Raw genomic sequence first — 576,716 nt, forward strand, 5'->3', positions numbered from 1 at the left:
AAAGCCTCCTTGTGCTTCAGATTGTTGCTCCCTACTTGGCTGTAGGCACTGCTGACCCCTCTTCAGGAAAAGCAAAATGAGAGGATTAGCTGTTCTGCATCTGATCAGACCTGTTCTTCTGGGCAGCTGCCATTTGTTGATATAGATGAGCAAGCAAGCCCAGATAAAAACTTATTACCTTTATAAAAGGTAATACAAATGGCCACAGTCTACTCTATAGAAGACTTCCCTGTCTTTCCCATGGCAGTGCCAAAATCTTACCCCATTCCTGCGCCTCAAATGTCCCTTGACCAGTTCCTAATGCAATCTGTCCGCTTCCTGTTTTCCTTGTAAACAAGTGGTGCTGCTTTTAGCAACATTGCAACACCAGAAATGTAGCCAGTTATTTCTGCTTGGCTCTGCATATGCTGGACTTCCCAGTTATAAGCTGCTTTGGGGTTGTTTTTTTAAAATAGTATTTATTCAAATTTTAAAGATTACAAAGAGAAACAAAAAACAACAACAACAAAAAAGACATAAGAAATACAAACAATTAAAAAAAAACAGATCAAACCTTTACATAGCTTTCTTTACTTATTTCCTTGACCTCCTCACACCTCCTTTTTTTGTATTCTAGTTCAGTTAGATGTTTCAGCAAATCCTTTCCAGCTTTGTTTTCATCCTAATAATTTATCTTAATATACTGTAATTCTCATCTTTCACCAATTAATAAATCAATTTTAACCTAATCCTTTATATCATTTCTGCTAAAACCACATTACTTCATTCCAACAACCTTCTAACGTTCCTTAATTTTGCAATGTTTTTGTTTTTAAGCAATTAATCCATGGTGGTGCCGTAAACCTAAGTTTGGACACAACACCTGCTTTGGTGGTTCTGTAAGTACAGAAAAGGGAGCTGCTGGATCAGGCCAATGGCCTCCTGATCTGTCAGTGGCCAACCAGATGTCTGTGGGAAGTCTACAAGCAGGACAAGAGCACAAGAGCCCTCTCCTCTCCTGCAACTTCCAGCATTTGGAATTCAGAAGCATTCCTGCCTCTGTGGAGGCAGAGCCCAGTCATTATGGCTAGTAGCCTTTGATGGCCTCACTCTCAATGAATTTGTCAAATTTTCCTATCACTCCTAAGCAGGCTACACTGCATAGAAGAAACTGCCTTACACCAAGTCAGACCACTTGCCCATCTCGCCAGCTGTGGCTCTCCTTGCCCTACTTAGAGATCCCAGGGATGAAACCTGGACCTTCTGCATGCACCAGCACACCTACCCATGTGTGCCTCTTTCTACAATCGTGTGACCCAGTTCATTCACAGGTACATGAGGTCCTTTCATAGGAGCTGCCTTTATGATGCAGGACCAGCTCACACTCTTTGGCCAAGTCATTTCTCTGAGCTGGCTGCCTTCATGTCCAATGAGTGTGTGAAGGAAACTTTTGGAGAACTAGGTTATCATGATGGAGTTAGTTCTGTGGAAGGGCACCCTCTTTTGGTTTGGGCCTCGCACTGTTGCATTCCTAGTTGATATTTCAAGGTTGTATTTGCCAGCTTTTAGCTGTAGTCCATTTAGGGTATGGTATGAGAATGCAAGACGTCAGGGTGTGACTTGGAGAGACAGCACATTCTTGGCAGGAGCATATTATGACTACCTCTTGTTTGGAATCCTCCTCCTCCTCCTGTGTCTCTCAGCAAACTTGCCACTCAGTCTAGCTCAGGCACCATCTAGGCCTTCATTGACTTAACCACAAGCAGTCCACAACAGCTTGCTAAAGCAATGAGGATATAAGGATACACATTACACATGTATATGACAGCCTGAGATCACAATCCGATAGCAAACATGGCCATCCTCTGGCCCAGGGACATGTGGTCCTCTCAGATCTTCCGGATCCCATCAGCCTCAGCCAGAATGGCCATTGGCCAGGGGTGGTGAGAATTGTACTCCAGCAACATCGGGAGAGCTTCTTCACTCTTGCTCTGACCTGACTTGAAGCAACGGTACCCTTATGATCGTAGATTGTGGCCTCTGCAAAAGAGGGAACAATTAAAGAGATTTTGAAGACTTGTGAAAAGCATGCCGCAACATAGAGAGTGTGCACTTTGAAAAGTTCCTCTTTACCACAGTTACTTCACAGTGAAGTAAAAGTGGTAAAGAGGAACTTTTCAAGTTGTAATCACTAGTCCACAGCAGCAACGCATAGTTATTTCCCTTTCTGTAACCCTCTTGAGGTGTCGCTTGTCTGAAGGGGGTAAATGCAGTGAAATGGGCAGAGGTGTTCAGCACCCAACGTTATGCAGCTCCTTCTACCCCTACTGTTGTCTGAATTTTGGAGGTGGGGAGCCTGCTCTCCACATGGAGGTTCCCAGCGTGATTTAGAACCCTGGACCATGAAGGCCTTTGACTGTGAGCTGCCTTGCACAGGCTAGAGGACTCGCCCACCCCCTCTGCAAAACATCGTGCAGATTTCTGCATGGCCTGCCACTAATCCAAAGCAATTTGTCTCTCCTGCCCTCCTCCTCTATTTTGAATAGGAGCTCCAACTCAAATCCCATTGCAACCTTTTTATTTTCATGGTACAGAAGCTGCCTCTCAGGTCCTGGAGAAACCCCGTGAAAAGAGAATGTTTTCTCCATAGCTATCCACCCTTTCCCTTATAACCCATCACCAAACTCTTGACTTGCTTCTTATTGTTTTATGAATCTCAACCAACTGTAACTAATTTTAAGGGGTGTGTATGTGATATTATTGTTCCTGCTGTTTAATCCAAGGATGGAAGAGCCATGGTCCTTCAGATGTTGTTGAGCTCCATCTCCAATCAGCCCCAGCCAGCAAGGCCAATGAGAAGGGATGTTGGGACTTGTCATCTGGCAACATCTGGGGGGAGGACACAGCTTCCCCATTCCAATTTAAATGTTCTTTCTAGGGGACATTAAGACTCTTTCTCATGCACATCCCCAGAGTTAGTAAGCCATAGCAAACACATATATTGTGTGATTATAAAAGCAGGAGTGGAAGGTTCAGAAGCCTTTGGCACCAATAGGAACAAACATTTCTACTGAATTTCACAAGCATCAGTATTTGAGAGGGATTTTCCAGGAGTTGTCATCCTTGCCCTGCCTTGTAGATTTTAATCTCTATGGTTTAAATTAATAATTAATTTTTTTCAATAAATCAACAGTTGCTTGGCACTGCTCAACCAGTTGAACCACTTATTTCTAGACTACCACCTGTCTACAGTTGGTTGTGAGTCTTCTCACCCCCCCTTTCATAAATATGACTACAATAAAGGGGAAACAATTGTCAGTGCTTTTCTGCACAAGTGTTTTGCTGTCTTGAGTATGAATTTTGGCAACCTAGGATCCCTTTCTGATATATCAGGTTTATATCCCCCTCCCCCATTTTTTTTGCAGTAGATTTCTCCCCAGAGAAGAGCCGGTGTGTTCATATTGAATCTTCCTTGTATGTGCAATGCAAGGTGGCTTCGCACATGATTTTTCAGAAGGGAGTTGGCTGTGGGTTATGTTTTGATGCCCAAGTGTTCCAGCTGTATTGAGTGTCATGTCATCGAGCGTTAGCCCTTCCTAACAGCAGGGATTTGTTATTTCACTCCTGGGCCTCTTTCTCCACCTGCTTTCTACCAGGTCGTCTCCAAGATGCCTTCTACGCATCTGGCTACATAAACACAGTTACTGGTTTGAGAACTAAGCTCCATTCACAATGGCTTTGCTAGGAACGTGTAAAACAATGGGCTAGAAACTAGGGAAGACCAACAATGAAAACCAGCATGATTAAACAGAAGATATATCAATACATGCTTTGTGTAATGGTCCCTGGTGCCAGTTGCTGAAAATATTCCCTGTCTATAACCCTGGAGAGCCACTGCTAGTCAGCGTTGATGGTACTGAACTGGATAGACCAATGATCTGACTTTGTATAAAGCAACTTCCTAGCTCATAAAAGTAGAGAATTGTAGAGTTGGAAGGGACCCCCAAGAGTCATCTAGTCCAACCCCCTGCAATGCAGGAGTCTCAACTAGAGCATCCATGATGGGTGGCCATCCAACCTCTGCTTAGAAACCTCCAAGGAAAGAAGAGTCCACCACCTTCTGAGGGAGTCCATTCCACTGTTGAACAGCTCTTGCTGTCAGAAAGTTCTTGATGTTAAGTCAGAAACTCCTTTTTTTTATAACTTGAAGCCAGTGGTTTGGGTCCTCCCCTCTGGAGTAGGAGAAAACAAACTTGCTCCATCTTCATATCTAATTTGAAGATGGCTATCATATCTCCTCTCTGTCTTCTCTTCTTCAGGCTAAGCATCCCCAACTCCTTAGGGCTTGGCTTCCAAACCCTTGGTCATCTTGGTCTCCTAGCAAACTCATGCAGGATCAGGCTGCCAGTGGTTTCTAGTCCCAATGGCTATGTGCAGCCTCCAGTATCAAAGGTGGTCTGTCTCTGAATATCCGTTGCTGGGGGGGTGTCACCGATGGAAGCTAGGGAAGTAAAAAAGCTTAATATGGATTCTAAATGGCCAAAATATCATGAGATTATAGAATACGATGGTGAAAGGGTGAAACTTCAGAGTTATGAGAAACTAAAACCTAAGGTTCGAGATTGGTTGCATTACCATCAGATAAATGAGACGTTTAAACAGGACAGGAAAATAGGATTTCAGAAAGAGAAGTCAAAATTAGAAACAGAATTGTTGGAACCCAATACTAAGAATTTATCAAGAATGTATAACTTGCTGTTAAAATGGAATACACAGGATGAAACGGTGAAATCAGCTATGATTAAATGGGCACAAGACATAGGTCATGATATTATGTTTGCTGACTGGGAACAGTTATGGACCACCGGTATTAAATTTACTGCATGTAATGCTTTAAAAGAAAATATTATGAAAATGATCTACCGGTGGTACATGACCCCAGTCAAGCTTGCAAAAATTTATCATTTGCCTAATAATAAGTGTTGGAAATGTAATGAGACTGAAGGCACTTTCTACCACCTTTGGTGGACCTGCCCAAAGGTTAAAGCTTTCTGGGAAATGATCTATAATGAAATTAAGAAGGTTCTTAAGTGGACTTTTCCTAAGAAACCAGAGGCTTTCCTCTTGGGTATGGTGGGCCAAGTGGTGTTAAGGAAGGATAGGACATTCTTTATGTATGCCACTACAGCAGCAAGAATTCTACTGGCAAAGTATTGGAAGACGCAAGAACTACCTACTCTGGAAGAATGGCAAACAAAGGTGATTGACTTTATGGGACTGGCTGAGATGACGGGCAGAATCCGGGACCAGGGGAAAGAGACAGTGGAAGAGGACTGGAAGAACTTCAAGATATATCTTAAAAATAATTGTAAAATTGAGGAATGTTAAGATGTCAGGGGGTAAGAAGTAAAGAATTGCAGCAGTAAACACAAAAAAAAATTTAAGAAATATTTATGAAAAAGAACTAAGACAATGGACTTAAGGGTTGCTAAAGAATTTTAAACAAGGATGCAGGGATAGGGAGGTATGGGGAAGTCAAAGAAAAAAGGCTATGAACTGATGATTATGAAGTAATACTGTGTTACATTGTTCTTCATTTTATGTGTGGAAAATTAATAAAAATCATTATAAAAAAAAAAAATGAATATCCGTTGCTGGGGGACACAAGTGCTGCTGCTGCTGCTGCTGCTGCTGCTGCTGCACACATGTCCTGCTCATGGCCTTCACAGAGGTACCTTGTTGGCTACTGTGAGAACAAGACACTGGACCTCATCCAGCAGGGCTCTCAAGCTCTTAGACGTTAAGAGAGGTGCCTGTAAAAATATCCAAAGAGCAGACCGTAGCGTCTATCCCCCCTTGTAAGAAAGTCAAATCTTACACAAGGAGCTGGGCAGCTCATGGTTTTCTCTAGCCCACCAAGTGGGAAAGGTATGACTGAGCTGGCCTTGGTTGCAAGCCCAAGCAAAATACCTGTTCAGAGAAGCTAAGGAGAAGCTTTGGCCATTGGCTAGGCCTTCTTAGGGAGTCATCCTACATGACATATAAGAATGCTTTGAGCTGATGAGGTGAATGAGGGGCAATCCTGCATTTGCACGACTGGGTGCTGTTCATCAAAATGCAGAAGACTCAAAGCTGGATATCTAAATGGAAAACCACCTGGGGAAGTGAAAGCAGGCAGGGAGGCACCAGAAGGGCTGAGCCCTGTTTTCTGCCAGCTTCCAGCTGCCTAGCCAGAGATCCGGTGTAGCCTTATCTGACAGCAAAGAGGGACTGTTTGCTCTGCAAATAGAATAAACCAGCTAAGTGTCAAAATGAGGGTCCAAGGACCATGTGGAGTGTTGGAGTAGATGTACAGATGCCAATGGGAATTCTGGCCTGTATGCCTGTTTGCAATAATTTTAAAGGAGACAAAAATATATTTCCTCCATCCTTATTTTCTTTTTTTAACCAGATCGCGCTAACCCGGAAGTTTCCCTCCATCCTTATTTTCTCCATGCACTGGAGCCAACTCCAGGGGGCCATGGCTGCTTCGACACCCACAACAGTATACTTGTGGGGCTGGGCCCCCCACTAAGTCAGTGGGCAAAGTTGCAGCCCTTTGTTTCGGGCACCCACAATCTTTGGCGCGAGATGGCATCTATGTCTCCATGCATGCGCCCAAGGGGTGGCCTATTTCAATATTAACTTACTGTACATGCCCAAATTCTTGCACATGAGCTGTAAGCTGCCAAAGTGCCAAGTGGACCCTTTAGTGACATGCAAGGATGAAGCATTTTAAGAACTTTGCTGTGAACGTGAACACAGAACAGCCAAGCAAGCTATACTAGGCTGCCAGTTGGAGTCTGAGCTCTCCTCACTGAATCATAGAATCATAGAATCATAGAGTTGGAAGAGACCACAAGGGCAATCGAGTCCAACCCCCTGCCAAGCAGGAAACACCATCAGAGCACTCCTGACATATGGTCTGTGCCCTCCCAATACAAGGTCCTCAGGATTGTGTTGTGTATACATTACACAGCAGCAAACACAGGATTACCCAGCAAGTGAGGCATCCAGTTGGAACCAATGTCAGGCCTGTGGGACACAGCCTACAAGGACATGCTTGTTCCATTTGCACATGCTATTCTAGGCATGTGTCTAGAGATACATAATGTGTGAGGAAGCCTAGACTTCCTGAGGAATGTTTTCTTGAGGCTTAAAACATTTTCTAATTGGAGGTTGAAGAATTTATTGGCGCGTGCATTTGCTACTCAAAAGCTGGAGTGTTAAGCATTATTCTTCAGCAGAGTGTTCCTATTCCGTGAGTGTTCAGAGAAGAAGTGGAGAACCTTTTCTCAACATTACCTCATAGGCCACCTTCCAGGGGCTGTGTACCAGTGGTGGGTGTGGCCAAAGCAAGTGTGTTCACACACACACACACACACACACACACACACACCCCTCTCCATCCTCCATCCAGGCAAATGAGGGATCGCCACAGATTAAGGGCACATTCTGGGCAGGTAAAATCACAAGCTTGCCTGATGGGACAATTCCCCTCCCCCATGTGCTGTTCTGGGGGTTCTCCCACCTTCATTTCAGGAGGGAGGAAAGCCCCACTGTGCTAGCAGATATCCTTACACAGGGCTTCTGTTGATGGGATGCATTAGGTGAATTCTTCCCAGAGAGTCCACTCTTGCCCCTGTAGATGTGTTGTGACTCATGACTCCCCTGTGTGTAGACTTACTTGCTGCACAAACACTTATACTATTTTCTAATTGGAAGAGAGCTGTGGTCCTTGGGGGAGCCTAGCAGCAGAGGCTGTGGCACTTATTCGCAGCTGGAGCCTTCTAAGGTCAGGTGGACTGCTATTCAGGTTTCATACCAAGCATACTAAAAACATTGAATGGTGAAATGAATCCACCTCTGGGCTGACTCTGTGCTTGAGGGAATCACCCCCTGACTCCACTGCCTACATTCCAAGATCTTTGAAATCTTAAGCTGGCACCCCGCACTGGAGGCCCAAGAACAGAATGAGGAAGTGGGCAAGGCTGCATTGGAAGAAAGGTGCTACAGAAGAGGAGGGGAACATTTCACCCTCCCCCCCCTTTTTTTTTTGCAAAGGCTGCATGAATGTACGCTGTTGGAGGGCGGCCTGCTGGCTCCTGTGGCTCTCTGAGCTTGCCTGGCGCACAAAGGGAGAGAGGAGCGCCCCAGAGGTCTATGGTGTACATTTGGCTAAAAGCTTGTAGCAACAGCCCTAGAGACTGTTTCCAATACACTCCGAGCAGATGGATCGGAGAAAGGGCAATTAGGCTATAATTCTCTGCTTAATTGTATGCCTTGCGCTTTTCCACTGTAAGGTAGGGGGAGGGAGGCGAGAGCAGCTGAGGGAGCCAAGCTGAGCGCTTAGAAAGGAGCTTGCCTTTGCCCAAACACACAATAATCCCTCTGACCCAGCTCCCTCCCACTTCATACAAACTGAACTCGACTCCACTTGCCAAATTATTTACTCCAGGGTTGGTTGGTTTTATTGTTGCAATTGCTCGACTCCCAGGATGTGTGTGTTTTCCCTCCTCCAGTCTCCTAACATTTCATAGCTAGTTAAAGGAGCAAAGTTCAGCATTGCATGCAAAAGGTAAAAAAGAAGAAGCTATGGGGCAGGCTTTGGAAAGAGGTGGGGCAAGCACTCCCTCCCCCTGTGGGATCAATTGCAGGGTGCGTTCTAAAAGGCCAGGGACATTTAGCTTCCTGAAAGCATGATTGATGTATATAGTCTGTAGGGGGAAAGGCTTTTGGCCTCGGTTGTATGTATAGAAATGTTCAAGTCCTGTCTGCATCCAACCCACACAGAGTAACCTGATTCAACAGTGACCAGGCCTCCATCCCTCCCTTGTTGCCCTGGACACCTTTCATAGCTGCTGGAATTCCACACACAGCAAGTCACGTTAGAGGGAGAACCCCCTCTCCCCACAGAAATTCCCTCCTCTGCCCATCTGCTAAAGGCACAGGATCCCCATTGTTCTCTGCACATGCCCACTTTCAACTCCGAACCTGTCGTTAGTACTTGGCTGCACGAGGACATTGTGGGCCTAGCTGTCACGGCCTCTGGGTGGGACAAGACTTTCAGCTGGTGCAGAATCCTGCTGCCTTCCTATTGGAGGGTTGGGTGGCCCCAGCTGCACTGTTGGACACATTGCCTCCTCATCACTTTCCTAACAGCAAAAAGTGGTTGGTTGATTTTCTAAAGCTGATTTGTTGCACTAGGCAACAGAGCACTTTAATAACCTTACCCAGGGAGAGATAAAAATCCATTTTTCCCTTTTACCAGACACTAGATATCTGTGTTCTATAAAAGAAGTGTGGTGGCATTGTTCTTCTCATGACTCTGTAGTGATATATATCATGCTCTGTCAGATTTGCAAAGGGTCGATACTTTGACCCAACCCCCATTTCTGTTGTGCAAGGAGGTTGCTGGCAAGAGAGTCTGCTGCCGTGCTGTTGACTGTGCCAGGCATGCTTGGGCAATGCCTCGCTCCCCAGGGTGCAGCTTTTTCACCTACCTGTCTCCCTTCTCCTCCTCCCCTGCCTGGCATAGGCGTGCCCTGCTGATAGAAAGCCCTGCCAGGCAGGAGAGGAATCAGGGGAACACCCTGCTTTTCATGCCTTCTGCTGTGAAGGAGGAACGAGTTCAGAGGAATGAGTATGCCAATATGCAAAAGGTGTTGCCCTGCACTGCCAGCTCATACACTTTAATCTTGATTTCCATCGTTTTGTGGGCTTGTAGAAACCTGAAGTTCCACGTGAAATTAAGAGCTTCAGATTCCATTTTTAAAATGCTTTTGGTTCTCACAGATGCAGAGAAAAAGGATTAAAAGTGGGATTAAAAGCAAGTGACCTAAATGCTCAGAACACAAAATGCATTTTTTTAAAAAAAATCCTTTATCCATTTTATTCTTAAAGATAATCATCTGAATTTTTAAAAAGCCATTTCATTTATACAGACAGACAAGCAGAGAGGTAGAGAGGAATGATGGCTAGGAGATAAGACTGTAGACCTTTTGCTTGGAGCGGTGGCAGAATGAAGTGAGGTATTATGGGACACATTACCCTTCCCCAACGTGGTGCCCATGCTGGCTGAGGCTGATGAGATTTGTAGTCCAAAACTCCAGGTCGGCAAGAGAGGAAGGCTGGAACACATTGAAAATGGTAGAGCAGGTTAATATAGTAAAAGGAAGAGGGCTAGTCTTTATTTCCATTTTTAAATTTTAGATTCTATGGGGTGGTTTTTAATATATATATTGGGAGAGATTCTCCAACATCAGTTTAGTCAGGTGGGGAGAAACGGCATTGCACCTTGCCCCTTTTGTGCCCCCATGTTTGCAAATGTCTCCCCCTGTGCTCTGCTTCTCGTTCCTAAGCCCCATCTGGCAGCATGCATTCTCATTCATGCGCACAAGGCAGGCCTGGCAAAATAAGCTTGTGGCGATTCAGCATTTGCATGGTTTCCCTGAAATGCTGATTCAGCCCATGTGGACGAAAGGGGGGAAAGGTGGTGAGAAACATGCCGTTCTGCTGGATCGTCATTCCTCTGCTTTGTCTTTGTGCTGCCATGGGTGAAGGGCAGGCAGATGAACCTCTCCAGGGCAAATGCTCGCCTCTTGCGCAGAGGGGCAGGGCATGCGACACACATACCAGCTCCGCAGGCATGTCCTTCCTAATCAAGAACAGCTTGTTGCATTATCTGCCCCCTGACCACCCCTTGACCACCCAGTAGGTAGCATCACATATGTGCAGTTCTCATTTGTGTTTCAAAGGGCTCTGTTGCTGTTTTGAGGCGGGGTTTGGTCACATACCAACAAATTCAGGCAGTGCAATTCTAGTTGATTGGGAGGTCTTGCACAAACGACTCTCCTTCCCAAAATATCAGACTTCTTGTAATAAGGGAAATGGCAGAGAAGTGTGCTAGAAATGCAGTGCCCCTAATCTCCAGGATGAATGACAAGTAGTTAGCTTCATCTGCTCCTCTGCAAGTAAGTCAGGATGGATGCTCAATAACATGAGTTTGAGAGTGCTCAGAGTATCCAGACATTTTGTCTTAGGACAGCATTTATATTGCTGAACATCACATTTTCAAAACACTCCAAACCAGAATATTTTGCTGCTAGGAAAATACTATTCCCATCCACCCTTCCCCAACCTAGTGCAATCAGTTACAATTGGGAGTGCTGCAGGGAATGTGACTGAACAAGTATCACAAACACCTATTGGACTGTGCCTGTACCATCACTGCCTTTGCTTATTTTTAAAGAACTTCTTGAAGGCCACACAACCCTCAGCTCTATCATGCATATACTGATGTGCTCACATAGTGCAAGGTTCTTGTTTCCTGGTAAGCATGAGCATGGCTATCCCTACCTTCACAGAAATGGTGGAACAGTTTTGCCTAGCTGCTTTCTGACTCACCCATTTTGTGGAGATGGGATATTGTGCTATTGGCAGCAGATCTGGGTTAATATTTAGTATGGGCAGCACTTAAAGATTCTGTATCTGATTGAGCAAGTGGTCTGATTCTATCAGAAATATATTCCCCAGTCTTCAAAGGCACCCCTCCCAATGTAAATGTGCAGAGGAATGCAGCTTCAGTTACACTTGCATCCTATTCATTTCAGCTAGCATATCTCATTGATTTCAATTGGTGTTTAAGGATACTGACCTTTCTCTGGATTGAGAGAAATCTGTTTCTGGTTGTGGTGGTGGTTTTGATTATCTTAAAATCTCTATAACTGACCCTGAATCTTTCTTACAATGAAGAATATTACTAGTCTAAACCCACTCAACAAACTGCTAGCTGAGAACGTACAAAGAAGAAAAAACTTCTTCCACAAAATCATGGAGAAGGTAAGATGATGATTCATTTCATTTCAATACCACTTTATATTTTTAAGAAAAATCTCAAAGCAGTTCACAGCACATTAAAACATCAATAAAACAATCCAGAATAACACATTACTGAAGAAAGTCAAATATAAAGTATACAGACAGAGCAACACAATTAACAGAAGCTAAAATATTATCTTAAAGATATCAAAATAAAACATTACAAAGGTCAACTATAGAATACATATTTAACACAAACAAAGTTAACAAAAAAATCTTAGACATTTCAAAAGAGAGCATATCTGTGTGCAATGGCAGGTTCCATGCATGTATGAGTCTTGAAGAAAGCAGACATCCTTCTTTGCAACATCCAAATATCCCCTGATATTCATTTGGGGGGCTGGGAGTTGCAGCATGCCTGCACTTGCTGCAGGAAATGGGGACACGAGAGAGAGCTCAGCCAAGGCTAATTGCCACAATGTGCTCTTCCTCTATTGGCATTTACAATCAGTAGCGGCAAAGACCTCTAGCACAATTGCACCATGTTAACTTCCCATTGGACACTGGTACAGATTGCTGCAGAGAGTGACCTTTGTGTATTGCGCCAAGCATTTCTCCTTCCTCTTGATAAGTGCTGACGGTGTAATGCATATCTCTCCCCCCCCCCCGCTGCTTCATGAGGTTGGCCATGCATAAAGTGGATTTATGCAATGGAACGTTGGTCCTTTGGGGTGGATGGATCACTGCGCCACCAACCTCAGTCTCCATTCAGCCAGTCCCCACCTGCATGACTTCTTACAGCCTTTCCACGGGGTGGTCCTGGCTGCCCACCTCCTCCTCCTTAGACTGTTTTGCCCTTATAGGGCAGGGAGGAAGAGAGTGCTAAGCTCCGCCTGTCATCCGTGCCGGCTCCATCTCCTGTTGTCCTCCCTTCCCTACCATGCCCAATGGGCAGCAGATACCACTAAATTAATGTGCATCCTCCGTGGAAGACTCTCCACAGTAATGCTGGCTATGGTTCTTTCCTTGACACCTGCACACGGGGGCCATGCTCCATTGTTTGAAGCTGCTATTGCAGCCATACTTGGCTGCCTTCTCTGTGGACCTTTCCACACTTCACTATTTATAGTGGAATAGTTGCTGTAGGGATTTTTTTTTTTTTTTTTTTTAGTGGGGGATGACATGTTGCCACAAGATGCCCACATCCTTCAGCTAGTATTCCGGAATAATGTTTCCAAACCCCCACTTTTTCTGCTACTGCAAAAAAACAAACAAACAAAAAACAAAAAACAAAAAACAAAAAACAAAACAAAACGATGTTTGTGAAAGATTTAGAAAGAATCCTCAATATTTTCATTTGGGTGGCATGTGTCATCCTGCATCATCTTGCCTTTTGTGTGGAGGGGGTCGCTTGGAAGATGCCTGTTTTGCATCACTTCCCTCTGGCTGCTGTGAGCAGCTAGGGTGTGAGCTCAGTTCAGAGAGAGCTATGGCACTGAATCAAGTATTGCCCATGACAACAAAGCTTAGCTCAGTAACCAGGTTAGCCATATCTCAGGCAGACATGTAGTACCTCTTCTAATCTATTCTCCCACTAGATTAGAATTTCGGAATACTAGGTATTAGATATCCCGCCCCCCCAAAAAAAGCCACAAAGGGGCTCATAACTCTGGCATTTGCTGGCCCAAGGGCATGTTAAGAATGTGATGACAACTAGATAACTTTTCTCACTTTGGGCACAACCCACCATTAGTGTAGAAAGAAAGACCCCTACACTCACTCTCTTATAGCAACAATGTGAGCAGCGGTGCACTCAGATTCACTCTTAAAAACATTGGCTCAAACAGCAACTATGCCACTATGAATGCCAAGTGTGCAAGGCCCGTGTGTTGCCAAGAAGGACCACATCAGCCGCCTCAGCACTTCTGCAGTTACAACTGTTGCTCTTAGTATCTCTACCAAATAGAAAAACGAGAGTTCCAGATGCAGGAAGAAAGCCTTGCCGAAGTACTGAGCACTGGCGTATACATCAGCTTGCACAAGGCAGAAAGCTGTCTGGAAGGAACACTAGGAAGTGGAGCTAGTCCTAAGAGGCTGCAGAGGCGAAGGCCTGTGTCTGCTTTTGCGCCTGTTTACTCTGATAACCATGGGTGCAATTCCATCTGTGCCGAGCGCATAGCCTTCTGAGCCATGTAGATACCAGGTTGTCACTGGAAGGTTGTGGCCTCTTTGGGGGAGCTATGACACGGAGCAGAATCAAATATTGCACTTGAAGGGTCAGTCCGGATATTTTTCACGCTCGTACCCAAATGGAACCCAAATTTAGCTGCACACAGCTAAATGGATTTCAGGTGGAGTTTGGGTTCCATTTTAGTACCAGCTGATGGCAGTGCACCCCATTTGCCCATCAGTGGCCTAATGCAGCTGTTTTTGTTGTGTATGAAACCATCCCTAATGACAGAGCTTTGCATCTGGATGAAGTGGTGTGGGGGTAGCAATGTTTGGTGACTAGAGAGGCATGTATCCAATGCTTCACTTGGTCTGGCCTCTTCCTCAGCATCATCATATCCTTGCAGACAAAAGAGCCAGACTGAGGAGGGATGGCGTGTGCCTCTGACAGACAGAGAAAGAACAAGAGACAGAGATGGTTGGTGCACTTCTAACTGGGAGCTCATAGAATCATTCTGCTGCCCCAGCAAGAACCTCAAGCAGTGCAGTCAGCAAATGTACACTTTTCCTGGCACTGACTCATTCCTCTCCCTCCTGGCATCTGATGAAGGCTTGACTCACCAGAGCGACTCTGTTTCTGAGGCTAGTCGTGGCTTGCTCTTCCTTTCGCTTTCCCCCTTGCCCGTCCCCCATCCCCCTGTCAGATTCTGCCCTTGGTCGGTGTCCCACTGCCTCATTCCCAGGCGGATTCCTTGCGCTTTGCTTGCTCCGCTGAGCAGCCTCTCTCTCAGGCCCAAGGGGGCAAAGGGGGACAAGCGGAGATTAATGGTAAGCTGATTGCTGCAGCCAGTTAGGGAAATGCTGAGGAGATTGTTTGACCATCATCGCTCCCAGCTGCCGGCCAAGTCACATGACACCAGGCCTTACCAGAGAGCTGAAGGTGGGATTAGATACGTCAGTGTCAGATCAGAGTTGTGGGGATTGACGAGAGCCAGACATGAAGGCTTCCATCAACCGGGCTCTTCTGCCTCAGCCTTCCTGCCAAGGAGTTTTTTGGCCCTGCCCAATGCAGCACACAAACATCCCCATTCACAAGTCAAGGACACAAACTATGGTGAAATCACAGAGACTTCAAAGTGCAGAGACCCTCAAAAAACAGTGGAAGCTAAGCCTGGGGCCATTGCACTGCAGTTTGGTTTGCTTTGCTTTGAGCGGTGCAGGAAGCAAAGTTACTGGTGTTGAGACCCTGGAAGCTGAAGCAGTACATTTTTGTGAATAAAACATGGCTGGCAAAGCTGTTCCCGCTGCTAATCACTTCATAAAGGGAGGCTTTCCAAAGCTGTATGATCGGGCACGGTAAGCTTTCCGTTGGATGAATTGTCCTGTCATTTCTTTCTCATAAGAACACAGGAAGCTGCTTCTTATCATTGGGTCTATATAACTCAATATTGTTGACAGTGTTTGGCAGTGGCTCTCCAGGGTTTCCCCGACCTGGAATTACCAAGGGATTAAACCCATTGCCTTCTGTGTGCTCTGCTTCTGAGCAACAGCCTTTCCTTGTCCGCCTTTCACTTGGGTTTTCCTTTCTTTTCTTTTTTTAAAAAATCATTTATTAGAATTAATTTCTTTTACTTCCATGGAAATGAACTCCAGGCTGATGGCCCTATTATTCAGTTGGAGGAAGCAGATGTTGTTTTTGTAAATGCAGGCTCAGCAAGATAAAGATTGCTTCCAAGTAGGGCCCTCCTAGTGGCCACCATTTGCTGCTTTCCCCATTTGCTGCTGAATGTTAAAAAAAGAGAAAAGAATAGGGGGAGCAATACACTGTTCCCTGCTGGCAAAGGTTTTTGCTTTTACACTATTGCCAAATGAGAGATTTTGGTTTGTATTGTCTTTGAATCTGTTGATGCATTTTAGTTTGATATTGGTTTTTCTTTTCTTTCAGAAATTGTAAGTTGCTTTGAGACTATATATATATAATGTAGCAATAATTAAATAGGCAGCACATTCCTTTTCTTTCTTATAATATTTTTCATATAACATGCCCTCTCTCCATGCCAGTGGAACATGATGGGATCCAGCCAGGCTCCCTCAGGTTGACCTCCTCTTCTTCCCTGCTTCTTATCCTCTGCCAAGTTCAGCTTCTTTGAAGTGCAGGTCTACATCCACACGCCCAGTTCTTCTTCTTCCTCCTCCTCCTCCTCCTCCTCCTCCTCCTCCTCCTCCTCCTCCTCTTCTTCTTCTTCTTCTTCTTCTTCTTCTTCTTCTTCTTCTTCTTCTTCTTCCTCTTCTTCTTTTTAAGGCAGAACCATAAAATTTTGAAATATTTAGCTACATCCCCTCCCCCCTCAACATCTAATTCCACTGCTTGTTCAAGATGGAGCCTCATTCATAATAATAATAATAAATAATAAATTTTATTTATATCCCGCCCTCCCCAGCCGAAGCCGGGCTCAGGGCGGCTAACAACATTAAAACAGTATGACATTATAAAACATTATAAAAATGAATTAAAATCAAAATTGATGGCAACCATAAACTAAAGCTTTGTAAAGATTGCCAGAGGAGGGGGTCAGGCTGCGCCCTGACCAAATGCCAGGTGGAACAGCTCTGTCTTGCAGGCCCTGCGGAAAGATGTCAAGTCCTGCAGGGCCCTTGTCTCTTGTGACAGAGCGTTCCACCAGGTTGGAGCCGCAGCCGAAAAAGCCCTGGCTCTAGTTGAGGCCAGCCTAACCTCTCTGAGGCCTGGGACCCTCAAGGTGTTTTTATTTGAAGATCGTAAGTTCCTCTGTGGGGCATACCAGGAGAGGCGGTCCCGTAGGTACGAGGGCCCTAGGCCGTATAGGGCTTTGAAGGTTAAAACCAGCACCTTAAACCTGATCCTGTACTCCACCGGGAGCCAGTGCAGCTGGTATAGCACCGGATGAATGTGATCTCTAAGCGAAGACCCCGTAAGGAGTCTCGCTGCAGCATTCTGCACCCGCTGGAGTTTCTGGGTCAGTCTCAAGGGCAGCCCCACGTAGAGCGAGTTACAATAATCCAGTCTGGAGGTGACCGTCGCATGGATCACAGTGGCTAGGTCAGGGCGAGAGAGGTAAGGAGCCAACTGCTTAGCTTGGCGGAGATGAAAAAATGCCGCCTTTGTTGTAGCTGCAATCTGCGCCTCCATGGAGAGGGAGGTATCGAAGATTACACCCAAACTCTTAACGGACGGTGCTGGCACTAATTGCACCCCCGCAAGAGATGGGAGTTGCCCCCTAAGTCCCATGTCGTCCCGTCCCAGCCAGAGGACCTCTGTCTTCGAAGGATTTAACTTCAGCCGGCTCCCACGTAACCATCCAGCCACAGCCTCCAAGCATCTGATCAGTGTGTCTGGGGCCGAGTCCGGGTGGCCGTCCATCAACAAATAGAGTTGGGTGTCATCAGCATACTGATGGCAGCCCAGCCCAAAACTCCGGACAAGCTGGGCGAGGGGGCGCATAAAGATGTTAAAAAGCATTGGGGAGAGTATTGCACCCTGAGGCACACCACACACCAAGGAGTGGCGGGATGACAATTCCCCCCCAAGCGCCACCCTCTGTCCCCGACCAGAGAGAAACGAGCGCAGCCATTGAAGGACTGTGCCCTGGATCCCCACGTCGGCAAGGCGGTGGTCCAGAAGTTCGTGATCGACCATGTCGAAGGCTGCTGACAGGTCTAGAAGAATCAGCAGCCCCGACTCGCCTCGATCCAGCTGCCTGCGGAGATCATCTGTTAGGGCGACCAGAGCCGTCTCGGTCCCATGACCAGCGCGGAAGCCGGACTGGAATGGATCCAGAGCTGATGTTTCATCCAGAAACCTACCAAGCTGTTCAGCAACCGCTCTCTCAATCACCTTACCCAGGAATGGAAGATTCGAGACTGGGCGGTAATTGGATAGATCTAAGGGATCTAATGATGTTTTCTTTAAGAGCGGGCGCACCACTGCCTCCTTCAGTTCCCCTGGGAATGTCCCGGTGCCAAGGGACAGATTGATGATATCCCCCAGGGGGGCCCGCACCTCTTCTGGACACGCTCTAATCAGCCAGGATGGGCACGGGTCGAGAGGACAGGTGGTGGGCTTTCCAGCTCGGAGGAATCTGTCTACATCAGCTGGGGATATCCAGTCAAAGTGGTCCAATACTGAACCCGAGGACAGTCGAGGGGCCTCCAGTTCCTTTATTGTATCCAAATTGGCAGGGAGGTCATGGCGGAGCAACAAGACCTTCTCCGCAAAAAAGCTCGCAAATGCCTCACAGCTGTGTGTCAAATTGTTATTTAAATTTGGCTGTCCTTCGAGGGACGTTAACGACCGAATTATACTAAATAATTGCGCCGGGCGAGAGCTAGCGGATGCAATGGAGGCCGAGAAGTAGGACTTTTTAGCGGCCTTCACTGCCATCTCATAGGTTTTCATAAAAACCCTATAAGATGTTCTTGAGGCTCCGTCACGGGCACCCCGCCATACTCGCTCTAGCCGTCTGAGGTCCCGCTTCATTTTCCGGAGCTCCTTGGTAAACCAGGGAGCCCGGTTTCTGCGGGGTCGCAGAGGGCGCTTAGGTGCGATCTCATTGATGGCTGCCAGGAGCTGGGTATTCCAGGCCTCAACAAGCTCAGTCAATGAGTCGCCAGGGGGAGAAAGGTCCCGCAAGGCTTGACGGAATCTATCAGGGTCCATCAGCCTCTGCGGGCGAGCCCAAATTGGCTCGCCACCCAAGCAGGGTGGGGGTGGAACGTCAATCCTGGCTTTCAGAGCATAGTGATCAGACCATGGCACCTTCATCGAAGGAAACATGATCACATCTATACCGACGCCAAAGATCAAATCCAGCGTGTGGCCTGCTTGATGTGTGGGGCGCAAAACAAACTGGGAGAGCCCTAGTGTCCTTGGATGAAATTCTACCTCCAGGTGTTGCTTGCTGTAATCCAGTCTTCCTCAACTTGGTGCCCTTCAGATACTGTTGGGCTACAACTCCCATCAGCCTCAGCCAGCACAGCCAATAGCCAGGGATGATGGGAGTTGTAGTCCAGCTGGCTGCTCCTGCTTCACAGAGTTGCCCATGTGATCTAGAGGAGAGGGAGGAGAATGCAAAGAGGTGTGGCTGCTCCTGAATTGCTGAACTGCCCAAACACCTCTGCCCTCCCTGGTTTATCTCACAGATCCCTACTCTTGCCTCCAAAAGAAGAAGAAGAAAAAAGGATCACAGAGGCCTCTCTTTAAGCAAGCACTGCCCAGATCAGTGGCTTCTGCTTCCCAAACGAATGCAGCTTCTCATTCTTCCTTTCCTGGCAGACCTGCTACCTCCGCGGTGATTCAGTTTCATCTCTAAAAGAAACAGCAGGATGGCTTGGGGTTGGCAGGTGTGGTCTCCATCTGCAATCTTGGGCATGACTCATCTTGCCGAACTGGCAAAGGGTGACGAACGTGAATTCCCCTTGCCAGGTGGCACATTCGGAGAAGGGGGTGTGTGCACTCCCGGTGGGATCACAGCCACAGCGTGGCAGGAAGAACACTGAATGGCGCACCGCAAACCTGCTTCCTCATACAGGCCTCCCCCCATCCCTGCTTCTCTGCTCTGTTTGTGTGTGTGTGGTGTGTGTGCTTCTGCAGCCTCAGCATGTCGGAGCATCCGTGTGTCAAGGAACAAAGAGGGGAGAAAGAACATGAAAGAGTAGGGCAGGCCCAGCAGAGTGAAAGAGAGAGATTTGCAGAGCCAGAGGCAACCTTCTCTCCTAGATAGAAGAGACGACTGAGAAGCTAGAGAGGGTTTCCGTCTGAGCCACAGAGAGGGCAGCACAATGAAAGCATATTGATTGGGGATAATGAGAAGATTGAGGAAGCAGATCGTAAACTAACAGGATATTAAAAGAGACCAGGGCGAAAGCCTATTCAAAACCCCCATGCCTTTTCTTGAAAGAGCATGAGCACATCATATATAGCTTGAGGATGTAGCCGGGATCAGCAAAAAAGGGTAAATACATGGATTTAAAGCCTCAAGTGGCTATTTTAGCAGGGGGGCAAGAAAGGACACAGGCTTGTATCATTGTATAATAGGTGCAATGCTTTGCTTCCCATGGTCGGGTCCCAAATTTGGGCTTGGAATTGAAACATTTCCTCCCATTGTTTCCGATCTGTGGTGGAACTGTTAAGCATTACAGTATTTAGAGGCTGGACATATATGGCAAACTTGGAGATCACACAAATTTCTAGGATGCATACATGCAAAACCAAAGAAACAAACAAGTGTTTTCCATTTGTAAGGAAACTGTGACAAATGAAGACAATGTTCTCCAAACTTTCTGCCCTGCATAGCAGCTCCCGATGGAAAGAACCTGTTCACACACTTGTATGCGTGAACGGCTCTCCCAAATTGAGGGTATTTGTCTGCATCTAACAAACCTAACAGGGTACATAAGCCCCATTTCCCAGGGCTAAAGCCAAATTCTAGCTATTGAGGATTAGGGGATGAGCTATAATATTGCATTTCCCGTGCTGCTTCTGCCTCCACATCAGCTGATGCAAACATGTTATCAGATGCATCCACAAGGGGAGAGACTCTTTCAAGCCTGTTTATTCCTTTGTGGGAAGATCTTTTCTGGGTCTCCAGTGCTCACTGGAATCCTGGTCACTTTTACCTGTCCCAGGAAACAAATATATTCGATGCTGTTGCAAAACGCTGCCCACCTTGCTGAGGGCCCAAATTTCACAACTGTGCAGAAGCTCTTGTTTTGCGACCCGCGTGGCAAGTGGCTCTCTCCAGCTTTGGTCCTGCCACCAACAGGGTTTCCAGTATCTGGGGAAGCCTCCTTGCAAAGAAGTACAGCCAGTGCTTTTAAAAAAAATGTTTAGGGGTACTCATATTGTTTTCGGAAGTGTGCTTTTCTCCCCTAACCTTACCCCCTGTGCTAAAGGAGATTCCTATTGTATGCTATTTCCCACCTCCCACTGAGCTCCGCTTGCAGTTATTAATATTTTTGAGCACCCTGAGACTGTGCAGGAAGGGTCCCACCAACACCACGGTCCCTAAAATTTGAACCGGATCCCAGAATGCAAGCGATAGTAGAAATTCCCCACCTCCCACTGGGCTAGGCTTGTGGTATTTTCCAGGGCCATGAGACTGTGTAAGCACAGGAGGAGTGCCACCATTTTTTGCAGTCCGTCAGATTTGATTGCACTGCCTGAGAAACCAAATATCCATCCTCCAAGGAAACACAAACACCTGGCACCCGTAAGTGGAGCTCGGTTTGAGGTGTGTGAAGGGAAGCGTTGCTGGGCGTTTCTAGTTGAAACATACCATCTGCCGACATGAAAGGGCATTATTAACCCTCCCTGTGCAGCCGTTCCTTGCCTGGCTGCTGATCCTTTCAAAGGAGATGATTAAACCCCCATTCCAGTTATTAGCTAGCTATTAACAGCTACCTGACTGCAACACAGCAATAATGGCCCTGGAAGGATTCCAGGCCAACAAGGAGCCTTATTATTTCTTTGGTGTCTCAGCGTCAGCAGGAGTGGTGGGCAGAAGTAAGCTCTGGAGGCTAGGAGGGAAGGCTGTGCTGATTGACTGCGTGGGGAGGGGCAGTAAACAGGCAATGTCTTCCTCTGCCCCACAAATCAAACTTCAGCCTGGCCAGCGTTAGCGAAGAAGGGTTGCGGCCATATCTGCCCCTTGAAAAGCTTTGAAGCCGAGAGAGAGAGAGAGAGAGAGAGAGAGAGAGAGAGAGAGAGAGAGAGAACAGCAGCCACCCCCTCCCCACCCACCCATCAACATTGTAATTTATTACTTATACCCCAACCCTTTTGACTGCATTGCCACAGCCACTCTGGGCAGCTTCCAACATATTAAAAACACAGCAAAACATCAAATCTTAAAAACTTCCTGCTACAGGGCTGCCTTCAGATGTCTTCTAAAAGTCATGTTGTTGTTTATCTCTTCGATATCTGATGGGAAGGCGCCACTACCGAGAAGGCCCTCTGCCTGGTTCCCTGTAACCTCACTTTTCCTGGTGAGGGAACCGCCAGAAGGCTGTTGGAGCTTGACCTCAGTGTCCGGGCTGAACGATGGGGGTGGGGACGCTCCTTCAGTTATATTGGGCTGAAGCCGTTTAGGGCTTCAAAGGTCAGCACCAACACTTTGAATTGTGCTTGGAAACGTACTGGGAGCCAATGTAGGTCTTTCAGGACCGGTGTTATATGGTCCTGGCAGCCACTCCCCGTCACCAGTCTAGCTGCAGCATTCTGGATTAGTTGTAGTTTCTGAGTCACCTTCAAAGGTAGCCCCACGTAGAGTGCACTTTCCCACTTGCCCACCTACCTTTGAGTACCTTCTGGCCAGGAAACCTTCTGGCCAGAAAATACCACAATCCTTCTGGCAGGATTTATTTGGACTGACAAATGTATTTTGCTTTCCTCTTAGGAGAATATTTGTGTGGGGGTGGGCTATGTTTAATGGAGCAGGAAGCAAAAGAGTTAGTGGGATATCCATTATTGGGTTTTAATTGTAACCTGCCCTGGGACCTTAGAGTGATGGGGCACATATATATAATAATAATTCCCAGAAGCCCGTTCCATGGCTTCTGCTCCATCTTGCTTGAAGTCAACCCTGCCCCCATTTCTGTGAAGATGCACAGAGACCCACCCCCGGAACCTGGATGAAACAGGTGCAACTCTACAATCTGTATAGGAGGGAGAAGGGGAAGCAGCTTGGAGTGAGGCCTTGTTGAGCCTGATTTTGTTTTAGAGAGATCCTGCCCCGGTGAATATATGTGGATCCTGGAAATTCCTGTGGGCCTGACTCACCCTTTCCCACAGGTGCCTCTCCTTCTCCCGCCCTCCCACACACTGGCTTAGTTTCTGCTCTACTTGCCCCACCCTCAGGGACTGTCACTTTGGAGACAGTCACACTCAGCGAGGCAGGGAGTGGGTAGGAATGCCCTGACGGGCTTCCAGGCAAGGGTGCATTGTGGGATTGGTACTGCTCACGCATGCCACTTTTTTTTTTTTTTGCAGTGTCCTCATGACATTTGTTGGCCAGTCCTTATCCCCCACCCCAATTTAATCCAAATTCACCCTTTGCACTGAAAATCCAATACAGTGGTACCTTGGTTCTCAAATGTAATCCATTCCGGAAGTCTGTCTGACTTCCAAAAAGTTCAAAAACCAAGGCCCAGCTTCCGATTGGTGCAGGCACCCCGGAAACAATAGCTGACAGCTGCATCGGACGTTCGGCTTCCGAAAAACGTTCTAAAACCGGAACACTTACTTCCGGGTTTTCGGTGTTCGGGAGCCGAAATGTTTGAGTACCAAGGCGTTTGAGAACCAAGGTAGCACTGTAAATATATTTTAACAATGCTACCAGTGACCTGTTTGTGATATTAAGCCTCTGTCCGGGAGAATCCAAAGGGAACATTGGTGAAGTGTGACTAGAGGCAGTGGTCAAGCAGGCCTTATAAGGTGAGGCATACTTTATGGACAGTGCTAGGGCAAAAACAGGCAGCCACATGCATGGAGTGAAAAGCTGCAGTCTCCTTCTAGCTCGCCAAGCTAGTCAGTCAAGTTGATCTGGCTGCTTACAGTATTATGAATGGGGATGCTCACCACCTGACTCCTCCAAGAGGACAACGGCTCTCAGGTGACACATGAAGGCGTGTGCAGTATTTTAATAAAGTAGCAGGTTGCCACTTCAAATTCATATCCCATCAAGCCATTAGACCATAGCTGTTAGGGTGTTGGACTAGGACCTGGGAGACCAGAGTTCAAATCCCCACTCAGCCATGAAGCTCACTGGGTGACTTTGAGGTAGCCTACCTCACAGGATAAAATGGGGAAGGGAATAAGTTTGTATACCACCTTGAGCTCCTTGGAGGAATGGTGGAGAATTAGAGATAGATGATAGATAGATAGATAGATAGATAGATAGATAGATAGATAGATGATAGATAGATGATAGATAGAATGGAACACAGTTGTGTTTGTTCCCAAAACCAATTCCCAAGACAGTTCTTTTTTCAAAACGTTGGTCATCAGTGTGAAGCTCCCCACAATGATGCATCTGGATAGGTTGCATTGTACAGTCATACTTACAGAACTGTGTGCTTTACAAAGACCCTTATCTTTCAGAACTTGTCACAGTACGGCTTGAGAACAAGTTTCAGCAAAGTGTTTTGAAGGCAATGAAATATTTCTCTTTTCTTCCCACCATACACCTTTCCTCGTGCTCGTCCAACAACATCTGGAGGGCATCAAGTTGAGGGTAGTCAACTTGATGCCCTCCAGATGTTGTTGGATTCCATCAGACACAGACAGCATGACCCATGGTCAGGGATAATAGAAGCTGTGGTCCAACAATATCTGGAGGGCACCATGTTGAGTCCCCTTTGTTCTAGGGCAGTAGGAGGAAACATACGGCTGTCCAGACATTGCTGGCCTACACTCCCATTGTCCTTGACCATTGACCATGTTGTCGGGGTCTAATGGAGTTGAGCAAGATCCTACATGCCACCGGTTCACCATCAGTGCTCCCAAGCAAATAGCTATGCAGCTTATGGAGAGTTCTCTGGGCTATATTCATCAGTTGCTAGAAATGCTGAGCCCTTTTCTTGTCTTTAGAACGTAAGAAAAACCCTGCTTGATCCTGGTTCTTCTCCCCAATAAGGGGAATGTTTGAACGGAGAAGGAAGACATGACCTTCATTTAATCAAAACTGAAGTGACAGGAAATGCTGTAAGGCTGTTGTAGTCACAGATAGGAATGTAGGCCTGTTTCAATGACTCTTCAGTGGATCATTGGGAAAAGGCCATATGACTATGGTATGAAGCAACATCACAAGTGGCCTGAAGATTGGTATGGGAAATATAAGGAGTCAAAACATGGCCACAGGCAACCTGTACTTTGCTGTACCTTAACCTTTTGAGCCAGTTCCTCTTTGTACACAGTTCTGGGATGAATCTCATGGGGGACTGCTAAGGGGCAAAGGACTCTTATCACAGCTCTGGACACAGCTCTATGTCACTGATGACTGAGAGGAGATTATCGTTCTCATTGTGAGGCCTACAGATGGATGGGAGATTTCTGGAGAAGCCACAGGCCCCTCCCAATAACAACCAATCCAGATAGAAACATTCAGGCTCTAATGGGGCACTGGAGGGAGATGAGTGTTTCCTCAACCCCACAGTTTCTTTTGGACTTTGTGCTGGGAACGTTGTGTCTGCACAATGTCATCCCCAATCAAAATGCTATCCCATCTCATTTCCCACCCCACTTAATCCAGATTTACCATTCCAAGGGAAACCTGCTAAATAGAAGGCCAAAATGCAACATGGGAAACAGCAAATCCAGATTAAATGGAGGGGAAATGTGGGAAGGCACTTTGATAAGATGGGCACTGTGCGGACGTTGCACAAAACAGGCGGACGTCAGCAGCAGAAAACCTGCAAGAAAACTGCTGTGTGGGTGTGCCCGAGGCCAGCACAAAATGTTTGGGATCCAGTTGGAATCTGAAACAAATCAAGGAGCTTGGCAGTCTGTTCAAAATGAAGTGGGAGGGAGGCAGAATGAAGCAGAGATGGTTGGAACTGAAGGACTTAGGAAATGAAGCTTTGTTTGCATTTTGGAAGCTGCTTTTTTCCACCCTGCCTTGCTGATACTTAATTTTCAGCCAGCCCTGAAGCATTTTTCTTTAACATTTGTTAAAGGATGTGTGTGTATTTAGGGTGGTGTTGCTGAGAACAAACCAGCACTATAATTTGTGGGCCTACCTGTCACTGGATTAATGCTTGACCTCGCCCCAGTGGTCCTGAAGTCTAGCTCTGCTCATCAGACCTATTTCTTTCATGTCCTGTGCCTCTTCCAATTAAATAATTTGGGAGGAGCTTTATATTAAAGGTAAAGGGTAACAGGACCCCTGACCATTAGGTCCAGTTGTGACCGACTCTGGGGTTGCAGCGCTCATCTCACTTTATTGGCTGAGGGAGCTGACATTTGTCTGCAGACAGCTTCTGGGTCATGTGGCCAGCATGACTAAGCCGCTTCTGGTGAACCAGAGCAGTGCACGGAAACGCCGTTTACCTTCCTGCCGGAGCGGTACCTATTTATCTACTTGCACTTTGATGTGTTCTCGAACTGCTAGGTTGGCAGGAGTGCTTTTATATTGCCTGAGATTAAATAGGTGTGTGTGTGTGTGTGTGTGTGTGTGTGTGTGTGTGTGTGTGCATAAGATGTGGACTTGCATTTTGTTGATGATGATGTCACATGTGGACACTGCCAAGCCCCTGCATGTGCATGGAGCAGTTATCATACAATAAACCCACGCCTGGAAGCACCTGTAGATTGACAGAAAAAAATATTTCATTGAGAAAAGGACTAACAGGTGCTTCCTTAAGCATAGGGTGGCTCCACCAATGGGAAGAGTGGAGGAGCTCTACCACGGCACATTCCAAAAAGACCTGCCTATAAGATGGGAAGTGTGCCATGGCTTTGCTCGTTGGTCTTAAGTTGTGAATGAGTATATAATGGGAAACATGTGAGGGATAGTTTGTTCTGCCCGCTCTGTCACATCTGTGTCGCTTAGCCCTGCTGCCAGCCTTCATCTATTGGAGGAGAAAGTCTATAGTGGGGAGCCTTGCTGTGCAATTCAGAACCAGGCACAATCAGATTTCTAAACCATGTGGTGGGGGGTGGGGCACAAGCAGACAGCACACTCTCTGCTGCAGACCTTCACTCCTCACCATGTGGAAGGAGGCAGAACCAGGTGACTGGGGGCGGGGCTAGATACAATAGTAATCAGGCCCCTGCTTTCTGCTGATGGCATGGGCCCTTTAATGCCTGAATTAACTGTCAGGTAAATGACCACCAGAGAAAATGAATCAATTGCAGGGGTTTTGTATACAAGATTTTTTTCCCCCTTGTTGAAGGAAGTCTGAGATAATTCTTCATGTGCATACAGTATACAGGCCACAGCATTCGGCAGCACATGAAATAAATGACATCAACCCAAAGTATACCATGAACACCCAGCTGGCAACTAGTTTGGGTGAAAACAGCTTTATTTATTAATATAGCATATTTGTAAACGTGGCACTTTACAAATAACAGGTATGACAGGGGCCTGCAAAATTGAAATAGATACCATGCTAATTTTATAGGAAATGAGTTGCCAGAACCCACCCTGAACGCCTCCTTTGTTCTCTTGTCATGGCAATGGCATCTACTTGAGAGGTGCCAGAACTGAGTTCCGGCAAGTTCCGGCTGAAAAGAACTCCGAATACATATATAATAAATACAATAAATAAATATGTACCTAGCATTTTTGGCACCACAAGATTCGTTTGATAATTTTGCTGCCTCAGACTAACTTGGCTCCTCCTCTGTCCTTCTGGCCGAACAGTGAAATGGCAAAGGAGGCTATAAAGCCTGCCTCTTGCTCTATTTATGAACACTCTGATATTATATATACAAAGCTTCTGTATTTTGCTTAATCTAAATCCCTGCGGAGCTTGGCAGCAGAGGAATATATAAGTCCATGGAAACAGTTGGTATTAAATCTCATCTCTGGTATAATCTGTGGCTCTGGGGGCTTTGGTGATGTGCCCAGATGTTGCTTTGGGTTGACAGGGTTCATATCCTAGCCTAGCCCCATTCAACCAGCCCTGGGAGTCCTGTTCAGGGAACACGCCTGGAGCATTCTGGTTCCTAAAGGAGGGGAAAGAATTGTCTGTTCTTTTCTGCACAGCGGAGGATTTGCAGCTCCAATGAACTGGGGCTACACTGGGTCTAAAGAGAGACTATGCATTCATAAGCTGGGGAAATGCTGGAAACTAACTGGAGGGTTGGGAGGCAGGCAGGAGGACATGGGGTGGGGCCAACCAGAACTCGCTCTCCCAGGCTTGCCTAGCTTTGTTCTTTTCACCTGCGGTGTGTTGCATTCATTCGCCAGCCCTGCAGACACCTCACCTGGGCGTGTCCCACTTGCGCTGTACAAAGTTGAGTCAGCAGCTGCCACTGGAACGCTGATATCCATTAACCCCCAGGATGCTGGCTTTTTGTTAGGGTTCTAGTCAAACACAGGGCCATGGTTTTGCAACCCCTCCAAAAACAACTCTCTGTTGTGGAGGGAGGGAGAGTGGATGGGAATATTCCTGGTCAGCCTCAGGAGGCTTCTAAGTAACACACAAGAGTGGCAGACCTGTGCCTTCAAATGTGAGCCTGATCTAGTCACATGGGAACCCAGGACATGAGAAGCTGCCTTATACTGAGTCAGATCACTGGTCTACCGAGCTCAGAGTTGGTTAGATGTTAGAGACTGAACTTGGGACCTTTTGGATGCCAAGCAGGGACTTTGCCGAACTGATCTATGGCCCTCAATGTGAGCCTGTTCCAGCCACGTTCAAAGCAGAGTGGAAGGTTGATGTGATTTATGGGAGTTGTAGCCCCAAAAATCTGGAGGAAACCAGGTTGGGGAAGGCTGGCTGGCTAGATACATACATACATAGAGAGATGTCTATATGGCCACGAAGGGCTGTGTCCCAAGGCTCTCTTGCCCTTCCCAAATTGGACGTAACCTGGCAAGGGCATTTCTGCTCAGGTGACCTGGGGAACCAGCCCAGCTGGTAATGCCAATGTCTCAGCATTTCCTGGGAATGAGTCACAAGGAACCAATCCTTAAAGCCCCACCCCTGGTGGTTTCCCATGATCAAGTGAAAGGTCCAGGCATAATGCCTTTAATAGGATCAAACTGAAAATCACAAAGGAGTACACAAGCCTTCAAGCTTGACATGATTTTTGCTTCCTACAATGGTTAATGTTACAATAAGCCTCCGATTAACCTCAGTGAGTAAACCTGTGTTTGGCCTGTACCACGTAGCAAGAGAGGAAGTTGCCTTATAGTGCCTCACCCAGGTTTCAGGTAGGGAGTTTGTTTCCTAGCCCTACCTGGAATCATCAGGGATTGAATCAGCGGCCTTCTGCCTGCAAGACAGACTATGGTTGGGACTCACATGTAGCAACGTTCATCCATATGAAAAAAATAAATAAATCCTGCCAGAGTGAAAGGAATATTCCTGTAACACATGCACTCGAGGGCTCAGGTATACTATACTTCTGAATACTATGGAAGCAGGAGGTGGGAGCACATGGAAGCTACAAACAACTGAAGAAACAGGATTTGCAAAGTGTCACGGTGTGTTTGAGCAACAGGCAGTTAAGTGCAGGGGTGGAGTTAATGTTGCTCTCTGTCAGAACTTCCGTCACAAATCACACATAATAGGTGCCTGCGACACTTCCTGGGTACACCAATGCAATCCACTCCAGACTTGCAAAACTGTACATCGGGGAGATGCGTCACACAAAACCTTGTAATCTGATGCCTCACATCATGCATTCTCCCTCTCACAAACTGGCCAAAACGTATGTGGTCTGTGAACTGTGCATGGCAAAGGAACACACAAGAAGCAACTTCCCCGCATGAGAGTGTCTCTAGAGATCAACTGCCCTTTCAGTGTCAGCCTGCATTGCTCTTGTCCCAAGCACCGGAATCTGCCCACGTTTTGGTTCAGGGCAGGCCGGCAACGTCACCTGGTGTTCATGCGATGCCTCTGCAGAGGACGAAATAGCTAGATACCCCTTTCATCATTGACGTGGCCGGGGAAACTCAGCCAGATGGGTGGGGTATAAATAATAAATTATTATTAAATTATTATGCAGAGGCTATGTAACATGAGGACTCAAGCTGCAGTTCCCTTGAATAATTACGCTGTGTATTCTTCCCACTATGAATACATGTCTGTTTCATTCTCTTGCACACGGCTCCTCTTTGCCTCATTTGCTGCACTTCGCTTTGGATGCTGATCCTCTTCTTCTTTACAGAGATTTCCCAGAACAGTGTACTCCCTGTGCTGTTCTCTCTGCCCACCCACTCTTTGGGTTTTAATTCCTGTCCTCTTTTCTTCACTTTTGTTAATTCCCCCACTCCCTTTTCTTGATCTGTGTTTCTGCTTTCCAGTTTCATCCAGATTTTCTTTTTCTTGCTGGCTTCTTTTTAACCCTGAGACTAGAAATGATTACATTTCTCCTTGGCTTTTCCAAATAAGTCAGTGAATTTATAAACAGGCGCTCACACCTAAAGGCCGTTGTGGAGGCTTAGCTGCAATAATGTGTAACTGAAAAGACATGGCGCAGTCTCTATAGCAAGGTGTCAGTTCTGAAGCAGCATGGGGAACCCCAGTTCTTTGGGGCAAATTAGGGCTGCCAGGGGCCTTACTTGACCCATGAAGCTATTCCCCACACTCATCCATGCCAACCTTCCCACATCCGACACCAGGTTTCGAGCAGGTAAAGCTGCAGCTGCAAAGGAACAATCAGGAGTGCTAAAGAGAAGTCCCAATTGCTCCTCTGCAAGCAGGGCTTACCTCCAGTGCCTTACAATGCAAATCATGCTGGAATTGGCTCCTTAGTGGAGCCAATCTCTGCTGCAAGCAGGGCTTGCATACTTCCTTTACATCCCTTATCAGAATCCATACACAGGTTGCAAAGGATATCCCTTTGCAGCTGAGGCTCGATTCAAGTCACACTTGCAAAGGAAGAAAACAAAGAAATGGGAGCATACTCTTAAATTTAGGTTTCCAATCCTTTCACTGGAAGTTAAGTTAAAGGCATCATGTGATGGACAAGTGGGCTGTGCTAACCCCCGTCTCCACTGTCAAAGTGACTCACATGGGGAAGGGAGTTCAGGAGCTGGCTTAGATGCTTAGATGTTTCCCATTATTGCAGTATACACACATATGCTACAGATATGTGTGCTTGTACCATAGGGCTGTGTGCATGCAGGCATGCGTGTACGTAATGAGATTCCTTTGCCATCCCTTTTTCTCCTCCCCATCATTTCTCCCACTCTACCCTGCCTCCACCTTTACATAACAATGGCACTTTGGTATTAATATGACCTGAACTAGGCAATTTGCTGAAGGGGCTTGAATTGGGTTAGGTATGGAAAGCCACAATCCAGATCTTCACTTACCTATGAAGCTCATTTGGGTGGCCTTAGGCAGGTCACTGTTTGCCACCCTAACAGACCTGTTAGGGTTAGTGTGATGCATCTCAAAGCTTCTGGAAGAAAAGCTTGGAAGCAGCGAATAATACCTAATGTACTGTTTACATGGAATAAAGCTTTCCAGCCCCACTCACCACTTTTGTCTTCTCCCTAGTCAATCTTCATTCTCTCAGGTGACATTGCTTCTATGCACTTCTTCTCCATTGCTAGAATACACACTCCTTTTCTAGCAAATTCTGCAAGCATTGGCAATCTTTCTATAGCAAGGCAACCCCTGCCCCCTTCTGTTATGTGGGGATAGCACAGCTGGTGTATACTGTTTTAATGGCATCATTTTATAACAACCGGTGGTGCCGGGATTTCAAAGATTCCTGCAATCCCCTCTGAAGCCACTGAGTGCCACTGGTTTACCATTTAAAACCTCTTCTGCAGGGATGATTTTAAAACAATCCCTATAGTATGCCTTATAACTGAGGAAACAGCTGGATGTGCTGTGATCCCCAAGTAGTGTGGTGCTGCTCTATAGATTGATCATTTCCCCCGGGGGTTTTGTATTGAAATCCATTCAACTTTCCCCACTCCAATTGGCAAGGTCTGTTTTATTGTTGGGTCACGTGAACCTGCCTGCTTCATTGAGTAGTGAGGTAGACAGGACACTCTGATTTTTAGATATTCAAGATGCTCATTCTTCTCTACCACCAGATTTGTCTTCAGCTGAAGGCTATGGGAAATGAAGGTCACGTAGCTTAGGACCTTGGCCCCTTCTGATTTACTGTACCATCTGAAGTTTTTATTAAAGAAATCTGGAGGGCCTCAGTGAGGTTTTCTGTTGGAAGTAATTTGCAGCCTCCAGGGCTTCTCTTCTATTTGCCAGATGGGTTTAGCATTGCACGTGTTAGTTGGCATCTGTAGCTCCCTCTGTTCACAAAACATGCCATGGCCAAGGAATGTGCGGAAGAGGGTCAAGATGGCATCCACTTCCCCAGCCTGATGTGTGTTTGATGGAACTTGTGAATAGACCCTGTGTGAATACAAACTATGCATGTAGGCCAGGAATCCTACATAATCTGTCCCTCCATGTCCTCCAAAAGACACAGTGAGTTTTGCTTTTGGTTTTCCGGTGCATGCAACTCTCTGATGTGCTGCGAATTGATCATATAAGCTCACTAACTTAACTCTGCATAGTTTGTAAAAGTGTTTGAATGTTAGCGAAGTGAATGAGGATTAACCACCGTCCAACCGAGATGCACAATTGCCCGTAGTATGAAGAGAAGCACTTCCTGCTTCAAATGAGGAATGTGTGCTCTTTCCCTTAACTCTGGCCAGGCCTAATCTAGGCCAGTGATGAGTCTGCCATTGGGATCAAGGAGCTGCCTACTCAGCAGGGAGAGAGAGAGGCTGGTATTGTCTATCTTGGCGTTTGCAGCGGCCCACAAAGTGCCTTTTAAAACAAAAGACTCAATCTGCTGTGTCATGTGCGTGTTGCTATATTAGTCTCCCTTGACTTCAGTCAGCTCAGGTTTCTATTTGCAGCCTGTTCATTTTGCCACTGTTCTGAAGTGAGGGTGCCTGACTCCACATAAAACAAACACAAAAAGCTCACAGAAGCTGTGCAAGCTCAGAGATTTATTGACAGAGGGATGGTTGAATCGGTCATGTTCAGTTTATCTCAATTTCTCATTTTTCCAGTCTTAAACTCGGTTCTACATATTTCCGCATCAGGTTTTGATATTTTAAAGAGTTTTCGTAAAAATCCAGCACTTTAGTGCAAATTGCTCCGAATATTCACACGTTGATATGAAAGCTTGCCTAATATACATATTTTGGCAAAGCAATTTCCCCTAATATAAAACATGTTTTTGTGTTATTTTCACTGTTACAGGAATTTTAGGCACACTTTCCCACAGCATGTTTTGTACACATTACTTGGCTGGAGAACTGCATTGTGAATTTTGGGAAAGTGCTAATTTCTACGGATGGCTGTGTTTCAGTTTGCATATTATTTCACAAAGTGTGAATTAGAATTAGGCATGCTTGCCTTTCAATGCAACCTGAATCAAATCCCCACTGTATAGATGTAGCAGCGCTCAGCTAGCACAGAAGGGGTACCACTCAGGGATTAAACCACGTCGTGTTTACAGTTGTTATGTGGTGGCATTTCCTGGGTAGGATCTGGAGCGAGAGCATTATTGCTCAGGACAGAGCTCATCCAGAAGGAACTTTTAATTCACAAAATGTTTTGCAATCCATCAGGGCAGCATAAACTTTTCACTTGCCTGGTTTTAGGAAGGCAGAGTATGTGGAGGATCATGATGGGACAACACTTTCGTTCAACACATCTAAGGAGCAATGATGTTATTTCTTTACACCCCAACCAGTGCAGAGCTGAGTGGTATAGAAGCCCAAATGCCCTTTCCTAGATGGTGCAATACAGGAAGCTCCTCCAAGGATCAGTGTTGTGAAGGGACATGTTTCCTTTTTTTAAATTTTTATTTATGCATTTTACATATATTAATACATCAGAAACACAATTGTCATCGTTTATCTTACACTCCTTGACTTCCACACACATTCCTCCATGGGGTCCTATTTAGTCCTTGTTAAGCTGTATCGCCTTAATTATCACCCCTCTTCTACTTATTTTAACTACTGCTCATATATCTAACTCCACTTGGAAGCTCATCTGATTGTTATATATTTTTTAATATTTGCCAAAGTATTCCTGCTCTTCTTTTATATCCAACTCACCTTGATTTCTTATCTTTGCAGTCAACATTGCTAGCTCCACATATTCTATTCTATTAGCTTATTCTGCCAGAATGGCAGAAGGTACATGTTCCCAAAGTTTTGGGGCTTGCTGGTCTGTGACACAAAGGCCATGATTCCTCCCCATCTTCCAGTTAGCCCCTAACCAAGCAAACAGTGATCACTGCCTAGTGAACAAATCTTTTTCTCTTTGCTGCATGGTTGCTTTTCTTCACTCCTGGAAGCCTGATGTGATTTGGAACCGCCTGCCATGAGGTCACATAACAGGAGTGACTCTGGTCTGCTGGCGTTTTGGGAGCTGAATCACTGCAGCCCATTCCTTGAAGTCGTCTCCATTTCCCATGTGCTCTCGAATGGCTTCTCTGGGGTGAGAAAAATGGAAGACGGTATCTCCAGCTGCTGAGCTGTGACCCCAAGAACAGTATTTCCAGGAATCCCCCTCTTATCATCTAAGGGATTCCTGGGAAAACTGGACCCCGAGGACACAGTGTGGGTTGGGCTGACAGCAAGGATAGCCTTCAGTTTGTTCCTTCACATCCTGCTGCAGGTTGAGCTTTTCTAATGTGATGCTGCTAAGACAGGCCTCGAATGGAAGAGCTTTTTTGATTAGACTCAATGCTCTGTATTGCCACTTGGTGGTGCCTCTGAGGAAGTACTGGGCTGGAGTTGCATTCTGTTTTCCAAAGCATGAGCACTCCAAGAAAAACACACACCACACACCTCTTGGTAAAAGGCAGCAGCAGCAGCAGTGGTGGTGATTTGTTATAAAAAGCATATTCTCTGTATGCAGATATGAACATATAAGGTGCGCACTATGACACAAATGCTCCCCAAAGGGTTGTTATTCTGCAGACCACCACTTTCTGGGCAGCAACAAAGAGCCCCCTCTCTGCTTATAATATTTCCTATAAGCAGTTGTTGTCTCCAGAGTGCTCTTCTTGCTTAGCCTTCAGCCCTTGCAGCCACAGTCCAGTTGAATTCTTCTGCCCCCTGGATCAATTCAGTAGAAATACCTGCCAGGGCTTTTCTGGCTCCACGCAGCTCATCCGAGGAGAGGTAAGTTTCCCTTCCGTTGCATCGTTCCTCCCTTCCCGAGCTACAGTGCTTCATCTCAGACTCACAACTGACCAGAGATGCAGCACTGCACCTTGGGCTGGGAGACATCGAAGGTCTTCTTGTTTTCATCCATCTGTCAGGCAACCTCCTCTCACAAGAGCTATCATGAGGGAAGGAAGAAAGGTGCAGAGAAGAATAACAACAGGATTTGGATAGGCTGTTGGTTTGCCACCTTTCTCTACCACCAAGCAACCTTTCCCATATCAAGTCCCCTTCTGAGAGACCCTGAGCATCTATTAGAGCACCCAAAGGATTCTGGGGGCATATTCTAGGTGTTCTTTCAGTTCATGCAGGGTGTTCGCCTAGGCCTGATCAAACATTCTCTGGGAGTCAAAGCTGATACAAGGAGATTTTATGGCCTTGTGTCAGGACTTATCCACACTTAACATGCCCTCCAACAACTTAAAAGCCAAAATCCGGGATGCCACCTTCTCAGACACCATCTTCCCATTTTTTTATCACAAGAGCACAAAGGCCACTTTGGCTGCTGTGATACCGCATGACTTTGCACGGCAGTTTCATCCCCCAAAAGTGTTTTTTTCAGGTACAGCACCCAAAAACACACATTTTGGGGGCGAGGTCACAGTCTCTCCAAAAGCACTTTTTCAGGGGGAGAAATCACACTGTGAAATCACGCAAAATCATGACAACCAAAATGGCCACTGTTCTCATGATAAATAATGGGATGTCCCAGTTTTCCCGGGACACTTTAGTGTCTAAGCATTTTTTTTTCTTTTTTTGGTCCTAGAACTATGCCCTGTGAAAACCTGCTCTTTAAATGACAATTTGGTTTTTCTACAGATTGTCGTTTACTCTGAATCAGCTTCAGAGAGCAGGTTTTCGTGGGGAAAGCTCTGGGGCAAAAAAAAAAAAAAGAGCACTCAGATACGGTGCTTTAAAGCGTGGACCATGCCTGGAAAGAGTGGGTCAAAAGGTAAGTGTGGATAAGCCCTTACTTGAAGCAAAGCTGCAGAGAGATGGTGGAACCTGGACGTCCTGTCAGATGGTGATGGGGAACCTTTGGCCCTTTAGATGGTGTTGCCCCAGTTGGCAAATAGGCAGGGGCTCTGGTATTCCAGCACCCATGCTGCAGTACATTTTATAGGGATCTAGATGACGTAGAGCTATCTCTATCTAGGTGCTCACACACAATTCAGGTATGTTTACCGAGAAGTTAATCTCAAGGTAAATTTTTTTTTAGGGAGCTGGTATTGGGGCTAGCACGTTGCAAACTGATCAAGGAGCCCCAGTTTGAAATCATCTACCAGCCGGAAAGATCTTATGAGGTGAACTTGGCCCATTTGTTTTCTCTTAGCCTCACCCATCTCTGAGGGTTGTTGTGAGGGTTAAAGGGGGTAAATGTAATTGTTATCCTGAGCTCTTTGAAGGAAAAACAAGATTAAAGTAAATGTAATGAATAAAATATCTGCATGAAACTCAACCTACTAGGCTGGGAAGAGTGCTGGAAGGCCTTTCCTAAATCCATTGCTGTATTATGGGCCTTTCAAGGAACCATCACCCAAGACAATAAAGGGACATTTGGCCAGGAGCTGTTGCTGCTCAGAACAAAAGCAGATTACTGTTGGCACTGTGAATGTTTCAGGCATGAAAACTGAGCTCAGTGGAGATTCTGCCAAGGCAATTACAGTGTTTTTTGCACAATCGGCTTTTTGTGCACGTGCATTTGTCTTCCAGTGGTAACGGACAATCCACTTGCTTTCTCTTAGGATGGAGCTTTTGTTGCAAGGATCTACCTTTATTGGAGTTACTAAAATGCTATATTTTTAGCCAAGGAAAATGCAGTGCATTTTCTACACAATGCATTCACAGCTGGCATGAATTATGCTTGCATTTGGTAGGTATAGTTTGACATTGATGCTAACAAGCTAGATAATTTACAGTACAGTGTCAGGCTGACATTTCAGCCACCTTGGGGATCCTTAGCTATGCTTGGCTTTGCCCTACAGTGGGAAAGGAAGTCAGATGTGAGATAACCAGCTGGATAGCTGTCTTCTTAGAAATGAATAAGTTACCATAAGAACAAAAATCTGGTTTATGTAAGCTTTCATAGATGCTCCAATGATTTATTGGTCATGTTGCATTTAGAAGCTATGCTTGACCTCTGGCCATTCAAGGACCAGACGCAAGTCTGGGAACTGATAAAATCCAGGGTGCAGTTAGGAGCTAGTGACACCAAGCTAATATTAAGACCTTTCCACCTTCGGGGAAAATTTGTGAGGGTTTTGTGCCCAGATGGGTCAAAGAACTGAGGCCAAATTGGGCTTGTTTGAGGCAAATTCTGCAGTTTAAATGTGTGGTTTGTCCCATAAAAGGGTAACCAAATGAAGATTTCACTGTCTACTAGACCCAGTAATTCTATTCTGTCATAACTTGGACATAGTCAAAATATTGCTTCAGTCTTTTCATTTAAATAGGGAGCGTCTGTTTTGTTAAGCAAACTGACTTCCAAACTCCTGTTTGCTAACTCCTGAGATACCTTGAGTGATAACTCATTCGTTACATTAAGATATATCTGTCACTTTAAAAACATTACATATTTATTCATTCCAATTTCATTACAGTTCCATTATACTTAGCTTCACTTTTTCTCATAAGATAAATCAGTCTCTGTAATCAGCCTTTGATCCAAAAGAGATAATTCTGTCTTTCATTCTTGTTTGTAGTAGGATCCTTAGGGGGCTATGATCCACTTTGCCCAAGAATGGAATAACAGGAGATTAGATGTGTGATAACCTTGGTAAAATCATTAAATTCTAAAATTAACCTGCTCATTCTGATTTCTGACTGACTACAGGATGAGCTAAGACTTAGCAGAGACAGTGTTGAAAGCCTTTGCATTTTTGTCTATGGGAAAGCTCTGGCATTCTCCTGCAGCAATCCATCTGGCTGCAGTGCCAGCAGGAAGCAGGAGACTCCAGGGGAAGGATCTGGATCGCTCCTAAGGCTTTGTCAACCACCGTAACACCTTCCGCAACATCCCCTTCACGGAACTGAACCACATGCAACCCAGTAGCATCAGTAGCAGCTGGTGGAGTGGAGTGGCATTGCTTACCTGGCTTCCCAACATGGAGGTCACTGCTGGTAACCAAAGGGTTTAGGGGGAGTGGGGAGGCAGAAAAGAGGTTGGTGTGGATGAAGAATCAGGAGTGTCGGGATGGTTCTGCCACTGTGCTTGCACTGTGCTGACCACCCCACTGCCTCTTGGCTACCAGCAACAACCTCCACATTGGGCAGCCAGGTAAGCAACAGCCCCTCATCCCACTAAGCCACCTGCTACTGATGCAATCTGAGAAGGACTCAAGTGGCAAGGAATTAATGGACATTGGAAGAACCTTTATGCATCACCAGAGAAGCAGTAACGTGCCTTGCTGCAGAGCAGGGACGGGGAACCTGTGCCGCCCCCTCCCCACGATGTTGTTGGACTCCAACTCTAGTATCTGATTATTGGCCATCCTGCCTGGAGTTGGAGTCAGACAACACCTGGAGTGCCACAGACTGCCCACCCCTGTTGTAAAGGAGAAAATGGGTCCCCAGCTGCGTTACACCTTGAGGAAGCACAGGGATTTCCACCGAGGGGAGTCTTCTCCCATGAGCGAAGGACGACAGTGCGGTCTCCATACCTCCCAGTGGAGATGACCATTTGGAAAGCTCACGCTGGGGAAGGAGGTGAGCAAGACACCAAACGGTGACTTTCCCAGGCAAAAGCAAACATCCTGTGTGATCCTGACTAGGCACAAAGTATGGAGAACAGAGCATCTGTCATAACCACATCCTTCTGCTGCAGTCCAGCAGCCTCAGTCACCAGGCAGCCAGGAACAAGCACTTCACAACAACCTGACAAGAAGCAGATGGCAGCTCCAGGGGCTGCAGCTCCATCCGGCTCCTTGGCAGCCTCTCCTTCCCCTCAGCTCTAAGCACAGCCCTCAGAAATTATCCCCACCACCCCTCTCCTCCTCCTTCACCAGGCAGACACAGTACAGGGAGAGGTGTGTGCTGTGTGATAGAGAAAGGAAGGTTCTGTCGCTAACGCCAGCAGAGGGAGGGAGAGCAGGGTCCTAATCACCCTTCGAGAAGCAAGGCACTCATTTCCTCATGCTACGAATCATCTCAACATAACATGCAAGCAAAACACCTTTCATCAAGGGTCCTATGAGCTTTCTAGATGCCTGAATTTCACACCGGAATACACACTCCTGTATATGCTGATGCATTGACCTTCTCTGAAATTACCGGTGACCATTCAATATGTGCCACATCTGCATCTTTGCTTGGCTTCTGAAAAGGATCTGAGCATTTTTTCTTTCTTTTGTAGCTCTGATTCCATAGCTGGAGGAAAGGTAGGAGAGACTGGCTTACCAAGTCTTGAGATCGTCTGAAAAACTCACCAAAAACTCCCCGATCTGTAAAATCTGTGTTTCAGAAACCCTGCCAAACACAACATTATATCCAGACAGAGAATAGATTTGGGTTGGGAACCGAAAGTTATAGCCAAGTTTGGGAATGAGCCACAATGAGTCAAAGGGACAGGGAGAACGAAAGGACAAGACGTCATTGCCCAAATAGTTTCCAAAAATGATAAATCTCTGCAAACATAAAATGAAAAGCAAAAAAACCACAGTCATTTGTGGAAGGTGACATCTAGTGTTTCTTTTCATCTTCCAAACCTTTGAACCATGCCTCCACCCTAACCCATGCCAGCCATAAACCAAAGCTTGGTTAAGCATACTTTAGATAATTGATTAGAATGGGCTTAGGCATGCCTAGTTCTGTGTTGGACTGTAGCCAGTGTGTATCTACACTCAGCTGGCTCAGAGGCCAGTCCACCTCCCCAGGGAACTGTAGGAACTATAGTTCTGTCTGTGAGAAACCTAACGTAGCCAGGAACCGGTCATCAGCAAGCTACATTTCCTAGGATTGTTTATGGCAGGGTTGAGCAGTGTAACATATTGGACCAATAACATCATTACCATCATTACACTCACAATGATATCGTGACCTCACGCTCATTTTAAAAGAGAAGCAAAATTGGCTGAAACTAGATTTTGATGGACTGGCACCAGTCACAGTCTTGCTATGGACTAGCGTCCTGAGCTAGCTTGCCACCTGCGACTGTTCCTCAAGATTGGCTGTCCATTGTCCTTTGCAAGGCATCCAATCCTCAGACGTGTGACTGCTTCCCCCAGTAGCCAATCCTGTAAGAAATGCAGAAAAGAACAGGTATCAGCCAGTGATCCCAAGAGCTACATCAAAAGGGTCAAAGGCATATCCAACTCTGAATTCCCTTGTCTGGACGTGACCTACTGGAGATATCATGTACTAATTCCCCACCAGTCATGGGAGAAGCAAGTATTTTTCAGGTATCGTACAGCGAGGTACAACAATGGGAAGCCTCAACAATCCCACGCAGGAAATGACAATCTCACTTCTGTGATAAGTGCTTGACTCCCTCCATTCACAACACCTTTCACCTCTTCTTATAAGACCCCGCTACTTTCAACGTATAAAGGAGCTGAACATGATGAACCATGCAAAACCAACCCTATCTCTTAAGATTCATTTTTTAAATATTACTATTACATTCATATCCCATCTTTTCTGCACTTTCCCGTTTTATCCTCTCAACAACCCTCTGAGGTAGGCCAAGCTGAGGGAAGGTGACTGGCCCAAGGTCACCCAGCCAGCTTCCTGGCTGAGTGAGTTGAACCCTGATCCCCTACCTCCTCGTCCGACACTCTAACCGCTGCACCACATTAGCTACCCATGGTAGCTGGGGACAAACAGCTCCAACCCAAACCCACACTTGCCTCGTAAGTGGGAGAGCAGAACTAATTCATGCTCAGGGCAAGATGCTGCCATTCTCTCCCTACTGTGTGCTATAGTGTACGAAACTAGCCTTGGACCTTCTGCAGAAAACTGGTTAGAGGACACAAGCTTAGCTCAAGAGTCCATCTGGTTTAGCACTCCCTTTGCCTCCCACAAAGCTGAACCCGATGTCCCTGTGAAGCTTAGAGGCTGAACAATGTTTCTTGTTGTTTGCCCCAGTATCTGGTATAAAGTCATATATTGTCTCTGAACATGGAGGTAGCATTTAGCTGTGATGGCTGATAAACCTGCTTTCCAGCCATGATACAGTTATAAAAGCCTCTACTGCATCCAATAGGTGCAGAATCAGCCACCTCTTTAACATACAACGTAGTCAAGTCCACAGGATTTTTCATTTGCACGTGTCGATACTATTCATGCACATCTTCCATGTATACGAACAATTACATTTCACTGAATAATTAGCCTTGCTTTGCATCCTCTCCCCAGCCCCCATAACTCGTTTTTCTTATGCATGCGGTCAACTAATCTGTTCTGTATCGCGTATATTGCATTCACCTGAGAAAACTGCACCCTATTGCATATGCTTAAGGTGATTCAAGGTCAGGTACAGGGGTGTGGGTATGGTGGGGTGGCCATCCCAGGGGCTATGCAAAGAGGTATAACGTCGTCCAAACTAAAATGCAAGATTTGTTAATAATGCAGACCGAAATGCATTATGAGTTGTAATGTCTTTGGGCAGTGATGGCTGTTTTATCAGAAGAGCTTCTTCTAGTGCACACGGCCCCTTGGAGAAAAAACTGTCTTGTAACGAAAATGCTTTAATAGAAAAGAGGAATTGATCTATGCAATGTTACTCCTCTGAAGCGCTTGCTAAATGACGCCAACGCTAATAACACAAGAGGCAGGCACAGCCCCATCACTTTGAAACAAGTAGACATGGGCTAGAGATGTCAATTTCACTTCTCTGGGTTTCTTATTTTTCAAATCATAAATTAGTTCTTCACATATCTGCAGCAACTTGCATTTAAAAAAACCCTCACAATTTTTTTCCCAGCATGTTCATGGGAATTTCTCCTAATAAACACATTTCTGTATGCATTTTTAACTTATGTACACATTTCTGCAAGCACTTTCTTCCCATATAATGTATTTTTGTATGTCATTTCTCACTAATATATCCAATTTTGTGCACACTTTCCCCTAATATATGCATTTCAATAAGCATTGTTTGGTTGTAAAACAACACTGCAAAATTCGGAGGAGATTGAATTGCAAAAGCTGGCTGTGTTTTAGCTCTTGTATTACTTCAGTAAGTGCAAATTGAACAGATTCAGCTTTAAATGTGAACTGAACTGAATTTATTTCCCATCCCTAACATGAACCAATCAATACCTTTTAGATGTACCTGTTGTCCATCTTTGGCCGTTTACATGTTAAAATGCAGCCAGGTTGTTTTTTTCAACTTTGATCAAAGCTGGTTTTGGGGGGGAAATGCATCAAAAGGCCAAGTACAGGACTGCTTAGATAGAGAGATAGAGAGAGAGATAGATGATAGAGAGAGAGATAGATAGATAGATAGATAATAGATAGATGATAGATGATAGATAGATGATAGATGATAGATAGATAGATAGATAGATAGATAGATAGATAGATGATAGATTATAGATAGAATATGTATAATGATGCACAAACGGCCACCCTATGTGTGTGCCAGATTTGCCACTTCTAAAATTTCCCACAGCTGGAGTACAAAATTCCACTGAATTGGGTTCCTTGTAAATGGCACCCCATGCTATCTGAGGCCAAGCGATGGAGAGGGGTGAGGTGGGTGGAGTGTTGGAGAAGGACACCTTTTTTCCAGGCCTGGAAATCCAGAGTGGCTCCAGCATCTTGTTCCTACAACAGCCACTCAGATGCCTATGTGAAGCCCACGAGCAGGACACGAGCACCACAGCAAGAAACTCTAGGACTTGTGGTGTGAGCAATTAAGGGCCATGTACCTTCCTTAGTAAGAGACCCACTTGTGCAGTAACTACAACTCCCAGAGGTCTCTAGTTCCTGTTGGCATTTCCTATAACACTGAACTACAAGTGGCAGTGTATAGTTAAAGCTATGGTTTTCCCAGTAGTGATGTATGGAAGTGAGAGCTGGACTATAAAGAAGGCTGATCACCGAAGAATTGATGCTTTTGAATTATGGTGCTGGAGGAGACTCTTGAGAGTCCCATGGAATGCAAGAAGATCAAACCTCTCCATTCTGAAGGAAATCAGCCCTGAGTGCACACTGGAAGGACAGATCCTGAAGCCGAGGCTCGAATACTTTGGCCACCTCATGAGAAGAGAAGACTCCCTGGAAAAGACCCTGATGCTGGGAAAGATGAAGGGCACAAGGAGAAGGGGACGACAGAGGACGAGATGGCTGGACAGTGTTCTTAAAGCTATGAACATGAGTTTGACCAAGCTGTGGGAGGCAGTGGAAGACAGGAGTGCCTAGCGTGCTCTGGTCCATGGGGTCACGAAGAGTCGGACACGACTAAATGACTAAACAACAAGTGGCAGAGTTCCCTGTGCAGGGCAGGAGTGTCAGTCCGAGGGTCTCATTCCCTCACGGACAACCCTCTGGGGTCAGTGCGCCAGTGGTGGATGGCACCACAAGGAAAAGTGAGTTGAGAAGCAGATGCAGGACCTATATGGAGGGAGAAAGAGCCAACCAGGAGCAGCAGGAGACTTGCAGCAGAAAGAGCTACAAACATCATAATCGTGAGGGACCTTTGATTCTAGAGAAAGTGAGAGCCACTGCTGCTGTGGCGGTGGCTGCTGCTATTGTTTACTAAGGCCCCTAAAAGTATTCTTGGCAGAGAGGAAGGACAAGCACCATAACATTCAGGGACATCGAGCTCCCAGGAACAGAAGGAGCCATTGCTGCAAATAGGATTTAGAGAGCACAAAATGTATACAAGTTCAGAGAACAACTAGTCCCAAGGATTGGGAGCAGTATTGAAATGGTGTTTGTTGCTTATGTGTAATGAATACCTACAGCCTGGTGCCACATCTGGTTATAAATACAAATCAAGTGGCCGGAAATGTAAGGAGCAAAGGGAGCTAAAGAAGCTAAAGGACACCAATCAATCCTCCCATTTTGTTCAAAGTAGATGTTTATGTGAGAGATGGGAGGGAGGCAGTCTGTGACACAAGGTTGTGCCGGGCCCAGAGAAGTGATGCTTGGGCCCTGATCCTATCACATCCTGTCCTGCCTAACCCACAAACCCAGCCATGAACGTGACCCATGAGTCTCTCTGGAAAAACAAGAGCTCCACATTCTCTCGCTCTCTCCCAGGCCCAAGTCAAGTTCTCAGCTACTGCTTCTGCCCTTTGGGAGGCTGAAGCCGGGGATGGGTTGTCCAGGAACTCTCATGGAATGCCGACCAGCTGAGCAGCCTGCAGTGCATGTGGGGGAAGAGGGGGAGAATCCTCTGGGAAATAATCCCAACCCCTCGTGCTGGATGGGAAAATGAGTGAGATCCCTCTAGGCATGTCAGTGTGTCTAACCTTTCAGCTATCCCAGGATGCTATGAGAAGACTGAAGACAGTACAGAGTCTGGAATTGTTTCTGTGGCCCCCTCTTGCTTTTTCCCATTAGTGGTGCCTGCACAAAAGAGCCTTGGGTCTGGGTGAAAGCCTGCCTGCCTGGTGAGCTTGCAGAGTTGCTGCTGCAACAGCAGCCTGCCCAGTGAAGAGAGAGAGCTATTTTGAAAGGTACAGAAACAGGCCTATATTGGGAGCGAGCCAAACCACAATCCCTAGTTCAGATATAATGCTAAGCTAAGGAGCATGGTTTGTTTCTTCCCAGCTTTGGCAGGGTGGAATGAAGGAGATGCAATCTGCTCATATATGGTAACCTGTGGCTTACTGTGACATGCAAACATAGCTGTTGTGGTCTACAGCTGATGCCAAAGGCAGCTGGTGGTAACATAGGAAGAGGCTACTGGATCAGGCCAGTGTCTCATCTAGTCCTTCTTCCAGTGGTCATTCAGAGATCTTTGGGAAGCCCAAAAGCAGGACCAGAGGGCAGCAGCACTCTCCACTCCCACAGTTTCCAGCAACTGGTATTCAAAGGCTACTGTTTCCAACAGTGGAGGCAGAACAATAAAGACAATAAAGATATTATTATTATATTATTATTATTATTATTAAACATAACCATCAGAGTAGACTTCTCCATGAATTTGTATCACCCTCTTATATAGCCACCATGGCCATTTTTGCTCTGTTCTGATGGGAAATCCAAGCCTGGTTTCTATGTAGCAGAGAGCCTGACAATTAAGGTTTTTTTTATCTCATTTGCCTCTGCAACAACTGCCACGTTACATGGGATAATTGGTCACCCTTTCTATCAGCACATAGAAAATTTAGGCTCCAAAGATGAGTCTTTAGGCACATAGCCAATACCTTTCCTTTACTTAGTAGAACTTAAGCATTGCAGAAAAGAATATAAACAAGGTTAACAATATTATAAAATGGAAGTTAAGATTACAAATCTAAAATATTGGTTATTAAAGAAGAGCTTTAAAAAACCCACCCCTAATTAAACCATAATTACCAGGATCAACAAGCAAAAGTTGATACATACTTCCCAAAAGTCAGAGTGAGAGATGCTTCAAGGAAGGGAATTTATACCCAATTTTCCTTTTGAATAAGATATTTTTTCCCCTAAACTTTCTCAATTGTCAAAGAAAAACAAGACTACATTCCACAAAGTATCCAACTACATAAAAGGAAATGACAGATCAAATACTGAAATACATCCATTGCGACTTCTGCAATAATTTTGAGTAAACATAGACTACTACCATCAAAGCAAAATAGTTTTAGCAACATCTAATAAAACTACATCAAATACAAACAACTGCTATTTTTTAAAAAGTGTATCTGGATAGAAGTTACCCAGACACATTATCTGACTTATACAATAATGTGTCTGGTCCATATCTGAGCATACTAAAAGTATCAATGTTAAAAATGGCACTCACTGTGAACACAACTTGTTTAACTAATCTTTAAAGATGAATTAAAGGTTCAGGTAAAGGGACCCCTGACCATTAAGTCCAGTCGCGGACGACTCTGGTGTTGCGGCGCTCATCTCATTTACTGGCTGAGGGAGCCGGTGTTTGTCCGCAGACAGCTTCTGGGTCATGTGGCCAGCAAGGCTAAGCCACTTTTGGTGAACCAGAGCAGCACACGGAAACACTGTTTACCTTCCCGCCGGAGCGGTACCTATTTATCTACTTGCACTTTGACGTGCTTTCAAACTGCTAGGTTGGCAGGAGCAGGGACTGAGCAATGGGAGCTCAGCCCGTTGCAGGGATTCGAACCACCAACCTTCTGATTGGCAAGCCCTAGGCTCTGTGGTTTAGACCACAGTGCCACCCATGTTCCTTTATAAAGATGAATTAAATTATGCCAATTTAAGGCTTTCTTTTTATAACAGGAGACATAGAGATATCAGTTCAAGGTGAGGAATGAAGACTAGTAATATACCAGTCTAAAATGCAAGTCTGGCTTGTCGCAAAAACAGAAAGATGCTCTTTATTCCCATTGTAACAAATTTAATTGTGCTGCATCAGGGTAAAGAAAATCAGCTATAAGGCCTGTACCAATGTCTCTGGAAGCAGCAAAAATGGGTGCAGAAGAGGGAATATTTGCCACACCATCTGAATTGGCAGCTTTCATTGCCTCTTGTGGAAGTGAATTCCATTGCCTGGAGATTGTACATTGTTTCGTGCTCAACTACACTCAATGAGCATCCTTCAGACCTCTGCTCTTTGGGGCTTGGGGCTGGCTTCACACATTACATTTTTGTACTTGGGCACAGACCCACGAGCAAAAAATAATGAGGCGTGTATCCCGCCAAGTATGAGAGGCATGTGAATGGATAATTATTATTAAGTGAAAGACTCAGTAGCAAGAACCAGGAAAGTAATGGGACCCCACACTCAAATCTTTTAAAGGGGCCACTTTCTGGATTTCACACAGAGGCTTGATGGGGTCCACGTGTCTTCTGTACTCTCATGACGACACCCAAGTACAAAACGTACCATGTGAAGCCACCCTACAAAGTGTGGGGTGGGGGTTTGGGGAGTAGAGGGAAATAGAAGGGCAGAGAGCACTGTTTATCAGTGCTCCTTTACCCTAAGGCTTTGGTTTTCAAATCAAACACTGATGAGAAAACAAAGCGAGATCCCAATCTAGTCCCATAGTCACAGGCTGATTAACCCTGAGTTCAAGCCCAGGCCCCCACTTTGCCTATAAATAGCTCTGCCTTTTCCTTTCCCATCCTCCCGGCAGGGGCTGCGAAATGCCTGCCCTTTTATGGTCAAAATGGAAGATTCCTAGAGCTGAGCAGTCCAGATCTCCCATGTTGGGGCTCAGCCAAGGGGCTCAGGGGGATGCAGCGCTGGGTCTCACAAGCTGCTGCTGCTGCTTCTCCTCCCTTGGCCGGGATAAATCATAATGCCAAGAACAAAGCACAGGTTTTCAGGGCCTTAGAGAAGAGGGTTGGTGGAATTCAGGCGTTTTGGAAGTTGTGGTTAGGAAACGTTTGGTGCTGTCTTCCTCTGCTCTCTCATGTTCCCTCTCCCCTTCAGGGACCAGACATTTTGTTCTGGCTCCGTGCTTGAAAGCTGGATTCTCCCAGTAAAGGATCAAAGGTACCTCATCCTCTGCGGTTTTTGAACTATATGGCCAAATCAGGGCCAAATAAAGTGAATTTGTACATGATGTTCATGGAATACATGAACATGTGTAAATATATCAAGGATACAACAAGGCGCACGATGAATGATTCAGGTTTGTGATTGTGCAGTTATCTTCATGGTTATTTAAAATGCATATAGTTCTTATGTGTGGGTTTTTTTTTTCCAATGCTCTTTAAGAAATTTTCATTTATATAGCAATGATACAAAAAAGGTATCCCATAACGAACAAAAGGGACATTTGCAAGTGTGATTTTTTTTCCCCATTAAAGAAGAGTCTTAATGCATTTGGTAATCTTTGCACACATGGCATTCAAACATGTATTGTATATGTGCTTTAAGACAAAAACCCTGAGAGAAATCCACATCCCAATTTTCAATTTGCAGCTGTGGATTTAAACTACAAAATGCAAATTCTAATCATTAAACTTTCATGTCTCTATTTTCCATTTTAGAGGATGGCGTTCATTGTTTAGCATGGATATAAAGGGTGAGGAAGAGATGAAATCTTGGTGACAGCCGTTAAGCGTTAACCCACCCCCCTGTAATGGAGTGTTGGAATTCAACTATAAGCTTTCTAATTTTAATTTGTTAAATACATCACCATATACAGAAGTCCAATACTAAAGCAGTACAGTGGTACCTCGGGTTACATACGCTTCAGGTTACAGACTCCGCTAACCCAGAAATAGTGCTTCAGGTTAAGAACTTTGCTTCAGGATAAGAACAGAAATCGTACACTGGTGGCGCGGCAGCAGCAGGAGGCCCCATTAGCTAAAGTGGTGCTTCAGGTTAAGAACAGTTTCAGGTTAAGTACGAACCTCCGGAACGAATTAAGTACTTAACCCGAGGTACCACTGTATCAGTTTCTGTGATGGCTACATAGATACCCGCCAGCTCCTAAGAGCCGCAGCAGTTATGGCCCCTAGTGGCTTTCTTCTTTTTGTTTGTTTTTGAAGGGACTTGCCTCCTCAGTGTTCAGAGGGTGTTTGGCTCTGCTCCCTGGCTCATTGTAACATCACACACATAACATCAGGAAATCGCATCATACGCCCTCAAACAACTTGAGAAGATGGTGCCTCTGCTTACACACACACATATATAAACTGGTATGCAGATGTGGCATAAACCAAGTGGCTTTCATGACTGTGCATATTTCTACACATTTCTGAAAACTGTGAGTGCAAGAGGAATAATAGCATGAGTCAGGATTGTTGCTTGGTACTGGGATGGCAGGCGCTCCAAGTGTCTATTTTCCAGGGATGTTGTCCCGGTTTCTGATTTGATCCTGGAATGTCCCACTTTTCCTTAGGATGTCCCTATTTTCATTGGAGAAATATTGCAGGTTATAGTAGGACCTCCCTATTTTGGACAGTATGGAGTTATCTGACCCTGAACCATCTGAAAGCTCAGATGGCTTCCCTGTATAGGGAAGTTTTTTAAAAAAATGTTTAATGTTTTATTATGTTTTAATATATGTTGGAAGCTGCCCAGAGTGACTAGGGAAACCCAGTCAAATGGGTGGCGTATAATTATAAAGGTAAAGGTAAAGGTACCCCTGCCCGTACGGGCCAGTCTTGACAGACTCTGGGGTTGTGCGCCCATCTCACTTAAGAGGCCAGGGGCCAGCGCTGTCCGGAGACACTTCCGGGTCACGTGGCCAGCGTGACATCGCTGCTCTGGCGAGCCAGAGCCGCACACGGAAACGCCGTTTACCTTCCCGCTGGTAAGCGGTCCCTATTTATCTACTTGCACCCGGAGGTGCTTTCGAACTGCTAGGTTGGCAGGCGCTGGGACCGAGCAGCGGGAGCGCACCCCGCCGCAGGGATTCGAACCGCCGACCTTTCGATCGGCAAGCCCTAGGCGCTGAGGCTTTAACCCACAGCGCCACCTGCATCCCCTGGCGTATAATTATAATTATTATTAAATAGGATGTCCCTATTTTCATCGGAGAAATGTTGGAAGGTATGGGATGGTATCAACTTTGGGCAAGGCCTGCACAGAACACGAAAGTTCTTTGCCCAGAGGGATGGCAATCTACATCAGTTTATTTCAGGAGATGCAGTTACTTGGTGCTCTCCAGTGAATGGCTCAGCATGCTTATGGGCGCATGCCTCCCCTTCAGACTTCTGGCATCCACTAGATAACACAGAGTGAGCCCACTGAAACACATCTGGGCCATAAAGTGTGATGTGGCCTTGAGCTGCCAGGAGGCTTGGGCCCAGACGCTGTCCATTTCATTCCAGAACAACATTGCACAAACCTCGAGAATGCTTATGCTTGGAACAGAGTCAGTGCTGAGTCACAGCTGCTCTTCTTCCTCTTGCTTTCAGAAGCAGATTAAAGGATGCTTCCAGGCAGGGGTTTAATATTACAAACAGGCTGTTCATATATCTTTAAAAAAACACCACACAGGGAAATTGGCAACAGCTTCAAAAAAAAAACCCTAGAAAATTGTATTGGGGAAATGTTTGCATTTCTTTTAAAAATGTGTTGTATCGATGTACACCATTATGATGTTTTATGATATGGTGGTATGTAAATGCTTTTGTAAAAATAAATAAATCTTGATTAAATGAGGATAACATATGGGCCAACATATTTATGTGGACACCGAGGAAAAACGTGCATGCATGAGGACCATTGATCCCACAATAAAACACCCACCTGGAAGCACTCAAAAGGAAAATGGGCACGTGGTGGCGAAAGAGCAATTGGAAAGAGCTTATAGACAATGGCTCTTTTGTGTTGGGTCATGTACCCTCATTTATGAGCTCATTGTCCACACCTATTGTTCTTCACAGGGCTAGAGGAAATGCAAGGGGTCTGGTTCAAGGTAGTACATTTCAGCTGTGTCAGGGCAACTGGGCTACTCAAGAAGGTAGCAAAGAGCCACTGGTAAAAAGGACAAAAAACGACATAGCACAATGTTGGTCTCATTCATGTGGGAGGGCAGCTCTTTTCTCATAAGGTGAAATTGAAAATTACATGCAAATTTGTGTAAGGAAACCCTGATGACCACTTTTGTTAGAAAAGTTGGGAGCAGGTGTTTTGGAGTGCAGAAGTCAAAGGGAGAGAAGGTGCTTTCCCCTTTCCCTATTGCAGCTCCTACCCCACAAGCTGCTTAGTCCCACATAGAATTCAAAGCTCATGTTTGCGAGCCACCGGGAAGCCATGGGAATGAAGAATGGGCTGGATGGTGGTGCTGGTTGCAGCATCAGGAAAGCAGCTGTGGGGAAATGGTCAAGTACCTCCCATGTCCTGCTGTGTTTATGTTGCAAATCAACCCCTCCTGGACAACCCCACAAGGAGCTGCAGTTGGGTTTAAGTACACACCTTTGTTGGTAACGTAGTTTCAGCCCTTAGAAAATCCTGTTTGTGCTTCTCTGAAACTGCCCTTAGTTATATTCTGCAATGCAAATGGGGGCAGCACAGGAGAGGATCAGCTGCTGGTTCTGGAAAAGCCAAGGTCCCCCACCCCCACGAGCAATGAAGTTTGTTCCCGAGAGCAATATAGATTTCCAGCAGATAGCACAGCTCAGAACAAAATGTGCTCTCCGTGACACAGACAGCTCCTTCCTGCATCATCTTCCCAGGCCTTTGTCTCATCTCAACCTTTTCCATATTCTAGAGTCTCCCCATCCCACATAAATTTTCTTCCCTCCTTCTCAGTCTTTCCCACCTAGCTTTACACCACATCTTTCAGCTTCCCAGTTTGCTGCTCGTTCTCCCTTTCCATACTTTCAGAAATACCCCAATGCTCTTAATCTTTTCTTAACTGTTTCAGCCCACTTCAGTCAGCAGAAGATGCTGGTAAAAAGGCTGTTTTCTAGGAATTGCTGCTTTAAGACAAAATAATAATAATAATGAGCCAGTTTTGAACGTATTGCAGGGATGGGGAACCTGGTGCCCTCTACTTCTTGTTGGACTCCAACTACTATCAGCCCCAGCCAGCATGGCCAATGGTCAGGGATGATGGGAGCCAGAGTACTAGCTATTTTACTTTGGCACCTGAGACACCCCTTACTAACAGCAACAATGCAAAAATGTTCAATAATGAGCAATGTCCTGTCCTTTAATAAGCTGCCTGAGGTGGCCACCTCACTCTGCCTAATGGTAGGGCTGGCCTTGTGTTCCACACAGGGCACCCAGTGTTTGCTGGGATGTAATTGCCATGCAACTCAGCAAAAAATAAATAAAAAATAAATAAGCCAAAAGCCGAACAAGACAGCAATAGCAGAAAGAGTTTCACTTCTGGGGCATGTGAACTGGTAGGTCTGGGAGTGACACCTCTTGATCTGTTTACACATTACATTCCTAGGACAGAGGAAATGGTCTGCAGGATTCCTTCCCAAGGGAGACACAGTCACGTCACTAGGCCCGTTAGAGGAGACTGGTCTCTTTTTACTGGCGACGTCCATCTGTTGCAAAGCATTTGAAGAAAAGAGAAGGGAATGCAAAGGGGAAGTCCCTGGAGTGACATTTGAAAGGGTGATAAAGTCCATGACTCTTTGTTTCCTGCATATGGAAAGATTATGTGTGCCAAGCCTTGATATGAAGGGAGACCACCAGCACTCTCCACTATTTGGGAGGGCAGCTCCCCATCAAATACTTCCCCTTCTTTTTATATGCCTGACAATTGTGTAAATCGAAGCATATGAAGTAGGGCCAGGATTGTACCCACTGCCTCTGCTCAGAACCTCCACATGTTTATTTATTGATAGGTCTTCTTTTTCCAGGACACGTCTTCTTTTTCATGGGTAGAGTCATCATAGCGATACATAGTTAAAACTAAAGGTAAAGGGACCCCTGACCATTAGGTCCAGTCGTGGCCGTCTCGGGGGTTGCGGCGCTCATCTCGCTTTATTGGCTGAGAGAGCCGGCGTACAGCTTCCGGATCATGTGGCCAGCATGACTAAGCCGCTTCTGGCGAACCAGAGCAGCTCACAGAAACGCCATTTACCTTCCCGCCGGAGTGGTACCTATTTATCTACTTGCACTTTGAGGTGCTTTCAAACAACTACTAGGCTGGCAGGAGCAGGGACTGAGCAATGGGAACTTACCCCATCGCGAGGATTTGAACCGCCGACCTTCGGATCAGCAAGTCCTAGGCTCTGTGGTTTAACCCACAGCGCCACCCGCAACCCGCATAGTTAAAAGTAGAAGTTGGCAAATGTCCCTTCTTTTTTGATCTTCAAAATATGGCAACCTTATTAACCATTTTTAAAATTCAAAGCAGTTTATAATAATACATATACTAGGGGCTGCTGCCTCTGCTCACATTGCTTGCCCATCTTGCCTGCCCCAGCATTTTAAAACCACCATTTTAAAACCAGCCTTCTCTTTTGCACCACTCCCTCATCATGACTTCATATAAATCCAATAATGTGATGCAGCACTAGAAATCCTCCAGTGGGAGCTGCACTAATAGACCCTGGACAATTTTAGGCATGTAGGAAGATATAATAAAAACATTTTAAAAAGTAGCCATCAACTAACTAATAGAGAAAGTTGTTTTCTAAATTGCCTGCATAAGTCTGGCAGCATAGAAGAGCTTTCAACAGACATTTAAAGGTTGAAACAGAAGGTACCTGCTGAATCTCTGTTGGCAGAGCATTCCACAAGATGGGGCTAATCACACTAAAGGCTCTGTTTCATGATGACGTCCAATGAGCCTCACCAACTCAGGGGACAACCAGCAACACTCTGTGGATTATCTCAGTGATCAAACTGGGATATAAGGATTTAGGTGCTCTCTAAGGTACCCTGGGCCCAAGTTGTTCAGGTCTTTGTAAATGAATACAAGGACTTTGAACCTGTCTTGGTAATCTCTGTTATTAGTAATCTCTGTGAACAGATCCCCCGTACACACAACTTGCATGTATGCAGACTTGCTCTGCACAATTGGGAACCCTGCAAAAAAGGAGGAGAGAGAAAGAGACCCCTATGCACATCCAACTTGTTCACTTCAGGATGCTGTGCATACCTTCCTTATTTTAAACCAAAATTCATTTGACTATAACCACAGCAGATGGCTCTTTGTTCAAAATGGCTGCAGAACAGATTGGTTCTCCAAGCTCTCCACCAAGGTTCTTGTTTTGAAGATTTAAAGCACAGTTGTATGCATGCTTGCATGAAAGCCCACCCCACTGTGTTTTTAGGATTTACTCCCTTGTGAGTATTCTTAGAATTGAAATCTTAATCTGGCAATCCTACTTGTACACACACACACACGAGAGAGAGAGAGAGAGAGAGAGAGAGAGAGAGAGAGAGAGAGAGTGCTTTGTTATTATATTAGTCTGTTCATAAAATGCTGGTGGTAAGTACATGCAAGAACATAAGCATTTACAGGAACACAAATAATTACTCAAATTTAGCTGGATTATGAAGTCATAGTTCACTCTTGGTGATGTTATAACTCACCGTTGTTGGTTTACTGGGTGAGACGGCTAATTACAATGAACACACTGATAATAACTGTGTGTGAGAGAGAGGGGGGGAGGTGAGGGGAGAGGAGAGAGGCCCTATACCAGGCGTCCTCAACCTCGGCCCTCCATATGTTTTTGGCCTACAACTCCCATGATCCCAAGCTAGCAGGACCAGTGGTCAGGGATGATGGAAATTGTAGTCTCAAAACATCTGGAGCGCTGAGGTTGAGGAAGCCTGCCCTATACCATGTCACACTCAGACCACTAACCCATCTAACTCAGTCTTGTCTACACCAATGGTCTCCAACTTTTTCCAGACCAAGGGCCCACCATTTACCCAAATATATATTTTTTGTTTTTAAATATATATATATCTGTATGGTAGTGGTGCTGCTCTTGTGACCCACCTTAGATCAAGCTGTGATCTGGTAGTGGCTTCCAACCTGCCAGTTGAATGGTTCACATTGACTGGCAGCAGGTCTCCAGGGTTTCAGACAGGGAAGCTTCCCCAGCCCTATCTACAGATGCCAAGGATTGAACCTGGGACCTTTTGTGTACAAAGCATCTCCTCTACTACCATTCTATGGCCCTTCCTGCATGTACCCTCCAACATTTCACAAGTGAAAATACTCGGAATCATGCTCCTGTTCTCATACCAAGATCGTTGCCTGAGCTGCCTTCTCCTCACACCCCCTACGCACCACTTTCCCTCTACCTGCTGCAGAGGGAAATTGACTATTAGTAGTTTCCTTATATAATGTCTAGTTGAACAGTTAATTTCAGAATGGATCTCATTATACTCATCACAGAAGAGCTACAATATGGACAAATTCAGCAGCAATTGGATAGGCAATTAAGACAAGGGAATGAAAGAGGTTGGAGCAGTGTGCTGACACCATGTGCCTGCAAGTTACATGTATGTGCCCTAGAGTCAACATATATTTGCCCTCCTTCCTTTAGAGATTCAATTTCTAGGGGACTCAGGTAGGCGGTTGAACCCCAATAACCACCATGCACATGTGTATACATTGTCAAGAAAAAGGCATTCTCCAACATATCCCCACAAGACCCAAATAGGGGGGGGGGTGTTTTACCAGGGGCAAAGTTCAGAAACTGGAGTAGTTGGAGGTATGGGATTGATTATTTGCCCACTATTATAATCCCCCTTTAGCTTGGCCTCTCCAGTAGGAGCTAAAATGCAACAAAAATGAGAATCCCAAAAAGGAACTGGAAGTAGAAGCAAAAAAATCCAGTGGGATAGTTGAAAGATATATTTATTGATCCAATGCTTTTCGGACCTTACCGGTCCTACTTTAGGGAAATCTAAAATCAATTTTAAAAATATTTTACATTACAAAACCAATCTGAGATTTCCCAGAAGAAGGACCAGGAGGGTCCAAAAATGCATTGGATCAGCTTGTTTGACTTTTGACTACCTTGTTGCTTTTTTTTTTTTTTTGCTTCTACTTCACGTTCCCACTCCAGAATTAGCTGTGCTCAAAAGAGGCCTGTGGATTCGGACATGACTACAGCAAAAATTCTAGATCAAAGTTCTAATTTGGTTTGAATGGTGAATGGAGTCTATTCCTTTTTTTAAAAAATGAAAACGCCACTGATGGAGGCATGTTCCCTACATACACATTCCACTGCCGCCCCAGAATGCTCTTTCCTCTCATCACTATCACTTTGTGCTCAGAAGACAGGAGAAGGGGGTGGGAGAAAAAGAGGAGGAAAGGGAGAAGAGGAAATGTATAATTCTGATAATCAAAACACTTCCTTTAATGGGCAGTAGGCAAAGCAAAACTGAGCTTTGCTGAGTGCTGGCTTACCCAGGCTCTGCTGACACTGTTAAATATGGGAAGAAGTAGAGAAGACACCCCTCTCCCATAATGACCATACATAGATGACGGAATGAAAATGGGAGTTGCTGGAGCAAAATGTTAGTGATGGCTCATGTGATATGCTGCCTGTTCTGTGCAGTTTCATAAGAGTGAAGTTCTCTTAAAAAGGACAATATCTTTATGGGATTTCAGTAGGTGAATTACTAGAAATGCAGGCTATTTCCTCATTGTCTATAAGAATCCTTTAACCGCCCAGGGCTGTCTTCTGCTAAGATTCCTAAACAGCAGAACAGACTGCATAGAGGGCCACGTTATACCCTGCTCCAAGAGAAGACCATGCCAATGCTATCAGAATTGACTTGTACTCACAGCATTTAATCAAGACCCAAAGGGTCTGCTGTAATAGCATCCAAGGCAAAAATTCATAAGGACAAAAACTGCAAAGCAACCTGGCGATGAGCAGTTGCAGGAGTTTGCCTACGTCTCATCCCCAGCAGCACCCCATGAAAACAACAGTGTTATTCCAAGGAGGTCCTCTCTCTCTCTCTCTCTCCTTACCTCCAAAGTACGAAAGGCTTGTGTGGAAGTATGGAAGTATTGGCAACTGGTTAGCCACTGTGAGAATGGAGTGGGTTGGCCCTTTGCCTGATCCAGCAAAGCTCTTACGTTCTGAAGACTTATAAAGTCTTGAGTTTCTCCCATAGAAATTATCCTGTTCTCCAGACTTCAGTACATTTTCTTATAATTAAATCTGTCAGTGTGACACTGGACATTTTACAGGTCTGCTGCTCCAAAGAGGCTCCTAAAATGATCCACCCTCCTCCTCCCCTTCTTCTCCCACATTGGCACATGAGCCCTCTGATTTATATGAATTTGAGAATGAAAAGCAGGGCAGAGAGACTTGTAATTTGAATGAGTATTCTTATATAGTTTTTCAATTCACATTACAAAGCAATTCAGGCAAAATGTGTAACGAAAACACTATAAGCCTAACATGGAAAAATAATCAGAAAGGTGGCAGACAGAGAGATAATAGAATCGCTGTGGAGAATAGTATGACAAGCAACATTTCTGAGTCCACTATTAAGATCCCCACTTACTTTGGACAATACGAGTATCTAAAATATCACACAGTGTCCACATCATCCATTTAAAATACTCTGAGGCCACTTTGACACTCATGGCTTCCCCCCAAGATTTCTGGGAGCTGTAGTTTAAGGGTGTTGAGAGTTGTTAGGAGTCTCATCACCCTTAACAATCTACAGTTCCCAGGATTCTTTGGTGGAAGCCATGACAGTCAAAGAGGAACAGAGTGCTGAATGGTGTGGATGTAATCAAATATTTCCATATAGCCATGAAGAGCCATGGAAAGTAGATATGTGTTTGCATGTAGTAAAACAAAGTTGCACTGTCTGACAGAAACACATGTGCACACTGCAGGCATATGGCACACACCATACGTACGTTCATTAACACTGCCTGTTACTTTCTGATTAACACACATTGAAGCACATTAACACTCGGTTATCAATTTGGGGCTGGGTAGACTGAATGCCTGGGCACCCTTCTAATTCTTGGAATAGCCAAGCTAGCTTCCTGGTGAGATGACAGCCTGGGTGACGGGCCATTAAGGGGAACAAAGGAAGAGGCTTTGTGTGAGAAGACAAACTTCAACTTGCAGGTGGTTAGAAGGACAAAGGCAGAGTTGAGAGTGGAGAGTTGAGTGATGTGAGCTAGAAGCTAGGAGCTGGAAAGAAGCAGGTGGAAACCAGAAAGAGAGACATGCTTGATTTCTGCTTGAATCCAAGGCTGTGGCTATGGGTGAAGTAAGACCCTCTTGGGGTGTTGATGCTGTGAACCCCTCTATGGTAGGCTGAGGTTGAATATATGTGTAAATAAACCATATTTCATAAAGATACCACAGTCTCCACTGTCCCTCATTCCAAAGGAAACATGAACCCCAGGTAAGCACCTAGAACCCCTGGAATCTTGCACCGTTCAGATTGGGGTGATGTGCAACAACTCTGTAGACAATGGGAGAATGGGATCAGATTTGCTGCCTATGCTGTGCCCCCAACACACACTCAGTGTAACTTGTGAAAGAGCCTGTGTGTGTACAACTGTGCAGGCCCAGGTTCTGTACATGCATTTGGGAACCCTGCCTTGCCTGATGAGCTCCATGTGTAGGCTCTTTCACAAGCCATGAATATGGGCTCAGGGTAACCAACCTGGTACCCTCCCAGTGTGGACTGCAGCTCCTGTCGTCCCTGACCACTGTCTATGCTGATGAGAATTGTAGTCTGAAACATCTGGAGGTCACCACATTGGCCACCCCAATTTGCAGTGGAAGTGAAGACGTGGACTGCTGTTCCATTTGATTACTATAACGTGCGAAGAGGGCTATTCTGTAACAAGCTGGTGGCCACCTCCAGTGTTTAGTTTCCCTGCTCACATATTAAAAATAAATAAATAAACTTCGATAACATAACCTTGCAGCGTGTCTGCACAAGAGGCTAAGTGCTGCTGGGTTTTTGAGACACAAAACCTGCAAGTGTTTTTGAATCCATTCTTTGTATAATTCCTGCCTTTTTCCAGCATTCATGTACCTCAAAGTCACGTTTGACCTGTCTACCGTTTCAGAGGCACATTTTTGACCATTTCCTGACTGCTTCAGCTTTAATCCATAAAGTACAAGAAAAAAAGAATGAGCAAAGAGGACCTAACAAATTACCGCAGTGACTCACCGGCAACACATACAAATTCTTTGTATGCTGTTTTAAACAGAGTGCTTCTGAAGAGGAATAAAAGAAAGTGCTGGCGTAGAAATGTTGAAGGAAAAGGGGAGGGCAGAGGGCAGTTTTTTTTCCCTTTTCTTTCCTTGGACAGAACCAATTTTCCAAGCCTTTCAGTTTTGAAGCTGCAAACGTATTTTGCAAGCTGTAGGTTTTTTGTTTTTTTTTAAAGGAAGAAACTAAAATCATCTCCAGACAACTTTTTTTGCAAGCGGCAAAGGAAATACTGCTCTGTCCAGGAGCAATTCAGAGATGCAGCCTGTCTAGACAAAGCTTCCCCCTAATTTCCTACCGATAATTGTTTTGGGAAATCTGCACACGCATGTTCTGGAAAAGAACTCCTTACCTACCAGCTGGAAGGCACTAAAGTGGTCAGTCCTCTATGCCTATAGCGCTTTGGAACTGGGTGCCAGAATTGCTCTAAGAGGCTGAAGAATCAGCCACTGCCCTGCCCACCAGCCACCCTTAAATGTCAGGAGACTGCTCAGTTGTCAGTCTGACTTGTTGGAAGACTAGACTTGTGCATATGAGAAACTGCCTGGGCTCCCGGGCAGTAAATTGGCTTATTACCCAGAGTACTTTCTTACCCCCAGAGGTTCCATGGTATGATACTGTGGTGGCAAACATGGTGTGCTCCAGATCTGTGGACTACAACTCTGAGCATCCTTGACCATGTTGGCCTGGGCTGATGGGAGGAGTAACCCAGAATGTTGGCTACCCCAGTGTTCTACCATGCAGAAAGATAATTCCTTGCCTCCCAGCAATGCATAGGATACCTGTGACGTCTTTTCTTGCTGTGCCTTTGGCTGGTGCGTGCCAGCTTTCTCCACTGGACAGCCCCTGACTGCAGTTCTAGTTGGGCATTGCCACACACCACCAGAAGTGCCTGAAATGCCCAGGCATCCCCTGCCCCCAGATCACTACATGCGGCATGCTAAATTCAGCAACCCAACATCTGCCTTGGGACCACTCCATACTGGTGAGGCACTCCTGGGAGGTCAGAATGATCCATTTGCCACTTTCCACTTCAGGGTGGGAGGTGGGGAGGGCAGTCTAGGTTGGAAATTCTTCTGCTTTTTATTTTTTCCAACTTGGAACGTGCTTTGGAACAAACAAATGCCAGCAGCTCCCAGAGACATCTGCGTCCTAGAGCCAAGCAGCCAGCCTTTGTAGTGATGTCTGGTGGTTCTGGGAGAAGCAGCCCTTTTTTCCTTATACAGGGCAGGGTGCAGCACCATTTATTTGTCAGTGCAACTTGCTCAGAGCTAGCCCTGGGGAACTTGGGCGGGGGAGGGGGAACGGACTCTCAGGGGAAAGAGGTTTCTTAAGTTTCCTAAGTAGGTTCTAATTATGCTTCCCACAAAATGCTGTTTTATTGAAGATTGGCGTTTTCCTTTCCCGTGCTCTGCTACAGCAGTTCTCAACATCCATCACTCTGCAGTGCTTATGATAACCATCAGGAAAAAGACACCAGGATGCAGAGATGAAAGGGGCTGCAGGGCAAACAGCAGCAGACTGAGATGTCATGATTCTGCTGAAAAGGAGATTATTATTATTTTTTAAAAAACCTGACTGCTGTGCTAGATCTTCTGTTCCCCATTTCCAGCCATTGCCCACCACATTAACTCTCAAATGTTTGAGGGGTGTATTATGGGGGGAGACCAGTTAAGGTGCTTCCTACAAATGGGACTCCAAAACTCTTTGAGGGTGGAGATTCTCAACCTTTCCATTTCTCCTGTGCATTTGTCTCCATCACCCTTCCTTCCTTCCTTCCTTCCTTCCTTCCTTCCTTCCTTCCTTCCTTCCTTCCCTTCCCTTCCCTTCCCTTTCCTTTCCCATCCCAGAACAAGAACCGGTTCTGATGCAAAAATAATTCTACCACCGTGCAGAAGTTAGAAGCAAGAAGCAAAGCCATTGCATATGGGGCACAGCTATTAGCACAACATCTAAGAATAGGGAAGCATTAGAGTCACCCACTTATATTGCTTTTGTATGGGTATTGTACAATTAGATGTTAGACATTCAACACACAGACCCATGTACCTGTAGAACACATTTGCCACAAACATGCAACCATCCACTCACACCTATGCACCCACAGACAGTAGGTAGGAACATACCTGTGCTGGCCCACACCTGTCATGCACTAGGCCCTTGGTGGAGATGGGGAAGGTGGGCGCCGTCTCCTCTCTTCGAAACACAGAGGGCCACACTGGAAGACCAGTGTTGACACTCCTTTTTTAAGCCGCTGGCACAAGGGGTCCTGGGTGAAAACTTTTCCCTCACTGCTCAGAATCTGGAAAACCTTTTACTTTTACCTTATATGAGCTGAAAGACGATGCTGCACGGCTGACGGCCTCATCTGTCAGTGGTCCTGAGGGCAGCCATTGGCTGGGGCCTGGTCACGTGGTCCCGCTGCCTTGACCTGCGACAGTTCAAGCGAATGTTGGTTTTACCCCCTAAGGAAGGCGTTCTTGACAATTTTCATATTTCTTCTAAATTTGGAGATTTCAGACAATGCTCAGAATGCCAGAAGCCCATGTGGAAGTCATTAAGGCTGCAAGGGAAAGAGGGAGGGAGAGAGGCAGCCAGTAAAGGGGGGGGGCAGTGGAGGAAAGAAGGAGGGGTGGCAGGGAAAGCTTTGGGAGGTGGGGCAAGGGAGGGAGGGAGGCCTGAGGCTGTTGCCAGCTACATGCCTGGGAACGTAAATGAACTCACTCAGAGAAAGTTGTTTGTAATAATTTACTTCCTCTCCAGTTTTTCCTGCCCCATTTGGGAAAGCAGAGAAGCGCTGAGAACCACATGCTTGGAAGGAATAAATCCCACTTTGCCAGTGACAAATGTGGAATACCCTCTGCCTGCAAACTGCGGGAGATGAGAATAACTAAGGGCAAGATCAATTAATGCACATTATTTACTGATTAACCCCCTCCCTTTAATAACCACTTTATACAAACAAGGTGGACCCCCCACCATTCTTTCTTTATATGTTAACGATGGTGGTTCTGTTTGTGCTATACATTTAAAGAAGTATCGTACCGCTTTAAACAGTCACCATGGAAACTTTTGGAACACGGCGTACAGTTCTGGTCCCCTCACCTCAAAAAAAGAGAATATCGTATGGTTGGAAATGATTCACAAAGGGGCAACTCAAAGGATGGACTCCCCTACGAGGAAAGTTCGAGACATTTTAGTTTAATGAAAGGGTGAGTGAAGAGGTGGCATGACAGAAATTTCTAAAATTATGCGTGGCAGGAAGAAAGTGGATAAAGAAAAGCTTTTCCTCCTTCTCTCCTGACACTGGAACTCATGGGCACCCAATGAAGCTGAGTGTTGGGAGATTTGCGATGGATAAAAGAAAGTACTTCACACAGCGCATAGTCAGACTATGGAACTCGTTCCCCCAGGAGGCAGCGATGGCCGCCAGCTTGGATGGCTTAAACAGAGAATTAGACAAATTTGTGGAGGAGAGGCCTGTCAAGGGCTATGAGCCATGATGGCTACGCTCTATCTCCAGAGCTGGAGGCCACAATGCTTCCAAATACTAGTTGCTGGAAATCACGGAAGGGGAGAATGCTCTTGTACTCGTGTTCTGCTCCCTGATTTTCCATAGGCATCTGGATGGCCACTGTGAGAACAGGATGCTGGACTAGCTGGACCAATGGCCTGATCCAGCAGGCCTTTCTTATGTCCTTATGGTTCCCCACCAAAGAATGTAGTTTGTTAAGGGTGCTGGCTGTTGTTAGGAGACTCCTATTCCCCTCATGGGCCTTCAGTAGTTTAACCATCAATCCCTCTTCCCAGGGAGTTCTAGGAATTGTAGCTCTGTGCTGGGGAATACGGCTACCTACATAGTAACTCACAGCACCCTTAAAATACAGCCCCTGGTGTTATGTACTGAAGTTCTCACCCTGGGCCAGCAGGGGGATACTGTAGATAGTTATGCAAATAAGGGATCAAAAGTGACGTTCAGTGATTGGATAATTTTAGAAAATTGTTACAGTTACGTTGTACTGGAGCTCTATATAAGCAGGCTGACTGAACCCTTCAATTCAGTTCTGTTCTGGCCTGTGAATAAACAAGAGCTGTTTGAAGAATCGCTGTGTCGTCTGATATGTTCACCCACAACTTAACACCTGGGTTCTTTGGGGGAAGCCATGAAGTCTTTAAAGTGGCATGATCCTGCTTTAAATGTGCAGGGCAGATGAGCCCTCTGTCTTATGCTGGTGATTCTTATTATGTAGCCAGGCAGCAGTATTCTGGATCAGTGAATCTAGAACATGTGGAATAAAATGTATATTGTTCATCATGAGTAACTGCAGCCCAGGACTGTACTGAGGATTCCATGGGGTGGGGTGGGGAGTTGTAAGAGATCTCAAGATGTTCCCTGGCCTGCCTTAATCTATCTTGTGATTTTCATTACTTTGAAAAGCTTCATCTGACCAGGCTGAAAAGGGTGTCTGGGCAGATGAATACACCAAGACTATCCCTCCCTCTCTGTGTTTCTGTATATGACACACAGAGAAATATGGTATGGTGAATTGCCTGCTTTTGATATGACCAGGCGCCCTATTCAACCCAGTTGGATGGAGCTTTTTAAGGATAGAGAATGAGATTATTGGAAATCTTTCTTGCATTTATCCAAGGCCTGGGTCTTTTCCTTCTATAGAAAGGCACTTTCCAGGAACACCATGCTTTTCTATGTAACCTCTGGTTATCTTCCATTTTGGCTGGGGGCCATGAGTACAGTAAATTAAATGGAAAGTATTTTTTATGGCTGACTTTGCAGCCAAACAATATAAGGTTAGTTTTCCTCCCCCACAGCCACGGCTATACTTATATCTGTTGACAGCCTTGTCACATCCACCTCCATGATCAGACTCCAGGTTGTGCAGGCCAGAGGGAGACTTTTGTTTGAGCAGTCGTCAAGTCACAGGTAGAAGCCACACACCCTTCCTGTGTGTTCATTCTGTCTTCCCTGAAATGTTTAATGGCACATGTCAAATAGCATCCTTGTGTTCCTTTCTACACCCCGTTGCCAAATACACATTTCCTAATAAGAGGAACTGCATCACCCGAAAAGGGACACAATTTGCATATGCTGATGCACATTTAGAAGGAATTAGAAACACAATGCCACTCACTATAGTGGGGCAAGCCTGTGGCCAGGAGACCTTTGTGCCTACTCAGGGCCAAGCTAAAAAACCGCATTAACTTTGCATCTGTGTCTTCATGGACACCATTCTTGGAGACAAAGGACACACCAGTGTTTGTGAATTGGTCCTGGTCTGGAGAAATAAGACAGAGAGGCTGGCACCCACACCATGTGTTTAGAACACATGTCTTGGCCCAAAGAATCCTGTGAACAGTAGTTTATCCCCCACAGAGCCATAATTCCCAGCACCCTTAACATGCTACAGTTTGCAGGATTCCTTGGGGGAAGCCATGTACTTTAAAGGTATGGTGTGGATGCACTGGGTCAATTTTTATGGGAAATGTTCTCCTTTGAGAACTTAGTCATGAGGCTAATGGGTGCCACACTATTAAGTCTAGAATCCTCCTGCTGAGAGACTTGCAAGTACCGCAGTGGGGTAATCTTTGTTGTGGTGGTTCTCTCATCCTCCCTACCTGCACAGGTTCTGACCTTGGATGTCATTAGACAAGGTGATACAGCTGCCTCTGGTAGCATCTTTGAGTGCCATTAAAGGTCATACAACCGTACTAGGGGCAGGGCCATAGTTCAGTGGTAGAGCATCTTGCTTTGCATGCTGAAGGTCCCAGGTTTAATCCCCAGCATCTTCAGGTAGGGCTGTGAACTGAAACCCTTGAAAGCTGCTGCCAGTCAGTGCAGGTAATATGGAGCTAGATGGACCAGGGGGTCTGACTTTGTATAAGGCAGCTTCCTATGTTCCTACCTATGTACTTTCATAGCCAATCAGCACTGCCAATCAGTGCTGGCAGTACTGCACTATATGGACCAATGGTCAAACTCAGGAGAAGGGCAGCTTCATATGCTTCCCTGTACCTTCAGAGGAGGTAGATGTTGACCAGGGATGTAGTCAAGGATAATGGGATAGAAGCTGGCAACTTAGTTCTTTCTGCTCAGGAGGTTAATAGGCAAAGGTCAGTCCTGACAGTTCCTCCTGCTAACAAAGAAGCCAGTACAGCAGATATGGTTTCTGGTTGCTTGCCCCTGTTGCATTTGAGGAGAGAAACGCAAAACTCAATCATGTACGGATGGGAAAGATGAGCCCATGTATGGTAGGGTTTGCACTCAGGATGATTTAATTACCAGCCAACTGAAAACCCATGAAAGGCATTAAGGTTATAGGAACTCTGGATCAGCAGTTCCTTGTGCTTTCGTTCACCTTGTTCTTCTGATCACAGGAATGTCTGTGAAAATCCCACATATAGGAATCGGCTGCTCCCCCTGGTGCTGTTGCCTTCCTTTCCTCAAAGCACTGACAGTACATAATAATGGCTGTCACGGAAGAGCACGGCTTTTGCATGAGGAATAAGACAAAGAGCAGAAGAAATGATTTCTAGTATAGTTCAGGGCATAGATTTTCCACCTCTGTTTTATAACTTGGCTAAGTTATACGTTGATCTGGGTTGCCTTTGCACAAGGGCACTGGGCTTATTTTTGTCTTCCTGGTGCTCCCTAGCAGGTAATGAGGCACATATGTCAAGGGGTTAATCATCTGTTTTTAGTTACCACTCTCCAGGTAGCTGATTCATTTTCCAGAGATGTGTTGCTAAAAATAGGTGTGATTATTGACCCCCCCTGCCCTCCACACACCTTGTATGGCATTGGCTTGCCAGGTGGAGAGCATCATGAAGACAAATATAGCCCCCCTCCCCATGGTGGCAACCTTGGGGGTCTAGAACAAAATATCTAGTGTCTTGAGCTGATGCCTTTTGCACTGCCATTCCAAAAGCACATTTTCACATTCAAGGGAACCTTAGCAATTCTGTACCTAGAGATGAGGGGCTTTGCTCCTCAACTGCAGTGCAAAGGTAGCTGGGGAAAATAACGTGCTTGGTTTTCAAATCCTAAGCCTGATAATAGGAGCACACATGGTGTGTGATAGCCTAGCATGATGCGTGCAGGGCAGGGCAGTTAATCCACTGAGATCCACAAGGATCTCTGTTCCAGCAAATAACAACTTGCCATGAGTTTGTAGCACAGAAACTGGAACGGTCTGCAGCTCCTTTGAAGGCATGAGACTATTTCACACAGTGGAATCTCAGGAATTAGGGATGGATTATTATGGCCACGGCTACATTTTTCTTGGAAATACAGGCCTTTTAAAACAGCCAGTATCCTTTAGAGAAATCCCACCAGTCCAAGGGAGAAGGCAGCCTGTTCCAAAAAAACTGGCTTGTTTACACCCTTCCCAATACCTTCAGGAATCCTTAACATACTTCCCTGGGCATTATGGAGTCCAGAAAAAGCCCTTAAGGGCTTCTTTTAGATGACTTATTTGCTGAGCATTCTTCCTGATTGGTTTGCACAAAGTTTACAAGGATTTTAAATTATATCCAGGCTTTGCTGAGCATTTACTCTGATTAATTTGCAGAGTGTTTATACGTTCATCCCACATGTTTCAATGCATGATAACGTCAAGGTTGTAGATTGAATCCCTGTATGAGATGGCTGCGTATTCTTGTATTGCAAGAAGAAGAAGAAGAAGAGTTTGGATTTGATATCCCGCCTTTCACTCCCCTTCAGAAGTCTCAAAGCGGCTAACATTCTCCTTTCCCTTCCTCCCCCACAACAAACACTCTGTGAGGTGAGTGGGGCTGAGAGACTTCAAAGAAGCGTGACTGGCCCAAGGGAGCTGGGCATGTTTAGCCTGGAGAAGAGGAGGTTAAGGGGTGATATGATAGCTATGTTCAAATATATAAAAGGATGTCATATAGAGGAGGGAGAAAGGTTGTTTTTTGCTGCTCCAGAGAAGCGGACACGGAGCAATGGTTCCAAACTACAAGAAAGAAGATTCCACCTAAACATTAGGAAGAACTTCCTGACAGTAAGAGTTCGACAGTGGAATTTGCTGCCAAGGAGTGTGGTGGAGTCTCCTTCTTTGGAGGTCTTTAAGCAGAGGCTTGACAACCATATGTCAGGAGTGCTCTGATGGTGTTTCCTGCTTGGCAGGGGGTTGGACTCGATGGCCCTTGTGGTCTCTTCCAACTCTATGATTCTATGATTCTATGATTCTAAGGTCACCCAGCAGCTGCATGTGGAGGAGCGGAGATGCGAACCCGGTTCCCCAGATTACGTGTCTACCGCTCTTAACCACTACACCATCTAGGGGTTAACTAGATGATCTCCAGGGTCCCTTGCAACTCTATGATTCTATGATTTCACCTTCACTTTCCTAACTGCAAAAAGTCTGTCTCTTTTTTAAAGGTGACTTGTGCAAGGGTGTCAGAGCACTTTAATCTACTTTAATTGCTCAAATCTGAATTTCCTGGTATGGGCCTAACTATCAGTTTTTCTAGAATGCCATGGGGTTAATAGATGCAATGCTCTACTCTACCATTCATGCTAACTCTTGGAAATAACTGTAAAACATCTCTATTGCCCCAAATAGTCAAGGATTGAGGAATTGCCCCCTCCCTTCTCTGAAATTTGCAACCACATCAATTGCTGCCGTGCTGTTTTGGTTGAAAGTACCAAGCAGCCCATTATTAGACCAAATTTGATGCTTATGCTTTGTGTGACATACCCATCTACGTTTCTACCAGTCAGTCATTGTCCTGGAAAAAGTATATCTACAACTGCGAGAGAAATTGCTGGCTCCAAGCTACAATTCCCTTTGCGTTCTCTCTCTCTCTCTCTCTCTCTCTCTCTCTCTCTCTCTCTCTCTCTCTTTCTCTCTCTCTCGTGTCTGCATGTGGCATGCAATGATACAAAACTGTGGTCAGACAAGGTTTTGCAGGGGTCAGACCTCTTGCTTCTTTGGGGTTTGGTTCAGGCAGTTGTCTCAGGGCTCTTCCAGACTGTCTTTTGTGCTATTTTTTTAGGCACATCTCTGGCCTTGAAAGTGCCCTGTCTGAGCATTTTACTGCTGAATCAGAGCAAATGGCAATTAGGTTTTCTGCAGATTGCCATTTGCTCCAATTCAGTGGTAAAATGCAGATTTTCCCAGGGAAAGCACCGGGGCCAAAAGAACAAAAGCTGCTCGGACATGGGCCTGTGCCTGGAGAGTGCAGTGCAAAAGGAAGTCTGGACCAGCCCTCAATCAATACCAGATCTTATTAGGGCTGCCAAATGGATGAGGGGCATAAATGAAAGCAGCCGAGCAAAAGGAACAGAGGAAAGTGTGTGACAAGAGCACAGAGTCAACAAAGAAGTGCAATGAACCTAGATGGTGAATCCAAGCAACAGCTGAACACTCTCTTTACTTTTGCTTAAGCCGTGCCCATTCTGCTCAAAAATTTCACAATTCATGCTATCATGGTTGTTGCAGAGTAGGAGATGTCAGTCTCAGGGAGGTAAAGTCTTCCAAGAGCATTGGCCCGCTGTCATCACATAAGTGGGTGGCAAATGGAGGAACACAGGAAGCTGCTTTGTACTGAGTCAGAGCATTCATCCATCTAGCTCGATATTGACAGCCGCTTCTCTAAGGTTCCAGGCATTGGGACATTCCTAGGCCTACCTAGAGATGCCAGCAGTTGAACCTGGGACCTTCTTCCTGCAAGGCTGAGGCTCTGTGACTGAGCTACAGCCAATTTCAGCCAGAGCCTTTAAAATCTCAAAGCAGCTCTTTTCTGTTCTTTACAACATGCTTCTCTGCAGTGGAGGTTTCTGTTCCCATCTCGTTCTTGTATCTGCCCTGTTTCACCTACTCAAGTCACCCAGTCAGACCACTTCTTACAGTGATGGGCTGGTGCTAGCAGAAACACAAATATACTGTGCCATTAAATACCTTCTATAATTAGTAACTCGATTTCTAAAATGAAGTGAAAAATGTAGTGTTCCCTCTTGTTTGCTCACTAGATGCTAAAATCTTGTTCCATGACCCGACAGGGCCATGCCCTCTGTTTCCAAGAAGACTTAATAAGGTAATGTTTAGGATGTTACTATCTTTACAGCCCTTGTCTTATTGCAACTGTGTAAAATAAAACAAAACATTCTGAGTGAAGAAGAATTTCAACAGAGTTCATTTTTTAGAATTTTGTTTCTACACAAATGTACTAGAACAAAACTCTATTGTAATCCATCTGGGCTTGGTGTCTCCATCAACCGTGATTGCCTCTCCTCCTGCCTCCATAACCATTAATCTTCCTGACTTGATTGTGGTTGCCTATGAACAGCTTTCAGTTTGAAATCCAGGCATGTTTTATCACTCCCAGTTCCTGGATCCCATAAGAAGTTGTTTGGTTCTTTCAACCAAAAGAGTCTTGCAACAATTGATGTGGACACAGGCTTTGGAACAGGGAGAGAGGGGTCCTCAATTTTTGACCATTTTGGGCAATGGAGATGATTGTACAGCCATTTTTAAGAGTAGGGCCTCTGAAGACATCCCTTTTTATTGTGCATTCATGATTTTTGGTCTCATGATATTATCAGGACAGTCACATATGATTCCACTTTCAATACTATTTGCGCCTGTAAAAGTTTTGTGGCTGTCATATTGCTTCATTTCCAGTCAGTGTATATCCTATAACATCCTGCTATGGTCCTGTAACTTTTCATACCACAAATGTCCAGGGTTGTGTGTTTATGCGTGTCCCACTTTTGTTGCGCTCTAGCCCCTCCAGACAACAATGATGTGGTAGCACTGGGAAAATATCACAGAACAACCAAGGAAGCAGAGTAAATCCACCACTAGTGCACTATTATTGTGTCAATAGCATAGTTGCAGAATATACCTGAAATAAAACTTGCCTTCAGAAAGGTGGAATGGCAGAGCAGAGCCTGGGATCTGTGAAGCCCCTGGCTTTCTGTTGGTTCCCACCATTCACCATGATGGTCTCCATCATTCAGCATGGCTGACAAGGAGCTGTGTGACCTCTTCGGTCCCTAAGTCTGCACAGCTGGTTTACTAGGCTTCCCATGGAGAGGAGAAATCTGGAGGGAAATGTGTCTGTGTTTCCTGGTGATGCCTTCCAGTTCTGTACCAGGAAGACAAGAAGCTGCCATTGAGATAAGATCAAGGTGGACCATGTTTGCTCTTTATGGGTCTGGTTTAAGTCCATCTCCTTTGGCCTTCCTCTCCAGTCCTGTCAAAGTGAAGCATTACTCCTAACGATAAGCTTCCCGAATGGTTGTGTATCTTGAGGGGCGCTGCTACTGCTGCTGGAATGTCAAGCGCTCATGCTCAGACAGTCTGCTAATGCTGTGAGTTGGCTCAGAAGCTGTAATGCAAAAAGCCTGCTAGTTGCTCCTGCTCAGTGCTGGAGAGCCATATGCATCTGATTCTGACCTCCTTAGTTAGTGGTGTCTGAACATGTTTCAGTGCATTAAAGGTAAAGGTAAAGGTACCCCTGCCCGTACGGGCCAGTCTTGACAGACTCTGGGGTTGTGCGCCCATCTCACTCAAGAGGCCAGGGGCCAGCGCTGTCCGGAGACACTTCCGGGTCACGTGGCCAGCGTGACATCGCTGCTCTGGCGAGCCAGAGCCGCACACGGAAACGCCGTTTACCTTCCCACTGGTAAGCGGTCCCTATTTATCTACTTGCACCCGGAGGTGCTTTCGAACTGCTAGGTTGGCAGGCGCTGGGACCGAGCAGCGGGAGCGCACCCCGCCGCAGGGATTTGAACCGCTGACCTTTCGATCGGCAAGTCCTAGGCGCTGAGGCTTTAACCCACAGCGCCACCTGCGTCCCAGTGGCGTTAGTGGCGTTCAGTGCATTAGGCAGGGCCAATCAGAAACTGTGAAGGTTCCTGGCCGTCTGCCTTCATGACATGGCTCTGCCAGTTAACACCTGTCCTTTCATCTACCACCTTGACAACATACTTAATTATTCCAAACTTAAAATGTCACGGCATTATTTTAATGTGATTGAAGGCGGAAAGTTTGTTTTGCATCCTTTCCCAAGTTGTGCTTGTGGCAAGGTGCCCTGTCATCATCCTTCCTAAGTTATATTACTGGGTAGCTTTGGAGCTTGGCTACCTGTTAGAGAATTGCTATGCATTCCCCTGAGGGTGAATAGACTTTCCCTATAGCCTAGCAAAGAAATGGTACCTTCTAAGCCAGTGGTGGAGAAACTGGCCTTCCAGATGTTGGCTGGCTCCAACTCCTGCCAACCCCAGGCAGCATGGCCAATGGTCAGTCCAATAACATCTGGAGGGCCACAAGTTCCCCATCCCTGTTCCAGGTAGATCATACAACTAGCACTTAGAGAAGATTCTACTGGAGGAAGTGCTTCCATTCACTTAAGTTTACACACACAGGCCTAATAAGGAAATATAGCCAATGCTGCTTTGTAAAGACTGAAACACAGTTATCTTATTTTGGACAGGTCACTGAATACAAGGCAAGTTATTCTTATTGTGTCCACCTTGCTATTTAATTTAGTGTACATCTGTCTCCAGAGCTGCTGGTTCAGAATTTCCCCCCAGCATACTATATTCAACAGCAGTTACAAAATGTGAAATGTTATTCCTTCCCCAACATGTTTTCATGTATGAGCAGACATAGGCAGTAGGCTTGTTTTCAATGTACCAGGGCAAGCTTCTGAGAGAGGAGAACCAAGCACAGGATACGTCTGTGTCTGTGCACGCACACTGGTCCTGTGAACCCAGACAGAAACCACAGGCCCTGATAAGGAAAGCCTCCTTCTTGTAACTCCGAGTCATTGTACAAACACATTACACTTGCAGCGCCTGAACCAGCCACGTAACACTGGCTGAGGGGGGATTGTTTAGCGATAAGCTGGAGTTTCTTGGCCCATATATTACCTGAAGCAGCTGAAACAAGAATCTGGCTTCCCTTTTAAAATAATAGCAATAATAATAATTGCATGAGCTGCCAAGATTAAATGAGTGGCGAGTGGCATGATTAATGAGTACAGCAAGGTCAACACACCCTTGCAAGGTCACATTCAGAACATGACTGTGGCTGAGTTTTATACTAAATTGAATCTGCACGCGCACACACAACTAGAGTATTAAGTCGGCTTAAAAAGTATTCCTGTTTGGTCATCTCTTTATTGCAGCACAAACATGGGTGGTGGATGAGATTTGCCCTTGTCAATTTCCTATAGGTCTTTCACACCACTGTTATTGACTACAAGCCTTAAATACCATAGAATCATAGAACATTGGAGTTGGAAGGGACCTCCAGGGTCATCTAGTCCAACCCTCTGCAATGTGGGAATCTCAACTAAAGCATCCATGACAGACGACTGTCCAACCTCTGCTTAAAAACCTCCAGTGAAAGAGTCCACCAGCTTCTGAGGAAGTCCGTTCCACTATCAAACAGCTCTTACTGTCAGAAAGTTCCTCCAGATGTTTAGTCGGAATCTCCTTTTTCATCTCTTGAATTCATTGGTTTGGTCCTACCCTCTGAAGTAGGAGAAAACAAGCTTGCCAGCCCAACTGCTGGACAGGATAACAAGGCTTACCTTAGTAATGAGACAACTCAGTTTATCCTTCTCTGAAAGGCATTGCTGGTTTTGAGCCAATATGATCCTCCCCATATGCATAGTCACAGTCATGCACGGAAAGGGTTTCTTGTGCTAGTGTTGAGACCACCACTCACCAGTCAATAGGACTGCTCCGGAGGAAGATTCCTTGAGGGGTTTGCCTAATAGGGCAGTTGTCAAACATTGCCCTCTAGTTCTTTGAAATGGCTGGGCAAGTTGGGTGCAGAGTGTGTCTAGGTCCATTAGCTGCAACCCGTTCCCCAAGAGACAGTGTGATTTGTTTTGGCAGAAGATGACTAAGAGGGGAGCTTAACAATCCATCTCAGAAATCCCTGGGTGACAACTTAATGGTTTGAAGTGAGTGCCAGGTACAGGCATAGAAGTAAATGTTAGGGTTTTGGGAGCCGTAAAATCTTTCTGCAGTCAGTCTTGGCTGGCCTTGCTCAGGGTGTGGCCAAGCTCCACTGGGCAGACAGGACCAATTAGGGAAGGATCTGAGGGCTTTGTTTAGACTGGTTTGAAAGCAAAGCTCGAAATGCCCACAAGGCCTACAAGAAACATGTGTAACTTGTGAGCTGACCCATCAAGCCAAAGGTGTCCCACGAGAAAAGGATGGTATTTTTCTGTTGTGAAGCACCCTGGGTCTCTGGATAAAGGGTAGTATACAGATGTAAATAAAAACAGACGACGATGACAACAACAACATTTCTTTTGAACAAAGACATGGGGATTGCCAAGTCCTTGGAAGGTCAGATGAAATTGCTGGTGGTGTGCCTGGGACATGGCAGACAGACCAAAAGGAAGGCTCTGAGGTGGGTCAAGTCTGGTTGAGACATCATGATAAATGGGAACCATGTTTCCATGGTATTGTCTTTCTTGCTTAAAGAAGAAGAAGAAGACAAATGACTATATGAAGTTAGTACAATCTGCCAAGTCCTGTTGACTTGGCCTGAAGTTTCCCATCCCTGACTCAAGGAGAGGATACTGTTGGTGTTACAAATGGGTAGTATCTAAATGAGAAGGATGGTAAATGTATGACAAGGCCAAACCAACATTGCAGCTGAGTGCTCCAGACCCTAAGCACAGCCATGGCTAGTATTTGGCACACTCTAGGAACCATGTGTCTGATGCACATCACAGCACTCTCAAGCACAGCACTACTGTGCATAGATCTGCAAAGGGCAGAACTAGCTTGACTATCATGCTTCTCAATAACTTGTCCATCCATCTGATCCTATTTGCCTTCCCTCAAATTGCACATTAGCTTATCCATCCAGTCTTTACTGTCACAAAATTACACTGCCTCCTCAACTCTACTTGAGCTACACTTTTGTAGACAAGTCTACAGCTGTGCATGCTTGCTTGTGTCCTCATCTATTTGATCTTTGATAAAGATCATCAAAGGAAGTACAACCCCCATCCTGTATTTCTGCAGCGACAGTGATAATTCACAGGCTTCCAAGCCATTATTTCTGAGCAAATCAAACTGCAACTTCAAAAGGAGAAGGGAGACATAGTCTGGACCATTTCCCTATGTGCACACAAAACAAATACCTATGGACCAGGTTTCACAATATTGCTTGCCAGCCTAATTTGTTTCAGGAACATTATGGAGATTGGCAATTTTGAAATCTTCTAGCTGTCTGAACATCAGGGCCTAGTCAACTCTGATTCCTGTGACAGCTGGATTTCAGGATGCCACACATATCCCTTTTAATTTTATTTTATTGCTGAGTGATGTAGGTGGTGCCTACCTTCCTTTGGAAACAAATGTTAAACCACACAGGGATCACTGGCATGGAAAGGATGCTCCTGAAGGGTTAGGTGAGATGGTTGAATTCAGCCCAGGGTCCCCCGGGAGTGCTGCAGCTGCATGGCCATGACACTCTGCAGTACCTTTGCCCCCAAAGGGAATATCTGCAAAGGAGTAGCAGCTGTTATATATTATTGGATCCAGGGAGGGCTTTTCCACTCTTCAAGGCAGCTGGCACCACCACCTCATGGAAATATGCATTAACCCCACCTTGAATCCACCCATGCATGCCCCCAACCCAGCTAGTTTTCATTGGTCATGAAGGGCAAGGGTCAAGAGGAGAATTCATTGGATGCATCCTCACAAGCACAGCATCATCTGCAAAAATTGCAAAAAACTGAAACTGATTCCACAAAGCATGACTTGATGGGGCATTGAATGATCCCTGCCTGAACCTCTGGAGAGCTGCTGCCAGACACAGAGTAGACCACAGGTACCCAATGTGGTGCCCTCCAGATGTTGCTGGACTACCAACATCCCAACATCCGTAACCATTGGCTATGAAAGCTGAGGCTAATAGAAACTGGAGCCCATGAAAACCTGGAAGACCCTGTGTTGGCTACCCAGTAAACAATACAGGTGTAGATGGATTCACCAGGTACAAGGCAGCATCTTATGACTTTAGACATGGGTTGTGTGCAAGGCGCCCCCATTATTGGTGTTCGCTTATGCACATCTTATGCTTCCTACAAGCAAGCATTGTATCACAGTTTTCCTTGGCAGCTGCGAGTAACATGGGGTGTGGTTGGGGACAGGAGGCCAGGAGATGCAGGAAGCAGGACGGAAGTTTCTGTGTGCAATCATTCACACTGGCTAATTTCCCACCAGGTGCTTGGGATCAAGGAACTAGAAACAAAGACACACAGAAAGGAAGAACAAAATGGCTGTTAGCAAGAAACCTGTGCATCTGGAACATGTAAGGGTGATGTAAACAGCAATGATAAATGTGCTCAGGCTGCAGCAGCAGGATATACATGATGCCTGGATTCACCATTGCTCTCCTCCAATCCCCACTTTGCTAATACACTGTTTATTGACAAGGAACGTCATATTTCTTCCAAGAACTTCATACGCAGATTTGTGTGTTCTTAATGCATTGCCAGGTGTGAGGAGGAATGGGTCATGTCAAGAAGACCAGGGACAGCTGGGGGTGCACAGCAGAGCAGTGAGACTGAGATTGCCTCATAAGGCTCCCACATGCCTCTTGGTGGTGTCCACAGCCTTTTGGTCCAGTGGTTAGCATGCCAGACTTATTTATTGATTTATATCAATCACCGTGCACTACTCAAGGCAGCTGACAGCAATTTAAAATCCTCTGTGTCCCAAAAAGCCATTGCACCATAAAACTGCATCAGAAATGCAGCATTAAAAATACAACAAAGGCAGAGGCCATAGATAAAACATGGCCTTAAATACAGCCAATGCTTAGCTGGCAAAAACTGTCAGAATAAAAATGTTTTTACCAATCAGCAAAGCACCACCGGGTGTGTGTGTGTACTTCACAGGACAAGGAGTCCTGCAATAGCAGTGAAGACAATGAGAAGTAGTGAGAAATGTGGAAATTCTGCAAAGACCATTGACATAGCATGGGTTGCCAGTGCCTAGGATTGTGTGGGAGGGAGAGAAATGGATGGAGTACGTATGCACATTCAACTGCCTAATGGCAACTGCATCACCCAGGAGATTGCAGCCGCAGAAATAAGTAAAATAATAGTCATTCCGTTGCCTGAAGAAGTCACTTCCTGGCTCTCATGGGAAAGCTGTTTTCAACAGAGCCCAGCAATGGAAGTGCACAACTGAATTGAGGCAACATTGGGTGTTGAAATTTTGTGCCCCTAACAATTTTGCACCCGGGGCAACCACCCCTATGTCCCTACCACCACACTATGCCACTAGTATAAACATAAGAAGAGTCCTGCTAGATCAGGCAAAAATTCCTCCAGTTCAGCATCCTGTTCTCACAGCGGCCAACAAGATGTCTATGGGACTTCCACAAGCAGAACAACACTCTCTCAAGTTCCCAGCAACTGGTATTTAGAGACATCCTGGCTCTATCATTGGAGGTAGAGCACAGACATCCTGGCTAGTAGCCATGAATGGTCTAATGCTCTTTTAAGAACATCCAAGATGGGGCCCACCACCACTACAACTTTTAGGAGTCAGTTCCATAGTTTAACTACATGCTGGGTGAAGAAGTACTTTATTTTGTCTCTCCCAAATCTTCCAACATTCAGCTTCATTGGATGTCCCCAAGTTCTAGTATTATGAGAGAGGCAGAAAAACATTTCTCCGCCACCCAAGACATCATGTTCACTTCTTGGATGAGTGCTGTGGCTGATGATGACATAGTACTTCTATGACAAATGCTATCTGGCTCTGGGCACAGACTGGGAAAGGAGGGTTGGTGGAACTCACAAGTCTTGCTTGCTATGCACCCAGACACTAGTTGCTGGGCTGCTTGCACAGGGGAAGAACAAATGTGCAGGTTCCATGCTACAACGAAAGAATGCTTACAGTTCTGTCCGCATTCATTATTTTATGCATTAAAGAGGCACAGAAATTCTAAATCCCATTGGAAATCACATGGGAGAAGCCATCCAGGGATTGGGAACTGGCTTCCCTTCCTGTCCTACTGACACTCCTGATGAATGTCCAAGAGAGGACATTGACCTCTGCTGGGTGCCAGCAAGAAAATTCTCCCCTGCCCTCTCTCCAGATGGGACTCGTCTCCATGTTTATGCAACCCAAGGAGTCAGTAGAATTAGTCCCTTTTCATTTTGCCCTTTTTTGAGAACCGAGAGTTTAATTCCCACCAAACAATGTTCTTTTCCAACAAGCTTAAAATAAGCCCTTTAGGCTGCAGTGGCCTGTGAGTTGCTAGCATTGTGCAAATATGGACTTGTGCAGAGAGTGCCTATGACACAATGAGAAGGCTATTTACTGGTTGGGGGGCAGGGAGGAGGAGGAGGAGGAACGGAGGGGGGGAGGCCAGGAAGTTGAAGGGAGGGGCAGCAGGAAAGCTTGCAATCTTCATGCCCCCATATGGCCATTCTCTAAACAGCAAGAGTTTTGTTCCAGCAGACTTGGGAGAGTGATGAAATGTAATTGGATTTAGTGCATGGGAACTTGTATATTGAACTTGGGGGTGTGGTTATGCTGCACTGGCAGTGCAGCTTCATAAACTGCATTTCTATGGTGAAAGGGCAGGGCATAGGTGCACATGTTATACCTCCACAGTTGGGGAACTCAGGCACACATATCCATGCACAAACGTTCACAAACACAGGCATGGTCTTCTAATTTGGACTGTAACATCTTATGTGACAGAGACAGGAGGTGTTTGGCGTTTCCCAAGCTGTTGCCCTATGGATGCCCTTCAATTCGCACCAGCCAAAGCCACTATGGCCAGAGATCAAGACCAGTAGGGACTGGAGTCTGGAGGGCAGCTGGTTGGGGAAGGCTACTTGGATGGATGGTGGCAAAAGCCAGAGCGGAAAGAAAACAAGGGGGCCATTGGCATTTAAATGTGAGCTTAATGGATGGGGGGGGGGCGTGCAGCTGTCTTCAAAATGTTCCATTTATTTAACTGGCTATTGGCATACTGATCAAGTCTCTAATACTCTTCACTGAATCAAATAGATTTACAAATGTTTTCATGTGAAGTGATTAAGACTGCTACATGTGCATGTGATTAAACAGTGGAAAAAGGATCCCCGACCCCCCAGCCATGAAAACAAGCCTCTTCTTTTCCACTCTGAGGCAATTATCTTAAAATCACAACCCCTGCCCTGCACTACAGCCCCCCATACGACATCCTTCACAGCCCTTTCCAGTCTCATACACTTTTGAGGCTTTGCTGCTATCGGTCGATTGAACACACTCGGCAGTTGCCATGTGCAGTTGTGCACTATGCGGTTAGAGTTGGCTTAAACTTTCTTTCCCTAGATGGAATTGCCAAGACAGCTGGAGCATGTTGAGAGCATAAGCTGGCTGGTGGCGGGCCAACTGATAGAGCAGGCTGGGTGGGCTTGCTCTCCTAGGAAAGTTACTGAAACAATGCACAGAAAGCCAAGTGCCCAAATTCGGTAGGAGTGGGCCGTCAGCTCATTTGTAAATATGTGTCTGCAGGCCCCCCACACGGTCGAAATAATGAGACGATTCAGGGTAAGCCCTACCTGGGTTTGGTTTCCTTTGGAAATGGATTGAGGTGTATTTTATGTAATATTTGTTTGATTTATAATCATTCAAGCAGAACAAACAGCAGGCTGCCCTACATGGCAGCAAATCCATTACCCATCATGCACCAGATCTTCAGAGACCTCCCCCCCCACCTATTCCCTTCCCTTAGCTTGAGGTGGGATGCCATCATCCTCAAGCTGTTATGACTGTATTTTTCTAAACACGAGAGAGAGAGAGAGAGAGAGAGAGAGAGAGAGAGAGAGAGAGATCTCCAGTTCCAGAAGACCATCTCCTACCACTCAGCTCTCCATCAGCCAGGCGTTCTGTACTATTAACAAGCAATTTCCTCCCAAAAGGAGTGGTTGGCTCATAGCTGTAACCACTGTAATACTTCCTATCCTATCGTTCAAGTATGTAGGCGGACTTGCTCTCTGAACTGCACATCCTTCCCTAAAGTTGAGGTTTGTGGATGATAGCATTGTTTCTGTCTTTCAAGAAAGCTGGTCCTGAGCACAGAGAATTTACCGGTGATGAAAGAGGTATTTCACATTTCTCTCTCCCTGAAAGAGCAAAACTCCAAGGTTCAAGCAGAGCTGAAGACTCAAGCATTTTCAGCTGTTAGCAAAACAAAGGCTGCTGTGAAGAATCCCATAGGTAAAGGTAAAGGTAAAGGTACCCCTGCCCGTACGGGCCAGTCTTGCCAGACTCTAGGGTTGTGCGCTCATCTCACTCTAGAGGCCGGGAGCCAGCGCTGTCCGCAGACACTTCTGGGTCACGTGGCCAGCGTGACAAGCTGCATCTGGCGAGCCAGCGCAGCACACGAAACGCCGTTTACCTTCCCGCTGGTAAGCGGTCCCTATTTATCTACTTGCACCCGAAGGTGCTTTCGAACTGCTAGGTTGGCAGGCGCTGGGACCAACGGGAGCGCACCCCGCCGCAGGGATTCGAACCGCCGACCTGACGATTGGCAAGTCCTAGGCGCTGAGGTTTTACCCACAGCGCCACCTGCGTCCCTTATCCACAGCGCCACCCGCGTCCCTTATTCTGCTGTGAAGAATCCCATGCACTTCTGTAATACAGACTAGGACAAACTGGACCAATGTTCCAGAGCCTATTGAGTGGAGGAGTGGAGGCAAGATTGTGCCTGTTCAGGGAAAGGAGAACAATATGAACTTCCACTGGGTTGAAGAAGGCATTTGTTCTTTTAATTAAACAATATGCTAGGGGAAAACACACACAAAAACACATTCTACAATCTGTTACCAACAGTTCAAAATGTGCCTCACCAGATGTGAAATGGCAGCATCTACACACAGTACCCTCATATACATGCCTGTGCATTTATATACATGTATAAATGTATATAAATGTACAGGGATGCTGGTGGTGCTGTGGTCTAAACCACTGAGCCTCTTGGGCTTGCCTATCGGAAGGTTAGCGGTTCGAAGCTCACCACAAGGTGAGCTCCCATTGCTCTGTCCCAGCTCCTGCCAACCTAACAGTTCGAAAGCACACCAGTGCAGGTAGATAAATAGGTACCGCTGCGGTGGGAAACGGTGTTACCATGCACTCTGGTTTCCGCCACCGTGTCCTGTTGTGCCAGAAGCAGTTTAGTCATGCTGGCCACATGACCTGGAAAGCTGTCTGTGGACAAACGCTGGCTCCCTCGGCCTGAAAGTGAGATGAGCGCCACAACCCCATAGTCGCCTTTGACTGGACTTAACCATCCAGGGGTCCTTTACCTTTACCTTTCTGCCTTGTACATATATATATGTATATGAGAGATCAGGCAGCTCTACCTCCATGCCATTCAAAGAGTTATTTTTCAGAGACCCTGGGAGTGAAGGAGGTAAGAATTCCGAATTCCAGGAAACAAGACTAACGAGATGTTACGAATACATTCCCAAAAGGCAAAACTAGGGACAGTACAGTGATATCCCAGAAAATAGGAATGACTGGAGAATATGCAATCAGTCTGATTATCATCTTTGCAAGGGATGAGGCCAGGCCGAACAGAGAATGGGGCAATTTCATACTCATCTGCTTTATGCTTATCTTTGTAAGCCATGGGGCATTTGCTAATAAGCTTGCCAAGTCTTCTTTCCCGCTCAGCTGAGACTTCCCTGCCAGGTTGGCTGCTGTGCTGTGAACCATTCCTTCCAAGCTCTCCTGTAGGCAGCTGCCTCATCTCTCATCCGCCCAGGGAACAGGAAAGGAATTTTTAAGGTTAAGTACTGGAGCCTCTGCTTTTAAGAACAGTGTTTGGTATCCCTGGTGAGGCATTTCTGGACGCATTCCTTTTGTTTTCTGCCATGCCTGACTAGTCGTGATTTAAAACTGTTTTAAATGACGACATGTTTTGCAATGAGTTTCTTAGAGCTTGAGAAGACTGAAATACCAGGACCATCCATGGTGGTGTTGTGTGAGGGGTGGGGGGTCACAATGGTGACAGTCATTTGCCTTTACTCTAGCACCACCCTGTGGCAGCTTTCTGGAAAGGCAGGGGTGACTGATCCAGTCCCACCCCAGCTGTTACTAGTCAGGCCAAGCTAAGCCAAAGATCCCACAGACTTGCAGATTTAGAATGTTTTCAGGCAAGACTTAAATCACCTTTGAACCTCTAGGATGTCCTATTTGTATGAATGTATGATTGTTTTTAATGTAGAATTGAAAGCAGGCTTCTGAAATTAAGACACAGTTTGTGACCAATGTAGGTTTAATGCTCAGATTATCAACCACTTTAAGCAACAGCAAAAGCTAACAAGACTCTAAGCTTACATGTGAAAAGACCTGCTATTTTTCAATGCCTCATGGAATAGCAGCTACAGAAGTATTAGCTAGGATGATTACATGAATAAGATTCAGGCAGTTCATCACATGATACAGGGTTAGGAAGGCAGTTTTGATCTATTCAAACCAGCTGGTCCAGAATGCCACAGCCAGAATATCAACTGGGGCTGGTTATGGGATGCATGTGATTCCTATGTTACAAAAACTCCACTGCTTAATGGTCTGTTTTGAGGCACAATTCTTGTGGGATATAGCCAGCTTAACTCTAATGCATGAAGGGGTTAATTCCATAGAGTGAGCTGTCCTGCCAGGCTTAGCTAGGTCACACCCACTCACTTTGGAAGGAAGGGCTATTAAACTTCTCCCACTTTCCACCTTTCTGTTTCTTCCACCATGTGAACTCAACCCAATAAGGACATCTATATTGGATGCTCCAATCTTAGGACTCAGTTACATTAGTCCTAAAAATAATTTGAAATGCGTTATTATAACATTGTGGCAGCAGATGACGCTGTAGAGTTTAATCCTTTGGCAATGTGATTTCCCATTATGAGCTTTACAACGCATTTTCCTGAAACATTTTTTTTATGTGTCTAGATCCAGCCTTAGACTTTGTTGGCTTTAGCAAGCCATCTTTGTGTTTCTATACAAATAATTTAGAAACATTTTACCACTTTTTGAAACTAAGTTGTACTGCTGGTCTTTTCTTGCTGCTGCACATGAATGCGACCTTTGAAGAGTTTGTAAGTAAACCACTTTTAACTTACCAAAGATGTGGTCTCTTTCTATGTTAAGGGAAAGTGGAGAGCTTTTGGAAGAAACTTAGAAGGGAGAATTTTAAAGGTCTTACAGCCTTTATTTCCTTGTTTTACTTTGCTGCATGTTTTGTGATTTTAAATCTCTGCTAGGTCTCACTCTCCAAAGAGAACTTGCCACAAACCTGCATCTAGGCATCCAGGGAATTCTTCTTTCATTCTTTAACCAAATTACTAAAAGCACCAGCAATTAAAAATGCTAACAGTGACCAGGCCTACAGCTGACAAAACTTCAGAGAATACAGCACAACTAGAGAGTAGCAGCTAGAGAGAGGAGCTGTAGTTCAACAACAGCTGATGTGTCTGGTTCCTAATCACTTTCCTAGTTAGCCAGGCTGCATGTGTTGAGCCACTGATTTATTGATGTGCAATGCATTAGTAAAGGTAAAGGGACCCCTGACCATTAAAGCTGCAAAGCGTTGTTGGTTCTGCAATAAGCAAGGACATTTTGCAAAGGACTGCAGATCCAAAAGAAAGCAAAGTACTCCTAAGCCTGTTTCTGCTCGTCAGTCACGGTTGTCATCTCAGCAGCCAACATCGCACCGTAAAGACAGAAATGAGCCGCGAGCTTTTCATGCTCGGACTGCAGATCATAAAAGAATTAAAGGTGCCAAGTGGAATTCTTTTATTGTGGACTCAGGAGCTTCTCACCACGTTTGCAACAATCGAAGCTTGTTTATTTCTTTCGAAGAGGAAATTGGTAATGTACATTTAGCCAATTCACAAGTCTTGCAGTCACTTGGCAGAGGTACTGTTAAACTTGACTCTTTAAATATTACAATAGCGAACTGCATTTACTGCCCATCAGTGGACAATTTATTATCAGTAAGGTGTTTTGCTCGTCAAGGCATAAGTGTGCGTTTCTTAAATTCAATGTGTGAGTTTTTTGAGGGGAACAAACGTCTATTGTATGCCCGGGACTCTGATGGTTTATATAGACTGTATTTTCGCACCTACTCCCAATCGCCTATAAATTGCAGAGCAGCACAGTCAAGCCAGGGGTTGAGGAATGTAAGGCCACATTCTGGGTGTGTCCATGAGGCGCACAGAATTCTGGGACACTTGAATTTTGCTGATGTAATTAGGACGAAGAATATTGTTAATGGCCTCAACTTAAAACCATGTAAATTCTTTATGCAATGTCTATCTTGTTGCAAGAATAAGATTAAGGTTGCACGCAAGGGTAGATGCTCAGATAGGAAAGTAACTGAGCCATTTGAGCGTGTACATTGTGACTTAGTTGGGCCACTCCCACCATCATTAGGAGGTTCAAAGTACTGGCTCACCCTCATAGACCAGTATAGTAGATATTGTTGGACTTATGCAATAGCTGAGAAGTCCCAAGCATTTGAGAAGTACAAAGTTTTTTGCAACTGGGTAAAAACACACTTTAACAAACCTATTAAGAACCTGTTTTCTGACCGGGGCGGGGAATTTGTTTCTGAGGATTTTGAGAAATTCCTGGAAGCGCAGGGGACTACTCATGAGTTATCTTGCCCCCGAAGTCCCTGGCAAAATGGGCTTGTTGAGGTTGTGCAGCGTGACCTGCAGGCAGGGGTTAAAACTTATCTGCACGATGCTAATCTGCCCAAAGACTTTTGGGCTGAAGCGCTTAATGCTTTTTGTTATGTTAGAAATCGCAGTTATCATTCTGGTTTAGATGTCACCCCCTATGAGAAGCTGTTTAAAAAACGCCCTAATCTGAAATACCTACGCATTTGGGGTTCAGATGTAATTATGCATTATCCCGCTAAGCAGAAATTGGGTGAGCGTAGTGTTCAGGGAAAATTAATGGGCTACCAGCAGGGGGCGTACAGAATTTACATACCAGCAACTGGCAAATTTCATATTACCAGAAGCATGATACAAACTGTAAATTGGAATGGAGTTGCTGTCTTCCAAGATACTAATGGTATAGATAATACTGAGGAAGAAGAGGAAGAAGCAGCAGCAGCAGGAAATGGTGCTTCTGAATTAATGGAAAAAGACAAAAAGCCTGTTGAATCTGACAATTTGCTTGGTGATTTAAAGTCACAGGCACCTGAGGGGAGGTTAGATTCTCTTGATTTTTCTGACCGTGAGCTTAGCCTACAGGCACCTCTTCAGTCTGACAATGATGATTTACAACCTGAAACTAGTGGTTCCCTTAGTCCTATTAAGTCTGAGGAGTCTGACTCTTCTTCCGGGTTCAGATAGAAAGAGGCAGAAGCCACAACGATTTGCAGATGAACATTTTAATACTGTGTATGCCAATAAGGCGGTTTTTGAGCCAAAAAGCTACAATGACGTTCAGAATTTACCTAAGCACCAAGCTGCAAATTGGTATAAAGCTATGAACTCTGAGATAGCTTCTTTAAAAGAGCATAACACTTGGTCTCTTGTACCACAAACCCCAGATATGAGACTTATTGATTCAAAATGGGTTTATAGAATTAAAATGAATGACAAAAATGAAGTTGTAAGGTACAAAGCAAGATTAGTTGCTAGAGGATTTCAACAAATTCCAGGCGAAGATTATGATTTGTGTTATTCACCAAGTGTAAAATATGAAACAGTTAAGCTTTTGTTAAAAGATGCATCACAACGTGGACATTCTGTTTATCACCTAGATATAAAAACTGCATATTTGTTTGCAGATTTAAAAGAACAAATTTTTATGCGTGTCCCTGAAGGCATAGACGCTGCTGAAGGTTTGGTATGCAAATTAAATAAATCCCTTTATGGTCTGCACCAAAGTGGAAGAAATTGGCACCAAACTTTAGCAAAAGAATTGCTGGATATTGGTTTTTCACAAGGAAAGGCAGACAATTGCGTGTTTATAAAGGAAAGGGCAAACTCTGTAACAAAGATGTGTGTGTATGTAGATGACGTGTTAATTTCTACAAAAACTAAACAGGAATATGAAGAGGTAGTTTCACAGTTACAGAAGAAATTTGATGTGGTGGAATTAGGCATAGCTAAAAATTACTTATCCATGCAAATTGAGAAAGGCAAAAATGGATCTTTTCTGGTTCATCAAACTGCAAAAATTGATGATCTTGTTGAAATGCTACGTTTAGAAAATGCAAATGGGAAGGAAACGCCTATGGTGTGTGGTTTCACCTTTACAGGTGAAGATAAGCCATTCCCTAACAAAACTTTGTATCGTTCTGCTATAGGCAAGCTAAATTTCATTCAAAGAATCTCAAGACCAGATATAACTTATGCTTTTCACTTTCTGGCAAAATTTGTGGAAAAGCCTACTACACAATGTTTCTCTGCTCTTAAGAGAGTGGTAATATACCTTAAACATACCAAACATTATAGGTTGCAGTTTACGTCAAGTATTGACAAAGGTTTTGAAATTTTCTGCGATGCATCTCATGCAGTGGAACAAAATAATTGCAGGGGTGTGTCTGGTATGGTGTTTTGTTATAACGGTTGTCCATTTGAATGGAAGTCCCAGACACAAACCATTATTTGTCTCTCCACAACCGAGAGTGAATTATGTGCATGCGTTCAGGCCACTCGTGATGTAGAATGGTATCTGCAAGTATTTGCAGACCTACAAATGCAATTAACACTACCAGTAAAAGTTTACCTTGATTCCCAGAGCGGACTCGCTATCCTGTGTTCAGAGACCAATACGCAGCGCACTAGAGTCTTAAGATTACGTTTGCAGTTTGTAAAGAAACTAATTGCTGATGAAATGATTGTATTTGAATATGTTCCAGGTGACAATCAAATTGCGGACATTTTTACAAAAGCACTTCCAAAGGTTACGCATGAAAGACATGTACAAAGTATGCTTTATGTTTTTGTTCCACAATGATGAACCGCAGGGGAAATGTTGAATGGTTTCTTTAAATGTAAAGGTCCATCATTGTTCCACTCAATGTGTATGTCTTTAAGGGGCCAGAGCAAGGGCCAGAGCAAGATAACGAGACCCAGCTTTACAGCTGTGAAACATAGCAGGTGCTGCTGAGTTGTACTGATTAAGGCGTGTCAGCATTTGGGCATAGTATATAAGGAGCAGCACCTAGCTCTCCCATTCCCCTGGGGGTTGGGTTGGTGGTTGGGTCTGGTTTGTTGTTAATGTATTTAGTGTATAAGGAGTTTTTGTTTTTTGTAATTAAAACCTTGCTTAAGTTATTTTTGAGTCCCTTTCTTTTTAATGCATGGTCTCCCCAGCAAGCTCTCTGCAGCGCTACCATACTGCAAATAGCCAACAGTGTCTGGTTCCTAATCACTTTCCTAGTTAGCCAGGCTGCATGTGTTGAGCCACTGATTTATTGATGTGCAATGCATTAGTAAAGGTAAAGGGACCCCTGACCATTAGGTCCAGTCGTAGCTGACTCTGGGTTTGCGGCGCTCATCTTGCTTTATTGGCCGAGGGAGCCGGCGTACAGCTTCTGGGTCATGTGGCCAGCATGACAAAACCACTTCTGGTGAACCAGAGCAGTGCACGGAAACGCCGTTTACCTTCCCGCTGCAGCGGTACCTATTTATCTACTTGCACTTTGACGTGCTTTCAAACTGCTAGGTTGGCAGGAGCAGGGACTGAGCAACGGGAGCTCACCCCATCGTGGGGATTTGAACCGCCGACCTTCTGATCGGCAAGTGCTAGGCTCCGTGGTTTAACCCACAGTGCCACCCCCGTCCCAATGCATTAGTACACCACCTTTATTAAGAAAAGCTAGTGGGTCAGATGACCATCAACTATCTCAGCCTTTGCCAACTTGGTGCCCTCTAGATGTTTTGGACTACAACTCCCATCAACCCTAGCGAGTTTATGCTGGGGATTGTAGTCTAAAACATCTGGATGGCTCCAGGCTGGTGAAGCTTGAGCTAACTCATCCACCATATATAAACAGTTAAAAAGGGTTTCTTTTCCTTCCGCTGATGTCAAACTAGAAATAGAGGCAAAAAGGAGAGGAACAAGAATTGCAAGCCACCGTTGGATCATTTCAAGTTATTCTACAGCATTCAAATGTTAAATCCATCCCTTAGGTATAATTTAAGGTGAGCTTAGAAAGCAAACAAACTTTTTGGTCAGGTTGCTGTAAGGCTGCCTAGCTTGTGTGAGAGATAGAAGAACTCTGTGTGTGCACTCCAGAGAAAAGAGAGTGAGTGTAGGCAAATATAACTCGCTATTTTATATAAAAAAGCAAACACATTTGTGAAAGATTATGACTTGTTTTCATTTGACTGTGTGTGTCTTGTGGCTCTGGGACCTGTGGAGTTTTTGGTATGCAGACTGCAGCACTGGGGAATGTGGTCATACACACAACCCATCCCAATGTCTTACTTGGGCATTTCTTAAAAAGACACAAATTTCAGTTATTTAAGGGGGAGGGGTCTTGCATTTCATCAAGAGGCTTTTCTTGCTTAATACATTGCTTGATTACGCACTTCATAACCTAATACACTAACTGATGAAACCAAGGCAGAAGTATTCAGCAGGGCCTGAATGCAATCTGTTGCGGAAAAAAAGGTGTGGCGATGTTAGCATTCATTTGGCTTTTGTTGCTGTTGCCTTTTTGTGTGCAGAATCAAATCATTAGACATTTCCTATGAAAGATTGAGAATGGAGACAATGTATATGTACTCCACGCAAGATAAATTAAAGCCTGGCTTCATGGGATGGTGATTCTCCCTCAGAGAAATATTTGATAAGCAGGAGAAAGAAAGAAATGAGACTTCGTTATAGTAAAACAACAGCAAGACAATTTATTATGGCATAAACTTTAATGGATTACATTGCACGTCATCAGATACATGAAGTCTTATCCTGCATTATGGGTGTTACACAGAGAGAGGGGGGGGGAATAGTAAATAGTGATGTCAGAAAGAAATGAAATGCAAAAAAAGTGCAAGTAGTAAGATTTTCCTGCATTTCATTTCTTTCTGATATCACTGTTTACAATCCTCTACCACTCACCATTTTTAGTTGCAACTCAGGATAACACTTCACGTATCTGATGAGATAGACTGTAGTCCACGAAAGCTTTTGCCATAATAAATTTGCTAGCCTTTGAGGTGCCACAACACTCTCTGCAGTTTTCACTGCAGACTAACACAGCTGCCCCTCTGGAAAATCATTGTCCTAGGTGCTCAGTATATAAATAAGCAAGCAAAAGGAGACTTCGCTGACTTTCTATTCCTGCTCCTTCACCACACAACATGCTCCTGCGTTTCTAAACTGGAGTGCAACCTTTCCATTTTGCCCTTGTCCCTAAGTGGCCTTTGTGCTGCCCCAAAGTCCCTTCCGGGACGCTGGCTATGCTAATTGCTTGACTTTGGGGGATGGAGTGGGATCTATACCTTCCAGCCCTTGGACAAGCCCTGCATTCAACAACCCACCCACTCAAAGCCAGGCCTCCCAGGTAGCACAGAAGGCCCTGCTCTCATTCCCTCAGCCTGGAGAAACGCTCTTCACCACTTTCCAAGATCAACATTCAATGGTCATTCCTCTTGCCTGAGAAATTTGGAAGTCTTTACAATGGAATAATACCTGGCTACCCCCAGCCTTGGGGAAGTCTGCCTTCAGAAAGCTCCTTTTCGCTACCCACCCTGGAGTCCTCTGAGCAGGTGCTTGAAGCCAGCCAGCCTGTGGCCACAGTTTGCGCTGTCCCTGGGGGAAACCTACATGCCTGCTGGGAAGTAGCAGGGCAGCACTGAGGGCTGTCCCTCCTGGCTGTCAACAACCTAGCTGGCACCCTGAGGAAGTTTCTTGGTGCCAGGCAGGCCCACCTCCCTGGCGATGAAGCAATTAGGGGCTGTTGCTTCTCTTTTAAAAGCACCCAGCCCAACTCGCTCTCTTCATTCAACACAGAGGGAGGGCATCTGCAGAGTTCTCGCTCACCCACCCGCACTGCCATGGAGTGGGCTTCAAAACTGGTAGGTGCCTGGCTTTCTTTGTGCCTCTTTTTATTTACTTTCTATTTATTAACAGCCTGTCGAGCTTGTTTGCTTTGGGAAGTGTAAACTTTGCCTGGGCGAACTATTGCTTTCAGGGCCTGGCACTGAGGAGACAAAAATGACCTCCCAGAGAGAGGGGGGGGGAATAAAGAAAGGATCCCATAGAAGGAAGCACAGATGGGGACAAAATGGAGAGCAGTTAAGAATGTCGTGGGAATTGTTGATTTGTGCATATAAAGTTCTTCAGTTTATGGCGAGGCATGGGGGAGAAATTCAGTTCACTGCACATTAAAAGTTCTTCAGTTTATGGCGAGGCATGGGGGAGAAATTCAGTTCACTGCACATTAAAAGGTGAACCGAGTTAATTCACACATCCCAAGACAGTATGCAAACCAAAACACAGCCATCCTACAAAATTCGGACTTCTCTGAATTTTGCAGTGCAGTTGTCCAGGCAACTAATGTGTACAAAGCTGCTTATAGAGGGTAACACACCTGTCAGGGAACTGCCATCAGTGCCGGAGGGAGAGAGCGGGCTCCAGAGGGATTCCAGAGAGCGTCCCAGGATGGGGAGAGGCAGCCCATCTTCTGGGGAAGAGAATCAGCGTAGCACCAGTGGAGAAGGGGGGCAGATGGGGGAAGCGGTGAGGCGGTCCCATGACTCCTCGCCGGGGACCAGCGGGGAGAGTAAGGGTCCTCCGCTGCCTACACCCTCCTTGCGCAGAAGGCTTCCGCGCAGGGAGAGGAGGAGACTAGGCGTCAAAGAGCTTCTTTGCTGGAAGAAGTTCAAGAAACGCCCACTGACGGATTCTGCCAGCGATTGAGACAGCCACGGGTGAGTGGCTGTCCGGAAAGAAAAGGTTCACTCAGGCAACCCAGCCAGCTTACGCACGAGCAACCCCTAGAACCATTACAACACCCATAGGAATGCATATTCTGTTGGGAATAGAATTTTTTTATTATTATTATTTTTTAAAATTTAAAGTTGTAATCATTTAACTTGTTTTTATTATTGCTTGTAAGCCGCTCTGAGCCCAGCCTTGGCTGGGGAGGGCGGGGTATAAATAAAAATTATTATTATTATTATTATTATTATTATTATTATTATTATTATTATTGCATTAGGGGGAATTGCTTTGCAAAATGTCTATTAGGCAAGATCACGTATAAAAATGTGTCTATGAGGAGAAATTTGCATGAAAGTGCTGATGAGGATGATTTTGAAGAACAATTTGCAAACTGAGATCACCTTGATGGGGGAGCATGCTCTCTCTGGGCTCTTCCACTCTGGTCATTGAGCATTTATTCTGATTATATGACAACCATTTGTCTGGATTTGCTGGTGGGCATTTATACATCTTCCTGATAATCATTTGTTTATTCCACACTTTTCGGTGTTTCTTCTTGCCACTTTCCTAATAGCAAAATAATTGCAGCTGCACTAGGGTGACAGAGTGCGCTAATCCACTTTAACTATGCAAAGCTCAATTTCCTCATAGGCAATTTCATCCCTCCTGCAAAATACTGACAGTTTGGGGGCTCCCTCTCTCTCCCAGCTTTGACTAAATTACTTGAAAGGGGACAAGTGCTAGTGACTACCTATATAAGGAGTGTATAGTGAACCTTTGGCCCTCCCAGATGTTGCTGAACTACAACTTCCATTCAGATTCAGATTCAGATTAGATTTATTATGGCCATTGGCCCATAACGAAAACAATACATCCAAATTTATCCATAAACAATACAATTTAAACAGTTCCAAGTTAAAACACCCATGTAAAACCAATTTTACTTCATTTAAGTAAACACTATACACAATAAGCTCCCTCTATGTAAACCGCAATTCAAATCCATCAGATTTTGGGGGGTATGCGTCTTGGTTCTGGCACTTATTAATGGTTCTTAAGTTTAACTAAGCTGTCAGAGTCATAAAAGGTAAAGGTAAAGGTACCCCTGCCCGTACGGGCCAGTCTTGACAGACTCTGGGGTTGTGCGCCCATCTCACTCAAGAGGCTGGGGGCCAGCGCTGTCTGGAGACACTTCCGGGTCACGTGGCCAGCGTGACATCACTGCTCTGGCGAGCCAGAGCCGCACACGGAAACGCCGTTTACCTTCCCGCTGGTAAGCGGTCCCTATTTATCTACTTGCACCCGGGGGTGCTTTCGAACTGCTAGGTTGGCAGGCGCTGGGACCGAGCAGCGGGAGCGCACCCCGCCGCGGGGATTCGAACCGCCGACCTTTCGATCGGCAAGCCCTAGGCGCTGAGGCTTTTACCCACAGCGCCACCCGCGTCAGAGTCATACAGTGCTCCATTTCTCCTCTTTTGAAATAAAACATTAATCAGGTATCTAGAGACTGCAAGGGATCTACTTGTATCTTCGTCGTTTAATAGGTATATTATTTGGGCTTCCTGAGGTCCGTCAGCAATTCTCGATAAATATGGGGCCAGAAACTTGGACCGTGAAGCCGAATGTAATGGACAACGGAAGATTATATGATATAACGATTTTATAGATCCACTTTTACAGTCGCAGAGGAGTGAGATCTGTCCGTTGGAGAGTCTGTTACCCAACACATTTGATGGGAAAACATTGAATCTAGCCTTTATAAAGGCATACCTGTGCGTCGCCACAGATAAGGTAGTTAAATAAGATGGAAGTTTCGTTGGTGGTGTTAAGCCAAGGTTTATCGGTGAACAAGTGCCACCACCTGTCACAATATTAAATTGTAAGTCCATCTCCTCTAATTTGTGAGTCATAATTCTCTTGGCAGAGATTAAATCCAGTTTTAATAGTTCAGATGGAGATAGTCCAAGGGACACAAGTTTCCCATGTATTATTTTTGCCCAGGGGCTAGGAAAGTCATCTCTCCAGAGACACTGTATCAAGTGGAGATTTGGAAGTTTATGCCATAATGCCAACCAGTAACAGAGGATGCATTTCCATAATGAGGTTTCTAAAGATGTAACATTTAGTTCCAGTCGTATAGTAGTATTGCTTACACACCTGGGTAATTTTAGCAACCTTCTTAGAAGCTGGTTTTGGATTACCTCCAAATGGGTTAGATTAACAAAGGACCCCCATATTGGGATTGCATATGCTATTGTTGCAATCACCTTTGCCTTGAAAACTTTTAACACTGATGGAATATGGAAAGCCCCATCTGAAAAGAAAAAACGCAGTAGCGCAAAGGAAAGGGCTTTAGCTCTATTTAATACATATGCAAGATGGACCTTCCAGCCCATGTTGTGTTGGAGAAGGACTCCCAAGTACTGAAATTTAAAGACTTGGTCAATAGCTTTTCCGTCTATTCTCCAATTATAGATTTTTCGACTCTTGGTAAAAATTAGGACTTTGGACTTAGCATGATTAATTGTAAGAAAATTTGATTTGCAGTAAACATCGAAAATTTTTAATGCCCTCCTGAGGCCAACTCTTGAGAAGGATAGGATCACTGCGTCGTCTGCGTAGAGTAGAAGGGGGCAACGGTATTGGGCAAGACGGGGGGCGTGGATCGTTTCTTGAGAATCTGTCAGAGGCGCCCTCATATCACTTATAAATAGATTAAAAAGGGTCGGAGCAAGGATACATCCTTGACAAACATCTCTATTGATAGTTACTGAATTTGAGAGGTTGCCGGCCGGAGTGATTCTCACCCTAGCGGCCGAACCGTCATGCAATTTAGTTATGAGCCACAGAAGTCTTTTATCTATTCCCCATCGGGCTAATTTTCCCCAAAGTAATCCTCTAGGGATGCTGTCAAAAGCGGCCTTTAAATCAATAAAGGCCGTACAAAGTTGGCCTCTATTTGGGGAGGAATATTTCCGGGCAAGGTGGTATAAAACTAAGACATGATCAACCGCTGACTGATTCGGTCTAAAACCAGCCTGTTCAGGCCCAATCAAGTTGTTCACTTCAGCCCATTTAGTAAGCTTAGTTAACAAGAACCGTGCATATATTTTCCCAATTAATGACAACAAATTGATATTCCTGTAATTTCCCGGGTCATCTGTCGAGCCCTTTTTATGAATTGGAACAATAATCGCATCTTTCCATATTCTTGGTACCTTCCCACTGTTGTTTACGGCATCAAAAGTAGCGGCCAGGATTTTCGCCCACCAGTCTGCATGAAGTTTTATAGCTTCCGCCGGGATTAGGTCAGGACCGGGGGCTTTTCCGCTTTTAAGATTAGAAATGAGTCCGTGGATTTCTTCCGGATCAGTGGGTGGCCAGAGAGGGAGCCGCCCACAGAATCCATTGACTGCATCAGCACCAAGGTCTGGTAAGGCAAAATAGTTCCTTAGAAAGGATTCCCAGATTGGGGCAGGAATAACTGTTAGGGGGTATCTTTTAGATTTCCTGTTAACCAAGAGCCAGAATTTTCGGGAATTACGGGTACTTGAGGCAGCTATAAGTGCTTGCCAGCGGTTCAGTTGCCATTCCTGTTTGGCCTTTTTTTGCACATATTTGTAAGCTGATTTTGCCTGATAGTACTCCTTGGGAAGCGTGGTCGCCCCTGAAGATTTGTAATCATTATAAATAGCACAAAGATGTTGTTTGGCTTGTTTGCAATTACGGTTAAACCACGGTGCACCTGTCTTGGAGTGGGCCCTATTTATCTGGTGGGTTGGAACAGTAAAGAATGACGTAAGGTCATTCGACAGATTGGCAAATAGATTAATAGTTTGATCGTGTGCATATGAGGTTTTGCCAAGGGCTGAATAGGTTTGTATAATCTCCTGCTGAAAAAATTCAGAATATTTTTGAGCCTGCGTTACAGACCACTTTATACCCTTCACTCGTAATGCCGTATTAGTACCCTCTACCGGGTTTTCTGCGTTAGTATCTAATTGAGTTGGATGACTGTACTCGTCCCCATGCCAGTCTAGGTCAAACGTAGCAGCAAGTGGGAGGTGGTCACTGAACTGAATATTGCTAATCTTAAAAGAGAGAGCTTTCGAAATCAGGTCACTCGAGGCTAAAAGGTAATCTAGTACGCTGTTTGATTTTATGCCTAGGTGGGTATACTCCCCCGGTATATCAGGAGGGCAGCAACCATTCAGAGGTACTAGGTTTAAGCGAATAGCCATTTGGTAAAGAAGTACTCCAGCCTCGTTTAGAGTCTTTTGAGGCTCTCCCTAAGGCATGTCTCAAATCATAATTGTCGAGGCATGGAGTAGTCCACCATTTAGCTTTAGTTAAATCGACCCAATTTGCTGCCATACGTGCGTTAAAGTCACCACCAATTAGGGATTGGCTATTGGGATATTTGACTCTACATGATACTAAATGATCTTCTAATATTTCCCATCACATTTTGAAGAAAGAACAATTAGATATAATATGTTTGCAAGAAACCCATATTGCCAGGATACACAGGAAATTACTGATAAATAAGAGACTTGGTCAAGAATTTATCTCATCAGACAAAGTAAAGAAAAGAGGTGTGGTGATCTATGCAAAGGAAAAGTTGGTTCCAAAATTGATATTTAAAGATGAACAAGGAAGATACCTGGCAATTGAAATACAAATCCAAGGAGAAAAGATACTAATTGTGGGAGTTTATGCCCCAAATGAAGGGAAGGCCGAATTCTTCAGGAAGTTGCATGAGACATTAGTTGACTTTTTAGATTATAAAATCCTAATGATGGGAGATATGAATGGAGTTGTCTCAACAAATATGGACAAAGCACAGAGACAAGTGATTTCAAAAGAAGGGAGACTACCAAAGATCTTTTTCGAAATGACTGAAACAATGGACTTGATTGATATTTGGAGAACAAAGAATCCTCTAGAGAGGGAAGGAACTTTCTTCTCTGAAGCAAAAATGACATGGACAAGAATAGACCAAATTTGGATTTCTAGCAGTCTGGCGCCAAGAACAAAAAAAGTAGAAATATGTCCAAAAACGTGCTCCGACCATAACGCGGTGAAGATGGAGATGAAACTAACAACAACTGGATCCTTTAGATGGAGAATGAATGACACCCTATTTAAGGATGAAGAGATCCATAAGAAGGCCCTTAAAACATTAAAAGATTACTTTGAGATCAACAGGAAAACAGATGTGGAAAAAAGAATAATCTGGGACGCAAGCAAAGCCGTGATGCGAGGTTTCCTAATTCAACAAAATTCTATAAAGAGGAAGCAACAAAATGAGAAGAAGGAAAAAATTTTAGAAAAAATAAAGGAAGGAGAGAAGAAGTTGAGGTCTAAACCAAAGTCCCATGAGATTTTGAGAGAAATAAAGTTTTATCAGATGCAGTACATGGAGCTTATGAACCAACAAATAGAATGGAAGATAAAGCAAATGAGACAAAGAACTTTTGAATCAGCGGATAAATGTGGGAAACTTCTGTCATGGCAACTGAAAAAAAGGCAGAAAATGAATACTGTAACAAGTCTAGAAATGGATGGAAAAATTATCCACAAACCCAATGAGATCAACAATTGTTTTCAAAGTTTTTTTAAGAAATTGTATGCACAAGGGCCAATCAACGAACAAGAAATAGAAGAATTCATCAGAAAATACGGTCTACCAAAAATTTCAGAACAAAGTAAAAGGATCTTAAATGAGGAAATAACAGAACAAGAAATAGAGGGTGCCATTCAAAACATGAAATTGGGAAAATCACCAGGACCAGATGGCCTGACGGCCAAATACTACAAAATGCTGAAAGAATGGCTGATACAACCATTGAAGGAAGTTTGCAATGAAATTTTGAAGGGGAAAAAGGCACCTGAATCGTGGAAAGAGGCTTTCATCTCACTTATACCGAAAACAGAGACTGAGAAGAACCAGGTTAAAAACTACCGCCCTATATCTTTACTCAATGTGGATTACAAAATTTTTGCAGACATTTTGGCAAAAAGATTGAAAAGAGTGTTAGCAGAAGAGATTCATAAGGACCAAACAGGCTTTCTCCCAGGTAGACATATGTCAGACAATGTGAGAAACATTATAGACATTTTGGAGCTGCTGGACGTTGATATTAACAGGAAAGCAGTTTTGATTTTTGTGGACGCGGAGAAAGCCTTTGACAACATTTGTTGGACCTTTATGAAAAAGAATCTCCAAGGGATGGGGGTAGGCCAAGGTTTTGAAAACGGTATAGGTGCAATATATTCTCAACAAAAGGCCAAATTAATTGTAAATAACGTGGTAACAGAAGAAATACCTATAGAAAAAGGTACACGACAGGGTTGCCCAATATCCCCTTTGCTTTTTATATCAGTCCTGGAGGTTTTGTTAAACATGATTAGAAAGGACCAGTTGGTTAAAGGAGTTCAGGTCGGAGTTAGACATTACAAATTAAGAGCATTTGCAGACGATCTGGTATTGACTTTGCAACAGCCAGACACTAGTACTAAAAGAGTATTAGAACTAATTGATATATTTGGTCGAGTAGCAGGTTTTAAATTGAATAGACAAAAAACGAAAGTGTTGGAAAAAAATTTAACAATGGAAGAAAGAGAGAGTTTTCAGAATGAAACAGGCTTGGAAATAACAAAAAGGGTAAAATACCTGGGGGTAAACTTAACATCCAAGAATGTGAACTTATTTAAGGATAATTATGAAAAATGTTGGTCAGAAGTTAAAAAGGATCTGGAAATATGGTCAAGGTTGAAACTTTCCTTGTTAGGCCGAATTGCTACTATTAAGATGAATGTATTGCCTAGAATGCTGTTCTTATTCCAGACGTTGCAGATTGTGGACAAGATGGACTGTTTCAAGAAGTGGCAGAAAGACATATCAAAATTTGTCTGGCAGGGCAAAAAGCCCAGAATTAAATTTAAGATCTTAACTGATGCAAAGGATAGAGGGGGGTTTGCCCTGCCGGACTTAAGACTTTATTATGAATCAGCAGCTTTCTGCTGGTTGAAACACTGGCTACTTCTTGAGAACACTGACATTTTGGATCTGGAAGGGTACGACAATAGTTTTGGTTGGCATGCATACTTATGGTACGACAAGGTAAAGGTGTATAAAAGCTTTAAAAACCATATTGTAAGGAAAGCATTGTATAACGTTTGGATTAGATACAAAGATTTGTTGGAAAGTAAAACCCCTAGGTGGGTGTCACCAATGGAAGCTAGGGAAGTAAAAAAACTTAATATGGATTCTAAATGGCCAAAATATCATGAGATTTTAGAATACGATGGCGAAAGGGTGAAACTTCAGAGTTATGAGAAACTAAAGCCTAAGGTTCGAGACTGGTTGCATTACCATCAGATAAATGAGACGTTTAAACAGGACAGGAAAATAGGATTTCAGAAAGAGAAGTCAAAACTAGAAACAGAATTGTTGGAACCCAATACTAAGAACTTATCAAAAATGTATAACTTGCTGTTAAAATGGAATACACAGGATGAAATGGTGAAATCAGCTATGATTAAATGGGCACAAGATATCGGTCATGATATTATGTTTGCTGACTGGGAACAGTTATGGACCACCGGTATTAAATTTACTGCATGTAATGCCTTAAAAGAAAATATTATGAAAATGATCTACCGATGGTACATGACCCCAGTCAAGCTTGCAAAAATATATCATTTGCCTAATAATAAGTGTTGGAAATGTAATGAGACTGAAGGCACTTTCTACCACCTTTGGTGGACCTGCCCAAAGGTTAAAGCTTTCTGGGAAATGATCTATAATGAAATTAAGAAGGTCCTTAAGTGGACTTTTCCTAAGAAACCAGAGGCTTTCCTCTTGGGCATGGTGGGCCAAATGGTGCCAAGGAAGGATAGGATTTTCTTTATGTATGCCACTACAGCAGCAAGAATTCTACTGGCAAAGTATTGGAAGACGCAAGAACTACCTACTCTGGAAGAATGGCAAACAAAGGTGATCGACTTTATGGGACTGGCCGAGATGACGGGCAGAATCCGGGACCAGGGGAAAGAGACAATGGAAGAGGACTGGAAGAAATTCAAAATATATCTTAAAAATAATTGTAAAATTGAGGAATGTTAAGATGTCAGGGGGTAAGAAGTAAAGAATTGCAGCAGTAAATAAAAAACTTAAGAAATTTTTGATGAAAGGGAATTAAGACATGGACCTAAGGGTTGCTAAAGAACTATTAAATAAGGATGCAGGGTTGGGGAGGTATGGGGAAGTCAAAGAAAAAAGGGCATGAACCGATGAGCTTGAAGTTATACTGTTTTATATTGTTCTTTATTATTTGTGTGGAAAATTAATAAAAATTATTATAAAAAAAATAATAATATTTCCCATCTATCATGCAGTTCAAGGGACGAACCCCCTGGTGGGAGGTAGACATTGGAAATTAGCAGTGATACTCCCCCCCCCCCCGACATCAACTCGGATAAAGCATAAGGGGGAGCAGTCAAAACTAATGAAAATTTGAAATGCAACTTCAGTGAGATACCAATAACTAGACCACCTTTCAGCCGTCCTCCTTTCTGGGAGGGGCAAGCTGGAAGGGATAGTAGGTCGAATCCGTTTATGACAATTTCACCCTCCTCCCAAGTTTCTTGCAATAGAATGATATGAAACGAGTTGATATACGACTGGAATTCTGGATCACATTTTTTCCTACACCAGCCAGCGATGTTCCAACAGAGGATCGATATTAGTGGTTTTCTGGGTTGTCCGGTTAACCGTCATTTAAATTCTTGTGGGAGGCTCTTAAGCGGCAGGAACGCTCCCTTAAAGAAGAACAACTTCCATAAGTCTTAGCAAAATGGCCAATGGCTAGGGATGATGGGAGTTGCAGTTCAGTAACCTCTGGAGAGCCAAAGGTGCCCCTGAGTTGTATGATGAAAAGTACCCAGTGTGCTTTCTTTTTTCCCTCTCCAGATGGTTTTCTGTGCTATCTGCCTTTCCTTCGCACATGATGTCTCCAGAGAAACAAAAGAGCAAAGCAAGGGAGCTAAAGGAAAGAAGAGAGGATCAGCAAAAGCCAAGGTTCAGCACCTGAAGGCTCAGGAATCCTCACCTGACCCGGTGTTAAGAGTAGACCCAGAGGCTTCCACAGACTACACCCTTGTGGAGGATTACGAGCGGAGCATCCATGAGATGGTTAGCCAGCTGCGGAACAGCTCCGAGTCCCTGGAGAGCAAGTGCCAGGTCAACCTGAGGCTCTGGATGTCCAACAAGAGGAGCCTGTCTCCGTGGGCCTACAGGTGAGATAGAGCAGGTCTCAAGGCACTGTGGTTGCCCCACACAGGTCTTCTCACAAGCCTATCTGTACAAGACAAAAAATTGTGCCCCGGCTGCATTTTGCTTTCTTTGTGGTATTCAACCAATCTGTGGCCTACAGCAGTGGTTCCCAATAGGTGGTCCATGGACCCCCTCCGTGGCACCATTCATATAACAAAAACTACCACATAGAGATCAAAACTGTCAAAAGTAGGGGCTTGGCTTTTGAAAACCAAGCTAATTGGGAACTACTGACAGAGAGCCAACAGCATGATAACTGGTCTCTATGCTATTTGTTTGTGTGGTGGTGTGTGTTGGGGGGGTATATTTGCTTCGCTTTTGAACTCAGACCCTTCTGATGGGGACAGAATGAAGTGGCTTGGCAACAAGTGCCCCCCACCTGTCCCATGCAGGCCACAATCTGCTTCAACACTTGGAATGCCATCACAAATGGTAAAGAGGCACCTTGGACCTCCTAGCAAGGAGCTAGGATTTGTTTGTAATTGGTTTAAAAACAATTAAGTTATCTAATCAGCCATTTCCCACCCTATTGTGGCCTATCCAAGGGTTGTGGCATTCCCATATGTCACTCATTAGCATATGCTAATTAATTCCTATATTTAATACTGCCCTAGCTTAAGACTCAGCCAAGAAAATGCTAGCGAGGTAGCAGAAAAGCTTGGTAGCATTGGCCCGATTTTGTGGCACTCTATCCCCGCCTTGTGGTGCTCTTGAAAGTGCATGAATGTGTCGCTTTTCTGAAGGGCTCAACTGAGACATTTCACTCACCTTTTTAAGAACCAGAGACCACATAACTCTGATGGATTCAGCACTGCATAAAATCAATTCCTTTCTGGGCCTTGTGGTTGTAGTTTGATCATGGCAGGAGGAACAACTTGGACCGATGAAGTTTACCACATCAGGTTACCTGGGACCTTGGGCACATGAAGCCACTGCTGTTTCCTCGACGTCTGGTTTCACCAGCTCAATGAACTGCCCTCTGCATGGAGTGACTAAAGCTGTGTTGTGTCAATGGGTAGCACCAGTCTGAGGCCTACATTTAGACAGAACCATTTGAAGCAGTAAAGGCTTCCAAGTTCTTCTGAATATGCCTCTGGCACAGGGACTTTAAAAACAGTAGCATGCATTACAGAGTTAGGATCACGTGTCTCTGTATGTTTTTGGGTGGGAAACAGATTCTATTACCTCATTTCCAAGCTATGCAGAGTGGGGCTTGGCTCAAACAACACAGCAGAGGCAGTTAAAGAAATCTACCCCAGGGGCACAGCATTCTGGGCAATAGGGGCAGTACAGGATTCCTTTTGGTGTACCGACCTCCCCGCTGCACCAAGGATTCCCTGTCCGAGCTGCTTCAGGTCGTGGCGGATTTTCTCCTGGAGACACCTAGTTTGGTTGTCCTAGGGGATTTTAACATCCATGCCGACATGACCTTACAAGGGGCTGCTCGGGACTTCGTGGAAAGCATGGCCTCCATGGGGCTGTCCCTGAATAAGTTTGGCCCAACTCATAGTCATGGACATGCCTTAGACCTGGTGTTCACCTCTAGTGACGTGGGTGATCTGACACTAAGTAAAAGTGAAACAAAAGAAGTGCCATGGTCAGATCACTTCCTGGTGCAACTGGACTTCTCTGTGACCCTTCCCCTCTGCAGGGAGGTGGGACCAATTCGGGTGGTCCGCCCCGCCACTTAATGGATCCAAATGGTTTCCAGAGAGTGGTAGGGGATGCTTTATCCCATGTTGATGGCCTTTCAGCTGGTCTTTATGAATTAGATTTACTAGACATTTTTTAAGTCTGCTTGCCATTACATCTGCGAAGATTTTGTAATCGTTGTTTAATAATGAAATGGGCCTATAGTTTTTGATGTTTAGTTTATCCGTGTCAGGTTTAGGGATCATCGTAATGTGGGCCTTTTTCCATGACTCTGGTATCCTTCCTCCTCTTAATATATTATTCATGATGTCACATAGCACTGGTGTTAATTGGTTTTCTAATACTTTATAATATTTAGCTGACAATCCATCCGGTCCCGGGGCTTTCCCTAGTTTCATCTTTCTTATCGCATCCTGGATCTCTTCTGTTTTTATAGGTTTATTTAATTGGGCTCTTTCTTCCTGTGTTATAGTCTTCCCGCTGTGGTCTTCTAAGTATTTTTCTATTCGGGTTATTTCTTCATCTTCCTTTTTATACAATTTCTCATAAAATTTGAGGAAATTTTCCTTTATTTCTTTTGGGTCTTCTATCAATTGCTCCTCTATTTTTATCTTATTTATCACATTTTGTTTTTGCCTTCTTTGCAATTGCCAAGCTAATAATTTACCTGTTTTGTTAGCTGATTCGAAGTATTTTTGTTTCATTAACTTAATTTTCCATTCAATTTCTTGACTTGTTAGCATTGAGTACTGCGTTTGTAATATTTTTGTTATTTGTATGTTTTGTTTGTCTTTTGGATTTGTTATTAATTTTTTCTCACATTCTCTTAACTGACTGAGGATTTCCTCTTTCTTTTGTTCTCTTACTTTCCTCTTACAGCTATTTTGCTGAATAAAAAAGCCTCTTAGGACCGCCTTGCTGGCATCCCAGACTACATCTATACTTGTTTCTTTATTAAGATTCAAACTGAAATATTCTTTTAAGGTGGCTTTAGCCTTTTCAATAACTTCGTCACTCTCCAATAAATATTCATTCATTCTCCCTGTGATTCATTCTGAATCCTCCCTGTGATACGCCTTTTATTTCCAACATTATCAAATTGTGATCAGAGAGAGTTCTAGGTTGAATTTCACACTTTAGAGTTCTTAATGTAAGTTCTCTTGAGACTCAGATTTGATCAATTCTGCCCCAGCTCTTATGTGGTTCTGAAAAAAGGTGAATTGCTTCTCTATTGGATGTTTGTATCTCCAGATGTCTGTTAAATCTAAGTTTTCCTCCAGGTTATTAAAGGATCTTGGCAGTTTCCCTTGGTTACACTTTTTCTTTTCTGTTTGTCTGTCGATTTCTGGTGCCGGCACTCCATTGAAATCTCCCAATAATATTGTCTTATTACACTCTAGCTCTAGTAATACTTGTTCCAATTTCTAAAAAAATTCCAATTTGTTCAGATTCGGGGCATATATGTTTATCACGTTAAGTTTTTCACCCTGGAAATTAATTTGTACCCCCAGAATCCTTCCTTCATCATCTTCACAAATCAATTTGGGTTCCCATTTTTCTTTGACATATATCGCTACTCCTCTTTTTTTTTCCGCAATAGAATTTATAAACTTGACCCCCAGTTTTTTGTTTATCAAAATATGTTTATGCTTTTTGGTCACATGCGTCTCCTGTATGCAGATTAAATCAAGATTCTTTCTTTTCAAGACATTCACAATTTTATTCCTTTTGGTTTTTTCATTCATACCATTCACATTCCATGACAAAATTTTCAGATTCATTGTTATGTTTACTTTCCTATCTACAAACAACTATTAATTTAAATTTGAGTGGTTTTGTTTTCTGTATCCTCTTCCTCTTCTTCCTCCCTCTTCCTCTTCTTATCCTCCCTCTTCCTCTTCTTCTACTTCTTTTTCCCTTTCTTTATCTTCCTGTTCTCCTCCTTTCTCTCTTCTTCTCTCCTCTAGGTCTCCATTTCTCCCTCCATATCTCTCCTCTACTTTTGCAAGATCTTTCTCATATCTGCGCAGAAATTTGTTCACTTCTTGGATCTCAGTGATCTTGAATCCTTTATCTTTATAGAAAAAGGAGATCCCTTCAGGGAACTCCCATCTATGTTGTATGCCATTCTTTTTTAGAACACTTACTAGCTGTTTGTATCCTCTTTTGCCTAGGAGTCTAGTTGGTATTTTTTTAAAGATGATAATTGGTCTACCTTTAATTATTAATTTCTTTTGATAACTTGCTCTTAATATTGTATTTTTCATCTCTATCGAGTTAAATATGACTAAACAATCTCCTGGAACTTTTTTTGATTTTACTTGTTTGGACCTTATTTTTATTCTGAAAGCGTTTTCTATCATATGCAACCTCTTCTTCTTTCAATTCTAACCATTTCGCTAGTTCTTTAATCATTTTTTCTTTGATGTTCTCATTTGTTTCTTCTCCTACTCCTCTGCACTTTAAATTTAGCTGTTTCTGTTTCATTTCAATCATCGCTAAGTTGTCCAAAACTTGATCTTGATTTCTACTCATTTCTCCTAATTCCTCTTTTATCCTATCTGTCTCCTTCCTTTGTTCTTTCATTTCTTTTTGTATTTTTTTGTTTGATTCTTCCAAAGTCTTTGATCGAACTGTCAAGTCTTTAATTTTACTTGACAGTTCTCCTACTGCTCCCTCTATTTTCTTGTCTATCAGCTCGTGCATCTCTCCTAACTTCTTCTCCATATGAATTTCACTCTGTTTAAATTCTTCCTTTATTTTTAGCCATAAGATATCTAAGTCCTTAATTTCTTCTTGTCGAGATGCTTTCCTATCTGATGGTGTTCCTCCTGTCTTTTTTCCGTTTTTCCCAGACATTTTCTCCACCTCCACCCTTTCTTTTCTTTCTTTTAAAAATTAAATCTCTTGTAATATTTATTCTCTCCCCTAGAGGGCGCACAATCTTGACCAATTTTAATTAATTATCAAACAATAAATTCAACATCTACTTGAACAATCTAATTCCAAATTTTTCACCAATTGTTCAGGGAAGTTTTTAATGTGTGATATTTTAGTGTATTTTTGGCTTCTATGGAAGCCGCCCAGAGTGGCTGGGGAAACCCAGCCAGATGGGCAGGGTACAAATAATATATTATTATTATTATTATTATTATTATTATTATTATTATTATTTCTGAGGCTGCACTAAATGGTCTTCTGCAAGCCTAGGACCAGTGTTCCTCAGGACATGCCTGCAAACATCACTTCAAAGGTACGTATTGCTTTGAACTTTCCCCCTCATATGGTGCAAGGACACCCCCTCCATTTCTCTCTGTTGCCAGATGTTTTGCTCTGCAGGCACCATTCCTTTCTTGCTATTGTTGTGGCATGAATGCCTACCATTGTATGGCCATTAGAAACTGGAGCATGCACCATGGTGCTTGATGCCAAGGTCTCCTATCAAGTAGGTCCTCCTACATTTTATGGGCCTCTCTGGGAGGATTCAGCAAGTCACCTCCTGTCACACCTTCCAGTGCATGTCCAAGTTCACTGAGTTAACTTACACATGCACTGGAAGGTGCTATGGTAGATGGTGGTTGTTACCCCAAAATTCTGGGGTGCCGCTAGGTATGTATGTGACCTGCCTTCCTATTCTCAGTAGCCCCACCCCCTCTGCCCCCCAAATGAATGTGCTTGTTCTGATGTCAGTACGTTTCCACTTCAGGATCAACCACGACGCAGCACGAATCCCAGCCAACATCCCAGAAGCACACTGCCTGTGTGCTGGGTGCATCAATCCCTTCACCATGCAGGAAGACCGCACCATGGTCAGCATCCCCATCCACAGCAAAATCCCAGTGCGCCGACTGCTGTGTGAGCCAAGCAACCCCAGCCAGAAGAAGAAGAGGTGCCGCAAGGAGTACAAGACTGTGATGGAGACCATTGCTGTGGGCTGCACTTGCATCTTCTGAGAACTGCTGCTATTCCTGCTTCGGGTTCCCTAAGGGTTAGTAGCGCTCCTGTCTTCCTAGCCTCATCTTCCCCTTCCGTTCTCCCAGAACGTGCCTTTTCTCCTGCCAAGATGTGGGAAGATCCATGTGCTTCCAGAGGCCAAAGCTGCTTTCGTTGGACTCCTTCTTTCCCATAACCCAGAGAGGTTGACAGCACCACAAGCACACAGCAAGATATTGGAATCGTAGAATTGCAGAGCTGGAACGGACCTTGAGGATCATCTGGTCCAACTCTCTGCAATGCAGGAATATGCAGCTGACCCAAATGGGGATCAAAGCCACAACCTTGAGTGCTTTCTGTGTCGCACAAATGGTAATTAACTGTATCTGACCCAGATCCAGGGCAAATTGCTTCATTTCACCCTAATAGCTCTGAAACTACAGTCACTGGTGCCAGTTTTTACTCTTTGCCAGGCACACCTGCTCAATCAGGAGTTCAGCAGAAAGGGAAGCTGCTGTGTGGCTGCTGCTGCGGAGGAAGGAGATCCAGCGAAGGTGCAGTGGCTTCAACCATCTTGCCCTCCATCTGGGGCTCAAAGCCCTTTAGCACTGGCTTGACGGCTGCTCAATTTGCAAGCTGACTCTTCAGCCCATCTGGTGGAGTTGCTCAGGGCTTAGGCCAGGATGACGTCACCATGCAAAGAGGCCTTTCCATGTCCTCCTCCCTACTGGGTTGCACTACCAAAATGGAGGCTTTGATAGGACACATCTTCTGTGTCAACTGAAGGCCCAAAGCTAGGCCATTGCTCTTTTGACAGTGCCCTGCTGCCTTCTGTGTGGGAGCAGGAGAGTCTGTACTTGCTGTGCTTGGTGGAGAAGGAGAGGCCTTTCGAGGCTACTTGGCAGGCTCTTGTATACCTCACACAAAACTAACAAGGGGATGTCTTATCTTAATACCAAGCAGTTCTCGGAGTCCTGTGCTGGCAGCCCTGTTCACAGGGCCTAGGTATCAGCAAAATGCTTGGCTGGGGAACAAGCACCGCGGCTTTGGCACGTGTGCCAAAGACTAAATAGACTCAGGAGGCAGCAAGAGATCCTCAGGCAACCCATTATTCATGACACCCCCGAGACAAGGACCATGACCGTTTTGGGAACCCGCAACCCTTCTGCACATATCAGAAGCAGCATCCCTTGGCGCAGAGCCACAGCTCGCTGACAAGAACCCAGGATTTTTTTTGTATGCTCAAAGGTGCCAGGTTCAACCACAGGCAGCTCCGTTAAAATGGTTCTCAGGCAGAAGAGCTGCCAAAAGATCCCAGTCCAAGACTTTTGGGAAAGTGCAGTCAGTGAACACAGACAAGGCTGGTTTTGATGGGCCAGTGGTCTGCCTTCGTGCAAGGCAGCATCACAGGCTAAAAAGTCCAGGACTAGGAAGGGTGGCGGTGGAGACAGTTCTGGCTTGTGGAAGGCAAGACCCTTAAGCAAAACAGTGCAAGAGAGAGGGAGCCACATGCTAAGACAGGGGTGGTCAACCTGCAGCCCTCCAAAGGTTGGTGGACTACAACTCCCATCCTCCCTGACCACTGGCTCTTCTGGCTGGGGCTGATGTGAGTGTGAGTCCAGCAACACCTGAAGGCCACTCCTGAATCTTTGTGCCAGAATGCTGCAGCACTGGGGAGAAACAATGGGTAGTTTTCCTTTCAGTTCGCTCAGTTTCCCAGCATTTCACAGAGCAGCCCCATGCAGGCACTCAGCTCTGCAGAACTTGATTAGAGAACGATATCAGCTCCTAGTAGCCTTGCCCTTTCTGGGAAATGGCAGAACTCACTGGCTGGTAATTTTGCTCAAGAGGAAGCTTTGCTCTTGACAACTCAGCAAGCTATCCCTTGACCACAGAAAGGAATTTGGAGTGAGCAGGGCTCTAGATCAGCAGCACGGCAAGGAGAACATTAGTCACCATTTCGGGAGCTACAGAATCAGCTCAAGGAAACAGCATACAGTACCAAATCAGGAAAGGTTCCAGGTGTTTATACAGCAATTCCTTCTGGTTTGGAAACAATGGAAACCATCTTCTTTTTTTGCCATTAGGGGGATTATACCCTTCCCCTCCCCCCCAATCATACACAGGGCAAGGCAACATCAGCCATTAGCTGCAAGGATTTGAGGCAATCAGGGCAGTGGTTTATGCAGTTTCACATATGCACAGGCAGTCAGAGTCAAAAGGGTGTTAGAACCTGAGCTGTAGCCAAAACCAGGAGACCCATCTCAGGGCTCTCTAGCTGACTACAATTAGAGGCAAGTTCATGAAGCTTGGCAACAAAGCAAAAGGAACAACATTGTTTTGGATGGCAAAACAGACACACACAAAGACACAAAAAGGAGTCACATCAAAGACAGCGCTCTGCCCGTTCCCTTAAGTATAGAGGCTTATGCATATAGAGAAAGGCCAACACAAATTAACTCAGGGGTCAGGACTGCAGAGGCTTAGGAGGCAATTCATCCATTCTAGGGCAGGGTTTAGTTTTGCCCTGAACAGTCATGGACAGTGGCAGTGCATGGATATGGGACAGCAGGTAAGGAGCACTTAGCCTGAAGCAGAAAACCAGCCCATCAAGGCTGGAATCAGTATACGATGCTCCCCATTAACCAGCTCAGGTCCCTTCCAAGGTTATCTCAAGAGGAAGCCTTACTAGCTGGGCACATGTAGATATTGACTCACAGACTCTCCGAAACATAGCAGGAAGGGGGATGCACTTATTGTAGACAATAGACACATGGGGATGTATGCCAAGTCTTCTGTTTCTCTCCTTGCTAAACCTCCAGTGTAATCCTTCAATACCCCCCACCCCTACCCCAATTCCCACCCTGCATGCACTAAAGGAGAGTTTCCTGGAAAGTCTTCTCTAGCAGCAACTGCTATAAAGTCACAGCTCGGTCTTCACTTTGTGCATCAGGTCCTTCTGGTCTATTTTCTCTAGGTCACGATTCCAGATGTTGTAGGCTAAGAGGGCCACGTTTTTGGCCGCCACAGCAGCCATTTCCATCGAGCTGGCTGCCCACTCCATGCTGTTGAGGTAGTAGAGGTTATCGTGGAGGACAATGGGCGGTAGGCTCTTGGAAGACCCATAGTCAGGATAGGCTTGCCATTCCGTCACCTGGACAGAGTAGTAGGAACGGAACAGAGTCTTCAGCTCTTGCTTCTCCAAGGGGTGCTGGGAGTGGACTCGCCATATGGCTGCCTCTTGGGGCTGCTTCCGCCTGAAGGTACTGGATATGTTGACGGGGCAAATGTTGTCCATGGAACTGAAAAAGAGGACAGGAGCATCTGTGGTGAGGATGCTGGCAAAGGGGAAGAGCTTTGGGTCTGGGAAGCCAAAATAAGAGGAGTTGAGATAGCCATGGATGACAGAAGTGACCGTGGTGTGGAAGGTCCCTGGGAACTCAGCAATGGGAGGATCAAAGTTCTGGAAGCTGATGTTGCTCTTGTTATTATGCAGTGGAGCAGCAATGACCACGATGTCATAGAAGCTAGAGCCCTGGCCTTCCTCATCCTCATAGTGCACCTGGTAGAAGGTTTTTCCTTCTGGAAAGAGTGGAGAGAGAGAGAGAGAGAGCTCAAAACAGCAACTCAAATACACAAAAACTACCCTCACATGCTGCTGAAGGTTTTAAGGAGCTGAATGGGTGAGACCTAGAAGTTGGAAAGCTTCTTCAACAATCTGCCAAGGCTCTGTGGTTTTCCATGTTCCTTAGTTAACCCCTTCTCCTCTGTTTCTTATTATTTTCTTGTTGTTGCTGGTTTAAGTTTCCAGACCCTGCCTGGTGAGCTAGACCAGACGCATAGAGTCGATATACATTTTGTACAAGTGACAGATATAAGATAAAGAGTGACTATATTTCTGACTGTCCACTAGTAAGCAGGTGGGCAATCTTCTCACCTTTTGTGTGCATAGATGCAAGTGATACTAGGCAAGACCAAAATATTGGAGCATATGAAAGCAAGGATGTGTACGTCTACGGATGTCTCAGTCATGGGTACACCATCAAAAGGAGCACTGTTAACTATGAGGTACACCATATCTGGCTGATAAGCTGCAGGAAGGGTGACTAAGGTGGTACTTCTCCAGATGTTGTTGGACTCCAATTCCCATCAGCCCCAGCCAGCATGGCCAACGGTCAAGGATCATGGGAGTTTGTAGTCAAGCAGCATCTGGAGGTACTCAACAGCTTGTGAGATAGCAAGCATGAGACTGTAAGGTTCACAGTGGCATAAAATGAAAGCATGTTAATGCAGCAGCAGCAGAACAATTGTGTTTTTTATACTGTAATTTTATGTTGCAAACTATCCTGAGATCTATGGATATACGGCTGCATTCAAATTTAATAAATAAAATTAATATAATAATGATGTGTTTCAGCAAGCTCTATTGGGCTAAGGCCAACTAAGTCACACTCAGGAGTATACCCATTGATGTCAAAAGATTTAAACAACTTGTCCAGTGATGCCAATGGATATTCTCCGAGTATGGCTAATACTGGATATTACCTACTGCCTATATACGGTAATTAACAATGAATAATGAAATATAGGAAGGGATGCAGACAATATGAAAAGGGTGGAAGTTAGCCTATTGTAAATCTTAAAGAGAAGTATCTTTTGATAAAGATTCCTACAGTGAAGAAAACAGTCTCTTAAGATTTTTTTCTTTTTTTTTTTAAATGATCCAATACTAAATGATCCAGGTACATAAGGAGAGAGTTTTGTTCCTCCTCACTGATTGCATCACAAAAGAATTCAACTTGTCACACCTGCCTGGCCACATCTACATAAAGCAATCACAACGGTACTGAACATACAACCGAGAGAGAACACTGGATTTTCCCAAGTATAAAATATTGTACCTTTTTAGTGCTCAGAAAACATGACGTCCCTGCAACAGAACAGTGGAGAAATGCAGATTCTGTGCAGTAAATATGCATTGTTTATAATTTCTTGTGCAACCAACTGATCATCTGGAAAGGAGCTGAGACAAGTGAACAGCAAAGAAGGTCCCAAGACCCACTTCCTGCAGATCCTTGTCTGCAGGCATGTTCTGGCTCCTTCTTTGCAAGCATTTTCAAGACACAAGTAGGGAAATGTAAAGTTAAAGTAATCCCTCAACTTCACCCCTGCCATGCAAGGCCATTGGTGGTATACCAGCTGCTGTCCATAATAAGGTCTCTTAAGAGAAGTACAACTGAATTGGAAAGTTTTAGTTCATGGGTGGGCAAACTAAGGCCAGGGGCCCAGATCTGGCCCAGTCACCTTCTAAATCTGGCCCATGGAAGGTCTGGGAATCAGCATGTTTTTACAAGAGTAGAATATGCCCTTTTATTTAAAATGCATCTCTGGGTTATTTGTGGGGCATAGGAATTCGTTCATTTCTCCCCCCCCAAAAAATATAGTCCAGCCCCCCACAAGGTCTGAGGGACAGTGGACTGGCCCCATGCTGAAAAAGCTTGCTGATCCCTGTTTTAGTTCCTTAGGAGATCTCAGCTGGTCTCCTTCTCATCATTGTTTGCCAAACCCTGTCCTTGCCCAGCCGGCATGGCCAATATTCAGTGATGATGGGAGTTATGTTCCAGCAACATCTGGAGGGCACCAGGTTGGTGACTCCTGATCTAGCTAACTTGATCTTCAATGTCTCAAGCAAAGGTAGTGCACAGTCCTGTTACCCAAGATATCCTGGTTCTGTTTCAGCTCTGGGCAGCTTACCTGAGTTGTGCAGAGAAATGGCTGTCACAGTGGCCTCAATTATATTGGCTTTTGTCAGCTTCAGCAAGCCTGAACACACCAGGTTGTTGCCGCCTTCCACAGACCACATGTTGCCCTGTGCCCCTGCTAGGGACATGGCCCCTGAAGATAGAAATACAGAGGGGTTAGGTGTCAGAATAATAATAAAGTAATGAAGACACCATTCCCTCAGGCAACAGTCCCTCGAGATCAGTCAGTGCTCCACTGGAAAGAGACACCTTTGGCCTTGCTTGGTTGGTCTGCAGCAAGATAACAAAAGGTGGCACTCACCTGCAAACGCAGGCACCAGTACTGACTGGCCATAGCTGGCACGGAGAATGGCCACAATGACCTCGTCAATGAAGCGCTGTGTGATGCCCACCTCCAGCAGGGACTCTGCCACAGAGCGCTGTGTCATGTTGACAAACATGTCCCCACCCAGCGAATGCAGGAGCTCCTCAAGGCGAGAAAACGCATAGCCATGGGCCTGGTATTTGTAGATCCTGCAGGACACAAAAAAGGAAGACAAATCTGGAGCAGCCAGGAGATCTAAAGGAAGTTCAGTGCATCTCTTCAGCCTAGCTGGAGACTTTCTGGGCTTAAAGGAGAAGGAAGACCACCCTCTTTTTCTCTCCAGAGGTCCCACCACCTCCGTCACATACCTCATGAACTTCTCCATTACCTCCTCCACCCACATCTGTAGGCGCAGGAAGCTCATGCCGTAGTGCCACCAGAGTCGGAAGAGGTTCAGCAGGTACCAGTCTGTCTCCTCTAGGGCAAACTGCTCCCCACTAAAGATGGCACTCTTCCCGGCCAATTCTCGACGGTGCTTCAGCCCTAGGATAAGGGGACAATGAGGTAGAAGAGTAAGGCTACTTTCTGTCCTCTTTCATGAGTCAGGGAGCGCAGGCAATGCAGCCTTCTGCTTTTATAATACTGTTTTGCAAATTTTGTACGGGCTATGAAACTTGGCCCGAATGCAATTGTTTCCAGTGTGATGACTGTACCCACACTCACCCAGCAGCTTAACAAAGTCCTGCATGTGTAGGTTGAGGGAGTGAATGGAGGCACCACCGATTTCATACTGCTGTTTGTTGACAGTGACCGTGGCCAGGCGGCCCCCAACGGCGTCCTTTTCGTACACGTCCAGTTGCACCTGTGGCCCAAAGTGCTGCTGCAGGAAGTGGGCCACCGAAGAGCCACCAATCCCAGCTCCCACTACAGCTGCCAAGGCAAAAGCAGAGGGGCGAGGATAAGGCAGAGCAGATGTATGTCCACCTCCGACCACCACCCGTCCCACTCCTCAAAGGACCAGCAGGTTGCTCATCTTACACACAGACCCTTAAACAATCCTTTGTCCTGCAGGGAGGATGCCACACAATGAAGAGGAAGGTTTTCCAACCCAGTCATTTGGCCTGATATTTTACCCATGTTCTTCGCCAAATGAAGCAGAAGGCCACAGCAAGCTTTCATCTGAATCTCTCAACATGGTTAACTCACTCTCTCTCTCTCTCTCTGTGTAAGTGAGTGAGAGACGTGTGTACCAAGCTGCAGCTTTATGCCAAATATCACATTAATTACTTTACATGGCAAGTTGCTGCTGTCTGCATATGCTCAAAAAATGTAGTAGCATTTTCTTTTAATTAAAAAAAACCTGCAGAGCAAGAAAAAGCCCACCGTGAATGATTTTAAGATTTTGATTGGTTCCAAAATGGTAGCCATGGAAGCATCTAGCAAAGTGACCCGAGTCCTGTGGCATCTTAAAGACCAACAAATGCTCTGATGATCTTGTGCTCATTAAGTACAGGAAATCTTCATCAAAGTGGTCAGGTACACATTCCCCAGCTACAGAGTTAAGGCACCTCAAGGGAATAATGATAATAATAATAACAATAATAATAATTTATACCTCACCCATCTGGCTGGGTTTCCCCAGCCACTCTGCGTGGCTCCCAACAGAATATTAATTATAATAATAAAGCGATAAAACATCTTGTCCAAGCCCTAGTCCATGCAATAAACCTGCTGCCACAGCATTCTTCATACATGGCCAGCAAGCCAGCCTTTGCTTAAAAACTTCTACTGAAGGAAAGGCCACCACTTTCCAAGGCTTCCTGTTCTGCTCTGTTCCACTGGCCAACAGCCCCTACCACCAGGAGATCCTTCCTAATATTTAGCTGAAGCCCCCTTTCCCATTATCTAAACTCACTCAAGTACAGAAGTCAGGGGTGATGAGTGGCTATAGAAAGAACTACAGTGGTACTTCGGGTTAAGTACTTAATTAGTTCCGGAGGTACGTTCTTAACCTGAAACTGTTCTTAACCTGAAGCACCACTTTAGCTAATGGGGCCTCCTGCTGCCGCCGCGCTGCCACCATGCGATTCCTGTTCTCATCCTGAAGCAAAGTTCTTAACCTGAGGTACTCTTTCTGGGTTAGCGGAGTCTGTAACCTGAAGCGTATGTAACCCGAGGTACCACTGTACTGTGTAAATTAGCCCCAAATGCCTCTCAAAGTCTAACATCCTCTGGCTACCCCTGAGCAACTTGCCATCTTATTCTTGTCAACAAAGGCTTTGTGTGCCTTTGTTATGGTGGCTGCTAGTATTATGAACAACTGCAATAATGACGAATCCTGGGACGAATGTCATACTGGAGAATGTGTGACTAGCAGGCAAACACGGCCTGTGCTTAAGGGGAAAGGGCCATCACTCAGCTGCCGAGCAGGTTCAATCCCTGGCATATCCAGGTAGGGCTGGGAGATGTCCTTGTCTGGAAGCCTGAAGAGCTGCTGCCAGTCAGTGCAGACAAGCCTGAGCTAAATGGACCAACAGTCTGGTTCAGTAGAAGGCAGCTTTCTATTTCGCCACTACAGAAGCATCCTTAATGCTAATTATTCAGCCCTAGCCTCCTGCATGCCCTGACAGGTCCGTGCAGCCTCATTCTCGGGACTATTTGTTTCTTATCTTAAACACTTGTCTTTCCTCACACCCCCGTCGACAACCTCAAACCGGACGGACGGCAAAGCGCTCCGATCCCGCCGCCCAGGAGGCCTCGCATAGATGCGTAAAAACCCAGGCGCCCCGTGCTTACGCGCCTGTGATTTCGACAGCAGCGCCTACCTATTTTGCCGGGCGGAGCATCCCCTGCCGCAGCGACGGGGGGCTCCCTCCGCATCACCCCTACAGCTACCCCGGTGAGCAACAAAAGCAGCCGGTGCGAGGCTGCCATCATGTTGGCAGCGGCGGCGCGGGAGGCGGGAACGCAAAGCGCGACGTGCGCAGTTTACATCTCCGCGCAGCCCAGCTCCGGCTCGCTCGCCTGCCCGACGGCTTCTCGGCTGCGGGGCCGGCGGGGGAGCCTCTGGCCTCCGTCCACTCGCCAGCAGCGCTTCCCGAAGGAGCGAGGAGGGAGCAAGGGCTTGGCTTGGGCATTGGCTGCGCCTCTCGCAGCGCCGCCCTCTTCGCAGAGTGCAAGGGGCGAGAGGCGGCCTGCTTCAAGAGACGCCCCTTCTGAGCCGAGGATGCAACCTCGAATAGGGAACCCGCCGCCCGCCATGCTTTCGGACTACAACTCCCGTCATCCCCGACCGTCGGTCATGAAATGCAAGGGCTGACGGGAGTTGAAGGCGAAGCGCACCTGCAGGGCTGCGGCTTCCCTTCGCTTGCAGCGCGCAATGGTCTCGAGGGCTCCGGCGTTAGGCTTGCTTCGCGAAGCGCGCAAATGCTTAAACGCGATGCTTTCAGCTCTGAGTCTTGCTCCGATTCCCTTCCCCCCGTTCTTCATTTGCCATGCGGCTTCCCCGCTTCTTAATTACCATTCATCATTTGCTGTTTTTCGAAGCTTAAAACTGGGAACTGTGCAGCCACAAGCTTTTTGTGGTCGGCCGTGGATCCGCGCCTTTCATAGGAAGACGTTCTGGTTTTTTTGAAGTCAGCTTGCAAGGGGAAGGGCCTTAAGAGGGGTGGGCCACCGAGGTGCCATTTTTGCCAGCTCTGTCTTGGGTGTAAACATCCAAGTCTGCTTGCTTGGAAGGGTTGGTTTGCTTTTCACACACTTCGAAGCTTACCGTGCAGGCATCACTGAATAAATATGGGATGTCGACATTGGGGTTGCAAGTGTAAAAAGCACTGCCTCCCGAGTTCAGCACACCCTGCTGGCGTAGTTACCTGATGGCGAAGCAGCTAGAGCTGGCTTCAGGCACCTGGACCTTTAGCAGACCAACTCAAGTGTCTGAAAACGTGACATGAATGCTGACAACATCAACCTCGCCCTGCAAAGAGCTAATAATAATCCAAAGCATTTAACCAGAGTGCATTTTAGGCTACTGTGCTCTTTTATTTAATACTAAAGAAATTAAACATTGGATAGTGGCTGTTGCCATGGTGCCTGCAGAATATAACCCCTCTAGCATGTTTGCTAAATCAAAACAAACGCTATTAAATTACATTTTTTCCAAGAGTCCGGCTGATTTCAAAATATCAAGAAATCAAACATTTCTAAATTTCTGACTGGGCACATCCTCTTTAGGAGGTATTCAAAGTCAATACCACATGTTTCAGTCTTGTAAAGGTAACTTTTATTTGCAAGAATATGGTGCAGAGTGACTTCAATACATTGTTATGTTCTGAACAACTTGAGTTGTCTTCCTTACCCAGCAAAAGCAAAAACTTTTGGTTTAATAAATGCAGCATTCAACTGTATGGATTTGTATTGTACACATAAATAGCTCACCGCTTTTTTGAGCAATTTAACAACTGGAAGACAAACACTGTAATCTGTGTTTTCTTGGAAACAAGCCCATTGTACTCAGTGGGTCTTGCTCAGGGTAATCGTTCACAGGACTGCAGTTCAAGATGCAATTTAAATCTTATTTTCTATGGAACTTCTGAGCAAACATGCATGACTCTGCTGGGAAAATATTTTGTTCTTTTGCCTTGGGGAAAAAAATACAAATCTATTTTAAATTAGAAATGTGCTCTAACAATCTCTTATATTGCTCTAAGGATCATTCACTTATAGCCCAAAGTTGCCCCCCCCAAAAAAAAAATTGGTGATGCAGATAACCCTTTGTGGATTAATTCAGTTCATGTACATCTGCCTGAGAATATGCCAGAGGTGGTTTTAGGGTAGCGTGCCTGGTTTGGCCGCACTGGGTGCCGCCCTGTAGGGGGCGCCACAACAATGCTGTAGAATCAACCGCAAGTAGTGGGAGGGGGCACTGAATTTTAGCGTTGCTGCTGAAATCTGAGAGCCCAAAATCCACCGCTGAATATGCTCATATGAAACACCATTTCTTTCTGATTAACTAACACAAGAATGTATATGGTAGGGAGAAAATCCTGGAAATAAATACCGCCTTGAATCTTTCATTTTTATAATTTCAGAGTCAAGAGATCTCTCTCTGGACAGTACAGACAAAGCTAATACAAATAACATGGGTGCCAGCAGAGTCTGGAACTTTGAGCTAATGAATTCTAACCAAACTTAGACAAGATAGCAAGACAGGACAAAACTCCTCTGAAAAAGGAAGTGGGTGTGAGTCTAAAATAAGGCCACCCTCACAAAGATTCATTTCTTTGAACTTTCACCTAGGATTCAGAATGAAGCCAACGTGTTGGGTTACCTCAATCATCTCTAAAACAGAGTTAGGATTTTTCACGCTTGCATGTTTAGCTTACCTGTCACACAAAAACTGATCAGAACCAAGCATCCAATTGTTTACAGAATGATACCAATTTATTCTCTAGCTGGAAGTCACCTCATAACTTTGGCTGAAACTCTGATCTGATAATTTCCCTGCTATTTTTACTGAAATTAGCTGAAGTACACTTTGCTTAGACACTTTCCTTTAAAAAAACAAACAAAAACTAAATGAAAAACAAATCATGTATTTTGAATTCTAATCTAGTCGTCTCTGAATCCAGATTTTTCAGTGCCATTTGCATAGGAATTACTTGTGAGCTCAAACTCGAAATACTACACTTCCCTTTTGGAGTAAGAGGCCATTCCATTTCTTCCAGCATCGATAACATAGCAAATTGTGCTTGAAAACTGGTACATAATTTGAGGGATAATTTATGGCCAATAAACCTGAATCTTCACAAAAAGTCTATTTTGTTCCCTTAAACTGTTGAGCTACTTGTCCATTTTGCCCAGTATTTTAAATGGCAATGAGAAAGGACTCATCCATATCCCTATACCACAGTGGAGATTTCACAAGGTTGAAATAGCCAAGTAGCCTGAGGAAGATCTCCAACTGCAAAGAATTTACAAATTAACACCTCCAGACACACTTCTGCTGGGTATCAAAGCCCCTTCACACTGCTCATCACTCATTTTCAAAATGCTTTACAGCTGATAAATAATTGTAGCATTTCTGGGAGGTAGGCAAGTATCATATTCCCACTTTACATATAGAAAAGCAGAGGTTTCAGCAGCTGAACCAAAATTCAAGGAAAGCCGAGTGCATTTGTAAGAACACAGAAAGTTCTAATTTAATCACTTATACCAAGTCAGACCACTGGTCAGTATTACCTACACCATGGGTAGTCGACTTTCTGGACTACAGCTCCCATCATCCCTGATCATTACTCTTGCTGTCTGGGGCTGATGGGAGCTGTATTCCACAGCATCCTGGAGGACTACCCCTTTGTCTACCCTGACTGGTCTCAGATATTTTGAATATTGCCTTGAGATGCCAGAGACCAAAATGGTACCTTCTGCATACAACATGTGGTCTACAACTGAGCTACTTCCCTTCCCTTCTTGGAATTATGGCCCTTCCCTTATCATTAGGAATTATTAGGAGTCCTCCTTCCCCTCAAAACCCACAACAGAATTTAATGGAAAACCAGAAAAGTCACAGCACTACCTCTGACTGAGAAACAGCTGGGGGGGCAGGGGGGGGGGAACAAACACCATTTATGACACAGAACAAGTAATATTAAATTAGCTGTACATCTTGGAAGTGAAGATCAGGCCATTGCAGCCCATCCTGAGAGGCCAGCAGGTAACAAATTTGGCTTAATAAATAAAAATCCATGCTATAGCAGCAACAGTCACGTGGACAGAGAAATCAGTCCATTAAAGTCTCAAGTATTTATAAAACATGTCCACCTCATTCGTGTGATTCTACTGCCACACCTACATGCGCATGTCTAATAGTGCGGCCGTGAAGTTTATAACCATCCAGAGTCACTAATGCCACAGTGCCTGGCTGCATTTCCTCTGCTGGCACGTGACAGACTATTTCATGATCGTAGGGGTCATATTTGCCACCAATGGGGTTCATTTTCTGCAGGCCATGCTTCACAAATATGCTTTGCAGTTTGGACTCTATGAGAGACAAGCCTTCGCATATCTTCTTGAGAGTCAGAGTTGGGTCATCGTGTTCTCCACTTGTGGTACTCTCGGTGGTCTTCTCCAAGATATCTGCCACTTCTACCAGGTCTCTACAGAAACTCTGGATGCCTGTAGAGACATAGATCAGAAAGGTGAAGATGACTGTTCAAAGGGCAGACACAATGCATTAGTCTCAGTCCTTATAACATTATCTGTATAAAAGAAGAATCAAGGTCCAGCAAATACTGACAGTCAACCCTTTAAAAACAAAAACAAAACCCTGGTAGATGTACTGCTGTTTTAATTAACGTTTGTGTTATTTGCTCATTGATTTTATTTGCAACATAAATCACCCTGAGATAAACATTTTGAAGGGTGGTATATAAATACCCTAGATAAACAAATAAAGCAGAGCACATGGGGTGGTAGGTACAAGCTCTGCACAATACCAGCACCTTTTTTACTCACCAAATATCTTAGCATCCTCGACAAACTTCTGCGTCCTCCGCCTAACATTTTCAGAATCTGTCAGGGCTCTTTGGTACCGTTCCTGCACACACAGTAAGAAGCAGAGTCAGATAAGAACATCACCCAAAGCAACAGGTCAACGAGCCATCTATAATGCTGCAAGCCTGGACCAAGAGGGTTGAGCGCAGCTTTGCTTGACAGACACAGCCTTCAGTTGCTGCTCTTAGATAAAATGCATTGCCTGTGTGACTTCCTGCTGAAATGAATGGGCCATATTGAAAAAGACCTAAAGATCTCCCCACCCCACTTCATTACCCTCTTCTACTAACAAACAATGGCAAGGAAAAGCTACAGCAGATGTACATGCATGCATACTTATGTAGCAGAAAGACATTGGGGAAATGTGACAGCAGCATCTCTGCATAAGGCATAAACAATGCCTTATTTATTACATTTATTTCGCAAAATGTATATACAGCTTGACGGTAATAAAACCTCAAAGCAATGTACAAAAAGACGAAACCCCTAAGATTATCAGTAAAAACACAGATAAAAGCAACTACTTAAAACATTCAAAAAATTAATAACTAAAATCAGCTGAGAACCAGATTAAACACACACACTGCTTATCCACTCTGCTTGTCTGGATAGGCTTGCCTAAGCAAAAATGGTCTGCTGCCATTGCCCCTCCTTATGCTGAGCACAGGACAAAGTCTAATGACAGTCTCTAGACACTGTTGCCCATGCTATCTAGAGGGTATGCATGTAGACTTCCCCCTTGCTTACTGAATACTGATGGACTGTGAGTGCACAAACGCATCCCATCACAGTGAGCATTCTGCTACACAGAATGGTGCTTCCCCCGTGTGGAAAACAAGAGTTTGGAGTTGTTCCTTTTGCCTGGCCCCTCTTTAAAGAGCCCAGGCAGGCAGCAGTGATGGTCACTAGAGATGTCACCAGCTGGGTATCTGCTGTTCTGGAATCTTTCGACTATTGTCCTAGCTCTATGTTTGGAAAAGTAACGGACACACAATAAATAGCCTGGTTATATTTATAAAATGCTTAAGAGTAAATTCAGTGCACATAACGATGACGGCTGCAATGCTGTACACCAGGCCTAGTGTCAGCTCTCAGCACGGTCAGGCAAAATGCTGGGGCCTGCACACCCTGGCAGGGCCCCCTGGAACTGACATCTTGCTGGTAGACATTTGTCGTCACCCTCCCTTTTCTCTACCAGCCGGAAGGGACCCAAACAAACACACACTTGTTCTGATCTGCTTTCACCACCAGCTAGCCTGCCTGGAGGAGGCTGGCAACAGTGGCAGGAGTTATGCTGCAGGGGTTGCGGGGAAAGAGTGGCAGCAGGGGATGTTATCTAATTCTACTAATCTGATCTTTTGACTACTGCATGTTGTAGACTTTGGGACTGGGTATTTAAGACACACAAAAGCTGAAACCTAAAAAAAATGTGTTAGGGCAAACAGCTAAGTTAAGGACGATACATACTGTTAAGACACGGACTTGTTCTTCCAATTTGGTGGCTTTGAGCTCTAATCTGTTCTCGTTCACGATATGTCTAGGCTCATCAGGAGGGTCTTCTGGACCACAGTCATCGCCTGTGCTCCTCTGCTGTGCAGCAGTGCTGAAGGCAAAGGACAAGCCTCTGAAACAAGACAGTGACAAACAATGAGGAGAAAAGCAGAAACACTTTCAAAGGTGTCTGTTTAAAATAGTGAAGTATCAGCTAGCTCCAGCCTTGTGTTTTCCCACCATCAGGACTTGGGTGGAGGCAGCAGTGGTCCAGGTCAAGGGAACACAAGGCTATTGGATGGGAATTTTTATTCACACCTTCTTCCAGCAGATAAAGATTAATCTCTCTCCTAATCCTGTGAAGGAGAAAGACTGAAAAGCAACAGCCTTTTGCATGTAGGTTGGAAAACTTGATCCGGGTGTCGTTGATTAGAGGAACAACTTGCTCTCTGCCCCCCTTTTTAAAGCCGCTTCTCTGTGACATTAAATGCTGGTTGGCAAGTAAGAAGAAAATTTATATTGTGCCCATCCCTTTAGCATTTACAGCATGTGTATGATTACAATTACAGAGGGAGCTTGGTGAACCAGCCATTTGCTACACTTTGTGTTCAACAGCATGGGAACCCAGGTCAGGTTTTTTTTGCATCAATGCTAGTTATAGCAAGAATGTTTTGCAGGACAAAGACTCTTTGAAATCACCTCATTCAGGGTGTTGGCAACATGCCACATATCATAGCCAACTGTGTACACTATTGTTCAGCTGATCTGAATGCACTCACCTGAAAAGCATCTGGGGCAGTTTTGCAGCTATGCAAGCTATTTTTTGCCCGTAAGGGAAAACTCAGAGCTGTGCTGTTGCTAATATGCAAACTGTAAAATCATAAGAGGGATCCAGCTGGGCTCTCATCAGCCCCAGCCAGCAAGGATTATGGGAGTTGGAGTAGAGTAGTGTCTGAATGGCCGCAGGTCCCACGCTTCTATTATAAACAAAACTCTACTCTTTCCTCTTTAGGTAAACAAGGCTCAGTGCTTTGCCAGCATTTTTAAAATGTTGCCAAGCTCTGAATGAATCTTGCTGCTCAGTTTCTAATGGAGAGGAACACTTTTACATTAACATTTGCTCTGTCCTGAAGCACTCAGTTTAGTAACAAAACTGAATCAGAAGAAACTGCTTCCTAACGCTTGACTCTACTATCTGAAGTACATGTGAAAAGAGGACGGATGTCTACGTTTGGAGACAATCCAACTGTGCTGTGTTTTGGAGTGTTAACTACAAAATTCTGATTTTATACACTGGTACACAGTTGTGGGCAGCAGCATAAAATGTAGGGTTTGTGGCACAAAACAACACAAAATTTGGCATAGGTTTTGAGGGAATACCAGGTTTGGGGGTTTATAGTGAATGCTATAGTGAAAGCATAAGCTGTCATTGTTAAACTGTTTGCAGGGATTCCAGGGAGCAGAGAGGGATCTGTATTAGCACACCTGAAAGGTAGGTATCTAATGGTCCTATTGCCTTTTTGCTTGGATGATCTACTTCACACCCAAAGGGAGTGGGGGCTGTGTTCCAACCACCCACACAGAAGTGATACATGGAGCTGGATTTGGACAGGGGGGAAAAGAAATTTCGCTTCTTGTTGAAATGCTGGGTTGCACAGCGAGTGTGTGGCTCTGCTACTTGAAATAAATAATCTCCAAACCCAAAGGCAAAGTTCTATTATTATTTTTTTGGTAAAGAGATGGGTAATGTCTTTGCCTTTGAAAAGTGACACACACATTAGGGGATCAAAAGGACCTACCTAGACAGCAGAATTGCAGCATTTGAGGGGCATATGTTCCCTGGGTGACATTTTGTTCTCTTAGCTGTGGGTGTACACAAACATTGCATAAGGAAGGAAGGAAACAGCTTCTGAAAGCACTTGCCTGAATGACAACAGATTTAGGAATGATGAACTATTCTCTTCAACTAGACAGTCTGGGTTCTATTAACAAATCTGTCGTTAAGAAGGCCAAAACTCAGTGGACAGACCATTCGAATCAAAACCTTCCTTCGTCTTGCAGCCATAATCACTTCCAAGCTAGACTAGTTCTGTACCATCCTCTGCATTGGGCTGCCCATTAAGTCAGTCCAGAAGTAAGGTGACATCAGATGACATTACACGGACCCTTTACTAGCTCCAATGATAAGCAATTTGCTCCTGGAGTCGGGCAGGTTAGCAGCAAGGTCAGGGCTGTGTCGGTGCAGCAGGAAGTGAGCTGCTTTGGCTCCACTGTAAGTGGCAGTGGCAGCACTGTTAGACATAATCAGCAAGCCGGCTGTTCCTGCTTCCCCCTACAAAGATCTCTTCAAGAACTCTACTCCACTTTATAAGCCTTTTTGGGGGGTCCCTCACTACTGGTTGTACAACAGATGAATGAGGCCTGCCCAGAAACATCATCAGTATTTAGAATGGCCCCCCAAGGGAAGAGCACTGCCTGCTTTTCGGCAAACAGCGAAGAAGACCATTTTATTCCAACATGCTTTCTCAACATTGTGCTATTAGTTAGGATGAACGTCTGTTGCTACTGTTTCAAAAAGACCAGATCAACATTATTAGTGGGTTAGAGGGTTTTAAAAATATTGTTCATTTGCATTTCAGTGATGCTTGATACATTCTCTTTGTTGTAACCTGCCTCACTGAACACTCCCATAGAAAGAATGGTGCAACAGGGAGATAAAAACACCACACAGGAAACTATAAAATTGTACTGAGAACCAAGTTACTAACAAAATCAGATGCACTGATGACACAACTGATGACAGTATTTGAACAGGACACAGATCTCTCACATGCTGGTTATTCATCCCTGGAGGTACTGCTCTACAAAGTTCTGCACAAACTACAAAGTTTAGCTATGGAATTTACTATGAGATCACTTCCTTAGATGGTGTGTGTGTGTACATGTTTTGAACTATGAATAGCTAACAAACCAAGCATCAACTATAGATATGAAATCCTCATGCTATTCGGATTGCTTCTTATTCTTGAGTCAGTGAAGTCCAGCTTCTTCCACCCACTCCATGCCCCCTTATCCCCACTGCAAACTATGACCTTGTTTGAAAATGTCTAACCCATGTCTTCATCCAAGGGATTCCAAGGCAACATACATAGACATTCCAAACTTCTATACAATATTAAAACAAACAATAAAAATCAAAGCATTAATAAAATATTCAAAATGCAGGTACCAGTCTGCCAATATAATTGCCAGAGAAGCCAAACTCCAGGACCTTTAAAAGAGGACTGCAAGGCAAACCAGCCAGTTACTTAGGGTCAAAAAGAAAAAGTCTGATGATTTTTTTTATTGTGGCATCCTGGAAATATCTAGTCTAGTGGTTTCCAAACCTTTACCCCCATAGATCACTTGAAATTTGCTGAGGGGCTTGGAGGCCCACTTTACAATTCCTCCACCTGTTATAGCAATTGTAATGTGCTAGGTACTGTAGGACTTCTTACTGTATTTTCACAGACAAGCTGCAGACCACCTGAATGAAGTGGTTTGCAGGCCACAGTTTGGGAACCCCTGGCATCTCCTGTTTGAAACAGGACGCTGACCACAGGGCTTTCTTATCATCTCAGTAACTGAAGAGTATCTCAGTATCTCTCTTATCGGCTGCACAGAAAGGAAACTCCACCAGGATGCCTTCATTCTCCCTTCACTGGAGGAGAAAAAAGAGAGACACAGAGAAAAAGGCACAAAATTGGGTGCAATCCTCAGAGATGCACTGATCTAAAAATACTACATAAAAAGCACCACGAGAGCCCATTTCGAGTGCCTGGGTGCTGTGGCACCTTCTGAGTGTTAACACACCTCCAGGCAAGAAAAAAACACCTCCAGGGTGGGAATCTGGGAGAGACCTCGCAAATTCCCAAGAGCTGCATGAAGGGGGAGGCAAAAAGAGGAGAGTATCTAAAGCCGTGGTTCCCAACGTGGGGCACACGCCCCACAGAGGGGCACTTTGATTTTTAAGTGGGGAAATTCGAGAATGAGTTGTTAACAGTTAATGGCCTTTTAGGCTTCCTCCACCTAAATAGGAGTTCACTTTTTGAACAATAAGAATTATATATCTCAAGGGGAGTGGCATCAGGATTTTAGAGATGCTTAGGAGGGGCATGGCCAAAAAAAGGTTGGGAACCACCGATCTAAAGCAAAATGCAGCAGAACCTCCCCAGCCCCGCCAAAAAAGAGCGTCTCCCCGGGAAAACTACATGGCAGCGGCGGCTACACACAGGTAGGTCTCCCGCTATAGATCTTAGCGGGTGGGTGCCTTAATATATCCCCCCCCCAAAGGCGAGGTGCAAGAGCCAGAAAAATGAGAGGATCAAATCCTCGGCGGCCTGCGCAGGGGCTCGCCATTGCCCGCCACCCACGGGGGAAAGAGGGCGACGGAAGGAGGATTGGAGAGGAGCCCAATTCAGCCAGCCCCCCACCCGCCCCCCGTACCTGTCGTAGCGCAAGTGATGGTGGCTAAACTGGAGCAGGGGACTGAAGCAGCGCCCCGCCGCCCGCGCCGACCTGCCTGCTGCTGCCATAGCTGCCCCGCCGACGGACGAAGCGTGGCCGACACTGGACCGCCAGGCGCCGACGGTGGGAGGAGACAAGGGCGGCGGCGGCGGCGGCGACTACAACTCCCGTCAGGCACCGCGGCCTCCCACTCCCGCCCGCCCGCCCGCCCTCCTTGCCGCGAAAAAGGGCTCCGCCTTTCAGAATCAAAGAATCGTACAGTTGGGAGGGATCCAGAGGGTCATCTAGCCCAACCCTCTGCCATGTAGGAATCTTGCCCGCGGAACCAGTGAGCGAGAGGAGTTGCCGGGGTCACGCCTGTATGAGAAGGGTGCTTGGCTGTTGCATCTCCACGCGCAAAGCGCCTTCCCTGCTGTAACAAGCCGTTGGGCATCTCCCAGCCTGGAGATTTATTTATTTCTGTGCCTGTGAGCTACCAGAAAACGAACAGGGGAAACCTGCATCCCCTCAGTATCGGCTGAAAGCAACTCATACTCTGTCAACATTGTTTCAAATCTAGTTTAGCATCTTCCAATTCTCCAGGCTGCAATTCTTTATATTTTTAAAAACTTTTATTTGCAAATTAGCAAAAGCTTGGGTTGAGAACTTTGCCCCAGGACAAGAGCGGAAATTGTGCGCCGGTGGCATGGCAGCAGCGGGAGGCCCCATTAGTGAAAGAACGGTTTCAGGTTAAGAACGGACCTCCAGAACGAATTAAGTTCGTAACTCATGGTAGCACTGTACAAGATACAGGTGGCTAATGTGGCAAATGGCAGGTATACTCTGCTTCCAACACCAGCAATGGGAGAATATGGGAGCCTGGGAAAAAAATGCATTGTGTACACAGCTTACATTGCAATCTTTAGGACTTCTGTCCTGATTTAGTCACTTTCCTACTCTTTCCTCACCCCTCTCATTTACCCCCCACATGACCTAATCCAGTTTCAATCTGCAATCTCCTACACACCATCTTAAAGTGACTACAACATCAAGCCGATCCCCTCGCCCTGCCCTGCTTCTGCCTTTTTAGGTATCCAAAGTAATGAGGACTTTGGGAGAACTGGAAAGCTTGCTCACTATTTTGTAACATTTTGGGTGGCCCTAACTATAGAATTGCCTTTAGACAGCTCGGGAGTCAAATAACTCCATGCCCTCCAGCATTTCTCCAATGAAAATAGGGAAAAGTGGGACATTATGGGATCAAATCAGAAACAGGGATGCCTTCTCTAAATCAGAGACACCCCTAGAAAATAGGGACCCTTGGAGGGTCTGGCATTATACCTGCTTCCTTGCTCTGTTGAAATAAATATGCTAGTTATTAAGGGGTAGGCTTCCCATACAGATGGTATAGTTTCTACTTTGTCTATTCTAGTTACAGATAGTATCAGTGGTGTAGCGTGGGGGGTGCAGGGGGGGCCGGCTGCACCGGGCGCAACATCTGGGGGTTAGGGTTAGGGGGCGCAAATCCACGGGTTAGGGGGCGCAAATCCATGGGTTAGGGGGCGCAAATTACTTGCCTTGCCCCGGGTGCTGACAACCCACGCTACGCCACTGGATAGTATCATCCCCCTGTAAACCAGAAAAGGTCGTGATTCTGTCTTAAACTTGTGCCATTTTGGAAGCATCAAGCTGGAGCCAAGTTGTTGTGAAGTATTACAGCCACTCTCCTACCAAAACCTAGGAGATAGATAATGCATGCATACACATTTCTACGTGAACCATAAGTAACAGGCATGTTGCTGCAACTTCTATGTTTACAACCCAAAACTGCCTTGAAATTTAGAAGAAAAAACGAACACATACAGCTCTGTACAAAGATCATATTTTATTTGGGGGGGGGGACAGCAGAGGGAGGGGATCCAGATCTTAAAGTGCAGACAAATCTTAAATAGTAAAAATGTATGCCACAATATGCACCCACAAAGAGATAAGCATCCTACCCACCTCCCCCTATAAAAGAAAAGTAGGTCACTACAGCTTCTGGTCTGTTGGAATGACACAGCAAAGAGGATCACTGCATTTGCTGTAGGGTTCACCTTGGGGCCTCTTCGGAAGGTCTCAAGTTTTAGATTTTGTATTCCATGAATGAAGCAGGCCTGAAACTGGCCAGAGACCTTATACACATGAAGGCAGCTGGGCTCTCCACACTGCAGAAACAAGACCCACCCAAAACACTCTCCCACCCATCCCACCCGTGATCAGAGAGAAAGATTTTTAGAAATGGCAGCTGTTAAATGTCTGTTATTTAGTGCATGCACATACTGTCTTCTAGTGGCTGACTCACAGAAAGGGAAAAGTCTTCAGCCACTGTTCTGCTGACCAGAGACAGCACCCTTAAAATAGCCCTGCAACAGGGATGTTTTTTTCCTGCAGAAGCCATTTCTCTAGCCACATCAGTCCATTTATTCACTCCCCTTTCTCACTTGCAAGTGCAAGTCTAGCTCTGCTGTGCAGCAAAGGCGGGGGGGGGGAGAGAGTGGGCAAATGGATCTGTTACAACACTTGGGCACTTTTAGAGTCTGTCGGCGGGGGGGGGGGGCAGGCGATATTACTCCTTGCCCTCCTGAAGCTATTGATCTTATCCAACACATTTTAAAAGCTTAAATGGCAGCCTGAGAGAGACTACAGAAGTTGACAGGAGTGCTCCGGCACAGGTCAATATGAAAAGCCCTGAGATTTAAATTCAACCACCACGTGGACAATGTCTTCTCCCTGTTGGGCCCTTGCCTCTGGGCCTAAGTCAACAGTAGTTGCCTTGATCTGGTTTGGCAGAGAGCAGGACAGGGAAGCAGGCTGACAGTGTCAAGGGCTGCAAAGAGCATCTTTCGACAGAATCAATTGCAAGGCACTTCTGTGCGTCATGCCTCGTTTCCTTGTGGTGAGGAACGCTCACCTGGTTTCCAACGCAAGAGAGGAGCTGCAGCAAGAAAGGTGAATAAGTGGCTTGCCCAAGGCTGCAGGCTGTCAGCAGGCTGACATGAATAGTGAGGATCTCCGAACCATATCATCATCATCATCATCTCTCCCCACCAGACCAAAGTATCTACGTTCCAATTTTTTAATGGCTCTTCGCTAATTTCATTAACCAAGAGCAAAATCTAGACAGCTGGCATGCCAGATCTATTTGAGGTGCTCCTCACAGGCCACTCAAAGAGGAGAATTCTGAGGACACACTTAAAAAACCCAACATCCTTGAAAGGATTTCCCTTACCCACCCTGCTTCCCAAACTCCCCCTTCCCTCCCCTTTCACCCACATCAGTTTTGCTTGGTAATCCTTCATTTGCGGGAGGGTGGGTGCTCTCCCTGCTGAAGAACCAAGTCCCCCAGCATCCTTCTGCAGTTTCCTTGAGGGATGAGAGGCTCTTGCACTGCTCTAGCCTTTCCCAAATGTGTCCCAATGCTCGAGAGGGGTTCTTCCCGGAGATGGAGGCCCAGTGACCCTTTTATGATTTCTTCATTTCCCATTCCTAGAAAGAGGGAGAAATAGCGGAGCTGATGAGTCCTGGGTTGCAAAGGAGACATGAAGGCTAGAAAGAGACTGCTGAGCCCTGGTTCCAAAGTGGGATTCTGGAGGTTTGGGGCCCAGTTCCAATGAGTCTTGTGGTTTGCCATTAATTGCAGGATTTTACTTTTACAAATAGCTGGAGCAGACCAGGAGAGGGGAAGATCTGGATCAGGACTGCAGCAGTGAGCAAAAGGTTAGGATTCCCCCCACCAAGGCCCCCATCCAGATCAGGCCTCTGTGCTGGGAAATTGTGAAAGGAAGATTCTACGCTTAAGGGCAACAACACCCAACTACAGTTTACACTCTGTAGTACACACTAACATATGATATATATGCCACAACACCCTTGTCAAAGAATTTAGCTTCCACTAGGGACGCAGGTGGCGCTGTGGGTTAAAGCCTCAGCGCCTAGGGCTTGCCGATCGGAAGGTCGGCGGTTCGAATCCCTGCGGCGGGGTGCGCTCCCGCTGCTCGGTCCCAGCGCCTGCCAACCTAGCAGTTCGAAAGCACCTCCGGGTGCAAGGAGATAAATAGGGACCGCTTACCAGCGGGAAGGTAAACGGCGTTTCCGTGTGCGGCTCTGGCTCTGGCTCTGGCTCTGGCCAGAGCAGCGATGTCACGCTGGCCACGTGACCCGGAAGTGTCTCCGGACAGCGCTGGCCCCTGGCCTCTTAAGTGAGATGGGCGCACAACCCCAGAGTCTGTCAAGACTGGCCCATAAGGGCAGGGGTACCTTTACCTTTACCTAGGGTCAGCCTGAGGGCGACATCCCCTTCTGGGCAGCCTTCTGGGGGCTGTATGCTGGTGGTGGACCGGGCCAGAGACTAAAATGGACAGTGCAGTGAATGCGAATTTTACCTTTGCACAGTAAATTGCTTTGTTTCTACACACGTTGAAACATGCCTCTTCACCTTCCATCCAGGTAAGCCAGAGGCATGATCAGAGTTTGGAGACACATCCCAGCCAGGGAAAAACACCCAAAATCGATGAGGAGCAAGGCTTATGAGAGGTGTAGCCTGTGCAAAGCAGGTGTGGCCCGGGAAGGGTCTCAAGGGCCAGATAAAGAGGGCTGCATTTGGCCCCCAGGCCTGATGTTCCCTACCCCTGTGTGAGTCCTGAAGATTTTGGGAGAGGCAATGAGGAGGGAGTATAATGCTGGCACCCAGCTAGGGGAGCAGAGTAGAGCCTGCTGTACCTTGGCCTTCTGCAGCACATTCCCCTTGTGGGCAGGAAGGAGGGAGGGGCTTCGCTTCCTCATTTCTGCTGCGCAGTTAACCGGGACCAGGTGCTCAGGGGGGCTTCCACTTGACTGGGGCGCAGGCTCCTGCAAGGAAACGTAGCAAGAAACCGAGAAGTTGTTCAGAGATTCAAGCAGGGGGAGATACTAGAGAAACCAGGTTGCTATCGCTAAAATGTATTTTGGGCGGCATTAATGGTCTCTGTGAAAGAGAAAACAAGGGTGGAAAGCTTAGTAGGATGGGTTGCCTTCTCTCACGCCAATCTACCTGTCGATGAAGACAATCTTTAGAGGCCCTTGTGGAGCTGGCCCCTGTCTTCTGAGGTTCGGTGGAAAGCAAGCAAGGAAGAGGAGGCACTTTTCAGCTGTTGGATTTCCTTTTACACAAGACTTTCTGTAAAACAAGCCTAGCTGTCATGGTGACCCCTCCAGATGTTGTTGGACTGCAAGTCCCATCATCCCTAACCCTGGTCCATGTTGGCTAGAACTGATTTGCAGCCTAGCATCATCACGAAAACACCACACTGGCTACCGCTGCTACGAACGGATTGCCCTTTGCTCTGCTGCTCCACTTGTTTCCCCATTGTTTGTTATCATTCTGGGAGTCATCCTGGGAGGAGTGGCAAATGGATGCCTTAAATAAGTATCCCCTTTCTCTGGGGCTTGAAGCAAGGCTGAGGGTTTGGACTAGATGACCATCAGGATCCCTTCCAACTCTACAATTTTATGATCGCTTGGGCACCCCCATCAAGGTTAGGATCAGCAATTACTGAAGGGTAGGGCAAGCTCCTTTGCATTCAGAGGATCCTTAGTTCGATCCCTGACATCTCCAAGTAAGACAGGGAGACATCCCTTTCTGAAACCCCGGACAGCCCCTGATAGTCAGAGTAGACCAGGCTTCCTCAACCTCAGCCCTCCAGATGTTTTGGGACTACAAATCCCATGATCCCTAGCTAGCAGGACCAGTGGTCAGGGATGATGGGAATTGTAGTCTCAAAACATCTGGAGGGCCAAGGTTGAGGAAGCCTGGTGTAGACAATACATAACTAGGCAGACTGGTGGTCTGACTCAGCAGAAGTCAGCTTCCTGTGTTTCAATAATCCTGGCTCCATGGGCTTCTGTGTGCGCCCATTTTTGTTCTGCGCTTTTGTGGGAAACTATCATCGACTGAAGTAGCCCTAACCGACCAAGGCGGAAAGAGGAAGCAGCTGTCTCCTCCTCACCTTGTTTTCAGCTTTGCTGGTCACAGTCAGCCCCAGAGCCGGCCCTCCTGCCAGCGACTGCTTCAGCCTGTCTTTCACCTCGGTGAGCTTGAGCTCAAGGTCCACGCGCCTGGCCTCGTTGGCTTTGCACTGATCCTCCAGGGCCGCAACACGATGCTCCAGCTCTTTCAGGTCTTTCCCTGTTTAACAGACACATGGGAGCAAGGTCAGCCTGTGGCTCCAGGCTTGGAGAAGGGGACACATGCCAGGGAGCTTAGAGAAAGTGGGAGGGTGGGCAAAGGCGAAGGGAATTTTGCCCCCACCCAATCCCACCTCCGAGGAGGCATGTGGGAAACAGGAACTGGGTCAACATTCTCAGAAGCTGACGCCTCTTTCTTAACGTGTCCACGAGAGGCAAGGCAGGTCACGTTTTTCACATTATCTGCAACACATCAAAAGCAGTAAGGACGAAAAGACCTGGATTCTGCCAGCTTCCAGGCAATTAGCTGTGCAATTTCCATTACAAGAATTATTCTTCCAGTAGATGGCGCGCCTGGGCTTTCCTCTGCGGAAGGAGCCTGCAACTGTTTCTGTGGCTAATTTGAAGCTATTGCTAAACTGCCAGTGCTGAGAGGGGAAAAAATGGGTACCCAATATTAGGGATATATCCAGCACAGGACACGTCAGGGCTGAGAAGTAAGATGCAAAACTACACAGCAGGTTTGATGTTGCTATTGAGGCAAATACAGTGGTAGGTACCTCAGGTTACATACACTTCAGGTTGCATATGCTTCAGGTTACAGACTCCGCTAACCCAGAAATAATACCTCGGGTTAAAAACTTTGCTTCAGGATGAGAACAGAAATCGTGCTGCTGTGGCGGCGCAGCGGCAGCAGGAGACCCCATAAGCTAAAGTGGTGCTTCAGGTTAAGAACAGTTTCAGGTTAAGAACGGACCTCCGGAACAAATTAAGTACTTAACCCAAGGTACCACTGCATTTTGCAGCAAATGCCTCCTACGCTGGCCTTCTTTATCAGCAGCCATCCTCCTTCATCAGGAATAACAGAGACCTCCTTTTGTTCTTAATTGCAAGGAGTCCTAGGATAAAGGGGCAGGTGCTTTAGCCAAGGCCACTGTGGGCTCAGCGTTCTACTGGCCCAGCACATTTTGCCGTCTGAGGAGGAGGACAAGAGGGTGCCTCCTCACCCGCAATTTCATTGAACAGAAGTTGGCAAAATTTTCAAATATCAACAAAGTGGAAGCGTACAAAAATAAACATTATTTTCCATCTTTGGGTTTCATTCATTTCAAAAAATAAAATTTTATTTTACAGTTTATTGTTGTTTATATTTTGAATTATATATATATGGGGGCACTAAAATATTTTAAGTGCTTAGGGTCTCTAAAGGACTTAATCTGGCCCAGGATACTGGACTGTATGTGGGAGGTAAATGCAGCTCAGGAGAGAGGTTTCTGTGCAAAATGGCCAGGGGTGAGGGACGTGGCAGCAGGAGAATTGCTTCTCCAGTAGGGGCTTATACCTGAGCATCCCTTCATAGCCTCTCGGAGCTCCCGCTTTTCCTTCCGCAGGCCCATCAGTTCATTCCGGATAGAAGCTTTCTCTTTCTCCAGTTTGTCCTTCTCAGTCAGGAACCTCCTGGCATCTTCCTCAGCACGGTTCTTGCCGTACTTGTAGTTATTGGCATCTGCAAGGGGAGGGGGATGAGTTAAGAGACACGGCCCTCTGTTAGGCACCTGAGGTGAGAGTCTTTTTTGTTTAGCTCTGCCTTGACAGCAGATAATTTTAAATGCAAGCTCAGGGGTGAACAAGCTCAAAGATGCACAACACCAGACTGTGGTCTGAAATGAAACTGAACCAACAGTCAAGAACCAAGACACCTGCTTTCCCAACACAGCCTCTGCAGTGCTGCCCAGAAATTGCTGATTATTAATATTGCTGGCACAGGAGAAGTGGCTTATGGGAGCACAAGCGCACATCCAATTATGAACTGGAGCTGCTAAGACTTCCAGCAAAGCTTGGCATTCTTGTAAAATTGATTTAAACTATTGATACAGTTACAATTTATAGCCACTGGAGAGCTGCCTGTGCAAAACAAAATAATTAAGTGGAACATGGTGTTCTTGTAGCTCAAACTTCAGAGGGAGCTAATAATGATGATGATAATAATAATAATAATAATAATAATAATAATAATAATAATAATTTGTTCCCTGCCCATCTGATTCGATTGCCCCAGTCACTCTAGGCGGCTTCCAACAGAATACACAAAAATACAACAGAACACCACACATCAAAAGCTTCCCCAGATGTCTATGGGAGGCCATATAATTATCTATCCCTTTGACATCTGATGATAGGACATTCCACATGGCAGGTGCCACTACCGAGAAGGCCCTCTGCCTGGTTCTTTATAACCTCACTTTTCATACAGGAATCAAAGATGGATTCAGCTCAATGTTCCTGGAGCATCATAGGAGATTCTAAAAAGAAACTTGGGATTCTCTACCAAGGTCAAGGAACCTTTTGCAGCCTGAGGGCCATGTTCCCTTTTGGATAACCTTTGCGGGGGGGGGGGGGGGGGGCGGGTAGAAGCAAAGTGGGTAGAACAACAAATGTGGATGATGTCTTTGTACATCAGGTTAATTTTTTACACACACAAACACCTTTCTCTATCCTTCATGCAGGAAAACAAGAATCACTATAAGAATTCAAGGTCATACTCCAGCTGTGCAAAAAACACTCATAAAAGGTGCAATGCAGAGCCAGTGAAGGATGTGGCCTGAGGAGAGGCCTGGGGGGGGGGGTGAGAGAGAGACAGAGACAGAGAGAGGCCTGGAGTACTGCATTTGGCTTCCTGGGCCAGAGGTTCCCCAACCCTGCTCTGTGCAGAGAACAGTTTTCATAGAAGGAAGGAGACCCCTCTTTGCAATCCTAAACATGTGTATTCAGAAGCAGTAGCTACAAATAGGAAACACCGCTAGTACAGTCGTACCTTGGTTCTCGAATGCCTTGGTACTCATACGTTTTGGCTCCCGAACACCAGAAGCCCAGAAGCAAGTTTTTTAACTGTTCTTTGGAACCCGAATGTCTGACATGGCTTCTGCTTGAGTGCAGGGAACTCCTGCAGCCAATCGGAAGCAGCGTCTTGGTTTTCAAATGGTTTGGGGAGTCGAACTGACTTCCAGAATGGATTATGTTCGAGAACCAAGGTATGACTGTACACCAATTTTTCTATTGAGATTTCCCCCTTCTCAATAAGAAATGTGGACAGGTTAGGACTTAGAAGCTGCCGTTTCCTGAGTCAGGCCATTGGGTCCATCTAACTCTGTACTGTCTAGTGTGACAGCAGCTCTCCAGGGTTTCAGACAAGGATTTATTTTCCCTCTGACCCAACTTGGAGAGGCAAAGGATCCAACTACAGCTGTACTCAAAAGCCTGCAATTTTATTTCCCTTAGGTTTGGCTGTTTTGGGTTGTCAGAACGGCATGCCAAAACAGGGGCCTGGACTCCCAAGAGGTACAAAAAGCTGATGAAATGTTTTATCAGTGTGAAGCAGTCTCCCTCACCCATTTGGCTGGTAGTTCTTGCAAGGCTATTAGCAACCACTGAGCAGCATTGGGAAAGACCAGTGGGGTGTGTATGTGTGTGTAACACAGTGCTGATTGTACATGTTCAGGGCCATTGCTATCTGGTAAAGCTCCAATCAGTTCCTGTTAACAACAATTTTGACCTGCGAAGGGGAACGGGGTGGAGATCACAGAATCAGTTTTGACGCAGCTCCAAAAGGAGAAGCCTCATTTTGACACAAGGCTTGACTGAGCTTGAGGCCTACTGCATTCAAAGCACAGGTCCTACCAACAAACAGAGGCTCTTCCTCTGTCAGCCATGTTCTCCCCATTTCAGGCCTGAACCTCAGCTAAGAGAGAAGCTGCAAAGGCAAATAGGTAGTACTGTGCATTAAACCCATCCAGATTTTGGCCCAGCCTGCAAATTAGCAATCCTTGTCCAAATAATGAGAAAGCAAAAACTGAGACAGAAGTGGAGCCATCAAGCAGCAACTGAGTGTTGTATAAGCTTACACTACTGGAAATGGCTCTTTAGGGATCGCCAGCTCGGAGTCTTTCCCCTCCCCATTCCAAATGGCTGATAAGACAGCCACCATAAGCATCCCACATCAGGATCCAAACCTACTTGATGCATGACGCTTGACTTTCACTTGTGGATCCACACGGCGCGATTTCTCGCTGCAAGAGGAGCCGTGGCGCTTCACCTGGGACCCTGACGGCCGCCCTGACTTTTCCAGCTGCACACAGAAAAGAACAAAAAAGCCATCATTTCAGAGGGTGTCAAGGAGACCAACAATGATGGCCAAAATCAAGGGAAGGGTATTTCTAGGATTAAGGTGAAACATTATTTTTGCTCTTGGATGCTGTGTGTTGTTTATATTTATAGCATTGGAATGTGGGGTTTTTGGGGTATGTTGTTATATTATTAATATGTTATTAAGAAATTGTTATTGTCATTGTATTGCTATGCTATGAAATTGTAGCTATGCTATGTTTTTGCTATGTTATGAGGAAATAGTTTTTGTAGTGTTTGTCTGAAATGCATTATTATTTCTTTACTTTTTAAGCCACTTTGAGCATTTCTTTTTTGTGGAAAAGTAGCATACAAATAAAATTGAATAATGAATGAATGAATGATGGGTGTGAGCAAGAAGTCCAGTTTCTTCCCATGCCGCATAGCTGCTTGAGAAGCAGGCTAATCTAAGTGCCTCTGCTTGGGCAAAACTGTTTGTCAGTTGCCAAGCACTTGGAAGCACATGCAGGCAGGGAGAAGAGTGCTGTTAGGGAAAGGAAGCAGGGGAGAGAAGAGGGTTATGGGATTTCTGCTTTTCTTTTTTCAAATACCTCCACCTTCTCATAGGGGACTTCATCGTATAATACACGGGAAGCATCTGTTTGGTTCTCAAGGGAGGAGCTGGCCCACCTGAAGAGGCAGAGAAACAGACAAAACATGCTCTACATCTCAAGTACTGATTGCAAAATCTGACAATCTTTACCAGCAAGAACGATTGAGCTCTTCCTGCCACCCTCTGCACTAACAAAATTAATCCAAACATAGGCCCTCCTACGTTGGGTTGGTAGATGCTATTGCATCATAAATTTCTGCCAAGCCCTGTATTTTGAGCAACACAGGAGTGGAGATACCTCACACATAACATATTGGGTGCACACCTGAAAAATGTTGTTGGAAATGTGGAACACATATACTAAACCAAATCAAGTCAAAAGGTTAAGTATGCATCTAAGAAGTTAAGTGTGACTGCAGTTATCCAGGAAACAAGATTGCCTGAGATGCTTGCATGGTGTGTGAAATGCCCCTTGGTGCTATGGAGAGAACAGCATAGAAATTGAGAATGTTTGCTCCATATCAATCTTTTAAACTCACAGCTTGGATATTTAAAATTCTCTGCTCCATACATAAGAGTGTTTCAATATGGGCTCATCTTTTCTTGATACACAAAAGGGCCATTTAAGCCTGAGGCGCAGAGTGTGAGGTTTTCTATGCTTCCTATCTTGGAAAGTGGAACTAGCGCTTGCACCACATTCACACCCATGATATAAACCAGGAAACACGAATGCAGGATTGCTTGTTTCAGCCTCACATTCACAGTAGCCTAAATGGCTTACTCTATTCTGGCCTTTCAGGTATGATTTTAGCAGGTTGTCATCTTGATTTGGATCATGGTTTAGAGGAGGGGTCGGCAAAGTTTTCTGTGGCTTGGTAGGGGTCCCTGAGCGGGCGGCAGGGGTTCATGGGCCAATTAAACGACCCCCATGGGCTGCTTGTGGCCCATGGGCCTTATGTTGCAAACCCCTGGTTTAGAGACACCAAAAAATCTGTCTTGGCAGATTTGTTGCTGGCGTAGGTAGTCTTAACAGAAAGTTTTATCCTCAGAGACTCTGTTGGGGGCAGGGAGAACAGCAGGCACTCTTGCCTGCAGATATGGACAAGGTAGTTTCCACACCTGGCTGCATCACTAGCAGAAGAAACGCTTACATGTAAGAGTGTCTCACAGCATTGATGATGTTGGCGATTTTCTCCACATCCACATAGTCATAATGCAAGGCTTCTGGGGCTGTCTGGGAGCCAGTTTCAACCAGCAGGAGCCCAAGCCAGCGCCCCAGGTCTTCATAGCTGCTCGCCTGAGGAGTAAGACAATAGTTTCAAGTGAAAGGAAGCACATATTACGCTGGGCAACAGCCAAGGCCACGCTCTTCCCACAAGGAAACATGGTCAAGGACATGTCTTTCCAGAGCACATTGTTCCTTTACACCAGGTGCCCCATTTCCCAAATTTACAGCTGTGCGGTTCACCATAGGAATATTTGCAAGGCATCCTGTGTGTGCAAGGCTCACACTGCTAAGTAAGCGAAAGGTCTCTAAAGAAGCTGGGGAGGACATGAAGTCTGAATATATTGTGTGTATTATTGGAACTCTGATGTTAGGTAAGATTGAGGGCACAAGGAGAAGGGGACGACAGAGGATGAGATGGTTGGACAGTGTTATAGAAGCGACCAACATGAATTTGACAAAACTGCGGGAGGCAGTGGAAGACAGGAGTGCCTGGCGTGCTCTGGTCCATGGGTTCACGAAGAGTCGGACACGACTAATTGACTTAACAACAAATTATTGGAAAGGGCCACAGCTCAGCCACAAAGCATTTGCTCTTCATGCACAAGGCCCTTGGTCTAACCCCCTGCATCTCTGGGAGGGAGTGGAAGCATCCTGCTTAGCCACTTCCAGTCAGTGTGGACATTACTGAGCTAGAAAGACCAGTGGTCTGACTCTGAATAAGGAAGCTTCCTATTATTATCCACATTCAACCAGAATATCTGGCTGTTCAAGGCTGTCCCACATGACCCTGACAATGGGTTGTGATTTGGGTTGACAGTGCACAGGCAGAGTTGGGGGGGTGAAAGGGGGGAGTACATTGCAATCCTAGGCATGTCTATTCAGAAACAAGCCCCCTTGCATTGAGTGGGACTTAGTCCCAAGTCAATATGCCTTCAACACAGGCTGATGTTTTTATCACAGCACCACAAGGGGAAGCCTTTACAAAAGCATGGCAGAACCTCGGCCCACATTTGAAATGAATAAATCAAGATGGGCACGTGGCCAAAGAATACTATTGCTTCACCGCATGCTCTCAATCTCTCTCTTGGTCTGCTTAGAGATCATGTTTTATGTATATGTTTTCGGTATGATTTTTATATGCATTCAGATGTCCAAATATCTGCTTGGATCCCATAAGGTCCAAGTGAAGTTATAGTGCATTAAGTGAAACTGAGGCACATTTAAGATTTCATCATACTTTATGAAACAAGCAGCATGAAGTAGGTTAATTCTGTTAATATGATAAATAAGAGAAATTATTTTCTGCTGCTGTGAGATACAGTTGTGCCTTGGAAGTCAAATGGAATCCGTTCCGGAAGCCCATTTGATTTCCAAAACGTTCAGAAACCAAAGTGCGGCTTCTGATTGGCTGCAGGAAACTCCTGCAGCCAATCAGAAGCCACGGAAGTCCCATCAGATATTTGGCTCCCCAAAGAACATTCGAAAACCGGAACACTCACTTCCAGGTTCCGATCATTCAGGAGGCAATTTGTTTGGGTGCCAAGGTGTTCGAGATCCAAGGTATGACTGTATACAATCCATACTGCTTTAACAAATGCCTTTACCACAGCCTGCATTTCATGTATATTTGTACCGCACATGAAGGGCTCTAAAGAGTTCTTCCAGCACTCAAGGCATTGCTCTTAAATGCTATGTTTTGCAGGATGCCCAGGTGCCCAGCCTTGTCTGCCTATACCCTGGTCGTCGGCCAAATCAAGGCTCTGCCAAAGGGACTGCAGCTTCCTCAGCAGAGCCGTCCAGAGTGAATCCTCACTCACCTCCAAGGCAGAGACTTCTTGGCCATTGCGAAGGATGCGGAACGCAAAGGGGTGCTTGGGGCCCAGTCCTGGTGCCACCTCACAGCCCCGGAGGACGACGGCATTCACGTGGGTCCTTAAGTCCGTCCGGTCCTTGTGGAAATAGAGGGTGTTGCCTTTCAAACGACACCAGCGCTCCTTCCAGCACTGGTTAACCAGAACATTCAAGTAGCCTGCCAGGAGATGAGCAAAGACATTTGATCAGCAATACAGTGACCATTATGAGATAAATAAGGGCCTAAATCTTGTCTCCTAGGAAACAAGGAAATGCTGAGCTTAGGCATGACAGATTTCAAATCAGAAGATCAGTTCCAAGAGCCAAGCATTACTTTAGCTCAATGAGATGTTTGCCTGAATGAGTATCAGCCAAGTCACTTGGGTGGAATCTACACATATAAAAACTGCTCCGAAAATGCTGCCCCCCCCCCAAAAAAAGCATTTTTAAAAACACATTGAATTTTCCATAAAGCTCACCACCTCCATCTAGTGTCACATTGTATACTGTACTTAAAACACACTTAAAATGTTTTATTTGCAGCTCTATAGCTGAGTCCTTGGACTGTGTTGTTTTTTGTGTGTGCATAAAATAGATTATGAATGTCAGTGCTCTTGTCTTTGCCATAAAGTAGCTGATTCACTCCTATAAGTAAGAAAAGACAACTGCACAATCAAACAATTAAGATTTAACTATCAGATATGGGGTGGGCAATATATTTGGAGTGGCGGACTAGCTCTCTAATTTCAGAGGCACCCTATATAATGCTAAAAGTCGGCACCCCCCCACCTCTCACACTCCATTATGCAGTATTGTTGTTGCATCCCCTGCAGTGCAGCATTGTATGACATAACACAGTGCAATCGGAAACTGGGACAAGGGAGCCCAACTGGACCCCTCTTAAGGCACCAGCTAATGAATGGTTTGCATTTCAACTGCCCTCCTGCTCCAGTACAAACCACAGCATGGGATGTCTTCCTCCGTAGAGGATGTCTGGGTGTCCTCAGGGGATGGCTTCTTCTTGGAGAAGCTGATTATTCTGGTGATTTTCCTCCCGGCTGCTCGACTTACGGAGCCTTTCAAGTCCGCCAAACCACTTTTTTTGCCTTTCCCTACAGGGAGAAGAAGCAGAGCTTAAAACAAGACATGGTGTATCTGACCAAAACAAAGAAACTGTGAGGAAACTAAAGGTCTGCTCTCCCTGACCTCATACCTCCAGAACACACACACTTTCTCATCATAACAGATTGTAAAATGTCATGAAGAGGAGAAGGGAGGTCAGGTGAAGGGGTAAATATGAAAAACACTGGTCTGAAATACAGCTAGAAGCTACAGGCTAGAGTATTCCCTTACGGGTATTAAGAGCCAACTGAACATAGCGGCAACACAGAGCAAATTCAGAAACAGAGTGCTTTAACCTTCATGATACAATTTTTACAGAACTAGCGTGTGCAACATGACTCACTAGTCCCAAAGAAAAGTGCAGGGCGACCGACCTAGCAATTCTGGCACAATGGTAACTCTGCTCCCAATGGGAACAGCAAAAGGGGTCATTGTAACACAAGATGGAACCTGGGTTTTGTTTCTTTAAGCCCAGGATCTATTTATTACATTTATCTGCCACCCATTTTCCAAGGAGCTGAGGGAAGCATTTAAGGCCTTTCCAACTTCACAACAACCCTGTGAGGTAGGTTGGGCTGAGATGCAGAGACCTGTGTGCATTGTGGTCAAGCAGGGATTTAAACCCAGGTCTCTCAGGAGCTCTAGTCCAAGTGCTGCGTTTCTTGCTGCCTCAACCAAAAGCAACACCTGGCTTTTAGGGGAAGGGGAAAGTAAACAGGGACTCACCTTGCTCATGGGCTTCTCTCCGAGCCATGGAAGAGCCGTTCTCTGCGGTTGCCACACTGTCCGAGTCAGATGTCTGTTTGTCCTGAGATGACCTCTGGGCAAAGGAGATTTTTGTTGTGAGCATAGCAGGGGAGAAAGGGTTAAACTCACAATCCCTTGGCTGCTCAGGCCCCCTGTAACAGCTAAAAGAAAAACTGTGCACACTGATTGTATTCATTCATGAACATCACCCCTACTTCGGCTCCGAGCGAGAAGCTACCTTGTCATGGTCCACCTTGCACGTAAGCAGAGGAGATGTAAGAACTTCTGTTCCACTCAGTCCTCCTCCACTGGGATTGCTCACTTCCTTTATCACCTGCAGGAGGAGAGGGTTGAGTGTCAAAACAACGGAAACACTGGTAGCCCATCAGCTGCAACTGAAAGCTCACTTTGCTGCAAAACATCCAGTGATGGCTTCTCAGGAACAATGGTGCCACCAAGTCTCAGTTACCTGACAGAAGGGAAACAGTAGATTCCAGTACTGAAAACTAGCAGTCAAAGGGCCAGACTGGACTCCAGCAAGTTATTCTTTTTTTTTTTTTTAATATATTTTATTAAGGGTTTTCTTCCAGCAAGTTATTCTATTGGGCCCTTGGTGAGACTACCAAATTTTTAATCAAGGGTATGGGAAAATGTTTGCCCATCGTGCGTCTTGTAAGCAGTGCTATTTTTCTAGAAAAAGAGGTGCCAAAACTGAGTTCCGGTGAGTTCTGGCTGGGGAAAAAAGTCCTTCTCATAAGGAAATGGATAGAAAGTATGTCCAATCTGGGAGAGATAGAGTTATATGCCAACCTTAACTATTCATCTCTCTCTGGGATTTTTTAATGTAATAAAGTGGCCTCTGAGAATACAGAAGCAGGGTATTATCCCTGACCTAAATAAAGCCAGTTTTTGTATTTTGTCCTAATTTAACTCAAGGCTCATTAGCTTCCAAGACAGTTCACTGGCTGGTTGTCAATGACTTTTGCTCTTCCTATCTCTGGTTTCTGTAACATTTCAGCCATGGATGTTGACACAAGATTTCCCAAGGAAACCCAAGTGAGGACTGGGGTAGAGGAAGGCAGACTTTTTTTTTATTTCTTCCAAAAGACCCACTTCCCACCTTGTCACCTTCAGCAATAGGTTGTCTTCAGGCTTCAGAACAGGTCTGGGTGAATTAAATTCATCTGCTCAGGTATTCTCATTTCAGAGACTGCAATTTCTCAGCTGCAAGTGGGGTTTAGCCAGCACACCAGAGTGCCTATTGGATCAGTGCCAACAGAGTATTGACATTTCTGAGGAAGGGAGGACCTGAAGAGTCGCATCCCAGGCCAGCGGGGTGGAAGTGCTTTGAGCCAGTGAGTGATATGGAGCAAGGGCAAAGGCAGAGAAGTTCTAAAAACAACCAGTACAGGGAGGAATAGACGGTTTTAATAAATGCTGAGGTTCCTGACAGTACTCATGCCAAAGTACACTTGCTCTGCCAAGACGGAAAAGAAATTGAACCACAAAATGCACAAGACCTTTTTAATCCCTGGACTCAGAATGCCATTATAATAAACTACCTAGCCTGTGTGTTGCATTGTGCTTCCTTCGGTTTAACCTCCAACATCCAAGCATCAATCCCAAAAAGATAGCCTGGAAAGGTGTGGGCAGCAGGGACGCGTGTCAAATTGAAAGAGTCGCCAATTATGCCACAAAGCTGAGCTGGAGGGGTTAAATCTATGTGTCTTTCATGGAGATCACCTGCTGGTATCCATGGCAGAGAGCCATTAGAATGAACAAGCATGGGGCTATCACGATGTTGTTTTAAACCACTAGCATCTGTTAGGTAGAAATTGCCACCACACTGCGTCCAGATGTCAATGGCCTCCAGCTCCCATCAGCTCCAGCCAGCCAGGGGTGATGGGAGTTGTAGTCAACTGGAAGGCCACAGGTTTGGGGGCAGGCAAAGGGAGGGAAGAGAAAGCGCAACTGAGAAAGCCAAGTATCAGTGATGCAGCATACACATGCGTGCACACACACAAGCCCTCTCCCACTCTGTGTTTTGGATAGGCAGGAATAGTAGCTTCTCTGAGACACTACCATCAAGAACAGGCATAAGCAATCTCGGCCCTCCAGATGTTTTGAGACTACAATTCCCAGCATCCCTGACCACTGGTCCTGTTAGCTAGGGATCATGGGAGTTGTACTCCCAAAAATATCTGGAGGGCTGAGGTTGGCTATGCCTGATCAAGAAGCACTGAAACCGCCACCTTTTTCAGACCCTGCCCGTCAGGCAGAATTGGTGATGTCATCTCGCAGAGCTTCCTACTGAATCTGCAGTGCTTCAGAACAAAGGCAGGAAAGAGTGGGGGTGGGCGGGCATGTGTGAATCAAAACAGCCCCTTTCCTGCAGCCCTGCAGTTCCAGACTATAGGAAGGGGGTGTCAGGGTCTGCCCTGCTGGCTGGCTATTTCTCTCCTGCAGCCAGGCAAGGGTGATAAGAGACTGAGTAGGAAAGCCCCCTCCTCCCCACTGGAGAGATAACAAGTGCTTTTCCCACAGGGCCTGATACACTTGACCAGATCTACAGTGGTCAGGGCAGGAGGGCTGTTCACATGGACGGGCATTAGTTGGCATTTGTGTTTTGATGGAACACAGAAAGAGGGGGTGTTTCTTTTTAAAATGTGTGTGTGTGGAACTGAGCTCTCCTGCTGTTCAGGGAAGTACCTTCATCCACTCCTCGGCCTGCTCTTTGCTCTGCACGGCCAGCACCAGGGCCTCAGCGCCCGGCAGAGAGAAGCGCAGCTCATGCTTTTTGCGACGCCCGTCCTTTGGCACGTAGACAACGTTGCAAACGCTCAGTGGCACCTCGAGGTGTGGCTGCCGATGCTTGGAGCTTTTGTAACACTAATGTTAAAAAAATAGAAAAAGCAAGTTGGGTCTTTTTCTTGTACTTTTCGTGGCTCCTCTCAGCACAGAGAAGAAGCAGTGGAAAAGTCCCATGTCGTTGTGGGGAGGAGGAGGAGGAGGTGCACAAAAGGAAAGAAGAGAAATGCTTGGGAACTCCCATTGCTTAACCAAATACTGTGCCTTAGAATCGTAGGTTTTTTACAACCAGAACAAAAAACAGAAGTGCTGAAATCTTATCAGTCTCAAAGAAACAGCCCTGCCCCCCCGCACTTAACTTTGGGTCATTACATACAGATATGTGTCCTGTTGCCCTAATGAGTTAAAGGAGGCTGGGAATCAGGAAAACCTTTTTCCAAAGGTTTGATAGCAATCAGAGTAGGGGTGGGGCTTTCCCCACGCCACATAATTATTTGAAAATGTCAGGTCAAGAAAGTGTTGAACTCTCCCCTTCCTCCTGGTGCTTTTCAAATTCCCAATAAAACTTTCAGAGAATGAACACCAATTGGAGCATCATGCCTGGGCTTTTCAACACGACCTTAAAGAAGGGCCACACTGGGCTTGGCATATAAATCTGCAACAAATCTACAAATACTGTTAGTTATGGACCAGCTATTTGCAAGGACAAAGGATGTGTAAAAAACCAAAAACTGTGACATACACAGTGCACCATATTGGCCAGCAAAAGGACTTGGCCAGCAAAAGGAACTATGCAGCTATGTAGATCTGTTGACTAGTCCTGCCTTTTTCATCAAAGTTGCCAACTCTACCAGTCAGTGCCAGACCCCAAGGAGAGTGGGCCTTCCCAGCCATGCTCATGCATGCAAAGTCAACTGATTTGCCAGGCGTCTTTGGCTCATTAGCAGGACTCCAACTTTTCTCCCCAAAACCTCCCCTGCTTTCCTGCATGTGGCCAGGTGCTCCACAAGCCACCAACTCACCAGGAGTTTGTTGTCCTTGATGACCGTCAGCTGCTTGGCCCATTGCCCAAAGCGCTTCTTCCGCAACAAGAAAGCACATATCCTGCAGTCCTTCACCAGGTTCATGGAAGCTTCCTCTGATGGCCATTGGTGTGTCAGTCTCTGACCTTTCCCATCCTCTTCCTCCTCATCATAGGACTCATAGGAGCTGCTCATGGCATCAGAGTCATTGTCTACAAGGAAGCAGAGAGCCCTTAATCACCCAAGGTACCACTGCCGACACCATCAACCTCCTATATGTGGATGCCATCACTCCTTCAGCTGGAAGCTTTGCAAGAGGCGGCACTTTCTGGAACACATACGGTTCTGCATTTCCTTTGGCTTCTTTCCAAGCCTGCCTATGACACTGACAGGCTGTTCCAAGTCCCAAGCTAGCATTTATGGATCTCTATAGGGCAACTATATCACTGCTGAGTTCTTACAAGGCATGTTAAATTGCAGAGATGCAGTTTGTTGTTCTACGTTCTACCTCCACTGAAGCCAGTTCCCCATGAACTACATAGGCACAAGCTTGCTAAAGGTAAAGGTAAAGGTACCCCTGCCCGTACGGGCCAGTCTTGACAGACTCTGGGGTTGTGCGCCCATCTCACTTAAGAGGCCAGGGGCCAGCGCTGTCCGGAGACACTTCCGGGTCATGTGGCCAGCGTGACATCACTGCTCTGGCCAGAGCCAGAGCCGCACACGGAAACGCCGTTTACCTTCCCGCTGGTAAGCGGTCCCTATTTATCTACTTGCACCCGGAGGTGCTTTCGAACTGCTAGGTTGGCAGGCGCTGGGACCTATCATGCCTCAAATACTCTGAAGTCTATTTCTTTTCCTTACAAGCTATGTTCTGAATTTACTTTCCACTGCATTTTCCAAGTTACTTTGTTTGTGGTGGTGGTGGTGGTGGGGGGGGGGGAAGGTACTTATAAATGCATTGTGTTTCAGGTCACAGTAAATATACCAGTTCATATTATTTCTGTAATCTAAAGCTAAATGCAGTGATAGCCGTTCTTTACATTTCCTGCAAATTAAGATAAACCCTGACTGAGGCAATTTTAGTGGGCTGTGAGAAAGGCTTTCACTATTATGCAGACTCTAGAAAATCCCAAAGCTTTCTGTGAGGTGGAGCTTCATTGGGAGTAGCACCTTTTTTAAAAATTGGACATGCTTTTTCATAAAGGCTCTTAAGAGTAAGTGCTGCAAATATCAGATCCACTGGTCCGGCATGGTCCCTGAGGCACCCTAACCACAGCGGTAATATTTAAAGAGCAAGTTTCTACACCACAAGGTTGCAGGCAACAGTTCCTAAATAGGAATAGAGTGTGCCTGCCACTTATGCAATGACTTGGTTTCAGGATCCACGTGCAACAGCAAAATTGTACAAAGTCAGGAAACCCCAGAATTATCCCCTGCAAGGCAGAGAGGGCTGCTTATCAGGACGTGGGAAGGTTGCAGGGGGTCCCTTAATTCTTCCCAGGGTCCTCTTGCAATCTTCCCTGCTTACTGAGCTTTGGGAAGGCAGTCAGAGGGCTCCAGCAGCATCCCAGAGTCCTTGTGCATCCTTCCCAAAGCCCAGGACCCTGCTTACCTGGTGTTGGGAAGGTGGTGCAAGGGGATCTGGGGCTCTCCCAAAGCTCAGTAAGTGAGGAAAATCTGCTGGGTGCATGGGCGGGCGGGGGGGGGGGGCAGAATTAATAAATGGAGAGTGGAGAATGGTGGGTTTTCCCAGCTCTCAATTTATTTATCTCTCCCCTCCCCATCTGTGTAAGTTTGCGATCATGTAAGTAAAGCAAGCGCAAGTTGTGCGCTTACCGTATTGAAAGTTGTATGCACCAAACCTATGCATATAACCTGTAACACTGTATATAGTAGTCCACATTAATGGACTACTCAGCCTTACCATAGGTCAGTGTGTGTGTGTGTGTGATCTTTTTCATCCAGAGGGCCACATTCTCTCACAGGCAACCTTTTGGGGACCCCACACCAGTGATGCACAGGGCCAGAGGCACTGTCCAATGTGGAGCCACACTGAAGTCAGAAGTTCCTACACCTTTGACTTCCTGAACTCTTCCCCATTCACAGAGTCAAGGGCTTGGGCCAAGTGTCCCATTCCACCTGTGGCTACACAACACATGTCTTTGCAGCACTACTTACAAGAGTTTTTCTGTTCTCCATTCATTCTGGTGAGGGGGTAGTTGCTATCTGCATCTTCGTAATACCCATCCTCTATGGAGTTGGGGGGACTGGAGCTATCTGTAGAAGAAGCAGATGACATGTTAGACCACTGCATGAACACACACACAGCTCACCCACACTTCTGTTTGTCCGGTGCTTTATTCTGTTTGCCCTGTGATTTCTAGGCACGGGTCCAAGAGAGTTTTATTTTATCCCACCACTTTCCCTGGGAAAACCCGCTGTTGACTGCTGAATCAGAAAACCTGATGGATGTTTGTTCCGACTCAGTGCTAAACAGCAAGTTTTCCGGGGGGAAGTGGTGAGATAAAAGAAATACTTCTTGGACCTGTGCCTCAAAATCATGGGACAAATGCAAGTGTGGATGAGCCCCAGAGGTATCCACTGTGTCTGTTCCCCCTGTGGCACAAAGGCTGTGAGGAAGGTTTCATTGGAAGGCAGTGCTGAAATAAGCTGATCAACTTTGAGAAGGTTACACAGGACAGCCTTTACCACTAATGAAGATAGAAAAAAAGCAGGCAATGGGATTAGGGGGCAACAGGACTGTGAGGGGAAAAACTGGAAGCCGTGTCCGTGGCTCTCCTCCACCATTTCCCAAATGGCCACCAGACACCAGAACCCCACCCAGAGAAGAAGGGGCATCACGTATGGGGTGCTGAATGATACATTTAATGGCTTCTGCTTGGAAAAAGTGCTCTGCTGCCTGACACGCGCTCCAACACGTATCCCTCATCCACACACAGGGCGAATGAGAATGAGTTCTAGTCCCTTAAGTCTGTTTTTTCCTTACATCCCACTGGGGCACAAAACACTCCTAAAGAAAGAACTTCCCTCCCCTCCCCAACATCTCCTTTTTGTTTTCTTCTGGACTTTGCCATGGACGATTTTTCTCTCAGAGTCCTGCATGGCAGGCCTCACCCATTTCTGACATTGCTGGTGGCTTTGATGCCATGAGGCACACAAGAAATCTCCTAATTTTCTGTCCATGCCTTGGGAACATAACTCAGGGCCCAGTGCAGTGGCGGGTCTACATTTTGGGGACCCTGAATCTTGAACTGTTATGGGGGCTCATTTGCAACCAGCAACAAGGTCTGGGCAACCACTGCTATCTTCTTTAATGGGGTTGTTCCACCACAGATCCCCACACCTTTACAACATATGTGGGATTGCTGGAATATATGCAGCAAAAAGTTAATTCATTTGAGTCATGCAGCTCAAAAATTGGGTCTACTAGACCCAAAGCTTTTCAGTAAGGTGGACTAAAGTCGCTTCTGGGGACCCTCCAGGATGAGAAATCCTGAAGCTTCATTAGTTTCATAGTTGATCTGCCCCTGGCTCAGTCTTCTATCAGAGGCAAGGGAAACAAGAGCAGGTGCTAAGTTGATTTCTCTGCTTTTCTCTAACCTAACAGGGGGAGAGAGGGATTGCTCAGGCCTTTCACATTCCTGCCACTCAGGGTTTAGTGACACATTTCCAGGCAAGTCTGAGCAAACAACTGCTTGTGACATCTGAGAGTCTGGGGGTGGAGAGGGCAGGGAAGCAGGAAAAGGGAGTGTGACAGCCCGGCCCCCCTCCCCAGCGCCATTTTCCCTCCCTGGGGCCTATAAATTATAAGCCTGTCACTTGTCAGACACCTGGGAGGAGCCTTTGTTTTCCTAGGTCGATATGGGAGTGCCAGCACACAAAGCCATGCCAGGACCCAGACAGCTGGCTGGCTTTCTCTCTCTCTCTCTCCAGCTCCCAGATAGACTTACTGTGGGATGTGATGTACTCAGGGGCTTTGCCTGGGCCCAGTGGCAGGGCTTCCTCATAATAATCTTCCGGAGGAGGAGTGGTGGGCAATGGTGGAGGTGGCTCCCCAGATACCTGTGAGAGGGAAGAGGTAGCATGGATGACCTGGAGAGGTCTGTGGTGTTATAAATCTGGCAACTGGGTATGCCCATGCAGTCCAGTATTCTGTTCTCACACAGACAAATCAGATGCCTATGGGAATCCCACAAGCAGAGCCCAAGTGCTGCAGTGCTCTCCTCTCTTGTGATTCCTAAAAGCTGGCATTTGTGAGGCACACAGCAAAGGTGGAACACAGCCTTGTCCTCCCCAAAGCACAGCCTTCATTGTGGCTCTTTGTGATGGGTCTGTCTGTGACTCAAACCAGGGACAGGCTTGCACGATCTGCTCTGCATTTTACTGGAATCCCAAGATCTACCGACTTGAGCCAGGTGCCAAAGACATGTAGAGTTAGAATGAGCAGCTGCTGAGTAGGGGGGATCTGTTTTTAGTATCAAAACTGAGCTGAGCACAACATGCTTCTATGCAAACACCCGTTCCCAGTTACCCTGAGCTTACTTCATTTCAGCAGTCTATTTGAGGGAATGGGAGTCATTTTGTTGTTAAACAACTGAAAGTCAGAAATCCTTGCTGATCTATTGGAAATTATATATTTTGTGAATTACCCTGAGACCATCAAATGAAGGGAGGCATACAAATTTAATAAATAAGTAAAATTTAAAAATCACCAGGTGTTTCTGGTGCTACCTTCTGCCTATTCCTGACTTAAGAGCACTGAACTGGGAGCACAGGAATATAATTATGGATTGTATCCAATATTAGCCAAAATTGTAATAGGTCCACTGAAATTACTAGACATGACTAAACCCATTGATTTCAATGGGTTTACTCCGAGTAGCACTTTGTTGGAAACAACCCTATGCATGGCTTGCTTTCAGAGAACCACTCCCATTCGGACAACGGATGGGCAACTTCTGTTCTTTCTCTGCCACCTCCTCTCTCCCAGACATGGCAAATTTCCACCAAGCCTTCTCTTAGACCGGAGAGAGACAATTCCCTTTTAAAAAAAGTTAGAAGTGGTTTGACAGAGGCTGCCCTCCTCATTGTGCAGTAGTTGCACAGACACACTTCTTTCGTCCCACTATTGCTTCTGGCCAAACAGGTTTGTTTAAAATACAAGATGCTGACAAATCTGTTCCTCGGAGGCAAGAGTGGGATGAGGGAACATACCACAAGTAGCAATGCCTCTTTCAGACTGCCTTCAGCTTTCCAGAAAAACAACAAGAAGAAAACTTCTTGTTGGTCTCCAGCCTCACCTTGTGTCCTCCAGTGACTGCACCCAGGTCTCAATGTAGATCAGGTGCATTTCTGAAAGGGGATGGGCAAAGATCAAATGCACAGCTAGGATTTTTATCCATGGAATGCATATGGGAGGAGAAGATGGCACAAAAATGTAAGTCTCCCTTCCTTACTGATCTGTTCCTGCTAACTGCAGCACTGGAAACAACATTAAGAAAACTGAAATGAATGTCAACACAGCTTTCCTCCATGGTAAGCTGTATTTTGCAGAACCTTAGCAAGGTGTTCTTTGTAGTTCCCCTCCAAATATCAAGTGCTCTGCCATAACCAGTCACAGTGTCATTAGAGCCAGCATATGATTTGCATGTAAAATATTTCAAATTCACTCTCCAGCACCTACAGACAGGGCTGGAAAAGTTTCTCCTACCTGAAACCCTAGAGAACTTCAGCCTGTTAGGGCCACAGATATATTGAACAAGATGGACAAATGGTCTGACTCTGTACGAGGAAGCTTCCTAGGTTCAGCAGTGGAAAACTGAGGGTTGCAAGGACTTACCGTTTTAGCAGGCTGGCTCCTTGAAAGTTCCAAGTTAATGCCTTCTTTCACCTCCCCATCATCCTCTTGCATGTCCTGAAGATTGCCTAGGTTGCAGTCTGGTAGGAAGGTTGGAAGACAGTCACTGAGCAATCATCAAACCTCACATGCAATCTCTGTGTTGCATTACAGAGCTCCTATGGACATCCCTCCCTCCCACTGCCCAAAGGAATTACAGATGCTAACATCTGCACCCACAGTGGTACAAGGCAGTGGAATTGTTTATCCCCTTGCTCCTGAACCACTATGGGGTATGGGGAAAATGAGAAAGTTTGGGGAGGGACCCAAAGAGGGGACAAGGTCAAGGAGAAAGTGTTAAGTCAGGAAGAACAACCACATTCTGGGATGAGGTTTATACAATTGTGCAGTTGACCCCTCTACCCTGATGCTCTGTCTAGCTAGGCATTTAGGGGAATTATAATCTGAGGCTCCTAGAATGGATAAGACCTACTGAGTTAAAACTAGCTGCCAATGGAGGATTTCCTTCCATTGGAATTATTAGCTTCCAATGAGTGATTGATTTTATGAAGAGTTAAAACTATTCCCTGCCTGCTGCTAATGACCCCACCCACCCCATGGCTGTTATCCCCCCTTTTTAAGTGCATGTTAAATGTAAGGATAGATTTAATGCCAACCACTTATTAATATATTTTGTGAAATTTTCACAGATATCTTCTTAATAGACATGTTGCAAAATATGTCTGCACAAGCCCCCAGGTTGCTGAATACTAGAGTGATATTGAATCACAGGTATATTTGAATTCAAGAACAGCTGATAACCAGAGAGGGATGGTAGGGCCCCTTCAACTGCAAAGGATTAGCTTTTTACTCATGGGTCCTTCTCTGTTCTTCATGGATTTCTCCTGCAAGGATTGTTAGGAGGAAAGGTGGAGGGAAGCACCTTGAGTTTAGGGAATCATGCAAAGAACAGGACACTGCCAAGGGCCACAGACTTGTTGTGCCGGGCTTGGACTTGTAACCAGCTAATCCAGACTGCTGTGGGCCAAACAGGCATAAAAGGCAGGGAAGCTCTGGGCAAGCAGCATTAGGTTGGAGCAGTTCACTGTACATACCAAACCCTTCAAAGAGTGACTCCACAAAGCTAGTGCCATTATGCAAGGTTGCTGTATTCACGTACATGTAGCTCATTTCCTTCCCTGCAAAGTCAGAAAGGATATTGCCATCAACAGGAATGATTGCATCAGACCATGAGCTAAACCAGTGGGAACTCTTGCTTCGAGGAATCCTTCCTAGATCAGCATGTCTGGCATGGAATTTTTGCATGTCACAGAGGATTCTGAGAAGTGTTCTAAGGCACATTCGGTTCATGCAAGGTGCCTATTGGGTCTTACCGCTGATCTGCATGAAACTGGAAATATCTTTGCACATATCAACATTCTTTTACAGCTGCACCTTTTTAGGGAGACAATCAGAAGCAGCAAGATTGAAACCTTCCAGGAAAGCTCTCATCTCAGTAGAGATCTTCTCATGGAGGAAGCCCAGTAAGCTTCCAAGGAACGCCAAGTTACTCCAGAACAGTTTGAAAACCAAGAGGCGAAATGCCAATGATGCAGAAATGCAGGTTCTCAACCCCTTCCTGTTAAGCTGGGTCTGACTCACAAAAAAAGAAAAGTAGTTTTGGGCTGCATTCATACTATACCTTTAAAGCACATTCTTTCCCTCAAAGAATTCTGGGCACTATAGTTTACCCCTCACAGAGCTACAATTGTCAGCAACCCTTAACAGACTACTGTGCCTAGAATTCTTTGAGGAGAAAAATGTTCTTAAGATATGCTTTTGTATGTAACCAGCCTTAGTTCAACGCCAAATTTACCAGAACAAAAAATAGAGGGTTTTTTTTGACTGAATTTACCAATCACATCTTACACACTCTGTAGCACTATCTCATGCCACATGAATTTTGCACTTCTTTTCCAAGCTCAATGAAAGTGATTGGCTCCCCCTCAAAGCAGCTATTAACATCCTGAACTTTAGCCAACTTAAATTGGTAGTGCTTATATATATAGAGAGAGAGGGGGGGAGAAGAGGGGTGGCGATTATTTCCCACCCGCACATGAAGATTCAGAAACAAAAGAGGAAATAACTGTTGTCCGAGAGGGGCAAAGCAAAATGGAGAAGTCCTCCTCTTCTTTCAGAGCTGTCCACCCCACAGAATCATTGCGTTCTGGGTCTTGCAGAGGGGATAATCGAGAGGCTTCCCAAGGAGAGAATACAAGCCTTTGGCTCTTCCCATGGAAATCTCATCTCTCAGCAGAAATCAGCCAGCAGGAAGGCTACTGGAAACACACATTTCCACAGGAAACACAGGGCAATTCCTGTCCAGCTACAGCATGGCCAAATATCACTATTCACATTGCCTGCAGGCTTAAGAGCTACAGGTGCCTGCTGAACTGACATACATACACCCACTCCATGTGGCACTTGTTAGGTACCCCCCACCCCATCTCCTGGGGATGGAATTTATTCAGTGGCTTCCTTAAAGGTAAATGTGCTGCAACTGCCTTAGAAGATAAGGAACACTAAAAAGTCAAGGTGGGGACATTTCAATCTTCAGAAGCCTGCCATTTCACCTGCCCTGCACAGTGAGCTATCACAAGTATTGAGAAAGTTTGGGTGAATCCATAGGGCGCAAATAAATCAAAGAACACAATGCTCAGCTCTTGCCAGCTATTGTTTAATGCCTATTTTTCTCTGCTCCTCAAGGTCAGCTGGAGGACTCCTTCTCAATGGAACGCTCCACCAGAGGGAGTCACGTACCTCTAGCAATAAAAGGACAAAGTACAGCAGCGTTATGAAGAATGACTATGGGACACACAGCAGATGTGACGCGGGTGACCCAGGAGCTGCTGTGGAGGACAGCAGGTGCAGGAAGCATGAAACAAGGGTAAAGTGCAGAAAAAAGAAAAACTGCTTTAGTTTGGAGATGGGGGGGTGTAATTTTTCTTTCTCTCTTTGCTTGTTTATATCAGGTGTGGGGAACCTGTGGCGCTCCAGGTATCACATGACTCCACCTTGCATCAGCCCCAGCCCAACTGGCCAATGGTCAGGGAAGATGGGAGTGATAGCCCAACAACATCCAGAGGACCAGAGAATCCCCACTCCAGGTTTATATAAAGGAGGCACAATGGCATGTGGGTTCCACCTGTGAAAATGCAGAGTCTACATATGGCACATCCTCAGCTCACTTTATAGGGCCAAACCAAATGAGCTGTGGGAGATCAATGAAAAGGCTGTTACTATTATTTTTTAAAACAAAACATAAAAACTACTCATTGATGTGGGCAGAGGCAATTTGGATCAAAACTGTGGCAGTGGGGGAATAGGGTTTAATCTACACCTGCCCCATCCCAATGCTGATTCCCTGGAGGTAGACTGCTCATTCCTCCAAAGCTGCCATTTACTTCATGAGGAAAAACACACACATGCTCTTTTGTTTTGTATTTATTGCAACTGCTGGGGAAGATCTTAATTGCCCCTAAACCAGCATCTCCTTCCATGCTAAGAGAAAGTCTTCAGGTCATTTTTCATGAATAAGTACGAGATGACACAGCCTTAACTTAACTTTTTTGCCTCTTTAGAAGCCCTTCAGATCCTGATGACAGGGACATTTTTTTTAAAAAAGGGCAAGAAACAGGCCTTGCTGGCTATACAACTTGTGGCTGTTGCTACTGGAGTCTAATCAACCGGGACAATTTTTGAGGTCCACCCTTGTCATTCCCTCACACTGAAAGAGAGGAGCCCTGCACAAACAAAAGCATGTGCAGGCATGTCAGGAGCCAGGGATGTGCCACAATGCAGCAGGCGGAGATGTGTAATGTACCTTAAGGTTGCCTCAGCCTGAGGAATCACACAAAGAACAAATAAAGGAAGAAAAGGGGTCAGCCTGATGGGCAGGGGTGAGAGATGGCAGCAAGGGCTTTCTGACCTGCAGGGGGCTGCAGCTTCTGCAAGATATTTGAGACGGCTGTTTTCTTCTCCATTGTGGTGGAGCTCAAGTATTCGTGGTCCAAGAGCTTGAGCAGTACGTTGAGCTCAGGGAGGAGCTGATCCAAAACTGTGGGCAGAAAAGGAGAGAATCGAATTAGGATAGGGATCACCAGCTCAGCACCCATGGGCCCCAGCGTGCCCACACGTTCCACCTATGGCACCCGGAAAAGATCTCAGTAATTATCCATTAAAAAATTCACCAAGCACAAGAGGCAGTTTGCTCTTCCTGTTTGCACTGCCTTCTCCCACACTGAACATGGCTCCTTAAACATGCCCACAATTCATTAGATGCCAGGATTGGACAACCCTCCCTCCCTTCTGTTGTGAACAGAGGAGCAGTGGCAAAAAGCTTCTCTCTGTAAGTGAGTGTGGTAGTGTAGAAGTTCATTTTCCATTGACGGTGGTCTGACAGGGAGCACACACACATGCTGTTGTGTTCCTGTTTCTTTTTCTGCTCCCTTAGACGTGGCAGTCATTTTGTGTTATATGCTACCATTTTGTGACTAGTAACCGCAGCACGCTCTCAAAATTCCAAAGGTGCCTACTGGCTCCAAAGGGTTGGCAAACTCCAAGTTAGATTCCTGCTGTTTCCATCAGCACCATATGGAATATAAAAGATGGGCCGGATCAAGTGTACCAAGGTGAACAGGGAGAGGGAGAAGCGACAAATTCCATGATACTTGGGAAGAGAATTGTCAGTTCCTCATGGCCTCCTCACCTGGCGAAGGTGCCTGTCTATACCCTTTAGCACACTGAGAGAGGCTACAACCAAAGCACTTCCTACTCCTTTTCCACAGGGCGTTCTCTCATTCTCTTTCTCTTATTCCATCTGCTTCAGTCAACCTTATTCTGATTTTGCCCTTTGTCAGGCAGCGAAGAGGGACCTGGGTTGCTGGATGAACAGAGCATGAGGTGCAGCCACTGCAGCCTTACTCAGCTCATATCAAAATATGGATACTATCTCCAGAAAAGGATCTTATATCAAATATAAACAATGGTGGGCAGGGGGAACAAGATCAGAGATGGACTTTTTTTTTAAAAAAAGCAACTGAACATACACAGCAGTTAAATGTTTTGAAAGACTGGTCTGATAGAGATCCCCAACCCTCTGATTTTCAGAGGTCCTCCGTCCAATATTTGGATAAGTCTGGCCTATGTTAGGTGACCACAAGTACTAGTACTGTTACTACCATTAGTACTATTAATGTAGTAATGATTCTGCTTGGGATGTGGAATGGTAGGGGCAAAACACCTCCCAACGACAAGATATTTGCTTTGCTGGTGGAGGGAGCTTTAAAGAGGTAAACGCTCACTTTAATCTCAACACAAGAAACTTCCATTTGGTGAGGCAGGGATATAATTTCATTCTGATGAATTATGGGGCTATCACCTCAAGGTAGGTGCATATGAAGAGGTGCCTCAGGTCTCCCTATTTTCATGGAAGGGTCACTCCCTCATCAGAGCAGTCACCACAGCCTGAAAGCACTGCTTTTGCATGCTTTGTACAAACTAGCTCTCCTCAAGGATCACATTTACATGCTCCAATCTCAAGAGCCAGCCCCTGAACGTAGGATGGGGGAAAGCAATCTCCCGAAGATAATTCTGCAAGACTGCCAAGCTCCATGCAGTGGCACATTTTCTTGTGCTGCCCTCTTCACTGCTCTGACAACTTGCATCCTTTAACTATCACGTTCCTTTGAAAAGGCTCTTCCAAATAATGTTCCCTGGCTCAGTGATGACTGACCATGCACTCAGCCAGGGCTCACTTGCTCTTTTGAACATCCCGTGGGAACAACATGCAAACTACAGCACACAACATAGTTAACCCAAAATTAAACAGCACCGTTTTATAAATGTTTTGCAGCAGTGGGGGAGGGAAGCAGTTTCAGACAAAGAATAAAACGAGGCTACAATTAAATTTCTTAAACAGCTCAGCTTGTTTTAACTTGACACCCAGCTGCACACGAGGGTGTTGTTTAAGAGAAGTCGCCTCATCCTCAGAAAGTGGTATAAAGTGCATCTCTCCCATCATAGTTAAGAAATACCTTTCCACTTTTAAAAGTCAGCCCTTTGATGGGAAATCAGCTTGTTTGGAAAGGCTGCTGATGAATTCAGGCAATAACATTCCAAAAGAGAAAACGGTCACCATCTGCAATACAGACAGCAACTGCTATGAAAAGGAGGGCTTTGTATATAGTGTATTCTGCCTGACTCAAGAAAACCAATGGCTTGCATAAAATGTACCAATGAAGCAGACTATTTGCTTCTGCCAGTCAAAGAATCGAGGGGTTGCAGGCCACTAAAGCCCTTGTCAGTGGAAATTTTGGCATCTCAAGCCTAACTTTGCAATTCCAAAGGGCCAAAAACTTAAACATAAAAACAAAACAGAGATTCCCAGGATGCTGAACATTCACTGAGTAATAACAGGATTGTGGGTTGTCCTTTCCATTGCAGGTTCCTATATGTGACTCCACAAGGCTCCAAATGCTGCATGGAATGCAAGCAGATGATAACAATGATGGTAGTAATAGACATTTGGATAGCACCAAAACCCTTCCATTTGCACCATCTATTTGTAATCCTTACAAGAACCCTGAAAGGTAAGTAATTATTCCCCTTGTTGCAGAAGGGTGGGGTGAGGAAGTAAGCTGATCAAGTTGCTTGCTTGTGAGTGCAGAGCAGAGCAGAGCAGAGATTCAAACCTGGGAGTTCCTGATTCATAGCTAAGTCGGTTTACCACTGCACTGCATCACTACCCCAGGGAAGAAGCTACTGAGGAAGGAGCTGGGTACCGTATTTTTCGCCCTATAGGACACACTTTTCCCCCTCCAAAAATGAAGGGGAAATGTGTGTGCATCCTATGGGGCGAATGCAGGCTTTTGCTGAAGCTTGGAGAGCGAGAGGGGTCGGTGCGCACCGACCCCTCTTGCTCTCCAGGCTTCAGGAAGCTATCCGCAAGCCTTGCAAGCCCAGTGGGAGTTCCCGCAGGCTCGCAAGGCTTGCGGGCAGCAGCCTGCAGCCCGAAGCATGGGGCGCACTCCGGAGGGCGCCCCGTGCTTCGCGCAGGTGTCCGCAAGCCTTGCAAGCTCAACGGGAGTTGCCGCCGGGCTCGCAAGGCTTGCGGATAGCAGCCTGTTCTGGGGGCTGGGGTCGGGGGAAGCTCGGGGGAATATTTTTTTTTTATTCATTTCCCCCCCAAAAAACGAGGTGTGTCCTATGGGCCGGTGCGCCCTATAGGGCAAAAAATACGGTAATTTCTCCAGAGCACAATCTCTCATGCCAACAGGGCGCTCTTCTCAGTGGCTTTTGTCTCCTCACATCCCCAACACTATTACATATATTATCTACTGCAATGCAATCTACTAAGCAGCTGGCTCATTGCCTAATGAACTCTTGATGCATTATGAGGCCCTCTACTTCTGAATATTTGAATAGCTCAGCAGCAAGATACTTGAATAGCTCGGCAGCAAGATACTCATCTGTTTCTTTGAGATTATTAGAACAGCACCATGCACTGTCCAGATGCTTCACAAATTAGCTAAATAGATTCCTAGCAAACTTGCTGAAGACAAGTACGCAGCAAAATGAGTCCAGAAGAGAAGAAATGCCAGAGTTGGGAGAGGTAGTATAATTTTTCAGGGATACAGTACTGGTTTCAGAGACACTTGTTATATTATTCAAAAGGGAGAATCTTACAACACTGGCCTGCATTTATGCATGTTCTTCTCACTCACTCCCAGCTTGCACATTCCATCCCATTGTTATTTTCTTAATGCAGAAAATAAATGCTAATCTTGATAAGCCTTTTTTGCCATTTTAATTTAAAAAGCAATTTTGCAATCCATGGCTGTGGTCATGCTGACCCTTCTCTGCTTAAATAAAACCTTCATTTTAAAAAAAGATGCTCTCACAGACATCTTCATCCAGGGCTTATCCACACTTTTTCTTGTCCCGCTGCTTCTCCCCTAGGAAAACTGGTCTTTAGTGCTCACTCGGAGGAAGAGCAATTGCCATTTGCTCCGATCTATTGCTAAAGAGTGGGTTTTCCCTTGGAAAGGAGCAGGGCAAGTGGAAAAGTGTGGACAGCAGAAGCACAAGCAGAAGTGTGGACAGGCCCTAAGAGATGCCTCATTTCCCTAATTCTGATCTCTTTGGATCTTGTTGTCAGTATTCTTAGAACAGGTGGGCTGATGCAGCCTTAAGGCTCAAGCATCACACACTCTTCCACACCAGAGGTCCACAAGCAGGCAACTGTTTGCTGACTGCCAGAGGAAGAAGACAGACATATGTCCTCATTTTTATTATTTTTTTACAAAAAGGTAAAGAAGACAGGGTGCGTATCCCACCTTATGGGATTGCAACACGCATTTTATGAAGCAAGAATTGTTACAAAATTGGGGCATCACTCAGTCAAAATGAGTGATTTCAACATGGGAGAGCCACAAACATGCTTAACATGGGTGGAGTTTAATGGGACTTAGAAGTGCTTGATTTAGGCTAAGTGGAAGTGGGAGCATTACACTTTCTTCTAATAATTCATTCCTCATTCCTGGAACACTCTATTGAGCCTTTATTTCTATCCAGCACAGGAGGCAAACGCTTGGTTTTAATTCCTGATGGCTAGCAGGTGCTTGGATTTAGTTAAAGAGAAGAACAAGAGAGAACTGCATCAAGCCATTAGGCAAGATCACTCACTCAGGTTTCTCTAAAATCTTCCAACCTCCAGGCCCACAAAGCACAGAGCAAACCCTTTGGAGTTGGATGATATATCCTGATAATCTATCTTTATCCCCTTCTTCAGTGTCATTACGAGGATACTGGAAGTGCGCAGCCCCAAGGCTTCCTGGAAGCCAAGATTCATAATTTATAACATGCATTTGCCATAAAGAGGATGTGATGCGGTCCTAATTGCAACCAAGGGCCTACTGAGTGTCCCAGGGGACAACAGAAGCCATTGTTCTACCATGGGGGGAGGGGGACAGGGTTAGTATGTATTATGGGATGGAGAGCATCTCCAAACACTCTGGGATACACTGTGGCCACAAGTCAGGGATAAGCAGTTGCCACAGAACTCCCCGGCACATCCCAAAAACTGTTTGAATACACAAGCCCCCTTTTTATACTTGAGGGCACTTTGCAATACAGAAGCCAGTTTCATGAGGAAAGTTTGCTTGTTGTGTAAAGCCTTGGCCTTACCCAGATATCCAGTCATTCAGGTCTAAGCAATGCACCACTGCTCCTATGTGCAAAGTGAGAATTTGATAAGTAGCACAGATGACAGTCCTCTAATTGAATTCCTTTGTTGAAGTTCAATTTGAAGACAAAGAACTATAAGTAGGGAGATCAGGGGCCATGAAGTTGGCCATCAATAGTTAGCAGCTGGCCAGGTGACTGAGCAGCCAAATGAGTCACCGCCTTCCCCTCAATGGAGAAATGTATTGTAGTTCTATTTAAGTTATAGTAATTTATTTCTGCACTTGCATCTATAGAAATAAGTTAGCAAATGCAATTTTTGTGCAAATCAGAGTCCTCCTTTGTCCTCATTTTTGGATGATGGATTTTGTTTATTTCCTTTTTTTCTTTTTTCTTTTTGCAATGGGTATGTGGCCAGTCAGCTTGCAGCTGGAAGCTGAACAGAGGTTGACTCCATACTCTGGCAGCCATCTGCTGAGGAAGAGGTCCTTCATTTCAGCGCTATAGTTAGCATGCAGAGATTCTGCATCAGTAACAAGCATGAGCCACAGAAGCTTTGCTGTGAGTCACAATCTGACTCAGGTAGCTTCCCCTCAACGCTGCAGGTTTTTATAAGGCAAATTCTTGCCACAGGGAGCAAGCTCTCAGCAGCATTGGCCGCAAGGTGAATTCCAAAGTGCTGACTGATGGGGATGGCGAGTAAGGTGGGTTGTTCAGACACACCATGCACATTTCCATACAAACATCAGAAGAACAAAAGAACTTCAGTCCTCTTGTGAATATATGTCTTGTGAGCGGCAAGTGAACCCACACCCTGCAAAACTATTCACTCATGTTGTGCTGCATAGCTTTCCATTATCCTCAAGGAGGGCACAACACAGGCCTTTTCATAATGGAGCCCACGTGTTTTTCCCAGAGTGTGGACTGTCTTGGGAGATAAAATCAGACCCTGGAACACATTTGGGGGAACAGCAACCCCTATGAAACAGGTGGACTCATTTTGTTCAAGGACAATGCACATGCCTCCCTCTCTTTCGGTCTGCCCCATCTTCATTATTTTAGCACATATTTTTGTGTAATCCCAAATAGTCAAGAGCCTTTCCCATCTCATTCCTGAGCAAGGTCTAAAACAGAAAGCCTTGATGGAATTTTGGGTCGCAAACTGCTAAATGCTAGGGGTGGTATTCTATTAAGGAGTTCTGTCAGTGCAACAATTTCTGCTTCCACAATGGGACTGTTCCCCCTCCTCACCCTGCACCCTCCCCAAAGGTGCTACAGAGGAATAGGAGAGCCCCTGGAACAGATTTAGGGGGCACACAGGGGAGGGGAGGACAGAAGGAGACTGTTCCATTGTGCAAAGAGAAATCCCTGTGCTGATGGAACGTTCACCATAGCACTATGTTGGATTCCACCCTACATGCTAAAAGGGAATTATTTATTATTACTCAGTATTCCCACCCCCTACCTCTATGCTAGGCTATATCTAACCCCCCACTGGCTTCATATGCATGTCTGAATGACCTTTCCCGAATGAGTGGCCCTGTCCACATAGTCCACATTGTCATGTGCTCCCTTTGAGCATGGGATTCTACCATGTGGAAGTAGCTCTTTCTCTCTGTATGTGTTATTTAAAGGACAAAGCACCATGCTTCAATAGTGGATACTCATATGAAAACCAAGTACAGTGGTACCTCGAGTTACAAACACCTCAGGTTACAAACTCCACTAACCTGGAAGAGTTACCTTGAATTGAGAACTTTGCCCCAGGATGAGAACGAAAATCGTGTGCTGGCGGTGCAGCAGCAGCAAGAGCGAAAGCACGCCTCTAGTTAAGAACACTTTCAGGTTAAGAATGGACCTCCAGAACAAATTAAGTTCGTAACTAGAGGTACCACTATATATATCCAGGTACCCCTCAGCTTTCGTCTTGTTCCCCAGCTCACAATTTGTATCCACAAATTCTAGGTCTCCCGTTGCTGGGAACAGGTTCCTAATCCCAGTTCACAGCATGTTCAGGATGCAAGCATCATAAGCCTTTTCCTGCCACCTCCGCTGATGCGCTTTTATCTTCACAAGCCTTCTGTTTCCTCCTCCCTCGGCGGGGCCAATCTAAATATGAGATTTTCAGCTTAGGTGGATACAAAGCAAAGGGATCTGGGCAGCTCCAGTGTGGGGTTTCACCTAGTGTCACCAACACTGAGTTTCAAGAATACTGGAATGCGAAGCAGGTGGGGAGAAGGAAAGGGGTATGAGTGGAGAACACCAGAATCTGGCTGGCCAGGGTGCAGGGTTAACAGAAAAAGTGCACCTAATGTGCATGGCTATAAGCTCTCATTGCCAAGCAGTACCATCAGTGCATGAGATCAGCACTGAACATACCCCACAAGCTGTACATTGGAACAACCTGCACATACACATGCATGGTCCCTTCAGAAAGGTCCATAAGAACAAAGGTTTATTCAATACATATACTATAAACCCACAATAAAGGCTGACATCATTTATTAATCTTTTTCATCTCCCAACCAAGTTCTTGCAAGTAACCACCAACATATACTATTCAACCTTGATCTGGGTTAGAAATTATGTGCTTTAAATGCAGCAATATTTAGACCTATTCTGCCTTTAGAATGTTCAAAGACCTTCATATACATTATATCAATTAACACAAAAAATAATGCTTTTAAGGGCTTTCCGTGTTTACTGAAGCTCCGAAATGCTAATAAATTGCAGCCTCACCCTTAACAGACGTTTTATTTAGGCAATATGAATGTGTTCACCACCATACGGCAGCTGGATGGCAGTTGGGAGCAGAGTGATTTGCTTCTGTAAATGCTAGATACTTAAACACACCTGTCAGGGACTCAGCGGGAGCACAGGGAGGAGAGGAGATGGAGAGCGAGGGGGAGCAATCCGAGGGCAGCGTAGGAGAATATGACAGCAGCCCAATAGATTCCATGAGCCTCTCCAGCGAATCGGAAGATTCACAGAAGGGGGCGCCGATGGGCAGGGCAAGGGGCGACCCAAGGGGGACACCCCAGAAGCAAGGGGCCAGCGGGGACTCCCAGAGCAGCAGTTGGAAATCAGGACCAGCTTCCCCACCAGAGCGTAGTGGGGGGGAGGAGTCCCAGGTGTCAGAGCCCACATATGCACCACCAGCGAGAGAAGATGAGTCAGGGTTGACCACGCCTCCATCGGAGAGCGAGTTAACGGTCAAGAGGAAAGTTGCAGGCTGGGCGCGCGCGCCAAGTTCAAAGGTACAGGCAAGCGGCACAGAAGGTAGCCCGGATAGGGAACCAGGTCCTAAAGCCCGCCGGAAGGAGGGGCAAGAATCGTCAGGGTCAGCGTCAGAGGAGTCCAGGAAGGATGAAACCCTAGCGGGCAGGAGGGCCCAGAGGAGAAAGGAACTTAGGAAGAGGTGGAGCAAGGCGAGAGTCTTAAACTGGTGTGGAAGGGGAGGAGACTCAGACGGGACTTCGCCGGTCTAAGGTCGAGACGTAGAGCTGCATGCTGCGGCTTTAAAATGGAAACTGAACCTCAATAAAGACTTTTGTACATAACTACAGCCTAGCGTTGGTCCTCTGTGAGCTGGGACCTGGAGGCAGCTCTGACAACACCCAACTGGGTCATGTGGCAACCCTCTCAAATAGTCACTCAGCCATGAAGCTCACTGGGTGATCGTGGGCCAGTCACCGCCTCTCAGTCTAATCTGCCTCACATGGTTGTTGTGAGGATAAAATAAGGAGGGAGAAAATCCCTCCTTACCCTTGAGATCCACAGAAGAAAATAGGGATATAAATGGAATAAGATAAACTTTTATGTCTCTGTCAACTTCTCTCCCCCCTTCCCAATTTATTTTCTGCCCCCTTACAGTGCCACAAAATGTCACTTCACAACACTCCACTCTCTGTGTGTTGCTTTTCCTCAGCATTCTCAGAACAGGTTCACAATGAGCATGTGTTGGGCACATTCCCTAACACTGGCTGCAAAAATATCCTGTTCATAAAAACGAACAATCATTTTAAACAGTTCATAGGTCATGTCACTTACTAGGTGTTCCACCTGACCTAAACAACAAATTTTGCCCCAAAAGGCAGTACAAGCACAGAATTTTTCCTTCAAAAATCAACCCACAAAACCTACTGCACTCCCTCCTCCACCCACCAAATCCTTTTTCTGCCAAAGATAATTTTTTTTTTGTTATTCTTCATTAACATAAAATAAAAAATACAAACAAACAATAAATAATCAGTTACAAAACACAGGAGCAATACAGGTGTCGTATTTTTCAAATAAATAGAGAGCAGATAGTGTAGAAAAAGAAAAGAAAAGCACATAATGAAAGCCAAATTTCACAGTTTGATGGGGGAAAGAGTGCTTTGTATATCCAAATTTGACACATAAGGAATTAAATCCCACAAGATGGTGCAGAAATGTTCAAGGTCTTCCTTACCTTTAAAAATGTGTTAATTGTGAATTATTTTCTCTGCAATAGTTTAGAGTCCACATATTATTTTATTGCAATGAGAAATTTAAGTCCAGTAGTGTCTTCCATTTCTGGGCTAAAGAAAGGTAAAGGACCCCTGGATGGTTAAGTCCAGTCAAAGGTGATTATGGGGTGTGGCGCTCATCTTGCTTCAGGCTGAGGGAGCCGGCGTTTGTCCACAGACAACTTTCCGGGTCATGTGGCCACATGACTAAATTTCTGGTGCAACGGGACACTGTGACGAGTGCCAGAGTGTGCGGAAACGTCAAAGAAGTTCTCGTTGCAACCAGCACCCATGGAAGTTCAGAAACTTGAGGCCGATTTCTCATTTATAATGGCGGGCTGTGATTTAGCTGACTCACCCTCAACATAGGGCCACAACTCTGGCCCTATATTCAGAGGAAGTCGGATGGAATATACTGTATATATAAAAAGAGGACTTACCGTGGTTCTCTGGATTGTAATGTGAGCAGAGCTTCCTCCTGACTTGGCAACTGAAATGACAGCTGTACATACCAACAAACTGAACAACGGTTCAGCCATTCACCTTGTCCCATACCTCATGCTTCTAAGCAAGTTGCCTGGTCTTTTTTTTTTTTTAAAAAAAAAAATTAGCTACATGTATATCCATTCATTCATTTGCCTCCTACTTAAAAAAAGGGGGGGGTGAAATGGAAAAACTCATACGGGGACTGGGGGAAGGTTGCTTTTTAAATATATATATTTATTTATTTGGTTTTTCAGATTAAAATTTTACAGTCACATATCCAACATACAACATAAAAACCAGATTCCAAGGAATCTCTTGGACTTCCATCCTCCCCTTTGTGGATCCTATTGTTAATCATTTCCTCCTGCATCTTTTATGATAACCCAAATCTTACCTCTCCATTGTGTCCAAAATTCACCATTAATCTACAAGTGATATTCCAATCCTACTAATGATTTTAACTGTTTACAATGGTATTTAAGATAAGTTATAAATTTTCCCCATTCCTTATTTTAAATTTGGTCTTCCTGATTTCTGATTCTTCCGGTCATTTTAGCCATTTCGGCATAATCCATCAGCTTGGTCTGCCATTCTTCTGTGGTAAGGACTTTATCTTCTTTCCATCTCTGGGCCAATAACATCTGTGCAACGGTTGTTGCATACATAAATAGTCTTTTCTTGGGATTTAATTGGGGGAAGGTTTGAGTGTGACATCATGGGGGCCAGTCAGACAACCTGTGCCACACACACACACACACACACACACACACACATCCACACACACCCCTGGTTTGTGCTGCATACTTGCAGAACACTTTTCTCCCCAGAAAAGAGATTCTGGAGAAGAAAGCTGTGTTTGGAGGTCACTGTAAAGATGATGAACATCCTCACCCTCAATATTCCTTACAATTATCTGGCCCAGACTGAATGCAATGCCACACCTGGGACAGCCAAGAAGATGCCCTCCAAAGAGTGTTGGATGACAGTTCCCATCATCCATGCCCATTTTGTATGCTGCCCATGGCAAGGAAGAGCACAATGTTGGCTACCCCTGTAGCTCAGCAGGAATGGGCCTGCTTCAGTCCTGGACACAGTCCTCTGGTGCAGCCACGAGAAGAAGGTTGTAAGCGTTGCTACTTCCAAACTGGGAACTTCAGCCTGTTTACTGAACCTAGGCCAGGGTCAGAAACCACAATTTGATCTTACCTTGTTTCAGCAGCCCATACTTTAAACTAACCATATGTTGGCCTGGTTTGGGCGTAGCAGTGGTTAGTTTAAACCAGGAAACAGATGCTTCCAATCTCCTCACAGCCATGTCAGAAGGAGAGGAGGAAAAGTGCTTGCACCCAAGGCTCAAACATGCTCTTTTCTGTAATGCTAAACTATGGTTTATTACAGCTAAATCAATTTTGCAATGTAAATCAGGACTATCATCTCCATATTGCAGTTGCAGCTGAGTATGGGGTACATAATAGTGACTTCACTAATGCCAGATAAAGAGTTCATGCCAGAGGGGACATTTGAATCAGAGATCTGGTTCATGTGCCAGTCTCTTCTTAGCTACAACATGATGCTAAAAAGTGCTAAAAACTAGAAGTGCTATTCTTAGCTGGCTCTTCTAAATCCCTAGGTGCCAGAAACAAATGTTTTGGACCAAGCACCACACAATGCCCAGTTTGTAGATACACAGAGACCCAGGCATGTGAGACGTTCTCATTCCTGAGTAAGCAGATTACCAAGCGTCTTAATGGGGCAGATTTGCTCATCAGCTTCAGAGTCCCAACAGACTGGGAAGGGTCAACTGCTAGCTCATCAAGCGATGGCCATAAAGCAGGCAACAGAGTGGGCAAAGAGACAAAAATATCCCCAAACAGTCTGCCAGTCTTTGGGCTGATAAGGCCGGCTTGTTGTTACCAAAAATTGCAAGCCAGTGAGCTCATGCAGTGCCGCATCGATGGAGAGCTCTGGGAGTTGGGATGCGAGCGGCTAGGGTATCAACAGAGTCTAAAAGCGCCTTTGTTTTACCTTCCTTCCTTCTGTCTGCCTCATTAAATGCACATGCAAAAATTAAAGAACCACTAATCAAAGAGGCCTGTGATCCGACATGGGGCACCCGGTTGCTGAGTAGAGGCCACCCAAGAGAGAGGAGAACAGGAAAGTCTTAATATTTAAACTCGTTTGGCTTCAGTCCCAATGTGGCAGCTTCAAGGAGCAAGCTAATTGGGCACCTTAAGCCCCTTTTCGTCCAGCATCTTGGGTTCCCCAAAAGTTTCTGCAATGCTGAGGCTCCTAAACATATCTGAATTTGTATCCTGCCTAGGTCAGCTGGGTCATGCAGCAAGCGACATGGTCTGGTCCCTCCTAGACCTCTAATGGGTATAACTATATGATCCCATTGAGAAACACCCATTGCTAATAGCAGCGGGTCATTCCAACCCATCAATCTCCAAGGCGTTTTCTAAAGTGAAATATGTATAATGTAAATCCATCTAGCTGAAAACCACACTGACAAACAGTCTTGTGGTTTATTCCTGTTTCAACCCCTTTCTAAAGAAGGGTGAAATTCAGAAACAGTTTCCCAACTATATATTTTGAAGCAATTCCATTATGCCATTAGGGTGCAGCTCATGAAAGCTGCAGCTTAAGGCAACATACACAGTGTCAGCTACACCAGGGATATTGAATGTCACTTGTGCTAGCTTACTGCAAATACACACACTTAAATAATTGCTGCCAATGATATGCCCAAATATGGTAACACATGCTGTTTCTTTGGGCAATGTGTCAACTGGAACATCCTTCCTCCAACTTTTTGGCTTATTAGCCTGGAACACCATTCCCCTCTTGTCCCTCTATCACTGAAGTGCGGGGTGGGGGCCCCCATGCTGGCCTTGTCTCTTTGGCAGAAACATCATTTCCTACCATCTGTTGCACTGAGATTCCTTGTGCATAATGAGTGCCCTCCTTCTACCTAGTGTCCAGAGGTCTTTTGGATGGATGGATGGATGGATGGATGGCAGGCAGGCAGGCAGGAAGGAAGGAAGGAAGGAAGGAAGGAAGGGCTCATCTACACTTCTGCTTGCCCTATGCCTAAAAAATATTGGTTTGAGCAGTTTTCCGCTTGCCCCGCTCCTTTCCCAGGGAAAACTTACTCTTTAGGGCTAAATTGGAGCAAATGTGAATCTGGAGAAAGACTGAATTGCCCTTTGCTCCTATTGAGCACTAGAGAGTGGTTTTTCCTGGGGGAAAGCAGTGAGACAAGAGGCAATGTGGATAAGCCCAAGGAAAGAAAGAAAGAAAATGAGGAATCCTGGCTCCATCTTGGGCACACTGAATAACTATCAACAGCAGCACCTTGACCTTGGCCCACTTTAAGGACAGTCTCCATGCTTATGTCTGTGAACTGCCTTAGATTCTGAGCTATGAATTATGAAGTTCTTAGTTCAAATCTCACATTTATCAAGAATTCAACAGATATCATAGCTTTCTCCAAGGCTGCCCCAACTCAAAATGCGGGGATGATAATACTGACCTACTTTACATGGTAGTTGTGAGGATTTCTGAGACAAATGTATGTGCCCTGGTGTTTTGAACTGTGGCTGAGATCTACAGATGAAGGGTGGTATGCAAATTTAATAAATAAGTAGAATAAAAATATATAAACACCAAGTTATATATATGTGAACAAGTTACAGTCATACCTCGGGTTACAGATGCTTCAGGCTGCGTTTTTTCAGGTTATGTTGCCAAAACCCGGAAGTACTGAAATGGGTTACTTCCGGGTTTCGATGGTTGCACATGTGCAGAAGCGCTAAATCACGCTTTGCACATGCGCAGAATCACCGAATTGCAACCTGCACATGCGCAGACGCGCGTTGCGAATGCTGCGGGTTGTGAAAGTGCAACCCGCACGGGTCACGTTCGCAACCCAAGCGTCCACTGTATATATAAACTTGGCTAATTTATTTGTATACTGATAATTTGCTTTAAATTATTCTACGTACCTGTACATCACTGAGAGATTCCTTGATTAAATAGTTCATAAATTCTTCTAAACCAAAACAAATGCCTGGTATGTTTGAAAAGCAGAATCAGCGGAACTATTTTGTACATCTGAATAGGTCTGTCAGGCGGGATTCAAAGAACTGAGTGAAAGGGAAACAGCCTCTAATGTGTCTTAGCTGAATTTTATTTTTCCACGACTTTCTTACATAGTTGGCATGTCTGTATACCAAGTACGGTAATTTTGTGTACAGTAGCCCTTAAACTATACTTCCCTAATGAGTAACACCATGACTTGATCATGGATGGAGGACTTGACCTGGCATGTGTAACAGAGACTTGGTTGGATGAAGCAGATGGGCCTGTCCTTGCTGCTGCTTGTCCACCAGGTTTCTCTTACGCACAGCAACCCAGGTCATGTGGGCAGGGAGGGGGTGTTGCAGTGATTTTTAGGAAGTAATTAGTTTGCACCGGGCGTCCTATTGGGAAGACCCAGTTTTCCGCATGTTCTGGATGTTGGGCAATAGGGGCAGTACAGGATTCCTTTTGATGTACCGACCTCCCCGCTGCACCAACAATTCCTTGCCCGAGCTGCTTCAGGTCGTGGCGGATGTTCTCCTGGAGACACCTAGCTTGGTCGTCCTAGGGGATTTTAACATCCATGTCGACACGACCTTACAAGGGGCCGCTCGGGACTTTGTGGAAAGCATGGCCTCCATGGGGCTGTCCCTGAATAAGTCTGGCCCAACCCATAGCCGCAGACATGCCTTGGACCTGGTGTTTACCTCTATGGATGTTGGTGATCTGACACTAAGTAAAAGCGAAACGAAAGAAGTGCCATGGTCAGATCACTTCCTGGTGCAACTGGACTTCTCTGCGACCCATCCCCTCTGCAGGGAGGTGGGACCAATTCGGATGGTCCGCCCCTGCCACTTAATGGATCCAAATGGTTTCCAGAGAGTGGTAGGGGATGCTTTATCCCATGTTGATGGCCTTTCAGCTGATTCCCTGGTGGCCCGCTGGAATATGGAGTTAACCAGGGCTATTGACTGTTTGGCTCTGAAGCGCCCTCTCCGATTGCATGGAGCCCGGACAGCCCCGTGGTTTTCCACGGATCTGAGGGCAATGAAACAATCATTGAGACGGCTAGAGCGCCGGTGGCGGATAACTCATTCCAAATCTGACCGGACACAGGTTAGAGCTCAACGTCGAGCCTACCAATTGGCGATAGCGACGGCGAAGAAGAATTTCTTCACCGCCTCTATTGCATCTGCAGAAAACAGCAGCAGGAGACTTTTTCAGGTGGTTCACAATTTAGCGGAACCACCTGCAACATCGGGGCCCAGTACGGACCACATGTTCTCCTGCAATGATTTTGCAAAGTTTTTTGCAGATAAAATCGTTCAGATTCGGGAAGAAGTAGACTCCACCGTGGGAGCAGGGCCGGGGCGGGAGAGTGCTAGAGTTCTGTCTAGTCAAGTTGAGTGGGATCAATTCCAATCTGTTACCTCCGAGGATGTGGACAGGCTGCTTGGACGAGTGAAACCAACCACCTGTCTCCTGGATCCTTCCCATCCTGGCTTATAAAAGCTAGCCGGGAAGGACTGGGTGATGGGCTTCATGGGGTGGTGAATGCTTCCCTCCATGAGGGAGCCTTCCCAGACCCGCTGAAAGAGGCGGTTATTAAACCGCATCTTAAAAAACCATCTTTAGATGTGGCCACGATGGCCAACTATTGCCCAGTCTCAAATCTTCCATTCTTGGGCAAGGTGATTGAGCGAGCGGTTGCCAAACAACTCCAGGCACGCCTGGAAGAAGCGGACCATTTGGATCCCTTCCAGTCGGGATTCAGGCCTCATCATGGGACTGAAACTGCCTTGGTCGCACTGGTTGATGATCTCCGGCGGGCTAGGGACAAAGGTGAGAGCTGTTTCCTAGTTCTGCTGGATCTCTTAGCGGCGTTTGATACCATCGACCATAACATCCTTCCGGACCGTCTTGAGGGGCTGGGAGCTGGGGGCACTGTCATACAGTGGTTCTGCTCCTTCCTCCTGGGCCGTGTTCAGAAAGTGGTGGTGGGGGATGAGTGTTCAGACCCCTGGGCTCTCACTTGTGGGGTGCCTCAGGGTTCTGTCCTCTCCCCCATGCTTTTCAACATTTACATGCAGCCGCTGGGAGAGATCATCAGGAGGTTTGGGCTGGGTGTTCATCAGTATGCGGATGATACCCAGCTCTACCTCTCTTTTAAATCAGAACCAGTGAAGGCGGTGAAGGTCCTGTGTGAGGCGGGCAGGTGTGGAGGATTCCCTGGTCCTGAATGGGGTAACTGTGCCCCTGAAGGACCAGGTGCACAGCCTGGGAGTCATTTTGGACTCACAGCTGTCCATGGAGGCACAGGTCAAATCTGTGTCCAGGGCAGCTGTTTACCAGCTCCATCTGGTACGTAGGCTGAGACCCTATCTGCCTGCGGACTGTCTCGCCAGAGTGGTGCATGCTCTGGTTATCTCCCGCTTGGACTACTGCAATGCACTCTATGTGGGGCTACCTTTGAAGGTGACTCGGAAACTACAACTAATCCAGAATGCGGCAGCTAGACTGGTGACTGGGGGCGGCCGCCGAGACCATATAACACCGGTCTTGAAAGACCTACATTGGCTCCCAGTACGTTTCCGAGAACAATTCAAAGTGTTGGTGCTGAACTTTAAAGCCCTAAACAGCCTCGGTCCAGTATACCTGAAGGAGCGTCTCCACCCCCATCATTCTGCCCGGATGCTGAGGTCCAGCGCCGAGGGCCTTCTGGCGGTTCCCTCATTGCGAGAAGCAAAGCTACAGGGAACCAGGCAGAGGGCCTTCTTAGTAGTGGCACCCACCCTGTGGAACGCCCTTCCATCAGATGTCAAAGCGATAAAGAACTACCTGACATTCAGAAGACATCTTAAGGCAGCCCTGTTCAGGGAAGTTTTTAACGTGTGATATTTTACTGTATTTTTGGTTTCTATGGAAGTCGCCCAGAGTGGCTGGGGAGGCCCAGCCAGATGGGCGGGGTATAAATAATAAATTATTATTATTATTATTATTATTAAGCTTCTCTTTGAGGATTTCTCTCCTACCCCTTTAGGCTGAAGAGCTAAAAGAGCATTGGCTTGGGGGGGGGGCGAGTAATGTTAAAGGGATCACCCCATGGTCTGATGTTAGCGGAAGAGTTAAGGTTCCAGGAACTCAGCCAGCTCAAGCTCTCTGTGAAGGATGCAAGAAGATTGTATGTCAATAAACAATATTAGCCATAGCAGCTTAATCAGCTGTGGCTGTGAAGCCACAAAGCCCTCAAAAGGGGGAAACAAACAAACATCAAAAGGCATCTCTGCATCCTTTTAGAGGAACTGAAAAATCCACATCAAAGTAGATTGAGGAGATGGAGGGATCTGAACAGGTGAATGCAAGGATCCCCCCTCCCAGCTTCTTAGTTCACTGAGCAGGTTATGTGGACTCCCTCACCTACTTATAGTATTAGTGAACATTTCATTTGCTAGGGTTGCCATATGGCGTTTATTTTTAAGCGTTCACACACTAGGCATAGCCTAACCGTAAGGGATGTTTGGATTTTTAATGCTAGCCTTCTAGCTGATCATTTCTCTAAATTTGTGAATATTTTTTAATGTTTGGGTACAAGAAGTATTAGGGCCATTTTTATCCTGAACTCTGCTGAGATGACAAACTTTTGGGGAACGGTTCTAGCCCATGGTACTGGAAATCTACACTTAGTACCCAGTTAAATGGTGTGCACCTCCTTTACCTCTTGCCTACTTTTAGACCAGAAAGCAGACCCTGCTGTGGTTTGTGCAGAAGTCAGATGCGTCATGCTTCTTGTTCCATGCTCAAATGCTATCCTGTCCAAAAACCCAACAAATAACACAAGACCCAAGGAAAACACAGAGGAACAAGAAGTTTTTGTCACTTCCCTTTTACCAGGACATGTTTCAGTGCTTGAGCATGGAATGCTATCTAGAGCAGCCAGACTTTGCCAGCCTGGTGCCTTCCAGATGTTTTGGACTACAACTCCAATCAACCCTAGTCAGCACAAATGAGCTAGCTGAGTCTGGTGAGAGTTGTAGTCCAAAACATCTGGAAGGCACCTGGCTGACCAGAGACCAACCTTTCATTCAAGTTGTTAAACATGGCACAGGAAAATCTAATGAGAAACAGTGCATCCCTATGCATGTCTACTCAGAAGTAAACTCTATAACATTTAATGGGGCTTTCTCCCAGGTAAGTGAATAGAGGATTGCAGCCTAAATTCTTTCTTTCCTAAAATAATGAGGACTTGGATCTCTCATATCTAAATTCAGATCTGAGGAAGGAAGTACAGTAGATTAGTTTGGGAAAGGCCTAGTATGTAATCATCCCCAACCATGTATCCATAGTGCCTTCATCTAGCTAGCATCTCTATTTGCAGGCTTCTGGATATAGAAACTTGTAAGTGCGGGAGCCTCTGACGCCCTGCCTTCCTTCCTCATTACAAGCACTTCCTTCCAGTTCCAGGTGAAGGCCAAAAGGCGGTGGGGGGCAGAGAATAACCATTGTTTGTAGCTTAATACAAAGCACTTCCTGTTGCTCAGACCCCAAGACAATCAGCTGCCTGAAAGTAGAGGACTTATTGAGGAAGTAAACAAAACAACCCTTCAGAGAGCACTTTTCCCTGCCCTATCTTGAAACTCATAAATAGATGGACATATCCAAAAACAGAAAAGGAAGTGAATCTTGAGAGGACTTGATTAAGGGATAGTATGCTGAAGGTACAAAATGTACTCCAGGAGATTTGTATGCACTGGCTACAGCGCAACCAATTCAACACCTACTGTTTTCCTGGCAGATTATTAGAATTGATGATGCAGAAAGATATGCAACCTTTCAAGATGTCAAAATTGGCCATATGCATGGAGAAAACAGTGCATATCTATTCTATACACCATGTGAAGCTACCTTAGATCAAGTTAAAATATGGGCCAAATTTCCTCTTCTACCCACCTACCAGACTTGCAGGAGCCCTTGTCCTCTTCTTCTCCTGGCCCCTCTACATGCTATCTGATTCCTTCCCTCTGGAGACACCAGGATCCTGCTATTTTATGCATGCAAAGCATGTGTCCACTTACCCTAATTTTTACAAGCATGCTAAGGGCTCAACAATCTAAACACAGGAGAGCAGAGATGGTCAGTCTTCCATTTCCTTCCCTTCAAAATGATCTCTTACACCTTAACTTTGCCATCATCTTTTTTTATATATATATAATTTTTATTAATTTTCCAACATAAATTTAAAACAAAATAACATACACACATAGACATACAAAAACATATAAACAAGTATAATTTCAGATCCTCTTTTTCGTAAACCTTCTTTCTCGGACTTCCCCTTACCTCCCCCTCTCTGCATCCTTATTTTAAATTTTTTCAACAACCCTTCGCTCCAATTAAATAATAACTTATTTTCTTTTTCAATTTCTTCTCCTAATTCATCAATCAATTACAGCTATAATTCTATTTTTTCCTTTCCCTTGACATTTTAGCACTCATCAATTTTACAACAGTTCTTAAGATATACTTTAAATTTCTTCCAATCTTCTTCCACCGTCTCTTTCTCTTGGTCACGGATTCTGCCAGTCATTTCCGCCAGTCCCATAAAGTCAATCACTTTCGTCTGCCATTCTTCCAATGTGGGTAGTTCTTGTGTCTTCCAATACTTTGCTAAAAGAATCCTTGCTGCTGTGGTGGAGTACATAAAAAAAGTCCTATCCTTCCTTGACACCAATTGGCCGACCATGCCCAAAAGAAATGCCTCTGGTTTCTTATGAAAAGTACATTTAAGTACCTTCTTAATTTCATTATAAATCATTTCCCAAAAGGCCTTAATCTTTGGAACTTTGCCATCATCTTATGCCAGCATCTCAGCTACTATCCTGGACACTCAGTGCTTCCGCCTTGGTACCTCCTATGGATGCTGACCACAGTTTTCTCTCTTACAAGCCAGAGTTGAAGGACCACAGGCATTCACTGCCCCTTTTCAACACCACTGCAACTGTTCCAAAAAGCTTTGTACAAGTTCCATTCATAACTTATTTTCAATGGAAGTGAGGAGTCTGAAGTCTAGGTCATCATTTCTGAGGGGAAACACAACTCTCTCATAATTGTTCCTTTGTGCCTATAGTTTTCAGGTTGACAGGAACTCCAGCTAGAAATATGCCTCCCTCTCTACACCCACGTCTACCGGTTCATTGTCTCGTAACACACACTGAAAGCTCTATAGAAATTGGAAGTGTGTGATTGTTCTTAATTCATGCATCTATTTGAATTGCCCAAACACAGGTCACCACAGGAAAACTAGGCTTAACAATCTAGAAAGCGAAAGCAAGAAACAATGACCAAGATGCTTAGCACTATTTTTCATAGGCAAAACATACTTCTCTGCAAGTATTGGGGAAGGTACATCTTCTTAAATACTTGGGCGTCATCATACTGGGCTTTGTACACCAACACCATACCCGACAACTGCCCTGGAAAAACTGGGACATCCTCTTTTTTTCCCCACGAGAGCATGGCAGCCATTTTTGGCACCTTGCTCTCAGGTGCTTCTGGGCAGCATTTTTTTTGGTCCACGATCTTGCGCAGTACCCCAAAAAGCACATTTCCAGGTGCCGTGCCAGATAAAAGTGCTTTTTTTTCCAGGTCCGCGATCTCACATGGGTCACATGACTTGTGCAGGATTTCAGACCTGGAAGATGGTTTCCCAGATTTTGACTGCCTCACGTTGGAGGGTATTGAATTTGGTCCAGTGGTTAACAGGCAGGCTTGACAAAGTTTTAAGGCTTGGTGTAACTATCACAAGTCATAGCCTGGCATTAGCAGCAGCCTTCAGACCATCTTCAAGGGTAGCCCCATGTACAGCACATTAAGCCATCCAAATGAGTTATTGAAGCATGGACTGATGCCAGGATGTGCCAGTCCAGGAATGGCCACTGCTGGCACTCACCATAGCTGGGCACAAGCACTCTGTTCCATTGAAGGCAGGTGAGCCTCCAATGAGAACTTTGAATCAGTGAATGCTCCCAAGCTACACACTTGCTTCCTTCATAGGAAAAGCTGCCCCATGTAATAATGTTCATTAATTCCATTGAGTATAACTCAGTTGAACACCTATACTCCCATAGCAGTTGTGCCTTCAGATGAAAATTATTAGGAGCGATATATGCTGGAAAGAGTTCACAAAAAGAGTTTACAAACCCTTTGTCCTGATAGGCATGGCAGTTCCACTCCACAACCCAGCCACATTAGTGCTCCACTCCTTTAACAAACACACACACACAAAACCAACTAAGAGTTCATAACAAATTAACCAGGCCTGCTGACCCCTTAGTATTACCACAAGGAAGCATTAACCTGCTCCATCCATGCATCAGTCTCAGAGATCAAAGACCAGCACGCCTCATTTTTCAGCCCAGATTAGCAGAAGAGAGGAAAGAATTCCCATCATGATGAACTCACTGTAAAACAAGAAAAGATCTATGCCTCATGGGGCTTTTATCACTGTAAGATCGGGATGATTAATGTTCTCTTTCTGATAACCCTACAAAATCAGCCTTGAAAGATGAACATAAAATCCAGTCATTTCAAAGAATGGAATTAAAATGCAGCGGGGGATGGTGGGGATGGTCTTGCGTTTCCATTGTCTAGCTGGCTTGGTTTCATTTACGGTTTCTTAAAATAAATCTGGATAACCTGTAGAGTAAAAACAAAAGGCCAGACTTCTTATATTAGCCACAGTCCAGGAAGCGTTCCATAGGATGGGGATCGCCAACATGGTGCCCTCCAGAGCTTGTTGAACTACAAATATTAGCATTTCTAACCATTAGGCTATGCTGGTTGGGGCTGGTGGGCATTGGTGTTTACGCTCTGTAGTGCACCACACGGGCTGCCCTTGTTATAGGCAATGTACTAAGGGTGGCAGCTTGGCAGCTGGTGAAATAAGCGAAGGGGAAGAAAAATGAGAGGACCAACAAGAGAAGGACGGTGATCTTTTTCATCCCAAGGGCCACATTCCCTTCTGGGGGCCACCTGCAAGTGGTAGGTGGGGCCAGAGCAATCAATATATGTGAATTTGAACTTTGTACATTTTGCTAGTTTTGATGCATGCTCACGCAACACTCTCTGTCCCTCCATCCAGGGGAGCATTGCCAGAGTTCAAGGACACATTGCAGCAAAGCGAAAAACACTCAAAGCAGGGCCAAGCAGGAGGTGTGGTTGGGGAGGAGGTGGCAGCCTGCAGAGAGACCCAGGAGCCAGATCAGAGTGACTTGAAGGGCCAAATTTGAGTCCCCCAGCCCTGCTATGCAGGAGAAAGGTAAGACCACTGACCAGGCTTTCTTCTGTGCAGCAAAAGCAAACGTCTGAAGTGGTTTCAAGAATGCAAAAGACCAAGGAATGGAGTGGGAACAACCCATAAGACGGCTTACTATCACAAAGAAAGTAAACATTCCTTTAGAAAGCAGAACACCTACCAACTGTTTGATCCCCAGCTTATTATTCTGACACTGTTCTTGGCCAGACCCCTAAGTGGAAAAGGCTTAACTTAAAAGAGGGAGCAAACAAAAAAAAATATCCCTCAAACCAGGAGTTGCTTTAGGATGCTCTTCCTATAAAAGTGGTGTTGTCTTTTGACACACCCTCAACCCAGTTTGGGGCAATAAAGCCTTGCAGTCCTCCTTGCTTACATGAAATTACTCTGGTGTGGCTCTCTGAAGTTCAGAAGTCTCTCCAATTTCCACAGCTCAAGATGAGCATTCGGCATCAACTGGAGAAATAAAGAACATGTGTGTGTACTAAGAACAATTTGTTCCAGCACCACCAAATGATAAATATTCAAGCTGGTGTTTGTCCTAAACCATTTATCAGCCCATCAGGCCAGAATAATTTCTACAGCATTATCAATGGGTCATCTCATGTGACAGAATGGCATCTCATGCCTGCCTATATTTAAAATGTCTCCATCCAGGGGAATCATTCCTCGGCCAAATGTATAGGACCATGGAGAGACCGACGCTTGAGAATTCAAATTCCGTACTCAAAGGGCAGTATTATGTAGCACGACTGTAAAATATGACACCCAGAAGTATGATCAGTCCCTTTGGGCGTCCCTGAAGCAACACCCCACACAAATTATATTCCCATCTATGAAGGAGTGTCCTTATTAGGACAAAGGAATCACCTTATCACATTCATCTTCTACATGCCTCAACACTAGCTTCTCTTCCATTTCATTTAAATAAACACTGCACATGACAAACTGCATGCAATTCCCAATTTGCCAGCATTTGCAGTGAAGATTTTTGAATGGGTTCAGGATTGCAATACCTCAAGGTCTGCCTCTCCCCATATGAACCAACCCTGCGATCATCACCTGAGGCCCTTCTTTGTGCCCCGGAGGGTGGCAACTCCCAGTCCTTGTCAATTATACTGAACTAGAAGAACCAATGGCCTGATTCTAATGTTCATATATCAGTTCACAGGAGTTTTGCCTTTCAATCCTCTGAAGTGGCCATTCCTATTATACAGAGACAGTATTAGCATGATGCAGTCAGTTTATTATAAAGGATGGAGGCTTTAGGTCTATCTTTCCTGCCTACAGCAGCCTAGGGGCAAATAATGCTTTCCTCAATGCTGAAGACATCGGGGAAGAACCCCAACATGGGTCTTAATTTTCCTCACTTAAGGCTGAAGGCCAAGAGAAGGGAGAGACCAGCTTCTCCCTAATTGCCTCCTGCATACAATGACAGTGCTACCAAATCATATAAACAGAGACAGAGTGTTTTTACAGACATTGCTATTTCTGATCTTTGTTTGTTTGCTCTCTGGCCACTTTGTAGATGCGCCTAATTTGACGTTTCACATTCTGTGCACGGAATTGCTCATTTTGTGGATACAATAACAGGTTGTTTTAAAAGTTGTTGGGGGGTGGGGTGGGGAGGGAGCTGAAACTAGAAATAAACTTCTGAATGAACATATTCTCAAGTATACAAGGAAAACGCCAATTCTTTGAATTTCCTCAAAGAATTAGGCAAGAGCCTGTGCAAAGATTCGAAGTAAATGCATCATATGTCTTATGCAGCACAAAGCATTACAGTGGTACCTCAGGTTACATATGCTTCAGGTTACATGCGCTTCAGGTTACAGACTCCGCTAACCCAGAAATAGTACCTCGGGTTAAGAATTTTGCTTCAGGATGAGAACAGAAATCGTGCTCCGGCGGCACAGCAGCAGCAGGAGGCCCCATTAGCTAAAGTGGTGCTTCAGGTTAAGAACAGTTTCAGGTTAAGTACGGACCTCCGGAACGAATTAAGTACTTAACTTGAGGTGCCACTGTATTGGGGCTTACTGCATTGAGTCAAAACCTAAGCATAGGCTAATACTGTCTACTTGGCTCCAACTCACTGTGACCAATACAATATTTGGTGTACTTCTCAATGTTAAGCACATATTTATCTACCTTTAATCTTTTTTATTATTTATGCTTTAGCACAGAGTTAATTCAATGCAAATATTAGAAAAAAATGGAGGAATTGTGTGCTCTAGGGAGGGGAAGAGGAAAAACTTTAAAGTTTACAACAGGAAATTCCCCTGAAGAAGCAACTATCTTGTTTTTAAGACAGGGAAGGGTCCTACTGGTGCTAACTCCACTATTACACAACACGTTGTCTGAATATGGGAAATATATGCAAACCATAATGAAGTACCAATGAACTAAAACACAGGAAGCTACCTCAGATCAATTCAATGGCCCACCCAGCTCAGTTTTGTCACTACAATGTCACCCTCTCTCCAGGATTCCAGCAAAGAGTCTTCTCTCTCAGACCCACCTGGAAATGATGGAGGTTGAACCTGGGATTTTTGCATGCAAAGTACAGTGGTACCTCAGAAGTCAAATGGATTCCATTCTGGAAATCTGTTCAACTTCCAAAATGTTCAGAAACCAAAGCATGGCTTCTGATTGGCTGCGGGAACCTCCTGCAGCCAATCTGAAGCCACGGAAGCCCCACCAGATGTTCAAGTTCCAAAGAACGTTCACAAACTGGAACACTCACTTCCAGGTTTGGGGCATTTGGGAGCCAAAACATCAGAGTACCAAGGCGTTCTGGATCCAAGGTATGCACTTCACCACTGAGCTACAGCTCCACTAACTGGCTAAGAGGTCAAATAGTAAGGCTGCACACACACATTTAAAGTATACAGAGTTCAGCAGAACTCTGGATAATATCCAGTCAAGGTTGCCTCCAGTGTTTGCTACTCTGATCAATCTGTAGAACCCTAGCTTTCAGCAAGTGTGACTGATTATGATTATTATTTTTAAAGTGCATAAATAACTGCTTTGGAAAGGAAGAGTTAAACTGCACACATACCATACCTTTAAAGCACATGATGCCCCTCCCAAGAATCCTGGAAACTGTGATTTGTTAAAGGGACTTGGATTTTTAACTGTGAGTGGACAAAACTGAAGTTTGCAGGATTCTTTTGGGTTTGTGTCAGGTGCTTTAATGGTATTGTATTGATCAAAGCAGTGAACACTGGAAGTAAGCTTTGCTGGATATTATTCAATGTTCTGCTGCACATCCCCTGGAATATAGGACACTGATGTCCTATGTACACAAACTTGTCTCCCAGGGAAATTTACATGGTGTCCCTGACAAAATTTAGGAGAAAAAAAATGAAGTTCATTTTTGTGATGTCCCCATATCCATGAGGATGATAAAAATAAAGCCAAGAAAACCAGACTAGATGTGCTTCTATTTGCATTCTTGGATATCACATTTCCAAGTGTTCTGCGGTAAAACATGAGCCCGTTTTAAGTCTTTGTTATTCTGTTCCGTTGGTAAATTCCATTCTACACATTTCTTACTGGCGAAGGTGCAAGGAGCTCCGATTTGGTCTACCAGTTCGGATTTTGCAAGGCTTAGATAAATAAGCTTGGAAAGGAACTGAGGTCTGGCTGCGGGGCATGCATGAACTGCGATTGCTAGATAAAAGCCGCATTTAATTGCCAACAACATTGTACAGGAAAGCTCAATCAAGGAACCAAATGCTTAGCAGCATGTTTGGCCCAACTGCTCAACACAAAAACAAAGCCAATAGATTTTAAAAGCTAATAGAAGTGAGATCAGCCCTAAATGTGGGAGGGTGGGCGTACTGCTCTACCACTCAGAATATGGGTCCTTTAAACGCTACCATAGGATGTCATGGAAATATAAGAATCTGCCCTTCAGTGAGTTCAGATCATTAGTCCATCTAGCTCAGTACTGTTGACATGGACTGTCAGTAGCTATCCAGAGTTTCAAGCAGGGAACATACCCAGCCCTACCTGGGGTGCTGGGGATTCAACCAAGGGCCTTCTGCCTGAAGAGCAGATGCTTTGCCACTGAGCTACAGCTCCACACATGTCCATCATGTACTGAGCCCATGGCCAGAAACTGAGCGATCAGTGCTCATGGTTGGTTGCCCAGATGTTCAGAAGCTGCTCATGGATAAACAGCTGCCTATGGCTAGGGTGATGTTTATTCCCCAGGGGTGGGGAACCTGTGGCCCTCTAGAGGCTGTTGGACTCCAAATCTCATCATCCCTGAACATGGGCCATGCTGGACATGCTGATGGGAGTCAGAGCCCAACAACATTTGGAGACCCATGGGTTCACCATGCCTGGCTTAAAAATTACCCTTTAAAGGGGCAACACTAAACATACTGTATTTACAGTGAAGTAAATCCTATTTAGCCCAGTGGAACTTCACGCCATGTTGTTTTAGGTCAAAACCAGAAGTGTGCATGTATATTAAACAACATGGGCTCACAACTTTGGCTCTAAAGCTGGAGTGGGAAGGGGGTTCTTCTTATACTTTGGGAGTGTGCAGGGGAAGAGAGCAGAAACCACCAATTCTCCACCACCTTACAACCCTCAGCTTTGCTGCTTTAGCATGTTTCTCCAATGCAAAAAGGAAGCAGGGAAGGAGAACAAGTCTTAAAAGCAGACCATGTACATGGAGGCAAGGTGGGGAAGCCAAAACCTGCAGTCACATGTTTGTGATTTTTATTATTACTACTTGCATTGCACTTTTTACTACTGCTGTTAGGCATGTGCCATATGGAGAACGATGGAATATGCATGGAAATATATATCCTACACATACACACTCATCTCGGTCCTTAAGTTGTTCTTTTTTGCACCCCATTCCCAAAGCATTCACAGATGAAAAATGGGAGGGGGCACCTGCAGGCTTGTAATACCCCTGTTCTCACACCAATGATTGTTCTCCTAACTCCCCAGCACCTCCATTACCGGCCCAGCCATTAGACATTTCTGTTCACTGCACATAACATTCACTTACTTCACAAGATAACATTCGCTGATTTCATAAGGAAGTCGGTCCAGCAGCAGATTCCGGAGAAGGGTGTGTTAGTAGTAAACGGACCATAACCTTTTCTCTTTGACACACACATTAAAACTGTTTAATATCACAGTGGATCTGGCTGGATTTATTAGATAACAGCGGCTACTCAAACATATTTCGCAACATTTGCTGCAGGGATAGAAAGTTCAGGGGGTGGGTGGGTGGATGGAAGGAAGGAAGAGAAGCAGGTCACCGGCATTTTTGTGTGCATGTGCATCGTTGTGTACATTCACACATGTGTGTGCTGGAGCAAAGATGCATCTCCCCTACTCAGAGATAATTCTGGAGGCCCCGACAACATGGCACTGAGCCCAAGTGCACAGGCATGCATTCAGTACCCATGGGTCCTGAAGGGGCAAAGGGGGTCTCAAGAATGTGCAGGCTAACTCCACCCCCAGATACTGATCACACACCCCAGGTAGCAAGTGATCTGCATCAGTCTGAAGGGAACCATATGTGCACAGCTGGGACTCTCCCTGATGGCGCAGAGTTCCCATTCCCATGGAGGGGCCCTTACACACATACACCTGCGCTCACATTGGCATCTGTCTGAAAGAAGACTATTGCGTGCTGGGTTTGTGTGTCTGGCTAGCACATTTGTGTTGGCTTCACTCGAATGAATGAGGCTAGGCTGGGTGTTCAGTATCTACAGGTACTAAACACATGAATAGGGAATATACTCTAGCAAGATACTCTCCCCCCCCCCCGCAAGAAAAATCTCAGTACAGTAAAAGATGGAACAGGAACACTGTGGCATCTTAAAACAAGGGCCATCTGGGAAGCTAGGGATAATTGGTGAATATGAAAGCATGTGGCAGAGCCCAACTAGACAGCATAGATTTATAGCAAAAAAATTGTAAACCCTGCTTCAGTTCCTGTGTATAAACTGCAACATCAAGATAATAGCTTCTTTTGAAGACTGTGTTGCAATGGTTACAGCATTCTGGGATAATAAAAGTTAGTTCTGTTGAAGGGTGAAAAACATGTTTTGAAACATCAAAACAGATGCAGCTTATTATTTTTCCCTTTTTTATTGATTTTATCCCTTCCAAGTTAGAAAAGAGCTGCTAAAGTCGCCACTGAAGATTATTCATTATCAACTATGCCCCATATCGTTATGCAGGTTTGAGATGGGTTTTTGGAAGATGCCTGTGGGTGAATTTGTTTTATGTGTGGATATCAGTGCATGCTGACCAACGCACAGTCTTCGCAGTAAGGCTCTATACCGATGGCATGATTATCACAACGACCATAGAATCTTATCTGCTGCAGCCTTCATCCACCTTCACAGCCATTGTAACATACCGCTTGTTATCTTCTGCCTGTTCTGCCATTGAGGACTTCTTGGAAGTTCTCAGTATAACACTGGGAAATGTTCACTTTCCTACCTGGGCAGTTATCCACAGGGGTTGACATTGATGCCAAAATCCAGCATCGCCTGAGCTCTGCGAATGCAGATTTCTCCTGAGCAAAGTGCAGAGTGTTTGAGGACCAGGACATTTGCAGAGAAACCAATATGCTTGTTTACAAAGCCACTGTACTACCAATCTTACTGTACGCATGTGAAACATGGACCACTTATAAACGCCATCTCCAACTCCTTGAAAGATTTCATCAACAATGTCCCTGAAAAAAAATTCATATCACTTGGGAAGACAGGTGAACTAATGTCAGTGTACTGGAAGAAGCAAAGATCACCAATGTCGAAGCAATGATTCTTCAACATCAACTTCGTTGGACTGGTTGTGTTGATGGGATGCCTGATTATCATCTTCCAAAGCAACTACTCTATTCTGAATTTTAAAATGGAAAGCATAATGCTGGTGGTAAACAAAAGAGGTTTAAAGACTCTCTCAAGGCAAATCTTTAAAAATGTAATATAAACACTGACAATTGGGAAACACTGGCCTGCGAGTGCTCCAAGTGGAGAACAGCCTTTACCAAAGGTGTTATGGACTTTGAAGAGCTCAAAAGAAGGCACATTTGGCAAACCCTCACCATGATCAACTCCCACCTGGAAACCTATATCTCCACTGTGTGGATCCAGAATTGGCTTCCACAGTCACCTATGGACACTTCTGTGTTCATGGAAGACAATCTTACTTGGCTATGAGTGATCACTAAAGAAGAAGAAGAAGAAGAACATCATTATGCAGGAGGATTGATCCATACCGTATGTCATGATATAAATATGTTTGCATTATTCATTACAATATAATGTCTCAACAATATCTGAAGGGTCACCGGTTCACCATCCCTGTAGTACACACTGATGTCATCAGCGGTGCTTTACTGAGTGACACATGAATGAATGAATGAATGAATGAGAGAAAAGCTTATAATCTAAGCTTTGATAATGCGAAGATACAAAGGAAGGCAAGGACAGGAGCTGAAAGTAAACAAATGACAACTATATGTTCTTAGTAAATCATGTTTTTAATTAGACAAGTTCTAATATGCTTTGAAAAGCAGTTTGAAAAACAACAACACTGTATGAATTCAGCAACAGTTAACATACCTGGAAATGGGCAGCTAGGTAACATGGCCTGTTTCTTCAGCACTGGGGATCAGTCTGTAACTTTTTACATATAATTATCCTAATGTGCAACGGATGCCACATAAAAGAGTGTTCACAAAATCCGACACAAGGGATCCATCTGGTTATTTAAACAAAACATTTACCCAGGAGGACACAACCCTACCCCCAGCAGTGAGATGTATACAAAATAAGTTAGATTCACACCACCGAGCTACACAGCTGGATATCAGTGGCAACCACTTAACATTGACTGTTTTAATGGTTTTAATTGTTGCTTCAGTCCTGCGTTCTATGAAAGAAGCCTTGAACTGCAATAATGAGGAAGCAACAGGGAAAGAAAATATTATTGGGTTGCTTAAAAGAATCTCTGAAAACACTTTTGTGGTTGGCTAACCAGAAAGAAGGAGCAAATAGAACTGAAAGCTTTCCAGCTGTTTAGCATACTAACAGCCCCAGGTCTTTTGAACTAGGTATTGTGGGGAGCGGGAGCAAATTAAAACATGCCACACTATGTAAGATGCCTGTTGTATACCTTTACTAATAATGGGCTGTGTGAAAGGTTGATAGATTAAGCAATTTAATCAGGCCAATCATCTCCTGGTTGAGGTCTCAGCATCATAAAAGGGTCCAGAGGTTCATCTGTTTCCCATTGTTTTCATTGCATTTGCCTGTCATATTACACCTGAGCAGCCCCTATTCCCTTAGTCCACCTTCTGTCCTTTCCTCAAAACCGGTAATGTCTTCTCTAAACCATCATCTCCCACCACGATGATTACCGGTTGAGCATTCAATAGGGAAGGCTCAATATGCTTCATCGAATTCACGTCCAATCCTCCTTATCCTTAAAAAAAAACAACATGTAAACTCTCCAGGCAAGGACTAGCATCACTTCTGTGTTCCAAATATAATCATTGATAATATGAAGTAATGGCTATGCATTCCTAAAGACACCGAATTTACGAATCCTGGGAGTTTAGTACCCCTTGCCACAGAAGGAGAATTGCTGGATACTTCAGCCTTCTTTTGCCAGAGTCTGCTACACAGCCTGTTTCAACTCACTGTAGCACTTTCCATTCATTGGTAGGGGAGAGCTGGGTAACTAGTTGTATTTTCCTTACTCCCTTTGTTCTGGGTTAGCCAGTATTTTTACACAGTTAACTCAGAAGGAGCTGTGTGTTGTCTCCAACACACAGCCAGCCAAGGCACAGAGAAGAGGAATGGAATGTTGGGTGGGCTGCTGAATTATTTGCTGTGACCACTAGGAAGATAAATTTGGAAATGAGACATTGTACATAGATACCTGGAGCTTCCTAAATCATACCCTCCAACTGTCTGTGCTCTGAGGGGGCGGGGTAGGAGTGAGTTTTCCAGGGGGCGGCAAGGATTGCTATCTGTACAAACAGAATGCAGGCTGCTTTAGTAATACACACACTGTGTACATATGTACACACAGGTGATATGGAAATTTAATTCAGTGTGTGGCCTCTGGGTTCTGGGTCAAAGTATTCTTGCAGCCCACTTGGTCGCAGAGATGGGAAGGCCCTGTATTGAAGGTATATGTGGGGGGGGGGAGGGTCTACAGCTGCTTTGAAATCAAATGTTATCAAGCCACACCAGCAGTGTATGCTTGATGTCAGCAGAACCCAGAACCCGGGTGATTTAGATAGGAATCTATGAGTATATTACAGCAGGCAAGCTCTTTTCTGGCGCATGCCATGACATTCTGCATAACAAAGGGAGCATCAAGGGGCTTGCAGAAGAGAGGGCCAACATGTCCTTTTAAAGAAACTGCCAGACCTGCTGAGTAATGTATGAAAACAAACTTTTAAGACCAAAGGAGAGAATGTTAATATTACTCACAATCTAGAATAAACTTGCTTTTCAAAGCCAAGATCTGGTGTGGGCCTCTTCAAAACAATCACTGTGGAGTAGAGAAAAGCAGCAGGTTTTGCAGGGCTTTGGCGCCCTGCCCTGCCCAGAGATACAGGAGATTGAGACACAAAGATAGGAGTGCCCAGGGGAGGTTGGAGAGCAAAGCCCAGAGCCGCTCAGTGGACCAGAGCTGAAGGGGAAGCCAGGGCGGAAGGACAGACCCCTGATGGAAGGGGGAAATGCAATCTCCCCCTCTGTGGTGTTGTTTTCAAGCTCCCCCAGCTGAAGTTCCCCCACAAGCCCAAGGGAATGGCATTTCCTGCTCTTGGGCACTCTCTCCCAAACTGAGATTGGTTTTGGGAAATGGGACAGTGTAAATAGCTTATGAATAAAACCCACAGACAAGGGGGGAAAGGGCCTTCGAAGAGCCTCCAGGAAACTGTGGCCATCAGACAGGAGAGGCATTTATATCGACAGACAAGCTAAACAGGAATGGTCGAATGAAGATGCAATCCCGCCCCCTCCCCCCAAAAAAAGACAGAAGGAGGAGACAGTTTTGAGACCCTTTCTGGGAAGGATCATGATTTCCACTCCAAGTGAGAAAGAGAAACTGAGGCAGCCTTCAGTATGGGTAATATTTTATGCCTCCCAAAATGGGGTTGTTTGGCTGGCGAGTACATCATTTCATATGTTCTTCCATTATTTTTTCCACCAGCTGAGACAGAGCCAAGGACTCTGGGCCTGGGAGCCATGATCTAGGTCTGCAGATGATGCAGAATCCTAGGTGAGATACCAAGGAACAGGGGGCCACAGAACATAAGAGGAACCTGCAGGATCAGGCCAGTGGCCCATCTAACCCAGCATCCTGTGCTCATAATGACCAACCAGATGCCCATGGGAAGCCTGAAAAGCAGGACCTGAGCACAAGAACACTATCCTGCGTTTTCTAGCAACTGGTATTTTATTTGGAAGCATGATATCTCTGACCATGGAGGTAGAACATAGCTGTTATCGTGGCCAGTAGCCACAGATTTTTGGCAGGCCTTGATCATGAGGACCTGGCCTCTCTTCCTCTATGCAACTGATATGCATGTTTATTCTGAAATAAGGGCCATTCTCTGCAATGGTCCTTCCAGCTAATTGTCTCTTCAGGACTTGTACCACAATCCTCTGCTCGTCTCCATAGCGCCAAGATTCTGAAGCTGGGGAAGGGGAGCAGGGACTTGTTTTGATGTCAGTCGTCTAAGATGCTCCAAGCACATCAGTGTCCCAGCACTAAAATGGCATTTTCCCCATCACTGAAGCTGAGCACAGGATGACCCCTGCTCTCTCCAGAGCACCAAGCCAGAGAGGAGGGGTTGGGACTTTTTGCACCACCCTCACCATAAGGCGATGAAATGTCCTGGTGAACAGTGGGAGCATGACACGGGAAGAAAGGAAGTGGCAGGGACTTGAACCATTTGCTTCCTCCTGTGGTCCCAGCTGAACCCCCTGCATCTGCAATTTGCAATGCAAGGGGCAAGAAGAGAGAATCTCCCATAGGAGATGTTTTAAATCCATGCAAATTGCAGGCACGGTGTGTGTGTGTGTGTGTGTGTGTGTGTGTGTGTGTGTGGAGACTGGGACCTCAACAAGTGGAAAACAACAGCTAAAGTCCTTCTGCTCTTTGGATCCCAAATGCTAGGTATTTCTGCCAGAAAAAATCCTGCACACAAAAAGCACAAGATGTAGTTGGTGCCGTGGCCATTTCAGTAGCCCCCCAGCTTTGAAGCATTGCTGCCCTCTTCAAAGAGAAGGGCACAGCAAGAGCCAAAGAGCCACAGCTTCCCAGAGTTAGCCAGAGCTAGAAAGCTCTCCAACAGCTCCCAAGACACGAGTGAAACATCTTTCCGCTACAGGAACTGCAAGAACCTGGATGCAATACCAGGAAATCCTGCTCTGGCTGATGCTTCCTCAGAGCATCTAAAACAAGAGCTCCACCCAACTCATCAGGATTACTTTAGTTCAGCCTGCTCCCTCCCCCACCCCCACCCCCAAAATGCTGTTGCTGAATTGGTATCTTAAATGTTATCCAGTACCACCAGAAACCTGGATCAGAGATTTGACTTGTGCAAGTCTTTGGCTAATTATACTGACTTGCTGCATTCTAGCAGTCTTATCCTATGACTCTCCAGTACTGCTATAGTATGGGCTGCAAACATATACAGTGGTACCTTGGTTCTCGAACGGCTTACCTGTCAAACAAATCAACTCCCAAACGCCACAAACATGAATGTCCGACGCAGCTTCTGCTTGAGTGCAGGAAGCTCCTGCAGCCAATCAGAAGCCGCACCATGGTTTTCAAATGGTTTCAGAGTCGAACAGATTAAGTTTGAGAACCAAGGTACCACTGTACTCACTTGGGAGTAACTCCTGCTGAATTATTCGAGCCCACTTCTGATTGGGCATGCATAGGATTCCACTGAAAGTTCAAATGATTTCAGCTGTACATGCCTAACTTAGGAAACATTTTGACTGGATCATGCCCCAGGTTCTAGCTCTCATGGCTGTGGAAACAGGTGTGGAAGTGTACAGGCAACACTAGGGGAAATCTCTGAAGCAATCCAAATTTTTGACTGCTTTTGATGCAGGAGACTTCAACAAAAAGTACAATAAAGTCCAGACACCCCAACCCAGAGGCAAAGGCAAGTTTGACAGCATGTGTGCATGGATTAAACATCTGCATGGTTTAAACCACTGGAGGAAGAGTCTATGATCAAAAAGCATGCAGAGTTGAATCATGTTTACATTTAGATTCCCCCACCCCCACCCCAGTAAATGAAGCCCAAGGAATGTGGGGAGATTGCTTAGGTTTCAAAAGGTTAAAGAAAACAGAACTCTTTTGTGGCAACACAGGCTGATATGAAGACCACTCAGAAGATAGTGAGATAGTGGAAAAACTGGAATGAAGTACTCAGCAGAAACTAAATGCTTTTGTTGGGGTAGAAAGCAATGTATACACATACACCCAGAATCTGAGCATAACAGTATAGGAGACTCACAGGATGTAGTAATAGTACCCCATCTTTCTTTTCTTCTTTTTAATAAAGTTGGTTTCTAGTTCTCATGCTGTGAAAATGGGTTTGAAGGTATCTGGGCAATGTCAAGAGTTGTGGGGGGGTTATTAAGATTTCTATCGGTGAAAGGCATCAATGCCTCTTTTAGTTCATGGTCTGACTCAATATAAGGTAGCTTCCTAAGTCCCTTCTGCATGTGACAGAAGACTTGGGACAAGGCAGTCTCCAACCTCAAATACAGTGGTACCTCTGGATGTGAACGGGATCTGTTCTGGAGACCCGTTCGCATCCTGAAGAGAACATAAGACGCGACTGCACGGCTGCACGTGCGCGGGTCGTGTTTTGCTGCTTCTGTGCATGACGTCATTTTGAGCGCCTGCGCATGTGGCAAAACCCAGAAGTAACACACTCCATTACTTTTTTTTTTTTAATAATTTTATTACATTTTCCACAAAAAAGAACAAAAAAAAAAACATATTTTCACAAACATTACAAAAAGAAAAATTTTCACAAACATTACACAAAAAAGCAAAAAAAGCAAAACATAGACAAAAAATAAGAAAAAAAAGAAAAAAGAAATTTTGACATAAAAATAAACTCACTTTCCAATTATACCCTTCAAAACCTTATTTTCCTTACTTCCACCCGCCTCCCGATCTTGTATTCTATGTAATAATTAGCTCAGCAAGCTCAGTTTTGATCATTTTGATTCTTGGTCCCTCCCTTTGTGCTCTTATTTAACTCAGTCACTAGAACCCCTTCTTTTCCTTTTCAGTGTCCTCAACATTCAAAGATTTTACAGTGTTTTTGTAAATAGACTTTAAACTTCTTCCAGTCCTCTTCCACCTGCTCTTCTCCTTGATCTCGAATTCTGCCGGTCATTTCAGCCAGTTCCATATAGTCTATTACTTGCATCTGCCATTCTTCCAGAGTGGGTAGATCTTGTGTCTTCCAATACTTTGCGATGAGTATTCTTGCTGCTGCTGTAGCGTACATAAAGAAAGTTCTGTCCTTCTTTGACACCAATTGGCCGACCATGCCCAAAAGGAAGGCCTCTGGTTTCTTCAAGAAGGTATACTTAAATACCTTTTTCAGTTCATTATATATCATCTCCCAGAAAGCCTTAATCCTTGGGCACGTCCACCAAAGGTGAAAGAATGTCCCTTCAGTTTCTTTACATTTCCAACATTTATTATCGGGCAGATGGTAGATTTTTGCAAGTTTGACTGGGGTCATGTACCACCTATATATCATTTTCATAATATTCTCTCTTAGGGCATTACATGCCGTGAATTTCATACCGGTGGTCCACAACTGTTCCCAGTCAACAAACATAATGTTATGACCAACGTCTTGTGCCCATTTTATCATAGCAGATTTTACCGTTTCATCCTCAGTATTCCACTTCAACAGCAGGTTATACATTCTCGACAATATCTTAGCATTGGGTTCTAACAATTCTGTTTCCAGCTTTGATTTTTCCACCTGGAAACCAATTTTCCTGTCCAAGTGATAGGCCTCTCTTATTTGAAAATAATGTAACCAGTCTCGTACCTTATCCTTAAGTTTCTCATAGCTTTGCAATTTCACTTTATCTCCCTCCTGCTCCAGAATTTCCCAATATTTTGGCCAGTTAGATTCCATATTAAGCTTTTTTAAGGCCTTTGCTTCCATAGGTGAGAGCCACCTAGGGGTTTTATTTTCCAATAAATCTTTGTATTTCATCCAGACATTAAACAATGCTTTCCTGACAATATGGTTTTTAAATGTAACACACTCCATTACTTCCGGGTCGCCATGGAGCGCAACCTGAAAATATTTAAGCTGAAGCGTATTCATCCTGAGGTATGACTGTAGTGGTTGGATATCCTGGATATTCAGGCCAGCCAAAATTCAAGAACCTCTCTTCAAAACACATCCTTTATTCCATTGTTTTAGGGAGCATCTGCCTGAGGGTTACTCTTTCCACTTGCCCCAATTAAAGCACACTCACAAACTTTCTGAATTCAGAAGTGACCTCTGTTCATTCTCTGAACCCCCCCCCCCCAAATCTCCATTTCCTCCAAATCCCAGAAGGAATAATTTTGGAAACTTATTTTGACATAGTATTTCAAGTTAGGGCAATGCCACCACTTCAAGATCCTTGCCTTTTCCACTGCACAGATTACTACCAGGAGTCCAAAGCCTCCTTAGCTTTCTTTTCTGCTATATATGACTGAGCAGCATAGGGCATCCCACACGGAGACCACAAGTTCCACATAGCCCTTTTGTCATAGCAACTTGGAAAAAGGGTGTGAGCTGCCCTATGGCTACCCCCTTGGCTCTGCTGGCTCATTGTAATGTGATCTGTTAAGAGAGGCTCTCCACACAGAAGCCTGGATGGCTGCAACAGCTGTGTAGTAACTAGAGACTTCCCCTGTCTCACCATATGGTGGTGGAGTATGCAAAGAGGAGGAGTGCTCAAGTCCCTCAGTTGTACTCCATTTGATAATTCCAGGCTCAGCTGAGTGAGAACAGGACAAGAGCACACACACAGTCTCTGTATCTTAAACCAAGTCCAGCCCTTCCATTTCCACCCACTGCCGGATATTCAGGTGCAGCACCAAGGCCACAGGTTGTGACGGCACTTCCTGCCAATACAGCCCGTCCTTTGCTAGGGAGATTAGCTTCTAACCTTTCCACAAGCAGTAACACTGGAAACTTGTGTGCAGATCTGTTGAACAAGGTTCTAGGAATTTTCCCTGGATGGAAATCTAGTGCCCTAGAAACGCTGACCCTGGTTGAGTACCTGCCCTGCATATCCCATTGTGGACCATCTTCTTGCCCACTTTCTCCTCTAAGGAGGGAGCTCAGTGGTGGCGGGTGGGCAGGCTAGCTAGCTGAGCCTTAAGAGGGATGCAATCTGTACGGTTCCTCAGTCCTGGTGCTTCTGATGATACAAGACCACGTAAGAATATTGCAGGACCATCCAGAAAGGGTTCAGTCCCAGCGCTAGCCCAAAGGCGTGGTTAGCAACCATGCCATTGCCATTTTTGCTCCAGTTGCAACACTGCACATGGAACAGTTCATAGGATCAGTCCCAGATCTATTAAAGTGAAGGGCAAAACACAGCTGGGACGTCAGCTGCAGAAATCTAGATATTCCTGGCACATTGTCATTCAGCATATTTCCTTGGAGTTTTATGCCTGGCACTCATCACTGAACACAACATGTGAGAAGCCCATTCAAGATACATTTTGGGTTGCCAAAAGGGCCTATTGTAGCTGTTCGGTAAGCGAATCATAGAATTGTAGAGCTGGAAGAGGCCCTGAGGATCATCTAGTCCAGCCCCCCTGCAATGCAGGAATGTGCAGCTGTTCCATATGGGGATCAAGCCTACAGCTTTGGTGCTATCAGCACCATGCTCTATTCAGCTGAGCAATCCTGTTTTATCTGTGTTATCAGGAGATGAACAATAAGTTCTGCCCCGTCACCTACTGTAGATGGGCAACAGTCAAGTCCATCAAGCTGTGTTAGAAACTGGGATAGAAAAGCTAGGAGCCAAATGGCTCCTGGGACCTGGGTTGTGGGTACCAAAACAGAATGTCTAGTAGCCATTGTAGGGGGGTCGGCAACATTTTGTATTTATTATTTTGATAAGCATGAACTAATGCACAATGCACATAAGAGACACATTGTCGATACCACATTTTTATCAGAAACTGTTAGTACCTGTTTAATTTGGTGTTTATAATAAAAATATTGGTACCATATGCAGGGATTTATGTTATGCAAATTGAACCATAGAAAGAAGAAAGGAAGTTTTTGATATTTTAAGGCTGTTTAAATGAATATTCTAAATTGTAAAACAAAATTTTTTATAAAAATTATATTTTTTAAAAAATGAAATGCTTGCAAATCTAGACTCTTTAGGTGCAAAATGCACCTGGCACCCTGCCATCAAGCCACATGTTCCCTCTGGAAACTGTTGTTTCCAAGTTACACAGGCTCTAGAGATCAATTCCATTTCCCCCTACTAGATTGCGCAGCATCCTGAGGGAGAATGAATCAGTCACTAATGGCCTGAGTGTGGAAATGGAAAGGGGGCCCTGGCTGGAGCTTTGCTGACTGGTTTCAATTCAGCGATTTCCACTGCTAAAAAGTCAAGCTACTGGAAGCTCAAGTGGCGGCTGGTCTGTTTGACAAGGGAGCAGCTACAACAATAATCAGAAAGCAATGCTTGAGCAGCCCACAAGTTCCCTCCCTCCTCTGCCTATATCTTGACATTGGCTTTTCAATTATGTCTGGGCTTATTTCCATATTTCCTTTGTTCCTATCTAAGCACAGCTGATTGCAAAGATAAATTGCTCTCACATATAAATGACTATAATTTGCACCATGCAGGCCCCGTGCTCAAGCGTTGGTGGAAGAATGCAAAAGGCAGAGGAGGGGCAGAAGTGTGGTGATGTGACTCATGTCATCTGCACAGCGGTGATGAAGGTTTGGATACCCTGAAGTCTGCAGGCACAGAATCAGAGACAAAAGGTGAATGGGAATTCTCTGGCAGGTCTTTAATGAAGGCCTTCACAAAATCAAGGGTCTGTGCCAAACTTGAGGAACCTGTGACTGTCCATGTGTTGCTGGACTACAATCCCCATCAGATTCTGCCGGTATAGCCAGTGATCAGGGGCGATGGAAACAGCAACAACTAGAGGGCCACAAAATCCCCAGGCTTGGTCTAGGCAGTAGAGATGCCGTGTGCTGCAGTGGTTGGACTAGGTAGGGCCTGGGAGATGAGAGTTCAAATCCCCACTCAGCTTACTGGGTGACCTTGGTCCAGACACAGTCTCTCAGCCCAACCTGCCCGACAGGGTTGTTGTGAGAATGAAATGGGGAGATTAAGAGCCCACCACTCTGAACTCCCTGGAGCAAAGGTGAGATACAAATGTAACAATAAATGAATTAAATGCAAACAGGGTTGTACAAGGGGTAGCCCATCCACGAGGATGCGAGGCTGGAGGGAAGCAAACACTTTGATGAATCTGGTCTCCATTTAATGCTCACCTTCCTCCACAGGACCTGGGTGAGCACCTTTACTCAAAACCCCAAACCCCACAATAGGGTAAAACAGAGATCGGGGAAACGGTCTCAGTTCCTTCTCAAAACAAGAGCATGCTGGATCAGGCCAGTCTAGTATCCCAGGATCCTGTTCTCATAGTGGCTGATGCAAGGAGGGCCCAAGCACAAGTGTAGTCTCCCCTCCTGCGGTTTCCAGCAGCTGACATTCAGAAGCATGGCTGCCTTCTCCTTCTTTGCCACGTATTAGAAAGAGCTGCCCCTGCGTTGATTCTCCTTCCATTGCAGTGACTCAGTTGCCAAGAGATAGAATTGCAGCAATGCAGGGGAGGGCTGCTCTCTGTAGCAGCTGGGGGTGCGGTGATCCCATCCCCAACCCTCTTTCACAACACACACCCTTGAATTTGGCTGAGTTTTAGGAGAGGGTGGAATTCCCAAAGTGGATCTTAGGCAGAAGATCAAGAATGATTCAGGATTCCGCCCACCCAATCCAATGTCACCCTTTCTCCATGACAAGGCAGGCCCACAGGCTGCATACTGGTCTGACGTGATCACACACAAGGAACTGAAGGGTTCCCCGTGTTATGTCGCTTGGCTCTTGGGTTAAAACATACACACGGGACTTTGTAACAGGAAGAAAATTTGTATGTAATATATTTTTAAAAACAACTGAAATACTAAAGAGCCTGACCGTACAAGCAAAGGGTGCTGTGGACAGGAATACAACTTTTACAAGTCTGTTGTTGTACAGCACTTGACCACACATCACATGCACCCATGGGAATCAGAGGGCACATTGATAACACACAATGTGTTCTCTACTGTAACTCACAGACCTTGGGGGAGAAATTAGGTTGAGGAAATAGTGGTGAGGGAGGACAAGTTACCTCTTCACTCTCTGCATCAAGATGGCTAGTCATGGATCTCATCCCTTTGGTCCTTAGACATCTCTCACACAAGGGCTGCGTACCAAAACTAAAGTGACAGGTAGCCAAGCTTTGGAATCAGCTTGCAAGCACCTGCAGGGAGTCTGGGAATAATGTAGGCCAGAGTGGCCACACTAGCCCTGGCTTTGATGTCAAACAGGTCACCCTCTTTCCTAACATGTTGGGTGTTTAAGCACCCAAGGAGTCCAAATGCACCACTGCACCAGAGAAGATTTCCCATAACCTATGGTCTTGTTAGTCACATGCTTGGAGCTGACCCAGGGTCATAGGAAGGGGGTGCAGGGGTGCGGTCCGCCCTGGGTGCCATCCTTGAGGGGGTTACAAAATGGCACACCATGGGGGTCGGCCCTTACCATGGGGCCTGGCTTGCAGTGCGCCCGAACCACATCTCTCTCCTGGGAGTGACATGGTGACACAGTGGCTCGGGGCCCCGCACTGCCCAAAACGGTAGTGTGGGGCTTGTGTCTGCCAGGCAGACTCCGTGGGCAGCGTACCACACCGAGCCACCCCTTTGGGCGGATCACTGCAGTGCTCCCTTGCAGTGCCCCCGTGCTCAGATTGCTCTGCCCCCGCCGCTCTGGGTGCTAGCTACACCCCTGGTCTGTCCTTTCAACTCATATAAACTGGAGCGGGTAGTTGTCTCCACTCTGCTACAATCTATGAGTATGCTCAGGAAGTGAGTGACAGCTGGCTAGCAGAACCAGGACTGTAATGGAAGGATCAATATTCACGTCCAATCATTCTCAGCAAGGATCCGCAAACGCACTCACTGTAGCCACCATTCAACAAGCACCCCTTCCCTCTCCTCTGACTTTCTGTTGCACTTTGGATGCACTCAGAACTTCTAAAAAGATCAATGGACAGGTAAGACTGCAAGAGAAATCCAGCAGGATCAAATCCAAGGTCCATCTAGTCCTGCATTCTGCTTCCCAGTGGCCAGCCACATGCCTCTTGAGAAGCCCACAAGCAGGGCATGAAGGAAATAGCCCACTCCCACCATAGCTCCCCAGATGGAACTTCACTTCTCATGCCAGGCCTGCAGCTTAGGCAACAGAAAGAGTCTCATCACCAACTTAATTCTGTTCTGCAGTTTGGAGGCATCACAGACATGACTCTCCCTTTTCCCCACATCCTCTGTGCACACTAGAGGACTCAGGGGAGGGACAAGACTAGTGGTGACCACAACATGTTGGCCAGATGCCAAGGCCACCCAAAATATGTGGGCCCCAACTTCTTTGTCAACATCAAATAAAAATATATATGAAAGTCTGGGCACAGAAGGGTTTTTAGGGGGTGGTGGAACCTTGGGCTGTTTGAAGGCAAGTAAAAGACAATCGGCTGCTCTAGTTGTACTTTTTATTGTGCATTCATGATGTTTTGTGCTCATGATGGTATCTGGACAGTTATACATAATTGTGCTTTCAATACTGTGTGTGCCTGCAAAAGTTTCAGGCAGATAATTTCCTTCCAACTGGTGCATTTCCCATAGTTTCCTGCTAAAATCCTGTAACTTTTCATACCACAAATGTTGTGTCCCCCCCCCCCATTTTTGTTGTGCTATAGCTATAGCAAAGAGTGCTCCTGTGGATGACAATGTGCTAACCTTGGGGTGCACTGGAGAACAACTAATAAAGTGGAATGGCTCAGTATAAATCTGCCATCATCGCATCAACAACCTGTTGCAGAATACACACATACACAAATATCCCCACCAGTCTGGAGGGACCCAACAGCATTCTGCAGAAACTAACGACTATGGTTAAGTGAGGTCCATTAATTTTAACAGATCTACTCTGAATTAAACTTAGTTGAATAACCACCCACAGTGACTTATCATCAGGGTGTACTGTTAAAAGATGCCACAATCTATTCTTCTTAATGCATGACTTTCAAAGGCGAGGTCTGCTTGTTTCAAATGCTTAGCTCATTCATCCACAGTGATGCCAACTGGCTTCTATGGAAATGGGAGATACTATTAAGTACACAGACAGCAAAAGCTGTGATATTTTAGAGGGAGGTGAATATCTCTCAGGACTGAAGGGATAATGACCCAGAAACAAACAAACAAACAAACAAACAAACAAACAAACAAACAAACAAACAGCTATCCCACCCATCCCCAGCCATTTTGAACAATAGATTTGTGGGTTCTGGTAAGAGTATGGAATCCCTTTTCCTGTCCTGTAAATATTTAAATAGCTGTAAGACAAGATGGGACAGCATAGTCTGAAAAGTATTAAGACAATAGATTTTTTATAAACCGCATCACAGGCTACATGTCTGCACTCTGGAACTCAACGGTCTAGGAGACAATAAGGGCATTTTAGCCGAGATTATCACATTTGGGCTACTGGCAAAAAACTCAGCCAATCCTCTCCCCACCCCCACCCCACTGCACTTCTGTTGACAACCATCACTTGGGAGGTTAAGGTGGTGTGCAGGCAAGTGTAGGGAAGCAGGATGAGAGTCTTCACTCTGAAGAGCACAGTCCTGGAGCCTTTTCTTTGCCTTCTTTCTTTCGGAGAATCATTAAGAAATCGAGAATGCTCAGCTGCACTCCTCAGTTATTCTCCTAGCTCCAGGATTGTGACACCCTGTCAGCATATAACACTTCTGCTCAAAAGATCTGAACTGGTTGCTGATTTGTTATTGCATCAAGTTTAAGGTGCTACAATGGATAACGGCTTGCTTGGGAGCAGTTTATTTTACTCCACATATGCCCGTTCAACTGTCCCCCGTCCCCCCCGAGGAACTGGAACTGTTCTGGGTGCTCCAACATACTCGTTCCACGCTTGCAAGATATGGGTCTTTAAGTGGGGCAGCAACTAAACTTGGAACTCCCTGTCTACTGACATCAGGTAAGCATCTTCACTGTTTTCCTTTTGGTACCTACTTAAAACGTTTTTGCTTAAGCAAGCCTAGCCAGACACGGGGATATTGACATGCTTTAATCTTTTCTTAGTCTGCTGTAATTTCAATTATCTTTTAAGTGCTTTTATAACTTGTTTTAAGCTGTTTTTGCTGATAAATTTAGTATTTCTCCTAAACTGCTTACAGGTTTTCTTAGGGTCAAGTGTTACGTAAATTTTGTTTAAAAACAAAACAAATTAGCACATGCAAATTTATGTCTATGAGCCCATGTCTCAAATCTCTTAAGTCCCCAACATTGCTCCTGCATCTCACCATTATGAAGGGCATATTCAGTCCCATTTTACAGATGAAAGCACCAAACCTAGGCCACTCTTTATGTTCTTCGGCGTTTATATTTCATGAAGTGGATCATGCATTTCAAGATTAAGATTTTTCTCTGAGGGCTGGCTCCACTTTCTTCATGCTTGAAGGGACTCGCTCCGCAAGGGCACTAAGTGTACCATGTCTTAGCTGTGCTTCAGCAGCAGACCTTTTTTAAAATTAAAAAATGAACAATATATGCACATCAGGTTCGTTGCCTCTAAGCAAAGAATGCACATGATTATCTGCAGACTTGGCTCATGATATTTCAGAAGTGGCTTTCAGCACTCAACAAGTTCCCCCACTGGGGAAGCAAGGCAGTCAGAATTCCCAAGAAAAACATTGCAAGAGGCATTCCCTTATCAACAGTCAGCAGAAATGCTTCCTGCTTCAGGAGGGATGCGAGAATGAAGCTGTGCCAAGCCCTTTGCCCAGCCTCAAGAGCTGGCTGAGTAACAGGATGCAGGCCCCAAGCAGAGCATGGGTTGGCCTCCAAATGCTCAACCACTTACAAGTGGGGAGGAGATCACTTCGTTTCCATAGAGGAAGCATCACCCATCCTTTTACATGGAGGAAAAAGGAGAACCCTTGACCTTCAGAGGATCTGCAATGGGCTGATGAGTTTCCACAACTCTTTAAAACATTGCAGGTCCCAAGATCACACTGTCACTTTTTTGTAGGGCAGATCTGGAAATGGGGAGTTCACTCTCCTTCCTGCATCTCCAGCCATTCTGTGCCACCCCCTGCCCTGTAGGCAGGTTGGTACTGGCATTCTCCCTCCTGTCTAGCGAGGCTTCTCCACCCTAAAAAAATTGCAGCCCTCAGCAAAAGCCTATGGTGGACAAGTGCAGAAGAGGGTTTATTTATAGCCACAAATCATAGAAAGAAAAAACTTACTGAGACTGCCCCAGCTGCCCAGACTGCTGCTGGAATGTGTTCGCTGTATATAGAGGAGATATACATAGCATTTCCAGACACAAACAGTTAAGATTCCACTCTACATGAGTGTCCCACTTCATCGTGAGAGAGAGAGGTGAGAAGCAGAGAGGCATTGCCGCAGATGCTCTCCAAAAGAGGGGCCAAGAGGAATACACTTGTGACACAGCACAGAAAACATATTACTATCATTATTGTCCTGCCCCCCAAGTTTTCAAAGCAAAAATTATAGTTCACTTCATTCTGCTAACTGTGGACAGAAGCAAGACTCCTTTAGTTTTTCTTCCAAGAGAAACACATTAGCGCTTGCAAAGCAATTGCACCTGCAAATAAGTTTTGTCATGCTTAAGTGTGTTGTGCCTCCTGCCACGACTCCTTTCCTGCTTTGTTCCTCTGCTTATCTTTTCCTGCATGTACTGAAAGCAGGTCAAGAACTACACAGGAATGAGCAAGGGCCACAAGAGGGGAAGATCTGCACAGCCCACGTTCAGGACAGTAGCCACAGCTGCAGTATTCAAAGGGTGGAAGCTAACGGGAGGCACGAGCACAGACTTCTAGAGAGCCACACCGTGAGCCCACCAAGAGCCACTCCAAGTCAAGAGCAGTGCTCTAGAAGTCAACTCTAGCTGAGTTCTACCCACACTGGCCTTCACACAAGTGCCTCTCTGCATAGCACCAACAGCTCAAATGCCATTCCTTAAGCAGCTACCACAAAGGTAGCATTGAAAAACTAGCCCAGAGACAGAGAGGAAGAGAGAGGGACTCTGGCCAGTGTAAGAAACTGAGATATGAAAGCCAGGAGCTAGATGGCACCTTAAACCTAGGTTATGGGTGCAACAACTGAATTTCTAGGCACGCTTTTTTATAACAAGAATACAAAGCTGAAAATGAATGAACTGCAGCTAAAATATGTTGTTCGTTTTTCACATGGTGTGGTCCTTCCCCTGCCCACCCCACCCCCCAATATTCTTAAGAGAGTCTCTTCTCCAATCTTCAGAGGAGCTTGAAGCCGGGAGACACATGTCAAAAGTCAAATCTTGTGCATCATCAACTGACATGGTGTGGTGACCACCACGTGATCGAGTCTAGACAGATCAATTAAGACTGGATTCTTGTGATTTTTGGTGCTACCAAAACCAAGCTCATGTTCAACAAGACCCTTGTGCACCCAAAGTTACTTGCTGATTTTTTATTTACTCCGTTTTTACTTTGATGATTCTTCCTAGAAGCTCAGGATGGCATGCAAGGCTGTTCCTCTCCCATTTAATCCTCACAAGCAACCTTGTGAGGTAGGCTAGGCTGAGAGAAGGAAGGGGAGACTGACCCAGAGTCACCCAGTGAGCTTCGTGGCCAAGTATTTGAACCTGTGTCAACTTGCTCCTAGTCCAGCAATTTAGCCACTAAGCCACTATAAGGTGAGTAATGCCTCTCCAAAACAGCACAGCGATTTTAAAAGCACATATGTCCTGATACAGTCTATTTAAAGTGATTCATCCGCTTTCCCTCTCTCCACCACATGGAACACAAGAGGCTTCTCTCAACAGAATACTGTCTAATAACAGAGAAGGCTGCAACCCAGGGCACGCTGATTTGGGAGTAAGTCTCCCTGAACACGCGGGATTTGCTTCCAAGGAGACACGCACAGGATGGGGCCCGAAAGCATGCCGATGTGTGTGTACAGTTCACAATTAAACAGCTCGCGGTGGTGTCTTGCACATGGGGAGTAAACAAAACAATCCCTCCTGGCCGTGATCGTTCTTACATTAGGTCTTAGGTCATCCTCGCTATCGGTGGAGTAACAGGGAAGAAATAATGAAGTCTGGAGGGAGCCAAGCAGATTTTTCCAGCGCAATTTGGCAGCCGCGCGCGCCCACCTCCAAGCGCCCGGGTTACACAAAGCCCCATTAAGACAATGCCATTTACTAACCATTTTGGGCGCGTACATCTAGCTTGTGTTATTTCTTTCTTTAATGTCTATCTCACGCAAAAGCGCTTTTCACCATAGATCTAAAGCTGTCCTACGATTATTCTCACACTTAAAAATATATAGATCAGAATCCCATTTGACCACCCACGTTCAAGCTTTCCAAACACTACTCCATGGAAACAAAACTGCGATCACGTCCCCCGCCCTATCGATTTCTAACCTCTCTCCGCCCCACCCCACGTTGAAGCACACAATGGTATATCCCCACGCGGAACGTGCCGTGAATGTGAGCACGCGTGGGCGTGGCACGCTTCATCTTCTGATCAGAATATCGACCGAGGCACAAATCAGCAGCGCGCGAGCCGCGACGGATAGCATGAATTAATATGGCACGCTCCGTCGAGCGAGGCTTTCTAGAGAACAGGTCTCATTTGCATGGGGAGATCTCCCCTAGGAACCGGGCAATCAGGAGCAGCTGACGCTACAGGGCTAAATAAACCGAAGATCTCGCCCCGCCAGGGGGTCCCTCGAGGGCCCTGCCCTCGCCAGCTTCCCAATTACGCGACAACAAGTGTTCGCCCCATCCGGAGCAAGCGGGCCCCGTTCCCCGACAATCCGATCAGACGCCCCCCACAGCATACCAGCCCCACTCCAGATCCAAACGACCGGATCGATACAGGCAGCCGCCATCTGGGCGTTCTGCTTACCGCTGAGCCTGTCCATGGTCCAGGGCATTAATGGGCGAAGGAGAGGCGGCTGTTCTCGTGGCGCCCGATTCGCTCCGCGGAGAAGACGCTCGCTCTGCGCCCCCCTGGCGAGCGCGCTCGGCTCAGGCGCGGACCAGCCAGATGGATGCGCCCGGCTCCTCCGGCACACAAACGTCAACCTTTAAACCGGCTCCCGCAGATCGCGCAGTCCCTCCCCGCCGCTTCCTCCGCGTCAGATACAGGGTCTTAGCGCCCTTCCAGCAGGACGCGCCGCTCCTCTCCCTTTGCTGGGCGAGCCTCCGCTGGGACAGGGGGCTCGGCTCCAGGCGCTCACCCCGCCCTTCCGGATCAGGTGCGGCCATCGGTATACAATGACAGCAGCCTCAACAGCCCTGCTGAAGGGAAAGGCCCGCCTTTCTCTCTCTGTCTTTCCCCAAATCCTTTGCCACAGTAGCCTCGCAGTCAGCTGCTCCCAGTTCCAGGTCTGCGCTCACTTGGGCACCTCCTTGGTCTTCTCTTGCCCCATCGATTGGTGCCCCTCAGACACAGACGCTCACCCGCACCTTTACCAGTCTAATTCTCTTTCTCCCCCTCATGCTAGGGTAGCTTTGCATCCATTTCTTTGTTTTATTTAATGGGCAGCCAGACGCCAAATAAGGAAAAATAGGCAGTCCAAAAAGTTCATTTGTGCTGTTCAAAAAAAAATTTGCATGATCTTAAGTCAGTGATTCTCAAACTGCGGTGGACTGGCAATTCACCATCCCCTGCAATGTGACATGGATTGGTACCATATTTGGTCCTGAAACAACCCACACAATCTGGGCTGTGGTGGAGTCACCAGAGACCAGCGGCCAATGGCTTGCAGACAGGCTCTGGTCCACGGACCAGCTCTTTGAGTTAGGTGAAGTAAAAAAAAAAACAAAACAAAAAAAAAACACTGTGAAAAGTAAATTAAGTAGCCCAGGTTCCCCTAGAACCCTGGAGCCTGATTGAGCACAGCCGTTTCTCCTTGCGCTGCCCAAGGTCCTCCCAGCACTCCACTGCTATTCTTCACAGAGTATCCACCAATGCTTCTAATAGGAACGATGTAATTCCTTTCCTGACATGTCACACGAAGTTGTCAGTGTCACGATCAGGGTGACAATGTGAGAAATATCCGATGTTGCATTCTTCACAGGGACCTTATTGGGGAAAAGCTACATAAAACATTCAAACCTAAAAGTGTCATCACAGCACTTCTTAAGTTTTCTTCAATATCCCTCATTCCAAATAAAGCTTTTTTGGAGTTCGTGATGCCTCTTGGGTAAGTCTTGACCATAACACAGTTCCGCGTTGGTGCTGTCAAATTCTCAGCTCTGAGAATTTTCTCCCACTCTCTATAGGTTTCTGAATGTGATTCTTAAGCAAGAAGGCATTGTGCACACAGGAGAAAAATGCACAGGGTGAACTAAACTACAATCGCTCCTAGGCAGTTCTAAAATTTCCTCTTCTCTCCAGATGCCTGCTATGTGATGTATGTAATAAAGAGATACTATATTTCAATAAAGTTGCCTGTTTCTGATATCAGTAACTGTGTGAGGTTGCTTTGTTAATTTTTCAGCTAATAGTGATCCCCAGTTGTTGGTAGCATAGATCTAGAGCACTCTCTCTTGTGCTTATCCATTGTTTTGCTATTTCTAGTCATGCTGCCCCCAACATGGAGACAATTCTCTACGGAGTAACTCATTTTCTCCATCAGATATGAACATACTGTTCCATTTTGGATCTCCTGGACGACAGAAGCAAAATTAGAAGGGCTGATGGTGAACCCAAGAGCAGGTCATGAGGAATGGCCAGGTATATTAGTGTTCAGGTCCAAAATAGTGTGTCCTTGTTCAACTGATAAATACTAATAGAAAATAATTAATAAGGTCAGAGTCTTTGGGAATAGACAATCTATAGTTTCCTTTCACAGGGGTGGTCTTCAACTTCAACTGTTTCAACTTTCATCATCCGCCTTCATTCTTGCCAAATCTGCTCTGGAAGGTTGGGGGGGGGCAGAACAGTTTTAGAAAGTGTATGGAGGGAGGGGGGGGGTCCTGTTGCACAAGCATAACTTAGTGCTACATTAGAGGCAAACCATAGTTTTTCTAACTTCCCCATAGCATGTAAAGTGAAATGCTTCAGAAGTTCTTTTTCATTCATTCATTCCTTTGACCAAAAGAAAGCAGTCACCACCATACCTCTGGGATGTGATTCACTGACCACTCAGCTTGGTGTAGGCTCACCAAATCATGTCTCCCCGATTTGTTTGATGGCTTGTCGCAACCTCGAAAGCTTTTTCACTTTGTGGCCAATCCTATTAACCTCACCCTCAGGCTAGGCGGTGGTCCAGGCATCCTGTTGGCCCATGAATCAGAACTGGAGGGTAAAAGTTCAAGCCTGATGTTAATTACAGGTGTGAATGGCTGTTCTCAGTGGTCAAATTGTCAAGTTAAAAGTTTTCAATTGCATTTTTCTTCCTTTGCAATAGTTTTATTCACCATCCTGTTTAAGTAATGATAGATTATATTACACACAAAAAGATGTATTACATGAAAAACTGGCTTTCTTAGAGTCTTGCTAGCCACTGGTTTTTGGATTCATTTTGCTAATGTTCCCAGCAGAATGAGGCTTTCTCAGGAGATTAATATTTTGATTCAAGGTGCTTGTACGCAAACCCTAGAACTAGCAAGGGAAGGTAGGGTCTTTGGCTGCATACACATTGCCATTTCCTCGTGTTTCCCCTGTGCTCATACCCCTTGGTTTTGAAACTGTGCACACAACATCAGCCACATTCCAGGTCTCTGCTGCAGTTTCTGGGGAAATACTGCTGTCTGAGGCATTTTCCAAAACGGCTTTGATCCAATTGAAAAACTTAAGACAAATTCATATTGCAATTAAGCTGGGGTGTGTAGACATTTGAGACAGCCATCATGCAAAGATCACATTTGCACCTGTTGCTTTGCTCAATTTTGCCTCCAGCCCCACCCAGCACTGGCATGTGGCCCCTGGAAGGTTGTCCAGTAGGGAATGCGGCCCTTGAAATGAAAACTGTGTCCCATCTCTGGCTTATTCCATTCACCATGGCTTAATAAGCCCCCATTTAGTGCTAATTTATCTAGTAATCAATGACTAATATATATTGTCTTGCTTCTTAAGCAACCCTGTTCTGCTGATGGGGCTTGTTATCCTGCTTTGTTTTTGTCTGAGTGCAGGAGACTCTTTCCCTGTATAAATCTTTCCGCTCTGAGTTGAAGCTAAAGGGAACAGAGCAAAAATGCTGCAGTAGAACCTCATCCCAATAGTAGAGCTGATGGTATGGGAGTGTGCATGAGTGCATTCAGGGGAGGTATTATTAGAGGGAAGCAGCTCTTATCTAAAACTAAGGTCCCCCCCCCTCTTATGTTTGTAACAAACAGCAGATCTTCCTGATGAGCTAGCATTTAGAAATCCTTTTTCCACACACTTTGCAGTATGTCATCATAGCTGCTACTTGATAATTTGCAAAAGGAACCATTCTCGTGATTTTTTAAAAATAAAACATTGTGGAAATGTGCTGTGCTTCAGAGCCCATGTGGTTAATTCAAGTTCCAGTCCAGATCTCAACAAAGTAAATAACCATGTACCCAACAGTGTTTTGTGCACAAAGTACCTGTGCTATCCATATATTTAAGAGAAGAATTTAGACAGAGCAGCAGTGCAGTCCTATAGTTGGTTCAAAGTAAGTCTTGCAGAGTTGAGTGAGGCCTGTTCCCCTGTTAAGAGTTCTTAGAACTGCAACATCAACAATGCTTATATTTCCAGATTATAGTAAAAGTGTGCAGTATACAGCTTTGGAAATGTGTGTGAGAACAGTGTCTTGTCTCAGTATCCCAGGACGACATCACTTGATTTCTTAATTCTTCATTATTTGCTGCTGAACATTGTTATCCAAGTCCATGGAAAAGTGTTCGCAATGTTCAATTTATTTGTAACCCTCCACCTGTAGAGATCACAGGGCAGTATTCAAACAATGCAGCAGCCCAATCACATCTGGAGAGCCACAGGTTCCCTCATCCCTGCTGTACACCCTGTAAAGTTCTCAGTTGAACCAAATCAAATCAAACTTTTTCAAGCTGAGAATTTGAATCCATCAGCAAATGCACAAATCTAAATTTCCATAAAGTAAATTCACAGAGATGGGAAAATAATGGCAGTTTAAGCCTCTGCATCTAGCATTTTTCACCTATTTAAACAGGAATGAATCTGTTTCTTATTCCATAGGCATAGGAAGAATATTTACTGCTCTGTTTATCATCCTTTCATCCACACAATAACAATACACATTATTATTGTTCCCCATCTGAGCTAAAAGGCCTCTCTTACCCCAAAACTGAATGGTTTATCTAGAACTTCAATCCCACTCATCAAGATTCATTTTCCTTCAGTGGGCTATATCCTGGAAATTGTTTAGAAAATGAAAAGCATTCAAGAAGTACCAAGCACTGTTACAACTTGAAGTCCTTTGAGTGGAAGCTCTAAATAGCTCTGTTGCTGTTGTTTTACATCACTGCAGAGGGCAATTTACAGTCATGGTTGGGAACCTCCAACCCATGGGCCTAATTAGGGCCACCAAGCTTCCACATTTGGCCTGTTAGGCTAATCCACCTGCCCTGTATCTGACATCATCAGCTGTGGAGTGACTAAAGATGGGCCTTGCCTGAAAGGGGTTTTTGCAGGCACTACCAGTCATTTGATCAGTAGAGCCTGTGAAATCCCATGCTTTACTACTCCTCTCCTTACACCCTATACATCCCACTGATGCAATTACTGAGCCAACATTTGTGACTATCAGGTCATTGCATGACAGCACTAAAGCTGAAGGATCAATTGTTACGTCCTCTCTTTTTATACCTGCTACTTCCTGATGAGAGATTTTTTTTTGTCCTCCCCTTGCACTTTCTGCTAAGGGTTACCTAAGGTAGGCAGCATCAGACAGCTTGATAAATGATCCCTAAGCCCAATGGGGTAACGAACTACTAATCGCTTTCTCAGTTCACATTGGTTATCAGTGCAATTTCAATTTGCTATGTAATGGGTTTGCTCTTTCTTCGCTAAGCTGGAACAGGGAGATAAATAATCTCCAACAACTCCAGTCCTGTTCCCCCCACCTACGCAGAAAAAAACAAAACGATGTATCTCTGTTACCTTGAAGCTAGCTGAAATTCTAGCATAGGAAAAGAAGGCTCACTCAACATGGATGGACATGCAATTGTTGATTCTGCTCAGAGTTTCAAGCTTTGTGACCCTGACCTTGCCATTACATTCCAAAGACGGGGAATGCTAATCAGGAATAGAATAATAATAATAATAATAATAATAATAATAATAATAATAATGTGTTGTGTTTTAATTATTTACTGTTTTTTATTCTGTATTTTAGTCTGCAAACCACCCTAAGATCTTATGGTGAATGGTGGTAAATAAATCTAATAAAATAACGGAAGAAGAAGACAGCACACAGTTCTTTTGTTCAAACAGTGTATTAGGTAAGAAATCTTTTCTTTTTTAAAAAAGAAAGCAGAACAAGCCTACAATTTTCCACAGAGATAAAGACATTCCATGTACAGTTCTTCATTCAGAAGGTGATCATACTGATTTGAACTGGGATCAGAGGCATTGCTAATGGCCAGTCCAGTCCAATCCAATCCAAAGAAGTTGAAAATAGTATTCCAGAAAGTGCTGAGGCCTCTGCAAAGCTCACCGCCTTTCCTTTACAAGCCAGCACTTTCTACGCCCGCTTGAAATTCTGGAGTACGATTCATCAGTTATGTCCACTGCATCATTAGAACGGAAGGAAGTCTCAGATTCAGATGCAGTGCCCCCAATGATTACACACCTAGCTGGGTATAGTTTCATGTCTTCTTAACATTTTAAAAAATGTTTATTCAAAGGACATTGTCAAGAGAGAATTGTGTCTGTTTCCTTCAGGAATAAGAGAGGGGCACTGGCTGTTCCTAGTCAGGGGGTGGGGGAACAGTGCTGATTTGGGGATTTATAAGATTAAAATCCCCCCACGCCCGCAGATAGTGCTTATTGGATTAATAGGCTGCTAGATGTCCCACTAATGGGCTGAGAGAATGAAGCTGGAAGAATGGAAAGGGAAAGCCATTAAAAAGAACCATTGCCACATTCTGTTAGGGCATAGCCAGGGCTGTGTCCATTATACAAACTTGTGCAAATGCAGAAGACGTGGGGTTTGGTTAAGTAGCGAGCGCAAAATTCAGCCCTCAGAGAACCCCAGCTTTCATATTTCAGAAAAGCAAGAGGCTGGTGGAATCTCTGAAGTCAGACTGGGGCTCAGAAAGCGCTCCAAGTCCAGCACTTCCAGTATGTCTCTCTAAGGGTCCTGGGGCAAGCAATATACAACTATGATGATGAAGAGGAGAATAAGTCAAGCAAATTAATATTTTTTGTATTCATGGAGGATAGTGCTACCACTAGCAACAGCTACTACCAACGCTCACAAAATGCAGTCTCCATGCACAGTGGCAGTGTATCTGATTAGTAGAAACTGGGAGCAAACCTCAGGGGGGTGGCTGGTCTGTTAACTTCCATGGGCCCCTGCTTTTTGCTGTGGAGAAACAAAATGGTGGCCTAGACAGACTTTGGCTGTTCTGGTGGGTTGTTTTTTTTTATATGCAAACATGTTTAATTTATATAATGCATGCAAATCACAGAATTTGATTCTTTTTTGTGGTGCAGAATTTTGATTTAAAGAAGTAGAAGAGGAAGAAGAAAGCAAGCAGCACAGTGCACACATAGCTCTGGAGGTGGCTAAGGCAGAGGAATGGGAATCAAACGGCAAAGAAACGTAAGGCATTTGGCTGGCCACCATTGGAAACATGAGGCTCGACAGGGTGGAGAATCTGTGGCCTTGCAGATGTTGCTGGACTCCCAACTCCCATCAGACTTGGGCAGCATGGCCAGTGGTCAGGGATGATGGGAGTTGTAGTCTATGGCACCTGGAGGGCTGCAGTATTCCCATCCCTGGGACAAACCCTCAGCTTGATCCAGCAGGGCACTTCCGATGTCTGTATGCCAAGCGCTGGGCACAAGAGGACAAGAGAGGAAGTCGACTCATTGCAAGGCCTGTGCTCCAGGACCACCTCCTTCCTTGGCCTGGACTTGGGATCAAGAGATTTTTGTGTGTGTGTGTGTGTGTGTGTGTGTGTGATGCTATAATGCCCAAGACTGCCTGACATTCATGTAAGAAAAAGAGAGTTCGATATAAAAACAGGACCCCGCCTCCTCCCTGCCCCCTCGAAAAAACTCCCCCCCCCGAAGAACAGCTACATTAAAAAAAGAGAGAAAGGAATAAAGGAAAGAGCATAAAAGAGAGAGCATAAAAATATCTGTGAGTCTTCAGTTCACGCTACAGGCTTCCAAAGAGAGCAGCCAGGGCTCCCACTGTACAACAAAAAGAGTTATACAGAGTTTCAATATAGAGATCTTTCTATATATAGATATATATAATATAATTATATATATGTATATATTTATAGGTATGTATATACATATATATATATATTTATTTATAATGTACGGTGTTTGTTGGTTTGTTTAAAATAGCCGGGCCTGCTTCTTCAGCTCGTTCCTCTTCCACAAGGCCAGGCGATCAAATTCAGCGATGGTCATGCCAAACACCTGGTAAAACTCCTCTGGCGACAGGTGGCGCTGGAGGGAGAGCAGAGACAGGCATCATGTTGCACGGGGCTCATGGGCAAGAGAGACAGTGTGTGCATCCAAGCAGGAATTGCAGGAGCGGTGGTACGTAGTGCTGACGCGAGGCCTAATGCACACTCTTAGAATCATAGACTCATAGAGGATCATCTAATCCAGTGTTTTTCAACCAGTGGGCCGTGGCACCCTGGGGTGCATTGAATGGTGATCAGGGGTCCCGTGGGCTACACTGGCCTCCATCCCTCTTTCCTTCCCTCCCTCCTCTGATGCCCTCTTGCGTCTCTGCCTCCCAAAGGCTTGCACAGCTGTTTGTTGCAGCATCCCTGGCTAGAAGCTCTGTAGGTAAATGGTGCTTCTGGGGCTGGCAAGGGGGCGCTTCCTAGGCTCCTGTAGGGCAGTGTGAAGAGGCACCTCTCTTTGGGGCAGGGGGGCAGGGCAGAGACCAGGGGTGGCAGCTGTGGCTGCCCAGAGGACTCTCAAGGAGAGTGGAGGATAATAATAATAATAATAATAATAATAATAATAATAATAATAATAATAATAATAATAATAATAATAGGAGGCTGAGGGAACACTCCCCAAGGGGTGAAGGGCTGTCAGCTCTGCAGGCAAGGGGCACAACTGGGCTCCTGAACCCCACAGGGGTGCTGCAGAAAGAATGTAGTTGTTCAAGGGAGCAGTGGACCCAAAAAGGTTGAAAACCTCTGATCTAACTGAAATCCCTGCCATGCAGGAATATGTAGCTGACCCATATGGGCATCAAACCTGCAACCTTGGCCTTATTAGCACCACACCCTAACCAAGTGAGCCATCCAGTGGTCTTCTATCCTCATTACCGAGACCTTAAGTTACTGGAGGCTGGCAGAGGAAACTTGGATGTGGCCCGAGGCACTGATTTGGAATGCTTACAGCTGGCCATTGACCAAGCCGGATAACTGGGGTCTAGTGCAGGGATGGGGATCTCTTCCCATGCTGGCAAGGGTGGGTGAGAGTTGGAGTCTCTAACGACAAGTCTACGGCCACAGACTCCTCATCGTTGATATAATGTGCACTGCCTGGATATCCCTATGGGGAAATATACCAGTTGCCAGAAGCCACAGAAGGGGAGCGGGCTTTTGTGCTCAGGCCCAGTTTGCCAAGGTTTCCCACAGGCATCTGGTTGGCTACAGTGAGAACAGGATTCTGGACTACCTGGGCCTTTGGCCTAATCCAGCAGGGCTGTCCCAGTGCGTACCCAGTGGCATAGGTAGTTACTTGGGTGCCCGGGGCAGCATGTATGCCCTGCCCCTGGGGGCAGGGAAAGCCACATGGGGGAGCTGGGCCAGGGTACGCAACGTGGAGCTTCCAAGAAGTCCTTGCTGCCTCCCCCTCAGTTGTAGTGCAGCTGGGGGGGAAGCAGTGGGCAAATGCAAGCCCCATGCTGCCGTTTCGGGCAGTGCGGAGCCTGAAGGTGCCCGAGCCACCATGTCACTCCAAGGGGAGACGTGTGGCTCAGGTGCACTGCAGGCCTCACAGTAAGTGCCGCCCCCTGACCTCTAGCTACACCTCTGTGCATACCACCTTGAGCTCCATGATGAAAGAAAGGCAGCATATGCATGTAATAAAATTAAAACATAGCACATTATGGTATCTCATGTACTGAGCAATGCTACAATTTGTATAGTAATAATAATAATAATAATAGTAATAATAATAATGATGATATTTACAGCTATAAATCCCATTTCTCTGTATCTCCAATTGTGAGGTAGAGTAGGGATCCCTTGGTGTCACCGGCTGTTACAACAGGAAGGATATGGTAAAATGTGGAAAAATTATGCTCACCAGAGGTAAATGGCAATACACAACTGGCTCCCCATGTGACCAAACAATCGCTGCTTACAAACGACTGCTTGATAAAGTTATTTTTAGACATCCTTAGAGTGCAATAGATCATTTACACCACTTGAGGATTCAACTTCATTTTTTGATTCAGCATTTTCCCTAATGAATAAGTAAAGCACCCTCAATGGATGCACATTTAACCTAAAAAGGTCAAAGGGAGGTTGTTCCATAGGTTCCTATTGCAACTTATTCCTTTGATCAAGTACCCTTATAGTGAGCCAGGGTTGGGGTGAGTGGAAATGCTGCCTTGAGCTCTTAAGGAGCAGGCAGGGGCTTTATCTCTGATCTTAGTGCTGTAGTACTTAGCACTAAGATCTAGAAATGAAAGACCTCTCTGCCTGTTCTTTAGGGATTCACACCAGAGAGAAGCAAAGGGAACTTTCCAGCTGCCGCCTCCATTAGTGGAGTGGAACGGCTGGGAATGCTGATTGCACAGGCAAAAGCCTGTCTGCATGCCCGTCTGTCATGTGAGAGTGTATGTCTGTGTGTGACTGCATGTATGAGAAAGTGGATGAGTGGTGTGTGCCTGGTGCATGTATATTTGAGACAAGAGGCGGGGGGGGGGGAGAGAAGAGAAGTAAAGGTGCCCACCATTGGAACATGGACCCCAGAAGGTTAGTCAAACTCCAGCCTGACCCTTACGCTGAAATAGGCTCCCCACCCCTGAACTAACTGACCGGATTAGTTCCAGGTCCTGGGCAGGAGCATTGCAAGAGCCAGCTTACCTCCAGCCTAGTCCTGTCCACATCTTTGGGCAAGCGGTTTCTCCCCCTTGTGGTTACCAGAAGCAGCTCGTAAGGGTATATCTACAGGAGGAGGAGGGAGAAAAACAGACTGCTGGGCCACAGATTTCTAGTTCATCCACACAAAAAGAAGAAACGGGTAGAGACAGCCTGCCTGGAAGAAACTTGCGCCCACAAGTTGTTTTTGTTTTAAACCTACGACAAACCTTTATCTGAATGCAGGTTGCCATCCACTGAGCATGCCAGGAGTGACCCTAACTTGGCAATATACACCTGAATAGCAAAACTTCAACACAAGATGACGTACACAGCACAAAGCAAAAACTCTGGCCTTTTAGGGAAGCAGGCTTGTTGCACAAGAACTCGCAATCAAGTGCTTGAATCCCACTTGAAGGACCCTGAGGACACCTTTGTCCAGGTAGAAGGAGCACTCAAGACCACTGCAGGCCAGGAGCACCTAGGGGAAGAGGAGGCTTTCTTCTGGCCAGATGTTGATACAGATCCTGCAGATCAGCATTTCAGGTGGCAAACAGACCTAAGGTTCTAGAATTCTGCAGGATTCCTCGGAAAGTGTTACCTTGTATTCTGTAAGAGATGATAAGAGGGAGGGAGGGAGAGAGAGAAAGAGGTCAGTGTCTAATCCCTTTTTTCCTTTCCTTTGCAATCATAGAGTCTGTGCCATTGCAAACTCTCGTGATGTTTGCACTAAGAGGCATTTATTATGTCCTATGGGAATGTGAAGCTAGTCACTCAGTATGCAGAGCTGCCTACACTCTGCACTTAGAACAAATGAAATGCAGTGCAGCACCACTTATCCAAGTTCTGCACCATGAACATATGAATTAAGTGATCTCTACATATGCAGTTTTTATTGTAATGAGATAGGGCAGCTTGCTTTGAATGCTCTTTCAAGGATTTCCCACTCCAAATCTTTTTTGTGTCTGTGGTTATCCAAGATAACACCCTTAAGGAGGCCCAAAACTGGTTGGACAACTTCTGCCTGGCAAATCCCCTCCTGTGTGGAGAACAGCATTGATAACATTGGAATGGCTGGGCCTTGCTTGACTAAGGAAATAGCCAGGGAGTTTCTGGAAGGAGGGTTACCTTCAACCTCCCTCCTCACAGCAATGGAATGTGCAAATTTAAATCATTTTGTGAAATACAAGTTTAGACTGAGAGAAGATCAGGCTGAGGTAGGGAAGCTTAGCTGGAGCTCTGGAAGCATCATGAGGGCGCAAGCCTCCTACTACTTTTCAGAAATCTGATGAAGAAGTATATGTTGGGGTGCTAAGCCTCCAAATATGTTCAGTCTATATATGTGTGTAAATAAACCATATATCAGAACCCACTGGACAGTCCGTAGTAACTTCTTTCTAAAGAAACCACACCTTAAGGAAATGCTGGAACCTCTGAAACTTCACTGCTCAGAGAGCTGGGCTTGCGGATATTTCCTAAGTGTGCACAATATATTCTGTGTCTCCTAGTTTTGGGGAAGGCCATTAAACGATCTAGAGGCCTGAAGTCCTACCATCTGGCTACTGGAAATACTGATCGGCCTCCCTCTTGCATCAGGGATTTCTCCAGGCATTGATGGCACCCTTTCAAGCCTATCTTCACAGCTGCAAGATTTGGACAGGCTTGGGGCACAATCTAAGTCCAAATTCAGCAGTATTAAATCCCATTGATTACAGCAGGAAAGATTTAAGTGTTTACTTATAGGGTTGCCTTATTACTTAAGTCTGCCAAGCAACTTAAAACAACTTATGCACATTGGGGATTTTGTCTTCACTTTGAAATAAATAACAATAATCAATAACAATATCTATCTATCTACTCAGCGGTAATCTCCACTGAAACCCGTGGGACTTACTCCTAGATAAGTATGCATACTAGCAAGCATTAACTCTTGCATAACATCTCCGAGAGCCTCTGGTACAGGGTTTAGGAGTGCTGTTACAGGATTTAGGAGTGCACACACTGGGCTCCACCAAAGCTTCTGTTCTCAAACAGAACACACTCACCTCGCATCCCCCAGTTAACGGCATTCGTGCTGTCGTAATGGAAGAGTTCAGCGCTGGGAGGCTGCAGAGGAAACAACAATACGGAGAAAAGAGTGGTCAGCATGTGGGCCAGGAGTGGGGAACCTGTGGCCCTCCAGATGTTGTTGGACTCCAACTCCCATCAGTCCCAGTCAGCATGGCTGATGGTCAGGGATGATGGGAGTTGTAATCCAGCAACATCTAGAAGGCACAGGTTCCCATGATAGAGCTTCTGATAGTACAACATGAGGTTCTTAATCTCTAGGTTGTGGGTTCAAGCCCCACGTTGGGCAAAAGCTTCCTGCATTGCATCGTGGTCACTTCCAACTTCCAACACTTACAATTCTACGATTCTATGGCCCATCCTGATATGGCCAATCCCATTAAAACCCACTCTGCTCTTTTATAGTTACTTCCTTAGCTGCTTAATGGAGGAGTTTTTAAACTCTTTGCCAATACAGTCATACCTCATGTTATGTTGCTTCAGGTTGCACATTTTCAGGTTGTGTCCCGCGGCGACCCGGAAGTAATGGAATGGGTTTCTTCCAGGTTTTGCCGCTCACGTATGCGCAGGTGCTCAAAATGACATCACGCGCATACGCAGAAGCAGCAAATCACGACCAGCGCACACGCAGATGCGGGTTGCATTCTGCTCATGTTGCGAACAGGGCTCCAGAATGGATCCTGTTCACAACCAGAGGTACCACTGTATATGTGTGAGGCGGGACAGAGGAGAGATTAATCAGTGAATTATAGGGAACAACTGAGTGGTGTACCCTAAAGGCCAAGAGCACAGCCTCCTCCTCCATTTTTAAGGGAAACATCCTTATGCCAACAGTATCCCAACCCACTACTAATAAGACTCCTGTGGCAAGCGATCTGAGAATCATTGTGCTATCATTCTGCCAGGGCGAAAGTACTTCTGTTTACTTTTTTACTAGACTTGCATGCCATTCTGCTTCCAGAGAGTTAAAGGCAGCGTACATGGGGTTATCCCATTTTGTCCTCACAAAAATCCTGTGAGGTAGGCAAGGGTGGGGGTAGTGCCAGATACAACAAATGGGACTGGCTAGTGGAAGTACAGTGGGACTCCCCCCCCTCTCCTCCCCACACATTGGCTCTAAATGGGTCGGAGGAGCCCCCAGAACAGCACATTGGGGGGGGGGAGCAAGAGAGGGGAGGTTGTTTCCTCCATGGCACAAGCATTTCAGCCTGCCAGATGGAACAATCTTCTTAGCGCTGCATTGAATCCCTCCCCTGAGTTCCTAGCATTTGTGGAACCTGAGAGACTTGTGCAAGCACCGTTCTTTTCATTCTTTTGTGAGAAACTAGCCTTTCAGCGCTTGACTTTGCTACTCCCAATCCCCAGAAAAAATTCCTGTGGATCACGCCTGCATTTTCAGGAGGCGCTGTGGCTTTCTCCACCCCTGAGCTCCCACTGAGAATCCAATCTGCTCATCTCTTCCTGGGGGAATCTCTGCAGCAGCTGCTTCTTAGCAACTGCCTCGGAGCCCCTGTGAGCCCTCTTGGCATGAGGGGAATGTGTGGGCTCCAAGAGGAAGGAAGCAGTCCCTACTTTTGAACCCAGCACTGGAAAGTCTGAGCCCAGGATTGAAGAGGGCTCCAGAGGTCCTTGGACTTCCTTTTCCCAAAGGGTCAACCAAAGGCTGAGAGTCAGCAGAGGCCCTCTTACCCTGTGCAGCCCATTCCTTCTGTAGGCAGGAAGAGAGGCAGATTTTGAAATGAGGGGATCTGAAACAGAGAACAGGTTTTGCAAAAGTCAGAAGACGCAGGCTTCCCCATTGCCTAGGAAAAGGAACAGTCTCTAGCGCACAGGCATGGCAGAAAATTAATTGTAGTAGGAAGAACAGGAAAGTTTTAATTCTTTACACACGAGTAACACGACTGCTATTGACATTATTATCTTGTCTTCCTCCAAGGAACTCAGGGTGGTGTGCCTGGTTCTCTACCTCCCATTTTATCCTCGCAACAACCCTGTGAGGTAGATTAAGCTGAGATATAGCAACTGGCCGAAGGACCCCCAGCGATGTTCCTGGCTGAGTAGGGATACACCTCCCCAAGCCTTGTCAACACCCTAACCACTCTACTCCACTGTCCCTCAAGGAGTTGCATCTTGAGGAGTGGCAGAAGGCATTCCACTAGAGACATGTTTGAGGCAGTAACTTAGGGCTCTCTGCGAACGTAAGAAATGAGTCTCTGTTATTCTTGCATTGCAAAGGGTTGGGCTTTGGGTGCCTTTCAGCTCTACAGCTCTATGACAAATAAACTGAAAAAATGGACAATCTCCCTTTAATGGCATTATAAAATCTGCCTGCTGGGCTTGGCCACCTCACCCTGTCCAACAGCAGGACCAGTCCTGTCTCTCAGTCCCTCCTCATTGAGATTACCAATCTATTTATGGTAAGCCTGACATTGATAGAGGAGCACAACCCCAGGCTTAACTAAGGGCCTACTGCACTTCACTAGCACAACAGAGAGTAGAACCTCATTTCTATCTCCCTCCCACCTAGATTCTATAGTCCTGAAAGGAAGAAACTGCTTTGGTTCTAAAAAGTCCTCCTTGTCAGAAGTGGATGAAAGAACACAAAGTGAAAGAGGCAGGAGGCAGAGCGAAACGTACCACTGTCAGCCAGGTAATGTGAACGGGGTGCTGTGGAGGAAGACAAAGCAACAAGTCAGGCATGCACACAGAGTATGTTTCACAGCAGTGCAAGCTTGAACACACCCCACAGGCTGAATCACACATTCAAAGCCCATATGATTCTGTACACAGATAAAGACGGCTGTGAACAACGTGGCACATTGAGACAACTGCGGTGCGTGTGGCAAGGGAATATCGTTGCAATTGTGAAAATGACTGCTAGCTATCTTCAGGTATTGCTTGGTTCACATTATGTGGACAGTGTCATTCTATGGTATCATCACTAGGTGGCACTGGACTTCGTTGTACTTGGTGGAAATAAAGTTCTTGTCAAGCTTCATTACTGGTGTGTTTTCTAAGAGCCAAACTACATATTACATCAATGTGTAGTGTGCAGCTATGACTGTGGATTATTATTATTTTTAATCAGTTACAGGTGTGTGTGGCATTGAAGATCGCCCTGCATGGCTAGGAGACTTAGGGGGGAAAAATCAATGTCAGCTTGACTGATGTAAATATTTCCCCTCTCCTCCCCCTGGGGAGTTCTTAAGATATCTCCAGAGCTTATTATGGGGTGCGTGGGGGGGGGAGGGGAAGTTCTACTGTGCTAGTGGGATATATTTTGCTAGTTCGTGCTAGCACATCACCTCATTTGAATCCAGCCCTTAGGGAAAAGTTCCCATTAAACCCAATGGAAATTTTTAAATTTAAGCCTCCCAACTGCAGGGAGGTGGGATTTTCACCCCAATTGTAGCAGAAGATTTACAGTTGTACCTTGGGTTACAGATGCTTCAGGTTACAGACGCTTCAGGTTACAGACTCTGCTAACCCAGAAATAGTACCTCAGGTTAAGAACTTTGCTTCAGGATGAGAACAGAAATCGTGCTCCGGCAGTGCGGCGACAGCAGGAGGCCCCATTAGCTAAAGTGGTGCTTCAGGTTAAGAACAGTTTCAGGTTAAGAACGGACCTCGGGAACAAATTAAGTTCTTAACCCAAGGTACCACTGTACCTTCCTCCATCTCAACACACTGTTATCTAGACAACAATTGGACCCCCTGTATTTGCAACCAAATAGAGGAAATCCAGAGATGTAGCTGCACACTATGCATTAAGTGTAACATGTAGCTTGGCTCCAAGCCCTTAATGACAATGCTGACTTTTTCTCCATTTAGTCTTATACTAGGACACTTGACTGTGGAGAAGTAAGTGATGCAAGGGGGGAAGGAGACACGTGGGTGCTGTTTAATGCTTTCCCCTACAGCCATTTTGCTACACAAAATGCCCTCCCTCCCAGAAGAAAAACAGCTGAGGAGGGGCCAATTTCGAGCAAAAAATAATAATAATGCTGAATTTTACTAGCTTCTCTTCCTCCCCAACCCAAATTTCTCTGCTTAAAATTAATTCCTTCTGAGGCTGTTTTTTTTAAAAAAAGAGAAGCTGGAAAGGTAAACATGACTATGTGCCATATCTAGTTTGGACTTTTTAGTAACTAAAAGCAACAACCCAGAATGACTAGCTGCTGTGAGCTGTTGATGGCCCCATCTAGTGGCCAGCTGATGCAATTGCAGGAGCACATTTTTGCCCCTCACCCACACTCCTTTGGCAGGAGGGGGGGGGGCGGGGAAGGAGAAAGGGAGGTGGGATAATGTGGAAGTTCATCAAAGATTAATGAAATATTCCTTCAGGCTCCGGCTGGTAGGGTGCCCCAGGGAAAGCAATAGCGTGAGAGCGTACGTGTCCGAGAAGGTGTGCAAGTTAACCCTGGGAATGCAGACATAGATAAAGGCTTATATATAGTTTGCCAAATAAACTCTGGCATCGTGGAATGCATGATTCCCGTGAACATGATTTTATTGTCGAAGATTTCTCTGTGAACTCGAGCACTAGAGGGCAGCACATTGACCATTATTCTTGATCCCTGAAATTTTAATCACCCCAGTTTGGTACAATATGCTTGACACACAACAAACAAATGGGGGAAATGACAAGTAATCTCTCCAAACACCAACTCACTGATGAGATGAATGAAGAGAGATTTTGATCTCCCTTCGCCCAGACATAGAGATGTGCTCTGTTTGCTATTAGAACCACAAAGATCACTAGCCAGGGCAGGTGCAGGGTAGGCGGAGCCAGTGTAAAATGGTGCAAAAATTGGGGTAAAAATGGTGACTCGAGGGGGTGGAGCCAATTGCCTGCTGTACCCCAGGAGCCCAGACGCGGTTTGCATATTCAAGCACACATTTACGTCTGAAATATTACAGATCAGGGATTCTAAACTGCTTAGCTGCTTGCAATTGCTAAAATAATTGGGAATCAGAAATCCTACTGCAAAGCACCCAGTGATCTACTAGCAGATCCTGATCAATCTTATGCACACTTCTGTCTTAGGCCGACTGACTGACTCAAATGCATCTGGCTCTTTCTCTTCTCTGCTCTGTCAAAAGCCAGGGGAATAGTTGGATCAGGCAGGAATGGTCGTGTTGAGAATGCAGTGTGAGACCCAGAAACAGGACTGTGAGCTAAAGGCTAGTGCTGTGTGTGTGATGAGGTAGCTTTGAATCACCCAGGTTCATTCTCGGTATGTGAACCTGACCGGCCGTTATTAATGTCTCCATTTTCACTGCCGTTCTAACCTCCCTCAGTCTCACGGTCCCCAACTATGAATGTTGCATCAAGAAAACAATATCAGGCTGGAACCAGTATATTCATAGCAAAACCAGCCAATTTAATTCACTAGAAGAGCTCAGTCGGCTGGTTCTAAATCCACAGACTCAGCATCTGATCTGAATTTCCCCTGCACTGGGATCATTCTGCCATGTCTGTGATACCTGCCCACCCCCAGCGAGAATCTCCCTCACACAATAGCAATGCACGGCCTGTGAAAAGACAAGCCTTCTGCACCTCTCCCTTCCTTGAAGCCAACCATCTGCTGGCAGGCAGGGGGTAGGTGAAATTTCCCCGATTGCTTACAGCCATTTAAGGAGCTTTCGTAGCCGGCCGTGTGAAGAGCTTCTCTACTGCCTGCTGAGCTGCGAGGAGGAGTCCAGGGGTCAGCGTAGGAATTGGATCGGGCCTTCATTTCTTCCTTAAGTATCAATCTGCCAATGCCAGTCTGGAGCTATCACCGCAAAACATTAAGAAGATGGATATGATAGGAGAGGGAGGGAAGGAGGCAAAAACCACATCAGGGCCGGATCCTGCTGGGCAACCCCACCACCCCATGTTCTACCATGAACAGCCCTGTGGGAAGGACCCTAGTGTGTGTCAACACTTTAATATTGCTTATTGTGTTTTAAAAATATGTAACAGAATATTACTTGTAAGCCACCTTGATAGGATTTATATCCTGAAAGGGGAGATATAAACAATTTCAAACACACACATATTATTTTCCCTTGTATGATTAAGTAGCACTGAGATTAGCCACATGCGTTTAAAGAAGATTGGAAAATGTTTGTTGAATATATGGGTGAAAATTGTGTACATTTGAAGACACTGGCAGAATTAAGATACAGTGTAGACAAGTTTTGGTGGTTGTGATAATGGAATACTGAATGGTTTAGCTTATGTAAAATATGCAGGGATTTGTGGTATGTAAACTGAACCACGGAAAGAGAAGAGAAGTCATTGATTTAAGGTTGTTTAAATGAATATTTTAAAATAGAAAATAGAAAAACTTAATGAAAAATTATACAGAAAAAGAGAGATTAGCATAATAAAATGACCTAAAAGAGTAAAAATCCAATGAAACATAATGAAAAGGTGCAGAGGCATTATCACTGTTGACATGAACTCAGAGATTTCAACTGTTTCCCAGTGAAGCTATCAGCACTGGACTACCCCACTGCACAGAATGGAGCAGCATCTGAAGATATAGTCAAAGTCCTCAGCAGCCGACCTCCTCTTATGAGGCCGTGAGCACAGCAGAGGCTGGCACAGTGAGGAACCCTGAAGGCGCTGCTACCAACCCAAGGAGGAAGAGAGCCTGTGGAAGCTGGGCCGCAGCAGCGTCCCTAAGTTCAGCATAAAATGGGCAAAGGCTGTGAAGATGAGCACTCACCTTATGCATCCCTCGATCAAACCCATCTTCTTCTCCTCCTGATGAGAACCTCCGAACTCGTGGTGCTACAAAGAAGTGGCGGCAGGGCAGTCAGTTCAAAGAAATCACTTGCATGGCATCAGGTTAAGACAGCAGCCATGAATCTGGGGACTTTGCTAGGGTTGGGGCCAATGTTGGACGTGCATTTCTGTAACCCAAAGGGGCCTGTGCTCCTTCTGGCATGAAGCTTCGGACAGACAGTAGCATATTCTTTTCAGGCATTATAGCTGGGAAGGGCCAGAGCTTCCGGTTCATGGAAGGTGAGCAGCCACAAAGGCAGACAGGGCTTCTGTAACTTTAAGAGCTTTGCAGAAGAGGGAATTTCAGCTGGTGTAGCTTTCTGCCCACCTTGATATTCTAGACTGAGGATGGGGAACCTCTAGATTAGGGAAGTAATAGTGCCACTGTATTCTGCTCTGGTCAGACCTCACCTGGAGTACTGTGTCCAGTTCTGGGCACCACAGTTCAAGAAGGACACTGACAAACTGGAACGTGTCCAGAGGAGGGCAACCAAAATGGTCAAAGGCCTGGAAATGATGCCTTATGAGGAATGGCTAAAGGAGCTGGGCATGTTTAGCCTGGAGAAGAGGAGGTTAAGGGGTGATATGATAGCCATGTTCAAATATATAAAAGGATGTCACATAGAGGAGGGAGAAAGGTTGTTTTCTGCTGCTCCAGAGAAGCGGACACAGAGCAATGGTTCCAAACTACAAGAAAGAAGATTCCACCTAAACATTAGGAAGAACTTCCTGACAGTAAGAGCTGTTCGACAGTGGAATTTGCTGCCAAGGAGTGTGGTGGAGTCTCCTTCTTTGGAGGTCTTTAAGCAGAGGCTTGACAACCATATGTCAGGAGTGCTCTGATGGTGTTTCCTGCTTGGCAGGGGGTTGGACTCGATGGCCCTTGTGGTCTCTTCCAACTCTATGATTCTATGATTCTATGATTCTATTCTAGATATTGCTGGACTCAGCCCAAGGCAGCATGGTCTTGGGATGATGGGAGTTGCAGGCCAGCAATATCTGCAGGGCTACTGTTCCCCATCCCTGTTGCAGACCATGCTTAAAAGGTACAAGAGCCCTGTCCTTCTCTGCAGTTGGATATTTTGGCACTTTCCTCTCCATTTCAGCATGGCCACTGCATGTAGGATTACACACACACACATTCCTGGAGCTTTTGGTGACCTGGTGTGGAGAATGTTACCTTTAGGTGAGCCTTGAAAGGTCCAGTATTCTGTTTCGGAGTGGTAATATGGATCTGGAGAGTAGGCTGGGCTATATTTGGAGCTCTGGGCAATATCCTCACTGGTTTTGCTTTTTGTGGCTGCAGATAGGGTATCTGCAAAAGCGACAGAGAGCACGTGTGAAAGACTGGAAGGAAAAGGGGAGCTCTTCAGAAGGGTTTGGCAGCAATGACACGCAAGGGCAGCAGAGGCATATGCATCGTTCCAGGACAGCTCCTACCTTATATAAAAACAAGGGCTTTGTTTTTAAGGTGAGAGAGGAACAAGGGGGAAGGGAGACATGCCTGCTCTGTGTACCCACTGCTCATTTCACCATAGCCCCTCGCTGGTGCTGAAGCTGGTGCCAGGGTGAGTGGGTGAGTGAGAAGAGACATCAGGAGAGAGGCTTTGTGGGAGGGAAGCCATGGGCCCCCTCCCTCCATTGCTTTTGCACTTAAAAAATGCTTCAAGCAAGATCAGAACAAACCCAGGTTTAAATGAACGGTCCTGCTGCTATCATGCCTAATTCAAACTTTTCTTCCAAATCTCCAGATAGCAAACTTTTGGCTACTTCTCTATAGAGCTTAGGCAAATGCAGAGCAACAGAGCAATGCAATTCTGCTATTTTCCACTTGCCAGTATTTTATTTATTTATATGTTTTCCAAGGAGCTCAAGTTGGTGTATCTGGCTCTCCTCCTCCCACTTACATTTCATCCTCACAACAACCCTGTGAGGCAGGTAGAAGAAGAAGAAGAAGAGTTTGGATTTGATATCCCGCTTTATCACTACCCAAAGGAGTCTCAAAGCGGCTAACATTCTCCTTTCCCTTCCTTCCCCACAACTAACACTCTGTGAGGTGAGTGGGGCTGAAAGACTTCAAGAAGTGTGACTGGCCCAAGGTCACCCAGCAGCTGCATGTGGAGGAGCGGAGAAGCGAACCCAGTTCCCCAGATTACGAGTCTACAGCTCTTAACCACTACACCACAATGGATAAGGTAGCACTTATCCTCGGTCAACAAACATGTGGCACCTGGTAATTGCACCCCATCCCTATTGCTTCAGTCAGGAGACTCCCGTGTCTGTTTAAAGCCAGGCCTGGAATTGCCTCCATGGCAGAAGTTTCCAAGCTGGAGCACAACGCAGCTCCATGTTGGTTACTAGCACAGTTCACTCTCTAGATTCCGGAAGGGCTGTGTGGCTCAGAGGGGCAGGGTGCATGCTTTGCATGCAGAAGTTCCCAGGTTCCATCCCAGGTATCTCCAGGTAGAGCTTGGAGAGACTCCACTCTGAAACCACGGAGAGCTGCTTTACTGGCCAGTACTGTAGACAACAGTGAGCTAGCAGGATCAACGAACCGACTGCTGCTTACTTTCTCATCCTTTATGTGAGCTTTCCCCAACCTGGTGCCTTGCAGATGCTGTTGGACTACAACTCCCATCATCCCCGACCACTGACCATGCTAGTTGGGGGCTGATGGGGGCTGAAGGGGAGGGGACACCAGGTTGGAGAAGGTTGTGTTTGTCAAGAAGGGAAGCAGAAAGCAAGTGGCACAAGCTTCATAGATAAGTGCAGCACTGGGGCGGGAGGTAGCTGGATGAGAGCAGGGAAAGGAAGAGCAATGGGAGGAAGGGGAAAGAGGTCAGGCAAGTGGAGGAGGGTGGGAGACACCCCCCTGAATTAGCAAGCACCCTGACACAGCAATGATCACACCAAAAGTGAGACACTGGGCATGGCCCAAACTGGCTCAGTCTTAGGACCAAACAAGACAAGGTGCCAGTCGCATGAAACTCTATGGACGGCTTTCAAAAATGTAAAAAGCAAATGCAGAGGCTGATCTATTTTGGGACCTTGGGAGACATGAGAGTCCTGATCTGAATTAGTTCCCTCATGTCTGCTCTTTGCATTGGACAGGAAGCTCCCGTTTATTCCCATGGAAGCTTTTCTGTAAATGAAAATATCAAGTGGAGATCTCTGATCAGGACCATCGATGACGGAAAGACTAAAGTCCCCTAACCCCCACAAAAATCCTAATCCACATCAACCCTCTGCCTCCCTGCCCACTACCACTACTACTACTACTACTACTATTTCACATGACTCAAAGCAATTTACAGTCATTAATTTTATCACTGTATTTTATTTATTTAACAAAATTTATATGCCATCTGATCGTAGTAAAACCTCCATTTACAAGAAAAAGAAAAAGCCATCCACACAACTGCTAATGGCATGAACAGCTTCCCATGTAGCTCGGCCACCAGAAAAGAGCCACAGGAAGGAACAGTGAAAGAGAATTAGGGTGTGATTTGCTTTGGGTTGACGGGTTGTTATCATACAGAATAGCTGCCTTATGCAGCCTGTACTTAGCAACTCATCCTCATACAAGCCTCAGATCCTCCCTATATCCACGTTTCCAGTCTCCACAAACTTGTATCTACGGGCCAAAACAGATGAAAATTATTTGTGCCACCCTGCTATCCCAGCTGCAATTAACCCTGGGAGACAAGCTCCTTCTTGCGCCAACAGAAGTTTATACTAATATCAGCTTTCTTTAAAAATGAAACACAGACATTTCCCCAACCCCCCACATATGATTTAATCCAGAATTAATCCAGAATAGCAATCCATCCTAATAAAGACCAGATCCCACAGGTTGGTTGGCCACTGCAACAGCAAGGTGGTGAATTAGGTTACCCTTTGGCCTGATTTAGTTGGGTTTTTCTTATGTTCTTTATCACACACACTCACTTTTTTATTTCTGCTTTTTTTTGTACCTATTTATCTACTTGCACTTTTGACATGCTTTCAAACTGTTAGGTTGGCAGGAGCAGGGACCGAACAATGGGAGCTCACCCCATGATGGGGATTTGAACCGCCGAACTTCTTATCAGCAAGCCCTAGGCTCAGTGGTTTAACCCACAGCGCCACCCGCGTCCCTTTTATTTCTGTTTTAATTATCACAGAGCAACTCTCATTCTTGGTTTGATACTCTCAAGAATAAATAAAGTGTGTTAAGGAGATAACTGGTTTTGAGCGATTTTGCTTTGAAAATATGCCCTTAAATGTACATTAGAACAAGCAGAACTTCAGACAGTGCATACAAGAGGATTTTTATAGAGCACTTAGGGATAAGTAATCTGCATTACGTGATCATGCATTAAGTCCACAAATGTATTTATATATATATATCTTCAGAGAAAGCTATTTTATGTCCTAATAGAAGGGCAGTTTCCCCCCCTTAAGCTTTAAAATATCCAAGGCTTGCTGGAGGAAGTCAGAGGGCTTCTCAGGAGCAAGGCATGGTGAGGTTGTTGGTACCAAGAAGAGAGGCAAAGGGAGGTACTTACAATGCAGTGGGGAGCAGGCAGCCAGCAGGGCAGGGTGTTAGGCAGACAGCGGAAGGGGGAAAGGGGGAAGGAAAGAGAGGAGACACTCGGTTACCACATTCAAGGGGAAAGCCACAAGACCCTTCTAAAGCAATAAAAGCAGATCGGTGAGTGCAGAGCAAGCCCCTCATCCTCTTCACTGATGGGACCTGCCCAGCAGAGGGCGCTCCTCCATCTTCCATGGCTCCCAAGAGCTTTGACTCAGAAGAAGTCTGGAGGGACATTGTTTCTGTAGTTTCCCAGGCCCTGTGGGTGCAGAACATCTAGCCTCCAGTCCCACACCTCCAAGTGATATTCCTGCTAGGATGCTTCATGGCCGTCTCATGTACGAGGCTAGACGTTTCCTCTCTAGCCTTCCTCACCTTGTACAGTCTCCTTATCTAGTGACAGTATGGCCACTCACCCTGGGGACAGGCACCAGACCTTGGCTTTATCTTCTGCTCTTCTCATTCATTCATTTGCCCCCGTATTTAAGTTCATTGCAAAACCATATTGTTTCTCTATGACTTTGCAAAAAGACAGCTCTTCTTCCTTTCTGCTCTCTTAGCAAAAAAAATAAATTAAAAAAAAAAATCTACATTATGCCCTGATCTTCTCTCAGTTTGACCTTTGGGCTTTGATTGTCTCATGTCAGTCCCCTCCAGGAGCATCTGGTATGGTGGTGTGGAGCTGTCACTCTTGCTTTCCATGGTGGGGCAGGTCAGCAGCAAGGCTGGGGTCAGCATGGAGTGCAGCCAGCTCCTGCGGGTGTGCCTAGATGGCCCCAACCTCACCCCTGCCCTGATGCATCCTGGGAAGCAGCAGTGATGCTGGTGTCAAGGAGGCAACTCATCATATTGCCCCACCATGCTAGCCACTCCTGGTCTCCAGCAGTTAGCTGCCAATATCATTTACTTCTCTCACCATGACACTCCCCTTCTTAAATATCACATTGGCTTCCTGTGCATTCCTGGACCCCACACAAGCTCCTCATCCTTGCATTCAAAGCCGTCTGTGACCTTGACCCCTTCTTCACTTATATCCTGATACCTTCTTGCCTGTGACTTTCAGAAGTCCAGTTAAACCACTTCCCAAATGCCTCTTTTCCCTCAAAAAACTCCACCCATTCTCCTTTGACCATGATACCACCTCTCTTCCTTCCACCAGATCCCTCCTCAAAGGCCACCTTTTCTTATGAAGCCTCTGGTACAACTCCGTACCCAGCTATTACTAGGTCAAAACGCATCATATGCAACAACCACACTTTCCTCTCCCTTTCACCCCTGCCTTCCATTTTCATCCTTGCCCTTGATGTCTCCCTTGTGTGGCACTTTAGATTGACAGCCCCTTGTGAGCTAAATAGCCCATTTCTACTTTGAGTTCCTTATGGCTGAGGAGACCCAGGCAGATTTTGATCTTGACATTTTTATATTCCTAGGACAACGTCTGAAGGTCCCTGACCTAGAACGTGCCCCAATGTAAGTTTTGTTGCGGTTTCCTTTTCAGAAGTCAGAGATACTCAGACTTGCATTCTTTCCCCCATTGTGTCCAGGTCTGGCACTTGGTAAACGCCAACTTGGTATATAACTTTTGCAAAGCTCACAGCGTCACTCCACACTCAATGTGCAGCACTGTTGCGAAAGCAGAACTGGACTTTGTTATTATGTGTATCCAAATATGTGTCAAAGCCATGCCCAAACTGTACCGTGTCTTTTATAGATGGGGGGTTTCCGGTAGATGTTACTCTCTGCAGCAGCTGGAGGCAAAAAGAAAGATAATAAAGGAAAGAAAGAGACAGAAAAGGAGAGTAGGAGCCAGTGCGGGAATGTTTCAGAATCACAAGAGCCACCACAATTTGTGGGTAAGGTCCCCACCCACAATCCAACTGCCTGCTTACTCCATTCAGTGTTTTTCTCCTCACGGCCTTATTTTAAGCAGCTGCAAAGCTGAGATAGGTTGGGAGCTGGTTTGATGGGGGAAGAAGGAATCCATCCTACTCGGGGTGATGTGTGCTACAGACAGCCATACGACAGAGAATGCGTCCATGAGATCATGCTGGGAGCATGCTCACCATTAAAAGCATGCAGGGTCAGGCAGACATTTCTCCTTCTGGCACAGTTGATGGCTTGCCTTCGTTCAGGGGAAGGGAAGTCCTAATTTGGGTGGTGCTCATGGCCACGTCTTTCTCGTCTGCCAGTGGCACCGGATGATCTGTAAGTTGGTTCCTTAGAGACAGGGCTGTAACCCTCATCCCATCGTTGCCCAAGAGCAAAACATGTCTGCCAGGGTCTCTTAAAATGAGAGAGCAAGAGAAGCAAAGCAAGCTGGGAACAGGAACTACCCTACCAGCACAAAGGCTTACTGATGGGCTGGGCAAAGGGCCATCCATAAAAGACGTCAGCCAGATCTACTGGGGCGCTCGTCGTCGGAACACCGTTTCCGGTGGTGGTAATGACAGAAAGAAAATGTGACAGGGAAAATTCCAGAACCTCCAGGCTGTTCTAGGTGAAATGGACCCTTTTCCTTCCAATAGCCAAGGCAGTCAAGGCCTTAAGCTGTGGGACTCCAGGTCTACTTCATCCTTCTTCTCTCGTACTGTGAGTTCAAGGGCCCCTCATGAAAATCCGCAAGTGTCTCCTCCTACTCTGCTAAACATGGGCACTGCCAGGATCAGCTGCCAAGTAAAATTTGGATTTCAACACACAGCTAATTGAGGGGAGGAAAAAAAATAAAACAAGCCACCAGGCATGCATTCTGTCACTTGTTTTCATCCTGCCCCTAACAGATTCATCCTAAGGCCCCTGAGTTTCTTTTCTTGGCTTGTTTGAACGACTTGAGATCAAAATCTTGGAAATGGCTTCAGGTAGGAGGGTGTGTGCTTGTCAAAAAGGCACCCTGGTTTGACTTGCCCTAGTTCAATCTAGGCCGAGGGCTTCCACTGCTGCCAGGTGTTTGGACAGGTGTCGGCCTCACGTGCTTGGAGTGAACTAATGATTCTAGATTCCCTTTGCGAGCAAAGCTGATGACAGGCTGCGCTGTCGGGCAGGTGGGGAGGGCACACGTGTAACTACTTGCGTACTGAAAAGGGGCAGGTGTTGCCCTCCTTCCCACCCTCCCTGCAGGAGGGGCGCGGCAGTGGCCCTTACCTGGTGGCCCCCGGAGTCTCTGCTGGAGGGGAGCAGCCATCTGGCAAGCCCAGTTAAATCTGGGGGAAGGGTGCAGCGGGCCCTGAGGGGAGCAGGAGGAGTATAAGATAAATTATCTGTCAAGGATGGGTGCAGAAGAGCTCCTAGCTGACAGACAAGCTCTGCCTTGTGGTCCTTGAGGGAAGAGAATGGAACGAGAGGGGCATGAGGATCTCTTCTTTGCAGAGGCGGGAGGAAGCTGCACGGGGAGGGTGCAAACAAACTTGGGGGGAGGTGGGGGTTGAGGCTGCAGGTCTTGTTTATGGATGGCCTCTGACATGCGGATGTCTCTTGCTGTTGCTAGCTGACTCTAGGCTGGCAGTAGCACTACTCATGCAGTATGCACACTTGGCGCATGCATGCGTGCGTGCATGCATGCAAAAATAAAACCAAAACCAAAAAAGATACAGCGCTCCTTCACAGGCTGGCCAGAGGCCTCCAGAGCCTACCTGGAATGTGGAAATGCTTAGGAGCTTGGTATGAGGTTGGTGTAGAAGACCTCACATCTAACTGGCTATAGTAGGGGGAGCTGCGCCCGCTCTCTGTTCCTTGAAAGAGCAGATTGGAGGGAGCAGCGGAGAAAGAAAGAAAGAAAAAGAGAGAGACAGAGAGAGAGACACAGAGAGAGAGGCAGAGGAGAATCGGTGTTAGAAGCAGCCATGTTAGAAGAGTAGCAAGCCACCTGTGAACCAATGATGGGGATGCATGAATGATGGAGGGGTGGGGTGGGAGGTGGTCATGAAGACTCCTACACGCCATGGTGAGGGGAGGGGTGCTGGGTCCACCGATGAAGAGGAGCCAGAGGAAAATCCCACAGGTGCATGTCATCAGTGGCAGTTCTAAACCTATTCCAGTAGTACCCAAAATTCCATGCTAGGATTTACCCGGCAGCGCTAGCTGGTGCCAGAGGTGCAGGCTCAGTGACGGTTGTACAACTTAATTCATTTTGGCAGAGGCTGAGGTTCTGGTGGGTGGGTGGGTGGGGGAATATGCTACAGGAGACCCAGAATAAGCCAGTTCTGCTAGACATGCTTTTCTCTGCGTTTTTTCCTTCTCTGCTCTGCTCTTTTTCCTAAGTGCAACATGTCAAAACCCAGTGCCAGTTGTGTTCATGCTGAAGAACTCCTTAGCACCTCTGTCTGTGTGCCTATGAATCCTGGCGCATCCGTTGCTTCCCACATCATCTGCTCCTTTCCGTTTCACCACTAGAGCAGGACCTTGAAGTTTTGAAGTGGCCACAGAAAAGGGAGAGCGGCATATGCACCAGTGGAGTGTGAAGTCCCAGTAATCAACCCATCTCTACCCTGAGGACAGACAGTAGCAAAGTTGGCCAGGTGTCCAGAAATGTTCCTCCGTAACAGAGGAAACTGGCCAAGGGAGTGTGTCCTCTTTGCCCTTCTCCCCACCACCACTGAGACGCGAGGCTTCGCAGTGCAAGCTCTTCTGGGAATGGGAAGATGTTCCGGCCCTGAATGTGCCTTGGAGAAAGGCGCATATGTCCTGATGATGCCACAGCGCTGGTTTCTGCTTCACATGTGTACTCCGCTTACCTGAGCGATAATAATGGTGCGGTGAGCGTGGGATGGTGGGGGACATGCCTTGGCGGCTGTAGGTGGGGGAGTCGATGTAGCCGGGGCTGGAGGCTCGCCTCTGTCGGATGTCCATGCTTTCATAAATATCCTGGGAAAGGGAAAGAGCAGTGATGGCAAAAGACTCAGCCCTTAGCGAGGTGCAAGCGCATGAGACCCCTGGCCAGCGATGTGGGTTTTCTGGAAAATATGGAATTGGAAGATATTCCAGAAATGTTTTCTTATGCAAATACACAGGGTAATTTGCCTCAGAATATTTCCAGTTTGCATTGGGGGAGGGGGGGAATTCTGATGCCCTAAAGCAGTGATGGCCAAACTTGCCCCTCCAGCTGTTTTGGGACTACAATTCCCATCATCCCTGACCACTGGCCCTGTTAGCTAGGGATGATGGGAGTTGTAGTCCCAAAACAGCTGGAGGGCCAAATTTGGCCATCACTGCCCTAGAGAGTGATCTAGTTGAACATGTTTATTTTACTTGTATTTAAAAACTTTGAAACTTTCCTGATATTTGCAGTTGGCACCCCTTCACTGTTATTAAATGAACCTATGGACATTTTTCATGGAAAAACAAAGCATTAGGAAAAGTTTCTGTCCCACATCACTGCCCATTGCACAAATCCTAGCCCTCTACTTTTGATTTAATTTTGTGCAGGGCAGACTGTTTTCTTTCTAGTCAAGGGCAGTGTGTGTGTGTGTGTGTGTGTGTGTGTGTGTGTGTGAGAGAGAGAGAGAGAGAGAGAGAGAGAGAGAGACATTACAAAGACAGTTTGCTTTACCCTGAGCATTCCTAATTTAACATTGTCATGGGGGACGGTCACCTTCCAGTGTCTAACACAAGGCTTAGTAGCAATGCAGTTCGACCCTTCAGTACCCAGCCAAGGGGCTTTCATGGTCCAGCTGTCAGCAGACAGTTCCTCAACTCAATGCCACTTGGGCCCTCATATGAGTCTTGTGTGCCGTATGATTACCTGAGAATACGGAGAGAGTGTTCCAAGAGACTAGAAGTGACAGGAGACCAGAGACAAGCCACGAGGGAGTGAAGAGCGAGGAAAGAAAGAGAGTGGGGGGGGGAAATGATTACAAGCTGACATGACTGCTCAAGGCCACAGCACAGTTCATCTTCCCGCAAGTTACTGTCCACTTAGCAAGACCTACAACCTTATTAGAGCTGTCAGGGGATTGAGAAAACCTGGGAGGGAGACTCCAAAGTTAACACAAAGGAGGAGCAAACGTGTGTGTGCACGTGTGCGCGTGCGCATGTGTGCATGCAGCAGGAGTCCTCACTGGAGTTCCCCATCTTTCAACGAACAACCCACCCTAAGCTCCAGCCTTTTCCCTTATTGCCTCCACATTTAGCAGTTGTTTTTTTAAGCTCTACATGTGAACAAATATGGGTTTAATATACAATAGAACATAAGATGGCACACCCAAGACTACGGATATTATATTAAACTCCATAGGATCCTGCTTTCACTACTGTAGGGGATCAGCACATATCATAAAGGATGAGTCTAGCATGGCAGATGCCATCAGTATGAGACATGAATCTGGCCAGCATGAGCACCACATATTCCATGTATCAGACTTATGCATGCTCATTCAAACATGATAAAGATGCCGTCCTTTAGCAATTCCACTCCACCTTCATTCCTTTTTTACTTCTTTCTCAGGGAAAATGAATGCCTGCTGTGGTTCTGACCCACCCTGCAGGTTCATATTGAACTGCTGCTTCTCCTCTACAAAATACAAAGTACTTTTAGCACATACAGTGGTACCTCAGGTTATGGACTCTTCAGGTTACGTTACAAACGCTTTAGGTTATAGACTCCGCTAACCCGGAAATAGTACTTCGGGTCAAGAACTTTGCTTCAGGATGAGAACAGAAATCGCGCAGTGGCAACGGGAGGCCCCATTAGCTAAAGTGGTGTCTCAGGTTAAGAACAGTTTCAGGTTAAGAACAGACCTCCAGAATGAATTAAGTTCTTAACTCGAGGTACCACTGTATTCACAAGAGGAACGCTTGTGAAAGCAAGAGTGAAGATATGAGGTCCCATTCCTTTTTGGAAAGCTCACTCCTAAGGCTTTCCAACTGCAGCAAATGAAGCAACACTCCCGACCCGGCCTGGCTGCAGTGCACTCAATAGAGGATCAAGAAGAGCACAGTTCAGTGCAAACATGTCAGGAAATCTGCAACTGCAGGCACACCATCTCTGAGCCCTGCAAAGTGAGGCTTCCATGAATAAGGGAAGAATGTGCATGCTATACCTTTAAAGCACATTTCCCTCCTCAAAGTATTCTGGGTGCTGGAGTTTGTTGAGGATTGCTGGAAGAAACTGTGGGCTTATCCATGCATCCGCTTGTCCCGCTGCTTTCTCCCTGCAAAAATCTGCTCTTTGCCACTGAATCAGAGCCAATGTCGATCGGGTTTTGCACAGGTTGACATTTGCTCCGATTCAAAGCAGGTTTTCCTGGGGAAAGCAGTGTGGCAAACAAAAAATCGCCCGGACCTGTGCCTAGGAGGAATGGGAAACACATAAAACCTCTTGGATCCATGGTTTCTAGGCATGGGACAAGCAAAGTGTGGACAAGCCCTGTGTGTGGTACAAACTATAGTACCTAGAATTCTCTTTTACATATTTTTTTTCCACAAAATTGTGCATTTTATCCTTTCTCATTTTTGTATGCATCTTATTCTAAAATGCACAGTTTTGTTCACATTTTATTATAAAATATGCATTTATGCCTGCATTACGGCACTTTTTAAAAAAACAACTAGGAACTGTATCACAAAATTTAGAGAATCAAAAAATCTATAGTGAATCAGTGAGCACCTCCATACTTCTGCACATCTGAAAAGAAGGCCCTGGCTTGTTTGCCTCATTTTCTGCTTCAAGGCTATTGTGATCCCCATGCTTTTCCAATCTTCAGTGAGGTTTGGACATATGAAGACAAAGCTGAAGGGAGCTCCTTGGATGTGTTTGACACTGAGGGATAAGCCTTAGGAATTGTTCCTCAAATAACTCTGTACTTCTCACAGTACATTTAAGTAACTGGATCTTCATCACTTACCCCTGAGTAGACCACACAGACTATGGGTGGTAATCAACTAAGCTTTACTCAGAGGAGACTCACTAAAATTAATTAATATAACTATGTATGGCCATTAATTTCAGTAGGTCTACTCTGAGAAAAACTTAGTTGACCCCCCCCCAACTGGAAGGTGTTGTGCTTTCCCCATCTATATCCCTGTAGCAAGGGATGGAACCAGTATACTCAGAGCAGGCCTTACATGGACATTTTCTGTATACTGAGAAGGTGGCTACTTAGCAATAACAAATTTGGATTTTGCTTTTGGTAAGTGTAAGAAAAATGTATCGTGACTCTCAAACAACTCAATCAAAATGAATAGGGTTACAGCACGGTTGGGGAACATGGAAGTCCAGCATCCGGAGGGCTATGAGTCCCAGCAGCCCCAGCCAGCATGGATGATGGGACTTGTATTCCAACAACATCTGGAGGTTCCCCAGATCCACAGCTATAGTTTATAGAGAAGTCTTTCTACCGCAGACCTTGCTGGCTCCCTACGTCCCAGGTGAAATGGCTAAGAAGCTGTACCTCCCCATAGCTATATCTCTCCAGCGTCTCGTCCGATGTGTATCTGTGATAGGGCTCATAGGAAATGAGGTCAGGGCGCTGCACCTCGTAGATGGCTTTAATCTTGGGAAGAGCGGCCAGGTCTTTGTAATTAAGGATCTCATTATCCACTTTAGCCTAAGGAAAGGGAGAGACAGAGACAGAGACGCGAACACAAAGAGAAAGGTAAAGAAAGGGGAACTGGGGGTGCAAGGGTAAGAAGGGGCAAGTTGGAATAAACAGGTTGAAGGCATCATCAGAACAAATGGAGCCAGGTTGTTACCAGACGTGAGAAATGGGAAGGATTGAACCTTGGAGGAGGTGACAGGGGTTATCCTAGGTAGATGAGGCAACAGTGGGAAAGGAGAATGCGGGCCAGGATTGGAATCAGTGCCATGAATTGCCTTGGCTAAATGCATCTGAACCCTTTGAGTCAGATGATGCTCAAAGAAGCCATATCAGCATCAGGGCCCTTTGGCAGTAAGGCATTCAAGGACTTGGTGTAGACATCTTGGGCTGAAACTGCCAAATGTTTGCCTTTGTTCCCAGTCCATAAGAATCCATTTCTCAATGGCTACGTGGGTGCATTAGATGATCACTTCTTTTCAACTTTCCTGGGATTGCGTAAGGGCATGTCTTCCCAAGCTTCACCTGTAGGAGCTGCAATGCCCAGTCCTCCAGCCACTACATGGCCTGCTTCAGCCACAGAATTGTACTTACACAGATGACTCTGTTGGGGGAACCAATGCTTGAGCCAGGTGGGGAGATGGATGTTTCTGAAGTTCTTCTGTGCTGTGTAGACAGAAAAGGAAGGAATGGTTGCAAATGAAGCCAGCCTTCCTTCCAAAACCTGGTCCCCTCAAGATGTTATTGGGCTACAGCTCCCATCATCCTTGACCACTGGCCATGCTGACAGGGGATGATGGAAGTTCGAGTCCAACAACATCTGGAAGACATGTTGGAGAAGGCTGAATTAAACCTTCCTTGTCTCTTGCTAATCAGCCACACTGAAGACACAGTTCAGCCATCCCTAACCTGAGTGAGTTGTGCATCTTTAGTAAAGGCAAATTGGTAATCTACCTGACTATATTCCTTCTGCTTAAAAAGCCATAATTTCTGTAATTTTGCTGCACTTTGACTGCAGTTTGCAGGAGGGAAGAAGATGTTGTCTATGATTATGTTTTCTTTAGTAGTACATGAGAGACGCAGGGTGCTGGGAGGGACACTCTGCCTTTCATAATGTGTAGTTATGCTTGAGACTCTAAAGGCATGTTGCACAAGGTTTTCGTTGCTGCACTGAGGTGCACTGAATCATGTCACCTGATCCCTGCAAGCCGTGTAGCAGTTTGGCCAATTCATGCACCAACCCAAGCTAATTGACCAGAATAAATGGCTGCTCTTCCCCTCCAAAGTCACTTTGGAGCAATATTTTAGGGGTGATGATGAAACAATGTGAAATCAAGAGACAAGTCCTTGCATCTCTTGCAGTATCGCTTATAATCTTTGGTGTCTAGGAATGCAATGATGAGGCATCCCATCTGGAGTCCTGTCCTATTCTGACCACTGTTTCCAGAATACAAACGGCCTTGGCCCAGTATACCCAAAGTAGCATCTCCACCCCCATCTTCCAGCTCCGAGGGCCTTCTGGCGGTTCCCTCACTGGGAGAAGTGAGGTTACAGGGAACCAGGCAGAGGGCCTTCTCAGTCGTGGCACCTACCCTGTGGAATACCCTCCCATCAGATGTCAAGGAAATAAACAACTATCTGACTTTTAGAAGACATCTGAAGGGAGCCCTGTATCAGGAAATTTTTAATGTCTGATGTTTTACAATTTTTATATGTGCTGTAATCCGCCCAGAGTGGTTGGGGAAACTCAGCCAGATTGGCAGGGTACTATTACTACTACTACTACTACTACTACTACTACTACAACTACAAGAACAGTTCTAGCTAAGCAGGAGATATAACTCACTGCCAAGAGTCTGACCCCAATCTTGCTGAGTTTTATTTTCTTGACAAAATGCAAAGTTCTGAGGCCAACCCACTCAAGTGGTGATTCAGTTCCTGGAATAAGAGTTTAGCTCTGTTTTGATTTAGAGCATGGAAATTTAAAATAAATATTTAAAACATGGGAATTCAAATCTAAGGCAGAATTACTGGATCATACCAAAGACCCATCTAGGCTAGCATCGTGTTTTCACAGATGCCTAATAGATGCCCAGGGAATGTTTGCTAATAGCACCTCAGTGCAACAGCAGGAATACTCAGCCCATGTTTTACCTACTGTTGATTTTAATAATCTTTTGACTGTTTTAAAATAACCATTTAAACCTGTTTTTAGTGATAGTTTTAATATTTTATGTTTTTGTAAACAACTTAGAAGGTTTTTTTATTTTGCAATCAAGCAATATGTAAATGTTGTTAAGCAAACAAAATTAACTAAGAAGCAGGTAACAGCCTCTTTGGTAGAGAAGCCTGGACAGGAATCTATGCCCAAGAGTTGCATTTGCATTATAGCCAAAACAAGAAAGGTGGCAATTGGATAAAGAGGATGCTGAGAGCCATTTCATAATGCATGCAGGGACTGTGCTTGCCAAGGATGCACCAGCTATTATGCTGGTGTTCACAGCTGTGCATCTTCAAACATGCACCTGACATGTACCAAAGAGCCAGGGTCAGGATATTCCCATTTGGATCCTTAAGCATTTGGATACTTTTGTGTGTGTGTACATGATTATAACAAATGCTGGTGCAGATGTAGACAGTGTAACAGCTGTGTACAATATAAAGTGGTTCAAGACTATGAAGATAGGAGAAACAAGAAATAAGTCCACAGTCAGTCTGTACTCCTTGGTTAAAGCTTCAAAGCTTCAAAGTCTGTAATCTTAGTTCAAGTGTATATATCCCTGTAAAATCAAAGCCTTTGGATGCTAAATTTAAGGCTTCCTCTCCTTTTGCAATTGCTTTGTAGAAGGGCTATGACTTTCAAAGCAAGTAAATAAATGAACTGGCTATCTTCCAGCCTCTAATAATATATTTCCACTTGAGGAACTCCCCCAGCCAGCCGTTGCCAAAATTCTCCTTCCCGTCCAATCCCAGCTCCATCTTACCTTTAACTTTTTTTCTGCTCGTGCTGCTTGTTTGCAGATAGGATGCCATACTTCTGAACCTGGAACAGAGCAGAAGGTGAGGACTGCAGTGCTGTCCAGCTGTGATTCTGATTTACATAACATTACCCAGGCTCATCAAAACAATACTCCTGAAAGCTTCATTGCTCCTTGCTCCTGACCCTATTACTGTTCTATCCTGCTGCAAGGTGATCTGTTCATTTTACCCATCTGGTTCCTATTATTGAGGTCCTAAATCTCTTTGTACCAAAAATTCCACTTGGACTTGAACATTTTCAGCAGCAAGCTTATTGGCACATCCAGCATTTGTATCACCCTTCTTTCAACACTGATTAGAACTTTGATAGTTTTTGCTTGGAACTAAGAGGATGGTAGCAAATTCATTCCACTCATTGTGTGAATTGACAGAAGATTTCTACTAGCAAGGGTCATGTCCATTTCTGTGATTACATGTGTGGCATGTTCCAACTTTGTAACACTGAAAGCAACCATGTAACATTGAAAGAAGCCATCTGGTCTAACACTCTGCCACAAGGCAGGACCATCCAATCCCAATCCTGCAATTTGTGCAATCCCCACGCCAGGTTGCAATAAGCAGAGGGCAGATGCAACTGCAGTAAAATGCCTCGAGAGCAAAAAGTTTGACTAAGTCAAACGAGAGCACAAAAATGTTATATCTGTATTAAGGGAAGACAAGTAGTTCCTCCTACTGTATGATGGCTATATGTAAGACAAAGGGTTGGAAACTCGGTTAACAAACTGGGTATTGGTCCTGGATGCCAGTACAGAAGGAAATGAAGATCAGCAAGGTTATATGCAATTCCACCCCCGTAAGGCGCGCTCTGGAGTGGGAACGGAGTTGGTCAAGGCAAGTAGTTGACGGAGAAGGGGAAGGCCCAGCAGCCTCAGAAGAATACAGCAGTCTGCTTACTGAACCCAGAAGGCAAGGCCTTCCCCGTCTAGCTGGCAATCTCCACTTGAGGAGAGAATCCTTGCCCTGGCTTCTCCTCTTCACCTAGCAACATAACTGGCACCATTGTCTGTGGCAGGTTGTAGCAGAAGGCTGCAGCAACAGACAGCACTAAAGCAATGCTAAGAGAGAAAGCAGTGGATCAAATACATCAAACAGAGAAGTCTTCAGGGTTCCCTAAGAATCCAGGGCTAGTTCTGAATAAGGCAGTCCAGAAAATACAATGCAAGACAATTCAATAAAACCACCTTGGGTGTTTGGGCAGAAAGGCAGTACATCAATATATTAAATACATAACATCAATTCTCAATTGGATATGGGTGGCCATTTTAGAGTGAAATTCAGGTTCTCTTCCCCTCACTCATCTGCTTCCCTATAGCAGGGAGGAAAGAGACATGCTTTCAGACTTAGAAGTGATGCTGCATGCCATTGATTTTTATTGACTTTCCTAAGATCTTTTCACCTTAATGGTGTGGTCAAAGGAACAAACTATCAGCTGGTGCTGAAAAGGAAGGATGCTAGGAAGAGACACAACACTTGTACTGTAATATGATTCCGCTTGTTTCAAATCTGTGGCTGTATCATCCTCCCATGGACATTTTACTATTGACCTAGGTCTCAGAGCTGACTAGTCCTGGCTGCTGGTAAAGGTCAGGATAAGATTATAGCTGTTGTTGTTATTCTTGCATGCTATCTACCCAGCAATTCATAGACATCGTCCATCATCCAACCTGCCAGACGGATACCTGGAAAATGTATAACACTGCCATAGGCTCAAAGAGAAATCGGAATGGGTTGTCCTTGCAGACAGCAAAATACTACCATCATAATGGATGGAGTCCAGCAGAAAAGTGGGCACCTGTTTTACCAGCTTGATAAGATTTGTGTTCAGGACTTGAAAAGATTAACTTCCTCCTCACCCCAGTTTTTCCCTTTTTCTTTTGCTGTACAACTGATTATTATTGAGTGAGGGAATAGGAGAAGTCAAAGCATAGACCTTGTTCTTGTAGCAGCCTTAGAAGGTCCTATGGGTGATGGGGGAAATCACGTCAATAGCTTTCCAAGAGTTGCAGACCAAATCATCAAACTGGTCATCATCCTGGTCTGCAATCCAGGAAGACCAGAGATCAGCATGTACTGGGGATCAGTGCAAGGAAGACTGTAGGGTTTGGCTACATCAGAGCTACTGGTTTGTCCAGTGGGCAACTAACTAGCTTTTCCCAAAGAAAACATTAACTTGCCCCCACCCCATTTCCCCACTACCTGTTGCAACATTATTTTTGTGAAGATGCAAATGCACATATAGGTTTCAGGATGTTTAGAAACATATTGCTACACTCTCTCCACTTCTCAAGCAATAAGAAGCTTCAAGGATGCAGTACTACCTGGGTTTGGTTTCCTTTGGAAGGAAATTCCTGGAGGCTTCTTAGAGTTTTGCAATAATTGTATTTATTTACAAATATACAGGTTGGTCACAGGTGGAGATTCAGCTCAAACACTCCAAAGGACAGCCAAAGTCTACTACTCCCACATCAGATCTCCAGAAATGAAGTCAGGAGCCCAGTGGCGTAGTGTGGGTTGTCAGCACCCGGGGCAAGGCAAGTAATTTGCGCCCCCTAACCCGTGGATTTGCGCTCCCTAACCCTAACCCCCAGATGTTGCACCCAGTGCGGCCGGCCCCCCTGCACCCCCCACGCTACGCCACTGCAGGAGCCTAAGGTGCTCATAGAACCCAAAGTCAGCCCTCTCTCTCTCTCTCTCTCTCTCTCTCTCTCTTTCAAAATGCAGTTTCTCTTCACATACAGACACCTCGGGAGCTTCCAGACTGTTGCAATTTTGTAGGTGGGATTCAAATGCATGCCGGTAAATTGAGGTCACACAGTTAAGTGGATTTGGAGCTTCTTGGGCAACAAACCCTCTTCTCCCACAAAACCAGCCTTTTTGCAGTAAGGAAAATAACAGAGAATCGCACTGGAAAGTGTAGAATAACAACTGCTTGATACAATGTCATTTAACCAGTGGTGTGTGGTCAGTGGACTAGGGGGACCAGGTTGGTTCCCTAAATGTTCCCGGTAAATTAGAGTGTTGAAGTATTAACGCCTGGTGCCTCCTTCCCAAAGCCCAGGAAGCTTCTGCCCGGCTTAGGGAGGGAGGCATGACGCTCACACGCATGGCATTGGGACATTGGGGTATTGCACGTATGACGTTGGCATCCCACCCTATCGTCCTCATAAGCTGGTGCCTCTGGCCCTAACTTTTCCCCTACAAAAAAATTCACCAAACACCACTACTGCATCTAACCTCTCTGCAGACAAATCAGAATGCTCAATATACAGCCATCATATAAACTTTTGTGCACATCAATTAGGATGAATGCTCAAGAAACAAGTCACCTTTGGAAGTAACTGTAGATTATAGCATCCTTACATAAAGTGGAAGAAAGGAGAAATATCTTTTTTTCTAGATATTTCTAAGAACAACCAGGCAATCTTCATAACAAAGGGAAGTTCCTTGTCAGCTCTGCCAGGCTAATTAAGGCAGTCTCCAGCAGTTAATTTGCCCAGCTCCTCAGCTTACAACATGGGAGAGAGAACACCTTCTATTTCCCAAGACATGTTTCTATAAATCAGACTCAGTGGCGTAGCGTGGGTTGTCAGCACCCGGGGCAAGGCAAGTAATTTGCGCCCCCTAACCCGTGGATTTGCGCCCCCTAACCCGTGGATTTGCCCTAACCCCAGATGTTGCGCCCAGTGCGGCCGGCCCCCCCTGCACCCCCCACGCTACGCCACTGATCAGACTTGCTCTGAACAGCCATTAATGTGATAAGTAGACATTTATCATCCTTCCTCTATTGTATTGGAAATGTATCCTAAGACAGAGGTGCGCATAAAGCTGCTGATAGGAAACATAGGAAGATGCCTTATACTGAGTGAGACCATTGGTCCATCCAGCCTAGGACCATCTACACTGTCTGGGATTTCAGGCGGGGAGTCTTTCCCAGCTCTACCTGGAGTTGGCAGGGATCAAACTTGTGACCTTCTGCATTGAAAACAACTGCTCTACCATGGAGGTACAGCCCTTTCCCTGAAGCGACGGGAATAATGTAAGTAGAGAACCCTGCTTAAGAAGAAGGTGTGGGGAAAGGAGATAGAATTCAGGGACAGAAATGAAGTTGGGAATGAAATCTTGGCTGATTTAGCCCCATGCGGGGGAGATGCGCTCAGACAGAATTGGAGTAAAAGAATGTGAAAGCCAATCCTGATCTTCTCATGGCCATTCAACTCATCCCCTCCCAGCCACAGAATGAATAATTATTTTCCACAGGCAGAATTCCACCCACCTACACTGTATCTGTATATGTTTCCGCCTCTTGGCACAACGTTTTTGAGGGCTGTGGTCACCATAGCAACAGGATCCTCTCATGGGCTGGAGGATCAGGCAATGATGGCCAGGTGTAATGCATGGAGGAGTTGCTCTTTCTCCACTCCCCCATCATAGTGGTTGATGGGCCAATGTGACACTAATGGCACTTCAGCTCCCCCACAATGAAGCAAACATCAATTGCCACCCAACATAGACAACAGCCCCTCCCTAAGCCAACTACTCCAGCAGTGCGAGGGTGGGAAGTAGCTAACCCTGCAATTAACACAGACAGACACAGGGTAATTAGTGACTCAGGGTGACGAGCACCTCAAGGTTGTCTAAGGGACAAACACTCCCCCCACCAAAGCTGAAAATAGACCCATAAGGGGAAAGACACCCTAAGCTCACATTGAGACCCAGTAATTATTTATCTCTTCCTCTTTCAAGGGCACGTACCACCACAACTTCTCGAGTGATCTGAACTTGTTGCAAACAGGAAATGCAAATAAGTTGGCCTCAGGGCTTCGTCATGTGGCCTCTCAACACGGGTCTCCGTGAAACAGGATTGATTAACATGAAATCTCTGCTTCTCACAATGCATCGTGAAGATTAATAAATTCATCTCTAAGAAAATGTGGAGTGCCCAACACTCAAGCAACATTCACAACACCCTTAAGGAATTTTAGAAGCTCCAAGTTTTGAATACCAAGGTTGTGTATGAGGCTGGGAGAGAAGTAGACAGTCCACTTCAGAGTGAGACCTTTCGCCCCAGAAGCTGGTGTTCCTACCTGTGAGGTACATCTCTTCCCCTTCTGTGAACATCTGGTGACAACGCACACATCTGGCACAAGTGGGGTGATAATGCTTCCCTCCTGCCTAAACAAATGAATGAGAGAAAAGAAGATCATCAGGCAATCAGGTCTAGTCAACTTACGTTTCGACAGCACTCTTGTAAGAATTATTTTATTTGTTTATTATATCTCTTAAATCTTGACTATTGCCTAACATCCCCCTGCATCACCACAACACATCAAAATGTGGTTTACAGAAAGAATAAAGCAGCCATCACCAACAACATAAAATATCATCACCAAAACAATTCTGAAGTTTGGCGGAACCAATTTTTTTTTTTTTTTAAAAATGGTTCCTTAAAGCTATCAAGGAAGGGGCCCTGTGGCTAGATCAATGAAGAGAGTCCCAAGGTTAAATAAGGAGCCACAACCAAAAAGGATCTACTCCTAGGAGACAACAATCAAGGAAGAGTCCCAGAGGAGTGATGCTCTAAAATAACTTGATCTCTAGGTGGGAATCACAATCTGAAATACTTTAGAAAACTCAAAACCAGCACTTGGAAACTAAGGGCCAATTCCATGTTATGTTAAACACAAGGCTAGTCCTTGAGCACATATTATTTCTTGCAGAAATAGCCAGCACTGACCAGCTCCAGTTCAGATCAGGACTGTGGTGTGTGGTGCTGGTGGCTGTGGGGGCTCTTTAACCCTTTGACCCCCACTGTGGTCCCAATCCAGACTACTCCCCCATGCCTGCAATTTTCATGGCAATAATAGCTGTCAATGGCCACTAGTTATGATGGCTCTGATGCCTCTGAATACCAGTCACTGGGGAACAACAGTGGGGTGGGCTAGTCATCTCATTGCCCACTGCGAGAAACACAGTGCAGGGTGTTTCTTTTTTAATTCCAGTGCCAGAGTTCCAGGGCTCATCCACACTTCTACTTGCCCCACTACTTTCCCTTGGGAAAATCCACTGTTTACCGCTGAATCAGAGCAAATGTCAACTGGGTTTTCTCCAGATTGATGTTTGCTCTGATTTAGCATGAAAGAGTGTGTTCTCCAGGGAAAAGTGGTGGGGCAAAGGCAAAACCACCCAAACTTATGCCTAGAAAGTACAGGACAAGTGGAAAACTACTTGGACTCCTGGTTTCTGGACACAGGAGAAGCAGAAGTGTGGACAAGCCCTGAGTTGCTACTGAAGTCCACTATAGCTTAGCACTAGATGCTGCCTTTTACACCTAGCAAATGGAGTACCTGGACATCAGAATGGCAGGTAGTCACTGAAACACAAAGTTGGTTCTTCAAACTCAGAATTCTGCATTAGTCTTTGACCTAATCTATGGGGTCATTCGAAGATTACAGAGGGAGAGAGCTTATAGGATCCACCCTAGTGATAGCTCTGTGACAAAGAAAGCCCACAAGCTCAGATCTGTCACACTGAATAAAAGGGTAATCTTTTCCCACCAACTTTCAGCTTATGTCAATCCAGTGACTTTGCTAGAGTTGGGCAGGGTGACAAGTCACAGCACAGCCAAGCCCAGGGTGTCATCCTAGCTGTGAACTACCACTGGAATAGTGTGACATTCTTGTTTTACAAGCTGTCACTAAACGAGCCATCATCATCTGGCGATGCTGGACAGATCTGGCACTGAGCAATGGCTGCAATGAAGTTGAATGTTCAAGTCTATGCTGGATGAGCAAAAGCGGAAGCCATGTTTGCTATCTGAGTATTCAGTCCTGATTTCTCTTGAGAGGGCAACTTTTATTTTTCTGTTGCCTTCAACAGGATTAGAAATAGCAACCTACTATTTCGCCCACTTGTGATGTAAGAAGGCTGTTCTCCCTGCCCTTTAAAACAAGGATAATAGGCTTAATTGGTAGCTTGCTTCCATTCAAAAGTGTCTGCTAGGATTTCAATTATAGGCTCACTTGCAGGGCTTCAGAGCTCAGATGCAGCCACTGGTTTAACTTGGTGCAATCAGCCCCATTCTGTGCAAAGCACTGCTCCCAAAGGGACATTTTACAGCAGCAGCAGCAACATAATAATAATAGAAGGAAGGATGAGGGATTGTTGAAGGGTGTGGGGAGGGGGAAGGATAGTGAAGGCTTTTAATTAGAGAAGGGACTTTTAAAGCTAAAGCCAGCATTAAAACCAGTAATGGCTTTCCTAAGAAAGGGCCATGTGAGTCTCGCAAGACATAGTTACCAGTTAGGCTGTCAGCATAGCAATCAAGGGATGGTGACCAGTTTTGCCAACCATTGGTGGGTACTATCCACTGGGAGTGGTAGACGGATCAAGAGGCCAACAGATGGTGGCCCAGGAGCCACTGGCAGGTGCGATCACAGCCACTGGCAGGCAGAACTAATCGGTCCTAGTTCTGCCCCCATTCTCTTCCACCCTGCTGAGTTCTGCAAGGGCAACTCTGAGACTGAGGAGGAGGAAGTTGACAGCAAGGGCCACTCTCTGGCCTGGTTGTAAGTAAGAAGGCAGGAAGGGCGGGGGCTGGCTGAGGGCAGACTGCGGTGGGTGGGACAGTGTCCCATTTGCCCTAATGTACTTCATGGCTTGTCATTTCTGCCTGAATAATTGTTGCACAAAAATGGAACAAAGCCCATTGCTCTCCTGTGATTGTTCAACTGCTTGCCTATTTTATGGAGTTGCCGGGCCCCTGCCACAAAACCAGCCTTAGAGTTCAGTGATGATTAAAGGCTGGCCCAGCCAGCCCGTCAGCCCATAGTATGCATCCTGGGGTTGTTATCTGCACCAAGTCCTGTATTTCTTGAGATATGCCCTAGTGCTCAGGGTTTCTGAGTGCACTCATGGATGCGAGGGACAGAGCTTGCATGCACAACCCTGCCCTGTTCCCAGTTTGAGCCTGAACATTTTCAGCCAAACGCCTGAACAGGCCTGATGCCACCAGAGAATCTGGACACATGGGCAGCATCCACAATACTTAGTTAAATCCTGGGATGTCCTTCAAATGAAGACAGAGAGGCAATTCCTTCACCCACTTTGCACCCACCTCTCCTCTTCACCCACCATGTGCACTGACAGCTTTTAAATAAGCATTTTTATCGACAATGTAAGTCCTGCTCTGACCCTCGCTGCCAACAGCCAAAGCCAGTTTACTTGGATGTCAGAAACCCCACTCTGTATTTTCGATTATACAGAAAATGCAGATAATTTTTATACCAAACACTTTTGGGAGTCAATTTGTCCTCAGTGCAAGCTAGGAAAGGTTGAACCTATTACTTTTGGTTTTTGTCAGTTTCTCATTTTTCTAATCTTAAATTCAGTCCCTGACATTTCCAAATCATTTTGCCCCCCCCCCCCCAGTGCTCCTGAAAATTCACCAGCATTTTCATGTGAATTTCTCATAACATACATAAACATGCAATTTGCCCCATTGTTATCACTATTTTTTTCACAAAGCATTGTTCCCTATCACAGTGCGATTTTGTATATTATTTTCATTCAGTAAGTATTTTTATGCACACTTTATTCTAGAGTGTGCATTCTTGTGCACATTACTTGGCCAGAGAACTTTATTGTAAAATTCAAAGAAGTGCAAATTACAAAGGATGGCTGGGTTTCAGTTTGTGCATTGTTTCAGAAAGTGCAGATTTGGTAGGTTGAATGTGAATGGAATCAAATTCCTCCCTCATCCTGATGGAAGACTCATTCAACACAGAGAAAAGAAGAAGAAAAGGAGCCGGCTGAGCTGCTAAAAAGCCAACCAAGACCAGCGCTTCAGTCCTCTGTTATGTTGCTGCATTATCCAATATTTCTCCTCGTATGTTTCCTAGTTTTAAAGGGCGGGAATACGGAAATCAGTGATGATCATGCAAATGGAGTGAATGAATCACTCAGTTGCTTACAGCTAAAAGCAACAAATGTCTTCCTCCCCTCCCTGTTCCACCTTTGCAGAAATTCTCCAGTGCCTTCAGCGAGACACTCTCCCTGCTAATCTACGCATCCTCTGGAAGAGCTCCATGGAGATTTACAAGAACGTGTTGGCTGAGTCACTGCAGGATTTGCCTGTCACTAAAGTGATATGGGTATAAAATCAAATAACAGATTGATGCCATCTAATACAATTGTGTCAAGGAAGCTGGCCCCTTAAGCCCAGAGACCCACTCTCAGAGGAGAAGTAAAAGGTTCTGTGGGATTTGCAACCCAATCCTATGAGCCACTGGACTGAGGCGGCAGCTCATATAGGATCAAGCGCTAAGCTCCCAGTGCAAAAGAAATGCCCTTGGGCTGATCCCACTAGTGCCGCAGCATCCCTTGGCATCCATCACTTTTCACCTGGCCCTTGCTTCATGCTGCCAAATGGTACTGGGGGGAGACAGAGTCCCTCACCTTTCCGTCTAGCATGCTATGGTCTCTCCTGGTCCATAGGAGGTCTAGGGCTGGGACAATCGTGTGCTGCCCAATTCTACAATTAAGTATGGACTACAAGGGATGTGTGTTGGGGGGAAACCCTCAATCTCTTAATGAAAGAGCAGGATAAAAATAGGACAGAGAGTTTCTGCTAGGAATAGGTCTGGTTTGTTTGTTTGTTTTAAATAAATTGTGACCATTTCCAAACATTGCTGCTCATTCATGCAAGTTTCGCACAGCGTCTGCATGATGTCGTCCCCATCAAAATTCAATCCCATATTACTTCTCCATTTAGTCTACAGTTCCTTTGGTCCAGCAGCCAACTTGAAAAATATGTCATAATTGCTTTTAGCTGGTTGCTTGATTTTATTGCTTTTAGTGATGTTTAGCTGCCTTGGCTTTATAGTTTTGTTTATTTTGCACTTTGCTTTATTGTGTTTTATTACCTTTTGCTGGATTGTATTCATACAGTGAAACTAGAAGGGGCTACTCTTCCTTTTTGATTTGGTTGAGAACATTAAGAGACACGCTGGCCTTGGAACTAGAAGCACTTCTCTTGCTGGGTACAAAAACATTAAGCACACTTTCCCCATGGTGTTTTGGAGGCACGGTGAGTCAGAGGTTCCCCACCCCTGAACTAGATACTCTAGCCACCAAATCCCACCTGCCTTTTCTGGACTTGGTTTGACCGACAAGTGAAGGAAGTCCCTAAGCCGTCTTAGCCTCACCTCTAGCAGAGATGCAGTTTCCAGACAGACCAAATCACAACCACCTTCTTTATTTTATACTGATTAAAATTACAGTCATTGTGAGAGCCCAGTGCTGCCTACTATGAATACACTGCTTATTATAATTCAAAGGGGTGTGTGTCACTGTCGTTCCTTTAAGACTCATTAATCATCCATAGCTGGCTGCACATCTTAGAGCCATATGGGACAACCAGAGGCGTAAGCATATGATGGCTGATTATGGCTGAGGATAGTTAGAGGCACACTTATGCCACACTTTGTCAAGAAGGATGATGGGAGCCTACTGCTTGGAGGGCAATAGGATCCTAGGCATTATTACCCTCCGGGCACCAAACTCCTGGGCATCCCCACCATCCTGTCTGATTTGTGATCGCTGCAGCTAGCAGGCTTAGTCTTCCTAGGAGACACCACCTCCGGTGCTCAGCACGAGCAAGACAACCCCCAAGAGGCTGAGTTTGCATGCCAAGATATGACTGGAAAAGACGGCAAAGGACTGTGCTCTGAATTTTTCTCAGAAGAAGAGGTTGCGCCATGCCCACAGGACCTCTCCATTGCCCCATGGCTCTGCAGCCATCATTACGCAACACATCAGGCTCTCCTCTCCGCTTTGCCTTGTGCTCCAGGGTCACATGCAGACTCTTCCCAGAGTCCAGCTGATCTATTTCCAGCCAATCCCATCATCAGGATTAGACAAGGAGTTCCCCTTGACCAGGCTCCAGGGATCCCCCTAGAGAGACGCAATTCAGGAAATCAAGGAGTAAAAAGAAGGTGCTGAATAAGGCTTGTCTCAAATGTTCTGGGAAATATGAAGGTCAGGTCCACTGTTTGTGTCTGTTTAGAGCAGCATAGGAGGCAGAGAAGAGAGATGTTTCTGAAAACGTGTCCTAAAATTGAGATACAGCAGCCTGGGAAGCTCACATTTGTTCTGTGTTTTCAGACATTTGGTTCCCCTCCATGTCAGTAGTGGAAACACAAGAAGTTGCCTTTTGCAGTTGAAGCGAAGGGACTCTTAGCCATTGAGCATGTCTCAGGAACTCAGCTCTGGAGAGCAAATCCAATGATCTTGCTCTTCTGGAAGTCTTCCAACCTGCTCTGCATTCTGAAGCTTACAATCAGGTCATTTCTGCTACTGAGCTGCAGCAACATTTAAGAGGTTGCACGCCTAGTGCAGCTCAACTGGCCAAATGCTTAGAATCAAGACACTCTTCGCAGTACTGCCCTCCTTTGTACCAGGCTGTAAGATTAAAACACATTTCCAGGGCTGCTCCGCATGACTGGCTTGACTGTGTGGGGCAGACAGATGGGAAGGAAGGACGACTGAATTGCAGCTGGCAAACTGACTTAATGCTTAAGCTCCTGGCCTTCAGAGGCTCCTTCATACGCTCTGGGTCTTAGGAGCCTTTTAGTGTGGGTCTTTGAAGAGTCAGATGGTTGGATGTGTGGCAGCTCCATGTCAATTTCACTCTGGAGATAGGCCTTTATTAAAGTCTGGGAAGCAGATGGCCAGTGCAGGTGTGGAGAGGCAAAAGCTTGACATGAAACTGACAAGCACCTAACCATGCAAAAGTGGCGTGTCCATGGATCTTTCAAACTCTACGAAAAGGATCGTCTGTGGCAGGACTGGCAGGCCTCATTAAGTCCCTGCCAGGGCTCAGTTTCTGAGGAGAGAAGTGCCAAATTCAAGCCTTCCATCTGCCTTCCTCCTTGTTCCTAAATTGATTGTGACAGACTGCAGTTGCTCAGGGGAAAACTCTGCACATGCTCTGAGAAATTTGTCTTTACCATTTCTTCACATATTTCAGGGATCAGATGTGGCACTGAAAACAGATTCTGGAGCTGAATCTGTGCCCCAGCATGAGCTAAACCCCATTTAAATTCAGTGGGTGGTATTCAACTAAATTTTATTCAGAACAGACCCATTCCAATGAATGACTACATTAGGACCATTAATTTAAAACTTAGTTGAATGCCACCCAGTGGCTGCATGCTTTAGGGGAAATTAATTCATTCTCTCTCTCTCTTTCTTAAAAAAAAAAGGACTTTAAAAGTAATCTTCACTTATTCATGTTAAAGGAAGACCCAGCACAGTTTTAATCCACCTGGCTTGATGTTTACATTAACACAATGCTTCTGTTCTGCCATTCACTTAGACCCTTCCAACACCCTGGAGTGTCAACACTTTAATTATCTCACTCCACAAACCCTGTGGGTCCTGGAATGCTTGCCCTGGGCTCCCAAGTTTCTCTTTGCAGTCACAGCCTTCATCCACCATGAATTCCTTTTGCCTGCTAGCACACTGCTGCATAGCTAACAGCTGTGCAGGATTTGTTGCCACAGCAACAGAGAGAGGCAGGGTGTGGAACCTGGTGACAGAGCATTCTCTCAGGTAGATGGATGGAGAGGAGCAGCTGAGAAATGAGCTCATGTCACCTGGAGGGCAGGTAGGGTAATTGATGGCTATTGCAGCCACAGAGACAGTCAAACAGCATTGCTGAAATGCCTGGGACTTGGGAGAGGAGATACATACCTCGGAAGCTGCCTTACAGTGAGTCAGATCACTGATCCACCCAGCTCAGTATTGTCTGCACTTGACGGGCAGCAGCTCTCTGGGATGGGAGACAGGTCTCCAGGATTTGGGGCTTTAATATTTCAACAACACTCTGTGCGACACCAAAATCTGGTCCCCCCTTCCATTGTTTGCCATTGTTGCAGTGCCTGCTGTGATACCCTCTCAGCTTGGCACTCAGTGCAGGCAAACCAGCCGTGCTCCCCTAAATACACCTCTGCCGGGATGTCAGACAGGGAATACTCCTAGCCCTACAGGGAGATGCTGGGGATCAAACTTAGGACCTTCTGCATGCAAAGCAGGTGCTCTAGCTCTGAGCTACAGCTCCTCCTTTTCTTCAGGAGCACTTGCAGGTGATCAGGAGTGATAAAATCAAAATCCCAAGAAGAAGGTCTTCTGTTGCAGGCTGGGAGCACAGATTGGGCACTTGATGGACAAAATGCCTGGCTACTTTTGCCTAATTTATTTACGCACTTCAAGAGGTTACCATAATATCATTTATACTGATCTGTGATGTGTTCATATCTGGAATTCTGTGCACGGTTCTAGCTGCTGCATGCCAGAAAGGATATTGTAGATGTGGAAAAGGTACAGATAAAGGCCACGTACCCCAAAATGACCAAGGGACTGGAGCAACTTCCCTATCAGGAAAGATCTGGGACTTCTTAGTTTAGCAAAAAGGCAAGAAAGTGGGGAAAACACACAATAAAGGTTAATAAAATTATGCATAGTGGGGAGACTGTCGATAGAAGATGTCTCCCAGCCTCATACTATAAGAACCTGTGATCATCCAGTGAAGCTAAACATTGGAAGATTCAAGACAGATGAAACAAAGGACTTCTTCATAGTTAAACGATGGAATTTGTTCCTTCATTGCATAGTGATGGCTATCAACTTAAGCAATAGGCAAATTCAGGAAGGATGAACCTGTCCTTGGCTGCTTCTCATGACGGGAATCTGCGGCAGCATGACTCTGAATACCAGTTGCTGGAGAATAATAGCAGGAGTGAGCGATGGTGCTCATAGCCTGATTATGGGCTTCCCAAAGGCATCTGGTTGGCCGCTATGGGAAACAGGATGGTGGGCTTGATAGGTCTTTGGTCTGACTCAGCAGCGCTCTTCTGATATGGGTCTGGCACTTTATCAGAAGCTGAGGAATTCTGTGGTTACCTAAAATGTGTTGGTGCAAATTGGAGACATTTGCCTGAAATGGCTTCATTTGCCTACTTCATTTTGATTCAACAAATGTTCTTTTTCCAGAAATGATTAAAGTTTCTAATATAATTTGCTGCTGACTGAGGAAAGAAGGTTGGGATTCACTGGCTGATCAAGAGGGATTCAACCTTGGCATTAACAGCACCACACGCTAACCAACTGAGCTATTTACAACAGATACTGCATTCCTCATACCTTTTCAGTGTGTTTTCCTCTGTCATCATGAGGAATAGGAACAAACTTTCAGAAAAACCCCAATGATACTTGGATCTGGAGGATGGCACTGCAGCCAACAGATTATAAATGAAAACGCACATTCCATGCTATGCAATTCAGACACAGCCGTGCCAATTTTTAGCACTCCCCACTCCAGTTATATATAGACTGCTATATTTAGCATCCTCCAGGCTTGCCTATATAATCATAATGCACAGTTGCTGATTCTCCTCCTGTCACTCAGATTCTGAAGTGCAACATACACCCTTCCAGAAAACCAGTCCCTTACAACAGGGCTGGTGAACTTGTGGCCCTTCAGATATTTCTGGACTCCAGCTCCTATCATCCCCAGCCAGCATGACCAATGGTCAAGGAGGATGGGGGTTGAAGTCCAGCATCACTTGGAGAGCCAGCAGTCTTTTACCCCAGCTTTACACTGATGACATGATTACAATTTTTATTTTACTTTTGGGGTAAAATCAGCATCAGAGCCTAGACAGTGCCAGGAACAAAAAACACACACAAACAAAAACAAAACACCAAACCACCTGACTTGATAGCCCTTTCTTAGATCATTCAATAGTTATCCATGTATCCAGTACCATTTCTCTAGAAAAAGAGGAGCCAGAACTTACTATGGACACCTTTCTTGTTCTTTTATAATGGCAATGGTGCCCACCCGAGAGGGGCCAGAACTGAGTTCCGGCTGGGAAAAAAGCCCTGCATGTAATCCCTGTGTAACGGGAAGTGTCACAAGTCTGAGCGGCACCATGTACCTTTCCTTAAGCCAGAAAGGGGAAAAAATAATGTCCTGTGTATCTCTTACTAACACAAAGCTCAGCTTCCCTGATATCACAACAACAATACTATTGGTGTTAGAGAAAAGGCCCTGTCCGCACTGAACTCACCTCCAGGACTCTGCCACTGATGTACCGGTTGCAGGTCTCACATTTAATGCCAAATTGGGCATGGTAGTCAGATTCACAGTATGGAATGCCATCCCTGTGGGAAAAGATTCAGGCTATGAGGCTTAAAAGAGGGGAAAGGATAGTCAAGAATCTCCCCCCACCCCTCAGCAGAATTTCTATTGTATGATGCTGAACTGTGACCTGTGCTCAAGTGAAGGGCACCAAGGGGAAAAGCAGCCTGCCAGGAGCTTATTTTGGTGCCCAGTCAGAAACTCTAGTTAAGTTCACAAAGGCTGCTTTACATTATTGGGGTTGAGGAGGCTCATTTCCCCTGATCTCAGACTTTCCACTCCTTGCCTCTTCTCGTCTCACTCCCCATGCTGTAGGACATATTTCCACCACAACTCTGCCTCCTCTTCATTGTTGCATTGCACAGGACAGGGAAGGGAAGGGTTATATGGAAGGTTTCAGCTTTGTGCCTCTGCACAGTTCCCAGGAGACAGCAGGAGGGCGGTTTCTAGGGCACAAAGGTGCCCTGTGGCAAGGGAGATGCTCACACCAAAGAGGCGTATGAGTCTAGCCTCCTGCTTTTATTGCTCTCAAAAGGTTTTCAGGGACTTAGGTTGTTTCCCTGTTCCCATGGTCTCTTAGAACACCAGTTGTTCTAAGACACCAGTCACTCCTGGTGGTAGGATAAAACCTTATGGGACAGCTAGATTTTGAACTGGAGAGTCATTGCATAAGGGTACCATGGAACTAGTATTGCCTGAATCTGCTCCTAACCTGCTTTGACCCGGTTCAGAGACCAATGCAAGCGTGGAGTTCTTTATGTACCAGGGTTTGCATCAGGGATTGGTTGAGCAGTGAATGAGCTCTTCAGGGGAACACTGCCCTAGCCACCTGCTCTCAGCCATGTTAGACTGATTCAGAAATACACACAACGGGTGAATTTGGATGACCGTATATTGGCTTAATAAGCCAAGATCAGAACAAGCCTGCTGGCTGTGCACACACTCCCTTCAACCCTCCCTCTGCCATGGCAGCAAACAAACCAGGAAGATTTCCACTAGCTATAGTTTCCTTCTTCATACAAACTCGGAAACTATGGTTAACTGGTTTAGAACAAGGCAGGATATTCAGCCAAGTGTCATCATCTTAACACCTTTAAATAAAAAAATATGTGGTGTGATTGCTACTCTATACACTTCTAGTTACGAAATCTGAAAAAGGATACTGTACAAAGCAACCCTACCATCAACACTGGAGAGTGTTGGGCTTTTCTGTTAAAAGATGGAGGGAACCTGGAAATGTACGTTGTTGGAGAGCTCTTCTTGCTCTTAATTTCAAGCCACGATTTACTATTCTGTCATGTTCTGAAGACATTAACTGCAGTTTCCTCATTTGTGCAAAATGAGAAGTTATGGTTAATGAAAGACTTCCAGATCTGTTTGCTCACTCTTGCAAAGGGAGGGGGGCTATGATATGGAGATGTGCTAATGATCTTAATGCAGTCTATACACAATGAAGTAGTAACCGAGTGCAGTGGCCATCCAAAAGCAAGAAAGAACTGTGACCATGCTTAGCCCAATGGAGAGCAGGCCCCTGACTTATGCTTGAGCTCTGACATTGTAATCAGAGGGAAAAGCACGAGGAGTTTTGATAAAGGAGACTAAAGGAGGCAGGCAGGCAGGCAGGCAGGAAATGTCTGTAGACTTTTCTTTGAGGAGGGTTAAGTCTGACAAAACCTGCTTCACACATTACGCTTTCTACACAATCATTCATATTTGTTTAGGAAAGGGAGGGGGAGGGAACTTGTAAAATATAATGGTTGAATTGCTATGTGACTATTATTTTATTTTATTGGCCTGCTGCATATATACTGGGAATCAAACTCAGCTCTCAGAAAGACATCCACACGTTGTGCTAGCACAAGGATATGTCTTTGTGTGAAAGGATTCAGAAGATCCTTTGCCCTATTATGCCTAGATTACTCCAGGGCTAAAAGTGTCCATTGATTAACCAGTGTGTATTGAGTAATTAAATCACTAACTGCACAGTAAAAATGTAATGTGGCTTTTAAATGGGATTCTAGCAGACGCTGTCCAGTGACTTTCAGTACTGATGGCAGTTTTACAAACAATTATCTTGAGGGAATTTAAGATAGCTTTACTGCCAATGAAAGTAATTTCTCTGCATTACTCAGTCAAGAGAAAACGTTGTTCTCCTTATATAGCCTCAAATATTTCCTGGCACTGTCTATAATGTCACAGCTTCAACTCTCATCCATCTACACACAGGAGATAGGTGCAGTATTTACTGCAGCAGTCCTCTGGCCTGTCAAATTACTTTTGTAGGAAAGGTGATCTGCTGGTTCCCTCCAGGTAGATGCAAAAGGAGGCTGCATATCTTTCCCGAGAAAGAGATGTGCAACTCCCCTCTTTGTGCATTACACAGGGAATGAAAAAGAAGAGGCACAGAAGAGGCACTCTTTCTTTCACAGCTTGGCTGCAACATACAAAGTTGAACGAGAGATGCCAGGTGGTGCAGCCTGGAGACCTTTTCCAAGGGCACAGGTCAAATGCTGAGCTTTGAAGCAATCCCCACCCACTCAGCAGAGAGATGAGGAATGTGGGCCAGCAGGCCATGGGGAGGAGACACGCACTTGCTGATGTATTCTCCAGTCAGGACGATCCCACAGGTTTGGCACTTGAAGCAGCTGACATGCCACTGTTTCTCCAGGGCCAGGAGAGACTGACCTTGCTTGATCTCCTCCTTGCAACCTGCACATTCTGGGAAGCCAACGAAGCAGAATTAACAACACAGCAGCAGCATCCTGAACAGTTTAAGAAGCAGACACTGAAGGACAGCTGTGCCTACCAATGGCATCCTGCCTTGCAGAATCATGGACAACACTAATTTGAATGACAGGGCATGCAGTAAAGGGTACAGACATTCTGGGAGCCCTGTGCCATTTTCAGGGTCCTGTCCTAATTTAATGCAAGGAGTAGCTATTTATCTAGCACAGCAATGAAGGACCTCAGGGCCAGGAGGGGAGTATAGCCCTCCAGGCCTCTTTGTCTGGCCCTCAGAATTTTCCCCATACCCCTCACTAGACCTGCTTCACATCTTTTGCCTGGCTGGAATATGTCCTTGAAATCTGATGATGCATTTTTCTTGCCTGAATGGAGGAAAAAAGAGGGGTGTATGTGTAGAAACTAGCCTACTTGCCATGTCACAGGGAGGTGACATAGGGGAGTCCTCACCAAAGGACCAGGAGGTGTTGGCCTTACACCAAGCCCTGGGTCAGGCTCCAACAGGGGTGAGGAGCCAAGGTCTCATGAAGAGGTAAAGGAGGGGCCAGGCACACTCAGGGTCAGCTCAGCCTCTGACATGAGGGAATGGCAGATTGGAAACCTGTCTCATCCAAAGAAGTGCCTGGCTACAGACAAGGGCTCCTCAGGAGTAAAGGTCTCCTTGAGAGGAAAGCCCTCCTCTGCAAGAAGGCAGGTGATAAGAGTCAGCCTCTGCACATTCTAATCACGAGCTGTTCTGACCTTGCTGCTTGCCTGACCCTTGTTGTAAGCTCTGCATGCTTGGACCCTGACCTTGGACTGGCCCTGGATGCTCAGGAGCCCAGTGAGAACAGGGCACTGCTTTACAGAGGGAGTTTTTGCATTAGTGGCTCTACCCACTTTTGCGTCTGGGTCCCGCCTATCACAGGAATGTGGGCCCCAGAAGGTTGTCCAGAAGGGAACAGTGGAGAATGGCACAAAGTGGCTCCCAAAATAATTCTTGAGCTACAGCTACACACACACACACACACACACACACACACACACTTCCTTCCCTTAAAAAATGCAAGCTGAAAGTTGTAAATATTGCTCTCAGCCCTGTGCTGAACTGAGCACCTAGGGCAGAAAGTGAACTTCCTGTTTTAGGTCACATTTGTTGAGCCTGACTTGGTTTTCCACATTTTACTGCTGGCAAGTAGTGTGCTTATGTAATAGGCCTGTGGAAAGAACGGCCACATTCCAGCTGGCTGCCAATTCCTTCCTCTTCCTGGTGAATTTCTCCTTGCCGTTTCCACTCCTGAGCCAACTGCTCAAACCAAGCCAGATGTGGCTATTCAGGAGCACCTTCCCTTTTGAAGAACCTAACCTAGGAGCACCTGGCACAAGGGAAAAGGAAATCAAAGAAACAGAGGTGGGGCCACATGGATGGAGCTTCTACACACCGCCAGATGCTTGAGGGAACCATGAGCTCCTTTGTTTCATCTCCATGCCACATTGAATTATTTTGCTCAAGAACAGGCAAAGTGGTGGTTGACATTCTGCTGGCAGCCCCCACCTACCCCATGTCTCCCACTAGTAGAAATGGAAGGGCATTTTTCGACGCAAGGCAATATTGGAAGAGCTGTTCCCTAACCTCTGTCTGTCTTGGCCATGTCCCGCCCGTGGTGTTATTTACCAGCTTCCCTTCCCTTTCCCATTTCCCTCGCTGTCTGTTGAGACCAGTGACAGGAAGCACATGGGCTTGGAAGCCATGACCTTGACTGTGCTCTGACAGGCTCTTTCCTCCTGTCCCTTCAAAATCGGAGAATCCCCCAGATTTCCAAGTAGCCGCTTTGCCACATGTGCAACAAAATGCCCAAGTGCAACAAAATGCCCAAAGGTGCAGAGGTGAAGGGGGAAGGTGCAGAGGTGAAGGGCAGTGCTGCTGATGCTGCCTTTCATTTGCCACACCTCAAGAGTGCTGGAGGGAGAAAACACAAAGCAGATCCTCAAGCTCAGTTTGCTGTTCCTCCTTATCTCTCTCTTCACTAATCTGTCAATGCTACCCTCAGGCTTGCTGGCTGCTCACTCTTTTTTGCTACATTCCACTGCTAGGAAGGCTTAGGAGAATCTCCAGCTATTTTTAAAAGCATCATACAACACTTCAGACAAGTTTGCTCTGGATCCTGGAAAAAAAGACAGTTAATCACGAAAGCCTTATATGTTTTACAGCAGCTAACAAAATGATATTAAACTCGCACAGCAAAATGTTTTGCCTTTATATATTGCGGGGCGTTCTGACCTAGGTAGCCTTTGCATATACAGTACTCTTCCTGCCTTCTTTTCTGAAACAACTGTGAGGTGCTGTTTTAGCAGCACCAGTGAGTGTGCATTAAGAGCAGTGGCTAATATGGGGGGGGGGGGGAGAGAGAATATGTCACTGTGTTTCACCCGGACCCATCCTGAATGCTGCTTGCAGCTTGTTATGAATAATCCATGCTGCCCTCAAGTAACCTGAGCTACACAGCCAAGGAGAGGAATATATGCAAGAGTGGATTTCAGGGGAGGATGTGGTCTTCAGGTGACCTGATAGTGGTATAGGGCATGGAGAGGGAAGGGTGGGGTAGGGGGGCAGAAACCGCATAGTGGCCTTCACTTGGTTTCTCTCTCCTGGGTCTAAACAGGTTCCTGGAAATCAGGCACAGAGGGAGGGGAAGAGAAGAGAAGCATTGTGCAGATTAAGCAGGCTCTGGGCAGCCAGTTTGATTCACAGCACCTGGTTCCTGAGTTTCCAGTGGCAGAAACTGTTGGCTAACTAGTCTGATTCTGAGAGTTCGGTTCTATTATTATTATTATTATTATTATTATTATTATTATTATTACTATAAGGTGATAATTAGAACCCAGAGAACATCTCATTGACTTAATAGGAAATACCTTAGCAGAGTGATTTGGTTTTCTTACATGCTATGTACACAATTACATATGTGTGACGTGCAATATTACATGTGTGCCACATGTAGTATTAATATTATATATATCCCCTTGGTGTTACAAGTATCACAAGATTGGAGGCAGGGCCAGCCAAAGACATTCTGAGCCAGGAAATACAAATGACATCCCTATCTTAATAATTAACATGGGGCCCACAATCCACTGGCAAGTTCTCCTCCACATCCCTCATTGTAATGAACTACTATGCCCTTGCTCAGTTCCTGTTTCTTTTGAAGTGGCTTGCACCCTATAGGTCCAAATCTGTCTGTCTCCAAGTCCAATAGCATGAATGGAGTCTAAAATACAGATTGAAGCAGCTGTTTCACTTTGCTGCATGGATGGAAGCTGTTTGTAACTCTGAATTATTGGGATCTGAAAGGAGGACAGCTGCCAACTTCATCATTCCAAAAACTCCAGGGACAAACTCCAGCCAAAGATGCCATGAAAGATTTTATTGCATTTCAGTGACATCGTTTGATCAATCGGAGTCATCGTCTCATAATAAGGAAGGACAAGACGCTGTGATGTCTGGGTGCAATCAATTCTTGGAATGGATGCAGAAGCTGGTAAAAGAATATTGTTGTCATCAAGTACACATTTCTGCTATCTCTCTGTTTCTTTAGTGGTTGTAGATACATTAGATTCCAAGCTATAGCAGGCCTCCTGCTCCTTTGATAGCATGGAGAAGATTGACAGATACAGCTGCTCAGCTTCTGCCTCCCATCCAAAGGAAAGAAGCTGTGCCCTAGACTGCATCTCACAAGATGCCCTCCATCTTTCATTGCCAAGGAAAGGCCAATAGTCAACCCTACCCTGATTTCCCACCCTTGTTTCCCTTTACAGGGCATCTCTTTCCTATAGACCAGGGGCAGGGGAGCTCATTGGCAATGCTGGCTGGGGCTGATGGGAGTTGGAGTCCAACAACATCTGGAGGGGCACAGGTTTCCCCATCCCAGATTAAGATCCTCCACACCTGCTAAAAATGCATTTGCTAACCAGTCTGGAGGTTATCAGTGGGATACAGCAAGCAAAACAGCCTGGAGGTCAGCTGTAGCCTACAGATCCAGCAGCCAAGACAGAGAGAGCATGTCCTGATATTCAGTTGATTTGGACACATAAACATGGTTCAGTTTTAGGCATAAAAAAATCAACCCTGGATCAAATGGTCACAGTGCAGTTATACACACTCATGCCTTTGGGAAGATTCAGGGAGCCAATACTGAGGAATCCTGGTGGGCACCAACATCTTATACAGTGGTACCTTGGGTTACAGATGCTTCAGGTTACAGATGCTTCAGGATACAGACTCCGCTAACCCAGAAATAGTGCCTCGGGTTAAGAACTTTGCTTCAGGATGAGAATAGAAATCGTGTGGCAGCGGCGTGGCAGCAGCAGGAGGCCCCATTAGCTAAAGTGGTACTTCAGGTTAAGAACAGTTTCAGGTTGAGAATGGACCTCCAGAACAAATTAAGTTCTTAACCCGAGGTACCACTGTATACATTTGTATATATATATATTAGTTAAGTGCACAAATTTGGAATTATATTTCCAAATGCAGCTGTATAACAAAAAGGGGGAGGGGTCTGCAGAAATGCGGGTGTAAGTTTGACTTCCTCTTTTAACAGTGCCTTCTTTATGTACTTCTGTTATTGTTTCTTAAAATATGTATTTTAAACCATCCTTCATCAACTAACTCTCAGGCTGGTCTACATGCAGACCACATTCTCAAACATGGTGATATGTATATGTAAATCTATTGTGCTCTCAGTTGGATTGTGTAAATCTAAGTGCTCTCAGTTGGATTGTGTTCAGTGTTGCTTGTGTTTGGCAGTTCCCTGCAGCCTGGTCAGGAGCAGGCTGTCACCGGGGGACGGGACACACACACACACACACACACACACACACACACACTGTTTTATAATCATTTTGTGCTGTTCTTCTCTCTGCAATCAATGTGTCTAAGTAAACACTAAGGAACAAGTTACAGATAGGTAGCCGTGTTAGTCTGCCATAGTCAAAACAAAATAAAGAAATTCCTTCCAGTAGCACCTTAAAGACCAACTAAGTTAGTTCTTGGTATGAGCTTTCGTGTGCATGCACACTTCTTCTTGCTTCCACACTGACATCACACAGCCTGCACTGCAATTGTGCCCAGCTGGTCCACATCCCAGTGCAGAGCACTCGCCAAAAAAAGTATTGTATTTTTTAAAGAGTGATAGCCATTTAAAACAGGAGTAGAGAACCTTCTTCAACCTGAGGGCCACATAATTCTCTGGACAAACTTCTGAGGACCAGATGCCTGTGGTGGGTGGGTCCAGAGGCAAAACCGGGCATAACATTGAATGTGAATATTCCCTTTGTACACTAGTTTCTCCACAGTCACATAACCCTCTCTATTCTCCACCCAGGCAAGCAAGAAGCACTCGAGTTTCAGGACACATTCTAGCCCAGCAAAAACACGGAAGGAGTATGCAAAGTGGAGCCAGTGAGAGGTGTGGCCTGAGAAAGATGTACAGCCTGGGGAGAATCTCAAGGGTTCACATCAGATGGAGGTTCTCCATACATTTACGGTCAAAGTATAAAAATAATGAGGTAGGATCTGCTGGACTTACGGCTTGGTCCATGAATCTTGATGGGTTTGTTGCTGATCAGTGAATGGGAGCAGGTTTGGCAAACGCAGTCCTTGCCACTGAATGTGACTTTGTCTCCAATGGGGAATGGCTTCCTGAAAGAAAGGCGAACCCAAGAAAACATCACAAATACTCTGTAGGACTTCAGATACCTATGGATCCCCTTTGTCAGTTTGCTAGTTCTTCTTCTTCTACAGCACCTCACACCCCTCATTGGATCTATGCCTCTTCAAGCTATCTCCAGGACTCGCTGTTGCTTCCTCTGTTTTTCTTTTATTTTTAAACCTTGTTCCCCCCTCCTCTGTATGTTGCTTTTGAACATGGTATTGAAAATTTGGCCACCTAATGAGAAGAGAAGACTCCCTGGAAAAGACCTTGATGTCGGGAAAGATGGAGGGCACAAGGAGAAGGGGACGACAGAGGACGAGATGGTTGGACAGTATTCTCGAAGCTACCAGCATGAGCTTGACCAAACTGCGGGAGGGAGTGGAAGACAGGAGTACCTGGCATGCTCTGGTCCATGGGGCCACGAAGAGTCGGATACAACTAAACGACTAAACAACAACAACATTGAAAATTTTAATTAGAAAAAGGGGACATTGCTCCATTCTCAATCTCCCCCTGTGTTGCAGTATTACTAAAATTCTGGGACAGGCCAATTTGTTGTGTTCCCCATGGGCCATCCCAGGCATCTCCTATTTCCCCCTTCAACATCTCTGTCATTTTGTTGTCTTCCCAGGAGAGATGCGTGGCTCAGGCATGCTGCAGGCCCCGTGGTGAGTGCCGCCCACCATTTTGTCACCCCTCCTCAGTGGTGACACCTGGGGTGGCCTGCCTCCACCATGCACCCCTTCCTCCACCCCTTTATCTACACACTCACACCATGCTAACTCCCTGCGGATACACAATCTGTGTGCATGTTTGTATAGTCAATTTAGCTCCTGTGAAGCAGCAGCTATGGCAGTTGCTTCATGGTGGATTTGAGAATGCCAGTGGTAGTAGCTCAGTTCACTTTCGCCAGATGTTTGTTTAAGTCATGAAGATACTCAATGGTTCTGAACACCCCAAGAGAAACCATGGAAATATTACAATGGAAGCTGTTCTCAGAGATCCTTTTACAGAGGATCATTCAAAAGGGTTAGTACACTTTAACTGCCCTGTTCTATTTACACTCAAGGTAGTAAAGGATAAAAAAGGAGCACAATCGTAAGTAATTCCACCTCTACCCATGTATATAGGTGAAGCAAGGATTCTAATTTGGCTGCTGACTGCAAGAACACATCAGCAGTTCATTAGATTTCAGTATCCTGAGAGGAAAAGATGGGATTTTGCACGTGTTGGAGAATGCAGAGCAAGTGCTCCTGTCTATAAAGACACAAGCAATCAAACAGGCATTTGGGAAAAGTAATTGGGGGAAAGAGGGGAATATAGCTTGCAGCAAAGGATATGCCATTGAGGAGAAGGGAAAGACCTGCACACCTGGTCTATACAAACAAAGCTGTATGTGTTAACATACCATGAACATTACATGCTTGGATTAATTTCAGTTTAACTGAATAGTTAATCACCTTGGAGAACAAATATATTGGGTGGCATAGGACTTCTAGAGAATGCCAGTTTTGTTGTCTGGGATCAGAATGGTTGATCTGTTTCTCATAGGTGGAAGCAGTGATCTCTATCCCATCGAGTTTTAAGCAAAAGAAGCTGTATATATAGAGAGGTAAAGTTACAGACTGTCAGGCACCAGGGGTCTCAAATCACCAGTGCCACTATGACAGCTGAACAGAAGAGGCTGAAGCTGTCTTTGGAAAGTGACCCACAGCATGCCAAAGTGAGACAGGGCTTTGCGAACTGTATGTACGACCTTGATCTCCTCAAGAGTTACGTTTAAAGCACATGGCTTCCCCAAAGGATTCTGGGAACTGCAGTTTGTTAAGGGTGCTGGGAAGTGTAGATCTTTGTGGGGGTAAACTACAGTTCCCATTATTCTTTGTGGGAAGCCATGTGCTTTAAATGTGCAGCCCATATCTGAGCAGCAGATCCACCTTGATCAGCTTGTGCCCAATGTCCATCTTGACATACACTTACACCAAACCGCAGCTTGTTCAATCTGTTGTCTCACAATACAGGGACAACTTATACATTGTCAGCAGCGTCATAGCTCTTGTACATGTTTCCTGGCAATGCTTGAAGGGAAAATATTGTGTGGGTGCCAACATTGCTATGTGATTCCTTCCAGCAGACCACAGCAATGGTGGTGGCAGTGACGTGTGTGTGTGTGTGTGTGTGTGTGCCACACAGCTAGTGTGGCTAATTAAAGACTAGCTTTTCCTGTCACTCACCCTCACCCATCTTTCATTTTAATGCTCTCCTAATGCACTCCCAACACTAAGAATGACAAATTAATAGACCTGTCCCTCCAGAGTATATCTGAGACCTAGAAGAGTTCATAGCCCCCACAGTAGCTTCACCATTCCCTTGGGAGATTACTTATCCCCCCTCCTCAGTTGCAGGACCATCCATCCACTCTCAGGCTAATGATTGGCTAGTCTAGTCATACAATCTGACATCCATACTGCCAGAATTAACCCCTTTTTTGCTTGACATGCTCTTGATCCTGCAATGGGCACAATAATAAGTCATAGAACCAGTTATTGCCTAATGACACATCATGCAGGTATGTACTTTTGAATGTGCAGGTACCCACTGTTCTAAGAGTGTGTATAAATATTTTATTTCATATTAGTTTAGAGAAATGAGCGCAACGCATGTACAGCTTTTTGTCATTGTGAAGCACGCAGGCATCTTCCAACCAGGCTGTGCTGCCTCATGCTTTAAGGAAATATCCTCTTTCATTGCCCTGGCACTCCCCAAGGTGTAAGAAAAGGAGGTGCGGCATAGAGCAAGTTTCTACCACGCCATATCTGCACATCCCACCATGTGGATTCAAGCACCTCAGGCTTTCCGTTCGGGGTTCTCACTTATGAATGGGTTGCCCACAATCGCAGCCAAACATTCCACTCACCTGCACATGCTGCAGACAAAGCACTTTGGGTGGTAGGTCCGGCCCAAAGCTGAGATCACCTCTCCTGTGATGAAGTCTTGGCAGCTATCGCAACGTGTGCCATAGAGCTTCTGGTAGTCATGGGTGCAGATGTATTCCCCGTTTTTAAAGAAGAAGCCGGACTGAGCTAGGTCACAGCCACACACTGCAGAGAGGGAAGCACACACAGACAAAGAAGGGTCAGCTTGTCAGTTATCTTTCCCAAAGCTGACCTGTTCTTCTAAAGCAGGGATGGGCAGAAGGTAGACCAAGCTATACTAGTACATCTCTCTCTCTCTCTCTCTCTCTCTCTCTCTCTCTCTCTCTCTCTCTGATTTGCAGTATAGAATCACATAATTGTAGAGTTAGAAAGGACCCTGAGGATCATCTAGTTCAATCCTGGTGATGCATGAACATGCAGTTGTCCTATATGGGGACTGAACCTGCAATCCTAGCATTATCAGCCCCACGCTTTAACCAGTTGAACTATCCAGCTTTTTTAAAAACAACAAGGAGGGTTTTTGTTTAGGTCAACAGGTTGCTGACTCCCAAATATACAACAGCAACAACAGGATGACTTTTCCCTTCTAAATTAGGCAGCTGAAATGAAGCAAGGACTTTTATGTGAAAGGACGTTGAGCTCAATGCAGTTCTGATACTAAGAATATATTCGGAAGGCTCAGAACGCTCTCAGGCGCAGCTTGTTCCTTAATTCCTGTTCTTTAATGTGTTTCTTTCATGCGGGACACTGAGGTCCAGCACCGAGGGCCTTCTGGCGATTCCCTCACTGCGAGAGGCCAAGTTACAGGGAACCAGGCAGAGGGCCTTCTCGGTAGTGGCGCCCTCCCTGTGGAACGCCCTCCCACCAGATGTCAAAGAGAACAACAACTACCAGACTTTTAGAAGACATCTGAAGGCAGCCCTGTTTAGGGAAGCTTTTAATGTTTGATGTATTACAGTATTTTAATATTTTTTTGGAAGCCGCCCAGAGTGGCTGGGGAGGCCCAGCCAGATGGGCGGGGTATAAATAATAAATTATTATTATTATTATTATTATTATTATTATTATTGGTAGATCCTGAGGTTCTGAGTAAAAAGCAAAGCGGGCCCCACAAGTCCAATGTCTGACTGCCCTGTTTTGAAGAGCTTGTGTGAGGTGCTACAACAGAGTTGGGGGTGCACTGACAGAAGGAACATTCCTTGGTCAGAGCAAAGACACCGAGTTGGGAAAGCAAGCCTGAGAATGTTTCCTTGGGCAGTTTGGATGTGTTCGTTCTTCAGGGTGCCTACCCTTTAAACCCAACAAAATGAACTAAAGGGCCAAGCCCCACAAGATGTCACTGTTGGGTTGCTGGCAAGGTCCAGGATAAAAAGAGAAAGAGAAAGCAGGCAGGCCTGTTTTGGGGAGATTTGTGCCCTGCTGAGAGAGAGCGCTTGGCTGCTGCTTTGGGAAATTGTCTGTGAGCCTCGGAGCATGACGGCAACAGACTTTGCCTTCTTTAATTGGGCATTAGCAGACAGCAAGAGGGTACCTGGGCAGAGCAGCCTGGCAGAGGGAAGTCTGACCTCTGCTCAGGCGACAGGAGATTCATGCCATCCATCCTGCTTCTCAGCGTGACGCTGGGGCATCGTATCATTAGTGGCTGCTGCAACAACCACAAAAGAGAATGGAAAATGTAGGCAGTGGCATTCCCTGTCTTCCTAATCTCCCTGTGAGGTGACTGAGAGAAACTTGTCACAAAATGGACAAATGGCTCACTTACCAAAAAAACATGCACACACACTTAGACTTATGGAAAGAAGGGGAAGATTTGACCCATGGCTTTGGACTGCATCTTTTCAATGTGGTTCTGAAGGACCACATCCACAGCATACATTTGAATGCACTATGGTACCACTTTAAACCACTTTAAGTCATGGCTTTCCCTAAAGAATTCTGGTGCTGAGCATTGTTAGGAGACCCCATTCCCCCTCACAGAGCTACAAATCCCAGAGGGGCTGAACAATCAACCCCTCCTTGCAAGGAACTCTGGGAATTGTAGCTCTGTGAAGGGAAGAAATTCTGATTGGTGGAAAGTGGCTGGAAAGTTGTGCCCTGCAGTCCCTAAGACAGATTGCTGCCCTAGTATGGCTGCTGCACATGAGGTGACTCGCCTAGGGCGACATGCTCCGTAGAGGGCAGGAGATCCCAATTTGGCCTTCGCAACAGCTTCCAACTCAGCTTCTGGTAAATGGAAGATGCAGCCAAAAGCTGAAACCTGGGAGCTGTGATGGCACTGGTTTCCTTCCACCCTGCCAGGCACAGGTCCAGATTTAGGGAGAGGTGAGTGGCACATCTTGCCTCAGGTGCCGAAAGATCTCAAACTGCCCTTGCTGGCAGGTGAATATGAGAGCATATAGACCTGCTTGATTCCCTCTTATCCTGAAGGCTGTGAGCACCTCCAGATATGATGGCTTGCCTAGATTTGCTGGTTGAAACCTGGTGAACCACACATTGCTTTTAGTATTGATGATGGAATAACGGACTGCGCAGCCCCTGCAATTCCTGCTTTCTCACCTTATCTTGGACCCATGAACAAGTTTTCTTAGGAGCCATTTTCTACATGAGCTCTGCACACAAATGTTCAGAGGTTTGGAGTGGGCAGCAGGACAGGCGTGTTCAGAGCCCAGCGCTTCAGCATGTTCTGAGCCCATGCTGAGTTCTGCTGAGACGTGAGTGTTGGGAAAAACTTCAGCTCATCCTTGCCCTGCAGATGGAAGGGTGGCTGGGGAGGAGCAACGTTGAGATGTTGTAAAACTTAATGGCCCAGAACGGATGGGAAAGGGCTCCTTAATGCAGTTATTGAAACAGCTGCTCTTATGAAAGGGCAGTAACCGGATCTATAAATTTTACAGTGGGAATTGTCAGAGCTAGATAAGGCACCCTGTTAATTCCCACTCTTACTGTTTTCCACAATTTATTTTATTTAATTAATTAATTGATTAAATTTATGGCTCGCCCTTCCTCCTGAAGGATCCCAGGGTGGCAAACGAGTGATAAAGCAATGCATACATCTTAAGAGCATCTTTAAAACAATCTCAGTACAGATGCTGACTGGGAAAGAGCTCAACTTTAAAGGCCTTTTGGAAGAGGAAACTTTTCAATAGGCACCAAAATATGGCTCCTCTTTAATATTTAAGGGGAAGAAGCAAGTTTTCCTTGCTGCGTCCAGCACTTCGCTCTTGTCTGTGTCTGGCATAAAAGTACAAAAAGGCCTTGTGAGAGGCTTTGCATTTCACCACTGAACCCCTGCAAAATATTCAAAGTGCATGTGCCTTTTTTGCTCTGCAATCTCTCATCAACAAAAATAAATAATAGCAAAATAGAAACGTTTGGCAACTTTCCAGTAATTGCAAATATCAGCTTCAGCTCTAGCCCTAATGCAAAAATATGTGATTTGAAGGCAGCAGCATTCTTTCAGACCTTCCAAGTGCCCCTATTTTCCAGGGAGAGTTTTGGATTTACAGCAGCCATCTCGGTTTCTGATTTGATCCTGGAATGTCCTGCTTTTCCTTAGGATGTCCCTATCTTAATTGGAGAAATGTTGGAGGGTATGCAGTTATGCAATCCCCGAGCCATCACAAGGCAGCCCTGTATAGGGAATTTTTATAATGTTTAATGTTTTATTTTGTTTTTATATATGTTGGAAGTCGCCCAGAGTGGCTGGCGCAACCCAGTCTGATGGGCGGGGTCTAAATAATAGAATCATAGAATCTTAAGAGTTGGAAGGGACCTGGAGGGTCATCTAGTCCAGTGCAGGAATCTCAGCTAAGCATCCATGACAGATGGCCATTCAACTTTTGCTTAAAAAGCTCCAAGAAAGGTGAATCCACCACCTCTCCCATGGGCAAAAATTAATTTATTGTTGTTATTACAGAATTTTCAACAGAGATATGTTGAAGGGTATATTCTTTGCCTTTCCTCATTGTCACAATCAGTAAATGGACGCAGTGAATCCATAAGCTTCGGACAAGTGTTGAGTGCTTCTTAAATGCTAAACTGAACACTGCCTTCGCTTGTGAAGGGCTTGATCCTGTTGAATGGGGAGGAATGCCTGACTCTGACCTTTGTGTCCTTTTTGAACAAGGCAGCTAGTCATCCCCCAAAGCACCTACCTTGGCAGGTGAAGCATCTGATGTGGAAGTGATTGCTCTGGACACGCACCACCTCCCCTTTACACGTATCTCCGCAGCGATAACAGTGGATGATGGTGGGACGGCCCCCAGGGTTGTACGGGTTTTGCTGGAAAGGAACTGCTGGGGAATAGAAAAGGCAGAGCTTGTTAGCAAGCATGCAGGAGGACCGATAGTCAAGAACAGCCAGCTTAGATAAATACATGAGCTGATTTCTTTCCTTGCAGAATTTAGTGTGCAAGCTATAGGGCCAAGTGCAGGCTGGTGTTTCATTTCACGTATTGTTTTGGGAAGTGCAAATTAAGTGGATTTGCATAAAAAAGCAAACAGATCAAAAATCTCTCCCATTCTTATGCAAAATAAGGGCCTCAGCTCTGCACCTCTAGTCAGTCAGAATTTCAACATTCAGTAAAGCAGTTTTGGGTGGAGCTCTTTCTTCATCCCCCCCCCCCCCCGCATCTACCTCTTCATGAATGGATGTGTGTGTGTAAAATGCTTGATATTGGTGCACAGTTTAAGGCAACACTGCTTGAGGGGGGAGGTGGGGGAAGAAAGACCATAGGATCTAGACATTCTTGAAGATGGCTGCCTTTCCGAAGAGATTCTGAGTTCTCCGGGGAATTCTCACATCAAAAGTGAAGGTCAGATTTGTCAAGGTTAGTCTGACTACTAGACCCTGAGAATTCTCCAGGGAAGCATCTGATGTATCTGTCTCTGAGCCCTTTCAAAGTAGGCGGCCGAGACCCCCTGGAGAATGGATTGAGAGATAAGGGCTTCCTAACCCTTCTGAATCTTGCAGAGCGCCCTTGCAAAGGGAATAGTTTTCTCTACATCTGTTTCTCTTTCTTTGATGCTTGTTCAGCAAAACTATGTATTCTGCAGACCACAGAGGGTCTGTCAACATAACCAAACCCCCACAACCCCAAACCATGCTCTTATTAGGGAGTATACAGTATACCAGTAGTATATATATCTTTTGCCATGTAATGGTAGTGGAGGTTAACTTTGCTGCTCAGGGATGATTCCCTTCTTGTAAACAGGTAAGCTTTTTAAAAAATTTATTTGACACCTTTTGACTTTCTTTCTTTCTTTCTTTCTTTCTTTCTTTCTTTCTTTCTTTATACCCTACTTAATTTCCCAGGTGACTTCTAAGCACTTTACAAGTATAAAACAATTGCAAAATTCACATGCACACACACCCTCTCTGTGAGATGTGCACTCCTGTGCTACAGAGAAAGAGTGCGTAGCCTGCAAGCGACTACTAAGGGGAAAAGATATAACAACAATTCATCAAACAGCACTGAGGAGGGTAGGGTAGGGAGTGCAGAAATGTCATTGGGAATTAACCCATAGGTGCCCACAACAGTCTAGTCTACACAGTGCCAGCAATTGCAGTGGAAGTGCTTTCTATAGGAAAATGCTGTAAACGTTGACAAAATACTGTGGTGTGATTGCTCATTCAACATGCCTGCAATGGAAGCATCTTTTTCCCATGGATCCCCTAAAACAGACTGCGAGCACAGACAGCATTCAGAGTATGAGCTCAGACATACCCACAAATCAATTGAGTGGCTTTGCATCCCTTTCTGCATCAACTACTAATTTCTGGTCCTGAACTACAAAGGCCTCTGCAGCCATTTATTTCTGTCCTTCTTGTTTCCTGACATGTTCCTGGCTCTAATCTTTATTCCTCCAACCACCATCTCCTGCTTCCTTCCACAACTCTGCTGTCCATTCTCTCTTGCTCCTTCTTCCTTTCCCCTAGAACTCCCTCCCAGAACATTCCCATTGTGTCACCTCCCCCTCCACCACTCTCCCTTCAGATGCCTCCTTAACAGCCCACTTTCCTCCATGAAGGTCTTTTCTCCTTCTTTCTCAGCTGAAACAAAGCCAAAGTATGCAAAGCTGTGCTTTTCACACCCACTACTTGTTAGCCTTTAGTGGCCCCTCTCTTGGAATTCAGACTCTTAAGTTCCTTGGATCATTTTGCCTGATGGATAAATATAGGGATAGAAGGTGTGAAAGAGCTGCAGCTCAGTGAAAGAGCACATGGTTTGCATGCAGAGGGTCCCAGGTACAATTCCTGACATCTCTAGGTAGGGCTGGAAATGGTCTCTGCCTAATACCCCGGGGAGACTCTGTTGGTCAGTGTAGACCAGGACTAGCCAACTCATTGGCCTCCAAATGTTGTTGGACAATACTTCCCACCACCCATGTCAACCAGCTATGCTGGCTGACACATAGCCCTCAAACATCCCGATTTTCCCAGGACATCTTGGAATTACAGAAGACATCCTAGCTGCTGAGGGGACCCTGGAATGTCCAGTTTTCCCGCTCCACCATTGCCACTGCTGACAAGCTCAGGGAGGAGGATGAGCTGGTGCTTTCAGCTGGCACTGATGCTTGCACATGTCTTTCTGTGCTGTGCTCGCTTGAGTCAGCTGGCTCGCATGGCAGTGCAGCACTAAAAGATGCCATCCTGATTTTCGTCAGCAGAACGTTGGGGGGTATGCTGAAGCTGATGAGGACTAGAGTCCACAACATCTGAAGGGTACCACATTTGTGTAGATAACACTGAGACAGATGAACCAATGGTCTGACTCAATATATGGAGACTTCCTGTGTTCCTATGTACTGTACAAATGTTTTTGACATAAACCACCTTGAGAAAACTCTGCTCTGGAAGGTGGCACATAAATTCCTAAATAAATACATAAATAAAATACCAAAATGGGATATCACAACCATATTTTGTACAGGATTTCAGTGTGGCCAGGAAGTACAGAAGTACTTGTCCAGTGCCCACTTTCCACACTGAGAACAAAGAATCATCCAGACATTCAGACAGAACCAGAGAGCACCAGACATCCTTTTACAAGCAAAGATGAGGGGGTTTGGGGGGTGGGTCAAGGAATTAATCAATATTTAAACAAACATTCATACAAAAAAATCAAAAAATCTGTGCTAGATGATTTTGCCTTCAATTATTATGGGCTTCTGGTCTCTACGGAAACTTCTCGGTGTCCATAGCAACCTGTCACCAGGCTGGTGAGCTCAGTGCCTGAAAATATAAGAGGACTGAGCATGATAAGGAGAGGTATTGGGGGTGCAGGGAGGGGGGGAAGACGCATGGGCTGCAGACTTCAATTAAATGGCAGGGCTGTAGCTGTGACTCTTATCTCCCAACAGAAAGTCCTGTTTCTGCAGAAGAAACTTGGTGAGATCTAACCACAGGATCTGTGCTTTCCTGCTTTCTCTTATCTCTGCTCAGCATTAAAGAAGCTATTTCCAAGTTCAGGATTGATTAACCCAAGGCTCTTGTTGGAATTCCCCCTCATTTATGTGACTGGCGTTGTTTTCCTCTTTCTGCAATTGTTTCCCAGGAGTTTTCCACTCCTCCTTGCCCCTGTATGAGAGCATTACAGGCACTGCCTTGCTCCTTTGCAGAGGGACAGTCGATCAGGGCCAAGCTCGTTACGCCAAAATAATCCAGTAATAATGTAAGTAGCATTAGGAACCTTGCAGCAATGAGAGGAACAGGGCAGGGGGGAGGGAAAAGCCCAGTGGAATGCCTTAATCTCTCAGTGGTTCACTCCTGCCTGAAGCAGACGTGCTTACTTAGCAAGAAATTAAAGCCAAGTTCACCTCATCTCATCATCATTAATGCATTGGTGCTCTTTCTGCACCAATGCAAAGGAATACACGGAGTACTGTTCTCTCTGGTGTAATTCCAGAGAGTTGTAGCTGGGGCAGAGTAGCCAGTGGAGCTTGATGCATTTCCAAACCCTTGTTTCACTCAATGTTCTCAGTGATGAGTAGGCAGAGGGAAAAACAGCAGACAGAGGAGCTCCATAAGACAACTCAGCTATGGTCCCTCCAGTTTACTCACAGTGATGTTACATCTCCAAGATGTTTTAGTGTCTCAGGCAGAGCAGTAAAAGGCATCCTCCTGTAAACCAGGGTACACAGACCCCAAGACCAGCCAATGTATTTAGGTATCTTCTGCAGAAGACCCCACAAGCACCTCTACTACTGCCTGATAATAAAAATGAAGGAGTAAATTAAATAACAGAGAAACTGCTGACCTTCCATGATGTCCAAAATTTGCCTCCTGAGGCATATGTCTCACTCTGCCTAATGGGAGGGCCAGCTTTGTTTAAGGCCAAAACACATATCCAAGGTGCTGTAGGGATGCCACCCAAACAGCTTCTTGTTGCATGGATTGTTGCCCGTGTATTGTGAATTTCCAGGGACCTATCAGTAGCCACCAAAAATGGGAAGAGATTGGATAGAGGGTACTCTCGCCAACATGATGGCATCGATCTACATAAGTGATGCCCAGGGATAACCTGCCGCAAGGAAGCTTGTGTGTATGTAATGTAACATGCTTTTCTAGCTTTTGTGGGTTTTCTCTCTTCATGTGCAAAAGCTAAACGTGCTCAATAACTGGAGGGAAACCTCAAGGGGACAATAGCATCCTTTATTTTGCCATACCCTTATATTAAACTTTGTACTGTATTGACTGTGCTGGAAATGTTGCTGGGTCCCAACGACAATGAATGATGGCACATTCTCCATTGGAGCCTCAGAACCCTGGATTTGGTCTGAATTTTCCAGTGCCAAGTGAAAAAGCCATGTGCAACATATGCAGCAATTATGAGTTTTACAGGTGGCACAAACTCCCCCCCTCCCCGTCATCTCTGACCCTACAACAGTAGCAGAATTTGATTGTGAGCCTTTGCTTTCGGAGGAGACAAGCAAAAGCTGAAGGTCTCTAGCCGTCACTTGGCCATCAAAGATGACATTTCCATTTTGCTTATCATCATGGTGTTATTCCTATGTACTTGAGCAGGGATCTTCCCAGCAAGCCCTGCTGCATTCTCTGAGCTCTTATCTCCTTGACTCCTTCTTGGCTAATACCTGCTGTGTTCTGCCAGAGGCAGCTGTGATTGGTGGAGGAGCAATCTGTGTCAATTAAACACAGAGGCCATTGGGAGAAAGAGACTGTTGGGGCGATGAAAAGGATTATTATACATGCAGAAAAGTACTGAGTCAGAACTAATGGCTCTACACTGTCACCTCCCTACCTCCCACCCCAGGTAAATGGCAAGTGTCTTGATTATAGACACTTTATAATGCAAAAAGGCAGAAGAGATATAACAAATATTGGACTTAGAGGGGTTTAGCACTTGTGGTAAAATAGCCTGAGGGTTCTTTATCTTGCTGTGCTCATTAACCTGCAGCTGTGGGTGTCCGTGTGGTAATTTACTGTTGCATTCATGAACAATATTTCTTTGGTAAAATGGGATGTTGCATTTCAAAAAGGAGAGCGTTCTGTAGGCACTCTGTGTCAATAATTATGGTGGTGTTATACTCTGTGTGGGCCATAGATCAGTGTTAGAACATCTGCTTTGTATTATTATGATGCAGATGGTCCAAAATTCAATCACTTGCATTTCCAGGTAGGGTTGGGAGAGACCCCGTGTCTGAAATCCTGGAGAGCTACTGCCAGTCAATGTGCAGACAATACTGAGCTGGATGGGCCAATAGTCTAACTCAATTGAGTTTTTATGCTCCTATATTTTGATACAACAGACTGAATACAGCTACCTCTTTGGAAAAAGGAGGTAGAAAACCAGGGCAGAATCTCCCTTTTTCTGTCTTTGTCTCTCCCCACCTCTCTCTCTCTCTCTCTCTCACACACACACACACACACACACACACACACACGCACACACACACACACACACACACACACGCACACACACGCACACACACACACACACACATTTTCAAACACTCATGCACCTGCATTTACAAACCCTGACACCGGCCAGGTTTCCAAGATGCATATACATGGGTGTTTAAAGATGTGTTTGTGGCATCTCCACTTAGACATGTTTCTTGCAGAAGACAGTGGTGTAATTCCAGCATTTCATGCAGCAACCATAATGCATGGAGCTGTGAGCCATTAAGTTTAGAATCACAGAGTACGGCATGTGGAATGGTACCCAGATTGCCAGAGGCAGTAGATTTGAGTTCTGAAATGAAGGAAGTGTCTAACATAATCCTGTCTATTTACTGACCTAGAGGCATGACAGCTGACTTAAGTTACTAAATCTAGTATAAATGTCGTGCATGAGAATCTCCTAAATGCTCAATATAAAGTATCTACAAACCACTGCAGCAGCAGACAGAAATGGTTCTCATGAGGAGGGATCTATAGACTTACTTGTGGTTATGACAAAAGCAAACCCTGACTACCTTTCTCAATGTATTAACTGGTGCAAAAGTGTAATCAAAAGAGTGCGCACAAGGTAGTTTAAGGGATCCAGCCAAAAACAGACTATAGATCACATCCACACCATACATTAAAAGCATTCTCACACCACTTTAACACTTATGGCTTCCCCCCAAAGGTTCCTGGGACCTGTAGTTTGGAAAGGGTGTTGAAAATTGTTAAAAGACACCCACAAAGCTATAACTCCCAACACTCTTAACCAACAACAGCACCCAGGATTCTTGGATGAAAACTAAGGCTGTTAGAGTAGTGTAAGAGTGTGGAAGTGACCATAATAACTAGTATACTGGATGGATGGGAGGGGTCGAGTTGCATCATTTAGCTAGAATCTAGCTTATGACTGCATGTCCTGAGCTGGATGCAATGCAGACGTGTGGGTGTAAGTTAAAGTATGTTAAGCCCTGCTGAAGACAACATGTAGCTGCAGCAGATGGAGGGTGGGGTCCAAGGAAGAGGAAGAAACCAATACCTGATATTATGACCACATCCCCATTGGTCCTTTTGACTTCCAGCCATTGCCCACTTTCTACTTGCCCACTGCCACACGTAACAGTCGTGTCCCGTGCTCTGGACTAATGCAAACTGGAAGCTATAGATCACCATTAAGAACACATCACTGCAAGCCTCCCACTGCAAGCACCCGCTTTATAATTCCGTCCCTGGGTGACGTGTTGGCATCTTTGAGTTATCTGCTCTCACAGGGGTACAGAACAGCTTGATCTAATTAACTACCTGTAATTAATTTTTGCGAAGTGCTTTGAGGAGGCACAGGTGAAGGATGCGATAGGAATGCAAAGCAGTCTTCGTGTACCGGCACATTGGGTGTAGGTGATGCGTGGCAGCTTTACCACGTGGCTGGAGGGTGAAAGGAGCTGGCATGTTTCGATGGATGGGACTATAGTGGCGTACGGAAGATGTGGGGATCTTGGCAGCAGCATCTGCAGCATGTATGGCTGGATGAATGTATGCAGCGGAGCATGGCGGTGCATCCTAGTCAGTGTGCATGGCGCTTGTATACCAGCAAGAGGCTGGCAGCATAATCGCAAGGCGGCATTTGATTTGACAGCCTCTCCTCAAAAACTGGCTCACTGGGCAAGCACTTCGCTCCCCATGCAGACTACCCACCTTTGCAACTGCTCCTCCCACTCCTTTCATGCGATGATGGGAACAAACGAATGATTAATCACATTAATCTCTGCACATTTCCTGCAGTAATTGGCCTGTAAATCATCCTCTCAGAAAAATCCACACTGTGTGGCAGTTGCCAAGGCCAGGGAATAAATTGCACTGTAGGTTTTACAGAGGCATGGCTCCTCCAGGCAGGTAGAGTTTTTGCCCTTGGGTACAACTCTTGAGTCGTACATAGGACAGCTCTGGCAGCTGCCAGCCACCCTCATTAAGTGGGGCTGCTATATTTCCAGGTAGGACTTCCAAGAAATTAATGGGGGGGGGGATCAGTTATTTTCTCATAACCAGCCAAACCTCCTGGGTTAGTTGGTCTCTGTTTGATTGTCTGCTTTGGAAGACCTGCTTGAACTACGTGGCTAGTTATTTAAGGAAGAAAGTTAAAGGAGGGGCGTAGTAATCAGACCATTAGTCTATCTACTCCAGGATGGTCTGTTATGATAACTGGCAGTGGCTCCCTGGTATTTCAATCGGGAGACAATCCTAGTCCCATCTGGAGATGCCAGGGATTGAAATTAGCAAAGCCTGTGCTCAACCACTGAGCTATAGCTCTACCAGTCAACACCCACAGCCTTTCCCCTAGTATATGCAGAACTACAGCAACTGGCTCCCAAGTGTGAGCATGGCTGGAGAACCACACTGCCGAGGTATCTGTGAAGGGCTTTCCCTCTTCACGCCACTGGAATCTCCCCAGGAATCCAAGTGTAGGTGGATGCACGTGCCTACAAGCTGTAATTAGCTGCCACCCTTCCAGCAGCAGAGGAATTAAATAGGTCAGTCTTCTCTGTTTTGCCTGAGCCTCAAAACAATAAAAGAGGCCCATACTACAGCATTTATATACGGTAATTGATCACCTAGGGCACAATCCTAACCCTGGATCTGCCGGAATCAGCGAGTTAGGATCTGGCTAATCTCCAGCTTAGCTGGCTGTTCAGCCAGGCTATGCCAGCATAAGTCCCTAACCCTAATTCAGCTGGAGATAAGACAGCATAACTCACTCATCCAGGGTGTAGCAAACTTAGGCAGTCCCAGCAGATCTTGTGCCATCAAAAGTCTTGGGAAATAGGATGGGATGCTTGCGAGTTGTGCAATGTGTGGCATGTTCCACGTTTGTTTGTTTATCCAGTTGTGTTGCTGCATGTGACTGTGTGATTGGCAGAGTGTGTTGTGGGTAAGCCTGCGGTGTGTGGCATGTGCTTGCGAATTGGCTGCTGGGGTGAGGCCTGGCAGGGACCCTGTGTGCGCACTACCCCTTGCAGGAGTGATTTGGAGCTACTTCCCACAAGCTATTCCTGAGTGGTCTCTTGGTTCATATGCACCCCATAACGACCTTTAGGAAGTCTCCCCTGTGCTGGTGGCCATAGCTCCCATAGTAATACCAGCGTGGAGCAGGCTCTCTGTGTTTTGCTGTTTCTTTTTCTTGCACCTGGCTGGGGCCAGCTCATCTGCAATTTATCTCCCGAGGGGCTCTTTATGCCAGCTTGATTCTGTGGGTGTAACTCATACATATCTCCAATAAAAATAAGGACATCCTATTCCATTCCCTCCAACATTTCACTGACAAAAACAGACATCCTAAGGAAAAGTGGGACATTCTGGGATCAAATCAGAAACTGAGATGGCTCCTGAAAGTCCAGGACAGTCCCTGGAAAATAGGGACATGGGGGGTCTGGTAACTAATGTTGGCTTCCCATATTTAGGATTGCTCTGCCTGCTGCAATCTAGCTATGTCTGGTGTGCAGACGTCTCTCCATTTATTGAAAGGCCTCCTTCCTGTTCCCCCTACTTTACCTGTTAGCTGTTCCATTTTCTTTTGCTGACAATGAACATTTGTTAAGCCCCTGCATGTAAAACTTGGCCAGCAACATTTCATTCTGTATAATATCTGGAATGGTCATATGGTTTAAGGATTTGAAATCCTATTATAAAACTATAACGAATCTTGTCTCTATTTTACTGCGTTGTACGAGCACTTTCTAGTCTATTGTGTCTAAATATTTAGATAACTGTTGGCTGATTTAAATAGTGCATTGAATCTGGTGTTCTTATGGTTGCTTGGCATAGATTAAGAAATTACAGCAGCTGTTAGCATGATGAGTTACTTTGATCCTATAATAGGGACTTAAAGGTGACAAGATAAAGAGTGTGATATAGTAGAGCCCACAGACAGTTCATAAAAATCCACTAGGAGAGATGCAATTTTTCTAGATAACTATGTCCAATTGGATCTTGAAAGCAAACCATCTCTAAAAAGACAATGGCTCTAAAGAGGATTATGCACAGAGATAGTTAAAATGGGAGAGAGAAGGAAGTAAAACTAATTTAGAGCATATTGCAGCCCCACAACTTCAGCTCCCTGTTTCCAGTCTGCCTTTGTAAAGTGTTTGATCTTGTTAGCCATATGGCCAGCCATGTGCAAGTCCCAGATTGTAAGCCATCGCTGGGGGTCAATACCAAGAGACAAAACTGCAGTCACTTTCTTGTAACTTCATCCTTGTGTGAGGTTGGCTAAGTTCTGCCTTAGTCAGAACTCGAGTCATTCTAGTCAATGGAACAGAAAGGCTCTGTGCACAGGTGAGATTGTCTATAAATCCAGATCTTAATTAGAGAGTGCATAGCTGTGACGGAGTTTGGACGATGAACTTGGATCAGATGCCTAGCACCTTAATGTCCTGCTGATAAGCACATTAGAAATGCTATAGAGCTGGAGATTGCTAATGAGTGCTGATTACAGAGCCTCTTTCTGAACAGGTGGGAGCTTGATTGTGAAGATCCCCTTCCTTCCCAGATATCTCCATGGTGACTGATGAAAATTCACCTCACTCCAGTTTCAATGATGTGCAATTTCTTGCAGCTTATCAGCAGAATCCAAAATGCATGCACTCATCTTTGTGTGTCTTTGCCAAGTGCTACATGTGAAAGAAGAAGCTACGCATGTGTTGTCGTTGTTGTTTAGTGGTTTAGTCGTGTCTGACTCTTTGTGACCCCACGGACCAAAGCATGCCAGGCACTCCTGTCTTTCACTGCCTCCCGCAATTTGGTCAAACACTATCCAGCCATCTTGTCCTCTGCCATCCCTTTCTCCTTATGCCCTCCATCTTTCCCAACATCAGGGTCTTTTCCAGGGAGGCTTCTCTTCTCATGAGGTGGCCAAAGTATTGGAGCCTTAGCTTCAGGATCTGTCCTTCCAGTGAGCATTCAGGGCTGATTTCCTTCAGAATGGATAGGTTTGATCTTCTTGCAGTCCATAGGACTCTCAAGAGTAGTAAGTGTACAGTATATCTAAGGCTGTTTCTATCTGCTTGAAAGGATAAAATTTGTCCTCAAGAACATGATCATTATGGATGTGAAAAAGCCTCATAGCTAGTCTAGTGAATGTGTTTCTTCTTTGGCCTGCATTTTTTAAAAGACAAAGGCTGCATTCAGAAGTGGAGATAATTGTGTTTGTTTTCCTCATTATAATACTAGTGTTGTATCCAAGATTCTGTCACATGACCCGTTGCCTTATGGAACAGTGGCTTTTTGCTCAATATACTGTCTTGTCGTACTATGTTTTAAATGGATGGAAATAACTTTATGCTGGAATACTGCCCCCAATTTTGTCACATGAAATTACAGTGCAAAACTCCTCCAATTTTCCAGGGTAACAGGGTTGCAAATGATTTTTTCTGAAAGTAAGTAACATGGAAATAAGCACCAAACTTCTGCTAGATTCCACTAAACTTCTAGAACTTGTTTTTACAGCATGGATCACATAAATCATGGAAATTATCTGGGAAGGAAATATCTGGAAAATGGAATATAGTGCTGTCTGAATGCAGTTCAGTTATCCAAGGCAACTGAGGGTGTCAGGACAAGAAGCATAAGGTGATCCAGAGGATAAAGGTTCAAGACAAGTCTGGGGCAACAGCGAGAGAATATCAGAAGCATGTGTTTGCTGGAAGCAAGCAAGATTTTCTTAGTTCAGTTAGTCTGTAGCTGAGCTAGTTAGTCTGTAGTTGGCTGGTGAAAAACTAAGAAAACAAACTAGGACAAAATTCTCCCTGGATTACCTGATCCTGTCATTCTTCCATTTTTATTTCTATTTTTGCATAGATCATCCAGTTATATGTGGGTAGTTTACTTCAGGCTTCATTCTGACCCACTTAAGTGGAAGCAAGCCTCATTGAATTCAATGGGACTTATTTTGGAATATAGGATTGTCTTGTCAGTTCCCAGTTCCCATCTTTTCTTTTCTTTTATTTCTTTACAGCAAGGGTGGCCAATATGGTGCCTGACAAATGTTGTGGACCACAATCCCTGGCTATCGGCCACATTGGCAGGGGCTCCACATTGGTTACTCCTGCCTTCCACACAGCTTCATATGCACCCTGATTAAATCACAGTTCCAAAAACTGAGTCTGCTGCAATCACATCAAGGATATTTTCTGCACTGATTTACTCAAGGTGCCTACGTGTTGGTGCATATAAGTAACCTATAAGAAACTGGAAGAAGAGACAGAAACTGGAAACTGCAGCAAGTGGTGCATGTGCTGATTCCCAAATTAATTTTGGACATTCTGTAAGTTAAACCAGAAGGCAAACAAAATAGAACGTGGGGCACACCGAGAGAACCAAAGAACAATAACTGAATGGAATGAAGATCTGGTTATCCTATGCTACTCAAGTCACTATTATTTATTGCAAAAGTTTTAAAGTGTCACGCAAATACACACACACACACACACACACAAACACACACTTAAGATTTGTCAAATCAGCAATCCAGCTGAGGAATTGCCTCTGATTGCCTCTGTTGTTCTATTCTGCTACACAGATGGCAAGAAGGATGCGCTCAAGGCTATTTCGTGTTACATTTTCCTTACAGAAAGCGTTCCCTTAAAGGGGGGGGGGAGGGAGTGTGAAACACATACGTGGATCATAAAGAAGTGCTGCACATCTACAAGATACCCAAACAGTAGCTTTCTGGCACATGCATGTGCGGCAAAATACACGCTTGCCATCTAGATGGTTGCTTGCAACTGCTTTTCACATTTCCTTACTTCAAACACAAATATAACATTATTGAACAAGACTCTCTGATTATGTATCCTGCCTTGCAACACCAGAGCAGTATATGTAGGAGCCTTCCACAGGCAGCTAACAGAGCACATACAGGTCATGGGGCAGAGCTTGCCATCCTCCATCCCCAATCCATTAACTTTCGAATTCTGAATATCTGAATGGGTCTTTGTTCTCTTCTGGTCCAATCCTCATTTCCTGTGTGAGAGCTTCCTGTTTAAAGGCAAGGGCATACTTCTAAAACATCTCTCTATAGAGGACTCTACAGCCCTGGACTAGCCAATGCAGAGCAGACCACTGTTCACAGACAATCAAAGCTATTGTTGAGATTTGCACGTGTGTGTGCATCAGGGGGCAGAAACAAGTGTAGGAAGAAATCCGTACAAAGATATGTGTAGTCACTCTTGGATGCTCTTGGGCCGGATACCAATGCCTTATTTGCAGTGGGTATCAAATGCACTGCTGAACAGAGATAATGCAAACCCTTCTCCCTTTTATCCATCAATAAGATTGTCTTCACTGACAGCAGAAGACTCCCACATGTCAGTCTCAATCTACGAAGCAGCAGATGGTCCCCAGAGCAGGCAGCCTCCAGCCGATATGTCTGCACTCATGTGTGGGGATGTGCAAACACCAGACAAAGGTGAATGTTACTCACACAGCAGCCTGCTGCCAAGAAGAGAGAGGCTGGAAAGGGCATCAGCAGCCGGCACATAGCTGGCTTAACCAGCTGAGAATCTAGCCTTGGAGGGTTCTGTGCGCATGCAGGAAAGGGGTAATTCACAGCCAGCAGAGAAAAAGCTGCCATCAAGCCAGTGCAGCCAGACTCATGGTGCTGACTGACTCAGGGCTCCAGCAGGGGAACAGCTGCAGGGATTTCTTTCTGGCACTCCTCTAGTCTCAGCTGCTCAGAAATCTCTCCAACCATCCAAATAAAACAGACACACACACACATTTCCAACATTTACATGGAATATAAGAAGCTGCCTTTTACTGAGTAAGGCCATTGGTCCATCTACCTCATTATTGTCTACACTGACAGGTAATAGTTCTCCAAAATTTCAGATGGAGGCCATTTCCAGCCCTACCTGCCAGGGGTTGAACCTGGGACCTTCTGCAAGCAAGACAAATGTTGTACCACTGAGCTACTGAGCTACCCCATAAGTTGTGCTCATTCAGGAGGAAGACTTGGAAGGGGAACCCACAGTCCCCTTCTACAACAATCTAACGCCAGGTCTAGCCCACCATTGTTACTTTATTGGCATGGTAAAATATATTTGTTGCTAAACTGAGCAGGAACAATGGAAAAGACATTTTCTCATCTGCAAAGAGTCAAAGGCAGATTGAAAGAGAGGTGGCAGCTTGTACAATCATCTCACTTTCTCCATTAAACAGGTCTTGCATTTTTAAAAATAAATAAATAAATAAAATAAAATCAAAACCTGTCCCAGAGTTGACAAGAAGAAATGAACATAGTAAACGCACTGGTTACAAGAAGTGATGCATCCCTCAAACTCCTTTCAACTTTCTTAGCAGCTGTTGTAAGAGAACCAGTGTGATGTAATGGTCAGAGCGTTGGACTAGGACCTGGGAGACCAGGGTTTGCATCCCTACTCAGCCATGAAGCTTGCTATGTGACCTTGGGCCAGTCACTGTCTCGCAACCTAACCTACCTCGCAGGGTTGTTGTGAGGATAAAATAGGAGAGAGAGTTGGAGAAGCATGTGACCATCTTGAGCTCCTTGGAGGACAAGGTGATATATAAAAGCAATAAACAAACAATGGAAGACACTCTCTTCCATTGTTTCCTGAGACAGACAGATGCCAACCAACCAAATAAATAGTCTGCCTTCAGTCTGGGGACTAGGAATATCACCCGCACCCCTTCCAGGAGGTAACTCTAGATCATGACTCAGGGATCCCCAACATGCCTGAAGGTAACTAGCCATGTGGATCAATACTTTGATGGGGCCTTTCCCTTGCTCTTTTCATGACGTTGCTTTCCTTGTTAAAGCATGGTATCTGGATTCAACTTCAAATATATTGACAGTGGCAAAGGAAGTGAGGACACAGGACAGAACAGGAGAACTGGGAGCACGGCTTTAAGGGACCTCAGAACCGTGGTGGCAAATAGATTTTTGTGAGAGAAAACTGGAAGCAGTTCATCTGACTGCGTTAGTGTGAACCTAGACAGGCCAAGTAGTGATAAAAGCTTCTTAAAAGGGGAGACCTAATGGCCCTGGAAAAGGTTCGTTTGGGCGCTTACATCTTTTGAATTTCAGCGCTGGGTGAAATTACAAACAGCTTTGAAGAAAATGCATTAGTGAACACAAACCTTCAACAAGGCCAAGCTAAGTTTCTCCTCACACCTCACCCATTAGGGCCATCTGCGGATCTCGGGGGGGGGGAGGCAGGGAGAGAAGCTGGCGCTTCTGTGCTGCTGCTTCATATCTGGCCCTCGGCATCCCCTAATTAGATCACAAGCAGTTACTGCTTCCACCTGCCTTCCGCTGTCAGTCACCATAGCTGTCGCCAGCACATTGTGTCAGCTCCCACTGTGTGACAAAGGAAAACAAACAATGGGGGAGGGATGCTGTTGAGGAGGCCACGGGTGCAGCCAAAGTGCCGGATGCCAGCGCAGGCATTGTCACATATCCAATAGCAGCAAAGGAGGGATGTGGCGAGACAGGCAAAGGCAGAGGCCTCCAATGAAATCAGGATTGCTACGGACTGTTTAGCCCCAGAGAAGGAAAGAGAACGCTGGTAAATTTTAATGTGGGTGAACATGAAACAGACAGCAGACTTCCCCAAGTGTCCCTGGTTGTCAGAGATGTCCCTCATTTGAACCCGGTGTCTCAAGTTGTCCCTCAGGCCCTCATTACCCTTGCAAAGCCACCAATTTTCTTGATCACACATCCCTCTTCTTTCTGGTATATCTGTTAACTGCATGTAATGGCTGGTGGCAACTACTGAGGTGGTTCAGGTTAAAGGAGGAGTTGTCCTTTGTACGGCCTTTAGTTATATTTTAGTTGTAGTGGGTGGTCTTCAGCTACGTTTTACTCAGAGTAAACCCACTGAAATTAATTGCAACTACTTTAGGCCCATAAATGTCAATAGGTCAACTATGAGTAAAACTTAGTTGACTACTACCTAGCTTGCTTTACTGTATTAAAAAAATTAAAATGTTTGCCAGCTTTTATGTGTTTTGTGGGTTTGTAAGTCACTTTGAGGCGTTTTGTGTATGTGTCTAGAAAGCATTTAATAAATGCACCTAATAACAGCACAGGAATCTGGTTTTTCTGGTCACATTTTCCCACATTTTCTTCTTCCAAAGGCTGAAGATCAGGAGATCATTGAGCTTGAGGCTGGTAGACAGGAGCCCACCAAACCACCTCCTATAGTACCAGGACTTGCAAAGCCAAAGTGAGGACCCTCACAAGCATCTTCCAGCAGAGCACGATATGCACCAGGCAGGAGGCCATGGAGCATTCGAGAAGTGCCCATCTTCAGTCCAGAGAGTTGGCCCTTTAAGAAACTAACTTCTCCACAAGGAGAATGTGGGCTGGAGACAGAGACAGAAAAGGACTCTGTTCGTTTTTGACCTTTGTTGGAGCAATTTTTGCACTTGAATCTCTCTATGGTGCTGCAAGTTCTGGCCCACCTTGTGGTCTCACCCTGTGGGCTGCCCTGCAGGACCAAAACAGTTTAGTCTAGATGGAGATGATGTCATATCATCACTTAATGCTGCTGTGAATCTAGGAGGGCAAAAATAAGGCTGACGTAACCTGAGGGACCAGAAGATCCTGTTCTGTGCAGTTTCTCCTTTCCTGTTAAAAGCATGTCATTGTTTATTTATGCTTCTAGGTGGAAGAAGGGTTAAAAATTTCCAAGTTTTTCTTTTAAACAACAACACTGACTCTCCCTCACTGATGGAGCCTGCTGCATAATTTACTCACCCTGTGTTTGGAATAGTGACCTCTCCACACACCACACATGCATGGAAGACAGGCTGAATAATTTTCTCCTTATGCTAGACTCTACTGCAACATTTGCATATCGCAAAAGAGCCCATGTTTGTTCTTTAACCCAGGTTCGGCATATGCCCTACTGCACAGAAGACAGTTCTCTCTTTTAAGGCATTCTGTTGTTGCTAATCTTCTGCTCACCTTGTCATACGGAGAGCAAGAAACCCAAAATCCTAACAAGAGAGATCAGCAAAGGGCCTTGAAGCTGCCCATCAACAGCACCTGCAGAGCAGGCTGGGCCGAGACACCAGTCACCCACTCCCACTATGGTGAAATATATTGTTATTTCCATTTAAATTATAGAACTCATTTCTAGATTTACATCTATAGCTATAAATTAGCATATGTACATTTTATGCAAATATGTGGTTTCTTTTGTCCTGTTTTTGCAGGGTGATGCTTTTCCTCTTTTGCCAATGTGTAGGGGACGCAGGTGGCGCTGTGGGTTAAACCACAGAGCCTAGGACTTGCTGATCAGAAGGTCGGTGGTTCAAATCCCCGCGATGGGGTGAGCTCACGTTGCTCGGTCCCAGCTCCTGCCAACCTAGCAGTTCGAAAGCATGTAGATAAATAGGTACCACTCTGGCGGGAAGGTAAACGGCATTTCTGTGTGATGCTCTGGTTCGCCAGAAGTGGCTTAGTCATGCTGGCCACATGACCCGGAAGCTGTACGCTGGCTCCCTCGGCCAATAAAGTGAGATGAGCGCTACAACCCCAGAGTCGGCCACGACTGGACCTAATGGTCAGGGGTCCCTTTACCTTTACCTTTAAGGCTACTAAGGAAGCAAAGGCAGGTTTTGTTGTTTAATTTCTATCCTGTGGAACAGACCTGAGAAACCGTGGCTAGCATTCTGCTCGCCTTCTCATTCTGAGAACAACAACAACAACAACAACAACAAAAAAAAAACCCAGCGCACTCAAGCCACCTTGGTGCCACAGAGAAGGGAGTGGACGTGCAAGACCATGCAAGGCCGGAGAAGGAATGTTATGCTAGGCCAGGGGGTAGGAAACCTTTTTAAGGTTAACGGTAGCAGAACCTACACAGGGGAGACCCACACCTGTGGCGGGCAAAGCAGGAAATATGCACAACCATGAAAAACAGCTTTCAGCTAGGGATGTTGGAGAATTCTGTCAGAAATGGCCACGGGAAAGGATATTCTCATGATATGCATGTTCATTCAGATGGAAATCATGCAAGCAAATATGAGTAGTATTTGCAACTGGGTGTTTTGTTTTGTTTTGTTTTTACTCCTCAAACCTTAAGTAAACCATAAATGACGTTAATTAAAGAAGTTGAGTCCATTGCAGATAGAAAGATGAGTTGCACATTTTAGCAGAAGCTGAACTGTGATGGAAACAGCACTAACAGCAGTGAACCCAGGGCAGAACAAAAACTGCTGCCTCCACACACACACACACACACACAAGCATGCATGTGCGCACACACACAACCCTCTCTCCATCCATCCAACAAGAGGTGTTCTCACAATTCAAGGATGGTGTTATCACAATTGAGGGATGGTGAAAGGTGCAGCAGCAGCCTGGGAAGATGGAGTGGCATGGGGAGAATTCTGAGGGCCATATAGAGAGGTCTGGAGGGCCATATTTACCCCCTCACCTTGAGATTCCTTACACCTGCACTAGGGCTTTGTGAGGAAGCTCCCAGAATCTGCTAGACAAATAGAAATTCTTCTATGAAACAGGCTGCTCCGTTTCCAGTCAACAATGTTAGAAGACATTTCATTGGCAGTCAGAAGCCCTGACAATACTTTTCAGCACTGCACTAGCAAAAAAGATTTTGTTGGGAGCCGAAGTCCCAGAACAACAATGATATCATTCATTTGGGAAGGAAAGAGGAGAAGGCAAGGAGAACAGCGCAAGGAGGGGGAGATAAGGGAAAGGGTTTTTTAAAAAAATAACAACAACAACAACCCTGGCTAAGGAAGGCAGTAAAGATGACAAATGTTGGCAGAAGAGAGGGGGAAGGGGAAAAAACAAGAGAGGAAAAATAGGGGGAAAGAAACAGTCAGAACTTTATTTCTGGCTGGGCTCACGGAAATTATTCTCTGTTCTCAAGTGCTGAAGGAAGCCCGCCATTGTGTGTGTTGTACTGAGTAACCCTGTTACCTGGCAGTACAGCAGGGAGCTTTAAAAGCTGGGTCTGTTGCCTGCAGGATGTTTACTTCCCCCAGATTTGGCAAGCTGCTAAGCCAGAAGGCGATCCAGCAGGGGATAGGAACCAACAACCCAAAGGCAACTTCCTGGCTTAAGTCATAGGCCACCCCTCCTTGGCTACTGGGTAATTCATAGATGTTTTTCATGTTCCACACTCTGTTTCCACCAGGTCAGAATTGCCCGTATGCAGCTCATTCTGTTTTATTGGATGACCCAGCCAGGCACACAAGGTGGGCTGAGGTTTTCCGCATACAGTGGTAACCTATATGAGAACACTGGTCTGCTCTCCATCTCTCCATTAAAGCCCCTTTGCCCCTCCCCCCTTTAAAGATGATTTTGGGCTCAGGCAGTGGTGTTGCTAAGAGTGGCACCTTTCAGAACAGTTGACCAGTAGTCCCTGGAAGTTATTTCTGAAAAATTACTTTATTAAAATGCAAAGTTGAACTTAATAATCACGAAAAACAGGTATGAAATGTCAAAACAGGGACAAAAAGGGAGCCAGTGAACTCAGCAATACATTCCAGGTTCTTGATAAAATCACACACACACACACACACACACACACACACTTTTTTTAAAAAAAACATAAACATGGAGATCCCTTATTTTTCATGGAGATAAGCTGCATTTCCAGCAAACCTTAGTTTGATCTTCTACACATATTCCTATTTTATTGTATTGTCCACAGCCATTTATAGACCAAAATGAGGGGTGGGGAGATTGGTTATGTTCTGCATTATTAACATAAACAATAAAATCATAGCAAGAAGAAAGAAATTTGTCTTTCCTTTTTTGACCTCTAGAGGTTCTCAGTTTATTTGTCATTTTTTTCTAGTAAGAAATATCTGTTCTGTCTAGATCCCTGCTAAAATGTAAGTTTGTTATCAGGGTGCAGTACTGTGTTTTGTTGGAACACAGAAAAAGAAGAACATGTAAACTTCCGGGATTACAATTTGTACGACAAGCACGCTGTCTTTAAAGCTGTAATACAAAGAAGCCAATCTCTGTGTTTATGGACTTGTTTTGTTCATGAAAGCCATGAGAACATAAGAGAAACCCTGCTGGACCAGACCAAAGGCCCATCTCGTCTGACAGCCTGCTTTCCATTGTGTGTGACCACCTAGATACCTCTGGGAGGCATACGAACACAGTGTGAAGTTAATCTGGAAAAATAACTGCTTTGTGTTAGTCTGCTTTTGTGTTTGGTTGGAGGGAACGGGGCCTTCTCTGTCCCCCAAGGGCCCCCTGCCTAGACAGAGATCACAGCTGGGAGATAAAGGGTTGAAGCCCCTCTGCTCCCCACACCAGTTTCTTGATTCGGATCATACACATCCAGGCTGCAATTTACTATTAAAAAACCGCTGGTGCAATTGCACATCTCATTGGGCCCTTGATTAAACGGTATATTGATAAGGGCCACATTTGTTGGGGACCTGCATCCTCAGACTTCAGTGCCTGGTCCCTAATCCTAAATCTGTGAAAAGGGGGGAGAGAAAAAACTTTTCCTTGCTGAACCTCTACTATTCAGTTCTTACATGCCCATGAACATTCCCAGAGAAAAAGTGATACAAGTCGTAAATGGCTCTGCATTGCTACTCCTAGCAGCAACCAAAAGAGCATGTGGAAATATTCACTGCTGTTGGTGAGGAACCACAATACAGTCCACAAACACTTGGGAAGATCCTGTGCCAGAAAGTGCCTTCCTATTCCAGGAGAGTTTCTGTCGTTAGTGAAAAACTATTGTGCTACGGTGGCATGAGACTTCCACGTAGGCACATTTTTATATGGCTTCCCCACTCAGTATTTCATTGCCTTGTACTTATAATGTATTATAATAGGATGGGGAGGGGGTAATATCATCTTGGGGGTTGCCTCCAAGCCTGTAGCTTTTATAACAATAAGATGAGATTCTGTAGAAAAACAGATAGAAAAACAGCCGTTCTGTTAAGCCAATAACTTTAGCCAAGTTTGTTAAGCATCTCTTTGGATGACTAAGGAGAACAGGTGACTGGTTGCCATAGAAACTACTAGCTGGAGAGGCTTTCAAAAGGTGGACTAGAGGAGGGCAGGCCTCCCAGCCTCCCCTGGCTGAACGCCAACAATGACTACAAGAGAACAATGTACCTGGGAGCAGTCTTGTTTTGATCTACACTGGAGAAGATACAGAGGCCTGGCTTGCCCTCTCTGCTGAATCCATAGCTATAGCTTGGGGACACCCCCAAAAAAACCTAAGGGGAGAGCAAGGGCTGTAGAAGTGATCCTGCTCTTTGGCCTCCCATCTTATGCTCAGCCTGTATACATGTGTAAATTTGTTTCCTTAGCATGAAGGAAACAAATGCAAGGTGTGCTCTGGGACTCCTAAAATCTCTTACTACTCAGAGATTAGGCTAGCAGTATCAACAGCACTTAGGGATGGGGGGAATCTGTCACTTTTTGTTTCTCTGAGTTTCACATTTTTCCAATCTTAAATTCAGTTCTTGCTCATTTCCATACCTTTTTACAACGTTTTCATGAAAATCTATTATATTCCTAATATAGGTAAAGGTAAAGGGACCCCTGACCATTAGGTCCAGTCGTGGCTGACTCTGGGGTTGCGGCGCTCATCTCGCTTTATTGGCCATGTGGCCAGCATGACTAAGCCACTTCCGGCGAACCAGAGCAGTGCATGTAAACGCCGTTTACCTTCCCGCCAGAGCGGTACCTATTTATCTACTTGCACTTTGGCGTGCTTTCAAACACATATACTCCTAATATACATGCTTGCATTTAGTTTTCCTATTATACAAATTTTTTTTGCAAAACAATTTTCCTTCATAGGATGCTTTTTTTGCATTTCATTCCCACAAATATATGTATATTTATGCACAGTTTACCCCAATATATGCATTTTTGCACATGTTACTTGACTGGAGAACTGCACTGCAAAATGAGAAAGGTGTGAATTTCAAAGGATGGTTTCATTCTTGCACTTTTTCAGAAAGTGCAAATTAGTTGAGTTCACCTTTAAAGAGCATGGGAATTTCTCCCTCATCCCTAATAGCATGCCAGCTTCTTACCAACCACTGGATGAGAAAGACTGCCAGGAGGCCTGGGGACAGCCACAGAGGTGAAACAAGAACCATTATTTCGTTACTCTGAATCAACTCTCTGCTGCACTAAGACTGAGTCAGTGGATATAGCTCAAGGTCCAGACAGTTCAGCAGCTTCAAAGCAAAGAGGCCAGGAAAATCCTTTTTCATTCAAATGCAACATCTAAGCAATGTTTTCCCCAGCTGCAGCTGGAGAAACAGAGGGGGCTTAGTGGAAAGACACTTAGTGCAACAGAAATGGCTTGGGTGGCATGTAAAGGGAAACCAGTAGCTGAATTAAAATCAGATCAATGCTACAGGCGTCCAGCCTGTAATTTACAGAGTAGACTTAAACTCTAATGCTTAGTTCATGCTTTAGGTTTTGAATGTCTCTTCCAATTCTATGATTCTATAAACCTGCATTTTAACCTGCATTTTAAAATACTGTAAGTCATGGGTCCTTGTGATGTATGGAAGTGAGAGCTGGACCATATAAGAAGGCTGATCGCCGAAGAATTGATGCTTTTGAATTATGGTGCTGGAGGAGACTCTTGAGCGTCCCATGGACTGCAAGAAGATCAAACATATCCATTCTGAAGGAAATCAGCCCTGAGTAGTCACTGGAAGGAAAGATCATGAAGCTGAGGCTCCAATACTTTGGCCACCTCATGAGAAGAGAAGACTCAGTGGAAAAGACCCTGATGTTGGGAAAGATGGAGGGCAGAAGGAGAAGGGGACGACAGAGGATGAGATGGTTGGATAGTGTTCTCGAAGCTACCAGCGTGAGTTTGACCAAACTGCGGGAGGCAGTGGAAGACAGGAGTGCCTGGCGTGCTCTGGTCCATGAGGTCACGAAGAGTCGGACACGACTAAATGACTAAACAACAAAGTCATGGGTCCCCATCAGATTTTACCTTCAGCATAAAGACTCTTAGGTGACTAGGCCTGCCCCATTTTCCAGACACAGGGCTGGACTTTCATCATTACCACACAAGGACATAAAAGTGCTAATCAAAATGTAGCTCAATCATGAAGGGTTGTAGCTCGGTGATAGAACATCAGCTTTGCATTGAGGACGTCCCAGGTTCAATCCCAGGCATCTCCCTGTCTGGTACCATGGACAGCCACTGCCAGCAGTGTAGACACTACTGGCCTAGATGGAGCAATAAACCCCACCTATATACATTCTCACCTTGCTCCCTATGTATGGCATGGGCGTAGATCCTCAAAAAATATTGAGAAGTATTGAAAGTACTCAGTTAGTTGAGGTTCTTCCCCCTCTAGCAGATGCCTGCCCCCCTCTGGAAGCTTGCTCCCCATAATGTCCTCTTTTGGTGGTATTTGGCTAACAAAAATCCTGGCTATGCCCATGGTATCTGGGTAGCCTTTTAAGCAGGGTTATTCCTAGGAGGAACCAGCAGAAGCAAGGGCCTCACAGGGCCTGTGCTTTGAGGGTGTCCTTTGCCTGGCCAGTTCTTCTACCTCTTCCACCCACCCAGTAAGGCTCTATGCCTTCTCCCTTCCTAGAGGAAGGAAGGAGAGAACCTCGCTAACACTGTCACAGGTAAAATACTTGCAAAGGGGGGCGGAGTAAGCCAGAGGGGAGAGAGAGCAAGGGGCTAAAGCAACAGCAAAACGACAACAAAAAGTAAGTTGAGGGGAAGGGTCATACCGCCACTGCTGTGGAGAGGAAGAGGGAAAGCAGAGAGGAGGTGAAGGCACAGCGTGATTTGGAGAGCCAGGGTGGTTTATTGGTTGGAGTGTTGGGAGCAGCGGCGGAGCAAGCCGATCGGGCGCCTGGGGTGGCGCGCATGCCGTGTGCCCAGGGGTGGGTCCAGCTGCCTGTGGGGCAGGGCCAGGCGGGGCAGGGCACTCCATGGGGCCTCCTCCCACTCAGCTGCCTGACAGTTGGGGGGGGAGGCAGCAGGCCGACCGTTTGGGGCAGTGCGGAGCCTGCGGGCAACGAAGCCGCCATGTCACTTCCAGGAAAGATGTGTGGCTCTGGCACGCTGCAGGCCCAACAATGAGTGCCTCCCAGCATTTTGTCACCCCCTCAATGGTGACACCTGGGGCGAACTGCCCCCACTGCACCCCCCTTCCTCCACCCCTTGTTGGGAGACTGGAGTTCAAATCCACACTTGGCCATGAAGCCCACTGGGTGACCTTGAGCCTGTCATTGTCTCTCAACCCACCTCACAGGATTGTTGTGAGGATAAAATCAAGAAGGTAAACAATGCACACCACCTAGAGCTCCTTGGAGGAAAGGGTGTTACATAAATGCAGTAAATTTCTCTGGGGCCCTACATTGCTCTAGGGATGGGATTCCCAGCCTCTCCCTGAGTGGATCAACTCAAATTGAGATCCATTGCAGAAAATGGAGCAGTAGTCAGCTTGGTGGGGCTCCAATAACGGCCTCTTTGACAGAACCACTTGACTCAATAGTACGGCACACTTTCATCTTCATAATCAAAGAGGTTGGCAGTTCCTAACCAAAACAGCTAAATAAATGAAGAGGCAACTGACATACAGAGTGTAATGGTGGCTTAGGGCTCCCTGCCACCTGGCAAGCTCTGTGTTTCAGGACTTGTACCCCCCCCCCCCTTGGGAGGCACTGTTAATATATTTGCTCTCCAGCAGAAGTGCCCTGCCAGGAACACTCCAATGCTGCCTGCAACAGGGTTTTGTGTGTGTGTGTGTGTGTGTGTGTGGCATAGCATTGTACTATCTGGTGGCAGGGTCTTCACCTTGCCAATGTGTGTGAGTGCATACACACACACACACACAGTGGTACCTCGGGTTACAGACGCTTCAGGTTACATACGCTTCAGGTTACAGACTCTGCTAACCCAGAAATATTACCTTGGGTTAAGAACTTTGCTCCAGGATGAGAACAGAAATTGTTCTCCGGCGGCGCGGCAGCAGCAGGAGGCCCCATTAGCTAAAGTGGTGCTCCAGGTTAAGAACAGTTTCAGGTTGAGAACGGACCTCCGGAACAAATTAACAGGAGGTACCAATATATATATTGTACACATGCTGTGTCCTCACAAAACAGTTTAAAATATTTAATGCAAGAACCAGAGAAAAGTCTGATCTGCTAGACTCTGGGTCAAATTGAGTGCATAGATGTGCTTACATGCACAACAATCCATAGTTTGCTGATAAATGGCTTTTCTTCACTTCGCCTGTCTGAAGGGTCTTGCTATTTTATTGTTCTTTTTCTTTTAACACACACACACACATGCTTTGGAGAGAGCTGTGTGGTTAAACACAATCTGAAATCCTTTTATGAACCAGAACTGCATTCATGTATAGCTGCTGATAATTTTATGTGCCTATTCACATGCCGATGAACTCTATTGTGAGAGCCTGTGCTTCTGGATACAAGCATCCATATATGTGATCAGCTGTGGCCTTTGTCTTAAATAAACAGCAGAAAACCAGGAACCAACATCCAGTAGGTCAGTAAAATTTCAGAGATGGGTGGAGGCAGACTATGAGGAGAGAGATGGGAAGGAAGACAAACAGCTGTTTGCAATATCTTCAGGAAATGGGTGCTGCTGTCTGAAAGCCAGGGCTGACTCTGGAGTGGGACACAGACTGGGTGGGGCTCATCTTTGAAATATCCACTAATGATGCCAACATGTTTTTGGCATTTTCAAGACAATCCCATTCACTCGCTTCTATGAAGGGGCAGCAGTTCAGCCACTTAGAGACAGACCCAGCCTTGTATTGCCATATCCTGGACTAACCCTAATCTCCCTTGTGACAATGAAAACATATTGATTCTTATGGAAAGTAAAGAGAACAAGATGATTTCCTTTAAAACCTGAAATGATCAAAACCCTCTTCTGCAGCCCAAGAGCGCAATTTAAAAGCCAGGAACTTAAGCATTTGTTTTACATGGTGCAAATTTCTTGACCTCGTTGTTGTAATGTAAGTAAGACTATTTTAGAGCAAAAGATGTCAGTATGATCATAAACTTGAGGGTTAATACCTTCAGACCTGCAAATGTTTCTCCTTTTTGTTGGTGCTTTGGCACCATTTTGATTTTAATAACTGTGTACTCTTCCTTGATTAATCCTACAATCTGAGCCATTTGGGGACCACATCTTGAATAGGAAGACATCATAACAATTTGGCTATGTGCTGATATCACTGAGGGCAAAAGAAACCAGCTGAGAGGGAGGGAAATGCTCCCTGTGTCAGTCACAGGTTGAAATTAGGCAGTTGGTGATCACATAGTGAAAAGTGTGGCATCATAAGGATACACAGCCAATCAGATTTAACATCATTGAAGAAGAAAATTCAGGAAGCATTTTCCTCCCAGTGAATGAGTGTGGGAAGCACCTGCCCCCACTTTCAGCATGCCCAAAATGTTTGTGAAAACTCCTCACCCCCTGTTTCAGCTTCACCCCAATAATTTGGTCAAAGAAGCCATCTGGCTGAGGGAATTCCGTTACAAAATAGACTTTTCATACAAAATAACATTGATTCATCCTGTAATGTACAAAGCATAGGTTCACTGTCAGTTGGTGAAGTTTGTGACATATGCACTCTGCAATATGTTGCCTCAACTGCTCAGAGAAAAGACATTATCACAGTAGGCAAATACTGCAAGCAAACATGTACAACAGTGTACTTATTCACAATCTGGTGTAAGACAGCTATAGTGAAGGGGAGTTATGCCCCTGATTCAGAGAGGGGAATACAGCTATTCTGGAGAATTTGAATCTCGGCTGAAGTAGCCTGCCCATTAACTATTTCTCATGCAGCTAACTGTAGAGCCATATTAGGTCATAGCCTATCTCCTGGTTAGTGGAGGTCTAGATTGTGTACCACACTGAGAGCATGTGCTAAATAGCCTTTGTTCCTAAGCTCCACATCTGCACACTATGCACATGGTAAGCATCCAGGGTCCCTGAGCAGACATCATATTTTCTGTACCACTCTTTTGTATCCACTTATGTATGCTGCTTTGCAGGTCTTTCTGTGGTGTCTGAGGGATTCCCTAGGTAACATTCCAACATGTGTTTCTTTAAACTCGCAGTGCCAATAACAGCGGCGGGACTTGAGCCAAGGGCTTTTTGCAGTTCCTTCCTTCAAAGCAGAGCTCAGAGTACTGGCTTACTTAGAGCTCTGAACTACACATCCAATTCCAACATGAAATCTGACTGATGAACAAATCTCAAAATATGTGTTTAAAGGGGAGCTGCCCTGTTTATTAATCTAGGGCACAAATGACATCTGAAAATTGTTGAAGGGGCCAGAGACAGTCACTATTTTAAGATAAAGTAGTGGCAAACAAACAGCCTGCTATTCAATTTCAAGACTGCTTGAGTGCTTTAACATGGACCACGTGCAGCATCCTGGAGTGATAGAGGACCCAGTAAATGGTGAGAGGGGTTGAAGTTGGTGAAACTGTGACCCTCTTCAAGAGATCACCTGAAAACACAAAGGTTAAGACTGTTTAGAAGGGCAAGGAGTGTGGATGCAAACACCACCACCAATGCCCCACATGTGGGGGTGCTTCTCAGACCTTCACACATTTAGGGTGAAGGACTGAAGGGGGCTTCTGTGGATGTCTTGAATGCACTTGGCTTTTCATATTATTTTATCAGTTTTCCAAAACCAACAAAAACAACAACAATATGTATTCAAACATAAAGAAAAAAAGAAAAGAGTTGACTTCCCCCTATTCCCTTCCCTGGTTCCATTGTTTATCATCATACCGCATGTCCATTTTAAATTAAAAAGTCATTGCAATTACTTATTATCCATTCATAATGTATTTTTAAAATCCTGCTAGTGTATCAACCTGTGGACATTGCTTCTTTATATATGCAATAAAGTCCTCCCAGTCTTCTTTCAATTCATTATAGTCTCTTCCTCTTAATTTCAATGTCATTTTTGCCATTTCAGCATATTCCATTATTTTCACTTGCCAATCTTCTTTAACTGGGTACCTTCTTCTTTCCAATGTTGTGCTAATAGTATTTCTGCGGCTGTTGTTGCATACTTAAATAAGTCTTTTTGTGATCTTGGTATATCCACCCAGCTTCTGGTTTTTTGACAAACGTTGTTTAAACATCTTCTTCAATTCATGATAAATCATTTCCCAATACTTAACAATTTTGCAATCCCACCACATATGAAAAAATGTCCTGAATGCACTTGGAAGCCTCTGTGCAGCCAGGAACTCTGTTATGGCAGAGTTCTCAGTCACACACAGGCTTCTAAATGAGCTCAGCTAAACATGCATAAAAGCACCTTTCAGGCCTCGGTCCAGTATATCTGAAGGAGCGTCTCCTCCCCCATCATTCTGCCCGGACACTGAGGTCCAGCTCCGAGGGCCTTCTGGCAGTTCCCTCACTGCGAGAGGCCAAGTTGCAGGGAACCAGGCAGAGGGCCTTCTCGGTGGTGGCGCCCGCCCTGTGGAATGCCCTCCCATCGGATGTCAAGGCGATGGACAACTACCTGAAATTCAGAAAACATCTGAAGGCAGCCCTGTTCAGGGAAGTTTTTAATATGTGACATTTTAGTGTATTTTTCATCTCTGTTGGAAGCCGCCCAGAGTGGCTGGGGAAACCCAGCCAGATGGGCGGGGTACAAATAATAAATTATTATTATTATTATTATTCATGTTCAATGCAGGAACATCTGAGACAACCCCATATATGTGGGGGCAACGGGAGGAGCAGGCTGTGTGTGCTCCCACCTGTCTACATACTTTTAACACTTGCATGTTCGGGTATATGTGGTGCTAGTTCCTATCCTACATTCCAGGGTGCATTTGTTTCAAAAGAAGTGAAAAAACTGAATTGAGTGGGGCACATATGGGCTGCATACAGACATGGGGTTTATTGCATTGACTTTCCTGGGTATAATGCTACCGTTTCTGTCCTGATTTCTAATGTTCCTTTGATACCAAAGTACCTGCTGCATTATGGAACTGTGGCTCTTTGGTCGACATGATGCATGTTGTGCTAAATTTTAAATGGTGGCAAAGAACTGTAAGCTTGGATACTGCCCCAAATTTCATCATGTGAAATTACAATGCAAAGCTCCCATGATTTTTTGAGTTAAAAGAGATTGCAGATGGATCTTTTCTGGACACTACTAACATGGAAATGAGTGAAAGAAGTCTAATAAAAAACAGAGTAATAAAAGAAAAAGCAATTAAAAATGCTTACGTACTCCTGTATGGCTTCTGGTGTAAGTCTAGATGGAAATCCACAATGCAGTATAGATTGGTTAAGCGTGGTATAGTCCTGAGTCTTAAGTCTTGCACTATTTAAGAATTCCATCTCCTATCTGCTTTAAATCAGCACTGCAAGACTTTTGCAAATATCAGAATTCTTAACACCGAAAGCTCAGAAGAGCGACAGACCAAGCTATCACAAATGGCAGAAAGAGGTGCGAAAAAGTAGAGGCATAAATGCTTAGAGGGAAGTGAGAATTTCCATTAAAGATGGACATTGCTGACCAAGGGCCATTCTTCCAATGTCATATCTCTAACAGAATACATGTTAGGTGAAGCATTGCTGACTTTTTATGAATACCATTCCCCCAACCAGGGCAGTAAAAGTTTGACTGAAGCCCCAAATGGAATTTACTTATTGAAGCTCATGATCTTTTTTCTACCTTCATCGACCATTCTTGCATTGGATGTATGTATAAATACATACATACATAATATATGAGGCATGCAATCTTAAAAAGGGCACAGAATTTTATACCCTTGAGGTTGGCTTCACTGTGGTGTCAAATACCCTGTTAGCAATATTGTCATATTCAGCTGCCTAAAATGTCTACAAACACTAGCTGTTCCCACTAGCACATGTAGGTTAAAAATAATAATACCTTCAGCTATTTTCTGTTGAGATCCTAAACAATACAATGCTTTTCAGTCTATCCACACAATGCACACACTTTCCTATTTGCATTTGAAACTCTTTCCTTCGTATTATAATTAGTACGGTAGTTTATTCTCCACCTAATTGTCTGGCTTTGCACAGCATGGATATAGTAGGAAATAAGAAAAGTATGAAATATATATAATACAGTACAGAATTCCTGCAGAGTTGGTATATTGGTGATGACGGCTTGTCAATCGGCGGCAAGACCATTGGAATCCTGAGCCCATTTTGATTACTGTACTTCACCTCTGGGACACAGCATGTTGCTGACTAGAAATCTGCCTCTTTACCTGACACTTCTTGCTTTGCTGTCACAGAAGGTTATCTGTGGACTCAGGGGCTGAATATGCTACTTTGTTGTCATAGCATTGCTTGCCATGTGCAGCTCATATTATTGATTTTCTTTTCTTCCAAGTAAATTGGAGCACTTGTTTGGGTCAGACGCAGGAGGAGGAGAAACCTCACAAGAGACTTGGAGGTCACAGTCTAGGCCTTCCAAGAGTCTCTAATAATCAATGTTGCAGAATGGATTATTTCCACGAAGAATGACCCCTGCCTCTTCCCATTGTGGTCACCACCCAAGGTGAAAAGGGAAGCTCTTTTCTCTGAGAGAAGCAAACAGTCAAGCCACCCTAATAAAGATAGTGATTTGTGTCCATGCACAGACAAACATACTTCTGCTAAATGAACAGAAATCTCAGGAGGTTAGACTGGCTCGGTTGTGTTTGTGTGTGTTTGTGAACAACAGATTAACTCTTAAGACCAGACTTCCACAACTTGTGATGCAGTGAGCTGAAGGCAGTGCTGGGGCGTACAAAGGTGGGGAGGGCAGTCTGCCCCAGGCACCATCTTAAAGGGGGTAACATTTGGCATCCCCCACCAGCACTGGAGTTCCAAGCAAAGCCACGTGCTGTAGGCTTGGGACTCAAGTCACAGACACACCATCACCCCAGCAGGGCCTTTGCTGGGGGTTGGCAAAGTGGGCAGGCAACCCCCGCACTGCTGTAAGCAGAAAACACTCCCTATAGCGTGCCAGCCAACAGCAGATGCTCTAGAAAGCCTTTCTCTGCCTCCAGTGAAATAGTGCTGCAGTCCTGCTAAAGCATTAACCCTGCTTGACTTACTCAGTCCACTGGACCTGGGCTACTGTCCACCCGCACCCCTTCAAGTCACAGTGAGCACAGACAGCGCCATATGGCCCTATCCCCACTTCCCTTCACTCGCCCGCAGTTGGGGATCATCCACCAGCCCAGCCTGATGGAGCCCTGATCTTTCTGAGTACCCTGTGTCACCCGTTTCATGCTCCCCCATAATGCTCTGTGACTCCTCATCTGCATGCAGGAGTTGCTCCGCCTCCTCACACTCTTCATTCAAAAAAACTAAGGCGGAGCAAGGCAAGTTTGCTGGCTGAATTGCACTGTAAAGACGGTCTTGGATTGAGGCCAAGCTATTTGGAAAAACACCCCGTGATTTCTCATTTTGCAGCTGTGCAACTTTCCTGGAAAAGTTTCAAGATTTTTATTTATTTTAAACATGTATAAACTTCTTTAGTAGAAAGTGAACAGTGCCTAACCCCATGTTTTAATAGCAGGGCCCATGATTATTATTATTGTTTGGTGGAATAACAGCAATAATAATTTGCCACCTACAAATAAATATGAGTGGCATTATCTTTTATCATCTGAAGTTATTGGAGATTTGTCACCACTTTGATTCACAGTCCAGAAAGGGACCGCTTGCATTTATTAGAGCTCAATATGATCTGGAGAGGAGGCCAATATCCAAGTTTTTAACGGCCAACTCTTATAACCTTTCATCTACCTGCAGTGAGGAGTATGGCTTGTTTTGTGCAACATGGAAATAATTTTGTCTCTTTGCTAAGCAAACCACAAGCCAGTGTTTTGCCATTGGAACGATAAGATTACAGTTCATTTGTCTAAGTTGTCTTGGCTTCTCTGTCTTAATTCACTGTAGTGGAAATTCAGATGCAGTTCTTCGGGTTTTCGCTTCTTCTTTTTTGCAATTCTGGCAGAAAGCATGAAATGGCATACTGTGGGTGTTAAAAAGGCATTTTAAGGGTGGCCATGGAACCTGAAGTTATTAAATCACATGTGCAACCACAGCAGTGGTGAAAATGAGCAGAAAGACTGCTATGGTTTGTGGTGTCCTGGGAAGAGCATCATAAGCTATTAGATGTTTCAGTTAGTTTTGGACCAGGCTTCCCAAAACACTACTTGGGCAGTGATTCGGTTTTTTTTTTAAAAAAAGGGGTGGTGGTGGAATGATTCACAACTGGAGTCCTTAATTGTGCAATCATAGAATCATAGAGTTGGAAGGGATCCTGGGGGTCATCTAGTCGAACCCCCTGCAGTACATGAATCTCAAGGGGGGGTGACAAAAAATTTCCATACCCGGGTACCACATGGGCTTGCTACGCCTTTGGGCAGTGCACAGGCACAAAATGCCTTTGTTTTGGCACTTCTGGGCAGGCAGCATAAACAGAGCAGCCTATCAAGCTCTTGGCAAGCTGCCCTAAACAGCTGGCCCACTGCATTTAGATCAGTAGATCACAAGTTGTGCAGGTCATGCAAAACATCAACTCAGACTGGCATTGCCTGTCAAACATGATGGATTGTAGTCAGTTTTGTTCCTTTGCTCCTGGAAACCTTTCTTCCAGTGGAGGTTTCCATAAATGGAAGCGGGGAGATGGGTGGTTTTGATTTTGCAAAATCTACCTTTCTCCTGCAGCCCCATGCTCTCCCAGAAAGTTCCTAAACCCTCTAGAGCAAATGTGCACAGAGAGAAGGGAGAACCAGCAAAATTTTCCTTCCCTGGGTTGAAGAGCCTTCCATGAGGGGAAGGGCACATCTGGATATAAGCCCATGGTCAATTCCTAGGGGTGACTCTGTTCTGCTTCACAACAGCCACATGTGCTCAGCATTGCTTTGACTGCATTAATTTGAGCTGTTTATGGGCCACTCTCTACTGTTCCAGAAAGGCTTCCTGTTTCCGTGTGGAGAACTGTGGGATTAATAAAATCCCTGTATCTTAGTTGGGTGACCTGCCAACAGCTAACTTCCTAAGCTTGGCTTTTAGCTCTTACATGGTCTTATGTGGTTTTAGCTCTTTCGCCTGATCCATAGGAAAAGGGCCAAAAGTGGAGGTGGGGTGGGAGCCGGTAACGCCTTTCTGTGTACTAGGGAGACATGGAAATGAGAGTCATTGGGGCTGGATGCAAAATAGGCCAACGCAGACGTAACAGTAATGCTTGGATCACATTACACCAATTGCTCAGGCAGATCTCTATCAGCAAAGGGAAGGACAAGCTGGTCCCACCCATCAGCTAGATGGGCAACAGCTGCTTGAAATTTGCACTGTTTCTTAGCACAACCTCACAGCAATTCCAAGGGAATCTGAGAAAAGGACATTGTTAAAAGGCATTAGCTATTATTTGGGGGCTGTGTGTGGAATGTTTAGGAGAAAACTCTCTTGTTTTTGTTTTTCCCTTTCAAAATACGAAACAGTAAATAGTTGTGAAATTTGCTCGTAATCCTATAGATTGGAGGGATAGAAATCCAATTGAATAAAGCATTCAGTATTCAGGCAAAAGTTCTGAGAGTTCTATGATTGGTGCAGTCTTTTTTTTTTAAAAAAAATAATTTTTATTAACTGGCCAATCACATCAAATTAAATCACATCATATAAATTCCGAATTACAAAGCCAAATTTTTAAATTTTGTTGGGGGAACCCATACTTCAAGATCCAAAGGGGAATTCAGATCATCTTCTTATTCCTGCGTTAATGTCCAAATCAGTCCCAATGATTGGTGCAGTCTTGAATCATGGAGCAAATCATAAATCATGGAACTGAACTTCTTAAATACCACACAAGTGTGGAACTCATCACAGAGCAGTTAAAAAAAGAAAGAAAAAGACAACTTTAAGGGCTGATTCAGTGGTACCTTCTCATGGTCTTGCAGCATCTCATTTCCCTATCCCCCAAGTGCAGAGTTGAATGTTTGGAAATGCTCTGATACATGAAAAATTGTGTCCCATGCCAAAGCTCATTAGGGTGAAAGCCAGCACAACTTTTCACATGGTAATCTTTCAAGCAAATCTCCGTACAAAAAGTCAGGTAGCACACAGCCTTGTGAGAATTTATCACCTCAGCCAAGGGATGCAAGAAGGCAGTGATTTCCATTCAGACCTATGTCTGCCACAATCAGTGTGATTTCCATTCTGCTGCAGTTTCCACCAAATGCTACGTTATTCATCCCACGTTCTTCCATTTTTTGTAAGTGATGTAATTTACATAACTATGTCCATAACTTCCATTCATTTCAGTGTAAAGGGAACATAAGAACAAAGTATAAAAAACAGCCCACCATATCATTAATTCCATATTGTATGCAAATTTAAAAGCAACAATGATGCAAACGAATACTGATAATATTCACTTGACTGATTTCCAACCCTGACCAAAGATGAACATCGGTAGAGCATGTGACTCAGTCTCAAGGTCGTGGGTTAAAGCCCCACATTGGGCAAAAGATTTCTGCATTGCAGGGAGTTGGACTAGATGACCCTTATGGTCCCTTCTAACTATGATTTTATGAGAACTGGGGAAATTTCAGCTTCTTTTTCTGTTTCCATCAGAATGCTCTAACATCTCTACTTCAGCCTATGCACATTTGGGTCACTACACAGAGGTCACTCAGAATCACCACTCCTTGGCTCTCCACAGTCAGCCAATTATATGCCACAACTCACAATACCATTTTCTCCATGCTGCTACAGACAAGGCGAGTGGGACTATTTACAGTGCTTTGGGAAAGATCCATGTGCTGGGCTGCTGTACCTGAGCAGCCTGCCACATAGAGAGGGAGCTACAACATGGAGCAATGTAAAGCAGCCCATAACAACTGCTCTGGTCCTTTCAGTTAGACCTATGAGCTCAGCTTGGAGTCATATCCCTGATGCACAGACATTCCAGATGAAGGAGAATGTGGTAAGGTGTGAAATTCAAGCAAGCTGCATTTTGAGTTGCATGTAGCGAGGGTCTGCTCTTTTTAATTTTCTCTACACTGGAATCTGCTCCAAAATTTGCAGGTGTTCTTCTTTGGGCTGATCCAACCATAATGAGCTTTATTTGCATGCCACCTGGCTGTGATCCATACATGGTGGTGCATAACATTTACGTTGGGATTACTCTGTGAACCAACCTATTTGAATAAAATATTTCCAATGTCAGATCTCCACACAAGTATGAAGGTGCTCCAACATGACTGAACTTACTCTTGGGATAGGCCATTATTATTGCACCTTGTTTTTAATCAAAACTCATCAATGCATCTTTAACAGAGAACAATGGGAGTGGTGGGTGGGAAATCTAGGTAGGATAACCTGAAACTTTGTTTTCTTCTTAGAAAAATACACCTTATAATGTTCCTACAAATTATTTTCAGCTCTAATGTCAAAGGATGTAAATTTAAGATGAACCAAGTGGTATTTTCTCTGTTAACAAAAATACTCCCCCACAGTGATCTTACAAAACAGTTCATTAGGTGAGTAATTCCACCAAGGCGGTGGGATTACTCTATGCCTAAATGTAAAACTATTGCAGGATGGGAATGAAATCATTATTATGGCCCCTCTGTAACCACTGTGGGTTGCATTGTAATGATGCTGTTCATCAGTTTCCCTTCTCCCAAATTCTGCCAATTGCCTCCCCCGTACGCGGGACAGATGTGCACTGTGTTCCAAAATCAGCATTCTGGGATGGAGAAGGGTTCGTTTGATGAAGTTGAAAACAGAATCCCACTGAGCAGCTGAAGATGGAATTTCGTTGTTACATCTGTTCCCACTCAGAAGTATTGCCCAAGCTGTTAAAAAAATACAAATAAACATTGTATTGCGCTACGACAGTGTGTGGGGTGGGGAATTGCATCTTTTATTTCCCCCTGAAGAGTTCTGAACTTTTGATGGCTCACAGTCCTTGGTGAAACGGTAGTTAAAAGGAGGAGGACTCCCCCTCCCGCCTGGCAGTTTCTCCAGAAACTAGTCTGGTTTTCAAAAATAAAAATGGAGAGGAAGTATGAGAGAAAGAGATGACTCCCATATGTGACTGTTTTCTGGTCCTGTATGGGTGGTTGCAGGCTATATCCTCAATCTGATGAGAATCCACCCCAGACTCATTCAGAAAAGGGAAGGGCTGTGGCTCAGTTGTTGAGCATCTGCTTTGCATACAAAAGGTACCAAGTTCAATCCTCAACATCTCCAGATAGGACAAGAAAAGACCCCTTGCCTGAAACCTTGGAGAGCAACTTCCACTCAGTGTGGACAGTGCTAAACAAATGGTCTGACTCCATATGGGAGCTTCTTGTGTTCCTATGTAAAGACCATGGATGTGTCTGCTAGTATAAGCACTTCTGGCTGCACAACAGAACATCTCCCTCTCCTGTCCCCTAAAGCTGCTCTGTGTGGTTAAGGGGAAACCCACAACAGATACAGGGTGCATGGGGTGGGGCATTTGGGGCCAGGAGAGGAAGGGGAAGTTCCACTGCACAGTCAAAAGAAACATTTACTTGGATAACGCCCCATACCAGCATCTGAGCTACCTTGCTCAGGTCAACATGAGAATGGAAGCTTTGAAAAACAGACCCAAAAAACAAACAAAATAAATAGACTATTGTTCCATGTGACAATCTCTCAACAAGGAGCTAGCTGATGCAACGAACAGTGTTCATATCAAAGAAGCATCACCTTCAAATGAGAATAAGGCCAGGGGGCTGGTGTGCATGTGTGTGTGTGGATGTTCCTTCCAGAAACAGATTGGTGCTTCAACCACAGTACAAAAGTCACTGCTTCGATTGCCACAACTTAAGCGGATCCTGCAGATCTTATGGATTCCAGATCCTTAAGCTGATTGGGCAACCCAGTGCTAAGCAACCTAATACTTAGTAGTTTGTACACATTTCCCTGGGCTTAGAGCTGAATGTGGGTCATCTTTCAACATGAGATGACTATCAAGTCAACCACAATCCCATTTGTTCCTAGGTAATTGATGAAGTACAACATCCAATGATCAAAGGCATTTATTTAATGAAAAGTTCCATTTCCACTCATGGAGTTTGTACATAAGATTTGGAAATGCAGAGAGATATTCCCAGTTTCTCAGTGTCCCAATGCAATTACAGCAGAGTGAGTTAGTATTACGTATAGTATGTTTCTGAGCTCATGGAGAGCAGCTTCAGATATGATGCTGATGCAGCGGGAATGTGGAAGTGCCTTGCTCATTCTGCCTTTGTGCTTTCCCATCTCATCCAAAATACAGTGTTCATGTCTTCTCTACGGAAAAGAACAAGCTTCCAACCCGTCAGCCACAGTACAAAGATGCAAGAGTTCTATTTTGGATGAAACAGTAAAACATAGAAAAAGGAAGCGTAAGATACATGTGATTCCTGTTCCCTCTGCTTTTCTCTTTCAGTTTCTCGGTACAGTGGTACCTCGGGTTAAGTACTTATTTTGTTCCAGAGGTCCGTTCTTTACCTGAAACTGTTCTTAACCCGAAGCACCACTTTAGCTAATGGGGCTTCCCACTACCGCCACGCCGCCATTGTGCGATTTTTGTTCTCATCCTGAAGCAAAGTTCTTAACCTGAAGCACTATTTCTGGGTTAGCGGAGTCTGTAACCTGAAGCATATGTAACCTGAAGCGTATGTAACCCGAGGTACCACTGTATCTGATCTGTTGACCACTCCAACAATGCATGAGGCCTTTATTCACAAATTGGTGGACTGTAGGCATTTAATGTAAGACTCGAGTCACTCTAATGCGAGACCCATGAATTATCTTTGAGCATGCAAGCTTCAGGAATGCAGTCAAGTGCCTGAACCACTTGACTTGTTGCCACACCTGACATCTATATTTACGTGTCTGTTTTGGTTTCATTTACAAGCTGACTAAGAAGGATGCCAGTTTCTACACAGCTTACCATACCTGATCTGTTTCTCCACCCAAATCTGAATACTTTTGCTGCTATAACTCAATGCATTAGGAGGACAATAATAAAGTGTTTGTGTGTGTGTTGGCATTATGGATCAAATTGTATACTGGGAGTAAATCCCACTGTGCTCAATAGCACTTACTTGTGAGCAGGCATGCACAGGATTGCATTGTAAGGCTATTAGACATACCAGGCACAAGCACATCAGCCACTTAAGTACTGTCGATGTTAGTGTGGTTTTTTAGGTACTTGACAGCTCAGCAAGTGAAAGCGGTGGAGACAGATTTGAAGGGAGATGATGAGGTGACCTTGAAGGTGGGTGCAGGACAGTGTCTCTGTGATGAGCGTCGCCATGGGAGAGAGCCCAAAGTGCACGTCAGAACATTTAACGAGTGAGTAATGAAAGCTGAAATGCTCAGGATCTGACATCTCAATAGTTTATACAAGATGCGAGGAAAAACTAAACCACAAATGCAAGCCATTTCATACCCTAATTGCCATTCAACAAATATTTATGGTTGTATCCACCCAGTTCTGGCTGCCTACTCAATCAGTCATTAATTCATAGAAAGAGACAGGTGAACACCAAATGGGTGGCAGCTATGGGGGGGGGGGAGAGAATCTGGAGGTGTGGTTTAATTGTAAGAATAGGAAAAAAATTGCATATGTTGCTCTGCCCAATCTTGCTCTGCTCCACCCACTCACAACAGGCATATGGCCCTCGGAAGTGAATGCGGCCCCTGCACTGAGGAAAGTTCCCTGCCACTGGGTTGAAGAGTCAGACTAGGAGCAGCTAGACTAGGGTTCATGAAGCTCATTGGGTGCCCTTGGGCTAGTCACCCTCACTCAAGCTAACCTACCTCACAGGCTTGTTGTGACAGTGAAAATGGCAAGGGGAGAATCATGTACACTGCCCAGAGCTCCTTGGAAGGATAGGATACAAATGTAGTAAGTAAAATAAAAAAGCCAGTATAACCAATCAGAGGAATGGCTCACACATGCATATACATGAAATGATACCTCTTTCCTTTCTTATTGAGCACTTTTTGGTTATTTATCTGTACATTGGCAAGGAGGGCAGCACTGTGGTGGGAGGCTTCGGGTCTACAGGAAGGGAAGGGTGGAGGGTCAGAGTTCAGCATGGCCTACCTCACATGGCTGCTGTTGGATTAAAATGCAGCTCTTTGGAAATCCAGGATACAAATGGAACAAAGAGATCAATGAAAACAGCCTGGGGTGGTTTTAACTAAAATGAAGGTTCAGCCAAGGATCAGATGTCAAAATATCCCATTTGGCACTTGTTCAAAAAGATTAGGAAGAGTTAAACAAGGAGGGGCAGGGGAGGACAAACAAATAGACAATGCTCTCATTCTGACACAGCAGCATCTGCAGAGGGGCTCGCAGAAGGAGACAGTGTCGCAGATCACTGTGGACAACAAAGGACATAATGAAAACATTTCCAAAAAGGTCCTTGGCATCGTGCATGTCAAAATGCTAAAAACAATGAAATCAGCTTAATGGTGATAGTGATGCTTGGTTGTGGTCTCCCCAACCTCCCAAAGATGTGTCTATCTGCAGTTTGTCATGCCAGCTCATCCTGCAGTCTCTGTCCCTTGCCCTGTCTGTCTCACAGCTCAGTTAAAATTTACTGAAACATATGGCAGTTACATAATAAACATGGAAGATTCAATCTATAGACGGCTTGGAAGCGTTATAAATATAGAACGTTATGGTATTTGACTACAGAACTTTAGATAGAAATTTAAACTGATTGACTGAGACAGAGGGAAATATGGCCCTAGAAGCACTGCCATACAAGAATGGAAATGCCCCATTGAGAGTAGAACGGAAGGAATCAGTAATCTGCCATACTTCATTTTGTATTCAAATACGGGATAGAACTCTCTAGAATCTTCTGTAACACAGTTAAGATCAAGTGAGTAGAGAAATAGAATCTGAAAGGCCATCTCTACCACAGCTTCATTACAGTTTTGACAATTCACATGCTTTTAGCCTCAATTCTCCATCTGTTAAATAGAGAGAAATTATGACTGCGTCACAGAACTTTACCACGAGGGAATGATATAATCAGGATTGTAAAGCACCACAAGTTAAAGGCGTTATATACACAGTAAGTAATTATATACTTGAAGCCCTTGTCTTGGGTAACCTTTCTGTTGTATAACTCTGCTTATTTGTTTCTTCTTGTTTGGAAGTTTGGCCTCTGAAGAGATTACAAAGATGACGACAGTGGCAGGATTGTATCACCAAAGTTTGGCTCAGACCCAGACCAAAGATAATAATCTGGAACAAATCTAATGCAATGGGCAAGAACTAGAAACCAGAGCATTGGGATTAAATTAGCCATCCAAGATTAGTAAAATCAAAGACTATAGCAAATAATTAGGAAGCAATGACAAGGTGAACAAGGCAGGGCAATTCCCTACAGCAGCCTTCCTCATCCTGCTACCCTCCAGATGTTGTTGGACTCTGGACTCTTAACTCCTAGAAGCTCAGCCACCATGGCCAATAGCCAGGGAAGATGGACGCTCTATTCAAATAGCATCTGGACTGGAGGGCACCAGGTTGGGGAAGGATGCAACGAGATAAGCATGACTAGCCATCAATAAGCCATCAATTTTGATTTTAATTCATTTTTATAATGTTTTATAATGTCATACTGTTTTAATGTTGTTAGCCGCCCTGAGCCCGGCTTCGGCTGGGGAGGGCGGGATATAAATAAAATTTATTATTATTATTATTTATTATAGAAGAATTGCCAGCAAAGTTCATCTTTTCTTGCATTTGGCTTCTTGTTTCAGAACTAGAAGCAAAATCATATGCCAAGTTTTGCAAATATTTAGCAATTTAAATTTATTTAGGCACTAACTGGGGAAAGGGGCTCTCATACCAAGCTGGAAAGCCATAAGGAAAGATGGTGGCTAGCCTTTCCTGATTTTTATTCTTTGGCTCCTGAGGGAACCAAAATAAATTTCCTATTCTCAAGTTTAATAGAATGAATTGGAGAGCTAGACTGGTCAAGTCAGCTGTTCAATGGAATTCTGGTGACTTTGGGGGGGGGTGCAGGCATCTAACCACATATATAATATAATATTATGGGACTAGTACTTACGGCTTTGAACATAGGCTCAACAATCAAAGATGGCAGACTTAGATATTAGTTCCCTGTTAAAGCCATACACCTTCTTTCCCATGTGGCTTCCAAATTCAATATTATATCTAATGAACAGAACAATTTTTATATGAGCAGTTCCTCACCACACCCCAGTATTGTACAGTGCAAAGTTTGAATCCTGACTCTATTGGTATGGTGATGGATTTCTGCCGCTTCACTCCACCAAATCAAACTATTCCTGAACATTAGTTGCCATCTGCCTGCATGGCTGTCATCTAGCTAACAAGTATAATGAGGCCAAGGAATTGTTTTACATGCAGATACTTGTGCAGTCACCGACATGCACAGCGCCCCAGAAGAATACAAGGAGTTGGACAACAGAACGTAGGGTACTATGTAGATTTTAATGCTTAATCACTAGGTCACATTTATTCAAAAAGTTTGTGCTGTGTGGCCATTTCCCAAGGCATGCGGTGATTATTAGTTATCCAGGTGCTGGAAAAGTATATGTGTTTCTACGAGTGAGTAACATGCTACCAAATTTACTCTTGTGCAAGGATTTCCCCTTGTGCAATGAGGCTTTCTCTTACCCCTTCCCCCAAAGTTGGCTTGATGGGGGGTGTCAAGAGAACCCAGAGCAGCATGTGGGGGGAAAAGAAGCCTAACAATGCTTTTGCAGATGGAACGTTGGTCTGAATTCTACCCAGAGATCACTTATTTCCCCTTTCCCATCTAAAATAATATCAGCTATAATTCAACGAAGGAAAAAAGCAGCCAGCGACATTCCATTAATTATATTGACCAAATCACACTGTTCCTCTGCCTGCAGGTTCTATAAGTCACAGGACTGCAGAGTGAGCTCTGCGAGCACCAGGCCCATATGTTATGTATAGGAAACAGGGAGAAATTCAATTCAGTTCACATTTAAAGGTACATCTTCCTAATTTGCACTGCTTTTGAAAAGCAGTGCACAAATGGAAACATAGCCTCCTTGTAAAATTTGCACTTCTCTGAATTTTGCAATGCTGTTCTCCAGCCAAGCAAGGTGTACAAAAATGCATGTTCTAAGTGAAAGTGTGCCTAAAGATGCATATATTAGGAAAGACTGCATATAGAAATGCATAATATAGGAAGAAATTGCATTGCAAAAATGTGTTTATTTGTCGGGAATGCTTACAAGAACGAGGAATTTGCACAAAAATGCTGGTGAATTTTCAGGAGGCCCTTTATTTTATTTTTTTTAAAAAAGAGCAAACTGATGTGAAAAATGTGGTGAACTGATCTTAAGAGTGGGAAACTGAGATTTATGGATTTGCCCATCCCTAGGTGTGACCCAAGGCCTTTGACACCAAAAAGTGGAAGATGAATCATACTAATGGGAAACACATATACACAGACAGGAATTTCTCTAGTTCAGTGTGTGCACCTAAAACCTCCCACTGCCCCACTCTGACGCCATTTTTACACCCCAAAACTAGGACATGTCAGGAATTTTCCTGATGTATGACAAACCTACAAGTTCCTGAGCATGAACAACTTGCTATTTGAAGAAAGCCACTATGAGAGCAATTTATAAAGTGGTCAGCATGTAGTGGTTATTTCACGTGTCTTGCACATTATGCATTGGCCCTGAACTGTGGTCAAAAACATTTGCTTAGGCATAGCAAGTTCTTTCCTTGCTGTGAGAAAGCCACTGATGTAGTAATGCAGAGGTCTAATATGAGGATTTCATGTTATCAGGTACGACTTGCACTGCACGTCTGTGCATGTTTACTCCAAAGTAAATTCAGATGAACTCAATTCGACTTTCCTTCCAGGAAAGAGCATATAGGCTGAAGCCTTAGACACTATTCACAAGCAGCTGCTGATGCAGCAGCCTGAACTCCCCCCAGGCTCAGTTCTTGTAGGGGAAGGGGTGTGGCTCAGTCGTAGAGCATCTGCTTTGCATGCAGAAGGCCCCAAGTGCAATCCCTGGCATCTCCAGGTGGGGAAGGGAGATAACCCTGTCTGAAACTTTGGAGAGCCACTGCCAGTCACTGTTGACATTTCTGAGCTAGATGGACCAATGGTCTGACTCAGTATAAGGCAGCTTTCTATGTATTTACAAATCTGAGAAATAATAAACAGATGTTTAAGGATCTTGCCATTTTCCTTCAATCATGTGTCTGCTTCTCTTGACTGAAAAATAGGGTTTTCAGTTTCAGGATGAGAGGTTACAGCAATAATTGTCTGTCCTTGCTCATCTTGAGTGGTTTTTTGTTTTTTTAAAAAATCATTATGGTCAGTGCTTTCCCCCCCTAAAAAAATGTGTATGGGTACTCTCAATTTCCTACTCATATTGAAATATTGCCCCTCAATGAGGCCAAACTCAGATTCACTAAATGTTTAGGGGTATGTGTACCCCTGCATCCCCCCCCCAGAAAAAACACTGATTATGGTAAATAAAAGAAGCAAAGAGCTTCTGAGTCCCCAACCAAACAGGGAAACACATTTACAGGAGAAGTCTTTTTTGTCTCAGTCCCTCAGCATGGGCGTACTGCCTCATAATTTCTTTATGGCCCCTTTGATGTATGCTCAGTTATGAGCCACATAGTAAGTCAGTTACTGCCAGTTCTGTGACTCCAGGCAGCATTTCAGATGTCATGTTTACCTTGTAGTATTGGCAACCGCCATACATTATTTACTGTACTTTACATTATGGTGGGAACACGAAGAAGAAAATGCTCATTTGTATTTGCCATTTGCCCTCTTCAGCTCTACCTGAATGCTTCCAGATGATGTGCTTATTGAGTCTTCACCCTCATTTATTTGTAGAGAGATTAAATATAGGGACAGCCTTAAAAATAAGGGGGTTGCAAAGAACCACACCCACAGCAATGTTTCTTACATGCTTCCAGATTGCGCACGTGATTTCTATTCAACACGCAAAGGACCACAACCATCTCAGTAGTTGCAACACAATGTCATCAGCCTGAACCAATCAAAATCATTCAGTTCTTCAGATCCGCCTGCATCATATAATGTGATTACATATAACCATTTTTCAATGTCTTTCTTTATGAAGACTTTGACTAATTTTCCTATTCATTAAATGTCTCCTAATATCCCCTTTCAAACAATTCAAGATTAATCACAATTGCCATGCCTAGCTGATTTTCTTTTCATGAATACAATTGCCACCATAGATTCTAACAACACAGTTTCTACATATAGTAACTAAAAGCCACTAGTTCTGTACAGTAAAAGGTAGGCAGGCACAGCCCTATTCAGTCTAGCTATGCCATAGGCTCAAAATAAAATGGAATAATCAAAATTATATGGTTATATGCAATTATTTTCTCCACCATCAGTGGTATCACCCCTATTGACTGAAAATGGAAGCAGAAGCTTCTATCATGCCAGAAGTAAAGAGGGGAAGGAATAAGTGAGCCTGAGGCTCAAACATGTGATACAAAACCATAGTTTACCATTATGTCTAAACTCAGCCATTATGCCCCCATGCTATAACAAGATTGATTTTTTATTTTAGTCATTTATTACATTTCTCAACCACCCATTCAGCCAAGTGGTTTAATCCAATATAAAGGTAAAGGTAAAGGTACCCCTGCCCATACGGGCCAGTCATGACCGACTCTAGGGTTGCGCGCTCATCTCACTCAAGAGGCCGGGAGCCTGCACTGTCCGGAGACACTTCCAGGTCACGTGGCCAGCATGACGAAGCTGCAACTGGTGAGCCAGCACCAGTGCCACACACGGAAACACCGTTTACCTTCCCGCTATAAAGCGGTACCTATTTATCTACTTGCACTTAGGGGTGCTTTTGAACTGCTAGGTGGGCAGGAGCTGGGACCGAATGATGGGAGCTCACCCCGCCGCGGGGATTCGAACCGCCGACCTTATGATCAGCAAGTCCTAGGCACTGAGGTTTTACCCACAGCGCCACCCGCGTCCCCTAATATATCATCAAGTAAAATGGGGTGGCCTGCCTATTCATTTTTAACCAGGCCAGGTGCAGCCTAAAGAAACAAGACTGCAGGAAATTAGGAAAGTTTTATGAGTTTGAGCATCAAGTAGTAACAAGGGCTCCTGCTCTCTTCTTGAGTCCTACTTCAATATATGTCTCTGCCCTGAACATTCACCCACAACCATGCTTCAATTAAATATGGGCATTTCTGGTTGGGCAAAACACCTGAGGAACTTCCATGGCAATCAAACAAGTTAGATAAGACTAGCAACATTTTTCAGGGCGTTTCCACACATCCTGAGTTTGTCACTGGGTTTTTCCCACAAGCAAAATTCCGAAGCAATTTTTTTGGGGGGGTTCTTCCTCGAGTGAAACACCTGAGGAACTTCTAGAGAAGCCAAAAGAGCTTAGATAAGTCTAGAAACAACTCACAAGGGTGTTTCCACACATTCCTGCCCTTATGTGCCCACAACAGCTGCCCTGTTTTGGTGCATGCCAGCATGAACGGGGCACGGTGCAAATGTCAAATAATCTATTTTAATGACACAGAACTATGTATTTTTGTGTTCACTTATGAAAACAACATGGATACACCCCTCCTTTCAAAACCCACTCCCCACCTCCACCCCCGGGTGTGAGAGGAATCTGGTCAAACTTGCCTTGCAAATTCAACTCACCCTAATGATACATTAATTCTAGATGGCTCTTGATATCTTCTTCCTACAATAATATTTGCATTACATTTCAGGTTCAATTGCCCAAACTACAAATGTTTATTTTGAAGAAAGTGAGTCATACTATGCTCAGCAGGGCTGGCTCCCATGTAAACAGGCGTATGGCTGCAGGATAACAATGCAGTCCTATAGCTATCTTCTCAGAAGTAATGCCTACTGAACTCAAGAGGACTTACTCACTGGTAAATCAGTTTCAGGACTGCAGCCAAAATGTTTTAACTGCTGCCAAGAACATGATACTGATAACCCTCTGAGCAGGATATCATTCTAAATATGGGGAAATGTTTTAATATCCTTGGCCAAGAAACAAATAAAAAATGTAATATTGAGTTCTAAGAATGGTTCTATTAGGTAGTTATTTTTCCCTGGGTAAATGCATTTTGTTTTTGAGTTGTCTGATAAACAGATTTAAGTTAGCATATACACAGATGTTTGCCTGAAGCAAGGAATAAATGTGCAAGGAAATCTCGTACTGTTTTAAATGAATGAAATTAGCATTTAATTTCATTTAATAAGGTTCTTTTTCCAATATCAATTGATTATATTAAAAAAAAACTGATTTGCACAGGTTTAGCAACTATTCAGGAGATTAATGTCATTTACAGAGTTTAATCCTCAGTAAATATGTTGGACTTCTTTCCTAGTAATCAGCTATTATCATGGCAACCTCGTTACCCCATTAAAGGCAAGCAGTAGCATTTGCTAGCATGTAAAATATACACGTGCATTTACTTTGTCCTTAAGGTAAAGGGACCCCTGATCATTAGGTCCAGTCGTGACCGACTCTGGGGTTGCAGCGCTAATCTTGCTTTACTGGCCGAGGGACCCGGCGTACAGCTTCCAGATCATGGGGCCAGCATGACTAAGCCGCTTCTGGCGAACCACAGCAGTGCACGGAAATGCCGTTTACCTTCCAGTTGGAGCGGTACCTATTTATCTACTTGCACTTCATGCTTTCGAACTGCTAGGTTGGCAGGAGCAGGGACCGAGCAACAGGAGCTCACCCCGTCGCAGAGATTCAAACTGCCGACCTTCTGATCAGCAAGTCCTAGGCTCTGTGGTTTAACCCACAGCACCACCCGTGTCCCTTACTTTGTCCTTAGATACCTACTAATCAATCATACTTCCCAGGATAAATATCTGCAATGCTGTCGCTATGGAAGTTTCACATTTACTCCCTCAAATGGAAGGCAGGTTTTCACATGCAACAATCATGTCCAGTGTGGTAGCACAGAGCTCCCATCCCAACACCCGGCATTACTGCAACTCAGTGGCGTAGCGTGGGATGGCAGAGCCCGTGGCTGCACGGGGGGGGGGGGGGGTGAGGGAGGAAAATGGACGGAGTACACATATGCATTCAGCTGTTTGACAGGGTACACATCACCCAGGAGATTGCAGCCACAGAGATAAGAGTCATTCCATTGTCTGAAGACGTCACTTCCTGGTTCACATGGAGAAACAGAAGCTTTTTTTCAGTGGAGCCCATCAATGGAAGTGTATATCTGTACTGAGGTGGCACTGGGTGTTGAAATTTTGCACCTCTGCCATTTTTGCCCCTGTGCCCCCTCCCAATGCTGGGCCACTGCTGTAATTTACCTGAATGCTGCTGGGATGGGGCGTGACGGCAACAAGATTGAGGTTTCCTGGATGAACTGGCAGAGCCAATCCATCTGTGTAGTCTCAACCTCACTGCTGCTATGCCTCACCCTCAGCACACCCAGGTAAGATGCAGCAATGCCGGTATCAGGAGGGCTGCTCCGCATCACCAGCTGCTTGTGGCACCCCAAGTTCTTTTTACTGGATAGAAATCGTAGCCATTGGCAGCTACTAGCACGTAATGTGAGCAAACCTACTTTGTATCATAATGCTGGGAGATCCTATGCTAACTGAAGAGGGAAGTGCCTGTCCTCCTGGTTATTCACTGGCACCTAAAGATTGTGAGATTGATCGCCATATCAAACAGACTCTGTGCTTTCCAAACCAACCAAGTTTTTCCTATGTATACAAAGGTTGGACAGGGCTTCCTCAGTCTATGGCGTATCTCTTCTCAGGCCAGAGGAAGCGCGTTTTGCTCTAAAGCGGTTCCTCCCAGAATGTGCAACACAACCAGACTGGTGGCTTTTCCATATTTTTACAACTAGGGCCCGTGGCATATTACAAACGGCTGATAGAGTGTACAAAAAGCAGAAATTAACCATCTGCTCTAAGTTAACATTATTGAGGCTGTGCCAGCACTGGCACATCTCTGCCAAAGGCCTTCGTATTTTGCTTATTAATTCATTAATTGTTCCTTGTTGTCTTTATGCAGCCTGCTGAATGGACTCTTCGTGTTGTATCCTGTTCCCAGGGTAGAGGTTGCTTCTGCTACTTCCATAATAGCTCTGCCAATCTCTGCATTTGGAGATGGTTTTAGGCAGTGGACCTTTGCGAATTCAGGAAGGGGAAGGCAAGTGGGAGGAGACAATGAGCAAAACTAAGCTGGCCACATTTGGGATAATTTAATATTACATTTAAAAGCAGTGTCTTTTAAAAGCACTTGCAATTACTTTTTATTATACCTCTTAACTACAGCTTCAATACTTTTACAGGTCAAATAGTCATTCCTAGTTTTTGAAGTGAAGCAGAGTTGTTGTTGTTTTGCCTTTGGCGTATAAAGCTTGCACATAATTGTTTATAGCAACAGCCATTCATTTGCCAGAGACAAAGTAGTTCCTAAAAAATGATCACTAGTGAACCTAAACAAATTGCGTACCAGGAAGACACACTCATCCACCCTTTCTCGGGGATGATCCTGGGCACAGTGTTACTTCTTAATGTTTTACAGATTTGCACATGGCTAGATATATGCACCCCTATTTTTTTGGTTCACCACTGAAAACTTAGAATATGTGTGTGTGTGTGTGTGTGAGAGAGAGAGAGAGAGAAGAGAATGTCTATATGTATGTACAAACTAGGACTGTGGAGAGTTGGCGTCAGATCCATATTCCACTAGGAAATTTACTGGATGCCCTTGAGTATTTTTCAGGCTAACTTGCCTTATAGGATTCTTGTAAATTTAAAATGAGAGGAGGAAGAAGAACCACATCTGCTGTCCTGAGACTCTGGGATGAAGGATGGGATATAAATAACATACATATGATTTTTCTGTGTGATCAGAAAGGACCCCCCATTTCTCACTCCCCACCCCGCCTTATGCTAGGTACTCCTTGGGCCTTGTAACTGCTCTCATGTGGATTTCTTGGGGACTTGGCATACTCGGTGAAGAGAAGCAAGTAAACCATGTTTTTTAATAGGGTTTTGATAAGGTATTATATAGCTTTAAATTAATGTCTACCAGTATGTGGCGGGAGCCTGCTAAATCTAAGGAGACAGCCCTTGCTGCTACAGCTACTTTATGTTGTAACTACTAGTGGCTCATTAAAAACATATTTACAGAAAATTAACAGCTGTAGTGGGGAGAGACTGGTGAGATCTTGCTATATAATTAGCCGTGTGCTACTAGTAAATAGCACTTCCCCCAATTCTACTGTATTCATATGTTCTGTATTATGAATGAAGAGAGCCCTACATCAAATACACATTGATGTTTGCACTGTAACAGGAACCCTGTAATAGGAGTGCTGGCTTATCGGCTGGGATGGGCATAACCAGTAGGTTTTACTCTGAAAAGTCTTGCTAGATTAAGAATTCTCCATAAAGTTTTTCAAACCTGTTCTGGAATCTGATACCTCCAGCTTCACAGAAAAGCTATGAAGCATGATTTTGTGGTTCCTGGCATCTCCAGAGTTCACCCCTGCACTGTAGATAATACTGGCCATTGGACAAAGCCTCCTGTATCATTGATGGAGCATACTACAGCAGAACCCCCAGAGATCAAGTGTAGGATCCCCAGTAAATCTACCACTAAATTCTGATTTGCCTTTAATTCAATGACACAGTTTGCTATCCAGACCACATCATCTTTCTTTGAACAAATGCTATTATTGTGAGAGGAATGTCACAATTTGAAATTGCTTTGGATCGGACATGAAGGACCAAAATCTGAAGAGAGGCATTATAGCTTTGCCAGCCTCATTCATTGCTAAATGAGTCTTTATGATACGAGTCTTTACTAAAGAAAATGACACAAAGCACTGGAAGCTGTTCATAAGATCATACTCCATTCATTTCAGTGTGTCCTGAGGGCATCTAAATGTTTGCCAGATTGCAGCCAAAGCCACTTTAGAATAATTTGTTTCCACTTTGACCACACATTTGTTCCCAGCCTGAAATCCTATACACACTTACCTGAGAGCAAATTCTACTGAACTCAATGGCACTTACTTTTGAGTAGGAGGAATGCATATTTTTATGCTGAAAGTGTGCAGGGAGGGCATGGTAAATGTCAGGGGTATGCAGCAGCTCTGTATGTACCCCCAGATTGTGAGGTGAATTGAGATGATATGGGGAAGGCTCTCACATTCCTGAGTCATATTGCACCATTAAGAAAGGTGTCTCAAGTCAGATCAGGGCTTCCTTAAGCTTCTGATTTCCTTTGGGGCCAAGGCTCTCCAAAAATTGCAGCGCCATTTCTTTTTTCTGGGGTATAAAACCTTTGCTTTCTATTGTATTCACCTGAAAATGCTAACGTTTGCCCTTGCAAGAGAACATTGAAGCTATCATACTGAAATTTGGCAGCCTTCATCCCATCATAAAGGGTGGTCATGCTTGTGAATTGCATCAAATTCATGCAGAAAGTGAAAAAGTTATAGACTTTTATTTTGTTTGTTTTTTGTTTAAATCAAACTTTTAAATATGCCTCGCACAAAAACATCTGGCTGTATCTGTCTACAATTTGGCAAGCACAATCTCTACTCTGGAGGGTCTGCTACTCCTGCAAATTTCATTGAGAGGAAGAAAGTTATAGCCAATTTCAGATTCTTCATTATAGTGGATGAGGAGAAAACAAAGTTTTGTTTTAAACAAATCTAATCTGGTCCTGTATAATGAGCCAAATGGGAAAGACACAGAGCATTTCTGAAACGTATTGAGTTGCTTTCCAAAGCAGCAAATACAGATACATGTTGAATTTTGTGGCCCAAGCAAATGATGGGATTTATCTAGTTGTGGAAACATTGTAGAAAAGTGACCTATTTTAACTCGAACAAGAACAAGAATCTTAATGCTAGGATTTAATAATACTACTTTTATCTATTTTGCATTTTCGATTTTAAAAGCTGTTTAACTGGCTTTTTACTGGGCCTGTTTTATGGGCAATGGTATGCTTATTATTGTAATGTATTACTCTCTGTTGAGTATTACGTTATTAAAATTTTGGAAGTCACTTTGAGACTCCTTATGTGGCAAGCTACTAATAAATCAAATTAATAATAAAAAATATGACAAGGGGCTAAGGAAAAATGGAGCTATGTTTAATCCAAATATGAAAAGGATATATTTCAGATATTAAAGGTAAAGGGCTTTCAAATGTGAACAAAGAAACCTCAGAAATACCTGAGGGAATTTAGAATGTGCTATATTGAGAATAACTGAGGAAAACCATAACACACTGATCCCAGACAGAGATAGCCAACCTCCACTCTCCATGCCCCATTGATACATTCAATCCTCATCTCCTTGCCCCCCCCCCCCTTAATAAAACCACATGCTGAAGGAATGGCAAAGCCTGGGCATTGCCTCATAAAACAAGCAGTGTGGATGCCAGGCAGAATCGATCACCATGGCAACCCTATTGCAGCTGAGGTGAACAAAGCTATTAGAAATACGAGAGAGATGGAGGAAGTATATTCAGTCTCTGCTGTCTTCCACCACACACACAGACACACACACACACACACACACACACAGAGAGAGAGAGAGAGAGAGAGAGAGAGAGAGAGATATGGCGGAACATCAACAGAGGGAAAATAATGTCATCTTGAGAGAGAATCCCAATAAAATATTGATCTTCAAAATCTTCTGTGAGGCTAAAGTCTGCCCCTGTCACAACTATAACTGGGAGCAAAAAAGACATTTACTTCCCTCAATTTAAAGTATGGAGTCAGGTGACTGGAACATATTGCATCAGTTGAGTCCCAGCTATGTTGGGTGCCTATTTGTTTCTAAAAAGGTAAAGGTAAAGGACCGCTGACAGTTAAGTCCAGTCACGGACGACTCTGCGGTTGTGGTGCTCATTTCGCTTTACTGGCCGAGGGAGCTGACGTTTGTCCGCAGACAGTTTTTCCAGGTCATGTGGCCAGTATGACTAAGCCGCTACTGGCAAAACCAGAGCAGCACATGGAAACGCTGTTAGGTTAAAGTGCTGGGTTTGGCCTTTAAAGCCTTAAATAGTTTGGAACCAGGTTATGTGAAAGACTGTTTGACCCAAATCAATCTGCCAGAACTTTAAAATCAAATGCTCTCCAGCTCACCAGTAAGAGATGCTATATTCACAGGTACGAGGGACAGACCATTGATGATGGCCTCCTATCTCTGCAACTTTCTTTCCCAATAAAATACATGTGTGGCCCCAACACTGTTCATTTTCTAGAAAGGTTTTCAGGGCTTTTTTAAAAACACATTTAATTAACAGGTGCTATGAGTTAATGTTATTGCACATATTTGAGTCATATTTGTGCTTTAAAATTGTTGGGTTTTAGATTATGATGGTTCTGCTTGGGAATTTTGCACACTGCCTTGTGAGGGCAATGTGCCTTGAAAGATAGTCTAGACATTTTTTAAATGAACAGGTAAGAAAGTGAAGAGAATAGTTTCCCCTCATCTGAATTGAGTCAGGCTTATTGGGAGGCAAACACAAAAATCCTCATTTCAATAGAAGATTCTTGTCCCAGAATCAGAACACAGCTTCTTTAAGCTTCAGCCCTTGCTTAGGAGGAGATGGGCGAACAACTGGCTTCTACCCTGCAATCACAATGGGAAATGCCCACAGCAATCTGTAATCATCATGAGAGTGTGTCAGAAAAACTGAAACACCTAAGGATCCAAAATTCAGCCCAAAGTTCTTGTCTGGAATAGATTTGAACCACTGTCAGCCCCAAGAAATGACTTAGGAATGATAGTGGCTGAGGTGATGCACTGAAAAGGCTGGTTGAGTAAGAGTGCCATTTTATGCACATTTATTTGGAAGTATCATTGGATGGACTTCCAATATAATATACAAAGGATGGGAGTGGAAGGGAGGCAGGTGGAATAAAGCTAAGCAAGGCAAGCTGAGGTTGGGTGAGCTAAACCTGTGGAAAGGTGTTCTCAGGCTCAGCTCTTTGGCTGGTCAGACTGGAAGTCTGAGGAGATACAGGAATTATATAGCAGGAGGAAAGTCAAGTCATTGGAACTACAAGATATATGACCTAAACAGTCTCCAGAGGCAATGCTGAACTGAATTTTTGCCAATTTCCTTGTCTGAGCAGCTGACATGGTGCCACAGAGAACAGACAGGCAACTGTTGCCTATTCCTCAGTTCAAAATTGGAGACCTACAGCTGAATTTGAGACCCGTACTGAAATAAAATGAGTGGAATCTAGAGCGCAGATTTGCCATAAACTACTGAAGCAAAAATACTTTCAGCTCCTTTCTCTCCAAACTACCCCTGTCATTTGTCCTCAGGGCTATAAATGGAGCTGAGAGAAACAAGAGAGTTAAGAAAATATATAGAAATATTTCGGGTTAGGGTTGGGAAACAGCAGCTGAAATTTGTCAGCTGGATTGGAAAACAACACCCCACTTGAGCACTTTATTCTAATGAAATATCCAAAGCCCAAAGGGGATGTTCCCCTTTATATCAAGTTGTCCTTGTAAGAACTGCATGCCAAGTATGGAAAACAGCTACTTGCACTGAGATAGCAACTGCCTCAGCCGCTCAGCCTCTGGGCATGATACATGACTCTTTAACAGAAAAAAATGGAGGAGGAGGAGGCAGAAGGGTTGGTTGCCTGGGAGAAGGCCCAAGAGAACACTCAGATAGCAAAGCATCAGCTCTGGAAAAACTCCCGAGGAAAGAGTTATTGCTCAATAATTGCTGCTGAGTGAAATATCTCAGCCATTTTAATGAACAAAAACGAGGGCGATGAAATGAAAGAAAACTAGGAATTTGTGCACATTCCAGATTAATGGCCCTGGAACTGTCAGTACGAAAGTGACAGGCTTCCTGGTGGCACATAAGGCCTGCTTTTTCAAAGCCAAGCACCGTCTTGTACACAGCACTCTGTCGCCAGAGCCTCACAAACTGATGGGCTACAGAGTTGCTATTGTCTTCTCCCTGCAGGCAGAATTTGCTGGAGAATCCAAATATAAATGCTAGCAGAATCATAGGATGTTAAAAGAGTTGGAAGAGAGACACCATCAGTTCATCTCCTCTCAATGCTCGCTCTGAAACTGGGTAACAAAAGGATTCTAGAGCAATGCCTGTGCAGAATTTCCTTGATTTGCAAAGAAGAGTTTTTACATGGGTTCCCTGGGCAGCATAACAAAAATCAGCCTCAGATTTAATTTTCAATCATTTCTTTCATGTCACAATAGATTATAAGAGACTGGGGTTAAATAGCAGAATTGGGACGCAAAGAATATCATCAGAGGGTCTTCAGGAGAAATGGACAAGGAACATGGTAGGCCTTAGGGTCACATCATACATGGCAAATTCCTGAATGGAGGAAGGCACTTGTGAGCTGCAAGTTGCATAAATCCCATTTAGAGAACCATAGCTTAGTGCTATGGCACACATTGTGTATGCTGAAGCTCTCAGGTTTAATCTCTGGTATCTCAAGTTAAAAGAATCAAGTAGCAGGAGATGGAAAGCTACGGCCAATCACAGCAGACAATACTGAGGCAGAATGACTTAAAAGGCAGCTTCTTAGAAACATAAGAGGCAACTGATGCCCATTCCACATCAATAGAATCACCTGAGACCTGCTTGTGTGTTCCACACAAGATAATCCTACATTTTTGTAGCTTGCTGCATGTGCATTAGGGATGAACAAACATGTAAATTTAGGTTTCTCTCAGTTTCTAATTTTTCCAATCTTAAGTTCAGTTCTCCACATTTTTACATCAGTTCGCAATTTTTAAAAAAAATCATGAAAATTCAGCAGCATTTCAGTGCAAATTTCTCCTACTATACACATATAATGTTGCCTAATATACACATTTTTGCAAAGCTTATTTTTGCTAATATGATGCATTTCTGTATGTTAATTTTATTATAATATCCATTTTTATGCACATACGACACTAAAATATGCATATATGTAGGCATTACTTGGCTGGAGAAATGCATTGCAAAATTAGGAAACATGCAAATTTCAACTGACGTCTGTGGTTTTGGTGTGCATATTGTTTCATAAAGTTTGAATTAGTTAGGTTCACCTTTAAATAGGAATTGACTAGGATTTCTCCCTCATCCCTTGTGCACCTACATTATAGAAAGTCAGGACCATATTATGAGTTCCTTGTATTAGTATGCACAGTGAATCATGCATGTGTATTATAGCCCTACATGACTCCCTACATTAAGGACTGTGTTAAATTCCTACATAAAAGTCACTACCATGCAAGAATATAGTTATATGTAAAGCAATCCTAGATCAACATGGCATGCTAAATGTGTGTGTGTGTGTTGCATAAGAGCACTCAGCGCAACTGCTTTTATCAAAACCCCTACTAGATATGTTCAATTTGGGGGGGGGGGGCGGTAAACCAAAGCAAATGCCAGTGTTGCATCATGAACTAGTCAATCATGTGGCAAAGCTTGTTGGGAACAATGATCTCTTACCAGTTTTAAGTAAGCATGTGTTTTTTAAATTGCTTTTTTTTTTTTGAGAAAAGTTAACAATAGTCAAAAGGACTGGATAACATTTTTAAAAAGTCACTAGAAACGAGTTTGAAAAAAAGAAATGGTATAAAATAAGGTTTTGAGCGGGGTTTAAGCAAAGGCGTAATTTGCTTTCCTTCTCTCCCTTGCATTCCTTTCCTCCTCCATTTCTGCAAACTCCCAAGAGCCAGACTTTGAAAGATGAAAGGCTGTCAGTATGGGAGGCGCTGCAGTAACAGATGGGCGTTTAGTGCTCACCATAGCTTTCATCACCACTAAGGAGCAATGCTAACTATCAGGCCCCTGGCTGCAATGCCAAGTAACATGGCATTGGGCTTTGCGGTCATGCAGGATTCAAAGTGTCTTACGACATGAGCCAGCTCTGAGGGGCAACATGACCTCCAGAGGGGGTTATCCCCTTTTGCAGAAGGAGTCTCTTCTCTCGCCCTCCCCTCAGCCTCCACAATATAGACATAAATAAATCCATCTGTGTACAGTAAGTACAGGAGATCCTCTTAACACTCTGTGCTCTCTGCAGTACAGTCAGCATTAAGCACGAGCTCAGAGTATGCTAGGTATAAGAATAGAGGCATTCTCTGATAACAAATCCATTCATGCAGTTAAAGTAGTCCGCTTTGAGGTCACGGCTGCTCTCCTGCCAAACCAACACTACTGAAGGGCATTCTTCTCCAGATGATGTGACATTCCATCTCCAGTGGCCTCTGAGAGCCAAGCCTTCCATAGCCTGCTCATTAGTGACAATTAACACCAGAGCAAGCCTGGCCAAATTGGCATTTTCCAGACAAGTTATCCTTTCTAGCAGGAGAAGCCTGTAGATTTAATCTAGGCTCTTACAATGGGAAAGCATTGTCCCAGTATATCCAATCCATATTCATTCCTAGGTGAGCAAATCATTGAATAGGTAATCCGATTATACCAAGCGGGATTTAAGGTGTAATCTTAAAACAGGCTTATTAGGGAGTAAGCCCCACTGAACCCAGTTGGATATATATCCAAGTAAGCATGCATTGGATCGCACCATAAATGGTCAGCTTACTGACAGGCCCAAAGAATTTAGAGCACGTGAGGTGACCTGTGGTCATCCAAATGTTGTTGGACTCCAATTCTCATCAGCCAGCATGGCCAATTCTTATGGATGGAAGCTGTAGTCCAGCAACATCTGGAGGGCCACAGGTCTGGCACCCATGATACAGAGAAAACCTGTGCAGGGGCTATTCATATTTTTAAGCAATGAGCAAAGTTGGCTATAATGACTGGTCAAAGAACTCCCATGAAGCTTCAAGGACGGACAGATATATCAATTTCAGTTTTTTGCTGAGTCTCTCTCCAATTCTAATCCAGTTTCCAGTTCAGTTTCAGGATTTCTCTTCTTCTTCTAAAAAAGTCTGCATCAAAATTCATGCACATTTTTCTGCCCATTTCTCCCAGTAAAGTAAGCAATTTCCCCATATGTAATGCATTTTTACTTGATGGATATATGCATTTTTGTGTGCCCTTTCACCTAATATACACAGTTTTAAGTCAGAGAAGTGCAATGCAAAATTCAGAGAAGTCTTAATTTTGAAAGGAAGGAAGGCAAGCTGAGTTTTGATTTGCCTCTGGTTTAGAAAGTGTGAATTAGGGAGGTTCTCATTAAAATGTGAATCAAACAAATTTCTTCACCCCTCCCTACACTAGACCACATTGGCTTGAGGGGTGGGTTTTATCAAGTGCTTCCTGCTTAATTGATTTTTGAGCCTTCAACCAGATGCATGGGGGTGGGGGGAGAGACACCTGCAGACTTGATGAACCAACTCACAAAAATGGGTTCCTTGCAGATTTCTGCAGGCTGGCAAATTCAACATAGCGTGAAGATGGGATCTCTGTCCCCATCCCCAGCATTACGATGATGATATATTGTTTACTATGACATAGGCAGAAGCAATGTGCCTGTTGAGATATTCACTGCTCTGATGAGCACAGAGTTAACCCAGGCCTTCTGAGCACTAGGGCTTCACTGTGGATCAGTGCTGATTTGAACTGCACATCTGATATGCAGCTGCCTATATGAACACATCAGGGAGTTGGTGTAGTCATAGCCTCACCATGCTAAACAATATACCAGCCAGAAAAGGGCCAACACCTTTTGTTTCAATTTGCTACAGTTGAAAAAGCCGTCTGCACCGATATGCCCATTTCTCCCAGTAAAGTAAGCAATTTCCCCATATGTAATGCATTTTTACTTGATGGATATATGCATTTTTGTGTGCCCTTTCACCTAATATACACAGTTTTAAGTCAGAGAAGTGCAATGCAAAATTCAGAGAAGTCTTAATTTTGAAAGGAAGGAAGGCAAGCTGAGTTTTGATTTGCCTCTGGTTTAGAAAGTGTGAATTAGGGAGGTTCTCATTAAAATGTGAATCAAACAAATTTCTTCACCCCTCCCTACACTAGACCACATTGGCTTGAGGGGTGGGTTTTATCAAGTGCTTCCTGCTTAATTGATTTTTGAGCCTTCAACCAGATGCATGGGGGTGGGGGGAGAGACACCTGCAGACTTGATGAACCAACTCACAAAAATGGGTTCCTTGCAGATTTCTGCAGGCTGGCAAATTCAACATAGCGTGAAGATGGGATCTCTGTCCCCATCCCCAGCATTACGATGATGATATATTGTTTACTATGACATAGGCAGAAGCAATGTGCCTGTTGAGATATTCACTGCTCTGATGAGCACAGAGTTAACCCAGGCCTTCTGAGCACTAGGGCTTCACTGTGGATCAGTGCTGATTTGAACTGCACATCTGATATGCAGCTGCCTATATGAACACATCAGGGAGTTGGTGTAGTCATAGCCTCACCATGCTAAACAATATACCAGCCAGAAAAGGGCCAACACCTTTTGTTTCAATTTGCTACAGTTGAAAAAGCCGTCTGCACCGATATGTCATGAATCAACATCCCAGCTAGAACCTATTAGTGGAGCTTGTTGTGCCTTATTACCTCCCTTGCCACCTTCTTCCTTGCCTTCTATTCCTCGTTCAAATGATGCTTGCTGTTGTTCTTTTGCTCTTGTTTACACTTTGGCCAACCACTCAGTCCTTAAAATTAACTAGATATAGATCAATAACCTGACTGATAGGAAATGGCAGACAATTCAAAAGATACTAATTTAAAAGCAACTATGACTGGCATGTGTTGATGCATAATTTTGCCACTCTCCATGATTATTTTTTTAATTTAAAGTTGCATTTGGAAAGACCCAAAACAAACCATATCCCTTCACATGCATGCCTAAAGGGCACTGAAACTGACCCAGAATATCCAGCCCCTGCAAACCCAGGAGCACGTTTGCAACACATTCTGTGTTGTCCTTCATGGATTACTTGGTGGCAGAGTTTGTGTTCTGGGATAGCTCAGTTGGTAGAGCATGAGACTCTTAATCTCAAGGTTGTGGGTTCGAGCCCCACTTTGGGCAAAAGATTCCTGCACTGCGGGAGATTGGACTAGATGATGCTTATGGTCCCTTCCAACTCTACAATTCTATGAAAACACAAGGGGAACTGAGAGGGAAAGAGGGTTCATGCCTGCTGGTCTTGCCTCCTATTTTTCACGCCACCTGGGACCAGAGAATATACATGTAACACCAGCAGCTCCTGTAGTTGTGGGCCCTGTGCAAACCAACTAGGGAACTCTGCAAAATGTGATCTCATTTTCTGCCTCCTGTCCATACATTCATGTTGGCATATACAGCTCCACAACAGAGCTATGAAACCACAGGGAAGTACAAATAAGAGACACATGAACTGGAAGCCATGCAGACTGACACTGCCAAGAAATAAGCAAGATATGTCCCAACTGTGGCTGAACTGCATATCAGACTAAACTGCTCTCCTTGGAAAAATGTTAGAAGATGCAACTCCAGTTCCCATGAAGGGCACAACAGCTTCCCTCCCGCAAATGATCAGAGGTTCAACCCCATGCCTCTCTGGTGAAAGCAAATCATAAATACATCTTGTGGCACACAGTCAAAATGCGTGCGCGTGTGTTTAAATAGAAGTTAATATTGGTGGAAGCTACAAGTTCTGCTGAAAAACCATTTAGGGCACTCTCTGACTGTTGCTGTTCTTGGATGGGATTCAATCCCATCCTAGCAAATTATACTTGTGCATTTGAAGCTGGTTGGGAGGTCTTGTGCCACATACCTCCTTCCTCAAAAGACAGCATTTTTTTTTTCATTACAGCAAGTGTGGGGGAAATGCAGTGGAAAGGGTGGGAAAATACTTGCTTTGACATGTCACCTAGCATCCCTTCAAGTGTTTCAGGTGGAATACTTGATAAACAGGTTGCCTGGAAACACCCTGAGAGGAGGAGGAGGAGAAAGGGCCAAAGGGACAACCCCACAGCAAGACAAACTCTGTTCCATGAGGGATGCATTGAAGGATGGCAGGGAGGGATCATTAAACAGTATGGAAAGTGGACTTCTCTCTCTCACCCTCAACATTTACTTCATACCAGTGATTTCTCTCCCTCCTGGGCCACTGATTGCCTACCATGGGGGAAGAGCCTCCTCCACTAAGTCCCTGCTGAACCTAGACATAACCTCCCAAGAAGTGGATACACCGAACAGCCCCTTCCAACATAAGCACAAGCATCGCATTCTCATTGTCCTGGCAAGAGAATCACCTCTGACTGCTCCCACCTGGAATCAGACCATGAACCAGTTATCCCACCCGGTTGCATGCTCCCCCTTCCATTTCCCACATATTGCCCCACTCTGGTATCTGGAGACTTTCCACTGTGAATTTCTTCAGCTCTAGCATAAGCACTTCACTCTGCAGTCCTGGCTTTTGGGGATCTGTCCCTACACAGGAACACCAGAAAAGATTCTTTGCTCTGTCATAAGATGTGTCTTCAGTAGAACCAGTGAACGGAATGGCTTCCATTTGCTAATATATCACAGACTCCTTCCTTTGGAGTTAGCTTTATTGCAGAAGTTATAGGCAGTGCACAGATCTCTCTCATTTTGGAAAAAAAAAAGATCGCATAACCATTTGACTGCAGGGGCTGCAGCTGCCTTCCATGGATTCTAGGCCCTGCTACTGTTGCTGGCAACCAGCAGTTACAGAGCACAGGCGGAGGTTGCTGGTTAAATGCAAGCCTCCCTCGAGCAGTGCCTCTGCTCCTATTGAGGCTGCTGTGTGTGTGGTCACTCGAGCAGCTGTCACAAGCATATATTGAACAATGCCTGTGCCATCATGGATGACGAGAGACATATCCCCTGCTATTTCCATAACCTTGCTCAGGCAATTGTTGGATACTGATTGAGAGCATTTATCTTTTCATGTTCAGAAAGTGGCTTCCAGGATGAGTGTTCCTCAGCAGCCATGCACAAACTTTTTAAAAATCATGACCAGAAACAAGGTTACCTTCCCTGCTGTTCCCACTCAGTACTGCCCAGACATAAAGCACCTTCATTTTACTTATGCACCCATTATTCTTTCTTTTTTTAATGATTAAGTGAAGATGATTTTCCATCACAGCAAGGCTTCCCTTAGTTAGTGAGTCTCCTGTCATCTAGTTCAACTCACCTACTACTCCTGCAAGACTGGGACATGGGTAATGAGAACTGTGACTGAAATACTCTTGAAATGTTACCATCTGTACATAAGATTATAAAGCACTTGGGAGACTGGACCATAAGGTGCTATACACATAGTTAATTATCTCCATGATTTGTGAAACTCAGTATGTGCACAGAGGGTCAGTGGGTAAGATGACTAAAGCATGTGATGAGTTATACAAAAAATGACATTCTAAGAAACACACACACACACACACACACACACAAAGGTGATTATCATCCAACAATACTCAACATGATTGCATGTGAATATCTTTGCTGCCACACAATTGCAAGACTTTTTGCATGTGTGCACACATTAACCCTCATAGTTTATACATCTGATGCACCACAGGAAACAGAGCAGTGTCGTGATCCTGTCACAGGAAGATGGTGCTAGAATGTGTCAACAGTCATTCATTCTGACACCTGCACCTGCTGCATTGCAGGTCAACAGGGAAGTTTTGGCAGCAATCGACATCAGCTTACAAGGCAATTCACACACTCACATATGTCACTGCTGCTCAGTACAGAAGGTGTTTTATAGCACAGAGATTCACAGCATGTTTTTCAGTGATGACCTCTTCACCTCGTATTTCAGACACAGGGAGTGGCACCCTATGGTTTGAAATAGATTGGGTCACAACCTGTACTGTGGAATGTATTATTAGTGTTCTCCATACCCTGCCAGAGCTCAAATAGCATTTCTACTATTTATGGCTTTCAGTTCTGTGCCTCTGAAGAACAGGAACATTCTGGGTCCATTGAGAAGAAAATCATCAACCTGATCCACCAAATAATTATGTTGCAGTTATTGAACTTAATCAGACCTAGATGGAATGGAACTGTTGACTGCAGTAGAAAAGGGGTTTTGTTTTGCCAAGAAGGAAAAGCTCTAACCTGGAGAGCATACAAAGCGTGTGATTTTTCCAGCTGACCAAGATATCCAGTTTCCATTCATTTAATGAAAAAGTACAGCCAAGTCACTGGCACTTTTTCAAAGATGCACTTTGAGATCTATCGGCAGCAGTTTTGAAAGTGAATTTTCCAAGCTCATGAGAAATTATCGAAAGCTGGCAAAATGAGGTCTGAAGCAATTAATTGTATCCCAACATATACTTTATGTTTTCCTTAATTTGAGAAGAGACACAAATATATATTTGGAGGAAGGTGGGCAGAATTGCAACACAGATTGAGCGGTTTTTCTTGCTATTGATTCCAGGGAGTTAGAGGCACAAAACAGATAAGATGTTTCATTGTATTTTTTATTAAGGTTTCAGCTGAAAAGAGTAGGCATTTTGTTTCAAACTGTTCTTCATCTTTAAAGTGATGACAAGTTAAATGGCACCCCCTGAGCATACATATATACACAATGCCAGGAGTGGCGTAGCGTGGGGGGTGCAGGGGGGCTGGCCGCACCGGGTGCAACATCTGGGGGTTAGGGTTAGGGGGCGCAAATCCACGGGTTAGGGAGCCCAAATCCACGGGTTAGGGGATGCAAATTATTTGCCTTGCCCCGGGTGCTGGCAACCCACGCTACGCCACTGAATGCCAGCAAGGTGTTTTAGCAGATGCTTTAGGGCAGGGGTGGGAAACCTGTTGCCTTCCACTCAGTGTCCAGTGTGACAGCTCCCACCTTTCCTGACCATTGAGGGAAACACCATGGCTCAGTTGTAGAGCATCTGTTTTGCATGCAGAAAGTTCCAGGTTTAACCCCTAGCATCAGGGGTGGCTGGAAAGGGTGCCCCCATCTGAGACTCTGGAGAGCTGCTGCCAGGGAGTGCACACAATGCCAAGCTAAATTGTCCAGTGGTCTCACTCCATATCCTCCTATGTTCCTATTGGCCATGCTGACTGAGGCGAAGACCATCTGGTGAGCCACAGGTTCCAGGCCTCTGCCGTAGGATATTTATCAGTGATTGACAAGATGATTAATCAGGAAATGTCAGAATTGTATACAGATGCAAGATCCTGAGGTCTATATTCAATCAAGCTATGACTATATAGCACACCCTCTTAAAAAGCTACCAAAACAGATTTTCTGCCAGGTCCTTCTAAGAACATCCAGATTTATTACTTATGGATATGTGAGCCAATGGCCCCCTTCATGGAGATCTCAGTGCTTCATAACTGCACTGCATTTGAGACCAAAACACCATAAATTCCTACCAGGTCACAGTCTAGATCTGATAACTATACAGCAGTTCACTTAACAGAATGGAGGGGAGGTTTGCCTCCAATCTGCACACAAGGGCACCAGTGAGATGAAGGGAATTCCATGTGCATCCTCTCCTCGCCCACAACCACTGACAGCTGGTGTAGTTGGACACACAACAGGTTTGCTGGTGATGTGATGAGCTGAGACTCCTGGTCATCCACAGCATATCACAGCCAGGCTTTTGACGGGCTCATGTCCAACCTACAGGCAGTACAATAAGACAGCACCACACTTGAGTGATCAGTCACGTGCTTGGCTGGAACGTAAATGTTTCCATTACTCCACTAGCTCAGTTTCCCCACCTTACCTTATATGGGAGCCAACCCCTCCCTCTTGCTGGTGCTGAGCTATTTTTAAAATGCCATTAAGAAGAGACGCTTTTGATGGGTAGCCTCTCCCAAGATGGGAGAGAGTTTATCAATAGTCCGGCACAAGCACACAGGCAGGCAGCATCTCAAGGTTTACACAATAAGAGGTGAGGCTCATTGTTCCTGGCCAGCAACTCAGCCTCACATGCCTTCCCACTACCTCCAGAAAGAACTGTTGCCTCTTCCCTAAGCAGAATTGCTAACAGTGGGAGATAAATATGTTTTTATCTGCAGTCAGAAGTTTTCAGACTTGTCCATTTGTAAAGAGCAGTCTCACACTCTCAGTGTGATCGCCAATATCATCCAGAAAAGCACTGTGAACTTTCCCCATGTTAAATCCTACTGGCCTCAACCAGAAGTCAAACATTTAGTTTTCTGGTCCTATCTGTGGGACATTCTTACAGCAAAGATTTGGGCATCTTTTGAAGACTTTAAAAAAATGTTGACAGGCCTATGCAGTAGTTTACAGATTTTTTTGAATAAGCCACTCAATATGATTGTTCCATATGGCTTTTAATGACTTTTAATTGTTGTACACCACCCTAATCTTTTACAAGAATATACAATTGAGCAAATACAAGTGTGCATACCTAGATGTGTGTGTCTAGTGCAATCATTTGGATCACCCTGATTCCCAGAGATGACAAATCAAAGTAAGAAAGGCAACCAGATTATTATCTAGAGCAGCCACGGCCAAACTTGGCCCTCCAGCTGTTTTGGGACTATAATTCCCATCATCCCTGACCACTGGTCCTGCTAGCTAGGGATGATGGGAGTTGTAGGCCAAAAACAGCTGGAGGGCCAAGTTTGGCCATGCCTGATCTAGAGAAAAGAAATTATTTTAAGAGAATGAAAATGTTCTGGTGTTTTTACTTAATTTTCCACTATGTGGAGATGGCCACTTATGCGGAAGAAGATTATGGGTTGAGAGGAATGAGTGATACAATGCAGAAAAGAGGTTCTGAAAGGGTGTGGTGTGCCACACTGGTGTGGGAGGAGTTGATGGCAAGTGTAGTGGGAAGATTCAAGGACAAACAATGTTATATTTTGGGAATGAAACATGTTCTTATGTAGCTGCATTGTTTTATACTTTCTGGATGTTCCATGATCATAGTACAGTGGTACCTCAGGTTAAGTACTTAATTTGTTCCGTTCTTAACCTGAAACTGTTCTTAACCTGAAGCACCACTTTAGCTAATGGGGCCTACTGCTGCTGCCACGCCGCCGGAGCACGATTTCTGTTCTTATCCTGAAGCAAAGTTCTTAACCTGAAGCACTATTTCTGGGTTAGCGGAGTCTGTAACCTGAAGCATATGTAACCTGAAGTGTGTGTAACCCGAGGCACCACTGTATAAAGTAGTTCTGTATTATAAATCAAGCACTACTCAAAGTTGTTTTTGTTTTTCAATGTATTTCATCAATAAAAAAATTCAGTGCGCAAGCAAATTTCTATTCTGAAGGTGTGGCCTGGAGACAAAAGTTTGAGAACCACTGCTGTGGGAGGTGTAAATGAAAACAAATTGTCTAAAAGATACAATCCATTTAGCAAGAGGAAAACTGTTGATCAAGTTAAATCAAACTGAAGAGATGGAGGGAGAAATTCTATGCACACTCTGAACCAAGTCCCACTGTATTTTTTGAAATCTATTTTTGAGTAAGTATGTGTAGTGTCTGTGCTATAAATCACCTTTCTGTGCCCAAGAAGGCATAATCCAGGGAAATAATCTCTCCTCCCTCTACACCCATTTAATATTTCTGATAACACACCTGCACAAAAATCTGGATCTAGCCTCTAAAATGAACAACAAAGAAACTCTGGTCTTGTGATGGTTAACTCCATGGAAGATCTGGTCTTTGCACCGGTTAAGATTTCTGGAATACTAAATATATATATTTCCTGCCATGGTTCCCATTAACAATCCATCTGGTTCTCTTGGCCATTTACATGCACACACAGTAACCTAGCAGCAGGAAACACGCTGCTGCTGAATGAGATAGTGCGCTCTACATCTCCTGATAGGCAGCCTGCTGTGTGCTAATTTGTTTGGTTCTCCTTTCCTCCCAGTCAAATGATTTCTGAAAGCCAGGCGAGCCTAGAACAGAGGGTTCCTTTTCCAAAGCAAATCCCTTACAGGTATCCAGAAAATGAGGCATCATCTCTTAATGGGCCATCTAACTCTTTAGAAGGGACGCGGGTGGCACTGTGGGTTAAACCACAGAGCCTAGGACTTGCTGATCAGAAGGTTGGTGGTTCAAATCCCCACAACGGGGTGAGCTCCAGTTGCTCGGTCCCAGCTCCTGCCCACCTAGCACTTCGAAAGCATGTCAAAGTGCAAGTAGATAAATAGGTACTGCTCTAGCGGGAAGGTAAACGGCATTTCCGTGCACTGCTCTGGTTTGCCAGAAGCGGCTTAGTCATGCTGGCCACATGACCCGGAAGCTGTACGCCGGCTCCCTCGGCCAATAAAGCGAGATGAGCGCCGCAACCCCAGAGTCGGTCACGACTGGACCTAATGGTCAGGGGTCCCTTTACCTTTACCTTAACTCTTTAGAATGTTGCAGGTTTCAAGGGCCTGTTCTTCAACAGGCCTGGGTGTTTCAGGGCAAAAATATAGCTAGCCCATGGAAGCAACCCAGCAACTAGGGAGTGTCATTCTCAGGACTTGTGTTGATAGTTTGAGGATGTTTTAGATTTCCACTTAGAGAAGAACATTTGGGAGGGCAGCAGCTTGTATACACACACTGTTATCGAAAGAGAATGGGCCAACTGAAAGTATCACCTCGCCTACACTCTCTTATCTCCGAGTTCAACGTAGCAACAGTGTTCAAAGCAACTTGGATATTTATAGCACCTAAGAGGCCCAAAACACCTCAAAGCTCACCTTGCCCTCCTGTAATCTTGATCTGGTACAGAACCTGGCAAGGCTGCTAGATAGCAAAGTGATGAAATGTGAAAGGGAAACTCCCTCCTCAGGCACATAGGGCATGTTTACAAGAAACATAATTCAGAGAGGTTATTTAACAAGAGTTATCTTTCACCAAGGTAAAATTACTTCACTTGCTAGCAGTTTTCCAATTATCAATTCAGCATCTTCTGTGTCCTCCTATGAATGACTTTCTGCTTTCTCCTTTCCCATGTTGATATGATGACAGCCTGATGCATTAGTCACATAAAACACACACCTGAACTGAAGCTAGGTAGTACTGCCTCTGCAGCAGAGATGGGTAAACATTTGTTTCTACCAATGGCCACTACACAGTCATACCTAGGGTCCCTTTTGCCCCTTGGCAAGGAGCTGTATCACTATACACACACTGGAGAAAAATCACTTTACCGCAATTGCCACATTAGAAATTACAGTGGTTACAGACGCTTCAGGTTACAGACTCCGCTAACCCAGAAATAGTACCGTGGGTCAAGAACTTTGCTTCAGGATGAGAACAGAAATTGTGTGGTGGCAGTGGGAAGCACCATTAGCTAAAGTGGTACCTCAGGTTAAGAATGGACCTCCAGAATGAATTAAGTTCTTAACCAGAGGTACCACTGTACTACATTTTACACAACTCAAGTACTTGAAATGTCTGGAGTAAGGATGAGTCAAGGAGGAAGGGTGGGAAAATATCACATTCCTTTGTGCTGTGGTGAGAGGAGGACTGCTGGGGATGATGACACCCCCCCCCCATCCAGCCATGCAGCCAATTAAAAGGTGTTGTTGTTTTTGAAAAGAACTTATTTACTGCCTCTTCCAGGTGTTTTAAAACCACATAGAAAGATAGAAAAACACTTTTAAAAGTCAGAAAAAATAAGGAGCGAATGGGCATGAAAGAATATAAGAATGGGGCTTCAGGAGGCACTGCAGGCCTCATAAAAGGTGATTGGGGGCCACATCCAACCCTTGGACTGCAGGTTGGCCACATGCACACTACAGAAAATTAGTAAGAGGGCATAAAATTCAAAGCAAAGCTGCAGACAACTAACCTAGGAAATCTTAATGGTCTCCATGAGGTGCTCTGAATGAAGAAGATCTTGCATTCAGCCTCTGGCACCCTCAAGTAAAAGGATATTAAGTAGCATCCATAGCAAAAGCAGTGTGCCAGCTGGATTGTTAAAAAACTGGGCTTGATGGGCCAATGGTCCGACACAAGATGAGGGATGGGTGAATTTGTCAGTCTTGGTTTCTCATTTTTCCAATCTAAAGTTTCGTTCTTCGCATTTCCATGCCAGTTTACAGTTATGTCTTTTAAAAAGTTTTGTCGTGAAAATTTGCCCAAATTTTCTCCTAATAGATACACTTTTATGAATTTTGTCTAATATATACATTTTTACAAAACAATTTTTCCTGATGCAATGCATTATGGTGTTATTTTCATGCACGCTTGACCACAGCATATGCACTGCAGAACTGCATTGCGAAATTCAGACGGGCACATTTTGAAGGATGACTGAGTTTTGATTCTCATATTGTTTCAGAAAATGTGAATTAGGTAGGTTCAGCTTTCGATGTGAACCAAACTTAATTTCTCCCCTACTCAGGAGTAGATCCATCTGTTCAGGACAAGTAGCCAAAACCCAGTAACACAGCACATCCTGTGTGGGCCCTGGGTTCAGTCTCTTGCCTCTCCAGTGGACAGGTTTGCAAGTGGCAAAACTGGGAGATAAATCTGCTTGAGACCCAGGCAAACTGCTTCCAGTCAGAGGACACAGCATTGAGCCACTTGGTCTAATGGTCTGTTCCAGTGCAAAACAACTTCCTGTATACAAATAGTTATGACATTATATATTCACTTGTTTTTTATATCTTCATAAACAATTTGTTTGATCTTAAAAATCAAGCAAATTGTTTATGAAGATATAAATATATATATATAATAAGATCAAAGATATCCATTCTTAAGGAAATCAGCCCTGAGTGCTCACTGGAAGGACAGATCATGAAGCTGAGGCTCCAATACTTTGGCCACCTCATGAGAAGAGAAGACTCCCTGGAAAAGACCCTGATGTTGGGAAAGATTGAGGGCACAAGAAGAAGGGGACGACAGAGGATGAGATGGCTGCACAGTGTTCTCGAAGCTACAAACATGAGTCTGACCAAACTGCGGGAGGCAGTGGAAGACAGGTGTGCCTGGCGTGCTCTGGTCCATGGGGTCACGAAGAGTCGGACACGACTAAACGACTAAACAACAACAAACAATTTGTGGCTGAACATACTTGTTATCCTGTAACCTCTCATTTTCCTTTTGTACTGTGTTTACTAGTTTGTGGGCACAGGGACTGTGTTGCTTTTAAATCTTTGTATAGTGCCTAGAAAACTTCTGGTGGTTTGCAAACTAATAATAACAAATAACAATTCTATTATATGGCTTTGCACCAAATGCAGATTTCAAAGTTGTTAGTGGCTCTGCGGTGTTATCAGAGACCAGAAAAGGGAACGGCAGAGAACCAAAAGAACAGGCTGGAGAAGTTTACACCTTTTCTGACCAGCAACATCTACACTTCTGGAAGAAAACCAGAGATTTCATTTCAGAATGCAATTATCTCGTTATTAACCCCAATTATGGCTGATTTGGCTGTGGGGCTACAATGGCATGGAAACAAGGTTATAAGCTTTACAGTGGCAAAGAACGGAAGGGGACACTGGTAACAGAATTACTGTGGCAATCTAACATTTGGCTGGGCAATTTAGTGGAGTTTAAAGCCATTAAATGAAATGGCTGAGCCATTTACCAAATAACAGCTCAAGGTGATGTGCATATAACTACTTGGTGAGATGGATGACCATTCACTTCCACAGTCCAGCACTGATGCCACCAATCACTCATTTGTACCTGTTGTGGGGTAAAATGTAGCCATTCCACATGCTGGGATGAGACACATGACCCATGGCTCTGCACTTGGCTGTCATCATGGGTCTTCTTAAACAACTAAGTGATAAGGAAAATTTCACTACTCCCCTGTTTCCCTAGATTTTTAATCAACTGTAGTAAAAATTCTCCCCACCTACCTTATCTGTCAAGCTTATCTAATATTTATATACACACCATAATATATTAAATAGTGTTTAAATAGTCATCTGTAATCACTCAAACTTAGAGACACTCCTATCTAGAGTCTAGACAGTCTAGAGAGGAATTTTCACATGCTCCTCACCATTTCTAACTCTTCTTGTTGTAGAAGGTCACACTTTATTTCAAATACATTTCAAACCCTGATCAGTGCTTGAAATACAAGTCCAGTCTTCCCTCGCACTCTGCCACCCCACTCCGCCCTTCTTCTCTAAAGTCCTGGTGATATTGACAACAGCTGGGATGTCAGGAAATTCCAGCAGTGCCACTTGACATGTTCCAGCAAGTGCCTCTGATCAAGGGGAAGAAGCCATCACAAGGTATCGAATGAAACAATGGATTGCATTCTACAGAATACCTCATGCTACCAGATATAAAATATAGGCTGGAAAATATTTATAGTCAAATATTAGGTATGATAAGGGAACCGGTTGCCAAATATCAAGTACTATCAGATGCAAAGCAACAGGTGTCAAATATCAAATATTATCAACTGTTGATGGTCAGATACCAAATACTGTTAAATATCAAATATCACATCAACTACAATATACTACCAGATGTCAAATACTGCTTTCTAATATCTGCTTTTGGCAGGTAACCAACAATGAACTTTGCAGAAGACTATTCAGAGAAAGATTTAAGAGGGTAAATTTGTTTTACGGAGCATCCTTGTTGGTAGGAATGTAGACTTACACAGAATATGAACCTTTTCTTGGTCAGCCAACTCTTATTTCCAAAGGATACTACTATCTGCTACAGAATCCAAAACCTAATGTAGTTCTGCATCTGTTGCTAGAACTTGCCTTTGCATTAATCTTACATATGCCTGATTCATGCAAACAGATGAGCTAATAATAAATCATTCCTAGATTTTTTCCACTTCAAACTTCATGTGAGGAATTATATATTTGGATGCTTTCCTAGGTGAGAAAATCAGGAGAACCTGTCTCTGTTATATCTAGTTTTCAATGTGCAGGGAGATGGTTGTCTTTCTCTGTGTGTATGGAGGAAAATCAAACCATGTGATCCTCGTATCTGATGTCTGTAGAGTCCAGGAACAATTTTAGTTGAAATTTAGGGGAACTAAATAGACCTACGTGTATCTAGATTAACTGGCCATTTTGCTTGGGAGAGACTAAAAAGATAGCAGGAAGAAAGCCCAGAGTATCTGTACTGCAGGATTTAATATAATTTCAGCAAATCTCTGGAGTTCCACTGTAATTGCCAAAGTTGTGCTTTAGGTGCAAAAAGCACGGAGTATAGAGAGAAAGGCTGTAACACAGTGGCAGAGTTTCTTCCAACAATTTTTGTATGTTGGTGCCTATCTCATCAATTCTTGTTCTCACCAGCTGCCCTGCCAACATTGCTTCATCTCTCCAGGATGCATTTGTGGAAGAAGTCTTGGTCTACTTACTAATTAGGCGTCCAAAGGACATTTATTAAGCCTCTGCTTTGATGTGACATCAGGCTACAGCAGCCAACGAATGGGAGTGTGTGCCCTGCCCATTGGATTTTAGAAAGCAATGGGAGACATTGGGCTGTGCCCCATAATGCATTTATTCCACCCTGCCACTATCGCAAATATGATTATTCAGCCAAATTAAGTGCACTGCTATCATTAGGAAAGTTGCCCACAATTTTATCTGGGCACGCCAAGCACTTAAAATAATTCAGTTTCTCCAGTTGATGTTCTGGATTGATATCCATCAAATGTAGGGGTGGAATTAGAGAGCTTTGCCCTCTTCCTGTCCTCAGAGAGCCACTGCCCATGGTGCAAGAGGGCCAAGGAGGAAATGCTTGAGATGACAAGCAGGTTAACCTAGGGTGGAAAAATGTATGCTGCTGGCAGGATTAATTTATTTTTAATGGACGGGCGACTGTAATGCAGGCCTGCAGAACTTGTGAGTGAGATCAAGCCAAATTGAAGCTCAGCAGCCATATATGGCAGTCATATAGGGGGCTCGCCTATATAGGGGGCATGAGGGGGTGTTGCTGCCGGCCTGGGCCTGTGAAAAACAGGTTGCCAAGCAACTGAAAGATCCAAGAAAGGCTCAATGAGTCACAAGTTGTGTAGGTTTGCTGTAATGAATGTGTGAATTATTACAGCTTGAAGCTGGAGTTTCCCTTCTGTGAATTCTACTCACAAAGGGTATTCTGATCCAATAGAGCCTCCCGCTGTGGGGGCAGGGAAGGCAACATCTCCTATGCTGTGCAAAGAGCCCCTCTAACTTTTTTGGATGAGAGTGGAGGCTGCAGACGAGAAAAGGGGAATCTGTGAAAATAACCTCCCGACAGCAGGAGTATCCCTTGAGCAGTGTTCCACTCATGGGAAGTAAGGTTCCAAGCCACTTCTATATTTCTTACTGGTTCTAGTTCAGAAGGAACATCTTACACTTGTTGGATGGATCACAGAACCATTTCCCATGGATAAATAAAAGTGAAAACACCATGTCAGGATGTCACACATCCAATATACTGAAAGACAACCCCATTCATTGGGCAATGGATTCCAAAATAGATTTGGTTAATGGAAAAAAATTCTAAGCATATTGCATGACAAGTTGAACACGTTGTTGAGACTAGATGATTCACAGATAAACCATGATTCTTATTTGTGCTTTGAGCTCTTCCATCCAAGGAGAGATCAGATGACTGTAGTAAGGCAATAGGCTCTTCAGAGAGCCATTGTTTCTCACCACATGAACAAGCCGACACAAACATCACATTTGTGTGTTCTCACCTCTGGTGCAGCCACATAGCAATCAGAAGCTTTTGCCTTTGCTTATAACCAAACCCATGCTACATTCAGACTCTTGGAACTGTAGTTTCTTTAAGCTGTGGGTTTGGAACAAGTAAGGAACCGAAACCACACTTTAACCACACTTTGATCCTGATTCATTCTAACAAGCCATGCTTAAACAAACCACAGTTCTGTGAGTGCAGACAGGGAACAATGGCTTTTTTAGAAGGAGAGGTGAACATTTCCAGTCTACTCCATGCAGCCACTCACAAGGAAGGAGAGAGGGAAGTACATGTGACCAAGATTCACACAGGTTCATTCATATAGTGGGAAATCATGGTTTCCTACTGCATTTGCCCTACCCTAAAGTGGCAAAACCACAATCACAAGAAGCAGCACAATCTTTTATTAGTCTTCTCTATTCCCTTAAAAACTACCACCCTTATTTGTCATATTTCTGCGATAATATTAGAAGCTATACACCTCTCCAATTTCTAGACTGCTGTTCACCACATCACTGTGATCCCACGGCAGTTTCCAACAATGCACAAAATAATACATAAAATGTAAGTTATTAAAAGCAACTGAGTTAATAGAAAACCAACTATAGAGCAACTGCAGGAGAACAATAAAGCCAAAGAGTGGTTACTAATTTTACTCAAAATGCCTGGGAGAATAGAATTGTTTTTACTTGCCAGCTGAAATCCATCAGAGTCTCCACTGTCCGATAAACAAGGGGGGAAACCAATAGCAGACATTTGATTCACAGGGTTTTAACCCTGGCTTAAGTATATGTGCAGAATGAAGAGGACTGCTCTTAGTGACTGTCATCTCCACCCACAATGTCTGTTATTTCATCAAGCCCATGTAGAAGAGCTGGTTCCATGTCCTCCCCATTCACTCACGTGAGTCCCTGAGGTAGCAGCAAACACCTCGGCAAATTCTGCCATGATGGCTGATCACTCATCATAGGAAACTGCACCCAGGCCTTTCACCAAGAGAAGGGGAAGAGCACACAGGGGCAGAAGATTGCCAGTGCCATGTGGTTCTTGTTTAATTACAGGGGGACTTAATAGAGTTTGCTAGTAAACACTTTGTAACCACATGTCCCTGGAGATTACTGTGCAATAATACTTAGTGGACGTAACTGGGATCCCTGATTTAGATGACAGAAATAGTCATTCAGTGCTCTTGTTCCTATAAGGTACTTAACATCCACCCTCTTCTGCCATGGCATGGTGATTACTAGACAACTGCTACCCAGAACTCACAGCTCCAATCACACTCTGTCCATAGGCTGAATGCTGAAGTATTGAAGATATGGAGCTGCTTGAAGCTTCCCAGACAAGAATGCACGACAGAGCTAATGCCCTCCTTGAGAATATCAGGAGATAACCCACCCCCTATCCTTGTGACATCTACATGACTAACCCAAGAGGGACTGTGGAATCAGCATGGCCTATGCAGCCTCTACAGGGAGCTTTTTGGCACTTGCTCCTTCCAGGGGTGCTTTTTCACCATTTTCCCAGTTAAAACCATCTCCCATTCCCCAGTCATCACATGATGGACCACTACAATTGACCTGTGCATGGCCCCAGATGCTCCATGACTATCAAGAATGTCAAGCAAAGCTGTGAACACACACACAGTGGTGATCCAGATGGGAAAGAGTTCTAAATATCACAACTGGAGCAGAGATAATTTGACACCTAGGGAGGAATTCAACATCACACTATTACAATTGTTCTATCAGCGTAAGCCCTTCCGCTTGCCAGATAGAACATTCTTCTCTCCCTCTGCTGATCTGTTCTGGGAATTCTCTTGGCCACTTAAAGCCTTGCCAGGGTTGCACTAAGGGTTTCTCTAGAGCAACTGATTAGCTGAATCTGGCCCAGACAGATTGTTTTCAGTGGCATCCTTCTGATGAAACTAACCATGCACCAGCCCTCATAGGTAATTCTTTCCTGCTTCCATGGCGCTTGAGTCTTGTCCCAAGATAAGAGAGGGGGGGTGGAAGTGAAGTCAAAGGTGCTTTGCGCTCAGGTGTTGGACCGTTGATCATTCTTCCTTGCAGCTGAGGCAATTGAAAAGCATAGAAGTTGAACTAAAAGTAACCATAGTAGTAGCAGTGGCAGTAGAGGAGCAACAGCATGACAGAAGTTTGAAGCGATTTGCTGAAGGTGATGCATCTTTAGAATACAAACCTAATTCCACTTGGGATCAACCCCCACTGAATTTAGTAGAGTTTACTTCTGATCAGACATGGGTCCCATCCACACCATACATGCATACTCTTAACAGTCATGGGTTTCCCCAAAGAATCATGGAAACTATAGTTTGTTAAGGGTGCTGGGCTCACAGACCTACAGTTCCCAGCAGCTTTAATAAACTGCAGCTCTCGGGCTTCTTCATGATGGCTAAAGTGGTATCAGTGTGCTTCAAACATATGGAAGTGACCTTGGTTAGGGCTGTGCTGTTAGTTGCCCTGCAGGAAGAACCAAACAGATACTCATCAGGGTTAGCTCAGTTTAATCTCCTTTGGGTGGATTTTCACTCATGCATGTTCTTTTTCCCCCCCAGCAGAGAGTAAATCAAACAAGGGTGCTTTGTTGTGAGCCTGCCACTCCTAGGAGAGGAGCCTGCTGAACACAAGTGTGCAGCGGCCACCGTGGCAAGCCAGAGTACTGTGCAAGGTTTGGAGGATGCTCAAGAAGTGACTCATTGACCACTTACATAGGTGCGGTTCATTTCAGGTCAATAGCCCTGCATCAATGAACCACCCTTTGCAATGCTCCACAGCATTTGGAAAACAGGGCACAGAACTGGCGCAGTGTGGGAGGCAGGAATGGAAGCTTGTGAAGATACGTGAAGACCGTTGGTTCTATTTGCTGTAGTGCTTGTGTGGGACTAGGAATCAGTCAATAGTTTCTTTCCTGGTGATACTGTTTTAAACAGCAGTAGCAGAATAATAATCAGAGGCCAGTGGTGTCAAGAAGCATTCAGATGAAAACTACCAATCCTATTCTTATTGATAGGAAGTAAACCTTGATGAATTCAGTTCTCATTCTTTATAAGCAAACATAGTTAAGATCAAGCTGTAAGGCTACATTGGCCCAGTTGTAGCTGGTGCCCATCGGGACTGGTGGGGAAGAAAGCGGGGAGCCCAGCAGCAGGTGGAGACAGAGCAAAAGACGGGCAGAGCCCACAAATGCCCATTTGGCTCCTCTTCTCCTCCCTGCTGAATTCTACAAGGGTAGCATGAAGACTATAGAGGAAAAGGCTGGCAGCCAGGGCTATCCCAAGTAAACTGGGAGAAGAAACGCTTTCATTTGTTTGTCCTGAATTGCCTGCTAGTGTTCCGAACCCCAGGCCTACCTGGCAGCAAGGCCAGGTATGTCAAGTCCCCAGTCCAGGGTCAATCCATGTGTCTAAAAGTCCAAACGGAAGCATCATCCCGTAGACATCCAGGAGCATCCAAACCAAGGTCCATCAACTTGGGCAGTTGAGCAGACACAACACTTCAGCTCTGCTTCCCTTTTTTACTTTGCATGCTGATTGCAGCACCTGGGCTTGATGAGGCAGGTGATCCTTACCTGCTCCAAGCCTACTCTAGCTGAGGCAGGCTTCCTCAAACTCGGCTCTCCAGATGTTTTTTGGCCTACAACTCCCATGATCCCTAGCTAGCAGGACCAGTGGTCAGGGAGGATGGGAATTGTAGTCTCAAAACATTTGGAGTTTGAGGAAGCTTGTGCTGAGGAATCACACACCACCTCCCAGAGCTAGCGAGCCCCACCTGGCCAGCTAGGGAGCTGGGCTGTGGGCCCTTGCCTGCCTCAGCCTCCAGGAGCACCCCTTCCGCTACTTCCTGTGCTTCAGAACCCACCATGTTCATGAGGACAGGGGTCCCTCTGGCTCTGGGGATGGGTCCTGCTGCTCTGGCTCCTGTGCACTGACCCCCATCCCCTTGTCATCCTCCATCATCTCATGAGTATTTCCTACACCAACCTCTCCTTCCCTACCCACAGCTTGCCCCAGTGTGTCCCACTCCAGTCTACACCCCTCACCATGATCCTCTCCATCCTCCTTGTTGTCCTGCCAGTTCATGACAGCCAGTCACTTTCACTGGAAAATTCTGATTCATGCATGACTCAAAACATGTTACCTCTTCTTCAGATTGCAGTCTCAGGTTCTCTCTCTATTTCTCTCTCTCTCTCTCTCTCTCTCCCCCCCCTCTTTCAAGCAAAACTAAATATATACATTTATGACTGTGTGCCAACACATTCATTCATAAACGCATTTAACGCAGATGATAAAATAAGAAACAGGAGTCTTGTAATGTCTCTATGTGGTTGTGAAGGAGTCCAACTCAAAGATACTAAGAATTATCCCCCTACCTACTACAAAAATTAGTGCCTGGTACTTGTTAGCTGAGGAAAATGAGTGCAATGTGCACAAATGGTAACTTTAAATAAATAGAAGGCAATCTGATAGTAAATGAAAAGAGCTAGAGTAATGAATGAGATTAGAACAAAACAAAACAAAACACACAGAATATGGGCTTTGATGTATAGAATGATGGGCATAAAAGTTAACTGCTCATGTGGTATTGCAGGTATGTGTGGCTGGTCTCCTGTTTCCCGTGACATATAACATGTGTCCTAATATTGGGACCAGAAATTGATAGCTGGCAGAATTGGGGTGAGGGGGTGGGGGTGTACGGAGTTCCTCTCTGTGGTTTTTCCTGGCAGTGGCTTGTACCAAGGGACCCAGCTTCAATAGAAATGCTCAGAGGCATCGATGTACCTATTTATAACCTTATGAATCCTTTTGTAGCTAATTAGTGGTGCTAAATTTCAGGAGATATATTAATAGCTTTACACATGTAAATACCAATGTAACAGCTCCTGGTCCAACCCTCTCAAATGCCATATTAAATCCAGTATCAATGAAAGAACAAAGAGCCTTTCTTCTCACTGTGCAGTTCTCCCCAGCAAGCTCCTGTATCACTTCATGTCACGACCCCCTACGAAACGGAGAGAATGCGGAACTTTCTGTTCTTTTGTAGCATTGCTCCAATATACTTTACATGGCCTGATCATGGGAGTCCATATAAATAGCAACAGGTGTGCCCATCATAAGATGCCCCTCACCAACAAAAAGAATCAGGGTCTATCTTGGCTTGAAATGCCAGACTTGTGGTTTTGAACAATCAGCAAACCGTGATGTGTAGGCTACCTGCACTTTTCAGATAAAATACACGAAGAGCACAACAAATCCTGGCACCTTGACAGAAAACAAACCACAACACTGAGGCCTGCCGATGGTTTGCAGCAACCTGCAGAAAACTGCACAGAGGACTTTGAGCCACTCAGGGAGCCACTGAGCCCAAGTGGCCCATGATGCTGAGCTGCTATCATGCTGATGCAATTTCAGTTGACACCTGCACGGTGGCCATTTCACGGGCAGGGGCTTTTGATGATACCCAAGCACAATAAGATGTGTTTAGGGCAAAGCAGCTGCTCTCCTGTCCCTTCCTGGTTCCAGACAGAACCCTGATATTATTGTAACACATGGCTTAGAAATAAGAGGCTTAAAAGGAATCTATGAGGCAGATACTCAGCTGCTATAAACTGGCAAAATTCCTCCAAAGCGAGTGGGACAGGGTGCCGATTGACATCAGCAGAGATTTTCTTGCTGAGCAGTTGGAAAATGTGAGAAAAAATGATTTAGGTTTCATCAGGACAACAGCAGTTGTAGTTTGCAAAAGTGCTCTTTGATTCCAATCTCATTTATTGTCACAACAAGCCTGCAAGGTGGGACATAAATATATTACCTTTATAGGTGGAAAAACCAAAGCTGAAACATTGTAGCTTGCTCAAAGCAACCCACGTTGATCCAAACCCAGATCTCTCAAGACCAAAACCAAGCCAACATCCACTGAACCATGCTGGTCCCTTCATTTTAGCAGACACTTTTGTCTCCTTGTCTGGGAGATCTTTGCTCTGTCATATACAAGGCATAGTTTCAATTCCTGCGCTTGCGTTATGGGAGTGCTTGACATAGCTGTGAGTTGACTCAAGGGTAATTATCTTCTCATCTAGCACACATACTGGATGGTATTTCGGGTTAGGGAACTTATAGAAAGGATTCAGTGGCACATTTCTAGCAAGAGAACAGTTGTTAACAGAAGGAATCAGGCCTACAGGAGAATATATTATGTATGCTAGTGTCATTAAAGATTAGAGATGCATTCTGGGGGGAGCCATGCAACAGGTTTCATGCACTGGTTTTGGATCTGAAGAGGAGCTGACGCCTCCATCACCACCACTTCCTTTCCCTAACTGGCTCAAAACACGGTTTTTTAATGGGCACTGCCCCACACGAAATAATGCCACGTTTCCTCGGAGGCTAACATCCCCGCCCCAATTCAGGCAAAGCTCTTTTTGTTTTGGCTAAGTTTGCAACAGACCTTTTCTGCCTATATGACACAGTCCATCTGCAGTGGAGTCTGAATTACAAGAGGAAGAGAAGGTCGCTTGCCATTGTGCTGAGGTTTCCTATGATGGCTGTCGCCAAGTACCTGCCCATGGATTGTCTTAGCCAGAATGAAAGGAAACACAGGAGAATTTGTAAGCTGTAGAATTAAACCAGAGTGGAATGGAAGCCGCTAAGAGCATTAGCCTAGTATTCTACTTCAGGACACAGGGGACTGTGCTTGGCATGTACTGCCATCCGAAGCAAGTTTACTCAGAAGTCCATCTCTCAGACTCAATGGCACTTAATGTTTAGAAAATGTGCTTAGGACTATAGCCAAATACCTGCATGGCTGGTTATATATCAGTCCCCAAGGGGTAGTGTACCACTTAAGCTTCCCACACTTATAGTATCACAGAGTCGCTTAGAGACCCACATCAATGATGATGTTCTGATCCCAGGTTGGCGGTAGTAGTATGGCGAGGTGGTGGTGAGGGGCACTCAAAGGACCTCAATTCTGCTGCTTACTGGCAGATAAAAGAGGGAGTGGCAAGGCAGCATAGAGGTGGGAGTGCTGTGCAAATTCACCAGTGGCAGCACTGGATGGGTTTTGCCAGCGTGTTTGCACTACACCAACCTCATTGCCACTTCATCCCTTCCCATCTTTCTCATGGGAAGCAGCACCAATGGGACTGATCAAACGTCAGCTGAGTACTGCAGCCCCCACCATGCCATCTGCTATTGATACCAACCTGGTATTTTTAAAAAAATCTACATTAATTCCCAAGAATTCATCACATTCTAGCACAGCCTTTCCCAACCTGGTGCCCTCCAGCTATTGTGGACTACAACTCATATCAGCCCCAGCAAGCAGCGATGGGAGTTGTAGTCCAAAACAGCTGGACAGTATCAAGGTGGAGAATACTGGCCTAGAAGCACACTTTTATGGTGACCAAAACATAGGATGGGACTGTGGAGGTAGGAGCTGGCATGATGCTCAGTGGATGGGATTAGTAAGGACTAGGGTGAGGGGGCATTCCTTCTTCAATCCACTTGCACCCCTTTCATTTCTTCCACATAAGTGGATGGTTGCTTTTCTGACTCTTCTTCTGCATTATTACCGGTAATATTATTATTTGTACCTGCTCAGTTTTATTTGTGATCCACTGTTGTATTTTGTTTGTTCATCTGGTTTTTAGGAAAAATGACTGAATAACGTGTTCTTATTGCATTTGTGTGAACTATACAGATATTTTATTTAATTACTATATTAAGCAGTATAAACATTTTATAAACAAATAAATCCCAATGGGGGGGGGAGAGAAAGAGAAGCACAGCGCTTGTCAATTCTCCTTCAGTGAGAGCAGTGTACACACCCCCTCTACCAGGTGGACAGGTTTCGCTGGCAAGGGTTGCATCTCGCTACAAGTTCTTGTGATACAAGCTATTTCCTCCATGTCTATCCAAAACCATCATAACGAGGGTCTTCCAGTTTGGAGCATGCTGATAAACAATCATGTATTATGAAAAGAGCTATGGGCACCACAGCAGAAAGGTGGACATACCCTGTATGTTTGTGCAGTGTTAGAAGCTGAGATATGAAAGTTAGGACCTAAATGGCACCTTAAACGTAGATTATGGGAGCAACAACGGAATGTCTAGGTGCACTTTTTTATAACAAGAATACAAAGCTGAAAATGAACGAACTGCAGGTAAAATCTCATATTCATTTTTCACCTGGTCTAGTCCTTATCTGAAGAGTACAAAAAACAAAGCCATGCTTCCCCTGCCTGCCCCTCCCCCAATATTCTTAAGAGAGTCTCTTCTCCAGTCTTCAGAGGGTGGCTGGAAGTGGGGAGACAGAAAAAGGTCCTCTTTCCCTTCCACTCTGGAGTTTTAATCTGAAATCTTAGGTGCAGTACTGCGCCCAGAGATCAGAAACTGCTTGCGCTAATGAAATTCCTTGTTGCAAAATGCACCTAGAACCATGGGAGTTTCGGACACTGTGTTTCTGTGCCCTGGACAATCCAAGAGTTCATAATTTTTGGTTATTGATTCATCTAAATGGGAAGTTTATTGCTTCATAAAAAAATAAGTCATTGTACCATGGGGGGCAAGCACAAATCACTTTGCAAAGTGAGGTGAGGGTACCATTCAGTATCTCAGTGCCACACTACAGAAAGGAGGACAAAGGCACATAAATGTGGCGTGGCAGATTGACTCAGCCAATCTGAGCCAAGTCCATGTTGGCTCAGCCATTATAGAATTAGGAATTGACCCCAGAGACCTTAAGTTCAAACACAGGCACCCTACCCCAGCCACAAGTGAAAGGGCACACTGCTCTGTTTCCTTCTCCTAACTCTCGTGCGGCTGCTGGTGGCAAATGTGTAATTTTCCCTTTAAGTAGCTGGTTGCGGACACAGCACACAAAATGGACAGGGGGCAGCGGTTAGTGGCCCAAGGATGGAGGGATGAAATGCTGGGCCCTGCAAACAGTAATTATCAGCATCCAAACTAATTATTAAGCTCTGGAGAAAGAAACTGCTACTGAGCAGCAGTTGTCTTGTATCTGTATCCTTTTCCCTTGAGAGGAACCCCTTCATCCTGTCCTCCTTTGATTCCATCTTCTCTGGAGAAAAGAGAACTCTGCTCCCCTCAAGGCCATTTATTTACCAGTTCTCTGAAGGTGACGGCGGAGGTAGGTGAGCACCCCATGCCTTTTGTTATTGTGCATCCATGAGGTTCTGATGCCTACTGTCTGCCTCTGCTAACCCAGCTTCCTCTTGCCCCAAAATCCACCGACCCAGCCCAAGTCCCAGGTGTGGCTTCCACAGAGGGCACCCAGAAAGTTTTACTTGTCTCTGACAAAACCTACAAAACCTAGAACTGCCTGTTCCCAGGGCTGAACTGCGCTGTCAAGGAATGCTTTCTGTGCAATCCGTCTTGAAGAGACATCAGCACCACCTGCTTGCATTGAGAAACCCAGGATCAACAACAGACTCGCCAGTGAGCTGGCAAAAAGGGAGAGGAACCTTAAGGAGGGGTGCATGGAACTCCTAGACACACAGGCAGATGCCTTGTACCAAGTCAAACCATTGCTCCTCCTGGCTTAGTATTGTCTGCACTGACTGGCAGTGTCTCTCCAGGTCTTCTTCTCAGCCCTACTGGGAGATGCCAGGGTTGAACCCAGGACCCTGTGTATGCAGAGCAGATGCTTTCCCACTGAGCTAGGACCCTTCTCCAGATCCACTGGCTGCTGCCCTGTTTGATGAGAATCCCATTCGCTATGTGCACAAAGATGCTATTTGTCATTCAAAGTCAAATTCCAAGGAGACTACCACAAACTGAACTGCCCGCTATCACATAAGCTGCCTTATGCTTCCCCCAGCTCAGCATTATCTTCCTTGACAGGCAGTGGCGTCCCAAGCCAGAGGTCCTCATCTCCCCCAGCCTTGCTCCTCCAGATCCTGAGATGTTATCTTGGGACCTCCTGCGTGCAAAGTGTGTGTCTCTACCAATGAGCGCCGGGCTCTCCCCGAAATGGCATGATGCGTAAGCTATAAAGGTAGCTTGGGCTAGCTTCCCTTTAATGGAAGGGGCAAAACCCTCGCCAACAAAGTAGATGTGTGTGTTGTTGGGGGGTGCGAGGACAACAGCAGCAGCACACAGAGTAATAAGGGAATGACAAAATGAGAGAGCGAGGCAGCAGCTTGAAATTGCCAATCGCTCTGCTGTGCCATAAAATGGGCACCTGTCTGTACCCACTCGATTTTTGCACAGCCTATCCGGCTGTTTCCACTTATTTAAGAAATCCAGATGTGGTGCCTTGGTTGATGATAGCTCTCTTTATTTTATTTAAACGCACACTAGTGTCCAGTATAGAATAGTATGAGGAGAGGTCAAGGCTTGGTACCCCCATCTTTATGCAAACACACACACAGAGAGAGAGACACAACACGCACATTCCCCAGTGCCTCTCTCTTTGAACTCTGCCCTGGGACACCCGCTGATGGTATCCTGCTGACACCGGCGTCTACACACAGGGTGGCACAGGCTGAAGGCAAGAGTGAGTAGACTACACACTGGAGTAGAACGAGGGGCTGCAGAGGGCTTTCCAACCACAGAGCACACAGAGACAATACCGTTGAAGCCCAGCTGTCAGAAAATACAGTTGTGGAAGGGGCGAAAGGGGGCCAACGGACTCAGGTAGCCCCCATTTAAAAAGAAAGAAAGAAAGAAAGAAAGGGGGGGGTAAGAGAGAACCAAAGAAGGAAAAGAGACCTTAAGCCGATCAACTGCCACGTCTCTCTTGCTGCCTGTGACATTCTGGTCCCAATGCAAAAAGAAGCCGCGGTTCCACCCCCAGCAAAGCAAAGGAGTCTGGTACTTACTGCTGGTGCTCATGATGATCCGGCCCCGTTCTTCTCATTCAACAAAGGGAGGGAAAACTGTCCTTTAAATTCTCTCCGGTGCCTTTCGCTGCCCCCTCCTCCTTTTCGTGGCAGCAAGTCTTTTTTATAGAAAGGGGAAAAAATCCTAAAGGAGAAAAAAAAAAAAAACCTTCCCTAGAGAAATATACGTATTATTTCCGTTTGATTCCCGTCCATCCGCAGGTGTCTCCTTGATCGTCCGGGCTATTCTCTCTCTCTCTCTCTCTCTGGGCTTCTGTCTTTGCGCTTAATCTTGGACGGGCAGATAATAAGGTCAGGGGTGGGGTTTAAAAAAGGGAGCGAGAGAGAGGATAAAAGCAGCAGCCTAAGAATCAGTCCGGACCAGGTGCCTTCCCGCCCTCGCTCTGCCCCCCAGCCGGTCTCCCCCCCACCGATCCACCCGGCGCAGCCCCTTCGTGTGGACGCGGCGTCTCCCGCGCCAGGCTCGCCTTCTGGCGCTGGGGCTGTCAGGCAGCGCGCAGCCCGATGCCAGCTCCAGCTCTTCCTACGGCTCCAGGGGGGTGTGGATCCGGGAAGGACGGGGAGCGGAGGGCGGGGGGGGGCGTCTAGATGCACGCAGCTTGCTTATCAAACGAGCGAGCGGAGCCTCTTCCTCAGCCCCCCCCCCCCGTTTCAGTAGCGCTGAATGAGCCTCGAATCTCCCCGCGAGGAGCCCCGCCCAGCGCTCACCTCGTTCCAGCCAAGTTTGTCAATAGGAGCCTCTTTCAGGTGCAGCGGGAGGAGTTTTCGCGAAGACAGCGCCGGCTGCAAATTGGGATGAAAGGCGAAAACGGGAGTGGGGGGAGAGAAGGAGGGAAACGGCGTGGGGGGGGGAATGGAATAGCACCATTGGGCTGGGTTTGTTTCACTGCCGGGAGAAAACGGGATGCTGCCTTCTGCCACCTGCTGGTAGAAATGGGACTGCGCGGGTGACAGGCGATGAATCCAGTTTGCAAGCGGCGGGAAGAAGGGTGTGTGTGTGTGTTTAATTATTTGTTAATGTCCTGAGAAAAATAGCCATTGCGGTTTCTGCAAAGTCTTGAACATGGGTGTCTGTTTATTTATTGGTATGTATTTGCTGGGGGGGGGGGAATGTATAAGCAACCTAACAAATTTTAAAGGCACCTCTACGTGGTGTACACAAAACCGTGTGTCACAATTATCAATAATATGCAAATAAAAATCAGCAAATGTTGAAAACAAGCATGCATAACTGAAGTATGTGTTAGGATAGGCTTGTTGAAATAATGTTTTTCTTGCGTGTCTAAGAGCATAAGAAGAGAGTAGAGGGAGAACTTAGCCAAACTATCTAGTAGCCATTGATACACTGATCCTCCATGCAATTGTTCTAATTTTCTTTTAAAGTCATCCAAGCTGGTGTCCATCTCTGCCTCCTGTAGCAGTGAGTTCCATAGGTTAACCACGCTCTGTGTGAAGAAGCACCTTCTTTTATCTGTCCTGAGTCTTCCAACGTGCAGCTTCATTGGGTGGCCTCGGGTTCTAGTGTGATGAGAGAGACGGAGGGGGGAAAAGATTTCCTTATCTGCTTTCTCCACACCAAGAATAATTTTATGTATTTCTGTCATGCCTGCTTCCGCTTGCTATTTTTCTAAACTAAAAGGCAGCAGATGCTGTAACACTTCCTCATAGGGGAGTCGATAAAACAGTATTCTGAGGGTACCCACCTAATGTTAATAGGCCTCTTGCTCCCAATCTGTAAAATGGGAACAACCATAGCCAGGGAACAATTCATAGCAAGGTTCAAAGGCTTGCTCTTGGATGTACTCAAGATTAAATTGTGATAATAGTGTATTTCAAGAGCAGTTGTTCTACTTGCTTTTTTAAAAAAACAAACACACACCTTATAATCAACAGAAACCTACTAACAAAGAATAAACATGTACTCTGACAACTCCCCACCCCCACGCCTAGATTAAGCCTGTGATGAGGCAAACAAGGTAGCAACTGCAGAGCATAATGAAGCCAAGATTAACCATAATATTCAGTGACCATATTTCACAGTGTTCTCTTCCCATCTGGGGAAAAAAATTCAAGGGAATGTGGGTGCTTTCTGTGTGGACTCAGTATAAGGCAACTTCTTATGTTCCTAAGCTCACTAAGACTTTCCCCAACAGAATTTATACTTGTACTATTTCTTGTTTTTAACTTTTTGTACTTTGATATGGGTTACAAGATAGATTGTTGATGCATCTTGCTAGCAGGCTAGAAGAGCAGCTTTCGAGAACCCCGGTAGGTTAACATAAGAACATTAGAAGTGTCTGCTGGATCAGCCCAGTGCCAGCATCTTGTTCTCACAGTAGCCAGCCAGATGCCGATGGTCAGTCTGAAAGCAGGACCTGAGTGCAACAGTGCTTTTCCTGCACAATGAAAATTATCCCAGTGATCAGGAACACTGCACAGTCCTGGGTTCTAATTGCCTAAGAGGCTGGAAAGGGGAGTTTAAACACTGTTTCAGAGGAGCCAGTATATGGAATGTTGTACAGGGCCTATACTACAGAGGCAAAAGAAGCTGATCTGAAAGCATGAAGGTTGGAAAGCTGCATTGCCAATGGTCTAGAGCAGGCATAGGCAAACTCTGGCCCTCCAGATGTTTCGGACTACAATTCCCATCATCCCTGACCACTGGTCCTGTTAGCTAGGGATGATGGGAGTTGTAGTCCCAAACATCTGGAGGGCCGGAGTTTGCTTATGCCTGGTCTAGAGGCCTGTGTGTTACTCAAGTGTGCAGACCAGAGTGCAGCTGAGTTTTTCGCTCCATCCCCAACACAGGTGGCGCTTCCAGATGACCAGTTAATTGAGCATTGTTCTTGAATTTATTTGTTTATTTGCAGGGAGCCTAGACGGCACTGGCTATGTAATGAACATGCATTCTGATCCCTTTGCCAACACAACCCATCATCCACACAAGCACAAACCTGTATCAATGGCAGTATACTGCTGAAATTATAGGACTTGATGGCAGGCTGGTAAATCTGCTGGGCAGGCGTGTCCTTTTCTTAGGTAAACTTCAGGTGGTGCATTGCCATGGGAACTAAATGGTTAGGCGATTGCTTCTTGATACAGGAACATTTTTTGAGGAAAAATTGATTGGAGAAGCGGGTAGTAGACCACATTCAATATGAGTAAGGGCAATATGATCTAGGTATCCAAAGTGGTACAGTGGTACCTTGGGTTACATACGCTTCAGGTTACAGACTCTGCTAACCCAGAAATAGTACCTCGGGTTAAGAACTTTGCTTCAGGATGAGAACAGAAATCGCACAGCAGCGGCGTGGCAGCAGCGGGAGGCCCCATTAGCTAAAGTGGTGCTTCAAGTTAAGAACAGTTTCAGGTTAAGAACAGACCTCCAGAACGAATTAAGTTCTTAACCTGAGGTACCACTGCGGTTTGAAACATCTTGAGGGAATCAGGTTGGGAAAGGCTGGCCTAGATGTGCCCTCAGTCAGATTCAGCAGGGCTGTTTTTAAGTTTTTATGGAAACAACAGTGGCACAATTTCCAGGAGGAGCTGAAGAAACAACAAAGAGTGTCACTTTAAAGACTAAGAAGATTTGTTATGGAAGATGCTCTTGTGCATCAGAGTCCACTTCATCTTCACTGTCATCAGATAAGGACTCTGGTCCATGAAAAATTATGCCATAATAAATCTGATAAGTCTTTAAGGTGTCGCTCTTTGTTACTTTTACTGTTAGATGAATAGCACATGTAATTTAAGAGAATAATTCAGCATGAAGATAAAATATAAGAAGAAACGTAGTGTTCTGCATCAAGGAATGACTAAGACAGCCTCCAACTGTTCACGGGGTATGTGCTCTCCCATTTACACTTTGCTGTTGAGTTATTATTGCAGACTGACCTAGAAGAAAGGTTTCGGGATGGGGCCGCTGCTTTGTAACTGCAAACAGTAGCTTCTTTGTTTCAATGAATGGCGAGGGAGGGCTCCATCTGATGTCGCATTTCTCTGCTTACAGTCTGAAAAATGTGCAAAGGGAATTGGGCAGATAATGGCCACAGAGGTCTCTTACCTAGGGTAGAAGATGAAATTTCCACAAGTGCAGCTGTCAATTACATGACAACCTACACTTGCTGAAACTCCACCTTTCGCACAACTGTGAAAGGTGTAGGGGCCCTGTGCTCTTTTTCACATGGTCACTCTACTCTTGACTCTGTCTTCTCACTGGTTTCTAGGACTCTTCTGCCAAAATCAGCCACTTCTCTCATTACTCAGACTGGGAGATGCTTGCCCTTAAACCCCAGCACTGGCTTCCTATCTGCTCCTATGTCCAGTACAGGAACCTGGTCCTTACTTTCCTTGGACACGACCTTTGCTTGTCTCTCTGCCTTCATATCCTGAGAGCCCAGTCTCTGAACCTTCACTCCACCAACCCAGATAGCAGCCACAAGGGCTTCTGTTTGCCCATCCTGCTTTGAAGCAGTTATGCTTTGAACTCTCCAATGGACACTTCTTGTCATGTCTTGGCTTCCTTTAATCCCACCTCTTCTAGAAATCCTGTGGCTTAACCGGTTTGTCCTTGTTTCAACTAAGCGTATATGTGACGGCATCTGTGCATATTTCCCCCTCTGTCTTCCTCTCTTCCTCTCCCTCTGTTATCTCACCCTCTGTCAAAAATCAGATTATAAACTCATTTTGTTTACCTCACTCCGCAAAGCGTCATGCACATTCATATATCCAATGCACATTGATGTGTACTATTCACATACATAAAAGCAGAGACATCACCTTGCCAACAAAGGTCCGTATAGTTAAAGCCATGGTTTTCCCAGTAGTGATGTATGGAAGTGAGAACTGGACCATAAGGAAGGCTGATCGCCGAAGAATGGATGCTTTTGAATTATGTTGCTGGAGGAGACTCTTGAGAGTCCCATGGACTGCAAGAAGTTCAAACGCATCCATTCTTAAGGAAATTAGCCCTGAGTGCTCACTGGAAGGACAGATCGTGAAGCTGAGGCTCCAATACTTTGGCCACCTCATGAGAAGAGAAGACTCCCTGGAAAAGCCCCTGATGCTGGGAAGGCTTGAGGGCACAAGGAGAAGGGTACAACAGAGGACGAGATGGTTGGACAGAGTTCTCGAAGCTACAAACATGAGTCTGACCAAACTGTGGGAGGCAGTGGAAGACAGAAGTGCCTGGTGTGCTCTGGTCCATGGGGTCACGAAGAGTCGGACACGACTAAATGACTAAACAACAACAATTCACATACATGTAGGCAAGTAAACAAACCATGCACCTTTATACTGCAGGAGTGAGGAACATGTGGTCCTCTAGATGTTGCTGGACTCCAATTCCCATCAGCCCCAGCCAACATGGCCAATGGTCAGGGATGATGGGAGTCATAGCCCAGCATCATCCAAAGGACAAGAAGTTCCCCACCTACTATAAGAACGTGGACCTGAAAGATCTGGAGAAGGTCTTTGGAGCTTTGTCAGATGTTTGTTTCAGACTTAAGTATGACAATTTTTGCATTTTAAAAATGCATGCATTTTGCCATTTTCTGACTACTTCCTTATATGCGATTTCAAAACATTATCAGAAAATAGAGTGCCGAAGAGAAAAACAGTAAAAAAATCACTGAAATTTGCGAGCTCAAACTGACAGGTGTGACAATTGGTGTCATCAGCAAAAATGGGCAGAATGTTCCACGCTTCATCCAGTATGGATCTAATTTTCCTGTTGCAGCCTCCTCTACATAAATTGCTGGTGGTTGGACCTTGTTCTTGGGCAGCCGAGATTACTAAACTCATCCCTAGAAAACAGATCTTTTCCAGGCAGCCGAATCTGAAATTATCATGAAACAATCGCTTATTTGTGAGCAGACCCTCAGTAAGGAGACACAGATTTTGTTGCTGCGCACATACTTTGTGCATAAAATTAAGCCAGACAGCCAGTAACAACTGTGTTCTTTTGGAACTAGTATAAGCAACGCATGAGCTCAGTTTAGAGAGAAACTGTCATGGCTTTCCACAGCAAGTTATAAGCAAGCTGCATTGCACAGTCCATAAAATATGTTATTAGAGCAGCATTGTTTTCAAGAGAACATAGTTTTCATATTTCTAACAGGAAGAACTGGGAATTCTAGGCAGCTTGTCAGCAAAGTAAACAATGGAAAGAAGTCTTAATGAGAGAGATGCTAATAAAGCAACACTAATATTTTGTCACAAGCAATCTGTTTGGCCAAATGGAGTAATACCCCACTGAGAGGAAGTCTGGAAACCCAAGAGTCAAAATGCTTCAAGGGACTCATAGCCTGATCCTGTGCATGCTTACTCAGAAGTAAATATCACTGTGTTCAATGCAGACCCTCCAAGTGTCCCTGTTTTCCAGGGACAGTCCCGGATTAATAGAAGCTGTCCCAGTTTCTGATTTGATCCTGGAATGCCCCACATTTCCTTAAAGGTAAAGGGTAAAGGGACCCCTGACCATTAGGTCCAGTCGTGGCCGACTCTGGGGTTGTGGCGCTCATCTCGCTTTATTGGCCGAGGGAGCCAGCATACAGCTTCCGGGTCATGTGGCCATCATGACTAAGCCACATCTGGCGAACCAGAGCAGCGCACGGAAACGCCATTTACCTTCCCGCCAGAGCGGTACCTATTTATCTACTTCCACTTTGACGTGCTTTCAAACTGCTAGGTTGGCAGGAGCAGGGACCGAGCAATGGGATCTCACCCTGTCACGGGGATTTGAACCGCCGACCTTCTGATCGGCAAGTCCTAGGCTCTGTGGTTTAACCCACAGCGCCACCTGTGTCCTTAGGATGTCCCTATTTTCTTCAGAGAAATGTTGGAGGGCATGATAGGACATACCTATTTTCATCGGATAAATATTGGAGGATATGGAGTTATCCAATCCCCAGGCTATCTGAAGCCAGCCCTGTACCTGTATAGTGAAGAGTTTTAAAATGTTTTATTATGTTTTTATATACTGTATGTTGGAAGCTGCCCAGAGTGGCTGGGACAACCGAGTCCGATGGGGTATGTGTGTAAATAGTAAAAAAAAATTTATGGAATAGGACGTCCCTATTTCCTTCAGAGAAATGTTGGAGGGTATGTCAGGGGGATTGCCCAGGTAAGTTTACGCAGAATTTGAGACAGTAGGAATGAGGGAAAATTTAAATTCAGTTCGTATTTAAAGGCAAACCAACCTGATTTGCACTTTCAGAAACAATTTGAGAACCAAATATCTGCTGGGCTTCAAAATGCCTTTGAGGATACCATGGCCCAGTTTGGTGTGACATTTCCTGAGATGGGGGAACGGGTATAGGGCTATGTTTGAATACAATTGGATGGCAATTCGAATCAAGATGGCAGACCGAACCCACCAAGACTGCACTGATTTGGACATCTCTGAAGATATTGCAACTGCCACACACACTGACAAAGGAACAGGGGGCAGGGGGAGCGCACCGCCCCCGGCACCATTGGGGAGGTGGTACCATCGCAGCCACCCCCCAAATGCACCGTATGTACCCCCACCGCGCTGGGTGCCATGCCCCCGCAGGCAGCACACCACGCCCCCGGGACACACGCCACACCCCAGTGGGCGACATGCCACACCCCCAGGACATGCACCACACACCCCAGGAGGCACGCCAGCCACATCCCCGCCAGTTCTCCACCCCCGGTGCTGGAGCATGCAGCTTCGCCACTGGCCACACCCCACTGGAGGAAGAGGACCTGGCACTCTCCAAAGCAGATGCTACAGAGAAGCAGGCTGTGTCCGTGCATCATGAGTGGGAATCCAAGGGCTGGCAGTGTTTCCTACTTCTCCAGATGTATGTTTTACTTTGGGGATTTTAAATGCTGACAACATTAGGGGTAGATTCCCCCCAATCCTCCGGGTGTGTGGGAGAAGAAGAGGAAAACTCCCATTGTGCAAGCAGGCTTGTTCCATGCATGCAGCTGCTTCTTTGACTCCTGCCCTAGGGTTGGTTCCCACAATGATTTGGAGCTACAGCTCCAGGTTAAATCCTGGCCAGACCTGGATCAGATGGAGGGGTTGTGTACAGCCTTAGAAAACACACACACATATATATTTCATTAAATTTCCAAATGTCAGTATGTTTTGCCTTCTAACAATTTCTGGGTAACATAGGGTGCTTTCTGCCAGTCTAATATATACTGTGGAAAGTGGATTGTCTGTTTTTCTGTCCATCTGTTCTCTAAGCAATTGGTCACCTTTCATGGCCAAACTTGGTACTCTGGTTCTGAAGATGGAAGAGCTTGTTTTCATCTACATTTGGAAACTCCCGGATGTCAATTTGAAAAAAAAAAATAGCAGACCAAACTGTTCCAAGCTGAATAGATTTGGATGCATCTGAAGATATTGTTGCTTAATTTGGCAGAATGGTTCTTGCCCATTGTTGGAGGAGTGAGTTTTGGACTATGCACCTTTGGAAGTGAAATAAACTGTTACGGGCACCACAAAATACCCCGGTGCACAGATAAAAAGCTGGTGAAGCTCAGCTACACACATCCAAAACAACAAAGCACAGAGAAAAACAGGCACCCTACTCCACAACTCCCCCTCCACACACCCAGTCAAAAATTAGGAGGAGCAGGTGGCCTTGCCAAGTGACAAAGGATGCGTCTGGGGGTATTGTGGTGCCTATATGTGCCACATTGATAACCTCACGTACACCCAAACTATTCTCCTCTTAAGCTCCGAAAATCCTTGTGAAACCACCATATGTCTTTCATCTTTCCAGGAGACTTTTGGCTGTTTACCCTGCTATTTTGCAGAGTCTTTGTTAAGAAAACACAGACATGTAGTCACAGCACAGTTTTGGCAAACATTTAATTTTTCTCTATTATTACTGGAGTGACTTTATCACAAGCTCTGTTAGTCTGCTTATGTTCCTCTCATTGTTTTGCAGAGAAACTAAAAATCAAAGTCATTCCTGCTTGATTTGGGTTTTATTTTGTTCCTGAATGCTAGGACTTGTTTCTTCACCCCATATTCTATATTAATGACAGTCTACTGCAGAGTTTTTGCGGGGGTTACCAAGACAATGTGCGGTGCTTTTGTCCACATTCAGTCTGTGCTATGTCATAAATCATTCTATGTTTACATTTTTATCCCACCTTTCCACCCATAAATTCAGAGAGGAGTTCTAACCTTCCTACAAATCTGGCCAGATAGGACTCAGTTATACAGCTGCAAATAAAACATTTTAAGTGTGTTTTAAGTGCAATATGCAATGTGACACTAGATAGTGATGGTGAGCCTTATGGAAAATTCAATGCATTTTTAAAAAACGCTTTAAAAATGCATTTTCAGAACATTTTTTATATGTGTGTAGATTCCACTGATTTTTTTTCAAGTTGCTCCTCTCCAAAGATTTTAGACTATAATTCCCATCAGCCCCAACTATTATCCATGCTATCTGGGACTGATGGGTACCGGAGTCTAACAATATCTCGAGGGCACCAGGTCAAGGAGGCATGGCAGGGGCCATACTTGCCCTTTAACCGTGTAGTATAGAGGACTTGTGTGATTTCATCCAGCTTGATTGCTTCTAGTCTTTGACAACACACACCTCTGGAAATGGTTAGTTAATCTTTTGTAATCTTTTGCCCTCTCTTTTTCTCAGAACAAGCAGTGTAGATGTGGCAGGGCACTATCCAACTACCCAGTTTTAGACTTTTATTTTGAAATGGACTAAACTTTTCTTTTCCCCTAACTACTTTGTTAAATAAATGTAGCTAGGTCTTTAAAATCAGTGTTGAGAAAGATATGCACTCTTCCTGGATGAGTGTAAGTTTAGCCTTGTCTAAAGAATCTGTGAAGCCTAGATGTTTTGGGGAGGTTTGTTTTCGTTTTTGTCCTCTGGTAATGGCTATCCTATCCTGTTCTCAAGTTAAGAGTGCAATGCAAATGTTGCTCTATGTTTTCTATGCCAGCCTGAAGCTGGCACATTGATCAGGCCCAGATTGGCTGACCCGCACCCCTGGTCCACCTCTGGAACATCTCACTTCATGTCTTCCCACTGGTTGCTACTGATGGGCATCTCACCAATGGCACTTCCACCCACAATTTGTGGCATAATGGAAGAGTGATGCTTGTCTCAGTTGGTGGGAGCCAGAAGGAGGCCAGTTTAGCCCAAAATGCTGGGCTAGGCAGAGGGACACCTTCAACTAATCCAAACCCCCTTCCCAACCCAGTGCAAGGGGAGGGGGTTTCGGATTGCTCTGCTAGGCTTCAGATGTCCCCAGAGGCCTGACTTTCTTTGTGGATCTGAGGTATCGGCATTAACACTGGTAACCATAATTTCATTTTTGTCCACTCAAAATGTACCAGATATGCCAGGAAAAGATGAGAAGTTTGAGCAGCATAGTCTGTGTTAATAAATAGACTAGGAGCATCCTCACAGCAAGTGGTATAATTTGCTCTGTGACTGACTCATTCTGGTGTTGGGATTTTTCTGTTTCTCTTGATAGCTGTGCATCAGTCTAAGAATGAACATGTGCTCTTTTCTCTATTAGAAATCTCAAACTCTTAACATCTTAAACATTAATAGTGTTCTATAGGTAGTCCCTGTTCTGTAATGTACTGAAGTCAGAGTGTGTCTTACGTGGGTCTGTCCCCCATTATTCTTCTCAGTACGCAAACGCTATGATTTTTATGATCTCTGAGGATGCTGCGGCACAGAGAGCCATATGTGCTGGAGGTGTTTGCAGGAACCAAACAAATGCTTGGCACAAGTATCTGCTGCCCTCTGTTGACTAAAAGGAAGGATAGAATCTAGAAAGATGGCATTTGCCTCATTTTTATTCTTGCAGTTATTCAGCAAAGATGTTTTCTTATTATGCCAGGGTAATGAGTTTTTAAAAATGACAAAGTGAAACTTTTCATGGAACATTAGTGAAATAATATGGAAGATGTTTGAATTATTAACAAGGGAGAGTTTGTGTTATTCAGAATTGTGTATGTTCTCTTAGTGACAAATTATTATTTAATATAGTTATATCCACCCTTTCTCCCAAGCTCAGGCTAGCAAAGGATCTTTTATCACCAGTTGTTGATTTTTACATTTATTAATAGTTAGAATCATAGAACTTTAGAGTTGGAAAGGACCCTGAGGGTCATCTAGTTCAATCCCCTGTAATGTACAAATCTCTGGATCATACATGACAGATGGTCATCCAACGTCTGCTTAAAAACATCCATGAAAGATGAGTCCACCACCTCTCATTGGAGTCCATTCCACTGTCAAACAGCTCTCACTGATGTTTAGTCAGAATCTCTTTTCTTGTAACTTGAATCCATTGGTTCGGGTCCTAGTTTCTGGAGCAGAAGAAAACGAGCCTGCTCCACCCTCCTTGTGACAGTCCTTTATATATTTGAAGATGACTACATTGCTCTGGTTCGCCAGAAGCGGTTTAGTCATGCTGGCCACATGACCTGGAAGCTGTATGCCGGCTCCCTTGGCCAATAAAGCGAGATGAGCACCGCAACCTCTGAGTCAGTCACGACAGGACCTAACAGTCAGGGGTCCCTTTACCTTTACATTTTACAGTGGTACCTCGGGTTACAGATGCTTCAGGTGACAGACTCTGCTAACCCAGAAGTAGTACCTCAAGTTAAGAACTTAGCTTCAGGATGAGAACAGAAATCGCTTGGCGGCGGCAGGGCAGCAGTAGGAAGCCCCATTAGCTAAAGTGGTACCTCAGGTTAAGAACAGTTTCAGGTTAAGAACAGACCACCAGAACGAATTAAGTTCTTAACCAGAGGTACCACTGTATCGTATCTCCTCTCAGTCTCCTCTAATCAAGTCTCCAGCTAGTCAAGGAACTTAAGACAATGTGCAGTCAGTCATTAGGGTTAAACTTTGTTGATTATAAAAGCAGCAGTGTCAGCTAACAGGTAGAGGCACTAGTCCAATAGATGGTGCTGTTCCAATGCTTAGCTGTGCTTCTGAATCTTATCATAAGAACATAAGACAAGCCTGCTTCTTCTTCTTCTTTGGCAATCACTTGTAGCTGTGTAAGACTGTCTTCCATTAACACGGTTTTAACAATGAGTCCATACGTAAGTGACTGTGGAGGCCAGTTCTGGATCCACACATCCTTCCACAGTGGGGGCATAAGTTTCTGGATCAGGCCAAAGGCCCATGTCCTCCAGTATCCAGAGGGCCACCAGAGTCCCACAAGCAGAACATGAGCACAACCACTGTCTCCCCATCTGCAGTTCCCAGCAACCAGTACTCATACTGCCTCTAACACAGGACGACTCTTATGCTATTGTTTCAAACTGCAGATACTTAACAGAGTCTGTTCTTCTAAGTGTTACAACAGGGTTTTTTTCATTTTTCATTTTTAAGAGAATCCCTGTGCGCTGGAACCTTAAGAGACACAGTAGCATGCAGCCACTTTCAAGGATTAACGCAGAGCAAAACTCGATGTGATATGAGAAATCCACAAGCAACATCACCGTCTTTTTAAAAGCAGAGCCTGCGGAAGGAATTCAGATAAGGGCCAAGAATGGTGTTTAACCTTTACCCCCAGCTCTGTTTACCTAAACAAAATCCCACCCCTCTTCCACCTCCAAGCTATTTGCAGAACTTGCTAATTTTAATAAAAAATGATTTGAAGCATCTTTGTCCCTAAACCCTGTGTTGATCTTAGGTCAAATGGTGTCCCATGTGAGGAGTTGCTTCAGCATTTCCCTTTGCTTGTTCTACTTTAAAATACTTTTTAAAAATGCATTGCAACCTCTTTCACAATGGTGGCATATGATTTTGGATGTAATTGTTCCTTGTCACAAAAAATAATAATGATACATTTACATGCAAACATGCCTATGACCACTTGTAAATTTGCTGTTTGTGGAATGGGCACTGAGGTTGTAAATATTCCTGTAAAATACGCGCGCACAAATGCTGGTGCAATGTTAGCCATGCAAGTCAGTGTCAGCTTTACAGTGGAAGACAAACTCTTTCTACTGTTTCAGCTGCTGATGGGATAGCTGAGTAGGTAATCTGGACAGGAGCCAGTGGGTTGCCATATGTCCTCTTTTTCTAGGACACATCCTCTTTTTCATGGGTAGAGTCATCACAGCCAGGGCGGGATTTAGGTTTGATGAGGCCCTAAGCTACTGAAGGTAATGGGGCCCTTTATATGTCCAGCTGTCCTTTGTCAACAACAAATTGTTGCTGTTTTTTGTGTTGAATATATTCTATATGGTAATTTATGAACCTAATAGGTATCTAAAGCCATTTGCACATAACAAAATCTGCATTTTATCAAAGGAATTGTTGAACTGAAATACAATTAAGAAGTATATTAATAGTGAAATACAATTAAGAAGAAGTATATTAATAGTGAAATAATTATTATATATAGAAATAAGCAAACCTGTGATATTTTAGGGAGCAGGCTAGCAGGCGGGGCCCCTTACTTACGTCTTAGGAGCCTAAAAAACACAAAATACTGTTGCTGTATGTAGGTTTTATTTTATTTGTTTTTTTATCTTATATTTTGAAAATGTACATCCAGGTTTTTTCCTTTAAATTTTTTGGGGGCCCCCAAGAGAGTGGGGCCCTAAGCTATAGCTTGTTTAGCTTATACATAAATCCGGCATTGGTCACAGAGATCCATAGTTAAAGTAGGAGTTGGCAAATGTATCCTCTTCAAAATATGGCAACCCTACCCCAAGCTTAGCAGCCCACACACCTGCCCCTAAATCCAGCTCCTGTCAGTCCACCACATAGTGATGTTTTGAAAATGGGAGCTTGAAGGAAGGTGCTTTGCTTCAAACTGTGTTGGTGGCTTGAAAGCAGATCGTTGAAGAGACTGGCTTCTGTGCTTGGATATGACAGAGCCAGGAGCAGAGCCTGGCGTTGCCTTAGAACTGAAGCCTTTGCTCCTCCTGGCTGCAGCTGTATGATTCCTTTTCAAGCTGGACATTTCAAGACAAAAGCACCCCCCACCCCCACCTGAGCAATTCTGTACTGTCCATCTCTAGTGATCTCTGCTCAAAAGGAAACTGATGTTCTCACTGCTGCTGTGAACTTCCCGACACTCAGGAAAGAGGAAGCAAAACTCTCTTTTTTAAAGCCCTTTCTCCAGAACTGTCATTTTGCCAGCTTAGGCCAAGTAAGGGGTTTCTGAACATTTTAAGATGATTGACACATAAACAAACAAACAATATCATATTCAGTGCTTTACCGAAGGAGTTAAGTTGGAAACTAATGCAAGGCAGCCCAAATCCAATTAAAGCACTTATTGAAATGTTTCCCCTCATGTTTTTTAAAAACAGAAAAGTAAAAGAGAAAGTCTATTCCACCACTGTTTATTAGTGTTGCAGATTAAAAAAAAAAACAAAAACCTGCAGCTAGAAGGTGTTTGACACTCTGGAAAGTTTAGATTCCCCCAAAGAAACCCACAGATAAAGTACAGAACCTCCCCCTGTTCAGACAGCATATATTCCAGTAACAATGGGCCTTTTGACTGCTTGGCAATGGATCGTAGAATATAGGGAACGAGATGAAGGTTTATTAAGTTATTTTAATGAGGGTTGCTGGCATCAAGTCCTTTATCAGAATTCCTGTCGGGGATTTCTAAAGGAAGGAGTTGCCTTCATCTCGGAACAACAAGTTGCAAGCAGTTTCCATTCCCTGTGGGCCCAGATATTTATAATCTGACAATTGATTCTTCTTTTATGACTGAACAAATTCATTCCCCGCACTCCCATCTCTAAACAGAACTGTAGCCACCAGGAGAACAATATGACTGAGGTGACTTGGTGTTTTATTTGATGCTAGGGCACACATTGTGCTTCAACACATCAGACTAAGCACATGAACCTACTACAAGGACTTCTGTCCATCTGTTCTGGAAATGTCTGGATGCAGGACAGAGCACCAAGTAAGTACATAAGAATATATGGTATGTATGTATATATATGTGCATAAGAATATACAGCCATTTGTCATGGATGCTTTAGCTGAGATTCCTGCATTGCAGGGGTTTGGACAACATGGCCCTTGGGGACCCTTCCAACTCTACGATTCTGTGATTCCATGATTCTTATTTTTAAAATAACCTAAAACATTACTGTATGCTCGATATTTTAAATGTATATTTTATATTCTTTGTAAACGGTTTACAGGTTTTAATTTACAGTTAAGCGGTATTATACATTTTGTAACACACACACACACACACACACAAATACACACACACACATTCTTTCATTGTTTCTGCAGTGGACATACACCATCTATTTTGCCTGAAATCCTACGACAGTGACTGTATGGTGAAATGTGAAAATTGGTCTTCCCCAGCCTGCCGCCTGCAGATGATGCTGGGCTACAGCTCCATCAGTCACAGGCAGAATGTCCAATGGTTAGTGTAATGGGGTTGCTTGTGCGTAAACCGGTGCAATGCTGGGTTGCCTGAGTGAACCTTTTCTGTCCAGACAGCCACTCACCCGTGGCTGTCTCAATCTCTGGCAGAATCCGTCAGTGGGCATTTCTTGAACTTCTTCCAGCAAAGAAGCTCTTTGACGCCTAGTCTCCTCCTACTCTCCCTGCGTGGAAGCCTTCTGCGCAAGGAGGGTGTAGGCAGCGGAGGACCCTTACTCTCCCCGCTGGTCCCTGGCGAGGAGTCAGGGACCGCCTCACCGCTTCCCCCATCTGCCCCCCTTCTCCACTGGTGCTACGCTGATTCTCTTCCCCAGAAGATGGGCTGCCTCTCCCCATCCTGGGACGCTCTCTGGGACCCCTCCGGAGCCCGCTCTCTCCCTCCGGCCCTGATGGCAGTTCCCTGACAGTTAGGGATGATGAATTATTTAATTCATCAATGGAATATATACATAAAAAATCTCTAAGCAGTTAATATAGAAAACCCTTAAAATTCACTCACTCATTCATTTTATTTGTATGCTGTTTCTCCACACACAAAAAAAATCATGCTCAAAAAGGTTTACAGCAAATAAAGAGGGATGCATCTCAAACAAACACTACAAAAACTTTTGATAATAACACAGCAAAACAATAACATAAGAATTTCATTATAACATAGCAAAAGAGTAACACAATATCAATTTCAGAATAATGTACCAAAACAATCGCATAGTAACAATTTCATTATAACATGGCAAAACAAAAATATAGTAACATGCTAAAAGCCACATTTCCATAAATATAACAACATGCAGCATCCAAAGCAAAAATAACAAGGCAGTTTCACAGTCTTACATTAGTCCTAGGAAATCCCCTCCCATAACATTAAAGGTAAAGGTACCCCTGCCCGTACGGGCCAGTCTTGACAGACTCTGGGGTTGTGCGCCCATCTCACTTAAGAGGCCAGGGGCCAGCGCTGTCCGGAGACACTTCCGGGTCACGTGGCCAGCGTGACATCGCTGCTCTGGCCAGAGCCAGAGCCAGAGCCGCACACGGAAACGCCGTATACCTTCCCGCTGGTAAGCGGTCCCGATTTATCTACTTGCACCCGGAGGTGCTTTCGAACTGCTAGGTTGGCAGGCGCTGGGACCGAGCAGCGGGAGCGCACCCCGCCGCAGGGATTCGAACCGCCGACCTTTCGATCGGCAAGCCCTAGGCGCTGAGGCTTTAACCCACAGCGCCACCTGCGTCCCTCCCCATAATGTTACTTAGCCACAAAATCAAGACTAGAATACAGATATAGTAAATCCAAAAACTAAGTTAACCAACTAATATAATAACCAACTAAGTTTGTTATTACCAATAACCAATAACCAATAACCAACTAAGTTTGTTATTGGTATGAGTTTTTGTGTATCTGAAGAAGTGTGCATGCACACAAAAGCTCATACCAATAACAAACTTAGTTGGTCTCTAAGGTGCTACTGGAAGGAATTTTTTTATTTTAATAAAAGTTAAAAACTGAAACATTTCAAGAGCACAAGATTCTGGTAAAGTCAAATTTCATGCAGACTCTCAAAAATTAGGTGCTGGGATTATCTTTCAATGCTATATTCCCCACAAACACTTAGTTGGGGGGGAGGGAAACTGAGTGGCAAAGTGAGTCCAAGAGATACATTAGACTGCGGTCAAGGTGCATTTCCCATGTCCAAGTATTAAGGAACAGCTCTTACAGATATTAGATCCCTTTAATGCTGTGCACTGCAGTTGAAGCAGCAGCCTCAAAATGCGCAGCCCGTAGCCCCCTTAGCAACTCCCCGAGGCATCTGGGTTCCCTGAAATTCCCTTTCAGATCCCTGTGTGGCCCCACATCTCCACAAAGGCCCATGACATCCCGCTCTGCAGGTTGATGCCTGCACTCTACCTGCATCAGAAGGCCATTGATCACCCTGCATTATTGATGGATTTAAGGGTACTTAGCACTGTTGAAGATGCAAGATAGGGATATTTCTAGCAAAGCTTAGCAGCAAAACAAAATCACAGTCCAAGAGTGAAAAAGTAGCTCCAAGGTGGGGCAGAAGTGACCTCTGCTTGGCCGCTGCTGCTTCAGCGATGGGGAATCAACCAGCAAGGAGCAATTCCCCACCTGCACGGTATCGTTGCCCCTTTAAAACTAGATGGAAGATTTCTGCAGGCTGCGGGAGTCCCGTGTTGAACTGTTCCTGCCATCCAAGGAATCGAGACCAGGAGCTAGAAGCAGGCACTGGAAGAACCCGCCCTTCTCCTGGATGGAAGGGAGTTGGCACTTTGGATCCCATTAAAGGCAAGGCTCCCTGGGGTTTTCTTTCCTTCTGTGCTTGCATGCCTCTTGTGGGCTGGCTCCTTTGGAGAGGAAATGAGTGCAGTTTACAGATGTTTTCTGGATTTCCCCCAAAGAAGAGGCCTGTAGTGCTAGGAGTGGCTGCTTTGCAGATGAATCCCAAGAACAGGAAGGCACTGGGATGTTATATGCATTGAGGAGTGAGAACTTCTGTATTTCTAATAATGGGTGGCATCAGGAAGCTCTGGCTAAAAGAGGATGTTACCACACTGGAAGAGAGATGCTAAAGCTACAGGGCAGCTGGGATATTCCTTTTCACCTTGGTCAGAACAATCTGAGTCAAGATCAGGGTACTATTTTAGATTTTAACTGAAGGTGAAATTGCCACAAAAAGGGGCATTTAGAGAGCATGTGCTGTGGATACTTTTTTAAAAAAACAAAAAGTCACAATAATATAGGTGTTCCTGAGGAATAACATGAGGGTTGGGAGGATTGTTAAGGAGACTGTGATCTTTCTCTCTTAAATTGTTGTTTGGGTTGAAAGAGGTCATGCCGGGTGTAATGACTGCTGGTTAATGAAATAATCTGTGTGCTCTGAACTCTCAAAGTGCTTTATAATCCTGAGTATTATTGCTAAAGCTGCCATCACATTGGTAGAAAATTTTCCCAAACCCAAATAAACGTTGTACGTTGAGATGTTGCGGCCAACACAGCACCAGGGGTAGTGAACATGGTACCTTCCATATCTGTTAAGACTCCAAGCCCCATCAGCCCCAGCTGGTATGGCCAGTCCAGTGGTTAGGAAAGAGGGGGGTTATATCATCTTGCATCCTCTGGAGGGCACCTGTTGGCTACCCCTGGCTTTTTACCCCTGCAGTAGCATCAAGATGCTGCCCTTGCAGGCTTGAATAGCAGCCAAAATGCCTGCAGCAGGGACTTCTTGCATCCTGCCTTCTAAAGGCTGCCAGGAAATCCTGTCCACCCTGAAGCAAGAAAGTAGCCTTCCCATTTCCTCTCTCCCTGCCCCTCCAAAAAAACAAAACCCTGCTCAGTCTTCCAAGCAGCTAAATGTATCATGTTCTTTGATGGATACAGTGGTACCTCGGGTTAAGTACTTAATTCGTTCCGGAGGTCCGTTCTTAACCTGAAACTGTTCTTAACCTGAAGCACCACTTTAACTAATGGGGCCTCCTGCCGCCGCTGCGCTGCCGGAGCATGATTTCTGTACTCATCCTGAAGCAAAGTTCTTAACCCGAGGTAATATTTCTGGGCTAGCGGAGTCTGTAACCTGAAGTGTATGTAACCTGAAGCGTATGTAACCTGAGGTACCACTGTATCATGAACTCAGTGCCATAGCTATGGGGCAGGGTGAGGGAGCTAGCTGGGGTTTTTTTGCCCTGGGTGAAGCCTCCAGAGGGGCAGCATTGAGACTCCCTGCCTGTATGTGTGTTTACGCAATTGTGTGTGGGCTGGGTGTGTGCGCCAAACTGGGTCTTTGACCTGGGTAAAATAAAGGCTTGTTTCGCCCCCTGAATGAACTCTGTGCTGCATTCTTCAGATTCCCTTTGAATGAATGTCTGCCAAAGGTTGGAATGACAGGTGAGCCATAAATTGAACAAACAGGCCCGTTTCCACCGGCAGTGTAATCTACAGTTCACCTCAGAATCTCCATGAAGGACAATGAGCATGTTGCATGACACAAAATATTCCCCAGTAACAATTCATTCTGGAATTAACAGGCGTAGAGATTTCTAATGGCAGAATTGTTCTGCATGCTTCCTGTGACGTGCATCCCTTTTGGAGGCATTGGGCATGGTTGCATTTATGATTTCATAGAGAGATGTGTGAATAAACATAATGGGATTAGACAACGTCACGGAGGATAAAGCTATCATTGGTTCCTAGTCATGATGGCTTTATGTTATCTTCAGTATTGGAAGTTAACATAAATAACAGCTGCTGGAGAGTAACCATGGAAGAGGCCTTTTGCCCTCATGCCCTGCTTGTGTGCTTCCCAGAGGCATTTGGTTGTGGGAACAGGGTGCTAGACTAAGCAAGCCGTTAGTGTGGTCCAGCAGGGATCTTCTGATGTTCTTCTATGTTTGACTAGTGAATCAATCGGCCATGTTGTTTATGTGTTCTTCTGAGCGATGAGAAATTCCAAGGACAGCACTTCTGGTTTTGCTTCTCTTCGGATGAGAGAGCACGGAGACTCTTAGTTGTAAAAATACAGGGCAACAGTAAACAGAGGCAAACAAGCACTTCTAGAAAGGAGAGAGAACTTGGGCGGCCGCCTCCAAGGTGGCACCACCAGTTTCAGCTAGTTGCTTCTAGAAACTCTCTGCGTTCTCTCCTCCACCTTTGTTTCCTCCAAAACTGCCAGCTACTGTTTCTTTCTCAAACACAATCCGTAGTGGATGATAAGGTGGGGTGGTCATGGTGCTTACCTGACCTCCCAGCAGTGGAATCACTGTAATTTATCATGAGGGAGAGTGGGAGGCAGTGGGTAAGGTCAGCATTGTGCAAGTGCACCAGCAGGAACAGCCTATTTATTAGCTTCGGTAAAAAGCTCGTTCAAGCATTGCCTAGGGGTCGTCATTCACAGCATTGTCATAGATCTGGTTAAGCAGCTTTCAGGCTAGATCAGGGCAGTTGGTCAGGAGCTGGTTGAGTTTCTTGATCAGAGAGTGCCCTGTATTTATCTCCGGTGTGGGTTAAAGAATTGTATTTTTGCAGCACTGACCTCACTGACACCTTGTCGTCGTCTCCCCCCCCCCCAGTAAACAGCAGTGACTTCACAGAAGGGAGGTCGGATAAGCACTTCTACCCAACCCTGCCATCTGCTATTGCTCACAATGCGCCACACACTTCTGTCAAACATGACCCCAAGTGAACTATCCTTGCAGGGGACAGTCCACAGCCATTTAGAAATACTAACATCATGGTACCAAATCCAAGACTCTTATCAGTCATCATTTTAGGGCAAAACTATGGTGGCAGATCCATTCACAGGCAAACTCACAACCCTATGTTTTTATGGATTAAGCTATTATACATATTCACACACACACAGTTTATTTATTTCTCAGATTCCGATTCCTATGCTGCTCACTTTTCCCTAAGCAATGAACAATTAACATTTGACAAAATAACAATATTAAAAACTGTTCAGCAATCAAAGAACTGCAAAGCTGGTCCTAATACAGGGAAGGCTTGGTTAGATACGGTAGTTTTGTTTTGAGCAAACTTCTTAAAGATAAAACAGAAGAAGCTTGCTTAATACATATTGGGAGGGAGGTCCACAGCATTAGGGAGCTCTGCTTCTGGTGGTTGTAGAGTGGGCATCATGTGGCATCAGGAAAGTGCCTTGGCTAATAACCATACTGCTTGGGCAGAAATGAATGGGGCTGTCCCTCCTGCAAACTGGCTCCAAGTTGCTTAGGGGTTTATAAACCAACAACAGCACCTTAGCTTGGGCCCAGTAGCACACTGGCTGCCAGTGCAGATCTCTCAGCAATAGTGTTGTCTGCTATTGCCATCTTCTGCTCTAAGTGTAGCTTCCAGACCAATTGACAGGGCAGCTCTACATAGAGCATATTGCAGTAGTCCAGTACTGAGATTTCCAGTGTCTGGCCCACTGTGGTCTAGGAATGGTCACAGCTATCATAGGTATAGCTGGGGAGGGCAGCCCCCCATCAATAAAAATCAATAAAATATATAGCAAACTGGGGTTCTTCCCCCACCACAAAAGGCCTGCCTCCCTAACAAAAATCCTGGCTATGCCCATGACAGATGTTGTACATATACATACATGATTTCATTCGCATGCTGTATTTCCACAGTTCAAACCATGCTCAGAGCAGCTTACAACATGAAAAAAACACATAACTACAACCTAAGTAGTCTTAAACCAGCCTAAGATGAAAAAACGAGTCCCTAGCTGCTAAAAACACGTTTGCAGCGACAAAGATGGACCTAGGAGCACCCAGAGACCATATACCTCATCCTTCAGAGAGAGTTTGGCCAAATTCAGAACAGGTAATTGGTCTGCCTCCCGGACATGGGAGCCAAACTGGTCTTGTCAGGTTTCAAACTCCGTTTATTGGCCCTCATCCAGTGTACCGCTGCATGCAGGCACCGGGGCAAGACTCAGCCAGCCGCTCCTGATTCAGACGTTATGCGGAAGTAAACAGCAATTGGAAATCCATTTAACTTCCTAACGTGGCAAGAAGGAATAAGAGGGAAACTTACCAGAAATAGCCACTCAGACACCAGCAGTGGCTATCTTAGTGAGCTCTAGATATTGTTGGACTGGACACCACTTCCCGCCCTCCCTGACCACTGCCCCTGCTGGCTGGGGCTGATGGGAGTTGGAGTCCAGCACATATGGCCAGCCACAGTTGAACCTTCCGGCCCTACAGGAATCTAGCTCACACCCTTCTCCCCTGCCTTTGCTTCCTTTCCAGACGGGTGGCAAGGAGCAAGGGCAGCTCTGCAGTCTCAGTTGAAGTTTAACCAGCGGTGAAAAGCCTCTCTTTTCAAGGGCACAGGAGAGAGAGAGAGAGAGAGAGAGAGAGAGAGAGAGAGAGAGATCCTAGAAATGGGGGAGTTGCGCAGGTGGCTGGACCAGACGAGCTAGTTTAAGCAAATAAGCCGGGCAGCGTCTCAGGCCAGCGGACAGCAACGCGGCTGTAAACAACTTGGCAACCCGTTTCCTCTTCGCAACCTTGCGGCGCCCCCCTCCCGCGCTCTCATTGTTTGGTAAGGTAGTGCGCGGGGGAGGCGGCGGATAAACACCCTGTTGATTATTGCCCCGTTCCAGTTTGCGCCGGGAAGCCTTCCCCCCCCCCTTTATTTTTCTCCCGCCCTCTCCGGAGGTGTTTACAGCTGCGCTCCTGGGTAACCCATTGACCTCCCCGTCCGGCTGCGCTGCTGGGAAACCAGCAAGGCTGATAAGGCTCCCTTCTGGAGAAATTCCTGTTCCTTGCGCCAGGGCGGGGCAGAAGCTGGACCCCAGCGCGAACAGTTTCTCTCAAGTTTCCCTTCCCCGCCCGCTCGCGCCCCTCCTCGCCTTTCGCCTCTCTTCCCAATTGCGCGCCCGAGGTGCTTTGGGAAGGGGAAGGGCCAGCCGGGAACAGGGGAGTCGAAGAGAACGTCTGTAGATGAGCCTCCAGGTCAGTACCATCCATTTGGTCCCTGCTGATTTCTCGTCCCCCCCCCCTTTCCTCCCGAGTCCTCCTCCCAGCCACCGTTTTGATTCCCTCCCTGGCATGCCTTGCCTGCTGCTTCCCAGTGCAGCCAGCCGCGCAGGCGGAGGCAGCGTCGTGTGCGCCCGTGTGGCGCGCTCTGCCCCCTGCGCTGGCCCGGCACCGAGAAAGCGGGCACAAAGAATGGAGGAGTCGCTCTTTTGGTATCCGGACTCCGGAAGCGATAGTCTTATGCTTGCATCATGGGCTGCTTCTCTCACCCTCTTGCTCCTCTCTCTCTCTCTTCCCTCCAGGGAAGGGCCATAGAGCAGTGCTTTTCTTGCAGGAGGTCCCAGCTTCAGTCCTTGTCATTGCCAGGTACTGTTGATAAAGTTCCTTGTCTGAAATCCTGAAGAGCTGCTGCCAGTCAGTGCAGGCAGTACTGAGCTAAGTGGACCGATGGGTCAGATTCTGCACAAGGCAAATTCCGACATTCCAGGGTTCCAGAGCACTGCTTTAGCTGGCCTCCCAAATCTTGTGGATGTCCTTCACTGTGAGAAGTCTTTGATATACCCATTGTGTACTGTGGCAGTCACTGCAGATGGCACAGTCCACATGGGAAGGATCTGCAGGGTTCTGTGCAAAAAAAATTTAACCTTTCATGACTGGATATCGTTGCACTACCTGGAAGAAGAAGAAATTGGGGATGCAAAGAGTGAATCCTTCCCCTTCCTGCAAGAAATTCAGGGTTGTGAAGATCAGGGCCTCAGGTGGCAGAATGCAAGGGGTATTTGCCATGAGTGCCACAGCCAGAGAAGGAAGGAGAAGCGACTGAGGTGATAGCGGCTTCTGGGTTCTGGCAAGATCTCATGGGAGCTCTGCAAAATCTCACAAGATCTTGCGGGGCTCTTGCCAGAACCCAGGGGACAGGCCGCCCCTGGCAAAGATATCACCCCCCCAACACACCACTGAGGCAGGTGAAATTGAGAGTGTGCGTTTTGACCAAGGCTATCCAATACGGTTGTACCTTGGTTTTCAAACAGCTTACTTCTCAAATGTTTTGGTTCCTGAACGCCGCAAACCTGAAAGTGACTGTTACGGTTTGCGAACCATTTTTGGAAGCCAAACGTCCAACATGGCTTCCGATTGAGTTCAGGAAGCTCCTGCAGCCAATCAGAAGCTGCACCTTGGTTTTTGAACATTTTTGGAAGTCAAACGGACTTCTGGAATGGATTCTGTTCAAGAACCAAGCTTAAAAGTTAAGCCACTCAGGCTTAATCTAATCCCCTGACAGCACTTGTAAGCTTTACGCCACAGTGGCCTTGCTGTGGTAGATGTAGCAAGAGAATCTGGACCAGCATGCAGTTCAGATGTTGAATAACTGTCATATATAGGCAAGCATTTGCAGGGACCTCTCTATCTATCTATCATCTATCTATCTAATCTAGCAGATTCAGAATGCTTTAATTTGTGTCAGTCAATGGAATCTTGTTCATGTCTGCTCAGAAGGAAGTCCCACTGAATTCATTGGGGTTTACTCCCAGGTAAACGTGCATAGGATTCCAGCCTTCGCATCCCCGCATACTCCCTCAACTCCCAAGGACATGGGCTCAGGATTGCTTCAGCCCTTTGTACACAAAAACAGGTAAAATGGTGATTTGCATAATAATCCTATGCATGTTTACTTGGAAGTCAATCAGTGGCCTAAATTGGCAGCTGTGATTGTAAGTAAGCACCAGGGATAGTTCCCATCCCCCTTTGGACAAATTTCTCTTCAATGAACAGGGATGAGTATGCATAATTGAAACGTTGAATCATATGAGCTACTGGAGCTATGCAAACTTGCTGAAGGAAGTTGAGATATTGCTAAATGCGTGGTAGGAAAAGAGGATCTGTTTGTCACTAAGAAGAGTTGCCATGTTGCATGGGAGTCATGCCCTTCTTTCATTCCAGGCACTCTGACCCTTGAATTGAGCAGTAAGAGCTCCAGACCCTTAATGAATTGCACCTCTTTACCCTATAACTAAGGGACGTGGGTGGTGCTGTAGGTTAAACCACAGAGCCTAGGACTTGCAGATCAGAAGGTCAGTAGTTCAAATCCCCGTGATGGGGTGAGCTCCCATTGCTCGGTCCCTGCTCCTGCCAACCTAGCCATTCAAAAGCACACCAGTGCAAGTAGATAAATAGGTACTGCTCCAGCAGGAAGGTAAACGGCAATTCTGTGTGCTGCTCTGGTTCGCCAGAAGTGGCTTAGTCATGCTAGCCACATGACTCGGAGGCTGTACGCTGGCTCCCTCGGTCAATAAAGCAAGATGAGCGCCGCAACCCCAGAGTCGGTCACAACCGGACCTAATGGTCAGGGGTCCCTTTACCCTTTACTTTTTTATCCTATAACTGCTTGCCCAAATCTGGCTTTATTTGCCGAACTTTTGAGTCTGATTGGATGTTACCGTTTCTTTGCAGTTTCTCTTTACCTTTCCTACCTTTTGCAAATAGAGAAGAGGAATATAATAAATAGCCCTTAGGTTTCCAGTGTTCACAACTGCAGCAAAGAACTTTAATATAAAACAGCAAGAAGACCTGGCCAGTTTATTATATGGCCATGGCTTTGCTTCCTATCAGGCTTCCAGCACGGAATCCAATTAACCTAGCATATCCTGCGATCTTCGGATGAAGGGTGTTATAGAAATTTTATATGAATGAATGAGTGAATAAATAAATAAATAAATAAATAAATAAAAATATACAGTGGAAAAGATAATTTTATGTTAAATAAAGGTCCCCGCCCCCTCTGGAGGATGTATTTGGACAGCTACCTATTTCCAATACAAATACCTACACATTGGGTTCATATTTGTGATGATTTGGGAGGGTAAAGAGGAGGCTGTACCTAATCACCACCCACAATTCTGGGTACTCCATGCCCTACTCCCCCCCCCCATTTTTTGGCTAGCAATACTGTGTTTATCCACACAATTGCATCCAGGATGCTGTATATTAGATAGGGATGGGTAATCTACCTTGCTTCACTAGGGAGGAGCAAAAATCCAGCCCTCCTGCAGCTGTAAAAAATATGTGTGTGATGGAGATAGTCTGTGCATATTCATGACTCTAGAAATTGGCAAGCCAAGGCCTAGCAGTGACCCCTCTTCCCCTCATGTTGGTGAGTGATTTTTATTACAGTGGTACTTCGGGTTATAAATGCTTCAGGTTACAGACGCTTCAGGTAACAGACTCCGCTAACCCAGAAATAGTACCTAAGGTTAATAACTTTGCTTCAGGATGAGAACAGAAATCATGCGGCGGCAGTGGGAGGCTCCATTAGCTAAAGTGGTGTCTCAGGTTAATAACAGTTTCAGGTTAAGAACAGACCTCCAGAACAAATTAAGTTCTTAACCCGAGGTACCACTGTATTATTATTGTGTGAGGAGGCATATGACTGTGGTTTGTTGAATTACTTGCTGCTGCGTGTAAATCTAAAGCCATGAATGCTTTTTGCATAAGAGGGCCAATAGTTTCGTTGAGGTGAAAATGTAAACAGCTGTTTTGTTTTCATCCAGTAGTGATGGGGACAGGAGTTGAGAGAGGTCATCATGAATGGATCCAGTATTATAAATGAAGAAGGGTGAGAGGGTCAGTGCAGAGAGTGCAGCTTCCCCACTCTTCCTTTTTTTTTTTTTTTACTTTCTGTTTTTCCATTGAGTGTATTTGATTCCCTTATCTTTAGCCCATGGCTGAATACCTTGAACTCCACTGACGTGAATGAGGGTTTTGCATGAAATAGATAGATCTTCTGATAACTGATAAGCATTCAGTTGTGACAGGAAAGGCGGCAGAACACTATCCCAAGTTCAAGTTGATTTTGAGGATGTTTTATCTTCCTGAGATGGGGAACCTCAGGCTTGGGGGTCAAATGTGGCCCTTCAGACATCTCTGTCTGGCCCTCAGAATTCCCCTCAGGCCACATCCCTCCCTGGCCTTGCTTCATGCCTGACTGGAATATGCCCTTGAATTCTGATAATGCCTCTTGCTTGGCTGAGTGGAAGACAGAGGGAGGTGCAAGCAGACCCTCTTTGACCAGGCCTTTGGTTGATTGACATTCAATGCCCTTTTAAAATGCATTGTGAAAGAGGGGCATGATTGGGTTGTCTTTGTTTTTATTATGTATTTAGTGTTTTTATTTTTTATATATTGTGATTTTATGTTGTGAACCGCCCTGAGATTTACGGGCATATGGCGGTATACAAATTTAATTATGAATGTTAATAATAATAGTGCTGTTCCAAGGTACATTTTTTGCTCAGTCTACTTTGGCCTGTGTCCCCACCCACCACTGGTATGTGGCACTTGGATGGCTGCCTGTAAGGGGAGGTGGCCCTTGGGTGTGTGGCATGGAGAGAGTTCTATGGGCCACATAGCCACACCTGGAGGGCCATATTCCCCCCTCCCCCAGCCTGAGGTTCCCCATTCCTGCTTTATAAGGATAGGTGCTTGCTTATAAACAGTGGTGCTAAGGGTTATAAAATGTCCAATAAGAAACAATGCATTCCATTGGGGAGGACCTGAGGTAAAGGTAAAAGGCAAAGGTCCCCTGGGTGGTTAAGCCCAGTCAAAGGCGACTATGGGGTTGCGGCGCTCATCTCACTTTCAGGCCAAGGGAGCCGGCGTTTGTCCATAGACAGCTGTCCGGGTCATGTGGCCAGCATGACTAAACCACTTCTGGTGCAACAGAACACTGTGACAGAAGCCGCTGAGTGCACAGAAACGCCGTTTACCTTCCTGCCACAGCGGTACCTATTTATCTACTCACACTGGTATGCTTTGGAACTGCTAGGTTGGCAGGAGCTGGGCCAGAGCAATGGGAGCTCATCCTATTGCACGGATTTGAACTGCCAACCTTCTGATGAGCAAGCCCAAGAGGCTCAGTGGTTTAGACCACAGCACCACCCGCTCCCAAGAGGAGGACCTGACCATTCATGTAGAGGTGTGCAGCTTATTCTGGATGGGATTGCAGTCCCCTTGAATCCACAGATCTGCCACATGGGGATGCTGCAGGAGCCACCACTCCCAGTTGTCCAGGCGTAGGTAGACAGTGGTGACTTTGACCAATTTCACCTATTATGCCAACTGCACCCATTATTGGATAAGTCACATCTGGCTCCCGTGATTCATGTCCTCTTCTCCACCAAGTTGGGCTAGTGTGTCATGCGCTTTGTGTGGGGCTGACCTTGAAGACAGTCAGGTAGCTTTGGTTTCCCAAGAATGTAGCTGCTAGGGTGTTACCTGGAGCCAAGAGAATGGACCTTTTTCACCCATCATCTACCACCTGCATTGAGTTCCAAGTGGGCAGGGACTGAGATTTGTAAAGAACTGTCCCATTTCATCTAAGTCCACACAAGAACTCTACAAAAGAGGCTCTTGTTGCTGGATATACAGTGGGTACTCATGAAGGATGGAGTCTTTTTTATTGTAGAAGCCAAGTTCAGGAGGAGCCTCCAAACAGGGACACACTTGTCCCTGCCACTCTTGTTATTTTCAGTAAAAGTGCCCTTTTGAGACTGGTTTCTATCCACCTCTTTCCATCACTTCATTTATGCTGCATGAGCTATGCTGTTTTATACAGTGGTACCTTGGGTTACATACGCTTCAGGTTACATATGCTTCAGGTTACAGACTCCGCTAACCCAGAAATAGTACCTCGGGTTAAGAAATAGTACCGTGGGTTAAGAACTTTGCTTCAGGATGAGAACAGAAATCATGCTCCGGCGGTGCGGCGGCAGCAGGAGGCCCCATTAGCTAAAGTGGTGCTTCAGGTTAAGAACAGTTTCAGGTTAAGAATGGATCTCTGGAACGAATCAAGTACTTAACCCGAGGTATCACTGTATTACTTTTATTATATGCTGCTTTGGGTATATGATACATACAAAAGCGGGGTATAAATGATAGCAATGATAAAAGTTTTACTTGGAGCAGAGCCACTGAAATTAATGAACACAGTTAAGTTAGGTTGATTGATTTCAACAGGTCTGGTCTGAGTTCAACATTTTGAATTCTACCCTTTTCAATGTAAAATTCTCATTCTCCTATTGATTGAAACGAGCGGGTTTGTGATACAGTGTCATGGGGAACAATAGCTTGGATTATGTATTTTGGTTGCTAGAGAAGAGAAAATGGAGCGCAGGTTGTAGGAGCACTAATGAGAAAAACTCTGACAGTGAAAAGGTTTAGGATGATCAGTTTCTGTTGCAGTTCTTGGCCTGCTGTTTTCCTTTAAAGAGCAGGAGCAGATCACCTCCTGAAAATTATATCAGTTAAGATTTGCAGAGGATTTGATTTGCATAAGTAGTGCACCTCATTTGCATAACTCACAAATTATGCCATGCAGATGTGTGGGCTTTTCATGCCTGTCCTTAAGGAGGACCCAAACCAGCCTTTCAAGAGACATCTGGATTTTTCTTCACCACCCACCAAAGCTCAGAATGCCAGGAATGTACTGCCTGGCATTTGAGATACAATCTGAAGCGGCATGGAGGGGCGACAAACTAGTGGAGCAGGGGAGAGTTGAGGCTGGCTCGGTGCTGCCTCTTGGGACACATGCCCAGCCACACCTCCCACCTTCCAAATGCAGGGTGGCCATCAAAAGATGCATTGTGCATTGAGAGGCTTTTTCTCCAATGATTTAACAAGAGTACTTTTGATGTGGTGGATTGCATTGGTCTTGTCCCGGGTCTGCTAGGAAGGATAAACTGCTGGCCTTGGGGCTGCATGGGCTGGTGGACACATGGGCTGCTGCTTTGGTGCCCCTTTCCAGAGGAAATTTTCACTGTGGTCCACAGGTGAGTTGCTCACAGCCTCCTTCTGTATTTGCCCTTTAGCCTTCTGTGGTATAACTCTGCAGGAGCCGTCAATCAGCACAGCAGAATAAGATCGAACAGGGTCTGTCAACCTAGCAACCGCTTCTTTGCTCTCAGCACTATCACCAGTGGTTGAGGGGGTAGAAGCACCCTATAAACAGGGTGGTGTATCTAGGCTGCAAGCCTAATCAAAATTACCTGGGAGTAAACCCTCAGTGAGTTCAAGAGGATTTACTTTTGAGCAGGCATGATTAGAATTGTGTTGTTAATTCAGTTTATGTCTGCAGTACTGGATTCTTACAGCTTCCCTCATGGAAAATATGTTGCATGCTCCAATTCCATCTTTCCTACTTCCAGCCATCAACAGATCATAATCTAGTTTGCAGATAACTACTGCATTCTAATATCTATCTATCTATCTATCTATCTATCTATCTATCTATCTATCTATCTATCATTTATCATTTATCTCTCTATCTGATTTAATTCCTTTTATGGCTAACAACTCACAAGCAGAAGAATCTAGTTTTGTTGTATTGTGAGAAGAAATGGTGGTCGAGGATGATGCATGAGAGATATTTTTGGGTTTCCCTGTCTCTCTCTCTACACCAGACACACTTCTGTAAACCTCTTAATATGCTCCTCCCTTGCTTTAGCCCACATTTTGTCCAAATGAAAAAATGCCAACTTCCTGATCTTTTCTCCATGAAGATGATGTTCTTCTGGTTGTTTTCATTAACCATTGGCTGCATCTTTCCTACAGCTCTACTCTGCAATATCCTTATTTATATGGGATGAACAAACCACATACAGTATTCCATTTGCAGTTACCCTGTAGGTTTATACAATGACATTATGATATGTGCCATTTTATTTACCTCTTCTACATCATTCCCAACACAGATTTTCTTGTTTTCATGGCTGTTATCTAGGCTGTCATGGTTGTGTCTCGATGTGGGGAAATTTATTTCTGTCCTCCACTTGACTAAGGGAGGTTCACGGTGATATACTGAGAAATCCTTGGGCAGTGATTTTTGGCCTAGCTTTAATAAAAGCTGAATATGTGAGTCAGATAATTAACAGTCCTGACTGGAGAACAATAAAGATACTGGCATGTATCCAACACCGTGTGTGCAGAGTTCCACTTGTGCAACTGGAATTGCCCCTGCTCTCCCTCTGTGTCTTCAAAATCTGCTCTTTGTGGAGGGGGGGGGGAAGGGTTCCTCCAATCCCCTGGAGCAGATTTTGAGGGTGCATGCAGGGCTGAAAGGGAGAGGATGGGAAAATGCTGCTGCTTAAGCAGAAATCTGCTACGCTGGTAGAACAGCACTGGATATGCCCCACCATATTTTTTTAATCCCTATGTAATGTTTTCTGTTTTGGATGGAGCATGGTGTGTGAGTTAATTATTTTAATTTGTGATTTTGAATGGAATTCAGCTGCAGGTACAATTCAGTGTGCCTTCTTCTGTCTTCTGTTTCCCCTTAAGCAACAGGGAAAGGTTTAGATTAGATTATGGTTCAAATTAAGACTGGTTCACATGTCCACATTCATCACTCAGTGACTACAGTACTTGGAGCCACTTCTGACCCTGCCTTTCTTCTTCTTCTTCTTCTTCTTCTTCTTCTTCTTCTTCTTCTTCTTCTTCTTATTTCGTTTATACCCCAACTTTTCACTTGATGAAACTCAAGACAGCTGTCATATAAAAATGAGAACTGCTAAAAACATAGGGGGAAAGCCATTAAAAACAATTAGAAGTAAAACTATCTATTATCTCAATTAAAACCATACAAATAAGTACAACAGAAGCTTTGGCTTTTTCTGATGCCACTCAATAGAGCATCAGATGCCTGGGGTCATGTGGCAGGTATCTATGGCACAAGTGCATAGAACCAACCCCTAGCCTTGGATATAAGGAAGAAGGCAGGCAGGCAGGCAGGCAGCAGCTGACTGAAGGCGGACTGAGGCTGGTGGGGCACAGTGCCCCATTTGCCGTAATGAACCAGTGCCCACTGGATGGAACTTCTGTGTCACCTCAAAAATATACTTTTTACGGTAGAGTCCACTCATACAACCAGCTGCAAATCATCAAGCACAAGGGTTATCAAGTGTAAAGTACCAGAGTGGCGCAGGATTGTGTGAACCTGCCCTAAGGCTGATGATGTCAGACTGAAGCAGTAGAATCTACTCCCTCCATCTTTCCTCCACAGTCACTGCCAGTTTTAATTGGTAGTATACTCAAGCAATGAACAGAGACCACAATGCTCTGGGATTCTCACAAGAAGCTGTCACAAAATCTTGTTTTGATTGCTGTGTGACTGACTCCTGATAGTTGATACTAACTGTGAAAGTAGTTTCGGTTCATCTGTCTAAGCAGAAGTAGTTCCTCCTTTAAAAGACTGTTGGGACTAAAATAAATAGCTAAGAAATTGTGGTTAAGAGAAATGGCTTCAGCCAGCTCTGTTGCAAATGTTGCACGAGAAAGGGAGAGAAAAGGTCCTATCCATTGTGACGGCAAAGGGTTAATTTATTTGCTGTCGTCATCTTGGGTGCATGGGAGTAAGACTCTTGGGGAGCTCTGCAATCAGCAATATCTTTTTATCCTGCGTCTCATCTAATCTCTGGCTGCATGTGTTCCCCAGGTGAAGAGGCATCCTCTTGTTCATCCGATCAACCTGTGTGCCTGGCCAGTTGGTCCAGTCTGCACCAGTACACAGCTGAACCCCCAGAAAGATGGTTCAAAGAGGGGAAGATGGCATCAGGTACTGTTGAAACAACAACAACAACACTTTCTTCTTCCTTCCAGAAGTGTGTGTGTGTGTGTGTACTTCTGTATTGCAGTGAAGCCTGGACTGCCCCAGCAGTATTTTCCTGTAAAATGAGTCTGAAGGACTAGCTCAGAGGTGGCCTGGTTATGTTTTGAGAATGGCTAAGGCACATGGGGACATAGATACTAGCACTAGATGTGTTCTGTTTCATGGCTATGTCTATGTATGTAACTCTGGCCTGTGTTTATTGATGCCTGTTGTGTGTTAGAATGATGAGAAATGCTATGGCCCTGTGTTAAATTGCATTTTAGAGCCATTTCATAGTTTACATGGAAAATTTGTTTCACTCTGGCTATACCAGCTTTACCCTAGCATTTTCCAGAGTAAGCACATCAAGCGTGAAAGGCAGATCCACATCCTTAAATATCTGTGGGTGTGTTCTGGGAGTCCTGATTTGCCACAGCTTTCCAGTATGTATTCTCCTGCCTACAGCAGCAAAGCCTGGTTTGTTGTGGGAAATGCTGGTGTTATGTTGGTGAAACCCTGACAGATGTGGTTTACACTCCTCACATGAACTCTGTTGTAGACATAGAGCAGTATTCCATCCATTCTGCCTTTTTAAGCGAAGGGACCTAATTCATACATCCTGTATAAGGCCCTTCGGCACTTGCCATTTACAGTTTCATAGGAGCCAATCCAGTTCTTTCAGAAAAGCTGGGTTTTGCATTAGAAGAAAAAGCTTTAATTATGCTGTTCCAAAATACTAGCTGAATAAGGACACTGCCATGCGGCAGCATAACAAAAAATCCGAAAACCCCCCGGCAACTATACCACTATAAACGATAAGTGCAGAAAGGCCCTAATACTTATCCTTTGGATTTTGTACTTCTTAGAACTTTGCAATATAAGTAACGGTAAAGGGACCCCTGACCATTAGGTCCAGTTGTGGCCGACTCTGGGGTTGTGGCACTCATCTCGCTTTATTGTCCGAGGGAGCCGGCGTGCAGCTTCCAGGTCATGTGGCCAGCATAACTAAGCCGCTTCTGGGGAACCAGAGCAGCACACGGAAATGCCGTTTACCTTCCCACCGGAGCGGTGCCTATTTATCTACTTGCACTTTGACATGCTTTCAAACTGCTAGGTTGGCAGGAGCTGCGACTGAGCAACGGGAGCTCACCCCGTCGCGGGGATTCGAACTGCCGATCTTCTGATCGGCAAGTCCTAGGCTCTGTGGTTTAACCCACAGCACCACCCACGTCCCTTACAATATAAACATTGACTCAAAAAAGTACCAAAATGTGTAAACAAATGAACACCATATTTTAAGGTAAAATGCATTTACCTTAAAATACTGAGATAAAATATTGTTTAAATAGTGTTTTCATATAAAACATGTACAGTGCTACCTCGTGTTATGTACCATCCCCCTTATGAATGCTGCGGGTTACGCGCTCCGCTAACCCAGAAATTGATGCTCCTTGTTGTGACTTTTGCCCTGGGATGCGAGCGGAAATAGCGCTCTGGCAGTGCAGTAGCAGCGGGAGGCACCATTAGAGAAAGCGTGTCTCATGTTACGAACAGACCTCCGGAACGGATTACGTATGTAACACGAGGTACCACTGTATTTAAATATGAATTATTATTATTATTAAATCACAGATTATCGTGGAAAGGGAGCAGAATCAACTTATGATTGAACAAATGTGCATATTGACATGGAATGTCCTAGGCAGTTCAGTGTGGCTTGTCATTTTATCTTTGATCCATCCAGGCCTTTTTCTAGACGGTGGCATGGGGATGGCAGGTTAAGTAACTGAACTGGCACTGGTAGGATGTAGCTTGCTAGATATAATAATTTACCGGTTTCACGCTCTGCCATTGGGCCATTTCAGTTGCTTGGGCAAATCTCCCATGCTGTTTTTACCCAGCTGTCAAAAGCAGACATGATGGCTCTGCTCTGAAACTCTCCAAAGCAAAGCAAAAAGCCTGCTAAATGAGCATCTACAGAGCTATATTTCCCCTGCTTGTAGCTGTAATATGGTTTACAGTTCCACATAAAATCAATTCACAGTTTGTTTTAGAGACTAGCAAAGCTGACAATGGAGCGGCACTGTTTAGTGAGCCTACTTATAAAAACATGCCATTGTTTGCAGCCCATATTTCCTGGCACACAGATCAAGTCCTGTCTAACCACTGACAAGACCCAGGTTTTAAACTCCTATTAGGCTTCCACAGCTTGAGAAGAGCTTGCTGGCTTTGGTTTTTTTTAAAAAACAACAACACATGAGCCTCCAGAATCATTAACTTAATTGCTGCCTAAATTTCCTGATTCTAGGAGTTTTATGACTATGTGTAATGATGTGTGGCATTTAATGAGCCTGGCTAGATTTTTCAGTTTGCAGCAGTTATAGGAAATCTCCATTTCCCCCAGAAAATTGATGAGCAAACACTTATGCAAATCAACTCTCTTCCTCCAAGGAGTAACTAGGCGGCTCTTTCCCCCACAGGGTTGGTTTCTACAAAATCCCAGTTGCTGCTCAAAGCAAGAACAGGAATCCATGGAGGTTCAGGGAGGCTACTGAGATAGTGATCTGCTGTTATAGAAACATTTCTGTAGTGCTTGTAGTTATAAGCAAAGATCGCAGGAATCATTCTCTCGCTCTTGCGTTGGCATCATGCTTACTCTTCCAAATGTGGCCTATCTTTTCATTTATTGAAAACATTTTAATCCCCACCTCTGTTCTTTGATTAAGGTGCCTTACAAGGAGCCTGTCGTAAAAGATGAAAGAAAAACAAAAACAAGCAAGCAGCCATTAAAACAAATAAAAATAGCAGCAGCAAACATCACCACTCTCTCTTAGCAGCTCCACATGGGGCCATCTTTTGTGCTCATAGCCTATGCAGCTTCCAAAAGATTGCCTAAACCAGCCTCTGTCATCCTGGTACCCTTTGGACTACAACTCCCATCAACTCCAGCCAGCGCCGGGTTGATGTTCGAACCCATGACCTTGAGCATGAGACTCTTAATCTCAGGGTTGTGGGTTCAAACCCCACATTGGGAAAAAGATTCCTGCATTTCCGGGGGTTGGATTAGGTGAGCCTTGTCCTCCCTTTCAGCTGTACAATTCTATGAATCAGGGTTTTTTAATGGTCTCAAAACACATATTTAATGGACTTTGTGGAACAGGCAGTAAATAAATAAATAAATAAATAAATAAATGTTAAAAATAATAATTTATGGTTGCAGTCCTGTACTCAATGGAAGGACATCCCAGGGATAATAGGACAGAGTGGAACTCCTCAGGCAGAGAAGGAAATCTGCCCTGGGAAGCCTCACAGTTGCAGATACAGATACAGTGCTCCATTAGTGGTAACGAAAAAAGTCCACTCATTCTCCAACACACAGGAAGGGAGGAACTCTGGAGGCAGCTTTCAAATACATTGTGGGTTACATGTGTGGCCTCTTAACAAGTTTTTAACTTTCCTTTTAACAGGTCCAAGTTCTTTCTTAATTTCAATAATTCACAGCCCTCCACCCACTCCATCTCCAGAACATTCAAGGTGGCCATTCTTTGTGTGTGTGTGTGTGTGTGTGTGTGTGTATGTGTGTGTGTTTTAAAGCCAGTTAAAATAACACATCGTTTATCCCCCAGAGCATTACAACAGTCCAATCTAAGGGTGCAGCATGCCAGCCCTTGCTAAGCGATCACCAATATATTCTGTTTTTAAAAATATTCTGTGGGAACTGTTTCCTCCCCACTCAGACCAGATAGCCTGGCCCATCAGTAGTAGTCCTTCCTTTCGGACATCCATCTGGATGTACCAGATCTGTGACTTTCAAATTCATGAGCAGAAAAGATATGTAAGTCAGGGCTGGAGCCTCTGAGTCCAGTAGCAACACACCTGGTAGGGTGGAGCTGAGGAGCCTGCTTTTTCACTGTTACTTCTGTGAAAAGCACTGCGGGGTGGTGAGGTCAAGCCCACAAGGATGCACTGGCAGGACCACTGCCACCAGTCTTGCAGTCCCAGCCTTGACACCACCCTGTTCAGGTAAGTGGCCACAGCGATGCTGTTTTGAGGGTGGCTCTGTGACTCTTCCCTACCACATGGGCTGCTCCTGTTTGAGTCAGTGCCAGGAACAAAAGGAAATGGTGGTGGTCCTTTGGTGAGAGATTTCCCATTCGGGGAAGTCACTAGCAGAGGACAGGAAATGTTTGGGTTGTGTGAAATTTAGGTCCACCCTCCAACTGGAAAGGTCTTTGTAGGGATATCGCGGAGTGGGGAGTGGGGAGTGGGGAGTGGGGTCCGGAGGGAGCACACTTCCCCACCAGCAGGCAGCCACGGTCGGCCTGCACGCATGACCTTGGGGTGCAGGGAACCCCCCCCCCCCGACAAGCCACAGCCGTCTGTACATCGTTCCACCCATGTCTGACCTTTTGCGGTCTCAGAGTCAGCGGTGTCCTGTCTGTAAGTTTTTCCCTGAGACCTTTTGTCTCCTACGTCATACACTGTGCAAGGGGAAAATGATGCTGTGGAACAGGTTCCAAAATAGCTTTGTACCACCCCACGATTTCGGGACGGAAGATGTGTAAAGGTCACAGCCCAAAAAGTATTTGCCTGGCTTGCATATTTGTCTCAATAAAAGGAGGCTCCACAGGAATGGTGGTAGCTCGCTCGCTCACTACAGCCCACCTGTGCGCAGCTCCCATTATGATCAACACCTGTCTTGGGCCTTCACTTCAGTCTTAAGTAGCAAGGCTTGGGAAGACTTCTGTTTGGGACTGCAGAAAAACTGCTGCCACTCATACTGAAGTCCCTGGGGTATTATATATTGCTGTATCCCCTTTCACAATGCCTGTAGTTTACCAGCTGTGGTCACATGAGCCCAATGGTGCACTTGAGGACTTCCCTTCATGCCCAACAAGCCTCCCCTCTTGTCATGAGGTGGTGACAGTGGTTACTTGAAAAGTACCCAGCTCTGAAGGAGGAAGTTGGGAGAGTAAAAAGGAGGGCATCACTTTTCATGACTCAAATCGGCTCCTGATCAGAAAGCAGAGGAACTGAGAGGGTAGGAGGGAAGGGAGAGAGATCTGGGAGGTGGAGGAAGAAAATGGAATGGCCACGTAGGAGAAAGGGGTCAGATGGGGTGGGGGAAGGGAGAAGATATACACTTTCCTTTTGGAATTGCACATTTTTTCCACAGTCTTCCCCCTCCCCATCAAATCACAGATCATATCTGCCTCCATTGACTGAAGTGTAAGAATCTGGTGCTTTCTTGTTCTGCTGTGGTGCAAAATCATGGATCTGAGGCACAAGTATCCCTTCAAAACTACCATTGACTAGAAGTTTACCTCTGGGCACACAGATGTTTTCTGCAGTTTGCTGGTGGTTTTGTTGTCATTCTATGCTAAAGTCATGAAACTCAATAGGAATCCATGCCTTGGGTAAATGGCAAGCAACAGATGTATAATTTATTTTTATCATGTACAGTGATGGAGTACTTTAATTTGATGTGTCTCTTTAGTGATCTCATGTAAAATAATGCAGATTCAATGATATGTTTTAATTCTACTGGATCTGACTTTTACCCTACTCTCCTGGAAAAACAAAGTGTGTGTGTGTGTGTGTGTGTGTGTGTGTGTGTATACACTTGAGCTTGTTTCCTGTCTGTCTGTCTGTCTGTCTGTCACGGTGGGTGGTGACGTGGTCCTGGGGAGAGAATCAGCCACAGGGGAAGGTACCCACAACACTCTTTCAACATTCCAAATATGCCCACAAGCCCAGAAAGGTTGGTGGCCTCCTGTATTATGCCCTTGCTTTCCCTCTTCTAAAAAAGTTGACAGTGGTCCTTCTGCCTACATGGTGACTTGTCAGGTAACCCCAGGGAACTGGATCCAGGAAGTCAGTCTGCACAAATAGGAGAGGGCACTCTGGAAACTGAGTCCGTGTCACTGGCTGTAGGGGAAGGGTTCCCAAATGGTAAGTGTTTGTCTAATTGCTGCCTTTTGTTTTTAACACCTGTAACTAATGAGCCAGCCCTCGAGATCATTTCTCTGGAGGAGATAATGACGTAGTTTGCATTGCATGACTTATTAGCAATGCAGAAGATTAAGAAGGAAAGGGAACAGAGTTTATAGCAGGCCAGTGTCTGTAATTCCAGGTGTCAATGCAGAAGACAGTATGAATGGGACAGTGATGCGCTATTGTCTGACCTGTACCACCCAACATCTTTCCAGGGGCTAACAGCATCCATAGATGGTGCATAATTCCATTTAGGTTTAAAGGGACACATTTCACTTACTGTAATTATAACAAAAACAACACAAAGTTTCCACTCTCAGACATATCCTCAGATAACCACCAATTCCCATGTGATAACTTATTATGAATTGGGTGTAAATTATTATTTTTTGCAACAACATTTAAATGAATATTCATTGAAAATGCTGCATGAATCCTGATGTGGGGTATTTATGAATGGGGAAGGTGAGCCAGAAGCTGCCAGGCACTCTTTTGGAATTCAGGACTTCAGTGAGGGTAAAACCACTTACTTTAGTTGCTGGCACTTTAACTGGTGGCGGTTTTTGTAGAAAGATGGAGTAACAAAGAAGTCTGGCTGGTCTCAACAAGACGGATAGTGATTCTCTTGGGGAACATAGCCAAGGTGACCCTTTGCCATTCAGAGCATGCTAGACTGGACCTGGCAAACATGTTGTTGCTGTGAGTTGACTTGTCTGTCCTACAACCCAGGAAGCATTTCAAGAAACAGCATCTTCCACAAGTGAATTAAACTGAATGCTTTAGTTCCAGTGAGTTCCAGTGAAAGATCGGGAGGAACAGTGCAATGTAAGCCCTGCCAGATCACCTCTTCTGACCTATCCTGAAGCCACATTGGCTGTTCCAGTGCTGAGCATCTCAGTTCACTCCTATTTTTCCCCCTGAAGACACCTGCTATTTGAGATGGGGAGCTTGTCTCCAAAAGCTGTAAACCCACCAGTCTAATCTGTGGAATCTAACAAGGTGTGATGGGGATTTTGATTACATATCTATAGATGATTGATCAAAACATTCAATCCCCCTTGATGCTCACTAATGCTCACAATTAGGCTAAAGTAGAGCTGGTCCATGCAGAATGCTGGACAAAGGTATTTAGTGTTTTATCTTCTTTAATTGCCTATCTCTCTTTCTCTCTCTTTTTAATTTTAAAGAGATTGCCCTCTCATTTTCTGTCAAGAGTCGCTCGGGACAGGGTCCCATTCCCCAGCTGCAGGAGACAGCCAGAAAGAAGCTGTGGGCCTTAGAAAATGACGACAAAGATGTCTGTGCTCTTTTCAAGGTAAAGTTGTTGCTGTTACTTCTTAAGCACTGCATGGGTAGAAAATTAGGAATCTGTCCTATGTCAAGTCAGGCCACTGTGCCATCTTGCTCAGTATTGTCTACTCTGATATCAGCAGCTCTCCCATGATCTCAAACTGAAGGGTCCTTCCCATGTCTGGTGTTTGAGATCTTTTAAATTGAAAATACCAAGGATTTTCACCTAGAATCTTCTGTGAGCAAAACATCTGCTCTAGTACTGAGCTATGCTTTTGTTTATGCCTGCATAAAGCAGTCAGAGGTGAATTGCCAGCTTTTATTATCCCTGCCACGCCTGTCACTGTAACTAGGTGACAGTGTGACGGCATTGAGTGTTGGCATCACGGCTGTCAACAAAGCTCTTGGATCTGTAGTTGCAAAAAGAACAATCAGTCCCCCGCCTGGGCAACATATAGCTCAATATGGTTAGAATGATCCTATCAAAGGAAAAGGTTTGGAGCCCACAGATTCCCTTTATCCCTTCAATCACACTCATAATCATATTCATAATTATTTTCGTATTCACATCTGTGTAACTATCCCTGCTCCAAAGTGACTGGACACTTCAAGTTTTTATAACTACAAAACTTGCCACTCAAATAATGTTGACAAATGTACCCAAGAAATGTTGTATGTTTTTTTATCATTCATTCATGGATTTTTTTAATGCTTTTTTCTTTCCTTCTTTTATTCCTCCTTTTTTGGTTTCTTCTTCTTGTTGTTCTTGTTGATAACTATAATAATACAATATCTCAATCAGAAATATTTCATTTTGCTGTTTATTTTCCAAATTGAGATTATATAAATGCCACACATTTTCAAATTATTAAAACTGAATGAAAGGTTATTTAAAACTCAGAAAGCTTTTTTTAAATTAAAAAATCCCCACCATTATTTAAATTCCCCACCATTTTTAAATTCCTCTGCACATTATTTGCAATAACATCTTTATTCAAAAGAGCTCAGGGCAGTAAACACCCAATTTCTGCTTTAAAACCTTCAAGGAAGGAGAGTCCGCAACCTCCCAAGGGAGACCGTTCCACTGTCAAACAGTTCTTACTGTCACAAAGTTATTTGTGACATTTAGTTGGAATCTCCTTTCTTGTAACTTGAAGCCATTGGTTTGAGTCCTATCCTCCAGAGCAGGAGAAAACAAGTTTGCTCTATCTTACATGTGACAGCCCTTGATATATTTGAAGTTGGTGATCATATCTCCTCTCAGTCACCTCTTCTCCAGGCTAAACATGCCCAGCTCCCTGAACCGTTCCTCATAGGCTTGGTTTCCAGACCCTTGATCATCTTGGTTGCCCTCCTCTGTACATGTTCCAGCTTGTCAAGATCCTTCTTGAATTGTGGTGCCCAGAACTGGACACAGTATTCCAGGTGACACTATACTTCTGCTGATGCAGCCTAGAATAGCATCAACTTTTTTTTACTGCTTCATCACACTGTTGGCTCATGTCAGTAGCTAATCTGCCTCTATGTAGGGCAGGGTTGTATTGTCTTTCTGTAGTCATGACCCTTAATCTACAATCCAAATTTCAAATGCCATTGTTGGAAGAAGAAGAAGAAGAAGAAGAAGAAGAAACGACACAGAATACAGTGGTGCCTCGCAAGACGAAAAGAATCCGTTCCGCGATTCTCTTCGTCTAGTGGTTTTTTCGTCTTGCGAAGCAAGCCCATTGACGGCTTAGTGGATTAGCGCTATTAGCGGCTTTTAGCGGCTTTTAGCGGCTTTTAGCGGCTTAGCGGATCAGCTGATAAGCGGCTTAGCGGCTTAGAAAAAGGGGGGGAAAGGAAAAAAAAGTCGGAAAAACTCGCAAGACATTTCGTCTTGAGAAGCAAGCCCATAGGGAAATTCGTTTTGCAAAGCGCCTCCAAAACGGAAAACCCTTTCGTCTAGCGGGTTTTCCGTCTTGCGAGGCGTTCGTCTTGCGGGGCACCACTGTATAGCACATGTTCATTCACAACAAAATTCCCATGGTCTTTCCTGCTTTCCTTTTTTGCAGGAGCTGTCAGCCCGGCTGGTTTGTATCCAGGCACAGGACAGTCGCTTTCTACTCTCTTTCAGGACCATTGAAGAAATCTGGAAGTTTTCAACATACTTAGCACTCGGTAGATCACATGGAACTGAGGGGAGACTGGCTTTCCACCAGGAGAGCTTGAGGGTGGGATGTGGGGATCATTATATAAGTTGCTGTGGGCAGGACTAGACTCTTAAGATATGAGAGAAAGAAAGCTTCAGCCTCTGTGTCTCTTTTCAGTATTTACCGTATTTTTCGCTCTATAACACGCATCTGACCATAACACGCACGTAGTTTTTAGAGAAGGAAAAGAAGAAAAAAATATTCTGAACGAAACAGTGGGTGCATGATTTTTATGGTTCATGCTGTGGCCACAGACATGTGATCTGATGGTGAGTTTGGGGTAGCCCAGTGCAAAAATCCTGAGGATCCATGTGGATCCGTGCTTTGTAACCACGTTTTAAGTGGGGAGGGAAGGAAAAGCACTCAAGGGACAAGGAGCACGCGTGGAGAAGGAGCTTTTTGGCGAGCTGAGCGGGGAGGAGGGAGGGAAAGAGCACTGTTGCTTTAAAGGTATACTTAAGGTACTTGCCCTGTGCCTGGGTTTTTTTCCATTTAACAGTTTGCAGCCTTTTCCTTCTGCTCCTTGTTTTGAGGCAGAATAGATTTGAGCAAGTGAGGAGGACTTGGATTGCAGGGGATTCACCATTAGCTGTGTAAAAGCGCTCCTCCCTGTAGCCTGAATGATAAGCAGCCACCAGCAGCAATAGAGTGGAGCACAAAAAAGCGGTAGGGGCACTAGGACCCAGACAATGCTCGAATCTATCCTGCCTGAAAACAAGCTGCTCCCTCCCAGCAGATCAGCTGAGACGCGGGGATTTGCGAAGTTTCCCCCTCTCCCTCATCCCCAGCCTTTTTTTTTTAACTTCCTGGTTTTCACTGCGTGGCTCAGAGCTCGAGGTTGGTTTTATTTTGCTGCTGGTTGCTTAAATTTTATCTTTCCTGCCATCCCTCTGCAGCCTCATTGCTCTGTTTAGAGAACGCACGGACCTTTGCTAGCGTCTGTCCCTCCTCCCGTGTAAGCGGCTGCTGCCCGCTTTGCTGCCATGGCTCTCCTTCCCTCCCTCCTCCCCGGCTCCAGGTCGCTTTAAAGCAAGCAAAGCAAGAGCCTCCTAGAGTGTGTAAGCGGCTCCCGCTTTGCTTGACTGACGGCAGCCACGGCTCCGATCCGTGCATTCGCTCCTTAACACGCACAGGCATTTTCCCTTACTTTCTAGGAGCAAAAAAGTGTGTGTTTTGGAGCGAAAACTACGGTATATTGAAAAAGGTCCAGTTTCACACACTGCTCTCCCTTTCCAACAAGGCAAGGCTGGGGTGGAATGAAATCCACTCTGATCTCTGATGATACCATGGCTCATAGTGTCAAATGAGACACTATAAGGAAGAGAGAAAGAGAAAGAAACAAGGCTGAAGTGGTTTCATCTCCATATATAAGAGGCAGTTTCAACCCTAGAAAGGTTGTAAAAGATCCATGCATAGTGAAGAGCTGGAAGGGAGGATCAGACAAGGGCACATGGGTCAAAATTGTGATGTTGTAAGCTTAGGAAAGTGAAATTAATTTGTTGATTAGCTAATTGATTGGTTATCGAACAAGAGAGAAGGGGGTGGCAGTGAGAAAAGGATGCACACATTGCATTTGCCCGTGGCCCCAGACACTACTGGGTTTGGCCCTCCCCACCCCAACAGGCAGCCTTTGACAAATTATCCCTAATGGAGTGTGGCCCTTGACAGAAAAACATTCCCTTCTTCTACATTATAGGATTTTTGTAAAAAGCTTATTGTGCTTTAAAGTTTTTGTTTTGTGGTTTTATTATTATTATTATTGGCTTATTTGATTTTTAACTACTTCTGAAACTTCCTACTGAGAGACGGCTTGTGTAAGTTTGAGAAATAAATAGAACATTTTCAGTTTGGCCCTGAGGCTGTGTGGCGTGGGCCTGAAGAATGACCGACATTCTGTGTCAAATGTTTTACCTGAGAAAACCACTGCTGCATGTTTGCTCTTGGAAGCCACATGATACGTTTGCATTCTTCCTTTTTTATTGTGGATCAGGCTATGTGGGCTGCTGTTTGGAGCATCTTCTCTTCACCCCTGAGTACTGGCTGAACTGTGCTCTGGTGGAGGACACCGAGATAACTGTTGCTCTAGACGAGGATCACATGGCCACCATGTACTTAGGTCTTCTGCTTCAGGAAGGTGAGAAATATGAAGCCAGCCTTACAGCTCCTCTCCAAATATCCCTTTAGGAGTATGTTTTGGATTCGTAACACTGCATATCTGTAAGGTGGGCCCTTAAGTGGGTTGCTCTGGACTTATGTTGACAGGAAAGGGAAGACCAGAGTGGGACCATGCAGGTATGAAGTAGGTAGATTTTGGAAACGGGTCCTACCTGCCTCAAACCCCAAAATCTGGTTCTGGTGAGAGGAATAGTCCCCAGCAAAAGTGTACAATAGACAGGTACTATTTACTTAGATCCTATAATGTAAAGTTCTCTGGGTGGCTTACAGTAAATAATATATGAGATAATATATAAAACCATAACATTACAGAAAAACTAAAATTTAAAAAGCTACCAAAAAATTGCCTACTCCCCAATTAAAACACAGATATACAAACTGAGAAAGACCCAGATTATCTAAATTACTTAAAATGTTTGAGTGACCAAGAAGGCTTTACCTCTCTCCGAAAACACCATGAAGATGGTGACAGGCTTTTCCATATGTAACAGGGGCACCAACCCTGACCAAAGACTACCAGAAAGGAAGTTCACTGTGAGCAAATCACTTCATATAGTCAACACAAGGAGCCCAAAATCGTTCTGCACAAAATTCTTTTTGAAGCAAACATGAGGTCAGGGAGCAACTGGATCCTGAGATCATGCACTGAACAATTCTCTGCCTCAGAGCCCACATCCCAGCCTCAGAATGGTTGCTTCAGAGAGGAGATTTCAGAATAAGACATGGTTCTGACCTGCTGGGCACCCTCTTGCCCTCATAAGTGGTCATTGCAGGAGAGGAATTTTCCCACAGAATTTTCACTGGTATCATGCTTGTTACTTTTGTTACTCACCTTTCTCTAAGGTGGGTAAGACCCAGGCAAGTTACAAATCAGTACAACGAAAACAAAACCAGTAAAACACAAATGCAGCTATGTAGCCAATGCTCATAAAGCACTATAATTTGAAATAGCTTTAAACTTGGTCTTCCTAAAGAGAAAAGTCCTCACGATTTTATGCAAGGGAATAGAGAGATTGGACCAAACAAGGTCTCTGGGGAGGGAATTCCACAATTGTGACACCATGACAGAAAAAGCTTGGCTTCCTGTGGTTTCCAAGCTGAAGTTTGAAGGTAGTAACACATGGAGCAGGGCTTCCAAGCTGTTTATAGGACAATAATCCTGACTGTTATCAATTCTTCTTTCATCTGCAGGAAACTTCTTTGCCAGGGTTGTGGTTGGTGTCCTGACAGATGAAGAAGGGGAGGATTTGAAGCTCTCCAAAAATGAGCTTGTCCATGTGAAAGACATTGGGCATGACACCAAATGGGAAGGGACATCTCTGTTGAATGACCAGAGGGGCCTGGTCCCTGTCACAGCCATGGAACCATTGCCCCATCCTTTTTACCAGTAAGTAGAGCTGCTGTGGCAATCTATACACAGGGCCAAAATTGTGAGCCATTGTAGCCATAACCTGGGTTCACTCAGAGTAAAACGCTCAGAATGAAAACATTCTTATCTCTGAGGGTAAAATGGGCTGCTGTTAATATACCTGCCCTTTGTAAATACATCCTGAGATCAGTTTTATTGGCAATTATGTTATGAAAGGTTAGTGTGCACCATTCACCACCCCCAAATGTGAAGCAAAGAGTACAGTCGTACCTTGGAAGTCGAAAGGAATCCGTTCTAGAAGTTCATTCGACTTCCAAAATGTTCGGAAACCAAAGTGCAGCTTCTGATTGACGGCAGGAAGCTCCTGCAGCCAACCAGAAGCCGTGGAATCCCCGTCGGACGTTTGGGTTCCAAAGAACGTTCCCAAACCGGAACACTCACTTCTGGGTTTGCGGCGTTCAGGAGCCAAAACGTCTGAATACCTAGGTGTTTGGGATCCAAGGTACGACTCTACTCTGAAAGAAATAGAGTGTTTGTTCACAGCTCTTCATATCCACAGGTGGTTCCTGAAGAACTATCCAATGAGTTGTGGTATCTCCAAACAAATCAGCGGACCTGGCTCTTTGCAGATTGGTGAGGACAATCTTATTGGGGGTAAATTGTAGATAACTGACTTAAGACTGATCCATTGCGTACTTCTCTCTTTATTTGAAGTGGGGGGGGGGGATTGCAGGATTTTTAGAATGTCTTAGATTTGCACAGTACATAGTTTGCATTTTTTAATCATTTGTTTAAATTAGAAGTGGAAACATCAGCTAAATTAGCCTCAGTGACATCAAATCTAATTGGCTAGAATAGTGTCATGACATCATTACATTTACTATGTGATGTACCTAATTGACTGAAACCACACTATGAAAAAGGAAGCACCTAATGGGTTGGGGTACTGCCAAAGCAACAGATGAGGGGACGGTGATGGCAAATTGACACAAAAAGTGTGAACATTCGCAATAGTAGTGATTATCCCCTACCTTCACCCCAAATGCTTTCACGCTGAAAGCTGAAATCCGGAAACATTTTACCCAAGCTTCTTCTGTCTTCATTTTAAGGGGGACTGTTTTAAGAAGAATAAGCTGTGGTTTCAGGTGAAGTCCGAGTGACAGGACAAAACACAAATGTTATGGGACACAAAGGGACCTTGTTTCCACATTCAACCCATAAGCATGCCCTTCTCTGCCACTGGTCACTGTTTGTAAGAGAGAATGGTTCAATTGTTCAGCCTGCTGAAGTGAGGGACATTTTTGTTTTATTTCTTAGGCCAAGGGAGGTGCACAACTACAGAAGATCACAGAGGGAGAGGATGGGACGAGCTGAGCTTCTGCAAAGGGGACACCATAGAGGTCATTGGCTTTCTCATTCCAGGCCTCCAGTGGTTTATAGGGAAATCCACAACCAGCGGTGCAGTAGGCTTTGTCCAAACCAGATGTGTGGATCCCGAGACTTGTGAGCCGATGTAAGTGTGATATACCCACAGAGGGGGGGAAACACACTTGTGGCCTGGGATAAAGAGACAATTGGTGTTTATTGCAGAAATGCAGAAATCAAGTTTGGGATCTTTTTCTTTGTAGGATGAGGTGTGAGGGGACTGTGGATAGGAGACAGAAAAAATGTTGTTGCTCAAGATTCCATTTTTTACTTTTATTTTTGCTTAAGAAAAAGTCTCAAGGCATGTGATCAAAATCATAACATAGAAATGATTTGTGAGTTCAATATGAGTTTGTTAAATGGAGATGTTTAAAGATATGCCTTGCCTCAGGCACAAAGCAACTCAAGCAGTACAATTCTATGGGTGATCACTACCTGGTGGGAAGTTAATCTCTGAACAAATCAAGGGGCCTTGTCAACACACAGAGGAAGTACACAGATAAGAATATCTGTTTACTTTTGCTTGACAGTTCACATTTTCAAATATTTTGGAGTTCTTGCATCCTGTTTCTCCACAAAGTGACTTGACCCTTGAAGAATCTGGTGTTCATTTTCTTTACTTTTGAAATTTATTTGTAATTATTTCTCCCCCCACCAAATGCTAAATGGTCCCCTGCAGTAATTGATTTAAGCTTCAAGTGTTTGCTTACATCTGTGAGGACCAGAACTTTTTAAAAATGAGGCTGGAGATTTAAAATATATAATTTCAGGTGGTGAGAAAATAGGCTTTTGAGACAAAAGCACCACAGCTTATGCCTCTTTCAGGTTTCTGTGAGGCATGTCATTAAGAAATGTTGGCACAACTTGTATCTTATCTCTTGCTCTGAAATTCAATTAACTGATAACATTCTTCAGTATGTAGAAATTGGCTTGATATGGCAACCATGAGAGAAGAGCGGGGGGGGGGGGCAGTTGCTCCAGTCCAGTAGCTCTGGTGTTCACATGTGAGTTCTGAAGCTTACAGAATATTCCAAATGATGCCCTTTTCACTTTAACATTGGGGAAAGCTCTCTGTGTGCATTGCGCATGGTGCTTGTCCTGACACAGAAAAGAATGGGGGAGTTTCTGTTCATGTGGAGGTGCATCATAGAACTCCAGCTCATAGCTGATGGGCTTATTGTAGGAACAACCTTGTTTCAGAGTAAGTAGATAATTATAATCAGATCAGTGGATGAATATTCAGAAAATACTTCGGTCACATTTAAGAACAGCTAGAAAAAGAATGTGTACATGGCAATCCTTCATCTATGCAGAAGTAAGTCCTGTAGAGTTCTGTGTGGTTTACTCTGAGGTAAGTGAGTATAGGATTGCAGCTGTAGTTTAAGGAAATCCTGGGTTTTTAAAGAGGGTTTGCTAAGGCTTTCAAAAGTGGTTTATGGTTTGGTGAATATTGCACTAATGTATAGTAGTTGGTCTTGGTCCCAAAGATATTCTCAAGCAATCATCTGCTGTCAGGTGCATTTTGGATAATAGAAGAGAAGCACAAAGTAGAGAAAGATGGTAGCCTTTAATTGCAGCAACTACTGTGTGTGCAACTTGCAAGCTTATGAAAATAAAGAGTCACCATTTGAAGGGACAGAGCAAATGCTGATTTACATCAGGTAAAACAGACAGCTTACCTGACATGGTGGGGAAGCTTAGTTGTTCATTAGCACTTCCTACAGTAGTCAATTCAATCAATTTCAGGTAGTTTATCTTCTGGTCAGAGGACTATAAAGTGTTAATACCTCTGGGACATCTACTTTCAGTGAAGGCTTAACTAGCACATGTGTGGCAGCATGAGGCTGGATTTCTAGTGGCAGGATTTGTCCAGGTGCTCTGATTAAGGTATTGTATCACTTCAAGTAATGGGTTTGAAAACTATGGTCCAAGCAAAAGTTAGAATTAAAACAAACAAACCTCTGAGCATGTTCTGAGCCTCGGAATTTGTTTTCCAGGATGAGAACTGAACTAAACATCATTCTCTTGCCCAGAAGTCCATGTCTGCTTAGCTTTCTTTGTTTCAGGAGCCTAATATAGGTAGAAAACAACAATCTGTTGTTGCTGCTGCAGCTGAACATTTGGGAACTAGAAACCTTTGCAGATCTAGTGCAAATTGCTTGAGAGAACTACCAGTAGATTCCAACCTACCTTCTACTCACCCTCAGCCTAAAAGCTTGCAAAGCAGATGTCAGGTGTGCTTCCTTAGGGAAGTCATTCCAAAGCTATGGTGACCCTACTGAAAAAAGCTGTCTCCTGACAGTTATTGCATATATCACATACAAATGTTATTCATGCAGGAAGTAAGTTAGAAGACAAATGAAGCGTATATCCTAACCAATTCAGGTACATTTGAGCTCTATATGTATGCATGTAGAGTTGTGTGTGAAATTGTCGTGGCCACAAGATGTCACTGTTAATCTTCCTCAAGACTTTCAGTTTGCGATGCTCTGGAAAGATTTTTTCTTGGAGTGACACTTTCCTTCTACTGTAAGTGGATAATGAATGCCATAACTACATATCATGCTTCATAACAATGCAAAGGGGATTACTCTCAGGTATAGGATTTCAGCCTATAACATTGAAACTTGAGTCTACAATCCCACACTCACCTTGGAATAATCTCCATTGAACTCATAAACCAAACTCAGACTTACCTCTGAATCACCATGTCTAGGATAATACTTTACATTTCCCTTCTTCATCAAAAATAAGTCTGCTGATGGAATAATGTTTCATTAGTTATCTTAATCAATACAATAATTAACCAATTTAAAATAAAATAAATACTATTTGTCATAGTTTAGGTGCTGTTCTGCTGGCAGTAATAGCATTTAACATTTTAGTTTTTTAAAAAATCTGTTTTGGAAAATCATTGTATTTTCCCCCCAAATTTTTTTAAATTCGTTTTATAACACAACTAAACAACACAAACAGAAAAAAACAAACAATACAAACAAATTCTTGTCTTATCCTTATTTTTTCTAAACATTGTTAGGTGAGCTTCCCCAAGTCCCCCCTATTTGATTTTCATTTTACTTCATCTTTAGCAGTTTACATATATCATAATTTTTAACCATTTTTTTATCACGCTTACTTTTACCATAAAAATCTTCACATTTTATCACTTACAAATAATACTATTTTAAAATACACTATCTTCTACTTCTAACCCTACAGCCTATATCTACTTCCAAAGCTATTCTAAGATTTAAATATTAACATATTTTTTCAGATATTCTTTAAACTTGTTCCAATCTTCTTCCACCGTCTCTTCTCTCTGGTCCCGGAGTCTCCCAGTCAGTTCGGCAAGATCCATATAGTGCATCATCTTCATCTGCTATTCTTCGATAGTTGGTAAATCTTGTTTCTTCCAATTCTTTGCTAGTAATATTCTCGCAGCTGTTGTGGCATACAGAAAAAAAGTAACATCCTTTTTGGGGATTTCACGCCCCACTATACCAAGTAAAAAGGCTTCTGGTTTCTTAATAAATGTGTTTTTCAACACTTTTTTCAGTTCATTATAAATCCTTTCCCAGAAGTCTTTTACCTTGGGGCACGTCTACCACATGTGGTAAAAGGTGCCTTCTTTTTCCTTACGTTTCCAGCATTTATTATCATGAGTATGATACATTTTTGCTAACTTCACTGGTGTTAAGTACCATCTGTACCATCAAATTTTCTCTTAATACATTACATGCTGTAAATTTAATTCCTTTTTTCCACAATTTCTCCCAATCCACCATCATAATATTGTGCCCCACATCCCTAGCCCATTCAATCATTACAGATTTCACTTGTTATCTTTCGTATGCCATTCCAGCAATAAATTATACATCTTGGATAGGCTTTTCGTTTTTGTATCTAATAATTCCATTTCCAGTTTGGATTTTTCTGTTTGAAAATCAATTTTCTTATCCATTTTAAACACTGCATTTATTGGGATGTACTGGAACCAATCATCTAATTTATCTTTTAACTGGTCATAAGATTTTAATCTAAATTGGTCCCCTACATCAAAATATCATTATACTTCAACCACTTGGCTTTCATATTCAACCTTTTATAGGTCTTAGCCTCCAATGGTGATATCCACCTGAGTGTTTTCCTTTCTAACAAATCCTTATATCTTATCCAAACATTGTACAAAGATTTTCTAATTATATGATTCTTAAATCCTTTGTGAGCCTTTATCTTATCATACCATAAATATGCATGCCATCCAAATACATTATCAAAACCTTCCAAATCTAAAACGTCTGTATCTTCCAGCAAAAACCATTCTTTCAACCAGCAAAAGGCTGCTGCTTCAAAGTAAACCCTTAAATATGGCAGGGAGAACCCCCCTCCCTCTTTCATATCTGTTAATAACTTGAACTTAATTCTGAGTTTTCCCCCCTGCCAGATAAATTTAGACAATACCTTTTGCCATTCCTTAAAACAATTCAACTTGTCAATAATAGGAAGTGGAAAATCATTATAAGCATACCATGGTGGGTTCCTGTCAGGGATGAACTTGCTTGCAGTGCTGAGTGAGAATTTGAACCCTAGTTTCCCCAAGTCCTAATTTAGCCATTCTGTACATAATATAGAACATTTTCATTCACTGTTTGCCTCACAACTTGTTTCCAGCAGGTTGGTGGAAAAAAACCCAGTTATCTTGCTAGAGATCCCCCCCCCCCCGATATTCAGATCTGCTCTCTTAACTTTGGGTAAAGTAGATTTTCCTTGGAACGCAATGCCTTCACCACATCTAAAACTTTGGTACTCAGCTTCAGCTTTACTGCAAGGAATACCGGTAGTTAAGGAGTGGAAATATTACACATTCCTTGGAAATGACACCAATTTTTGTCTCTTAGCAGAGGCAAAGAAAGAGATTATGATGGGATGCAGCGCTGACTTGCAGTTACCCATGTTTTATCCCCAACGCAGGCAAAAGAATCCAGTATTTTTTAGTGAAGAAGAAGTCGCTTCCATTCTGCAGGTTCCATCCAACGGCAATGAGAGCAATGAGACGCATTACAGTAATCTTCTGGGTGAATGGGCACAAACAGACATCACTTCTGTGTACAGGCTTGGTGAGTATCCATTCCTCCCTAATACAGCCCTTTGTCTAATAGCAAAGTGCTGTACTACCTGTCATTCCCAACTCTGCCATTTTCCTCCAACTGTTCACTTCATTCATGTTTTGAATCACCACGATCAATTACTGTTGCATATTAGTAAGCCATCATATTCTTAAATAGCTGGTCAAACGATATAAATGAAAGAGATAGTACTACTTTTATCAAAATTTAAAACCAGATTTTGTCAGCATTTTCCTTTTGGAAAATTAACTTTTCTAATTCAGAATGGACAACTAGCTCTCCTTTCACCTATGGGGTCATAGTGCTTCTGAGTGCCTCCTACGCCTGTCTTCTCCCCTTCGAGCACACCTCCCAAGTTCAAGCTAAATGTGTTGTGAGACAAAGACAGTGAAAGCCTTTGGTTTGAGTGCAGTATTTGAGGTGCAGCCTTCTTGCTTCCCATGATCTCATTCTGGATATTTTCCACCCTTTTTCTGGGTCCCACAGATGGCTTTGAACCTGTGGCAATGTACCCAAGAATGCCATCAGGTGAGTATGGATGGAGGGGAAAGTGGGTGCTGTTTTTCCTGAAATGTATCATCGTGAGGGGAAGCATTTCCTTGTGGCTTATCTCTCTCTTTCAGATGCAGTTGTTCAGGGACTTAAGGATGGCTGGATGTTTGAGAGCTGGGGGAAGCAGGCTAGCAATAGCTTGCCCACTCCTAGTGGTTCTGAAAAGTCCAGTCCTGTTGGTGACTCTTCACCTTCTACCCTGGAACACTTACTTCTGCCAGAACCAGATGACCTTGATGACCCCAAGTTCTTTATTGACCTGAACGCTGGGCACATGGAGGACTCTGATGTTTTTGACCCTATATTGACTTTTCTCAACCAAGATGGCTATGTGCCCCATTTCCAAAGTCTCTATGACCTCTCTTTTTCCTTCCTCAGTTCCACCTTCTATGGCTTCTCCAGTGAGGAAGAGCTAGTCCTATACCTAGAGACATCCAGGAACTGGGCCAAGAGAGGTCACCTTGCTTGGGCTCATATTCGGATATGCTTTCTCTTGGGCCGCCTCTGCACCAAGAAGGCCAAGTTCTCTCAGGCTCGAGTGTATTTTGAGGAAGCCATGAGCGCTATTGACAGAGGTTTTGACGACCTGCCCCTGCTTGCCTCGCTGCACACGAACCTTGCTGCCATTTACCTAAAGCAGAAGATGAAGCAGAAGTTCTTGTCTGTGCTTGGGAAAGGGGTGGCCCTTCTGGCCTGCCTGTCTGGACACTGCTTCTGTTCTGAGAATGAGCTTGAGGTCATGATGTACATTCTGAGAGAAGCCATCGCCATGGGCAACGTTGCTTTGGAAGCTCGAGCCTGCCTTCTTGTGGTCAGGCTCTTCTTGCAGCTGGGCAAGTATGACGAGGTCCTGCCTTTCTCCGAACGCTTGCAGTTCCTGTGTTCCAGTGTCTCTAGCCAGGACTCCAGTGCACCCTCTTTGGACCTGATGCCTCTCCTGACCTACCTCTATGAGAAGAAGTGCTTGCCGCATGTTGCCTTGGCATCTGCCAGGCTTTCCCCTCCCAGCCCTGTGAAAGGGGCACCAACACCCATTTGGAGAGCTGGATTCATCCTTTCAAATGCTTCTAAGCTCCTGGTGATCCGAGACAGGAGAAGCAGAAGCACCGTCCCCGCTTTGGCTTGCCTCTACCTGAGCTGTGCCTTGGCCTTCTCCCATGAAAATGGAGCTGTGCCCATGGAGAGAGCCCTTTGTGCAGTGTTATCCAAAATGTACCTCAAGCATGGCATGTTACAAGGAGCCGTTCATTATTCGAACAGGGCTGTTGCCCTTGGCAAAGTGATGGGCGAGGAGGAAGCTTTTGAGTCCTCCCTTTCTTTGGGGTGGGTGTACGCTTTGAGCAGCCAGCCAGAAAAAGCGTCGGAGATCATGTTGCACCTCCTGTGTTCTCTGCGACAGACAGACAGCATCACGCAAGACGGGGTTGTCCACAACCTTCTGGCCATTGCCCTTAAAGGAGAAGGGCAGGTGCAGAAGTCAGCAGAGAACTACCTGAGGGCCTTAAACAAAGCCCAGGAGACTGGCAACAGGCGGAACCAAGCCATTGCCTTATCCAACTTTGGGTGCCTGGCTGTCTCTTGCCAGGCAAGCCACCTAGCGGAATGCTACTTTCTCCAGGCTGTTAGGTTGTATTTTGAACTGCAGGGTGGAGATGATGCACAGCTGGAGCTGGTGCAGATTCTGCTGTGGTTGGCCCAGTGCCAGGTGGAGATGCATAAGACAGATGAGAGCAAACTGTTTCATGAACTCGCCTTGGCCGTTGCCTTGAACACAAGCAACATTATGAGTGAGTAGCTAGCCTATTGAGACGTGGGTTGAGGGGGAAAATGGAGGGTGTTATTTGCTTTTTCCTTGACCTTATTTTTGTTGAGATGTTTAGGGAGGCAGGAGAGGATAGATTATTTAATGATATCCTTCCTAACTTGCACTAGCAAGTTCCATATCCTAGCAGAGTTCCAAACATCCCCCTTTTAAAATTACACAGTGGTTAACTTGTTGCTGGATCGTCTGAGCTTCACTACTTAAGATTCCTGGTTTCCCTTTTTATATCCCTCCTAAAAGAATAGACATGACCATCTGATTAAATTTAACATAAAACTAGTTTACTTACAATCATCCAGTTCACAGTAAGATCCCTGAAGGCAGACTTAATTTACAGAACAACATATAACTATGTGAACTATCCCATAAGGGAAATAGTCTCAAGTGACTGCGACTCAGCAGTCACATCTCCTAACTCTTAGGAAACCAAAATGGAGAACAAGAAGAGCAGAACATGGAGGCCGTGTGCTCCTCTGTCCAAGAACAGGCCACACCCACATTAAGTCACATGCAAAGGAAGTCTGTCCCAGCTCAGGAGGAACTGGCAAGTTTTCTCCTGAGTGATACAAAGCATTCCCCAGCGTGTGCATTGTAGTAAAAAAAAAAAAAAATACACCCCACAATTTTAAATGTTGAAATCTTGCGACCCAGGTCAACTTCAGGTCATGGAGTCCATCTGCCATTTCTATCGCAAAGTGCAGCCCAACACTGGGGCCTGCATCATCTACCATGAGCACCAACTCTTCCTAGCTCAGCAGCTCCAGGACAAAGAAATGGAAGGGCAGCTTCTGCAGGTCCTCAGCCAGCTCTACCAGAGTCTGCAGACAACCAGGTGAGTCGGCACCATGTACAACATTTAAGATGGAAAAAATGAGGCATTTCTAACCATGTTTTTTATTTCAGTGATTTTGTTGTCAGACAACTTCAATTATTTTCACTTTTATCATTTTTAGTGCAAATTCATTAAATTTTAAATATGAAATTTTAAATTCCACTGTTGAGTACGGACCACATGGCATGAACTACACCAGCCACAAAACACGGCACAGTGGGTCTTAAAGCAAACCATGCATTTGTTTCAAAAAGTATCCATATCCATTGAGAAACATAGTTTTTAATGTTTTTATATTGCCGGGGGGGGGGGGGTACACTGCTTTGAACATTTTGAAAAATAGTATGAAATACCCCAGGAAAATATTTTTGGCATTTAGTGCAGGTGGTAAATTAGGTGGTAAATTAGCCCCAGGGCATACTGAGAATAAATATTGTTCAATTAATTTTAAATACAGCTATCTATCGTGTACTTGCAAGTTACCACTGCTTTGTTTGCAGTATTGGCTATGTTATGATTGCTTAGGAATCTGAATGCTACCCTTCCTATAAAAGGTCAGAATGAGCTCAGAGGGAAGGAATATACGAAGAGGAGGTTTGTACTGTAAGCCTCCTTGCTCAACATTACAGGTTACCCTGGAGGAAAAGGGATGCACAATGGAAAGAACTGTGTAGGAATGCCTGCCTATCAACTCCTTATCTGCCACTTCTCTGACTACATGCCGCCCTCCATTTCAGATAGAGAGAGAGACACTGGTGTCTACAGTACAGAAAGAAAACACTGGTGTCTACAGTACAGACACACTGATAAAAGAAAAAAGAAATTGTACCCACATACTGTTACAGAGGAGGCCCCTCCATGAGGAGGAGACTCTATCCACTTCCGGCTTCCGGCTTTTCCAGTGAAAGAGATAAATAGTTGTTTATATAAGACATGCTGCCGCTCTCTGCTTCAGTGAGGGAGGGAGAACAATGTGGCCCTGCGTTGACACTGCCTTTCTGAAGGGGGAATACTGGCATTGTGACCTCATGCTGATACTGCTCACCTGAAGACTGACAGGCCATTGTGACATCATTCCAATACTGCCTGTCTGAAAAGGAGAGAAACACTTCACATATGACCAACAGCTTTCATGAAAAGATGTCTTTTGCATCCTAGAGCAGACAGGATGTTCTTAAATCTTACCCATCTCCTGCCGCCACCTTATTCATCCATCATCTCAAACGCAAATTTCACTGTTCCTCAGCCATGTGGCACTGTCCCACCAGAGGGTTTTTTTAAAAAAAAGATTTGGGGTGACTGCTTCCGACTGTCTGTGATAGCGTCTTTCTGTGCCAGAGGGGGGGAATCTGTGGCCTTCCAGATGCTGTTGAACGCCAGCTCTCATCATCACCAGCCAGCATGACCAGCGGTCAGGCATGATGGGAGTTGTAGTCCAGCAAGATCTGGAGGATTACAGGTTCCCAGAAGAATGGTAGCAAATAATTTATCTGATGAACAGGAGCCACTGAAAAGTCAGTAGCCACATATGCGACAACAGCTGCATGAATGTTACTAGCCCAAGGATGGAAGGAAGAAAAAATCCTGGCTAGGGAAGAATGGGCAAGCCAAACTGCTGGACTACACTGAAATGGCAAAACGAAGGGGGAGACCCAGGAGTCAAGAGGATAAGAACTTTGAGAGAGATAAAATATTAGGCCTTCATTTTGGAAAATCACTTGACATCCACGGCAACAGAGCTGAAATTTACAGAGACATACCAAAACAGCTTTTGGATCTTAGAGCGATGTATATAGAACTTGCAAAATTACTGAGAGGCAATTCAATTCCTTATAGGTGGGAGTTTCCTCAAGGACTATCTTTTAATTTCAAAGGAAAGAAAGTTAAAATTAGAACAGCAGAAGACCAACAAAAGTTCTTGAACGACCACGAAGAGGATCTACAGAAAGGGACAACAGGAGCCTGGCCACCGCCACCGCTTACACCTATACTGGCACCTACACCCTCGGGACCAGAGGACCAAAAGAAAGGGACGTCACCACAGGACCAATAGATTGACCCAGGATGTCTCTGCAGCTTCTTAGTTGGAATATAAATGGCGGAAATTCCCCAGAGAAAAGAAGAAGAATTTTTCATATATTGAAAAAAGAACAATTGGACATCATCTGCTTGCAGGAAACACATGTGACCAGGCTCCATAGAAAAGTCTTGATTAATAAAAGATTAGGCCAAGAATTCATCTCATCGGATAAAGTAAAGAAAAGAGGAGTGGTGATTTATGCAAAGGAGAGCCTGTCACCAACATTTTTATTCAAAGATGAGCAAGGAAGAGTTTTGGCTATTGAAATACAGGCCCAAGGAGAAAATTTTTTGTTATTAGGAATTTATGCACCGAACGAGGGGAAATCAGAATTTTATAGGAAACTGCATGAGACAATCCTGGACTATTTGGTCTCTACAAATATGGATAAGTCACAAGACCTAAGTCTAACAAAAGATGGCAGACTACCCAAAACTTTTTTTGAACTAACTGACAATATGGACTTAATCGATATTTGGAGGACTAAGAATCCCTTAGGTAGAGAAGGAACTTTCTTTTCTGAGGCTCATCTGTCATGGACAAGAATAGACCAAATATGGACAACTAGAAGGCTGGCACCTATGATTAGAAAAGTGGAAATCTGCCCAAAAACTTGCTCCGACCATAACGCTATGAAAATGGAATTAAGACTTACTCCAATCGGCTCCTTTAGATGGAAAATGAATGACACCCTATTAAGAGATCAGGAGATTGTGAAGAAGGCCCAAAAAACCTTGAAAGATTATTTTGAAATAAATTTGAATACTATGGTGGAAAGGAGAACAATCTGGGATGCAAGCAAAGCAGTTATGAGAGGGTTTCTGATACAACAGAACACGATAAAGAAAAGAATCTGGAATGGGAAAAAAGATAAGATTATAGAGAAGATAAGAGATGGAGAGAAAAAGTTGAGATCCAAGCCAAAATCGAAGGAGATCTTGAGAGAAATTAAATTTTACCAAGCACAGTACGCGAAACTGATAAATCAAGAAGTTGAGTGGAAAATTAAACAAATGAAACAAAGATCATTTGAATCAGCTAACAAGTGTGGGAAACTATTAGCATGGCAATTGAAAAAGAGACAGAAATTGAATACAGTCACCAATCTAGAGATTGAAGGGAAAGATATCCAGAAACCCGAAGAAATTAGGAAGTGTTTCCAGAGATATTTCAAAAAGCTCTATACTCAAGGGCCACAAGAGGAGAAGGAGATAGACCAATTTTTGAAAACAAATGGTTTACCAAAACTTGCCCAGGAAAAGAGAACAATCCTGAATCATAAAATAACACAACAAGAAATAGAGGGTGCCATCCAGAATATGCAACTAGGCAAATCTCCAGGTCCAGATGGGCTTACCTCCAAGTATTATAAGATATTGAAAGATTATTTGATACAACGGAGGTATGCAATCAGATTTTGGAGGGGAAGAAGGCACCGGAATCGTGGAAAGAAGCCTTCATCACATTGATCCCTAAAGTGGAAACTGAAAAGACTCAACTTAAGAACTACCGTCCCATCTCACTCCTAAATGTGGATTACAAATTTTTTGCAGATATTTTGGCAAGTAGATTTAAAAAAGTATTAAATGAAGTAATTCACAAGGACCAGGCAGGCTTTCTCCCAGGAAGACATTTGTCTGATAATACTAGGAATATTATTGATATTTTGGAACTTTTGCAAACCAACATTAATACAAAATCAGTGTTAATTTTTGTTGATGCGGAGAAGGCCTTTGATAACATTTCTTGGAGGTTTATGAAGAAAAATTTGGAAGGGATGGGAGTGGGACGGGGGTTTGAAAATGGAATAGAGGCAATTTATTCAGAGCAGAAAGCTAAACTGATAGTAAACAATGTGGTGACAGAAGAATTTAAAATTGAAAAAGGAACACGACAAGGTTGCCCTCTATCCCCTCTGTTATTTATTTCTGTTCTGGAGGTGCTTTTGAACATGATTAGGGAAGACCGGTTGGTACAAGGAATACAGGTCGGAGTGAAACAATTTAAATTGAAAGCTTTTGCAGATGATTTGGTTTTAACACTACAGGAGCCAGAATCTAGTACGAAGAGAGTGTTAGAATTAATTTATGAATTTGGTCGGGTAGTGGGGTTCAAACTGAACAAGCAAAAAACCAAGGTTTTGGAGAAAAATCTGACACCTTTGGAAATAGATGGGTTTCAGAAAGAGACAGAGTTAAATGTTGTTAAAAAGGTAAAATACCTAGGGGTAAACTTGTCTGCCAAAAATTTGAATCTATTTAAAGATAATTATGAAAAATGCTGGTCAGAAATTAAGAAAGATTTAGAGATCTGGTCAAGATTGAAACTTTCCTTTTTGGGTCGAATTGCAGCTATAAAGATGAATGTATTGCCGAAGATGTTATTTTTGTTTCAGACCCTACAGATCGTGGACAGAGTGGAGTGTTTTGGGAAGTGGCAGAAAGATATTTCTAGGTTTGTCTGGCAGGGCAAAAAGCCCCGAATAAAATTTAAAATATTAACGGATGCAAAAGAGAGAGGGGGGTTTGCCCTGCCAGATTTAAGGTTATATTATGAAGCTGCGGCTTTCTGCTGGATGAAAGATTGGTTACTCCTTGAGAACACTGACGTCCTAGATCTGGAAGGGTATAATAATGTTTTTGGATGGCATGCATATTTGTGGTACGATAAGGTAAAGGTTCATAAAATGTTTAAAAACCATATTGTCAGGAAAGCTATATTTATGGTCTGGACAAAATACAAAGACTTATTGGAAGGTAAGACCCCGAGGTGGTTATCACCAGCGGAGGCCAAGGTCCGAAAAAACCCCAATATGGAGGCCGGATGGCCGAAATACTGGGAAATAATAGAAAAAATTGGAGATAATTGGAGGCTGCAGAGCTTTGAAAAATTAAAGAATAGGGTGCAAGACTGGTTTCATTATGCTCAAATTCAAGAGGTTTTTAAGTCAGACAAAAAAATAGGATTCCAGGTGGAAAAATCGAAATTAGAGACAGAACTGTTAGAACCTAAGACCAAGGCGCTTTCGAGAATGTATAACCTGCTGCTTAAATGGAACACCCAGGATGAGATAGTCAAATCAGCCATGATAAAATGGGCTCAGGATATTGGGTACAACATTATGTTAGAAGACTGGGAAAGGTTATGGACCACTGGAATGAAATTCAGGGCATGTAATGCCCTGAAGGAAAATATTATGAAAATGATATATAGGTGGTACATGACCCCAGTCAAACTTGCAAAAATATATCATCGGTCTGATAATAAATGTTGGAAATGTAAGGAGGCTGAAGGGACATTCTTTCATCTTTGGGGGACTTGTCCAAAAGTGAAGGCCTTCTGGGAAATGATCTATAATGAGTTAAAAAAGGTGTTTAGGTACACCTTCCCTAAGAAACCAGAGGCCTTCCTCCTGGGCATTGTGGACCAAAAGGTGTTAAAGAAGGATAGAACTTTTTTTATGTATGCAACTACAGCAGCAAGAATACTCATTGCAAAATATTGGAAGATACAAGACCTTCCCACGCTGGAAGAGTGGCAGACGCAGTTGATGGACTATATGGAACTGGCTGAAATGACTGGCAGAATCCGAGATCTGGGAGAAGAGACAATGGAAGAGGACTGGAAGAAATTTAAGGACTATTTACAAAAACATTATAAGTTGTATGAATGTTAAGAATCTGCATGACTTGGAAATTTTAGCTCCTGCAATTAGATTAGGAAAATAGAAAGTTAAGTTATAAGTAAGAAAAAGTTGAAATTTAAAGTTATTTTATGTATTATCTTAAGGTATAAATATTTGACAAAAGGTACTTTAAATTTAGAAGTAAAACACTCTGAAAGATATAAATAAGATACGAAACAAGGTAATAATTTGCTGATATGTTTATTGTAAAGAACGCAGGGTGAGGGAGATGTGGGGAAGTCCAGTTAGTAACATAAAAATGTATTTTGAAAGTTGGATTGTTTTTCTTTCTTTCTTTTTTCTGGTTTGTCCTTTTTCTTTTCTGTAAACTGAAAATGTAATAAAAAATTTAATTAAAAAAAAAAAAGAGGATAAGAACTTTGAAAAAGAATGGGAACAATTTATAATTTATTTAGGAGATCGTTGTAAGCAAATTAAAACTTTAGCTGGACTCCAAGACTCACTTGCAATGTAACGATGGATGATTACAAAAAATGAAATTTGGAGAATGGACTTATATGCAGTTATGAACATTGTAATAAGGAACCATGTAGGGGATGGGGGGGCAGTCGAGATTCAGATAATCTCAAGAGATAGAGATGATTATATAAATTGCTGGATTGTAAACTTGTATTGGTAAAAGCAAATAAAAAATATTTTCCAAAAAAAAGAAAGAAAAGAGAAATCAGTAGCCACTGAGATGAAAAGACATCAGTTGCAGTTATTTTTCCTTAAAAAAACACTAAAATCACAACTACAAACAGTTATCTCTTGGATGGCCTACTCTTTGCCATGTTTGCTGTGTGATATTGATCCCATCACTAATGTGCAAACATCTCATGTGCAATCCATTTACCACGATTGGAGGGAACAGATTTCATAGGTGATGTAAACACACTTTTAATATGTTGCCAGTTATGAACCTCAGACTCATTCTTGCCCATAGAGAGGCTACTCTCTGTTGCACAGTGTGAACTGGACTTCATTTTGTAGGGAATAGGAAAGGCATAGATCCATGGCAGGACACTCCTTGATAACAGAACTACAGTGGAAGCCACTGTTTTCCTTACACCAAATGCAGTAGAGGTCTTAGAACAGTAAGTGATTATGACATGCCTGGCCCATTCCACCTGCTTTATAAGAGCTTCTCTGTTAAGTTTAGCACTAAATGAAAGGGGACCATCATTCAGCTTGTGTCGGACTTAGGAAACAATGATGCAAGGAAAGCTTTGCAGTGCTGGTCAGAAAGGATTGGTTTGTTTTGACTTGATGCACAAGCTCCCACATTTTCTTTGCAATAATGGAGCCTCCATCAACCCCACAGATATGTGAAACGGGCCCTGGATTATACCAAACAGAGTCTGAGAATCTTCATTGACCTGGAGGAAACGGTCAAAACAGCGCAGGCCTGGCTGCAGGCTGGAAGGCTTTACTATCAAATGCAAGAGGATGAACTTGTGGAAATGTATTTGCAGGTAAAGTAAAAATAAGAGGACTGGTTGTGTCTAACTAACGGCTCTGTGATGTAAGATTGCCAAGCTGAGGTTCCAAACACTAATAAATAGCAAACTGCTATCTGCAGGAAAATCATTATCTTTTGATTTAATGTACAATGTCTGGCGCATGGTGATTGCTGAGTCAGAGTCAGTGTCTAAGAGAAGTAGTGTCAGCAGTGGCAATAAATTTCCCACCAGTTGATGGACACTGAATAGATCTTGGCTGAGGGAGAGGCACAAGTCTTGTATATTTGACATGCAGGTTTATATGCTCAGAGCTTCACTTGGGTATGAAATGTGCAATGACTCACGGCACACTGATAAAAGGTTTATTTGTGCCCAGACTCTCAAATTCCATTACTGAAGAGCTCAGGAAGTGAACCCCCATGATTATTTAAAATTGAAGAAATGTTATTGAAGCATATGGATTTATTTGCGACATTTGGATGTTTTCCCCCTGGGGAGACTGGCAATGAATGCTAGAGGGGAAGAGGGAGTTAAAAAGAAGAGTGTTGTAGCAATAGATGCCACAATACAGAAGGAAGGTGGAGAAAGAGGGGGAGCTATGGAGTGAGGCAGGCGGACATTGGCCCCTTGATCAATGGAAGTCTGCAATAATTTTGGAACTTTTAGTATATGTGATAATCACTTTTTCCTTCGTAATCATGAGTGCACTACAGTTTTGGAGAAGAAGACTTTATGTTTGCAATAGAAATTCAGACTCTTCTGACTCTGTCCATTCCAGTACAACCCCACTGATTTGTAGGCAGTTGTGTAGGAATATTGAATTGGTTTGCTCCTGGATGTAAGTAGCAAATGGCATTCATATAGAGTTGTACCTCGGTTTTCGAACGTAATCTGTTCCGGAAGACCGTTTGAGTTCTGAAACATTCAAAAACCGAAAACTCAGTACGGAAAACTCAATACGGGAGCTGCGTGACATGTTCGACTTCTGAAAAGTGTTCAAAAACCGAAGCATTTACAAGGGTTTATGGTGTTCAAAAACTGAAATGTTCGTCAATGGAGACGTTCAAAAAGCAAGGTACCACTGTAGTTACTATACTGTGAGCAAACATGGACATTGCATATATGCTGCAATGACGAAGGGCCGGGCATAACATTCAGTCATAACTTTTAGCCATACCTTACATTCTTCTTGTATGATGATACTGCCATTGCTCTTACCCTGACCTGATCCCTTTCCCAGGCAGCCATACAGACGTCACTGAAATCTGAAGAGCTGCATTTGGCCATGGAACTATATGAAGAGGCTGGTGATGTCTTTTTCAATGGGATCCGGAACAGACAAAAGGCAGTGGACTATTTCAGGGTATCAACCACACACACAAAAATGGCACTTATGTCTGTATCTGTGGAGATCTACTTATCACGACTGCACTTGAGTATTACTGACATGGATTGAGATAGCCTATGCTGAGGTAGAGGGAGGAAGTTTAAGGAGACATGCTTTTTCACACACCTCATGACTGTTCATAGGTTTATTGAACTATAGTGCTTCTATAGTTTGCAGACTCTTTATGAGCAAGAATATATTCCACATGAGAAATAATGTAGTTGTGAAGTCATATGAGAATGTCTCAGAGTTGTTGTTCTCTGGCTGTCTTCATTAGGACTTGAAGTGGGGCTCTGTGGGCTTGGTTTGTCTCATGGCCTTACTAAACATTATCATTCTGTCTTGCTATTCTCAGTGGGTGCTTACTTTAAAGCAGGAATCATAGAATCATAGAATCATAGAGTTGGAAGAGACCACAAGGGCCATCGAGTCCAACCCCCTGCCAAGCAGGAAACACCATCAGAGCACTCTGAGATTGTGTTTCAGCTGGGGAACATAGGCAGAAATATTATGCTGCATCAATGTAGCATGTAGCATGGCTAGATACAAAGGAGTGAACTCCCTAGATTAAAGGCCATTTTTCACAGCATTTTTGAAAGCCTGGAATGTATAAAAGACTGATTATTCCAACTGTAGCCTTGATTGCATTAGTTTTTTATCCTGAGAATTTTTATTTGATTTTAAGAAAAGTTTGCACATTGCATCATTCTTGTAGTAGCAGAAGGTTGAATTGAACAGAGCTGACATGTAGCTTAAAGGCAAGCCCTTCTTGCAGCTTACCCTGACCCTGGTGCCCTCTAGATGTTTGGGACTGTAATTCCCATCAGCTCCAGCTGCAGAAGGCTGCCTTACAGTTTCTAGACATCAGCCAATGGAACAAAGATCCAGAGTTACAAAACACACACATCGTGTAACAATCTCTTTTTCTTGCTGGGTTTATTTTGACTCATTAGAAAATGAGAATTTGAAGGAGAAACGGTCACAGAGAGACTTGGCACCCCAATTTCCTCCACAATGTCCTCTACAAGACCTTGTAATAATAATGAATATTGTGAAAAAAATTTAAATGTATTCCAAGTTCTTCTCCTTTGAGGATGTTGAAGTGGCTGATATTGGGTGGGTAGAGATGAATGGGGGGGGCAACTTAGAGGAGTAATGTCTTGTTTGCTATATGCTAAATTATCAATACGCTATTAGTAAACACAAGGGGAAATGCTAGATGTACTGAATGGTGGAAGGAGACCGGTATAATGGCATATCCCTTTTGTTTGGAGTGTCCTTCTCTCCAAAGGGCTAATATGCAGCTCAAATGGTCGTGTGACATGGTGGGAAGTTGTGAAGTGACGTGAAAACATTGTGTCATTTCCACCCCCAGGGAGGAGCTGTCCCTTTGGCTAGGAAGCTGAAGGTGTTGCAGACTGAGTTGAGAGTGTTCAACAAGCTGACGGAGCTGCAGCTCGGACTCCAGAATTATGAGAAGGCTTTGGAATTTGCTACCTTGGCAACCAGGCTCAGTGTGGATGTAGGTAGGAAAGGACTAAGGATACATAGCACAGTAATGTCTAAGCCATCTTGTGGAAGGCACCCAGGGAGAGGTGCAATGGACCAGGAATTAGAGAGACTGCTGTTCCCAGAAAAGCCACTATTATAATACACATTTTAATAGCAACTCACTCTGCAGTGAAGAGCAGGCTAAAAATATTTTAAATAGATACATTGCAAAACCAAGATAGTAAAGATAGAAAAAGAGCGCAGAATGTCACCAAATGCCTAAGTAAGAGATGTCTTCTGCTGTTGCTCTTGGAGATAGATACCTGTTTGGAAGCAAAGGAGGTGGGTCTGTAGTGATTTTAAGAACTGAAGAAAGAAAAGAAGGAGTTTTATCATTCATTGCTGGGGACCCTGTCACTGAGGAAGAGTTCCCAAATATGTTCATCTTTCCCCAAATGAATTCTTCCCATGTCTCAACTAGAAATTATCTAACCAAGACAATGCACATGGTCTCTGTGAGAACAGAGGGCTTGAGTAGATGGGCTTTGTCCTGATCCAGCAGGACTGTTACGTTCTTATGTTATGTGTTAACATTATTGGCTTTATATTAGTGTGGCTGCAGCCAGTAGTCTAGAAATTCCTAACTGAAATAAACTGATACTTGTTCCAGTCCACCATTTTATGCCAATTATCCATAAACTCAACCAGCTTTTTAATGTGGGTTAGCTACCATTGGCCACAATACATTGTGTATTCATTCTGAGGAAGAGTGTGTAGATCTCCCTAAATCTATCAATGTATAAATCTGTTTTGCTCCTCCTATCTTTTGATTTTCAGTAGAAATTCTCTGCAATTAATTTTAGAAAAAGTGAATACAGTTTCAGATTTATAGTCTGTTCTGTAGTTATATTAAAGTGCCAGAATTGCCGTTTAGTCCATCCCTTCTTTGCTGTGAATTTCCCCCCTTTCCATAGAAGTAATGGACGCTTCTAATCTTGTGTAATGAAAAACTGCATTTAAAAAAAAAATGAATAAAAATATATATCATACAATGGAGACCATAATGACATATATATGTATTTTGTTTTAATTATTGGGAAACCTTCCTGTCATGAGTTTGACATGAATTTATGCTATCAAATTGACAGTGACACAGATTTTTTTTAGGACATAGGAATTGGAATATGCATTGAAAGGCCAGAGAAAATGGCATCACGCAGTAGCAGCAGCACTGCAACCAAAGCAAATTAAGTCAGAGGAACTGCTCATTGTTTTTCTGTTGTTTGGGGGGTGGGGGGATAGAAATTCAGAAAGAAGGAAATTGAGAGGCATTCTCAATTCATACAGCACTCAGAGCCACCAAACATGTACTCATTTGTATTTTAGTAGGATGTATCATTAATCTAATTTAATTTTAATTCTAATTTAAGGAGATCAGCTGCAAGAACTGGTTGCCTTTCACCGCCTAGCGACAGTGTACTATTGTCTGCAAATGTATGAAATGGCTGAGGACTGCTACCTGAGGACACTCTCTCTGCGCTCACCATTGTTGCAAGGCGCTCAGGAAGCTATGTATTATTCCAAGGTTTACTGTCGCCTGGGAGATTTGACCCTGCACAAACTAAAGGTGAGTGATAGCAGTCTGTGACACATCCTGTGATGAATCTCACTAAACATGTGGCAAGGCCACATGCTAAGTTTCCTCTGACCTTGCACTTAAATTAAGTCTTTCACTATCCCATTAAAAATCTAAGGGCCTGCAATCATCAGTTGCCATGAATTGTTCCAGAAAATGCCACCCATTTGTGGTGATGTACGTACTCTGTTGTGCTGGCTTCTGCCTTGCTGCAGTTCCAGAACCTGTTCAGTCTTCCCTGGACCTCCAAATCCTCTGACTTCAGTTTGATACACAGGTCTTGAACCTTAATTTTGCTTTTCAATAGCCCTGCTACTTCCCTTCAACACTAATTTTTCTCTCTGGCAGTCTAGACCATCCCACCTCATTCTCTGTGGCTAGGTATGAAACAGAGTTGTTGTTGTTATTGTTGTTAAAATTTGTATACCACTCTTCTGAAGATCGCAGGCTGATTCATAACATAAAAACAAAAAATGAGAACACAAAATTCATAATGAAACAAAAGCAAACCAATAATCTCCCTCCCACAAACACATTTTAAAAGCCATAGAATGTTAATCAGCTAAACGCCTGGTTGAAGTGAAACATTTTTGGCTGGCACCTAAAGATATGTAATGAAGGCACCAGGCGAGCCTCCTTGGGGAGAGCATCCTACAAATGGGGAGCCACTGCAGAAAATGCCCATTCTTACGTTGCCACCCTCTGGACCTTTTGTGGAGGAGGCACATGTATAAGGGCCTCAGATGATGATCACAGGGTCTGGGTCAGTCCATATGGGGAGAGGCAGTCCTTGATATATTGCAATTCTGAGCCGTTTAAGGCTTTACAGGTGAAAACCAGCACTTTGAATTGGGCCCAGAAGCTAACTGGCAGCCAGTGTAGTCAGGCCAAAATCAGTAAAATATACTCAAACTGTCTTGTCCCGCTGAGCAACCTGGCTGCTGAATTCTGCGCCAGCTGAAGTTTCTGAACTTATTAGAAGCTGCCATGACTGGAAGATTTCCTCTCAAAAAATGCTGCTTGAGGCACAAATGTAATCATATTTTCAAGGTTCTCTCTGGTTTTTAAAAGATCATTGGGAGAGGTCCTTCCCTTCTATCACACCAGTATCAGAGGCATGTTTTGCAAGGGCGCAAGACAGGGCCTGTACCTAGGCTCTGGAACTCATTTCTGAGGGAGGCGCAGTTAGCCTTCTCTATTACCTTTCTGCCACCAGATGAAGCCAGTGCCCCGACAGAGTGATTTGTGTTTCTGCTGCTGGTGTTTCTTTGGGATGCTTGTTTTAATTTTCAGTGTTGCTTTTTCTATGCTCTTGCTTTTATTTAGGGTTTTTAATTACAGTTTTATTTACTGCATTGCTGTGCTTTTATACTGAATTAAATATTCAATATATTATTGTTAGATGGCTATTGGCACCTAGTGAGGATGGTGGAGGGTAAATAATAAATGATACAATAAATAGATGTGTGAAGGCAGAAATTAATTAATAATTATCTGTGTTGGTCGATTAGAGCAAAGTCAGTATTCCCCTGGTGACTGACTAACTGTGCAACTTGCTTAAAGAGATCTGGGGAGCATCCATTATGCTTTGGTCCCTGCATTGATACCCACAGTCAATCAAACTGGTTTCTCACCCCTCTAATTTTCCACTCCCCTTTATCCTCAGGATGAACAAGATGCAGCTAACTACTTCCTCTTGGCCTTGGCTGCTGCCACTGAGCTTGATGACCAGGCTTGGGAATGCAAGATTCAGTCCAAGCTGGCACAAATATATCATGCTTCCCAGTCCAATAAGAGCCCAAGGGGGTGGACCACATATCGGGCCCGGTGGCTGAGCGAAGGAAGACGTGATGTATGACAAATCACCTTGTGGGACTCAAGAGCTCTCAGACCTCTGAACCAGAAGAAACGAAGCTCGTTTTTCTCACCTCACTGCCAAAGAGCTCTCAAGTGCCTCCTTGGCTTTGAAGCGAAGGGGAGAAACATGTTCCGGCACTTCACTCTCCCTGTGTTTTGAAATTACTGATGGGAAAACTTTAATCTTTCAGGGGATGGATGCACTTTCTGATAGACCAACGCAAAGTGGATAAAAGCCAGGTCCCTTGTGTTTTTATAGCCTAATATTTATCAGCAACACATACGAAGAGAAGACTTCCATCGAGACCTCATTTAATTAGATACACACTGTGAAGGTGTTGCTTAAAGTGCAAATTGAAAGCACAAGGTAGGATATAAACAAGAATTAGCTTGTGGAAACATAAGTTGGCCAGGCTTTGAAGTAGCTGGAGATGATCTCTGAAAAGATACAGCATGAGGATGTTCAACTTGTACCCATTCAACTTCAGTGCCAAAATGCAGAGTGCACTTTCACATTCCCTGCAAACCTTGAATGAGCCCTGAAAGACAGAAAGTTCACTTACAGGAACTTTTTGGGTTGTTGTTTTTAAAGGATTGTGTGTGTGTGTTTTAAGTTGTTGACAATCTACGCTTATGTTTATTTCTGTTTTTCAGCTTTATCTTTATCCTCAAGCAGTTTCTCTGTGCCAGTGTAAACTGCATCGGGACCAAAGATATTCATAGCAAAAGACATAATGGCAGATAGCACCTTTAAAGATAGCATGTGCATGTGATGGGTAAAGGAGAAGACGATCAAAAGAGGGTTCAGGACACATTCTTCAGCCAAGCAACAAGCTGCCTTTGCAACTGAATTGAACCACAAGTGATGCCCCTAGCTTGCCATTCCATAGGAACCTGGGACGTGACCCACTATTGAGTCAGACCACTGCTCCATCTATCTCAGTTTTATTGATACTGTCTACAGCTCTCCAGGGTTCCCAGGCCAGATTGTTTCCCAGCCACCCCTAGAGATACCAGGTGTTGAACCTGGAACCTTCTGCATGCAAAACATGTTCTCTGCTACCCTGACCTATATCCTCTCTCTTCCTCCCAGTTCATTTCTTCCTACTTCAGCATGAAGTCTGTGATGGAGGCACTAAGCTGCAGATTGTTTTGCCAGTTTTTCCCAGCCAGAAAACAAGGAAGGAGGTGGAGGTGGCACTGTAAGAGAGAAGTGGGTAGTGAGAGGAGCAAGATGGGTGGGCCTTGGCCAGCATTCAGTTCATTGATTTGCTTGTCTTCTCAGTTCTTTTTTGAAGCTGGACTTGGTGTGCCGTGAATTCTTTCTGAACATTAAGTGTATCTTCTGCTTAAAGTTCTCAGTAGATCCTGAATTCTACAAATCACCTCAGGCCTGGGCTTGAATCTGGCTTTTTCTATCTGAAGCCTCAGCACTCTCCACATATTACCACTACCTCGCTTTCCCAGGCCCACTCAAATGCTCTTGCCTGGTTGGAATCCTTGAACTGCAATAATGTCTCCTGCTTGCCAAGATGGAGAGATGAAGTTGGGTGTGTGAGGAAACCTCTGACCTCCATACAGTCCAGACCTACAAGAGTCACATCCATTTCCCTGCATCCTTTTGGGATTTGCTCCACCTGCCACTGGCATGTGGCCCCCAGAAGGTTGCCCATGAGGGAATATGGCCCTTAGTATAAAAAATGTTGCACCCCACCCCCTGTAGAGGGGCAGAGCCCGAGGAAGGTTAGTCTTAGAGAGGGACAAGGCATGCACACTGAGCAGTAACTCCTCCAACAGGGGGATATATTTCTCTGCCTTCTGAGTGAAATTCGGGCTCTGGCTACAGGATTTAATGAAGCCAAACCATGGCAGCCTTGGCCTCAGAGTCAGGCCCTCAGTTATTTCCTGGGAGAACCTAAGAAGAGCCTGCTGGATCAGGCCAATGGCCCATCTAGTCCAGCATCCTGTTTTCACAGTGGCCAGCCAGATGCCTGTGGAAAGCCTGAAAGCAGGATCTGACACAGGATCTGACACTTCTCCTGTGGTTTCCAGCAACTGGTATTCAGAAGCGTTCAGAGATTCTTTCCTGGCAACTGGAAAAGTGTGTCCTTTATTGTGCATGTAGTTGCCAAGTCTCTACTGGACCTGGAGAGTAGCTGTACCCTGTGTATCCAGAGATACGGAGTGTAGCATGAATTCCACAGGGAGGGAACGTTTCCATAGCTACACCCAGTAGGCCTCTGCTTCTTTACTGCTGCAATGCTTGCTCTGTTGCTTCCCTGCACTTTTCCCCGCTGGGTGCTCCCAGCCCCTTCCACTGAGGCTGAGATGATATACCCCGTGTAGGAATGGCCCGTTTATTTTTGGCAGGGCATGGAGCATTACCCTGGGCCAGCTTCAAGTGTTTGCAAGCTGTTCTTCACAGTCATCTGAGCTCAAATGAGCTTTCAAGTCTACTTGGAGATGCCACATGTTTACAGCAATCCTGCAGCCACAACAGAAATGCATAAAGTTCTGTGCATTCCAAGCTCTAAATCAGAAGTCCCAGGGCCTCTGTGCCTACAAATGTCAGGCTGTGGCAGGAGGCTGAATTCAGATGCCCTATTGTTTGATGCAGCGCAGCTAGTATTAACATCACATTATGATTCTTTTCCTGTATAAAGCCACTTTTGAGAGGGTGGGGGAGAGAATGGTCTTTTCCATGGGATGTTGTGTTTGCACAGAGTGTCTCTGAACTCTTTCTCATGTTACGAAAAGCACAGATGAAAGTGAAGAGGTTCTTCCTCTGATAATAATAGAAGCAGGGATCATTTCCATGGAACTGGATGTTGGGAGGTTCAGAACAGATGAAAGGAAGTACTTCCTCACATGTTGCAGCATTATGGAATTCATTGCTATGAGATGCACCGGCCACCAATGCAGATGGTTTTAAAAGGGGTTAGGCAAATTTGGGGATGGCAAGGCTCAGTGACTACTAGCCACATTGCTGTGTTCTCTGTCCTCACAATACCAGCTGCTGGGACGTGCAAGTAGCGAGCGTGCTACTGATCTCGGGTCCAACTTGCTGGCTTCCCATAAGCATCTTGTTGGCTACTGTGAGATGCTGCCCCAGATGGCCCTTGGGTCGGATGCAGCCACACTCTTCTTAAGTTCTTACAAAGCAAAAAATTCAGCTTCCCACCCCCTGGACCCATTTCAAAGGAGCTTGCATTTCTGCTGCACCGTGGGATGCTGAGGGAGCCCCCACATTTGGAACAGGCAAGCCTCCCTATGGGGTAGATGCTATTCTCACAAGCCCCATGTATAAAATAACATTGAATGAATGCAACATTGTGTGTGATAGTTCATCTCTGCTGGTAAATTCCTGAGGTGCTACCATGCCTGCCTGCTTTCTGCCTGAATGTTTGAGTCTCTGCTATGAAGCATGAGGGATATCAGGCCTCGCTGTCTTTATGACAGCCCCTAATTGCCTATAGCAGTAACTCTGAACTGTGCCAGTCACTGCAAACGGCTGATGTAGCCATCCAGGACATGCCTCAGAACAAATGTCACTGTGTCTAAATGTGAGGGGCAATACATTGTTATAGAGCAACGTGCTTTACATGTAGAAGGCTCCAAGTTCTGTTCCTTGACGTCTTCCATTAAGCAGAGATTGGGTCCTAAGACCTTGGAAAGCTACTGTCTGTTATCATTCTGGATTAGGTGAAGTAATGGGCTGCCTTGTTTTAAGGCAGCTTCATATGTTCATACATGTTTCTGGGTGTTGTAGCGTTGGGCGTTTGCCAGCTTACAATGTACAGTTTTGCTTTTTCTTTGTGCTATATCCCATCTCACTGCTAGAGAGCAATAAGCAATAAAAATTACTTCCTGGTAATGATTATTTTCCAGTTGTTACTAAAAGCAAGAATCATTTTTTAAATCAAAAAGGGCACCTTAACCATCAGAACCTTTAAGATGCAGCTGTGTATATTTGAATGGACACATTTAGGAGCAACTCTCTCCCAGAGGTGGTGTTTCTGCATAATTTCTAAACCCTAAACAGATCACAGTTTCCTTCTCCCACTCCTCATCTGTGGAACAAATCAGTTAAGATGGCAAAGAACTGGGCTTCATTGCTTAAGGGAGAACCTTTAGAAATAATCCTGATAGGTTCAGCTTTTGTTAGATAGCATTTCTGATTATTATAGAGAAACACTAAAATTATGAAATAACATAGTGTGCTCCAAGAAGCCAGAAATTAACCTCCTGCTATAAAAATAATCTGGTAATACTTACTATTCTTTGAAAAACACGCTCCTGGTTTAAAATTTTGCATCTGATTAGTTTCTCTTGAACACACACACAGAGCGAGGGAGTTAGTACTCTCACAGTGCAGTCTGCCTGCTCCCACCCTTTCTGCAGTCTTCTGAAAGTGTACAATTGTTTAACACCCTGTTCATCTTTTAGAGAATTGTGTAAAACAAAACATCTATGCGTAAATCATACAGAATGTCTGAATAGGTGACAGGACCTTAATTTGGTTCCCCACCCTTTCCTTAATAGCTTTTATTTTCATGTAGGCTCACACTTTCAAACTCCTGATTTACAGTTTCTGAACCTTTGGAACTGGCAGTTTCACTAGAATTCTGCTTCCCTAACTGTTGACGTTGCCAGTACCTGAAACTTGTGACAAGAGCCATCCAATCAAGTGCCTAGATCTCGCTGCATTTCATAACATCTCTCAAATGTGAATTTCAAACATGTAACTCCATTCTAGGATCCTCTTGAAGCATTTCCTTTAAGCTTTCCTATGAGACCTTTCTCCCTTCCCTTGGTAGTTCTAACCGGCACAAAGGAAAAGGAGTTGGGGGGGAAATACTGTATATCTATTCAGCATTGCTAACCAATGCACTCTCTGGGTAGGAAACATGAGAGACTTTCTTAAGCATGTTTACTCAGAAGCAAGTCCCTTGGAATTAGATGAAACTTGCTTTCTAGCAGGACTGCTTAGGATTGCAGCCCTCCGCGATGTTTAAATACACTCTGGGCGACTGGAGACTGGCACACCTCCAGTAAAGTAAGTGGATGCACACACCAGCTGAGAATGTGGCCCAAGAATCTTAACCTCGTTTGGCCCCTTTAATTTGCAGCAAAGAATTCTGCGCAGCCTGGGAAAAATCAATAACTGCACGAATCTCCACTTGGGAATATCTCACGTGGCATGAGTCTGCTTCCCTTTACAGATCTGGGCTGCCTTCCTAGTGTGATCTGAGATTTTACCTCCCAGGGGTGGGGATCATAATGTTCAGCAGCTACTGCAGTTGCTTGAAAACAGAATGAATCCTAGATTGGACAGTCACTAAGAAATTGTGGAATATACGCTTGCTGTTCTATGACTTCTCCACAGACTTTGGTGAGCATGTGGCTGGTGACTTGGTTTCTCCAGCTGTCAGTTGCATGCCATCTCCCCTGTCCGCAGTTTCCCAGTAGAAAATAAAATTAAAATGCTGTCTTGCATGGAAGAAGAAGCAATCATTACACTATTGCAGTGTTCAGCATGATTATTGTAGTTAGTAATCACTTGCAATGAGAAATGTCTTGATGAAATTGCTGATAATAGCAAGAAGCTGGTGCACAATGGAGGACTGGAAAATTGGACAGGCTGATTTGATGGACTGGAGGAAAATAAATGCAAAGCTTTGTATGTGAGGTCCAGAAAGCACTTTCATCATCTGCTGGGGGTTCATCAGCTGGAAATGATAAATTATCATTATCATTTGTGTAATTGTTATTTATACCCTGCTTTTCTGTTCTTTATACTCAGAACAGCTTACAAAGAATACCACTGTGCAATAAAAATAAACAATTAAAACTACACCCCTGCAAATACTAAACTAGCAGTCAGATAAGCTATCAATTAAAAGTAGAGCAATCAAAAGCCGCAGTTCATAAAACACTAAAAGTTACAGGAAGAAAGCAATGCTGTTGTGTTGATAGGTAACCACAGGGACCACAAATCCATCAGTGTGATAAAAGCAAGCAGTGAAAATGAATGTAATTTTACTAAGTATTAGGAGCTTCCAGTACTTTTTATCCACAGGTTGTTTAAATGCTCCAGTTTCTTTAGCAATAAAAAAAGAAACCACAAACAATTTAAAACTTTTTTTCTTTTTAAATGCAGAAAACTAAATCTCTCTTCACGGTAGAAATGTAAATGGAAGAGAAGAAACTGATAATAAATGGCATTCTTATTAGCTGTTTGATTGCTGTGAATTCACATAATACAATCTATTTCCTGGTAGGTAGGAAAAGTAACAGGGTGTGTGTGTTTATCAGGGGGCATGAAAAAAGAAAGTGGGAAGGCAGGAGAGGAATTTTTTGTGTCACCTGGGCAAGCAGCCCGGTGAGATATTACGTCACAGCAGCTGTTGCTGTGGGGGATGGAATACAGTTACCATCAAAGCAATCCTGAAAGGCATCCCATATGTCATTACAGTTTTATTCAGTGTTCATTTGTATAAATTTCAAAGGCTCCAGGAATATCAGTTCTAGGAGCTTTGCTTTCTGGGTCATCAATGCTGTGTAGAAAGAGTCAGATTTCCAAACCTGTGAAATCAGAAACTCAAGCTGTGCATAGAATCCAAGCCATGTGCCATTTACTCTGGAGAAGCCACAGAACCAGAATATGATCAGTGTCAACTGAATGCCTACAAATGTGCCAGTAGGGGCTAGTGCGAGGTTAAAGCTGTGCTTGATGTCTTTCCCAAAACCCATAAATTTCTTTGCGACTCAGATACTGATGTTAGATTAGGATCTACTTCCCCAAAAGGATAGACATCAGAGTAAATTCGTTTGATCAATTGGGAAACGGACTGGCAAATTTATTATTTGTAGAGCTAAAGTGTTTTATCCCACACTTCAGTCGAAAAAGGAGTCCAGCATAGCAAGTCATGAGGCAACAAGCATTTTACAAGTAAGCTTCCCTAATTGCTTCTTTACCTATCTGTAGGAAAGCATGGAGCCCACTTTGAAACACAGAATGATTAGAAAACTTCATTCAACAGCCAAAAAAAGAGAAAAGTTTTTTACTATCTGTAAGTAATACACCGCAGTTCAGAGAGTACATGGACAAATTGGAAAGATTTGGGGAGGGGGAGCTACCAGGAAAAAATAGCTAGAATTCAAACTATAGAAAGAACAGCTGAATAACCTCGAATATTCAGCTCATAAAACAAATTACAGACTCGCTTCAGAAACTAAAGGGATAAGAAGCTGTATGCCTCCATGGGCAGTATCTATTTCATGTCAAGTCTATTGGCACATAAATGTGCAATAGGCAGGAAGTCTTCATGCCCCTTCATAAACCTTTAATTAGCCCTTGACAAATTGGCACTTTCAAATATTTAACAGGATGTCAGGAAGAAATGGGTGCCTTATGTGCTGAAGAAAGGAATATAGATAATATAGAGGGCAAGTGTCAAAGGGGCCCTTAAGTGGTAGGACCTCCAGCTCAAACAAATGCCTAAGAGCTGCCAATTCTATCTCACACCAAACCAGCTTCAGCCCCACAGGTCATGCTCTGCAATGTTCTAGAGGAGCCCTGGCTTTCTAAGAACCCAAACGGCTTCAGAAATAAAGAAATGGCAGGAAATCTCTGATATGCAAGTGGAACACCATTCACATGCACCTGGATTCAACCCACTGCAAATATTTGGAAGAATTTCCTCTCCTCACTACCTTTCAGCAAAGGAACAGGCTCCCCAATTAGGTTCTGGAATATCCCTTTTTGTTGGTTTTCGAATGATCCCTGGCAGTATCAGAGAAGTTTGGGGAAGAAGACATCCTGTCATGGAGCAGAATTTGGCCTCTATGTCCAGCTGGGCTTTCTCGCAATGCTGTGATATTATCGCTGGCCTGACTTCATCCTTCCCTGCTCTCTTATGCTCCATTGAGTTCCCTGGAGAGCCTCCTTGTCACAAAGCAGGAAGCAAGGACCGGAAACTTGGCAACAAAATTCTCCCTTTACAGGAGTGATAGGAAGCATCATAAGTGCCAACAATTCTTGTAAAACTGCTTAATAGCACTGAAGCTTGGGGGTGGGTGAGGACACAGTGCCGGCTGTCAGGAGACAATCCAGAAATGAGATGAAAAACACCAAAATTAGTGTCCAAACACCAGAAACAAAACAGTGAGTTTGGCCCCAAGCCAATCTCAAGATAGCTCACTCTATCCCTGTTCAGTGAGAGAATGACGAGCTCACCAGTTGGGCACCAAAGGAGATATGTCTCCCTGCCCACTGACGTCATCGCTGACCTTTCTGAGAATAAATGTCTACCTCATTATTTTAAAGGGAAGACCAGTTTCTGGCTGGCTTGAACAAGCTGTGCAGATAGGGAAGCTACGTGGATTCATATTTCATTGGCCTGAATCCAAAAGGTCAGCCGCACAACATATGGAGCATCCCGTTCGAGGGCTTAATATTGTGAATGAGTTGTTCTGGTATCACAAATGGGTTATAGAACCATAGAACTGTAGAGTTGGAAGGGACCCCAAGGGTCATCTAGTCCAACTCCCTGCCATGTAGGTGTCACAGTTAAAGAATCCCTGACAGATGGTCATCCAATCATCATTTGGTGAATAACATCATGCAGATGCTTTGTTTAAAAAACACCCTGAGCAAGCAAAGCATAGGTATTCCATGGTAAGTGCCTAGTCTGTATGTTGTACTCTAGGATGACAATCTTGTATGAAAATGTACACTACACAAAACTTTTAATGGCATTAAGATGCAGAGCCTGCTGTTGGGGAACAGAGTTAATATATTGATTGCAGTGGTTCCCTCTTAAGTGCCACTCACTGTGCTTTGGTGCCAAACTTGCAAGGGCCAAGAGGTTGGAACATCGACAGGCCTAGTCAGGAGAATGGGACAAGCTGCCATCCCTTGATATCCCGTTTCCCTGTCATCTGTGTTATGCAAGGGCCTCAGAAATAATTAGCAACTCATTATAAACATTTCCTGTGGCGCAGACCAGACGTCCGACTCACAGAACTCTTCTTGCAGGCATTCAATGTATTCCCTCAGCCAAGCCATCATTTTATTATTGTGACGGAGGGAAGCAAGGCCCACCCTCACCTTTCCTTCAAGCCAGGTTGAGAGGCCTTGGCTCACATGAAAACAAATAAAGCATTAAAATCAGAGAACAAAGGCAAGGGCCAGTGCCAAAAATTACTGTAAACAGCATCTTTCCTTTCCCTCCCTCCAGTTACTGAGCATGTTGAGCAATTCTCTTGCTATCCCAGAGAGGTCCACTGCTATCTCAGGGCCTGCTCTTGTGACTGCACTTGGATTGCTTTATCTTCAGGTTCTGGGAGCATCCAATGTTTTTTCTTCAGATGATAACTAGATAAATACTTTCAGCTCAGGGATATAGCCAATGTGGTACCCTCCAAACATTGTGGACTACAACTCCCATCAGCCTTTGTTAGCATGGTCAATGATCAGGGATGATGAGAGCTGTAGCCCACAAACTCTGGAAGGCACTGTGTTGGTTACCTGGCTTTAGTACATCAAAGGGAGTTTCACTGTGTCTGCCTTAGAACATTTCCCCACGGCACCAGGGGCAGCTATGGCAAACGATCACTAGAGAATGAGCCAACATTTCTGAGGACATCAGAAGAGGCTTATCTTGCAACCTGCCTATCCCATTAGTTTTCATGGGATGAGCAGGATCCACAGCTGCTTTTCACAGTTCTTCAAAAGCAAGGGTTGGATTCAGAAGAAAAGCTTTGGGTTTGCTACAGACATAAGGAGGAGTCGGTGCATGTCCTCCTGAAGGTCTGATCAACAGAGAGATGCTGTGAGACGCACATCAGCCATGCTCCCTCCAGGTGGGCCAAATCAAAGAAACTCTTCTCTTCAAGGTTCTGTCTACAGACTCTTAAGAGCATGTTCATCTTGATATTCACATTTAACAATACAGCATTTGTCATACTCATAAAGCAGTAATTTTAAAAATTGATTCACTGTAACTTATGAAACATATCTGTTTCCAAGCCGTCAGTCACCAACTCACCTTTAATTATGATTTTTATTTTCTGCTGTTGTATCAGGTTTCTTGAATAGTCAACAAGAACCACAGAGAATATATTGAGTACAGATTATTTGATTAACAAATAACATGCCTTTCGGTGCTAGTCTGAATATATTAGAACACCTGCTTAGCATAGTGTTTGTTACATAAACAAAAATGGATTGGACAAAGCCTTCTTTTACGCAATTTCCCTATAAATGTCTGTTTTAATAGTTGCATTGGTATGCAATACAACCTCGGGGGGGGGGGAGAGAGATGAAAACAAGGATGTCAGCCACAGATGCTCGCATTTTCATGATCTCAAATCACCTTTTGGGTGGTGTTTTTGTTGCCAGATCAGCCCCTAGATAGGAGGGCTGACAAATGTCCCAGATTCTAATAGTTTGTCTCACTTTTCAGGCTCCAGGCTCCTTGCAGCTAAAGAGGGGAGGTTGCTTTTCAAATCCCACTTAATGTTCTGCACAATCAATATTATTTACTTACTTACTTAATTAATTAATTGACAGCCTACCTGCATTTTGTGGCCACTAAGCATGCTCAGTCTGTCCACATTACTTGGTTTCCCCCCTAAAGTTGTTGTTGTTGCTGCTGCTGCTGCTGCTGCTGCTGCACTTCTCCAAACTTTGGAGTTCACCTGAGCATGCAGATTCCCCTTGCTTGTGTGTGGATGCTGCTATTCGTCGACATAAGGACCAGCACTTGGAGAACTGAAATTGCTAATAGTATTAGTCTATATGATGATGGTCCTACAAACTGGGTCCTTGGATGACTAACCATATTCTTTGGTATTATAAAAAGTCTTTCGTAGCTAATAGAAATAATGTATTTTTAACTATTTTCATTTAGATCGGTACGTGTTTCCCCATTTGTGTCTCCCCACCCTGAGACACTAGCAGATTGTTTGCATTTTGTAAATGCATGCAGGAATGTAAAAGGTGACATAAATATACCATAAGTCTTGCTTATGAAATGTTAAGAAACTACATGTAAACAAACATTTATGAGTGCATGATTAATTAAAAATGCTTCCTTGACCTTCTCCCACCTGCTGATGCACTGAGGCCAGCACTACACTGGAAGGCTGGCAGTAAAGCCATGTACTTTAACAGGGATAGCTAAGTCTTCATAAAAGCAATTGTTGTGCATACCAGTTTAGTAGTTTATGGATCCTACTAAAGGGCTGCCATCTTGGCATTTCCACCAATCCCAAGAAAGTCAGTTGCACTACTCTGGCCCAAGTGCCTTGATGACTGCAGCTGAAATTATCTTGCCACTTCCTGTCACTTTATGGTTTAATCACAGGTTGCTAATTAGCTAGAAAGCACCTGCCATACAGCAACAGTGAGCACAAAAGGATTGGAAGACCTTGGAACAGTTAAATTAGAGTGCATGCGTCTGATAAAGCAGAACATATTAGAGTTTGCCAAACCTGCAATTTAGACATCTGTTGCTGTCATCATAGTCCTACATATGGAGGCACAAAGATTTAAGATGGGTGCAGACCATGAGATAAGTTGTTTAAACTTGGAAGGGACCTTCAAAATCACAATTCATCCTCTGAATTCCATAAGTATAAGCCACCCTGGCAGATACTCAGTTTATTGAGTTCTTATAATTCCTGCTTCCCAATCTGCTAGGGATATACTCATTGAAATTCCTGAAATCTAGTTTACCCATCCTGAGACAGAGCATGCTAACCCACTTTCTCTATCTTACCATATTGTAGAGAAACATATCAAATTATGTTGAAATCAGAAGGTATATACTGTATTCCTCTATCCATTAATCCAGTTTCACCATAAAAGAAATCTAAGCGGTGGGAGAATATGTCAGTTTAAATTGCTCTCAATTTCTCATTTTTTCCAATTTTATGTGCTGTTCTCCATATTTCTACATCAGTCTGCATTTTTTGGTCATGAAAATATTTCAGCATTTTTATACAAATTTATATATTACTGTACACATTTTTATATGTACTTTTGCCCACTATACACATTTTTACAAAGCAATTCCCCTAATTTGATGCATTTGTGTGTGCCAATATCTGCATTTATATGCGCATTTTACCAAAGTATATCCATTTTTGTACATATTAGTTGCTGGATGACTGTATTGCAAAATTCAGAGAATTGTGAATATGTAAGTGTGTTTTGGTTCATGCATTGTTTCAGAAAATGTAAATTCTGCAGCTTTGCCTTCAAATGTGAATTGAATCAAATTGATCACCTTTCCCTAGTACAGGGATGGGTAACCTCAGACCAAGGGACTCAATGCAGCAATCCAGGCCGCCTCTCTCTAGCCCACATTCCTCTCCCTAAGCCACATCTACAACTTGGCACTCTTCTTCTGGCTGTTATTGTTGTTGTTTTGCCTTGCTGGAATAAGTCATTGAACTGTGTTAATGCCTCTTGCTTGCCTGGTTAGAGGCAGGAGAGTGGCATGTGTTTAAGAAACTGTTTTTGTGTGGCTAAAATGTAACCTATGGTCCAATGATATAATATTTGAATACTCTAGCTTTCCAGCACCAGCAGAGATAACAAACAACAGTAACAATCCAAAATATCAATGCAAGAGAGTCTAGCTGTTCAGACACCTGCAATGAGAGCACAGAGTATATCTGTAAAGTTCAGCAACTTTATGTGCAAAATAACCACAATTGTTTAAATGACTAATTAATAAGGTGGGAAGGAACAATAAAAGAACATTTGAATTATTACATTACATAAAAGCCTTAAAAGGGCCCTGCTAGATCAGGCCAAAGGCTTATCTGGTCCAGCATCTTATTCTCAAAATGGCCGACCAGAAGCCTATGGGATAGGAAGCCTGCAAGCAGGACCTGAGCACAACAGCAGCTTGCTCATTTTTCCACTCACTGTTGTCTTTGGTTTTGCCTACCACTGGCTTGTGGCATACCCAGAAGGATTTGCTCATGAAGGATGCAATCTTCAGGCTGAAGAAAGGTCCCCTGTTCCAGACTGGAAACAGTTTAATTTACCTTTTAAACAGAAACTTTACTTTACCTTTGGCTCTTAAAAAAAAGCAGGTATTTCATAACTTGTAAAGCTATGGTGTGGTGTAGTATATCCAGGACCAGCCCACCCATGAGGTGAGATGAAGCAACAGGATCCACAGGGGCAACAGATCTCAATGCTGATATTTATTTTCCCCTCCCTTGTTCCTATTGTAAATCTTCACTCCTTGCCATTGTGTGGTTTGTCTCGAGGACCAAAATGTCTTGGGCTGGCCCTGAGTATTCAACATCCTTCTCTTGCAGGTGTGTAAAGCTCCTGCGTATTCTTCTTATTTAATTAAACTTGTCAGTCACTTGTTGCACAAAAATGGTCTCCAAGTGACTTACAAGTAAAATACATTATAATAGCATGTAGCACCTCCAGAAGTCATGTGGCACATTTACGCAGAAACAAATATTATTGTACTAGTGATCACATTTACCTCCTATTTAGACCCCTTGACTCAGCAGCACTGTGGCATGGGGTGCATAAATCTAGAACTAATTTGGGGAAATGCAACTGTGAATGCAAAATTCTTTGGATTCCACTTTAATTCTAATTGTCAACAACTAGTTGCATGCAGCAGCCCTGACTGGAGACGGGAATTCTCCAAACATAAAAGGGACATAGTAACAGCTTCAGGGGGTGGGGGGAGACATAGGAAGCTGGCTTATTGATTCAGCCAGCACTGTCAATATAGGCTGGCAGTGCCTCACAAGGATATAAGATAGTGATTTCTACCAGCCCTGTCTGGAGCTGCCAGATACTGAACCTGGGACATTCGGTGTGTAAATCAGATACTCCACCAGCTAAGTTACATCCCTTCCCCAAACTAGTACAAATTAGCATTGTGATGCAGGTGCTGGATTAAGTAAACATAGGGCTGCCATGCTGGCATTTCAAATTGAGGTCTGGGTGAAATTTTCTAACGCGGTGCTTTGTCCTGGATCTTTAGCAAGTCAATGGAAAATTCCTGTTCTTTTCTTTTGTCGTAAAAAAAGCTCAAAAACTTTTGAGTTCCTCAACAATTTTGGGGTGTCCTGGTTTTTACTTTTTGAAATATGGCACCCCTAGTAAACATCTACATTGCAGAATGTGGTACAGATGTATAGTTAGCTCATAATGTTTCAATTGCAGTAGTGACAGGGGAATGTGACTTCTTAACTTGTTATTGGGAGATCTTGTATATCTCATGAAAAGACACACAAAAATGAATGGCCATAAATTCTGGATTTGAAGCTTGTTCCTATTTTTCTTTATTGCACATAAATACCTAATAAAAGCTGGCCAGTTTAGGATCAGTACAACAGCATGAGGAGAAATGAGACAATGGTTTACTTGGCTAGGTTAGGCATAGTCGTAACTCATTAGCCTACAGAATTTTACAAGAGGTCAGTTGTAGAGTGTGCATAATGTTTTTTTGACCAAGCTATTCCACAACATAAATCACAGAGAAGAATTGAAAAGTTATGGGCGTTTCGCAAGACCATTGGAACATCGGCTTCCATGGTTTGTCATTTACTGTAGGAAATACCAGTAGAATATCAGGTTTGTTTCAGATCTACCTGCAGATCTTTATTCATGACGTGTTCTCCTTAATGTCTCGTGCCACATTGTTGAGAAAACTGCGTACAACTTAAGTGGCAACAATCCAACAAGGATCCTGTAAGCCATCATTTAGGATCACTCCTCTGCAGACACAGACATGTTTTATATTCTCTGACGAAATACATTTTGCTGTCGTATAATCTGATGATATTATGACCTGCTTCACCGAGAGACTAGCCAGGGCCAGACTACCAATTAGCTACACACAGCGTCTCAGTCTGCAGATGAGGAGGTGATACGTCACTCCTTTTCTGCCAATTATTTTAAATTTATTTAACTAAATTTATGTAGCACTCAGTTGTAGTAAAACCTTGAAGTGGTTTACAAGAAATATTAAAATTATCAATAAAAAGTAGCTAAAACCGTTAATGCTAATTAAAATTAGCAATACATGAAATACATACATACATCTATGTGTAATAGACAATAATCTGCCCAGCTCTGCAGTGGCTATATGTGAAAGTAACAGAGAGGAGAAGGTTTGGAGTTATAAGGATGATCAGCTTCTGCAGTGTAAAATCAAATTAGATTGTTTTTAGTTTAAGTGCAATGTCAAAGATCATAGTTCAGCCTATAATTCAATGCCGTAGCAACCAAAGTTGTTTTATGCCAATTTAAATATTTCCACGCTATCTATTTTACTTTTTAGGAGAAAGTATATAACGTGCTTGCGGTTATGCTTACTTTTGCTTTGTAATAACTGGAGGCAATAACATGTCCAAGCAGCTGATAGAAATCACTCCTACTGCTGAGATTGCATGCTGCTGACAACTTCTTATTGCATCAGGAAACATACCCGTTTTTCCAGAGAGTCCTGATGTTGAAAGGAAGGCATGAGGATAATGTAAGGAAGGGAAAAGGCTTATAGGCGAGATCACAGGAAAAGTATGTTCCTGCTCCAACCTTCATAGATTTGGGAACATAACTGCAGCATCTGAACAGGAAAGGGATTTAGGGATTTCTGTGGAAAAAAATGCCTGATTGGTGTAATCTGTAATATCAAGACAATACATTCCACCCGTTCGTGTCTACTGTGCTTCCTGTCCGCAGTGGCATGCTAGGATTGGGAACAGACTCTTCTTCTCTAAAGGAAGCCTCTTAAAGTATGGAAGGGAAGAGTCATCTGCATGTTTTTAACATTTGTTTTAAGATTATTTATTCCCTCAGCTGCTACAATTCAGAGATGCACTCTCTGTACCATTTTGTCTGGGACCCTTGGCAAAAATAAGAGATAAACAGACTCTCAATGTCAAATCAGAGGAACAGAGCAACCCTTGAGAAGTAAAGGCATGTTTACAGTGAGGGAAGATGAAGAAATGTGTACTTAATCCTTGTTAATTTTGCCGTTCTCCTCCTGGGGAGCTAGAACCTGGTTTGCGCAATGCTTTTGACAGCATTCTTAACTCACAGTCATGGAAATGAAGAGTGTGATGCATGAGCTGTAGAGTGACCATGTGTCCTCCTTTAGTGAGGGCAATCCTCTCCATTTCAGGGAAAGCAGACATGGTGCCCTCCAGACGTTGTTGGACTAGAATTCCCATCAGCCCCTTGCAGCATGGCAAATTATCAGGGAGGGTGGGAGTTGTAGTTTAGCAAATCTGAGGGCAACACAGTGGCTCGAGATTAAGAGTCTTGTGCTCTACTGAGTGAGCTATCTGCCAAAAACCCCCAACAATTTATAGACAGCAAAAGCTATCAAACCCAGGCAGCTAGAGACCATCTCATTTTTCATTAAAAAGCATTATGGAAGAGGATTGTTTTAGCTGACACCAGAAAGGAGAGCAAAGAGAGTCAGGTACAGTTTCAAAGTCTGGGGGCTGCTGTAGAGAAGGCCTCGACTAGGGTTGCCATACATCTGGAATTTCCCGGCGTTGGAAATAGTGTCTGGCAGAAATTGCTGAAACATCTGGGGAAATTCAGACATACAGCAATCCATGTTGGCAGTTTCATTTTTCGTGGTTTTTCTTAAAAATAGCTCAAAAATGTCATTTTGCACTAATAATAAAAAAGCTCAACAATTTGGGCAAAACTAATTTTCACTTTCTGAAATATGGCAACCCTAGCCCTGACCAACATATAATTTGATTGCTAGAAATATGATGAGGCAGAAGAAGTAATTCCAACTACAGTGGTACCTCGGGTTATAGACGCTTCAGGTTACAGACTCCACTAACCCAGAAATAGTACCTCAGGTTAAGAACTTTGCTTCAGGATGAGAACAGAAATCGTGCTCTGACAGCGCGGCGGCTGTGCGAGGCCCCATTAGCTAGAGTGGTACCTCAGGTTAAGAACAGTTTCAGGTTAAGAATGGACCTCCAGAACGAATTAAGTTCTTAACCTGAGGTACCACTGTATTGTTCTTAAAAAGTACTTGAATTTAATCTAGAATCTATCCTAAAGTAAGGTCTTTGCACCTTGCTCTACCTAATTCCTGAAAAGAAAAGAAAAACAAACAAAAACAAATCTAAAATGGCACTCTGACTGTGAATCAGCTTTTGCAATATGTACCCTGAGGGGATTGTGTCATGCTTTCTGCCCCTTGCATGGCTTTTCTCTGTAATATCTCACTGTCATTGTCTGATCACAACTAACATGCTTCCCCACCACTGCCCATCCAACTACATTTCATACATACATTTCAAACAGCTCTGCTAGAAGAACAGAGAGCAGAGGGTACATGACTTTTGCAACATGAATGATTTTTGTAATAACAGACATTTGCTTAAGTGAAGTTTTCTGAGGCCTGGAGAGCTTTCCTAGTCCTTACTCTTAATGGCCTCAAATTAGACATTGATGTTAGGAGGCATTTAGAGAAAAGAAAAGCAAGTGCAGAATATGAGCATGGCTCAGATACATTCTCCACAAAGTGTTTCGTTTTGATTTGCAATGAGTTGCCCACAGTCAGACCAGACCTTTTATTAAAAGCCATTTTTTTTACAATGTTGATTATTTTAATTGCCCTCATTACAGACAACGAGCACTTAAAAACTTTAAAAGCATTTCTCTCCATCTCCTGGCTTTTATTCATTCCCATTTACAAAAGACATAATGGTAAACACTTTTAAAATGTTAGAGATAAGCTCCCAATTTTGGAACGGAACGGGCCTCTGAAGTGCTCTAGTGCTGAGCAAGTAATCCACAAGTTTAGGAGTCAAAAAAAGAATCAAGCAGAGATTTAAAAATGTCTGAAACTGTTTTTCGAGGGGAATTATTGTAGAAGAGGGATGAGGAAATTCTGGCCTCAATTTTGCTGGACTACAACTTCCATCATCCCTGACCATTGGTCAAACTGGCTGAGTCTGACTTGTGTGGGAGATATACAGGATTGGGAGGGTCACAGATTCCATCTGTACACTGCAGCCATATATTATGCATAGGCAGTCTCCCCATGCCAAAAATGGCCACCATTATAATGACATCTTGAGTTGTATTGTTTTCTGTGGTATTCAGGACCAGCCACAGCTGAAGAGATATGCCAAGATAGTTGTGTTACTGATCAATCTGTAAAGTGAGGTTAAACCAGCAATCAACAGCAATCTCTAAGTTGTTCCAACATGTAGTGTGTGTGTGTGTGTGTGTGTGTGTGTGTGTGTGTAAGATATAGTATCATGAGTTGTTTTTCTTAGTAGTCAGCTATAAGACTGATCCAAGCTATTTATTTTTATTGAAATCCTTTTTATTTTGCTTCCCAATCCCGTCCCCCATGGAGAAGGCTTAGTTGTGTGAAATGAACTTCCACAAATTCTGGCCACATCAATATTCATCCCTTTGTAAACAGAAACTGCCCCGCTGCTTAGAGCCACTTCAGGTTATTTATATTGATTCAGCAACTGTTAATGATTGATTACAGTGTTCCTCAAAGCTAACATTTAACAAGAAAACTTGATTGCCTTTCTTGTTTTCTGCCTCATAGAACATTCTGTCATTTTGTAAATGAAAAATCCCATGGTTAACTTTTTAATAATTTCCATTTCCAAAGAATTTGCATCTTGCTGTTTAATTGAATGTGGTATTAGTATATTGCACACGTCCATACTCTCCAGAAAAACCTCCAGAGGAAACGATTAAAAAAAAAGCTAATGACCAAATTCTGTCTAATGAAAGCCACTAAAGAAAGCAGTGTGGTGCATTTAGGTCTCCAGGCAGAGCCAGCCCTACGATAAGACAGAGAAACTGAACAGCACCTATTGATTGAATGCTACTTTTGCTTCTTGGGTTCCAGACCAGAGTATGGAATCACAAACTGGAAGCCCAAGGCCAGATTCATATTGCTGGCTGTCCTAAGGTAACTTTCAGGCAGTCATTTCATGGTCAAAGTTCACATAAAACCCATTTCCCAGTTCATCAAGGTTATCTCTGTTCTGGTGCCACAAGAACAGAGACCTTTCTGGGCACATGATGGTGGTAAATCAAGGCAAGTGGTCTACCCATGTACAAAAACAGGCTTCATGCAGCAGATGCCCATTATGGTGTGAACATCCACAAGTCCCCTCAGGCTGGGAAAATGTGGCTGTGTTTTTGTAATTTCATGCAGCCAAATTTGTTATGAATTGTTGTGAAACCTTTTGTTGGCCTCCCTTATTCATCAGCTCAGCAAGAGACAAATTAGAATGAAATTAAACTGCTCTTGAAGGCAAAAGCTATTTAATGATTAAACCTCTTCCTCATTAAAGATGAAACTAAGTGAAGCATATTTACTCGCAGCTGAACGAGCCTGCCTGGTGCAGGCTCTGATCGCTGAGTAGGGAATGGGATCGAGAGACGGCCAGCCACAAACTTCTAGTTATCAGCACCCCCAAAACTCCTTTGCTGTCCACCAAGTGTGCTTTCTTTCTCAGAAATTATGTTGCTGAGCACAGAGAATAGGGCCTTTATGGTGGTGGCATCCTCATTCTACCTTGTTCTATGGGAACTCAGGATTCACAGGAGAAGCTGGGCAGTGTCCTGGCAGGAACCCAAGATACTCAAAGGACCTACAGGGCCTTGGAGAGCTCACAGGGTCCAGTGACCTAGCTTTGCAAACTGTTGTCTTGGCAAGCACCTAGTTCCAACTGAAACCCCTATATATGTTGTCTGAATTATCAGTCTTTAACCAGTGGGTCAGAACCTACCAGTGGACCATGACTAGTGATGGGGCTTACTTCTTGCCCATGCTTATTTAGTGTTTGAGATTCTCATCAAACCTGCTCAGTTCATGCTGATGCTTAGTCTGCTTTAGCATTCTGTGCTTCACTTGTACACAACAACGACAGTGAACTGAGAAGAGTTACAAGCTTAAACTCAGAGATTGAGAACAATGACTACAGTTCAGAGTGAAAAGTTCATCAGAAGATTGGTATTGAAGACTGCTCATGAACTCCTGCATGTAACACGGGAGATCTGTTTCTGAGTGAGTGTGGGGGAAGCTTCGATGGCTCTTGCTCCTTATTTTGCTCACTTTTAACAAACTTTTAACAAAAGTGAGAGCTGGACCATAAAGAAGGCTGATCGCCAAAGAATTAATGCTTTTGAATTATGGTGCTGGAGGAGACTCTTGAGAGTCCCATGGACTGCAAGAAGATCAAACGTATCCATTCTTAAGGAAATCAGCCCTGAGTGCTCACTGGAAGGACAGATCATGAAGCTGAGGCTCCAATACTTTGGCCACCTCATGAGAAGAGAAGACTCCCTGGAAAAGACCCTGATGTGGGGAAAGATGGAGGGCACAAGGAGAAGGGGATGACAGAGGACGAGATGGTTGGATAGTGTTCACGAAGCTACCAGCATGAGTTTGACCAAACTGCGGGAGGCAGTGGAAGACAGGAGTGCCTGGTGTGCTCTGGTCCATGGGGTCACGAAGAGTCGGACACGACTAAACAACTAAACAACAACAACAAACTTCCATCCTCATCCCTAGTTGCTGGTTTGCAGCAAAGCTATTGCCACCAGGCTGAGTGCCAGCAACATTAACCAGACCAAAGGTGCTAGTGGATTTTCCAAAGGCAACTGTTTGACCACTGTGAGAACAGGGTGCTGGGTTAGATGGACCGTTGCCCTGATCCTGTGGGCTCTCTTGTATGTTCTTAAAATCAAAGCACAGGCAGAAGAGTTCTGTAACAAGTCAGCAGTGGGGCCAAACTAAAAGGTTTGGCTTATAATGGAATCTATCCCTATTTTGATCTATCTTTCCTCTTGTTAATGCTGTCATATAAGGAACCTATTCAGTGCCCATATTTCTTCACCCAAACTGCCCACCGCCTTCTGCCTTAAAGCAGAAGATAATCAAGGCCTCTGCCAAAGATTCATAAGCCACATAGAATTGGTGGGCAGGCTTTCTACTTTACCACCTCTACTTATGACTAATTTTTTAAGTAGACCTGCAAAATAAATCAGCCTCATGAGTCATCAGGACAAAGGAGCCTATCTCACTCAACCACACCTGCTAAAATGATTTGGGAAAATTCGGTACACTTTGAGATACCAGCATCAATTGTTTCTTTATCTTGCCATTTCTTGCCGGAGCTTTCCATACAGGCACAACAGGAGTGGGGGGGGGGGGAATCCTGTCATTTGATACTGTGTCTTCTTGCACAGGCACAAGGAAAGGGAGCAGAGAGACCAATTTAGCAAGGGTGGTAGTTTCCAAGGAATGAGACAGCTCTTTCAGGCCTTACAATGTTTGTGTAGGTCTGGTGAAGGAGTGTGTCTATGCGACAAAGGGGGATTTGAAAAGAAGAAAGAACTCATGGGTATAGAGTATGTATCCAAGGAGGATTAAAGAGGCGTGGATATTAAAGTTTTACTCTAATTGTTTATTGTAGCCAAAATCCCATGACAACAAATGGTTCTCTTTTCTTTCTTTCCTGCAGAGTACTTTCCGTTCCTCACTGTGGCTTTGTTGAAATGCTTTTTTTATTTTTTTATTTGCTGACTTCATTTTTTTTCTGTAAATAACAAGTATCACAAATTGTCCCTACAGCTATTTTGGACATCATTCACTTCTTGAATTCTCCCTGTGAAGCTGAGTAATGGTTCAAATTCTCCTCAGTTTTATTATTTATTATTCCTTAGAAATCTGTCATAAAATTGCACTTATCAGTCTGTATCTCAACGATTGCCAGTTCACTTTACTATGAGTGGCCTTTTATAGTTTAGGAAGCTTTATGACACTAGGTAAAGGTAAAGGTACCCCTGCCAATACGGGCCAGTCTTGACAGACTCTGGGGTTGTGTGCCCATCTCACTTAAGAGGCCAGGGGCCAGCGCTGTCCGTAGACACTTCCGGGTCACGTGGCCAGCGTGACATCGCTGCTCTGGCCAGAGCCAGAGCCAGAGCCAGAGCCGCACACGGAAACGCCGTTTACCTTCCCGCTGGTAAGCGGTCCCTATTTATCTACTTGCACCCGGAGGTGCTTTCGAACTGCTAGGTTGGCAGGCGCTGGGACCGAGCAGCAGGAGCGCACCCCGCCGCAGGGATTCGAACCGCCGACCTTTCGATCGGCAAGCCCTAGGTGCTGAGGCTTTTACCCACAGCGCCACCCGCGTCCCTTTTTATGACACTAGTCAGAGACTATAGAGTACTCCTTCCCTCAAAGTACTTGACATCCCGAAAGAAAAGCTGCAGAATGACAGGAGATGGGAAAGGCAAGTCATAAATTCTGTTTGGGTTCAGATAATCAGGGTTTTGAGCTTTTCTTTTTTGTCGTGAGGGGCCATTCTTGGGCTGGCAATTTTCTTCAGAGATTCAGGCACTATGTTTCCTCATTGCTTCCTTGGGCTTGCTTACACAAGATCATTTTTTATACCCCCCAATGATTGTTAGGTGGAAAGTGTCAAGTGCTCCAAATGCCTTTGAGCAGAAAGATGTCTCTACAGAGTTTACTTGTCATTGGATGATAAAGGATGGGTTTATAGCAACTTCCATATATCTATATCTATATCTATATCTATATCTATATCTATATGTATATCTGTTTCTTACTAAATAATAAAATTATAAGGCTGTCATATGAACAGCAGCATGAAGACAGAACAGGAGGCAGGTGGATTGAGCAAGGAGGCAGATGGGTATACCAGGCAGGCAGAGTGAGAAAGGCAGGGTAGACCAGTCCCTAACAGCTATCCTGCCTATTATAGTAGGTTGATACCAGGGCTGGTTCAAGACATTTTGTTGCCTGAGCTGATGGACAAAACGGTCTCCCCCTCTCATTCCATATACAGAATCTGACCGGATTGGCAGTTAACTCTTATTTTAGCACCAGTGATTAGACATTTTTCCACCCAAGGGCTAACTCAGGTACAGAGAAGGCTAGCTTAGGGGAATCAAGGAGGATTGTGGTGGTGGGGAGGTGGCTGCTGCCACCAGCTGGCAACTTCCAGCTGAGGCAGTTGTCTCACTCAGGCTAATGATAGGGCTGGCCCCAGAATGTAGCTTTCGGCACCCACCTCTCAAAGGAAGAGACCATTCATTGAGAAAGTACCTGAATGTGTTTACTCAGAAGTGAGTTCCTTTAAGCTCAGTGAAACTTTCCAGTAATGTTAAGATTGATATATAGATGATTTGTAAAAGAAGAGGGAAATGTATAAACAAATTGGCGCAAAACTCCTTTAAACAATGGCAGAAAGAATTCTCTCCCATCCCCCAGAAAGAAGATAATCATTTCATTAGCAAGGCAAATGGATACCAAATGAAAAAAGCTGGTATGTAATGGCTCGTGGGAGGGGTAAATGCAGGTAGCGAAGCACATTTCTCAAGATTATGTTGCAATTTGCTTCATTTATTGTCAAAATATATTTTGAGTTCCATTGTTTTTTCCAAGGTTTTGTCAGAACTGAACTTTTTCCTTTTACAATAGTTACCTCACAATGCAGAAGGAAGTTATTGCTTCTCACATTTAATTGCCATGGTAACCAGTTTATGACTACAAACCTTCACAAAGAGAGACCATGAGATGCAAACACAATTCTTTTCCCCACAACAAGGACAATTCTTAGCCTTAGGGAGACAACATGAAAGCAATATATATAGGGATTAGGGAACAAATTTTGCTTGAGTAAACTCTTCACCATAAGAAGATACATATCCAGACAGAAATGACCTCATTTTCAATCCGATACCACAGTCTACTTTGAACTATGGCTGCAATAATACATGATACATCACAAGGAAAAACAAAGTATATCAGTTGAGAGTGCACCTTCCCATGGCAGGCAATCAAATGATGACAATTATTGACCCATCATCATTCACACTGAAATGCAACTTAAAGCTGGTAAAACTCCAAGTGCTCCTGAAGATTATGATATTGGAGTATATTGGGTCTTGTTAAAAAACAACAGCAACCAAATCACAATAAATCTTGATTGCTCTGTGCAGCACTTATTCTCATAGCATTGTTGTGAACTGAATAAAGAAAGTTCTCCTTTATGCAGAATTGAGTTATCTGTGTTTATAAAGATTATACCAGAACATACCACCATTTTATTTATATTGAACTAGCCAAGCACCTTTCAGTTTGATGGGCTGCAGGCGGGCAGGGTGCAAAAGGGAGGCACCCCCCCCCCCCATGCTGGAATTATTTCATTGCAGTGCAGCACTGCTGACAAAGATTTTGGAGAAGGATGGACAATGTGTCCACTGCCCCTGGGTTGTGCTGGGATTTCTGCAGTGTGTCATCCCTCACCCCCACATTAAGAGGAAACAATGAAACTGAAACTGAAAGGACTGGGTTTTCTGAATACGTGCATAGGAATGGATGCAGTATGTTCAGGGCCCCACTTAGCAGAATGAGTTGGACCACCACTAAATGCAGCAGGGATGGATTGCCAAATCTTGAAGTAAGTGAAACAGTATGTTTTCCCCTTCCAAAGAGCTGCTGGTCTGTACCAGGTACTACCATTAATTTTAGAGTCTAAAGTTACCTAGTTACACCACCGAAGGAGAGGCAGATTCTGAGTTCTGAATAGATTTAAATATTAAAAATAAAATTTGTATGATCTGGTAGTTAGCTGCCCTGAGCACAGAATTGACATGCGCCTCCTGTGGCGTTCGTATGGAGCCCTCAATCGTTTCACGGACTATTGACCCGTACACCCCTAATCCGCTGCCATCAACCACTTCCCCTCTGGTAAATCACTTAGTCTCAGTCAGGTTCTTAAGTTAACAATGAAGATTGTAGTTTATTGCAAACACAAATAAACATTAAATGCATTTGAAATGCTATTACCCTTTACCCTCTTAGTCTTATTTTATTCTGTCTCTTATTTTATTCTCTTCTACCTCCCCTCACACAAGAGCCAACTGCACTGTCTCTCTGTTTCCATCTGTCTGCCAACTGCTTTCCCAACAGCTTTTCCCAACTGCTTCTTTCCAACCAACCAACTAACCAACCAACCAACTAACTAACTAACTAAACAAACCTTGGGCTAAGCCCTTTTATAAACAGGTAGGCTCCGCCTCTGGCTTTTCTATTGGTCTACCTATTAACTCTTTCTCTCCCCCTGTACAGACATTTTCAAAAGAACAGGCAAACGCCACACCTCCATGGACAGCTGTGAGTCCAAAATGACTCCCAGGTTGCGCACCTAGTCCTTCAGGGGCACAGTTACCCCATTCAGGACCAGGGAGTCCCCCACACCAGCCCGCCCCCTGTCCCCCCAAAACAGTACTTCTGTCTTGACAGGATTCAACCTCAATCTGTTAGCAGCCATCCATCCTCCAACCACCTCCAAACACTCACACAGGACCTTCACCGCCTTCACTTGTTCCGATTTGAAGGAGAGGTAGAGCTGGGTATCATCTGCATACTGATGGACAGTATGTTTTTTGGAAACCAGTACAGAAGGGCAAACTACGTGACAAATCTCACATCTAGATTGGACCTTAGAAAAGCATTAAATAGAATTGTACTTTGGGTTAACATAGGTCATGGAGAATCAGAAACTAAAATAGAACTGATGGGAAGGAACTGATTATTCTCTCCCTCTCTCTTTCTCCTTTAATTGCTATAATGTTTGTTGCTTCCAACTGGAAGAAAAAGGAATCTCCTAAAAAGGAATGATGGTGCAGTGGGATCTGGGCAGGGTTGTGTGTTAAGAGTCAGTAATGTTCGGCACCTCCTGAGTCCAACGTCTCCATCGCAGGGCATGTTGCCAATTCCTGGAAGCTTCTGCCTTTGATGCTTGTCTTCCTTGTTGTGGCTGCTGCAGACTCACCTGTCCTTGTCAACTAGACAAGCAGAAAGAGGAGCAGTGACCTCCTCACCCCTTGTCCTCTTCCTCTGGGAGGTGATGTGAACTTGACCCACAGAGAGACAGCAGAAAAGCAGCAGCAACAGTGATGAGGATGAGGCAATGGGTCAACTGAGAGCATCTTGCTCAAGTGCATCCCTACAAAAAAGCAGGAAGTGGAACTGAATTTGAGACAGAACATATGTGTGTTAGAAACCCTTTCTTGCATATGTACCAAAAGGGCATCAGATGATCAGCAATGTGGGACAAGTGGGTTTGTCTGTCAATTTTTGGGATAAAGCAGATCCATTTATTTTGCTTTCTGTGTCATGAGTCTATGTTATAAAATCATTTCTTTTTCTTTGAAGAGTTAGTGAGGCTACAGAGTGGTCTTTGCCAACCTGGTGCCATCCAGATGCCTTGGGTCACTTCTGGATGACCATTCATCCTGATTCGTTTACGTGACATTTTCAGGTAGATTGTACAACCTCAGCTGTTTGTCAAACATTCATTGTACTTTGTTTGCAGGGATGTTATACAATACCAAATGGAGCAGTTGGGATTCCACATTTCCCAGTGTGCTCTCTTGCTACTCTTCATTTCACAGAAAGTATGATTCTGGTGGCGGCGGCGGGGAAGTAGGTTGAGCAAGGGTTCCCAATCCACTTGAATTTGCTGGTGTGTTACTGAATCCCACCTATAAAATAGTGACAGCCTGGAAGCAGCCTTGGACTACAACTCCCATCAGCACAAACCAGCATAGTTGTTGTTCAATACATCTGGAAAGCACCAGGCTGATGAAGAGTGCAAACAAATTATTGGCTCCAAACTGAACGTTCCCCCCCCCCCCTCAACAGTACACACTATACATTTAAATCACATTCAAAACACATTCTTTCCCTCATAAAATCCTGGGTGCTTTGGTTTACTCCTCACAGATTACAATTCCCAGCACTCCTTAACGAACCACAGTACCCAGAATTCTTTGAGGGGTGTAATGTGCTCTGAATGTGTTTTAAAGGTATAGCGTGTATGAGAAGCTAGTTTCTCGCCATTTCTCTGCATCCCTTTTCTGCCTTTGTTCATAACCCTCCACTTTCAGAGATCCTTCTTCTGTATGTATACACAGAGAAGAAATGGAGCAGGCTGCCAAAGGGCTCAGCTGCACAAATGGCATTCTAAAGCCACCACTTGCTGATTCAACAAACATCTTCCGTGTTTTCTTTTCATATCTGGCCATGGGCACAAGACCAGTAAACACAGAACAAATGAAAAATCTCTTGAATGCAAAAAGCACCTGCAAGTTTAGAAACCTCAAGCTCCGGCTTAAAATGGGCGAGGAAGTATTACTCAGAACGTCCACAAAGCCTTTTTGATGTGATCTGTAAACAAGGGAAATAGCCATAGCAGCAGTCAGCTGAACAGTATACCTAGAACTAACATGACCAACTCTATCCCTTGCTGGGCAACTTCAGTGCAAGTAACATGGGTGCAGTACATTGGTGCAGGGACAGTATGTGAAGCCAACTGTGTCCCCTGGGAAACAGATAGTATATAGAGCACTGCCAGGTGCTGATTCAGTGAACCCCTTGCAGATCACATTATGTTCTTCCCATCAGCCAGAATGGTTAAATGGAGCTTTGCCTTGCCAGGATGGAACGCCTGTCATGCCCACTAACCAGGATGCTGAGTAAACTAGTGTTCTCTGTAGCAGGCAATGTTTGTGAGTCCACACCCCCTTCATGGATGACACTTGGGAGCAGCTGGTCATTCTGAAGGTTAACCTTCATTTGCTGGAGTTCCTAGACATTTGGCATGGGGTGAGTTGCATAATGCCAAGTCTAGGGCAAATATTGCTGCTCCTGCCCACACAATGCCCCCCACTCACTGCTCCCAATGCCTCCTGCCTGAATATTGGCTTCCTCTATATTATATTATTTACTATTGTAATTAACAGTATTTGTTTGCAGGGTTCATCAAAGTCTCTAATAAGTTTACCTACAATATGAAATTCTGATAAAATCAGGTGTTGAAGTATATTATAGTTTCTGTGCCTGTCAACCACCATGTTCTCTCCCCTTCTCTCCCCCAACTAAAAAAAAAATCTAGCACATTTTGCGTGTTGAAATTCTCCTATGCCAAACCAAAAGGCTGCCTGCTACCACCTAGTTTTCTCTCTCCTAATCTGCACCCCACTTCAGTGGGGGCACACATTGAAACCCAAAGCACTGCTGTATCTGTAGATAGGGTCTCCTATGCATCTGCCTGCTAAATCTCTACCTGTTTTTTTCTCTCAAATTGTACCAATATCTGGTCTGCTGCTAATATTTCTGTGCCCACCTTGCTTATCTCTACTTTTTTTGGTATCAGGCCACCCTCAGGCACTCATATGTAGGAACCCTACAAAAGCTGGAATGTCTTCCTGCCAACCCTTCCCTCCTCGCTTGCTGTTTCTCTGCCCCCAAACGCCACCCATTTCAATGAGAGATCCTGATGGCCACTGTGACCATGTGCTCCTGTGCATGCCCACTGAATCTGTGTCCAAGTACCAGGGTTCTTCTTGGCTCCATGAGGGACAGATGCTGCTCATACTCCGTAGATGCCTGCTGCAGAAAGGTCCCTGCTGCTCACTGCCTGATGGGGAGAGAGACTGTCTATTGTGACTTCACACTGATGCTGCTTGCCTGAAGGAGAGAAACCAGCCATTGTGCCCTCATGATGATGCCTGATGGAGAGAGAGTTGTTATTGTGACCTCATGCTGATGTCGCTAGCCTGAAGGAGAGAGACGCCCATTGTGACCTCACACTGATGCTGCTTGCTCGAAGGAAAGAGAGCAGGCATTGTGCCCTTATGCTGATACTGCAGGGGTGTCTAAACTTTTTTCAAAGAGGGCCAGATTTGATGAAGTGAACATGTGTGAGGGCTGACCAAAGTTGTTGTAGGATTTTACCCCAAAGTTGTTGACCCTTTTAAAGGATTGAAGTGGCTGAGCTTTTTTTAGGATTCTACCACAAAGTTGTTGACCTTTTTTTAAAAAAAATTCCCCAGAGTTGTTCACCTTTTTTTAGGATTACTCACAGAATACTTTTCATATACCTTTTGGCTTGGATCACAGGCAGCACAGAGGGAGAGATGACTGCTGGGAGGCAGTGCGAGCCAAATGGCAGGTGGGAGAGAAGGCTGAACGCCAGCTGCCTGCGCGAGCCAACAGACTGCCAGGAGACGAGCGTGCATGCGAGAGCCAACAGGTGGATGGGACCTAGAGCCACACACAGGATGCCTGTGCAAGCCGGCCACCAACCGGGATAGAGGGGAGGGCACATGTGCAAGACAACGGGTGGATGGGTCCTCAAGCCACGCGCAGGGCGCATGAATGAACTGGCAAATGACCGGGGTAAAGAGCAAGGCGCATGCGTGAGCCAACGAGTGGGCGGCTCCAGGAGCCACACGGTGAGTGGCTGTGAGAGCTGACTGGCAGGTGGGTTAGCAAGCCACAGCGAATAATCGCCCAGTGGAACCACCACCCATGCTCACACCCTGGGAAGAAACTGCCTGTGGGCTGGATTAAATCGACCAGCAGGCCAGATTTGGCCCACAGGCCGGACTTTGGACATACCTGGCTCAAGGAGAGAAACTAGTCCTTTAAGGACAAGAGAGTTCCCTGTGGGAGATTGGTTTTGCATCCAAAAGCATCTTTCCCAGGGCAACCTTAATCAAAACAACTCCCCAAGCAATCAGCAGGTAAGGGTCTTTGCTGCTTTGAGGGAGTGTCCCCATGAAAAATCCACAATTGGATGTTTGGATCCACAATTGGACTGGTTGAAAAATGAACCAAACTCCTTTTCACTTTGGGGGGGGGGGAAGAGGTCAGCTTATTTCTGAGCAAGTTCAGTGTGATCCATGGGCATATGGTCATCTTTAACAATGAGCTTCTTTCTCAGCTAAACCATTTTCTCTGACTGCAGGTGAAAACTCACACAATGGAAAGTTCCACCATACAAAATATTCCCTGCACACAGAAGGGAAGACCGTTTCCCTTAGTTTTCTGTCTCCAAAACACCAGCAAAGCTTTTAGCAAACAAAATTGGATTCTATCCTTTGACAGGAAAGATGAGGTTTGTGTTTATCATTTAGAAAAGCTCCAAATATGTGTGTTTGATAGTTCACTCTTTGTGGCATTTGTTGCCTCATGATCTGTCAGTTTGCCTAATGCTTCCAAGCAAAGATTTGTGAGACAATTAAATAGAATTAACTATGTAGCAATATTATACTATCAAATATCACAAGAGTGTTGTGTTTAGTATTCTTCAGCATGTCAACAGGCAGGTTAAAACAACATGAGCTGTATTTGTAGAATGTATGAATATCACGGGTGTGTGTGTATGTGTGTAAAGAGAGCTATTATAAGACAGATCTCTCATAAAAAGTAGAACTTTTAGGTCCCAGAAATGGAAGACACTGAAGCACACAAACCCCTCATTGTGGTACAAGAATATGTGGACTTCAGCTGTTGCAGAGAAATAACTCACAAATCACACATTTCTAAGGCTAAAAAAGACCCAGAACATTTTAATGCCTTGGGTGGGTGGGTGATGTCAATTATTACGTGTCAAATTAAGATATACAAAACTCGCACTGTGAAATTTGGCTTTCATGATGTATTTTGCTGCTTTTATTTTTCTACATTATCTGCTCTCTGTTTATTTGGAACATGCAACCTCTGTACTGCTCCTATGTTTTGTAACATTGTGTTTTATTTTCTTTTTATCTTTGATCTTACATTGATAAAAAAAGCTTTATTAAAGAAAGGTAAACATCAGGGTCTTCATAGATTGTTGTCCAAGGCAGAACACAGCTCTCTGCTCCACCAAGCAGAATCGAAATCAAAAGCTTCTCTTATAAGTGCAGAAATAGGGTTGCCACCTGTTTTGCGTCTCTGTGATGCACTTTGGGCAACACCCTGAGACCTCCATGGAGGGCAATTTAAAAATAAATAATAAATGAGGGTGATTTAAGCACAAAACAATGAAAAAATAAATACAACCCAGGTGGTCAAGAAAGCCCAACAGAGACTCCATCTCCTCAGAGTATTGCGAAAGAATGATGTCAATCAACATTTGATGATCTCCTTCTACCGGTCAACAATAGAAAGTGTCCTTTCATACTGCATCACAGTGTGGTATGCTGGTTTGACATCAACTGATAGGAAGTGCCTACAGAGGGCGGTGAATACAGCACAAGATATTATGGGCTGTCCTGTGAATCCGCTGGATGAAATAGTGGAAGAACGTTGCCTCAGGAGAGTGAGGGAAATTCTTAGGGATGATTCACATCCTGGCCAGCACTTTCCTGATCTCTTGCCCTCAGGCAGAAGGTATAGAAGCATGATTAGTCACACCAACAGGGTAAAGAACAGCTTCTATCCATGGGCTGTTAGGCTGCTGAATGAAAAGATAACAACAGGGCAACTGACTTTCAGGTTTGATGGGTGTGCATCAGTAAACAAAGGGAATTAAGACTAAGAGAGCTGAGTGGGAAGTGCTCGTGTAATCTCACTGTATACAAGTTGTACAAGTGACAATAAAGTATTTCAATTTCAATTTCAAAACTCAAAGTAGACAAGGTGTGCTAGCTCTGAATTGGGAACCTTTGCTCTTTTGTTTTTTCTCTCCAAAAGAACTGACAAAGATGTGGGGAATGATTTGGATTAGGGCACTGCAGGGAGGAGTGGACTTCCAGCATCATGTCTAGTTTGAGTGTTAGGAGAGATGACTTTTGTATTTGTGATCATTTGAGTTAACATATTTTTTGCAAATGTATATAACTGAAAAATGTGAAGATTATTATTGTTAATGTTGTTGTTATTATTATTGGTGTTCCCTGCACTCCTAAATTAGTATTCGTCCTGATTTGTTTTCAGAGAGATTAGACAACTTTGGCTCTTAAATAAGCAGTCACTCCGATTTGTTTGTAGGGAGGCTAGATGACTTTGCATCAAAGCAGGGGTTGTTGTCCCACAGTTTCCAGGAAATTTTTCTGTTATTTCCACATCACAAAACATCCAATACTTTCAGGAGCTGGGTTTGTTATGTGAAACCTCCCAATCAACTGTGATTAAGCCGCTTGAATCTGCTGGCAATCCCCACTGAAAAAAACAGCAATCTGAAGCACCCCAAATCTCTCCCACTATGGTACAACAATTTGAATGACAGTAACTATTTCTACAAGTGAACCAAAATAAGCATAGGCAAATTTTATGCAAATCATGTCCATTTTTGGTGATGTGCAACTAGTTCCCCTACATTAAGATGTCCATTGCCTTCAAAAATCGATGCTGAACTAGGATCTGAGGTTATTCAAGGCCTGTGTCCATTTTACATGTCCCTTCACTGGAAGAGCAGAGCTGTATCAGAGGCCAGCAGTGGAGTAGTTAAGAAATGTCCTCTAGTAGTTAACTTTCTCTGGCTTCTCCAGTTTCTCTCTCCTGCTCTTATATAACAGTTTGCTCAACAGCATCAATGCACAACTGCTTTTGTCACACCTTGATATGTTTTGCTCTTGTTTCCCAGGGTTTAATTAGTATAATTTCCACTTTTGCTACACCTTTTCTCCCTCCTCTTCCCTGCCACTGTCAGATGTGCAGATGGCACATGGCCAACTTAATTCTATTTGTTTCTCCAGTAGGAAAATGAGCAAAGTTACTCTGCGGAATAAATGAAAGAGGGGTAATGGCTCTTAACAATGCATCCTCTGGCACGATGCTACTATTTTAAAGAGATAAGGCTTTTTTCGGTCAGTTTCCACGGATAATCAAATAATGTGTCTGCTGCATAATCAGCATTAACATACTTAAAAATAATAATTTTAAGTATGTGCAGCTGCTTAGTCTCTCACCTGTTTTAGAGTGATAAAAGTAAAAAACAAACAATCAAACCTCAGTAGTTTAAAGAACAAAATATTTACTTCCCATGTTTAAAAGGAAGAGAAAGAGTTGGCACTGAAAGAGGTGGAAGCTGCCATGAGTAAAGCTATGGAGCTGAACTACTTTAAGCAGAAATGACTTTTTGTTCAGACCTGTCATAATTGGTTAGAGAATGAACTTCAGATCCCTTGATGGCTGCAATATATTCCAAAACCCAAGCATCTCAGAATGGCCTATTCCTTGCTTCAAAAATGCCAAAGGGTCTCCTTCCATCATTTTATGTAGATTGATGACATCATGGTGCCAGCTTGCACGGCAGCATCATTAACCCATGCAGAACACCTCTGTGAAAGGCCATATATCAGGCTTACTAATTACACTGGATAGAAATAAAATTATAGATTGGGTGGCATGCATATCTGTGGTATGACAAGGCTAAAATACATAAGAATTTCAAGAACCATGTTGTCAGAAAAGCAGTATTTAATGTCTGGTTGAAATATAAAGACTTATTGGAAAACAAGACCCCAAGGTGGTTATCACCAATGGAGGCCAAGGCCGTGAAAAAACTCAATATGGAGGCCAAATGGCCGAAATATTGGGAAATAATAGAAAAAGATGGAGATAATTGGAGGTTGCAGAGTATGGATAAAATAAAAGATAAAGTGCGAGATTGGCTACATTATGCTCAGATTAAAGAAGTTTTTAAGTTGGATAAAAAGGTAGGATTCCAGGTGGAAAAATCAAAGTTAGAAACTGAACTGTTAGAACCCAGCTCTAAGATACTTTCAAGAATGTATAATTTGCTGTTAAAATGGAATACACAGGATGAAATGGTCAAATCAGCCATGATAAAATGGGCACAGGACATAGGGTATAACATCATGTTTGCTGACTGGGAAAAGTTATGGACCACAGGTTTGAGATTTACGGCATGTAATGCCTTGAAAGAAAATATTATGAAAATGATATACAGATGGTACATGACCCCAGTCAAGCTTGTAAAGATATACCATGTGTCTGATAATAAATGTTGGAAGTGTAAAGAAGCTGAAGGAACATTCTTTCACCTCTGGTGGACTTGCCCTAGAGTGAAGGTTTTCTGGGAAATGATGTATAATGAACTGAAAAAGGTATTTAAGTATACCTTCCCTAAGAAACCAGAGGCCTTTCTCTTGGGCATTGTTGGTCAGAGTGTGCAAAAGAAGGATCGAACCTTTTTTATGTACGCTACAACAGCAGCAAGGATACTCATCGCTAAAAGCTGGAAAACTCAAGAACTACCCACACTGGAAGAATGGCAGATGCAACTGATAGACTATATGGAATTGGCGGAGATGACGGGCAGAATCCGAGACCTGGGAGAAGAACTGGTGGAGGAAGACTGGAAGAAATTCAAGGACTATCTACAAAAATATTGTAAATTGTATGATTGCTAAGAAAGATGTAAGATTAGCAAAAACATGGCTTCAACAAATTAGTTATAAAGAATATAAATTTAAATTCAATTGGAAGATGAAAAGATAAATCTGGGATAATTAATATTTTATGATTAAGCTTCAATAAGAGTATGTTAAACCCCAAAATTTGAGACATTAAATATTGGAAAATTATATTATATGAATTAAATCAAGTTAATAACTTGCTGGTAAAATTTATGTTTAGAAAGCAGGAACAAGAGATGTGAGGAAGTCCAAAGTGGAGAATGAAATGTGGATAATGGAAAATATTATGCTATTAAAGGTAAAGGTAAAGGTACCCCTGCCCGTACGGGCCAGTCTTGACAGACTCTGGGGTTGTGCGCCCATCTCACTCAAGAGGCCGGGGGCCAGCGCTGTCCGGAGACACTTCCGGGTCATGTGGCCAGCGTGACATTGCTGCTCTGGCGAGCCAGAGCCGCACACGGAAACGCCGTTTACCTTCCCGCTGGTAAGCGGTCCCTATTTATCTACTTGCACCCGGGGGTGCTTTCGAACTGCTAGGTTGGCAGGCGCTGGGACCGAGCAGCGGGAGCGCACCCCGCCGCGGGGATTCGAACCGCCGACCTTTCGATCGGCAAGCCCTAGGCGCTGAGGCTTTTACCCACAGCGCCACCCGCGTCCCTATTATGCTATTATGAATGTCTTTTATTGGTTATATAAAATTTAATAAATATTATTATTAAAAAAAGAAATAAAATTATAGAGAGTTGTTAATGGAAAGCAATTTATATTGGTAACACTATTAGTTCAATATGACCTAGCATACTTCTGTGAACATGGTGGTTCACAGGATCATGGCTATTGAGAAGTGCAGACACATGTTGCAGTTATGGAGTGCTCCTGTTCACAAGTTCCAGTCCAGCATGCTCTCCTCCAGGACACTTCCATTCCATTACATCCCTCCTGCTCCCGTCTTTCTGTTCCCCCTCCTCCAGCAGCCAGTGATCATTATGTGGCCACAGAGCATGTTCCATCTTCACTGGGCTGCTTTGGGGTCCCACCATGTTCCTTCAAGCTGGGTGATACCTCGCTGTGGCATATGGATGGTGCTGTTTTGGCTATGTAAGAACTGGCACTTGGCCAATTGAGTTGACTATTAGTATATACAAGTTGGGGATCACACTAAAATAGCACAGTGTATAGGGTGTGTGTGTGTGTGTGTGTGTGTGTGTGTGTGTGTGTAGGTCATTCTTATTGCCCTTTTCGGTACCTTCTCCCATTTCACAATGCCTTCCAGAAACTCAGGTAACGGGAACCACATACAATAATTCTAAGTATTGGAAATGGAACACCACAGATATGTACAATGGCATTACTGTGTTTTCTGTTTTATTTTCATTCCCCTCTCTAATACGCATTGACAGTGAATTTGCCTTTTTCACTGTTATGGCAAGCTGAGCTCACATTTTCCATAAGCTTCCTACTGTGTTCTAAAAGATTTCTTTCTTGGGAGCTTGCAGCCATTTTAGACTTCATTAGCATATATGTAAAGCTGCTACGTTGTTGTTGTTATTTTAAAAAAATCTTAATCCCAGTGCACATCATATTGCCATTATGCAGCCCAATCATCCTGCCTGGAAAATCCTTTTACCAATGTATGTTTACTTAGAAGTAAACCCCTTTTAGTTTAGTTGGATTTAGGCCCACATAAGTGTGCATAAGATTGCAGCCTTAGAGTTTTTTACAGCCTGATTAGGATTTCATAATCTGACCCGCAAACATTTGGCTTCCTCACCTGAACATCCCTGTGCAAATAGCCCTGCCTACTCAGTCCTCAGACTTCCCCTGCAGGGAATTTCTGCAGAGACCTTGCATGATTGGGGAACCAGCTTTATCAGGATTCCCGGTTGTGCAGAGGATTCTACTCATGTTGCCTTGATTCCAGATTATTTATGAATCATCTAACTACCCCAGGACAAATTACTGAACAAACCCACTGGACGATAAATATGATAAATGATAAAAGGGCTTGTTAGTCTGCCTCAGTGGTGCTGTCTACTGCTGCTGCTGCTCCTGTATCTCTTCCAGCAGCCTGATATATAAATTTATTAGATGAAAGTTTTCCTGACGTGGAAAAAAGCAAGTTGATGGTGAAAGCACCAGCAGTTCTATGTTTGGGACTACTGCAAAAGGCACAGAGGGGGAAAAAAGTTGCAATATTGTCTGCCATGCAAAAGGAGAAGTGATATGGTTGTTGCCTCCATTCCTGACAGATACAGAGGATTTAACAGGGACATGACAAAGATGTATTCAGCAGGTACTGCTTTTCTTGTAATGGGAAAATGTGAAGAGAAAGCAACACCTCTTTTCATTTCTCACTATCATGCAGCTAACAAAGGCATAGCAGCCTTTGTCAGGAATGAAGGTGTCACCACAGCATTGATTACAGAAATGTCATCAGCATCATTGTCTACAGCCTGCACTTAATGCTGCTGGCATAGGAGTTTCATCCCCTGGATTGGCCAAGAACTGTTGTGAATGTAGCCCGTCCTACCTCCAAGGATCCAAAGGAAGCCTTTATGGGGTGGGTGTGAAATATTCCTTAAAACAACAAAGCAGGTAATCTGAGATATAGTAAGTGGCCCAAGTCACCCAGTGAGTTTCATGGACAAACAATAATTTATTTATTTTACTTATTCACTACATTTATATACAGTCTTTTCTTGCATACATTGTTCTTTCCCACTCAATTTTATCATCACAGCAAATCTGTGAAGCAGGTATGGATGGGTGGATATGTCAATTTTGGCTAGGTCCTCATTTTTCCAATCTTAAATTTGGTTCTCCACATTTCCACATCAGCTTCCTTAAAAAAAAAAATGCCTTTGTGAAAATCCATCAGTGTTTTCCCTACTACACACATGTTCAAATGCAATTTTTGCCTAATAGACACATTTTTGCAAAACATTTCCTCCTTTATGTATTGCCTTTTTTGTATTCTTTGTTCACTAACATATGCATTTTTATGTGCACTTAAGCCTACAATCTACAATTTTGTACACATTCCTTGACTGGAGAATTGCACTGCAAAATTCAAAGAAGTGCAAATTTCAAAGGACGGCTGCATTTGGGTTTGCATATTGTTTTGGAAAATTGCAAATTTGCTTAAGTTTGCCTTTAAGTAAGAATTGAGTGAAGTTTCTTTCCCATCCTTAGAAGTAAGTTAGGCTAAGAGGTGGTGACTAGCCCAAGGTCATCCAGTGAACTTCATGTCCGAGTGTGGATTTGAACACAGGTCCCCCCCAGACTTAGTCCAATACTCTAATCCCTACTCCACACTGGCTCTCTGAAGCCGGATCTCCCAGATAAAAGCACAACATCCACTACACCATTAACTCTCCCAGCTTGTCTTTTTTATCCTTCCATTTCCCACTTTTCCTTTTTAGATAACCCCATTAGCTGCAAATAGGAAGATTAATTGGAGTAATTAGCCTGGGATGGAGCTCAGCAAGCCAAGCTCCGCAGCTGGGTATTGCTACTGCCCCATCTATGCTTGTCACTCACTATATCTCTCCAGCTGCTGATTGCTGTAGAGATTAAAGCTTTATTGCCTTTTTTCCAAGCATAAGACAAAAGCATCAAAGAACCCACAAAACCAACAATTTTGAGTTCTACCAGTTAGTAAAAGTGGAGAATATAGATCAGAATGACAGTTGCATATTTCTTCTATTTGTCTTGATGAAAACAGTTTCTGAGCGCTGCTCTGATGTTCTACTCCATTAGCAGAACAATTACTGTACGAATCTGCTTTATACTTATTCAGGTCCAAAGGCAAGAGGTCAGCACTATAATGTACAGCACAGCATAGGACCTTGATGGGCATACATACATATATTCAGCTCGGGTCACCTCATATAGATATCTTGAGCTCAAGAGAGTTCTTCAGTGCACCAAGTTGTTGCTGGATCATCTCTACAGGGCAGGAGCAAAACATTTTGCTGCACAAAGCAGACAAGATGGTGTCCATTTCCCATTCCAGGCACAGAAGCTGATTGGATTGGCAGATGAATCTTACTTCAGCACTGATGCTAGGATAGCCTCTTCCGCCATATCTGAGGCAACGGGCTAGTTTTTTTGTGGGGAAGGGGCATGGAGGGAGAGGACCTGTAGCATACACAGCTCTGTTCTCCAATAGGAATGGCTGTGAGGCTTAGGACGAACAGTCAGAGGATTGATCCTGCTTACCCCCATCATTTGCCACTCTCCCTTTGCCTATTATCCCTGCGTCTGCATTGCTAGAAGCGTGGCATAAATAATTTTGCTCCAGGTTCTTATGTTTGGTAAAGTTTGGGGCTTATACATTTTCTGATATTTCCTCCTTGGTGGAATGGCCTGTCTATATTAGTCATTGTTACCGGATGAGTGGGGCATATGGAACCAGTTTGAATCCAAGAATTGTTCAATCAAATTTGTACTCATTTAAATGCTGGTCCTATGCAAATAAGGAGGCACTCCCACACCTTCCTCCTCTGAGAGAAGTGGCAAATGGATGCCTCAAATCCAAAATGATAAACTAACGTAAAACTTGGGTTATTTCAGAGGAAGAGAGATGAAATGATGTGATGTAGCTGGAGATTCAAGGTGACCATTTCCCCCACTGTGCTGAATATATCAGTGAACTTTCATAACATCAACTAATTATGTTTTTGCTGCTTTCATAACACAGGGGTGGTGAAATTGTGGTCCTCCAGACGTTGCTGAACTACAGCTTCCATCATGCCTGACCTTTGGCCCTCCAGGCTGGGCTAATGAAAGCTGAAATCTGCCAACAATAGGAGGGCCACAGGTTCCCCCATTCTGTCATAATGCTTTTAGAACTAGAACAAGAGTTGAGGGAAGGAATGGGAGGAGCTGTTAATTTTTATTTTATCTCTCATTTTCCCAGTCTTAAATTCAGTTCTCAGAACTCCAAATCAATTTGCGATTAAAGAAAAAAATCCTTATGAAAATTCATTAGCACTTTACTATGAATTTCTCCTGATTAATGGGACGCAGGTGGCGCTGTGGGTTAAAGCCTCAGCGCCTAGGGCTTGCCGATCGAAAGGTCGGCGGTTCGAATCCCTGCGGCGGGGTGCGCTCCCGCTGCTCGGTCCCAGCGCCTGCCAACCTAGCAGTTCGAAAACACCTCCGGGTGCAAGTAGATAAATAGGGACCGCTTACCAGCGGGAAGGTAAACGGCGTTTCCGTGTGCGGCTCTGGCTCTGGCTCTGGCTCTGGCCAGAGCAGCGATGTCACGCTGGCCACGTGACCCGGAAGTGTCTCCGGACAGCGCTGGCCCCTGGCCTCTTAAGTGAGATGGGCGCACAACCCCAGAGTCTGTCAAGACTGGCCCGTACGGGCAGGGGTACCTTTACCTTTAATGCATTTTTTTACATTATGTTCACTACTACTCTATGTGCATTTTAATGCACACTTTACCATAGTCGGTGCATTTTTACATACACCACTTGGCTGGAGAACTGCATTTGCAATGGTCAGAGAGGCATGGATTTTGATTGATGGCTGTGTTCTGGTTTGTGTATTGTTTCAGAAAGGGAGGATCAGGTAGGTTTGCCTTTAAGTGCAAACAGAATCAAATTTCTCCTTCATCCCTAGTTGGGATGTGTGTGTGTGTGTGTGTGTGTGTGTGTGTGCAGAAAATGGACATCTGGAGAAAAAAATTCCTATGCAAGCTGGGAAGCTGGCAAAAAGAATGAAAAAGCTAGAAGCTAGTGTGGTGACTGATAGCAAACACATTTCTTTGTGCAGTTCATACATGAATCACAGCATTTTTCTTTCCTTTTGAGAAGATTAAATATATTAATAAAAGAGCCCCACTTGGGCAGCCTTGTTTGCAAGTGCTGTCAGCTTAACAAGGCTGTTTAACCAAAGCCACATAAAGTAATTTTACATGCTCCCATCAAGACTGTTTAAACTCCAATCATTCATGTTTGCGCATCTAGCCATGAAAGGATGAAGCTGGGGTGCTTTATGGCAGACAAATGCTTAAGTAAGATCAAGGGCTACGTCAATTTCCAGGGTGAATGGAGAAAGAAGAGACTTGGGACTTCAGAAGAAGAAGAAGAAGAGAGAGAGAGAGAGAGAGAGAGAGAGAGAGAGAGAGCAAAGCATCAGGGGAACTTAGATACTTTCTGTTTTGGAAAATGAAGCTTAAGCATTTGCTCCTTTGTCAAATTTTTCCAAAACCTAGCAGCATCTTCAAAGCTTTTCAGACTCAAAAACCAAAGTAGTCTGCAGGAGTCAGTATGATGGTAAACAAATGCTGCATTAATCTATGTCCAGATACATGCAACCACCAAGAATGTTGGGGTGCTTTTTATCCTGTCTGAAAACCTGGAGAGCCACTGCCAGCCAGTGTTTGCAGTGCTGAGCCAAATCGACAGATGGTTTGACTTGGTATAAGGAAACCTCCTATGTCATATGTTTGGGTCTGTGGCTTGAGCCCAAAACTTTACAAAAGTTTTGCATCATGCATCTTTCTTTTTGTGGCTTTGTAGAAAAAAACAAACAAAACTGTTCTGTGTGTCATGGGAAGTGTGGGTTTCTAGTCATGTTGCTTCTAACTTTTTTTGCATCTGACAACATTGTTTCTGGCCAGGAAATCAAAAGATGAGTTTTGCCTTGGGGGCTACGGTGTCCATCCAATGTTTCTCCCTGGTGTGAGACTCAACCCTACCAGTGCTTTTCAATCCTGCTGAGCTAGCAGGTAGCTCCTGATCCTGGTCCCCATGAGCTACCAATTCTAGTTCCCTTTCTTCCCTGTGCATGAGACTCTCTCCTTGGCTACACTGCATGGATCATTTGAATGGATACTCATGGGTCTCGAATCCTTTCCCTGAGTCACTCATGGGTTCTCCATGCATGCTTCTTCCCAATGGACCTATGTGGTTGGCGAAGCATGATCTGAAGGCCCAACTCTGTCTTTTGCTGTGTTATTTCCATGTGTAAGCTTGGCATGGTTGTGTGAGTTGTCTGGATATGTCTATGCTACAAAGAGGTCCAAGATCTTCCTGCAGAGAACCCTGGAGTCCAGGGCTATTGACAGCAGCTGTTGGACAACTGCGACTGTTTTGCTACAGAGGTCTATGCTTCCTTGGATGGTGTAGTATCTCTGTGGTTGCCCTTTTGTATGAGTCCTAGAAAGGTGGCAACCTGGGGTCACTCTGCATCGATCAGTCCCTTCTGTGCATGACTAACAAGAGAGCATTATTGATGTACACCACCAAAACTGGAGGGTAATAGAGCTGTAATGAAAACTGTAACAGGTTGCTGCTATGTTATATCTCCTTTTAAATGGTATCATCTGGCTGTCTGCTTTGCTGTTTGAAATCAGTAAGATGAAATGATGAAGCTACACCAATGTTGTGCTGGTGTTAGTGGCAAATAGCACAGCAGACCGATGGGGTTGTACTGCCCAAATGTGAGCTGCTCCTGGACACTTTCTTATACACATTTTGGAGAGCATCATAACCACACATGTAACTTCCATGCCATGGGTTTTTGTTGGTGGTCTTTGCATACTGAGCAGCTGTTTTGATGCCACCTCCATTAATGTTCCTGATGAAGGGATGCAGCTCTAAATAGGTGCGGCTACATTAGGCACCCCAAGGACTAGGGAATGGCAGGGATAGATACAACAGCATCTTAGCCTTTGGCAACAAGTGTTGCCAAGTGTAGAGAATTATTGGTAACCCACATCAATAATCTCTAAATAGGGATGGCAACATTCCTGGGTCATCATACAGGCAGATTGTTAGAGGCCAGAAAGTGTTGAGCTGATACATTCTGGTAGGGTTTTTATTAGGACTGTGTACTTGATTTGGCCAAGGCTAGAGCCCAGTCAGGCATACTTGGAGGAGATGGGGCATCAGAGGAAATAGGTACAGCCAGCCACAGATCACTACTGGTTGCAGGGTTACCTCCCTGCATAATTTGCAGGAACCCATGCACCCCTGAAGCTCCCACTTACCTTGTGGGGGGAAACATGTTACCAATATAGTAGTGGCAGCTTCTACAAATGAAGTTGACATGGAGGAAATGGCACGGGGTGAAAAGGTTAGCCTGTCTCTTCAGCACCATAGTCCCAATTAAGATCGCCCTGTGCCTGCTTTTATGTATTTATTTAAGCAGGAGATCCTGTTCACTGGTCTTCTGTGTCTTGCCTAGTTTGGTTCTGTTTAGGGCAGTTTTTAATGTATGATGTTTTATTGTGTTTTTAATATTCTGTTGGGAGCTGCCCAGAGTGGCTGGGAAACCCAGCCAGATGGGCGGGGTATAAATAAATAATAATAATAATAGTAATAATTAGTAGTAGTAGTAGTAGTAGTAGTAGTAGTAGTAGATGATAATGGTTAAATGCCAGTGTGGCCAATGAAAATGTTTGCTTACGCAGCAAATGCACAACTAGCTTGCATGAAATGAAGCTACAGTTGAGCGGCTCCACTGGAGAAATATGCATAGATAAACAGAGAGACTGTAGTGAAGCTGACCTGGTTTATATCCACTGAGGCTCTAGGCCAGCTGATTGTACACAAAGAGAGCATGTAAAGAACCTCTAAGCGTTAAATCAAATTTGGTTTTTTTATGCTACACATGGTGCACCTAAGAAAGCAGAAATGGATACAGAATGCACTATGGAGGAACCAGCATACTGACATGGTCTCTTCTGGACCAGCAAAGTAAGAAGAAAATGGCAGATATTGGACACCATCACACAATGGATTCATCTTTTTTTATTTTGGAGCAGCCAGTGACCCATTGCTCTGTGAGATTTTGCACCATCTTCCCTCATAGCAAGGAAGATGAGGAAACCAGAACTCATCCTTACCCAATAAATAAATAAATAGACACCACAACTTTAGAGCAGCACACATGGAAGCCCAGTGAGTCTTAATTTCACAGGCAACATGCCCTGCAGAACCCCAAATCCCTTCTCCCCCCCCCCCCCCCGCACATATTTAGGAATCCAATGGGTTCAAAGCAGTCCAATGAATAAGAGGCTCATGCTTGCACAAAGTCCATGAGAGCAAACGGCAGTACAATCACTTGTCATGCACAATGGCAAGAACACCAGCTTCTCTGCTGATGGATAGCTTCATTCCCCCTTGCAGTTGATAGCATGGGTTTCTCCTTCTCTTTTGCTGCAGACAGTAGGTCTTTTGATCCTTAGCAATATTGCACACTGCGTCAAAGGGACAGGACACTACACACACAGAAGCCTCAATAATTCATGGTTTGGCTCCAGGCATCTTTTAAATCTTACGGGACAAAGCCCTTAACATAATCATCAAAATAAAGAATCTTTCCTTCTGCATTTTTAAGCTGACTGTTGCCTTCCAGGCTGAAACAGATTACATTTGAAAGCTTTTTTTTTTTTTTTACACCTCAGAGTTGTTAATGTAATATACAGCGAATTGAGTTTTGTTATAAAACCACAACTTGAAAGATTCTCCCCTTTTCTGAAACCACCCTTGGCCATCCAACTTTGACTCCAGACTCTTCGCGTAAGCTTCTCTGGCAGTGGTCTGTCTCTCCCAAGTATTCAACAAGGCTTCTTTCCCCTTCCTACAAAGCCTTGCAAGTGTCTCCTGGCAGAAGGGGTTAAACATCATCAGCACTTGGAGCGAGCTGAGTAGTCAAGGCCAGACATCTCAAGATTCCAAAAGAAGAATGCAGGCATCCTATGATACCAGGAGGTTGATGCAGAAAGCTTAGCTTCAAGAACAGTATATGAGGGGTGTTTGGTTGCTTACAAGTTTTTTTAAAAAAAATTTTTTGAGAGAAGCTGCCTTTCAATCTTGGTCTCTTGGGGTCTCTTGAAATTGCACAGAAGTAAATATTACTGAGAACTGCCTCTGAATAAGGGCCTTGGTAAACGTTGAGTCATTTTTTGTGATTATTCACTTCTGTCTTTGTGGAACCACTTGGCTATGGGGACAGGTGCTGGCTTGGGGAAAAGTTGGCGAAATACTTCCAGGAGCAGAAACCAGCTTTGAATGTGCACTGCAAACCAATTTGGTTTTACAAGAGTGCTCCTCGGTGTATTACTTCCCAAATTCTTTTCACATTTCGGCTGCATAATGATCCCATCCCAATCCAACAATCTGCTGGCTTCACCAGGAAGCCAGATATTTGATGTCCCTTCTGCAAGTAGACTAACAACAAGATGGGAAAATGTCTTCCCAAAGCTTTTCAGCTCCTTGAGGATATTTCCAGCGGAGACAGTGTGGGTGAGTTAATAAAATCATTAACTCTTCCCCTACTTCTGGAAACTCATGTTCTTCAGCTCTAGGGAAGCCTTTCATTATTTCACTGTGAAGGCTCCACCAATCCTATCTCAAGCAGTAGTTACACAGAACTGATTTGGCTTCTCACAGCTGAATCCCCGAAATGGTTCATTCACTGCAGTTTTCTTATGCTTCACAGCCTGGAAACTTGGTTTGCTAGCTGTCCTTCCTTTCATCCCTGTGCAAAGGAATGCGAAGTGCCTCTGTGCCAACAAAAGTAAAGCAGAGCTTAGACTTGTCTCTTCATGAGCTTCTGAGAGTTGCAAATGGTTAGGAGGGCGAAAGCTTAACCCGCTCAACTTTCAACCATTCCAGGGCACCCAGGGATCTCTGCAGAGGAAAGAGAAACACAATCTGGTCAGCTTGGTGCATGGAAGCACCCAAAGGGTGATGTGTCGCAGTTAACATTTGTACTTCTGCCCACATTCACGACACTGATTTTGGTGGCATCACATAACAACTTCTAATGTTTCTTTCAAACCCCAAAGTGGGTCTGTAATGAGAAACCAACATTCAACAAAATGAGAATCCAAATTCAACAAAAGCAAGACCTCACATACAGGGTTTGTTTGGTCTGCCATATCTAATGCATTGCCTCAACTCAGCATTTCCCAGCTTGGTCCTCTCTGGATGCTTTGAACCGCAACTGTCATCAGCCCTAGCTGCGTTATGGGGCTGATCCTGCACAAAAAGACACTGACTAAGATTATGAAGGAACTTTCTGAGAGAGGAAAAACAACTGGGTTGAACTGGGTTGGATAATCAATGGTAGGAGAATGATATAGCACAGGAGTATGGATAGCAGGTTAAATTTAAAAATTGTGAACAGACCTAATGGCTTACCTAATGGCAATCAATGTCTTGGGATTCAAAGCACTTCTATATCATCAATGAATGCTCTGTGCAAGAGGGAATGGGATATTTTGCACCATATACTGTAGGTTTGCTGTTCCTGATTTAGCTATGATGTTTGGTGAAATTGTATTGAATAGCAGGACAACAAAAACTCCAAGTGTCCCTATTTTCCAGGGACAGCCTCAGATTTACAGAAGCCATCCCATTTTTTGATTGATTTGATCCCAGAATGTCTTCCTTTTCCTTAGGGTGTCCCTATTTTCATTGGAGAAATGTTAGACTATTTGCCCCCCAAACTGGCTGATATTATGCAGACAGGAGCTCAAAAGTATAGGAGTTCCAAGGCCATGACCTCTCTGCTGCAGCTGGGTTCCATAGGTCACCCAGAAGAGAAGCACCACTATGATGTTAAGGTTGCTACAATATTGATGCAAATTAGGACATACGCTTGTCAAGTTTACGGAGATAATTAAGACAACCTTTTTGTATTCCCCTGCAGCACTACATTGACATCCTGCTTGTATCTTTTTGTGCATTTTAATTAAACACGTTTCTGCTTTAATACGTTCAAGCAATAGCATGCCGGAATCTTGAGTTACGTAATGCAACTGCTATCTGTAATTTCTCAGTACTGTATATTACTTTCTCTTTTTATCTCTTTCTCTCTCTTTTTTGCTTCTTAATAATTGGACCCAGTCTCATATTCAGTTCTAATAAATTCTTGTCTCAATACTCTGCCTTCCTTTATTAATCTTTCTAAGGATTGATTTTCAGTTATTACAACTGTAACAGTGGTAACAGTGGTCCACATCTGTGAAAGCATTTCATACTTATGGAAGAGAGGGGTGGAAATGAGTTAATCATTGTTCTCTTCTAATTTCCATATACGTTAGACCAGAGATGGGGAATCTATGGTTCTCTAGATGTTGCTGGACTACAGCTTCCATCTTCCCTGACCATTGATCATGCTGGCTGGGGCTGATGGGAGTTGGAGTCCAACAATTTCTGGAGGGCTGCAGGTTTCCCAGTGTTGTCTAAGCATGTCTTAGACCAATACAACCTTTCTTCCAAAGGTCTCAAAGACAGTCTCTCATTGAGGTTTTCTTCTCTCAGTGTAGGAATATCCCATGTACATTCACGCCCTGCAAAGCATCTTGAGCATGTGGTTTGTGTCCATGGCAAAGAATGCCTCACTGTGGGCTGATGACGCCAAATTATTTAGGCTGGTAAAAAACATAAAAGCAAAGAGCTCCAGAAGAAGCTCTCCAAACTGGGTGATAATTGGAACAATTAAATGGCAAAAGTAGGTAAGCTGAAACCAATGTGCATTGGGTCCAAACATACTAACTTGGGGGGGGGGGTGAGAGTGGAGGCCATTTGCAGCATGTAAACATATGGGTAGGAATGGTGCCAGTTTTGTTTAGCGAATCACTCTACAGGCTGCCATTGAAAGTAAGTCAGTGAGACCTACTCCCAGCTAAGCATGCCTAGAATGGCAGCCTTTGATGCATAAAAAAATATATATAGTACTGAGGAACGCAATGACAAACAACATGCATTGTGGTGCTCCTGCCTGTGGTACCCAACTTTTGAAATTCTCACCTTAGAGAAGCTCACCTGACGGATATCATAATCTTTTTAAAGTACTATGTTTTCCCCTTTTCTCATACTTTAAACCTCTGGTGTTTCACTTCTGTTGCAACTGTTTTTAGCACTGCCTTTACTCCCCCTAACCACATTATTGATTATTGCTCTTTTATTGTGTTGTATGAACTATTGTAAACCACCCTGGATTTATTTATTTTTAAATGAAAGGGCAATTCAGAAAAGTTTTAAAACAAATACACATTCGGTTATTTTAATCTACTTAATGGTAACAATTGCAACCTCCACTGCAGACTAAGAGAATAGGAGGATAGCGTCCAGATGTTATTTTGGAACAGCAACACTGATCTTACAACCATGCTGGGGCATCACTCCAATGATAGGTAATAGATTTGAGATAGGTCCTTTGTGAACTTGGAATAAATGGATGCTAGTGTAGTCAAGTAGCATGAAAGGCTGGGATAAGGTAACAGCTGGAGCGGCCAAAAATTGAATGCTTGCTGTGTGAACTTAGCAAAGCAAGTTCCCCTTAAGATCTAGATTTAAGCCTTTGTACTCCTTAGTTTTACATTACATGTTTTCAACCTGTGGGGTCCTAAGATAAGTTTCTCTAGCCCCCGTGGAAATGAAGTCATACATATACACAGTCCTTTATATAGTTGACACAGTATATCATCAAATTCAGGAAATATACATAAATTTAATGTATAAAGTTCACAAAATATACATCAGATGCAGGAAATATAATACCATTCCCAAACTATGCATCAAATTCAGGAAATACGCATATTTCTGATGGTAAATCCTGAGGTCCACTCAAAAATATTTGGGGAGGCCTTCATAGTCATTCATGTGTCTAGAAATGTTCTCATCAATGCCCTCTGTTAGGCATGACTTATGCTTTAACCAAGGCGCAGCAGCATGCTGGCATAAACAGATAGCTGCATCAACCTATGTTGGTACAATAAATCTGTTCTTAATGAAGGAAGAGGAAGATCAACTGACTACCCCACCCTCCAGAATCCAGATTTAAAAGGTAGATATCCAAATTCAGGAAAAAACAAAAATACAGTGTGCCAGTGAGTTTTGACGCAGAAGCAACATGATTCATTCATTCCTAGCTAAATGACTTTGTGTCCCAGGGTGCCATTTTATTTATTAAATTTTGAACCTGCCTTTCCTCCCAAAGGAGGCATAACGTCAGACACTTTGATGCCATGTCTATTTGTATGAATTCCATCATATTAAAGTTTCCCACACCATGAAACTTGTGAAGCAATCAAGACTGTTTTTTTTAAAAAAACAATAATGATGATAACAACGAAAAGGATCAAGCTTTTAGTATTCTAAATTATTTGAAACTAGTCTTCTCTACATGGGCATTAGTGGAATTGTGTGTGTGCATGTGTTTAAGGCAATAATCCAATAACTAAAATGATAAACTGTTGTGCCTTGTTGCTGTATATGAATGAAATTGTTTTAGATCTTAAAAAAATGTGGATTAGGCACATTCTGTGTATGCCAATGACATACTGCAGGGGTGGCCAACTCCCAAGAGACTGCAATCTATGCACAGAGTTAAAGACTGGCAGTGATCTATCTCCTCTTAGGGGGTTCAGGTCAACGTTATTGGGCTTTTTAGGGAGGAGGAAAGATCTGGGTTTTTGGGGTGCAGGGCAAAAATGTTGACTTTTTTTTAGGGAAACAAAACTTGTTCAGTTTCTTTGGGGTGAGCCAGTGATCTACCACAGATGTCCGGTCATCTACCGGTACATCACGATCTGCCTGTTTGACGTGCCTGACATAATGTGTTCATAGAAAATGAGAATGTTCATTTAAAAGCAAAAGAGGTCAGAATGATGTGTGGCATTTCTCCAACTCGAATGTTTTTTTCTTTAAATATTCAACTTTTGGCACTTTCCTCATATATTTTCAGTTTGTCACAACCCCCCCCCCCCTTTGTGCAACAGCTTTTTGTTATTCTTTTTTTAAAAAAGGTTATTTGTTACAGATCACTGAGTTTGCAAGGTAGATTACAAAAGGGAGAATAAGAAGAAGACAATATTACATACACAGCTGACAGCTTAATTCATAAGTTAGGTGGATAACTTAGTAAATATAATGCATATAAGTACAAAAATCCTTATATCAGACATTTCAAGCTTCTTCAAAACACAATAAAATGCTTAATCTGTACTAAATGTATAAAGTTTTCTCTAATGCCTATATGCCCCTTAACAGGGAATAATGATTTATTTGCTCTTGCACCTTGCATATAGTAGAAACAAACTCTATTTTCTGGTAGAATTATATTCTATTTGTATGTCTTCTCTTACTCTTATTAAGAGTTGTAACTTTAGTTATAAAGGTCATTTCCCAAATTTTTGCTGCAGTTAATAAATAGGCTACCAGTTTTTGACTCCAGAATGATGATGTTGAGATATTCAAATATTGTTAGAATAGGATTCATGGGGTGGACTTAGCCAAGGACATTATCGCTTTCTGTTAATACTGACTCCAAAAATAATTTAATAATCGGACATTCCTCCAAGTACATGACAAATAGTCACATTTGGAGCATCTGCAACACCAATTATTTATTGTTGGATATATTTTATGCAGTCTATCTGGAGACAGATACCAATGAGTCATGATTTTATAGATTTTAAACTCCTACAAAGTGTAAATTTGGAAATGTTTCTCCCAGAACCAGGCCCATTTCTCTTGAGATGTATTGCTAGGCATATCTGCATCCCATTTTGATTGACATCTTGGCTGGGATGATTCCAGTTCTGCAGTTATTTTAGATATATCTCCTATGATTCCTTTTGAGTGTTTGCTTTTTGAAATTAATATTTCAAACCTTGTGTTTTCTCTCAGTGTACCAAATCTTTTCAATAAACTGGTTATGATTTGCCTTATCTTCAAATACTGGGGTAAGTTTACTTTTAAATTTTTCAGCTATCTCGTTTGAAAGGATTTACATTAATATATGAAAGCTTAAAAAAAAAATTCCATTGTTAACTTGCTTTGTTTTATTTTTGTAACCATAGAGCTTTCAAATCAGATTTTCAGAAGATCACAATCCCTTTATGACACAGAGAATGACCGCTAATATTTTGTGAAGGGCTGTTCTGTTCCCCAAAGCATGAAGACTTTGCTGAAAACTAAATGCTTAAGGCCCATCTACATCTAAAATAGTTTAATTGCTATTCTCTCACCCTCCAGGGAAATGTAAGGGGCTATAAATTTTCTCTTTATAGATCTTTGAAGGCATCATCAGCTTTCCTTTTCCCTCAGCTGTCACCTGACAGCAGCTATTCCATCAGACTGCAATCAAGGGGGAGGAAGGGAAACAGGGCCACTCCATTGGCTCAACTGAGATACCAGCCACATTTGGCTCATGCTCTCTTTGAACTGTTTCCATTCCAGCTTGTTGTTAAAGCTTTATAAATAAGAACTAGTGTTTGAGTTGGCTTTCCCTGCTCCTATCTCCTATTCTCTTTTTCCCCTTTGCGCCACTTTCAGATTATAAATCTGATGTTAAGATTTGTCCTGCCATTGACTTCTGCAAACCACCCTGGAAGCTTTCTTTGGCTGAAGACTGGCGTTGAAAATACTTTAATAAATATGACATAATTAGCAGCCTCAGCAAGCTGCAGGTCCTAGGATTATTTATGCAAGTCATGAGTGTTAAACTGGTATAAAAATCAACCAAATTTTGTAGCAGATGTGCCTAGTTCTCTATGCAGGTGAACCACTCACAACCATACATTCTTTCTCTGGTTTCACCTTTTCTTCACTGTATAAAGGGTAAATAAACTATCACCTTCTCCTCCTCAGTGAACACTATTATCCCGTAAAACTACAGCAAATGATGTAAAAATTCCATTCATCGGATTGTGATGGAAACGAATAAGTGTTTGACAACCTAATTCTTTTTTTTCTTTTTCTTTTTACTGTTGTGCATGAACGAGGAATGAGAAGAAGAGATGCAGAGTGAGAGAGCGAAAACACAACAGATGCTTTTGCCCTAAACATCTGTCTCATGAAGCAAAAAATCAGATGTTGAGCTGGAATTCTAGCTATCTGCTGCTCTGGGTAACCCAGTGAGAGATTTAGGTTCCATGACCTCCCATGGCCATGCTTCCTGACCCATGAATGACACTTGGCCAAATTCATTCACTGAGTCAGACCCAAAAACAAAAGCTTGCCTATAGTTGACCACTGATGGCTCCTAATGCAAACCTGCCTTTGCTCTAGGGCCAAATGATCCCTCCCAACAGCAAGGAGGGCAATCTAAAGAACTGAGCAGCATCCAAGAGCATGCATGAAACCATTCAGAACAGCCATAAAGACTGACTCATAAGTACATCTCTCAATACATTTTTGCTCTTCTTGATGCTTGGTCCTGTTCTTTGCCTGTATACTTCTGCTGACAGCATGCAATCCTTTCTGCCTTTAGGACAATTGCTTCCTACAGCTTATTAAAAAAACCACCACCACCACTCCCTGCCTTCTTTACTCACCGTTCCTTTAGGTTCCTTTTTCAGCCCGCTACTGATTCATCTAGATCAGTATGGTCTACTGGCAGTGGCTCTCCAGGGTTTCAGGCAAAGTTCTCCTCCAGCCCTACCTAGATCTATCCTAGAGCTCACCTATCCCCTATCTTGCCTTTTCTGCTCTTTATGGCAAGAGTACATAGCTCCTCCAAGTCTCTTTTCCTCTATCCATTCTTATGTTCCACTTCCCTCACATAAACTGCATTATTAACGAACATTCTATTGCTCAAATATCACCCTGAGTAGTTAGGGCAGGACCAAAGGAACGTCCAATGGAAACTCCAGCATGAAATTGCTGAATTGTCAAAAAGTTCAATTCTGTTCATTTGGGTCTGAATAGAGACAGTGGTATTCTGCTCTGCTGCTGCTGTTAAATGTACTCAGCAGTGCTAAGATGATGCTGTTATCCCCATCAACACCATTGCTGTTGTGAAGGGTATCTGCACTCACTTTTAATAATTTAAACTCCAGTTGTATTGTCTAAGATGAGGGTGCTGTTGCCAATTGCTGATGCTGTGAAGGATCAGTTTGCATATATTTAACGGAATGGTCACAGATGGAACTTTTTGAATTCATTGTCATTTAACTCCAACTTTAACATTTCTCTTTACACCCTTATGTAGATATATAACTGACCAGCAAGAATTACACATTGTGCATCTGGTGAGGTGGACTCTAGTTCAAAGAAGCTTATGCCATTAAAAAAATGTTCGCGTTTAAGGTGTCAAAAGACTTTTTGTTGTTCTTGCTGCAACAAACTAACGTGGCTACCCCTCTGGAATTTGGACATTATGTGACTGTGATATATTGCCAATATATTTAAGAATGTTACTTCCTGTCCCTCCTGAATATCTCAGGGTATATATATACCTCTCATTATTTGACTCTCTCCATTCAGTTATGTTTCAGGCTGCAGTTGGAATACACACTGCTATTCAGTCAAGATTTTGGTGCATCCACCTGATTACAGACACTTTCTGAGAGCTGAGCTACTGTATGCCCCCTGAACCCAAACATAAGCAAGTATACAATAACACAGCCTTTCTCAAGCTTGGGTCCCCAGTTGTTGCTTGACTACAACTTCCATTATCCCTAGTTAGCAGGATGATGGGAGTTGTAGTGCAACAATGTCTGGGGACCCAAGCTTGAGAAAGGCTACCATAATGGCATAGTTCAATCTGGCCAATGGTGCAGAGGACACCAAACTGTTATAATCCTACTGCTGCATATACAAGATGTAAAGAAAAGAAGTTCAGTGGAAGAAACTCTCCCGTTCAGTTGTGATTAAGTGAACAGATGATAGGGCAATGAATGAAGAGAACTTAGAATAAAGTATATGCATGCAAAACTGTCCAGGGAACTTAAGGAAAACCATTCCCAAACAAAAATGGGATCTCATTAATCATACAGCACTGTTCCAAAAATGTAATTAAGCTGAAAATTAAGCTTGGGCCAAATGCTCCCACTGAAGTGCATGAATGGGACTTGAACATGCTCCGTTCCAGCGGGATTGCAGCCAAAGTAGTGTGACCACTTCTGCATTCCCAAAGGAGAGGAAATGCCTCACTAAAAAAAGATGAAGATTTGCATATGCCAATTTTATATGTGTACAGATGCAAATTTAGAAATAATTACTATAATTGAAATAGAAATTCAAAAACAATCTCACCATAATGGGGAAGACAGTGCCCAGATGGCCTTTGGGCCTGCTGAAGTTGCAGGGGAATAGCCGCACTATAAATTCAAAGCACATCCAATATGCACTTGACTTCTCCCAAAGAATCCTGCGAACTGCAGTTTATACCTCACAGAGCTACAGTTCCCAGTACCCTTAACAAGCTACAACTAAAAAGGTCTAAGTTCCTCCTGCATATGGTCAGGGATGGGGACTGCCTAATTTCCTCTGGGCGGGAGTTTCAAAGACAAGATGCTGCCACAGAGAAAGCCCACCCTCCTTGCCATTTGTAGCAGTGGTGCTCTTAGAAAGGCCTTTACCACAGACCATAAGCTATGGGTTGGAGCATATGGAAACCCAACAGCTTGGGTCTCAAGTCATATAAAACTTTATATACAAGCACTTTCATATATGCAAGCATATATACAAGCACTTTTATATATACAAGCTCAATCATTTCTTCATTGTTCTGTGATGTTCCCCCAATGTTGTTTTATTAATGTCCTCTGGCAGGACATTCTTGGTGTAACAAAAGTGGGGCAAAAAAATAAAATTAAAGCAAAGTAGCTACAGTAAAAAATAAAAAGTTTAAGGATTTTAGCAGGGTGGTATGGCATATGCACCAATTGGAAATGAAGCTACATGCCTGCCTCAAAATCTTTGGAGGCACAAACAGTACTGAAAGCAGGGTCATGTATAACTGCCCTGATACCACCATAAGCACAAATGATAATAAAAAAGGAGATCCAGAGAGGCCCAAGACTGTTGAATAGTTTGCTTAAATGTTAGGGTTCATTATTTCTCCATAATAATAATAATAATAATAATAATAATAAATTTTATTTATATCCCAGCCGAAGCCGGGCTCAGGGCGGCTAACAACACTAAAACAGTATGACATTATAAAACATTATAAAAATGAATTAAAATCAAAATTGATGGCAACCATAAACTAAAGTTTTGTAAAGATTGCCAGAGGAGGGGGTCAGGCTGCGCCCTGACCAAATGCCAGGTGGAATAGCTCTGTCTTGCAGGCCCTGCGGAAAGATGTCAAGTCCTGCAGGGCCCTTGTCTCTTGTGACAGAGCGTTCCACCAGGTTGGAGCCGCAGCCGAAAAAGCCCTGGCTCTAGTTGAGGCCAGCCTAACCTCTCTGAGGCCTGGGACCCTCAAGGTGTTTTTATTTGAAGATCGTAAGTTCCTCTGTGGGGCATACCAGGAGAGGCGGTCCCGTAGGTACGAGGGCCCTAGGCCGTATAGGGCTTTGAAGGTTAAAACCAGCACCTTAAACCTGATCCTGTACTCCACCGGGAGCCAGTGCAGCTGGTATAGCACCGGATGAATGTGATCTCTAAGCGAAGACCCCGTAAGGAGTCTCGCTGCGGCATTCTGCACCCGCTGGAGTTTCTGGGTCAGTCTCAAGGGCAGCCCCACGTAGAGCGAGTTACAATAATCCAGTCTGGAGGTGACCGTCGCGTGGATCACAGTGGCTAGGTCAGGGCGAGAGAGGTAAGGAGCCAACTGCTTAGCTTGGCGGAGATGAAAAAATGCCGCCTTTGTTATAGCTGCAATCTGCGCCTCCATGGAGAGGGAGGTATCGAAGATTACACCCAAACTCTTAACGGACGGTGCTGGCACTAATTGCACCCCCGCAAGAGATGGGAGTTGCCCCCTCAGTCCCATGTCGTCCCGTCCCAGCCAGAGGACCTCTGTCTTCGAAGGATTTAACTTCAACCGGCTCCCACGTAACCATCCAGCCACAGCCTCCAAGCATCTGATCAGTGTGTCTGGGGCCGAGTCCGGGTGGCCGTCCATCAACAAATAGAGTTGGGTGTCATCAGCATACTGATGGCAGCCCAGCCCAAAACTCCAGACAAGCTGGGCGAGGGGGCGCATAAAGATGTTAAAAAGCATCGGGGAGAGTATTGCACCCTGAGGCACACCACACACCAAGGAGTGGCGGGATGACAATTCCCCCCAAGCGCCACCCTCTGTCCCCGACCAGAGAGAAATGAGCGCAGCCATTGAAGGACTGTGCCCTGGATCCCCACGTCGGCAAGGCGGTGGTCCAGGAGTTCGTGATCGACCATGTCGAAGGCTGCTGACAGGTCTAGAAGAATCAGCAGCCCCGACCCGCCTCGATCCAGCTGCCTGCGGAGATCATCTGTTAGGGCGACCAGAGCCGTCTCGATCCCATGACCAGCGCGGAAGCCGGACTGGAATGGATCCAGAGCTGATGTTTCATCCAGAAACCTACCAAGCTGTTCAGCAACCGCTCTCTCAATCACCTTACCCAGGAATGGAAGATTCGAAACCGGGCGGTAATTGGATAGATCTAAGGGATCTAATGATGTTTTCTTTAAGAGCGGGCGCACCACTGCCTCCTTCAGTTCCCCTGGGAATGTCCCGGTGCCAAGGGACAGATTGATGATATCCCCCAGGGGGGCCCGCACCTCGTCTGGACACGCTCTAATCAGCCAGGACGGGCACGGGTCGAGAGGACAGGTGGTGGGCTTTCCAGCTCGGAGGAGTCTGTCTACATCAGCTGGGGATATCCAGTCAAAGTGGTCCAATACTGAACCCGAGGACAGTCGAGGGGCCTCCAGTTCCTTTATTGTATCCAAATTGGCAGGGAGGTCATGGCGGAGCAACAAGACCTTCTCCGCAAAAAAGCTCGCAAATGCCTCACAGCTGTGTGTCAGATTGTTATTTAAATTTGGCTGTCCTTCGAGGGACGTTAAAGACCGAATTATACTAAATAATTGCGCCGGGCGAGAGCTAGCGGATGCAATGGAGGCTGAGAAGTAGGACTTTTTAGCTGCCTTCATTGCCATCTCGTAGGTTTTCATAAAAACCCTATAAGATGTTCTTGAAGCTCCGTCACGGGCACCCCGCCATACTCGCTCTAGCCGTCTGAGGTCCCGCTTCATTTTCCGGAGCTCCTCGGTAAACCAGGGAGCCCGGTTTCTGCGGGGTCGCAGAGGGCGCTTAGGTGCGATCTCATTGATGGCTGCCAGGAGCTGGGTATTCCAGGCCTCAACAAGCTCAGTCAATGAGTCGCCAGGGGGAGAAAGGTCCCGCAAGGCTTGACGGAATCTATCAGGGTCCATCAGCCTCTGCGGGTGAGCCCAAATTGGCTCGCCACCCAAGCAGGGTGGGGGTGGAACGTCAATCCTGGCTTTCAGAGCATAGTGATCAGACCATGGCACCTTCATTGAAGGAAACATGATCACATCTATACCGATGCCAAAGATCAAATCCAGCGTGTGGCCTGCTTGATGTGTGGGGCCCGAAACAAACTGGGAGAGCCCTAGTGTCGCCATGGAAGACACCAGGTCCAGAGCCTGTGAGGAGGGAGTGGCATCAGCATGGATGTTGAAGTCCTCCAATACCAATAGGTTAGGGAACTCCAAGGCCCAGCCAGCCACTGCCTCCAGCAGGCCTGACAGGGTGGCTGCTGGTGCGCTAGGTGGCCGGTACACCAGCCAGACAGCCAAGCTCACCTCGGAGCCCCACACTAGGCCAACACATTCAATGCCAGGGATCGATGGCGATGGTAGAGCCCTGAAAGAACAATCTTCCCGGATTAATAACGCCACCCCTCCCCCCCGGCCCACAGTTCGCGACTGGTGAAGGACGGAGAAACCCGGGGGCGCCATCTCTCGTAAGGTAACAGTATCCCCTTCGCGCACCCAGGTCTCAGTCACACATGCCAGGTCAACCCCCTGCGAGGTGAAGAAATCTCGCAGGGTGGCGGTTTTGTTGCCTATAGACCTGGCATTGCACAACACCAGTGACGGAGGTGAGTAATCCTTGCTCACCCTACCCTCGTCTCTCGGGATGGGGCGCAGATTGGAAGGGGTATGAGCATATCCGTATCTCGATCCCCTTCGCCTATGACATCTGCCCCCACTGCCATACCTCCCTCGCCCCTCCACAGTAGGAATCCCAAGCCTCATACTCACCTCCATTTACAGAATATAAAAGCAAACAAACAAAAACAATTACACGAAAACAAAACCAATCCCCACCCCACTCCCCAACCACCCCACCCCAACCCAAAATAAATCAAAACAAAATAAAAGTACATGGATAAAAACCACCGCTTATGGTGGTACAACAAAGCAAAAAAATAAAAACAGTTTAAAACATATAAGAACACTTCAAACAACCACTGCAGCAGCACCAGTGTCCCCGAAGCTGCGGCGGTGGTGAGCGTGGGCCCCGCCCCCTGGCCTGATGGAGAGTGGGCCTGCAGGGGGAAGAGCCCTCCCCACAAATGCACGGCAAAGCGGCAGCAGCAATGTTCCGAGGCCTCCTTGGAGAATGGGCTTGCAGGGAGAGCGGTCCTCCCCAAGACTCACCGGCAAAGCGGCAGCAGCAGTGTCCCAGGCCTCCTTGGAGTCTTTTATGCTGAGGTGGAGTATGGGCCCCGTCCCCAAGCCCAAGATGGAGAATGGGCTAGCAGGGGGAAGAGCCCTCCCCACAAACGCATGGCAAAGCGGCAGCAGCGATGTTCCGAGGCCTCCTTGGAGCCTTATATGCTGAGGTGGAGTGTGGGGCCCGTCCCCAAGCCCAAGATGGAGAATGGGCTTGCAGGGGGAGCGGTCCTCCCCAAGACTCACCGGCAAAGCGGCAGCAGCAGTGTCCCGGGCCTCCTTGGAGTCTTTTATGCTGAGGTGGAGTATGGTGCCCATCCCCAAGCCCAAGATGGAGAATGGGCTAGCAGGGGGAAGAGCCCTCCCCACAAACGCACGGCAAAGCGGCAGCAGCGATGTTCCGAGGCCTCCTTGGAGCCTTATATGCTGAGGTGGAGTCTGGGGCCCGCCCCCAGGCCCAAGGTGGAGAATGGGCTTGCAGGGGGAAGAGCCCTCCCCACCCTCCATAGGGTGTATATCACTTTAAAAGCCAGAGTGCAACTCCTCACCTAGTTTTTCAGCTGTGTAGCAGTGTAGCAGGTGCAGATAAGTCACTGTAATTAGCTGTGTCAGCAATTGTGAATGGTATATAATGTGCTTTACTCTGTATCTTACCCCCCTGGTGGATGGATGGGTGATGATTATAGAAACTATGTAAGATGCACATTAGAGGTGTTTTGTTATTAAACCTTAGAAAGATCTCTTTGCATCTCTTCAGTGTTTCCATCTGTGTGGTCTACTCTGCACTCACTCTGTGGCATGCTGGAAATGCCCAGTAAAGACATCCTGATCAATATTGTTTTGGACTCAAGTTTCAGCAGTTCTCATGTCAATAATGCTCAATGAGGAAAGGGGGAAAGTTTAAGCCTCCACATTTATAATGAGGCAGAGGGTGAGTTCATGCAATCTTTTTTGCATACAGGGAAATAGTGATCATGGCCAGCCCTCATCCACATGCAGGTGTGAAAACGGCCAGAGCATCATTAGAATAAAGTTGAACCTCACAGTACACAGATGACATTTGTCTTGTGCAGTATATCAATACTGTCTGTTAAGAAAGGTTTAGGGAAGTTCCCATTTTTCAGTTTGAGGCAGGAGATGTTGGCTTGCCATAAAATTCTTATTTATTTACAGTAACTTCCATGGCTCTGCAGCAGAAAACAAGACCAGTTTGTGCGCCATTCAGTTTGCGCTCCTCATATTTTGAGAAGTCGTTTCTTTATCCTCTTCCAAGCATTTAGCACTAATTCCATGGCAGATTAGAACATCACCACTTGGTGGTGCCAATATGCCAGGGAAATAGAAAAACCCTGCAGACAAATTGAAGAGGGTGGGGGAGGAATTTAAAAAAACAACATATACCTTAGAATTTAGAGTTAAGGGATCTTCTCTCTCCCCCATCGACAATAAACAACTCTGCGGTTTATTCAGAATGTGGAACAGATGCAACACAGCAGGGGCTCGGAAAACAGAGTCCCCATATACCCCCCACCTTGTAGAAACAAAAAGGGAGTCTTACGGCACCTGGAAGGCTAACAGTTTCATTGTGGCATAAGCTGTTGAAGTGGGCTCTGCTCCACACACAAAAATGGTTAGGACTCTATCCAATGGGGTTGCTCAGCTGATTCCTGTAAGATTTCTATCAGAAGAATTAGGATGACAGCAATTTTTGGGGAGCCCCTCTCTTCTCTACAGCCCCTCATCCTCTGTAAATCAGCACCAGATGATTGGTAGCCCCTCTAGAATTTGCTGCCTAAAGTGATTGTTTCACATTGATTGATTGTTTCACAAAGGCCAGGCTTTGCCTTGAATTTGCATTCTTTTTCTTAAAAATGGAAACAAAATGGGGGGGATGTCTACTTCCTAGCTAGAGGGAGAGCACGTAGAATGACTACATGAAGCCTTGCCAGCATCAGCTGAGCAACACCACTGAACACAGCCTAACAGTTTCTTGTGAACTAATGCCAGCTTCAACAGCTTATGCCACAATAAAGCTGTTAGCCTTTAGGGTGCCATCATTGCCTACTACCCACAATGGTTATGCTCTGTCTCCACAGTGGGAGGCAATATGTCTCTGAGCATCAGTTGCTGGGAACCACAGGAGGGAGAGTGCTGTTGTGCTCAGGTCTTACTTTGGGGGCTTCCTGTAGGTATCTGGCTGGCCACAGTGAGAACAGGATGCAGGACTAGATGGACCACTGCCCTCATCCTGCAAGGTGGTTCTTATGTTCTTAAATAAAGCTAATAGATCATAATGTGGTGGTGGTGGTGGTGGAGCAGATGGTTTAAAAAGACAGGGGTTAAAAGAAAAACAATCAATTGTTTCCAAGATACAAAAAATATATATCATAATTTGAGTGACTAGTTGGGAAATGTTACAACACAACATCACCGTACCTTTGATCATTTGAGAGCTCACACATGCATGTCAATGTCAGTGTATTATTAATCAGCCATTCTCATATATGAAAATCTCTTGTTGTGCTACTGCAGGAGGGAAAAACAACAACAATAATTTTCACCCAAACTGCTTATTAACTTTGCCCGGAAAGGGAAGTAGAGACATGTTCTTTGTCCATCCATATTTTTTACCTGCCTCTTTGAAAATATTAGTTCACCTCCCATCTTTGTTCTATCCACCATTCAAATGAGATCTGAAACTGAGGGGATGAGGGGGCTGAAAAGCAGTTGATTGAACCAGGAATGTCAGGGGATTAAATACAGTACTTTCAATAGCTGATTATTAGTTCGGAATATTGTTGTGGCTCATATATGAGAGGCTAATTGCTTTCATCTCCTCCTGCCATGGTTACACAGCGAGTCATTAAGTGCCAGTTGTCACATTTAATATTCTTGCAAAAAGCCTCCTCTTTGATTACTGCTTGCAACCCTTTGCCATCTCACCTCCAGGCAAGCACTCACCTCCACCTCCATGCTAATAAAACATCACAATGCTTTTGAAGCTGGCTGGGAATGATCATTCTGGAGCAGAACCCAGAGAAACACCTGAATTGCAATTTCAGCCGCGGGCTCCTGCTGTTTTTTGCAAACTGTATCAGCACAAACCCTTAGCTAGTGCCACTCAGAATGGAGTGTGATCACCTATGCAATATTACATAATTACCATCCTTTGATTAAACTCTTGAGCTGTGTTCATGTTACCAGCTTAAAAACACAGCTAAGACTTTTTCTCAAAGCACAGTATTTCATACATAACAGGATAGATATGGATTTGGCTAAAGTGTGTACACCGCTTCCCAAACCAACGATGGGGGAGAGCACTGTCTGCAGAATAAATGGGAGCGTGTACACAGCTTTATTTATTTACTACAGCATCTATTTACTATATTACTGCTGGTTTTTTAGATTTATTATATCCTGGTGAATTTTGTATTTTAATTTGCTTCATAGCAACTGCCTGGCATAAGCTGCATAGCTCTGAAAGGCAGTGTATAATAGGTAATAAATAAAATAATAAGTACTAGACCTTGAGTGTCTATTTGGTGCATGGCAAATTTGGAAGCACATTGAAGGGAGACATTTTGAATGAATAGCTTTGCTTAATTTAAAATAAGAAATTCACACTGCTACAATCAATACTTCTTTTTGAGTATCTAGACCAGATCGTTTTGGACATGATCCAAAGAGTAGTGGTAATGAAGAGGGATGAGACGAGAGATTAAAGGATATGAAACAGGGTATCCTTCCTTGCCTGGCATATGACAATTTAAATGCTTGCAATAAATTGCTTTCAAATCCTTCAGATTAAAATGGATTCAGACTCTTAGTGAGGAAACCTTTGTAGACACTTGGCTCCATGTGATGGAAATGTTTCTCCAGATGTAAGGCAATTGTTTGTGGAATCTGAAAGAGCTGTGATTCCCACCGGCTGACTAGCTCCTCTAACCCGTTCTGGGAAATGTTACTTCCTCGTGATCAAACCCCTCGGTTTCTTTCAGATGACATGTTTATGAAATGCTGGCAACACAATACTGTTCTGATAGCACTATGGTATGTATTCCAGGCTCTTGATAACTATTTGTGCATACCTGTTTACATGGTCTTGTACCAGGACCCCTCCTTTTCCAATTCCCCAGGTTGCTCTACTAGAAATATTTATAGACTTGCCGAGATGCATACCCAGTTTCTTAACTTTTCTCCAGAAGAAGGGAGAGTGAATTCTAAGGCATCATCTCTCAGGCATATGCATGCAGGTATAAGCCACCAAGAGCACAGTGAAAGGGTATTTTGACAACTGCAAATAAGCAGAAAGCATCACGGGAGTATTACAAGGCAATTTACCTCTGCATTGCCATAAACTACTATTTGAATGCAATCTCTACAAAACTTCTTACTGGCTTACCCCACTATGTTACAATTAGCAAACAATGCCCTCATTAAGTGAGGCTATGGATGAGGCCCTCCAATCCCTTTCTCCCATCTTACTTTAACTTTCACCTTCTCTGCCTCTCCAATAGGCTCACATTTTTAATGCTATTGGCTGATTGACTCTAATGTCACAATGAACCATTGTTGGCAGGGGAACTATGAGCTGGATCCAAGTAAGTTGTTGCACTAGCAGATTCCAGTGCAAGGGTCGGCAAGGTTTACCTGGCCTGGGCCAGTTCACTCCAGTGGAGATCCTGCCATGGGCTGGATTGCATGCATGCGTAAGCGCGCGCACCCATGATTTCTGGTGTCTGCGCAGACACCATTTCCAGTGCCACAGAAGCAAGTCCCCGTGCCACAGCATGTGGAGACTCGCCAAGTGGGCAGCTTGGTTTGGGGGTGGCTCATGGGCTGCTTAAACAACCCCCATGTGTTGCTTGTGGCCCATGGGCCTTAGGTTGCCTACTCCTGTTCCAGTGCAACAGGTCCCACTATCATGACAGGACTCTCCCCCTTCTTCTCCCTCACCACACAACTCCTGTGCCTTCCCCCAAATCTTATTGGGAGAGTCAGAAAAACGCCCAGAACAAGGCATGGATTGGGGAAATGGTTCTGTCTGGCAAGCAGAAATGATTTTGTGGATATTGCCTTAGTGCAACATTTAATTCTGTCCTGACCCTTTTGGTAGTCGTTTACTTATCTGCTCTGATGTTACAGATGGCCCACACAGCTGAGTGCTGGGGGCGCATGCTTTGGAAACCCACTCCCCTTCTTTGGCAGGGTGCCACAGGCTTTCCAATGACCATTTGAAGGTCTCACCTGAGGGGTCTCAGAGCCCATTGCTTGAAAATGAGAAGCAATGCTCAGTGCTTATTAGGTAGGATGGAAACAGCAGGATGGAGCCAGCAGTGAGGCTTACCTTATGAAATTTCAGTATTGATTGACAGATCTGTCGACACACAGGGTCAGTGCACCATCTACTTATAGCCCATTTTACTAACTCTCTTTCTACCACTTGGAAAATCATGGATCCTCTACATGGTGGCACTAAGGGGAGGAATGAAGTGGTTTGTGTGTGTTTAAAGCTGTGAAAGGGTGACAATCTACTGCCAACAATTTTGAATCTCAAGTCTGTTGTTACAGGGATGACATGAGACATAGCATACCCTCCTCTTTATGCACCAATGTATTTTCAGAAGAGCCTGGGGGCGAAGAACATGCAACAAAATTACACTTTTAAAGCTGGTGCTTTTAAAGTGGAACTTCGTTTTAAAGCAAATATGTGTCCCAGCAAGGATACTGTATTATTAAAGCAGATTGTTGCATTTTGAGTGACAACAGTGCCATGATAAACAAAGGCCATTATAATATCAAAAGAGCATTTAGAGCAACACACACAGGGTGGAATCCAGTTGGTGTTGCTGTGCTGATAGGAGGCAGATTTTTGGTCCCCCTCCAGATCTGATTTGGAGGAGGACAGCAGGTAGAAGGGAATTTGCTGAATGCTGCCTCCTTCATCCGCTCAGCTGACAGATGCCTTCTGTCTGAAAATGTGTACACACCAGGATTCAGCACATTACACTTTGTTTCAGGGTTGGCCTGCTCTCACTTTGAAGAAACACATATAAAACCTTCAGGAAACAGTAATGCACAGAATTATAGTCTACTACTACTGGAAAACAAAACCCGTGTGCCAAACAGATGCCACCATAGCAAATAATAGGCATAACTGGGTGGGACTTATTTGTATAGTTAGTTGCAAAAATTCAGCTTTCGTAAAGCACGTAGAGCAAAGTAAGCTGATAGAAGTCTGTGACACTTTCGGTTGCATGTCAGCTATCGGTGGAAGAAACTGCCTACTGTACTCACTCTAATCTCAATGGTCAGCAGTCAGGGGGATGAGATGAGAGTGCTGAGCTCCCTTTGCAACATTAGCATTTGCTGCTGCTTACTGGGACGGGGCAGGAGCCAGGTCAGGGTTGTAGGGGTTGTGGATTGGCTCTTAAGGCAGCCCTGCCCTGCCCAGGAAGCAGTAGTAATGCCCCAGTCAGGAGCTCGGCTCTATGGCATTGCCCTTCTAGTTCATTGTACTTGAAATAAACTGCATGCTGCTTTCATAAATTCAGTTAGTAGATGGGATAGAAACAACCGACACATATTGATAAAATAAACATCACATGAATAGACATTTCCCCCTTGTTGATTTTTTTAAAGATATGAATATAAGGATTTGGAGTTTGGGTTTTCAAAAAATATCTCAGGCATGTGAGTAGCAAGCATTTGCCCTGGCAAATGTACTGGGTTCCAGTTTTCCTGGGAGTGGGAAGGAGGGCTTGACTCAATAGGATTAGGAGGAAGAAGATAACCCTGAAATCTTTGAACCCTTACAGTGTTTTCAATTCTATGATGGTGCATCTTCCTCTCAGCATTTTAGACTCCAAAGTTTGACTGCTCATAATAAAACTGGATTTGTGCAATTTCACCCATATATACACCTTGATAAATCTGAGCAGGTTAGTCAAGGAAGGGATGTGGGGATCTTGAGATGAGATTGAAAAGGAGGCTGGTCACGTACATTGCAAATTTCAGCTGCTGCTCCCCTCTCCCAAGTGACATTTACAAGGTGTGAAACAAGAAGCTACATTATTATAGTGGGCAGGAGGGGCGAGGTTCCTGCCCAATGAGAGACTTGTGCCCAGGACCTTCCCAGAGAAGCTAATTTCTCTTGAAGAAGGAACAAGATTCCACAGGAGGCAGAGCATAAATAGATGACAGATCTTGGCCAAGAGGAACAGGGCAAGATACTGGCCAGTGAGAGACTTGTGTCCGGAACCTTCCCAGAGAAGCTTGTTACTCTTTAATGAGGAACGGGGTTTTGCATGGAAAATATAATGACATGCGGAGCATAAATAGTGGAGAGCTCTTGACATGCGATGTGGCATGTACCTCTCCTCTGCATAAATATAATTTGCGTATCATGCAAAAATGCAGATGCACCATGAAAACAAGCAACCGAAATGCTTAAGCCTTTTCCAAACCTTGATATCTATGAACAGGCATGTGCATTTACATAAGACAACTTCTCTTTTACAGTCACCAAATAATATACTGTTGCCAAAGCCAACCTAGGATGCAGGAAACTTGAAGCACACAAACCACATGAATCTAACATTTGCCAGCTGGAACCCGTTTGCCCACATTTGAATGGCTGAGTCCTTTCCTTTACCCATCATCCTGAATGTTAGCAACTCATTGATTTGAATGGATTTGGGTAACCAGATATATTGGGATTATTAAAGCATTCACTATAGATCAACTCTGGAGTTATTGGAAGCATTTTGTTGGAGACCCCACCTGCAATTGATCTAGCTCAGTGTTTCTGAAACTTGGGTTTCCAGCTGTTTTTGGACTACAGTTCCCATCATCCCTGACCACTGGACTTGCTAGCTAGGGATGATGGGAGCTGTTGTCCAAAAACAGCTGGAGACCCAAGTCTTCACTGCTTAACAGCGCAATCCTACATATGTCTACTCATAGGTTGTGGTGCTTACTTCCAGGTGAGTGCATATAGGATTGCAGCCTGAAATGGGTACACTTGCACGATCCATCCAAAATCAAGTCCAGAGGGGTTGCTGTTTGGAAAATGGCAGCTGCATGGGTGGATGTGGACTCCTGCTGGGAAAACATTTGAACCCTAAATCTAACTGTTTGAAGCACTTTTTTTAAAAAAAGAACAGTGTTATGCTAATGGAATAGAGACATTTGGAAGAAAGGGACACATAAGATTACAGTGACCTGGGATTGGGTGGGGAATATTTTATATTGTGTCATGGGATAAAAACACTCAGCTAACAAAGCTCACATTCCCCCCGTCCTGCCACTTCTTGAAAGCAATGAAACCAGACACATTTGCCCTCTCTTCATCTAGTCAGCTTGCTCTCCGCAGAGCCACAGTTGGTGATTTTATACAATTTGCAGCCCACAAATCTTCTTTTCTTGCCAATGAAAGGATACAATTAAACTAAACATTGCCGAGCTGAACAACTGTTCCACCGCAAAAGAGGTTCTAAAGTCTCGCTCATGCTAATCTCTATTAGTATATTATTGCTTCCTTCCCTTTTACAAACAGTTCCCCAGGATCTGGACTGCAGGAAAATTGTGGGAGGAAAGCATCATTCTTTAGTAACACCCTTGTTACAATGTTGTATTTGAATGTTACATCAGTGGTCCCAAAAGAAAGCCAGTTTTTGTTGTCTCCCTTGCTCCCCTTCCCCATTCCCCCTGGGTGAGAGAAAGGAGTTTGTGCATCCTAGGTGAAAGATAGGGGTGGTTTGTTTGATCTCCCCTTCCTGTTTGCTACAGGGTTAATAATAATAATAATAATAATAATAATAATAATAATAAATAATAATAATAATAATAATAATAATAATAATAATAATAATTTATTTATTTATACCCCACCCATCTGGTTGGGTTTCCCCAGCCGCTCAACAGAATTAAAAGCACAATAAATCATCAAACATTAAAAGCCTCCCTAAACAGGGCTGCCTTCATATGTCTTCTAAAAGTTAGTTGTTTATTTCCTTGACATCTGATGGGAGGGCATTCCACAGGGTGGGCACCACTACTGAGAAGGCCCTCTGCCTGGTTCCCTGCAACCTGACTTCTCGCAGGGAGGGAACCACCAGAAGACCCTTGGAGCTGGATCTCAGTGTCCGGGCTGAATGATGGGGGTGGGGACACTCTTTCTGGTATACTAGGCCAAGTTCAAAACACATATCAAGTGTGATTGATTGGCATTTTGTGATTGTGGCATTTTGTGTTGTTTTGATCCATTTGTATATATATATATAAAGGTAAAGGTAAAGGTACCCCTGCCCGTACGGGCCAGTCTTGACAGACTCTGGGGTTGTGCGCCCATCTCACTTAAGAGGCCACGGGCCAGCGCTGTCCGGAGACACTTCCGGGTCACGTGGCCAGCGTTACATTGCTGCTCTGGCGAGCCAGAGCCGCACACGGAAACGCCGTTTACCTTCCCGCTGGTAAGCGGTCCCTATTTATCTACTTGCACCCGGAAGTGCTTTCGAACTGCTAGGTTGGCAGGCGCTGGGACCGAGCAGCGGGAGCGCACCCCGCCGCGGGGATTCGAACTGCCGACCTTTCGATCGGCAAGCCCTAGGCGCTGAGGCTTTTACCCACAGCGCCACCCGCGTCCCTTATATATATATATATATATTTGTATTAATATGCTGTATACCTCGGGGGGGGGCTTTGATCAGGAAGTGGAATATAAACAAACCAAAATGTAACATCACACATTTGTACTAAACCCCTAATCCCTTAAAGGGCGGATCTTACTTATCATTTGCAGGTTCCCATATGCAAAGGAAGACAGGAACAAAGCTCTGCGAGGTGGGGGGGCATGTCTTGAGGGGTAGCCTTCATCCACAAGGGTAGGTTTCTGGAGAGGCCAGCTTAATGAACCCTTCACATCTCTTGTCATCTCTCTTCAATGGAATCAAACTCAGAAACATCACTGTTTAGCCTGAATGAGTACAGTGAGATGCATTCTCTCACATCTACTGTCACTGTTGCTTGTGTTTGCAAACGTTACAAAGAACTGTTTGCAGACCTGAAAACTCTCTCCAGCATATCTGCAAACAGGATGTGCGTAGAACATACACATATAAATCCTTCTTGTAACTTGCTTGGGGGCTATCAATAGGGATCTAGTGCCACATAAAAGGCCATTTTAAGGACAATTGGGGAAAAGGAAATCACTGACTCTGAATTAATCAAGACTTGCCTTCTCACAATAGATTCAAAAGAAGTAATTTCCTATGAGTATGTTGGAAAGGGAATCTCAAAAGGCTCCAAGGAGAACAAAGGGAGATTTCCTATGCTAGAACTGACGCTTCCAGGGAACTGGCACTCTAGAAAAGTCAAGCCAGTCATTTGCAGGGCAGAGGAGCAAAACACAAATTCAGTGGCTGCAATCCTGCAATCCTGCAGTCATGTACATGTACTTAAGTTCCTTGACGTGCATGAAGTACACTGGAGTGCTTGCAGAATCATACCCTACAGATGCATCAGGAAGCAGAGCTATGCCAAACATTTTGGAAAAAATGGGTGGGGAGTGAAACGAACCTTTCTTGAGAAATCCCTGAGAGAGGGGTAGGATTCCTTCTCAAATTTTGTTAGAGGATTGCCACTGACTTTATGAGGTGACCAAGAGATTTCAATTTTTCCCTAGTTTTCTTAAGTGTATGAAAAGCCCTGCACTGCTCCCAGTGGCTCAGCTCTGCTTCAACATGCAAGGATACTGAGCACACTCACTTACGGAAAGCTAAGGTTGCCACCCTAAACACACTAGGGAGCAGGACCCATTGGACGCAGTGGGACAGACTGCTCAGTAGATCTATGATGGATTACATTGTTCAGAACCCAGCTACCGTACGCAACGTAAAGGATGTAAAGTCCTTAGATGTAAAGTCCCAGTGTAACTTATTTCAAAGTGAACATGCATAAATTGGGCTATAGCAGACATCCAGAACTTCCCAGAAGCAAGGGGTGGCTGTTTCTAGCCTAAATAGAGTTTCTTCATAAGATGGAAATAAATGCTCAGTAGTCATAAGCAATAATTTGAAAACTGAACATATTACAGAGCTCGTTTTGCACAAGACCAGCAGGCAAGATCAACAACATGGGCTGAGCGGATAATCTTGGTGAGATACAGAGTGGCACCACCTAAACAAGACTAGACTTCACCAACCTGGTGTCCCCCATATGTTTTCATCTAAAACTCACACACCTGCTGATTGGAACTGTCGTCCAAAACACCTGGAGGATTATGGGTTGGCAAAGGCTGACCTAAACTCCCGTATCTGTGATGACATACTAGCACACTGTGTCCAATCTCAAGCCACAATAGTAATACATGAACTATTGTGTTGGGCTAACAAAGATGGCCTCCTTTGGTTCTTTAAAAAGAAAAGCGTCCTTTCATAATTCCATTTGTTATTTTTAAGAGACGATGTGCGCATTAAGTTCAGAGTTCATTTTAATCTTAGGGGAACCTTACAGTAGCTTTAGTTTAAAGGAGTTGGATTGTTGTTGATGATGTTGTTGTTACAACCTCTTATTCTTTTGCGTCATTTTTATACACACTGCATCACACTATTTAAAGACTGATGTGGGACTTGAGGGAAGAACCATCTGACAGGATGGGGTGCTTAATTCCTTACCAGACCTGCCCATTTGCCCCTGCAAATGCCAAAATAAATAGTAGACATGTGGGTCCCCAGAAGAAAGTTGGACATTTGGGGGTCAAAAAACCAAACAAATCAGTGGGCATAAGAGGGCGGGGGGGTTAAATACCCTTAATCCCATTATATTTGCAAATGCAGGGTGAGGGCCACCTGTTTCCCAAAATAATGTCTCAGAACTCCACACTCATAGCTGCAGAATGCCGGGAATCCAACCTCAGGGACCTGTTGTCAACATAATTATGAAGAATTTAATACACTAGGAATTATACATAAATGATTTTTAACTGAGGATGAAATACGACTCCCCAGTCTCCAGTGACTGTTAAAGCCAACTGGTAGCTATTATTAAGCACTTATTTATTTGGCTTTGCAGCAGTCTGTTCCACCTAAACATTCCTTCTCTTACACACCCATGCACTGATTATGGGTGAGAAACAAACAAACAACCACAATCTTACTTAAAATCACACCTCCTCCAGTTAAATTTTCTGTGGGATGCACAAGGCCAGCCTCTCCCGCTCACACTGTGCGTTGTAGTGTGAATAGCAGTACTTTAGGTGGAATTGTTGCTCTTGGCTAATATTACATCTGACAACAACAACAACAACAACAACAACAACAACAACAACAACAACAACAACAGAGGTCCCGGGGAGCCTCAAGTGTCTTTACATGCTCAGTTTAGTTCTACTCTTCTCAAGGATTCAAAAGTCTGAGCTTTCAGTTTTGGTCTTTGCTGCTGTCGGCTGACTTGTGAAACAATTCTGCTTGCTGCTAAGATCACAGGGTTTCCCTTCTGTGTACGAATCTGCCTTCTCAACGCCCATGCTCTATGACCACTGCACCAACAAATTCAGAAAGCAAACCATGGCCTGTGACCTCCTGTTTCTAAATATGTTCTCCTTATCAGAGTTAAAAAAGAGCAACTGCTGTTGTGTGACTGCGCTGGAGTAGCTGCCCCCCTGACCTGCTCCTCTAATTTAATTTGCTTTTTCTGCTTGCTGGCAAACAGCCTCTCTCCCTGCCCCTTTTTCCAAATCTTGGCTGACCAAAGAAAAATCTGGTGGTTGCAGTAGCTTTCTAAGATGAGGGAAAGTCCTAGGCTGGAAGGATCTTTTGCCTGCCTCTATATACCATCAGGAGTGAGATCCTACTGGTGGTGGGAGGAGGGAACACAGTTTGTTAAGCATTGATATTTGAATGCACTCAAACTCCAGTTTAAGGCAGATTTATATTTCCCTTCCATTTGGGTGCAGAAAGAATCCCTATCATAATGTTTACATTTCAGCTGCAGTTAAATCTGTCATTAGGGTCAACAAGTAAGACCAGAAACATTTTTTTTCCAGACGTCAAGCAAATGATTGACTCCTGCAAATTGATGGTGGGAAAGATGCTTGCTGCCTTATGAGTAAGATTGCATTTTGAAGGGCTTTGAAGATGCTGTTACTAGGGATATCAGAGGAATCCAATCTTTGAAAACTCTGATGTGGACTGGCCTGATCCACACCTTGTAGCCTACTATGAAGATCATTCTGCTTCCACTTTCACACTTACTGAATATTCTGACACAGCCGTTTGCTCAAAAAATTCTCCGAAATATATGTTTAAGTCCTTCTTTTGACAATCTGTTTAGAAATACATAACTGTCCTTTTTTGCAGATTTAAAAAAAAGATTCATAGTTTTATGTGTAACGAGGACAAGAAGAAAAATGATCTGAGCAATGGCATGGATGGACCGCAGCCAAGATATAGCAGGAAATACTCCTGAATACACTTCTCCACTAATTTGTGTCTTGAGGTCCCGGCTACATCACCTCTTCAATATCAAAATGCCAAACCATCTTACTATTCAGTAAGGGAAACTTATTTTTGTCCTTGACCCTCATGTGATCATCTTCCCAAATCCAAATACAGCCAAACTCGGTTGTCGAATGTAATCCATTCCAGAAACCTGTTTGGCTTCCAAAACGTTCTACAACCGAGGTCCAGCTTCCGATTGGTTGCAAGAGCTTCTTGCACTCCAGCGGAAGCTGCGTCAGATGTTTGGCTTCCGAAAAACGTTTTTAAAATGGAGCATTTGCTTCCAGGTTTTTGGCATTCGGGAGCCAAAACATTCCAAAACCTTTCCATTAGGGAACCAAGGTTTGACTGTACCTGCCTCTCTGGAACCCCTATATTCCAACGTAGCTCAATGCTGCCATCTTGTCTTGTGGGTGTTTGGGATTTTGGATCCTGAACGTCAAGTATGAATAAGCGAGTATCTGAGCTTCATCTCTGAATAAACATTTGGAGTTAAGCTCTTTTTTTATAATGCTGCATCCAGTTAGAACTAGCCAGCTCTGTTGACTGACACACATAGCGTGATTAAGAAGGTGGAACTACTTTCTAAATAAATTTCTCAATGTCTCCATTATTCATGGCATTAGAAATGGAGCATAGCACACAAATGGAGAAAAGAACAATCGGTCTCCATAAAGGGGTTGGCTTAAACAGGTCTCAGATTCCTAAAAATATGTGAGATTTGGTCCTCCTGGAAACATCTAACCAGAAGTCCAGAACCGCTCTTCTGCAAAGAACTCCGAAACCCGACTGCTCAAGTAGCTCACAAGTAGCTAGTTCAGTTAAATGGACTGTATTGATTTTATTTGCAAGCCAAACTGACCGACCCCCATGAGTGTGTGTGTGGTTGTTGACTTCCCTTTTCTTTCCCTTCTCTAATAAAATTCTTTATATCTTGACATTTGGCTTCCTTTGTTTTAACAGGCAATTTTCTGGAATTTCTCACTAGAATCTTCCCCATGTGGTTAAGGCTGCATGATTAACCTATGACCCTTCCGTTCTAAGATTATTTCACAAGGTTTTGTTAAGATCTGCATCCACTGGGCTTTGGGAATAAGAAACCAAAATTGTTCTTATCATTTCCAGAACTTGGGCTGGGCATTGGGCTCCTCCTAACTCCTGGAAGTCACAGGTCACAGACCTCTCGCTACAGTCTCAGTGATACCCCCCCATTGTACCTACTTTGAACCTTGGGTGTTTTTGCCTGGCTGAAATGTGTCCTTAAACTGCAATAATTCCTCTGCCTTGCCTGGGTGGAGGAAACTAGCTTATTGGACGAAGGAGAAATTTACATCCAGTGCTCTTCTATGACCTCACTATGTCCACTATGTGGTCCCTGGAAGGTTGTCAAGAAGATAATGTAGATCCTAGGCTGAAATCATTTCTCCACCTCTGGACTGGCAGAAGTATTAAGAAAGTAGCTACAATAAATATTTTTCAAATGCACTGTTAGTGTTTGTGGGAAGGAGAGGGTGTTGTTCAATCTTAAAAATAGTTTCAGCTCTGTCAATTGTGGGACAAATAGGGTTTCGATCCTCCATAAGGGTTTTGCCAAGGCTGCATGAGAAGGTCATGCTCACAAGGAACTTGGCTACAGTACACTAAGCTTGCCTCTCCATCCATTCTGCTGTCATCCCAGTAAGCCAAGTTACTGAGCTGACTTTCAAGTGGCAGGCAGCACCTGTTATATAACAAACTGAAAGCAGCCTGACATAACAGAGCCTGCTCAGAGTCTTAAATATAAACACAAGGCAAGTAATGACCTGAAATTCCTGGGTGGAGCATGTGTAACAACCAGATCTAGGCTTCTTTGGGGCTATAATTGCACCACATTATTTCTAGGTCGCTGGTTTTTTGGCAGAGACATGGAATGATAGGGCTGAACCAATAGCAGAACTCCGCCCCCCTTTTTTTTACAGATTCAAAAATCGCCAGATTGTTTTGGTGTGCTGTGGGGGTTCATTCTAAAAGGGGGTGAATATCCTTTGTCTGTTGTATGGTGTCATGTTTATTACATGATTCCCTTATTGGAATCACTTTGAGAAGGGAAATGAAAAATGATGTTGAAAGACAGAAATGGCACTGTACCTGACTGGGAAAGTGCAGAATACTTAGTGATTAAGGGTTCTAGTTGCTGTTGCTGTTTTAAAAAAGAAATATTTACCCTCCAGAATAAAACTGAAATAGGCAAATATTCAACCCAGGACTATTTAATAATCACCAGTTTGATCCAGGTCATCTTTTAGTCTGTTGATATAAAACAAACGGAGCTTGGGAAGCAGCTTGGCTCGCTGATGACACAATGGTTTCCAGTGAGAGATATAAGAAGGCGAAGCCTCAGAGCAGCGCTGGGATGAGAGGAAAACTTTAATGGAAAGTATGAAACACATGACGCATTGCACACCTTCCCCAGGGGCAAAGGAATACTTGGAATACTTCAGCATGGCATCATAATGCAACATTGCATCCATGGCAACTGGGTATTTGCTTGGAATATACCCATTCTAGCACCTTCTGTGTTCTCATCCCTTGACTGCTCTACTCTCCTATGAAGCTACCATTTCCCCAAATCTTATATAGACATAAGACTCTTAATTTTCTAATGCAGCTTTCCTGCTTTTGAAGAGTTGGTTTATCTTAGCTAAAACATTGCAAAACGTAATTATAGATAAAGGTTTAGGAGTTCAGAAAGTGGAAGAGCCAGTTTTGCATTGTCTTCCAGTTCAGCTTCCAGTGCAAGAAAAAACACACCACTGAGAGTTTTCAGTTAAAAAAAGAGAGATCACACTGTTCCATAAAATATTGCTGTTCCTTGGGGCATGCCACAATGGCCACATATGCATTTAAAGCAATATCATACATCAGTCATGGCTTCTGGGAACTGTGGCTTGTTAAGGGTGCTGAGAGTTGTTATTCAGCTCACAAAACTACAATACCCAGAGTGTTCAAACAACCAATCCTTCTTCACAGGAAACTCTAGGAACTGTAGCTTTCTGAAGGGAATAGGGGTCCCTTAACAACTCTCAGCACCACTGCTTAAATGAGGGTGGTGGTTGTGATTATTATGATTATTGTTTTAATTTATTATACACCCATCTTCCTAAGGTTCCAAGATGGGTTGAAACCATTTAAAATACATTAAAAACAATTAAAAACAACTTAGAATCACAAAGAGAGGGTAGGTTCTAAAAATATACCTCTTAGGTGAGAAAGGGCAGAGTTTAAGGCATGGCAGTGAGTTAGCATTTATGAATCAGCTTTTGCTAATGCATTAGAATTACGCAGGTTTAAACTATTTAAATTGAATTACTGAGGCAAATACACAGCATACCGGCACATGGCGGAAATGAATGCCTAGGAATGTGCAAGGGATATTTTGCATTGTTACAACTTGCAGTAGCAGTGCTGAACAGCTTACTGATTCTTTGGGCATGTGCTGATCCACAGTGAATCAAACAGAGGATTTGGGGGGAATAGTTAAAGTATCACAAGTAGTCTGTTCCACACCTCATTTCTATTGCTCATCATTTGTCATGTAAAACCCCTAGGGTTGGGCAGCTAGGGTGCAGCCCTTTGGGTTTTGTATGCTGTGTTTCTCATGCATAGTCTAGCCATTTTTTTTTTCCTATTTCCACTTTCGCTCACGTAACACTGCTTTCCTTGAGGCCAGGCTTTCACATAACAAAGAACATGCCATTGCTTCATTAAAAGAACTATCGGAAAGATGGGTGTGAAGGGAGAAGTCACATAAACACAGAAAGCTCTTGGCAATCAACCAATGGAAGGGGCTAGAGAAAAGGCAAATGAGCAGCTGGTGGGGAAGAAAAGTTACAGCTTTTGAGATTGAGATTGGTAAGTATTGACATACTGTAGCTTCTGGAAGATTTCTGGATGACAGGACCAGTTCAAATGGTCTAGCACAAAATCACAGGCGAACAATGAAGTTCACATGATAGCTGCAACCATGCCACACAAAACTGAATGTTTGCAGTCACTTTCATCAATTATCTCATAGTCAGTTTTCCTACATGATTACTTCTTGGTGCCTCAGGCAGCTACCTGACATTCAATCTGGAGGTGATAAATCCATCAAGGATTTGCTTTCCCATAATCTGAGAACGTGAATTCACCAAGAAGTGTTTCCATTTGAAAGAAGATCATTCTTCACCTGAAGTTGATGCCTGTGTGGAAGGTGTAGCGACTACATAATTTAAAATCAACTTCATAGATGTCTAGGTTGAACAGTGAAAGGTAGGCAGCTGGAACAGAGTTCAATTCCCCACTCAGCCATGAAGCTCACTGGGTGACCTTAGGCCAGCCACTGGCTCTTGGCCAAGCTTACTTTGTTGTGGAGTGTGGAAAAGCCATGTGGGAAATAGTAGCAATAATAATTATCTGTAAAACTTGGCACACTTAGGCATCTCCTCCCAAGGCAGATCTAAATTACTTTACTGGTGCACCACCCTCCCTCTGGCTCCTCCACCCATGCCACCAGCAACATGGCTCCTATTTATTCTTTATCAACAAGTGGTTTCCTCAGAAACATGTTAGGTGCATTGCTGTCTGTCAGTGAGGTGGTCATTTGCCCTTTTTTCATTATGAGAGTCAGAATAATTTTCTTTTCACCACTGAACACTGACTGTAATACTGACAGACACTGACATGTCTGCTCCACACCCATGGTGAGCATGGACTTGCAGAGAACAAGGAGAAGCCTGGGTGGAAGAAAGTGACTTGCTATTCGTCTTAAAGGGACAAAACCATGTACAACAACAACAACAAAAAGGACTGGATGCAGCTAGGGAACTGGGGAAACAATGGAACAGTTGTGTATTAATGCAGATAACTGACCCTGATAGAGGAACTGGCTTAAAAATTGCTTTCCAGAGACACAGAGTCTGCCTTTACACTCACCACCACTCCTTCAGAAAAAAAGCAGGGAGAGGAAGAAAATGTTTAGAAAACAACCTTCTTTGTTGATTAAAATAGCAAAGCGCAACACAGCTTTGAGGCATTAATGTTCTGAAATATGAGAAAGCAGCTCCATAAAGAACTGTGCAGACAATCCAAGTGGGTACAAATGTGGAATAGTATCATGCCTGTTGGTTCCACTTTGGCTTCCTTGGGCTAACTTATTCATGGGGCTATGCAAGTATCAAACAATGTGCATAGGCTCTTAATATATACTCTACACCCAGCTAACAGGAAGGATACAGAATATTCAGAGCCTTTGCACACTGGTATGCTTGCACATAGGTACATAGTCACTTTGTGACCAGTAGGGATGGGGGGGAAATTCTATTCAGTTCCCATTTAAAGGCAAATTTACCCAATCTGCATTTTCTGAAACAATACATGAATTGAAACACAGCCATCCATCAAAATTTGCACTTGGATGAATTTGCTTTGCAAACGTGTATATTAGGCGAAATTGACACTTAAATGCTAGTGAATTAATAGTAATTCACTATTACTATTAAGGAACTTCCCTTTGTAATTTTGGTTGTCTATATTTATATGTACTTGTTTAAAGCAAAATCAAAGTTTAATTTTTTTAAAAAAATGCTAGTGATTTTCAAGAGGAGTGTGTGTGTGTGTGTGTGTGTGTGTGTGTGTGTGTGTGTCTGTGTGTATCACAAACTAATGTAGAAATGTGGAGAAATGAAAAGGGAGAGAAATGAAAACTGACAGATTTGCCCATCCCTCCTATTTGATTCACACCAAACTATTTGATTATTACAGTGTCCTAGGAAGAGATATATCACCATCACCATCGTATTCTTTATTTGTTGCAATCTGTACATGCCACCATTCTGTTCGATAGTTCCAAGACTTTGAGAAACTTGTGACTTAAGTAAATGACAGCACAATCCTATACATGTCTGCTCAGAAGTGAACACCCATTGAATGCACAGGGGTTTATTCCTGGGTAAGTGGTATAGGAAGATGACAGTCTGCAGCTTTCACATGCAAGGAGTCAGGACTAGGAGAAGTGGGGAGGGGACATAGGGCTGCATGCTGGGATACATAACTGTGCAATGTGAAGTAATGAAAGGTGTCTTCGTATGTATTCATGAGAAACAGCCTATCTGTCACTGTGATGAAAAACAGACACCCAGGGACAGACAAGAAAAGCAAACAAACAAGCCTATAAAAGTAAAAAGACTGCTTTGGTTCATATACCAGAAGTCAAGAAATACAAGCTGTAGATCAGGAGTGCTAAACCTTTTACCCTCCAGCAAAATGGAGTTAAAATAACTGCCCCTTGTTGCCAGAGTTCGAAGTACCTTCAGATGGTTCAGTCAGCACAAGGAAGGAGGAGGGGAAGGACTCAAACTGAGTAACATATTTCTGGCCATTCTGTTACTGGTAGCATCAGAACTTTGTTTTTATGTTAAGAAGGAGAAGAAGGCTATGGTGTATTTGACACAAACCCCAGACACAGGAGTGAAATATGGTTTTCAAAAAGCCCTAAAATGGTTCATCAATTAGTTTACCCTAAAACAAGCAGTGACTTTGAATTATGCCAAGGCAAAATACATGTGACGTTGAGTCCTGCATATGTTTCACATTCATACACACACACTCCAAAGCAATCACTGAAATTTGCAATGTAGATCCTAACAATACACTGGGAGAGGGGTGCTTAACTCTTCAGTGGCTATATCCCCCACCCCAACCTTCCACTGCAGGTGGCAGCTTTCTGCAGCTGCTTTCCATCACAGGGGGCAAAATAAGGGGAAGCATTCATTCTGTTGAGTGCAGCTCATAGCCTGAGCAAGCAAGCAAACTGGCAAGCTGCAGAGACAACAGAGAAATGATGCATATGCATATGCCCAAGGCACTTAGCAACAAACTGTACATTTAGCGACCCTTACAGAGGAGTCAACTCCTAGACCATACAGCACTGTAGTTCAGTCTGAGACAGTGAACGCTCAGTAGCTGTGGTATCACACTAAGGGAACTGTTAGTTTTGGTACGCTTCATGGACCAATGGGGAAAGGGAGGTGGAGGTGACTCGGCTGGCAGCCTTGTGGGACTCCCTATCCATCCAGCACCATCTGCAGTGCCCACTGTTTATTCATGGGAACAAGCTGTCTCTGACACAGTTCCAGTTTATGCAGATCTTTAGGGGGAAGGTGGATGGGATCAGGGCTGGCCCAGGATGATTCTGCAGATCAGTCCTTTTGGAGGATGCGGGTGGGTAGCTGTGGCAGCCATTGCAGCAAGTACAGTGGTACCTCGGGTTAAGAACTTAATTCGTTCTGGAGGTCCGTTCTTAACCTGAAACTGTTCTTAACCTGAGGTACCACTTTAGCTAATGGGGCCTCCCGCTGCTGCCGCACCTCCGTTGCACGATTTCTGTTCTCATCCTGAAGCAAATTTCTTAACCCGAGGTACTATTTCTGGGCTAGCAGAGTCTGTAACCTGAAGCGCCTGTAACATGAAGCATCTGAAACCTGAGGTACCACTGTATGAGCACATCTGAAATGATAACAGTAGGTCAGTTGTGCTCTAGGGCCATGACAATTTCTTAAAACTGGAGGTAGCAAAGAGGGTGCGGACGATGACCAGGTAGAATCAAGGGGACGCTATGGCCACAGCAAACACAACAGGCTTTTCTCCCCCACCCCAGCCACTCCTCCTACAGGATCATCTTTTGAGCAGAGAATTGGGCAGTCAGCAACAACCTGGGTGCTAGTCATCTTGCCTACACTGGGTGGTTTGCTAAGACGGTCATGCAGTGTGATGCCTCACCTGTTGTCATCATGTGCTTACGTCTACACATGCTGGTATACCTGTGTTTGCATGTGAAGCGGGGACATACACATGCCTTTAGCTCAGAATCACAGTGCCATAGGGAAACTTTCTTTTGCACCAGGGGAAATGAGTAATCAAATCACAAACCAAAGCTTGGAATCAAAGAATACTGGGGGTTTAAAAAAAAAAAAATTAAAAGCCTCATGCCACTGCAAGTTCAAACGGAGCATTATAAACCTGTTTTAAAGGGAAAGAATCCCTCAGTCACCTTGTTGCATTCAAAAGGAAGCACAGGCAATCGCAGCCCATTGAAATGTTCCATACGCAGCGCTTGTTTCGCAAGCAGCGGGCATTTTCAAGAGGGCAGGGAAGCAGTTCAGCACAGTCCTAGTGGCAGCAGGTATCCCCACAGAAATGCATGACCCGCAGAAGCAAAATGAAGGAAATAATGCCTTTGTAATAACTTGCAGACTGAAGCAATGTGGGGAGGGGGCCGGACCTAAATATCCAGGTAGATATAAGAACTGAGCAGTGAAGATAATAACCTTAAACCTAAAACAACTATATTCCTGGAAAGCATTTAAATATAAGTCCTTCTGTGTACAGGAAAAGCTCCCAACCTCAAACGAAGCAATAGACAGAGGGCTAGGATGGCCAGCACTTAGGACACACAACCACAGTGGTGTAGGCATAATTCAGGAGCCATTTACCTGGATGGGGTGGGGCTAGGTGGTGGTGAGGCTGCGGCTGGGAGGGCAAACTGGCAGCACTGTGGATGCTGCTGGTGTGCCCCGCAGACCCAACCTCAGAGCCAAACGACTCCCCCCTTACAGCCTCCAGATAAATGGCAGTGATGCTGCTATAGGAAAATTGGCTCCACTATCTGTTGATGCATAGAGGTCCAAGGAAAAAGTACAAATAAAGACAAATTTACTGTTCATTGAAAGATGGCCATAGCCTTCTGTGTGCATGAAGAACATCCAGGCTCATGGTTAGTCTATGAAAAAGCTGCTGCTCACAACTGTATGAAGAACTAAATAGATTAAACCAGTGGTATCCAATTGGGTCCCCTTTAAATGTTAGTGGACTACAATCCCCATCATCCCTCAGCACTGGCCATGTTAGCTGGAGCTGGTGGAAGTTGGAGTCCAACAACATCTGGAGGCACCCTCTTGGCTTCCTCCTGGGCTAAATGTTTGCCTTGCAGCTAAACTGCATACAACAGTAGAGACATTCAGAACAACTGCATTACCTCAGATACTGTATATGTTGTGCGAGTTTCTATGGACTGTTTCAGCCAGTAGCTGGTTGCTCCTGGCTGGTCCTCCTGAAGAGCAGATTGTAGCTGCACAAAATATGTTCTACATTTGGGATCCCAGATGTCCTCTAAACAAACAGCGGCCCACTTTTCCAAGGAGCAGAGTTTGTACAGTTCACTGTTTATGTTCACAGGAAAATAAAAATTTCCTAGCCCAAAGCAAATAGTGAGGCAGAAATATTCATAAGAAAAATAAGAGGCAGTTGAAGCAGTGTGTGTGTGTGTGTGTGTGAGAGAGAGAGAGAGAGAGAGAGAGAGAGAGAGAGAGAGAGATCCTAGAAACAGGATATGTACTTAGTTCCATGTAATGAGAAAACCACAGAGCGCTTCAGCAGCTGTAATTTTGAACGAAAACATTCACATCCAGTTACTGGAATACTCTCCTGCAATACTAGCAAAGCATCTCTTTGCTGCTGCTTTGGAGGTAAGTCAAGCAGAATCAATTGTCCCAACAAGCCCCTGAAAAACTTGGGTTTTAAAAAATAATCTGGGAGACCTTGTATGCCACCTTGGAGAAAAGGCTGAATATAAATGTGATGGTATTTGAGGGGGAGCCTAATGCTGGCAGCAGTCCATATGGAGGTAGCCAGATGCTGAAGATCGAGAGCAAGCCACACCATACAGTGCTGGTTCGACAAGCTATAGCAACCAGCACAAATGAGCCACTGCAACCTTCCAGGCTCAGCATCACAAGATAATTTGATACAGACATGGTTTCCTTTTTTTGTTGTATTCAAACAGGAAAACACATGTGCACAGACCTCCATATAATCAAGTGTCATTCTGAAGAGACCTGTTTCTCTGGAAAAGGTCTTCCCAATGGCCTTAGAGTTTGTGTCCAGTGGAAAGTTCTCTCACTGCTAATGATGCCTCAACATCCTGGTTGCTTGTTTTCTATGCATTTATGATACTGTTGTCTTTATATCACCGAAACAAATTAACAGACAATATTGTGAATTGGCTAGTAGTGGGGTGGGAGAACAGTTCAATTTGGTCCACATTTCAATGTGAAGCTCCCTCATTTGAACTTCCCAAACCGATTTGTGAACAGAAATGCACCTATCCTTCAAATTTCGCACTTCTCTGAATTTTGCAATGCAATTCTCCAACTAAAACATGTGCAGAAGAATGACTACACTGGAGAAAACATGCCTACAAATGCATATAGTAGTGGGGGGGGGATGCATTCTGTTACAGGAAATTGCTTGCATAAAACCATCCTAGGCAAAATTGCACACAGAAAGGTGCATATTAAGAGAAACCAAATTGCTGGTGCATTTTCATGAGGATTTCTTGAAATCCCTTTTAAATTCCACATTGCAGAAATTAAGACTGGGAGAATGAGAAAACGAGAGAGATCAGAATCGACAGATCCATCCACCCTTGAGTTTAGATAAAGAAGAAACAAGGCAGCAAGGAAACCGCCCAAGCACCTCCTTTGCCTGAGGACATATTACTAATAAAATGGCACCCTTGTGAAACCTTTTGCTTTCCTGATTTCAAAACCTAGTTACTTCCTTCTGCCTTTTATTTCTCATGCCTCCCGCTTCCATAAACTGCATTTGCTAGTCACAGAAAACGGGTCCCCTATTCTGCTCTTCCACCTTTCTGGCTTTGCAAAGCTAGGGCAGAATACGAAGGCCAGTAAAAGATCTTCATTTGCATGGCTTGCAGTTATTAACAACAGTGGAAACACCCCATTAAGAGAAAATATCATGAAAATGATTTATAGGTGGTACATGACCCCAGTCAAGCTTGCGAAGATTTATCATCTGCCCAATAATAAATGCTAGAAATGTAATGAGACTGAAGGTACCTTCTTTCACCTTTGGTGGACCTGCCCAGAGATTAAAGCCTTTGGGGAAATGATCTATAATGAAATTAAGAAGGTACTTAAATGTACCTTTCACAAGAAACCAGAGGCATTTCTCTTGGGCATGGTCGGCCAACTGGTGTCAAGGAAGGATAGGACTTTTTTTATGTACGCCACTACAGCAGCAAGGATCCTTCTAGCAAAGTATTGGAAGACACAAGAACTCCCCACACTGGAAGAATGGCAGACGAAAGTGATTGACTTTATGGGATTGGCAGAAATGACTGGCAGAATTCGTGACCAAGAGAAAGAGACGGTGGAGGAAGACTGGAAGAAGTTCAAAGCTTATCTTAAGAACTGTTACAATATTGATGAGTGCTAAAATGTCAAGGGAAAGGAAGATACAGAATTGCAGCGGAAATTGTTTGTTGAAATAAGATGAAATTGAGAAAGATAATAAGTTTTAATTAATTGGAGTAAAGGGTTGCTGAAAAATTGTAAAATATGGATGCAAAAAGGGTGAGGTATGGGGAAGTCCGAGAAAGAAGGCTTATGAAAATGAGGTTATGAAATTATATCTGTGTGTTTGTTTTTGTTTGTTGATGTGTGTATGTTGTTTTGTCTTAAAATTGGAAAAATAATAAAAATTATATATATATATATATATATATATATATATATATATATATATAAAACACCCCATTAAAAGCAGCAAAGGATTGGCTGTTCTAAGAGAAAATGGCCAGGAGACTCCAGGGGCAGGTGGGTGGAGGGAAACACCATTAATTTGCCATAATTAATAATGGTCTGTGCTTTCTTTCATTTCTGCATGGAGCAACCACAGCCAGGTCAAACTGGGACGTTCTAATGAGTAATGGGGATAATGCTTACTTGTAACTCTGTCGCATAGGTGCCCATGCACACAACACATTGGCAAAATAAGGTAGAACTGTTGCCAAGTTTGTCTCTGTGAGATCACTGTTATTATGACCAACAAGTGCCAGGCAAAAACGTTCTGTAAAATTCTCCAGGAAAAAAATGCAAACTTCAATGTTTATCACTTGAATGAGTGTGAAATGAAGCCTGAGGCTGACAAGCTCGAAAAGGCCTACCTGGAGGAGAGTCAATTATGAACAAGGCTGCTGTTTATGACCATTCCCGGAATGAAGTCAAGACAAGGTCCAGCTTCACTCTGCTCCCAGCCAGTGGTGGCTCTTGGAAGATTAACTTATCATTGAGGCATGTCACAGCCTTACAGAGTGTAAGGAAAGAAGGTATTGAAAAGATTCAGTGGCAGAAACAGCAAAGACTAATCAGTCTGGAATCTTAGAATGATCCAAAGTATGTGGCAGATAGCTGAAAAGATGGGCACATGACCAAAGTTTGAAAGAAACTTCCTAAGAGGAAGGCCCATCGTGGCAGACCTAAATAACCCCTACCACCACCCGAATTTTATGATTACATGGCTAAGTAAGATCCTAACAAAGATGCAGTTAGCCTCCCCGAATATCTCCAACTCTTTGTCAGTAATTTCCTTCAGCATTTTCTTATTGATTTCAAGGTCCAACTCAAAACAGGCATATGATATGGCATTATTAGAATTCTCTGGACCAGCCTATATTGTCCTATGCACTTTGTGTTCAACCATCTCTTAAGCACAGATTAATGAAACTTTTGTAGTCAAAACATCATGCCAAAATCACAATTGACCCCAGAGGATTCCATGAAGTTGGATAATAGCCATATGTACTACAGGTTTTTTGGGACGCGGGTGGCGCTGTGGGTAAAACCTCAGTGCCTAGGACTTGCCGATCGTATGGTCGGCGGTTCGAATCCCCGTGGCGGGGTGAGCTCCTGTCTTTTGGTCCCAGCTCCTGCCCACCTAGCAGTTCGAAAGCACCCCTAAGTGCAAGTAGATAAATAGGAACCGCTTTATAGCGGGAAGGTAAACAGCATTTCCGTGTGCTGCGCTGGTGCTGGCTCGCCAAAGCAGCTTCGTCACGCTGGCCACGTGACCCAGAAGTGTCTTCGGACAGCGCTGGCTCCCGGCCTCTTAAGTGAGATGAGCGCACAACCCTAGAGTCGGACACGACTGGCCCCTACGGGCAGGGCTACCTTTACCTTTACCTTTACTACAGGTTTAACCACAGTGGAACTCTCAAGAGATGTCTATGGTAGTTACTGAGGAATAAGACCATTTAGAAATCAAGGAGTAAGTACATTGCTATCAAAATGGAGATGGAATTTATTTTTATATTGATGGACCATGCTACTTAATGATTTGTCTCATTCAGGAATAATATTGGAGGCAGGTATGATACAATTGCTTTGTTCATCTTGTCATTTTAACCCTTGCATCCTTGAGCCCAATGCTACCCCCTCCCTTCAGTAGGTAGGAACACTTATACTTTTCACTATAATAATGCCTTCTTAAAACAAAACTTAAAGACAGTTTAATAAGCTTTTGCTAACAGGGCAAATGCTTTTCATTGCAAACTGCTGAACATTATTCAGTCTGGTACAAATTCTACAGAAAAGACTTATAATACGTAAATGCTGGGAAACAGAGAATAAGGAGACTTCTCTTCCAGGAGTAATAATGTCATTAGCATTCAGTGTGAAGCAGCATTTCCTATGTAACACATTGTATATTTATTGGTTTTCAATAGGTATGTGGTGCCATCAGCTCTAGTCAATGTGCCAAGAGTCAGGGATGATGGGAGGTGTAGTTCAGCAACATCTGGAAGGGATCACATTGGCTACACCTGCAGTAGGTTCTCTGGATTAGTTTTAAAAACACTCTTTGTGTACACCTAACACAAACATCCACCAGTCCACTGGTATCTGACTTAAGCAATCTGCACCACCTGGGGATTCAATTATCTTGCTCATGGAACTCCATGTAAAGAACATCACCGCAGTCTATCCACGAGATTACCAATCTGTGAATAATTATGGCAAGATCTCTGTTTTCTAGGAAGCGGGTGCAGTTGGTCAACCAGATGCAATGGCTAGCAAGTGCTCCTACCTAGAGCTGCCACCTGTACCTCTAGGAGCACATCTGAGTCCAGGAGGACACTAAGGATGACAGCTATGTATGTATGTATGTACCTAAGTATGTTGGCAGGAACGTGACACACACACACACACACACACACACCCGAGTGCAGGGGAAGAGTCAGACTCAGAAATTGAGCTAAGTGAACGAGGGATTGATTCTGCAGATGAGAGCTGGCTGACAGTCGAGAAAGGGCAGTTTGACCCTCCCCTTCCCGGGGAAGACTCTGTTAGCTCTCAAGGAGAGGAAGAGTTGAAAGGCAGCCAGAGTGTTGCTAGGCAATCAGCAGATAAGCAGAGTTCTGAGTCTGTGTTGAGGGAGGGAGGAGGGGGAAGGTCAGCCTCTCAGTCCCTGATCCAGGCGTCTGGATGAAGATGGCAACGGAAGGGCAAGAGGGGAAAGGCGGGAGTCTGGCGTCCTTCCTGCTGTGGGAGGGGAGAAACGTCAGACTGAGCAACAAGCGTAAATGTGAGCAGGTGAGATGCTGGGCTCTGGATGTGTCTTTTTGTAAATAAATGTACATAAAACTGCTGGAGAGTCATTACTTCTTACTGGGGCTTGCTTGCCTGCCAGAGATCATTGCATATGGTACGATAACCCTGGTCCCTTGAGAAAGAGCCTAATGGGCTACACAGAAATCAAACACCAATTTTTACCTTCCCATCTCTAGGTGTCCTCTAGCAGCTCCGCATACCTCAATTTCGGGCTTACGTGGGAGAGAGTGATACAAAGCCATCTGCATAGATTGCCAAGTTCAAATTCCAGAATCCACTTTGATAGTCATGGCTTCCTTCAAAGAATTCTGGAAACTGCAGTTTCTTTAGGGTGCTGGGAAGTGTAGCTCTGTGAGGGGTAAACTATAGTTCCCATGATTCTTTGGGAGAGAAAGAGTGCTTTAAATGTATGGTGTGGGTGTGATCTATGCAAGTCTTTTTGGTGTTCAGAAAAAAATGGAATTTAGAAATATGCCAAAAGATTCTGTCATCTTGCTCCACACACCTCTCCTCTGCCAAATAACTTTTCTTAGAAGTACGTGCAGCTCAGATATTAAAAAATGACTAGAAGGAATGACCAGGCTGGATTCTTGTTCCTCAGCAGTAGTCAAGTCCTTTCATTGTGGTCAATCACCAGTATCAAAACAAAAAACCACCAATTACAAAATTTAAAAGCTCAAGGCAAGGTAAAATAATATAAAATCATGTATAAAATAATATAAAATCATGTATACATGAAAGTGCAGTTTTGTGTAGTCATTTATCTGTCAAAAAGGAAACCCTTCTGACCTAGGAGTGTCCATTGGTCAATATGTTCTACTAATCCTAGGTGCTAATCATTATATGTCGTATTTTAATAGCTGCTGCACAAAATTTGGCCTCCTTCCCCAGCAGTAGATCAGGTGGGCTTAGGGATTCCCCAAGGACACCAGATGGTTGTAGCCTGCTGCTGTGTGTGCAGATCCCTGCTCTAGAATTTTGCAGCAGTTTCATATGCCTCTGGTGGATGATCTCAGTGCAGAAACAGTGCACATATCACAAAAAATCCCCTTGTTTGGATCAAGGCACATTCCCTGAGGATTCCAGAGGCAACGCTAGGCTGTGATATCAAACTGGGGGATGTTTGCAAGGCTGGATGTTTATGAAGTTGACAGTGACAAAAGCCAGGATTTTCTCGTGGTGGGTGTATGTTGCCTTTTCTTCGTTTTTGGCTCTCCAAGCCAAAGCAAACTTAGCTGTGCTGAGAAACTGTGTCACTTCCTGAGATACCCGCTACTGCTCTCAAGTTTGTGGCTGTCGAGCGTCAGCTCGTGAGCAAAGTTCCTGACCTTAATTATGCCATTTTTTCTGTTGTTCAACCCAGCGGAATCACACACCCCTCCCCTGCCCTTCACGGCCGCAGCACGGTACTGTACAGTTTGTCATCACCTAGCGTTGCGAGTGAGATCTGACCACAGCTGCCACTTAACACCTGCTAACACGTCAGCTTGCAGACTCATAAGGGAGAAGGGGCCCAAGAGGAACAGCTCACATGTTATTCTCCCAATGGCAATCTAAAATAAGTTAATTGTATTCGATGGCACAGAAGCACATTTATACGGGGCTTCCATTCTGAAAGTACAAACTGTTTGCAAACCATTGAAGTTCAGTCATATGCAGTCCTGTTGTGCATGACAAGACACTGAGATTTTTAGGCACAGATATACATTTTACCACTGCAAAGGCTTCTAACAAAGAGTTGACAGCAACATGCATTATGGCACAGTGATAGGGCAGAAGTTTTGCTTGCAAAAGACCCCAGGTGCAATCCTTGGCATGTCCTGGGGAATAATTCCGTCTGAAATCCTGAGGAGCCAGTAAGTGAAGACAATACTGAGACGATCTGGATAAGCTAATGAGCTGGCCCAAAATAAGGCAGCTTTCTATGAGACAGTTGGAGGTCCTGATGTTGAAAAGTCTGGTTCTGGATACACAACCCTGTTACATCTGATCTAGATGTAACCCATGATTCCAGCATCATGCGAATGAGTTCTAACTTTTCCTATGACATGACGCTAAGGCTTAAGCTGCTAGTCCTCAACACTGGCTGCAGTCACCTGTCAGTCTTCTTTTAGCACCCAGTTGCATTTCTAGTACTAGAGACCTACTTCTGCTACTCTCAAAACCAACCAATAAAACCTAAAGCAGGGGTTGGCAACCTAAGGCCCATGGGCCACAAGCGGCCTACAGGAGTTGTTTTACCGACTCCCGAGCCGCCCCCAAACCGAGCTGCCCACTTGGCGAGTCCCCACGCACTATGCTAAACTGGCACAGCACGGCACAGGGACTCGATTCCGTGGCGCCAGAAATCGCGTCTGCGCAGATGCAGATGCCGGAAATCGCAGGCGCGCACGCTCACGCATGCCCGCAATCCGGCCCACAGAGGGGGCTCCGTGGCAGTGAACTGGCCCAGGCAAGGTAAGCCTTGCCAACCCCTGACCTAAAGCAATGTTTCCTTATCCAGGATTCTTGACAGTGAGCAACCATAGGCATCCATTCCTTTATCTTCCCACCCAGAACCAACGTATTGTTGAGCTCCGAGGCTTTTGCCCCAATCATTTCCAGAAAAGGATGGAGAGAGCAGCTAATTCTGTCCTGTTTTGGGTCTCATCGTGGCACTCATCCCTTTGCCTGTTCCATCCTGCTGTGTGCAAGTTCCATTCCCTTTTGTTCTTTTTATTATTTAATTTTACTTATTAATTACATTTATGTCCTACCTGTTTCTCCAAGGAGTTCAAGGTGGCGTACATGGCTGCCTCACCTCCATTCATCCCCACAATAACCCTGTGAGGTAGATTAGGCTGAGAGGCGGTGGCTGCCCCAAGGTCACCCAGTGAGACTCACAGCTGAGTGGGGATTTGAACCCTGGTCTCCCAGGACCTATTCCAGCCACTACATGCATTTTGTGTGCAGTTTTTTTAGATAAAATGAAGTTTTTAATGTAAAATGCACACTTTTCAATGCTTTTGTTCACCCATAAAAATGCATTTTGCATGTATCTTTTGCATAAAATGGTGTGTGTGTGTGTGTGTGTGTGTGTGTGTGTGTGCACTTTTTGTGCACTGAAAATACATCACAAAATCCACAGAAGTGTGTGATCCAAAGGGGAACTGCATTCTGATCCACATACAGGTTGGGGACACTTGGACAAGGTCAGTCCACCGTGAAAAGCTGACAAAGTATCTTTCTCACACATCCTTACTCTGGGTGCATAGTAGTGGCACAAATTTTACGGCATGGAGAACAGAAATATGGGCATTGTGCAGCTGGGTGTCTGCAAGGTGAGAACAGCAATTCTTTAAACAGGGAAGTGAAATGGGGAGCTGCTCCTCTTCCCACAGCAGCCACTCATTTTGAGAATCTGTTATAGAAACACAAAACTTTAAATCGGTCTGCCCCAGACAAATGGTTTCAGCATTTCAGCCTCATACTCTTTGGGAAGATCTCATAAGTCCTAGAAAAATAAATTACCAAGAAGTATTGTTTGCCTGCCCAGCTCAGTTATATAAAAAGCCCATCAAATAAATGGTTATAAATAGCTATTGATCATGCTATCAGTTGTGCTACACAGCCCATACTTTCTGAAGTCCACAATCTAATGAGTCTCATTTGTTGCATTTTCTTCAGTACGAACTAATTCTTGATTTACACAGCACAACAAAAGATAACTTTGAAATGAAAACCATACTGGGGAAAGAGAATAATTCCAGAACCTATCAACCTAAAACATTGCTGTGAAGACATATTTCAGTATCAGTGAGGCAGAGCCGAAGCTATTTTGCTCTCTAAGTGGCCTTTCAAAAAAATGAGATTCTTTGCTGGTTCTCAGACTGTTTCTGAAGGGAGAGCTGCATTAGCGGGGGGGGGGGAGTAGAGAGATTTCAGCTGGGGGCAAGGCCTGAGAAAAGTTTGAGCCTTCCCAGTTAGCAACCTGCTCAAAATATTTAGGATGGACAGCAGCAGGGACCAATTGGAATCATGACACTCTCACCTCCTGAAGAACCCATTTATGGAGCAAAGTAAATCCACTGAGTTCATCAAGACTCAATGTTACCAGACTGTAACCTGGAGATTCATGATGTAGCATTAAAAATACCATTTAAGCAGTCACATTGCAGTTTCTCCCACTTCACCCCATTCCTTTCCCAGTCCTTCTGCCTGCCATACAGTGGTGGCGGCACATTCAGAAGTGCCAAGTCCCTTCATTATAGTCATAGCCTTGCCCCCTCACAGCCACATACCCTTCTAAGATAAGACAACCATCTAAGATTATACAATTATAGTATAGTTATACATTAAAAATCTTTAGGGATGTATTGCAATGATCAATGCAGCTCTCTGCTTGTTGCCTTTCAGCTAGATCAACTATTTTCTGTGCACGTACACGGGCAAATGACTCGGAGTGCTCCAATATCTTCTGCTGGAGTGGCTTACGTTGTGATTTCCTTGAAGTTCCTTTGTATGTATCAGAACTTGCACACCATTCTCTTGAAAGTGAAGACCCTTGTGTCTTCATTGTTCCTAATTGCTGAGCTTTGGAACATACAAAAACCTCCTCCGTGTTCTGCCTGCATGCCTTCTCCAGAGGGACCCTAGGAGTCAATCCTCAGTGGCTGATTCATCTCCTTTCACTCTGCTTGGCTCCAATCAGCATGAGAAGACTACTTCTCAGGTGCTAAAATGCTCCCCTTTCATGCTGATTGTGTGGCTCTAGGTCATTGGGGTTTGGTGTTGCGCAGAGCATCACTGAAATTTGAATTGCCAAGGTCTGCCATTGACTGGAGTCAGAGACCCTGCTGCAGAAATAGTAATGGGTTTTGACTCCCCACTCCACATCACCTCTGTTGCCATACTCTGCTGCCTACAGGGGCAAGTTGAATTCCAAGAACATGACACAGAAACCAGGTGACAGCTGTAGGGTGGGTGGAGACAAAGGCTAAGTAGGCAGGTTATTGCAGCATCTGCTGCTAAACTGTTAGTTTTAAAATGACAGAGCGAATTGGCAAACTACAATCTGGCAGCCCTAACCATGTGCTTTGATATAATTCCCTAATCCTAAACTTGACTGCAATATATTCATTGTTAATAACACCCAGACAAGAAAGTGTGGGTTTAAGTACAGGTAAGATTCAGTGGGAAGGACTTCATACTACCAGAATGTTGGGCTAAAGGATTCATTATGCTGGGGAAGGAGAAAGCGCTGCTCGTAAGAGGAATACATAACAAAATGCCAGCACTGTTGTATTTTAAGAAGCCCAAAAGCAGTACAGAAATAATGCCAAAATCAAATCGCATTGCCACCTTTTCAATGACATGTTTAGAAATATAAGGGGGTAACAGTGGGATTTCAATAATGCTTTTAGCATGCAAAATAGTTTACGATAACATTAATCTCTCTTTAATCCTTAAATAGCCCTATGCAGGCAGTTATTTAAAAAAAAGAAAACAACACCACCTTTGGGCATCTGAGTCTGGCTCGGCCAACCTCCCTCCCCTACCTCCGTCCCCGAGAACCTATGGCTGAGTACTGAATAGAATTCCGCTCTCTCACAACCAACTCCAAACCTCTACTGTCTATATTACTCTAGAATGATTTACCTAGAGCTATGTTTAAAGATTTTAAGGCTGGATTCATGTTTACGGACTGGTCATGGGAAAGAAAGCTAAGTGCTTTCCAAAAGAGAGATGTAATTAGAAAGTTGCCAATTGTGTGGGTTTCATACCACCTAATTAAAACCCTTGTGGGTTTGTGTGTGTATCTTTAGAAGGGTAAGAGTTGAAGTCTGCAAGGAGTGTCTAGGACAAAGGCATGCCTTTTGCAGCTGCACTCCTCAAACTGCTTTCAAGTGGCATGAAGAATGTGAAATGGCTCCACGGTGACACTCAGGGCTGGGTTTCTGGTGAGTAACTAATGCTTAGAGCAAACAGATGCATGCATGCACACACACACACACACACACACACACACACCGCTCAGCAGCTTTGCTTTTACATGGGCAAAACTATTGGTGCTTTCCAAAGGATACATAAAGTTTATTGGCCATCAAGAAGGAAGGTTGTCTGGAATCCCCTACAGCAAAGGAAGAACTGCTATCTGCTTGTTGTGAAGCACTAGAAACTGATTTTCTACAAACGCCTGAAGGAATAGGCTGTGGATATAAGAAGCTGCCTGAGTCAGAGCCTTAGTCTATCTAACTCAGCATGGCCTACACTGACTGTCAGTGGCACACCAAGGTTTCAGACAGGGAGATTTTTCCAGCCCTACTTGGAGGTGCCAGGAATTGAACCTGGGAGCTTCTGCATGCAGAACATATCCCCCTCCACTGAACTGCAGCCTCCTCTGTAGACTCTAGGACACTTCAGCAATTGGCACATTTACTGTTTACAGTACAGATACTTTATAGTCAAAAGAGCCCAAAGCATTTTGCTGCTTCAGAAAATGGACAATATAGTGTCCCTTCGATTTTATAGAAGCCGACCTGGACTGGCAGTTGAATCTGACTAGGGTTGCCATATTCCCCAAAGTGAAATTTCAGACAAAGTTGTTGAGCATTTTGGGAAACATCTCTCCCCCCCCCCAAAAAAAGTGTTTTTTACAGCATTTGTCTTTTTTTAAAAAAAAACTGCTCTAGTTCCCATATATCCAGGTTTTCCAAGACATTTTGCTGATTGGGCGAAAATCTGCCCAGATGCCATTTTGACCCTCCAATTCCTGGACGTATCCAGGAAAACCCAGACGTTTATCAGGCCTGTCAACACTGGCGAACCGGACAGCATCCTCCACTGCACCAGAGGGAAGGAGGGAATGCTGGGCAGGCTGAGTAGTACTCACAGATCTATCCTTCAGCAAGAGGCATAGGCAAACTCGGCCCTCCAGATGTTTTGGGACTACAACTCCCATCATCCCTGACCACTGGTCCTGTTAGCTAGGGATGATGGGAGTTGTAGTCCCAAAACATCTGGAGGGCCAAGTTTGCCTATGCTTGTTCAACACTTCCACTCACTTCCCAGCATCTGCTGCCTCAGGCAGCTGTCTCCCTCTGTCCAATAACAGGGGCAGCCCTTGAAGAGACAGAAAAAATGCATGGGAAGGCAACCTGACACAATAATAGAAACATTCTCTTTAAGAATACAATTCAAGCACTAGAAATACCAGTAATAGTCATTATTTGAACACGTGTGAAGCAAATTGGGCCCAAGCATACATAATAAGCAATTACCTGCCAGAATTTAAATTTCTTAGCATTCCCCTCCCCTCAGCAGTATGTATGATTGTACAAAAGACACAAGAGTAAATAAGATGAGTTTCCTCTGTGTAGTCTTGCTGATTTCCAGCAATATTATACACCCTTTCAATTATAATTATCTTCTATTGAGAGAGTATAATTTAAGTAAGCTTCCCATTCCACAATAAGGCTTTTCATTCAGCTGAGTTATTAATAGGGTTTTAAAAAAAGACCTCATACACTGAGAAAATGGATGGTCAGTCACTGTTCCCCTTCCCTTATGACTCTAATCGAGTTGTGCTTTCTACTCTAACAACTGGTGCTCATTATCTCCAAAGCTATTCTAGGGTAAGCGGCACTTAAAATCCATGGATTCAGTTTCCCTTCTTTGCAACAATGAAACCTCAACCCGATCTGCCCAGCAGACTGTCCGGCATCTTGTTTTCTGTCTTGCTAGCTTTCAACCATCTACTATGATTGCCATCTCATCAGCAGAGCTTTAAATATTTCAGTGCAATGGCTGATTGTCCTGTCCTGACACTGTTGTACACTGCCCCATCAACATCAGCATCATCATCTATAGTAGTGAGAAGGGCTCCAAGATGCATCACAGAGCAGGGGGGAAAGGAGGTAACCACAAACCAGATGATTGGAAAGCAATATGGCAGGAGGAGCTACTGCTACCTTGTCTCCCACTGAATTGGGAGGCTTAAAGGTGTCTGGGCCTCAAGCAGGGATGGGCTAATCTGTCAATTTCAGTTTCCCACAGTTTCTTATTTTCCCACTCTTAAGTTCGGTTCTCCACATTCCAACACCTGTTTGTGATTTGTTTCTAAAAGCCTTTATGAAAATTCATCAGCATTTCAGCTCAAAATTATCCTAATATATATGTATATATTTGTCTAATACAGACATTTTTGCAAACCAATGTTTCCTAATATACTGCACTTCTGTATGCTATTTTCAGTAATATGTACATTTGTATGCACATTTCAATATGTGCATTTTTGACTGGAGAATAGCATCACAAATGCATAATGTGTTTATTTTATTTATAAAAATATTTATATACTGCAGTTTTATTTTAAAAACTAACATGGTTTGCAACAGTTATCAACATACCCATACGCTAAAAGGCACACAACAATTAAAATCACTAGCTGACTGTTAAAGCAATTATTTTACTTGTATGCATAAGCCTGGTGGCATAAAAAAGTTATCAGCAAACATTTAAAAGTTACATTAAGATGGCTGTGTTTTGGTTTGCACATTGTTGTTGGAAAGGGAGAATTAGGTAGGTTTGCCTTTAAATGTGAACGGAATTGAATTTCTTCCTCATCCTTAGTTGCAAGGGCATAACTCTAGCATCTACCTGTTTGGGAGGCAAAATCATAATAGCAGTCAGCATTCCTATCTGGGAACAGGACACCTACCATTTGGATTCTCGTGGGCTGGAAATCTGATGCTGGCATGAACGGAAACACTTCAAGTTGACTTTGATGGAGAAGGCAAAATCCAAGTGGCCAAGATTTCTACTGAGGGACATCTGAGGGCATGTTAATACCGTTTCCGTTTTTTAAAATAGGCTCTCCAAATCAGTTGAGTGCCACAGATTCAATACAAAATAGTCTTCAAATACTTTTTTAAAGAGATGTTGGTCAGGTAAGAGCAGCTCTAAGGAACTTATGAGGGTAAGCAATGTGGTGCGCTTCAGATGTTTAGAGCAGCAACTCCCATCAGCCCCGCACAGTATGGACAATGGTCAGTGAGGATGGGAGTGGTGCTCAAAAACCTCTGGAGGGCACCACTTTGACTATCCCTGACATCAAGACACCAGGGCTCCTCCAGCATTGCATTTCTTACATGCTCAGTAGACTCTGCAAGGGAGATGTGTTAGCCCATGAAAGTTTGCTTAGGACACTTTGTTCATTTTGAGAAAAGTGCAAGTGATGGTGTCTTGGCAACCTAGCAAAGGTACAGTGTACAATTTTTTGTTGGGGGCAGGAAAGGAGTGAGTCTAATTTGGGGCAATGAACAATCTGTCCCAAATTAACTTTCGTCATAAGGGCTGGATAAAACACACAAGTTAAATAGAATCACATAGAACATATGATGAAGGAAATAAGATATGGTGAAGGGAATGTGATACAGAAGACTGGAGCCCGGATAGGGAAGGACAACGGCGGAATGGAGAGTTCAGAAAAGATTTTCCTTGATGCCACATTTCCGAATCGCTTATGTAATCTTCAAAACCAGGAGTTAGAGGCTGGAAGCATGAGATTAGCATTGCTTCTCATGCAATGGCAGAAGTCTATTCATTATTGAAGCCCATAAATAAATACTCGGATCAGGTGTTGGATAAGAGTAGAGTATTATTATTATTATTATTATTATTATTATTATTATTATTAATTGTCGTTGTCATCCTGGCATTTTCGTATTTTGTTTTAATTATTTTTTTTAAATAATAATAATCCTGGCATCAAGTATTTTGGGGTACCAATTTTGTCAGCAATTCTTCGCTCAGCATTCAGGCTGCTTCTGATACACCTGTGGACTTTAGGCGAGGCTTATCTAACAGCAGGGATGCTGCTCCCAGAGAAGATGAAGCTCACATCACTACACTTTGGTAGGAGGCCTATCCATACTATGCTACATTTAACTTCTGTTAGCAGCTTTAGTTGTCAGCAGTTGTTAGCAAACTTGAGTGAGTATTATTTGTTTATTTAATGTATGCTCAATGCAGCATACACAGTCCTCTCCTAAATCAATTGCATAAATTGGTTGTTGAGACCCTTGTGTCAGACTCAATAGGACATTTTTGCCCGTCGCATACCTAGACCATTTGACCTCACACTACATGTGTGTGCCTCAGTGGGATTTGACAGAGAACCATGAGCTATCTTGGGCGCTGATGAGAGATGGCTGAAAGTGTTCTCCCTGCCTCCTTTCATAAGCACTTGGGTCTCACTTCTGCCCAAGCTTAGAAGACAGCATAAGGGAAATATGGTGGCAGTCTTCCTAAGTGTCCCCTTGCAGAGCTGGCCAACCCAGACTGGCAGTTGTGGCAGGAGAAGAGAAATGCCTTTCTTTTCCTGTCCTACTGTTCTGGAATTTAGAAATAATGAAATACACAATTCAAAACAAACACAATGCACAAAATAGTAAAAATAATAATAGTAAGGGAAAACTAAATTAAAGGCAACTGTTGTAAGAGCAGCAGTCACCCAAATGCCGGTCAAAGATAAAACTAAACATTAAAGAATAGCGATAACTAAACATATTTAAACATATTTAAAACACTGACATGCAGATGTCTTCAACAGAGATCTTAAAAGAGGCAGAAGGAAGAAGCTTGACAAGTCTTCATTTGGAGGGCATGACATGGCTCTGGTGCCGGAACCACACAGTAGACCACATCTCTTATACCTGCCTACCTGTTCCCACATGGGAAAGAGAGCAGGACCCTGACATTGATCATAAAGCAGGTGGTTCCTATGTGCCTGAATTAAACTCCATAAACCCAGGAAAGAAGTTCTATAGGAGGGCAGAGAAACCTTTTCAGTCTGAGGGCCACACTCCCTTTTGGGCAAGGGGCTGCATGCCAGTGGTGGGCTGGGTCAGGAGCAAAAGGAGGAAAAGCAACACATGTAAATTTCACCTTTGAACAGCAGGCTAATTTCTTCACACACCCTTCACTAGGCTCCACTCAAACAAGCAAGATGCACTAGCAGAGTTCAAAGACACATTGCAACCAAGCGTAAGCACTCAAGGAGTGTGCAAAGCAGGGCAGGTGAGGAGTGTGGCCTGGGGAGAGAGGGTGTGGCTGGAGAGCAAGTGTGACATGGCATGAGACCCAAGGACCAGATAAGCCTGCAGGGCTGCATTTCCTCTCCCGCCCCAGCCTGAGGTCCCCATCAATTTGGTATGGACTTCGATCGCCTAGGGCTTGCCGATCGAAAGGTCGGCGGTTCGAATCCCTGCGGCGGGTTGCGCTCCCACTGCTCGGTCCCAGCGCCTGCCAACCTAGCAGTTCGAAAGCACCTCCGGGTGCAAGTAGATAAATAGGGACCGCTTACCAGCGGGAAGGTAAACGGCGTTTCCGTGTGCGGCTTTGGCTCTGGCTCTGGCCAGAGCAGCGATGTCACGCTGGCCACGTGACCCGGAAGTGTCTCCGGACAGCGCTGGCCCCTGGCCTCTTAAGTGAGATGGGCGCACAACCCCAGAGTCTGTCAAGACTGGCCCGTACGGGCAGGGGTACCTTTACCTTTACCTTTACAAGCACAAGATTATACAAGGTTCACGTAGGATTCAAGTGACAGAAGTTGTGGACTGAATCTCAGAATTTAGGGTAGCTGAGATAGCACAAAGGCTCCATGCGCAAGCTGATCCAAAGCGAAAATTGGGCGTAAGCATGTAATATGCTGACAGCACCAACTTGCCTCTTGCTACTGAGTCAGCTGGACAGATTTCTACAGTTTCCCATATCTTCTGGAATGTTTGCAAGCACTGTCATGAGGGCAGAAAACTCACAGAGCACAACAGCTCAGTATCCTGTGTCATCAAAATGGGGTGCTCCTGGAGTGATAACTTCAGTAAACTGCAGCAAAACATGTTTCAGGAAGTTTTTAATTCTCCATACTAGGCCGCCACCAATATTAATGTAATATTTTCGTTTACCAGCAATTCGCTCAGCAATAAAAAAGATTAAGTCATGTGAAATATTTTCACTGTGTTATGTTATGTTATGTTATGTTATGTTATGTTATGTTATGTTATGTTATGTTATGTTATGTTATGTTTGAACCAGAAATCATGGTTTGTTGCTCCCCAACAAGCCACGGCTACAGGTTGGCCGGTGATCGTGGCTTGTTAGAGAGAAATAAACCACAAGCTCAGATTCAGAGGTAACACAAAGCTAAGGCTTCCTCGGTTATTTATCCTGCTCACACCAGAGGAGGTGAAGTGAGTGCACCAGCATGCTGCTCACTCTAGATAAATCACTATAAGACAGAAAGTCCAGCTTACAATGTGCAAATGTAGCCAGAGTCAAGCATAGCTTTGGTGCAACCTCAACCCAAAAGAGCCAAGCAATCATACCCAATTACAGCTCTAGGTGATGGTCAATCAGAGTAGAAATATACATGAGGGAAGAGTACTGAAGCTGCTGCCCTTACTTCCTAGGGAATAGGGGTCTCATAACAACTCTCAGCACACTTAACAAATCCAGGATTCTTTCGGGAAAGTCATGACTGCTTTAAGAGGTATGATACTGCTTTAAATGCATAGTGTGTGGGTGGAGCCCGGAAGTCTGTTTTTATTGCCGTCTCTAATGAATATATAATTTCTGTAAACTACTTAGGATATTGGTTTTTATTAAGTGGTATGTTAATCTTGTTAAAGAAATAAAAAAAAAAATATGTGGCATAGTGGTTAGTGTATGAAACTGAACCTGGGAAGACCTGAGATCAAATTCCCACTCAGCCATGAAGGTCACTGGGTGAGCTGAGGCCCGTCGCTCTCCCTCAGTCTAATTGCAGCTCATGAAGTTGTGTAGATAAAAGGCAACACGGTGGCGAAATATGGGTGTTGCCTTGAGCAACTTGGAGTTAATAGAGGATACAAATGTAATAAACAATTCTATCTATAATAAAGACTGGTTCTGACACCTTTGTCTGCAGGTGTGTATTAGGCTGCAGTCCTAAACTTACTTAACTGGAAGTATGTCCCACTGAACTCAGCAGGGCTTACTCTGAGTAGACATGTATAGTTTTGTATTCTGAGTCTTCTTTAGGGAATCCTGAAATACTGTTGGCAGAGTAAACATGTTTGCATTCCAGTGAATGTGCTGTACTGCATGCTAGTCTCCTGTACCTAAGCCAGTGATTTGGTCTCTCTGGAAAATTTTGAATCGGGGGGGGGGGGGGGGAATTGCAGGAAAATTCCCTATTCAAATCAGAGGTATGTGCCATAGAGTATTTTGCAATGTTTTTAGTAAGCAAATCTAAAAAAGTTGAAACTGTTAGACCTGCTTAATATTGCATCTGAAGTGGTCATCCGTTCATTGATATTAATGAGCTTATGAAACGGAATATTTTCTGTGGAAAAATAAAACGACTGGAAATTTTCCCAAAGCGTTTTTCATTTTGGAATATTTTCTGCCCCACACCACTAAAAGCCATATGCTGTGTGAAACAGGCTTCATTAGCAAACATCATCTGATTTTGCCAAGTCCCCTGTGTCAGGTTTCACAGTGCTAGGACAGTCTGTTAATGTTTATCTGAAGAGAAAATGTTTTTGTTGACTTGTTGACTTTTCTCAATTGTGTACCCTTCTAGTGCCATTATTCCACATACAGTACAGCCCTGAGATGTGGTCAGGCTTCTTACCAAGATGAAGCAACACACTGGGCCTGCTTAGGACCTCATAATAAGCAAGAAGAGGGGAGGAACCAATCAATAACACTAAAAAACAAAACAAAAACCACAATGATCTGCCTGCTGTTTGAGTACGATGATTGGTATCCAGCAAGCATAAGGCACCCAAGAACATGTCATGTGGAGTACTACTAGGAGAAGCTCCCTCAATCTAAACTTCATTTTTCTAAACACTGAAACATCTACGGAGTTTGAATCTACTTTAAAACATACTTCAAGACCCAAGATGCACTTCATTGCAAGAAGGCTGTAATAGTAGTGTTGCCAACCTAGCAGTTAGAAAGCACAAAGTGCAAGTACCCGTAGATAAATAGGTACCGCTCCAGCGGGAAGGTAAATGGTGTTTCCGTGTGCTGCTCTGGTTCGCCAGAAGCAGCTTAGACATGCTGGCCACATGACCCGGAAGCTGTAGGCCAGCTCCATCAGCCAATAAAGCAAGATGAGCGGCACAACCCCAGAGTCGGTCACAACTGGACCTAATGGTCAGGGGTCCCTTTACCTTTACTTCTCCTTCCACACTTATTCAGTTTGGAAAGTTCTAAGTACCTCACCCTTCAGATTGTCCAAATTACCTGTGCTCTTGATTCTCCACCAATTTCCCTCCTTCATGGGGACCTCAGTGTTAAATAAGCCCCCCAACAAAAGATGTGCTTCAAAAGGTTGGGAACAGCGTAGAGCATTGAGTTTTACAGTATCCCAGATTTGTTCTCCTAGAAGGTTCCTCTCCTTACATTCTGTTTCATAGTGCTCTGTTCATTCTTGGGCCAGAAACCCTAATCTGAGCTCAATGGACCAGTGGTCTGATTGATGGAATCTTGATGGAAAGGCACCTTTCTGTATACAGGAACAGGAAGCATGTTTCATAATTACAACACATGTTTACTCAGCAGTAAGTCCCACTGTGTTCATTGGTGTTTACTCCATTGTAAATCCATTTAGGATTGTAACCTATGGGTAAATGAAGAGATACAGGAGACAATCCATGACTGCTTTCCTATCCTGTTTGGAAAGAGAGCTGCTCTGAGCCTATCCCTTAAGTATACTTGACAAGCAGGAGGGAGAATTGTCAGAGTTCCGCCAGTAGGATTTCCCCTCCAAAGCTTGCAGCAACATGTCCTTCCTCTTGCATCCAAGTTCAGGAAGGGCCGGGCTTTTGAGTCCCGTAATAACTTGACCTGAGTAAAAACAAGCCTCAAGCCTGACAGAGGCACAAGTTGAAAGGTTTATGAAGGTGCATTATGGGACGGGAAATATGAATGTGGCAAAAAATGCTTTTGAACTGCAGAGCCTTTTAAAAAAATGAAGCGAGCCTTGATCGTATAGTGGTTAGTACTCTGCGTTGTGAACTGCAGAGCTAAGGGGTTTGGCTGTGCTCAGAAAGCAGAGGTAGATGGAAGAGTTTTGGGAAAAAATAAATGTTGCACATTCTGCAAACAGCATTTCTCATGGGACTCAGCAAATCTTTCTCTGGTTCAGCCAGAAAGGAGACAGGCAGGCAGGAGTCTTCTTCTGTGTTTCCAGAGAAAGGAACTTCCCTATCAAGCATGTGTTGAATAAAGACACACCAGCCAGGACATGCTGTTAATGAATGAGTGATGCCCACTGTAGTGTTTGCTAAGCAAAACAAAAGGGAGTGTAAAACAGCAGAAAGTCCATCAGTGCTTTAATATGTACAAAACAAAGAGAGGCAATCCCAAAGGCGTTTTGAGCACAAACAACTCTCCATACATTCCGGTCAACACTATACAGTTCATACCACTTGCTCTCACTTTCATTAAGAGTTGTTTGCAGACTTTCGTTCTTGTTTTGAGAAAGGCTTTCAGCCTTTGTTTGTTTGTTTGTTTGTTTGTTTGTTTGTTTGTCACGGTGATCGATGTCCGGCCTGCAGACAACACCGTGAACACTACCTTACCACAAAAAGATTGCAAATGCCAGTTTCATATCACAATACAAAGATTGTTCCCTCCCCCCATACATCATACATGCTTCTCATTACTTTACAATTCTTTTAGCAGCCCCTTGCTTGAAATTACATTGTGTCAGACAATAAACAAAATATAAGTCCATACATATTTATATAAAGTGCTTTGAGTGCGTCCCCAACACACTTTTTTTTAAAAGTGAGGCTAGGCCTAAAAGAACAAAACAAGTTTTCCCCCCTTCCCCAATGTTTTTCCCATCAAGACACTATTCTAGGAAACTTCCTATTAGAATTCTCAGGGTCTGATCCAAATGTATTTATTGGCTGCCAGCAGCAATAAAGACACCATGATTGGCCAGTAGCTATTTCAAGCAATTCAAATAATAATAATGGACAAACACATTCAAAGATATTGAAACAACAGTTCTGTGCTAACAGAAAGTCTCTGATATTAAGAGAGCCAAGGAAAATGACTTCAACTTCCAAGACGTTTCAGAGAGATGGAAGAACTTTCGCTTTGAATGTCACTTGACATGAATCAAACCCAGGCAACTACCAGTATCTTGGCCCCTTAGATATGCCTGCAGGAAGAGGGAAGAGGCAAAGAGGTCTGCCCTGACACCACACAAGGTTGTTAATGCAGAAAGGGGACAAGAACTCGTTGAAGGAAGACAAGGCATTCTCTGATGCCTGGGATTTCTAAACCACTGCTGCTTGAGTTATGAAGTTGGCTTGTTTCAACAAACCATAGCTAAGATTAATCAGAGTTTAGAATTGGGGCATAATGCTAAACTGCAGTAACTAGAAACAGAAGTGAAATCTTCTGATCTCCTTCTCAGGGATGTGCCAGAGGAGGAGAGGTGCACAAACCGAAGGCAGCTCATTCCCATCATCATAAACCATGGTTTACTGTGATTTATAAATTTACCTATGGTGAACTAATGTCCTTAAAAGTGCTGGGGGTGGGTTTCAATATTGCAAACATAATAAATATATATATAGTATTATGTTTTACTTGTTGCAATTTCCCTGATGTTTACAGTGGGGGGTAGGGGTGGGGGAGGGAATCTCTGGTTGTTCTGGGGAGCTTAAAATAGCACTCTGTTCCCAAAAGATTGGGAAGGCCTTCAGTTCAGCTACCCAGATGCTAAGTAGAGGAATTAGAATAATAATGAGCAGATAGGCAGACAAACAGGAAATGAAAATGTGCCACTGCCTTGTAGAGAGGCAGCAGATTGCATTATATCCTCTGCTGTGTCAATCTCGGGCACTTTCACATCCCCTTGTCAATCATGCCCTGAAAATAAAGTTGTGCATGGAATGGGGGAGGGTTGTACTTATGTAAAACATCAATAGTTGGATCATCTGCAAGTTTGTTCTGCGTCCTGACAGGACCAAAGACCCTGACGACATAGCTTGGCACTTGTCCTCCACCCACTTCAGACTTCCTACCCCCTTCTTTCTTGCACCTGTTGACTCATGCATCATATCAGGTTCCCATCTGACAGCCCTGGAGCTGACATAAAGGAAACTCAGAAGAAAAGGAAAGCAAAATGTCAGAAAATCTAGCAAACCAGAAAGCAGGCAAATCAAAACCGGACCGAGCTGACTCAGCATTTCTCCATAAAAACGGATCCTATGCTCCAGCTCCTAGAAAACTGGGTATAGGACTGGCAGCCTTAGAAAGTCTCCTGTGGAGCGTCCAGCATTTTATAGACAACTATCAATTAAGGAATTTCTATAGGCTGTTTCAAAAGTGTGTCTAAAAATACTGACTCCTTTGAAATACAATGAATCACAATCTTCGTTGCCATGAGTCAAATTAATCTGGAAAAAAACAATGCATACTTCCTTCTGTCTGGTCCCTTCCAACTCCACGATTCTATGAGTCTTCTCCTCTCCCAAGTACATTAGAAATTAATGGGAGTTAGGCTTTGGTTGCCAGGTGAGGGAGCTCTGTGCCAATGGAAGAAACACAAATGGATTTTTAGGAAGCTGCCTTATATTGAGTCAGATTGGTCCATCGAGCTCAGCTCTGGCAAAGGCACTCCATGGTTTCAGACAGGATTCCTCAGCAGCCCTACCTGGAGATGCTGGGACCTTCTGCAGATGCTGCCTTTCTCCATTATTTCATTTCGTTATTCTGTATTTCACTACATCTGTGGGTTATGCACGACAGGTCACTGTGTCATATATTACAACCGAAAGAGGCACACATCCAGCAGTTCACATGGAAGGTGGCAAATGTTTGCTGGCCCACTCATAATGCACCAGAGAGAGAGAGAGAGATACCCACTAAACTGAGTCGGACAGCCTCAGGGAGATGATTGTGCATCCCCAGCAACAGTTTCAGGCTTATTAGTAAAGCTCAGTTCAGATGTGAAAGCAAAAACATTCAGAATAATATTTCAAGAATTATCTCCTGCTTCTAGAATCCTAACAGTTTGGCATTTGTTGTCGTTGCTTGAGATGCTTTTATTTTTTTTGAATCAAAAAGTGACAAGAGTTGTACACCCTACTCAGATCAGGAAACAGGGTTTGATTGACACAGCAACAAGCTTTGTCACGACACACTTTCAGCTTTTGTTCAAAAGCAGCAGCACTGATTAGTTTTGCAGAAGAGCACAGAATGATTTGCAGGCCCAGAACAGAAAAGGAAGGCAGTCTTTACAGAGAACCAAAAGGTGCAAGATGTCTGGTGGTGCAAGGGGAAGTGGCTATACAGCTCAGTGAACCTAAAATACAAATGGCCACATAAACCCTTTACTTCACCTAAACACCTCCAGGGCAGGGATGAGGTAGAGCATCAAGCACACTGGGTACTAATTTAACAAATGAAGGAGGAATATAATAGGCCAGGTCAATCCCAGATCTATCCCAGAATTCATTGCCTGTGGGTTCTTGTGAGCTGTGTTTTAGTCAAACAGAAAGAGTAGAATTAGTGGAAAGGAAGTGATTACTACCTTAATTATAGTTTTAATAGGTTAATGCCTTTAAAATCATTCCATAAATTTAACTAGTTAGTGGGGGGGGGGTCCTAAATGAGAACAGCTTGCTAGCTACTTGTTGATCCAAAACCAGCAAAGCACTGCTCTGAGTAATAAATACCTTTACCTTCCTGTCATTGCTGGGCTAGAAGTCAGAGAAGGGCAAATGAAATCATTGGCACAGCAGGTGATTCAGCTCCTCTGCCCTTAGAAATGAAATGCTTTATACCCTAATGCAAACTAGGCTTAAACGTATTTCACTTCTTCTAGGTCTCTTGCTGTCACTTTCTGGGTTATGGCAACGACAGCAAAAAGTTTGGGTTAATGATTTTACAAGGTTTAATGCGCACAGGTTCCTTGTCATCTAAGCTGATGCCCAGTCCATTTGCCAAGACTCTAATAGGGAACAGTGAGCCCCAATGCAGGACACCAGCATATTATTGCCTTGGAGAAATTATCATAAATGAACAGCGAGGGAGGACTGGTTTCGCTGGCAAGCAACATCAGGTACTGCTTTCACAACTACATAAGTATCTGGCATTTGAATAGTGCCGGCTAATGAAAATGAGATAAGATCAGGGTTGTGTGGGTAGAAAATAAATACAAATCTAAATTGAAGGGGAATTGTAAGGGTTTTTTGTGCTAATATCAACAAACAGCTGACATTAGTGAGGATTTCAAAGGTAATGTTTGCTGCAGCGAAGAACATGTTCAGGAAACTTGGTCACTACTACGGACAATATTCTGAAAACAAAAGTAAACACTTGACTTTACAGATTCCTAAGCACTCTACAGCCAACCCTAACTTCTTGCCTTAAAACAGTCTTTAAAGCTATTGTTTTCCGATGAAAGGGTGAGCCATCAGTAGCACCAAATTCCTTCTTGCGTGTAGGGATTTCAGTTTTAGGAACAGCAGCTCAGTTCAATATTATTCCTACACCTGTGAGGTAGATGAGTTTGGTAACACTACATCACAAGAATAAACTCCTTTGTAGGCTAACCCCTGCAGTGTCTTAACCCTTGGTGGAAGAAGGGGGCTCTAATATGCACATGTACAAATCCACATATGCCTATCCTTAAACATTTCCATCGACTGCTAAACTACGGGGCAGCTCCCACATTCTGGGTAAACCTTGTCTTGAGTGCGGCTGCCAGACAGCCACTACATTCTATTCTCTGCACTTTGCAATGACAACAATCACAACAAGAGGGAGTCCCCTGTGCTAGGCTTGGTCTCCTGGGAGTTAATGCTACCATGCAAGACAGTACCTTTACAGTGCAAAAACTCTTCCCCAGCATGGGGGTTTCCTTCTTCGCACAGCAGTTCGCTAGCCTTCTCTTGTCCCATATGATAGCCATTGTGATCCCCATTGAAATCGTTTTTCCCATTGCTGTTGGAATATCCATTGACGTACATTTTCAGGGCAGACCTCCGGAAGCAAAGGATCTCCTGGAAAGCATACCTGAAGTCTGGGCTTCGGCAGTAAATCAAAGGGTTGAAGGCCGAATTGACATATCCCACCCAGTTCAAAAAGATGTACACAAATTTGGGGATGACGTCCTCCGATACGACATGCACAATGTTGACGATGAAGAACGGGAGCCAGCACAGCGTGAAGGTGCCCATGATAATGCCCAGGGTTTTGAGCGCTTTGTGTTCCCTCAAGCAAAACTTGGATGCCCTCCTGTGGATTCCCCTTCCAGCCTGCTGTTCCTGCTGTGAACTTTGCTGGTGGAACCTCCCTTCGCATTTGCCTATCTTCTTCAGCTGCTTCTGGGCCACCTGGAAGACCCTGGCGTAGACAAAGACCATGACTACCAAGGGCAAGTAGAAGGAGATGATGGAAGAAGTGATGGCATACTCTTTGTTGGTGAAGAAGTCGCAGCAAGTCTCGTCGTCATAGCACTCTTTGGCCTTGGAGTCCGTGGCTCTGTACCAGTGCATCTGGATGGGCAAGAAGGAGGTTAGGATAGAAATGACCCAAACCAACAGGATGACCATCCTGGCTTTATTCTTGGTCAGGAGGCTTTGGTACTTGAAGGGGGAGGTGATGGCGAAGTACCTGTCCACGGCAATGACGCACAGAGTCTCGATGCTGGCCGTCACGCACAGCACGTCGATGGCGGTCCAGAACTCGCACCAGAAGTTCCCGAACTTCCACGTGAGCTGGATGATGTGGCTGGCTCCGAAAGGGACCACCGCCAGCCCCATCAGCAGGTCCGCGCAAGCCAGCGACGTGATGAAATAGTTGGTGACCGTCTGCAGCCTCTGGAAGCGGGCGATGGCGGTGATCACCAGCACGTTGCCGAAGACGATGGCCAGCACTATCAGGGACATGAGGATGCCCATGCCCACCACCCAGCTCTCTTCCGAGCCGGTGGAGTTGCCCGCGCTCTGCCCGCTGCTGCTGCCGCTGCTGCTGCCGCTGCTGTTGGCGCCCAGCGTGGCTTGCAGGGTGCTGGCGGCGCTCACCGCTTCCATCGCGCTCAGCCCCTCCGGGAAAGCAGCTGCGTCCGAGCCCTTCTTGCGCGCCGCTCTTACTTGGAGCGCCTCTCGGCAGGTCCGCGCGCCGAGTGTCTGTCCGTCCACCCGGGTGTGGCCAAGGCTCCGAAGCGCCCGGCCGCTGAGCCCTTTGCAGGCTCTCTGCTCTCAGTGGCGGCTACCGGCGCGCTGGAGAAGATCCAGGCTTGGCGAGCGCACGCGGGGCTTGGCGGGACCGGGAGCCGCATGCAGCCTGCCGCCGCGGAGGCATTTGTCTGCTCGGACCCTCCTCCCTTTCGTCCCCTCCCGACTGCCCAGAACTTGCCCGGAGCCCGTTATGTTGAGAGTGTGGGGGAGTTATAGGAACTCCCAATTGTGACGTCGCGCACCTCCCAGCCAATAGGCGGGAGGGAGGGAGCCACACACAGAGACGGAGCGGCACAGTCGCGGCGCGGACACCGACGGGCTGCAGCGGATCGCGGCGCCTTCCGACGAGCTGCCCCGCGGCCGCCGCTTGCAGGTGCACGCGGTGAAGGCTCCGCTTTGGTCCGCCGCCGCCTGCAAACTCCCCGGTCCCGCGATCTCCCAGCTGACGCCGCTCGCTGCTGTGGCTGCCCCTCGTTTGGGGCGCCTGGCTCCCAAAGCAGCGTCGGCTCCCGAGAGCGGAGAGCTTTGGAAAGAGCAACAGGAGAAGGGCCCGGGTGCGGAATTGTGCGCCACGCCTGGTGGGAAGTGAGCCTCTTGGCGGGAAGGAGAGAGACGATCCGACGAGCCGACGAGCCTACTCTTGGGTGGCGGCGGAAGGGAGACTAGAGAGACACACCCTGATCTCTTTCTCTGCAGCGCGCACTGTCCTCAGCCACTCTGCTTTACAGCAACGCTGCCCACCGCTACCCGAATTCAGACCCCATGCATACCCCTGCTTGGGGAACACACCCCTATTCCATAATGTTTGCACTCCGCAACAATACCCTTTTGCCATCCCTTCTAAACCCGATAGTCGGCTTCTCCCTAGTTCTTCCAACACATCCCGCTTTCTTGTGTTCGCCTCTACTGAAATAATGGCCCTATTTTGACTTCGGGAGAGTTCTGTGTTAGAGCGTTGCTTTGCACGCAGGGAGTCCCAAGTTCATTCTGCAGCATCTCCAAGTAGGGCTTGGAGAAGACCTTTGTCTGGGATGCTAGCGAGCTACTGCTAGTCAGCATAGTAATAAAATAAAAAAATACTGAGCTGGGTGAACTTATTAACAGGCAATTTTCCTATGAGCTGAGGCGGGGCTTAAAATGTTACTCTACTACACATTCTGGTGGTTTACCAAAGCCAAGCATTGTTTGAGATTCCAGTCCTTCCCTTTGAATGGGGTGGGACTACCCAGATAGTAAACATTACTGAACGTGTTGCAGTTGCTGCTAAGGAATAAGAAGTGCAAGCAGATCCACTGTGAGTTTAAACCATTTTTAAAAGGGGGGAGAGGAGAGGAAACAATTAAGGTCAGTTTGCTAATGGTTAAACAGTCAAGGTCAGTTGCTAACGTGGGTGGCGCTGTGGTCTAAACCACAGAGCCTAGGGCTTGCCGATCAGAAGGTCGGTGGTTCGAATCCCCGCGACGGGTTGCGCTCCCATTGCTCGGTCCCTGCTCCTGCCCACCTAGCAGTTCGAAAGCATGTCAAAGTGCAAGTAGATAAATAGGTACCACTCTGGTGGGAAGGTAAACTGCATATCCGTGTGTTGCTCTAGTTTGCCAAAAACAGCTTAGTCATGCTCGCCAAAAGCGGCTTAGTCATGCTGGCAGTGGCGTAGCATGGGTTGTCAGCACCTGGGGCAAGGCAAGTAATTTGCGCCCCCTAACCCATGGATTTGCGCCCCCTAACCTTAACCCCCAGATGTTGCGCCTGGTGCGGCCGGCCCCCCCTGCACCCCCCACGCTACGCCACTGCATGCTGGCTATATGCCGGCTCCCTTGGCCAGTAAAGCAAGATGAGTGCTGCAACCCCAGAGTTGTCTGCGACTGGACTTAATGGTCACTTTACCTTTACCTTTGCTAACAGAAGAGTCACAATGGCTCTGTGCCATTTCCAAGATCGGAGGCAGCATGCTTCTGAATACCAATTGCTAGGAAAGAACAGCGAAAGAGGACTATTCAAACTGCTGTAAAGGTACTTGTAATGTACAATCACCTCACAAAGCCCCAAATAATATCCACTCTGTTTTAGGCAGAGAGAGGTGCTGCTATAGTTCTCACAGTTACTTCATACAAAACTACTGATTTAGGCAGCCGCAGCAGTGCTGCTATGCATGCTTTGCCAAGAGTAAACTTTACTGAACACAGTGGGAATTACTTCTGTGTGCTCTTAAAGAGGGAACATTTTCCAGCCTAGGAGGGTATGGCAGTGTCATACACTGGTCTATCTAGTCCACTGTCATCTGCTATTTTGACTGGCAGCAGCTCTCCCAAGATCTCTCATGTGGAAAAAATCTTCCACATTCATACTAATGGAGATCCTGCAAAGCATGTTCTCTGCCCTGTGTTATGGCTCCTCCCCAATCTCTGTTTTCCTTGTTTGTGTGTGTGAATGAAACTGTAGAGAAAACACTACAGGGGGCAGAAGGCCACACAATGGCTGCATTCACACATTAATAAGCCAGGCTTTCTGGGTGAGAATGGTGCATTATGAATGAGTAGCAGGCTGGAGGATGCTGCCTGATCACTCCCACTTTACTCCTCCCTTGGCGTGAGCAGGATAAATAAGCCAGAAAGCCTTGACTTTCTCTTATGTCATGGTTTGTTGCTCACTAACAATCCATGATCAATAGACCTGATGCCACTGTTTCTAGTTTGTTCGCTGGTGGTTTTTGTGAACGCTGCAATCATTGTTGCTACATTGGAATGGTCGTTCCCCATGCCCAGCAGCAGTTGCCTGCATGCCTGCCATTGGAAGCAGAATGGTGGAGTAAATGGACTTTGATCTGGTTCAACAAGGCACGTCTAACATTAATGGCGTGGAACAAAAAGTCACCTGCTCTGCATGCCGCTTTGCAGACATTTGCATTGCTGTTGCATAACAAATTGAAGTGGGATAATGTCTTAGCTGTAGACATGTGGAGTAACATAGCACCAGAAAGAATCTAGGGGGCGGGGGGCCTTCATAATATGGAGCTGCAATTCCCCACAGCAAACAGACATAGTCCAGCTGGGAAATACCCCCCCCTCACCCCCATTCCAGTCCCAAGTAAGGTTCTCACCTGCAACACTGGTGATTATTCATAGAATTAACCTGGGGTGAAAGGTCAGGTGCCATTGCAACTTGGACTGAAACATGCGGAGGAAGGGACAATATTTAGAAGCAGGAAGGAGGAACTCTCCTAAAATGATGGCACATTCCTCAAACTTCTGCTTACTTTCAGTGATACTGCTGTGGCCCTAGAGAACCTTTCTGCCATATGTTAAGCGTATCCCAAGGCCATTAACAGTAACATATGGACATTATCATCATTTGGATAATGCTGTCTTTCACATTTTTAGGGTATATAGAAGGAAGGGTTTTCTTTTTAAAAATTCTTGAGAGAATAATGAGCAAGGAATCAAGTTTTGTAAGTTATGTGATACATTTTAAGGATGTTGTTGTTCCATTGTGTTCTAGAGCTAAATTAAGTAATACAAGTAGAACCTGTTTGGCTGCCTCCACATTAAGGAGAAAGATAAATAATCATATCAAAAAGTAAATGAATAATGTGGTATTTAACTAAATTTAACTCAGAGTAGACCCACTGAAATTAATGGACCTAACTTTGTCATGTTCTTCCATTTCAGTGGGCCTACTCTGAGTACCACCCTCTCCTCTCCTCCCTCTGCTAGCCTGTATGCCCCTCTTTGTTGTCACTGCTGTATTTTGGTGGTGATATAAAGTAAATACAAGACTCATATTTTTAAAAAACAAAAACAAAATTCTCAGAAGGAAGTGACATTTGAGCTTGGACTGAAATATGCAAAGAACCATGAAGGAAGAAATGTCCTAAAGTGAAGGTACATTACTTGAACTTTTTTGCTTGCTTTCTAACAGACCAGTTATGCAGCTAAGGGCCCAAATAACCTTTTTATCCAATTGTAAAGAGATTGTAAGGTTGGGCAGGAGGTGATTCATTGAACATGGACTGTCTAATACCTTCCCTTCATTAGAGAGAGTGGCTGATTTCTCTCAATAGTTGGCCCACAGTGATTAGGAAATAGTTGGAGACTACTCTGAAACGCTAAGCTGTTTTGGCAAAAGAGCATACTTGTCCTTCCACTCCTTAAGCTAAGGTTCATAATAATCTGTGTGAGAAGAGAAACTGCAGCTGAAAATAGGGTTGCCATATTATTATTATTATTATTATTATTATTATTATTATTATTATTTATATACTGCCCTATACCTGGAGGGGAGGGCACAAGGAGAGGGGGGCGACAGAGGACGAGATGGTTGGATAGTGTTTTCGAGGTTACCAGCATGAGTCTGACCAAGCTGCGGGGGGCAGTGGAGGACAGGAGTGCCTGGCGTTCTCTGGTCCATGGGGTCACGAAGAGTCGGACACGACTAAACGACTAAACAACAACAACAACAAATACCTGGAGGTCTCAGGATGGTTCACACTATATATAATCAAAATAAAAACAACAACTCAATCACACACACACCCCCATACCTGCTGACTTCTAACTATAGATCACTATTATGACTCTCATTTTACATACCCATGAAAAAGAGATTGTGTCCATTAGCCCAGAGACAGTCGAGTTTGGGTTCTGCAAGCATCTTACGATACTGGCTGTCCCTAAAAGAGATCTGATGTGGGAGCTGTGGATTGCAGCTGCCTGCTGGAATGCTTCAGCTGCGAATCTCCATCTGTGCTCAACCAGCATATTTGCAAATAAATGCAGACCAATAGGCTTCCAGCGAACTTCCAAAGGAAATGAAACCTGGGTAAGTGCTGCACCACTGCAGAAATCCCACCCTAAAAGCTATAAAATCACAGGTATGTAGGAGCCTGCACCTCCCTCCCAAAAAACCCCATTTAGTCAAACCTCAGGCATATTATTATATATATACATATTGGCTGTTAGTGGCATGGACAGCGCCTTGTGCTCTAGTTAGACACAGAGCCAGACTCGGTGATATACCCACTCAGAAAGGAGACTCCTGTGGAGGGCTGGGTGTGGAATTTGGGGTGCGGACCTCCAGTTTCATATATGTTGGCTATTTAGAACCCAGAGTTTTAAATCATGTGTGGAGCTTCCACAAATACAAAAGGCTCCCTACCTCAGAAGTTCACCCTCCAACTCATAGAGGGCAATGCGGGCAGCAACAGAGGGGGCAAAGCTTAGCAGTTCATCCCTGCTACTTGCATGAGTAGGAGTTGTGGGTTTTGTTACAATGCCCAGAGAGGGCAACAGTCATCCTTCCCAGCTGCTACAATGTGAGTATTATAGAATGTCAACTATGTGGCCAATAGCAGAGAGAGAGAGAGAGCAGGCATTTTTTTTAATCCTCTTGTATCAGTTTGGGGCTTAACACCATATCTAGTTAAGGATCTTAAGCTTCTTGAAGGATAATTAAGACTGAAGTTATCGCAGCTATTTGCAGCAAATAATTAAACATAAAAGGAAATATATCCTGTCCTGGTGAGGTGGCACATTCTTCTGGGAAAATCTACTAGATGCTATTCCATTTCTCAACCCGGTTGGTATCATTGATTGTAAGAATGGTGACATCCAAAACCACCAAATGCCCCATGTTGAACAATCATGTACTTTGTTGTCACTGCTGTCTAATAGCTGGAGTCTGTTGTATGTCATCACAAGGGACAGCCAGGAACATGTCTTGCCACAGTTCCCTTAACTTCCTCTCCTCAGCTGCTTAAGCAGCAGCAGTGACCACATGCAAGTGGTTTTGCTGCAGCAAGTTGTGATAAGAGAGCAAAATGAATCTGTTCTACTCCCTAAAATTGCAGAATGGATCACAAATGTAACCATGGCATGTAAAGGGAGAAGTCCAGAGTACCACAGGTCTACTTCAGAAAGCTGCATCTTCATCATCCAGCACGGCAAGGAGGTGGTGTGTTTTCACCAACTACTCACCTTGCCAATTGGGCAGGTTGTTTCTGAAAGGTCTTAGATCTGCCGCTTCATGTGGGCATTGTGATTCCACTCCAAACATCCTGTTTGCTCCAGCATTCACCTTGGGTTCTTTACATGCTCTGCATCTGCAGTTGGGGACAGTCTTGTTTCTGGATACCAGTTGCTAGAAACTGCAGGAGTGGGGAGTGCTGTTGTGCTCAGATCCTGCTTGTGGACTTCCCACAGGCATCTGGTTGGCCTCAGAGAACAGGATATTGGCCTGTTCCATCAGCCTTTTCTTACATTATTATCACAGATTTTGCTGGAGCAAAATCCAGCCATATCCCTATTCCAGTGGAGGATGGTCTATTAGGGCGAGTGGGACATTGCTCCACCAACCTCAGCCCAGCCCCCACCCACCTGCCTTATTACAACCAGTCCTTAGCTCAGGGTTGCTCTTGTAGAACTCAGCAGAGAGGATGGTGACAAGCCTAGAATTTGTGGACTCCTCCTGTCCCTAGCTCTGGCTCCACATACTGTTGACCTCTTTGCCTTCCACTCTGCAATGTGCACCAACCACCACTGCCATGTCTCCAAGCCACAACTTTGGTCTGAAGTAGCCCACCAAGGGGAACTCTCTCCTTTGTATTTTGCCTGCCTCTGCAGTGCCTTATCTGATACCACTGTGGGAATATGTAGAATACATGCAATACCCCTGGTGCAGGTGTAACACAGTAGATGTCTCTGAAGCAGGTAGCAAGACCCTCATGATAATCTTTTAAAGTGGTTAGAGTGTTGGACCTGGGAGACCAGGGTTCAAATCCCCACTCAACCATGAAGCTCATTGAGTTACCTTGGGCCAGTCACTGTCTCTCAGCTGAACATACCTCACAGGGCTGTTGTTAGGATAAAATATAGTGAGAACTATGCACACTGCCTTAAATTCATTGGATGAAAAGATGGTATATAAAACCAAGAAAAAAATGAAATAATAAAATTATAAGCCTGGAAATGTCACCAGTGCACCCATCCCTGTGCTATACATAGAAGTTTTCTCACTTCAAGCAAAAATGAGTTAGTAAGATATGACAAATGCAGGAAATTCAAACATGACCACAATTTCACTGGATACCTTTACTTATACATTGAAGAGAAACTAAATATACTGGCAACTTTTTTGTTTTTGCGAAAGGCACACTCCCCTAGCCACCATCACCACCACTCAATGTAATACTTCAATTTTTAAAAACCAGGTCCTATAAAACAGGTATTGCACAAGGTTTTGCAAGTCCAAAGGTACAACTTCTGGCATGACTTTGTTTACACTCAGTCACAAGAGAACAAAATGCTAGCAATACTAGCCTTCACATAAGATGGATTTCAGGAATCCAGGCCTGCTGTCATTTGAAGAGAGAGACTGAAGCAGTACTGTGTAATTTAACTTTAGGGTTGATTGTGTCTCTTTGCTAATTAATGTTAGTTTGAACACTCTCAATAAAACACAGGGAGGTAGCTCTTTGCTTGCCTTTATCAAGCAACTACTTTGCTCATAATCATAGTGCCTACTGGTTTACAACAGCCTGAAGAATTGGAACAAGCCAGGACATTCATACAGTAGTCACATGTTTCAGGAAGTTATCTTGTGGTTTTTGGAGATTGTGCTGAGATGGTACTTTGTGTCCTTTGCCTGCTGTTTGTTGGGCTTCATTGCCTTGGCCACTCATCTGAAAATGCAAATTTGCTCCCATCAGGAGCCAGAGTGACTTGATGATTAATATTCTGGATCTTAAAAGGTAAAGGTAAAGGACCCCTGACAGTTAAGTCCAGTCACGAACGACTCTGGGGTTGTGGCGCTCATCTCACTTTACTGGCTGAGGGAGCTGACGTTTGTCTGCAGACAGGTTTTCCAGGTCATGTGGCCAGCCTGACTAAGCCGCTTCTGGCAAAACCAGAGCAGCGCACAGAAATGCCATTTACCTTCCTGCCAGAGCAGTATCTATTTATCTACTTGCACTTTTTGGCATGCTTTCAAACTGCTAGGTTGGCAGGAGCAGGGACTGAGCAATGGGAGCTCACCCCATTGTGGGGATTCGAACCACCGACCTTCCAATCAGTTTAGACCACAGCGCCACCCATGTCCCATATTCTGCATCTTGGTGCCTGGTTAAGTTCAAGTTTTTAAGCCTGGTCTCACAGAATAACCTTGTGGGGGGATCATTCTGATGGTGATCAAGTCAGTGATCCCTCTGCATGCAAAAGGTCTGGCTCTGACATCACCTGTTGTATGTATATATGCATGTATTACATTTGTATCCCACCATTCCTCTGAGGAGCTCATAGTTCACCCTCTTTCCATTTTATTCTCTCAACAACCCTGTAAGACAGGTTAGGTTGAGAGACAGTGAGTGGCTCGAGGTCACCCAGTAAGCTTCATGGTTGAGTGGAAGTTAGAATGCAGGTTAGTCCAACCCATAGCTGTCAACGTTTCCCCTTTTTTAAGGGAAATTCCCTTATTCCGAATAGGATTCCTCGCAAGAAAAGGGAAAAGTTGACAGCTATGGTCCAACCTGCCTGTCACTCTGCCACACTGGCTTTGGTAGTTCTTTAGTGTTACCTGTAAATCTCTTAAAGTTCACTGCGTTTATTCTTTTGAAAGAACGTTCTCATTAACAAAGCTGCTTAGGGCTCCACATTGCACACATCAACTACTTTGGACGTTCCCAAACTCATGGTGGGTTGGGCACAGCTGACCGAAGATCCTGGTCCTGCTGTCCCCAGGACTTCAATTAGCTTCCTCATTGACTTCACTGAAAGTGCTGCAAAAGGGGGTGCTATTTTAAGTAGTCGTACATGTGACACACACAAACAATACACAACAGCTTGACTAGAGCCAGTCGAGCTTTTTGAGCATTCTTGTGTAATGGCTGAAAAAGTGTCAAATGCTTTTGGGTGTTGTTAAGGATTTGAAAGGACGATTGGGAAAGGGATCTGGATTTTGCATAGCTCCCCCCCCCACACACACACACTCACACTCGTTCACTCACGCTAACTATGATAAGAGTGCATACAACTCAATGCAAAAAATGATGCTCTTGAGCAGGCGAGCAAGTATCACAGCATGATCACCAGCTTTTACTCAGAAATATGCCTGTCTTTGTGTTCCAGTGCTAGTTACCAACCCACCTGATTCCAGTTTACAGAGGTCTGGGTTGGGTTGGGTTGGGTTGGGTTGGGTTGGGTTGGGTTGGGTTGGGTTGGGTTGGGTTGGGTTTGGTTTGGTTTGTTGAGGGGCTGGTAGAAGCAGATAAAGTGCAGTGATAGGGATGGACAAATCTGCTCATTTCAGTTTCTCTCAGCTAAGGCCTAGTACAGGACAGGGATGGGCGAAGAGGTCAGTTTTGGTTTCTCTTGTTTCTCATATTTCCAATCAAGCACAACAGTTCATGTTTCTACACCAGTTTAAAAAAGAAGTCCTCATGAGAGTTGGTCAGCATTTTAATGCAAATTTTTCCTATATGCATTTTTAGATGCATTTTTGCCTAATATACATATTTTTGCAAGCAATTTCCCCTAAGGTAATGCATTTTTGTATGCTATTTTCAGTAATATTTTTATTCTCACTTATGAACACATTACGTGGCTAGAGAACTCCATCCCAAACTTTGGAAAAGTACATATTGTGAAGGATGGCTCTGTTTCAGTTTGCAAATTTGGTAGGTTTACCTTTAAATGTGAACTGAGTCAAACATCTCCCCCACCACCTTGGACCTGAAGGAATCTGCAGCTGAATTGAAATGGGCCAACTGTTTTCAAGTGCAATGAGTTTGTGTGTTGTTGTTTTTAAGGCCCCTCACCACTGAAGTTCCTTAGCAACATGACCAGTTTGTAAGACCAGATGAATGATCTCAAAGCAATATAGGAAGTTGCAGTATCAGTGTATGCACTGGGTAGGCCATAGTATCATATCTGCTTTCACAAGTCACATTATAAAGGCATATATGAACAAATCAGAAACTTTTAAAATGGGAGAATGAGGGAGACTTATACTAAGAGGTTTAGAATGCAATATGTTTGACAATAAGGTTTGGTAGATTTAACAGGATACAATCATTCTGACAGATTTATAAGTCTACCAAAAAAAAAAAAGTTTTCCTTTCTTGCATGTCTCATGAAGTTATGGATTGGCATAGACCAGGGTGGGTGGGGTTGTTGCACAGGTCTTGGATTAATGAACCTTCTGATCTTTCTAGATCAGGCATAGGCAAACTCCGGCCCTCCAGATGTTTGGGACTACAATCCCCATCATCCCTAGCTAACAGGACCAGTGGTCAGTGATGATGGGAATTGTAGTCCCAAACATCTGGAGAGCCAGAGTTTGCCTATGCCTGTTCTAGATGCTGAAACCTACCTACCCCGTATCCCTCAAACTTCCTTATTTTCAAGAACTGGTTTTTCACATGCCTTGATGTGTGGCTATAAAGTAACTGATGCCATGAAACTATCCCTGGAATGTTCAGTTCTTGGCAGCAACACAAGACTTGAACATCAAGTCCAGCTCCTGCTTGACATGGAAGGGAGTGGGGTCAGACAAATGAAATGGCTGGAGATTTCCACTTGCACTGCTTTCCCTGCTGGGAATTGGTAGCCTCCGCTGAGACATAAAGGCCAGGAGATACCTCCCACCTCTGCTGTCATTCTTCCCACAACTGTAGCATGCAGCATTTAAGGGGCTTGTGGAAACATTCAGTTCCTAAGTCCAAAAATTTCAAGAAATTTCAAGAAATTTTTGGATGTCATAAAATCTTGAGATAAAATCCAGGTGGTGGTAGCGACGGTGAAGAAGACTTTCTTTACCACCTCTATTGCATCTACAGAAAACAGCAGCAGGAGACTCTTTCAGGTGTTTTGCAATTTAGTGGAACCACCTGCTCCATCGGGGCCCAGTACGGGCCACATGATCTCCTGCAATGATTTTGCAAAGTTTTTTGCAGATAAAGTCACTTAGATTTGGGAAGAGGTAGACTCCACCATGGGAGCAGGGCTGGGGCTGCAGAGTGCTAGAGTCCTGTCTAGTCAAGTTGCATGGGATCAATTCCAATCTGTTACCTCTGAGGATGTGGACAGGCTGCTTGGACAAGTGAAACCAACCACCTGTCTCCTTGATCCTTGCCCATCTTGGCTTATAAATGCTAGCTAGGAAGGGCTGGGCAATGGGCTTCTCGGGGTGGTGAATGCTTCTCTCTGTGAGGGAGCCTTTCTAGACCTGCTAAAAGAGGTGGTTATCAAACCGCTTCTTAAAAAACTATCTTTAGATGCGGCCAATATGGCCAACTATCGCCCAGTCTCAGATATTCCATTCTTGGGCAAGGTGATTGAGCAAGTAGTTGCTAAACAACTCCAGGCACGCCTGGAAGAAGCAGACCATTTGGATCCCTTCCAGTCGGGATTCAGGCCTCATCATGGGACTGAAACTGCCTTGGTCACACTGGTTGATGATCTCTGGCGGGCTAGGGACAAAGGTGAGAGCTGTTTCCTAGTTCTGCTGGATCTCTCAGCGGCTTTTGACATCATCGACCATAACATCTTTCTGTTTAGAGGGGCTGGGAGCTGAGGGCACTGTTATACAGTGGTTCCACTCCTTCCTCTTAGGCTGTGTTCAGAAAGTGGGGGGGGGATGAGTGTTCAGACCCCTGGGCTCTCACTTGTGGGGTGCCTCAGAGTTCTGTCCTCTCCCCCATGCTTTTCAACATCTACATGCAGCCGCTGGGAGAGATTATCAGGGGGTTTGGGCTGGGTGTTCATCAATATGCGGATGATACCCAACTCTACCTCACTTTCAAATCAGAACCAGTGAAGGCGGTGAAGGTCCTGTGTGAGTGTCTGGAGGCGGTTGGAGGATGGATGGCGGCTAACAGATTGAGACTGAATCCTGACAAGACAGAAGTACTGTTCTGTACTGTTCATTGCGAAGCCCATTACCCATTGTTCTACCCGGACACTGAGGTCCAGCACCGAGGGCCTTCTGACGGTTCCCTCACTGCAAGAAGCCAAATTACAGGGAAGAGGCAGAGGGCCTTCTCGGTAGTGGCACCCACTCTTTGGAACACCATCCCACCAGATGTGAAAGAGAAAAACAACTACCAGACTTTTAGAAGACATCTGAAGGCAGCCCTCTTTAGGGAAGCTTTTAATGTTTAATAGACTATTGTATTTTAATATTTTGTTGGAAGCCGCCCAGAGTGGCTGGGGAAACCCAGCCAGATGGGCGGGGTATAAATAATAAGTTGTTGTTGTTGTTGTTGTTGTTGTTGTTGTTGTTGTTGTTGTTGTTATATTCTGTAAATGGACTAGTTTTGTGTTCCCAAAATAAAGAAATGTTCTCCAGATAATGTAATATGAGATAATGATTGGAGTAAGCAAGAGCAGAATCGGAGTCTCTTTTTCCATAAGGGACATTTTCTGTATTTCCTGGAAGCTCAGATTTCTGTTGTGTGCAACCTGCTATGGAACCCACACCAGATTCTGAGAAGGGATTAAAGTCATAATGAAGATACCCATAGGCCCTGTGTAGCATAAACAAATGGTTTTCTTCTAAATGGATGGGTGACTTGACTGCTGATTGTGAGTTTGTCTCACCTCCAAACAAAAGAGCTGGGCAAGGAAACTGTACCTTCTTGTGACTGGTTGTTGCGGTAACATAACAATCTTGCCAAGTGTACCTCTTTCATCCTCTCATTTCTCCTTTTCATAAATATTAGGTGGGGCCACTTGAGATTACCCGAAGCTGTGAATCACTGAAGAAGGAACACTATTTCTATTTGTTTTCAACTGTTTCCTAGAGTCTAATGCTGACTACACACTATACCTTTAGAGGACATTCAACGCACCTTTTCCTCCTCAAAGAATTCTGAGCACTGTAGTTTGTCAAGGATTGCCAGGAATTGTAACTCTGTGAGGGATAAACTACAGCACCCAGAATTCTTTGAGGAGGAAAACCTGCCTCAAATGTGCTTTAAAGGTATAGTGTGTATCAGTCTAATTAAGAATTAGGCAAACACTAATTCTACACTCTTAACCCAAACCTCCTAGGGCTCATCCTCCATGAAAAGAGACATACAGACACAGATCATCATCAAGAAGCCTGTAAGTAAATATGCATGATCTCTTAGCCAGAGTTCTTATGCTCGTGCTCCTATAGACCTTGGAACACAAGCTGAGTCAATGTGAGGGGCACAAATGGTGAGACAGTCTGGTAAAGGTAAAGGGACCCCTGACCATTAGGTCCAGTCGTGGCCAACTCTGGGGTTGCGGTGCTCATCTCGCTTTATTGGCCAAGGGAGCCGGCGTACAGCTTCCGGGTCATGTGGCCAGCATGACTAAGCCACTTCTGGCGAACAAGAGCAGCACACAGAAACGCCGTTTACCTTCCCGCCAGAGCAGTACCTATTTATCTACTTGCACTTTGACGTATTTTCGAACTGCTAGGTTGGCAGGAGCAGGGACCGAGACAGTCTGGAGGCAACCCTAAAAGAAAAGTGTTCACTGATCATTGAAAGCCCCAAGTCTGAAACTACTCCCTAAACAGCTAATAAACACTGTTGATTCATTTATTCAAGCAATTCACTGTTATCAGCTCGCATGCCGTGGTTTGGGATTGGGTCATTTTGGAGATGTTTTAATTGTACATCAGACATTATAAACTGGTTGCTTAACGGTCATGTTTTTAGATTTATGAGACAAATAAGTATTTTAATATTCTTTCCAAGATATTCCATTATCCAGCATGATTGCAGTCTGCCCTTCCTCATCCTGATCGCAGAGCTCCTGAAGCATTACAGGAGCCCTGCTGAATTAGCTCTTTGCAACTGATAGTATGAATGAGCAGTTGGCATATAAAATATCATGACATTCTCAACAGAATGAGATGTAAAGATACCGTTCCACACTGACTATAAATATATCTTTATCTATATCTTAACCACAGCTCTGTGTGGCACATCATGTCTCAAAGCACTTATCTCAGGCACATTTCCGCACAAAAAGATAATGGTAGCTTCTCCCCGGAAGGTGAGTTACATGTCTACATTGTGCAGAACTGCACATGCAAATCTTGATTAAATTTTTGCAAGTTCCCCTGAAGTGGCATTGCTTGAAAAGTTTCATGTCTGAAACATAAAGTGGTCTTTGACAGTGGTCTTTGACAGCAAGAGTGGTCTTTGACAGCAACTTCTGCTGAGTCATTCATTTGGAGCTCATCTTGCCGCAGATTTTCTTCAGTTTTCATTTTACTTAAGTTTTCAGTTACACCACAACTTTTTCAGTTATGTTGGTCTTTGTCAGTGCTTCTAATGAACTAGTTCAGATGAACAAAGTTCACTGAATTAGTTCAGAAATCCCTGAACAGTACCTGAAAGCAGTCCCCATAATTGCCAGGTGAACTGAACATGAATTAAGTTTGCTTTGGGGTAGAATTTTAGACCATTTCTAGTTCATCCTCAAATTCATTCTCTTGTTTGTTTGTTTGTTTGTTTGTTTGTTTGCTTGCTTGCTTGCTTGCTTGCTTGCTTGCTTGCTTGCTTGTTTAAAAAAAAACTTTTAAGACTCTTTGGGCCTATAACCTTAAAGATCATCATCATGGGGGGAAATAAATTAAACCATTCACATTCCACTGTGTCTTGATGTTTTCTTAGTCTTAAGTATATTTTATACACCCACACACACACACACACACACACACAGACAGACAAAATTTTATTTTTATGCTGCCTTTCCATAGTTCAAACCATGTTCAAGCTGGCTTACGATATGAAAAAATACATAATTACCACATAACAAATGTAGTCATAAATAATAAATAAAACATCAAAAATACACAACCAAATTGAACCATTTCCCCGTACAGTAATAAGATACAAAAAGATACCAAAAAAGATTATAACAGCAACAGCATGGCCACCACAAAACGCACTAAACAATACCCCAGCTCAAGTCTGTTGAGCAGACTCAGCTTTTGTAGTTGGAGTCAGTCAGCGTCCTACCCTCCCAGGCCAGGTGGGAAAAGGTCTGCAGGGCAATGAGCAGGTCTTGCAAGACTCACAGTTGTTTTTGAGCTATTTTTATGGGGAAATGGCAAAAATGGCACTGCCGACATGGGTTGCCATGCATCTGGATTTCCCTGGACATTTGGCCGATTTTCACCCGGACACTACTGCCGACTGCAGTATTCTGGATATGTCTGGTCTGTTCAGCACCATAACATATTGCAACACTCTGAATGCTGCAAAAATAAAAATAAAAATAAATGCCAGGGATAATTGAATTGAATTGAATTGAATTGAACTGTGAACTGAACTAGTTCATCTTGTAAATGCATGAACATGAACGGGAATCAGTTGCTTTTTGAACATGTTGAACTGAACTGGTTCCTTATTTTAGGGCCTAATCTTGGTGCATAATTAATGTGGCAGAATGGTAACAATCCAGGTCCATCTATACTACACTGTGAATGAAATACCAGTTTGCAGTGTCATGCAAGAAGCCTACTGAAGCTCAAAGGCAGAAGAAATACAGACATGCAATTGCTTTTGCACACATTTATTACTTCACTGGCTTGTATTTGAGATAGATCTGGACATATTAATCTTTGATTCAACCAACAGAGACAGTGACCTTTCTAAAATATCACCTACAATTAGAGACTGTAATATTTCTTTTTATCACTTGCGTGGTTAGCAGAAATGTCAAATGAGTGTCCAAGTCTATTTTTTAATGTGATTTGCTACCCATCCCCCCCAAAATCAAATCATACAAAGACATGGCACACTGCACTCACCTCCATACCTTGCTAATGCCACCTATTAACTTCTATTACCAAAAAGCTGCTATATGATCTCGGGGCCCACTAACCCCACAGTTCTGTTTTAAGTTCTCCCTCTCCCCTGCACATTTATGACATTTTGTTTTAGCCCATTGCAGCAAATATAATGGATTGTATCCAACAGTGCCACTCCACTTGCACAGCAGAAATCCCCTTCCTCTCTTATTCCTGCAGCCCACTGCAGAGGGTTGGAAGACATGGGCAGCGGAAAGGAAGCAGAAATCCCATGGCACGAGGCAGTGGATACAGTGGAACCTCTATTTACAACCATAATCCTTTCCAGAGATCTGGTCATAACTAGAAACATACATAAGTAGGGGCGCACTTTTCCATAGAAAGTAATGGAAAATTGAATTGATCCGTTCTAGATGATGAAAAACACCCCCTAAAACAGCAATTTAACACGGATTTTACTGTCCAATGAGACCATAAATCCATAAAATGAAGACAATAATCACTGTAAAAGGTAAAGGGACCCCTGACCATTAGGTCCAGTCGTGACCGACTCTGGGGTTGCGCGCTCATCTCGCTCTATAGGCTGAGGGAGCCGGCGTTTGTCCACAGACAGCTTCTGGGTCATGTGGCCAGCATGACTAAGCCACTTCTGGTGAACCAGAGCAGCGCACAGAAACGCCGTTTACCTTCCCACCAGAGTGGTACCTATTTATCTACTTGCACTTTGACATGCTTTCGAACTGCTAGGTTGGCAGGAGCCAGGACCGAGCAATGGGAACTCACCCCGTCGTGGGGATTCAAACCGCCGACCTTCTGATCGGCAAGTCCTAGGCTCTGTGGTTTAACCCACAGCGCCACCCGCGTCCTAAGACAGTATTGTAGATGAAAAAATTAACATTTCTTCTTCTTCTTACGTGCACTGCGGGTGGGTGGGCATACCTGGCTACAAGCTGGGGGTGGGGCATGGGTCAGTAAAGAGCTGATTCACTTCCGCCAGGGTCACTTTTTTTTCTTGCCAGGCAGGGTTTGGGGCTGCAGTGCACCCTGCTGTGCCTCTTGCAGGCGGCACCTCTTCCACAGCTTCAGGGGTGGGATGGGGGCCCTCTCCCTGGCAGCAGAGTCCTCAGTGCTGCTCTGCAGCCGGCGGGGTGAGCTCCGGCAAACTGGAGGCGTCTTCCTGGTGGTGAAGGCCCCAGTGCTGCTCTGCAGCCGGCCGGGTGAGCTCCAGGCTGCCAGAAAGGCCTCTGTTCGTATCTAGAAGAAAGTTCGTAAGTCGAAGCACCTACTGAAGGTCATAACTGGAATCGTATGTAAGTAGAGCCGTACGTAAGTCGAGGCTCCACTGTACAGCCAATCTGGAACATTTTTTTAAAGGCATATTGCAGCAGATTCACTGGGAACATATAGGTGTGTTCAAGCCAATCTGTAAACTTATTTATTTCCAGAAGTCTTTACTGAAAATACGTCTGGAAGAAGAAAGAAAATATGCATGGGAAAGAGCAAAAAATCAATTCTGGGACAGTGCACTGAATACGACGCATACCCTCACAGCAAATTGTTGGTCATTGGTAGGAAACAGGATATGCTAAAATAGAACTTCTCGGTTAAGAAGCATACAGCCTGCTCACATGATGCAACAAGTTTCTGTGCTAATTACTAGAGAGTGTGAATGCACAGGCCAAGGGAAGGGTAGTGGGAGTTCCTAAACTCTGTAAACAGGTGCAGGCTTCCTCAGTTATCATCTCTTGAAAAGCTAGAAACAAAAGAGAATGTAATTTAGAATACATACCTGTCTGTAGCTACTGTTGCTAGTCTTGCATCACTGATGTATTTGAACAGATGGGATCATGGGGGTCATCCTAGTTGATGGCTAGTGGGTATCCAGCCTGTCAGCTGGTTAGCCACAAAAGCACAGCCATCACTGGAGAAAACAGACTTCTGGAAGTTTCCAAACATGCCATTTTATTTACAGAGTTGCTTTGCATCTTGTCCTAGATATTTTTATGCTTTTTAATATCTATATGAAGCCGCAGGGAGAGATCATCAGGGGGTTTGGACTGGGTGTTCATCAGTATGCAGATGACACCCAGCTCTACCTCTCCTTTAAATCAGAACCAGTGAAGGCAGTGAAGGTCCTGTGTGAGTGCCTGGAGGCGGTTGGAGGTTGGATGGCGGCTAACAGATTGAGGTTGAATCCTGACAAGACAGAAGTACTGTTTTGGGGGGACAGGAGGCGGGCAGGTGTGGAGGATTCCCTGGTCCTGAATGGGGTAACTGTGCCCCTGAAGGACCAGGTGCGCAGCCTGGGAGCCATTTTGGACTCACAGCTGTCCATGGAGGCGCAGGTTAACTCTGTGTCCAGGGCAGCTGTCTACCAGCTCCACCTGGTACGCAGGCTAAGACCCTACCTCCCCGTGGACTGTCTCGCCAGAGTGGTGCATGCTCTGGTTATCTCACGCTTGGACTACTGCAACGCGCTCTACGTGGGGCTACCTTTGAAGGTGACCCGGAAACTGCAATTAATCCAGAATGTGGCAGCTAGACTGGTGACTGGGAGTGGCCGCCGGGACCACATAACACCGGTTCTGAGAGATCTGCACTGGCTCCCAGTACGTTTCCGAGCACGATTCAAAGTGTTGGTGCTGACCTTTAAAGCCCTAAACGGCCTGGGTCCTGTATACCTGAAGGAGCGTCTCCACTCCCATCGTTCAGCCCGGACACTGAGATCCAGCGCCGAGGGCCTTCTGGCGGTTCCCTCATTGCGAGAAGTGAGGCTACAGGGAACCAGACAGAGGGCCTTCTCGGTAGTGGCGCCCGCCCTGTGGAACGCCCTCCCATCAGATGTCAAAGAGATAAAGAATTACCTGACATTCAGAAGACATCTTAAGGCAGCCCTGTTCAGGGAAGTTTTTAATATGTAATGCTGTACTGTTTTTAACACTGATTGGGAGCCGCCCAGAGTGGCTGGGGAAACTCAGCCAGATGGGCGGGGTATAAATAATAAATTATTATTATTATTATTATTATTATTATTATTATTATTATTGATATTGACTTCAGCAGAGTACAGGAGTGCTAGATTGTTGGGTTAAACTTGACCCAAATCAGGAAGAAACTAGGAAGAATTAGGAAGAAGTCCTCAGGTTTGTGGTTCTGAGTTACCAAGGCTGTGCACGCAACCATTTAGAATGCAAAGAAGTAGCTTATCTGAATGCAGAATTGTTCATAGCCATGCTCAATATGATGCTTTGCATCTAGATCAGGTGTGGGGAGCCTTTGGCCATCCAGCTGTGGCCAAACTACAACTCCCATAATCCCTGGCCATTGGGCCATGCTTGCCGGGACTATTGGGAGTTTCAGTTCAGCAACCTCTGGCTCTCCACACCTGATCTAGATGTATTCTAGATCCTGCCACTCACAAGATTGAGTGTGGTTGCTTGAGAGGCAGGTGTGGATCCACACACACACATACACCACTGCTGTAATAATTTGTGATATCAATCTTTGGTTTTTTTGCTGTGCTTGATCGGAGGAAGAATGACTGCTGAGAGGTGTGCAGAGAGAAGAAACGCCATGGTGTTTCTGCAGCAGCACGACTGGACACCTTTATCTGCCCCAGCTGCAACAAAACATATCTCTCCTACATTGGTCTCTACAGCCACAGCAGGTGCTGCAACCTTCCAAGAGTTTGACCTCCCCCGTAAAGGTGCGCTCCTCCATTGCCTCCCAAGACAGACAGATGCCAACAACAACTATCAATGTAGAACAGGGATGGGGGAACCTGTGGTTTCTTGTATGCCAGCTCTCAAGAGCCTCAGCCACCAGGGCTAGTAGTCAGGGATGATGGGAGTTGTAGTCCACCAACATCAAGTGTTTCAGAAGTTTTCCACCTCTAATTCAGAGGAAGATGTAAATGAGCTGATGGAACTGAAAGCTTTGAAATTCTTCTAGTTAAACCAAAGTTCAGGAGGAATAGAACTCAGGAGAGAATGAAGAAGGGGAACAATAAAGAAATGGAACATGAGAAATCATCTTAGCCCTTCATTATAGCAAAGAACATCTGTTTACTTGGAAGCTTTGAATGGAAGCCTTCTAATGAATAGGGTGCCAAAAACTGCAAATGAACTAGTTAATGAAAGGTAATGGATTCAGTTGACAATGAATTCAGTCAAAGCACACCAAATTGTTTTTTCCAGCAACAACGGTTATTGGGCAGGTGAAATTGTAACAGTAGCAAGATGAGATCTACATTATTAAATGTTATTGGGTCTGACTCACTAGAGACACAACTGTGACTTTGTGGGGGGGGGTGGATAAAATCTCACACATCTCCAAATAGCTTTTCTGTGTCATACTAGTCCTCAGTAACGGTGGCGTAGCATGGGCTGCCAGTGCCCGGGGCTGCACAGAAGTGGGGTGGGAGGAAGGGAAATGGATGGAGTATGCATGTGTACCACAACAACAGAGATGATGCAGAGGTCACTTCCTGTTTCACATGGAGAAGCCACTTTCAATAGAGCCCAGCAACAGAAGCACACAGCCGTATTGAGGCAGCGCCTAATGTTGAAATGTTGTGCTCCTAACAACTTTGCACCCAGGGCAAATGCCCCTGTGGCAGCCCCCATGCTACACCACCAATCAGTAAACATCTCTAAAGTGCAGTTTATCTCTGATTAACTCTAGCGCCTCTTATGATAACAAACCCTGAAGCAATTTTTTTAACATTCTAAGCACATAACCTCCCCCAAAGAATCCTGGGAGAATCCAGCATGCAATTTCTGGATTCTGGCCTCCAGTGGATAGGCAACCCTGCAAGCAGTATTTTATATACTGACTCCCTGCCCAATGGTCCCCTGCCCCGCCACTTAACTGTCTATATGATATAGTATCAGTTGGCTTGGGGACTTAGGAATCTCTGATATTCGTTATTTTCCAGGACAATGTAAAAATGTAATCAAGTACAGAAAATATAAAATAAATCATCCCACAGTAGCTGATTCTCCTTATATAACCTCTAGTACTGAGTATAACTGCTACATATTAGAAACTTATCATTTAGCCAAATGTTGCATTTCCCTGCATAAATCTATGCATGTGATTAACAGAGGCTAGAAAATGATGGGAGAAACAGGAGCCAAACAGATAAAATAAAGGCAGCTCAAAATATTATTTACAGATTTAAAAGATTAGGGGGTTATTTGATTTAAGATAACTTTCTATTATTATTTTATATTTGAGGGAGGGTTTGTTTGTTTGCTTGCTTTGCTTCTTAGGCTACAACCACGAACCTACTAACTTCAGAATTAAGCTGCAGAGTTCCACAGAAATCTTGAAGGAATGAGTTCAGGGTTGTAACTTCCCTTTGCATTAGAGGAAGTCAATGTAGTACCCTCCAGGACCCATGCAGTGTTATATTTCTGCAGCACAGTTTTAACAGTGTGCACCCAAGCACATATAAATACACACACAGAAAGAGAGTTACATGCAATTTATTGTATCTGCTTATGTGCTGATTACTTTAGGAAACCAGAATGTACATGTGTGTGAAAGAACAATGAATCATAGAATTGTAGAATTGTAGATCATCTTGTCCAACCCCTCCAATTGAGGAATAAGTGTTGTTTGTTCATATTTTTTATTGAAACTGGTAAAAAAGTTCACATCTCATTGAGATCACAGAGTGAGATAGGAATTAGGAAAATAAATGTGCAGGTAAGCTCAATGCTAAGATTTTCAGGAAATCCCATCTATAGATGAGGCAGTACTGGTGCTGTCTTTGTACTATTTATATTCTTTAATGGTAAAGGTAAAGGCAAAGGGGTCCCTGACCATTAGGTCCAGTCGCAGACTACTCTGGGGTTGCAGCGCTCATCTCGCTTTACTGGCCGAGGGAGCCGGTGTACAGCTTCTGGGTCATGTGGCCAGCATGACTAAGCCGCTTCTGGCGAACCAGAGCAGTGCACGAAAATGCCGTTTACCTTCCCGCCAGAGTGGTACCTGTTTATCTACTTGCACTTTGACATGCTTTCGAGCTGCTAGGTTGACAGGAGCAGGGACCGAGCAACAGGAGCTCACACCGTCGCAGGGATTTGAACTGCCAACCTTCTGATCGGCAAGTCCTAGGCTCTGTGGTTTAACCCTTTACAAATATGTAAAAGGAGCATTTCCGTGCACTGCTCTGGTTCGCCAGAAGCGGCTTAGTCATGCTGGCCACATGACGCAGAAGCTGTACGCCAGCTCCCTCGGCCAATAAAGCGAGATGAGTGCCGCAACCCCAGAGTCGGCCACAACTGGACCTAATGGTCAGAGGTCCATTTACCTTTTTAAAAGGAGCAAACCAACTTTCCTGAAAGGCAGAAGCTCTGTTGCCCCACATAGATCCAGAGAGAGATGGGAAGAGACACCCAACACCTCAAGGTGCTTCACTTCCAGCCAATTCCCAGTTCACCCTCCCTCCCTCCCTCCCTGTTCAGGCATTCAAAGAATGTGTGAGGCAATGAAATATGAAGGGGACATGGGGCATATGCAACCCCACCATCCAATGTCCCCACCTGCACAGCTGAGCCAAGACATAAAGCAAACTAGTGCCAGAAGCTGGCTGGATTGGCAATTGACTCTTACTTCCATCCTTGTGACAGGAGAGCATTTCCTTTTGCTCCTGAAGGAAGCAGGCTAACTTAAGAGTTTCAGAGAAGGCCAGGCCACATGAAACAAACACCTCTGTCCTCCAACACCTCGCTGCCACCTTTCAGTATCTACTGAAGTAAAGTGGCTGCTTCACTCTACCTGATGATAGGGCTGGGCCCCTGACTGACTACCTGCTCCATCACTCTCATTGAGGATAAAGGTGTAAAGGGGGCTTGTAATCTTGTTTAACTGAATGTTGGTTAGAAGCCTCTCCATGATCAGGAACCCTGTAATACAATCCTGTACAATCATGCTCCTACATGCTTTCCTGCTCAACACAGCAAAGTCAAGGGTGGAACAGACAGGGACCGTTTGGGTTGGACCTGGGAATGTGTGCTCCTGTGATGCCTCCACCTTTTATGCCATCATGCTTTTTCTGAATGCCCAAACAGCCCTAAGGGCTTTCCAAATTCTAAACTGCCAAACTGCTGTTTGTCAAACATATATTTGCTCAAACACTTGCCCTTCAGTCCTCTGGAGGCAAATTGCTCATTAAGGTGTTACGGCAAAATCTGGGTGCGAGGCTGCTCTGCCACCCAGCTCATCAGACTAAGTCTGTGGGTCCCTGCGGAGGAAAATGAGCTCAGCCGGAGACAGGAGCAAACAGCAGAAGATCCAAGTTTATTGCGCAACAGGTTCAAGGCGAGATTGAACCGTGAGAAAGGGGTGACATGAGTTTTTGAAACTCCCTCCATGTCCCAGAATACAGTGCAAAACACGTCATGAATACATTAAAGAGAGGTTTGGTTACACAGATTACATCATGAATATATTAAAGGGAGGTTGGGTTACACAGATTAACATATGGAGGAGGGAGGGGGGAATATGCAGAGCTGGAGATATGCACAGATAAACACTTCCTGGGGATGAGAAAACAATGGTCCCAAATATGCATAGTCTGCCACCTGACATTGCCTGGAGGAAAGGCTGATCAGAGCGATTTGACAGGATTAGGGTCTTGACACCTTGAGGGATTATGGAGGACAGGGGAGGGGTGATGGAGTCCTAGAGAAATTGAGCAAATATACTGTAGCGAAGAAGGTGAAGAAGACATGCCCCCCCCCCTTCCGTAACAAAGGGGAACATGCACAATCATGGAGAAACCCTGGGATATTTTTGCCAGGTCATTATCTTGTTCCAAGTCAAATATATGTTATACTTGCAATATGATTATATCTCAGACTTGCTCATAATGTAATCAGAATGGTGCTGAATCATAGGCTGGCCAGCCCTGAAACCAACAAGAGCAATGTCAGATGTTATCAAGGGCAGATGTACATATATCTATATATTAAAGGTTTACAGTGCAAGACAATAAATGTCTATTCAGAAATGATCCCAACTGAGTTCAGTGGGGTTTACTTCCAGGTAAGTGTCTCTAGAATTGCAGTCGAAGTAGACATGTGTAGTGCTGCACTGTAAATCTCTTCTGGAGATTGCTCCTATGGTTTTCCAGATGTTGGCAACACATTATGCTATCTGCAGATTTCTGCAAATAAATGTAGTGCTACACAGTGCTTTAAACCTGTGGGATTGGGGGGGGGGGGTCTGCTGTTTTCATGAGAGCTGGATTTTTATTTTTATTTTTGTGGACTGAAAAAAGATAAATTACAAGTGGGTGGGAAAGGATGCTTGCAATCTGATGAAGCCCTATAAAAAGTGAGCGAATGAAGAAAGGCAATTCCAGAGTAAATGCCTAGCATGAAACTTCCCTGCTAGGAAGTTTCACTCAAGGAACTTCTACCGTGGAAGCAATCAGACATTGGTTCCATTATGCACTGGAGAAAGCAGACCTGTTTCTAATTAGGATTGAATTAAGTGTATTCTAAAAAGCGGGTGGCGCTGTGGTCTAAACCACAGAGCCGAGGGCTTGCCGATCAGAAGGTTGGCAGTTCAAATCACCGCGATGGGGTGAGCTCCTGTTGCTCGGTCCCTGCTCCTGCCAACCTAGCAGTTCGAAAGCACGTCAAAGTGCAAGTAGATAAATAGGTACCGCTCTGGCGGGAAGGTAAACGGCGTTGCTCTTGTTCGCCAGAAGTGCCTTAGTCACGCTGGCCACATGACCTGGAAGCTGTACGCCGGCTCCCTCAGCCAATAAAGCGAGATGAGCACCACAACCCCAGAGTCGTCTGCGACTGGACCTAATGGTCAGGGGTCCCTTTACCTTTACCTAAAAAGCTCCCACAAAAGCCTTATTTTTCCCAAGAAAGAAAGAAAAAGGTAACTTCCAGGTGAAAGATACTACAGCCTTTTTCTGCTCTCCACCTTACCAACTCTCTCTCCCTCTCCCACTCTTGCTAGCTGGTCACCATTTGCAAAATACCCCCCCCCCTTGTCCCTTCTCCATTCACTCCCAGCATTCAGTAAATGTTCTGGTATCCTGATAGTTCACTGGAAGCAGGAGCAAATAGGAACTCTGGACTCAGGGGAGCAAATGCAAGATGGTGCATGATTAAATGTCCCTCCTGGTTAATAGCCAGCCCAATAAGTGTAATTAGCTACTTTACTGAAGAAGGTGAGATCAGAAGTACAGGGGGCAATGGGGATTAAGACCTATTGCTCAAATACAGCAACAATTTTAATAAGAAAGGCAATTACTTATGGCACTTTGCAAATGTGCTTGAACTGGAATAACTACACTGTAGTCCTTCCAATTTAAAGAAAGAAAGCCACCAGCTCCTCCTCCTCCTCTTAGCATAGTTCCACCTATCTAATACTGGGAAATGATTAACTAAAAAGCAGTTTTGACAATGTTGTGGCAAACCAAGAGCAACTTTAAATCAATTCAAAGGAGAACACTTTTATGATGGAAGACTGCAACTCTAAGCAGACTTTTCTGGGTAAACATTCTTAAGATCTTGCTGTATGGGGGCTAGTCTAAACATAAAACTTTGTGCCCACTTTACCCTTTATCTTAGGGACAGAACTTTGTGAGACTGCAATGAAAATAAAGCTCTTGTCTACATGCAGTGTGACCCTCCAGTAACAATGCCACATCTGGCTCATCATAAAAAAGCAACATTTCAATAGGATGCTATCCTGGAAGCACTCAATGATTTTTAATGCAACATGTCCTCTGTTTTTCTTGAGCAAAGGCTTGTACAGTGGTACCTCGGGTTACAGACACTTCCGGTTACAGATGCTTCAGGTTACAGACTCCGCTAACCCAGAAATAGTACCTCGGGTTAAGAACTTTGCTTAGGATGAGAATAAAAATTGCACAGCAGTGGCGAGGCAGCGGGAGCGAGAGGCCCCATTAGCTAAAGTGGTGCTTCAGGTTAAGAACAGTTTCAGGTTAAGAACGGACCTCCAGAACGAATTAAGTTCTTAACCCGAGATACCACTGTATAATTGGCCTTTTCTCCTCTATTTCAGTAAACTAGGTCTTTGGAAAGGTTTCTTTTCAAAGAATTATGCTCATAGCATAATTTAACCCCTGAAAGCAACACCTCTGATTCCTGCATCACAGTAAAAATCAACACCAAGCATGGGAATGACTTAAGGTCAACTGCCTTTGGGGCTAAGAAGCAAAGAGAGCAATGGAAATATCTGGTAAGTTTGTCACCCTCGATAGAGTAATTTTTCTGCATGCATCATTGACTCCATCTTTAGTAGCAAGAGGAGAGATGAGGCAGCAGTATTTGTCTGACCTCGCAGCCATGGGGTTGCTGCTAATTACCAGGAGAGAGAATGGGAGGGACAAGGGGATTGGCATGGTGTAGGTGGCGCTGTGGGTTAAAGCCTCAGCGCTTAGGGCTTGCCGATCGAAAGGTCGGCGGTTCGAATCCCTGCGGCGGGGTGCGCTCCCGCTGCTCGGTCCCAGCGCCTGCCAACCTAGCAGTTCGAAAGCACCTCCGGGTGCAAGTAGATAAATAGGGACCGCTTACCAGCGGGAAGGTAAACGGCGTTTCCGTGTGTGGCTCTGGCTCTGGCTCTGGCCAGAGCAGCGATGTCACGCTGGCCACGTGACCCGGAAGTGTCTCCGGACAGCGCTGGCCCCTGGCCTCTTAAGTGAGATGGGCGCACAACCCCAGAGTCTGTCAAGACTGGCCCGTACGGGCAGGGGTACCTTTACCTTTACCTTTAACAAGATGGTAGAGCCAAAATGGTCCTTCTGCCAATGCATCTACATAACACTGACCTTCCCATTGCCTTACCTCTCCCACTCTCCATCCCAGTACTCAGTGGCGACTCCATTGCTTGGGAGGTCAGGTAAGCACAGCCACCCCACCTCGCTGTCTGCTACTGCCCATCTGTAAAATCCTGGTATGGTTTCATCCATTTCACAAACCACTCTGAGATCCTTATTTGAAGGAGGCATAAACCAACACATTCCTAGGCTCACACTACACGTATGTCTGATGCCAGCACATCCTTTTGTTTAAACCCAGATATGTCCTATCATGTACAATTTTAAGAAACAAAGAAGCCTAGAACAGAACAGAACACTGCCCATTCCTGCAGTTTGCCTACACAGCCTGTTGCCTACATTCCTTTCCTCTCCCATTTCCCTATAGTGGAAGTGAATTTATTTTGCCCCTGGTGACAAAATGGCTGGATATTGATTGGCCCTGAGAATGTGCTAAGCCAAATCACTGATGTCAAACAGCTGTGGGGAAAGAGGCCTTCCTAATATTAGGAAAGCAACTTGTTTATTTGAGTTATAGGAAAAGGAACGTTATGTGCTCTATTCTTCTTTGAAAGAAAATTAATTCTCAGAGAGCTTTCTTATTAAATCTCCTATCAAACCAAAAATAGCTTATGCGGTTGCTATTAGTCAGATAGAGCTTTTTCTGTTCTGTGAGGTTGCTCCAAAGCACTGAGGGTAGATGAAATGGAGACAGAGAAATTTGTGACATGTAGAATGGGAATACGATATATTGTTTTCTTTGATTGCGAGCTCAAGCTACTGGGTGTGATCTGGTCTTATTTTGCATTTTTCCATTGCTAATGACCGGAAACTGGAGATTCTTAAAACAGCCTCCGATTGTTTTCCATGTATGGCCAATTTGCACAATTATTTTTGAAAACGTTGCCCCAAATGATCTTTCCCCCTTCATTTTTACAAGGTACAGTTGTCTTCCAAAAATATTCCCAGATCCCCAGTTTTCTTGTCCTATAAATTACTAGACTGCTAACATTTTTGGAAACTTTTCAGTTTTACTACATGGGGGATCTTTTCACAAAACCATGTTAATACGATATGTAAAACTAAAGGGGAAAATCACCTCATGGTAACATTTTTTAACTCAACCACCATTATCCCAATCAGCTGTTATTTTTTATGGATATATTTTCCCTGAAAGTGCAATTCCCACACTGGTTATATATTGTGATATAGCCACCCTTTGTTCACTAGCTTTCTATGAGGTGCAATATTGTGATCAAAACGTCTTCCCCCATGTTCAGCATCTGTCCCTGTGCCCCACCCTACCCTAAGAGTACAGAAAATCCATCATTTTAAAAAAAAATACCACAGAAGAGTGATAACATTTCCCTAGGTTTAGATGGCCTGTCAGAGAGCCATTCAATAATTACCCTGACCAGTTGTGCCCTAGATAAATATCTCTAACCATTTCCTTCTCTTTGGGCTGTATCTCCTCTCTAAAAATCAGCTATAACTCTTCCCTTTCCTTTATATCCATTTCTCACTACCACTACCACCTAAATTGCAGTGGTGGCAGCCATTATCTTTCCTGGTACCCAGTGTTCCCAATAACAACCTCCACCCTTTAAAAAATGGGACTAGGGAAAGGAAGAGTGCCCACCTGGCTACTGAGGCAGGGCACTGTAGCACTTTGAGTGAGTTCAGGTTATGCAGGAGCTCAGGGTAGCTTACATAATAATGGTGGATGGCTGCCAACATTCATGCCTGTGCAGAAAACATCTCCCAAATGCATAAAATATAACACATAGAAGAAAATAAACCAAGCACACATTTATTTATTTTTGCCTGCCTGGCCACATCTTCAGGATTGCCTTGAGAATGGGGAAAGAAAGGGGCACGGATTAACACTCCAACTCACATTCATGTCATAGCAGAGGGGTGGTTGAGAACATGGTCCAAACTTGCAAGCATGTTTCAGTATAGCTACTGCAACCATATAGAACAATACTGCCTTTGTAGTGGGCCATTGTTCACCCTGAGGATGTTGCCGCTGCCACTGTGAAAGTATGATGCCAAGGACCACCCTACTATGTGCTCTTCAACTGTTTCAGACTTTGTACCAACTGATGGTCCTCTTCAGCCCAGATTTGAGGACCTTTTTTTTTTTACCCTGTATGTCCACTTGCCTCCTGTTTTTTCCTTCTCTCCCTTCTGAGTCTCTTAAAAATACTGTAACGAAAACCGATAATGGTTTCACTAGCGGAAGTTACCATCACAGTCTACCAGTGGAAAACCAATGCTCCACTTTCACCCTGGTCAGAATGACTCCAACGTAGCCTATAGCATTTTCTAGCACAGGAATAGCTAACCATGCTTAGCCTGAGGGTTATATTCATCTTTGGATAACTCTCTGGGGGCTGACAGCAGTGGGTGTGTCCACTCCACACTCTTGCATGCACATTCTTGCATGGAGACAGACAGGCACACAGTGCCCACCCCCGTCAGCTGATCCATGTAAATCAGCTGAGATGGGGGGGGGGGTTATCACTCCCTCACCACTTACCCTATGATCAATCTGATTGCTGACTACTGAGCTCTGCTCTGGCCCTTCAGTGCTGTGTCTACTTCATTTTTTCTGTTATTTTTGCCCCGCAAACAAAATTGCTGGGATCTTGCAAAGGCAGAAAAATTGCTTAGGGCTGCAGGTCAGCCCCCACCCCTACCTCAAAATGGTGGTTAACCACCCCTGCTCTAGCAAAACACTGTTTTGTTAAGGGATAAAGAGCCCAAGAAGAATCAAACCAGACATTTCCTTTAGCAACCTGCTTTATATAACAGCTGACTGCTGAGAGCGAAAGGCCCCATGCCACTGGACCCAGTGCCCTTATCTGCCCAAACCTATTGTATCACATCAAAACAACTGGTTGTGCACAACTCCTTAAACAATGACAACCGGCCTGGGATTTCCTGTTCAATGTGGCAACCATCAACATTAGAATATGTCTTAAGTACTGTGTCGTCCTATAATTGTGGTGGCAATAGCCCACGCCAGATTATATCAGGAACTGGTGTGTGTTTTTTAAAAGCCATCTGAAATGTTTATGAGTTGATGTTATTCTTGCTAAAACGTTCTCTCCCAATGAACTAGTTCAAAACCTTTCAAAACCCAGTAATCCTGCTTGCTATTTTTGGAAGTTCTGTTCCTTCTTTTCTTTGGATCCTGCTTTGCAGTCTTCAGCAATCACTGCACCGAGTCCCTGTTGTGTTTCTTCACTACTTGGAATCCAGGTGAGTGCCCTATGATGAGAGCCACACACTTCACTTTCAGACGCTTTAATATTCTCCTATTTTTCCAAGGAGTTCCAGAAAGTGTACATGGTTTGCTCTCTCTTTTTTACCCTTTACAAAAGCCCACTAAGAGAGGTTAGGTTGAGCGACAGTGGCTTGGCCAGGATCACCAGCACATCCATGGCAGAGCATCCAATGGAAGTTTGAACCCAGGTGTTTCTGGCACAAGTCTAACACTCTCTCAGCTGCACTATACTGTGGAACACTTGGGTGCTCTCATTCAATCTGGTGTGCCTGTTGGAATACTTCAGTTTATAATTTCACCTCATCATTGGTCCCCACTCTCCACATGGTTTCCATTCTTCAATTTTAAGTACTTATGGTCAGTGGCATAGCGTGGGTTGTCAGCACCCGGGGCAAGGCAAGTAATTTGCGCCCCCTAACCCGTGGATTTGCGCCCCCTAACCCGTGGATTTGCCCTAACCCCAGATGTTGCGCCTGGTGCGGCCGGCCCCCCCTGCACCCCCCACGCTACGCCACTGCTTATGGTAGTCTTCCCCAACCAATTGTCATATTGGTTAGAGTATGACAATTGTCCTCCAGTTGTCATACTATAACTCCCACCATTACTCTGATCATTGACCATACTGGCTGTGGATGAATTTAAGAAGGATATTAACAAGCTGGAACATGTGCAGAGGAGGACAACCAAGCTGATAGGGCTGAGGAATGGTTGAGGGAGTTGGGTATGTTTAGCCTGGAAAAGAGGAGACAGAGAGGAGATATGAGAGCCAGCTTCAAATATCTAAAGGGCTGTCACATAGAAGATGGAGCAAGCTTGTTTTCTCCTGCTCTGGAGGGAGGAGGAAATTCTGAATAAACATCAGGAAGATCTTTGTGACAGTAAGAGCTGTTCGACAGTGGAACAATCTCCCTCTAGAGGTGGTAGACTCTTCTTCCTTAGAGGTTTTTAAGCAAAGGTTGCATGGTAATATGTCAAATATGATGTAGTTGAGATTTCTGCATTGCAGGGGGCTAGACTAGATTACCCTCAGGGTCCCTTCTAAACTCTACAATTCTCTGATTCTATGGACATCTTGAAGGCAAGAGGGTGGGGAAGACTACCTTAAAGATGAGCCACTTCCCTTATTGCTTCACTGAAACCTCCAAGCCAGGTAGAAGCTGATATGTAGAGAACAAAAGGCAAAGTATTCCCTATAAAAACAATAGCAATAATAATCTTCAGTGTGTTCTGGCTTCCTGGCTCATGCCTAGTATTAAAATAAGAACATGTGATAGATATCATGTGCTCATAAATATGTATTCTGTGAATTGGTTCTTTCCCAGGTTCTGGCTTTCAGGGGGGGAAACAAACTGTTTTCATACAATATTTCATGAAACCCTTTGGTGGAAAGCAACACCTTGTTAGAAACTGTAGATCCATTTGATTACGTATTTTCTAAATTGCAAGAAGCTGTCTCTGGAGCTCAGAGGTGAAGTGAAATATTGAGGGTGGGTGGCTTAATTTCTGATTGTGGAACTAACCACACACCAATAGCAATGCTACTGTAGATCCAAGTTCTCCTCATGTGTATGTTTGGCTATTACCTAGATACCAATGAAACGTGGAGTCATCAGTGTTTACTTGTCATTATATGTATATGCTACCTGCAAGATCAGAGGCACCATTCCAGTTACTGGGAAACAACCATGATGAGAGATGGCTATTGCATTCATATCCTGCTTGGGGGCTTCTCTCTGGTTGACCGCTCTGGGAAATGGGATGCTGACTTAGATACATCCTTGGCCTAATCCATCAGGGCTCTTCGTATGATATTTTGTAGCACCCCTGCTCAAATCTGGACCCTGGTTTTCTGTCCCCTTCCATGACAAGCACAATTTAACCCAGTCTGCTACTATTTCCCAATATATGACTAGTATCCCTGCCAACTTTTAACTTCTCCACTTCTACAACTCTCAACTGTCTGAAAGGCTCATGTTCCTTAACCATTCATCCTTTCTGCCAACTGCCTCCTATGCCAAGAACTTCCTCCCTGGACCTGGCACCATCTCTCTTCCTTCAAATCCCTTGTCAAAACCCATCTTTTTGGCAAGCTTTGGGGTTTCATCTCTTAATCCCCATCTGTAGCCTAGTTTAAATAAGTGAGACTGCAGTTGTACACCTTCATCCCTTGCTTCCCTGGTCTTCCTCTCCTTCTGTCACCTTCCTTGCTGTCTTATTTAGATTATACACTCCTTAGGGGCAGGAGCTTCTCTCTTATCTACAAAACTCTAGTGCAATGTACATTGATAGGCTGATGATGACGTTGATGCAAAGGAATCTTTGGCAAATCCACTGATTGCAGCTCACATTTTTGTTGCTGCTGCTATTGTTGGACTACAACTCCTCCTATCCCTGACCACTGGCCTTTCTGGCTGAAACTGATAGGAGTCACAAGTTCCCCATCCTGGAGATAAATTCTGGACTGGAAACTGCAGGCAGGTGTATTGTGATTTATTTTAATGGGATTTAATGGCAGCAGAACAAGGTTACAGTTCAGTTCTAGAAGTGTCTACTCAATAACAAGGAAAGTGGGTATAAAATTGCATCCTTAGAAACATGACAGTGATCCTGTACAAGGGACTTTGAAGAAGAGGCATTTTGGAAGAAGGTTGTGCAGTTTCTTAGTCTGAGCATGAGTTCTGCCAATACTCTAATGTACTGATACTTACTTAGGAGTTACTCAGGACTGATACTTACTTAGGAGTTACTCAGGACTGATACTTACTTAGGAGTTACTCATCCCATATTACTTCATCTGTTTTGCAATATACCAAATAGCAACTTGATTATAATTTGGGCACATGGGATAATATTCACCTGCTTTGCATATATTTGTTGTAACTGACAAGCTCAACCCAAGCAAGACAAGAGTTTGGCATTTGCAAGAAATGCTGATGATTTAAAACAGAGTTGAGCGTGGCAGGTCTTTGCCTGAGTGTCTGTGTGAGTGCACATGTGGGTGGGGTTCCCAAGAGTGGAATGCCAGAGGTTGGTGCTTATAAGCATGAAGTATGTTGTCAGTTCTGTGCCAAGGCCCTAAACTGGAAAAACAAGGAAGACTGTGGGTCTGAATTAAAGTATAGAAGTATGTAGGATGAAAATATTTTATAGCTCCTGCCCACCTAGTATACAAAACTGTCTGCCTGGTTTTTTAAATTTGTGAATACTAAATTTGTACCAAATTACATTCAGGAGTCTTAAGGATATGAGCTGATAAAACTTCTTTTAAAGAGTCAGTGGCTTGCGCAAATGAATGATTAAAGAGCTCAAAAACACTTACCTCTGGTAATTAAATGTCAAACCCAATTCTGCTTGTAACTCAGACATCCACTAATCTACAGCAACATCAACATGAGTTATGATTTTTCACAGACCCTATATGCACACCTCTTCTGTGAATAAATCACCACCAAGTGGATTCCAGCACCTTGGGCTTGATGGCTCTTGATATACCTACAGTTCTATTATTCTATAAATATAGGTTAAATGCCAGAATCTCTCTTTGTTTACATGTCAGTTCCTATGACAGTTACCATGGCTGTTTGGATGCATTTCTGGCTGAGCTGTTCAATCTCAAAATAGCCAGGGCTCCTCTTCCATTAGGCAAAATCATATGAAACTCTTCCTTTTATCCAATTTTTTACAATGCATTGTGGTGGATGGGAAACATTGGAATACAGCAGTTCTGAAATCTACTTTCCAAAGCAACTAATAAAGGCCACGTAGGATGAGTGAAGTGGGGGGATGAAAAGGAAGTTAAAACTTCTTTTCCTGTCCTTCTCCCACAATCATTTTGATTTGCCCGATATCAATCTTGCAAGACAAGCCTAACATTGTCTCATTGGCTATGTGTTTCTCCCCACTGCTCAGGTCCAGAGCTGCTGCTTCCTGCACATCACTGTCCCAAATAATATTTTCTCTCCTAGCTCAAACCCCTTGCATTTCCTCAACAATATTTAATACACAATGCAAACTTTTGTCCTAAAAAGAAGACAGGGCCAAATGGGTCATTAATCCACTCCAGGTGAGATGCCGTCTAATAGTTGTCACCAATTTTAAGTGAAAACACACATAAATACAGTGGTGGGAGTACAGTCGTACCTTGGAAGTCGAACAGAATCCATTCCGGAAGTCTGTTCGACTTCCACAACATTCAGAAACCAAGGTGTGGCTTCTGATTGGCTGCAGGAAGCTCCTGCAGCCAATTGGAGACCAGAATGGATGTTTGGGTTCCAAAGAACATTTGCAAACCGGAACACTCACTTTTGGGTTTGTGGTGTTTGGGAGCCAAAATATTCGACTCGCAAGGCATTCGGGATCCAAAATGTAGAGGAAGGGACAAATATACAAGTCTTCATAGATAGTTTGTGCCTCGTCACAGTCTTCACCAGAAAGTTTGTAACTCTTTAACATGTGCTCCTTGAACTGTCATCCTCCCTCTGATCAAAGTTTACTTATCTACATTGTTTTCAATTGTGCTTTCTCCTTCAATATCCTTAGGTAGGCTGCCTGGTTAAGTAGTATAATTTGTTGCAGGGTGACTTGAGAGAATTATCTCCCCAAGCAGAGCAGGCACGCTCTGCACATTTTATAAAACGTTCACTTCCCCTTTTCTTGACCTACTTTTCTTGAAATATTTATACAACAACAATGCAGCTAGTGTTTAGATCTGGCTTCAGTCTTAACAAATGAAGGTTTCAGAGGCTGACTGCTTAGCTATGCATTATGTAAATACTTAAATAAAAAGTAAATTATATGGTAGAAAGAATAGTTGGGCTCACCTACATCAACACAACTTGATAAAGGGAGGGTTGGCTGTACTTGCTGCAAGAAGGCATCTCCCTTGCCAACTAATCTGCTGATTACTATTGGCACTGAACAGGAGATTGGTCAACCCCAGGGCTTCCCTTGAATTAAGGGAGCTTGGCTGCATTCCTCACTCTGTCTAGTCTGGACAAAAGTATAATGCTGATGACAGATCATGATTAGAGATGTGGTGGGAAAGGGAGGGGATGTAAGAGCTTTGCAAGATGATCCACCTCCTACAGCTTTTCCTTCCATTATGTAATTTTGACACACCCAACACAATTTCATGTGGGAAGAACATGGAAGAAGGCTCTAGAGTAATGCATCAGGCAGGTGGACAGGCAGGCAGACTCCGGTGAGACAGCAGTAAAAGGAACTGTTCACTTTCTGCAAAGTATTCAGTAGGGTATGGCTCTCCTCAAGGAAGGATGGATTACAGAAATGTCAACAGTTTGTGAATCTGTGTTGCCCCAGAAACCAGATAACTTGGGCAGTGTTCCTGAATCAAAGTAGAGCTCTGCTGTGGGTAAGCAGGACTGTCACGGGTTCCTACAGACCCCAAGCCAGCTAGAGGACTATTCACTTTGCAAGCCACCCAGAGGAATATCTGACTGTACCCTGAGTCAGGTGGTTAGACTCCTCAAAGAACCCATATTTACACATCCATTACATTTCCAAGTGCCCAAGGCCCTTTCACTCACCCATCTGGAGGCCATCCAGCAAAGCTGGAGTACCAAGCTCCAATCCAGGCTTCTGCTCCTTCAGCGCTCTTGCTATATCTTAGCTGAGGAGAAAGGCTTGAAGACTCAGTAGGCCATTGACTTATTGCCTACTGTAGCCCTCTGTCCTTCAAGCCACATGCTCCCCTAAGGCCTCTGTTTCTCAGGAAGCAAAGGCCTTGGAGAGGGACTTGTTTGTTTGTTTTTTAAAAAATGTAAGCATTCCAGCCCAAACCACAGAGAAAATGGTCTCCTGTCCAGAACTTCAATGTCACAAGGGATAATACCATAGAATACGTTTTTCAAAAACCAGCACTGAGTCCTGGAATACATGAGGAGAAGTGCCTCTGCAATTTTAGAGAACTTATTTTCCTCATGACTGCTTAGATGTCCACACACACACACACACACAAACTCTTATAATTAAGTATGGAAGTCTAACCTTTATATGGCATATGGCATGATGACTGTTACATATGCCTGAGCCCAGCACCCATGTTTTTTTAGAAGCACTGTCTCCACTTTCTATACCAACCTACTGTGCAGTCAAATCATAAAACTCAACTCTTCTCCAGAAAAAGCCTAGTTATCAACGTTATACTTTTGACTGCATGTGATACCCGGTTTGATTGACCGCTGATCATCTGTTGTATCTCACATTTCCTGCTGCTGCAGCATTCAGAGATGGCATCAAATTAGAAATCAACTCTTGTTTTCACACCCAAAGCAGGGAAATGGAAAGGGAACAGGGGCAGCAATTAAGACAGAAATAGAAAGCCATGGTGGTAATCAGCAAGGTAGCAAGGAACATGCCAATAATTCTCCAAATCTGATTTCCAGGGATGAGGTTTCCTGAGTGTCTAGGGTTTCCTAGGAATTCCATTTAAACATCTGTTTCCAAATGAAAACTAAGAGGAAAAGAAGTCTGACAGAATGTAAGCAAATACATGTGTTCTTTTGTGATAATGTGCAATTTTATTGTCCTGAAGGTTTGAATCTTGTCACTGTTTATTGGTAACATGCATTTCTTACAAAGGAGGAACAACACATATGTAGCTCTGCAGTTCTTTTCGAGGGGAGACCTTGAGGTGGAAGACCAGTCTGGGGAGAAAGGGGCTACTTATCCCTTTCCTCATGGGCTATTTTTCCATTGAAAAGTGCACCCAAACAGCTGCTTTTATGGTTACCTCCACCAAGAGAATGAAATGATTACTCCTGCCTTTATCCAAACGGGGAGAAAAGCAGTACATGTGGGCAATTTTCAGCAGCAAAAAGCAGCATGAGTTTTTTCTTTTCAAATTATGGCCTTGGTAGCTGCACTGTACATTTTAGAAGTCCCACCAAAAGATTCTCACTATGTATTTTTCTTCTTTTCAAAGTCACATTTGTCCAGACAAAATTCACCATGCCCAGGAGTGAGTCTGGAATTGCTACATTTTTTAAGGGGATATAGGATAGTCGAGAAGATAAGTAGGACAGAGGCATCTGCATAGTCATGGACTGAACACAAAAGTGACAGATGTGATGTGTGGGTGCCTTGGGATTTTACCAGCAGCAAAACAGACACATCTATTGAAAACCTTGCATATGAAATAGTTCAAAAGGTCACTAACAGAATCCTCACACCAATTATCACAGAATATTCATGAGCGGTCTAGGGATAAGTGATGGAATGCTGACAAATTGTAGAGCTGCTGTCATGGATGGAGGTTGTCCTGGTTGGTTGAAGGAGCTGTAGTAGCTTCAAATTTCTAGGTTAAATTAAATATAGGGAGGAGGAGGAGGAGGAGGAGATGAATCACACCCCTTGCTGTGGGGAAGGTTTAAACACTAACTATATCCAATCTCAAATGAAAGCCATAAAAAATCATTCAGGTTAAATATGTAATTAAACAAACAATTTGCTATCAGCTAATCCCAGTTTAAATAGTTTATGTGTATCTACTGCCAATCCAATTAATCTGGTCCATCACATCTTTCAATGGAAGTGTGGCGCTTCCTCTACTGTTCCCTGAGAACTATGAAGTTGGTGCCAGGATCAAACAGCAAATCTTTACCAAAAGGGGGGCGGGGTATTCTAAATGACCCATCAACTATTTGTAATGGACAGATAAAAGTGTTTCAGTTCATTCTGTACTCCGTTTTCTTTTACAAAGTTATTTACACCTACAACAGAACGAACCTACAATAGATTGTAGGCTGCAGGTGGAAAAACCCACACTTGAATCTTCCTCCATGTAAAAATAAGTACCGTATTTTTTGCCCTATAGGACGCACTTTTTCCCCTCCAAAAATGAAGGGGAAATGTGTGTGTTATCCTATGGGGCGAATGCAGGCTTTCGCTGAAGCCTGGAGAGTGAGAGGGGTCGGTGCGCACCGGCCCCTCTCGCTCTCCAGGCTTCAGGAAGCTCTCCGCAAGCCTTGGGAGCCCGGCGCAACTTCCCGCCGAGCTCCCAAGGCTTGCGGACAGCAGCCTGCAGCCCGAAACCCGGGGAGCACAGCGGAGCGCGCCCCAGGCTTCGGGCAGCTCTCCGCAAGCCTGGGGAGACCGGCGGGAAGTCGCACCGGTCTCCCCAGGCTTGCGGATAGCAGCCTGCATCCCAAAGCCTGGGGCGCACTGAGTAGCACGCCCTGGTCTTCGGGCAGATATTCGCAAGCCTGGGGAGACCAGCGGGAGTTCCCACTGGGCTCCCTAGGCTTGCGGATAGCAGCCTGTTCTGGGGGCTGAGGTCGGGGGAAGCTTGGGCTTCCCCCGCCCCAGCCCCACGCCTCGGGGGAAAATAAAAATCCCTGCAAACAGAAAGCTGATCTTTAGGGGAAATGTTGTAACCAAGCCTTTTGCTGGTTGTGTTGCTCTTGCATGTGCAAAGAATTTTCCATGTCAGAGCATTAAAAATTTGGTTTACCCCACAAACTGAAGTGGTACAGTGAGTCTACTTCCACTTCAGCATTCCATCACCTCATTTGCCAACTTCTGCATTATTATTAGTAGTAGTAGCAGTAGTAATATTACTAGTGTTGTGAGCTGCAGGGGGCCGGGTTAGTCTGCATGATGTTCGAGACCCTTCCAGTTCCTGGGATCCTATATCCAGTAAGAGTTGGCAAGGGTTGTAGTTTACCTCCCAAGTATGGTTATTAATATAACAAAGGTGGTTGCTCTGTTCCAGAGGGCAAATGGGTGTGCCTGCTTCCTCACCTGGCTGGTTGTGAGAAAAACAAAGGCTGGGACAGTGGAATGTGTATTAGCTGGGCTAGAAGCCAGACAGTAAGAGCCACACTTGGTTTTTGCTTGAATCCAAGGCTGTGACTATGGTAGAAGCCCAACCTTCTGGAGTGTTAATCCTGTGGGCCCCTCCCATAGGCTCAGGTTGTATGTATGTGTAAATAAACTATATGTTATAAAGACACCACAGTCTCCACTGTCCCTCATTCCAAGAAAATTGAACCCTGGATAAGCATCTGGAACCTTGTGCCACTTGGAGATGGGAGTGGCATGCAACATCATCATCATCATCATCATTGTTGCTTTTCAATTTCTCCAGCCACTATTAGCTGTTTCTTCCCAACATTCCATGCCTCTTTCCTTCAAGTCCTGCTACAAATCCCTCTATATTCCATGACCAATACAGCCTCTAGGTAGAGGCGTTACAGAGAAACAACTCACATGGGCTAGATAGAGCTACATGTGGCAGAGGAATTGTGAAGGCATGGATGACAGTGGAGGACTGAGGAGCCAAGAGACCAGAGAAGGAGGGGATAAGTTAAAACACTAGCAGAGTCTTGGTAGATAAACCAAAGGCACATATACCGTAGTTAGTCCAGCTTCCTGTTCTTGCAGTGGCCAACCAGATACATATGGGAACCTACAAGCAAGATATCAACACAACAGCACTCTTCCCACAAGAAAATTTGTTTGCTTTAAGAGGGCCAATGAGACTGGAAGCTTGGGAGGCAGATAGGCCAACACACCCTCCAAGTGTCCCTATTTTCCAGGGATGTCCCTGATCTAGAGAAGCTGTCCTGGTTTCTGATTTGATCCCAGAATGTCCCTCTTTTCCTTAGGATGTCCCTATTTTCATTGGAAAAATGTTGGAGAGTATGGCGTTATCTGACCCCCGAGCAGTCTGAAGGCAATCCTGATAGGGCTTTTTTTAAAAATGTTTAATATTTTCTTATGTTTTTATATATATTGGAAGCTGCCCAGAGTGGCTGGGGCAACCCAGTAAGATGCATAGGGTATAACTAGTGAAATTTTAATTATGGAATCAAACATCTCTATTTTCATCAGAAAAATGTTGGAGGGTATGGACCAAGTCCTGGAGAACTATAAACAAGGAGATGAGAGGAAATGCCACATAGGACCAAGGAATGGGCAAGGTTGTATGTTGTCAATTGGTTAGGGAAACAGACCAGCAGAAGGCTGAATTTCAGATATTAATTGGAAATAACCAACCAAATATTTACCACAGGTTTCTAGTAAAATAAATATATCTGGCTGCAACAAAACATATCTCTCTCATATCATTCTCTACAGCCACAGCAGGCACCACAACTCTTCAATGCTTTAACTTCACACCTGAAGGTGCACTCTTCCATTGTCTCCTGAGACAGACAGATGACAACCAGTCGAAGCAAAATAAAAAAATTCCTTCCAGTAGCACCTTAGAGACCAGCTAAGTTTATTATTGGTATGAGCTTTTGTGTGCAACCAGAACAACCAGAACATTCAATCACCTGAGAACAAAATACATTGTATAACTAGAAGATGGTAGAATCATACAAGTAGGTCCTTTCAGCATTTTCTGACCAGCAACTCAGAATCAGAATTAAGGTACACATCAGGAATCCAACAGTAAAGATTCCCACAAAACGTTTTCTTCTTCATATGCTGGCTAACCCAAGCTCTGATCCATCTCGACAGCATGGGCACCACAAGATCTCCTACCTTGAGTATGCCAGTGTTGATTGCCAGAGGCTTTCCCTTAATTATACAGGGTGTGTTCCTGACACTGAGAAGGGCTCAACCTTGCCCTGAAGCAGCAGCTACAAAACACCACTAGAAGCATGATGCTAGATCAAGATCCATGCCACTTTGATCTGTTGCAGCAAATCATCTGGGCCACTCCCTTGTGTTTCTGATTGCACCAGATGTCCGCATGGGACCCACCCTAGAGATTTACAAGAGTTCCCAGCGACAGGGAGAAAAGGGAAAAAACCATCTCAGCAGTGGTGGGAGAGGACATGATAAAACAGCAACAGCCTCTTATGAAATCAGATCTGGAATGAAATAAGGTGTCAAGGGACAGACCAGTCTATATTTTCAAGATGAGCTTGATTGTGAAGTTGTTTCTTTATTAGGAGTCTAGAAAGCTGCCCAATAGCAAAGCAGACTACTGCTCCATCTAGGTGAATATCACCTGCTTGGTACACCAACTGGTAGCAGTTCTTCAGGATTTCAGATAATCCTTTCCCAATCCTACCTAAAGATGCTGAGGATTGAACTCCAAAATCTACCAGCTCTACCGCTGAGCTACATGTTGAGGTCTGTAATTTATATATTAATTCTCTAAGGAAAAGATCTTGGGATGGCGTGCACATCCCTCCCTTATTTATTGTCACAACAACTCTGTGAGGTCAGTTCAGCTGAGAGATAGTAACTGGCCCAAGATCACCCAGGGAGCAGAGATCGGAACCTGAGCCAATACTGCAGTCCTAAACTCCCTTACTAAAGAGTGAATGAGCCCCACTGAACACAGGTGGACTTAGTTCCACTGGCCCCCCAAGTAAGCATGCATGGAATTGTGCTGCAATGTTCTGTCCATTGCAGAGCAAGGGTCACCCTGTCTCAGAGGTTAGAGGCTCAACCTGTACAGATCCGAGTGTGCCCTAAGAGACGCTGTGCATATGGATGTCTTTAAATTAGAATTTGCAGAAGGATTAGTCATTTTCACGACATTTCACCCTCAGCTCTCTCTTTAAAAGCCATCTTTCTACTGCTGGCAATAAGCTGGAGCTGGCTCTGCTTTGGGCTGTTTACCCTTATTCTCCTTTCTTTTCACAGGGTCTCTGGCATTCCTAGTGCATGCATTCAGGGAGATGCATTCATGTTCTTGATGTTGTTGTTTAGAAGGAGTGGTAGTCAACAGATTTTTAATCAGAATAAACCCATTGAAATTAATGGCCATTACTAATTTAGGTCTATTCATTTCAATGGCTCTGTTCTGGGCAAAAGTTATTTGAAGACAACCCAGAATTTGAATAGGGATTTTGACCTTTCCAAATGAGCTTGGCTACACTTCTTCTAGTCCTCTTCACACATTCAGTGCCTGTGGGGTGGGGATGTGATTGTGCAATGTGCATACAGCCCTACTCCCAGTCGTCATGCATTCAGCAGGAGGTTGGAATACAGTCTGTGCATTTATTGTAAAACATTTCTGGTATATAAAATAAAAATAATGAAACAGTATCATAAAAATAGAGATACAGCGATAAAACAGTGACTTTCCCCCTCTATCTTTTGGATGCCAAGTGCCTTCAGTGTCCCAGCTTTCAAAGACTCCTGATGAGACCCTTCCTCTTATGAGATCAGAAGCTACCCTTCACAAACAGTATTTTAAAAAACAGAACTTTAGCAATAACAGGGACAAGTCTTACAGGTCAGTGAAAGCCTGGGCAAAAAAATGTTTTTACAAGACATCTGAAGCAATTGATGGGTGACGCTTCACGTAGATAATGTTCATGTGTACGCTCTATTATTATCTCTAGCAGAATGTGCTGAGGTCAGAGGTGGGGCCTGCCACCACCATGCCATTGTTCTCCTTCCATGCCTTTACATTATTCCTTTTGTTGTCTGAACGAGGCTGATCTTTCAAAACTTGAAAAGCGGCTGAGATAGTGACTGGACAGATCTGACAAATAGCCTAGTAGAGAATGATAAAGATTGGGGCTTCTGAGGCTAGGATCATGAGTGTGCACATGTGGTTGCGTGCAGAAAGCAGCAAGGAGGGACAAGATAAATCTCTTATTCTAGTCATCACCAGTTGTCCGGACAAAATGGAATAGTCAGGTTCGATAACATATTGGCTCCAATACCAGAAATGAATCTATAGCAAAAAGAGAAGTAGTTGTGGGGCAGAGGGGTGGTGTCAGGAACCAGCACCCCCTGCTCACACACTCCTTTGCACACACACATGCCCTACTATGCACATGTTTTGGATTTTAAGCCCATGAGTCTGCCACTGTCATATGCAGTGGGGCATGCTAAGAGCAACTCCCAGCCACCCATAATGCATACGCTGCTGTGTACTTCTCTTTGGAGAATGCTATTGATGCTGTCATGTCTCATAGCATTTCCCTTGCACTACTTCTGTGAACTGTGCAGGGCTGGCAACAAGGCTAGCTGAGCAAAGGGCCTCCACCCTTGGCTCCCTCTCACTTCCCTTGGAAGCTTGCCAGGGTCAGAACCTGGCTTCTCTCAGGCAATACAATATAAGGTGTATTTGTTGAGATTCAGATGAGGACTTATTTCTAGATCTTAGGAATGTTGACTGTGTTTACAAAACTAATGGTGGAAGGAATGGGTGGGTGGCTACATGCATTACATAACTGGAGTCTTATTGTATTTACATCGCCGTAATCCCATTAAGAGTTCTCCTGCTTTATCTTGGTGTGTATATATAATAGAGCCCTCAGTCCTTGTTTGACATCAGTGGCACAGAGCCTAAAGTTTTGTAAATCATGATGAGATGGCTCTGCTTACAGTTTTGTTGTCTTTAATATATCAATAAAGTTACAAATATCAGGTGAAGCTCAATGGGAGCCGTGTCAACAAGAAGCAGGGAAATAACCCAAGCCTTTTGGATTCTTGCTGCCTCCAGTTAATTATCTATTAACCAAAACTATGGGAAAGAAATTAGAGGGCTGAATCAATATAAAATGTATTCGCACCATTTATATCAAGATAAGCCAAATACCCTACTGTTAACATTGCACAAACTCAGGCCCAATCAAAAGAAAACAAGCCAGGTATCCATTTGCATCAAATCTGTGAAAGTAAAATTAAATTTACATGTCGAATTTAGAATAAAATCACACCTGCTGATGCTTGCCTCCACTAGTGTTTTAAGTCTGAGATGAGGTTTATGATCAAAGATGCCTCTACACCTGTCTTTCACAGATTTATTCACTGAGACAGAGGAACAAACAAACGGAAAGCTGAAAACCTAGTACATTTTTTAACAGCGCAGTACCGTTAGAATTAATATATTCTGCTCCTAATAGTGTAGGTAATAATATATATGCAGCTTGCTCTTGGTCTTCCTTCTCTCCTTATCCGCTCAGCTGCAGATTGACTCTGATGCAGACTTTTAATAAGAAACAGTCACTGATGCTTCTCTGGGAATGGACTGCTTTGAAGATCACTCTCACATGATGCTGCTGTGAAGATAAAACTCACATAAAGTTTGGGCCTTCTTCCTTCTCAGATCCTTAAGCCCTGCTGGCAGCTGAACTCTGCTGTACTTCGCAAAAATGCTGAGCAATTTGCAAACTTTGCCTTGACCAGCCTTAGTGAGAGAGCTGAACCAACAAATGAATTCACCTGGCGTATACTCATCCTATCCTCCTCTTTAATTTAAATGACTCTAGCAATCATTTCATGGATGACTTATCATTAACTGTGTTTCTATTTTGTGTCGCATAAAAATGCATGGCCCTGATCTTGTGGTACCTCAGGCACCTTCCTTGTCGTCAACTGTGTATTTCCTGAAGCATTGGTGTCAGCAAAATACCCACATTTACTGTGGTGTGTGCACCCACAAATGCTGGGAAGAGAAGGCCTATGTATATATTTTGGTATTTACTGAGAACAATATGGTGGCTCCTGTCTGCCTAGTCTTCTACATCTTGGTCACAATACTATACTATAAATGCAAAAAACTATCTGTTGGAAAGGCAGCAAGATAACGAATGTTGTGTACTAGCTAAAGTTGGGGTGGGGAACTTCAGGCCCAGTTGCCAAATGCATCCTTCCAGGTCTTTCTCTTTGACCCTTAGAAATCTCTCCAGGCCCCACACCCCACTCCCCCAAGGCACACACCCCAATGCTCCTGCTTTGTATCCCAGTTGTTTTTGTGGGATGGGTTTTAATGGGTAGGAGAGGATATATGAATTGTCATTTATTCCTCTAGGTGCCCACATCTATGGGTTGAACAGTATTTCAAAATCCCATCCTTGGCAGCAAACTTTAAAGCATAGTAATTAGGCTGTGAAGCCTAGTTTTGAGTAAGTTCAGCTTTGAAGTAAGCTACCTTGCCCCTTCTTACCCTGTTTAACAAAGAATCAGGCAAGAACTTGTAAAGTAAGTAAAAATAAGATTTACTTATATAATCATGCATTGGTGGCAGCAGTAAAAACTATGCAGTATAACCAGCTTCAGGCATGTGCCTAAAACTGGAGCATGCAAAGATATGTCTGCATCCAACACTTGCCAAAGGATGAGAGAGAGGGGTGCGAAGGGAAATACTATTTGCTCCTTCCTCTACAGAAGAGGAGGGGAAATGACATCACACAGAGCTCTCTCTGTCAATTCTATTTCTATGGTCTGAGTATCTGCCTATCTGCAAAACAGCTTTATGGCAGGGTTGCCCAAATTTGGGTGTCCAAATGCTTTTTTGGACTACAACCCCCATCATTCCTAGCTAGCAGGACCCATGGCCAAGGATGATGGGAGTTGTAGCTCAAAAACAGCTGGACACCCAAGTTCAGGAAACCTTGCTCCATGGAATTAGCCCCTTGTCATGCTAACTAGCAAGAATATGCATTTGTTAGACTTGGCTGCTAACCTCTCAGAGCTTTTGCCTAGCTGGAATGTATCTTTGAACTCTGATAATGTCTCTTGTTTGCTTAGGTGGAAGTTAGAATGAAGTGAGTGTAGAAACTAGCCTAGTGTACAGTGACAAACATTTGCATCCATTGCTCTACCCACGTTTGCATCTGGCCCCGCCTACCACTGGCACATGACCTTAGGAAGGTTGCCCAGAAAGCAATGTAGTCCTTGGTCTGCAAATTGTTCCCTGTCCCTGGGCCAGACTGTTGAGCTTGGACCCAGATTCAAATCCTTGCTCAGCTATGAAGCTCGAATTTCAGCACATCACTATCTCTCAGCATAACTGCTGCAGTGTGTTGGGACCTTGGGGAGTAGCTTTTTTGACCTAGAACAGAACCCTATCATTTCTCTGAAGGCATTTGGAGCAGAGATTTAGCCTCACAAGAATGTTAGGAAGTAGTTATGCTGGGAGAGTTTCACTAACTTTCTGAAGTTTACACCTGATCTTCACAGCCTAGGAAGGGTTTGAATCTGGTTTTTTGAAGTCCGAGCTCAATGCTCAAGCCAGTCTGCCATGTTGACTGTCTTGCTGCACTTCCGCTGGATCTTTATTTATAGTATCCTTTAACAGCTTTTTCATAGGTCTCTCTTATAAGAGAACTCAATACTAAAAATATTCTTTGTGACTTTCATAATAAAGTTGGTTCCTGAACATCACCCTGTGCTCCTTGTACAAGATTAGACTACTGATATCCCACAGAGGAAGGAAGAGGCAACAATCTATCACACAATCACACCCTTTTCTAGTTAGGCTCTACAAATGTATCAAAAGGAGTAACAATACAAAGAAGGCAATAATTATTTGCAGAGAGAGGGGGGGCTGTGAGTAACACCAATGGCTCTGAATTAGCTATTAATACATTTAGGCTGAAATTAGAAGAACGGGGCTCAGAATGCTAAGTGCTACATTCTAGAATAAGACAAAAACAAGCCTGCACCCCCATCCCCCTGCCTTTGCTCTCATCCCCCTACTCTCTGTTTTGGTTTTCTGCAGCTGGTCCAAAGTGAGCCTGGAAAAATTGAGCTGAATGAGTGTCCCCTCCAGTCCAACAATTCTGTTTTCAAAACTCCTTGACCTCCACCTTGCTAAAAACACATATTGCTCAATTATCTGACAAAGAAATTTTTGTGGAAACCAGATTGGTTGAGAAGTGACTTTCCTTTGGTAAATCTCAGCGAGGCAGGCATGGCTTTAAAGAATTGTGAGCATGCTGAGGAAAGACCAAAGTGACAAAGTATGCATGCCATTCAAAATGACATCTATGTGACAGGTCTATCAGCTCTTCCCCATAATATTTAGGATCACTTACCCTGTGATAAGTCTACAACACATTGTGAAATTCTGGCAGACAGTGATGGAGAGTGGGGAGAAGGAAAATAACCATCTGAAAAAAAAATAGTAGACCTGCGGATTGTTTTCTCTCAGCCCAAACTAGAACATGCAGGGCTTGAAGATAACCTATCCCTAGTCCACACCTGCCATTTATGAACGACATGTTCAACCATATGTCTATGGTTGTCTAGCATGTATTCACTTTCCATTAAGGAAACCAATGACTAGAGGGGATATGTGCTCAGAAGTCCTCCATATATGCATATACGTGCATGTGAATAAAATACAGTGGTACCTCGGGTTAAGAACTTAATTCGTTCTGGAGGTCCGTTCTTAACCTGAAACTGTTCTTAACCTGAAGCACCACTTTAGCTAATGGGGTCTCCCACTGCCACCGTGCCGCTGGAGCACAATTTCTGTTCTCATCCTGAAGCAAAGTTCTTAACCCGAGGTACTATTTCTGAGTTAGCAGAGTCTGTAACTTGAAGCATATGTAACCTGAAGCATATGTAACCAGAGGTACCACTGTATAGCCATATCTGTGTGAGCTAGTTTGCTCCTGTTTGTCAACTGTAAATCAAGTGTTTCTTATGGCAAACTGTCAGTCAGGATCCCCTCAAATACACTTGTCTAATGTTGCCTGAGCAAACTAAGGAGTGTCACCTTCCAACCCATTATTAAAACAATAAAAACATTAAACATTTTATTACAGTGCTAAATAGCATTAAAAAGTGAGATAAAACATAACCTATAAAAATAGCTGTAGAAAAACACTCACAATAGCATCAATTAACACCTCATCCCAGAAGAATAAAGCCATATCAGAAGCCTGTTAAGCAGGGTTAACCTGGGCCCCTCCAGATGTTGTTGGACTTCTACTCCCATCAGTCCCAACCAGCACAGTCAGTAGTTGGGCATGATGGGAGTTGGAGTCCATAAATCTTTAGAGGGCTACAGGTTCCCTATCCCTACCATCAGCCAAATGCCCTTCTAGTGAGAAAAGTATTCTTCATTCAGCAAAATGTCATAAGGAAGTGAAATTCCCACAGTTTGCATGTTCATCTTGTCTGTAGAAAGGAAAATATATATAAATAAAAATGAATAATTTCCTGGATGTCAAGATCCAGGTTTGAGGCAAGTACTCTTTGGGGAGAAAGCCCCAGCAGAGGTTTAGAATCACAAATTAGGCATCAAAGTAAAGCATGGAAATACAGGCTGTTAGACCTTTAAAATATGCCCATTCCTTCCAAAATTCCCCTCTTCCTCCAGCAGAGAAAAGTAAAATTTCCAAGTGACTGAATTTATGCAACCACTTTTAAGCTTGTTCCCAAATGCAGAACATTTTATCAGCAAGAGAACTCTGATACCAGCTATTAGGGAAGAACAATATTGATAAGTAGGATATCCTATGAGAATTCACAGTCCTGGAAGTTCTGTCACACAAGTACACTGCCAACTTCTTTAAACATGACATATATTTTCAAACCAGTGCTGGGGAAGATCAAATGTACACTAAAATGGTAAGTCACGCTGTAGAGAGCATACATTCAAAGGAAAAAGAAATTATTATTTTTTTTCTAAATCCCCAAAACACTATTTCTAATTCTTTAGAGTGTGTGTTTATGCAAGAATGATACTCTCAACATTGGACATAAACCAGAGAAAGATTCTCAATATGAGTGTTAAGATAAGGAAGCTTGTGTGTAGCCAAGAAGAAATTATTTTTCCATGTAAAGGCAAAATGTAGATAGTCGCATGCTGATGCATAATTAAAAACCAATATCTAGGCAAAGTTTATTTCTAGGGATTAAGCATATTATAATACAAAGTCTTCATTTCTTCATTGGCTGAAATTGAGATGATAGCTGCTCATTTATCTTGCGCCCATGGAGTAAAATATCTGAGTGACTTTTCCAAAAGGGGACTTTTAATTTATTAAAAAATAATAATTGAGTATCCATATTTTTATCCCTCCTTTCTTATAAAAAAACCAAGACTCCAAGGCAAAGAAACATATATTTGATGCCTGCCTAAAAGTAAATTGTGATAGATCCAGGTAGACCTTGGGAGACTTGGGGACTACAGCTGAAAAGGTCCCATCTTCTATATGCACCCACTATATTTCTGACAGGAGAATGGACAGACCCAAAGCAGGACCTCCAGAATAAGACTCAGGATGTGCCTGAGACATGGGAAGGAATGTGGAGGATGCTGTATACTGTGCCAGACCATTGACCCATCTAGCTCCATATTGTCTATATTGACTATCGGTGGCTCTCCAGGGTTTTAAACCCAATTCATTCCCAACTTTACCTGGAGATGCTGGGGACTGAACCTGGCATATAGCTTCTGCATGTAAGGCATATGCTCTACCATATGTCCTGCCTCATATGTTTGCTGCCTGAGGCAAAAGACAAGATAGTGCCCAACCTTTCCATATACAGTGGTATCTCAGGTTACATACACTTCAGGTTACACACTCCGCTAACCCAGAAATAGTGCTTCAGGTTAAGAAATTTGCTTCAGGATGAGAACAGAAATCATGCTCCGGCGGTGCAGCAGCAGCAGGAGGCCCCATTAGCTAAAGTGGTGCTTCAGGTTAAGAACAGTTTCAGGTTAAGAACGGACCTCCAGAACGAATTAAGTACTTAACCTGAGGTACCACTGTACAGAAGCCAAATGGTCTGGCAGTTGAATATTCAACACCGGTAATAGGATAGCAAATTGAAGGACAGGTCGCATGGCACAAATAGCTCTTCTAAGGTGGCCACATCACTCTCCTAGGGCAAGTCATAAAATAGGATGAAATTGCTGGGAAGGCCTCTATGGAGTAGGTGCTTGTCAAGATATTCTGCTCCTAGACCATTTTGGAGCTATTTTAAAATAACACAAATAACTTTTTAATAAAGTTTTACATTTGGGAAGAGGTGACTCAGGAAGGGATGCGATGAGGAGGAGAGGTACAGTGAAAGTACTGTAGCCCACAAAATGACCGTCTACATTAGACTCCCCATGTTCTTGGCTGACTGGAGAAATGCTTGAGTTGCAAGACAAGGAACTGCATAGATGACTCGTGAATCTGGCAGAGATGGAGATCTTAAATCCAAGGAGTCACAAAACATCATCAACATACAGGCACCTACTGAGAAGATCCATAAAAAAGCAACTCTACTAAAATGAATTATTGTGAAAATAAGAACCAAACTTTGCCTCACTCAGGGTGCCATATTACCAAAGTCCACTCTTGAGACTAGTGGCATTCATAAGGAAAAGC

General features: G+C 44.4%; 7 protein-coding genes and 5 long non-coding RNA genes across 40 annotated transcripts; 5 read left to right on the plus strand and 7 right to left on the minus strand.

The window, feature by feature from the left end:
- Positions 1–9,896: 9,896 nt before the first annotated feature.
- On the minus strand, positions 9,897–10,719 carry LOC307209657. The gene is made up of 2 exons (XR_013835702.1): positions 10,523–10,719; positions 9,897–10,148 (listed from the first exon to the last, which is right to left on the minus strand). It is a non-coding gene; the product is annotated as an uncharacterized lncRNA (long non-coding RNA).
- Positions 10,720–37,485: 26,766 nt separating this feature from the next.
- LOC307209626 lies at positions 37,486–62,865 on the minus strand. Of its 3 annotated transcripts, none has more exons than XR_013835650.1 (5): positions 62,748–62,865; positions 62,463–62,495; positions 61,651–61,710; positions 60,930–61,168; positions 37,486–40,162 (listed from the first exon to the last, which is right to left on the minus strand). It is a non-coding gene; the product is annotated as an uncharacterized lncRNA (long non-coding RNA). The 3 variants fall into 3 exon arrangements; XR_013835651.1 differs by having other exon boundaries at positions 60,930–61,036; positions 62,748–62,863; XR_013835649.1 differs by lacking the exon at positions 61,651–61,710.
- LOC307209631 lies at positions 61,720–75,063 on the plus strand. Of its 2 annotated transcripts, XR_013835665.1 has the most exons (5): positions 61,720–61,817; positions 63,464–63,547; positions 68,618–68,682; positions 72,932–73,022; positions 74,852–75,063. It is a non-coding gene; the product is annotated as an uncharacterized lncRNA (long non-coding RNA). The 2 variants fall into 2 exon arrangements; XR_013835666.1 differs by lacking the exon at positions 61,720–61,817 and having other exon boundaries at positions 62,985–63,547.
- Positions 75,064–88,534: 13,471 nt separating this feature from the next.
- IL17B (interleukin 17B) lies at positions 88,535–104,679 on the plus strand. Its single transcript, XM_079964912.1, has 3 exons — positions 88,535–88,686; positions 98,532–98,857; positions 104,254–104,679. Exons 1-3 carry the CDS (start codon positions 88,666–88,668, stop codon positions 104,498–104,500), a joined length of 594 nt encoding a protein of 197 aa, XP_079821038.1. The 5' UTR covers positions 88,535–88,665; the 3' UTR covers positions 104,501–104,679.
- A 1,812-nt stretch (positions 104,680–106,491) lies between these two features.
- Positions 106,492–113,734, minus strand: PCYOX1L (prenylcysteine oxidase 1 like). The gene is made up of 6 exons (XM_079964845.1): positions 113,372–113,734; positions 111,270–111,476; positions 110,915–111,089; positions 110,544–110,755; positions 110,235–110,375; positions 106,492–108,062 (listed from the first exon to the last, which is right to left on the minus strand). Exons 1-6 carry the CDS (start codon positions 113,481–113,483, stop codon positions 107,404–107,406), a joined length of 1,506 nt encoding a protein of 501 aa, XP_079820971.1. The 5' UTR covers positions 113,484–113,734; the 3' UTR covers positions 106,492–107,403.
- Positions 113,735–114,805: 1,071 nt separating this feature from the next.
- GRPEL2 (GrpE like 2, mitochondrial) lies at positions 114,806–124,234 on the minus strand. 2 transcript variants are annotated; one of them, XR_013835647.1, is made up of 5 exons: positions 124,077–124,234; positions 119,568–119,724; positions 118,062–118,143; positions 116,453–117,722; positions 114,806–115,185 (listed from the first exon to the last, which is right to left on the minus strand). XR_013835647.1 is itself a non-coding variant. In XM_079964906.1 (4 exons), the coding sequence occupies exons 1-4, from the start codon at positions 124,163–124,165 to the stop codon at positions 117,370–117,372; spliced, it is 681 nt and encodes a 226-aa protein (XP_079821032.1). In that variant the 5' UTR covers positions 124,166–124,234; the 3' UTR covers positions 114,806–117,369. The 2 variants fall into 2 exon arrangements, 1 of the variants encoding a protein (XP_079821032.1); XM_079964906.1 differs by having other exon boundaries at positions 114,806–117,722.
- Positions 124,235–125,942: 1,708 nt separating this feature from the next.
- Positions 125,943–202,387, minus strand: AFAP1L1 (actin filament associated protein 1 like 1). Its single transcript, XM_079964787.1, has 19 exons — positions 201,623–202,387; positions 153,639–153,767; positions 150,766–150,849; positions 149,654–149,751; positions 147,765–147,876; positions 145,972–146,070; positions 143,794–144,005; positions 142,673–142,852; positions 140,202–140,297; positions 139,943–140,036; positions 139,054–139,206; positions 138,061–138,272; positions 136,167–136,312; positions 135,014–135,092; positions 134,295–134,406; positions 131,623–131,787; positions 130,103–130,281; positions 128,838–128,966; positions 125,943–127,604 (listed from the first exon to the last, which is right to left on the minus strand). Exons 1-19 carry the CDS (start codon positions 201,648–201,650, stop codon positions 127,581–127,583), a joined length of 2,331 nt encoding a protein of 776 aa, XP_079820913.1. The 5' UTR covers positions 201,651–202,387; the 3' UTR covers positions 125,943–127,580.
- A 4,759-nt stretch (positions 202,388–207,146) lies between these two features.
- Positions 207,147–351,823, minus strand: ABLIM3 (actin binding LIM protein family member 3). Of its 17 annotated transcripts, XM_079964809.1 has the most exons (24): positions 351,670–351,823; positions 350,941–351,085; positions 267,672–267,812; positions 263,499–263,682; positions 260,456–260,568; positions 254,741–254,867; positions 252,079–252,172; positions 242,035–242,122; positions 236,896–236,954; positions 234,506–234,577; positions 233,768–233,923; positions 231,121–231,150; positions 230,114–230,243; positions 229,013–229,111; positions 227,084–227,134; positions 221,994–222,128; positions 220,755–220,819; positions 219,665–219,812; positions 216,673–216,702; positions 215,725–215,783; positions 214,006–214,074; positions 211,975–212,055; positions 211,075–211,141; positions 207,147–209,359 (listed from the first exon to the last, which is right to left on the minus strand). In XM_079964809.1, exons 2-24 carry the CDS (start codon positions 350,951–350,953, stop codon positions 209,307–209,309), a joined length of 2,064 nt encoding a protein of 687 aa, XP_079820935.1. In that variant the 5' UTR covers positions 350,954–351,085; positions 351,670–351,823; the 3' UTR covers positions 207,147–209,306. The 17 variants fall into 17 exon arrangements, 15 of the variants coding, with proteins under 15 accessions (XP_079820935.1, XP_079820944.1, XP_079820942.1 ...); XM_079964818.1 differs by lacking the exon at positions 351,670–351,823 and having other exon boundaries at positions 221,994–222,113; positions 350,941–351,588; XM_079964816.1 differs by lacking the exon at positions 351,670–351,823 and having other exon boundaries at positions 267,672–267,809; positions 350,941–351,587.
- LOC307209649 lies at positions 222,673–333,502 on the plus strand. Its single transcript, XR_013835694.1, has 3 exons — positions 222,673–222,751; positions 223,009–223,345; positions 333,454–333,502. It is a non-coding gene; the product is annotated as an uncharacterized lncRNA (long non-coding RNA).
- Positions 351,824–365,698: 13,875 nt separating the features above from the next.
- Positions 365,699–423,777, plus strand: SH3TC2 (SH3 domain and tetratricopeptide repeats 2). Of its 6 annotated transcripts, none has more exons than XM_079964763.1 (19): positions 373,717–373,856; positions 374,183–374,246; positions 383,365–383,484; positions 389,365–389,469; positions 390,699–390,826; positions 392,853–392,958; positions 394,981–395,124; positions 396,357–396,552; positions 397,094–397,167; positions 397,852–398,047; positions 402,931–403,075; positions 403,562–403,613; positions 403,709–405,424; positions 406,111–406,291; positions 413,381–413,531; positions 414,760–414,882; positions 416,282–416,432; positions 417,828–418,024; positions 419,700–423,777. In XM_079964763.1, exons 1-19 carry the CDS (start codon positions 373,845–373,847, stop codon positions 419,889–419,891), a joined length of 4,053 nt encoding a protein of 1,350 aa, XP_079820889.1. In that variant the 5' UTR covers positions 373,717–373,844; the 3' UTR covers positions 419,892–423,777. The 6 variants fall into 6 exon arrangements, with proteins under 6 accessions (XP_079820890.1, XP_079820889.1, XP_079820894.1 ...); XM_079964768.1 differs by lacking the exon at positions 374,183–374,246 and adding an exon at positions 376,902–377,031 and having other exon boundaries at positions 402,931–403,076; positions 403,572–403,613; XM_079964764.1 differs by lacking the exons at positions 373,717–373,856; positions 374,183–374,246 and adding an exon at positions 365,699–365,883 and having other exon boundaries at positions 402,931–403,076; positions 403,572–403,613.
- A 39,132-nt stretch (positions 423,778–462,909) lies between these two features.
- ADRB2 (adrenoceptor beta 2) lies at positions 462,910–527,055 on the minus strand. Of its 4 annotated transcripts, none has more exons than XM_079964848.1 (2): positions 525,412–527,036; positions 462,910–464,806 (listed from the first exon to the last, which is right to left on the minus strand). In XM_079964848.1, exons 1-2 carry the CDS (start codon positions 526,622–526,624, stop codon positions 464,772–464,774), a joined length of 1,248 nt encoding a protein of 415 aa, XP_079820974.1. In that variant the 5' UTR covers positions 526,625–527,036; the 3' UTR covers positions 462,910–464,771. The 4 variants fall into 4 exon arrangements, with proteins under 4 accessions (XP_079820974.1, XP_079820973.1, XP_079820972.1 ...); XM_079964847.1 differs by lacking the exon at positions 462,910–464,806 and adding an exon at positions 485,892–485,968 and having other exon boundaries at positions 525,412–527,043; XM_079964846.1 differs by lacking the exon at positions 462,910–464,806 and adding an exon at positions 519,763–520,848 and having other exon boundaries at positions 525,412–527,055.
- LOC307209636 lies at positions 482,073–492,252 on the plus strand. Its single transcript, XR_013835672.1, has 3 exons — positions 482,073–482,259; positions 482,696–482,942; positions 490,596–492,252. It is a non-coding gene; the product is annotated as an uncharacterized lncRNA (long non-coding RNA).
- Positions 527,056–576,716: the final 49,661 nt, after the last annotated feature.

Source organism: Podarcis cretensis, assembly GCF_951804945.1.
Source record: "Podarcis cretensis genome assembly, chromosome: 2".
In the NCBI taxonomy this organism is placed as follows: Eukaryota; Metazoa; Chordata; class Lepidosauria; order Squamata; family Lacertidae; genus Podarcis; species Podarcis cretensis.

Excerpts from the sequence above, each read along its gene's own strand:
- IL17B (XM_079964912.1), top strand. The coding sequence starts at position 88,666 with ATGGAGTGGGCTTCAAAACTG. Across the intron at positions 88,687-98,531 it reads TGGAGTGGGCTTCAAAACTG|ATGGTTTTCTGTGCTATCTG; the intron begins GTAGGTGCCTGG and ends TTCCCTCTCCAG. Across the intron at positions 98,858-104,253 it reads CTGTCTCCGTGGGCCTACAG|GATCAACCACGACGCAGCAC; the intron begins GTGAGATAGAGC and ends TTTCCACTTCAG.
- PCYOX1L (XM_079964845.1), bottom strand. The coding sequence starts at position 113,483 with ATGATGGCAGCCTCGCACCGGCTGCTTTTGTTGCTCACCGGGGTAGCT. Across the intron at positions 111,477-113,371 it reads TGCTCCGCCCGGCAAAATAG|CTGTAGTGGGAGCTGGGATT; the intron begins GTAGGCGCTGCT and ends TTGCCTTGGCAG. Across the intron at positions 111,090-111,269 it reads GGACTTTGTTAAGCTGCTGG|GGCTGAAGCACCGTCGAGAA; the intron begins GTGAGTGTGGGT and ends CCCTTATCCTAG.
- GRPEL2 (XM_079964906.1), bottom strand. The coding sequence starts at position 124,165 with ATGGCAGCAGCAGGCAGGTCGGCGCGGGCGGCGGGGCGCTGCTTCAGT. Across the intron at positions 119,725-124,076 it reads CATCACTTGCGCTACGACAG|AGGCTTGTCCTTTGCCTTCA; the intron begins GTACGGGGGGCG and ends GTCTTGTTTCAG. Across the intron at positions 118,144-119,567 it reads AACAAGTCCGTGTCTTAACA|GAACGGTACCAAAGAGCCCT; the intron begins GTATGTATCGTC and ends CTGTGTGTGCAG.
- AFAP1L1 (XM_079964787.1), bottom strand. The coding sequence starts at position 201,650 with ATGCCCTGGACCATGGACAGGCTCAGCG. Across the intron at positions 139,207-139,942 it reads GAGAGAAGCCCATGAGCAAG|GGAAAGGCAAAAAAAGTGGT; the intron begins GTGAGTCCCTGT and ends TTCTCCCTGTAG. Across the intron at positions 128,967-130,102 it reads CCAGCAAAGCTGAAAACAAG|GAGCCTGCGCCCCAGTCAAG; the intron begins GTGAGGAGGAGA and ends GTTTCCTTGCAG.
- ABLIM3 (XM_079964809.1), bottom strand. Across the intron at positions 222,129-227,083 it reads CCCCATCTATAAAAGACACG|ATACCCTATCTGCAGCCACA; the intron begins GTACAGTTTGGG and ends TCGCTTTTGCAG. Across the intron at positions 216,703-219,664 it reads CGAAAGCTCCTTAAATGGCT|CACCCCGTTCACATTACCTG; the intron begins GTAAGCAATCGG and ends CTTCCTCCACAG.
- SH3TC2 (XM_079964768.1), top strand. Across the intron at positions 395,125-396,356 it reads AGGTCTTCTGCTTCAGGAAG|GAAACTTCTTTGCCAGGGTT; the intron begins GTGAGAAATATG and ends TTTCATCTGCAG. Across the intron at positions 414,883-416,281 it reads AGGCAGTGGACTATTTCAGG|GGAGGAGCTGTCCCTTTGGC; the intron begins GTATCAACCACA and ends TTCCACCCCCAG.
- ADRB2 (XM_079964846.1), bottom strand. The coding sequence starts at position 526,624 with ATGGAAGCGGTGAGCGCCGCCAGCACCCTGCAAGCCACGCTGGGCGCC. Across the intron at positions 520,849-525,411 it reads AGAGTTTTTGCACTGTAAAG|CAAACACTACAGTGGGCATC; the intron begins GTACTGTCTTGC and ends TGTTTTGCTTAG.